This window comes from Aethina tumida, chromosome 1 (assembly GCF_024364675.1).
Source record: "Aethina tumida isolate Nest 87 chromosome 1, icAetTumi1.1, whole genome shotgun sequence".
Taxonomy (NCBI): domain Eukaryota; kingdom Metazoa; phylum Arthropoda; class Insecta; order Coleoptera; family Nitidulidae; genus Aethina; species Aethina tumida.
In genome coordinates, this window is record NC_065435.1 from 75,647,530 (window position 1) to 76,184,428 (window position 536,899).

General features: G+C 33.6%; 49 protein-coding genes, 4 long non-coding RNA genes and 6 other non-coding genes across 86 annotated transcripts; 30 read left to right on the forward strand and 29 right to left on the reverse strand.

Moving 5' to 3' along the window:
* Window positions 1-18,237: 18,237 nt before the first annotated feature.
* On the forward strand, window positions 18,238-18,309 carry Trnaa-cgc (transfer RNA alanine (anticodon CGC)). The gene has a single exon. It is a non-coding gene; the product is annotated as a tRNA-Ala (tRNA).
* Window positions 18,310-20,959: 2,650 nt separating this feature from the next.
* Window positions 20,960-21,031, reverse strand: Trnae-uuc (transfer RNA glutamic acid (anticodon UUC)). Its single transcript has one exon. It is a non-coding gene; the product is annotated as a tRNA-Glu (tRNA).
* A 2,549-nt stretch (window positions 21,032-23,580) lies between these two features.
* LOC109594655 (adenosine kinase) lies at window positions 23,581-25,912 on the forward strand. Its single transcript, XM_020009898.2, has 4 exons — window positions 23,581-23,783; window positions 23,837-24,320; window positions 24,382-24,552; window positions 25,040-25,912. The coding sequence occupies exons 1-4, from the start codon at window positions 23,764-23,766 to the stop codon at window positions 25,403-25,405; spliced, it is 1,041 nt and encodes a 346-aa protein (XP_019865457.1). The 5' UTR covers window positions 23,581-23,763; the 3' UTR covers window positions 25,406-25,912.
* A 64-nt stretch (window positions 25,913-25,976) lies between these two features.
* Window positions 25,977-48,001, reverse strand: LOC109594633 (histone acetyltransferase KAT6A). Of its 2 annotated transcripts, none has more exons than XM_049961786.1 (9): window positions 46,807-48,001; window positions 36,788-36,989; window positions 36,516-36,732; window positions 34,817-36,456; window positions 32,612-32,975; window positions 28,617-32,558; window positions 28,165-28,556; window positions 27,656-27,937; window positions 25,977-27,594 (listed from the first exon to the last, which is right to left on the reverse strand). In XM_049961786.1, exons 1-9 carry the CDS (start codon window positions 47,371-47,373, stop codon window positions 26,834-26,836), a joined length of 8,367 nt encoding a protein of 2,788 aa, XP_049817743.1. In that variant the 5' UTR covers window positions 47,374-48,001; the 3' UTR covers window positions 25,977-26,833. The 2 variants fall into 2 exon arrangements, with proteins under 2 accessions (XP_049817743.1, XP_019865415.1); XM_020009856.2 differs by having other exon boundaries at window positions 36,308-36,456; window positions 46,807-47,997.
* A 2,352-nt stretch (window positions 48,002-50,353) lies between these two features.
* LOC109594653 (RNA-binding protein lark) lies at window positions 50,354-53,219 on the reverse strand. The gene is made up of 4 exons (XM_020009896.2): window positions 53,111-53,219; window positions 51,738-52,536; window positions 50,754-51,118; window positions 50,354-50,687 (listed from the first exon to the last, which is right to left on the reverse strand). Exons 2-4 carry the CDS (start codon window positions 52,410-52,412, stop codon window positions 50,639-50,641), a joined length of 1,089 nt encoding a protein of 362 aa, XP_019865455.1. The 5' UTR covers window positions 52,413-52,536; window positions 53,111-53,219; the 3' UTR covers window positions 50,354-50,638.
* A 2,711-nt stretch (window positions 53,220-55,930) lies between these two features.
* On the reverse strand, window positions 55,931-141,990 carry LOC109594648 (bone morphogenetic protein receptor type-1B). Of its 5 annotated transcripts, XM_020009883.2 has the most exons (5): window positions 141,818-141,968; window positions 135,116-135,208; window positions 58,289-58,455; window positions 57,314-58,206; window positions 55,931-57,256 (listed from the first exon to the last, which is right to left on the reverse strand). In XM_020009883.2, exons 2-5 carry the CDS (start codon window positions 135,159-135,161, stop codon window positions 56,863-56,865), a joined length of 1,500 nt encoding a protein of 499 aa, XP_019865442.1. In that variant the 5' UTR covers window positions 135,162-135,208; window positions 141,818-141,968; the 3' UTR covers window positions 55,931-56,862. The 5 variants fall into 5 exon arrangements, with proteins under 5 accessions (XP_019865442.1, XP_019865440.1, XP_019865441.1 ...); XM_020009881.2 differs by lacking the exon at window positions 135,116-135,208 and having other exon boundaries at window positions 141,818-141,990; XM_020009882.2 differs by lacking the exons at window positions 135,116-135,208; window positions 141,818-141,968 and adding an exon at window positions 75,709-76,012.
* Window positions 141,991-142,379: 389 nt separating this feature from the next.
* On the reverse strand, window positions 142,380-143,060 carry LOC109594660 (60S ribosomal protein L34-like). The gene is made up of 2 exons (XM_020009904.1): window positions 142,990-143,060; window positions 142,380-142,715 (listed from the first exon to the last, which is right to left on the reverse strand). Exons 1-2 carry the CDS (start codon window positions 143,052-143,054, stop codon window positions 142,418-142,420), a joined length of 363 nt encoding a protein of 120 aa, XP_019865463.1. The 5' UTR covers window positions 143,055-143,060; the 3' UTR covers window positions 142,380-142,417.
* A 438-nt stretch (window positions 143,061-143,498) lies between these two features.
* On the forward strand, window positions 143,499-144,670 carry LOC109594659 (vesicle transport through interaction with t-SNAREs homolog 1A). The gene is made up of 4 exons (XM_020009902.2): window positions 143,499-143,628; window positions 143,688-143,746; window positions 143,799-144,146; window positions 144,202-144,670. Exons 1-4 carry the CDS (start codon window positions 143,535-143,537, stop codon window positions 144,352-144,354), a joined length of 654 nt encoding a protein of 217 aa, XP_019865461.2. The 5' UTR covers window positions 143,499-143,534; the 3' UTR covers window positions 144,355-144,670.
* Window positions 144,671-145,304: 634 nt separating this feature from the next.
* LOC126265784 (uncharacterized) lies at window positions 145,305-146,025 on the forward strand. Its single transcript, XR_007548243.1, has 3 exons — window positions 145,305-145,382; window positions 145,437-145,907; window positions 145,972-146,025. It is a non-coding gene; the product is annotated as an uncharacterized LOC126265784 (long non-coding RNA).
* LOC109594665 (uncharacterized) lies at window positions 146,026-149,765 on the forward strand. Of its 5 annotated transcripts, none has more exons than XR_007548246.1 (4): window positions 146,026-146,094; window positions 146,197-146,718; window positions 147,196-149,150; window positions 149,208-149,765. It is a non-coding gene; the product is annotated as an uncharacterized LOC109594665 (long non-coding RNA). The 5 variants fall into 5 exon arrangements; XR_007548248.1 differs by having other exon boundaries at window positions 147,196-148,985; window positions 149,045-149,765; XR_007548245.1 differs by having other exon boundaries at window positions 147,196-147,470; window positions 148,539-149,765.
* Window positions 149,766-151,430: 1,665 nt separating this feature from the next.
* Window positions 151,431-164,031, reverse strand: LOC109594639 (long-chain-fatty-acid--CoA ligase 1). Of its 4 annotated transcripts, none has more exons than XM_020009868.2 (12): window positions 163,774-164,031; window positions 157,750-157,916; window positions 154,461-154,584; window positions 154,133-154,402; window positions 153,882-154,081; window positions 153,628-153,828; window positions 153,354-153,571; window positions 153,147-153,297; window positions 152,818-153,096; window positions 152,623-152,766; window positions 152,399-152,572; window positions 151,431-152,342 (listed from the first exon to the last, which is right to left on the reverse strand). In XM_020009868.2, exons 1-12 carry the CDS (start codon window positions 163,832-163,834, stop codon window positions 152,205-152,207), a joined length of 2,127 nt encoding a protein of 708 aa, XP_019865427.1. In that variant the 5' UTR covers window positions 163,835-164,031; the 3' UTR covers window positions 151,431-152,204. The 4 variants fall into 4 exon arrangements, with proteins under 4 accessions (XP_019865427.1, XP_019865428.1, XP_019865426.1 ...); XM_020009869.2 differs by lacking the exon at window positions 163,774-164,031 and adding an exon at window positions 162,678-162,827; XM_020009867.2 differs by lacking the exon at window positions 163,774-164,031 and adding an exon at window positions 159,545-159,704.
* Trnan-guu (transfer RNA asparagine (anticodon GUU)) lies at window positions 163,068-163,141 on the reverse strand. The gene has a single exon. It is a non-coding gene; the product is annotated as a tRNA-Asn (tRNA).
* On the forward strand, window positions 163,341-163,414 carry Trnan-guu (transfer RNA asparagine (anticodon GUU)). Its single transcript has one exon. It is a non-coding gene; the product is annotated as a tRNA-Asn (tRNA).
* A 6,382-nt stretch (window positions 164,032-170,413) lies between the features above and the next one.
* LOC109594636 (mucin-5AC) lies at window positions 170,414-174,967 on the reverse strand. Of its 2 annotated transcripts, none has more exons than XM_020009865.2 (6): window positions 174,591-174,967; window positions 172,611-173,837; window positions 172,359-172,536; window positions 171,306-171,473; window positions 170,997-171,164; window positions 170,414-170,741 (listed from the first exon to the last, which is right to left on the reverse strand). In XM_020009865.2, exons 1-6 carry the CDS (start codon window positions 174,840-174,842, stop codon window positions 170,506-170,508), a joined length of 2,229 nt encoding a protein of 742 aa, XP_019865424.1. In that variant the 5' UTR covers window positions 174,843-174,967; the 3' UTR covers window positions 170,414-170,505. The 2 variants fall into 2 exon arrangements, with proteins under 2 accessions (XP_019865424.1, XP_019865423.1); XM_020009864.2 differs by having other exon boundaries at window positions 172,611-174,059.
* Window positions 174,968-180,273: 5,306 nt separating this feature from the next.
* Window positions 180,274-182,253, reverse strand: LOC109594625 (probable ATP-dependent RNA helicase DDX47). The gene is made up of 5 exons (XM_020009849.2): window positions 182,096-182,253; window positions 181,756-182,014; window positions 181,422-181,572; window positions 181,112-181,364; window positions 180,274-180,923 (listed from the first exon to the last, which is right to left on the reverse strand). Exons 1-5 carry the CDS (start codon window positions 182,195-182,197, stop codon window positions 180,303-180,305), a joined length of 1,386 nt encoding a protein of 461 aa, XP_019865408.2. The 5' UTR covers window positions 182,198-182,253; the 3' UTR covers window positions 180,274-180,302.
* Window positions 182,254-182,605: 352 nt separating this feature from the next.
* On the forward strand, window positions 182,606-183,540 carry LOC109594656 (rRNA methyltransferase 2, mitochondrial). Of its 2 annotated transcripts, none has more exons than XM_020009900.2 (2): window positions 182,606-183,087; window positions 183,137-183,540. In XM_020009900.2, exons 1-2 carry the CDS (start codon window positions 182,914-182,916, stop codon window positions 183,506-183,508), a joined length of 546 nt encoding a protein of 181 aa, XP_019865459.1. In that variant the 5' UTR covers window positions 182,606-182,913; the 3' UTR covers window positions 183,509-183,540. The 2 variants fall into 2 exon arrangements, with proteins under 2 accessions (XP_019865459.1, XP_049817137.1); XM_049961180.1 differs by having other exon boundaries at window positions 182,607-183,087; window positions 183,141-183,540.
* A 65-nt stretch (window positions 183,541-183,605) lies between these two features.
* Window positions 183,606-186,223, reverse strand: LOC109594626 (glutaminyl-peptide cyclotransferase). 2 transcript variants are annotated; one of them, XM_049961175.1, is made up of 7 exons: window positions 185,912-186,223; window positions 185,232-185,562; window positions 184,850-185,174; window positions 184,426-184,562; window positions 184,230-184,371; window positions 183,796-183,885; window positions 183,606-183,740 (listed from the first exon to the last, which is right to left on the reverse strand). In XM_049961175.1, exons 1-6 carry the CDS (start codon window positions 185,990-185,992, stop codon window positions 183,837-183,839), a joined length of 1,065 nt encoding a protein of 354 aa, XP_049817132.1. In that variant the 5' UTR covers window positions 185,993-186,223; the 3' UTR covers window positions 183,606-183,740; window positions 183,796-183,836. The 2 variants fall into 2 exon arrangements, with proteins under 2 accessions (XP_049817132.1, XP_049817127.1); XM_049961170.1 differs by having other exon boundaries at window positions 183,606-183,885.
* Window positions 186,224-187,931: 1,708 nt separating this feature from the next.
* Window positions 187,932-191,965, reverse strand: LOC109594641 (katanin-interacting protein). Its single transcript, XM_020009873.2, has 11 exons — window positions 191,710-191,965; window positions 191,094-191,201; window positions 190,777-191,036; window positions 190,400-190,596; window positions 190,012-190,350; window positions 189,758-189,955; window positions 189,569-189,706; window positions 189,382-189,513; window positions 188,637-189,330; window positions 188,340-188,581; window positions 187,932-188,286 (listed from the first exon to the last, which is right to left on the reverse strand). The coding sequence occupies exons 1-11, from the start codon at window positions 191,817-191,819 to the stop codon at window positions 188,014-188,016; spliced, it is 2,691 nt and encodes an 896-aa protein (XP_019865432.2). The 5' UTR covers window positions 191,820-191,965; the 3' UTR covers window positions 187,932-188,013.
* Window positions 191,966-192,412: 447 nt separating this feature from the next.
* Window positions 192,413-195,046, forward strand: LOC109594645 (protein deltex). Its single transcript, XM_020009879.2, has 5 exons — window positions 192,413-192,923; window positions 192,982-193,156; window positions 193,212-193,433; window positions 193,490-194,066; window positions 194,122-195,046. The coding sequence occupies exons 1-5, from the start codon at window positions 192,573-192,575 to the stop codon at window positions 194,450-194,452; spliced, it is 1,656 nt and encodes a 551-aa protein (XP_019865438.2). The 5' UTR covers window positions 192,413-192,572; the 3' UTR covers window positions 194,453-195,046.
* A 73-nt stretch (window positions 195,047-195,119) lies between these two features.
* On the reverse strand, window positions 195,120-198,313 carry LOC126264319 (sulfotransferase 1B1-like). The gene is made up of 6 exons (XM_049961780.1): window positions 197,197-198,313; window positions 196,450-196,684; window positions 196,200-196,398; window positions 195,624-195,750; window positions 195,473-195,570; window positions 195,120-195,420 (listed from the first exon to the last, which is right to left on the reverse strand). Exons 1-6 carry the CDS (start codon window positions 197,339-197,341, stop codon window positions 195,121-195,123), a joined length of 1,104 nt encoding a protein of 367 aa, XP_049817737.1. The 5' UTR covers window positions 197,342-198,313; the 3' UTR covers window position 195,120.
* Trnar-acg (transfer RNA arginine (anticodon ACG)) lies at window positions 195,784-195,856 on the reverse strand. The gene has a single exon. It is a non-coding gene; the product is annotated as a tRNA-Arg (tRNA).
* Trnar-acg (transfer RNA arginine (anticodon ACG)) lies at window positions 196,103-196,175 on the forward strand. Its single transcript has one exon. It is a non-coding gene; the product is annotated as a tRNA-Arg (tRNA).
* Window positions 198,314-198,453: 140 nt separating the features above from the next.
* Window positions 198,454-201,379, reverse strand: LOC109594637 (activating signal cointegrator 1 complex subunit 2). The gene is made up of 10 exons (XM_020009866.2): window positions 201,209-201,379; window positions 201,079-201,159; window positions 200,952-201,026; window positions 200,575-200,901; window positions 200,314-200,520; window positions 200,054-200,265; window positions 199,810-199,995; window positions 199,613-199,759; window positions 199,029-199,538; window positions 198,454-198,977 (listed from the first exon to the last, which is right to left on the reverse strand). Exons 1-10 carry the CDS (start codon window positions 201,287-201,289, stop codon window positions 198,530-198,532), a joined length of 2,274 nt encoding a protein of 757 aa, XP_019865425.1. The 5' UTR covers window positions 201,290-201,379; the 3' UTR covers window positions 198,454-198,529.
* Window positions 201,380-201,629: 250 nt separating this feature from the next.
* Window positions 201,630-210,495, forward strand: LOC109594661 (BAG domain-containing protein Samui-like). 2 transcript variants are annotated; one of them, XM_049961779.1, is made up of 2 exons: window positions 201,630-201,769; window positions 208,057-210,495. In XM_049961779.1, the coding sequence occupies exons 1-2, from the start codon at window positions 201,746-201,748 to the stop codon at window positions 209,800-209,802; spliced, it is 1,770 nt and encodes a 589-aa protein (XP_049817736.1). In that variant the 5' UTR covers window positions 201,630-201,745; the 3' UTR covers window positions 209,803-210,495. The 2 variants fall into 2 exon arrangements, with proteins under 2 accessions (XP_049817736.1, XP_019865465.2); XM_020009906.2 differs by lacking the exon at window positions 201,630-201,769 and adding an exon at window positions 207,190-207,623.
* A 438-nt stretch (window positions 210,496-210,933) lies between these two features.
* On the forward strand, window positions 210,934-214,554 carry LOC109594627 (methylglutaconyl-CoA hydratase, mitochondrial). The gene is made up of 4 exons (XM_020009851.2): window positions 210,934-211,000; window positions 213,541-213,813; window positions 213,862-213,996; window positions 214,049-214,554. The coding sequence occupies exons 2-4, from the start codon at window positions 213,546-213,548 to the stop codon at window positions 214,513-214,515; spliced, it is 870 nt and encodes a 289-aa protein (XP_019865410.2). The 5' UTR covers window positions 210,934-211,000; window positions 213,541-213,545; the 3' UTR covers window positions 214,516-214,554.
* LOC109594658 (phosphomannomutase) lies at window positions 214,503-215,277 on the reverse strand. Its single transcript, XM_020009901.2, has one exon. It carries the CDS (start codon window positions 215,275-215,277, stop codon window positions 214,543-214,545), a length of 735 nt encoding a protein of 244 aa, XP_019865460.1. The 3' UTR covers window positions 214,503-214,542.
* LOC109594649 (N-sulphoglucosamine sulphohydrolase) lies at window positions 215,276-217,372 on the forward strand. Its single transcript, XM_020009886.2, has 7 exons — window positions 215,276-215,413; window positions 215,633-215,762; window positions 215,815-216,099; window positions 216,149-216,387; window positions 216,443-216,742; window positions 216,791-216,963; window positions 217,016-217,372. Exons 1-7 carry the CDS (start codon window positions 215,323-215,325, stop codon window positions 217,307-217,309), a joined length of 1,512 nt encoding a protein of 503 aa, XP_019865445.1. The 5' UTR covers window positions 215,276-215,322; the 3' UTR covers window positions 217,310-217,372.
* Window positions 217,325-218,196, reverse strand: LOC109594662 (uncharacterized). The gene is made up of 3 exons (XR_002191245.2): window positions 218,047-218,196; window positions 217,828-217,992; window positions 217,325-217,774 (listed from the first exon to the last, which is right to left on the reverse strand). It is a non-coding gene; the product is annotated as an uncharacterized LOC109594662 (long non-coding RNA).
* A 4,578-nt stretch (window positions 218,197-222,774) lies between these two features.
* LOC109594640 (monocarboxylate transporter 2-like) lies at window positions 222,775-322,730 on the forward strand. Its single transcript, XM_049961137.1, has 9 exons — window positions 222,775-222,907; window positions 263,609-263,843; window positions 312,919-313,074; window positions 316,070-316,219; window positions 320,054-320,387; window positions 320,443-320,725; window positions 320,778-320,952; window positions 321,012-321,281; window positions 321,340-322,730. The coding sequence occupies exons 2-9, from the start codon at window positions 263,609-263,611 to the stop codon at window positions 321,864-321,866; spliced, it is 2,130 nt and encodes a 709-aa protein (XP_049817094.1). The 5' UTR covers window positions 222,775-222,907; the 3' UTR covers window positions 321,867-322,730.
* LOC109594643 (centrosomal protein of 120 kDa) lies at window positions 316,680-319,319 on the reverse strand. Its single transcript, XM_020009876.2, has 2 exons — window positions 319,129-319,319; window positions 316,680-319,075 (listed from the first exon to the last, which is right to left on the reverse strand). Exons 1-2 carry the CDS (start codon window positions 319,244-319,246, stop codon window positions 316,803-316,805), a joined length of 2,391 nt encoding a protein of 796 aa, XP_019865435.2. The 5' UTR covers window positions 319,247-319,319; the 3' UTR covers window positions 316,680-316,802.
* A 466-nt stretch (window positions 322,731-323,196) lies between the features above and the next one.
* On the forward strand, window positions 323,197-328,882 carry LOC109594682 (uncharacterized). Its single transcript, XM_020009923.2, has 6 exons — window positions 323,197-323,407; window positions 323,461-324,185; window positions 324,233-324,425; window positions 324,478-327,460; window positions 327,513-328,006; window positions 328,065-328,882. Exons 1-6 carry the CDS (start codon window positions 323,248-323,250, stop codon window positions 328,874-328,876), a joined length of 5,367 nt encoding a protein of 1,788 aa, XP_019865482.2. The 5' UTR covers window positions 323,197-323,247; the 3' UTR covers window positions 328,877-328,882.
* Window positions 328,883-328,933: 51 nt separating this feature from the next.
* On the reverse strand, window positions 328,934-330,059 carry LOC109594629 (uncharacterized). Its single transcript, XM_020009853.2, has 3 exons — window positions 329,890-330,059; window positions 329,360-329,482; window positions 328,934-329,229 (listed from the first exon to the last, which is right to left on the reverse strand). Exons 1-3 carry the CDS (start codon window positions 329,930-329,932, stop codon window positions 328,994-328,996), a joined length of 402 nt encoding a protein of 133 aa, XP_019865412.1. The 5' UTR covers window positions 329,933-330,059; the 3' UTR covers window positions 328,934-328,993.
* An 889-nt stretch (window positions 330,060-330,948) lies between these two features.
* On the forward strand, window positions 330,949-333,724 carry LOC109594674 (uncharacterized). The gene is made up of 3 exons (XM_020009915.2): window positions 330,949-331,113; window positions 332,898-333,035; window positions 333,091-333,724. Exons 1-3 carry the CDS (start codon window positions 331,053-331,055, stop codon window positions 333,330-333,332), a joined length of 441 nt encoding a protein of 146 aa, XP_019865474.1. The 5' UTR covers window positions 330,949-331,052; the 3' UTR covers window positions 333,333-333,724.
* Window positions 333,725-335,179: 1,455 nt separating this feature from the next.
* LOC126266527 (uncharacterized) lies at window positions 335,180-335,817 on the reverse strand. Its single transcript, XM_049970686.1, has 3 exons — window positions 335,737-335,817; window positions 335,531-335,680; window positions 335,180-335,473 (listed from the first exon to the last, which is right to left on the reverse strand). Exons 1-3 carry the CDS (start codon window positions 335,792-335,794, stop codon window positions 335,274-335,276), a joined length of 408 nt encoding a protein of 135 aa, XP_049826643.1. The 5' UTR covers window positions 335,795-335,817; the 3' UTR covers window positions 335,180-335,273.
* A 9,817-nt stretch (window positions 335,818-345,634) lies between these two features.
* On the reverse strand, window positions 345,635-348,420 carry LOC109594673 (uncharacterized). Its single transcript, XM_020009914.2, has 5 exons — window positions 348,263-348,420; window positions 346,626-346,760; window positions 346,414-346,572; window positions 346,038-346,184; window positions 345,635-345,983 (listed from the first exon to the last, which is right to left on the reverse strand). Exons 1-5 carry the CDS (start codon window positions 348,315-348,317, stop codon window positions 345,751-345,753), a joined length of 729 nt encoding a protein of 242 aa, XP_019865473.1. The 5' UTR covers window positions 348,318-348,420; the 3' UTR covers window positions 345,635-345,750.
* A 1,377-nt stretch (window positions 348,421-349,797) lies between these two features.
* Window positions 349,798-350,459, reverse strand: LOC109594677 (uncharacterized). The gene is made up of 3 exons (XM_049961296.1): window positions 350,337-350,459; window positions 350,058-350,198; window positions 349,798-350,006 (listed from the first exon to the last, which is right to left on the reverse strand). Exons 1-3 carry the CDS (start codon window positions 350,446-350,448, stop codon window positions 349,819-349,821), a joined length of 441 nt encoding a protein of 146 aa, XP_049817253.1. The 5' UTR covers window positions 350,449-350,459; the 3' UTR covers window positions 349,798-349,818.
* Window positions 350,460-357,373: 6,914 nt separating this feature from the next.
* LOC126266575 (uncharacterized) lies at window positions 357,374-358,177 on the forward strand. Its single transcript, XM_049970842.1, has 3 exons — window positions 357,374-357,503; window positions 357,556-357,768; window positions 357,823-358,177. The coding sequence occupies exons 1-3, from the start codon at window positions 357,443-357,445 to the stop codon at window positions 358,035-358,037; spliced, it is 489 nt and encodes a 162-aa protein (XP_049826799.1). The 5' UTR covers window positions 357,374-357,442; the 3' UTR covers window positions 358,038-358,177.
* A 3,061-nt stretch (window positions 358,178-361,238) lies between these two features.
* LOC126264300 (uncharacterized) lies at window positions 361,239-362,022 on the forward strand. The gene is made up of 4 exons (XM_049961589.1): window positions 361,239-361,383; window positions 361,436-361,456; window positions 361,506-361,754; window positions 361,805-362,022. Exons 1-4 carry the CDS (start codon window positions 361,248-361,250, stop codon window positions 362,020-362,022), a joined length of 624 nt encoding a protein of 207 aa, XP_049817546.1. The 5' UTR covers window positions 361,239-361,247.
* A 70-nt stretch (window positions 362,023-362,092) lies between these two features.
* LOC109594675 (uncharacterized) lies at window positions 362,093-363,450 on the forward strand. Of its 2 annotated transcripts, none has more exons than XM_049966478.1 (5): window positions 362,093-362,696; window positions 362,749-362,775; window positions 362,833-362,853; window positions 362,908-363,165; window positions 363,215-363,450. In XM_049966478.1, exons 1-5 carry the CDS (start codon window positions 362,099-362,101, stop codon window positions 363,439-363,441), a joined length of 1,131 nt encoding a protein of 376 aa, XP_049822435.1. In that variant the 5' UTR covers window positions 362,093-362,098; the 3' UTR covers window positions 363,442-363,450. The 2 variants fall into 2 exon arrangements, with proteins under 2 accessions (XP_049822435.1, XP_049822437.1); XM_049966480.1 differs by having other exon boundaries at window positions 362,977-363,165.
* Window positions 363,449-364,301, reverse strand: LOC109594632 (uncharacterized). Of its 2 annotated transcripts, none has more exons than XM_049961588.1 (3): window positions 364,084-364,301; window positions 363,765-363,994; window positions 363,449-363,706 (listed from the first exon to the last, which is right to left on the reverse strand). In XM_049961588.1, exons 1-3 carry the CDS (start codon window positions 364,299-364,301, stop codon window positions 363,480-363,482), a joined length of 675 nt encoding a protein of 224 aa, XP_049817545.1. In that variant the 3' UTR covers window positions 363,449-363,479. The 2 variants fall into 2 exon arrangements, with proteins under 2 accessions (XP_049817545.1, XP_019865414.1); XM_020009855.2 differs by having other exon boundaries at window positions 363,765-364,037; window positions 364,084-364,216.
* LOC126264301 (uncharacterized) lies at window positions 363,831-365,391 on the forward strand. Its single transcript, XR_007547057.1, has 5 exons — window positions 363,831-363,958; window positions 364,088-364,431; window positions 364,787-364,924; window positions 364,977-365,077; window positions 365,252-365,391. It is a non-coding gene; the product is annotated as an uncharacterized LOC126264301 (long non-coding RNA).
* Window positions 365,392-365,856: 465 nt separating this feature from the next.
* Window positions 365,857-368,372, forward strand: LOC109594668 (uncharacterized). The gene is made up of 4 exons (XM_020009909.2): window positions 365,857-366,112; window positions 367,260-367,406; window positions 367,556-367,796; window positions 367,848-368,372. The coding sequence occupies exons 1-3, from the start codon at window positions 366,064-366,066 to the stop codon at window positions 367,780-367,782; spliced, it is 423 nt and encodes a 140-aa protein (XP_019865468.1). The 5' UTR covers window positions 365,857-366,063; the 3' UTR covers window positions 367,783-367,796; window positions 367,848-368,372.
* A 2,596-nt stretch (window positions 368,373-370,968) lies between these two features.
* Window positions 370,969-372,413, forward strand: LOC109594672 (lymphocyte antigen 6C2). The gene is made up of 2 exons (XM_020009913.2): window positions 370,969-371,118; window positions 371,980-372,413. The coding sequence occupies exons 1-2, from the start codon at window positions 371,070-371,072 to the stop codon at window positions 372,300-372,302; spliced, it is 372 nt and encodes a 123-aa protein (XP_019865472.1). The 5' UTR covers window positions 370,969-371,069; the 3' UTR covers window positions 372,303-372,413.
* Window positions 372,414-372,704: 291 nt separating this feature from the next.
* Window positions 372,705-374,214, forward strand: LOC109594671 (uncharacterized). Its single transcript, XM_020009912.2, has 3 exons — window positions 372,705-372,865; window positions 373,679-373,798; window positions 373,853-374,214. Exons 1-3 carry the CDS (start codon window positions 372,817-372,819, stop codon window positions 374,065-374,067), a joined length of 384 nt encoding a protein of 127 aa, XP_019865471.1. The 5' UTR covers window positions 372,705-372,816; the 3' UTR covers window positions 374,068-374,214.
* A 3,636-nt stretch (window positions 374,215-377,850) lies between these two features.
* On the forward strand, window positions 377,851-379,962 carry LOC109594669 (uncharacterized). Its single transcript, XM_020009910.2, has 5 exons — window positions 377,851-377,984; window positions 378,200-378,408; window positions 378,462-378,583; window positions 378,637-378,844; window positions 378,896-379,962. The coding sequence occupies exons 2-5, from the start codon at window positions 378,206-378,208 to the stop codon at window positions 378,978-378,980; spliced, it is 618 nt and encodes a 205-aa protein (XP_019865469.1). The 5' UTR covers window positions 377,851-377,984; window positions 378,200-378,205; the 3' UTR covers window positions 378,981-379,962.
* A 1,036-nt stretch (window positions 379,963-380,998) lies between these two features.
* LOC109594680 (uncharacterized) lies at window positions 380,999-409,740 on the reverse strand. 4 transcript variants are annotated; one of them, XM_049962534.1, is made up of 6 exons: window positions 409,625-409,740; window positions 384,076-384,182; window positions 383,464-383,602; window positions 383,131-383,407; window positions 381,353-381,814; window positions 380,999-381,293 (listed from the first exon to the last, which is right to left on the reverse strand). In XM_049962534.1, the coding sequence occupies exons 2-6, from the start codon at window positions 384,148-384,150 to the stop codon at window positions 381,179-381,181; spliced, it is 1,068 nt and encodes a 355-aa protein (XP_049818491.1). In that variant the 5' UTR covers window positions 384,151-384,182; window positions 409,625-409,740; the 3' UTR covers window positions 380,999-381,178. The 4 variants fall into 4 exon arrangements, with proteins under 4 accessions (XP_049818491.1, XP_049818504.1, XP_049818500.1 ...); XM_049962547.1 differs by lacking the exon at window positions 409,625-409,740 and adding an exon at window positions 408,204-408,224; XM_049962543.1 differs by lacking the exon at window positions 409,625-409,740 and adding an exon at window positions 400,511-400,594.
* On the forward strand, window positions 384,702-404,981 carry LOC109594678 (3-galactosyl-N-acetylglucosaminide 4-alpha-L-fucosyltransferase FUT3). 2 transcript variants are annotated; one of them, XM_020009918.2, is made up of 6 exons: window positions 384,702-384,907; window positions 402,950-403,146; window positions 403,198-403,349; window positions 403,404-403,661; window positions 404,177-404,389; window positions 404,447-404,981. In XM_020009918.2, exons 1-6 carry the CDS (start codon window positions 384,889-384,891, stop codon window positions 404,907-404,909), a joined length of 1,302 nt encoding a protein of 433 aa, XP_019865477.1. In that variant the 5' UTR covers window positions 384,702-384,888; the 3' UTR covers window positions 404,910-404,981. The 2 variants fall into 2 exon arrangements, with proteins under 2 accessions (XP_019865477.1, XP_019865478.1); XM_020009919.2 differs by lacking the exon at window positions 384,702-384,907 and adding an exon at window positions 396,382-396,584.
* Window positions 407,404-409,433, forward strand: LOC109594679 (alpha-(1,3)-fucosyltransferase 7). The gene is made up of 5 exons (XM_020009920.2): window positions 407,404-407,709; window positions 407,937-408,079; window positions 408,138-408,398; window positions 408,446-408,661; window positions 408,715-409,433. Exons 1-5 carry the CDS (start codon window positions 407,419-407,421, stop codon window positions 409,172-409,174), a joined length of 1,371 nt encoding a protein of 456 aa, XP_019865479.2. The 5' UTR covers window positions 407,404-407,418; the 3' UTR covers window positions 409,175-409,433.
* Window positions 409,741-409,815: 75 nt separating the features above from the next.
* LOC109594681 (ragulator complex protein LAMTOR2 homolog) lies at window positions 409,816-410,612 on the forward strand. The gene is made up of 2 exons (XM_020009921.2): window positions 409,816-410,045; window positions 410,105-410,612. Exons 1-2 carry the CDS (start codon window positions 409,978-409,980, stop codon window positions 410,412-410,414), a joined length of 378 nt encoding a protein of 125 aa, XP_019865480.1. The 5' UTR covers window positions 409,816-409,977; the 3' UTR covers window positions 410,415-410,612.
* A 357-nt stretch (window positions 410,613-410,969) lies between these two features.
* LOC109594670 (BTB/POZ domain-containing protein KCTD5) lies at window positions 410,970-412,518 on the forward strand. The gene is made up of 3 exons (XM_020009911.2): window positions 410,970-411,155; window positions 411,213-411,470; window positions 411,756-412,518. Exons 1-3 carry the CDS (start codon window positions 410,970-410,972, stop codon window positions 411,954-411,956), a joined length of 645 nt encoding a protein of 214 aa, XP_019865470.1. The 3' UTR covers window positions 411,957-412,518.
* Window positions 412,519-424,259: 11,741 nt separating this feature from the next.
* Window positions 424,260-431,710, reverse strand: LOC109606183 (serine/arginine repetitive matrix protein 2). Its single transcript, XM_020022745.2, has 14 exons — window positions 431,455-431,710; window positions 431,359-431,403; window positions 431,224-431,304; window positions 430,919-431,161; window positions 430,736-430,870; window positions 430,439-430,687; window positions 430,298-430,389; window positions 425,241-426,519; window positions 425,127-425,180; window positions 425,036-425,071; window positions 424,863-424,980; window positions 424,772-424,808; window positions 424,612-424,719; window positions 424,260-424,456 (listed from the first exon to the last, which is right to left on the reverse strand). Exons 1-14 carry the CDS (start codon window positions 431,675-431,677, stop codon window positions 424,388-424,390), a joined length of 2,769 nt encoding a protein of 922 aa, XP_019878304.2. The 5' UTR covers window positions 431,678-431,710; the 3' UTR covers window positions 424,260-424,387.
* A 2,446-nt stretch (window positions 431,711-434,156) lies between these two features.
* LOC109606185 (uncharacterized) lies at window positions 434,157-439,755 on the reverse strand. The gene is made up of 18 exons (XM_049961521.1): window positions 439,740-439,755; window positions 439,227-439,653; window positions 439,131-439,175; window positions 438,996-439,076; window positions 438,748-438,933; window positions 438,556-438,699; window positions 438,179-438,507; window positions 437,711-438,122; window positions 437,483-437,641; window positions 437,096-437,435; window positions 436,961-437,036; window positions 435,798-436,907; window positions 435,545-435,743; window positions 435,310-435,427; window positions 435,214-435,253; window positions 435,050-435,160; window positions 434,875-434,955; window positions 434,157-434,816 (listed from the first exon to the last, which is right to left on the reverse strand). Exons 2-18 carry the CDS (start codon window positions 439,504-439,506, stop codon window positions 434,322-434,324), a joined length of 4,206 nt encoding a protein of 1,401 aa, XP_049817478.1. The 5' UTR covers window positions 439,507-439,653; window positions 439,740-439,755; the 3' UTR covers window positions 434,157-434,321.
* Window positions 439,756-461,840: 22,085 nt separating this feature from the next.
* On the reverse strand, window positions 461,841-463,002 carry LOC109607969 (sentrin-specific protease 2-like). Its single transcript, XM_049961522.1, has 3 exons — window positions 462,639-463,002; window positions 462,393-462,586; window positions 461,841-462,334 (listed from the first exon to the last, which is right to left on the reverse strand). The coding sequence occupies exons 1-3, from the start codon at window positions 462,773-462,775 to the stop codon at window positions 462,027-462,029; spliced, it is 639 nt and encodes a 212-aa protein (XP_049817479.1). The 5' UTR covers window positions 462,776-463,002; the 3' UTR covers window positions 461,841-462,026.
* A 3,987-nt stretch (window positions 463,003-466,989) lies between these two features.
* On the reverse strand, window positions 466,990-485,366 carry LOC109599432 (uncharacterized). Its single transcript, XM_049960997.1, has 90 exons — window positions 485,138-485,366; window positions 484,901-485,082; window positions 484,599-484,842; window positions 484,103-484,193; window positions 483,473-484,041; window positions 483,398-483,415; window positions 483,270-483,335; window positions 483,184-483,210; window positions 483,108-483,128; window positions 483,007-483,021; window positions 482,930-482,950; window positions 482,850-482,864; window positions 482,736-482,750; window positions 482,512-482,624; window positions 482,341-482,446; window positions 482,172-482,254; window positions 481,695-482,115; window positions 481,534-481,637; window positions 481,251-481,484; window positions 481,033-481,198; window positions 480,936-480,983; window positions 480,852-480,869; window positions 480,678-480,728; window positions 480,611-480,625; window positions 480,505-480,537; window positions 480,404-480,448; window positions 480,335-480,346; window positions 480,259-480,285; window positions 480,163-480,207; window positions 480,080-480,106; window positions 479,981-480,022; window positions 479,897-479,923; window positions 479,790-479,840; window positions 479,687-479,734; window positions 479,604-479,630; window positions 479,492-479,545; window positions 479,412-479,429; window positions 479,309-479,347; window positions 479,214-479,252; window positions 479,134-479,160; window positions 479,050-479,079; window positions 478,840-478,869; window positions 478,760-478,786; window positions 478,659-478,706; window positions 478,532-478,555; window positions 478,449-478,478; window positions 478,366-478,395; window positions 478,280-478,309; window positions 478,180-478,209; window positions 478,093-478,122; window positions 477,993-478,022; window positions 477,884-477,913; window positions 477,785-477,814; window positions 477,686-477,715; window positions 477,587-477,616; window positions 477,451-477,474; window positions 477,374-477,397; window positions 477,158-477,196; window positions 477,053-477,100; window positions 476,973-476,996; window positions 476,901-476,918; window positions 476,771-476,812; window positions 476,673-476,717; window positions 476,586-476,615; window positions 476,504-476,533; window positions 476,260-476,442; window positions 475,736-476,203; window positions 475,579-475,679; window positions 475,282-475,521; window positions 473,010-475,232; window positions 472,679-472,952; window positions 472,253-472,622; window positions 472,067-472,199; window positions 470,821-472,015; window positions 470,616-470,764; window positions 469,894-470,097; window positions 469,632-469,838; window positions 469,363-469,582; window positions 469,171-469,302; window positions 469,081-469,116; window positions 468,907-469,024; window positions 468,819-468,849; window positions 468,599-468,757; window positions 468,479-468,529; window positions 468,313-468,402; window positions 468,157-468,258; window positions 468,071-468,098; window positions 467,937-468,010; window positions 467,214-467,878; window positions 466,990-467,154 (listed from the first exon to the last, which is right to left on the reverse strand). Exons 1-89 carry the CDS (start codon window positions 485,256-485,258, stop codon window positions 467,303-467,305), a joined length of 11,472 nt encoding a protein of 3,823 aa, XP_049816954.1. The 5' UTR covers window positions 485,259-485,366; the 3' UTR covers window positions 466,990-467,154; window positions 467,214-467,302.
* A 45-nt stretch (window positions 485,367-485,411) lies between these two features.
* On the reverse strand, window positions 485,412-486,462 carry LOC109599428 (uncharacterized). The gene is made up of 2 exons (XM_020015419.2): window positions 485,797-486,462; window positions 485,412-485,709 (listed from the first exon to the last, which is right to left on the reverse strand). The coding sequence occupies exons 1-2, from the start codon at window positions 486,368-486,370 to the stop codon at window positions 485,474-485,476; spliced, it is 810 nt and encodes a 269-aa protein (XP_019870978.2). The 5' UTR covers window positions 486,371-486,462; the 3' UTR covers window positions 485,412-485,473.
* A 342-nt stretch (window positions 486,463-486,804) lies between these two features.
* On the forward strand, window positions 486,805-525,842 carry LOC109599437 (axin-1). Of its 6 annotated transcripts, none has more exons than XM_020015437.2 (10): window positions 519,473-519,563; window positions 519,626-520,075; window positions 520,703-521,090; window positions 521,146-521,633; window positions 521,692-521,845; window positions 521,903-522,038; window positions 522,221-522,364; window positions 522,733-523,395; window positions 523,456-524,007; window positions 524,065-525,842. In XM_020015437.2, the coding sequence occupies exons 3-10, from the start codon at window positions 520,883-520,885 to the stop codon at window positions 524,192-524,194; spliced, it is 2,475 nt and encodes an 824-aa protein (XP_019870996.1). In that variant the 5' UTR covers window positions 519,473-519,563; window positions 519,626-520,075; window positions 520,703-520,882; the 3' UTR covers window positions 524,195-525,842. The 6 variants fall into 6 exon arrangements, with proteins under 6 accessions (XP_019870997.1, XP_049823541.1, XP_019871000.1 ...); XM_020015440.2 differs by having other exon boundaries at window positions 519,493-519,563; window positions 519,639-520,075; XM_049967572.1 differs by having other exon boundaries at window positions 519,493-519,563; window positions 519,639-519,851.
* A 55-nt stretch (window positions 525,843-525,897) lies between these two features.
* LOC109599430 (centrosomal protein 20-like) lies at window positions 525,898-526,558 on the forward strand. Its single transcript, XM_020015421.2, has 3 exons — window positions 525,898-526,040; window positions 526,093-526,293; window positions 526,352-526,558. Exons 1-3 carry the CDS (start codon window positions 526,007-526,009, stop codon window positions 526,504-526,506), a joined length of 390 nt encoding a protein of 129 aa, XP_019870980.1. The 5' UTR covers window positions 525,898-526,006; the 3' UTR covers window positions 526,507-526,558.
* Window positions 526,559-526,674: 116 nt separating this feature from the next.
* LOC109599422 (uncharacterized) lies at window positions 526,675-528,084 on the forward strand. Its single transcript, XM_020015413.2, has 5 exons — window positions 526,675-526,955; window positions 527,004-527,174; window positions 527,223-527,497; window positions 527,552-527,773; window positions 527,826-528,084. The coding sequence occupies exons 1-5, from the start codon at window positions 526,883-526,885 to the stop codon at window positions 527,991-527,993; spliced, it is 909 nt and encodes a 302-aa protein (XP_019870972.1). The 5' UTR covers window positions 526,675-526,882; the 3' UTR covers window positions 527,994-528,084.
* Window positions 528,085-528,590: 506 nt separating this feature from the next.
* LOC109599431 (transmembrane reductase CYB561D2) lies at window positions 528,591-529,704 on the reverse strand. Its single transcript, XM_049961650.1, has 3 exons — window positions 529,420-529,704; window positions 529,069-529,267; window positions 528,591-529,013 (listed from the first exon to the last, which is right to left on the reverse strand). Exons 1-3 carry the CDS (start codon window positions 529,582-529,584, stop codon window positions 528,709-528,711), a joined length of 669 nt encoding a protein of 222 aa, XP_049817607.1. The 5' UTR covers window positions 529,585-529,704; the 3' UTR covers window positions 528,591-528,708.
* Window positions 529,705-536,899: the final 7,195 nt, after the last annotated feature.

Consider the following 536,899-nt stretch of genomic DNA (forward strand, 5'->3'; position numbering starts at 1 on the left):
GTTTTAGAGTTTTCGGAGACGTGGAAATATGAGAAAGATAAATGGAAGGAAAAAGAGTGGTCGTATCATTAAAAATATGCGGCTCTGTGTTACGTAAGTTTTCTTTGTTTTCCTTTGCTGACGTCATTAAGGGTCCGGCTTTTTTTTTCTGCGGGGTGGGAGGTGGTTAATACATCTGCATGCATACACGCTCACATCCGACAGCCACTTGGATGTGAAAATGGTCTTTTGTTCGGGGCCCGTTTCTTGGCCCGGATTCACGGATTTACGGCCTGCGTGCGACACAACATTTGTTTATTTTTAAAAGTGAAATATGAATAGTTGTCCATTATTTTTGTCCGGGGGAAACTTTCGCAATAATAAACAAAGTGCATATTGTTGCCGGGGAGTGTGATTAAAAAGTTCAATCTCGATCGGATCATTAAAAAGTTTGCAGTGTGAAAAATGCATTTGTACTTTAAAAACAAATGAATTTCAACTTCTTTAACTATAAGGAAATTAATTATAAAGTTTCATTGGGCAAAAACTGAAATATATACACGAAATCCAGACGCAACTTTTAAATACCGTTATTGAAAATTACTCGCGAAAACTTTATCTCCGCGTTTTTAATGAACTTTACCAATTATTTTTACACTCTTATTGATAGCAACTAATTTTTACCAATTTGATAGTGATAGAATTTAACATATTTTTTAGACACATATAGTTAATTTTTTGATTTAATGGATATACATATTAAAAAATATTAGAAATATATTCACTTTAATTACAATGTATATTCAAAATATCAGATTAATAGTTTCTTAATTACAATTGAATACATTTTTATATCAAATTTTAAAGCAGCTCTTAACATTTTTAAGTGTCATTAATTTTAATTTATTTTTTTATTTAATAGTTTTCGAATATATTATGATAACTTAATAATACACTATTTATTATTAAATTTTAGAACCATATAAGAAATCTTCTTAGAAATTTGTAATAAAATATAGTAGAACATAACAGAATTGCATTTTATAAGGTTTTTGAATAAAACATTTCCATAATTTTAATATGCGTATATTAAAAACGATATTAATATAATTTATATTAGAAAATTTCTTTTGTTATAAAAATAAATTTTATTTATTTAGACATTTGTTACAAATTGTATTTGCATAACTTATTTTATATAGAGGACGTCCCCAAGTCGTTGATTTTGGCTATTAAAAGTATTTCCAGACCATTTGTAGAAAATTGACTTAAGTGTACTTAACTGTAAACCATTTTTTTAATATTTCTGGCCATTTCTAAAATAATTACGAAACCTGCTTGTAATAATATATTACATACTTTTCATAAAAGATATAGATATAATAATATCTCTCTGCTAATATCAATATATACTAATTATATTACTCATATAACTAGTACTTTATTTTGTTTAGGTTTTCTAAAAACCAAAAAAAAAAAAACAATTTTATTTTCCTGTGTTTTATAGAAAACATTAAACATCTTGTAATTTGACAAGAATATTGTTATATCTTAAGTAAAGGTAATTTATCACAATTTAAATATTTTTAGAAAGCTAAATTTTCATCATCATTATCATTTATAGTTTCCAACTGACTTAACAAAGATTCATATATTATATAACAATTTTTTATTTTAATTTTATTATTTTTTTTTTTTCTAAAATTTTAAATAATGTGAAAAATGTTTTTTCTACCGTTTGTTTAAAACAAATTAAATAAAAAAAATAATAATCTCTACCCATTTAAGTCACTTTTTCTCTATAGTCAACCAATCAATCTAAGACATCTTGTACACTGTGACTCATATAAGATGAAAATCCTACCGACATTTTATTTATAACTCAATTTTAATAAATAAATGCTTAGAAGACAAATAAAAATCTTCATACACCTAGTATAAGTCTATTATAACATTTTGTGTAGCCAAAAAAAAAAAATATATATATATATATATATATATATATATATATATTTATTTATTTATAATTTATAATAATAAAAACTATTTGTGAAAATTGTGTGATATTTCAGATTTCTTTTACCATTATTTGACGATTTAGTTTAGTTTCCAAATCAGAAATTTCATTAAAAAATGTGACTCTTAGTTCTGTCACAGACTTATTAAAATACAATCAATATTTCTTTATGACATTTAGTATAAAGCCATTTTGACTGCCAAATTTAATGAAAAACTTTTTATTTTGTAAAAAATGCTCTAATTCAATTTTTGTCTGTAAATGATGCTAGAGTAGATCCATATATAACGTATCTTATTATGTTCCTTCTTAAATTATTAGTTGTTTAGCACCGTAAAGTGCCTCAAAGAAAATTTTCTTGTAAACATTTTGATGATATAATTGCAGTTTTGGAATAAGGCAGTTTGAGTTAAAAGTAGCCCAAATATATATCTCATGAAATGTAATAAGCCGCGTCACCGGTACATCGTAATGCCAATATACGACGTAGTGCTAATCGAAAACGTGTTAAAAACAGAGTCTTCTGATTATTTCTACTAGACTTGGACTAAGCTTCGTGCAGACGATGGAATTATTATATAAGACTGTCTACCGCCAGAAGACAGTTATGTGAAACTGATTTTAGAAACAGAATACCTTTTAGACACCCTCTGTCAAACAAGGATCATCGGAATGCCCGCAGACCATGAGCCCACAATCACCGCCTGTGGACTGCAGCCGAATAGCGTAATTGTTTGATTACAGATAAGTCTAGGTACACATCATACCATATAGCTGTATTCGGACATGGCGTGAACGTGGCGATAAAAGAAGAAACATTGCATGCGGAGTGAAGTTTCTTTAGAGACACGTATGGAGCTGCTCATATTAAACCGAAAAATTATAAATACTCTACAATAGTGATTATTCAATCAATTATTTTTTACGAGATATACATTTGGCGTAGCAAACTCATGACATTACCCGAGTAGTAACAAACTGTAGGCTAAGGGAACAACGTTTTGGACTGTCTTCAAAGACAGCTTTACACTCGAAACTACCAGTCTCAACAGTAACTTGCTAATATTCTTGGGGAAAAGTGGTGAACTATGGATCAAGAATTTATTCGTTCACTAATTTTGAGTATGCCAAAGAAGGTGGAACGTGTTCATAAAGCAAAAGTGACCAATCAAGTATTAATCGGAAAAATATTGCGTTTTTCATTAATTTTGTTTTATTAATTTCCTAAAGAATTTGGTGATGTCAGTTACTGGTTTACAAGTTCTGTTGTTTATCCACTTTTTTAAATTTATACATGTAATTATATTGTTTATTAAAACTTATTTAGTTGCAATATAATCTTATTGGTATTCTAAATAATAAAATAAATCGACCAGCAATGTAAATAACCCTCTGTTTATGTAAATTATATTATATTTCTACTGTTAATTTTAATATTTCTTATTTAAACATTAGATAATTATAGTATTACTTTTTTGTACGTCATTCAGAAATCTTTAAAAGATCGACATTAATTTCCGACGTTCTGCATCAATTCTTATATTCAATTTCATATATATTTTTTCAGTCTTTGTAGTTAAATATTAAATATACTTCAGCTGAAATTTACAATGTGGTTGCACACGACATTTTTAATTGCAAGTTCGTTATTATGGTGGTTTTTACAAATGTTAGTACCAACCAAGATACAATGTAACAAAAAGTGTTTCGCGTCGAGTTTATCGTCCACATTAACCTCAACGTTGTGTGTGTACGACACCGTTTATTTCCCTTTCGGTGCCGCGCACTCCTCGAACCGCCACCCATAATCTCGACCGACGACTTTTTTATTAGTGCCACCACCCCCGGCAAACGACTCATATCTTATTCTAATTAACAATCATCGTATCTAAGTAACGCCCCTAATATGTAAATCTCTCATTTCGCTCTCTTTAATTAGAAATAAAAAAAAAACAGGGACCGGGAGAGAAGGAAAAAGATAAGATAAAATTTCCCTTGCCTTTCATCTGGTCCCGGGGAATACGTGGCGCGTTTCGGCTACGGGGGCGCACAAAAGATTATTGTTTCTACGTGTGGACGCCTTTTTTTCGGCTAATGGAACAACGCCTAGTGCTTTTCACTCGTTCCTTTAGTTGCTACGTGCAGATTGCCATTTTTGTTTTCAGGACTAATTAAAGTCTGTTCAGTGAGGCAACGAATATGGCAATTGTTGACTTGCACTGTTACTTGAATTTTTCACCGCAAAAACCCTCATACAATATATTATATAAAAATCTAGGTATAATAATGCTATAAAAGTACTACATTTTAAATAATTCCAATTCGAAAATTAGTAAACAAAGTCGTAAATGGTGGTGATCGGAGCTTCGAACATATTTATCAAGTTAATTTTATTAATGAAAAATGTGTAAAAATGTTTTACAAAAACAATATTCTAAATAACACAAGATCGAATACTATTTACTCTTTAAGTAGGGGTATTAAACGAATGAATTACAATTGTTTTTTTGCTCTTGTACTAGAGAATTTTTAACACAAATTGGATATACACATTTGATAAACATCCTTGTAATTACTCAACATATCTTAAAAATTGACACAACCTAAAGAAATTTAAGTTTAAACAAGTATATGTTTCTGAAAAAAACTGCCTTAATTTTAATACACGTTTATTTATCAATTAATTGTATTATAAAAAATATATTACAAAATATTGTACAACATCAAATATTATTAAGTCTGAGTAGTTAAACAAGGATGATTTGGACTTTTAATAACATTACACAATTTGTAATTTGTAATTATTCAAATTTCACCACAGTCAAATCTTAAAAACTGACGACCTAAAATAATGTCCACTGCGAACTAAGTTTACTATTTTGAAAAACTGCTTTAAAATATCAAATTTATTAGTTAATTCTACATTCTAATGTGCTACAGAATTTTATGTTCTAACTAAAACGAAATCTCATATTATTAAGTAAGAGTAGTAAAGCGGATGACTTGAACTCCGAATAATAATTGCTTTTTTCCTCCCAAACTAAAGACTTTTATCACATCTGAAGTACACACACTTGATTAAAACCCAAGTTCCTCTCGAACTAAATTTTAAAAACTGGCCCAATCGAAAAGAAAATTTCTTTTACAATTTTTTTCTCTAAAACTGAGATATTCAGTTAATTTTATTCATGAAAAAATGTAAAAATATGTTACCGAAATTGTGCCACATTATACGAGACCGGATATTATTTACTGAGTAAAGATGGTCTGAACTCCGGACAACAGTTGCCGATCTGGAGAGCTTTTTTGTCGCAAATCAGGTACAAACATAATAAAATACTTTGTACGTACTCAAGTTTTATCAGAAACTAGTGATGTGCGGCTAATATCTACTCGATATTTAGTATCTGATACTCGCGCGGGACTAAAGGTATCGTGTCTTTCGGACGCAAAGTATTCGTTACTCGAATCTCGAGTAAAAGTATTAAGTACTCAAAGAGCTCGGCACTTCACTTCGTCGCATTTAATTTGATATATTTTATTATTATATTTCGTTGATATCTTGTCTTTCTAAATATATTATATTTAAAGTTTCTATTATGTTCAAATGGTTGTTTGTTTTATAACCATTTGTTTTTTCTATTATTCTTTAAATATTACAGGTTACAATTGTATTTAATATATTATTGCTTTTTTCCTCTCAAACTAAAGACTTTTTCATCACATCTGAAGTACACACACTTGATTAAAACCCAAGTTCCTCTGGAACAAATTTTTAAAAACTTGCCCAATCAATAAAAAAATTGCTTTTCAAAATTTTTTCCCTACAACTGTTTGGAAATTGGATGATATTGAGTTAATTTTATTAATGAAAAAATGTAAAAATATGATAACGAAATTGTGCGTATAATGATACGAAATCGGATATTATTTACTAAGTAAAGGTGGTCTGAACTCCCAACAACGATTGTTGTTGTCGATCTGGAGAGCTTCTTTCCCGCAAATCAGGTACAAACATAATAAAATGCTTTCTAAGCACTCAAGTTTTATCAGAAATTAGTGATGTGCGGATAATATCTACTCGATATTTAGTATCTTATACTCGCGCGGAACTAAAGTGTTCGTGACTTTCGGACGCAAAGTATTCGTTACTCAAATCTCGAGTAAAAGTATTAAGTACTCAAAAAATTCAGTAGTTAACTTCGTCACATTTAGTTTGATATATTTCATTATTATATTTTGTTGATATCTTGTGTTTCTAAATATATTATATATAATATATTAAGTTTCTACTGTTGAAATATTTATGTTTGTTTTATAGCCATTTATTTTTTTTCTATTACTCTTTAAATATCATAGGTTACAATTGTATTTAATATATTCTTTTTGTGGTCTACTATATTTTTTAACTTATATACTTCGATATATAATCTAAATTTTATGATTAATCAATATGTATTTTGATTATCAAATAGTATCATTAAATCTCAATATTAGTAAGCGGTATTGAGTAATAAATATGTCATGATTACTTTAATTTTTTAACTTGTTTGTAACTACTCAGGTTTCATTGGAATCTGATCTTAAAGACTGACACACAACCTGAAGGAATTTAAATTGCAAATCAATTCATTTTTATAAAAAATTAGATAAAAATATTATTTGATTTATTAATCAATTATTTTAATAAGAGAAACATACAAATATTATTATATTAAGTAAAGTATTATATTTTAAATAACATAATTGAGTGTGAGTAGTAAATACTGGTGATTTAATCTCCAAACAACAATTTTTCTTTTCCACTTGAACCAGAGAATTATCGGCAACAAATTAGGCACACACGCTTAGTAAACTGCTTTGTAACTACTCAAATTGCGTTGTTCCAAGTTTATTCTTCTCAGAAACTCAAATGATCTGAATTCCGAATAACGATTGTTTCTTTTCCTATGGAACTGAAGACTGTTTGTTACAAATCAGATACATATACTTGATAAACTTCTTAAATCGGCACTCGCTAAAGGATTTATTTTTCTAAAAAGCTTCTTTATAATATTTAATTTATCTGTTAACTTTATTAAAAGAAAAAACATGAAAATATGTTACAGAAAATTATACTTCAAGTACTTGCATTACTAAGTAGAAAATTAGTATAAGTAGCAAACGCAGGTGATATGAACTCCGAACAACGACTGTTTTTAGTCACAAATCTGATATGCACTCTTAATAAACTTGACTGAAATTTTACCATAACAAAAATTAATGTCTACAGAATTTTCCCTTATAAACCAAATTTTTCTAAAACTGTTGTGAAATTATATATTATATAGTTGATTTTATAAATGAAAGAATTGTAAAACTATTTTACAGAAATATCGTTATCGAATATTATTTATTGAACAAGTGTGAATAGTAAATGCGGAGGATTAAAGCCAGGATTGTTCTTTTTCCTCTAGATTTTTTTTATCACAATTGAGGTACACACCTTTAAAAACTGACGCAGTCGAAAGAATTTCTAGCTAAGTATTTTTCTCTAAAATTGCTTTGAAATTCCATATTAGTGAATTAATTTTAATAATCAAAAAGTATAAAAATGTGTTACAGAAACAATATTTAACTTGATAGTAACTTTCCATGTTCACCTTGAGTTAAATCATAAAAATTGGCACAGTCGAAAGAATTTTCCTTTATATTCCCTAAAAACTGCTTTGAAATTCCCTGTTAATGAATTAGTTATTTTATTAATGAAAAAGGTATAAGAATATGTCATAGAAACAATGTTATAAATAACACGAGATCAAATATTATTTACTGAATAAGTATGATTAGAAAACGCGGTTGATCTCAACTCCGAACAACGATTGTTCTTTTTCCACTCGAGGCAGAGAGTTTTCGACCACAAATCAGGTACACACACTTAATAAACTTCTTTGTAACTTTCCAAGTTGCGCCCGAGCTTGAATATAATACAGTGGGACGTTTGGCAGTGAGAAACTTTCGGCAGCGTCACGTGTGAGGGTTTTTCTAGTTTATTTATCGAAAATTATAGACGAAAGGGTTTTTCTCGGACCGATGGGTAATTGAATTTTAAACGGCACATCGATTATTAATTAGTTCGTTAAAAATTCGCCGGTTCTCTTTGACTTTCTTTCGCGCGATGGAAATTAGTAATTGTCTGTGCGCAGTTTAATAGAAACATAAGACGGGAAAAGTCTCGGGGACGTTGGGACGCGCGCGAGGTGGAGAGGGGGCCGTGTATTTTTCCATAAACTGCCTCTGACATATCATTAATTATCAAAATAAGAAACACAAAGTGCTGCGTTCCCGTCCTTTCGCGCGACATCAAAGCGAAATCAGTTGAAAATTTCAAGTGATAAGAAAGCCTTTCAAAATTACAATTAAGGCGAGTACAAGTGCACAATCTATGAAGTAAGATGTACGAAAGAAAAGAATTACTTTTATTGTCTCCACTTGCATTGTAAAGGGGTTAGTCCTGCCCCGCGGCGTCTCCACCCCTCCGACGTTTTTGCATGACAGCCCAAAGAAAACTTACTCTGGTAAATGTAGATAGAATTTCTTCATTTTGTCTCCGCCATCGTCCATTTCCCTCCCACCCCTTTACCGCCACCCTAATGAATGCTACGCGGATTTATATGCGTTTTATTACACTTTTTTTTAACTATTCTTATCTTTTTTACTGTTTATTTAATGTTATAAAGACATTTACCCCTATAATAGGTATGACCTGTGAGAGTATACATATAAGATTTATAAACTGGCATTAATTTTCAGGGACTGTCTAATGTTACTTCCAGCAGAAACTTTTAAAATACCTAAAATATTTAATAAAGCGCCTGGATGTAATTATTAATATAAAAACCTGAATTACATCAACGTTAACATTAAAATCTGAGAAAAGTCCCAAGGAAAATGATTAACGGAAATAAAAAAAGGCACGAGAAATGCAATTAAAATATTAAAATCGCTTTTAATTCAGCTCTGCTTCCTTCAAGCAAAAAACAAAAACCAGAGCGAGGAGGACACAAACAACAATTACAGTTCATTTAAATTAGATTAAGATTTTATAAACAAAACGTAATATTCGCCGTAATTAAGAAAAACTTCCAGGCGAGACGAATTTAGATCCAAGGAAACACATTAAAACTTGTAACTTTGTTTTTTTAATACATGAAAATGGTGAATTCGCCAGTTTAATAGTTGGTAACATTCCGTTAAATGTGGGTCAATAAATCAAACTCCATAACTTAAAAAAATGTAACCATACATAACACACATGTTAATAAATCATAATCAAGAAAAATTAATATTCCGCTTTGTTTAATACTATAAAATATTTTTAAAATAGTGTAATTATTAACATATCATTAAATTCACTAAACTAAACTTTCTAACTTAAAAAATATAACTACACAATTAATGTGTAATAGATATAAGAAATTTTTAATGGTAAATTAAACAGAACAGGGATATTAATAAATCATAGTCAATAAAAATGACTGTTCCACCTTTTTCAAATATAATAAAATATTTTTTAAAATACTGTTTTCGGCGATTTAATAGTTATTAACATTTCGTGAAGTTTGGGTCATTAAATTAAAGTGTTAAATTTAAAAAATGTAACTAAACGTTTAATTTTACAAAAGATATAATAATATTATGTCATGCTTAATAAAAATATCTATTCCAGTGTTAATCAATATTATTTTTATATATTTTTTAATGGTGAATTCGACAATTTGAGAGTTATTAACATTTCGTTTTTTTTTAGGTAAATTTAATCCACAATCCACTAATAATACATTATACCTAATAAAACTATTCCAGTTTTCAAAAATATTATTATTATATTATATATTACACATAATGGTGTATTCACCATTTCAATGGTTGTTAAAATTTTGTTAAATTTTGATCAGTAAATTAAAAAATTTAGTCAGTTTTTTTAAGTTAAAGTGTTTAACTTTACAAAAATGCAACTAATAACAAGTTGCCAGTTTAACAGGTATTACCAAGACATCAAATTTGGGTCAATTAAGCGTTAGTAACGTGTTAAACTTACAAAATGTAACTAAACATAGCAGATATAATAATAAATAAATCATAGTGACTAAAACTAATTGTCACATCTTTCACAAATATTAGTAAATATTTTTTAAAACAATGATTTCGCCATTGGTTATTAACCATTAGTTAAATTTCGGTCAGTAAATTGAATAATCTAACTTGGATAAACAACTAATACATAACATTGAATAATACATTATGCTAAATAAGAATGATTATTCCATCGTACAAAAAGTATTATCTTTTTTTAAATGGTTATTAAAATTTCATTAAATTTGAACAAGTGAATTAAACTGTCTAACGGTTTAATAGCTATTAGTTAACCAGAACCATAGTTGTTAATATTTAGTTAAATTTGGATAATAAATAATAATTAACAAAATGATTACCTTTCACACATATATTTTATAGTGAATATGTGGTCTTAATAGTTATTATTTTCATTATTTTTGAGTTAGTAAATTAAATTTAATACACAACTCTAATATATACTTCCGGACCAATGTTAAGTAGGATTTTTTCTTATAGTTTAAAACATACTACATGCGTTTAAAGTTTAAGTATTTAATTATTATTTAAAATAATCTTTATAGTATTTCTTTAAAAATGGTGGATTCGCCGGTTTGGCAATGGTTAAAATTTCGTTTAAATTTTAGCACACCTGTTGAAGATATCCAAATGAAAATTGCACGAAACTAACGGTGTTCGAGCTTAATAACCGACTCGGGGTGGAAACGTTCACGCAGTTAATAATATTAATAAAATTAACGCGGAACTAGCGGTTAATGAGATTCGCAAAATTGTAAATTAAAAGTGGCCGCCACGGACGGTTGTAATGCTGTGTTTTATATTTACGGGCGAACCGAGCATTTTCCAATAACATTACTGGGCGAAGCCGGATGGAAAATTAATTTTTATCTGCATATATATAAGTGCGGGCCCGATGGAATTCTACTTCGAAGACGTGCCATTAATTTCCATTATTCCACCCGTAATTGCACGGGAGTATTGATGGAAATTCTATTTCAACATCCCCGTAATTATATGTTTAAAATTTGTACTCGTCTCCAAAGGGATAACTAATAAAAGCAAAGTGACCAGCCGAACGTAATTAATATAATATAGGTCAGTTTAATCGCTTCATCCGCCCTCCGGAGAGTCTAGGCCGCCGGCGGCAAAGGGTTGGACGGCCGCCGTGGGAAAAAGTGCGCCCGCGTATTTTTTCGACGGACGCCAATGCCGCTGCCATTAATACTTCTTCTTCAAAGCACAAACTCGCATTTTAATCGATTTCATTTGCGCATGTGAGCCTGTGGCAAAAACTCTACCCTCACTTGGTGACGCGCGGGGTCCCCGAGAACTAAGCATCCCGGGGGGGTGTTACGGGACGCGGCGAACCCGCAACCCCCCCGAGATGGTCCCCGACCGTCCGCCCCTCTCGCACTCCCCGCGAAAAGAAACGGAAGAGTGCTCGAATTAAGCAAAGACGGGGGCCTCTTCAGCTCATTTACATTCTTTCTTGTTTCACTTATGTCTTGTTTCGGAACGCGACTACGGAACTTCCATACGTTCCGAAGGGGTTGAACTCCGGCACGTGGGAATGTGCAGGGGATGCTCACGGTTCACTTGGAGGCGCCGCGGAATTTATAATTATTCTTTGCGTGTGTTTCCGGGGGGAAAAACTGGCGAGCATGTGTCGAGGCGTCGTGCGATCCCACCGAAAGGGATGCTGAAAGATTAATGTCTCGTGTAAACTGTGCATGTCGACACAAGGGAAGTTTATTGTACATTAATAATTGTGGATCTAGAAATCAACCCGACTGATGCATATATAATCAAAAACACACCATGTGTGTATGTTTCTTATGAATTTATGTACACGTCTATATTTACAAACAATGAAAATGACGAATAAATTCATTTAACTCAACACAAAGTTAAATTAATTCAGTAGGAAAAATAATTAATTTTTAAATAAATAAAAATGTTAATTAACTAAATAAAAATGGTTGTCCGTCCTTAGGTTACGCCAATGGAACCGGGGGATGGCGGTGGTCCGGAGGGTGGAGGGGAAGCGGTTTGAACGAAGATTTTAATGGGGACCGGGAACGTAAGAAAGTTGACTGTGCTCGTACGTGTACAGCGGACCGGTCGTACAGAGCTTTTTTCAGCCGCTCCGAATTTTAATTAAACTGGGCCACTCGGCTTTCTCGCGCGCTCACACACCGCCACCGCCGCCGCCGACGACCTCGCCGTCCCCCGCACAATTGTCTTAAATGTTGGACAATTAAAATATTTCATTGTAGTATACTTAAAATAAATGTTTATAAAAATTTATAAAATTATTATACTTAAAAGAATACTTAATAGAATAGTTCCAGTAAATATTGGACGGTCCATTTTTTACAGTAACTAATTAGAAAAAATTAAATTAATTTATTATTTTTTAAAATAGTTCACGTAAAATATATAATTTTTTGAATACTTCCTCTCTCACCCTATTTAGAAGAATGTTTTGTTAAATTTATTACATCAGTGAACTAAATAACCACGTGTAAAATAGAGACACCTTCGTATATTTTTTATTTATAATTCGACTTTGAAATTCAACTCAAAAAGTTCAGAAAATGAAACTCTGCATCAAAATTGTTTTCTATGTCACTCGACATAGGTTTATTATAATACTTTTTATAGCCAAAAATTTTGAAAACAAGATACTAAAATTGTCCTCTGTACTGTAAATATTGACACGTAGTACCTATTTTCTGTATGAAAAATCTAAGAAACACATTAAATTAATGACTGACAACTCACCAGATTTAAGCCAGCAAAATAATGTTGAATAGATAGTAAAAATACCTTTTAAATAAGATATCACAAAACCACTTCCTTCAATAAAAAATAGTCTATACGCCCATATAATACTAAGTAATTAGGTACACATCAACTTTATTTCAAAATTTAGTTGATTAACTTTTACAACATTTTAAATATTTTATTATTTTGTGTAACAAAATTTCACAAAAAAAAAAATCTGTGGCAGAATTAATGAACACGTTTTTCTAACCACATAAATCATATATAAAAAAATAATAATAAAAAATGTAAAAAATATTTTAGATGATCAAATAGTAAGTTAGTAAATTTGTTCTGATGTACATGATTTTATTATTTCTCAGTGCCCATAAGCCACAAAAGTTCACTATGACAGCATTCATTTATGCACTTTTAAAATGTATTTGAAAAGGCACTAATATGATTGTGAAAACTAAGTCATCATCTGATATTTGTCAGCTATCAGTCACATTTTATCCCATAATTTATCTGATCAAATCAAATAATTTTTAATTGCGTTCAAATTTATTAATACGCAATATTTTTTTATGATCAACCTCGATTAAAAGCCATATAAATATTTTTCTTACGGATCACATGCACCAAATTATTCAATACCATACGGTCACTATCGACTATTTTTTAATAAAATAAGTGATTTTTGGAAGTTATTTATGTACTCCCTTCAGTACTATTTTGCATGCTAAAATATTAGTTATGAGTGATCCATTTCACTGATTAAAATAAACTTTCAATTTAAATTAATTTATTATTTGCTCAAAATGTTTTTCCTACACCTCTTAACAGTAAAAAAACATTTTATGCTGAAATTTGCATAAATATTTATTGAAATAAAAAGTTAAGAATTTTTTATAACCCTACTGTATATTCTTTAAGCTACTTTTATTAAAATGGTATTGTATATAAAAAAAGTACGGGAGTGTTTTCTTTATAAATAATTTAAAAAGTCGAATTTTAATAAATATTGATTTACTTTTAAAAAAATACGTAAATCAATATATTTATGAGAATAAAATTTTAATGAACATAATGCATTAAGTTTTTTACATTAATAAATAATTTAGTTAACAATTTTCAAAATAATATTGGCAAAATCCACAATTTTCTTAACATTAATTAATTATAAAAGTATAAAATAATATGAAAATACAGAAGTATTTAAAATGTGTGAAATACTTTATATATTTTTGTTTATTATCATATAAATGATATGAAAAGGCGAAGAAAATGTTTTGAAGGATTGTGCGCCGTTAGTCGGTTCGTTCTCTCGTCTTTCGGCTCTCGCATCCATCGAAAGACCATTTTAAACGTCGATTTTACCCTTTGTGCCCCCCAGTTCGGCTCCTCGGCGGCCCCCGCCCGCCGCCCGCCGCCCGCTCCCCACCGTTCGGCCCGGCCGCCCGCTCGCTAATTAATTATTTTCTTACTACGCCGTTTTTCACTCATATTCGATCGAACACATCTCTGTCTCCCCGTCCCGCTCTCAATTATAATTATAAATTACGCGGACTCGCCCCGCTTTGAAATTTTCCAAACGGACCTTTGACCTACGTCGGGACGGCGAATCGATGGTAGAAACAAACGTTCGGGTGTCACGGAAGAGTGGTCGATCCGGGTGCAAGGTTGGAGTCGGGAGACCGGAAGCCGGAAGCGGTGCATCCAACTGCTTTTCCAAATGAATATGGAAAAGTGCATTCGGAACGAAAATAAACGAAAATTCGAATTTTTTTTAATAAATAATTATTTGGCAAACAGAAACGTAAGATTTGTTCGTTCTGGTTTTGTTTTCAGTTCGAACATCGATTTTATTTAATGAGAATTAAACAGAAATGCTTCCTCAAGTGTTCAGCGGGTCTTTCTATAAGGAAATTGCAGGTAATTAAAATGAAATTATTTCCAATTACTGCGATATACACAAATGAATACTTCAAGATATTTTATTGGAATTAGTTTCCTATTCAGCGAGCGCACAAACGAAAAAAGAAATTATGAATTCGCGCCGTGATGTTCCCCGGAAAACACTGTTTTACGATTGGAAAGCGTCGTTGATGGAAGCAAATTAATTTTTGTTTATGTTTTTTATTACTGTATGTGTGGGATTTTATAACGGTTTTCTTGTTGGTTGATCGTAATACGTGGCTAATTACCTGGAAACACAAAAAGATATGTATCTTGGAAGAGTGTTTCTTCATAAAAATTAATATATACTGCAATATTAACTTCCAAGAGGGTGGCAGAAGCTTTGGCGAAAACTTTTTTAAATAACTGTTAAATATATCAATTTACATTAATGTAAAATTTTTTTATTTATATTTAGAAGATATAAATAAAATAAATATAAATAATTAAACATAAAAAATAAAAAGATGTTAGTTCACTTTTTTTAAATTTCCTGGACAATTCTTCTGTTGGGTGAATTTTTAATATATTTGTAGAAATTATAAAATGAATTTCAGCATGATTAGAATTCGAAATTGAAACACAACAATAAGGAAGTGCATTAAGGTGCGGTTGGTGTAATGGCGTAAGTCCACCTCTGAAACAACTGGAAATGCAATAATCCAATAGGTAATATAACAAAGTGGAACTCCAGGATTGGCGGACATTGTTTAGAATTGAACTTTGATGTAATTATCAGTTTCGTTGTAGTATCGGTGGCAAAGTATATCAATTGCAAATATATCGGGTATCCAATCGGATCGGAGGGATGGAGGACGAAAGGACGGAGGGCAGAGTTGTCCAAGTTATTCGGAATGGGGGCCAGCCTGAAACATACTTGGCCATTTAGCAAATTGCCGCAAAACCGCCCAATCTAACTTGGAAAGTGTAATGAAACATAATGTAATGAAATACCCCGTCAATATATCGAAGTCCAGTAACAATTACAGGTAACTAATACTCCTTGATACGTGTTTAAAGTTGGCTGCATTGTTTACGATGTAGCCGCAAAGCCAAGAATAATGGGGGCAGAGCGGGGGGTCCCTGGACCTCCGGCCGGAGTCAAACCAAGACAAATGGCATTCGCATCGTCCAGGTTAATTCCGCCAGTTTGCGAAACTTAAGCGATCCGAGGGACGAGGCGGACCGAATTCCACAAAGTTCCATGCCAGATGCCCGGGCATTTCGCACTCCCGCCACCGGAGTGGACACTCGATACAAATCGTCCTTCTCCCATCCTTTTATCCGGATTCCTCACTCACCTACCACCCAACCATCCAATGATTTATTGTCTCACCATACTAATTAAAAACACTTCTTCTTTAAGGATCATTACTGTTACAACTTTTAAATCAAACAAGATGAGGTGAAGAAGTTAATTTTGAAATATCTTTTAAAAGCACTAAGAAATAATTTTAATTGCGACGAAGTTTCACCTAAACACTGGTGAATAAAAGGTAAGTAAAAATATTGAGGAGGGAATCGATGTTGAAATGTAGATTTGTCTCCGATCAAATCTGTAATCCCCCCAGTGTTAAGTACGTCTGCCAAACTGTCCAGCACACACAAGTCCCAGTTGAGTCCCTTTCGGACCCCGATCACCTTTGCGGCCGGCATTAGGAATTTCATAATCACTCGACCTCACAAGAGCGACAAGATCTGCTGCTCCGGATATATATTAATATCCCCCCAAGATTTATGAGATGCATGACTCATTCCGTTCGTTCTCCGTTCGGCACAGTCGAACGCGTATTAATTATTACCGCGATTGGACAGTCCAAGTCCGGCTAAGTGTCCAAACTTCTCTGTGTAGTTATTTATTGAATAAGATTATCGTCCTAATGATATAAGCGCAGTTAGAGCCGGACTCAAGGGGCAAAACTATCCAGATGCTCCCCCAAAAATTTTACATGTTAATTCCCCAGACAACAAACTATAATCTAGTCAGTAAAGTAAAAAACTGATTTGAATGACTTAAAGGTTTTTTAGACGCCGTCTCCTCGTTACCAAAGGTAAAATAAAAAAAATATTGAAGCAATTACAGGTCTGGTTCGAGTGCGAGATGTTTTTCGGGCAAGGGGGTGGGTTTACATTCGCAGTAATTAACGGGGGCACACCACCTTCTTATATATATTTATCTAGCTGAAATCCTCCTCGTTTAACTTTAATTTCCAATGAGAGGCGGTGGACGGAGCTGCTTCTGGCCCGGGGCAGTCTTCTAATTACTGAGACTCTGAGCGTAAACAACATGTTCCCCGGGAAAACTAAATTTCAAACAAATTTTCCCTCCCCCACCGCCCGGTTAAAAGTGCAGGTCGGATGCAATTTATTTATGTTACGGAGCAATATACACGGCCACGTCTTCCAAGATTGCCGCTCCACTTTTAAACTCGACTAGTGCAGTAATTATTTTATTAACCCCGGCTCAAAAAAACCAATCCCGCCTCATTGTAATTAACACTTTAAACTACAAGGACATTAGCTCGGGGCGCTCGAGTGCTCTCGTTCCCATTTTTACCTGCAGCCCTCGGTAAGTACGTCGTTAAATTATGAATTGAGAGTATACTCTGTTTATGGTTGTTTATTCATTCATTACCAATGCTTTATAAAGTTTTCTCTATAAAGGAATGCTTAAAAATACTCGGCAAACGCTACAACAACTGGCGCAGTCGATGGGATGCACTTTATAATCTTGTATTATCTACTTCACAATTGCACGTTTGTTATTTACTTAAACATCTATTATTTAGTAATGAAACGTCGTTTATAGAATATAGAGAAAAGAGTACATAATCAACATCTTAAATTCCAGCTTTGTTTTATTTAACCGTAAAAGAGATAAATTTTTCATTTGGTGTCAGTCGAGTTGGGCCCCCGCTAATAATTATTTAGTTTCCAATTTCGAGATCCGCGAAACATAAAAGTGGGTGGAGGCGCCACTCATGCAGTCCGGAGATGTAAAAATCCAGTCTCATCTCTGACTATTAATTAATTTTTAATGCACTTCACATTTCCTTCTTGTCCGCCGTCGGCGCAGCCTCTCCCGCTCGCCGTTCGTGTTGCACTTTTTTTTCTGTTGCTGCCGATGGTCGGAGTTCGTTCGTCTCTTCCTCGACTTATGAATTCGTAATGAGATTGCCGGATAGATTACAGGGTTTGGACGAAAATTCGGGCCGGGACAATTCAATTGTATTACTGCGACGACTTGCATTTTTCTAGTGGAGATATTTATGAACGAAAAGGTTAGAAATGCTTAAAATTAAAATTTTAAAGATCACAAAAAGCTTTGTCAAACATTTATTTTATTACAGGAAATGTTAAACTGTTTCTACATTTGAATAAATTGTATCATTACTTACATCGGGGGTGTAACTCAGTGGTAGAGTGTCTGCTTCGCATGCTGAAAGTCCTGGGTTCAAATCCCAGCTCCTCCAAATTACTTTTTTTCACTTTATATTTTTTTTATACTCATAATTTAATTTTTACTTTATTTTTTTATACTTTATATAATACAAAAAAATTGAAAATTCAAAATTCAAAATTATTTATTAAAAAAAACAAGTCACAAAATTTATACACCTTGACATACATATAAAATCGGGTAACAGAAATAACGTGTGGCGGGATCTTGTGGGCTGGCTTGAAATCACGGTCTGTTCCTTATGGAGATTTGTAAAGAAGCTAAAAGGGGACGTCCTGTATATCCGACCATCCTTCCCCAGACATTTCGCAATAATACATAAAACGGACACGACAAATTTTACACCGGTGCAAAAGAGCATACAGCAAAAAGACCCAGAACATACACTCTCAACCACAGATAATCCAAAATAATGAACATTCTAATCTACTCAGGCCATGCGAAGTGCACCAAATTTTGAGCAAGCTGCCTAAAAGCAAAACTCCCGGACCAAACGGCATTGAATACATCCTCCTAAAGAACATACCAACAAAGACACTGGTCCATCTACCTTATATTATCAACGGTATACTTGGGTTGCAATCCTTCCCAGACCAATGGAAGCACACTGTGGTTATCCCCGCTCTTAAACCCCGTAAACCACCACATAACCCCAACTCATACATACTGCATGATTAGATAGACTGGTGTACCTTCGAGGAAGAACTTTCCAGGTGAGAATCGGCGGGGAATTGTCTAAAACACAAAATGTTTCAGCTTCAGAGCAAACTATACAACCTTTATACCTCCGACATCCCAAAGTATTCCCACACCAGCTTGGCACTATACGTGGACGACACAGCCACCTACAGCTCGTCCTTCCACTCTCAAGTCTCTACTCAGCAGATTAAAATCCACCTGAGCATTGCACTGCGTGTGAGACTTCTGCCAAAATATTTTGTGCTTCAGATAATTCTCAACCGATTCTCACCTGGAAAGTTCTTCTTCGTAGATATGAATCAGTTAGTTTGACCAAACTTTTTGGCAATTTTGCTGACTTCATTTATACATACATTATATAGTGTATCTAACCGTACAGTATCGAAGGTCTTTTGCATATCCAGAAAAAGTGCAACTGTGCTGCTCAGGTGGTGTTAAATGGAGTTGGATGTCAGCTATTTCCAGGCGTCGTAGCCTTGGATATGGAGCTTAGAAGCGATATTGGCCTGTATGAGTGTTAGAGTTAGTACTGGAATAACCACGGTGTGCTTCCATTGATCCGGGAATTATTGTAACCTAAGTATACCGTTGATAATGTAAGTTAGATAAACCACTGTCTTCCATGGTGTGTTCTTTAAGAGAGTATATTCGTTGTCATCTGAACCAAGAGCTTTACTGTTTGGCAGCTTTCACAAAATTTGGTGCGCTTCGCTCGGGCTTGTGAGTGGATTTGCAAGTTCATTATTTTGGATATTATGTGGTTGAGAATCATGGGTGTTCTAGTCCATTTACTGTATGCTGTTTTGCTCTGGTGTAAAATTTGTCGTGTTGGACATGTGCTCGGAGTTGGTGTAAAAGATCTTTACAAATCTCCATAAGAATCAGTCCGTGGCTTGAAGCGTGCCCAGAAGATTTCTCCACAGGTTATTTCTGTGTTGCCCGATTTTATATGTTATTTCGTTTTTGAGCCTGTTCATTATTTGCTTGTTAATATCTAGTCTGTATTTATCAACGTTTTTTGTGATGGTTTTTTGTTTTTATAGCTCCTGGAAGGTGATATTAGTTTGGTGGTTGTGTACCTGGCTAGCTTTAGTTTTGTAAATCTTTTCTTTTTAGTGATTCCAGATTGGTGATGTGATCTCTCAGGACCATCAAAGAGTTTAACTGATTCCTGTACATATCCCAGTCCGTTTCCAAGAAGCAGAATTTGGTTCATGAGAAAACATTTGTCCTTTTTGCTGGATATTGATTACTGTCTTGTTTAGGTGTTTATTGTAAGTAGTTGTTTTTTATTACGCCGAAAGTTTTTACCTTAATCCTAGTTGGGTGGTCTTTGAAGAAAAGTCTTTGTCAAAGTGAATTCCCAGGTACTTGGTAAATTTAAGGTTAGAGTTTATTAACTCCCTTTTACTTGGGTTAATCTTCCTGGTGAGTATGTTTAGGTGGATTTTTATCTGATTGGCGGCCGCTTGTGGATGAAAGCTACAGCATATAGAGCAAGTTTAGGAAACGTCAGAGGTGTATAGGGAGTATAATTTGGGGGCTCCGGCTTCTATTTGGTGTAGGTTAGACAAGGTGACAAGGTCTATCCTGACTTAGAAGGTCCTCCCGACCAGGATGACCCTTTCTGTCAATTTGGATACGGTGCTTGGGAGTCTGATGGGTCTGTAGGAGTGAGGAACTTTTGAGTCTTTACCAGGTTTTAGGATAGGGATCACACTTGCGGATTCCCATTGGTTGGGGAAGTGTTAAAACTTAATTATAGCGTTTATTAAGTAAACTATTTGCATTATGGTTTTGTTGGAGAGGTTTTTAATTAGGATGCTTTCTATGGTATCTGGACCAAAGCATTTTTTTGTTCGGAAGGGATTCTATTTAGTTGCGTATTTCGGCGGGGTTGGTTTTTTTTTTGTAAAATACTCCTCATTGTGGGTCGGTTTAAAATGATATTTAACAAAAAGTTTTTCCGATACCGGGAATCGAACCCGAGCCTCCTGGGTGAAAGCCAGGTATCCTAGCCACTAGACCATATCGGATCTTGTTTAAATAGAGAATCTAAATCAGAAACAGCGCGAGGACAATTAAGTGTTACCATTAAGAAAGAACACCTCAGAAAACAGACAAATTTAAAGACAAATAAATAAAAGAATTCCCGTTAAGTTCTGTGTTGTAAATTTTTTATTGTAAACAAAAAAATGTAAATTTGATTGGATTGATTTTAAACCCACAAGTCACAATGGATGATGGAACTATGTTGTTTACAAACACAACACTTCCAATTAAACATGAAACCAAACCAAACATTTTAATAAAGTCTCCATGTCACATCTTCACACTTATTCTTCCATGATGATTGTAGAATACAACATCACAAAAAAGCGATCGAAGATGATAATCTAGTTACAGGAAAATCTGTCTCGTACACCTAATTTCCAATCATTTTTATTATTTAGATAATGAGATATTGATTACTGTCTTGTACAGGTGTTTATTGGTGAGTAGTTGTTTTTAGTATTTAGATAATGAGATAAAAAATAAAAAATAGGAAAAAGAAATAACTAATATTTAAAATTACTGTTAAATCTCTACATTTTAAATTAATTTGAACTGTACATCTTTATATATCACATCTTTATAAAATATTTTGTTCATCGTCATCAATGCCTGAGAAGAAAACTACGCAAAATGCATTTTGATTGTCACAATTGATCCTTGAAATCGAAAAGATTTTAATATCTAATAAAATAATGTTGTTTCCCGCACATTTCAATTGTATTGCACATTTATAGCAATGTGTTGATCTTTTTGATGTAATTATTACCTTGCTTCTAATTGTAAATGAATTGCGTTAAAACATTATTGCCACTATACACTATTTACTATATTATATTATATATTATATTAATCTCGGGAATTTATTTTTCAAATAACACAATTGAAATATAATTTAATAAATGGAATTTCAATCAATCATTTTCAGAATATAAAAACTTAGCAGTATAATTTAATATTTAGCTATGACATATTGTAAATAAATATAAATATCGAACGGACTTGCTGTTTACTCTAGTATAAATAACACAATAAGTCGATATAAATACACCGTTATGTAATTGGATGGCACAAATGGAAAAAAATCAGTACAGGAGTGTACTGATTGTTCAGCAACCAAATTGTGCTAACATATGAGAGAAAGTTTCTATATTTTTACTGTAAATTAATGTAATAACAAAATTGAATCACGACTGCAAATTATACATATAAACCAGTTACTGTTTCTTGAGAATGCAGTTGCTATAACTTTATGTAGGTACTTGTGAAAATAGTTCTATGTAATATAATGTTGAAATGTGTATTATATATAAATGTCATTTTTAATCTAAATCTAACAAATAATAAATGAAAACATTTATATGTAAAATAATAAAAACTAATTTACCGATATAAATGTTTAAATATTTTCATATTTGTTGACATTTAACAAAGCTACAAAAATATATTTATACTGGTTTCCTGCGCCTGCTTACATTCACAAATAATATTCTTAGACTCTTATTGTCGGATTTATTGAAATATCATTCCTATGTGCACCTCTTAACTGTGATATTTATTGCGTTTTTGTTTTTTGTTGTTTGGTTCAGCAAAAGAATAATTTATTGCTTTTTAAAATGGCTTCGCCTTCGACAATAAGATGCTTGTCGTCAGGATCTCTTTAAAAATATCTTCTAACGTTGTTTCAACATATATTAACATTAATAAAGAAGAGAATAAACGAAATCATAAATATATACAGTGTTCGGATGTAATTACAAAGAGAACAAATTTTTTTATTATCAAATTATAAAAAAATGGGATTAAATGAAACTAAACTAAAGAGATGTATTTATTACTTCAGACAAATTTTTTATAAATTAAAATAAAAGAATCTTACATTACGAATATATTTTTAGAATTTATAGTACGTTTTTAATTAAAAATATCTTCGTATCATATAAATTTTATCTAAATAATAATACACTTTATTTATTTAACATACTCTATATTTGATATAACGAGACGAATTTTTTATACAGAATTAACTTCTAAAAATAAACAGTATAATATATATTAATATATGAAAATAAACTAGAATTTGTAATTGGAATGAGACAAACCGAGTGATGAAAAATGAATTTCGATATTTTTTGTAATTTTTGAATAAAAATATGAAACTAATTATTTGTTTTTTTAAAGATATTAAATTAGTAACACCTAGAGCAAATATTTTAAACTATCAGAGGAATGTAGTTCATATATTACAGATTCCGCATATAATTATATTAATAGTTCAACACATAATATATAGAGGGCGATAATACTCACCGAATATTCTATTCATGGTCGATGTATTCGTATCTCGCATCCTATTCGCTACCAGTCTTTACAAACGAATAATACAGAATAGAAATCTGTATATTCTACGTAAATATTTAGCAAAAGCTAATCATGGCGTAGGAATCTGAGTTTCACAGTAAGACCACGCTACACAGATGTCATCGCTAACAACCGATAAATTTAATAAAAACGACAACTTCTTTTTCTTTTGCGTAAACATCAAAAGAGCACGAGTTGCTGTAAGTGAGGTTATCTCCCCTGTCATCAAACAATTATTACAAATAACGCTAGATAAAAGAATTACTTAAACCAACCGAACATAAAACGACTCATAAATAAGACCACCGCTTGTTTGAAATCATTTCGAAATTTCGTCAGTGTGGCAAACGAAAGAATGGACAAGGAAAATTTACGGTAAGATCAATGATAAATTTATTATTTGAAAAACTCATTCTTACTCGTTGCAGGAAAAACATGCTGTTAGGCATGGGTAATCCTTTGCTGGACATTTCGGCGGTAGTCGACAAAGCATTCCTCGCGAAATACGACATGAAAGAAAACGATGCGATTCTTGCGAACGAAAAACACAAGGATCTTTACTCAGAACTCGTGGAAAAGTACAAAGCTGAATACATAGCGGGCGGTAGCGTGCAAAATGCCCTTCGAGTCGCCCAGTGGTTGCTGGAACTACCCGAAGTGACCACATTCTTTGGCTGTGTTGGTGATGATGAATTTTCAAAAATATTGGGTGACAAGGCCAGGGAGGATGGAGTGAATGTCCAATATCAGATTAACCCTAAAGAAGTAACTGGAACTTGTGCTGTTTTGATAACTGGCACTCACAGATCGTTGTGTGCCAACTTGGCTGCTGCCAATCATTTCACAATTGATCACATTGAAAAGGAAGCAAACAGAAAACTTATTGAGAATGCACAATTTTATTATGTTTCAGTTAGTTTTTTTTTTTGCTTAATTGTCATGTTTATAAAAGTGTTAATTATTGAATTTTTAGGGCTTTTTCCTGACAGTCAGTCCACCTTCAATAATGGAAGTTGCCAAAGTTGCTTTGGCCCACAAGCGGCCATTTATGATTAATTTAAGTGCACCATTTATAGTACAATTTTACAAGGAACCTCTTATGGCAGTTTTGCCATATGTTGATGTAGTTTTTGGAAATGAAACTGTAAGTATGATTTTTCAGAAATTGTTTATCTGAAAATCAAGTGCATTGATAAAATACTCAAATATTAGCAACAGTTTTAAAAGGCCTTGATTTGTTCAATAATTGTTATAATTGAAGTTAAATGGTTTTTTATTTAATGAATTAAGTGTTGTCACAAAATAAATATCTTATATAACTGTTGGATTAGTTTGCAGTGAGTTGGATATTTTTATGTACAGATAATTTTAACTTATTTGAATAAGTCCCATTTCAATTTTATATTTAGTGGTTACAATGGTTTTTGTTGCGCATTTAATGGACATAATTTTGCCAGAAATTATTTCAATGGCTTATTGTTGAATAAATCGCTATAAATTATCTATTAACCTTGAGATGTTTAACAAAGATTATATTGTATCATTTTAAATTTATTAAAATTAATTCATCTTTATTACGCAATCTTCTACCAGTTTATTTTTATACTCATTAATCTCATGTATCATTTCAGGAAGCGGAATGTTTCGCGAACGAACAAAACTTCGGCACAACAGATCTGAAAGAGATAGCATTGAAAATCTGCGACCTGCCCAAACAAAACGAGGCCCAGTCCCGCGTTTGCATCATCACCTGCGGGCACAGACCCGTGATTCTAGCGCACGAGGGCAAAATCCGAACCTTCGACGTTATACTGCTAACGAAAGATAAAATCATCGATACGAACGGTGCGGGTGACGCGTTCGTCGGCGGATTTTTGTCGCAGTACATCCAGGGACACGAATTGGACGTTTGCGTGAGATGCGGGATTTATGCAGCCACCGAAGTCGTACAGAGGAGCGGTTGCACGTTCTCGGACAAGGCCAAATTTCAACCGTGATTTTGTAAATGATAAGCCAAGCAATAAACCACAAGAGATTAATTTATAGTTACCATTGTTAAACGGGGAATCTCATTTGTAACGGGATTTGATATTTTCATTGCTTGGACCAGATATCAAAATAGGCAATTTAGAGAATAATTTTTTTGTTGAATTGAGTGCAGTTTGTTAAGGGATATTTTTATAATTTTATACGTCAGTAATGGATTAATAAATAATTCGCCGAAAGTTGCGCAATAATCATATCATGTTTTTACACATTTTATATATAAATGCAGATCTTCAGTTATGTAACTGTTTAACTTGTACTTATTTTATTATATATTATTGCACATACACGATGACGTAGCTGTGATAAAGAAGGCAAGTATTTTGTTATTTACTTCCTTATCACTGCATTTGTGACGTTTAAAACGGTAGATTTATTCTCGTTATAATTAGTTTATGTTATTGTTGCACGTTGTTAAAAAATAATTGTCAACTCGAATAAATAAAATGTTTCAAGTATTTTTTTTTTATTTACATTTTCTATTTGTTAAGTACTTATTAAGGTGAAAATAAAAAACACGTATAAAAACTAACATTTTTAATATCATGTATAATAATACAAATTTAAAATTTACAGCAAAACAGAATTTACTTCATAAAAATTAAAACTAACTAATCACAGTGCTGTACATAAAAAGGATAATGTGATAAAAACATCAAACACTTAATCTATGTTTTTGATTATCAACTGTTTTACCTATTGCATTGATAAACATAGAAAACACACTAACCAATACAATTTTGTAAATTGCAAGGAAAAACGTTAACGACTAGACTGTAGTCTTGTGGTTAGCTAATGTTTGAGTGGCTGGTGATTTTTTAGTTTAGACTAGACTAAACGAGGGTTAGTGGGTGATTACATTGTTTGGTTAGTGTATTAAAGTAACAAAACTTTACAAAAAAAGACGTGTTAAACAACTATAAAGTAAGACCTTGTCCCTGTATATCATAATTCACAGTATTGTACAATTATTTTACAATAATACAAATAAATAAATACTTTTTAAGGTACATATTAAAAATCTTCATACATGTAAAATCTAGAGAAAACATTAATATTTATAATATGACAAAATATTTCAAGATTTGATAAAATATCTATTCGCGACCTGTAGCAGGTCAAATCAAACACAACAAGTAAACTCGAGGTGAAAATCAACATACGGCGACCTGCCGAATCCGTTACACAATTCCGATTATCCAACAGGTCTTCGTAACGCGTTCATAATATTTACATCAGATCAAAATACACAAGTAAAACTTAATCAGAAGCCAGCACAGCCCTATTCTTAAGATTAATTAATTACACCTTACACAATTTAAGGCATCATTCACTACAAACTACCGGGGTGGGTTGTGGGGGTTTATAAATTAACGGTTTCAACGTCTCATGGTCCCGTTCAGGGATTGCAGCATACCACCGTTAATGTAACTGTAAGTGTACATCGTGTTCTGTTGCGCCGCCCGTTGTATCGCCGCCGGATCCTGATACTGTGACTGGGCCATGTTCATCATTTGCATCGGGATCTGCGGATTGTTTATGAATCCGGCCGCCGTGTTCGTTATATAACCGGTGACCGCACCCGCCGTCTGTTGCGGCGTCATGCGGTAGTTGTACATGACGTTCGGATTGAGGGTGACGTTAGGACTAACTCGACTACTAGGCGATTGCATATGCTGCATCGGCGGCACGTTCGATGAATTGCGGCCCGATCGTCCTAAATTTTGACCAATTGGAGGCGTCACCGAACCCGGCAACTGGTTCACGTTCATCCCGGATTGATAATACTTGTGATAGCCCAGTACTTGTTGTTGCAACGGTAAAGCGGTCGGTGGCGTCAAGTTCCTGCCTTGATTTTGGATCATCTGATGCGAGGGTGGCGGAGGCGGCGTCATTGTCGCATGTGGATGATGAGGCGGTGGCGTGAGTGTCATCGCCGTGGGTGGAGGTGTCATTGTGTTGCACGAGGTGGGCGGTATCATTTCCAGACCGTTGGTCAGCTGTTGCAGTTTTGCCAAGCTGCAACTCGAGTTGCCGCCGCCTGGCTGGCCCCCATTCGGCTGAATAGACGGCGTCGGGGTGGGAGTCGGCCCTGGGGTGTGTGAATGCCCGTGTGGATTCGTTTGTATGTAAAAGTTTCCTAAAGTCATAAAAATTTCAGTTATTTCCGTATATTAATCTAGTTTATTACAATGACTTACCTGTAGAAACAGCACAATTAGGGGACGGCGCAAGTTTCTGGTGGGACGGGGCAGTGCCCAAAGGTCCGCCAACCCCCGCCTGCACACCAGCACCCATGCGTTGCTGAATGACGGTGGTCATAGGCGGTACATTCACGTAAGTACTTCCGGTCGCCTGCGACGAGAACACCTGCGCGTTTACCGCTGTTACCGGTATGTAACTGCCCTGACCAATCACTGAATGGTGCGGATGGTGAGGATTGTGGTGCATAGGTGACGCGCCTAACTGCGTGTGACCGTATCCTAAAACAAAGTATATTGTTCATTTATTTTTTCATTACTTTTAAATGGGGAATGATTCAAAAATGTATTATACTTCTACACTTAGGCCACCACCTGCTAAAAACGAAAAAAAAAAAATATGGGGATGAGGTGTGATAAGTGATCAACCAACAAAAATTCGAATAATTTATTTTCATATTTACATCACAGTATTACACATATGTTCCAAACGTAACTGTCGACCTTACCTTGGTGCACAACTTGCTGATGCAGAAATTGTTGTTGTTGCTGACTGTGCACATTCTGCGCCTGTTGCGTCGGACTCGGTTGCTGTTGCATGTGCTGCTGTTGCACGTGCTGTTGTACCGGAGGCGTAGCTCTTTGATGTCTGCCACCGTTTTGTTGTTGTTGTTGTTGTTGGACATGTTGTTGAGCGGCGGAGGGTGGAGTTGACCTCGACATTCCGCCGCCCTGATGTTGTTTGCTGGACGAAGAAGAGGATGATGGTGTGTTGGAACGGTTGGAACGTTGCTGCTGCATTTGGCGCTTGCTCGAACTACTCTGGTGTTGTTGTGGAGGTGGTTGTTGTGGCTGTTGTTGTTGTTGTTGAGGTTGTTGTTGTGATATTTGCATCGAGGTGCTTTATAAAAATAACGTGTCAAATATATAATTATATAAAATTATCAAAAATTAAAATTACCTGTTGAGACTGGGACTGCGAGCCGGTACAGAAGCATTCTGTTGCATATTTTGCTGCATGTTGTGCTGAACAGTACAATCGTAATTCGTCTGCTGCTGCTGTTGTTGTTGCTGTTGCTGTCCGTGACTCGAAACGGCGGAAGGTGGTCGAACTGGCTCAACGGAATTCTGAGACGCCATATCGCTGCTGATCGATGCCGGTGACTCTAGACCCAATTGCGCGACGTCCAAGTCGCACTGGCCATAGTGCAGACTGTGAACGGAATTGGTAGTGGAGTCCGGAGTGTAGACACCCATGGACGGAATATCCGGCGCCGAAGGGGTAGAAGGCGTTTGCTTAACGGACGACTGCATCTGTTGCTGCGCTTCCATCTCCTTATTGTTCCCGTCATCCGGATTCCCGTCCTTGTTCTTCGGCTTTTCCGGACTAATAGTGCAGTGCTTGGGTTGCTGATGGTGGTTTGGCATCGAACACGATGAATTTTGCAACGGCTTATGTTCGTCCACTTTTTGTCTGGATTTGTCCTCCTTTTTAGGCGACACCTTTTCCCTACTTTCTTTGCTTTTGCTGCTGCTCTGTGGTTGCGAGTGCTTTGACTCGTGCGACCGATGCTGTTTCGGCATCTTTTCCTTTTCGCAGCTGGGCATCTGTTGTTTTGAGAGTATGTCCATCGGTGGGAACTGTAAATGCATCGGATAACCCTGATAATCACGCTTCGTCGGATCGTAGTACTTTTGCCAAGCCCACCACTGTGGATTATACGACGCTTGCGCCATATAATTCTGTGAAGTAATCGAGGCCAGTAGTTGTTCGTGTTGTTCCAGATGCTTTTTCGGATCATAGGCAGGTTGTTTCTCCTGCAATTTCTGGTGATACAGCTGCTTGTCATCGTACTTTTCTACTTTGGGTGGTTTACTTTCCATTTTCGGGGGCTCAGGCTTGTATTGCGGTCGATGATCTTCTCTGGGTTGATGGTGCATCGACTTTGGCTCCTCTGGCTTTGGATACTTAGATTTTTCAATAACTGGAGACGGAGTTGGTTTACTTTCCGCTAATTTTTCATGACTTCTTTTTTCTGTGGGCTTAACAATAGCTGGAGTTGCATTAACAACCGCTGGCCTGTCCATCGGGTACGACGCAGAGCTAACCGCTTGAGGCAAGGTCGTTATTATCGGCACATTGTTGATCACAGGCGACTGAAGACTGTTGACCACAGGAGGCGGCACGCTAACCACAGGCTGTTGAGGCGGCACATTCATTACAGGTTGAGAGTACGGTACGGTGACTATAGGCTGCGGTAGGTGCGTGCTGACCGCTGGTTGTGGGGGAGGTACGTTCAGTACGGGCGGAGGAGGAGGTAGATTACTTACGACTGGGGGTTTCTCGACTTGATTTATAACGGGTTCGGGTTTATCAATCGGTTTCTCTTGGGGTTTCTCAATCACAGGTGTATCCAAGGGTCTTTCCAATACTGGTACAATCTCCTTGGCATTTGGACGTTCATTCTGAACCGGTTGAGCAACAGATTTCTCCACATTTTCAACTTGAGGCTCGACGACTTGCTTCTGTTCTTCTTTTTCGACAGTCTCTGGTTTAGGAGGGGCCTCTTGTTCGTTACGAACTGGTTCGCACTCCTCGGCTGGTTTTGGAGGCATCGAAGATTCGACTTTGGCAGGTGCAACGGGTTCAGTTTTCATTGGCTTTTCTTCGGGTATTTCCCTGGCTTCAATCAAATTATCCCTGCTCTCGTCGATTTTTTCGATTTCCATGTCGATGGACTTCCTTCCGGATTCAACATCATCAACTTCCATCGATTCAGTTTCCTCTTTGGATTTAACCAAATCACTTTCGTCCGACTTTTTCTCTACACTTTCTTCCACTTTAACGGTACTTTCCTCCTTTTTAGGTAACTCATCTTGTTTCACTTCCTCTTGTTTCAAGGACGTAGTGCTGGGTTGAGTGATTTTTAGGATTTCCTTATGTGAAATCGTTTTTATTTTCTGTCCATCGATTTCAGTTTCAGACTCCGACGTAGTGAAATATGTGGGAGATTTAGTCTTCTCCTTTACACCATCCTTGCTCTCTCCGATCTTTTCTGGAGAAGACTTGAGAGGTGAACTCAGATCTTTTTTGACACAGTCGGCTTTGTCTTTGGGCGAACTAGTCGTTTTGGAGAACTTATATTTAGTGGGAGTAGCAGACTTGGGTGCCAACTCATCGTTTTCCATCTCGTCGTCCGCTTCAGCGCTAGAATCTTCTTCGGTACTAATCCTAGATGGCCGTTTTATTTTCTCCTTCACGCTCTTCGGCCTCTCCCTTTGTTTCTCTGGAGTCACAACGATCGGCGGAGACTCTTTCTTAACTGGTTGCGGCGGAGGTTCGTCGTCCGATTTTTCTGAAATCAATGAATCACTTTCGCTATCCTTCGGTTGTAGTTTTGACTTCATTAATTCGGGCAAAGTGAGCTGTTTCTTTGGAGTTCCAGTCTCAGCGACCGGTTTTCGCATCTTGCCTTTCACCCAGCCGCGCTTCTTCCTCGGACCTGGCTTTCGTTTCGGCAGCGGTGTTGATGTCGCGACTATTGACAATGCTGTGGCTTCAGGTTTCGTTGACTCTTCCACGATTGCCGTAGGAGAGGGCGATAGCTCTTTGGTGGGCTGTGGTTCTGGAGTCTTGTCGGCTTCGATCTTCTCTTGTTCCTCCTTCTTTTTAGCCTCTTCCAGTTCCAACTGTTTCTTCACCCTCCTCTGCGACCATCTCTCGCCGACGACCTTCTCCTTGGAAGTGGTTCTCTTTGGTCTGGTTGTCGAAGCAGGTTCCGTCACTTTGGGTGATTCTTCAGAGGTCACAGCTTTAGAGTTATTTCTCTTTGGTGTTTTAAGCTCAGTTACGGGCGTATCCACCTTCATTTTCTTTTTCTCCACCTCTACTTCGCTAACAGAAGAATCATTATTGACTTGTCTGCGCTTCAGATTGTTCTCTGTTGCAGCCGATGTCTTGGGTTTAATATCCGCGTACGTAGTCTCATTGAATTTAATCGGTCTAGTCCTCTTCCTGCCCGACGACGTGATTTCTACCTCTTCAACGACATCTTTCTCGGCAAGTTCGACGGAGGGAGTTTTTATATTCTTGGGTGTCCTAGGCGGAGCGGTAGAGATTCTTCTCTTCTTGCCACGCTTCAGTTTAACGCCGGGTTGAGATTCGATAATTATTTTTTCTGGTACAGGCACGACAATATCCGCCGTTATGCTGTTCTCCTTCTCGGTGTCCGATTCTCGGAACGGATTTACGCTGGTCGTGAGTAAAGGCGTCCATCTTAAGCATTCGTGGTCAATGTACAGACGTGTTTTGCTCTTAGCTACGCGTTCCGCATGTTTATCGACTACTGCCCAATCCACGATCAGTACTGGTTTCATGCCGCCGTCAGTCGGTATGTATTTGATGAAGTTTAACAGTTGGAGGGCTAGAGAAATGTCTTGGCAATACATGCCAGTTTCTTTACTAATATCCGTTAATTTAATCGACTCGGTTTCGGAGCGGTGCTTGTGAAAGTACTCTAATACAACAGATTTCCAGTATGCGTGATAAGAAACTTTGCCCAAGTCAGATAAAGGTTTTTCGGGTGTGCCGGGTTGACCCTCCTCTTTAGACAACAAATAACTGAACTCAATCAGAAATCGACCGAAACCCTGTCGCTGGTACTGTGGCATCGTCATAATGCATGATACATTGTATTTTTGCTGACAGTGCTTCTCCTTACTGAAATAACCTACGAGATGACAACCCTTTTTGTCATTCTGTGTCAATACATAAAAGAGGAACGGTTCGACATCGTAATACAAGGTTTTGTGATCTAGAAAGAGTTTCGCCAGCAAACACAGGTTCTGACAATATATCTTGTTCACGTTGCCGTCTACCTCGAACACCGACAAATCGCCGCACCTAAAGAAAAAAATGTCATCACACTTGTTAACAAATTTCAGCAACTAAATTACCTGTAAATCTCCGTGGCAGGAGGATGTCTCCACGTGCATTTGTCCTGGTGCCGTTCCAGCACCGCCTTGCTTTTCGTGTACTTGAGACAAAACTCGCACAAGAACAGTTTCGGCAAACGGGCATACTCTTGGGGGAAGGGACTCGAGTACCACGTCTGGATCTCGTACTTTCCGAACTCGATGGCAGCCGGACACCGGTCCTGCGCCGCCATCGCCTGCGACGGCGACGAGAAACCGACGTCGGGCACAAGTCCGGCCGCACTTTGGGCGGCGGCGGCCGCCTTCTCCCTCGTCTCCTTGAACAATTCCACGTCCTTGTGCGTGACGCCGGGCGGAAGCTGTTGCGGCTTCACCGTTTCCGCTTCTGTAACAAACGTTCGGTGAACGGTCGTTTCGCGTTTTCGGTCGGATTTTGCCGTTGCGTCGAAGAACGAGTCCATTGACAGTACTGACGAAATGTGTTGGTTTTGGTCACGAACACAGCGATATTGGTTAAAAATTATATAATGATTGAGTACGACGAAATGGTACTTTTATAAACACATTTAATTAAAAAATACTAAATTAATATTAGATTGTACTACAAAGACAAGTACGGTTAAAAGAAATTTAGTAGAATAGTGGAATACGAATACTTAAAATTCCCGCTATTTTTTGTTATATTTGCTAATATAAAATAAATAAGTTTCACCGATATTTTAATTAATAATATAATAATTAATAATTGATTTGATTTTTTATTGTATTTTAAGTAGTTTTAAAACTAAGTACACTATTTTTTACCTTTAATTATTAATTAATACAATTTCTCAATAATAAATTTAGTTATATTAGTTAGTTACATATTTATAAAATTACCATTTTATCATTTATTCTAAAACATCAAATATTTTTCCTGTTAACTGTTAAATAATATCTAGATCCCAAACTAACTACACAAACACAAAAAAGAAGCTAAAAGAAGCAGTACTCACCAACTCTTCTTTTCTGTACACAACTTACCCGCCTACAATTTTCCAAAAAATAAAATCCATATCGCTGTGTTCGTCTAAAATCATATTAATTTACAAAAAAAAAATCATGCACTACGACTTACGACTTCGCCAGTGTTCGTGTCAATCGTTTCTCGACGCAAGTAAAAATCTTTCACCACATTCTCATTAGATTTATTTATAAATTAGGTGTTGGGCAAAGGGAGTTGGGGATGTTGTTTCGGACACGGTTTGTTAATATTGGGGAAAAGGGCGACGTAAAAATAATGTCAAAGCGGTCTGTTCGTGAATACGAGCTTGTAAGAGGCCAATTCGTCACCAATCAGACAAGTAACATCAGAAACATTGTTTTTTTTTTTATTTTTTAGTCAGTGTACAAGCAGTGAGTGAAATATTTGATGCCGTACGGATGTTAATTCATCCCTAAACTTTAAATTAAATCAACTACTTAAGATGAAGTAACAGCGTGTACGGCTACAACTTGTGCGTTTTTCTCAATTCTACCACACCTATTTAGCATGCTGTCAGCTGGTTAAAGCGATTAATTTAGTTTTTAAATAATAGTAGCAAAAGAAATGAGGATTTAGTCCTGAAATACGCCCCCACAGTAAGTGAAAGTCCGTATTTCAGGCCTCGGAAATATGGATGTTACGGGTATTTTTTGGAAGAGTTTGGGCGGTAGTTTTGCGACGTTTTCGGCGTGGTGCCCAACTCAAACGGCGGCAGCAGTATAAAAACACCCCAGGAGTCTACTAAGAAACTATAAATAAAACGGGATGAAGGGTGATAAAAGTATCGAATATCGATCAGTAAGTAACTTTTGGAATGTATCGGTTTTCTGTCAGAACATTAAACCCTTAGATTAGTGTACGAACAGGCATTCTCTCAAAGAAACATAATTTTTAGTGTAACGTCAAAATATTCTTTGAAAGAATGCCTGTTCGTACACGAATCGAACGATTCATGTTATGCGAGAGATATTTTGACGTAACAAAACCATGTACCAACCGCCACCGAGTATCGAATCGAACCCAGTCGCCGAAACCGCCCCGACGCCAGAAATAATAATAATAAACAATAACAAGGAATAATTGATACGAGAGAAAGTAAAAGGTATATCTAATATAATAAATATTAAAAATTATAAGAGATATAGACATTTGGGGTGGTGATTGAGGGAGGCTGACTTGGTGGTACGGACTTCCGATCTTACCCGTCTGACTGTTGGCAAACGGCGCCGCCACTGTCGTGGCCGTGGTGGGCGGTGGGCGTTTTTTGACGTCGCATGCGTCCGCCGCCCGGGAGGGGGCTGCTGCGGCGGCCGCGGCCAACGCCTCGCCCTTCGCCAGCTTCCTGCTGTTGCTGTCTGCCGGCTGAAGCTGTTTCGAGTTCACAGCCCGCTTTACCATGCCGCTGGGCGACACCACGCACGAGCTACAGTCGCTGCTACTAGGCACCGTCGACGGGGGAGCGGAAGGGAGTGGTGACCGGGGGAGTAGTACGGTGTGAACGGGCGGATCGGGACGGGAACAATCCATTTTTTCCTCGTCTTCGACTTTTACGACTTTCGCCGGCGGCTCCAATTTAAGTTCCTGTTCTCTTCGTTTAGGTTTCTGCACATCCTTGGGCTTGGACAGCGTGTCTCTGTCCCTTAACCTTTCGATTTTAGATTCTTTCCGTTGCACCTCGTTCTCTTTAGGCTTTCTTCTGTTGGGGTTGTAGTTGGGGGCGCTGCCTCTCGAAGCTCTGTTCGATGTCGGAGGCGCGAATAAGTGCGACAACCCGTCGAACAAACTTTTCAATTGTCCTATGCCTACCCTCGTTGCCTGACTTTTGTCCAAGCTTTTATTGCCGTTCTTTTCGTCCGCCTGCAGACGAGAATTATCAAAGTTGTCGTCATGTCTGGATGTATTTCCGAAAGCATAAAGACCGTCTTTCTTTTGTGCTTCGGCGGCTGCCGCCGCAAAGCCCCAAGGTACATCTTTATCAACAGTTATGCCGCTTATACTACCGAATGTTTCCACTTTGTTATTGCTGCTACTGAAAATATTGCCCGGAATTTTATCTATGCTCATTCTAGAATCAGAATTGCTGGACGAAGTAGAACCAGAGTCAGAATCATCGGAAGAGTCATCGTCGTCGTCGCTCGAGCTGCTACACTCCGACGAACTCTCCGATAATTTTGGCTCCTCAATTTTGTTTTCGGGCTTCTTTTTCGCTCCCACGACTTTTTTATCGTGTTGCGGAGCGGGTACAATTTTATTACTGACTTGTTTCGGGCAGCTTTTGGCCGGTGAAGGAGCGGGAATCTCTTTTTTGACACCGTTCTTCTGCCTGCACACCTGCACTTTCTTGACAGGTTGCACCGGCCTCTTGGCGTTTTCCTTCAACCTGGAGCCGGCATCTTTCTTAGGCTGTTGTTCCGTTTTGTCCAGTTCCTGTTGGTTCTTAGGCTGCAGCAGCCGCTTTTCCCGTTTCTTGTCCGCGTTGAACGCGCTCAACCGGAAAAACTTTTGCTTCTCCTTCGACATGCGATCGTTCGTTTCGAGCGCGTCGGAAGGCGGCGGCTGTGCCGGCGTCTGTCGCTGCGGGGATCGGGATGGGGACGGGGTTTCGGATGGGGAGGGGGAGCCGCGTGTGTTGTTGGTGATGGTGGTGGTGGTGGTGGTGGGGTTGTTGTTTGTTGGATGAGGAGATGTCGTACCCTCAAAGTCACTGGAGTCGTCACCGTCGGAGTCCGGATCGTCGCCGACGGCCGGCACCCTGCCGGCCCTGCGCAGCGGCGTCTTTCCCACGCCGGTTGACGGCGTCGACGGCGTCTCCGTTGGATGACCGCCGACTGCAGATGGGGTTCTGCAAAATAAGACGGAGTTATTGGTACCTAAAACGTATTGTGCGAGATGGACACGTACTTGGCGTTGCGTTCCTTGTTCTTCTCGCGCACCTTGTCGATTTTTTTGTTGGCGGGGGTGGACGGCGTCCTGGCACCGTTGTCGTGATGGGCGAGACAATGACGACACCGCCACGGACACTTGGGCTTCTTCTCGGCCGGCGGGTTGAGACAGCCCATGTGATAGTTGCGGTCGCAGCTGCAGCAGCACAGCAAACAAGTCGACACACCCGTGTTACCTAAAAAGGGCAATACGTAAACGCAACCCGTATTAATATAGTTTTTTATACTCACCGCATCCGTCGCACACTTTACAATCCTCGCAGAACCACTTGCCGCCCTTGGAGAGCAGCACAGCCAGTTCGGGACCCAAGGTGGTGCAACTCAGGTGAACGAAGGCGCCGCACTCTGAACAGGCGCTCAATTTTTCTGAGACGCCTTTGCCGTTGTTCGACTCGGTACCCAGGCACTCCGAACAGATCGGCAATGAGGCAGGCTAAAACGAACAACAAAAATAATTGTTAATCAACCAGTTAACTGTGGGAAAACCCATTCATAAATAAATAATTATATAATCGTAATAGTAACACGTGCCCGCAAACTAAAATAATAACAATCTTATTAAATGCGCATCACATTAATAATTCACGCTTGAAAAAAATCGAGATGTCACCCGAAATAGCATCGTTCCCACGAAAAAAACCTTCCGTCGCGTTTGTCGTTTTGAAGTGCGTCACGCCGTTTTTTTTTTTTTATTATTATTTTTTTGTGAGCTTGCAGTTTTTGTACCGTGTCACTTAAGGCTAAATAAAATTGTGATAAATGATGTCCCGGCAGGCCTTCTAAAATTACAATAGCGAGAGAAAAAAACGCGTTTAAAAATATCCAAAAGCCAGATGTGTTATTTATTTATTTTTTTGGTATCGGTCGCGATTTGGGAAAAATCGAAGCGAAAAACGCGCGTCTAATGGCTAAAAGCGTGGAAGCGGATCTCGGGCAGCGGCCAATGCGCGACGAGTGGGAGGTGCCCGCGAGCACGTGGTGCACGAAACGAAATGGGTCCCGTGATTTGTGCGGCAAATTGTGCGCCTCCCGACGAGATCAAAAACATGCTTGGGAGTGCGTTAACACCAGAAAAGACGTTCGTGATTCTGTGTAAAATTTCATTTGCGTTTTGTCCGGCAATGTTTTCTTGATAATTTCGTAAAGAGGGAGAGAAATGGAAAGTTGCAATAAACATTTCAATCATGCATTAATAATACAAACGGCGTTTTCCAATTTCAAAATTGCCCGTTATTTAGTAGTATGGCATATTTTAATTATGCAAACTCACACGATAAAAACTAATAGGTATTTAAATATTTAATTTAAATTCTTATTATCCACGTCTCTATTAACTATTAACAATTTACATTTTACCACAGGCACAAGTCGTAAACATAATAACCTTTCAAATACACGACAAAACCAATAATTACTCTCAAGTAAAATGCAATAAGAACCGATTAATTAACCAAAAACAAACAAACATGAAAATACATAAAATCAACTGAGAAAAATGCATATCTCTCAAGTTAACAGAATTAAAAATTAATTGTGAATTGCAATTGAATTGATTTCTCAGAAATTAATAAATAAATTGCATATTACTCTGTAATTGTCTACTACTTTATTTCTGCATAGGAAAGAGTCGAATTGTACAATATTTTTGAACTGGAAACATGCTCTAAAAAAGTTTGTCTTAAAACGTTTTTACTTCGCTATTTTAATCCTCAATACAAAAGATTTGGTTTGTATTTAATTTCAGAGAGTTATTTATTTCAGTAATACAAGCAAAACACATGTTGTTAAAAATTGGATGCAAAAAATTGTTTAAGGTCGACTAAAATATCCATATTGATTTACTTGATTATTACCGAGTGCATTACTATATTTTTAAGTTTATAATTTTGTGAAATGAAATACAAATTTAAACGTCTAATACAGGGGTGGACAAGCAAGCTCCTTGATAGTCCGAGTTAATGTTCAAAATTTCGAATGTTTCGCGAACCACAATTAAATACGTATTTAATATGCATACCTTTTAAATACGATTTAAAAGTTATACAAAAAGGTATTAAAAAATTGTGTACAGAAATTATATTTATTGAAAACATATTAATAAAAGTACAAAATATGTGTATTGAATTTAAACATTAAAAATTATTAAATTAACACATATTTCACTTCTCTTGATAATTCTGGAATGAAAAGGGGACTCGGGTACATTTATCGAGAGCCACAAATAATCCTTCAAAGAGCCGCAGGTTGGCCACCCCTGGTCTAATAGATCATAAAATTCAATTATTCTTAATGATTCTAGAAGATGAGAGAATAATATACCACTTACAATATTTTTCGTACATTACAAGTAACATGTAAATACTTTTTATTTTTTTATGTATATTTTTTGAATTTTATCAATACTTGATAGCATTTTTTTATTTTAAAAGTTTCTGTGAATCTTGACTATATGATTGAATCTCATTTTATAATATAAAATATAACAATCGGTGTAGTAATATTTCTCTTACAAAAACCTTTTGAGGCGTAAGTAATGGGGAATGTGTATCTGTTAATTTCGATTTTTTATGTTATACTGTGTAATTGATACGTTTATACTATGTACAATTTAGTTCCTTTTAATGTTTTAGTCGCTAAATAGAACTTGCAATACATATCAAAAATAAATATTTATGGTCAATTTGTATAATTTATAATACCCAACTACTTATTACATAAAATAGTAGTAGAAATTCATCTAATTTATTTATAAACTAGACCTTGTTTGGATAAATGAAAACATCGGAATTGGAAAAAATTGCCACCGGTTAAATTTTCTAAAAAATTTAAAACCAATTCACAATTTTGTACTGCTTTTGTAAATTGTAAAAAAAAAACTTTCATTCAATGATAGAATGTAAAAAGAAAATTATATGTTCGACTTATTTTCTATACATTTTATCTTTCTAGCAATAAAAATCAGGGAAAACGAACCAAAACAAATCCTTTCGTTACTTCATTGTACTCTACAGATAACTTTTATGAACATTTCGAGTCCTTATACATAATTCTAGTGCCCTGTTTAATATAAATACATTTTATCGGAATAGTATATTAATCTTCTACTCGTATATTTTCCTTATAAAATTAAATAAAATAATATAATAACACGTTTATTCTGATTATCAATTTCCCGTATTTTTATACATATCATATATAACTTATTCATGAGAAGTTTAACCGAAAAAGTTATTTTATTTTCAATTATATGTAAAATTTAAAATATACAATCTTAAATAACAACCAAATTCGTGAGTCACTTTCATTTAATTTCTAAACAGATTCGTCATCCTCCTTCATCGGTTTAGGGATTTAAGAGCTTTGAATGTTTTGGAAAGGCAACTACGTAAATCCACCGCAAACCACCAACTATTGCATGAGAATTAAACATACGAAGAAATTAACATCTATAAAAAATAAATTTAACAATAAATTATTTCATTTATCATATGCAAGATCCTGGATATATATTCTAAGAACTCAAAATGTAAAACATATTATATATTTTATATAATCAAGAGTAGAAGGGATTGGTTTTGATATCTTTTCTGTGATACTTAATGCTTAAAAGTTATAAAATGTGGAAAAGAAGACAAAAAATTATTTTTTTAATAATTCGATTATTCATAATCACTGAAGGATCTAGTTATGAAATCGTAAAATATTTTTAGAATTTCTTTTGTTATTCAGAAAAAAAGTAGAGTAAACTGACTAAAAATACACATTTTTACAAACCAATAAATATGACTCCATATAAAAGGTTAACTTGAAAAAATCACTAATATTTTCAAATTCTAGTAAAACTTGTATATAAAAACTTATTTTAACAGAGTGAGTTTTTCTTGTACGTAATCAAAATGAATTTATTGTTAATATTCAAGGGTTAGTTAACAAAAAATTAGGTATTTTTTTTAAACAAAAAAAATTTAACCGTTATAAGTAATTAATTATTGTATATTGTTTCATTAATTAATAAATCATTTAGTTCTATTTATAAACGTTTGATTTTGTTAATTAATATTGCGACTGATCAACCCAAGAAAAGAATGTTTTGTCGATAACAAAGGGAAAGAAAACTCGAAGATAAATCGTTCCGTTTGGACTCGATGGAAGATAATTGACAAGAGGGTACAAAATAGAGTAGTTTTATCTCCGTCCTCGGTCTCTGTTGTTTACATCCTTTATTTGTTCCAAGCATGACCCATTTCGTGAAGTCCTTTATTTCATAGAACAGTAACACCAGACAAATTCTAAATTACTTTTAAAAAATTGCTGTGTACGTACGAGTACAATTCTCCCTCGTTTTATGTAAATCGCCCCGCATGAATATAATCATGATTAACGGCCGCCATAAAATTAATTACACAGATGGAAAATGTTTTTATCTGGTGTTCGCCATCGGCGCAACGCAACAGCACTCCGTTTCCTGCCCTTTATTATTTATTTTTTAATCCGTTTTCTAGGACTTGGCCAATACAGCGGCGGTAAATTTAAGGCGAACATGCTGACGTTTTTATTTGATTCATTTTATTAAATTACTATCAAGAGTATCACTTTTTCAAGTTTTTTCATTTGTGAACTGAATACAAATTTACTACTACTAATTATTGTGTGGTCTACGTAGATAATCTACACTAATATATGACATATTGGGCCTAAAAACGGCAAAATCACTAAAAGTAGAGGCTCGCTTGAAAACCTTCAGGACTGTAATCTCAATGGCCAAAGAACTATTACTTCTCCGCCTTTTGGCCGCCTCTTATCTGCGGAGAAGCGGTTTGCATTTTGCGGTTTGGCCAGGAGAAACAAAAATTTAGGGCACTTGGTGATTCTTTCGAGAGGTTTTCACTTTCAGCAACACAAGCAGCACTATACTGCAGTGCGATTGTGCAGTATATGTCATCAGATAGAAAAACGGATTTTATTCCCGCTGCTTCTAACGTTTTGTGGTTTTCCGCCTAATGTCACAGACTTAATATAATTAATTAATTGTTTCCTTCTATATGTAAAAATAAACATATACAAAAATATTTTTATTTAATTGTCTTATTGTATACATACAGTAGTAGTCGTAATTAGCAATTTATTAAAATTATAAATAAATTAAAAATATGAGCAGTTCTACCTAAATTGGATACCACTATATATAATGTTTATTGTTTTTCTGTTATTGTTGTGTCCACTATACAGGTCGACAATCAAATCTTATTCTTTAAAAAGTTGTGTACTTTTTTATTTTTGGTCAAAATTATATTAAATTTACTTTATAGTTTCATTGCTCCGTGAAAATTTCTGTGAAATTTTTACTAGCAGTCTCATGTAGAAGTAGACATTGCTAAGAGTTCACGGCTAAAGAGGTCTGTGAAAAGCAAATTATTAGATAGGGGTTTATTTGGCTGCAGACCTGCAAAGAACCCCCCTGCCTGTCTGTTAAGAATGTAAAGGCCCAATTTCGATTTGCTCAAATCACGTTCACTGAACTACGTAACAATAGAGGTAGTGGTGAGCCGAAATTTAATTTATCTAAAATTGACGGTCCTACTCGTGCGAGGCATCTTACAGCGATAAATCAATACAAATATCACACACTGTGAAACGTGATGATGTTTCAATGATGCTATAAAGACAATTTTCTATTCATCCACATATTGCATCAAGATTATAACGATACCAAACCCAAAACTAAAATTTTGTTTGGTATGTTTTGTCTTTGCCATCACAATCTCCATCATCAATCCTGTAGAAAATACATGGGGTTAATTTTGTCATAAAAAAAATATAAATATATAAAATATATATATATATATATATATATATATATATAACTAGAATAAGTATAATTAAACATCTTAAAAAAGTAGCTATGATAATATCCACTACTATACAGGATGATTCGCCTAACTTATTCATTAAATAGCATTTATAACAATTATAACTTGATTTGAACTGCATTTCTAATTTATTTTGAACAAAATTTCATTTGGTGTTTCCCCGAAAGGGACATCAAGTTTCGTCATTTTCAACGCATATATGTATGTATATTTTTGGATTAATATCAATCGAAATGTTACTTAATATTCAATTTAATTACGTTAAGCCATACATGGTGTCTCACTGAAAATTACCAAAGTTATTAACGATGGGGGAGATGAACAAAATTAAACGTAAATAATAAACATCCTGTATAAAATTTGAGTGTTAAGAATGGCTTCTTATAGAATTCTCCTTGGTTAGCTTTAATTAAAAGTTTCTAGAAAAAACTGGGTTTAGGTATAGGACATAGTATAGCCATTATATTTGCAATTATATGCAGAATCTATCAAAAAAAAAAAGATTTTTTCTATCCTAGCCTATGAACATTTCAGTTCACCTGTTATATGTACTTTATATATTTCTATTTGTATCAATATTTACTGCCTAATTCTTTATCAGTTTAATAAAGTTTTAAAAATTATTGAGTGAGTCTTAACTGAAAAATTTAATTTTATTTATATATCCACAAAACGTGCTAAACATTCGTCGTATGGATACATCTCATTTACTAAAATACTTTCAAATGTAAATTATGAGGAATGTTCTTTATTAATTTTTGTTTTATATATCACATTATATATTTATCTATTTAGTTTATGTGCAATATATTTTTAATATATTTATTGTACGATGGAGTTGTCAATTGATACATTTAAAAGTCAATTATTTCACTTGCGCCATTTTTTAAAATCAATGGGTTAGTGAAAACATCATTAACAGCATCGGCCTATGACAAAAAATTAGCCTTCGGCCCCGAAACAACGTGTTCCCTACAATTATTGTTAACAATTCCATTAAAATTCAACCCACGCAATCCTCTCGATGAGTAAACAATTCGTGTTCTATAATTATGGGTAAACTGAGCCAAATTGGCAATGGACGAACGACACAAATCGACAATGTACCGATCGGAAATAGTTTCACAGACGAGGTGATTCACACAGTTCTCGAACACATTCGACAAATCTCGATGGAAACTAATTCGTGCTGGTGAATTTGTAAAACTACTTGAGTAATAAAACGGCTAAAACGTTCGTTGCCGACGCAAAATGCTTTCCGTTCAATTAAATAAACACGTACTTGCCCACCGTGACCGAGTAATACAAAATTCTTCGTGGTTTTATCGTCCGGAACTAATCCGTGTAACATCTGACTGCAGACACAAAGAACTTCGTCTTTCTCATTTCACCTTGTCGACATACCTAAATTTTCTATTAGCAGTTTTGCAAATTACCAACAATCTAATTGCCTTTACTTAAATAAACATTAATCAGTCGTGTGAACCAGTTTCAATGGCTTCTCTTGCAAAACTCGTGTTTCTATTCCACACACACACAAGTCCAAAAAAGGGATCAAACCTGAGTCACATACACACACATGCACACACGGTTAATCGAACGAAAAAAAAAACCGGTCGCGAAACAGTAAAAATCGATTTTCCCACAATCGAACCTCCCCAGATTGATACTTTACACAAAACGGTTATCGCATTCCAATACCGAGACAGTTTACAACCAATAATCGCAAATTAAATCGCGGAATGCGATCGGTGAACGTTTTACCACTCGTTTTAATTGTCCTCCAGATACAGAGCGTTTTTTTTTTCTGCCGTGCCTTATTTTCCAGCTTCCAGTTCCGAAGCAGGGCAAAAACGACATGTGCGAGCCGAGTGGGATTGTTTATTTTAATTTTAACGCTAAACCGGTCGTTGTTCACGAATTTTCAACGGAATGAAAACGATGAATGCGAAGAGGAAAATGTGGTTAACAGTTAACACCTTAATTTACAACTTAATGAGTATTCTTAATTAGAATTATCGGCGTGCAAATATGTGCATTAATTGCGTTCCGTTTTTCGTTCAGGAACTAAAGCGCTTTTTAACTTATCTGTTAATTAGTTAGTTAATTTATCGTTTGTGACTTTAATCCTCCTTATTATTATTAATCCCTGATTTATTTATATTGACTTTAAAATACGTCTGAGATAATGATGAATGAAAAATAGTATTCACCTAACTGTAAATTTGATTATTTTTTATAGAAAACAGGAATATGAAATTACACAAAAAAGTAATACAAATTAACATTTAAGTTTTTCAAGTCATTCAAAAGGAAATAATTATAATTTAACAATTAAATTTTACTTTTTATGAACTTCATATTATACATGTATGTATATAAATTATGTACATATTATATCATTATTACTCAATAATATTATTATTATCTATTATTATTATTATATACGTATACATAATTACATAAGTCATATATTTATCAATATGAAGAAAAAAACTCTAAAATCTAAATTTATATATAAATATATAAAATTTAATAACTTTTAAGAAAAGAATTTTAATGTTTTTAAGAAATAAAATAAACAACTTATAAAAATATAAAATATTTAAAAACGATTCATAGATTACAACATAATTTATTATTATTAATAATTAATAATTTTACAATTAATTTGTTGTTCATGTTCATGACTTTTAAAATAACAAAAAATGTTTCACTTTTTTAAGAAATAAGGAATAAATTTACAAATTTCTTATAAAGTATACGCATATTTTTTACTTGGAATTAGAGTTCTAAAATTAATTTTGTATTTTTGATGTTTTACAAGCAGATTAATGAATGAATGATGAATTACTCATAAAAATGAAAATTTATTTATAAAAATCGTTAAAATTTTACAATTAATTTGAAATTTTATGACTTTTAAAATAAGAAAATGTTTCACTGTTTTTAAGAAATAGAGAATAAATTAACAAAATTCTCATAAAAATGAAGCATATTTTTACTTGACAAAAAATAAATAAAATTTTAAAATTAATTTTGTATATTTTGATATTTTATAAATAGTTACAAAATTTATGGATTACTCATAAAAATGAAAAATTATTAATAAAAGTCATCAAAATTCCACAATTAATTTTAAATTTTAATCTTTTATTAAATAAAAAATATAATATAATTGTTTTTTAACAAATAAGAAATATTTGATAAATTACTCATAACAATATTTTATGCTTTTATTGAGTAAAAAAAATAATATTCCTTTTTAAATTATAATCAATTTAGTATTTCTAATAAATGTTTTTATTGAATAATGTTAATTTTTATTAATTTTTATGAAATAATTGTTAAATTAATAAATCATTCATAAAAATTATAGATTTTTAATTTTTAATAATTAATAATAATAGATTTAATATTTTTAATAATTACAAGAAAAATTAAAATTTTCCTTTTATTCCTTTTTAAATTATTAATAATTTAGTATTTCTAAAATTTTTTATTAAATAATGTTAATTTTTATTACTTTTTGAGAAATAATTGTTAAATTAATAAATTATTCACAGAAATTATTTTTTTTTATTAAAAAAAATATATTAAAAATTCTAAACTTTTTTTATTTTCTACTTTCATTACTGTTTTTTTAAAAATAATTATTTATAAAAATGTGATATTTATATTTCTAGTTTAAAAATAATAATGAACTTTTATTAAAAATAAATAAAATAACATTTGTTTTTATAAATTAAATTTTACAATTATCCTCGAATTTTAAAATTAAATTAAAGAAAGAATTATAATTCTGAAACACTGAATACATTGACAGATTTTTTTTATAAAAATAAGATAGATATATTTATAAATTGCAATGAAAAATAATTAAAATTTTACTATTAATATTGAATTTTATGTAAGAAAAAAATTAATATTCCATATTCTCTTTTATACAAATACAAATAAAAAACATTATAAGATAAATGTTAAAAAATCAACAATTTAATTGAACACACTGTCAAATTTACTTTAATTGGGCTGTTTTTATAGGGAATAAATATACATGTTAGTCATAAAAAAATGGAAATGTGTGTGTTATTTAAATTTGTTATAAATAAAATAAAAGATCGCATCGACACGGACGCAGGCAGGCAGCACGTTAAATCGATCCTATCTAAAAGGTAAACAATACAAATCAGGGACGTTCCGACCAACTGTTGTACGACCGCTGGCTTTGTTTTGGCGCGAAATTCCGGGCGGCCCGCAACCGTTCGGATTGATCGATCCGCACTGATCCGCACGCAAATCGACAACAAATTGAATTGGAATCGACATCGAACGCGGTCGACAGGTGCGTCGAACATACGTAATTGGCTATTGCCGTACCTTTTGCAGTTCATATTCGTCGCAGGGATCGGCCTGTCGTTGTTTCGGTTCCAGTTTCCTTCGGACGCCGGGGCTGCCCTGGTTGTAATTGTACTTGAACGTCTTCCCGTCCGACAATATGAAATTCCGGGCGACCGCACGTTTCGTCGCCAACCTGAGCGCACCTTTCAGATCGTTGTCCGTGTTCTCGACCACCGAATACGATTGTCTAATGTATTTTTCGATCGACTTTAAAGTCGATCCCTCGCGTTCACCCAGTTCCCGCACCGATTTAGTCACCACTTTGCACAGATCGGCGCCTTTGTTTAGGTTCAGGGTGCGATTCTGGACGCCGCCGGGGTCCTTATAGGATGACTGACCCTTGTTGAACACTTTCAGGACGGAGCCGCATTTGACGGCCGCCTCCAGGTTTTCGGCGACGACGTCCTCGTGGAAGTTGTGGTGCTGCCGGATCGCATGGCAGATGCGCTCGACGCTCGGCCGTTGCTTTTGCGACCGGATTTTCCGTATAGCGTCCAGGAACCATTGCGACCAGGTCTCCGGGGACACCTCCTCGGCCTCACACATGACTGTGACGGTTGTCCGTCGCCGATCAATGGGGAAAGGCTGTTTGTCACGACTCGCGGCGGGCTAAATGGATTCCGACGGTAGCCATCTTGGGCGAGCGAGCCGACAGCCGTGCTTACATTATACGCATTTTCTCGTCCGAAACGTCGTTCCACACTCACGATAAGCCACTCGATTCACTCCACTCAACCACCGGATTGTTTTAAATGCCCGTTAAACTTCAAACACTAGACGGAACGGACGAAAATGACGTAATACAGTTTGTCGTTAGCAACGGCCGACCCGACGGCACTGTTGTCTGGCGTTTCTAATAAATTCCACGGCCAGCTGCATCGATCTCGCGCCGTCACGCCGTCCCTGTCACCACGTCGAAACAATCCAACATCGCGAAACGCATCACAAACACTTCAGCGCGTTTTATTTAATCGAAACGGCCATCATTCGATCGGAAAAGATATGACAACAAAAGGTTAATATTGTGACAAAATGGCTAGAGAGAAGGCGCGCGCACGCTCGAGGCAGCCCTTCTCATCCCCCCCCATAGTCTGTCGACGAAGAGATCAAACGCAGGCAACACGCTTCCGTTTCGTTCGCATCTGGGGACTCGAAATTGATCAGCTCGTCTACTTAATCATTTTCGGTTTTATTGCCGTTGCTCGGCTTTCATGAGGCCCCGAGCTGCCTTCGAACGCCGGTTGTAAATTGCACTTGTCTGAATACTATACTATACTATTCGATTTTATTGTTTTAACACGTTCCTGTTCGATTGACTTGTTCACTTTGTTGACAAACAATGAATGCTAACTAATTATATTCTTCTGTTGATATGCACTAATCATATCGTTGCATGTCTCAAACTGATCTATCACACTTTTATTTTCTTCTATTTTTTTGCTCTTATTTTTTCATATCGATTAATTCAATTTGCCGTCATGATTGATTTACTGCAATTAATTAGCTCATTAGATAAATAACGTCATTACTGACATATTTTAGACCACCTATTGTTGATAACCCCAACTATCAATTTTGAATCATTAATGCCGCGCCATCTATCGAACTAATATAATACATATGCGTTTTATAAAATTAATGACACAAACTAGTGAAATCACTTATACTGACTTGTTCTTTTCTGCTTATAGGCGACGCTAAATTACAGTACTCTGTAATACAATAATTATTAAACGAAACTTCTTTTAAAAACACTTGTTTTCAAATACTAAAGTTATTCATAATCAACTTGAGTTTAATTTAAAGTAACTGATACGAAATAAGTAAATAAGGATTTTTGATCTGTCGTTGTCGTAGTGTAAAGTAGTACTTTCCATACATTTATTTATAATGTATTTCTTTAATACTTCAGCACTAATTTTTACTATTTCGTTTATTCATATACTCTAATCTAAAACAAATAAATGCTTCTTGAACAATTAAATATAATAAAACCTAAAGTATCTCTAAGTCGCCAAAAAAATGTGTGTCTAATCACAATATAAAAACATGAACAATTTCATTAACGTTTCAACTCAAATCCTTACCATTTGCGGCGAACAAGAGAAGAGATACCTTTATTTAACTTTGCAAACTACCAATTTTACATGTAAGACGAAATCGGAAGTTGAATTAAGAGGAAATGTATTGTGTAACACTAATTTTCGACGAAAGTATAAAAACTTAAAAGATTTTAATTAAACTTCCGTTAAAAGTCAACTGCAAACACGATTAAAATTGTTTATATTCAGTTAAAAAGGATCCAAATATTAGTTTTCGATTAAATAACTATTTATAAGTTACAAGCAATAAAAGTTCAAATTCTAAACAATATTTGAGTAATTTCTTCCAACAATATATAATTTCAGTGTCTCAAGTTCACATATTTAATAAATAGTTTTTTCAATTAGACCAATGAAACCTAATGAAAAATGTGATTGCTCTAAGCCCACAAGGTAAATTTTCTAAATCACAAGAACCCCGTTTATACCCTCAAAAAAATAAAATACATGGCCAGAAAAATGATTTATTCATTACTGTACTTCCTGTTAAGAAAATATTGAAGCTGTATGGACGAACAAATAATGATGAAATATTACTGATGTCTTACACAAGGAGATCCGACCAACAAAAAACCAAAAAAAATTTCGTCGAAGCTTTTTCTACTATTTAAACAAATGACACAAATAGAAATTTAGTAGTCTCCTTTTTGTTTCCTATATTTTTACTTATTCAAACTTGGTCTGCTGGGAGATGCCATTTATTCTAAACACCAGTTTAAATAGTCATTAATTGACAAAAAAAAAAACAAATATACCGTTATATAGATGAACACACAAATAATAAATTTAATGCTTGCTTTCGTATTCAGCACTTTCAAATTACCTTAAAATAATGTAAAAAAAATGTTGTTTATGTTTTTAAAAATAAAATTTGTAAAAAGTATAAGTATTTCAAAAACAACATTTATATGTTCATTCATTCATTCAGTTGATAAAAATTATGCTAATTGTGTAGCTGAAGTTAGTGTTGCATCTGAACATCATTTCGATATCTCAGTAATCAACTACAAAAAAATTGAGACTATTGCATCCCTATCATGTCCGACGTTTTTCGAAAACCCACTGTGGTTGGTACTTGGTGTAGATAGTTTTGTGGATTCACAAACAGACAAAGAAATTGGAAAGGTTATGCTTTTATAATCTCATACTTACAATTTTTTTTAAATTTTAAATTAACAGGGGCGATTTATTAGATCACAACATAACGAGTACGATTAAAAGGATTAATGTGATGAATTAATAGATATTAATTAAAAGTAGCTTTACTTGTTTTTTCCTGCAGAACAAATTAACAGTGAATTAGTTAACTAATATCTTTCATTTATTTCTTAAAAAACATTCGTTACATAAATTTAAAAATTATTCTAAATAAATAATTTGAATTTTATCATGCATCCAATACATTTATTTTAAAAAATAAAACATTTTTGACTTCTATAATAGTATGTTTATTTACTATAAATTGTAAGTCCTCACAAACATAAAAGTATAAAATATAATAATTTTGTCACTTATAATTAAATGAAACACTAACTACTTTATATACATCAATCTTATATAAAAAAACCTAATACACAGGGTCAGAAAATACAAAGGGGTATTCATAAAACGAAAAGAAATAAGACAATTGCTGATACAGCACATGGAATATAATATACATTCATGTCACATTAATATATGTATTATTACCCCTGTTCAATTTCCAAAAACTAATACGGGGTGAATCGCCTTGACGGAGATGGTCCCCTCATACCAGGTCTGAAAACGAAAAAGAAAAACATATATACTCGCAATTCATAAATGAGTGAGAAAATCAGCAATTACCTTCTGTCATCGAACGAATCCCTACTGAAGTCTTCATACATTCTGCTCATTCTCTGTCCGGGAATGCCGCTGGAACTAGGTGGCGATCTTCTGCTGAACATGCCGTACTCGCTGCCGCCTCCAGTCCTGGAGTAAGTAGAATCTCTCATGCCGCTGCTCAAACTACCGGATGGTGGACCTCTCAGGCCGATGGAGGGCATCGGAGGCAATGGTTCACGCCTGGGTGGCAACGGAGGCGGCAAGAAATCTCCGCGACCGCCCCGCATACCGATTTCGCCACCGCGGGGCGGGATGCCCGAGTAGCGGCGCTCGTATAAGTCACGGGACTCCTCGAATCTTCTGTCGTAGTACCCATCGTAGCCGTCCTAAGAAATCAAAAACGATGTTACAATTTGATCACTGGTTAAGATGTACTGGCCGAGGAAGACTGATTGGCACTTGCAAGATGCTTTTTTATAATCAAAGAGCATCTTGGTTATATAAAATGTTACCTTCAAGTTTTGGAGTAATTTAAACAAGTAAATTTCGAAAAGCGTCACACAAACACGAGTGCGATCACGTTGAAATGTTTTGTGGCGGCGTTTATCGAAAGTTTCGGAAAGCGATAGATATGGTTGGTTACGGGCAACGGACTATAGTGCTAAATATAACGGAGCGTAGACAACACACGGTTACGACGGAACAGTTTAGTTGTTTTGCTTTTGACTGGGGGACAATTCGTAAATGTACGGGGTATTTATTTGTGAAATTGTGGAAATGTGTATGGAATGTCGCCGCTATATTTAACACACACTACACACACATCAGGATTAGAGGCGTCGTTTCTACTATTTTCTAGCGATCGATAGTTAGTTAGAAAATAGTAAAACAACGTAAAATGATAGTGTCGTTATCTGAAGAAGGAAGATGAGGAAGAGGAAGAGGAGGAAGAGGACAGTAAAAGGGGTTATATAGAGATTTAGAAGTAGTGAGAAGATCGCGTACCCCAAATCGACCCATCATGCGGTCGCGTAGGAAGGGCGGCGGCGGCGGTGGCGGATAGGGATCGCGTCCGCCGAATAGCCGGTCGCGGAAGCGGTCCGGTCCGAGGCCCTTGGGGCACTCCTTGGACCAGTGGCCGCCGCGGCCGCACCGGTAGCATTGTTCCGGGTCGCCCATGCCCGGACGTTGACGGACCCGGCTAGTCGATACTTGCACCTTCATCGGCTGCCCGTCGACGATGGTGCCGTTCAGCTCTTTGATCGCCTCGTTAACGTCGCCCGACGATTCCAGATGCACGAATCCGTAGTTGCGGACGATGTCGCATTCGACCACCGTGCCGAACTTTTTGAACAGCTCGCGTATCTGCGGCGCCTTCGTGTTGTCCGTCAGGTTGCCGACGAAGATCTTGGTGGTGGGCGTCTGCGGCGCCTTGCGGCTCTTCGCGGCCTCGCACTTCATCGTCTGCCCGTTCATCAGTTGCCCGTTGAGGTTTTTGATTGCCTCGCGGCCGTCGGCTTCATTTTCCATGTGAACGAAACCGTAGTTCTTCACCACGTCGCACTCGACCACCTTGCCGTATTTTTCGAAGAGCGGGCGCAGCTCGGCCACTGCCGTTTTCTCCGCAAGGTTGCCGATAAAGATTTTGAACGTGCCCGCGCTGCTACTAAAACCCGGCATCGTCACGGCGGCTTCGGTTACTTTACGATTCTCAATTTCGGTTATTCTTTCAATACTCTTTCGACTCGACTTTCACAACGATGTCAGCGACGGCGACGACGACGACGACGACGAACGGACGGGCCTGAAACTCGCAACAACAACATCAAACTACCCTCCCTGTCTCTCTTACTTTTGTACCACCAAATTATTTCTATTGTTACAAACCACACCGGCGACGGCGTCCGATTTCAACACAGATTAATCAGCTACGGTCAATTCAGTTCAGCTTCGCCCATAATCACCCTTAATCATTATTCACTATTTGTAAATTCTTTGAAAATATAAAAATATGCAACAAATAAATTTTTGACGTAAGCGTCATAACAACCCTCTACGTTACACAACACGTATCAGTGCGCGTCGACTCAAACAAACGGATCAATAAAGCAAATATGACCCGGGATTCGAAAATCGAAAAAACAGTGAATAATGACGTCGGGCCTTTACAGATTACCGTTTCCGACGTGTTTAATTCACAAATGTACCTGCATCGACAGACATACGAGCTGAAATACAAAATGGAAAAACATACCGAAGCGGTCGTCCATTTTATTTACCTCGACGTCACGTACTCGACCCGATTAAAACTCTCCTTCATTTTTACACATACCATCCAGAAAATGTACACTTGTATTGTAATCGAACCAAAAACTTACCGGTTGTTGATCTACACAAAATGGACTGTAGGCCAGGGACACAAAATAACAACGACCGCAAAAGAATGAAACAGATGCTCGAATGGCGATTAACGCACAGAGAATGTGAGCACGCAAGCGCAACACTGAGGGAGTGCCTGACTCGCTGGCGTCTTCCTTTGCGGGAAATTCAAATGTCTCGCTTTTACCTGCAAGATATAAATTCAATTTAATGACGTCTATAAGTTTCTATGACAGATTAATGCCAACTGGAATTTATCAAATAATAAATATAATTTAATTTTATTGTACCTTGTGTGTCCCAAAATTAAACTAAAAAAACTCTAACGACAGTTAATAGCAACTTGAAATCAAAAAAACAACAAATACACTTTTTTTCTAATTTACCATTCTTAAGAAATTTATTGCAAATCGTTTTACCAGATACCCATGAAGTAGTGTGGCAATTTGTTATATTAATCCATTACCATATTTTAAAATAGTTTTTCTCCTCATAACATGACAAACTTTTTATTTTATTATTCGTATTACCAGTGGTATGTGCTGATATGAAGTTTTTTTTGAATTATTATTATTATTATTGATAATTAGATAAAGCATTCCTTATTTACCAATTAAACACTAAAGGGTATGATAATTGAATTAAAGTAATTTACCATTTGAGTTTCAAATAGCTTTTTCACAAATACGTCTTAAAAAAGTAATATGAATCTGTTTTTATTATAATTGGTATTAATAGTGCTATGAGCTGATTTCAATTTTTTTTTAATTATATTTTTTCAGATGATTAGTTTTATTTTATTGCTAAAAGATCCCCTATTTACCAATTAATCCCAAAAAGGTATGACAGTTTAGTTAAAGTAATTCACCATAAGCTTTTCAAATAGCTTTTTCACAACAATGACGTGTAACCGTTTTTTTATTATTATTACCAGTCGTATGTGCTGATTTAAAGCTTTTTTAATTATATCTTTAAGATAATCCTAGTTTATTGCTAAAACATCCCCTATTTACCAATTAAACACAAAAAGGTATGATCAATTAGCTTATTCACAAAAACGTCACATAAAAGTGATATGAAACTGTTTTTTTATTATTCGTATTAACAGTGGTATGTGCTGATTGAAAATTTTTTTGATTTTTTTTTTGATAATTATTTAAAGCATTCATTATTTACCAATTAAACACAAAAGTGTATGATTATTTGGTTAAAGTAATTCACCATTTGAGTTTCAAATAGTTTTTTCCCAAAAATATCTCACAATAGTAATATGAATTTGTTTTTATTATTATTCGTATTACTAGTGGTATGAGCGATTTCAATTTTTTTAATTGTATTTTTTTAGACGATTAGTTTTAGTTTATTGCTAAAGTATCCCCTATTTACCAATTAATCCCAAAAAGGTATAACAGTTTAGTTAAAATAATTCACCATAAGTTTTGTAAACTTATGGTGAATTATGTTGTAAAACCGTTTTTTTATTATTACCAATAATATGTGCTGATTTAAAGCTTTTTCTAATTATAATTTTAAGACAATTAATCCTAGTTTATTGCTAAAACATCCCCTATTAACAAATTAAACACAAAAAGGTACGATAGTTTGGTTAAACTAATTCACCATTTGACTTTCAAATAATTTTTTCACAAAAATGTCTCATAAAAATGATGTGAAACTGTTTTCTTTATTATTAGCAGTGGTATGTGCTGATTTGAAGCTTTTTTAATTATATTTTTAAAATAATTTGTTCTAGTTTATTGCTAAAGCATCCCCTATTTACCAGTTAAACACAAAAAGATATAATAGTTCGGTAAAAGTAATTCACTTCATTTTTAAATAGCTTTTTCAGTAAATCATCTCATAAATGTGATATGAAACTATTTTTTTTATTATTGGTATTAGCAGTGACATGTGCCGATTTGAAGTTTTTTTAATTTTACTTTTTTGGATAATTAGTTATTGCTAAAGGATTCCCTATTTAGATTAAGTACAAAAAGGTAAACACTATCATGTGTACAAATTCCACATTTTGATTTTCAAATAGCTTTTTCACAAAAATGTCTCATAAAATTCATATGAAATCTTTTTTATTATTGGTATTAGTAGTGGTATTTGATGATTTGAAGTTTTTTAATTATATTTTTTAAGAAAATTAGTTCTAAGTTTATTGCTAAAATTCCCTGTATTTAACAATTAACCGTAAAAAGCAATGATAGTTTGGATAAATTAATTTACTATTTGTTTTCAAATATCTTTCTCACAAAAGCGTCAAATTTTTCGTATTAGCTAGTAGTATGTGATGATTTGATTTTTTGATATTAGATTTCTTAAGATAATTAGTTTTATTTTAAAATCCTATTTGAATTGTAAGACATTACTAGAAGTTCTATAATCAAACATGTGGGTTTTAAAATAAAATTAAAGAGTAGGACAGCAAAAGCTTTTTTTAACTTTAAAAATAAATATATATATAATAAGCCTAAAATTTTATAATAACTAAAATGTAACAACTTCAATTTTAGTTTTATAATCACATAATGAACATATCAAAATTAATCACAAAAATTTAAAACTAATAAATGCATACAAATTACAAAATTGAATCAAATCACATTCATGTTCATTTATAGAAGAAAATTTTTCAATATAATTCTGTATTACCCATATTTATATATTACGAAAAAAGTTTGTGTTATATCCTCATTTGGATACTTCATTTTTTAATGTTAATAATTTAATAAGTTAAATATGTTTATTTTTATTAAACATATGGAGTAAAAATGTTTCTTATGAAAGGTTGTAATATTAAAACACGTTACTAATTTTCTATAAACTATTTTTATTACATATAATTACTTTATACACAAAAAAACACAACATTCAAAATATCAGTCTTGCAGTTAATTTACTGCACATTCAAAATCGCTCTCGTCTCATCCACATAAACAATAATATAAAACGATGGATATTTACAAATGTAAATGCACATACAACAGTCACACGGCCTATCGTTATACAATCTTTTTTTTAATTAACAAATCTGTTTAACTCAAAAAGTTTTACAGGGAGGAAATAAGAAGGAACATCAGTGAGAGACAGAGGTCAAACAAAAAATATACATGAATCATTGCACTTATACGGAAATTGAGCAAATACAAATAAAAACAGTAATAAAATTTCAATAATAAATCAGTGCAGTTGTAACAAGTGTGTTGATGGTTTCGTTTCGTTTTAGAGGCTCATCGAGCACCAAAATAAAATAAATTTTGATAGGTCAGAGTGTTGCATAAATACAATAACCCAAGTTACGTTATTGTAGAAATTAAATGGCACTGGTTAGGAATTTAATTAACATTGAATGGCAACAAAGAGTATAAAATTTGAGAGAATTTCTTCACCCTGTCTATACAGGTTTGAGTTATTGTATGGGTAAAATTGGACTGGTTTAATATTGTCAAAAGACTTGTATTTCGTGAGTGTATAGGTACTTTGACTTCTTAGAATATATTCATATATATATTTGTATTATATAACATTCTTTTTAACTTATGAACAAGTTATGTACAACTTAAAAACTAATTTGTCATATGTACAATCTTAAACAAAGTACAATTGTATATCGTGTGCCCTAAAGAAATACTTAAAGCTTTCCAAAACATATTTCCAAATAGAAATACAAACAAAACTTTTATATAATTCGTCTACTACACCGAATCAAACGGATATACAATTTACACAGAGATTATCCACACTACACAATTTTTATCGAAGTGTCCGTATCGATCTTCGCTAACGTTTTCTTCACCCTCAACGCGGTCAGTCGGACGGCGGGACTGGCGTTCCAACACTCCTGCATCACCCTACTTAAAATCAGCAGGACATTGTCTGTTTCCCACCTTTGGGGTATCTGAGGACGGATTTTTTTCACACATACAACTTGCTGCATGTCCTCAAAACTCGGATCGCACGGCACGCAATCGTAATAGGGCACTTGGTACTCCTCGGAGCACTTGAGTTTGTCGCCTGTTGCGCATCGACGCGACATCTCCCACAAGACCAGACCGAACGCGTACATGTCGGCGCTCTTGTGGGCCTCGAAGTTGTGCACGTTCACTGTGTTGTCCAGCAATTCTGGGGCCATATACCTAAAAGAACATTATTAATAAATATGCACACTATAATAATTGAATGCTAGAAATTACCTTCTGGTGCCACTCCGGGCATTTGGAGGTACGTCGATTTCACGTGTGTCGGACAAGAACTTGACCGCCAGTCCAAAATCGGCGATGCAACACTCCCCATTGCGCTTGACCAGAATATTCTTACTTTTAATATCTCTGTGCGCGATGGAAGGTTTGCCTCGCGTTCCGAACACCTCCAAATGGAGATGGCATAATCCACTAGCGATGCTCTGAGCCATCAGCAACAAAGACGAGGGATCCAAACGGTTGGTTTGCAGATAATCGTACAGGGAGCCGTTCTCGTGATAATCTGTGATGAGCAACATTTGGGTCCATGAGCCTGTGCCTTTAATGTCGGCTGCTATGAAGCCTAAAATGTTGTCGTGTCTCATCAAGACTGTCTGGTAGATTTCGGTCTCCCTAAACCAGGACTGTTCTTCGGTAGTGAAGAAAACTTTGACAGCCACCTTTTGTCCCCTCCATTTTGCCAGCCACACCTCGCCGTACCGTCCCTTTCCCACCGAACTGATCATTTCGATCTGCTTGGAGATCGTTCGTTGCACCAGAAGCGGCAATCCGGAACCGGAACCGCTCGACTGTTCGATCAAGTCGTTCAGCGGTCCGTGGATCTCGACGTTCGGGTACTTCTCGCTCGCGTACAGGCCGCATTTCCGTTGCATCTCCTTCCGGCGGTACTTGAGGTAGAGTAGGGCGGCGATCACCAGGATTATCGAGATGCATAGAGTGACGGAGGTGAGGAGCACCACCACAGGCAGACTGTCGTCGTGGAAGTCTGGCGTGTTGGTGGTCGGCTTGTGCAGCAATATCGGCTTCAGGTTGCGGTTGCAGAGGTCCGAATCGTCGCAGCACTGGATAGTTTTGCTTTGCTCGTGCGGCACCAGATGACCCTTGCACTATAAAAACAACAATCGCATAAATATTTATGTTTATTATATAATATTTTTATTTGGTCTTGCAAGAGGAACATGTAGTTACCTGCATCAGCCCTCGCTCGTCGGCGGACAGACAGCCATAAGTCCTAACTTCTTCTCTGTCGTCGCCGAGTACAACGGCGGTGAAGCATTTTCCACCGGGTTTGATTTCGCAGGTCCCGTTGACGTGATCGGGGTTGGGGCAGTGGCCCTCGCAGTAACATCGTCTCACTGAAAAAAGGAAAACGATAAGATTAGAATTAGAAACCTCTGCACTGTGTTGCAAATGCAATTTCAGATAAGTGGTAATCTGAGTGTGATTGACGAACATTGTAACGTATTTGGAGCGATTAGAAATTCACAGCGCAGTGCGCCCCAGATGATTTGAGATAATTGGTAACAAACATTCGTTCCAAGGCCACGGCGAAGTGTGCGAGAAAAACCCGGCAACGATCAATAAATAATAAAGAATTCCCGCGGCAATTCCGAGAGAGGGAATTAAATCATCCGCGGCCAATTGCGTTGATCATTTCCACCGGCTAAAAATAACGATTAGAGATGCTGCGCCAGCTGTTCTCATTTCGCTCCGTCCTTTTGTTTTCGATCCGTACGATTCGGTACGAAAAACGCCAAAACAAGCGTCCATTGTCGGGTTTTATCTACCCGGAAGTTGTCGTAATCGTGCCTTTAAAAAATGTGACCAAGGTCGCCGGTATGGTTTCATTGAGTTCTATTTGAATAGGCGTGGCTTCGGTTGCGTTTTTTTTTATTTTTTGCGTGTACACAACAGCTGTGTAATGTACGCGGTACTGTTGCATGCAATCGGCGACCTTGCGGTACCAAAGATTTGAAATTTGTACGGAGTGTAACGAGTGTTTTTAATTGTGGCGTTCGAGACACAATTTCAGTTCTAAGTTGGAACGACTCGAGCCGGTTTGACCGCTCCTTATACAGAACGCGATCCGTGCCCGAACAATGAAACTGGGTACGGTGAATCGAAATATATCGGCGCGGATTGACGGGCAATTGTGACATTTGTTGGAATTCGAAAAAATCCTTCACCCTAAAGGTTGGGACACGCCCAGCGACAACGGCAGTACCGCGGTACTTTGTACGCTGATGCAACCATATTGAACGAAAAAACAAAACGACTAACGAATTGCCAGTGCCAAGTCGCACCAATTAACTGTACCGTCCCGCGACCGGACAATTAACGAGACGGCGCAGCAAATTTTGCGAAATCCCGTTTGAATTGTGTACGCCCACGCAACCGGCTGTTACGAAATCGAATCTCGGACCGTATTTTTGGGTCGCATCGTCTGAGATATTTATACATGCGACAGCGTGTAATTGATAAAAAAACACTTTATCAGTTATTGTCCTCGGATGTGTACAAACATTTCTTAATGTCACCACGTTATTTATATTTTTCTATGTTTGTTTACATCTGTTTACTGTTGTTAGAAAATTGTGGTACTGTAAAGAAAAATCGTAGATTGTTGAGTAAGGTTCGATTTTTCAGTTGATTGAAGGCCAGGCAAAACCGTGGGTGTAACTGGCACACATGTGCAACTGGTCGTTTACGTACCCGGACACTGGAACACTCAGTACTGAAGACTGAAAGCTTTGCACACGTGTGCGGCCGAGATAAAATGGAAAAAATGGCAAAAATACGCCGCATTGTTCGCTCTTTTATTGCAAAAGTGAATTGCAAAAATTGTGTCAAACGTCAGTTAATAAAAAAAGGAGACTGCTTTCTTGGCGTTATTTATCTTGATTTAACTCCGCAAACAATGTGTAAACCTTACTAAACATTACGTTTTCTTACTTTATCATCATCCTTGAAAATAAATTGTTAATGATAAAAAAGATTTACTGTACGGCCATAAATCCGAAACATAAGTACCGTACACAATAAAACCGCAACATTATATAAAAAAACGCAGTTTATTCAAGAAATTCCACTCAGTTCTTTAGCTTGAAAAGGTTAAATAAAAAAAGCGATCGGTAATCTTGTCGATCGGTCCCAAAGAGCAGATTTCCATAAAGTTAAGTGGGTACGGGCGCCTGTGGTACCGGACCGGACCCGAACCCAAATCACCCAGACCCGAAAATCTTAAATCTCACATGTGCACCAGACATTCGAGAAACCCGACGACGACCCCTATTGAATTACGATTCTTAAAAACCGAATACATTGACCACATTGCACCCTCGCCCGCCATCCATTTTTCTCGAATGGTTGAGAGAAGTATCCGGTGTCGTAACCGGTGGATTACGCATTCGAAAATGCAAATCAATCGCCCGCAGAAAACCTAGGATTTTTTATTAATGAAACGCGTGTGGGACGACGAGTATCTATCTAGGCGGTGGATAATCGAAACGTTTGAAATGTTTGCCCCGAGACGTACGAATAACTAACTCCTATAGATAGTTACTTCTAATAGTCTGTTTTATGTCAATGTTGGACCAAACATTAAACAAAAAAGTAAGAGAATCGAAAGATGTCGGTTAATTCCATCGACTGCGCCAGTTAATGAAATTCGTCCCATCGATCTGCCAGGAGTAACGACAGAATATCCAGGAAAAAGAATGGCCAGTCCGTTATCATTCAGCGTAACGACTTTGTTTTTCGGTGTGGAGATTTACAAATCGACGCGCGATTTTTTCGCTGACCCATTTCATAAATTTCATTAGCAAACATGTTTACCTAATAACTTTCTTAATCAATAGTTATTTATAACGTTTTATAATTTAATTAGTATTTCGAGCTGATAATCCTGTTACTCATGTGCAAAAACACGCACTCAACCATCACTATTCTGTTCGTCGATTTCGGATCTGTCGCCGCATTGACAGACAAACGGGCCCGAGAAATAGTTAATTTTAACCCGGCTGGAATTTGACGAACAAACGCTGTTTATGAAACATCTTTCAATGACCTCAGTCGATTACGTTTTATTTCACGGACGTAAATAAACACGCATAGAAATTTTCTACATCCACGTCGTTTCGAAGTCCATTTCTTTTTCTCCTCGAAACGCAGGTGGATTTTTGGTGGTACAATAGAAAGGGATTTTTCCATCGAATATATTCAAAAAAAAAAACAGTATACAATGCCGTGTAATTCAAATAACTATTCTATTGTTATTCCTAACGCACAATACGAAACGGGTGGATCTGGGACCTTTTGTCGACCGTTCGGACGTTTGAAATGGGTTCCCTCTACCTGCCCCGTTTCTTCAGCATCCATTGTCCACGTCTCCGACCTGTTGCTTTCAGGTGTGAAAGCGCACACAGGTCCAATAAACTGAATTTTAAGGAACAGATGCGGACGATCCAATGCATAAATCAATAACACATAAAAAGAAGACCATTTTAATTATAACATGGTCGAATAGGTACGACAATAAAACGGCGCAGTCGAAGGGATTATGACGACTTTTTTTCTTATTTTTAGTATTCTGAATAGATTTTTGTGGTGCTCCCTGAGAATCCAACACGAATTTAATGAATCTTTAACATAGGTGGACTTATCAAACCGATTTGTTTTATCATTTACCGCCTGTTAGTTCCGAGAAGTGTTCTGATTAATACTTTACAGTAGTTACGAGTACGACAATTTTAGGTTTAGTAGGCATAATAAGAGATGTACACTGTAACATCTTTTTAAAAAACATGAAACCACAAACATCCTGTTTATATATAATTTTATACACCAAAATCGCCGAAATTAACATTACACGAGTCGCAAAGAATTTGCGGCGATAAAAAAAATGATTCATGTACCACAAATTTGACCAGTAAATATAAAAAAATGTTTATAAAAGCAAATATTTTCGATAATTTCATGATGTTGATAAGAGCGTTCGAGAAAATCCCAACAGAAGCACTTTCGTTCGGCATAAATTATAATGAATCGTTGTTATTGACCTGAATCCTTTTGGTTCGTTCGTTTTTTTTAGGCCGCACGAGATTTACAAACAGTCCAAATTCTAAATAAAACCGTGAGTAAAATTTGAATAATTATCGAGGAAAATATTTCAGCTATGTGAAGGTTATAAGACGGGCGCACACAGATCTTTGTCCAACGGTCCAGTTTCTGTGTTAAATATGTTAGTATATATATATACATATATTATTTTGGCGTTATTATCATGTTGAATATTAAAGTATTTGATTAACTTAAACAGGTGCGGTCTAAATAGTTCACAACAACGAACAGATGGTGTTTTATCAAACAACCTTACATACTAAATCACGACTTTAAAGGAATTACAGCGTGTATTTGTTTTAATTATCGTTATGTGCACAGTTTTCGAAGATAATACCATGTTTTCACGGTGCTATTGACCCAAATCCAAAACATCTACCATATATAGAGTGAAAACACCCGACCCAAGAACGTTGCATCACGTCCAAGGCTGCATTTCCACCCGGCCCGCAACGTGAACGAAAAAAATAAATAACCGAAACGCGGGGCCGTATGGAATTCCTCAGTACCAGACGGTCGAAACTTACTTTGAACCTCGGTGACGTACATGGCGTCCGGGCGCGAAACTCTTGACTCACTTTTGCACACACATCCGCGACACGAGTCCCTTTTTTCCGAATTGTACGCGCACTCGCAACGGATACGACGTGGACCCAACGGAATCTCGACTGGTACTGCCTGGCGAGAGATCGACGACGCGCCGCCGTTCCTTCGCCTCTCTCGGAGAAGGCTCTCCGTGGCAGGCAGGTAGAGGGAAGTACAGCGCCGGCCAAGAGTTTAAGCGGAGCCGGGGCCCGTGGCGCCTCCCGATCCGAAGACGGAGTCTGCGGCAAGGGCCTCGGGGGCCACAGCCCCGGACCACAATTAAAACCGTAATCATTGTCATCGAATTATATTTTTATGCAATGACGGTTAATCAGTTATCTGTGTAATTGATACTGAACGGCAATTGGTACTTTTTCTAAAATGTTATCGATAATAATTCGCATTAATTAATAGATTCAAGATCAAGAGGACAAAGTTAACACCTGTAATTTACTTAGAATAACGACCTGCATTTAATTTAATTCGAAAAAAGTAACAAAAAATAGTACTTAATAGAACTGATTTTGTTTGGGTTGTTATGGCTGAGGCCTCGGTACGTGTGTATGTGGGCCCTCGCACCACAGCGCCAGTATTTCAAAATTAATTGGTTTTCTGGACGGAGAAACGCCAGGACTCGATCCCCATTGTGTTCCTGGGGTAATCTTCGGTTCATTATGTTGGATGTCAATCAATTTAATAACCGGTACGATTCGTCTCGAACCTTAGAGGTGTTAAAACAGTACCGCGATGTATTGTTGTTGGGTCTGTAAAATGTTACAGTACGAACGAGGGCGTAATCCAATTAATTCTTACAACACACGATCCTTAAGGCATATATGCGTTACTTTCCAAATGGCACATGTACAATATATCATTACATTGTTAATTAACTGTAACAAGTTTCGAATTAACTAATCTGACATTAGTGTAAGTCACTTTCCAAAACAGCTTCACAATTCATTCGAGAACTGTTTCCATAATTGTTCCATTTCAGAAATGTAATCCAATAAAATGTGGCTGGTACTGGTTAAACTTATAATATGAAAATTCCACACCACCTCGATTACTGAGAAAATAGCGTTGAAAAGTACCGCGAATTCGTATGTTAGAAATGCAATTTACATTAGTACGACCTTGCCATTATCGTGCAACCTTGCGGACCCCTTTTTTTTTAACGGCAGGAAGCCTACGCGCATGCACGTTTTCGTGTGTGAGTGCGACTGGTCAGTTTTCCTATGAAAATAACCGACGTTTATGGTACCGCACCATCGCAGACGGTTATCATTAAATCCTTAATGGGATCCTGTTATAATTAATAGGAGATTACCGAAAGGGTGTCCGAAGTTGAATTATGGACGTTTCTAGGTACCAAATTTAATATTAATTTTATTGGTGGTACTCGGAATAGACGCTATTGCGGTTATTATGAAAAACAGGATCTTTCCAAATTAGGGTGAATGACAGTTTTACTACTAGAATATAAATCAGAAAGTGCACATGTTGTTTCATTCTGTACGACTTGTCCTAATTAAGTACCGAATGGGAAACTAAACACCCCATTTGTGCCAGTCGATTGGTTTACCAGGAGGGATGGAATTTGTGTGGTTTTAAAATAAATTTCGACCTTTTGTACTCGTAGACGCTTACATAACGAAAAAATTGAAACTGTGACAAGTTTTTAACCTTGCCATTTCCGGCCGACATTTTTAGATTCATGTGTCGAGATTCTTCTAATTATTTTAATACAAATCGCCGCCAATTATGCGGCTTTAATCGAATGGAATTAGTTGAGTTTTTCTTGTACTAATTGCGCGTTTGTTCGCCGCAGATCTTGTTTTCATAGTCCAGGATCGGAACCTTGCGATGTAACGTCAAAAAGGAATGTCTGGATTCGACGTTGCAAATAGTTACGGTCATTTCGCGGTGCTTATCTATTGTAATTGCGAGAGGCGAAAACTTATTAAAGTTTTATGGGATTGTAAAAACGGCGTGACATATTGGGCAGGGTCACACTTTGCGTTTTACTAGCGTGAAAATATACAGTCGTAATGGATTTTTGAGTGTGGTGTCAATAATTTTCCTTAAAGGTCTTTTATTGAAGTTTCTCGTTGTTTCTTTTAAAGACTGTTCTCTCTTGGATCTTCCTTTCATCTCAATCTGTGAATACACAACCGTCATGAATTTTTAAAAATCTCTCATTGAAATTTCTTACTGTTTTTTTAAACAGTTTTCTCTCCCCTTTTAACAGTTCAATTATTTGTGAATTGGAGACACAATTCATAAATTAACACATGAAACAAACATACAACCTTAATAGACTTCTGAGTGTGGAGTCACTAATTCTCTTCTGCTGAACCTTACTTGTTTCAAAATATCTGTCTGCAAATCGAAGACGCAACTGCATTGTAAAAGACTACAGCATGCATCATTCGTAATTTTCCTTAAATATCTTTCATAAAAGTTTCTTCTTTGTTTTAAAAATTGTTCTCTTTTAAATATTTCTTTTATCAGCAAACTACTTGTGAATCGGAAATATAGTTCGTACATTAACATGGACATAAAAACAACAATGGTAATCTTTTGCTGAAGTCTCTTCTTGTTTATCTCAAAGACTGTGTTACCCTAATCCATGATTTTGACAAAATAATTATTTCTAAATCAGAGGAGACATAATTGTGATTTCATTTTACCAACTATCTTTAAATTATCCTCTATAAAAGTTTTGTTTTTCTTTTAAAATTTTTTTCTTAAATATTTCTTTTACCAGAATATTTGATTGAGAGTCTGAAACACATGCAGTTTGTAGTCTAAACCCAAACATAAAAAGATTCAATTCCAATAAATTTTTGGAGTGTGATGTCAATCATCTTAAGATCTTCTATTGAAATTAATTTTATATTTAATTTAAAAATGGTTATCTGTCATGTTTGTTTTATTAGAATAATTGTTTGAGAGTCGCAGACGCAATTTGTAGATTAAAAGACAGTCTGTCGTAAAAAAGATGACATAACAGGACGGTCGCGTTCGCATCTGCGTCTGAGTCGCGACGAAAATAATCGTGGATAAGGCACCTGAAACATTCGTCCATTATTTATAGATCGTCGCGTTTCGTTTTCGTCCCGTTTTGTTGTGTCTCGCCGTCTCACTACAAAATCCGCAACATCTACGACGATACGAAACTCATCCGATCGCGAAATCAGATGTCGGACCTTCGGAACGTTTCGAATTGCCGGAGCATCCTGTTCTGAAAAAAATCCGACACATCTGGACAGGAAACGGGTATTAAGATCGCGCCTCACACCGGGACTTTGCCCGACTATAAATACCCAATTAGTGAGCGCCGAAACTCACACGAAACTCTTTTGCGAATCTTTGAGAGCCATTGTTGTCACCCCCGAAAATGTTCGTCAGCTTTAAATTCGGACGGTGAGCAAGCGGGCCTCGGGGGCCTTCGAAAGACTGGTAGTTTCACCGAACGCCCTTCGAAATTATCGTGTAATTATTGTAATGACTCCGGCCCGAACATTTATGCAAATCCGATTGGACGCAACGGTTCAACAATAATAAATTATCGTGTGGGTTTTACGAAGAGATTGAAAAGAAAAAGAAATGCGCCCAAGGAGGAGGAGGGATTCGCGGTGCGAGGGATCGGCTAATTGTTGTCCAATTAATTGTATTAGAGTAATTAAGGCCGCCGACGAGATAGAAGACGAGCAATCGGTGATTATCCTGCTCTTATTAAGCCGTAACGAACGTTAATTACGCGGCTCAATGAAAACGTGGAAACCGAAGAAAACGTAAGTATGAACGCAACACGATTTGAATAGATTCGAAAAGGTTGGAGCGCGACAACAGTTCAACTTTACTTGGTGGTTTGTGTTGGCGTAGACGAACGAGCGTTAGAACGTGTCGGAATAGAAAAAACGCTCATGCAAATTATCAAGTCGCACACCTGGCCGCCGCCGGTCGCACTAGATTCCCCTTTTTTCCTCCACTTGACCAGCCAATCGTTACCCCCGGAGGCTGTGGTGGCTCCTCCGTCACACCCCGAGAGAAAAATTAATAAAAACGCCGTCCACGGACGATCCGAGGGATCGATACCGATCGCCGTAGGTGCGAGAAATTGTTTGTAAACGCGGCGGGGCGACCGATTCCCCTCCTCTGCGTCGCAGGCGAAGAGGTTCCCTCATGCCCACGGACCATGCGGTCAGGAGCGCGGATAACGATCGGCCGGATTGCGGGCTTTTAATTTACGATCGCATAGGTGTCGGTGCACCGTAATTTCGACCCGGGTTCGCCCCGGGGCGCTCATCTCGACCTTGACGACCGTCGCCGTTGCCGGATTGTCGTTTGTCGAATCGGATTTGGGATTGACTCAGTTACATTACCAAGCTGGCCAGTTCGTGGGCTGTACTCACCTGAAAATTACAAAATATAAAATTAGTCGTGACAAAAATTGCTGGATATAAAAATAGACATTTCTATTTGAATCATAAATTACATTTTTTTGTAATACTTATTTTTTCCACGGCAATAAATCATAACCGGTCGTAATTTCTCAAGTTTTATTTAAACATGCACAATATTATTGAAGTGACAAACGACCCGAGATAATTTCAAAAATTACGTCGTAAATCACGCTTCCATCTAAATAAAAAAAAGCACCGATATAACATTATCTAATCCACACATTTCTGTATAAACATGCGCATTTTCCGGACGAATTGTACGAATTCGTGATGGTAAAACTCGATGCCAAATCGAAAACGTAGAAATTTCTTCGCTCCCCGATATTCGATATATTCGCGTTATCTCGTCCGGAGGATCTTTCGTTCGACTGAAAACAAAATAATAAAAGAAAAGACGTGAATTCGTTACGCGGTTCGGTCCGGGTACCGGAGAAGTGGTTCCTTGGCGCCTCTCCGAGCTCTGCTCTCTGCCAAGGGTCAAATGCGACTGACTGGTTCTTTATTTCGTTTTTTGTCTTGTTCAGAGACAATGAGCGATTACGAGGTGGAATCGATAAGAATACGTATTTGTGTTACCATTATCTTTTCGTTATATTGGCTTTAAAATTATATAACGTTGGTTTGTGGTATTTATTTTAAAGAGTTTGATCCATAATTTGGCATAGACGTCGATTGTCAAAAATTCTACATTGTGCTAATGATTTTTTACATTATTTATTTGATAAAATTATTGAAATTATCAAATTAGGGGTGTTTTGAAGATTCTTCTTTTGTGAATTAAGATCCATTATTTACTAAGTAAATTTATCGATATTTTATACTCAACTTTTTATTATTTTAATAAATTTTCAAAATTGTTTTGTTAAGTTTAACTATATTATTAAATAATATTTTATATTTTTATAATGGTTATGCTATTTGTTATTTTTCTATATTATATTGTGTAATGTGTAGTGAAATAGATGTGTACATAAATAATTTTTCTTTTATTATTTATTATTAGTATACGTGTATTATATGTATATTCCATCAATATTTACAACCCAATTTTTTATAATATTAATATAAATCATTTGAGACGTAAATAAATAATGAAAAATGTATTATTTGTTTATTTTTGTGTTTTATATTATTGTGTAACTTATACATTTTTGTTTTTCTTTTAAACGCCTAATAATCCAGTTTTATTTGAACAATTATAGTCTATATCGAAAATATGCACTATATTGTGTATTATATAGTACGAAAAGCGTTTAATCCGTCTAAATTTGGGAAGAGACATCATGCACGACACAGACAGTAGAGGTCCCCAGTTTGTCCCGTAGAAAGAGACTTAGTGTCTCTGTCGTGTATGATGTCTCTGTCAAAAATCAGATGGGTCAAACGCTTTCCGCACTGTATGTATATTTTCTCTATTCTATCAATATCTAATGCCCAATTATTTTTAATATTTTTACAAAAAATCTTTCAAACATAAATATTATATAATTTATAGTATACTATTATTTTTTCTTTTTAATTCTTCTGTTGACTGGAATACAATTTGAAATGTCTATTAATTCAATTAGACTTTAATGATTCTATAATTTATATAAATAATCTTGATTCTATGTATAAACAAAAATATACGTAAATAATTTTAATAATATTATTATTTTTTATTATTTAATATTTGCATATATTTTTATATTTCCTTTATTATGTTAAGATTTGCTATCTCTTTTTTATTATTTTAAGTATTAAAAACCTCCCCATCGACTATTAATATCATCAATAGGTCATTGCGTAAGTGAAAATATCAGCAATGGAATTGGCCGATGAGAAAAAGTTGCCATCATAGTTATTAATTAAGACTGAACTAAAACATGTCCAAATATAGACACAGTGAATGACAGATTAATAACAAGACATTTATAAAGCTTTCTTTTCGTTGCAGAAAAAAATGTTACAAAGCCAACAAAATGTTTACTGTCATTTAAAATACAATAAATACCAACAACAATTTATGCACACAGAGAAATCACCGAAGGCGAAGCTTTCTTAATTAATGACTCGGTGTTTTGTTTCGACACACTTTAAAATACATACAAAACACAACGAACCAACATATGTCTCCTAGAATTTGTGCAATTCAATACGGCTTTGTCTGGCACCAATTATTATAGCGAATGTTACTAATAAAAATAAACTTAAACAGGGGACAAATTTAAACCTCAGCAAGCAATTTAAATGAGATTAACGACAAGTTTTTGCATCAGATAATTATCCATTAACCCGAACGCGATCGAGATGATTATCTATCGCAGTGTTGTATTCACACTTTTACAATTAGACGCCAAATAAAAGAACAAAAACAAAACGTCGACAGATTATTAAACGTGACGGGCAATTAGAAATAAACGAGAACCCGTTCTATTTTTCATGTGGTTCGGCGTCCCGAAAACTTCGGCCTTAATTAAGTGTCAGACGGACAAATGATTTAGGATCGGGAACCCCGCGGTCACGAACGTCGTTTTGGGTACCGGCAGTAGCGTAGTCAACCCTAAATATATTCCTATAAATTTCAGACGTGGAACGAGAAAAACAACAAACGGTCTTATGAAAGGCGAAATTTGTTCCGTTTCGTCGCAAGTCGGAAAACCGTCGTGTACAACAAAGAACGGCGTGACGGAACGCAAGATTCGCCGTGAAGACCGGGACGTTTTTTTATTTTAATTTGTTCGGCGCATAATAATCGTAATAGCTATGGAGAAAAAGGTGCCCACGTATTGGGTTGTGCAATTTCCATATGCAAATGGACGTACGTTCTTTTTATTTTTATTTTTATTTTTATTTTTTGTATTTTTATTATCGCTCCGAACGAACGAAATAATAGTGTACGTTCGCCTGAAATGAGTTTTAATTAGCGGGTTTATCTACGCGGACCGTTAGTCCGTTTTTCGACCTGCCTCGATATCAGTGCTCCATGTTCTTTACGATATTTTGTAATTGCTTCATAAAATAATAATAATCGTGTGTGCGTACGCAGTTCATACGTTTCACCTTAAAATATGTGGACAATCTTTGACGTAAACCTTGTTTTTGCTAATGTCTAAATTCCAAATAAAATAAAAGATGAAACAACACAGAATTATTTAAAAACGAAAATAGTGTTTAATATGTGTAAAATATATAAAAATTCATCAACAATAAAAGAAAGTATCGAAGTGGTTCTCGATGTTCATATTCATATTCTAGATAGTGATATAATAAAGAAAAATATGCACATTTTATTCGATTCATCTTAATCATTAAAAAAAAATTATCAAAGAAAACTGGCTACAAAATAAAGTACAAAATAAAATTGAACCAATTTTTAATCGTAAAAATGCATTTACAACAAAACGAATTATAGCTAAATATCTACACCAAAAATCTTAAGCTCATGATTTATATTTTTTAGGCTTTCCAATAAATTGTTAAAAAATATGTATAATTTATTCGTTTTATCTTGAAACAGAAAAAGCAATTAATATACAGCTAGCATCATAAATTTGAATGATTTTTTAATGACTAAAATCTAAATAAAAAATTGAACAGAACCAATATTTCAAGTTTGTAAACATAAAATACATAGACAAGAAAAAAATATACGATTAGAAATTATCTAAGAAAAGAATATTAGGCACTGTTTTCTTTTACAAGAACAATAAATATGTATAAAAATTATTTTTATTTCATTATTTACTAAACATATTATTCTATGTGTATATGTTATATAACAATTTTCTGTATTTTCACTCCATAAATATTTACTACTTAACTCCTTGTTATATTATTAAAGTTTTAAAAACTGTTATTAGATAATTAGATCTCATTTTATAATATATTTCTACAACATGCTTAACCAAATGAACAATTTATTTTTAGTTCAATATATTCGTTTTAAGTTTGTGTTGCCAATTATTATATTTTTCGTAATTGTGTATAATTTATAGCACTGAATCAATTTTGACTTGTAAAATCGACAACAAAAAAAATGTCGTTTAATATCTACACAAAAAACTCAAGAAGAGAGTTCTTAATGTTCTTTAAGTTTTGTAATAAATATTTAAAAACTATGTACAGTTCATTCGCTTCATCTTAAAACAGAGAAAATCATTAAGATACAACTAACATAATAAACTTAAAACCGATTTGATTTGATGACTAAAATCTACATAAATAAAATACAAAATACTGAACAGAAACAATATGTGAACTTTGTAAAATTTATAAAAATTTATCGATAAGAAAAAATATATATGTGGATTAACTTGATTAACTATGTACTACTAGATATATTACTATTTTTAAAGTACTCTACTTGAACTGAATTTCAAATTTAAACTGTTACAGCCTACACAGATTTTGCGTTTTATGTGTTTTTCATATACTTGACTTTTAAAAATTTTTGTCTAAACTAACTGCATATGATGGAATCACATTTTATAATACTTTTATGTTTTGGTTTTTCTCTTTTACGTAAACGTAAGATGCGTGAATAATGGGGAATATTTTAATTGATAATTTTTGTTTAAAAATATAAATATATGTATTAAAAATCTTGATAAAATGTTATACCAATAATTTTTGATGTCCTGTACGTTCTCTAATAAATGATGAAAAAGTTGAATATCGTTGGATAAAATTAATAAAATATACAACTGATTTTTAAAAGAAATGACCAAGAACTAAAAATAAATCACAAAGAAAACATAACAAAAGCAACAGCTAAACTTTGTAAAACTTATGTAAACTCATAAAGAAACACAAGAAAAACAGTAAAAATCTGGATAAAAACTTATGCTAGTAGATTTTAGTTCTAAATGTTGAGCAAAAAAAGTGAGGACAACCTATTAATTTCTCCTTAAAATACAGAAAAAATACAATGAGAAAAAAAAAAATAATTAAAACACAAAAGAGAAGTGAAATAACGATTATTGAAAGATTGAGAAGAAATGATCGAAGTAGACAGTGCGTCTCTAAATTCCGCGATCCGACATAACAGTTTCGATTCTTGTCAGTGGGTCAACGTTGCATTTACGTACCGGAATCCGCGCGCCCAACAAATAATACTCGACTCGAGCACCTGATTAAAATTACCTGTCATTGAAACGCCTCCGTTTTTCCCCGCTCCACTGGCAATTTTTTCCTTTTAGATAATGACCGGTGCGTGCCCAACACTTTTACCAGCCCCTATAATCAAATCCGCCGAAATTGTATGTCATTTTAAACAATCACTGGCTTTTTTCTCTCTCTGCACACAGACACACACACTGAGACAAGCACACTTATATTTGTAAGGGATGATGGTTCGTTAACCTCCGCGAATCGACGACGATTGTGATGAAAAGGGTGGTCGGAAGTGGATTAGGGGAGGATTTGTGACCCTCGAGTTCCGCACATAGCGGTACAGTCGCGGCGAAAAGTTGCGTTGCACTGGCCGTTTGGCCGTTTATCTTGTTCTGTAGTGTTGAAAAATGTAAATAAACGATTGATAGCGATTTAGACTGGCGCCTGATGCACCAAAATCCGAGGGAACCCGCGTTTATTTACGACGTTCGATACATTTCGTTCGTAATTAATTAACATTCGGCTAGTTGTGACGAGATATTTGTCGGTGTTAAAACTGTTGTTGTTGTTGTTATTGTTGTTCAGTCCAGTTTCGGACCGTTTACTTCTATCTTTAACATTTTATGAAAAATGTAACTTATCTAACTCTAATCAATTTGAAAACGATGCATTCATTGAATGTTTAATCCATTAAACGTTTGATGTATGTATGTAATATAGAATTTTGGAATAGAGATCTATAATATAATATTTGTAGGACTCAAATTATGGTAAGTATCGGCATTGACGCCATCACTCTGGCCAGGCCGATTAGCAAAATTTTGCCTGCGCCCGTGGTTTTTCATCTTGTATGAACTGAAATACAAATTTAAAAACCTAATTGATTAATAATTATGCAGTCTACATTGACAATTTGCGTTTGCGTAAAATAACTATCTACATAAATAATTTTTATTTCATTAATTACTAAACATATTATTCTATGTGCATATATTAGTTTAGCTATATTTCTATACTGTGTTTACCACTTTTTTATTTTTTATTAAATAATTGAAGTTTTAAAAAATTTCATTAGAATGAATCTTATTTCATAATATCTTTATAAAACATGCTTAACCAAATGAACAATTCAATTAAAAATATATTTTTAATTGATTAATTTAACTTAGTTTATGTTTGTAAATTAAAATTAAAAAAAAACACTCGATCTAATAAAAAGCTTAATACAATAAATAAAAACATATACAATACAAACACCATAAAAATATAAAATTCCAAATGTTTTGGAAAACCCTGGAATTTCCAATAACTAAACAATGGGTGCTACAAATATTTGTGTAAATTTTCTGAAATTTTTTAATTTTTGTGAATTTAAAAGCTTAACCAACCACATAAATAACATTTTGAATTTTTTAAAATATATTGTAAATTGCATTATTTTATTAAATTGTTCATATGATATTTTAATAAAGAAATATTTAAAATTCCAAGTCAAATTTATTTCCTAAAATATGTAAAATATAATTTATATTTTAATAAAAAAATAAATTTTGAAACCAAATTAATAATTTTAAATTATATTCTGTTTTTCATAAAAATTTGTGAATTTAAAAGCTTAACCAATCACATAAATAATATTCTAGATATATTGTAAATTACATTATTTCATAAATTTGTTGATATGACAATTTAATAAAGAAATATTTAAAATTCCAAGACAAATTTATTTCTTAAAACACGTAATTTATAATTTATATTTTAATAAAAATTAAATTTTGAAACCAAATTAATTTAAATTATATTTAGTTTTCATAAAAATTTTGTGAATTTAAAAGCTTAACAAACCACATAAATAACATTATGAATTTCTTAAATATATTGTAAATTGCATTATTTCATTAATTTGTTGATATGACAATTTAATAAAGAAATGTTTAAAATTCTAAGTCAAATTTATTTCCTAAAATATGTAATTTATAATTTATATTTTAATAAAAAAATAAAATTTAAAACCAAATTAATAATTTTAAATTATATTCAGTTTTTCATAAATGTTGTGAATTTAAAATATTAACCACCCACATAAATAACATTCTGATTTTTTTTTAATATATTGTAAATTGCATTATTTCATTAATTTGTTGATATGACAATTTAATAAAGAAATATTTAAAACTCCAAATCAAAGTTATTTCCTAAAATACGTAATTAATAATTTATATTTTAATAAAAAAATAAATTTTGAAACCAAATTAATAATTTTAAATTATATCCAGTTTGTTATAAAAATTTTGAATTTTTTAAAATACATTGTTGCTATAACAAATTAATAAAAAAATATTTATAATTCCAAATCAAATTTATTTCCTAAAATACGTGATTCGTAATTTATATTTTAATAAAAAAATAAATTTTGAAATCAAATTAATGATTTTAAATTATATTTAGTTTAGTTATAAAAATTTATTTTTTGACTATACATTTAAAAATATACGTTTTGATAAAAACATAGTAAGATTTTAAGTGTAGTTATTTATATTAACATAAAATATTCTAATACAAAATATTACAATTTTATGCCCGCCACAAATCTATTGTGACAATTTTTATGACCCAAAAATGAGAAACATTAATTATGATATTTACGAATTAAATGAATTTCTTTTAAATTTCATTTACTGTATTATATATTAATAAGTCTGTGGATTAAAAATAATATTTTTTACGACTTTATTTCTCCTAAACCATTTAAACCATTTGAAAAATGTGAAACACATCTAGCATATCAGATAGTGACTTTTACGCATTAGTTCTCAGAAATAGTTTAATTCTTCTTGTGCCAACAAGACGCACAAGTTCAATTTTGTCTGTTGACACCTCCATATAATGTGAAAATATGACATTTTTTCACATACAGTTAATATTTAAAATTTAAGCTTAAAGATTGTTTATCTTCTTTTACATTATTAAGTACGTTTAGACTGAAAAATACACAGGAAACTAAATTTCCAATATATCATATTATCACCTTTATCAATCAATACACAGATAACACAATATTTGTAAACGACAGTTCGAATAATTCTGGTCACAATCTATAAATACAAACCGAAACAAATACATCATTCAAAACCATTTTTTATTGTTTATCGCATACAATTTTATCATTCATTTTGATAAAACGCCACTTGAAAATCGAAACGAGACAATAGAATATTTTTCTGTTTAAAGCGGGCTTATTTATTAGTCGAAACAAACCTTGACGATAATTTATTTGGTCATTTGTATGTTATTAGGAAAACAATCGTTAACATTATTATTATTGTTTTGTTTTATCCATACCGTTCTGCTTTTTGTTACGCATGTTCCTATTTTTCCTCCTCGGCATCATAAGTGTTTATATAAATCCAAAATAATAAGGTCCGTACACAAAACTGTTTCTCGGCCACTTATCACAGATCACAGCAACATCTTGTTTGTAATCGTTAAATGTGAACTTATCGAAAACCGATTGCGAACGGGACGTTTCGGATCGCGCATCCTTTCGCAACGGAACCGTGCACGGACAGCGCATACGGATCGTTCGATCGTTCACCGGGTCGCGGTCCGCGTCCAACTGAGCGCGCCCGTCCCGACTTCAGGTTGTTATAGCGACCGAACGGAGAGGACGGACTCCGCTCGGATCAGTGTGGCCATTCAGCAAACCGGGTTTCACGGGTCTAAGACGATTTTGGACTGCTCGTTTTCGTCCACCACGTTCGGTTTCCGAATCGAAACGCGACTGCCGTGGATACGCATGATGTTTTTAGTATTAGTTTTTTCCAATTTTATATTTACCTGCAAAGCGTTTTAAATAATATTTGCGGTCGGCATTATTTGACGACCTTGCATTATTAGGATAAAATTTTGGAGTCGGTGTGAATATAGTACATTTTTCTTTCAATATAATTATGAAATTAATAATACAACCACAATTATAAAATAAACAATGATAATAATGTAATAAACAATCTATATTTATTTATGGTTAAATTAATTGTAAAAATATATTATTTAATTATTAAAATAATCTTATGCAATAAAATAATTCTGAGAGAAATACTATGATTTTGATTTCAAACACAAATGTGTTAATTAACTACCCGTTTTGTTAATATTAATATTGTTCACCGTACAAATTGTTCATTAAATTCTAAATTATTTAATACGAATGTAGTGCATATATGTGGAATATTAACAATCAATATATATTTATGGTTAAATTAATTGTAAAAATATATTGTATAATTATTAAAATAATCTTATACAATAAAATAATTCTGAGAGAAATACTATGATTTTGATTTCAAACACAAATGTGTTAATTAACTACCCGTTTTGTTAATATTAATATTGTTCACCGTACAAATTGTTCATTAAATTCTAAATTATTTAATACAAATGTAGTGCATTTACGTGCATATTTTAAATACATAATATATTTAAACTAATTATTAAAAATAATTATATAGTTATAAGTAAAGGTTAAAAATTAACAATATATTTGTAGGAACATTATTGCAGATATCATATTATGCGTTTTAGGACTATAAAAAAGGACAAATATTTATTTTATATAAAGTGTGGAAAATAATATTCAATTATAAAATTACTGATAAATCTTAACATTGGTACTTTTTAGAATAAATTTGGTATAGACTTTATTAATTCCACAGCACAACTCGTTCAATAATAATCATAATAACAATTTAGTTCAGATTAATGAAAACCAAAAGAGAAATTTTCTTTTATATTTGAAGAACTTTAAGTTTGTTTAATTGAACTGATTTCAAATGTTAATATTAAAAAAATATGTTGATTAAAAATAAATGTTAATTTAATTTAATTAATTTAAATATTAAACGAAAACTTTAAATTAATTTGAACCAAACAATATAATTAAATATAATTATTTGACTTTTTTAATAAAGAATCATTTTATAACTTGAAACAATTTACTTATTATAGTGGAAATGGAATACATAAAGGTAAAATTATAATATTTTACAATATTTTATTTTACATTTATTTTTATAAAATGATATCCTATTTTGATCATAACTGTATATAATACAATATTAATTTCGATTCTACGTGGCATTCTTTGCATTGTAGCTTTTGAAGATAGTTATTGTGAATTAAAGTAAAGTGATAAAAAAGAGTAATTAAATGTGATTATTTTATATATATATATATATATATATACAGGTAAGTTTATATATTTTTATTAAACAATGATTCTAATGAAAATTTAATTTCAGTGAGGTGTTAGTTTAATTATTAAATTGGAATTGGGAATTGGTGTAGAGGTAAGATTTTATAAATAATTAATAAATTTAATCTATGAATTTATTGATTTCGACAAAACAGAAAAATGTTTTTAAAAATAAATCCAAATTAGTAAAATGTGTTTAAATATATTAACAATATCTAGCTATTTGTTACATTTTTAATTTTTTTTATTTTGTTTCACAGATTATTCGAGGATTTTATTTTTATTTTTATTATTATTATTATTATTATTATTATTATTATTATTATTATTATTATTATTTAATTTTTGTCGGTTAGGTTAGGGTAGTTATTTTTTTTTTTTGTAATTATCTTTATTTTTTCATTAAAATGCCACAATTTAAAAAAACTTGGATAAAATTTGTTGGATCTTGCATTGAGGAAGATCCAAACAATAAATATCTTTATCGTTGCAAAGTTTGTGACAAGTCATACAAAGTGGTAAATCTGTCTGCAATTAAAAGACATCTAAAAACTAAAACACACGAAAATATTGCATGTGGAATTCCTGCAAATAAAAAATGCGAAACGAAAAAAAGTCAAAAGTTCAAATTTCGGTGGACTGAGGAGCCGCTTTTCAAACCATTTTTGGAAGAGGATCCTAATGATATTCATATGTTTAGATGTAAATTATGTGAATCGTCATTTTCATGTCTTGGGGGTAGGATGAATATTGAACGACATCGACTTCGTCATCACAATGACTCAAACACCAACGATTTCGACGGCGAGAGTAATTTTGAATTACCTGAGGGTTCTCCGGAAATGCGAAAAAGATGTGCGGAAGCTAAATTTGCACAATTAGTTGTTGAATCGGGTATTTCGCATAGAGCTGCTGAGAAATTTTTAAAATTTTTTCAAATAGTTGGTAAAGATCGTGCCACATTACAAGATATGCGTATGGGTCGAACAAAATTAACAAATGTAATAACAAATGTTTTAGGACCTTATGAAAAAGACACGCATATTGCAAAATTGCGTAATTGTAAATTTGGTTTACATATTGATGAGTTAACCGAACCGGTACAACGACAAAAATGGATGACATTTCAAACTCGATTTGTTGATGAAGAGACGATGAATGTGCGAACAGATCCATTGACAGTATTAAAACTGGATGCAACAAATACAACAGCGGAAGGTTTGTACAATCATTTTTCATCAGAAATGAGAAAATACCAGATTCCTTTTTCCAACATCTCCTCACTGTCTTCCGATAATGCGTCCGTGATGATTGGAAGCAAAAATTCATTTTTTACACGACTTAACAAGGCTTGTCCTAACGTAATTAAACTTCCTTGCCCTTCTCATACATGTAATCTAATTGTGAAAACTGCCTGCAAACAAATGCCGCCGTGGATTATTGAATTAATAACATTTATTATTAACTTTGTACGTGACAGTCCAAAACGGAAGGCTGAATTTGATTTTTTTTTGGCAAGTTTGCAAAATCTAGAATGTAAATTAATAAAAAATAATAGCACACGTTGGTTAACCCAACATCAAGCTATTGAACGTTTGTTGTTGTGTTGGCCGTCCATAGTGGCTTATTTAGCTGATATGACAAGCAAAAATGTTGTATTAAGTAAAACACAAGATGCAAGTAATATTGATCCTAGAGTAAAACAAAATTCTGATAGAACATTGCAAGACTAGTTTACAATAATTATTGCTCAAGATACCAAAGCCTATCTGTGTTTTTTGAAATTTATTTTAAATTATTTTAACACATTCAATGCCTTTTTTCAGTCATCGGAAACAAGGATTCACTTACTGCATAGTTTTACAGAAATGTTGCTTATGTCAATTCTGCGACATTTCCTAAAACCTGGTCTATTGAAACATTTCGACTGTATAAGACAAGTAAAACTTGATGTTTCGGCTAATCATTTAGAAAATATCGATTGTGGCGAAGAATGCAACAACATTGTGCAGAATTTGCTTGCTGGTTCTGAAGAACAGGGAACATTGGCAAAGGAAATTCAGTCAAATTGTTTGCAATTTTATATATGTGCTTCTACAGCGATTTTATCATATTTTGATACGTTACGTGACAACGATGACTTTTTGGAAAAATTAAAAATTTTTGATCCTGCGAAAATTATCGATAATGTTATAAACGATAATTTTAATTCGGTGGTAGCTGTATCTAAAATATTGAATGTTGATATCGACATCGAGGAGTTAAACAAAGAATGGTGCGATCTTCCTAAACATGTTCCTCAAAAAATGGTAGAAGAATTGAAAGATGCAAATTTTGATGAGGGGTGGAAGAATATTTTGACCGTAGGTAATGAAAACAATCATTTTTATTTCTGTAATTTGTTTAACATCATTAATGCGATTCGATCATTACCTAACTCGAACGCTGATGCTGAAAGGACTTTTTCAGTTTTTCCAGACGTAGTTACAAAAAAAAGAAATCGATTGGGTAAAGAGACAATAGACGCATTGGTAACGTGTAAAATTAAATATCGTGGCCAACAAATAGAGAATTTGGATGTTAATGACAGTTTACTTGGACGAATGACACCACAGTCTCTTTACAAAAATGCACCAAATAAAATGAAGCCTGTCGCCAACTTTCATGTTGGTGAATCTTCAGATTCAGATTCCTCATGAAAGTTGGTGGGCGGACTTCACTTTATTTGATACTTTTTTGTAAAGAAACACTATAATATATGCTTTTGTAAATACATATAGAAAGTAAAGGTTACTCAGGGACAACAGTTCTCAAAAACACCATAATCCCTAAGCAGATAAGAACGGCCAACGAACATAACGAAATTTCTAGAACATCAGTTGTCTAGGTTGTAATTTAGTCATCAATCAAATGTCAAAGTGACATGAACCAAATCAGACCTCTGAAGATGATAGCCACTCGTTCTAGCGAAACGTCAGGAAATAATTCCAACAAACGTCTACCTATGAATCCGAATAACTTTAGATATACATATAGACAGGTCATTCGTGAAAGTAGATTGTCATTAATGTCCACTTCGTGTCTTTGTTTTTTATTTAATTTTGCTCGTTACAATTGGATCTGTCCCATTAACCAATGGGTTTATTTTTTTTGTAATTAATTGTTAGCATTCGGGTTCGGTAATGTTATAATCGAATCGCATTTATGAAGAACAAATTACTAAAATAAATATTATTCTTTTCATTCTCTAGAGTCAAAATGTGTTTCTATCTTTTATCTAAATTCTGTTTCTCATATGTTGTACCATTTTTTGAGCAACATTCTTAGGAAGATTCTGTGATTAAGTAACTCTTTGATGACTATATTTTTCATTGAATGTTTTAGATAAATCAGTTTAACATTATCGATAATTTTCTCCAAAAAGTCATCATTGTTAAAATGTTGCAAAATCACTTTTAGAAGACGCGTATAAAAATAAAAATGAAATAATTTGAGTGATTTCTTTTTTCTTTGCATTGTTCTTTAAAATTTGTATACAAATTCTTCAGAATGTCATTCTATTGCATTTTTCACCACAGTGATTATTTTCTATCTATTTACAGTCATATTTGTCTTATCCAGTCGAGATGACCAGATGTCGCAGAATCGAAACAAGTAACATTTCTATGAAACTTGAGTAAATTAATCGTTTTTCCTTTCGCTGAAAAAAGATATATATACAATATAAATTTGAAATAACTCAGATAGACTTTTTTGTCAAGAGAAATAATTAAACTAAATTAGTCAGTCAGTTTTCTCTTAGAATTTTATTTTACCCTAGGTGTCATTTATTTGTATTTTTTGTTTTGCTTGTCATATTAGCCAAATAAGGGATGGTTCGCCAATAAACACTCAATATCTTGATGTTGTTGTGCTATATTTTTTATTAATTAGTATCTAGATTTGCAAGCTTCCAAAAAATATTTGGCCTTCCGTTTGGAGTGATGCACGCAAAATATCCACAGTGGCATTTGTTTGCAGGGAGTTTCTAAGAGAAGGGTAGTTTACTTGCGTTAAGACCGCCTTGTAAGTTTTGTAAAGTACTAAATAATTCTTTTAATCATCATTTTCGTATTATTGAAAAACTAAGAGGAAATATTGCAAAACGGAATATGGTGTTAGAAAAGAGATTGTACAAACAATTCGTTATGGCATCGAGTTTTATTAATGTCAACAGATCGCTTCGTACCTTCATCTTTTGAAATGTCAATCCTAACTGTCGTCTTACTGGGTTGTTTAACTTATCAATCTGTATATTACACCTTTTCATAAGTTCTTAAGAAGTTTGATATTACATTAAAATAAATTTTGTTCCACATGGGCGCATATCTTGTCATGTTGCGAGATTTTTAACAACTATTCTTATTCAGGTTCTCTATGTTACACCTCATTCTGTAAACAATTTGTTGCTAATGTAAAAATTAACGCTTTCGTGATCATTGTTTGAATATCTACATTTATTCGAGTTTGTAGGTCGACGTTGATTGGATTTATCGCTAATTCTGCCATACACGTTTCGGGGGAATTCTGAAGTATAACAAAATTACTCCACAAAATAAAAATGTCTGCGCCGTAAAATGGTCAATTTAAAAAATACGTTTTATCAAAAACATTGTCGCGGTAAGATCTTCGTTGATGTTCATTATTTAGTCAATATCGTTCACAATTTATCTTACATACATAATACATGAAAAAAATTCCCATATTTTACATTTAAAAATATGAATATTGTCCACTTTGATTTGACCTTTTAACGTTTATAGTTTGATTTTTTATCAAGAATTTCACATGCAATTTCTTCGTGTGTTGTTGGAAACCACTTTATATGACTCACAAACTTTGAAAAAAATATTAATTTGAATCTTTCTCAGTGCAATATTAAACTGGCCAACGAGCTTTCTATTAATATTGTTAGGTATAATATTCTGATTAATTAAGTTCTTTAAAAGATTCTGTTACAAATATTCTAAATTTTCAATATCAATTGATAGGGGCTAGTAGGTAGTTTTTAGATAGGGACTTTTTGTTAAATATAATTAACTATTATTAATTGTTTTGTGATCCCGGATTCGCACCAATCCTGATCGGTACATAGCCATTTGTTTGTCAGAAGTATTCGAAGAAATGAGGAATACATACAACCGAACAAGAATCATTCTACATCATGGTAATGTGGGCTGTGACACATCGAATCTCACAGATGACTTTTTGAATACTCAAAACATCGCACTGATGGAATATTCCCCGTATAGCCATTGATTTAGCAAGCTTTTAAACGCTTGTTTTGAAAGTACCATGTTGGGGTAAGATGGCAAAGTGCTTTGAAAATTGGTTCACATAAAAAATTGTGTCAATCTTCATGGAGAATATTTTGAAAAACAAGAAACAATTAAAATTTGTTCATATACGTGTATCTCGAAACTGATCGAACATCCATATGTATCTTCTGACAGTCTTATCTATCATATTTGTCCAATACTTTAATAGTATTTGTACTTTGTTTATATTAATTGATGTATTTGTAATATAAATACGAATACTACATTTGTGTACAAACTTATAATAAATATTTAATTTTACATTTGTTAAGCTAGTTAGGCCTAAGATAGTTTTATTATTAAATTAAATATCATGTAAGACTTAGTTTTAATCCTAATATTAAGGTACATAGTAATATTATTGTGTTTTACTTTACTTTTAATTAATATTGTTAGTAATAAACAACTTTGTATAATTTCTGCGTTTTATTAAATAACACTGAATCCATAAAATAAATATGTATATATAAATTAACGAACGTTATTGAAATTACTGACAATCCGTTCTTTGCATCAATGAATTATAATGTATTTAAATTTTAATCAAGATATAAAAATATAATTACAATCTTTATATACCATTTTATCATCGAAGTAAATTAACCTTTAGTAACGTAGAATAGATAATTTATGTGTAAATTAACGAATGTTTTATGGTTTTTACTTTCTTAAAACATAGTTTTTATTAAGAACAATTCAAACAATTCGTCACAGTCTGATAGGCCTGATTAATAAAGGGATTAAAAACGATTAAACGACTGTGAATATCAAGAATTATATATTAATTCAAATTGTATATCAACAACAATGTTGAAAATTCGCATCGAGTTCCATATATTCAAGTTTATGTAACGCTATAAGAAACAGACAAAACTCTTGTTTACTTCGCTGCTAATGTATTATAAACATGTGGGTCCAAGCAGTTCCGTTCCGATTCAGAAACCGAACCGTGCCGAGTCCAAAGGTGCCGAACGTGTCTCACGAAAATATCAAGTTCAGAGGGGTATGGTTTGCTGAATGGCCACACTGGCTCGGATTTTGTAAGGTGTGCGTTTCTCTGTGTGTTTCTGTGTGTTTTGTCGCCGGCGACGAGGCGTGGAAAAAGCGCGACAAACGCTGACCAAAAGTGGGGGGATGTTTTTCGTGCGACATTTCTTAATTTACAAACTTAATTTAAATATTATGGAGATTTAAATAAATTTGAATTTATTTATAAACTGCAATATAATTAGTTGTGGCGCTTTTTTTTATATCGATATTAACTAATTCAGACTGAGCAAAAGTTTATAAATAAATTGTTTATAAAAAAAATTTCAACTCAATAACAAGAATATTATTTAGTTAGCCAATAAGAATGCTTAAATGTTAGATTTTTTGTCATGTGTTATGTATGAATCAACGTACTCGTCATCAATGACAGTTAATTATTTTTGAAGTTGCTCCCTAAGTTGTGAGTTCTAAGAAAATAATTATAACAAATAAAAATCAACGAGAAACAAGTTGGTTGACACTGTCCAAAAACGTATTACCATTGGTCAATTTTACCGTCTGCTATTGAAGCTACAATTTTTTTTTTTAAACATTATGATCTACTTTTGAATCAAGAATGTGCCCACCAAGGTGGATACAAGTATATCCAGACACCCTGTATGTAACTTATGTGCACAGATAGAAGAGAATTTTTATTGGAGACCAAAAAATCACGCTGCAACATTCCTGCGCGCCGTTTTCAATGGAATTATTGTAATGAATGAAATTACCGAGAATCATGAATCCGTAATTGAACAAGTGTTGGGCGTTTTATGAAAACAATTATTGTTGCTATTGTGCACGTGATTTAAACCATTTGGAACGGATAGCTTGTAAACAGGTCGATAAATATTTCAGTTATCGCTTGTGACTGAAATTTTTTATTTATCAGAATATATTTTTATGATTTATAATGGAACAACCGAAAACATTTTGGTTAAGGTTAAGGTTAAGTTTCGATAACTTCAAGAAAAAATCATTCTTTCACCCCCTACTAAAGAAAAAAAAAAATGATAAAAATACGGACAAGAAAGAACGGCGATAACAATTTCAATACACACAAGAACCGAAGTGGATGAAGAAACAAGATGCCAAATCAGTATTTGCGGTTCGCTCGTTATGGCAAAACGTCGTACATTATAGTTCTTTATATAGATGAGACGTCGGGAATTTACATTTGTTCTTCCTGCGACGAAAAAATCGAGATCGAGAACGAGAAAAATGCACCGAGGTCGCGTACATTGTTCTCAAACATGTACGTGACACAAATGGATACTTCTCCTCTCCTTTCTATACGATCTGTGTCTATTATGAATAATTAAGTAATTAAAACTGTCTCACCATTTTTCGATAGTCGAAAATTTATGCGATGACATTAAATGTCTTATTTAAAAAATTAGCATATCATAATTGTTTCAGTTCCCATAGAAAAAAACCTATATGGTCATGGTCATCGTTTTTCGATAAATTTCGCAAGCACAATACCATCTGGTATTTCTGATAGTACCTGTACCTGCACCAATGACACCTGCATAAAAACGCATAGAAAATTCAAGGGCGTATGGGGATAATAAAAAAACTCGATCCGAAGTTAATCCCCCGACAATAATTTAATTTATTCCCCCGGTCGACCAATTCCGAGGGCACAATGAAACTCATCTTTACAATAATACAAGATAAATTACACCAGATATGGTGGATGAAGAAACCCAACTGTGGGACGAAGTCGTACGTTCTATGGATTCATTTGTGCTCGTGGTGAGATTCACTTTATCTCGGGTCGAACCAGTTATATTATGGACCGACGCAGATTTTTTTATCGATGATATAAACTAATACGTAACTAATTGAACGATCGTGTTTTATTGACATACTTTAATAAACAGATAAAACTGTTACACTGATAGCATAATTTTAAAACTATATTTTTTTGTCTAAAAGTTTTTGTTCAGTATTTTAATTTGCTAACACAGTACTTTTTTGGAAAGTATTAGTATAATTGTTAATTATAAATTAGGTACGCTTCCTTAAAGTACTAACAAAATTAGAGTGAGACATTAAGAGTACCACCAAACATCAATCGATCCAACAAAATCCAATTCCTTAACACCAGTGCGCGTTGTATCGTACGAGAAGATCCGAGAGACGTAAAATATGACTTTTCTCAGTGGGCACGACACCTCGCCTCTACCAAAGTCCCCGACCGACTCCTGGGATCTTCGACCTTCGCACCACCATTAGCTAAGGTCCAAAATCCCGCGGCACGGTGGATCTTTTGTGAGGTGTGATGTAGGATGACCAGATGTTCCTTTGTGTTGGTCGCTTTGTAAAAGCCAAAGCTTCGGGCCCACGGCCAGATCCGCACTGCCGATCGCTTTAAATTCCTCCGATCGTTTTTTTTTTTTTTGGTTGTGTTCTTTTGTTACTTCGTCGACGGTACGATGGTGTCGTACAAGTGTTTTTGTTGGTTGGTTCGCGGTTTCGTCGCTTGCGACGATTCCAGAAACTGGTTTTTTTTGGAAGGACCAGGACGAAAATGTTTTCGAAAAAATTCCTTCGAGACACTTTTCTGAAGACTACACAATATTTGAATTGGTTGTTTTTTTTTATTCGTTTAATTTATTCACACCATCGAATTTGTCGCGGGGCGGAGCGGTTATTTATTGGATTTTTTCACGGAGGCGACGCTACAGTTGCATCGCCCACTGTGACTTTAATTTTGACAAATGGATGATAGCTTTTACGATTGGGTTTTTATTGCTGCAGCAGCATAAATCCGCATTACGGGCTCTCTGTAAACGGGGATGTTTTGTCGTTCTTCCATAATTTTTGAGCTTTATTACTTTTTTCATTTCAGACATGGCCGAGTTCCGATAACGAATTACGTAAACATACGAGATAAAAAAAATTGCGTCTTCCTTAAAAATAATAATTATTATTAGTATTATGATAAGATAAATCTTAAACACAATTGAAATTACCAATATGTAATTAGATCATCACACTACGATAAGTACCATATCTCATGTTCTTTGTATATATTTTTAAACCGTGGGGAAATTATATTTTACTCGAAACATTATGATTTATCACAAAAACACACATATAAATTTGAATATGGCACAGGTGAAAAAAAAAATGGTCGTAGAAAAAAGGAGCCGACACATCTGTGAACTCTTCACACTTTTCGGTAATTATTTAAATCGTTAGCGTCTGTCTGTTAATAGGCTTTGGAACAATATTCGAAATTGGTAATTATGGTCGCGGCCTTCGTCGGCGGAAAACACGAAAAGTCCATTGGAAACGGTCATAATTGTTAATTGCATTTCGGTACATCCATACAAGTGATTTAAGACCCACAAAGAACCACTGAATAATCTGCAAGGCACGATTTCCGATTCATCATTAGTTGAGGATTATACGAACCAAAGGGAGGATTATACAAATCTCTCGTTGGTCTAAATCTATGAAACACCACAAAACATTTCTGGAAATAGAAATAGAGATAGTTTTTCAGAAAACTGGAACATCGGAGAACAAATATTGATACTCTTAATGCATCCGTTATCACATTGTATAAATAGTATGTCGTGTTGTTGTCGTAAATAACAGGTAGAAGTGCTGGGCGCAATGTTTCCTAATAATTTATGGTTGTTGGTATCAAAGTGCTGTCTTGTATCAATATGTGAATTGAGATAAATTTTTAACAAGACGAAGCAGCATCGCAGTTCGTATGAGTCGTCAAAACAATTAGCCGCACCAAATGGTGCTTTTCGATAAATCGCGAAGTTGACAAATGATCATTGTGCACTTGTCGAGACAATTATGCCGAGAAGTCGAATGATGCCCGCATCTAAACTGGTCTGCGACGACCGAGCGAAAAACCTGTGTCGTATCGCCAATCGGGACATAATGCGACTGCTTCCTTATACGCGTACGCCCCGGGGCGGCGACGCGATGAGAACCCCATCTACATACTGTTTTATTCGAAGCGATTATGGTTTTTAAAATAGAGAATCAGAGGGAGGTGGAGATTCGTTTCCGCATAATTTTATCGGTAAATGGGTTTAATTACCCAGACATTCCCGTCTCGGGCCAGGCTCCTTGACGTAATTAAGCCGTTCGGATGGTGGGGAATTAATATTCCCCGTGCACGGACACGCGAACGCGTAATCTTATGGGAATATTCATCGACGGTCTCATTTGTGCAGATAATCCGGAATCTATCGAGTCAATAAGCCATTCTGGACGAATAAATATGTGGAAATGATTCGCTCTTATCTTTTCTAGCGCTCGATTTTTCCACCGTGATGTTTTAATTTAACTGGTTCTAACTACAAGGTTCTTCCTTATATCTCAAGGTTGACTGTTTAGAACCTTCGTATCTTTTAGCAGTGTCTTTGAACCCTTCAAAATTGACTGACGACTTAACTGAGACATCGATAAATCGGACGCACTTACGGGATTTAAAGTCTAGTAAATCCGTCGTCTCCTAAACGAACCAATTACCAATTTCCAATTACTTGCTAACGGCTCCCCTTCATGCCAAAGTTTCGGCTCCATCAATTATCATAACATTAATTAACGACCGTTTTTCTGCACGAGCAGGAAATTGCGAAATCCGTAAGACACAACCAGCGAAAAACAGTTCGGAGTCTAGTCGGCGTTGGGCGTAGCGGCGTCTAGTCCGGCGTCCATCGTGGTACCCGCAAGTACCCATTAACTGTCGTCCACCCGAACGCCGCTTCCTCCATCTGATAAAGTCTCCAGTTTGCCTGGAACCGACCTAGACTCGTTTTTATTGCGCCTTGGACGCGCCAGACGGAGGAGGCTGTTCAAAAATCAATTTTTATATTCATCCCTTAATAACCCGTAAAGACCGGGATCTGTTTCTGGAATCGCACTTTTACGACCGGCCGAAACATCTGGTTCTCACCCCATTTCTAGGCCGCCTTGCAGTTGTAATAATATAAATTCCCGATCATCATTGTTGTTGTTTCAGGGGTGCGTTTTTTGCGTTTTATTACTTCCAGATGCTGCGCATAAGTGTCGCACTGTCGGACGGTTTTTCAAACAGTTTTCGTGAAAGGAGAGGTTAATTGGTTGAATGTTGAAAGTGGTATTTCATTAAAATCAATATCTAAAATAGATAAAGTTATGGTGTTTGAATGGAAATCACGGTGATTAGTGTAGGCTGAGGCGGTACGACTGAACAGTGTTTTTCGTTAATTAGTTAGCCACTTGTCACAACGATAAAGGACAGAAAAAACGTGGTATAAACGTAAATCGTTGCGAACGACGCAAATAAATAGACTTCTTGCGAGGCGTAGTTCGAGAGAGGCATCTCCTCGCGATTTTTACCAGGAAACTGCTCCATTTATAGCAAAACCTGAACCATGGGAACTCGTCTCGGTTTGCGGGAGCAAAAGACACTCGGCCGTATTTCATTTCACTGCGTTGCCAATTCTAATTTCAACAAAACGAATTTGATTGCGTTGACGTTTTCCGGGAACGGGTTTTACGATGCTGGGGAACTGTTTTTGATGTCCGAAACCATTACGCAATTAATCGCCGTTCAAAGGGAAACTTTATCGTTATCGGATTTTATGGGACCGTTGACCAAAACAGTTTTTCCCATCGACACCGATTGATTGGCGATATTTCCCGCGAAACGGCAGCAAAAAGCGGTCGATTAATCCTGTTGGGTTGCGTGCGAATCTCGCAACGCGCGTTTCTCCTCGTTCGACAGGTGCCGTTCGCATTTTATTTTGCGGAAAACGCAAGTGAATCCGCGACTTTTAGCCGCATGCAAATCGTATCGGGTTCTCACGTTATGCGCACCGCAAACAAATAAAAACATACGCATTTTTCCATAAGATAACAAACATCTGGCGTTGCGCAAAATATCGATTTGTTCGCCATGTGTCCGAGATGTTTCGCAAACGGAAATACGGTGAAAATCTCGCATAGCAGGACACCCACGATTACAATGGTTTTGTCCGTTTATTAATGATTAATTAATGTCCGATTAAGGGAAACGCCAAAAAAGTAAAAGAAATTAAATATGATATATATATATATATATATGATACTTACAAAATTCATCTTTATAAACATGGAAAACTAACTACTTAAGAATTTTGCTTAGGAATTTAAGTAACGTCAAAAAATTTATGGCCACTTGAAAGGACTAAAACATGTTGTTCTAGGAGGAATTTTATTGCACATGCAGATTTTTTCAGTCCAATATAATTTTCTCTTTTGTTTGTAAGTATTCATACGCGATTTTTATCCCATTTCCTTAAAGCAGTGATCATAAATATATTTAAAAGAAATATCAGGCAATATCTCGAAAACAGTTTGTAGTATGAAAATGGTGGCTTTAATGTAATTCTACCAAAAGTGCTGTAAAAATAGATTTCTTTCACTAAGGATGTTTGAAAAATATATGAACAGGAATAATAGAAATCCTAATTGAGATTTAAGAGATAAAAATAAAGTTTAATAATAATAATTTTTAACGTAACATGGTCATTATTGTTTATGTCTTGTTAGGATAGCTGACAACCTGTTTAAAGTTTAGGTTACTAATGATTTTCTTTTTTCAAAAATATTTATTTATTTTTTGATAAAAATGGTATTATTATTATTTCCTTACAGCAAAAAATACCTACAAATGCATTAATATTAAGGTGTTCTAAATTCTACAGTTGATGCTACGACATCGACAACAACGGTACAAAAAATCTAATTATATAAAGAAATGCTCTATTTTTAGATTCGTTTTCATTCTATTAATTGTTTTCGAGATATTGTTTAGATAATATCTGAAGAAATAATACAGAATATCAATATAAAAACATTTTATTTATTGAAGAAAAAAAATCATACGAAATATTAACTGAACATCTCTTTTTCTTACTATAGTTTAAAAATTTACTGATAATATTGTCTTTTGAATTTTTTTCGGGTCAAGCTGGGACGTTTCTCATACAAGAAGTATAAGGGACAAAAAAGGAGACAATTTTTATGAAAGAATTTTAGCATACCAAAGGTAGATTTAATTTCAATTATTTAAGAAAAACGAAGACAAACAGAATTTTAATTTATGACTGTAAAATTCATATCTTCATCGATTTTCATTTTCAATAGTTTATTTTTTCGTTAATGACATCAGCGCTTAAAAGAATTCAAAGTGGAGTTAACTTTCTTATTCCTATTACTCAAATCAAAAGAAACAGATTATAAAAATTATATTTCTAAATAAAATGTAACACAAAATTATTTTAATCCTTTCACTTTGTTTTTTAATCCGTGTCACAATCAAATTATTATCGCACTGGTCTGGAACACCTGTTTCAAAATTTACTGATAATGTTGCCTTTTGAATTTTTTCCGGTCAATTTGGATGACGTGAGTGAAGAATATGGGGTACGATTTTCAAATAAGAAGTATAATAGTCAAAAAAGAACTCATTTTATAATACAATTTTATCTTACCAAAGGTAGATTTAATTTCAATTGTTGCAATAAAAAAGAAGAATTTTGGTTTATCACTCAATCCATAAATTCCTAATTTATAGTTCGTTTTCATTTTCAGTAGCTTATTTTTTTAGTTAGTGTCATTAGCACGTAAAAAATTCTATTAAGAGGAGTTAACTTTCTTAATTCTGTTACTCCTAGTATGATATGTGAATTCTATGTATCGATTTTTGACAGAAAGACCGACTAAAATCGTTAGCATCTGAACTACTGGACAAGTCTTAAAAGTATAAAAATGAAAGTTTTAGAATGTTTATTTATCTTTAATTTGAATAGTCGTTCAGTTATATCCCAAACTACCGGAGCATCACCGAAAATTGAAAACAAATTTTCAAAAATTCATTGTTCGAAAATACTTCATAAAGAAATTGTGTGATTTTCGCATTTAGTGGGCCAAAATTTATAAGAAAATCATAATGAGAAATCAAAAGCAAGATTTCGGTAAAGAACTCCCAAGTTGATTACTCCATATATATAACAAATATTGATGCTTATTTTGATATTATTATCACGACATATAACGTGATATACAGTGAGGTCGTAAAATGTTCCCCTCTTAATAACTTTTGAATGGAACCAGATATCGATCTAATATGAAAACTATGTAAAATGTTATCAATCTAATTTAATTTTGCCTTAAAATTGAAATTTGACAAATTATCTAGTACCATATGGATTTTATTAATTTTTAAACGGATTTTTGTTAAGTAAAATAAGGTAAGTAGTTAGAAATATGTGGAATTCCTTTAATCTTTAATTGATAATCTTTAAAAAATGTAAGGTCAACAGTATTGGCCGAAAGTGGAGCAACTTTTTTAAAATTTAAATAATTTTTGTCACGGTTATTATGTTAAAAAAATGTATATTGAAAATTAACTTAGTTAGTTACATAGTTAAACAATTAAAAAATATAAAGATTTTAGTTTTACAGATGATTATTTACCTTGGCTAAGTAGAGCAACTTATGCTATTTAAACTTTTATTACTACAAATAACTTGTAATTAGTATTTTAATTAATTCTACACTAATATGTTGTAAAATTCCCATTATTATGAATAACTTCCAAGCACCTTCTTTTTCAATGGAAAGCAACAGATGGTCAATAATATTTGGATCCATATTTTGCTTGACTCTTGCATAACTGTGAATATATCTTGCTAATGACTATATACTCTTTGTGTCTTTTTTTGTTGTTCACTATCTCCCATAAGTTTTCAATCAAATTTATATCGGGAAATTGAGTCGGCCAGTTCATAACATTAATTTTATCCCGAAGTATGCTTCGGGATAATGATCTTGTTGAAAATAAAGTTTTAGTGGCATATTTTTATTTGAATACGGTACATTATTGTCCCTCAATATTTCATTATATATAAAACGATCCATGATACCCTCTATTCAAAGGAGAGGACCCATTTCAAATCTCGAAAAGCAGCCCCACACCATTACCGATCTTTCGCCGTGTTTAACAGTGAGTATGATACTTTGGGTTAAACTTTTCATGAATAGGTCGCCTTACAATAACAATTTAAAGTCCAGTGTAAAAGGGACCTGGTAAACTCAATTCTGGCTCGTCTGTTCTTCTATAATAGTAGTGGTTTTTTAGTCTGGCCTTCTCGCATGAAGATTTTGTAATAATCTATCCCTTACAGTTCTTGAAGAAGCATTAATTCCAAGTTGTGTTTCAAGTAGACCTTTTATTTTGCTGCAATTCAAGAAAGGGTCTTTTTTGGAGTAAGATAAAGTTTGTTTGTCCTGACACCAATTTTATTTTTTCCTTCTACATCACCAAGTCAAAAACTGTTGTAAATTATTATTATTAATATTAATTTTTCTCACATCGAATTGAAAGAACGATACAATCCGTGATTTTAATTTGTAAAATAATTTCTTTCCATGAGGAACTTATATTAACTTAGTTTATTTTGGTGAATACTATGAAACTAAAAATTATTGTGGATTTTGTAGAGATTAGTAACATTTAGTAAAAAGTTGCTCTACTTTTTGCCAGCCGAATATTTAGTTTTTTGATTTGAAGCAGAATTATATTTAATACAAAACATATTCACTGATATGTTGTATACAGAGTGTTCATAATTGGTATTGTTGCTCTACTTTCATTGACAGTTATTTGATGTATTCAATAATTCATTATAATTTCATTGCTTACTGGACAAAGTCCTAGTATTCCTATTGCTAAACCTCAACGGCCTCCTAGCTCTTCTGCTATTAGAGTCAATTTCTTTTCTTATTAACACTTGATTTATCCACTTTTGCATCATTAACGCGTCCTTTCAAGGTGGAGTGTGCATGTGCTTTTTACAAAAAAAAAAAAAAAAAAAATGTGCTGCTGGCCGGTTATAAGAATTACAATTATCTTATAAATCATAATACTCGTCCACATCCGTTTGCAGAATTTAGATTAACATGTAAAAATATAAAGCCGAGCTTGTCTTGAAACAAATCGTCCGCATTAAAAATCGGCCCGTCTCAGCGTAGTTCGGGTTCGGGAACGTTGTTGCACAATCGTTTTGTGTGCGCTCGCGGGCACGTGATCCGTCCGTCACATTTCCAATTAGTTTTCCGATCGCGTGATCTTTTCGCCGGGCGCAGGTGCGCGAAAACGGCTCTGTGTGAATCACCGCGCCTAAAATTACGATGGGTATAAATACTCGAACGGCGATTCATACGTTACGCAACCGGTCTTGTTTTCGTTCGGTCGCTGGAATGCAGGATGATGACAATATCGATGATAATAACAACAATGGTGCGTGATCGATTGCTAAATAAATTCAGTTCCCAGATGCATTTTACGGCCGGCCAAGTGTTTGCTCAGCCCCGTCTGTAATAATATCGTTTCACACGTACGTTTCGTACGTACGTTTTCGTTTCGGACTCGAAAAATAAAAACACATGACAAAACAAAATCGGTGGGAAAATGTTCGCGCGATGCTTTTCGTTGCGGGAATGTTTTGATAAGAAATCCGACTCGTCACACTTTCAAAAGATATATATTTTTTTTTTATCGTCCGATCCTGCAACTATCTGCACTGACTACTCCGTACGGTTGGAAAAAAGGTAAAATAAGCGGCCTTGTACACGTTCAATTAGGGACGAATCGAGTGCGATTGACGTCCGTTTCCTGCGAATAACACGTCGCGCAATTTCGCAGACTGCCCGACTCTCTGTGCACCGTAATGTTTACGTAATTTATTGACGTGTTACCTACATTTTTACCCAAAGACGGTTTAAATTTCGTCGCGGTTTACGACATTGTCCCACGTGCAAATGCCAAACACAATAAGCGACACACAACGACTATAAATAAACCGATAATAAATTACAATAAAACAGTTCGTTGTAAATTACTCCAAGAACAGATGCCCATTTCTAACCAGGCTTTTTATAGAAACAATACTGCATTTGATAAAATTGCATGTGTGGAAAAATTAGTAAATCCCTTCTTTGTTGCGAGCGAGTAATGGATAATTTTTTGTTATACTAACATATGGTTAATGCCTACACAAAACGTTTTGTAATAATGGCTAAACGCTGTTGTGGTTTCCAGTCACGAGTTCAATTGTGTAAAAATCTCTTCAAATATATTTTTATCATTTAAACTGATTAATTAACAAGTTCCGGACAATAAAAAAATACAGTTAATTCCATTCGAAGGAAAGTTTAAAGGTTGCTGTCGTGATTTAAATTAATCGTTAGGAGGAAATCATTGTGCGTATGTTTGTACTGTTAAATGTTAATAAGTGTGTTTGGAAATTATATAGAAATTGTAATAACCGTTTTCGCGAAACACTTTAGAACGTTCAATCTGAATAAAATCGTGTACCATTATAAAATTGAAGTGTTTTTGAACTGAAAATACAACAGTTTAAATTGTAGTCCTGCTGTGAAAATTGCTGTGGACTTTGAAGGATTTATTGCAATTTTCATTCTATTTAAATGTCGTCATCGTGATTTAATTTAATTAGGTAGTGGAAATCTATCGTATATGCAATTCCTAGTCGAATGTTAATGATAACTGTAGTGGAAATTCGATATGTTGCATGTTCAATTATACGGAATTGATAATGTAATAAATAGTTTAAAGTAACATACCAGAAATATACCTTTAAAGGTATCTTTTTAAATAATTTATCAGTCTAATTTCAAATCAATATCTATGATGATTTGTCAACTTAATATTTTACAGAACTTGTCCGTTCAAATCGATTCGATCATTTCATATGTATTTCCACCAATTGCTATATATACTTGAAGCTGTGATAGCAAATCTTATTGCTGGAATAATAAGAGATGTTCGAGGTACAGTTTAAATCTACGGTATTATGTTGATCGTATTAAATACAAGATATGAAACACTAATTTTTCAACTACTGCTATGATTGGTATTTGTAAAAAATAAACAAACTCATGAAAAAAAAAACATAGAAATTAATAAAGGTAACACCAACTCCAATTGTTAGTGAGAATGTGAATGAGCAATCATTAGCTGCTATCCAAAAATAGAACAAAAACAAATAAGGTCACTGTACAATTTACTATTTTAATTACTTTCTTAATATCTTATTGAGAAAGAACAGTATGGATTCAACTCGAAATTCTACTTGTCTATCTCTGGGATGCCTCAAGGATCTAATCTTGAATGATTTCTTTTTTTTTTAATGATTTATAATAGTGCATTAATTGTAATACTCTGTTGTTTGCCGATGATATTATTATACCAAGGATTTGTGAGTTTTTTCCTTTGATGATAAACATATTATGGAAATTTTTGATTCATATAAATCTTTTGGACTCATCTTTAATTTGGAATTCACATTACAAAATTTACAACCAAATTTTGAAAAGGGTACAGCGGAAATTTTTGAAATACCTCGCCATTAGATCCGATAGTATATATCCCATAATAGGTTCCCATGAAAAAAAAAAATGTCAACAAGATCTCTCTTATTGGATAGGAAAGGTTTAAATTACCTACCTACAGTGTGGCCCATTTGAGAGTACTCTCATAAAATTTATATTTTTCGTCCAATTTTAATAAACATTTTTGTTCATTTGTAAAGCATGAAAATATATACAAAATGTCACATTTTTTGGCTTGAAACCAAAATCTACTAAGTAATTTTTTAAACATGAAAATTGAAGACATCATACTAGCAAATTTTTTATAACAAATCAAACTACACCACTGGCTTATGCACTCCCTGAAATGAAATGAAAAATTAAAAATCTATAACTCTTATGAATTTATTCTTTTAATCATATTTTTCAAGAATATTAATTAATAATATTATATTCGTATATTACTAAGACTCTTATTATCCAAATTTTATATCCTGCAACCAATTCACCGTTCAATTCGTGGTCACCTTTCTTAATTATTCTGGGGCAATTTCTGGAATACATTAATTTTATTATGAAATTACGAGTATCAAGAGTAATAGTTTAAATATAGTATGATTAGCATAATATTATTAATATAACATTCCAATATTATAAGATAAGATTTGTGCTATTTTTTTTTTGTATATACCAAATTTTGGAGGCACTTAACCAAGTAATATTGTTAAATTGACTATAAAAAAATAGCATACATAAACAGTTAGCATGATTTCGTCAGTTTTCATGAATAAAAAATCACCCAGTAGATTTTAGTCCAATAAACGTAACATTTTGTCTATAAGTACATATTTTCATGCGTTACCATTGAAAAAAAGTTTGTTAAAATCGGACAAAAAATGCAAATTTTATAAGGTTGTCCCGCTTACAAATGGGCCACACTATACAGTGTGAACAATGAACTATATAGCAACATAATAGACTGTCCTAGTTTATTAGAATAGCATAATTAATTAATCACACCTATTCAACAAAACTAACAAAATCTATCCTTTTTGAGATATGTGATAGATATGGTTATTACTGCTTTTTAATGTGTTTGAATTATGATTATAATTTATTTTATTTTGCAAATTTTATATAATTTTCTGCTATATTATTTACATTTTATATCCAGGTATTGAAAATGTTTACTATTGTTATTAAGAGAGCGATGCAGACCTTATTTAACCTTCGCATCATCTTTGAATGATTCTAAAGAAAATTCAGACCCTCTGTTATTAAAGTATATTTGTTATGGAACATTTCTTAACTAATTTGGTTAAACAGATTTTATACAATTCCAGTAAGTAGTGTTTATTTGAAAAGACTTTAAAATTGTCTGTTGACAATACATGTAGGCAAAGTTCTAAAAATGTAGCTTTTATTCATCCATCACAATTTATCAGAGTTAATAAAAATAATAAAGTTCAAATGTATTTTTTTGCTTTTTATTTATTTTAACCAATTTTTGGAAATTCCGGTCAGAAAGGACATCCCTATTTGAAACACAATTTTTATTCAATAATATAAACTTTCACTAATGTGAATGAAAATTCTATAAATAAATAAATAAATAAATAAATACGACATTTAAATATTGACAGTGAAGAATCCAGTTGTGATTTAAATGATAAATGAAACTCTTGTACAACCGACGTGTATTTCCTGCGACAACAGAAAAATTAAATTAATCCAATTAAAACGCAACAATTATAAAATTACAGTTTTCCCACGTTTAGGATAATTATTGTGGTCTTTAGGTCGCAATAAAATCAACATGTAACCATATTATTATCAACAATAATAAAACACGAATAGTTTTGATTACTTAAAATCCGATTATGATATGTATAACTTTAACATTTACGTTCGCATAATTATGACTTACATCAAATTTATCGATAGTAAATATTGACCTTTCTCATTAATACCAGATCGATTTGCATATCGCATTATCGACAAAACCAAGACGACAGTAACTATTCAACTGCAAGAATTTCAAATCCATATTCGCGTATGTGGGCACAACCGTGTTCGTTCAACTCGTAAATATTTAATAGCCGGGTTACAATGCTCACTTTTCCACCCATACCTGCCGTTTGCACAATGAACAGGTGGGGTCTAAATCCACCCCACACACACACACACACACACACACTATGCTTTGCAAAAATCGACGCACACCTGTGCGATTCGGGCCCACGTTAATACTTCTTTAAATCAAACGTGAAAAACGTTTGGATTTCCTGAAATCACAAATAATCGCAGACATTTCAAATGTCAGTGCGACCTGTTCGAATTAAATGGCGATATTACGCCCATGCATATTAATATGTGAAAGTGCCCACGGCACGGATGAGACCATGAATGAAAATCTCTTGGGCAACGCGAAAGTAAAAGAGGTGGGCGAAGGAATTCTCCTCGATCGCTTCCTGTCAATGTGTTTGCAATGAGGACAAGAAGAACTAGAATTGGAATAAAATATTAGAGGTATGTCTAAAATAAAATATATCTTTTCGATTCGATCCATTACTATCATATCAATATCTTTGAAATGAGGACAATAATTAGGATAGAAACAAATAAATTTTACAAGAGAAAATTTTGTAAGAAGATAATATTTATTTATTTTTTTTCTTCAATCTTTTCGTAACAATATACTTGCAATAAGTAGATGAAGAAAGAGGAGTATTGAAAGGAAAAATTTTACAAGAAAAAAAATGTAAAAAATGTAAAACATATATTTTTTCTTTTCGCTTCTTTTCTATCAATGTGATGAAGAAAGTATAGAATTATAATAAAATATAATAATTATTATAAAGAAACAAGAAGCTCAAAATAAATTAATTAAATTTTTCTCCCTTCGTTCTTTTTCTATCAACGTCATGAAGAAAATTTAGAACTGTTTGAAATGAGGAGAATAAGAATTGGGATAGAAACAAGAGAGCATTATTGAAGAAGCTCCAGAGAAAATATACATATATTTTTGTCTTTTCGTTCCATTTATATCAACATGATAAAGAAAATCTAGAATTAAAATAGGATGTTGTAATAATTATAAGAAAACATTTTGGAACAAGCACAAAATTTCTTTCTCGTTTCTCTATCAATATAATGAAGAAAATCTAAAATTAGAATTGAAAAATAAAATATAAGTTTTTTCCATTTTAATTTTCTATATATCAATCGGATGAAGGAAATCTAGATTAGAGAAAAATTTTGGAAGAATATAAATTTTATTTTTTTTTTTCACCTATATGAATATATTATATTTGCAATGAAAACATAACGACTACAAATACGATATAATGAAATATTTTACAACAGAAGATTCAGGTATTGAAAGAATTGGAATGAAATATTTATATATTTTTTGATCTTTCTCTTTTCAATGTGATAAGTTAAAGAAGACAATAGAAAAAACCAGATTTAGAACAAAATGTTATACAAATTTTTGGAAAAAGTTTAAAGGGAAACATAATTATTATATTTTTCTTTTCAATTTCTATCTATAAATAAACATTTAGAATGAAGGCAAAAAGAAAAACTAGAATTAGAATAAATTATTATTGAAGAAAGAACTTAAGAAAATATGGGGAAATGAAGAAAAGCTAGAATGGGAACAAAATATTCAATAGGAGAAAACTGGAAGAAATCTAAAGGAAAATATATTTAGATAGAATTAAATAAAGTTGATCTTGAAAGTCTAAAGTAAAATTTATTTATTTCTTCAACTTCCTTGCACATAAACAAAATTGTGGACAATTTTACGACTTTTGAACAGTTTCAACAATTCAGAGATTTTCATTTTATGATCTGTCGCAGGAAACGCATCGCACACATAAATTTCCTGTGGCGGTGGAAATAAAAAGTCTCAACTTTACGACGAATAAATTTTCGTTAATCCGCATCCAATGCCTTTTATTATTCCAAAATTAATTTCATTCAGATCTTAATCTCAACGGTAAACCGTTTACGTTTACGGTCGTAAAAATGTATAAATAATCAATATTCCGTACCAAACGCTTCTTCCACAATTCCGACGAATTGTTATCGAAAACTGCATAAACAAAATTTTATCAGCAGATGTAGCAAATCAACCGTGTTATTATCAGCAACGTATGTTGACTTCTCTATTCCGATCTATCTATCAATGAACATTTATCGTTTGCGTAATTCAGCCTATTAATAATCGAGTCGAAAAATCGGTGTCGAAACACGCGACTTCCTCGTCTCGTTCCGAGGGTGTCGCAACCAGGTGTCCGAGTCCGGCAGGAAGTGGCACTTTGTTTTAATAATCACACGCTTCCTCCGACACACTCATGTTTTTTATCGCTGCATTTTAATTCAATCTTCGGAGCGAATGTTTGGAGTCGAAACGAATTACGACGGATAATTACTGTTATTAAATCTAATGCCGTCCGACAATAGACCGGGTGATCTATTTATACCTGTCGGCTCCGAAATAGCCCACCCCATTGTGCAACGACTCTAATTTGGGAGGCGGTGCTCGCTAAACGATTAGTTTAGCATCTAATGGCACACATACACCGTTATTATCGGTCCATCATTTAAGTACTACTTGTTGGTAAAGTATTTTTACAATTAGATGGTAAGTAAAGTTCGTTTACTCGCATTTACACATCCTACCACTCGCTTATTGTACGATAACACAAATGCACCATCGGCAAATATTTATCGTGCTCGTGTTTTAGCAGACAGATAAAAAACACACGAGTTTTGTTGAGCGATTCATCACAATTATAATATATTATATTATATTATATTATATTGTATTGTATTGTAAGCATGGTTAATTTAACACATTCGTTTAATGACCTGCCAGAACTGAAATCTAACAATAATAACCCTTAATAAAGCATCACAATAAATCCCCTTCATCTCGGACCATGACATTTATTCATTTATTATTGTAATTCCTCGAACACGTCTTCTCCCCGATACAAATCAACATAATGGTCCGACTCAAATCCGAACCACAATGGCCGGTGACAGTCACAGGTGTTCGAAATGGTACCTTGAGATGCTAAACGCGTCGGGTACCATCCCGAGCATAACTAACTTTCAAAGGGACTCATCAACCGGTCTTTCCTTTGTACGTTCGTGTCGCAGGTGTCGAGCTACATCAACCAAGAAATTACTTCACCGTACGGTTTCCATATACATACAATTAATATAAAAGGCACTTTTAAATGATTTCTTTCTCGAATTCCAAGTGTGGTACCGATGGTACGAAGTGCAAAATAGCGAGCCTGTCGCATTCTCGGCGAGCGCGATTCGTCTAGGTGGTTGGAATAATTCCGGCCGTCCCACATAAATCCACCGCGCCTTTTTCTCGAACCGCGGCGAGATGAAACTTTAGGTCTTCACCACGGACACCGGGTACAAATGATTGCGATAGGAATCTGGACAATAAATCTGGCCGGTTTAATTTATGCGTCGCGCGGACAAATGTTTTCGTCGGTCTAGAATTACCCCGGCGAAACAATTAGAAGGGATATTTGTGTCCGTTCTAAGATTACTCCGGCCGTTTCGTTTCCAAGAACCACCGGCTTCGGTGTTGGATTTCGTCCGTGACAATGCAGCGCTGTTCATCCTAGATCCGTACGTCAATCATTTCAGTTTTTTTGGGAACCGCAAACAGACGGTTTGGTGTTCGAGTTAGGACCGAGGTGGTAATTGGAGACACAAACGTTGCCATTGTACCGGGAATCGTACGTAGTGTGTCATTTGAATTGTAAATAGACTGAATTCGTTAGCGTAAACACGAAATTGTTGCCCAATTCTTGAGACGATTCTGTTCAATTGAGACGGAGACATCTCGACAACAATTAGTTTTCGACTCCGTTCCATTATCCTCGAAGATTGGCGCGTGGGAGGGCCGTACGAAAAAACCAACATCCTGTGTGTGCCGAACGTCGATATGAGTACGTCGTGTCAATATTGACGAGGAATCGTTCACGACCGCAAACAACTCGACGGCTTATTTTGGTACGGATCTGTTTGCCGTACGGAACAAAGGATTATGTCACGCGATAAATTATTATATTAACGTGCTTTCCTTTTAACATTGGATGTTTAAGGGTAGGGCGGCGTAAAAGACTTGACATTCGAACACCTGTTGTAAATGTCACTTATCGACCATTAATGGATGTCGGTCGTTCGAATTTTAATCGGTGCATCGCTCAGGTGGGCCGCTAAATATGTAAATCGCCAATAAATTAACTCCATCCGCCATGATTGTTCACACAGCCTCCAAACACCAGTCGCAGCATTTCTCCTTGTAATCTCCGCATCCAAATAAGCACGATCAGTTTTTTTCAGGAGCAGAATTATCGATCGGAGCTAATCGGTATGTGGGACAAACAGGCATCTAATTGTGCCGACTCTACATACATGTCATCGGCGGAGAAAATGACTCCCAATACCATATCGGTTGGAAATTTATCGGACTGCCGCGTTTGGCATACAATGGGGGCTCCTTTTGCCGTTCGCCGATCGCATAGTGATTTACACTGCCTAGTCCGAGGAGTAATGATTGTTTTCTTCGGGAAATTTATGGTTTAATGGCCAAAAGTTTTTTCGCACCGCCAAGGTGTGCGATTGCGTTTTGCCCATTTCCTATTAATACGCACAAATATGGTGTCGTTACTAGCCCTGGCATGAAACAAGCACCACCAACCATATGGAAGGGCAACGAATGTTTAATGTTTAGCAGAAACAATTGCACGGTTGTTCTCCATTAAGTCTCAAAAGTTGAATTGAGTGGCACCAAACGCAAACACGATAAAAATACACCTTCCGGTGAATCTTGGAAGACCCGTAAGACAAACATTGACCGGCAATATGTGACAGCAGATTCCCACATTACGATTCAATCGTATGACACGACATTAAATAACTTGGAAAAAACGACTCGAGATCGGTAATTTATTCTCGTCACTTGGAATTGGAAATCGAATCGCTTTTAATTGTCCATAACGGGTTACCAAAGGCACATGCCTAGAAGAATGAGCAGTTTTATCTTTGCAAACGTGGGAATACAGGAAGCGTTTTTTTCTCCATACTAAAGCCAAGGAAAAAATCCATATAAATTAAGTTGATTTTGTTGCCTCCGGCATTGACGTTTTTTGTTATTTTGCAAGAATTTTCTCTGTCTCTGTGTTGCGACACAAATCCTGTCGCCAGGGATTTTAAATAACAATAGAACATAATAGATAAATTATTCGTTAAAATTATTGGACGTTACTAATCTTTAACATACGATCTATTAATTACCGAGTTAATGCCTTCCATTATTAAATAAGTGTTGATTATGTTCCGGGACAATAAAATCGTTTGGCGCTCGAATAATCATCTTATTTATTGGAAAGGTGTGCATTTCAAATTAGTATTTTGTATCACCATAAATTAACATATGAAATTCATATGCTAATTTATGGTGATATTCATATTATGAATGTGTCCAGCTGGGTAAGTTTTTAAGGTCGTACCAAATCCAAAAGCAACTGGAAAAACATTCAGGAAGAAACACAGTTTCAGTTTCACTTCCAATTACACATCTGGTGCAATTATACAAATCAACAAGCGTAAATACGCCTCGTACACTTCGCCCCAAGCCTGAGCACCAGCAATAAAAATCATTTATATCTGTCCGACACCTGTTGGACGATAGAAAAATGGCAGAAAGCATGCATGCAAGGGAATCTCGTCGAGTCCATCCCTGCGGGACAACACGAGTGCAACATCCATTGTCGATTGTCGAGAGAGTGAGAGCCCAAGCAAGGTTGTCATCTCATCGACAAAAACCCGACGAACGGCTTTTCTTTCCGTAGCGTACGTGCCTGTTCTTGCGATTTTTCCAAACGGCCAACAACTTGGTCTTCACCGATGGGCAAACAGCGGCGTCGCCCACGTTCCATTAATTAAATTTACCAAGGAAAAACAATGACCTCCGCTTCCACTTCTTCGTCACAACCCGACTTAATTGGCCCGGTCAGCCCACACGCCACGACTTTCTAGGACTCTTCAGAAAACCTACCCATCAATCTCGACTACCGGAGAGTACGAGTCATTTGTACAGTGCTGTTTTCAGCTGACGAAAAACAAAGTCCGTCACGCCAATAAAGTTCGATTGCGGTAATGGTCTGTTGGAGAACAGCGAGTTTGCACACGAAAACCAGTCTTCATTAGCATTCAATTGAATATTCATTCAGAAGCCGCGGCTCATTCATGCCTCTCTTTTTACGCGTGAACTTTACTCTCGCGTTTCACAATTCACATCGCCGCAAATCGACATTATTTAATAACTGTTATCTTACAACCGACTAACAATGTGGATCTGTTCGAACTGTCTTCTACTTGTGTGCTTCTAATTTTGCAACAGTCCTCACCACAATATTCTTCTTTATGCGCTTTTGTATAAAGTTTCGTGTGTTTATTCAAATAATCTGTTTCGCTGAGACCGTTGATCCCACGTCCAACAACCAGATTTTCTGGGATCCATTAAATTTAATTAGGCGAACTGCGAAAGTTCCGCGTGGGTTTGTTTGTTTTCCGCGTGCGTTAACGGGACAATCCGTTTCGTGTAATGTCCCCTTTTACATTAGAAATATTTTTGAATCTGTTATCGTAAATAATTCATGGTGGATTGCAAAAAAATTATGCAACAAATTATACTGTAATTTATTTTATTACACACATAAGGTCAACCATTATCATGTTTTTTTTTTTTCAGTTCCATTCGGCTGCAAACTGGTTATTTAGTCATTTTTCTGTTGCCACTGTCTAAAATAGGTGTACCGGATGTGAACCATTTCGAAATTAATATACACTAAACGTTGTAACGGACGACGACTAGGAAAAAAACTTGAGTGTAAATTAAGTTGAGAAATTGGGCGATCAGGAAATTTAATTACGACTCGACCAAATGTATTTCTTTTTTTCGTATCTGTTATTAATTAGGTGTGGGTAATGTTTCCAAATTAATTCGTGTGATTGGATGTGATTTTATTGCATTGCACCGTTAGTTTTATTGGCATTTATTGAGAGTTAAGTGTAAATAAATATATATATATATATATTACAATATTACAGTTGTGGTTTGCAGACATAAATATTTTCGACTTTTGCACAAAGGAAGATAAGAATGTTTAATCAATGTCTGGAATAATAACTGACATACTATACTACAACAATAGAAAATCTTTTCTAATCGTTATGTCACAACAATTTTCTGTTTGTACCTCATCAAAACATAAACCGCAAATAAATGCAAAACGTCATAATATCCAGCGCACGTTTGCGCCATTAATTGGACGTTATCGCGGCGACTTGTAAACGCGCAATAAAACCGAGGTACTCCGGGGTGTCATACCATAAAGATATGCGCGCAGAAACGAGACGACCAAAACAAAAAAATAAGCAGCAGCGAAACAGGGGCGTTATTTTCGAGTTTACCAGATCGGACGGATAAGGAAACGGCTGAAACGGGCAGAACTAGTTTAAATTCGAGCCCCGTATCTCGAAACAACAATGCTTACATCTACGCTTGCGGCTTTTTTTAACCAGAGAATCGCCATTTTTTAAGAAGTGCAACAATACGAGAATGGTTCGAGTTTCCTCGTTGTTCGCCTTCAATTATGGACTGGTTACGCTTATAATAAATGTAACTGTGCAAATTATAAACGTGCAACATTTAGACGGAGCTAATCCACATTCTTTCGAAGGCTTCATTTTTGTTCGTCCCAGCACTGGATCAGTTTTGTTGATGAATTGGAATTTAAAATGCATTTAAGAATTGTGACCAATAGTATAAATGATTTCCGAGCTCTCCTGTTTGTGCTGTGCAAATTATAAACGCGCAACATTTAGGTAGAGCTAATCCACATTCTTCCGAAGGCTTCATTTCTGCTCGTGCCAGCACTGGATCAATTTTGTTGATGAATTGGAATTTAAAATGCATTTAAGAATTGAAACCAATAGTATAAATGATTTCCGAGCTCTCCTGTTTGTGCTGTGCAAATTATAAACGTGCAACATTTAGACGGAGCTAATCCACATTCTTCCAAAGGTGTCATTTCTGCTCGTGCCAGCACTGGATCAGTTTTGTTGATGAATTGGAATTTAAAATGTATTTAAGAATTGTGACCAATAGTATAAATGATTTCCGAGCTCTCCTGTTTGTGCTGTGCAAATTATAAACGCGCAACATTTAGGTAGAGTTAATCCACATTCTTCCGAAGGCTTCATTTTTGTTCGTCCCAGCACTGGATCAGTTTTGTTGATGAATTGGAATTTAAAATGCATTTAAGAATTGAAACCAATAGTATAAATGATTTCCGAGCTCTCCTGTTTGAGCTGTGCAAATTATAAACGTACAACATTTAGATGGAGCTAATCCACATTCTTCTAAAGGTGTCATTTCTGCTCGTGCCAGCACTGGATCAGTTTTGTTGATGAATTGGAATTTAAAATGTATTTAAGAATTGTGACCAATAGTATAAATAATTTCCGAGCTCTCCTGTTTGTGCTGTGCTAATTATAAACGTGCAATATTTAAACGGAGCTAATCCACATTCTTCCGAAGGTTTCATTTCTGTTCGTCCCAGCACTGGATCAGTTTTGTTGATGAATTGGAATTTAAAATGCATTTAAGAATTGAAACCAATAGTATAAATGATTTCCGAGATCTCCTGTTTGTGCTGTGCAAATTATAAACGTGCAACATTTAGACGGAGCTAATCCACATTCTTCCAAAGGTGTCATTTCTGCTCGTGCCAGCACTGGATCAGTTTTGTTGATGAATTGGAATTTAAAATGCATTTAAAAATTGAAACCAATAGTATAAATGATTTCCGAGCTCTCCTGTTTGTGCTGTGCTAATTATAAACGTGCAATATTTAAACGGAGCTAATCCACATTCTTCCGAAGGTTTCATTTCTGTTCGTCCCAGCACTGGATCAGTTTTGTTGATGAATTGAAATTTAAAATGCATTTAAGAATTGAAACCAAAAGTATAAATGATTTCCGAGCTCTCCTGTTTGTGCTGTGCAAATTATAAACGTGCAATATTTAGACGGAGCTAATCCGCATTCTTCCGAAGGCTTCATTTCTGTTCGTCGCAGCAGTGGATCAGTTTTGTTGATGAATTGAATTTAAAATGTATTTAAGAATTGAAACCAATAGTATAAATGATTTCTGAGCTCTCCTGTTTGTGCTGTGCAAATTATAAACGTGCAACATTTAGATGAAGCTAATCCACGTTCTTCCGAAGGCTTCATTTCTGTTCGTCCCAATACTGGATCACTTTTGTTGATGAATTGCAATTTAAAATGCGTTTAAGAAGTGAAACCAAAAGTATAAATGATATCCGAGCTCTCCTGTTTGTTTAATACCGATTAAGAATGTCGTGATCATAAATTACACACATGCAAGGTATTTTTTATCGATGTTTAATTCCAGCTAAGGATGTTTCGTCAGTCCCACATAATACCCATCATTTCCTTGAATATTCGGTTAGCTAACATTTAATGATGGCAGTTCTCATATTCATTAAAAATGATTGTTTGCAATGACTAATGCAATCATTATTTCCACGATTTATTCGTTGTAATTACACCTCCCTTTGTACAAAAAATTACTCACGTCTCGTTATCAATTGGATGACTTACCTGTAACAGGAAAACAATAATATTAGTTATTAGTCAACATCGTTAATCGTGTTTGCAAGTCATCCAAAGCAAATCCGCAAAGCGCAAACACTTGCCAGCCTCCCTCGGATGCATCAACAAACGCAAAATTGAATGGGAAACGATTCAATGGGGGGAACAAAGTGCACGAGCTTAAATCACTCGAGGCGGAAGACGGTTCTGCCAAGACACGGGACGTGGGCGTCGCGACGTCGTTCACCCAAAGGATTCCGTACGCCGGACGAACAAACACCGCTAATTGGGTCTCGTAATCAAGAACCTATTTCGAGACTGACGGCATTTCGGTCACACAATCTCGAATTCAAGTGGACAATGCTCGGACGGGTGGGTCGCCATCAAAATTAGAGGCGACGCGCCGCGTCCCTCCGGCCAACGGATCAGAAGTGGAAACAAAAACGAGCACAACATTCTCAAACGGCGAACATAACTCATGGCGATTTTTTCCGTTGGTCGCGCACCTTTTGGTCGCGTTTCAATTAATTAGTCGTTTCGCGCGCGTTTCCGCCCACGAGGTACGCAAATAAATGCTGGGCCGGTCGCATCCGAATGAACGGCAGGAATTGCGGCCCGTTTTGCAGCTCTTGTTGTTCGTCCGTCCGGTGCCAAAAGTGCAATTTCACTTACACACACGTACCCCCATGAAAGGTTTCCAAGTTTATTTTGGATGCTGTAATAGATGATTTAGATGTTTGGGCGTTTTGTTGTCGCAGGATGTGACGTTATATGGAATTCGTTTCGAGGTGTGCGTCCGTTTTCGTTTTAATCCCGCGAACGCAACGATAGATATTTCGTGCGGCGACGAACGAACGGGCCTGAGGCCCATAAAAACTGAGAATTAATTGACCATAATTCAGGCGGGCGGATTTTTATTTAATAAAATAACAACAATAAATAATCGTACAAACTGCTCGTATGTAAACGCGTCCAACGTCCATACATCAAAACGAACCCACGTGTTAACAAGTAATATTAAAATTAGATTTGGAACAGCACAATCACGAAAAAGTGCGATCCTCGTTTTGATGCATGGCCTTTCCGAGAATTATGGCCTTTATTTATAATTCGGTTATTTAACAATCTCCACGGGGATTTGTAAATGGTTGCGGGTAATTTCGTGAGTTACGACGACATAAATTTTAGTCGAGGGATTTGTTTTGGTGTTGCCCGGCTACCAATTGTGATTAATAATAGTTGCAGAGATGCAGGATAATTTTTCTCTAAAACACTGTACCAGAAGGTCGTAGTTAAATAACAACGGTTGACCTTTTAAGCACGCGAAATTTATTGATATATTAAATGCGTTTATCAAATACCTGAGTTAATTAGTTTCAGTGTTTTATAAAGGCAAAAAGGCGCAGGCAATTAATGATACTTTTTTTTCTAACGCACCTCGCACAACATGCAAAAATTCCAGAGATTTCTTCTTCTCCTTAAAGTATCTGAAATGTGTGTTTCATTCAAGACGAAGCTAATCCATAAACTTGTGAAGGCTTCCAAGCCACGGCTCAAACATTCGAAGCACAATTTTGGCATGTTATCTCTTATGTTAAGTTGTTCCACACGACCTCAAATCATGATTTAGTTGTTCCTAATAGTGGACTTTTTGTACATTTTGATAAATTAGGCCAAAAAACAATAATTTCTCGGGCATAAACGCTGAAATAGAAGATCAAAGCTCGACGAAATTATTAACATGTGCACGAAACGTCGAGAATTAATGTCCCTCGTATTATTTTAATTCGTAAAAAATTAGGGAAACACGTGTTATGAAACATACTATAAACTACACCTGCTCCACGCATCATATTTTAGTTATTTATAATCCCTGTGGAATTTGGACTGTTTAGTTTAAAATCAGCCAATTTGGGACTGTTTTTAACGTGTTATTTATTGGTGTGTTAAACAACAATTAAATTTTTCACGGATTTACGGTGCAGTAAAAGTTTATTGTGCCAAACAAAATTCCAGCAATGATAATCGCTAACATAAACGCAGAACGCAATTTGTCTGGGGAATCGTAAAACCAAATCGGGAATGTAAACTGGCAATTATCAATTTCGTTCGTCTTGCCAGAAGTGACGACTTCCATATTAGTTCGATAGTAAATAGATTAGTACGGATATAATTTTTATTTTGCTAAATTAGCAACTGTCTGCAATTAATAATCTTCCTTCCATTCAGAGTGTGTTTTTATCTATTGTTACTATCACGTGTTAGTGTCAACTTGAAAACCGCTTAATGATATACAAGCCGGTATCATGTTAGGTGAAATATACGATGCCACATTAAATAACATATTTCATTTACATATCTTAACTAACATTTAGATTAGTGTAGGACATCCAACATATAAATACACACACGACTGGATGTTTTATTATCGCGACGCATCTTAATGGTATGTTTTATGACGGCGCACTTTCAAACCGTCGATCGCGACAAGTCACACTATTTTGCCATAATTAAAACGTTTCAGTCAAATCTCCATATATCGCACAGTTAGAGAAAATATTAATTTAGCAACAATTTAGAACGATGAGATGATCATGGGGAAGTGGTATGCTGCAAAACATCTGACAAAGTTAGTTGGTAACTTTTAGAGGAACAGTGAATTGCCATATTCAAAGCTATCTTAGGGGGAAAACAAATTCGATGAAGAGGTAATTTATTCCTTCCGCTGAAGTAAATACTTTTTATTAGAACTTAGAATAAGTTCTCTCTGTTTCTTTTATAAAATAAAATATTTATTTAAATTATAAAGATCAAAAATACTTCACTCAAAATATTGGCCATCACTAGCCACGACTTTCTTTCATCCTTCTGACAGCATTTAAATTTCTCGTCAGAAAAACCGTATGACTTTTGAGGCTATCCAAAAATCGATCCATTGTTTAGTATCTTCGTAAGAATGGAAACACTGCTCAGCCAGGCCATGTGCCATCGAGTGGAAAGGGTGAAAATCGGAAGGAGCTATTTTAGGTGTTTTCTAACATAGGTAGGTGTTTACTGATTTAGCAACATGAGACTGAACGTTATCATGAAACAAAATTACTTTGTCGTGTCTCGGTTCGTATAGTAGTCGTTTTTCTTTTAGGGATCTACACAAACGCATCAATAATATCGATAGCTTTATCCCGTGATAGTCTCAATCGGATTGAGCAGCTCATAGCAAATTAACAGGAGGGCTGAAAAGTAACCACCTTGACCACCAAAATGCGCAGCTATCGCAAAAAAGATTATAATGCCTTATAGCCCATTCATATTTAGGCCGACATATCAAATTTCATCGCGATACAGCCCTTAGTTTTGTTTTGACAGCTGATTTTCGGTTCCTTGTTTGGCATCATGATTTTCGTTCTCTGATAAAACATTATTTTTTGAGAGGCAAAACGGCGAAGGAAACAAAAGAAAAGTTGAATGAATATTATGGGGCAAATGCTCCTTCAGATTACACCGTGAAATACTGGTTTCGAGAGTTTTATGGTGGCCGAAAACTCCAGTGCCGATGAAGTCCGTAGCGACAGGTCCTCTGATGGGATTGTCATGGCATACTCTTCATGAACTACCTCGAGAAAGGAAAAACCATCAACGGCGAGTACCACTGTGCATTACTGGAGCGACTGAAGTCCGGAATCGCTGCGAAACGGCCCCAGATGAAGCGAAAAAAATTGTTTTTGCAAGACAATGCGAGGGCAGACAAGAGCATCCATCCACTATTATCTCTTCCCAAACCTCAAAAGATGGCTCATCAATAAAAAATTCAGCTCGCGGAGGAGTATTTTTTAGACCTCCTGGAAAATTAATTTTCGGATAGGATCAAAAAGTTGAAAAATCAATGGAATAAGTGTTCCGACCTGAAAGGACGCCCTCGAAGGCAACTATATTGAATAATAAAATAAAATTCTATAAAAAAAAAGATTTTTTTTATGCTAGTCTACGAACTTTTCAGCCTAACTGTTATGTGAATCAAAACGCCAATATTGAGTATGAATTGATGGTGTAAGGCAGTAATTCGAAATAGAAGTGAAAATGTTTAATACAAAATATACAAAATTCATTAATTTGTAATTAAGAATCAAAATTTATTAATTCCCCATTTTTCAGAATTAAATTACTTTTCTTCGAAAGGTCACATATTTTTATGTAAAAATCAAATAGTTAATACCTGCGTATTGAATCTGATGCATTAATGAAACAATGTGTTTTTGTTAATTAAAAACTAATAGAAGTAAGTAAATGAGTAGATTTTAAATAACTATTTTAAATGAGCCACACTATATATTAAATATATGAATTGAAATTTACGTTGAACGTAATTGAATGTTTTGGTTGAAACAATTCAAGTGCTCAGCGACAGGCCCTCCGATGGGATTGTCATGGCATACTCTTCGTGGACTACCTCCAAAAAGGAAAAACCATCAACAGCGAGTATTATTGCGTATTATTGGAGCAATTGAAGATCGAAATCGCTGCGAAACGGCCTCACATGAAGCGAAAAATAATGTTGTTTTTGCAAGACACACCGGAGCATCGATTTAAAGCTTCAATTGCTTCCCCCATCCACTTTATTCGTCATATTTAGGTCCATCGGACTATTATCTCTTCCCAAACCTCAAAAGATGACTCATCAATAAAAAATTCAGCTCGCGGAGGAGTATTTTGCAGACCTCCCGGAAAATTAATCTTTTAATTTTCGGACAGGATCAAAATGTTGAAAAATCGCTGGAATAAGTGTAACGATCTGAAAGAACGCCCTCGAAGGTAATTATATTGAATTATAAAATCAAATTTTATAAAAAAAAAAACATTTTTTCTAAACTAGCCTACGAACTTTTCAGCCTAACTGTTACACCCCACAAATCCTAGCAAATGCGGAACCATGAGTATTTGGTTTTGCGGACGACATTCTACGTTTTGTATTATCGGAGTGTATCCACTTTTCATCACCAGTACGATATGGCGTAAGAAAATATTTTCTTTTCTGCCGTTGAAACAGTAATTTATACGTGAGAAAACGCCGTTCAACGTCTCTCGCCTTCAAATCATACGACACCTAATGTTCTTGTTCATTCCTAACACTTTTAAACGTTTTGAAACTGTTGACACATCTACTTGTAATGTTTTTCCATGATCTGCTAGAGTCTGACATTGGTCTTTGTCAAGCAATTCCTCCTATTATTTCAAATTCACAATTTCTTTTGGTGCACCATAATGTTTTTTATCTACAAGTTCCAAATTATTATTTTTGAAGTGTCGACACCAGTCTCTTCATGTCGCAAACGACAAAACATTGTCACCGCATGAATTATGTGTGCTTCAGTAACAGATTTCTTTTGAATAAAATAGTGCAATAAAATTCCCCACAAATGCATTTTATATGGCACAAAAGTAGAGATTTCCAGAATCAATAAAACATTACTTTGTTTACACTAAAGTGAACTAGCATACACTCAAGTATCAGGTTAGATACAGTACTTCCTTGCAGGTGCGTTACCATTCGAAATTCCATGCACTAAGTACTACTAGTGTCCATTTTGAAGAAATGGGAGAACTTACTCAAGGTCCTAATAGATTCCTTATACAGTATCTAGGAGTATGTTTAAAAAAATGAAGACATGCCGGATATCGAACAGAACACATTTCCATGGTGCGTTAAAGATAAGTTGCGTAACGCGCGATAATGGCAACAACATCCAGCGCACCATTAGAATATAAATATGTGTATCAGACGAGCCGGCTCGGTTTTATTTGGTCGGTTTCTGAAATGGCCATACAAGGAAATGGATTTAACGATGTCCGGGCGTCGACGCATCGCTCCGTACACGTCGTAAAATCGTTCAGATTTATCGAATCGGGGATGGGCTCATAATGGAACCTGGACGTCAGGAAATGTAAATCGGCGTGTAATTTCTCTAATCCGAGTGAACCTCACGATGTTCCATATAAAATTTGTGCACCGCCCATAGGAAATTGGATCCTGATCCAATTACCATAGAGGCGCGTAAATTTCCCTCTCGGACGTGGACAAGTGCGAAATGCATCATTTTGTCACTGGAGGGTACGTCGCTTCGTCGCTACTTTCCGGGATCAACGTCTCGATGATGATGAACGTTAGAAAAGGGGATTTGTTTACAAAGCGTTTCCACATTTCCACACCATTGGAAGGAGTCGATGATCTTCTTTAAAACGTCACTCTGTTTAACTAACATGTGCACATGCTGTTAATCGAGAGTGTCCGTCCCGCCGGACCAGGAAGGCTCGGGAAAGGTGGGGCCCCGTCTAGAGTCCCAAGAATAAGTGCGGCGGCGGCCGAATTGATAACCGGATCGCCGGGGCACCTGACTAGGTGTTGCGCCAACGGTGCGGGCAATCAGGAAGTTACCAGACCGAAGGAATTGGCGACAAACCGCTTTAGCAACATAGTGTGAGTATTTCAAGATCAATTATCTGTCTTCTCTTCGCAATGTTTGTATGAATTACTGCGAATTTATTTTGTGTAAATACGTTGGTGTATTGGTTTTACTTTACATTTTTTGAACTCACCACTACCTTGTTGAATGTAATGAATAACTGATGGTTTCTAAAAACTGTTTAAGATGTTCATAAATTTATCCACAGACGATGGACGATGGAGGTCGAGATTGGCAATCTCGTTGACTTGATAGTGTCTCAATCGATCTGTCAATAGAAAACGAGCTTGAAAACACGTTTTTTCCCAATCCTCATTACCTTATTAATCGATCTTGCGATCGTTATCTTTTAGTTTTTGCATCGCTTGCGTTCAGTGAGATCGTACAAGAAGCAAAGCGAGTAAATCCGATATTAAATCGTCGGGTCAAAGTGCATGGTTAATTCGAACTGATGCAGTAATAGGAGATAATAAAGCACAGTTGATTCTACCGTCTTGTATGTGGAATTGATTGGTCGCTTCCTTCGTGAATCCGAAGATAATGGTACCACTTAATCTAATCTGTTTAACATACGTCTGTGTGAACGTACACCAGTAGTCAATGGACAGACCCGTTTTTCACTTTTGCCTAATTAGTCACAACTATTGCAGATCGATTCACATACACACACAGGTTAATCATGAGCTCATTAATCGGGAATATGGCATAAAACACTTCCACTCTCACGACCATTATCTCCACTTATACGATAACGATCACATCCGGTCCATAAATTTATTTTTACAGTTTAGTTCGGCTCATCAATTGGCAAATCATCCGGAAGAATAGTGCTAAAATAATTTCTAACGTTAAAAAAAAAAGAAAAAAATATGTTCAAGTGATGGATTAGATATTTTTGAACTTCAGAAAGCAAATAATCACATTGGGTACGGTCCTGAATTACTATTTTTTAGTGTTTTAATGAGGCCAAATTGAATTTGTTTAATTCGCCTTATGCGGGCTGGGTAATAAAAGAACGAAACAAATCTTGTAATCTGTCACAATAATAACTGGGCCCAGATCTATTTATAATCTAGTCTGATTGTTTACGATTGAGAAACTCGGATTCACTGCTACCAAGTAAAACATGAAAATAATTCAAATATATATATTGTATTAGTTAATGTAAAATGTTAATAAAAGCAAATATCTCATTTAGAATTAATTATGGTAAAATATCCAATAGATAATATTTAATGGAGGTTTCGAGAAAACTTTAATAGTGGTCAAAATTCCTCAACTACTGGAATTCGACGTTAAAAATTTACTGCCAAACGAAAAGGCGTAGATCAGAATCGACGATAATCGGGGAAATTAATTAAATGATTTTAATGACTGTAGTTAGTCATATTTGTTATGCTATATCGCCTTGGGCAATAAAAATCTGAGCGTACCATAAAAACTTGTCTTACCAACATTTTACCCAATTTGTTTTGGCTTGTGTTTTATTACCAGCGTCGATTTCGAATTACACGTAATTTATGTGCGTTTTGTGTCAATAAAAGTCTCATTTGAAGACATAATTTTATGGAAAATTGTTGTCGTTAGTTTTGAAATTGTTACTTAAAGTGTGTTCGTTTTGAAAGTATATGAGCGATAAAAATATTTGCAACTTAAATGGTAATCGATTAAATAAATTGTTCCGTTTAATTTTATATAATTTTATTGATATTAACTGAAACTTCCATAGAACGCAAAACAATTTTCAATGTTGAAACACATCAAATTTCCTTCCACACCTATCAAAAAATCAAAACAGACGACGATCCGCGATAAAATGTAGCAAAGGAGCCATTTATGTGTACGATTGTGTCCGACCAATAAATCATCGTTGGCGTTTCGCATTTTTATTCACAACGAATCACGAGACGAGGAAGTCGCAAACCAATCTAATTAATTCCCATCCGATTACCCAACATTATCGATTGACACGCCGTAAATTGACTTTAAAATTCACATGATAACATTATTAAGATTATTAGGCACTTGTAACTAACTCATTAACGTTATTTACGACTGCAGTTTTCAGGTGGGATTCTGTTAAAAAAACAAAAAACATTTTTCCCGAACCGTTACCAAGATTGTGATTAATTGTTTCCATAACGATACAACAATCATGTAACGTATGTAACAGAATTCCAGTGGGAAAGTGAAATCAGATCGATTTAGCCAATTGTCTTTCAAAATTTTTTAATATGAAATTAAAAATAAACAAAAAAAATGAAAAGGAAATTAATTAATATTAATTAATTAAATAATAAAAGTTTTTCTATATTTGCAGAACTTATTATAAGTTTTTATTTGAATGCAAAGAAATAAGTTATTTGTGTTTTACGAAAGTATTTTTATTTTCATTTTCAAAAAAAAAAAAACTATGATTAATCCATTCCAGAATAGCTTTGTAGACATTTTCATACATAGGTTTTCTCACAGGAAGCCAAATTACGAAATAAAAGCATTACCATTGTAGGGGTTGTCTTAAAATATTTAATTGGAAAAACCCCTAGTAAAATGTATTTCCATTTAGAACTTAAGTTGTTGTAATCATTATAAACATTCATAAACATAATCAGTGTAAACATTATAAAGTAAATTGTAAGAGTTTCCGGTATTATTCTAATCAATCGATAATTGGTCGACAGGGAATGCCGTTCGGGCATCAGACAGATATCATCAGAAAGGAAAAACCTCGAGAAGTTTACCTGAAGGCAGAGAAAAATCATCTTATCGAAGGTGGTGACAAATATTTAGTTCGAGCTATAAATAAAATTGCAGAAAAATATCTAAAAGTAATAACAAAAAACATAGATATAATTGAAATAAATTAAAATTATTAATTGCATTAACAAATAAATTAAGAAAAACAATTATTTATATTACAGGCAGAACATATAACATATTGTTAAAGTTTTCACACATTCTTGTCATGCGTATCATGACCTAATCGGGTTGGTATAAAATAGAACGTTATGTCTACTAACATATTCTGGCGTAGAACTATAAAATTAACTTGTTGGAAACATATTGCTCACTGGTACCTCTCATGGGATATACTAATCGTATTTTAAAAATCTCTACAATTTGATTGTAAATTTTATAATGTAGATTCCCCACTAAAGAACAATAATCCACACAATGCTGTAATAAAGTAATTACTCAAGATATCAAAGTTGTTAAAGTCGCAACAATTTCTGAAGATGAATCAGAGATCTTTATGATATGTTAGTTTATCATGAATGAAAACAAAACTTCCAAATTCCTGGTAATATAAACTTGTAGCATGAATGACATTATTTATTTAAAAAAAAATCACATCTACAAACTATTGTTCACCCATAAACAATTAAAAAAAATATGCATTAATAGACATGAAGCCTTAATAAGTTGAATGTCCACCATTGGCATTAATTATTGCTTGGTAACTGCGTGGCATACTCTCTACTAAATTACTAACATAATCTTCCCATAATTGTGGTAACGATACCTGAAGTTGCTGAAGAGTCTCTAGAGGTGGTACGTGATTCATAAGCCTGCTTTGTAGCATGTCCCAAGCATGCTCGATGGGATTGAGCTCTGGAGAACATAGTGGTAATGTCAAATGAGGGATTCCAATCAAATTTCGACTTTCTTCAACAATTACAGCTCTATGTGGTCGAACATTATCGTCGAGAAAAAAAAAACTGATCTCTAGTGGCGGTAGGAAAATTAACAATTATTTGCTCAATTGTCTCGCCTGTAGATATCATCTATTATACTGCGATAACAAATGTAAAGATCTATTCTTCCCTCAAAACACATTCCAGTTCAAACCATAACACCTTCAAAGTAAAATTTCGACCTAAATCCAATTTAACCAACATATTGTTCTCTCTCACTGAGGAATTAACACAATAATAGACTGGTCTTATTTGTTTTTGTTCTTTTTTTAGATAACAGGTAATGATTGCTCATTCACATCCTCACTAACAATTATGTAATGTCTATCATTTTCTATTAGTTAAGAATTCTTTGGCGTTACTTTTATTAATTTCTTCTTCGAAAAAAACATGTTCCGGTTTCTAATATGATCCAACATAGTACCGTAGACTCACAGCTTCAATTCTATGTAGCAATTGGTGAAAATACATATTCAACAGTTTCATTCGTTTATTTTGAACACAGGCTTTGTAGGGTCTAATAGGAATCTCGGTCCAGACGAAAATCCGATATTCGGTTCCGGACGTATCGGCTAAATATCCGATCCGGTACAACCCCAGATACAACCGTCAATTAGTGCAATTGGATGATTAATCCGTTTCAATTAATTAAAATTGCGGGCAATTGCTGAATAACGAATTTCCTTCCAACCGTCTTGAAGTTTATCGACGAAATTAATTAAATAAACACATCTTCACAGTCGGACGTATTTTACGCCACTTTATTTTCTCTAATTCAGATACAAATGGTAATGTGTTAATTAATTTTAATCGGCTAACACATTTTATTTCCCAATTAGCAATTCTGAATTACGACTCGGAAGGTTTTTGTTTTGTTGTGGTTGTTGTTTATTTTTTTAATTTGTCCGTTTCGGTGATTTGAAAATTGTCGCGACACAGAAAATCCGGTTGTTTCCATTTGTGAGCGACGACGATTTATCGTCTTGTTCGGCGTCGATCCCGAGAACCGGAGTCACATACGTTCAAACACAAATACACACAAGTACTCGTGGCTTTTTTGTCGAAAATTCCAGCCACCTGTTTTCAACTCGACCGCTTTTTACTTTGCGTCCGTCAATGTGGCGAACCTTAAAAGTTCCTCCCGAGAATTTTTCCACTGACGACGACGCACAGTTTCAATTTTAATCTCCGGAATGAAATCCAACAAGAAAAAAATCAAAATGTAGCCACCACCAGGTACAAGGTTTTAAACGTGTTCAAAGTGGGCGGGCCACGAATTTAAAAATGCAGTTTCGGCAACACCTCTATTAAGATAATCGACTGATTTTTTTATCCGTTTTATTCTCGAACCCGAGATAAATTGCAATTTTACACGAGATTTTGTAACCGCACCGAAATTAGCATATATGCAAAAACGTCCTGTTCTAATGCAGGTGTTTTCGATCCGATGTATCCATCAATCGCTAATTAATTTGTCCAGATGCGAACATGTCGCGCTATTAATTACGCGGACAGTTTTTGGCAACGCTCCTCAAAACTGATTGATTCAAACAGGAGAAAAACGTAAGGAGTATAAAGGCAGGAATGTTTCCCATCGGATTTTGCATGCGCTCACTTTGATTTAGTGCCCACATAGTCGTTTTAATGCCGAGATATTCCGATGTGATTGTGCACAACTACGAGGCGGTTGCCTTTTTTTATTATTGTTATCCTTGGGACTTATTGTTGGAATATCTGAACGGCTCGACATGGAGGTGTTTCGGTAAATCAGATTATATATGAAACGTCGATGTTCTGAAATGAAATATAATAATGAGGCAGTTCAATTTAAAAGGAAGATTTCAACCATGTTTACAAAATACAATATGAATTGAATTTGATTTTACAAAGCGTGGTCTTTTGTGGGTAATTTGGACGCCGTTTCATTTGAATACAAAACATCCAAAACGATAAATAATTTGTGGTACGTTCGTGTTATGGGCTTTTTTGTCGATAAAACGCGACTGGAGATCATGCATAATTAATACGTTTTGTTTTGCAACGATTAGATTAAGTTAAGAAATTATGGTATAATAGTTTATTTATGATAAATCATTTAAAATAATGGATTTGGGATTAATAAAAATTTGTATTACAGTAATATCTGAATAATCCGATTAATTATAGATAAGCTTACTTCGGTTTTTATTTTAACAAGTTACCCGTGTTGAAGTTTGAGTTGATATTAAACGTTAGATAAAAAATATTTTGAAAAATAAAATATTTAATAGTTCAAATTAATCCGTTACTAATACAATATTAATTATAAATGTTTATAATAATTGAGTTATTTTAACATACTTGATACCTACGAAAACATATTTAAAGCTAGAAAATAAAGATTATTTGAATTCAAATGGGTTTTGATATTATACTAATAATAGTAGCCTTTTAATAACAAAACGCCAATGTCAGTAACATTAATATGAAAACCATTATTATTATAATCAGATAACAAATATTAATTAAACAAAATTTATTGCTACAAGAACTTTTTACCCATATATAAAAAAATTGAATTTATTTTGAATATGAATAAGAGTATTCACAGACTATAAAAACTGACATAAGTGCATAAAATTCAAATTTTTATAAAATGTATATTACTGCAAACCGCATTTTAATATCTCTGACCATTTCTGAAAAGTGACCTTTGGTAGAATACGAAAAAGTGGTTATTTAACTTTATTTTTATATTGGTCATTTAATTCGAAATAATAAAGTTATCGTATATAAATTATGACAAATAAAGAAAATTAAAAATTTATGTGTTTCTTTCTACTTGAAATAAGATACTAAATTACCCTAAATATTTTTGGATATATTCATTTTAGCTAAATGATTTGCTACAATAAGTCATGAGTCGAATTTTGTGACAATTTTAGGACGGTTCCATCCAAAATACTAAACGCCATTTATATTTTAATATTCATTTTAACTTAATGGCATGCCACAACACAGCAGTAGAGATTGTCTAAAAATTGTATACTAGTTTCATTTGAAGTAAGAAAGTTATTGCCATTTGAAGTGATAAAAATGTAAACGAAAATACTTAACACATCTCTGTAAATATTCATTTCAGTCCAATGGTATGCTAGAACATACCAGTAGAGAATAAATTTCTACGTCGAATTGTTTATGAACGTTCCATTTAAAATAAGAGTTATTGCCATTTAAAGTGGTAAAAAGTACACGAAAATACTAAATACCCTTTACACTTCTGTAAATATTTATTTTGGATAAATGGTATGCTATAACAAACCAGTAGGACATAATCTTCTGCATAAAATTGTATAAAAAGTTTATGGTGGCTCCATTTGAAATAATAAGTTACTGCCACTAAGTAAACGAAAATACTAAATACCTTTTCCATCTCTGTAAATATTCAATTCAGCTTAATGATATGCTATAGCACACCAGTAAAGAATAAACTATTTGAAATAAGAAAGTATTTGCTATTTGAAATAGTAAGAAAGTAAACGAAAATTGTAAACACCCATTACACTTTTTTAAATAATCACTTCAACTAAATGGTGTGCTACAACAAACCAGAAGAGAATAAAATTTTGCATAGAACTGTATAAAAACTTTAGGGTGATTTCGTTTGAAACAAGAAAGATATTAGCATTTAAACGAAAATATTAAACACCTTTTATCTCTGTATTCATTTTAGCCTTATTGTATGGCACAACATATCAGTAGAAAATAAACTTGTTGTCATTTAAAGTGGTAAGAAAAACGAAAATATTTAAACACCCTTTACATTTCCATAAATATTCATTTTTTGTTAAATTGTATGCTGCAGTATATACAGTATATAATAATGTTGTGACTTAAACTGTGTAAACAAACATTTTATGGTGGTTTCATTTGAAATAAGAAATTTATTGCTGAAGTGATAAGAAAGTAAACGAAAATACTCAACACATCTCGGTAAATATTCCATTCAGCCTAATGGTATGCTACAACATACTAGTACTCCGTCAAATTGTTTTAAATTTTTATGGAAGTTCCATTTAAGATAAGTAAGTTATTGCCATTTAAAGTGGCGAAAAAGTAAGCGAAAATATTTTAACCCCTTTTACGTAAATATTAATTTTAGCTAAATGGTATGATACCACATGCAGTAAATAATAATCTTGTGAGTTGAATTGTGTAAATATTTTATGGTGGTTTCATTTGAAATAAGAAGTTTATTGCTATTTGAAGTGATAAGAAAGTAAACGAAAATACTCAACACATGTCTGTAAATATTCCTATTTAAGATAAGTAAGTGGTAAAAAAGTAAGCGAAAATATTTCAACCCCCTTTACATCCCTGTAAAAATTCATTTTAGCTAAATGATATGATACAACATACAATAGACAACAATCTTTTGAGTTGAATTCTGAAAAAACTTAAGGTGGTTTCATTTGAAATAAGAAAGTTATTGCTATTTGAAGCAGTAATAAAGTAAACGAAAATACTAAACAGCCTTTATTTACACTTCTGTAAATATTCATTTCAGATAAATGGTATATATATATTATTATTATATTTTGCATAAAATTGTATACAAACTGTGATTTCATTTGAAAGTAAACGAAAATATTAAACACCTTTTATTTCTGTCTTCAGTTTAACTTTATAAGCTTCTACATAAAATTGTGTAAAAATTTTTTGAAAATTTCATTAGAAACAATTATATCTCCGTAAAAATTCATTTTAGTTAACTGGTATGATACCACATACAGTAGATAATAATTTTGTGAGTAGAATTGTGTAAAAATTTTATGGTGGTTTTGTTTGAAATAAGAAAATTATTGCTATTTGAAGTGGTAAGAAAGTGGTAAGAAAGTAAACGAAAATACATACTCAACACATGTCTGTAAATATTCCCATTTAAGATAAGTAAGTTATTGCCATTTAAAGTGGTAAAAAGGTGATGATATGATATGATACAACATACAGTAGACAACAATCTACTGAGTTGAATTCTGAAAAAACTTAACAGCCATTACACTTCTGTAAATATTCATTTTAGCTAAAACAAACCAGAAGAGGATAAAATTTTGCATAAAATTGTACAAAAACTTTAAGTGATTCCATTTGAAAGTAAACGAAAATATTAAACACCTTTTATTTCTGTATTTATTTTAGTTTAATGGTATGTCACAACATACCAGTAGACAATAAACTTCTAAATCAAATTGTGTACAAATTTTATAAAAGTTCCATTTGAAATAAGAAACTTATTGTCATTTAAGTTGTAAGAAAATAAAGGAAAATATTTAAACACCTTTTACATCTCCGTAAATATTCATTTTAACTAAATGGTACGCCGCAACATACAGTAGAGAATAAACTTGCAGGTAGAGTGGTGTAAAAATTGTATGGGGGCTCATTTTGAATAGAAAAATTATTGCTATTAGAAGTAGTAAGAAAGTAAACGAAAATTCTAAATACCCTTTAATCCCTTTATCGTGATTCCATTTGAAATAAGAAAGTGTGATATTTAAAGTAGGAAAAAAATTAATGAGGATACCAAACACACCGTTTAATTTTTTAGAATACTATTAATACTAACAAAAATTATCTTACAATTGCTACTAATAGGAAAATGATTCACAATACATTAGGTTCAGAATTTTTGAGAGAACTGAAAAATGCAATAATATTCAGAGGGTTTTATTTGAAAATGATTTAGCTGCAATCGGAATTTCAGATAAGTCATCCCTTGTAGTTCTCTATAAACCTCTAAGAAATTAGTTAAGTAAATCATAAAATACAATAAACAAATTCTAAGGAGAGACAAATGAACAAATCAGAATTACAAAATATGCGGATGGGGATATTTCTCGGTAATTCGTCCGGGATCTGCAATCTTTCTATTCGGCGCATCCACGATTTGCTGTATTTCGTTTCGAAACAAAAAAAAATCACAATTAACACGGCCGGTCGCGTTCAACAGCTTGTAAAACCGTCTCGCAACAAAAAAAAACAACCGGACCGCGCCGAAAAGCGCCGCGATATTTTTCGCAACGTTTAAATATTTACAAGTCCGTTGCAACGGCGGGCGTAAAAAAAACCATGCCGGAGCGGGTTCCGAGAGATGCGGCGAGACGATACGGCCGTTTTTGTGCGGCGCGAGGCATTAAATTTGACGCGATTTAAATTTAATCGACGTCGTCCTTTTGTCCCGCGTCTGACGCGACGATAAATCTAAGGGAATGACGGACGGTGCGAGATCCACAGACAAACCTAAGGCGGCCGCACACCCCGCATGAAAAAACCGAAACCGACGGCGTTTCAGTGGTTGTGGGGTTTGCGCGGCTCGTAATTGTAACGCGTTCCGGGCGCGAAGAAAATAAAAGCGCCGACCGTGGAGCAGCACTACCAATCGGTCGGATCGCCGACGACCCGTGGACGTGACCGGACCGAAAGGTAAAAAACGAAAAAAGAAAAAAAAAACACGCACACCTCGAACGAGAATCTTACACGAGAATCTCTCGTTCTCGTCTGCGTTCCGTGGTATTGTTCCAGACATCGTAAAGCTTCCACACACACACACACACACACACACACACACACACACACACACACATACATACACCGCTCAAAACACTTCGTCGTTTTGAACCATCGCACCGCAGGGAAAGGAGACCTTCGCAATTAGAAAAAAAGGGGTTGCAATGGGTGATAAATTAGTATTAAAACGGACGTAAAAACCAAACGCAAATGGAGTAATAAAATGGACACGTGCCCCAACAATTAAACAAGCGATAAACGAGCCGAACGCAAACAATTCCGAAAATATACGCGCCGCAGGAGAGCGAAATATGTCTTTGTGGACCTTACGAAAGCGGTCGCCTTGCGCAATTATCGAACCGACAGGCCCATATGGTTGGACGCAAAGGCCCACCATGCTGGAACAGTACTTCTATACCAGGTGTGATCAAAATCTTTACTAAATTAATTCCGTAAGAGTTCAACAAGTTTTATTGAAACAATGACGATATTATTTCAGTGAATCTTCCTCAAAACAATGTTCCATGATTGGGAATAAGTCAATAATTTAAACGAGTAATGTAACCCCATCGACTGCGCCAGTTTATAACCACCCCCTTTCGTTGAAGAATTAAACAACATAGATGGTTCTAAGGTATCAAAAAAGTGTCTCAAATAATATGTCCTAAAATATGACGACAAGTGTTAATGGGATGTGTCCGCCAATAAATAGTTTTGTACAGGATTAATTTTTTTAGTTGCATTTGTGTACTTTTCTTGATTCTCATTGGCTTTTCTTGTCAAAAATTTTGTACTTACATCCGAGTGTTTATGAGATATAAAAGAAGCTTCTGGAGCATGTTGCAATCTTCTACTCTAAGTGTTGTATGTCTGAAGAGATTAAAAGGATAGTAATTTGGTGGTGGGTGGAAAAATAACCAATAATAGTATCCTAGAAAACCGCTGTTTCACACTCTTCAACAAAATAAAAAAAGAATGTACTGTTTTGTTCACTCAAGAAACAATTATCAGTTATTAGATATGCTTCATTCAGTATTACATCGAGATTTCTAGTGATTGTCTAGTATACCTTAATGTTTGTGAATAAAAGCAAAAGATAAATATTCTGACATAATAGAATGAAACAATCTTCTATATTTCCGAAACTAGTCATTTCCCTTAATTCCGCAACACTAATGCTTTAGAAAGAAATTATTCTTAATATCTCCAGAATCTTTATTCTGGATTTCTGTTCATTAGAACTTTTCGTCATGCTTCAGGCTACACTTTCTGATTAAACAATGTGACTTTTGTTGACTAAAATGCCGTGCAGGGTCAGCAGTGATTTGAAAAAAGACCTTACATTAAAATCCAGTTACCTATGAAATTATGATTTTAAATAAGATCATACAGACACAAATGTCGAACGAATAGTGCTATTATTGATTCTAAGCTTATTTAGCATCAGCAAAAGAGTTAAAGCGACGAATGTTATCAAGAACCCACCCTCTCTGTTAACTTAAAAATCATTCAGAGCATACTGAGAAGCCAACTAACTCTATTTGGAAGTAAGCAGGTAATACTTAACTTAATAGAGTTGAGAACGTTTTATTTCGTATGGCAGTTAATGCTCCTTAACATGGTGATTGGACAATCGTAAAGTGAAGTTACTTCCTGAAGATATCGTTTATAGTATTTTTACTACTTTGAAAGTATATTTGGACACGTCTATTATAGTTCGAAATCTAATTAAACACTTAAGTCAGTGGGGAGCTGACAGTCAAACCTTTTGAAACGACCAAAGAAGCAACAGACGACAGAAAAGGATTATGACCTGTGTATTTTGGATGCATATGGTGTAATATTCATCTTTGAGAAGTCAGAAACTATGAACAGGTTCGTTTATAGAGACAAAACGAAAAATATGTGTTCCATTAAGAAGACAATTCAAAAGTTACAAGTCGATAACATTAATGGTCAAATTCCATGAATTAGGCTTCAAACTGTTCAGCACCCACCACATTCTCCCAATTTAGTCTCCAACAACCATTGCCTGTCTCAAAAATATAATCCAGGGGAGGAGGTTTGTCTCCAATGAAGAAGTTATCGTCGAAATTGAGGTTTATTTTGAAGTCAGAAATAAAAAACTCAAAACAACATAAAATAAATTTATAAAAGCTTTGTAGTTAATGTTTCGAACTTAAATCATCATTAAATCTACTTTGATGACTAGAAAGAGGAATTTTACCCAAAAAATATTGCTTGCAAGGTTTGTTGATATACATGTTACATCCTCCCTAGTTTTTTTCTCGTTTCACTTTCGATGTGGTCCTGGTAGAAGGAACATTTGAGAAGGCAGCAAAGCGCGAAGGCGAATATCGCATTACTGCTGCCCATTCATAATAAGTGACGTGACCTATTTGCGCTCTAATTACTCGTAACATGAACTCGACAATTGTTGCAAGCGAACGTGATCATATCGGAAACCTATCGACTTACATTGTTTTGTAATTAGTCCGATTGTACGATAACTGAACGGATAGAAGAAATCTTAAAGATGCCAAAGACAATCTTTGGTAGAAGCTGGAGAAATTAAGAAAATAACCAATCCGTTCGACATAAATAATAGACCTGAAGGTGTAAAATTGACACACACACGCTCTTTATTCGGGCCATTAATTTCGGGTGGTGCCTTAATGACACTCACACATGTCGCATAATCACGTATTTACGAGCATCTCGCGATCTAATCTGATTAAAGTATCCGTAAACAAAACACCGGGAGTCGTCGTTCAAATCATTTCATAATCTCGGCCACGCCAACACGAGAAAAATGACGTTTTGGTCCATGAATATTCATTTTTGAAACTGGTAAAGTGGATGGATTGTTTTGCCGGCATCACATGGTGTGTTATAAATTTTAGAAAGCGTCCCTTCAGTTACGGCCCACGTGTGAACATCAACACCAATAATCTAAGTTATAGGACGTGTAAACGATCTTTTTTAATTGGATTACTAAACTCAAATTACCTTGAAGCCACTAATTCCTGATTTACTTAAATTTTTATGGTCCCCCAAGATTTGGAATGTTAATTAGTTTAGAATTTTGTAATTTAGATTTTATAAACCATTATTTGCTATAAACGACCATAAAACTGTTTATGTGTTTATGTTATACGAGATTTTTGGTTACAACCAAATAAAGTAATGGTGCAATCTTGGATTGTTTATTTTACCATATTCAGCAGATCATTTACTATTACTAAAAAATTCAAATCCATCCGCATAATGTCAAGAAAATGGACTTTCTAACACGATAATAATTCCTACGCGTGGGCGTAGAACGCTTTGATATTTGGCACAGCAAATATCATCCAGATTACCACACTACTAATTTATGTGTGTCTAAGCAAAAGGTCTTCGAGTCTAATTGAAATGTCCAATTAATCAGCCACTTCAAATGAAATTGTTCGTCTTGACTTATCAAAGTTGCTCAACCTAAGGTTAAGTTTTTTCAATCCATATCATTATTCGTTTTTACACGTTCCAAAATGTGCAATTTAAACTGAGTTCAAATTTCAGTTATTCTGTCTATTTGAAACTTACTGCGTCAGTTTTTCCGTAGACCTAACTTTTTGTGATTCAGTTTCATTAAGATATACAATTTAGACAGAGGGGATTGTTAAAATGAATGTTTTTCTTTTTTGGAGGGTGACAGTATAAATTTATCACACATCCCCGTCATTTAATTAACGAATCCCTCGAAAACAATCCAAGATCGATCGGAACGTATGTGAGAACGATCCACGTATCGGTTTACATGATGCATGCACTGTCAGCATTACTGACACCAGTCCGAGAGATAAAAGGGCCGTTCCATACAAACGACCGGTCAGGGATCCAATTATTTTCGATCGGATAAAAAGAGGTGACCCGAGGATCGGTTTCGACGTACGTTTCGTAGTCACCCACACGAACACAATATACGACCGTTGTTCCGAGGCGTTGTAAACTCGGATTCTAGTAGTAAAGTGTTCGGGAGACATTTGGTAATCTCTTCATATGTGGGATCGGATTATAAATGTTTTGGAATTATTGAATTATTCAAACGTGTATCGATTTGGGTGGCCGCTAAAATTATGACATCAACGCACGCCGGACAAAATATCTTCCAACTAATATTTGTTACGTGGTTTACTTAAAAACATGTTAAAAATATGAAGGCATAACATTTTGTCCAACTGTGCGTCGACCACCTTGAACAACGGCGCAACAGTGAATTAGATAAGAAATGGAGATTTCTGGTGTAAATTATATGTTAAATCATTCAAGTTTTTTTTCTAAAGGATTAAGTTAGAAGGAAGTACGAGAGTTCAGAGGTCGCAAACTAAATTATGGTCATTAGAAAGTTGCACTTTCTATATTGAAACAATTATGATTGCTCGTACAAAGCTAAAACGAGTTAATCTCTTGAAACATTTTAACACAGATTTTATATAAGTTGCTAAGGGTTTTTCAACAAAAAGACCACTTCAGTAATTGAGTGTCTTCCTGATTGATTCGGAGGTTTTTCAACTGGGCATTTTAGCAAGTATGTGAATATGGTTAAAGCACCAGATGGTCGGGGTCTCAGGTGAAAATGTGCGTGGGTTCATACCCACACGGACGTCGACCACGTGGGCACGCGTCTATTCTTGTTGCGCGCGACGTTGACCTGCGACCTCGAATCCACGTTTAATCAGCACGATTATTTCAAATTGGCTCCGTGATCGAGTCTTATGTGCAACTTGCAAAACAACTATCCTCTAAGGAGGTTGTTTGTATCTTTATCCAGACAACGAAACTGGCTAGTGTCACAGGATCCCCTAAGGAGATTATTAGTAAATGATACCCTTACAAATATCTTCCTTACAACGATGGGTAGGTACACACTTCGTGTTACAACTGGATGATTTTATTTATTAAATCGTTTGTCGATAAAAAATGTTAAAAGTTATGTGGGTGTTATCTTGGGGCCCAAAACGCTACAAATCGTCGGCCAGCAACCGTGTCGACGCGAAGGGTGGGCGGTAACGACGCCGTGGGCGTCGTCAACCGAAATCCACCAAAAAATCCACTTGCGTCTTTTGTAGGTGGATTTACTGTTCCTCACGTTTTCCATAGTACCGTACGGCTAATTTACGAACTGTGGGTGTTACGACCTGACCAATCTGTGAAGATGATAAGCAACAGCTTTCGGCGACGTTTGTGACAGTTTTTTCGGGGTGGAATGTGTGATGTTGGGACACATGTAAACGATGGCCATTTACAACGGAAAGTCGGGTGCCAATTAAAGTGCTACCGGTTTCGGTTTCGGTCGTCTGCGAATGCAACGCCATTAGCCGGAGACCGAACCGCAATGCGGTCGAAAACCGCCATCATTGCCGTCATTTTTACGAGTTTTTCACCCGTTTTGTACACGGTAGTCGTACAACAATAAAATTATACGATCCTTGATATTCCGTCAGCGGAACCGCCAGTTTTTTTTTGTTCTTGTTTTTGTTTTAGTCTTTTAAACCCATCCAACAGCAGAATGATAAAAGAGTCGAAACTGCATAAACGTAAATGGTACCGTGTGCTCGAGTGGCGAATATGTCACGTCTGATTCGAGACCAGTTCGGGTTGGTTTTTTGCCGCTTCGACCGATGTTCCGTACTCGGAATCGGTGTTCGAAGTAATTTTTCGAAAGTGAAAAAACTCGCGCTTTTCAAACCGGACCGCATCGATCGTTTCGTGTCCGTTAAAGTTGCTCAGGTTCCATTTCTTACTCCGTATTAAAATCACTCGGGGATCTTAATGTTGAGTTTTGGAGCGTTGCAACAACTTTCGGTATACGTATGCGTCGAGGGTTTATCTCGCATCTAAGAAATCTACATAGCCCGGATACTCGCCCGGTTTTCAGGTACCGGACCCGCCATTAAAAACCTAATTAAATCGTCCGTTTTAGGTGTAAACGTTGGTTTTTTAATAGGCCGCGTTTTACACGATCCTTATCTAGTACTGGTCTCGGTCCGGTTTTCGACACGGGATACTTAGTTGTTTTAGTTTTTTTTTTATTTTACTTTATACTCTCAGCGCCTGAAACAAAAACAAAAGCAAAAAAAAAAACGGAACAAACTCGTACTCGAGTGCTGTTTGTGCGACAAAAAATTACTATTCTAAAAAAATATGAATATCGAAATTAGCATAAATGAAAAAAAAAACCTATTGAATCTTTGAACTCTTGAACTTTAGAAATGAATTTCTTTGTCCAGCCGAATCAATTAAATATTCGCCGGAATCGAGGAATTCAAAAACACATAATTCCGTCCAAAAATAAAATATATGAAACATAATTTAATAGACACATAAACATTCTTGTGTTGACTGGTCGGAATTTTTGGGGACACTCAGTCCGATGTCACGTTATAATCTGCGCTTTTTCAACATGAGCTTTAATTAACAATTAATTAACGACGACATTTGAATTATGCTAATATCGTTCCGTGAAATCGGACACCGCGCAAACACATTTAAATCGTTTCGATAACAACATTAATCCTGCGGGAGGGACACGTGCAGAAACATAACTAATATCTAATTTAATACTGTTGCTTTTTTTTCTTTGCTAAATCTAATTGTGACAGTCAAAAGTTGACTAACTAACTTTTCGAACTTGTCTCTTCTTGTAGGAAATCGTTTGAGCTGGCGTACAAAAATACAGTTAAAACAAATCATTCCACAATACACATATGCACCGGGTGCTCAAATAATAGTAAAGTTGTTTGAAAAAAAAAAAGATTTTGAGTATTAATCTTTCAGAATACTTGCCATAATTTTTCGTAAAATATTTTTAATGTGTTTAACGAAATAAATTAGTGATAGTTTGTTCAAATGAAAATCGATAAATCTATTATAAAAAAATTTTTACTTGCTCTGTTTTTATAGTAGTGGACAAAATTAGAGCGACTTTCTTTTTTGTTTAAATATTAAACAATATATACTTACGAGTATTTTTATTCTATTAAATAATAAAACACACATATATAAATTATGTTATTTATTGACGAAACATGTCACGTTAACGATGACATAAAAAAAAATAAAACCAGAAAATTAACAATTTTTATGGCGACAAAATTAGAGCGACTCATAAAAAATAAAAAAAGTAAATTCAACTTAAATGACCTAATATTTAAAATTTCGTCCAGTATTCCTTATAGCATATAACATCCTCATATTTTTTGTTGTTGTAACATATTTTGGATGAAATCTACTATTTTTAACACGATAAACAAACTCTCCACCATCATTTCCAAAAATATTAAACTTTGATTCATCCGAAAATAGTACTTTTTACTGTCTAGCACAGATGCCTATGAGTGAAAAATAGTCTTGCTTCTCGATTCTTTTTTGAAAGGCAGGATTTTTTACTGAACGTCTTCCTGGCAGTTTTGCCTCCACTAACCGACGCTGAATTGTCCTCGAACTAATTGATTTATCTCCTAAATCTCTTTGAGTTGCAGTCATCCTTGGATTATTTCTAATAAGCATTTTTATGCGACATTCTAATGATCTGGAGGTTTTTCTGATTCACCCATCTCGTTTTCGATTGTCCACACTTCCATGAACTCGAAACATATTAATTGTTTTGATACCACTTACATATACATATACAAACTGTTCACTTATAACTGTTTGAGATCTTTCTGAATTATAGGCCGCAATAATTTTATTCTTTAAATCCGCCGACAAATGTTGACCACGTGGCATTGTTCTTAATGTAAACATAATATTCATATATGTAAGATTTAAATACGACTGAAAAATATTCGAGTCCCTTTAATTTTGTCGCGTACATTTTCTTGGTTTTTAGAAATAATTGAATAAAAATAGTCTTCTACTGAACGTGAAAAATGTGTGAAACATAAATGAACTAAAAGAAATAAAAAAGCAGATATAAATAAATTTTTTATAGTTTAATTTTTTAACATTTTATTTAATATTTAAGATCACTCTAATTTTGTCTGATACTGTATTTTACAAAAATCTTGTATCTATTGCAAGAGCCACTAGAAATATTAATTTAGCTACTCTAATTTAAAAAAAAAATCAAAAAATTCAAAATGACATATATTTTTATATGTAGGTAAAGCATCAATAACCAAAGAAATATGTAAAAGTCGCAACTCAATATTCTTTTTATTACCGAAAATATAAACAAAAATTTGAAACTTAGTTGGAAATTAGGCAGAAAAATTGATTGAGTCTGTATTGTTAAGTTCTTTAGCGACCATTATAGAAACTAAAAAATGCATTTAAGTTTAAATATTTATCTTATCTTGATTTTTCTTTAAATATTCTTAATCGATTTCATGAAACAAAATAGTAAAAAAATATTAAATATTAAAAAGACAATAATCGATCACTTTAACTAAATAGCTCTTATAAAAACTATATAGTAAAGACTCAATATTTATACATGAAATACAGGATGTCCCCGTACAGTCTGTGCCTGTCTGTGTGTCTAACACAAATTCTCGACCTGAAAATACATCGATTTGTCTTATTTTAGTATAAAAATTAACAATTGCAGGGATACCAGGCGTCAAAGTTATTATAACTTATTTCCAATATTTTTATAGAGTATTCTAAAATTAGTTTTTTACTCTAGAACCATAAACCATAAGAATTATGAAGACTTATTCAAAATGCAGTCAACATTTTAAAGCAAAATCTGAAAGTGACTGATGTATTTTTGGTTAATTAAAAAAACATTACATTTTTTCAGTCATATTTTATTGTGTGTCCTGTAGGAAATATAAATAAATACCATTTAATTAAATTAATTCGATAGATGGAATCAATTATAGTAAAATCTATCTAATTGTTTGTTACCAAATATAAGAAACTACATTTTCTATTTCAACAGGGGTGATACGAGTAATGGTACTTTTTAACTGTTTTTATAGGTGTGTATGCTTAAATTATTTGCTCTCATTCTGCCTTACAAAAAATCTAGGCAAGTCAAATCAGGTGGTCTACTGACTGAAAAAATTATATTAAATTAATTTTAACAAAGACGTATGAATTTCCAATGCTTTCTATTTAGTTCGTAGAATTATTGTAACAATTAGTTTAGGCATATGTAGTTATGCCATACGATATGTCATCTAAAGATGAGTGCCTATAATATATGTATTTTTTATATTTTTGTTTAAATCTGTGGTATCAAAATGCGACTTTCACCAACTTCTTTAGTTTTTAGACCTTATTTATTTATCTAAAAATATATGCCATTCCACTCGAAAATTTCATAAAAATTTGTAATTTTGTAGCATATATAAAACACCTACAACATTTTTGTAATTCAGGGAATCAGAGAAAACTTTTTTTTTATATTAAAATTAACAACTTTCGTTTTATAGTCTTTAAGATTTTTATAAATAAATATAGCACATGTTCTGAAAATAAATTATTCAAATATTATAAATTCACTTTTGGTTGATAAATTAGTGATGTCGAGCCACCTAGCGGCCATCTTAGAAACTTAAAAATATACTCCACGTTTCAAGGCCACTTTTTATATTTTTATACTATATTATTATGAGTAATAAGATGTGACCGATGGCTTCCACTATTTTGCCACCCGGTACATTAATAGTAAACATATAATCTGAACAAGCAACAACGTGCACTCAGCAAAAGTACCGTTCGTAACAATTAAAATAAAAAACCTTCGTCCACTATCATGCAAAACATCATTAACATATTATTCGTCAAGAACGATTGAAAAGTGGGTGGTGGAATTCGTTAATTTAACGGAGTCCCATAGAAGATAAATAACACGAGCGGAGACAAAAATTTGGCGGAAAATGTCCAGCTGTTTTATTATCCAAAAACCTATCGATTAATATTTAATGAACGAACGATTTATCGCCGCTGTCGCCTGTATATTAATTTCTAATTAAAAATCGATAGATCTCATCGAGATTCCACGAGCCGCGTATCGATTTCGGCGGTTTCTCAATTATTTTTTCGATCGTAATTCATTGATTAAATCTTTCGCCCATTAATATCAATGGTCTTTAATTTTTCGTATGTTTGGAATGTTTAAACAATTCCACTAATCAAATATTTAAAATTTAAACAACTGTCCATGTCGTAAATAATCGAAAAACAGCATGCACAACAAAAATGGTGATTGAACAAAGCAAACAAGGAAAAAATCTATACAAAACCATGCAATGGTGCGACTTTTTAAAAGACTTTTTGTATAGATTCTCACCCCGCTTCGGTTTTTTGATGTTAACTGCCTTCCGATTGATCACCATCTTTCCTCCAGCTTCCTCTATGTCGTAACAGTATCCGTCTCACTTACCTGGAACAAAACATGGAAAAACGTCGATCAAAAATCATGAATAATGTTTAATATTAAATGGAACGGGGCGTCAATTAAATACGAAATGGTAATTCTCGTATCGTGAACAGGTTTGGCCTCCTTGGGCCTTTTTTTAATGTGCGGTTCTGGGGCGCTTATCGAAAACAGTAGTCGGGTTTATCTGGTGTTTAAGTTTTAAACCTGTTATTTTCGGCTTCGTATCGAGAAACGCACGGTGTTAAACAAGATGCGTTTAAAATGATACTAAATTCGAGTCCATCAAATTCAAAGCTGAATATCAATTTTTGACGTGAATAAGAAAAAAAATTGAACTGTTGGACGAGAAATCTTTGTGTACACCTTCCGTTGTCTGGTAGATTTCTTTAGACCAATTGTACTTTTTTAAATCGTTTCAAGCAACAATTCACGATTAAGGTAACAAAAAAGATAACAACGCCGACGTCGTGGTGCGAGAAATTAATTGTACAGATCATTTAATCCGCTGTCATTCAATCCGACATTGATTTCTTTAAACGGACCACAAAAAAGACGAAACATTCCGATGATCCGATAGGAGTGAAACGAAGATGACAATGAAAAACTCACTGGATCTTTCCCTGCAGGCCGTCGTAAAATTATAAAATTTATGGAACAAAAACGACCTCCCAAGCCTTCAACGACTTCTTTCTTCACACCCGATTTCCTATAATTATGAAAAATTACACCGTTCAAAATTCTGAGTTACGTTTACTTTCGGAATTCGTTAATGTTATTCAAAAACAATGGCAGGACTTCCCGGACATAAATCGCGGACGGGACAACGGACCGTTCATCTTCATTAGCGTCGAACAAAAAAAAAAAAAAAATTAAAAATTAACGGTAGTTAAAACTGAAACTCGTTTGTGTGGGTGGCTCGATTAATCGCGTACAAAATCCATCGATTTTCGACGCAGTACTTCAGAGGAAACACATGGCGTGATTTTTGTGCGCGAGAATTAAATATGAAAAATACGATTGAAATTTAATATAAACGAGAGCACGCCCTGTCGTAAACTACGGAAATTTATGGTTTTATTTACGAAACCATGATTTAACGAACACCACCCGAAAGTCGATTTCCTTTTATTCACAGCAGACCGAAAAAATTCAGTATTCGTTACGGTTAATCTTGTTGTTCGTCCACAACGAATAAATTTCGCGTATCATTTATAATCCGGGCAAAAAATCCGACGAACAAAACGTTTCCGAGAAGCGGCAAATCCGTTTTACCTGCGAGACTCGATTTTCCTCCTGCAATAGTGACATTAGTCTTTTATGCTCGGACTGCAGGAATCCCGAACCGTCTTTACGGTTGTTAGATGTAAAAATTAAAAGCGTTTCCAAACGATAAATCATTGTTATAAAACCCATTCGTCAGGATTACAACAAAGATTTTTTTAACGTTTGCAATAATTCAAAAATTTAATCCCGGGTAAAGCGATTAGCCTTGTTCTAAGATTTGAGTTGCATAAAAATTCGCATGGAAAAGCAACGGATGACACAAGCAATTAATGCTAATGAAAATTACATTAACAATTTGGTTTTGGCTACCGTTGTTTAAAAAACTGATTAGCACAAACAATTAAACGAATCGCCGGTGAATGTTGATTGTTTCGGATAAATTATGGGCGAATAAATTAAAAACGTTACATCAATTAACCGGACGTTTGCATAAAATAATTAGCCTGTTAGTAATTAGTAGTTAATGCGTTTTTTTCTTATACGAATCGTAAATACTTCAGTGTTGACAAGTTCGAAATAAACAAAAGTGCATTATTATAATTTAATTCGCTGCTAAATAAATCTCGTTTGTTGCAAAACAATAAAAAAGACTAGTTGCACAAACACAACATTATCATAGCGTTTTGGCAGCCAATTAATTGTTTTAAAATCGTCGAGATTTGAATTTAAGAAAAATCGTACACCTTAAATGGCTCTCTGGGTTAATGGTGTCGATTCGGTCATTGTTGCGAGGATTTTCTGTAAATGGTAGCAAAACATAATGTAATATACTCGTGCGTTCCACTTTCAAGATAATAAATTTCCCAGACGGTTTTTATCTATCGTGTATTTTTCCAATGAAACTTTAAACCTAATAATTACAATAAATCTTCATTTTGCCAACGATTTTTGACTGAAGAATGGTAAAATTCTCATGTTTGTTTGGCAGAAAACGTTTGCTTCAAGGTTCGACACACAAATACGGGTATTGTTGGGTAAATTGTTTGTCCTGAGGCGTTTTGGTAATTGCTCGCTCGATTCATATCCGAAAACAGATGTGCAGAATCGAAATGATAAACTGGACCAGTATCAAAAAAACTTTCACGAAATCGATTTCGTTACATAAAAGTTCCCAACTATTCGAGATTCTAGAAAAGATTCTTATTTAATCCCAGTTATTAAAAGTACATCCGCACTTTTTCTGTTATCCCAAAAAGCTGAAAGTAACCAATTGTGAAACAGCGATTGAGTCATTAACAATTTGCTTGGCAATTAACCTCGATTAATTTACCTGAATAAATTAGCGGATCGAAGTTGTTTTTTTATTTTATTTTGTCGGACGAAAATTATAATGTCTCTATAAGGATTTCGACGGCTTCCATAAACAGCAAAGAGGCTCGAGGAAAGGTCACAGTCTAAATAATCGCTGCACAAGTGAAATTTCACACAAGACCCAAAATATAGGTGTCTGTATTTTACGAAAGAAAAAACAAACAATAGCAACAATGTTTTTGAATCTTTCCATGGTTCATAGTTCGACCGTTATCAATGGTGTAGGACACACCTAAGATGAGTCAGATCGTAGTTTAGGCGCCGGACATTTTCACATTTTATGTTAATAAACCTCTTGTACAAATCCGCATTTTTTCCAACCATAATTACGATCGTAAATCATCGACTCTCTCATCACAGCAAACCCACGATCTGAAGACTTTTTAAAGGCATCGATTGCGTGCAACACAACAACATCCAGACTCCGTTTCGAATCGCGAAACTTTCAAAGATTCGCTTTTAACGTGCAGAACTCCGCTCCGAACACGTTTTGAGACGCTCGTAAAATTTTTGCCCTCGTGTCATATGTTACCTGCTTGAAACGATTTTCTTCCGTTCATATTAACATCTTTGATTAGTTTTGGATAATCCTGTAATCTGTGGAACATGGTAAAAAATGGTCGAACATATGGTAAGGCGCATGTTAATGCCAATTACCATTCGGAGTTGCTTTACGACCGTCTGTGAAATTAAAAATTGATCGATTACCGCACCGAAATGCAAAGATTTGCTTTGGTTTTTGATTTCGGGTTCAAGGTTTTCCTTCAGTTCACAACGTCACAATTGAAACGAATCGGGCGTTTAAAAGCGTCGCGTTCATTATGTTTTAATGCTCGGCTTGATTTTATCCACGTTCATTGTGTCAGTTTGATCCTGACAGTGCTAAGATCTTCTTTTCTTATCTGACAGATATTGTTAAAATGAGACGTTGGAGATAAAAGATTTATTTTATAAAAGAATACGAACAAGAAAATATATTAATATTTCAATTTATTAAAAAATACAATTTAAAATACATAAATAATTACTGAAAAATTGCGTGATATATTAATATTATTATCATTATGTCAACCACTCGAAGCATCTTTATTATTCGAGCAGATTGAACACTTAGCCTCTGTTATTCGAGTGTGAAAATAATATGTACTAAAAATAATAAACAAAAATTTTAATTGCCTGAACAATTAGATGTTTGTTTAAGTTATTACATTGAAAACGTATTAGAAATAGTTAGTAGTTAGTTAGTATTAGAAGCGCATCATTCATATTCTCTGAGCTTCAAATAAACTAATAAGATTTGGAAAAATCACAGAACTAAAAATTATTAAAAATATAGAAGAATCTACATGATATAAATTTAGAGAAACTCAAACATGCAGATGCTCTTGGTGTCTTTTCATTAACTATCCCGTCGGTTGAAGAGAATATTCAAAACAACTCACGTAGATGCACGCACTTAAAAAATACACAATTAAATAATAAAAGTCAGATTTGCATATTAAATAGTATATTATATAGTACGAAAATGACTCTATTAATGTTTGAAATATTTTGGAGTTTATTTTTATTTTATTTTACGGAAATTCATACTTATTTTGTTTTCATGGGTTTTTATTTTAATTTAGTTTCATAATAAACAATAATTATATCAAATTCTTAGTTATGTTAAAAATTAACGAAATTTATCGAAGTTACGCTATAATAATTTACTTTTACATAACAAATAAGTATGCAGGGAGATTAGATGAATTATTGTTTTTTTGTTGAAATGTAGAAAAAAATTGAGGAACATTTTATCTCCAATTGTAAGAGGATATACAAAGGTCATAATTACAGGAACTTTTTAAAAATTAAAGAAACCAACATCCACCAATCTTCTTACAGTCCTTGAATTGATACTAGCGAGACCCAACTCCTCCAGATTGGCTTTGATCTGAGTTCATCCTTGAAATGAATTGTTTCTAGCTATGCGAATTAAACATTTATTCGTTTTATATAGCTTTTCCGAATTTTTAGTAACTTCTACTTTATATTTTTTAATAATTCAGGATTCAATTGATTTATTTAAATTTAAACTTTTACCTATGTCCACTTGTTTTTCAGTCTCAAAACGTTGAATGAATGAATTTTACAAGAGCTAATAATATAGTTTTACCACGACACACTATAATCAAGAGAATAATTACTTTTTAAATAATAAGTTGGAAAGATAAACTGAACGAAAACTTACTATAATTTTGTCTAATACAGAACTAAAGAAACATATCACAATTATCATACACTACTAAAAAAAATGTAAATTATCAGATATAAACTATAAGTTGCTATCATTATGTCCACTGTATATATTTTAAATATTTTTTAAATATGTAATACATAGTATATTATTTTAATATGTTTTCAATTGTTTGTGCTAACTGAAATTAATTTAAATAAAAATAATAGTCACAAATTTGTGGGTTTGCAAATTTTTCCTGCTTTCTGTGCAGTTGAACTAATAGTGCAAGAGTACAGCTGTTCAATTTGGTTAATAATAAAGTTGAAAGTACAAGTTATGAATATCACTAATCCCTTCTTATCGGAAGCAAACAGAATTATCTTGAATCCACTACATATATATCTTGGTTGTACTTTGTGAACGTATTCACCTTTTGTAGTCCTTCACTTCAAATCGTATGTAAGTTTTCTCTAAACTATCTTCCCAAAAAATGTGTCTTTGGAAATCTTTAAATTCTTAAGATAACGAGGAAAAATAATTTATGTAGAAATTAAATGAAAATGACGCAGATAAGGAGAGTTTAGGAGATTATTACTGGATTAAACGAAATTATTAGGATACTATGATATAAAAAATATGAAAAACGTTCTAAAAGCAATATCTCTGTACCGATTATGACCATACATTCAATTGATTGAATTTGTTGATTGTTTATCTGTGATTCCTAAATGGATGGATGAAAAAATTATCATACGATAGAATGTTCCGTGTATCTAAATGAAATAAAATACCATTTTTAGAAACTAATATGCCTCGAGGTACCTCTGTTTACATAAATAGTACTTTTTTATCGATATTTTGAAAACGGATACTAACTTTAAAGAACCATTTACATTTTTAAATTGTTCACTTCAGAAAAGTTACGTTTTTTCGGGTAAACTAATTAATATATTTATTATGATAAACTGGAATAAAGTATAATATCGATAGTTTAGTTTTTCATTTTGAATATTTTTTCGAATTTTTCTATAGAAAATTTTCGTGCATTACTTGTGAAATTTCTCAAAATTTAAAAACTAATTTTATCAGTTATTGACTAATAGATTTATAAATTGAATAAAAAATCAATTAAACAGAATTTTATATTTTTTTAATTAGTTAAATTCAGATAGAAACCAACAATTTAATATTAGGAATAGTTTTGTAACATATTCAACACGAAAATGTAAATAAACATCCGAAAACCAAACACAAACAAAGCACTTATTGACTGTTCTGTCAAAAGAATATAACCGTCTGTCAAAAATCATACTGCTCTCAATCACTATAAATAAACCATACTATATATTTGTGGATAATCGTAATTTATGACTTTTGCCTTTTAAATTACGTTTTAAATGCGAGTTTTATTAATGCATAAATGTTTTTGATGTTGAATTAATAAATGGTTTAGATATAAAATCTTATAAGAATTTAGTAGTCTGTTGTTTTTGTTGCAAGTATTGTTTGATTTCACGTCAGTTTCATTACAATAATCAAAGAGGCACTGAATTTCGTTGATGTTTTGCTCAAATGTCAGTTCATAAAATTGATTGACAGTAGACATGGCGAAACTCCCAATCAAGTTACGCACTGTACAAAACTGTACAGTTTGTCTTAAAGACCCTACAATGATTTATTCCCTTAAAACACACTTGAGTTCATAGTAACGTCTTCTAGAAACAGCCCCAAGAACCCCTCAAAAGCATTTAATGACGCATACCCCACAGTCACACACACAGACTTGACTAGGTACTTACGCGTGAAATTTCCAACGGTGGTTTGATTGTACGTGTACACGACGTCCGAGTCAGGATGGTCCCTCATTTTGGGGGCACACGAGCACTCGTTGGGAAACGCGCACGAAACACCATCAAAATAAACGGGGTGAATTTCTATGGCCGCTACGTCAATTTTAGTGTATCAGAAATTGGACACATCCAACCGCCATCTATCATAACAACTGTGTATTTATTCGTTTATTTTTGTATTTTAATTACGATAATTTAATTTTTATGTTTAATTGTAATTTATAAGCAAAATAAAGTTATAATAATGTGTAAATTCTTATTAGTTAATGTTTAATAAATTAACAACGTTACAATGGAAGCGCCATCTATCCATCGTATCTCGTAACATCACATTATTTTAGCTAGGAAACTTCCAGCAATTTAATCAAATATTGTGTATATATTTACATATATTCAAACATATACATATGTGAATAAACTTTTAAATTATTTCTCGACTAAAACATTAAAACTTATAAAATAAAAACGTGTATTGAAACATTGTGTAAGGCAAAAAATAAAACTAGGTAAATTCTAAAAATTTTATATTTAATTTTTAACGTCTATAGTTTATTTCTTGACTGGAGCTGGCTTCTTCTTGATGGCGGGATTCGTTCTCATAACCTTAAGAACGATCTTCTGCTCCTCAATCAAGAAAGCACGGACGATCTTTTCCTTGACGCACTTGTGGCAAAGGACACCGCCGAACGCACGTTTCACGGTCTTCTTCCTTCTGCACAGGCGGGAACGTTCCTTGGAACGGGCTGGAAGGATGCCCCTAAGTTTGTCCTTGCACTGACCACATCTCGGGATCTTCTTAGGTTTTTTCAGGTATTGGTAAACTAGTTTACCACCTGGGGTACGGACACTAAAATTATAAGAATTTTAAGCACTGACAAAATAAAAGGGAAGGAGTTGTGTTTTGGTTGGACTATTTCAGAAAATACGAACGAATTGGTTGTCCTCATAGAGTTCAGTACTCTAGCCAATTATTCATCATTAAAAATAAGACATAACATGCCACCAAAACATAACCTCAAACTATATTTATAAAGTTGAAACAAACTTTGAATTGCAAGAAAACATTTGAATGAAAATAGATATTATTAAAAGAGCTTGAAATATAGTCATATAATACTTACATGGTCCTTCTGTTTGATTTTGTGTTGTACGACAAACGCCGTCTGAAAACAAGACGTTGGACCATTTTGCCCTAAAAAAACACAATTCTGTTACACACCACTTAGAAATAACACTGTACACCAAAAGTAGGTATGTTCAAATACCTAGTAATGAACAACTAATGATATTTACAAGAGTATTTTAAAGGATGTTTGAAGATGAAATTATGTGTGTACGAACCTGTCGAACTTTAAAATGGAAGAGATTCTAAACGGCGCATGCCACGGAAATAACTTTTTTACCGCGACCTCTGTCCGCCAAATAAGATAATTATATCATACAGAGATCTAACGTCTAATAAGACTTATTCAATCCATATAATATCAATTTAAAATAGTTTAGTTAATTAGGCAAGTTCAAGAAAACTCAATAAAAATAATGTAGTGATACTAATTATGATTTTTGAAACTTATAAAGGGCACACAAACGTGTACAACGTGACGACTCTGGTTCCATCTATAATTGACAATTAGAACCAGATGTGAGGGCGAAGATCGAAACCAAAATGGTTTCGCTCTTCGAAAACTACGAACAACAATATTCGGTGCTGACGGCTGACATAACAGCTCAAGTCGGCCAGTTAACCGCCACCGCATCAAGTAAGTTTTCCCACCCCCAAAATTATTATTTTGAGTGACCGTCATTTGTTTTTGTAAAGAGGATCGCAGACAGTTGATATCGAATATCGAGAAACATGTCGAGGAGGCCCAGGAACTGGTAAGTTTAGCTGTTTTATGCCCATTAAGGCTATTTACGGAAACTGTTTTAGTTGGAACAAATGGAGCTGGAAGTTAGGGAGATTGAGCCATCGAAAAAACAACGGTGCAGAACGAAATTGGACTGCTATCGAGCCGAACTTAAACGTCTCACCGTTGATTATATTAAAGCCCGGTCGGTGAAGCAAACGTTAAACTATGACAGTCCAGAAGAAATCGGCGACATTCGTATAGCCGTTGATCAAAAACAAAGACTATTGGATAATTCCGAACGGATCGAAAGGACTGGGAAGAAACTTGAAGAGGGTTACAGGGTTGTGTTAGAAACCCAGGAGATAGGTAACCAAGTACTTAAAAATCTAGGGGACCAAAGAGAAACCATCCAACGTTCCAGAGCTAGGGTACATTTTTCTGTAGACTTAAATCCATATCAAATTAATAACTGTGTCTTTTCAGTTACGAGACACCAATGAAGATTTAAGTCGGTCGTCGCGACTAATGAACACCATGATCATGAGATCCATCCAGCAAAGAGTGGTACTGTTCGCTGTCGGTGCCTGTTTTCTTATCGCCATAGTTTTAGGATTGTATTATAGGTTCAGAAATTGATTTCAAGTGTCATGCATCACACACAAGAGCAAATAATACTTTTTAGTTGATTGTCGATTTTTGTGTCGTGTAATTTTAAGTATTTTTTCAAGACTGGCCATTTAATTATTCAAAACCCGCTTAATTGTTATTTTAAGAAGCTACACCAAAACTACACACTTTAGCTTAATTTTCGTTTTAGCATATTTATTGTTGTTACATTGTTACATTCCGATATAAGATATATCTGTTGTTACAAATTGTTTTAGTTTTAAGACATTTGTGGGGTACAAACCTACAACAATCAAAATATTTTAAATAAAATAATTAAAAACTATGATAGAAATAATTTATCCAGATAGTCCAAGTATATCCGTAGGACGTCTATATGGGACAAAGAAGCATCTTATGGACATCCACGTTCAACCGTACCAGGGAGTTCCCAAGTTACCCAATTGGCCGTATCGGGGACGTCCCATAGGACTTCTTCGTTACATCCCATATAGACGTCCTTGGCTCATCCCAACCATATACAGGAGGTAGTAAATATAAAATAATAAAAAGTAACATCAGCAAATATTTGTTGATAAATTGTAAAGTAAATCTAAATAATTATTAACCAATATATATATATTCATCATATGAAATCATAAATTTAATTTCAGACAAAAGACTTGTATCCAGATACAAATCAAATAAGATTTTTCACCTGTTAAATTAATATTTTGAGTAACCGTCATTCGTTTTGGCAGAGAATTGAAGATAGTTGATACTGAACCTCAAGAAACATGTTGGGAGGCTTTAGGAACTGGTAAGTTTAACTGTTTCTGATCCGTTAAAGGTATTGACTGACTCTTTTTTAGTTGGAACGTCCTAGGTTATATCAAAAAGCGGTCGCTGAACAGATAAAACGGACTGGGAAAAAACTCGAGGAGAATTACCATATTGTACTTAAAGCCTAGAAGATAGATATTATTATCTATTTAATTCTTATGAATTTAAAATTCTATGAAACCAAAAGACAAACCATCCAACGTTCCAGAGCTGAGGTAAACTTTTCTATAGATCCTTCTATATCAAATTTTTAAATTGAGGTTTCGTAGTTACAGGACATCAGTGAAGATTTAAGTCGGTCATTGCAACTAATGAACGTTATGCTTCCGAGATCTGTCCAGCCAAAAATGGTGCTATTTGCTATTGGTGTCTATTTTCTAATCTCTATAATTGTAGGATTGTACTATAGATTTAGAAATTGATTTCAAGTTTTGTGTATTACACAAAAAATACATAGTATTTTGGCTGGCCATTTAATTAATTCTAATATAAGATATATCTGTTGTTAAAAATTATTATAATTTTAAGACATTTGTGGGGGGTACAAATCTACAACAATCAAACTTTTAATCAAAATAATTAAAAACTATGTTTTGATATGACTAATTTACCCAGAGGGCCCAACTAATATCGCCAGGACGTCTATCTGAGGCAAATAGACCCTTTAAGGACATATACGTTCGACTTAGACGTGCCAGGTAGTTTCCATGTTATCCATAGTTCGTCCATATACAAAAAAGGTAATACTAATAAATATTTGTTAACAAATTGTAAATAATGTTTTGATATAACTAATTTACCCAGAGGGCCCAACTAATATCGCCAGGACATCTCTCTGAGGCAAAAAGACCTTTTAAGGACATATACTTTCGACTTAGACGTGCCAGGTAGTTTCCAGGTTATCCATAGTTCGTCTATATACAGAAGGTAATATTAATAAATATTTGTTAACAAATTGTAAAGTGAAACAAAATAATAAGTATTAACCAATATAAAATAAAAATAAATAAATCATAAATGTAATTTAAGATAAAAGTGTAGCACCCAAAGTACAAATCAAGAAAGTTTTCCCACCCGCCGAATTATTATTTTGAGTAATCGTCATTGGTTTTGGCAAAGACTATCGCAAATGATTGATATCGAGCTTCAAGAAACATGTCGAGGAGACTCAGGAACTGGTAAGTTCTCTACTCATTTTAGATCCGTTGAATGTATGGTCTGGCGCTTTTTTAGTTGGAACAAATGGAGCTAGGAATTAGGGAGACTAAACCATTCAAAAAACAGGACTGCAGAAGGAAATTTAACTGCTATTGAGCCTAACTCACTTAATGTACTGTCTGTTACATTAAAGTGAAGCAGATGACAGACGGTGAGATTCGTGTAGCTGCCGATTAAAAATAAAGACTATTGGATAATTCCGAATGAAGCTATCGTACAGGGAAAAAACTTAAGGAGGGTCACCGGATTGTGCTGGTAACCCACGAGGGAGGTAATCAAGAACTTATCAAACACTAAACAGGGGGCTAAAGAGAAACTCTCCAACATTCGAGGGTAAATTTTTCTGTAAACACTTCATCCATATTAAATTTTTAATTCTAATATTTATAGTTATGAGACACCAATAATGATTTAAATCAGTCGTCACGTCACATAATGAAAACGATGATTATAAGATCCATCCAGCAAAGAGTGTTACTGTTCGCTGTTAGTGTCTGTATTTTAATCACTATAGTTTTAGAATTGTATTACAGATTTATAAATTGATTTCATGCATTACACAATAGCAAATAATATTTTATCATTGATTATCGTTTTTTGTAAATATTTTTTCAAGATTGGTCATTTAGTTAATACAAATTTGCTATTTTAAGAAGCTATACCAAAACTATAGCTACTGTTATTACAAATTGTCTCAATTCTAAGACATTTGTGGGGTACAAACCTACAATAATCAAAATATTTTAAACAAAATAATTAAAGACTATGTTTAATGTAATCCATTGAAGGTACTGACTGACGCTTTTTTAGGTTAACAAATGGAGCTAGAAATTAGGAAGATTGAGCCATTGACAAAACGGTGCTTCCGAAGGGAAATTAACTGCTATCGAGTCTAAGTCAAATGTCTATCCTATTAGTTACATTAAGATGAAACAGAAATTAAACTACGACAGACCAAAAAAAATCAGTGTCATTCCCGTAGCTGTCGATCAAAAGACTGTTGTATAAATTCTAACAGAATGATGGTACTGGGAAAAAAGTTGAGAACGGCTGCTTAAACATATTGGGGAAGTTTTAGAGCTAGGGTAAATTTTTCTGTATACATTTCCTCTATATTAAATTTTTAAATTCTTATTTGTTAGTTACGAGACACCAATAAGGATTTAAATTTGTCGTCAGGACTAATGAACATCCATCCAGCAAATAGCGTTACTGTTCGCAATTGGTTTCGATTTTTTAACCACTATATTTTTAGGATTGTATTAACAGTTGGGCTGAAAAGTTCGTAGGCTAGCATAGAAAATATCTTTTTTTTTTGATAGAATTTAATTTTATCATTCAATATAGTCGCCTTCGAGGGCGTCTTTTCAGATTGATACACTTATTCCAGCTATTTTCAACTTTTGATCCTATCCGAAAATTAAAAAATTAATTTTCCGGGAGGTCTGAAAATACTCTGAATTTTTAATTAATCAACCACCTTTTGAGATTTGGGAAGAGATAATAGTCAGATGGAGCTAAATCTGACGAATAAGGTGGATGTCGGCGCATTGTCTTGCAAAAACAAAATTTTTTTTCGCTTCATGTGAGCCGTTTCGCTGCGATTTCGGACTTTAATCGCTCCAATAATGCACATTAATAATCGCTGTTGATGGTTTTTCCTTTTTCGAGGTAGTCCATGAAGAGTATGCCATGACAATCCCATCGGAGGGCCTGCCGCTACGGACTTCATCGGCAGTGGAGTTTTCGGCCACCATGAAACTCTCGAAACCAATATTTCACAGTGTAATCTGAAGGAGCATTAGCCCCATAATATTTATCCACCTTTTCTTTTGTTTCCTTCGCCGTTTTGCCTCTCAAAAATAATATTTTATGGGAACGAAAATCATGATGCCAAACACGTAACCGAAAACCAGCTGTCAAAACAAAACTATGTCTAACTTGTCGGCCTAAATATGAATGAGCTATAAGGCATCATTATCTTTTTCGCGATAGCAACGCATTTTGGTAGTCAAGGTGGTTACTTTTCAGCCCACCTGTTATATATGTTATATGATATTTTATCATTGATAGTCGTTTTTTGTAAATATTTTTCAAGACTGGTCATTTAATTACTTCAAAACCTTTACGTTTACGTTGTTATTTCGTTTTAGCATATTTATTATGGTTACAATGTTTTATTCCAATAAAAAATATATCTGTTTCAATTTTAAGACATTTGTGGGGTACAGACCTAAAACAATCAAAATATTTTAAGCAAAATAATTAAAAACTATGTTAGATATAATTAAATTACTTGAGAGGTAAGTAAATCGTAAGTTTACTCGTTTTAGATCCATCGAAGATATTGCCAGATGCTTTTTTAGTTGGAACAAATGGAGCTAGAAATTGGGAAGATCGAGCCATTGAACAAACAAGAAAAGATAGAAGAAAAAGAAGGAAGTTTAACTGCTATTGAGTCTAACTCAAATGTCTCACTGTTCGTTACAGAGAGAAAACTATAATAGACGAGAAACAATCGGTGACATGCATGTAGCTCCCTAATCAAGTACTTAAACATATAGGGGACTAAAGAGAAACCCTCCAATGTTTCAAAGCTAGTTAAAATTTTTCTGTAGACACTTCATCTTTATCATATTTTTAAATTCTTATTTTGTAGTTACAAAACACTAATGAAGATTTAAGTTGGTCGTCACGACTAATGAATACGATGATATATATAGCAAAGCGTGGTACTGTTCGCGGCTAAACTCCAACATTCGAGGGTAAATTTTTCTGTAAACACTTCATCCATATTAAATTTTTAATTCTAATATTTATAGTTATGAGACACCAATAATGATTTAAATCAGTCGTCACGTCACGTAATGAAAACGATGATTATAAGATCCATCCAGCAAAGAGTGCTACTGTTCGTTATAGTTTTAGAATTGTATTATAGATTTATAAATTGATTTCAAGTTTCATGCATTACACAGTAGCAAATAATATTTTATCATTGATTATCGTTTTTTGTAAATATTTTTTCAAGATTCGATGATTATAAGCTCTATCTAGCAAAGCGTGGTACTGTTCGCTGTTGGTGTCTGTATTTTAATCACCATAGTTTTATTAATAGGATTGTATTATAGATTTAGAAATTGATTTCGAGTTTCAGGCATTACACACGACGGCAAATAATACTTTTTAATTGATTGTCGTTTTTTGTAAATATTGTTTCAAGACTGGCCATTTAGTAAATTCAAATTTATTGTTATTTTAAGAAGCTATACCAAAAATATAACTACTGTTATTACAATTTGTTTTAGTTTTAAGATATTTGTGGGGACAAACCTACAACAATCAAAATATTTTAAATAAAATAATTAAAAACTATGATAGAAATAATTTACCCAGATAGCCCAAGTATTTCCATAAGACGTCTATATGGGACAAAGAGGCATCTTATGGACATCCACGTTCGACCAGGGAGTTCTCAAGTTACCCAATAGGTCGTGTCCGGAACGTCCCATAGGACTTCCTCGATATATCCCATATAAACGTCCTTGGCTAATCCCAACCATATACAGGAGGTAGTAAATAAACGCAAGCTATTTTAAAATAATAAAAATTAACATTACCAAATATTTGTTAACAAATAGTAAAGTAAAACAAAATAATTATTTAAATATATAAAAATAAAGAAATCATAAATTTAATTTCATCCAAAAGACTTGCATCCAGAGTACAATCATGCATATTCATGATAGAAATAATTTACCCAGATAACTCAAAGGGGCATCTTATGGACATCTAGGTTCGACCTAACTGGTGAGTTTTTACCCAACAGGCTGTCTCCTGGACGTCCCATAAGACTTCTTCAGCACATCCAATATAGTCGCCCTTCGATCGTCCCAATCATATACAGGAGATAGTAAATAAACTTAGGCATTTTTTACTAAAAAAAGTTGTAACATTAGGAAATATCTGTTAATAAATTATAAAATAAAACAAAATAATAATTATTAATTAGTTGATGCACAAATCACATGCAATTTCATACAATAGCCCAAAGCACAAATCAATATAAATATTTAAATATAGTCATTTAATGTTTCTTCAAACGTGGAAAGGTTGCTTGCTGGTAAAGCTTTGACAGGAATTTTTTCCCAGTGAACTTCCCGACTTTAGTCGGTATAGAATTACTTTTTATACATTTTTTAATAAAGCAATTAATATATACAATTAATATGGTATATTTTACTCTATGTATTATTGTCAAATGCGTTAGCCATGTAATGTTGAATAGTTGTTGTGTATGTATTACACATATTACATGTATATTACAAATATAAAATAATATGTTTTAGGTTTCCTGAAAATCATTTAGAATTCCTTTGAATGTAGCTGTGGAGGACACTTTCGATTTCTTTAAGTATCTTAGGGGAATATTTACTACACCAATTGCAATATAAATTGTTAGTATTACTAATAAAGAGAAAATTATAATTGATTAATTGTTTGTTTTATGTTCTCGTCTCAAACATAATCCACCGTTCCTTTTATCCATAGCCCGGTCCGTTTGATGCCTCAATACCTGTATCATGAGTTGCATATATAGCATATGTGACTAAAACATTTCTTTGTAGCATCTAGGAGTAAATTTAAACTTAATAAAACTTTTATTTTCATATTTCACATATACTTACTAATTAATTGATTTAATAAAATAATGAAATCCCAACCAGTTAAAACCTTTTAATAAGAGATACATAGTAGTAAGTGTATATAATGTATATACAAAATATATCAAAGAACACTTAATCATGCATCCCAGTAAACTAATCTTATTATATTACGACAGAGACTTTATGTTTTACAATGTCTTAAAAATACCATCAAACATTGGGAACTTGTTTACATTCAAAATAAAGTACCTATTATAATGATTAATATTATTGTTACTTATATGGAAATAGTATAATAAACAGTCCCTAATAGTTTTTTCTGTGAAAATTTAGAGATATTTTATATTTTATAACAATAAAAAAGAAAGAAAACAAAAATATCTGCAAATATATTTATTTAAGTACGACTTAAACAACATAACTTAAATTACATAAATACATGTTCCAATACAGTAAATAAACTAAACGAGTAACAATTGGTTTAACTAACTTAATTTAAGGTGTTACTATCACTAAACAGGGCAAGAATAAATGTATGACTACCATAAAAATGATGCTCGCAAATGAAATTCATTTGAAATCGAATAATAAGAATAACGCTATTTTAAGTGTTCAAGAGTTCAAAATATTCTTACATGTCTAGTGTTTAAAAACGTATTAACGTGTTATAAAATCTGAAATCCGTAACAATTACCGAAACTCTTGATATATTTGTCTATAAAGGCGTCACAGATATTTTCAATGAAAATTTCGTTCATTTTAATGAAAATATCTCGATGATTTATCAGCGAGAAAGTCCTTAATTCCTAAGGAACGTTACCAGAGCCAAAAACACTGATTACGACATTCCAATTTATTGCTTTTCAAAATATATTCGTTAAAAATGTCGAACTCGTGTTTTCCAAGCGATTAAAATGAAACCAGATCTATGTCGACTACAGTGTATAAACCAATAGAGTTGCCGATACTACTTTGGCACTAAAAATCGTCTTGGTAAAAACAAAATAATACATAAAAAACAAAATCCCAAGATATGCTGCTCGAATATTGCTAATTGTAAAAGTCTTTACGATCTAAATTTGCGGAAACTTTGGTGATTAAAAATCTAAAAACTGTCAATCCCTAAGAAAAGCACGCGATACAGCAACAGTACTATGTAAGTTTGCTGTACATGTCTTCCAATTGGGGTTTGAAGTAGGACTTAATTTCTGGACGTTTCGACTTCAAAGTGGGCGTCAACAAACCATTCTGAACACTGAATGGATCTGGATGCAAGTAAATGTCCTTCACCTAAACAGAACATATTGTTAACAAAAGCAGAGTATTATAAAAATTGTTCTTAATACCTGTTCGAATGATTTCAAACCAGCATCTTTACCCTTAGTAATCATATCGTCAAGAATTAATTGTTTAACTTCAGGATGATTGCAAAGAACGCTGAAAGTACCACTTATTCCATTCTCAGACGCCCAACATTTGATCACATCTACGTCAGGAACTACGATTGCAATGATACACGACTAAAAGAGAATAAATTAAAAACGAAATCAGAACCAAATGTTTGTATTACCTTCAGTGATTCGCCGTGTACGAAAACTTGACTAACGTATTGGGAACGGATGTAAATATTTTCGATCTTTTCCGGTACGATATACTCGCCCTGTGACAGTTTAAAGATGTGTTTCCTTCTGTCGATAATTTTCAATGTACCGTTCTGAAAGACAACATTGAACAAAAACACTTCTGCTTTTAAAACATTACTTACTGGCAGCCACATTCCAACATCTCCGGTGTGATGCCAACCTTGTTCATCAATAGTCTCTTCAGTTTTGGCGAGATCCTTGTAGTAGCCTTGGAATACATTGGTTCCTTTAACACATACTTCGCCTTGGTTATTCTTAGCCCAGTATTCCATTTCGGGCACGTCTACAAGTTTAACACAGCAGCAAGCTACTGGAGGACCAACATGACCTGGCACGTGATCGCCTTGGATTGTCAGAGTGATTGGGGCGCAACATTCTGTTTGTCCGTATCCTTCCACCACCTAAAAATAACAATTAGAACGGAAATTTTGAATTGAGAGGAATTTGTTACCAGACATCCTAAGGCGCATCTGATGAAGGTAAGGACGTTTTCTGCTAGAGGCGCGGAACCAACCAACATCAGTCTTAGTCTTCCACCCATTCCTTCCTGAACTTTTTTGAACACTAACATGTCCCAGAAACTGTTACTTCTTATTATGCCACTAAAAACAAACAAACGGTTCAGTTTATAAATATAAATAGAAATAAAAACAATTACCGCTTAAGTTCGTTTTCTTTGGCGGTAACGGCCATATTAAACAGCATTTTCTTAATGCAACTCTGGCTGATTTCCGCTTGCACTTTATCGTGTATTCTGTTTAATAGTCTCGGAACAGCGGGGCAAACTGTAGGTTTTAAAGCCTTCATATCATCCGAAAGTCTTCTGATGTCTCCAAGGTAATAACCGACAGCTGCGCCCATCATAAACATCGCGTTCTGCAATATTTAATGAATTGATTACACACCTTAAATATAAACGTTTAAATTGTTACCTCACAACAGCGTTCGAGCATGTGGGCAAGCGGGAGGAAGGAGATCATGGTGTCAGTGCTGCGGAGCTTGTGGTCGCCCATTTGGAGAATAACCGCACTCACAGAGGCGATCACGTTCTCGTGGGTAAGCATCACACCTTTCGGATTACCGGTCGTTCCGCTTGTGTAACAAATCGTACACAAATCCGAAGGTCTTGGAGGCTTTAATGACAACATAAGTTTTATCGAAATTAAAGACGGGAGAGACTACTTACAACTTCGTTATGATTGGACTTGGCGCCCAAGTGTTCGATATCCGACATCTTGACGATCTCAATACCCAAGTTTTTAGCCCTTTGTTTTGTTGCAGGTCTGATGTCTTTGTAAGTGATCATCTTCCTCAAACATCTGGGCGAACGTTCCATCAACAGGTTGCATTTCTGATCGTCTTCGACGAACACCACGTTTATTTCAGCTACAACCAACAACTTTAATAAACAGCTTCAATAATTATAAAGTAAATTACCTTGTTTGATAATGAAGGCACATGCGTCTGGACCGAGGGTGTCGTAAAGTGGCACCAGGACCATGCTGTAACAATAAACAGCCTGCTCGGTTAAGATCCATTCTGGACAGTTCTGCGAGTAGATGCCGATTATTGTGTTGGTGCCTGGCTGGTAACCTTGAGATATCAGGCCGGCGCCCAAATTTCTCGCTCTAAGCAGCGCCTCGTTGTAGTTCAGCCATTGGTATGGCTTTGAGTAGGATTCCCTCCAACCCAAACAAGGTCCATTATCTTAAATTGGAAGGAATTTATTATTTAAAATCTCGAATCTTTCTCGAAGTGTACTTACTTGATTCTTTTGCTCCCCTTCTGAAAGATTCGTATATTGTCCTCGTATCAGGATAAAGGTAGCTGACGAATTTTCCTTCCTTTGCCTCTTTGAAGAATCTAGAGACACGTATAAGATCTGGTCCCTGGAATAAACGTCATTAAAAAGTTAATAACTCAAACTCTAGTTAACATTTCAGGTTTTTATGATTATTTATAGAGGTGTGTTTGATTTGGATCTTGTCCAGGATTAATGCCGATTTTTTACATATTTCATATTAAAGTTCAGCGTCTCTCAATTTAGACTCTTATAAATAAATATAATATGTAAACAAACAACCAGTATATAATTCTGATTGGTGGTATCAATCAATTTCAAAGTCATATTCAAAAACTACTCTCAAAAACAAATAAAGATTAGCTAATTTAGACAGTGTTTGCATAAATTGCAGAAAGTGCATGATTTGTTTGTGCAATGTGCCAACATGTGTTGAAATATTTACACAGTTTTTACGGTGCATTTCACATACATGGCCACTCAAAAATACGGTTTTTATATTGTTTCGATTGGAATCAAACAAGGTTATGGGACAACAAAAACAATTTTATTATTATTAATTTATGCCTGTGACAGATTTATATATTTTTAAGCACAAGCAAGTAAAAATAGCCTGTAAATTTTGCACCTGTTGACCGCGCTTATAAATAAACAGTTACTATTAAATACTTTTCTTTTAAAACATGTCGATATTGATTCACTTTGATGAATGATTTAAAACGCTCACATGGAAAAACTGTTTGTATATTGAAATTAGATAGTAGAACATAAATCTGTCGTATTTCTGTTGTGTCTGTTTATTGCAAATAACGTAAATATTGTAATTTTCTTGACAGGTCAAATTATTGTTTAGACACATGTAAATTATAGAGTTGAATTTTACTGCATTAGTGCAAAGTGCTATTGGTATAAATCAACTTTATGTTAAGTGTTCTATGACCGGTTTATTATGTAATTTTAAACAGTCCATCATTTATGAAAGCATTTTTATTTTAAATTTTTGGCTCAGTTTAATGTGTCAAAGTTAATAATTCAAACGAATAATTTTTTACATCGGGATTCAAAGTATAAAACATGTAGTGGCACAATATGTTTATTTTAATTATAAAATATTTTAGTAATCAATATACATGATAAACATGTTGGATGTTAATAAAATGAGAAATCGAAGAATAAATAAATTAAAAAAAACTGAGTATTGTTGAACAGCTTTAAAATGAAGAATTGCAATGTAATGTTTGAACTAACAAATTATTCCTTCAATTTTATCGTTACTTCATCCGTTTTAAGTTTAATAATTGTTCAAAATTATGCAACGAACTTACTTTCCAGTTATAGGTATCAGATTGGTTTTTCAAATTGATGGGAATAGTAACTGGCCTGACACTCGCACAACAACAGTTGCACATCTTCACCAAAAGAAATCAAATCTCAAAATAACCTTCACAAAATCTTCATCACATAAATCACATCCACAGACCGAAAACGAGCCCCGAATCCATCGATCACTGACTCACCAGGAGAATTAGCCACGAGAAAAACCTCTGGCACCAATTCAAAATTTCAGTTTTATATAATACGTATTTTTTACAAGGATTATGTACCGCGTCTAAAACTGTTGGTTCTAGAAAACTTAGAGAATATGTGCGAAATTTGTCTGGTAATTAGTCGCCACTGTTAATCACTTCACGAATTTACAACTTGAAGTTCGTTTTAAAAATGTTAAAACCATCAAATGGGATTCGCGAATCGATTTTCCGGAATTGGTTTTAGAGCAGGATTTGGTAATTCATCAGGAAAAATCGGCGAAACAACATCGCGCACGGTTAGATAACATTGACGTCGCGTGTGCGATTTAAAGCGTCGACGTCCCGACGGTCAACTGGTGTTTTTGGGAGGACGCGTCCGGGAATAACTTATTCCCACCGCCCGATTAAAAGGCGACTGGCCACTAATGTATTTTTTATTATTTATCGACGAACCGTTATTTTGTTTGTACTTAAGCGAACAGGATTTCATCGAAAATAACCTGAAATTAATAAAAAGTTTGCTGAGGGAATGTTACAATTTATTTATTTTTTACTGACATGAATGAAGGTCGAAATATTTTTAGTCTAATTGATGAAACTTTTAGTTAAATTCAAGGTTCAACTTTATGATTTAAGCTATTGAAAAATACAAGGACTTTAAAAAATAACACGCAAACGGGAAAAATTGATAAAACGAAATGATTTTTTCATTGGATTACTATTTCAATTTCGTGTCAGCAATCATAAAACGGACAAGATTTTATCATTCACCAATATTGTCGCACTCAAATAAATAATACAATTGTGGGTCAACCGAGCAATCAATCAATAATCGAAAGGTGCTGATCGCAAAAAAAAAAACACGTGACAAAAATTCGAGACAGCCGAAATTTGTATTTGATTGTGGCAAACAATCTGACATTTTGTGAGTGTTTTTGGCATCGTTCCATCGGGGTTTTATATTTAAAAACCTTGACGTTTTATAACAACAACTACGACAATAAATTATGTTGGGATATCTAATTAGATTTAGGCACAGCAAAATTTGATCGCTATTTCTGGAACCATTATCCGATTTTATCAGTTAAGTCTGTACTGTTACAATTGAACAGGTTAAAAAATGAGCTTCCGGGCAATTTTCCAAACAATTGAGAATAGATTTGACTAGTGGAAATTGGCCGTTTTTAATAGGAATGTCTTAATTGCTATTAGACCATTTGAACAATGTCCAACTCAAATTTCCGCACTCTTTTTTAATTATTACCATCGTTATTCGCTTAAGGCTCCTTTATTAGTTCGTTGGGTGTCTGACCAATAATTAAAGAAGTACCGGTTGAGGTTTTATCAAAACCGCATCGACGTCAAATGTCATGCAAGAACCGTTAGAACAACGAAAAAAAATCGATTCTTGTGCTTAGAAACTGTTGCTGGTCACGATTATGACCGTTTTTTTTTGGTCCTTCCAGAACAACGTGCAAAATCCAACAGTTAACAACCATATGTTGCCTATGGCCAAGACACTAAATTACATTTTTAATACACCATAAAATTCATTCGATACACTCAAACCTAAATATTTAACTTTTGAAGCGCACCATTTTATTTTCGTTCTGATACGTATAGTAAATCTCGACGAAGTGGGTCGTTTATTTTCGTTGTGATAAAACCAGTAAAAACCTGTGGGTGTGCATGAAACATCGTAAATTCGATTATTTTCGACTCACATTCTCTTCTTCGCTCTCCAATAAGCATTGGGCGTCCAGCGGAAACAACGGCTTCTGTTGCGACGGTCTGCTCGCCAGATAGAAGGCAGAAGCTGCAGCTACTCCGGTGAGCGCCAGTGCGCCAGCTCCGCCGCCAATATAGTGGAGGTATTGCTCCATATCATCCACTGAAACAAAATATAAATTTAATCAATGGCCTTCCTGGTAGTACCATGATTTGAAAAAGAAGGGTGAAAATATTTTTAATGGTTAAGAATTGTTGTTATAGAAAAAGAACAGTATTAAATACAAAAGTGTGTCAGTCTAGCGTTCGCCGTTTGAGGTCAGATTGAACGAGCAACAAATCGTACACGCCACTGGAAGTGGGTACCGTAAACGGGGAAAAATAAAGAAGACATTATAAACATGATGCATTAAAACTGCATCTTTCACTTGATCTATGGTTTTCTACTTTCTACGTGTATTTTTAGCGTTTGTCCGTATTTAGTCACGCACAGCTGTACAAGTCCCGGTTTGTGAAGACGGCAATTAAACCAGAAAACGAATGGAATCAACTGGTCGTTTGTTTTATGAAGAAATCCGAGAGATTTCCCAGTTCACATAAAAAACTACCTCTTTAATCTTCAGAGGTTTTGTCTCTACTACTGTGTTTGGTTCACGGTAGTTTGGAATGGTACTATAATTATCTTGGGGATGTTAAAAATAGACGCATGGTCAATGTCAAGTTCTTTTAGTTTCTCTGGATGATTAACCAGTTATTTCCATTTATTTTAATAATTTTACCTTCGTTTACAGTTACACCACGATAACACACTATCGAATAAACATCTAACTGACAAATACGTTTTGTATCAGATAAGGCAGAGACAAATTTAAATTCTTTACTTATTTATTTAATTTATGTTATTTATTATAAACATTTATCAGTAAGAGTAACCAATTTACTTTGATGACGGAAAACTACATGCAAAATTGCACTGCAATCATTAAAAAAAAATCTAAAAATGTATAGATAAACTGTCTGAAGATTAAATTATTTACAAAGTCCATTAAAATAAATCAATATACAGTATTGAATAACGTTTAAAACTGGCCGAGTCTTTATCGATTTGTTGGTTTTTATATATTTTTTTAAATAATTCATTCGATTTAAATGTATGTTGTCTCTAAGAAATTCAGTCTCAAATGTGAATTACTTATAATGTTCATTAAAATTGATATAATATTGTACATATCATTTATAATTATTTTATATATATTATATCTGAATAAAAGTTTTTATTGTTTTCTCTTTTTATATTTTAATGATATTTTTCGTTGCAATTTAATATTTCGTTTTTAACATATTTTCAAGTTCAAACTTATGATATGAAGTTCTTTATCTAAACGTAACTTATGATTGAAGTGTTTATCAATTTTATTCCTACAACCTTGAACATACCTTTAGTATGTATGCCCAAATGCTCCAATTTGAGTGCAGGGATTTTTAAAAAATTAATTGATGATATTTATATAAATCATTGTAAAAATGGATTTTTAAATTTATTAATACGTAATGTGTAGTGTGATAATTAGTTAATAGTGTAAAAAAACAAGTGCAACTAAAAACACACTGAACATCTATTTGCTTTTTGTTGCTAATTGTACAGTTCGTTGATCTGCGTTTGTTTATGTTATTGTCGCGTTGCATAATATTTTTCACAACAAATTTTCGGTATTAATTAACACCTACCGAAACATCACTTTCAATTTTCCCCATTGAGTGGATTTTAAAAATTAGATTCGTGTGACTCACTGTTGCGTCTTCGCCGTTCCTTTTTCCGGATTTTCTCCTTGTTCGTTTCCGGCTTTGTCGCGTTGCCATTTCTGATCTGCCTCTTTAGGTACGACTTGACGTTCACAATCAACGAATCCATTTTCCTGTTTCGGTAGTACCCGCCACTAACATTCACACACACGAAATGTCGCGCATCAATCGATGGTAGTGCCCAACGGAGCACGGCACCACGTCGAAAAGTACCTTGGAACCGAGCCGTTCCAGCGTTATATCTGTAGCGGTAAATTAGATGAATTTTGCGGTATTTGGTCGGGTTTGCCGGCCGCTAAGTGGGGAGCACGCGGTTTGGAGATGTTGGCAGAAAGGGGGGCAGAAATGGGTCGAACGAGGGAAATTGACAAGCGACTCCAAATCGTACCGCACTTCTAATTACCTTGGATATTGAAAAAAAAAGCAGAGAAAAATTAACAGTGGAAGTAGAAATCGGGTACGCCAATGCGGAGTTGGGGGATGGTAATTTATCGTGGATCTCGGATTACACACGATCCGGTCGAAAGAACGGCGCTGAAACGAACAATCGTGCTACCAGCTACCGGTTCTCCGTTTTGATGACGGTACTGAATAAAGTACCACCGTAATTTATTAACCTGAATCCGTGTTTCTTTTCGCTGTAAGATAAAGCCAATTATCTTTGTCATTCTACTTACGTTGTCGTTGCAAACACAAGGAACTTGTTAGCAGTACTGAGGTACTGAATTGGCAGTTTTTTAATAAAATGGAAATAAGATGTTTTTGCACATATATAGACAACCTTGATAAACTATATCTAAATGTATAGTAGCATTTTTACGACAATTATATTTATTAGTACCCTACATTATTATCAGTACCAGTCGGACCAAGTAAACATTTCCTTGATTTAGCTGTAATTGTGTTATAGTCTAACAATAATATAATACCACCGGGGGGATATAAAATAAAAAATACAGTACCACTACACAATTGAAATTACGGTACTTCGGAGGCAGATTCGACATACGTCAAATCTTTAAACCAGTTTCGTGGGCCGAGAGAAAGAGATGCTGAAACGTCGGATCACAAGCGTATCCGAAGACGTTCACCTAACGAAAAATTAAATATGTGCTGTCACTGAAATGGTATCACCGTATAAATAACCGATTAGAGAGCTTTTGGTCGGAATTATGCTGCAAAAATACGTTAATGTTTTGGCTAGGTTCTTACGGGAACCGATGAGGTTTTAAATTATTTTTATTGGTAGCACCAGCGTTAATGAATTCTGAAACGAGTGGACACTGAAGTGATTTCGCGTTGGTGTCTGAATGCAGTTTAGTACTTCCTGCAACGCCATCGCACAAATCTGGCACGGACACCTGAAAAAAATCAACAGTACCCACACAATGACTAATTTGCAGGAGGAAACAGCACATAATTGCATCTGGTAACGGGATTAGAGCGAACCGGATAAATCGGTCGAAACTTTGTGCAACAATAACGGAAACGCGCCGATATAATCATCGTGGTCCACTTATTTTTTAATTTTTTTAACGTTACATTCTTTTTATTTTCGTTTACCGTAGCGAATCGTGCGTTGAACCGGATGGTACCGACCTCTCGGTGTTATTTTTAGCTGTGGAGGTGTCGACGAAGGGCCGACCTCTTTTTCTCCGCTCGCAAGTTTGTTTTAATAATTCAGCCAGTTTGCGTGGTTGATGGATCGTTGTTCGAATGAAGGTCACGTATTGGGAACCTGACAGATGCTACCGGTTTATCATATCAACCGAAATCAATCAATTACTGTCACGAAAGGTTAAGAAAATTAAACGAATATATAAAGGAGGAAAATGAGAAAATTACTAGCCGATCAGTTAGTTACTGATCAAATATTAAAGGGAACTCTTCCCAAACATCAATTGTTTCTTTTAGAGAACACTTTCAGATACAAATGTCTATTTTAGTACAGAAGTGGTTGTAAACATTGATGTTTTGGAGGTGGCTGTCGTTCTACTATGATTAGCATATGGTCCACGGAGGATCGCGACCCGGTTCCCGTCCGCAGCAAGATAACGGCACCGCCAAGGTCAATCAAGGTATTCCGGCGTTCGCAGGTGGCACGGAACCGTCGTCGCGAATACGGGAACCTCACGCATGGTGCGTGCGGTTCCTTGACCTCCCGAAATTGCCGTTTAATTGTACCAACAATTTGGGATCAATTGTTCCCGCGGTAACGGTACCACGGTGAGTCACAATCGGCGAGTCCTTTCTCTATCGGCATGGCAACGCGATGAGGATGCGGACGGGATGAGAGGAGTGGAAGCAACGAGATCAACGTCTGTTGTTGGTACAGTGACCAAGTGAACGCGGATCGGGACATTCACCTGTGGTAGGCGTATGTGGTACCCGAACACGCTCCAGTACCAACATCCAATGCTACGTATCGTTCAAGTCTTTGCATGATGAAAAAATTATGGATTTATGGGTACATAAAAGCCAAACAAAAACACGGACGAGTTTTCTATTATTAAATTTTTTATTTGTATGCATAATTAATTTGTTCGCTGGTTATCTTTGTGGCCACTCTATAAGATTTACATGCCGATACAGAAACGAAACGAATAAATTATAAATAAAACCGGTGTTCGCCGTTATTGTACGCAATCATATTTGTTGAGATGCTATTCAAAGAGTACTGTTAAAAATTTAACAAAATGGTTCTCAGAAGTACATAGTTTTGCAACATGAGATTCATTATTTTGGTTTGTTTTGTTTAAAAACATCTCTTTAAGGAGATTGCCATTACTTTAAATTTAATTAAGTAACCGCGACCCCCTTTAAAAAGTATTCACGTCCCCGACCTGACTCATGTTTTCAAACATGCACAAATGACATTGTGCCATTTATTACTTGGTTATGATTGTGATTTCATGAAATTCTAAACAAATTGAAACAGAGTAATAAATACAATGTTTCCGGTTAAAAACTGAACAGACGTAATGATCATACGATAGTGTTCATAATTGCGGTATAAACAAACCAATTGACTTCAATTCTATTAATAAATGCTGAAAATATTATAAATTAAATTTTCTACGCATTCCAGAGAACTAGTTTTAAAATCGCAACTTTTACTTACTCAAACCCATCTTTGTTTTTTCTCGTCACTGACCAAACCACTTGAACTTGAACACAGAACTGAATAGTGACAATAATTTATATTATTGATGAAGACTAATGAATTGTGTGTGTTTTAATACAATTTGATTGTCTGCATCTGTGTTGATACTGTTGTTACAAAGTTCACACAGTTTTATTTACAACAATTATTAACAGAGAGAAGAAAACTATGTATTTGCGATTAGTTTAGTGGTTTTCTGTGTTTATGTTGTTGGTATTTGGTCTCAATGATAACATAATTGATTTTATAATTACCTACTAACAAAATAATGTTAATTAGTTTAACTGTACTTGTTTACAGTTCTTATCTATTTACAAATAATGTTAACAATGATGTAAAAAAAAATCTCGCCCCCGGGTGGGCTCGAACCACCAACCTTTCGGTTAACAGCCGAACGCGCTAGCCAATTGCGCCACGGAGGCTTTGTATCTGTTTTCAATAATCACTTATTTCTATTCCAATCATTCACGTTTATCTTATTTATTAACAATTGTAAATAAATATTTATCAGTTGCTTTTGAAATGATAAAAATAAAGAATATACTATAGTTACAATGTAAATATTATACACTTTCCATAAACTTTACATCATTTATGTCTTAAAAAAAAAGTCGAAATGTAGCCTCCGTGGCGCAATTGGCTAGCGCGTTCGGCTGTTAACCGAAAGGTTGGTGGTTCGAGCCCACCCGGGGGCGTATTTTTTATTATTATTATCAGTCGATTTATATAAGAAGTTATAAGAGAACTACTTATTATTATGCGTTTTTGTTTATTTGATTTCTAATTTAAAACTATTTGTTTTTTTTTCGGATTGAATATATAATAATAATAATAATAATAATAATAATAATAATAATAATAATAATAATAATAATAATTAGTTTTATTTTATATATTTCTTATGTTCATTAACAATTAAATATGAAAAATATGTAAAATAATCCATTAATAAAATATTTTTGTATATCTGCCAAAAATTAGGCAACGAATCCTGCGTCACGCCATGCTGAAAACGCCGACATGTGAATCCTGCAAATTCCGAAAATCAACTCACCAATCTTAGCGAAATCCATTTTGTGAATTGTCGCATTTAACAACACCCCAATTCCGAACATCTCCCTCAATTTCCATAAACAACAATCACAGGCACTTTGTTCACTATTCAGTAAACGACTATAATTATCAACCTCAACTATTTTACACTCAGGACGATTGTTATGACAGGTAAATGTAAGAACAGGGTGTAACACTCAAACGTTTAAACGAAAATTATAGGGAAACGGTAACAAAAAGGATTTATTGACTAAAATCACAGTCGTATTTATGCAGTTCGGTAGACGCAAACTGAGAAAGGACACGACCGCACGTAGCAGGATTCGTGGCCTGACTGCACGACATCCACCCTGCCAGGACGAACGAGGGGGCGAGTTTGTACTCGGCGTTGCGTCATCAACCACAATGGGAAGAACACTCAAAGAAATTTCCCCTATTTATCGCTTTTTAAAGGATTTAATGTTTTGAAGATTTTTTTCAAACCATTCATAAATTTTAATTCACTCTAATTTATTTTATTTCAAAATATATTTTATTTATTTTTTTTGCTTTTTAACTTACAATTATTGTGTTATTGTTTGTACATTTTATTTAAATAAATTGTCGTTTTAAGTACCTGATAAATCGTAATAATTATATTATCTCAAATTCATAATCGTTCACAAAATGTGGGCGGATTGCCACTGTGCGCTAACAGGATCGTATTGCCCCTATTGATTTAAATATTTATAATCCCGTTAACGGACAGGTGGACATCAAAAATTTAAGTCAATTGTAGGAACGACCCTAATTACCAAAAATACTCAGTTCCTCCTTTATTAAAAGTGATAAAAAATAAACCAGCAGGCAAACTTAACAAATTACTAGAATCATCAACCAAACCCTTACATTAATAATGTGTATTATTATAAATTATTCAACTCCCAAACGTAAAACTTATATTGTTAATTTCCCTCAGTTAATATTATCAACTTATCACGCGATCTATTTATTAAAATAGCTACGAATAATTGCGTGGCAGTAAACCCCCACAAGAAACAGTCAAATTTTTTCACCAACCCGCAGGAATGTGCGATTTTCATTGGGGATTGTTGCGTCACCGTTGCAGGAGGTCGATACAATCGTCCGGTTTGAAACGGGGGTTTTCTGGATCAGTTTCGTTTGTATAAATCAGGGGTAATGGCACAAAGTTCAGGAGTTAAGCTATTAATCAATCCTTGCCGCATCCAACTAGAATTTTGTAATGAAATGTCTTCTAAATTTAGTTTATACTATTTAAAAAATTCATAAATTAAAAATCTGTTTATATTTTTGTTCAAGCTATTTTCAACATAATTTAAATATAATTATTATCACGAATCGTAAAATTTAAATGTTAGTAAAACTATTATTATTATTTATCAGCATACGTATATAGGTGGTAATAAGTTGAACATGAACAATAACTTAATAATTTATAATTAAAAATGATGAAGAAAGAAGTGAGAATTTCCCCAATTTGAAGAACCCTTCTGTAGCATTTATAGTATAAACCATTTAATAATACATATTTAATTAAATTTGTTTAAAAAATAGGCAATAAAATAGAACACTAAATCACATAATATTTAAAAAATGATAACTATCATAAAAATTAATTGGAATATTATTATAAAATTTTCAATTGCTTATTAGAATATTCTTTGTGAAAATATAGTATGTGTATGAATTATTTTCAAATTTAATTATTCTTCTTCGTCAAAATATTTACTCACTGCATTGGTTTTAGTAGGATTGAAGCAGCAAATAATACTGATATTATTAAAAAAGTCATCAGATATTAGTTAACCGAGTTCTGTACACGGTACAAGGAAATTAAAAAATGGACAACACTCTAACTTCCCCAAATTGATGATATAAACTCTTATATATAGAATATAGTTTTTCAAATGAAATTGTTTTTTTTTTCAATAATTAAATATTGCTTCAACGTTATCATATTATCCAAGTAGTATATAACAGAACCGTCTACCCCACATAGATCTATAACAGTGGATGTGGTAACGATAAAGTTGTTACTCCATTAAAACAATATTAAAATGGAGATATAAATTGATACATTGTGGGCGTTTTCCATCTTAAATGAGCCACGTAGAGATTACTTTTATTTAATGGTTTAATAGATTATATATTATCTTCTGTAAAGAACCCCTAAAGCGTTTTAACATTTACCAAATAGAGAATAATTTAGTTAAAAAGAAATTGTAGTAAAATATCTTCATCAATGAATTTTACTATCAAAAACGATAACAATATAAGTTAATAATTAATTTAGTACTTCGTATTTTCACCTCTGCTTTGTAATAAAGCATTTATACGCCTATGCATCTTATTAGATTATAAATAAATGCTTGAGGGATATTATTCCATTTTTCTACTGCACCTCGCCAGCAACGGCGAATTAATGTGAATAACTAATCCCATACACGCGCAATTGGATTCATTTCTGAAGAATGTGGTCGCCACCCGATTTTTTCATTTTCACCATATCCAAGAACGTTCTGGACCGTTTCGATTAGATGTGGGCGAGCATTGTTGTCTATAAATACGAAATTGGGACCCACCTCCTCTTGTATTCGTTGTATAATACGTCGAATTATAAGATCAATGTAAAATTGTCCAGTCATTGTTACAGGAACATGTACCAAAGCAATGCCCCTTCCATATATAATTACACCCCAAAATATAACCAGCATATGGAACTACTTCACCGGCAAAACCAGGTCGTTGTTTTTTCTCCCCAAACTTAAATATTACGGCCTTCACTCACTAGTCTTATCCTCTTTTCATTCAAAAAAAGAACATTTGACCATTGAGGCAAAAACCAATTGTGATGAACATGGTCCCATTCCATCCTTGATGTTCTGTATCTAAGTAATAGCCTAGACACTCTTAAACGTCTTCTAAATTGTAGTCGACTAGCAAGAATTCGTCTTCTGATGGTTGCATTCAAAAAGAGTTAATGGCTTGATAGTGACTCCTAAGACTGTTAACAATTATGCACCTATTTCTCATAATAATTTAGTCTATGAGCCTATCTTGTCTGGCAGTTGTCACCCTTGGATGTTCGCTTGGAGATCTAGAAAAGTTGTTTTCGTTGTTTCGAACGTTTTTATTTTTCATTGCGGAACTGTGGGAACATCGGGGTGTGGATGGTAGTGTCATTAATTTTTTCATTTACGCTTCGAACTTGGTTCTTTTTGGAGGTGCCCTTCTGGTTTTTAGTCGAAGTCGTCGAACTAGTGGAAACAACTTGATTTTCCATTGTAATACTGACAAAACTATTAGAGTTTCGCGACGTGGAAGGTTTTATTGATAATGGTACTGTGCCACTCACTTTTTCTTTCGATAAACGGGCTTGATTCGCTTTTACCATTTGCAAAATCATAGAATTGGAGAATACACAACCAGATGTCTGTTCAAAAAGAAGAAAAAAATGGCAAAACTATTTTGTTTTTATAACAAAAAATACACGCAGTAAACTTACCTTTCTCATTAGTCGAAGAGTTTCCTCATTCTTTTCACTACTATAAGAATATATTGGAGTTTGATAGGTATATAAGTAAAAATTTGTGTCGTAGGTATCTGAGTTTTAGGTGTTCATCTCCGAAACACTATCAGAATCGTCTTTCATAAATTTGGATGTCTTCCATGAACTTATTATATGATCAATCTATTACAGTTGTTCTTTGTTTGCGAATAAAAAGTTGTTGCAACCGACAGTCCACAAATAATTAACCAGTAAGTAATACTAGTTGATTTACTTTGTAACTCTATTGCATAGTTTCTAATAATTGTTTATAATCATATGTCTAAATAGTTGGATGGTAAGATTTTGAAAAACAAAATTAAATAAGAGTTTCTTTTTCTTTCTTAATTGTTATTGATAAAAAACGAACTAATCTTTTTATACATTAGTTGCTTGGTTAGAATCAAGCATAATGATTATATTCAATATTTTTCAAAAGTTTGAATTAAAACATAATTGTAAGTTTAGTTACTTAATATAACAATTACACAATTTAATGTAAAATATGTACCATTTACTTGTTGGCAACACCCTAATCTGAGATAGGTTTCGTCTCTTTCATTAGGTAATATTTTCGCTGTTATTATCCTGATTTCATCTCTTATTTTCTTCTTCAGCTCATCAATATTATTTAGTCTTACTTTAGGATGTTCGTACAAAAAAATCCTGCGGTGTGAGATCTGAAGACCGTATTGACCGCTCGATGCTACCTCGACGTCCTATCTGAGTACAGATTAAAATCCTGCCTAGATACTGGCGAGTAATAACAGGGTAGTGTGCCGAGGCCCCATCATGTAGAAACTGTAACCTTTGGTAAGTCAAATTACGGGCCAAGAGATTCGGAAACGAAAGTATGTTTGCTCCATTAATCATAAAAAAAAAGAATAGCCCCATATAATAGTCTCCATTTTTAGAGCTGCCCTATGAAATTATAAACACGGGACAGTTGAGGGACTGAAATAGCTGGAGTAACAAATTTAACATGTCATAATCAACAACAGACTGTGCTTCAATCTCGATACATTTCTGACATGGCTCACCTCTCGATATCGTACCTCTTTTTTTCTCTTGGTACCTTGATTTACTGGTGGCAAGTCGAGACAGACGTACAACCTCGCATTGAGTTCACGCCCTGTCTCTATATATAAACATTATCAAAATTTCAATTTTTAGCGATTCACTTAAATAAAACATTTTTGCAAGTTAGCAACAACAATTCATTTCTCTGAATACGGTATACAAACTAATTATCAATCAATTGACAATCACGTTTTAGTACTGAAAAATATTAAATGTGGTCAGTACAGTGGATTCACCTTTCTGTCACCTTTCCAATAAGGAGTCGTATTGCTGCATTTGAAAAAAAATTGGGTGTGATTTTGGACTTGAAGGGCTTCATTTTTCGAAAAAATATTCAGCTCCCCAGTAGCAAATTTGTTCAAATTAATGTTTCCACTTTGTATTTTAGCCAAGTTTTCCAGGTAAATCATCTAAAAAATCGGATAATATATTATGCAAATATTATTTTACAATTTTAGTTGTACGATAATACAACAGAACCGATTAAAAAGTCCAGATTGTACGTGTTAAGTGTAAAGTTGTTTCTCCTTCAAAACTTTTAACTCAGTTTCAGTTGGATCATAGAGCATTTTTATTGTAACGTGTAAAATTCACAATTAACGTTGTGAGAATAGGTCACCAGTTTACTATTTTAGGTAGATGTTATAGTGGTTAAATCAATTAATTTACGAAGTATTTTTTGTATTTGATGTAAGGCTAAATTTGGTTAAAAATTTATTTCGAATTGGTTAGAAAGAATAGTTTTCATTTCCTTATTGAGTATTGCTCTGAGTACTATTAAGCCTTTCGAACTTTTTGTAACTTTGTGGTTGGTTTCGAACTTTCACCTTGTTAAAGCCGTACGAATTTGTAATTTCTTTTTAAGGACATTCTTTTTTTGTTGTTTGTACCATCTGGATATTTTTGATCCCGTCCCTGTGATTACCAATGTCAATCTCCAGCTGAGGAATCCCTCAATTTACGCACTGGCCATTCCTGACCACCAGTATCTCAGTGGTATGGATAAGAATCTAGCTTCTATGGCTGTGTCGATAATGTCTCTAACTAAATTATTAAGAAAAAAGCGTTTGATATTCAGTTTGCCTGTTTTACTGTCTCTATCGTGTTTGATGTAGCAGCCTCACACGTGTGATTTGCGATCTTTATAATTCCATTATCTTTTTATAATTTTTAATGATTTAGAGTATCATCCTCCCGATCTTTTACTAGCTTAATTTGCTTGATTTAGATGTTATATTATATCAAAGTGTAGACGCACTTTCTTCGTTCTTTTTTTTGACCAAACCATGGGTATCATGCCTACCTGACATCTTCTCTTGACGTGTACTCTATGAAGTTATTCATATTGGCCTTTGTGGCCGAACTTATAACAGCCTATGAAAGAGTATTAAGGCGAAGTTGATGGTTCGAAAGCCGCCTTTTTAGTATATCCCATGGATGCCTTATAGGATTTAGGGCAGGTGACAGTTTCGAGCTGTTTGAACACAATTTCTAAGCGATGCGAACAAGGATTGTCGTCAACAAAAGCAGTTGTCGCAGATAGGAACCTGAAAATTTGATAGTACACCATAACCTTAAAGTGGTTAAAATTCTTGGACTCCATGATTTCAAGAAACACCACATCTAGACCAGATGTGAACTCGACGATTAACTTCCTACAGACTTCCATCCAATGAAGTGAGTTTATGTCTTTATGTTTGTGTCAAATTTCATAAAAATTAATAAAATAATTATGCTAAAATATATACAATCAAGTACAATTAAAGTGGATCCATTTATATTCACATATAAAATAAATATTAATATCCTACAAATGCGTGTAATAACTGATTAAATTACGTTTACTGAAAATTTTATTATATTAAAAGTGATTATAGAGAGGTGCGAACAGAGATAGTACAAAGAAAGCTTTCTTATTAAATCAATTCAAAAATTAAGATTTTTATATTTTTGTTTATATTTATATATAAATATAACGAATAAATGAGAAAAATGATGTTTTACATGTTTATTACTAAACAATGAATAAACGAAGGCATGTTACAATTAAATTTTAAAATAATTTAATTAAACTACTAAGTGGTTTTAATTCTTCTTATTGTCCAACTTTTGTTTTTTGGCTTTGGCTTTGTCTTTCTTCGACATCGTAGAAGTCTGTGTGGCTTGTAAATTAATACATCTTGCTAAGTCGGAAGTGGAAAAATTTTGCTCAGTGGGTAATGGGGCTAAGGTTCTTCTTGGTGCTGGTATCTGAGAGTTGCTCTCCAAACCGCTTCGAGGGGGAATCTCGTTATCTGGTTGCCTCGATTTTGCCGTATGATCTGCAAATTATTTAGTATAGTAATATGTAAAATAAATATTACTTATTATTCTTGGTTTGTGAATAAAAAATTGTGGATTATTTAGACGCATGAATTGATTAGAGATTACGACTAGCTAATGTGTAACAAAAACACATAAATAATTATTAACTAACATCCTTAATTACTTTTGATTTTGTTCTTTTATAGATAGATCACTAACTACTACAATTCGAATTAAAATTATAAATATTAGTAATTATTAATTATTAATACCAGTTTTGGGTGTGTTTGACGAAGGTGTCGGCTTGGGAACTGGATACATAGTAGTTACCGGCGAGGTACTAATAAACTTGGTTGTGCTGCCGTCTGTGGAAGGTTTTATTCCTACTGTTACCGGCATTCTACCATTCACATACATCCTCTGATGAAACTGTTTACTTACTGAAATCAAAAATGAGCAACATTAGCACTCATCCTTAAAATTTTAGTTTTTCTGTTTTATGTTTTCACTATGATTTCCTACTATAGTTAGAAGTAAAATTATGAATATTGCAAACATTAGTAATTGTTAACAAATAATACCTAACGCAAATGGCGACGTACGAACTGAATACATTGGACTCGGTGGGGTAACAGTATAATCTCTGGTACCACCTGCTGAAGAAGGCCCTCTTCTTATTGTTGCCGGAGGGTTATCTCCATATATCGAAGGACGATGGTGCCGATGGCACGGATGACGCATCCGTTTCACTGAAAACAAAAATGAGCAACGTTAGTATTCATCCGCAAAATTGTCATTTTGTTGTCGCAGGTGATAACTGAGTAATAATACAATTCTAAGTAAAATTACATATAATGTGACCCACTTGAAAGCGGGACACTTCCAAAAAATTTGTATTTTTCTTCCGGTTTTAACAAACTTTTTTTCAATTGTAAAGCATGAAAGTATGTACTTATACTTATACCAGGGGTGGCCAAGCTCCTTGATAGTCCGAGCCATTTTTCTAAATTTAAAATGTTGCGCGAGCCGCAATTAAATACGTATTTAAAAGGTATGCAAAAAAGGTATTAAATTTTTTTTACAGAAATTATATTTATTGAAAACATAAATAAAAGTAGAAAATATGTATATCGAATTTAAATATTAAAAATTAAACGCATTTATTTCACTTCTCTTGATAATTCTTGAATAAAAAAAGAACTCTGGTACATTTATCGAGAGTCACAAATGATCCTTCAAAGAGTCACAGGTTGGCCACCTCTGGTATATACCAAATTTCTTTACAAAATTATGCATATTCTGTATAAAAATTAAAAATCATTTTTTTATCGAATAGTCTATAGATTAAACTGTCAAATATTTAGTATATACCCATTTCAGGGAGTGCTTAATCTAGTTGTGTTGTTTGATTTACTATAAAAATTTTTCTAGTAAGATTTCTTCCATACCTAAAAATTACTCTGTAGATTTCGGTTTTGGACCAAAAATGAGACATTTTGTCTATAACTGTGTAATTTTATGCTTTACAGTTAAAAAAAAGTTTTCAAAAACAGACAAAAAATACAAATTTTATGAGGGTGTCTTGCTTCCAAATGAGCCACACTGTATATTATGAACATTAATTTGAACATTACCCTTAGTTTTGGGTTTTTCCACCGGAGGAGATGTTCTGGGAGCTGAAATCGTCGGATATTCCACTGTAGAACATTTTAAATCACTGGTGCCTCCAATTGTACGTCTTAATTTTATCGACGTTGGCGTACTGTGCTCCACTTGAAATGTCATAGTGTTGGGGTGACCGGTTCCAAACGTCTGTTCGCAAAAACCAATATATTTTTTTAAAACTGGTATAAGTATTTGTAACAAAAGGAAAATAGATAACTTACCTCCCTAATTTGACGACTGACATCTCTATTGTCAGTTTTGGGAATCTCATCGGAAGAAATATTTCTTTTGTGTGTGCGGCGTCTGGAAACGTCGGGGGCACTTTCCGTGATAGCCGTGCGTTGTCCCGCCATCTGAGTGTTTTGATTTTCAATTGTTTGCGGTGGTGGCATCACAGTATCAGGTTTCGGGTCCTCCGAATTACTTCGAAGACAACTTATCTCCCTCATTTGACGGCTGACATCTCTATTGTCAGTTTTGGGAATCTCATCGGAAGAAATATTTCTTTTGTGTGTGCGACGTCTGGAAACGTCGGGGGCACTTTCCGTGATAGCCGTGCGTTGTCCCACCATCTGAGTGTTTTGATTTTCAATTGTTTGCGGTGGTGGCATCACAGTATCAGGTTTCGGGTCCTCCGAATTACTTCGAAGACAACTTATCTCCCTCATTTGACGGCTGACATCTCTATTGTCAGTTTTGGGAATCTCATCGGAAGAAATATTTCTTTTGTGTGTGCGACGTCTGGAAACGTCGGGGGCACTTTCCGTGATAGCCGTGCCTTGTCCCGCCATCTGAGTGTTTTGATTTTCAATTGTTTGCGGTGGTGGCATCACAGTATCAGGTTTCGGGTCCTCCGAATTACTTCGAAGACAACTTATCTCCCTCATTTGACGGCTGACATCTCTATTGTCAGTTTTGGGAATTTCATCGGAAGAAATATTTCTTTTGTGTGTGCGGCGTCTGGAAACGTCGGGGACACTTTCCGTGATACCCGTGCGTTGTTCCGCCATCTGAGTGTTTTGATTTACAATTGTTTGCGGTGGTGGCATTACAGTATCAGGTTTCGGGTCCTCCGAATTACTTCGAAGACAACTTATCTCCCTCATTTGACGGCTGACATCTCTATTGTCAGTTTTGGAAATTTCATCGGAAGAAATATTTCTTTTGTGAGTGCGGCGTCTGGAAACGTCGGGGGCACTTTCCGTGATAGCCGTGCGTTGTCCCGCCATCTGAGTGTTTTGATTTTCAATTGTTTGCGGTGGTGACATCACAGTATCAGGTTTCGGGTCCTCCGAATTACTTCGAGGACAACTTATCTCCCTCATTTGACGACTGACATCTCCATTGTCAGTTTCGGGTATCTGATCGGAAGAAATATTTCTTCTGCGTGTGCTGCGTTCGGAAACGTCGGGGGCTCTTTCCGTGATACCCGTGCGTTGTCCCACCATCTGAGTGTTTTGATTTACAATTGTTAGCGGTGGTGACATTACAGTATTAGGTTTCGAGACCGGCGAAGTATTTAGAAGAGAATATAGCCTCTCCGTGATTTGAGTATGGAAATCTCCATATTCAGTTTCGGGAATCTGATCGGAAGAAATATTTCTTCTGCGTGTGCTGCGTTCGGAAACGTCGGGGGCTCTTTCCCTGATACCCGTGCGTTGTCCCGCCATCTGAGTGTTTTGATTTACAATTGTTAGCAATGGTGACATTACAGTATTAGGTTTCGAGACCGGCGAAGTATTTAGAAGAGAATGTAGCCTCTCCGTGATTTGAATATGGAAATCTCCATATTCAGTTTCGGGAATCTGATCGGAAGAAATATTTCTTCTGTGTGTGTCGTGGCCTGAAAGTTCGGAGATACTATCCGTGATACCCGTGCGTTGTTCCGCCATCTGAGTGTTTTCATTTAGAATTGTTTGCGGTGATGACATTACAGTATTAGGTTTCGAGACCGGCGAAATATTTCGAGGAGAACGTAGACTCTCCGCGATTTGAATATGGAAATCTCCATATTCAGTTTCGGGAATCTGATCAGAAGAAATATTAATTCTGATTGTGCTGCGTTCGGAAACGTCGGGGGCACTTTTCGTGATACCCGTGCGTTGTGCCGCCATCTGAGTGTTTTGATTTACAACTGTTAGCGGTGGTGGCATTTCAGTATTAGATTTCGGGACCTCCGAATTACTTCGAAGACAACTTACCTCCCTGATTTGATGACTGACATCTCTATTGTCTGTTTTGGAAATCTGATCGGAAGAAATATTTCTTCTGCGTGTGCCGTGTCCTAAAACTTCGGAGACACTTTCCGTGATACCCGTGCGTTGTCCCGTCATCTGAGCGTTTTCATTTACAATTGTTTGCGGTGGTGGCATTATAGTATTATGTTTCGGGACCTCCGAATTACTTCGAAGATTCTTTTCCAGCTTTTTGCCCGTCTGCGATGATTTTGCCATATAATCTGCAAACTATTTCGTAATGTAGTATAAAACTTTCATTTTTACTAATACTCCCGGTTTGTGCGTACAAAATTATTAACTATGAATTATTTGAGAGATTTGTGTAACCAAGTAAATTTTAGTTGCGTGGTTACTAAAATTTATTAAACAATTGAACATCTAAAAACACAAATGATTAACACTCATCATTCTTGATTTTTTATCGCAGGTGATCACTGTGACTACTAGAATCCGACGTAAAATTAAAAATATTATAAACAATAGCCATTATTAACAATACCCTCAATTTTGTTTTTTTTATGAAAGTGGAGATCTGTGGAAGGTTTTACATTAACAGCAGTCTGTCGTTAGACAAATATATTTTTGTTAAATTTTTATAATTAAATAATTTTTATAATCAAAAACAGGGACAACTAGCCTCTGTCTGATTGAAACGAATGTAAATATATCTTTCCGGAAATCATCTCTGGGAACTCTGCCTGACATGCTTATGCCGTTTTCTTCGATCCAAATATATTCATTTGCTCTACTCTACCAAAATGGTCTTCACTGGGTGTGTTGATATTATGTAACAAGTAACAATCGTAAGCTAAGAACTTCTAAATTAGATTCAGTAAACTCATAACTAAACTCTTTTATTAAATAACTAAATAATTCGTTCCATTTGATTGGAGAAAATCTCAAAACCCATGGGTTTCTGTTTTATAGTGTCAGTAACTAATTGAATTTCACACTTCGGTTCGGTCATTCTATCGATTTACTTAATTCATTTCTTAATAAACTCATGATTATGGGCATATATACCATCCTCAAATCCTGTGTTGCATTACAGTTATAAAGAGTTGTGTGGAGTTTTGGGAAAGGATCTAAATAATTATTTGTATTACTTGAAATGGTTCACTTGGTTTAAGAATTGAAAAAAGAATCATGTTCTTACAGATTCATAGATTTAACCTTATTACTGACAGATAGCCAATCTGGAAATAGACTTTTGGTTATCATTTCTGCGAAAATCTACAACTAAACTAAATAACTGAGTTAATTTGAATCTAACATGTTGCATCGGTATACAAAAAAAATCAATTTTAAAATAACCCCTCTTGTTAATATTATATTATATATTTAGCACATAATTTATTTCCACAATTTTTTGCCTTTTTATCATATTTAATATTTATGGTCTTTTAAAGACCCATAACTGAAAGCTACCAAATAACTATAGGCTAAACGCCGGCTATTAGCACCGGCAGGTTATCAAAAATATCCCGCATGCCAGCAATGGCGTGATTCTAAAATAGCGTTTATAGTAACGTTAATTTAGAATGGTTAAGAAATAAAATTGTCTCAATTTAAAAAATAAATCAGTATATTTGTAAACTTACATAATTCACACAAACATGTATGTATAAAATTAAAAAGTATATACAAAAATAAAAATAAATTCTCTAAAAAAGAAAATTTTTAAAAATTATAATAAATTTTGAAATTGTCCTGTCCGCAATTGTGATTTATTATTCCGATTGTTGCTATTTTGGCGTTATTTTGATTGGACACCTAGTTATCTGCCTGAGTAAATAATAGGTGTACGAATTAGGGCGACACACAACACAAATGCACTTGAGATTTGTTTAGATTTATTGATCACTGTGATTTGAAAAGGGAAGCTAACTCAGATTAAGGAGTACGGATGAGAGTTGATTGAGCAGTGATTGGTACGGACTGACTGACTGAGAGCGAGTCAGGGCGCTCAAGCTATTTAAAGGAGTTCCAGGTACTCCAACATATGGCGAGGCTTCCCGGAATACAAAGTTCAAAATATCATAAAATGTACATTCAAATATTACAGGCATTTCCCCTAATAAACGCTAAAGAACACAGTATAATATAATTCAAGGAATTTCCGTGGGGCATGGGCCTTACACTATAAAAACTATATACTAAAATTAAATTTAAATCAACTCGAATAAAAACCATGTAAGATGTTTATTGTTCAGTTCCATATGGGCACTGAAAAGTATTTTTATTCACTGTTCATTGCTTGCTAAAAACGGATGAGTAGTAGTTCATTTTATTTGTGATAAACTTAAAAAAAACTATTTAATGTTTATTACTAAAATATTTTTACAAAAAAATCGTTTATTTTTGAATAGTTGATTGTGCTTTAGTAATTATCAGGGAGGAACTATTTTGGGATCTCACTATATATAAATTACAAGACAATAGATAGATTAAATATACTTAAATACGGGCTTTTTTATTACAAAACCTGATTTCTTCCATTTACATTTTTCATCACACTCCAATTTCTAAGTGCTAACTTATTATATAAAACTGAACAAAGTTCACACTAATTGCACCACCTAAACTATAACATACGTGAAAGTCATTCAAATCCGTGATTCCATTGGTTATCCCCTGTACATTTAGTTATTTGTATAAATTTTTAATAAATATTTTGGGAAATGAATATCAAAATATGCTTAGATATATGTGGACATGAAAAATAGTCTCAGATGACAATGGTTTGTTTGTACACTTTAGAAAATGAAAAAGCTGTAAAATTTTATACATTTAAATAAAAGTAAAATTAATCATATTGATGGAATCTGTATTTTGTAGGTAAATGAGTTATTAAAGTTTGGTCACACCAACATTTATAACTTTATTAAAAGGATAATTGCTGCCTAAAACACTTTAGATGGCTGGGACGCAAGTGAAATTTTATATATTCAAAATATAGTTAAACTATTGAAACGAATGTATGCAATAGAAGAAATATTTTTGTTATAAAATCTACACTATCGCTATTGTCAGTTGTGGAGTATGTTTTATAAAAAAATATAACAATATAATTGTTTATTAGTGAGTTTAATTATGTATTTATTAATATTTGCGAAATATTCAAGATTCAAAAGTAGTGCAACTTTAAAATAAAACAACCTTAATTACATTTAGCCTTCTTTTATTTAGTATCTACTAACATACCCATTATTTTTAATAACTTCTAAACATCTTTCCTTCATCGATTTCAATATGATCCTTCTATATTTCTTTTGAATGATTTTGAACTTCTTCGTAGAGTTCATTCATATTTGACAGTCTTTTTCAGGGATTTTCCAATCAATTTCTTCTCAAAAGTTTTCTATTGCATTTAGGTTTGGGTTTTCTGCTAGCCAAGGCATGACACGTACTCTTTGAGAAGCGAACCATTAATTAACTTCGTCGTATGTTCGTAGTCGTAACTGATGTTACCTTCGGCAAATGGAAGCATATGATTCTAGACTGTCACGATAAACAAAACGATCCATTATCCCGTCTAACTTAACCAGTGGGCCCATGCCAAACCCAGAAAAACCTTCCCAAACCATAACGCCTCCTCCACCATGTTTCACAGCGGGTCTAGTGTACTTGGGATTATAATTTTCATTAATTGGTCCTCACCTATAAAATACCATCGGATTTGAATAATTGGAGCCGACTTTCGTCGAAAAACAAAATTGTTTTCCATTGTCCATCTGTCCAGTTCACATGTTTTCTGCCATAGAGACCAGTTCGTTTTAGTCTTCGTTTTATGGTACTCACCAACATCCTGAGTTCGTTTATTTTTTGATTTATGCGGGATGCGCTGATAAAAGTGTCGCGAACAAGCTTTTTTTTCCTGTCCACAGCTCTGTTAATCTTGCGTTTTCTACCACTTTTGGGAACTATTTCTAGTGTATTTTGTATTAAATATAGGGTTTGGTTGCTTTACTTATAAACCTTGCCCGAAATAAAATGTATAAAACTATGTAAATAAAGATATCCGTATATAAATTGAGATACGAAATGTTAATGCACTTATTAATTAGAAAATTAATTTAAATTAAAAAGAATTGTTCTTTTAATAAAATGAATGTGGTTTTTAATATGTTGCTCTACATATGAGCGATAGTGTATATACGAAATTAAAAAGCGAAAGTACAAAATATTATTTGATTGATGTATTTTCAGATAATTACGGATATTGAATGAAGAAAATGAAGGATGTGGAAGCGGAGAACGATCTACAGACAACAGAGATGGAGTATTTTATAAATCAATATGATTAAGATCTGATTCAACACTTTATTTATGTTAATAAATTTAATGTAACGTTTGATTCTTCTACTTAACCTAATCACTTTTTATAATTAGTATAATTATTAATAAAGTAAATATTTTTTAGACTTTTTAGATGAGTTTTCAACAATTTATTAAACACAATTCATCTGCAGGAGGTAGATGTATCTAAAAGTATATAGTACACTTCCTGCATATTGCAATTTATGTATCATTAGCGGAGAAAGAGCCAAAAAACATTTAATTGAGTTAAGTGAAAAGTGAATTTACAGTTGCAGTTGTTGAAAATTTATTTAGCAACCTAACACAATGGTATTTCTATGACTGATTATAGTAGATTATCTATCAACTAAAAGCAACTGTTATAAGTTACCTTCAGTGCTCCATTTTCTTTTAGGTTTTTAGGAAGACATTTCAAAGAACTTACTGAACTCCTAAAGGACTGTGTGGCTATTTCTGCAATGATGCAATGAGAAGTTAACAAATTAATAAAATTAAAGAAAAAACACTTTACAGTTCTTTTCATAATTAACATAGTTGATTCTATTGAAAGAAGTAATTTAAAACAAAATGAAAAATTTAAAAATGAAATACGGGTTTTTGGTTGTTTTATATATATTTAATTCAATCTAATAACTTCACTTTTAGTCTTACTCATTTTTAAAAAGACGAAGAAATGACAAAAGGGGCAGAGCCTATAAAAATTAATTGCGCCTGGATAAGCTTCATTAGGACTGAGACTTATCTTTTAGTACTGAGTTGTCACTTATTTTAAGATTTATAATTATATATTTATTTTTCATTATATATTTTTACGTTTTATCTTTTGATATGTTCTTATTTTACATACCAGATACATACATACACATATGAGATGCGGGTAACAAAGGGTCAATTGTAACAGGACAAAAAATTTTTCCTATCGATCATATAAGTATTTCATATTTTTGGAAATATTTGTTTAATCTTCACTTCTTGAAAAAAATAGAGATTGACTAAATTAAAGAAACTTAGTTTTTGCAAATTATTACCTCAGGTAATGAATTAAATAAAATAGCCCTATTTATAATTTATCGAATTAACAAATAGAAGATATCATCATAACGTGATTTGTAAAAAAACAAAAGTCTTATCTATTATATTTAAAAAAACATTTCTTGAACGAAACGACGGTAGGTATTGTTGTGCCCTTATAACAGGGCAGTCTCATATTAGACACATTATTTCCATAATTCGTAAAAAAATTAATGATAATAATATAATAATAATTCGTTAATTTATTTGGTGAAAAATCAGACAATTAAATAATAAAAGTAGTGAAAAATAAAACTTTCAATTTTTAAACAACTTATTTATTGATTATTTTTTTCTGTTGTTCTTTTTTGGTCCACCCTTGAGTCTTTTTCTGACTCCAGACGCGCCTTCAGTGTCGTCATCATCCGCATCAACCTTCTTTCTCTTCCCACCCTTCTTGTCTGTCAAATCCTTCATTTCAACCTTGGCCATCCTCTGACTTTCCGCCACTCGTTCCTGCAACACCATAACTTCCTCCTCCTCTGTCTTGTACAAAGGTAATTGCTTCCCAATCAACTGCTCAATTCTCTGGTACAATTCCACATCATATTGTGTAACAAAAGTAATAGCTTTGCCTGATCTCCCCGCTCTGGCAGTCCTACCCACTCTGTGAATGTAATCTTTGCTGTGTGTCGGAATGTCAAAATTTATGACTACATCCACATGTGGTATGTCCAAACCTCTAGACGCCACATCTGTCGAAATCAGAATTGACCGATTCTTTGCTTTGAATTTCGTCAACGCCGCCAATCTCTTATTCTGTGACATCTGTCCATGTAGAGGAACAGCAGTGAGTCCCAAGTTTCTAAGCATAAGTGCCGTTCGGATTGTATTGTTGCAGGTAGAGCAGAAAATCATGAAACTGTTGCCCGCCATTTCATTTAAAATGTGCACTAGATACACATCCTGAAATAATAACATGTTTTTAGTTTTTGTTATTGTAATCAATCACTTTTAGTGATTTATTGTTAACATCAGAGGTAGTGACGAATATTAAGATTGTGATTTCATCTTGTATCAAGTACTAAGTTTATACATCATTTGTATTCTATATAACATATATAACATAAATAACATAAATATATTATACTTACTTTAAATTTTACAGGAATAAAAATGTAATATTGTTGCAATTTTTCTACAGTCTGGTACTTGGTTGAAACTTCCACTCTTACAGGATCCTTCAGACAAGCTCTTTGTAATTTCTTTACTTTTTTTGTCATTGTTGCTGAGAACAGAAATGTTCTCCTTTCTCTAGGAATCACTTTGAGTATTTTGTCAACTTCTACCTCAAAGTCCATGTTTAAAATTCTGTCAGCTTCATCCATTACCAAGAATTTAAGTGCCCTAAAATATACTATTTAAATAAGTGAATTGTTTTTAAATTTTGATTGATTAACAAACCTCAAACTAAAACCTTTAGTGTTTTCTAAATGATCAATTAATCTTCCAGGTGTGGCAATTAATATATGTGGCTTCTTGGCCAAAATTAAAGCCTGTGACATCATGTCCATACCACCTACGATTACTGCACATTTCACTCCAATACTTGCACCTAGATAAACCAAAACAACCCCATAAAGAGACAATTCATGACTGGCACATGTTAGTCTATAATTGATAATAATCAGAGGTAGTGACGATAAAAAACAAATTATTTTCATTGGTAAATCAATCACAGGTTATACATCATGTAAATTAAAACAACTTAAAACAAATAATGGTCATAGAAACTTACCAAGTGCTTCAAACTGTTCGGAGATTTGAAAGGCCAATTCCCGAGTTGGCGTTAGGATGAGCGCGAAGTACCTCTGCGGATTTTCAAGTAGCGCCTGAAGAATTGGCAAGGCAAACGCGGCTGTTTTTCCAGATCCTGTTTCCGCAAGCCCAATTATATCCTTGCCCTGTAACGCGACAGGGATCGATTCCCGTTGGATTTTCGACGGTTCTTTCCATTTCAGTTGTTCGCATGCGGTGCATAGCGCATCTACAAGTCCCTGTGATTAATTTTTATATGAAACTAGGCGCGTTTCACGTGTTGTTCAGAGTCAGGTTAGGTTGACACGTGGTTCACTTACCAAGTCTTTCCACGTTGTAGGTTTGTCGTCTTCCGCATCGGATTGCTGAGTCTGCTCGCCAGGTTGAGCGTCACTCAAGTCATCGTCGCTTTGCACACTCATTTTTTGCCGTTTTTCTGGACTAGAATGAAGCGAAACGTCACAAGTAAATAAAATGAAATTTGTGTGTGTCCATATTGTGGAGGGGATAAAAGCGCGAAATTAAAATACAAAACTGGTTTACAAATTTCAATTTTAGAATTATAAAAATTTCTGTTTTTATTTTTTTCAGATTAATAGTAGTACGCTAAATGTGAAAATTCTACTTTTTTTCGCTAATTACGAGATAATAAGAAATATATATTTTTCGGTTCATAATTTTATTTGATGTAGCAGGCAGAATGATGGAAATGCCCTATCGAAATAAATAATTAATTAGAGTAGTTAAAAAAATTACATATCCAACCTGGATGTGGATGCCACTTTATATATATTTATAACTCAAATTATAGAACTACCGACAACCTTGACTACTTTTATTCTAACCTAAGTTTCAACGCAACAAAATTAATAAATATATCCATGTTAAACATACATATTTTTTTCTAAGTATGTGATCACAATAAAGCGCAGGTTTACCATGAATTTTAAAACAATATACAGATCGTTATCATTTCATAGAGCCCTTCATAAAAAAATCACAACGAACACATTGAGCTCAAAGAACTTAAAATCGAGTTCAAAACAATGGCTCGCTCGTCAGTTATCCGATCCTTACGTAGAAAAAGCGAGAACGATGAATTTGAGGTGTCGTAGTGCTTTTAAATTAATAGAAATGGATGACAGGTTTAAGTTTTTGGCCCCTGGTCAGATTGTTATTGACTGTGGGGCCTCACCAGGTTCTTGGACGCAAGTTGCAGTGCAAAGAGTCAATGCAAATCAATCTCAAACATCCCAACCTGTTGGTAAAGTGTTTGCCATTGATAAACAACAGATTTTTCCTATTCAAGCAAGTAAATGATACTCCAGACAGTTATAACAATTTGATTTATTGTTTTTTAGGGAGCAACAACATTCGGTAACATGGATTTTACATTAGATGAGTCGCAGAACATCCTGAAAACAGCTCTGAACAATCTGAAAGCAAATGTAGTGTTATCAGATATGGCACCAAGTGCTACAGGTATTTCAAGTTTGGACACTGAAAATATTATTAATTTGTGCTACAGTGTGTTAAGATTTGCTGTACAAATGACTCAAGTTGGTGGTACCATATTAGTCAAACTGTGGCAATGTGGAGAAACAAAACAACTAGAAACAGACATTGGACGATATTATAAAATGGTCAGAATTGTTAAACCAAATTCCAGCAGAGCTGATTCAGCTGAGATTTTTATTCTAGGCAGAGAATTTAAAGGGCTTAAGGTTAGTTGAAATTATGCAATAAAATTATAAAAAATAGTAAATTCTTGAATTGTTTTATTAATTCCTTAAAAACTAAAGAAAAGGTACTATAATAAAAAAAAAACAATTATTTTTAAACATTTATTGAATCTTATAAAAATATTCATCCTAACAAAATCTTTAAAACTGTTAAGTAGTGGAATGCATTTATAACATTAATTTTGACTAGACAAAAAAACCGTGGTCGTGTCAATTGCACTACCTATAAGTTAAAAAACTTAATAAAACTTAACAAAATTCATACAATGGGCACAAACCTAGTGGTTAATCTTCAGGTTAGTACATTCTTCTCGTTAAATCATAACTCTTCCCGTTCTATATTCGTATCTCGTTCAGTCTCCAGTGCTCTAAGTTTCCGGAAAAAGGATTTACATTAAAATAAAACTTTAAGCAAGAAACTCGCCCTAAAATTTATAAATTTTATGGCGAGTTTTTGTTGTTAGTATAAATAGAATTGTTAGTACCAGGAAGGAGTACACAATTTTCGATATATATTTCGTTGTTCTATTTACAAATAAACAATGAAAATAAACTATATAAAAATATACTCTTATTTGAGGCAGTGAAAACAAAATCATAAAACTTCAAAAAAATTAATATCAATGAAAATATCGTAATTGTTCAGTTTGGCTGCATAAAACTATACAATATATACAAAACTACTAAAATAATCGTTTACGATTTTACTGACATATGTAGGTACTCGACCACGAATGCCATGAGAATTTTCTGTATATTTTCAGTTGCGTTCATGTCCACAATATCCCTATTATCCCTGGGAGTGTGCCACTCACGTGGAAATGGCGACGAGATCAAATGCAAAATCGGCACACCTGCAAAACTAATTATTTAGCACCATCGACATTCCTGTTATTGAAAAAACGTACCCCGTTCCAAAAATGGAAGATGATCATCCTCGATACGGCCCCAATGTGCCGCCCTTTTGAAATAGACGTGATTTCCCGTCTTTTTTAACAGTCTCAATTTTCTCAGTCTGTCCTCTAAATTTGCAAGACGAATATACCTAAAATATCATAACAGTATAATGTATATACGTTATCTTTTAATTTTCTGAACTGGAATATATAATTTTAATTTGAAATGTAACAATTTTTTGCTTCTTTATCAACAATATGTGATAAAAGCAAAACCATTAAATTCTACGGTTGAAAACGTATTTAAATATTAAACATTTACTGCTTACATTATTATGAATGTGGGTAAACAGATTTTACAAGTATTTGCGTTTTGTAACACATTTTAAATTGACATTATTTATTTTATTGGAAAACTTAGTTTGAAAACACCTACCATTGTTGCGTGTCGTGAAAATAACTGTAGAAGGAAACATCCCTATGCCCTATCAGATCGAGCAAGACTAACATATCTATCTTCTGCAAATTAGTAACCTCTTGGTTCGCAACCGTGCTGATGGACCGAGCATCGTTGAACATTTCGGCCAAGTGTCTGGCTCCGTAGATCGAGTCTTTCGGTCCCCAATTTTCGAACGCCTCCTCGCCGTCGAAGAAGATCAATTGAAGGCTCAGTTCGTTGGATCTTTGGGCATCCAGGTCGCGGCGCATCAAATGAGCAATGTTCAGAAGCATCGCGCAGGGTACCGCTGAATCTGTCGCACCTAGAGAAGAAGACCGTTAATATAACGTTTAAAATTATATACAATTAGTATTCGTACCGACGAATTCGTCATTGGGGAAGTATTTGCTGTCGTAGTGGCAGGCCAGAGTCAAATATCTTTCGGCATTCGGATTCAATTTGGCGATGATGTTACGGAAAGTGAGGACGCCGAAATTGGGCGTCGCATCTTGGAACTCGTCCACCTCCACCGTCCAATTCAACCGTCGCAAATCAGATTTAATGTAATCATGAACTTTTTGGTGGTTCTTTGTGCCGACAACGCGTGGTATTAGAATGTTGTCGAGGACTTCGTCTAAATGATTTGTGTTCGACATGCTCGACACGTACTGCAAATCTTGATTACTCAAATCTTGTGCCTTGTGATTCGCCTATGTGGAATAAATGAATTATCATTATATAGTGTCATAAATAATTTCTGTTAACGATTTGCGTAGTACTTCTCAAAACATATTAGAATTATTTACGCAAATTGGTTACGTTAAATTGATTGAATATTAGTAAACTACATAAGGAGGTGATTAAACAGTTTCCAAGAAAAGTAAATGGGATTCCCAATGAAATATGTATAAGAAAGAGAACAGTTAATAAATTGGTCAAGGATGAAAATATTAAATATTCTGCCTGCATCACAACAAATTATTGTCAAATATCAAACTTTCTAATAACAATGCTTAACAAGTGATCACCCAACAATTTAGTAGCAGTTTTATAACTCACCTGCAATTTCCTGAGGTAGTCGCAAACACCGGGCCGTATGGCACTGACAAATAGCAAAAAATTAAACGTTTTCAGCATCATATCTCCCGTAATTTTTACGAAAACCTAATGTAAATTAACTGTTTCTGTTGGCAATACAAATGAATTTAGATCCGCGCTCCACACCACAACCTTCTAGCCCGATTGTTTCTCTCCTACTGCGGAAACTCCATAGAACAAGCTGTTGTACATAAACCCTGCACAGAACCGGACTCCAACATATTTTCGTCGGGGGTTCGTCGCGAATGTTTTAACGCCAACAACACGGTAGAGTCAGTGACTTCAATAATTTGACATTTGTACTTTAAGTAATTCGAATTTATAATCGTTTTTGCGTAATTATGTATTTTAATCATTCATTATTATACAATTACTTTAAATTGTAAACCAGGTATAATAATAAAATTTTTACTGATTTAAATTTGTCCAGTGAATATTATATTTAAATTTTAAGTCCTTTTACTGTACTCAAAAACAAAAATGATTTCCCTAAAATCAAAAAAAAAAATTAAAATTCCGGTTCTGTGGACGGTAAACTCGTGGAGATTCACAAACGTGGTGGCGCATTCATAATATGAATTTGCGAGAGATTTGTCGCGGGAGATGAATAATTTATACAAAAGCATTTATAAATGTATGTTTAAAAGCACGATGTAGGCGTGAATGGCAGTCGAGTGTGGGCGAAATATCTATTTTTAGCCTCGGGGGCGGTTTAACAGGTGGAATAGGGTGGTGCGTGGGATGGGACGTTTATATTCAAACAATGCTTGGATTCTATCTTTTTTAAATTGTAAATATGGCGCTATCTACTAGTAAATCGATGTACTAAATTTTATAATCTTTATATTACAGGTATTATGCAAATATTTATTGTATAGAAGTAGTTGATAGGTGAAAAATCCATATTTTTAGGTATTTAAGCGTGTTGAAAAATCACGTCTATCATATGTTAGTTAAGGGCTATTACTTATATGGTATAAACAAAAATTATATTTCGTTCTACGCTTTAAGATGCTTACACGTAAACAGGCTTACCAACATGAGTGTTCTGTGATATATATATATATATATATATATATATATATTAAACATTAATGCTATTTGTAAATATACCAGTGTCGACCACTCAGATGAGGCACTGCCTTACCTATGAAAATGATTTTCTAACATAATGTTAATATTAAAACAAACATTTTTTATGTTTGTATTCTTTAAATTAAAATATAACTTAACATCTGAACTGAGATAGGAGGGTAATATGTTGTAAAGCCGACAATTAATCAAGCAATACATTATATGAAATTTCAATTTTGTGCACAAATTTTCCAGAGGCTTTTAAATGTTCCTCTTCACGTCAATTTGTTTCATAAATAAATATTAAATATTTTTCATTCCAACATTGGCGAATGCGTTTTAAGGTAAGGCTATTATTTCAATGGTAGGGGAGCTGAGGCGTGCCTCTAGTCAATAAGATAATTTCAAATATCGAAACAAGCGAAGTTCCGAAACATTGTCGATTCTTCAGTTTCAAAAACTAGTTGATCATGTACATGATGTAGATGTGTGTGGTAGATTCAGTTCTGGAAAAGATTTTAATAGTGTATCTCTTTTTTTATTATGATATGGCGTCAACCAGTAGTAACACGAAAAAATTTATTAACAGAAGAAGTTTAAATTACTTTAAATTACTCAGACAAAATGTTGTTAAAGAATTAAACCGCCCAATTTCTAATTTGAATACTTTAAAAAATACGGGACAAAAAAAACCGCCGATTTACTATATCTTGGCTCGATAAATTTGTTTGACTAACGGGAAGCTATTTTACGGACTAAATTTACATGACAAAAACACTGAGCATTAGAATTGTTCGTAAATAAAAATAAAGTAATGTTTTTGTTTTTTTTTTGTTCTATATATAATGAAACATACATATTTAAACGTTTTAAAAAATAAGGAATATGTTAACAAAGAGAAATAAAATTTGGTATTTGTTAAGAAAACACATTTTTATTCAGCCTCATACAAAATGCTTTACAATATTTACACAACACGTCCAAAAATATCATTGGCTTTGAGAAGATAGTGTTCTATTGAATGGACTAATACAAGTAAAGGGACGTAACGTTTCGTCCGGTGGCACATTTGCAGTATTTTCACTACTTGGTTTGCTGTCGTTCATGTACACAACATCTTGAGAGTCTCCTCTCAATGATGTGCTAATATCATCATCTGTGGAATCACGATCTGCCACATAAATCAACTGATAATTTACTTCTTGATTGGGATCATATTTCTTTAACGTACCATTGTAGACCAATAAGTCATCAACCAAAACCTAAAATAAAAGTTCAATAAAACCGCACATAAGTATATAACAAGTGTGCTTACGCCAAAATCTTTTACTCCCCTTCCAGGTGTTTTTGAATAATTCCAGATTTTCATATAGGCAACATTTATGGGCACATCCATGATAATATTTATTCTGTTTAACATTTTCGGTACTATTGGAGCCAACCAAGAATGCGCACCACTCGAGTCGTTATTAATTCCGTCTATCAATTTGTCAGGAGTCCTTACATCATCGGTAACATCAGATAGACTATTTATACTTTCTGGACACGCACAAATATCTAAAACATATATTATCTACTTTATTCTTAGACTCTACTATGAATTATGACTCACTTTGCTCCTCTAGTTCAATTTTCTTCTTCAAATGATCATAGATTTCTATACCATTCAGTCCGCAGTAATATCTATCCTCCCAGGTCGAATATATCACCATTTGTATAACAAATCCTGTTACGAAATTGCACTGCTGCAACTCCGTTGATACTGTATTATCTGAAGAAAAATTGTTTTCGTAGAACTTGATTTCCTGTCCGTAATCATATTGCTCGTTTCCTGGCGCTCTTCTAAGCAGGAATTCTTCAGTTTTGGTAACGGGATTGAGGAGAGCACTACCATCTAGTAAAATTCTCATCGACTTCACTCCGGCATACGACATCTCCAAATTTTCATTGTAGTTCCAAATTCTCAAACCTGAAATGTACTGCACTTTATCAAAATCGACTTTTAATAGAACTTCCTCCTCCATAAAATATGGCACGATCCACATGTTTTGTCTATCCGTGGTCACGTTGTTGCCATTTTTTATACGCATCAATTTTCTGGATTTGGAAACGCTGCAAGTCAGGGCTTTATCTTCGATTTCGATTGGTTCATCGGCTGCTCCCATAATCTCTAAACCCGTAATTCCTATGAAATCACTGTTGCCCCAATTGGACAAAAAGACTAGTTCGACGTATGAGGCCCCCAACAAAATCTGGTCGGACGGTTCTGAACTGGAACTGGATTTCGGACCAGTTATAGGACGAATCTGTAAGGGATTACATTAATTTATATAATAATAAGGCTTAATGTTACATACAGTGGCACGAGTTGGTGGCCTGTCAACATCTGTTCTAACAGGAGTTGCAGGTTTTGAGGTCAGATATGGATAAGCAGGATCGTTTTTAGAGATCTTCTCCAAAATCTCTTCGTCCACAGTAAACAAAATAGTCTAAAAAATGGAAAATTACAGATCGTCAATTGATCTGAGCGTGCGCACTACTTACATCACCAAATGCGTCGACTCCGCCCATTATTCCCCCACAAGCCTTGGCGATTTCCCCCTTGAATATCAATTCCCCGTCTAAAAATATTGTCATGTCCTTCACCCCTCGATACGAATGAATTCTTGATTTATTGTAGTTCTAAGATAGACAAATTTAATTACTATTTTATCACAGATAGTTAAAATTTACCCATATTCTAATCAATGCTATTGTTGTTTCTTCCTTGAACTCCACAATAATTATATGACTGGAACCAGGATCAAAAGGTGCTAACCAAATGTGCATGTCATCCTGCGTTCTATTCACCCCATCCAAAAGATTCGTCACAACCCTAGGATCATTTTTACATTCGGGCAAGATGTTAACGTCCGGTGGAACCGCGGAGATCTAAAATAATACACTTAGTATCCTCGGTTTTTTTTTCTAGGACTTAACTTAAGTACCTTTGCTACATGCGCAATTTTGCCCTGCACGTTAAATATCTCAATGCCGTTCAACCCAACATAATATTTATCACCCCAAGTTGATAAAATGTCGAAAATCATAGTTTTCCCAGTCGGCAACTCTGGTATAACAATTTCTGAAGCTTCTTTTGGAAAATCTTCCACCTCTATGATGCTTCTACTACGTTGCCTCTGTTTGTATTTAGAATTGTTGTTGTACAGAGTGCGGGAATGCTGCAAATCCTCCGAACTGTTCCTGCGCACTTCCACTGGTTCCTTATCGCCCGCTTTTAGTAAATCTTTTATCATTTTATCACGCATTAAGTTTTCCTGTGCCAACTGCAATAACTGCGTTTAAACTTTACGGTAATTTGATCAGATCTTTTACCTTTTCATTGTAATCGTGCATCCTGCGCTCAAAATACGCATTCTTATCGGATAAAACTGTAGCAGCGGTCGGAATTGTGCCAAAAATCTCCGCTGAATTAGACTTGCCAATTTTTCTTGGGTCCTGCATCTCTCTTCTTCTGGGGTGTGCAATACCAGATTTGTAAATCTGCCACCGATCGTCCAAAACCCCATCACCTGAAAACAGATAATCTGCTTTAAGGTGCAGATTTTCATATGACAAACTTACTCACTCCGAAAACAACACAAGTGCGCGCGGTGAACTGGTGTGCGACCCCCCGATAAATAAGCCCCAAAGTAAAACAACAAATCTCCGACACAAAAGCATTTATTGATCATCCATCACGTCTCACTTACCAGATTTGTAATCAAAATCGATGTGCCCTTTGTAATTGGCGCTACTCAGACGACCCTTGTGATGTTGATTAAATTCGGAGAGCCCGCGCCAGGACTTCTCCAGATGGTTGTTGTAATCGGGCACAGACGACAGATCCATGGACAGCTCAAAACTTGGCAAAAAATAATCGGCTGACATATCCACGTCATTTTGTTTTTTTGTGGGTGTCGATTCTTTGGACGCGCGACGACCGAACTGGGCTGAATGCGATGGACGAATACTATTGGAAATTAATACATTTATTTACGATAAGTTTGAGGGAGATAAATAGATTTACCCTAATTTTTCTCGTTCCACATCGGCTATTCGGCTGGGAATTGTGCTTCCAGAGTAAATGTGGGGTGTTACTTTTCCAAATGAACCTGTTGATTCTCTGGAAATTGAACTGAAATCAAACATTCAAATATAACTTTCATACAAAATATTTGAAAGTTTTATAATATTTAAGGAAAATATACATTATTTTATTTGTATATTATATTATTATTAACATAAAATGTAGTAATGTAAATGTAATATAAAATATTATGTCAAATTAATCTAAATTCTAAAACTGTGGTCCAACTAAAAACATATTTAGACATCATTCAATGTTTAAAAAAATTAATATTAAGGTCTTAGACACATTAAAAAACTTTTAGGGCTCATGAATTATTAAACAGAATAATCAGAGGTTGAACGTCTACCTTTGCATACATTAAAAGTAAATTATTTTTATTTATTCAACTAAATATAGGAAATATATGAATTTTCAAAAAATGAAATGAGGTCACATGAACATCTTCCAAATCTTTGGAAGTGACAATGACAGAGCAACAAATAAATTTAAACTTCTAATTAAAAAGAAAATAAAAAATAAGCTACATTTATAATAACAACAAGTCGATTCTTACTTAGTTATATCTTCTAGCCACTTGGGGATGGTGCCTTGCGACGACAATGCGCTTGATCTCCCTTCGTCTTGACCCCTCGAATTGGGGATGGCAGTTAGTTTTTCTTCCATTGTGGGTTTCGTTCACGGGTTACTTACAATTGAAAATTTCGGATTATTGTGACGGAAATACTGCGGAATTTATTCGGAAAATTTCATGCCGTCAAGCCATTTCTGATTTTGCGACGCGACGTGTTTGTTTTTATTCAAACGAGCATTTTTGGTTGACATGGTAACGGCGATGTTTGGTTCGATTTTTAAATGGAAAATGCGATATAAGAACACCAAAAACTCAGATTTTTCATTCAAATGTAATATCCTTATTACGTATTTAATTAATATAATAAAACGAACTTTTTTTTAAGTACAAAAAGTGTAAAAAGGGTTGCCTACTTATGGGTGTTGTAGTACCAGCATAAATGCCGAGCGTATAAATTATGCTAAGCTGCCAACGTTGCCAGTATAATTTCCACAACATAATAAAAATTTAAATATTCGAAGTTGATTATAATAATATGACATTTTTCTAGTGTATTTAAAATTGTTTAAATTGAGGTAATTGTTTTTTGGTTATTCAGAATTGTTATATGCCAATTAAAAATGATTGTAAGTAGGTTACAAGTCCGGCAACAATGCCACAAGCTTGACACAAAATGACGTAAACGTACGCATTAAAAAGTCAAAATAAACAACCCAATTGACACACACACAAATTAATGGAGCTGATTAAGGCAAATTAGTGTTAACACGAGGCTCGAGTGGAGATGAATCACGGCGTCAATTAACCGAACAAAATGATAGACAGATAATACGAAACGAACGAACATGTCCGGACACGCAGTTGTTGTGTGGGAATACGAGATCCGGAACGGATATTGGAAACCGTACAGTCCTGAGGTCAGCCAACACTTGGAACGGGCGAACGCCAAACAATTAACCAGAGTGTTGCTCTCTGATGCTGATCCTGCATTGCTCAGCTATTACGTGAACCTCAGGACTTTGACTCAGGAACATGAGGACTCTGATATTGTGGTGCCTGTGAGGAGGAAATGTTATCCTCCCAGTTCTCCTGCTGGAAAGGGGGCAAAGTGGGAATGTGCAGGCTCTGATCATGGTTCTGATTGGCATGCATTTGATATGGATATACAGTGTCTAGTTGAAGAAGCGTGGGCAAGAGTAAGTGATTAATTGATTTGATTGATTTGCATTACACTAATTTTTGGGGTGGTTTTAGGGTGACCAAACTATTGATATGAGCAAGACAAGGTTGGGATTTCCTTATGTGATAAATTTCACTAATTTGACACAGAGGTGGTTGACAAATGGCTTTGTAAGAAGTGTAAGGAGAATGAAATCAGCACCATATCCTCTGGTGAAGGTCAGACTTGAAGAGTTGGTTCCAGTTACAGGTAAATGCAACTTATATTTCATCATTACTTAATTATAACACATAATTTTATGCAGGGAGGAGAGCTAATGATATAAGGAAGTCTTCAAGGGGCAATAATAATAATAGCACACAGCAAAACCAGAGTCAAAAAGTAATAGGCAGCAGTGCTGCTCTAAACTCAACAGAGGCCAGTAAAAAGACTAACAACAAGAAAAAAACATCTGGAAAAGGAAAAAACGGAGAAACAACACCAGCTAATTTAGCCAGAGCAATTCTGAATAACCTTAACATTTTTGGTAAACATGTTCAAACTATATAAAATTCTTAAATAATATAATAATTTTGTATCCAGGTAATAAGTCAGCCAATGTGCCCTCACAAACAAGCGAGAACAGAACGCTTCTTGATGCGGACAGCAGTAGCACAAAATCGGGTAGACGACCAAGTTTGGACACAGTTTCCACGTATTTAAGTCAGGAAAGTCGCGAGAGTCAGGCGACTTCATCAACTGCAGATCTATTGCATTGTTCATCCGATTTGCTTAACAGCGACGACGTGAACGCTAACCAGGAGCTGCCCTCGATTGTGGGCGTGGACGCGGGCAGCGCGATAATTTCGCGTTTCGTACGCGTATCGAAACCGAGTGAATGGGCGCCGCGTCAGCCCTGTCCCCTTTGTAGACAGCCTTTAAAACAAGACGTGGTCGTCGTGGCCCTGCCCTGTAATCACGTCCTTCACCTGGACTGTCTGAACTGTGCGCTCACCGAACAGCAAGAAACTGGGGCCCTATTGCATATACAATGCGCAGTTTGTGGTTGTATCTACGGCGAGAAGCACGGGAATCAGCCTCCGGGCACGATGGAATGGGGAGTCATAGACAGGACTTTACCTGGCCATCAGAACTGCAGAACCATCCAAATTGTTTACAAGTAAATACTAACAGAATTGTCGTCGTTAATAACATTAATGTTGCTTATTTTTTAGCATTCAATCAGGAATTCAAGGTTCAGATCATCCGAATCCTGGAAGAGAATATTATGCAGTTGGATTTCCCCGTGTCGCATACTTACCGGATAACCCCAAGGGACGTAAGATCCTGAGGTTGTTGAATGTGGCTTGGCACAGGAAATTGATATTTACGGTCAGTCGTTCGCACACCACAGGTTGCGAGGACGTGGTCGCTTGGAATATACCGCATAAAACGGAAATAGGGCCGAGCAATAATGGACAAAGTTATCCGGATTCCGGATATTTGAATAGGCTGATCAGGGAGTTAGAGGCGCTTGGTATAGTCGAGGAGAGTATTAAAAGGTAATGACGGATTGGGATTGGATGATTTGTGTAAATATGTACGGTTTACCTCGAATTTTCTTCTTCTCATTTTTTTGTATTTTTGTGGGTGATACTGTTTGCAATAAACGTCTTCCCGGGTGTTTTTACTAAAATGCCGCATTGCAATAACAGAAATTATAAAAAAAGAATCTATTTTATTTATGAATATTATTTATATATTAAATGCCAAATAGATTTTATTATATTATTTTTAATAGTAGTAAATTATGAATATGACTTAACATAATTTATTCCTTCTTCTAAACTCATATTCATAGTTTATTAAAATGCTCTTAAGACTTGACTTGAGCTTTAAAATGAAACTAGTATTATTTTTGAGAATTACTATTATTAGCTTAGAAATTCTGGGGCCACTTTAAAAGACTGTGCTGTTTTGAAGATTTCCATTTTTTCCATTAAATGCAGCTCATTTAGTACAAATATTAATTTTCTACGGATTTTCTTCATAGTAGTTTGATACTGAATTGTATAATAATTATTTTAGTGTACTTTTATAGAAAATTTGCCATGTTAATTTTATAAATAAACTTTTCTATAAGAAAAATTCGGGTTTTGTATCTGTAAAAACATATATTTGTTTGGAACAAGTATTTTATTTAAAAAAAATAAATTACAATCCTGCAATAACTGTTACTGTTTTATTTCAGGAAATCTCAAACTGGTAGTTTTTAAATTCTCCTCAATCCATTTGTCTGCTCTTGCGTTAAGTTCATAAGTAAAATAATCCCTCCAACCCCCAGTTTTCCCTTTTCTGATGAAACTTGCTTCACCACCCCTCAAAATTCCGATTTGTTTGTAAACATCGAAGTTGACAGATTTATTATTACGAAAGTTATCAATTTTTAAATGATTTTCAAGTTTATCCAGTTCTTCTGGCAAGTAATTTTTGCCTAAAAAGTTACTAACCGTTTCTATACCTTTTCTCAGTTTCTAAAAAGTGTTTTTAGTTAATATTTTTACTGTGGATAGAGGAAATACTTACTTCATTAATCAAGTCTTCATAGAAGACAAATAAAAGATTATTCTCATGTCGTAATTCCCAACCTTCTTTAATGTGTTCCCAATAAGGAGTCCAAGCTTCTGTTAAAACAAATATTTATTAAAATAAACCTTTGACAGGAACATAGACTTACGTAGATTTCTTTCAAAATAGTCCCAGTATTTTGGAAAATCACCGATATAACCTTGGGTTCGTATTAACCGATTCAAATGATAAAATGATACGGCAACATCTTTGGGATTTCTAGCGATATATATTACCTAAAACGGTTATTAAATTATGAATTAAAAAAGCGATCCTGCCAGGATTCGAACCTGGAATCTTCTGATCCGTAGTCAGACGCGTTATCCGTTGCGCCACAGGACCTGTGATTTAAAATGAGCATTAATGTTGGCGGAAGATTTGAACTCCTATTTTTAGATTGTTCTATTAATAAATATGTTTTTAACTTAACCGTAATGTTAAAGTTGATATCATTGATGTAATGGATCAAATTTTAATTTGTTATTAATATACTATAAATATTGTGATAATATTGGTACATGATTATAAATGTAGACTTTAATATTAAATATACTTGGTTTATTGTTTCTTCCGACTATATCTACCATCGGTCCTGTGGCGCAACGGATAACGCGTCTGACTACGGATCAGAAGATTCCAGGTTCGAATCCTGGCAGGATCGCATTTTTTTGTCCGTTTTTCTTACCTTACAACCAACTTTCAACAAATTAGGAGGCAAAAGACTGAAAGGTAAGTGAGTTTTAATGAATCTCTTGCCCTTTGCAGCGTTCAAAGTTTTCCACACGGGAAACGAAATATCATGTACCATTTGCAATTTTTTCAAACAGTAACTATTTTCGTTCAAAAACTCCTGCTTAGTTTCGTTGTGCACGAATGCACTGAACCTACAGAAAATTGCGGTTAAACCAATAATTTTGTCATTTTTAATTTCTTACTCTAGAAATGGAAATCTATCGATTAACGGCACTTCTTCAGCTGCCCTATAATTGAGATTGTTCGACAGCAACCAAACCATTTCCTGGGCCCACGTGGTCCCCGATCTGGGAAACGTGACGACCCAAACATCATCAGGTCTAGGCTGAAAATTGTAATAATTCTCCGCTTCTTTGGCATAACCGCTGGGAAAGAACCATTTTTTCGGGCCGACTTGTACGAAGCCGGTTTTCTCACCTGAAATACATGATGTAACATTATGTTTGTAACCTTAAGAATGTGATATTATGAAATGGCAACTCTTATAACTGTATTAGACGCAGTTTGTCAAGGTTGAAATATATTTATATTATTTTGTTACGAATATATTAATATTTAAATATTTATAGTAAATAGTTAAATAGTTAATAGTAGCAGTTTAAAATAAATATATTATTAAAATTTTATTATATAAAGTGATTACTTGAGAAATATTAACAAAACATAAGTGTCCACTTCAACTTTGAATGACTTATTGCCTTTTATTCCGTACATATTAAATAATGTTTATATTTATCATCAAAGATGATGTGGTTTAATCAGTAATAGTTGTGATATAAATAATAAAAACTACTCTTCAATTTTATTAATAAGCTGTTAATATATATATATATATATATATATATATATATATATATATATATATATATATATATATATATTAAACAATTAAGTGGTTATTTGGAAAATATAAAAAACAAGTATCCTACCAGTGAAATCCTTTAACAATTCCTTATTAATCTCCTCATCAACTTTAACGATTTCAAACGGAAACCTTAACTTCTCACATTTATCATTATTGTTCATTTCATCTTCAAAAGTCTTGTCTAAAATCTTCATCACACTCACGCTCATCTTCGCGCTTCCTACGCAACTGAAACTTTATGATTTCCACTCGCATTCGTCGCGCCGCTAATTGTTCGATTTGTGATTAAACATTATATTTTATAATAGTGAAAGCGTTCCTCAACGCATTGTCATTACTTTAAAAAACCGTTGCGTGTTTTTCGAGTTTGTTGGATAATTTAATTGCGTTTGCGACATAAATACAGTTTTCTAATATTGCGAATATTGGAAAATTAATATAATCATTAAACTTGTGAAAAACAGAGTTAAAAACGCAAAAGTGGCGAATTGTTTGTAGAATTCGGCGGTAGCGAAAGCGTCCCAATTTTGGACGCACTTTCTCCGCATCTTCTCATTCTTTTAATTGACCAACTATTTGTGTTTGTTTAATGAGTTGTTTTCTTTGCGTTATCGCATTTTGCAACACAGACATCAATTAGTTGTCTCTTTGATGCCATTGAACTTATAAGATCAGTGTACTATATTTTTAAAATAAAAATTATAAATTTGCTTTGACAGTTATTTTAAGTCAAACATCAATTACTTATGTCATCATGAATTAAGAGTAAGCCACAAAATTTCCAGTATGTCTGGGAAACCAGGTCTTCCTTGGCAGTTGATACCATGAACTTAGAATTTGATGATGATATATCTCAACTAATATCAGAAACAGGAGTATATTGTAGAAAACCAGCCCCGCCTATAAAGGTACCTAGTGACCCTTCAATAATCGAATTAGAAGAGGTCATAGCAACATCCCAAACACAAACCCCAGCCCTAAAACCAGAGATGGCTCCAAAAAAGAAAGGGAAAAGTAAAGGCAAAGGCAAGAAAAAAGGCAAAAAAGATAAGAAGAAGGGTAAGAAAAAGAGCGAAGCAGTGTCGACAATTACGAATGGATGCACCGCAAGATTGCCTTGTATTTGCTGCCCAACACAACCTACTAGCTATGGCTATAACTGCACATGTACGGTTAACAAAAATGGACGTCCCATAATAACCATAAACTCCCATACCACCAGTATCAACATCATGAAATGTTGACGTCCTCAATCCAAATAAAAATTAATATACTATTCCTCAGTGTTAATTTAATGTACTGATATTAAAATAAAAAAGAATTCACAAAAATATGAAATTTAATAAATAAATATCCATTCAAACAAAACAAAAATAATACTTCAAAAATATATAGTTTTAAGATGGAATCATGCCCCTATTCCTTTTGAACTGCGCCCCACTCTTTCTGCTGTGGTTCGCCCTGCTTGATTTATTCACGTTTTTCTTCTGTCTGTTCAGCAACACGTTCTTCTCCTGACCCTGACCCTTCGCTTTCCCCACCACGTCTTTTGTTTTGGGCTGCGCGTGCGGATTCCTGCTCAGATATCTTTGTTCCCTTCTCGCCCTGATTACTGCCGGATCCTCGCAGAAGTTCCGGGACTTGGGATCGTTTTTGTTCACGCTTTGTTCCTTGTCCTCGAACTCTTCTTCACTCGAGAAGCTCGTATCGCTTGCTAGATCCTCTCTATTTGGATTGAAGGTTTGGAATGATTCTTCCATTGGACTGTCGCCTACTTTCATGTGATCTATTTCGTCATCACGATCGTCGTACTCATCGTCATAGATGTTATTGTTCGTGTACTCCCTGAAACAATAATTTTAATATCCAACCTTAATAATCATTTAAAATACTTACACTCCTTCAAGGACGAACGTTTTTATATCCTTCATTTCAGATTTGTCGTTAAGAAGCTTGAGCGCGTCATCGAACTGAGGCTTTTTCCCCTTGAACGCAATGATGGGTTCTTTAGGTTTAGGTTCTGGCGGAATTCGAATCATATCGAACGGAATGTCACACAAATGCGGCGGAATGTTCTGCTCCAAAACAGCATTGATTACATCTTCCGAATTGTAATCGTAGGCCTCTAACAACTTCAAAACGAAACCATCACCTAAATGCGGGAACATATCTACAATTCCTCCGATCAAATCATCTAAATTGTGGTCTGAAGGCGTTTTGTTATTGGGCAAAGGCTCTGGTGGAATTTCCGGCGAGATTTCGGGTGGCGATTCGATTTCAATTGGTTTGAACTCTTTGAATACGTCCACGATGGTTTTCCTATTCAGTTTTGCGATCTGGTTCAATTTTTTGTGTCTATTGAACTTAGAAATGCAAGTGCTTATGAACTCAGTCCTTGTTGGATCTCTGTTATGTACAGTTGTCAAGGAAATTAATATGAAATGTTGGTGAAACTATTGGACCGTTCAATAAAAGGATACATTGGAGTGCAACTCTGGAATAACTCGTTTGAACCAGCCACATTATACTTTGAATTATAATCACAGATAAAGTAGTCATCTTCTAAAGCTGTGTTGAGAAGTTTTAGATAAACCTCAACTAATTCTTCCTGTTGTTTGGTATCACCACTGGAATTTTCCATTAATGACATCAAAATTTAACATAAAATAGCACTTACATTGTTTGCAGAGCTTTATCTAAACAATGTGACACAAAAACATGGAATAAATCAACGAATTCACTACGTCCTAGATTAATTTCATCGAAAATTTTTCTGCTCAAATCCTTGTTTTCCTCAATTTGATCTCGACCTCTCAACAAGTCATACAACTCCATGTAAACACTCATATAAATATATGGCAATCTACAACCATAAAAGAGCCATAGAAAAACAATTTTAAAATATGAAAATGACACATTACCTATATGGTAAGTCTAATGAAAGTGCCATATCAATGGCTGGTTTATAAAACTGGAATAATATATTTAAAGTTGAAACTGTGTATTGTAAATAGTTGACTATGGAGTAAATCCAACCTAAATTAAATAAGGCTGGTCTGGGTTCTACTGAAATAGGTACAATCACTGCATCCTGATCAAAACCACACACATTTCCTCCTATCATTTCTAAAATCTAAACAAATTGTTTTAAAAAATTATGTTTATTAAATTTCAAAGTTACCAAAATTGACTGTTTTAATAGTTCTTCTGTTTCTTTGATTTGAAAGTCTAGCTGTGATGTGTTGTTGAAGTATAAGTTTGTTAAAGTATTCACAAAGTCTAATCTATTGTTTTTGTACAACAGAGCTAAAGTTATTACAATTGGTAAGTTTAATAATTTCAGGTCTATAATCTGTTTTATACCATATTCTGGTGCCATAAATTCAGTCTAAAACAAAGTTATATATAATGTATATTTATATTTTGTAAACATTTTTTGTACCTCTGAGGCTTTAAACTTTAACAGTCTTTCATAAACAAGCAAAAATTTTTGCTTAATCTCTGTGTGCATCATAAAAAACTCTCCATCCAAATAACTACTTTGTAAACTAGATATTGGATGTAAAATAAAGCTTCGAAGACAAACTGCTGCACTTGGTTCAAATAAGATAGTGCACCAAAACTGATGATAATTGCATTTAACCAAATAGTCCAAACTACGCATAAACAATCTGTTTTTCTCCAGGAATACTAGGTTGTCTTCTGCTGGTTCTGTAAAGTTATATGGTTCGTAGGGATACAAAATACACTTTGGCAACCATCGTTTATCCTTAAAATTGATCAGTTAGAATGTTTTTGTTTATTGTTGCGATTGATTACCAGTGCGGGAATGATTTCTGTTCGACTTTGACACAGGTTTTTCACTAATTCGTCATCTGTTAGTTGCGTTACATCCTGCAATATTTTCAAACAGATTATTATGCAACATTATGAAATGAAACCTTACGAGTTTATTTAACGGTTGTTGTTTGACTGTCACATTTTTTTTCTCCAGATGGATCAGATTAATTGGCTGTTTACTTGGGTTCTGAAATATTAATTTTATAGTGCGACGAGGTTATGTCCGGCGGTTTTACCTTAAACACGTTTATGTACTTGTATTTTGCGTCCGAGTTTTCGGTGATTTGCATGTTGTTCAATTCACTTTCGATAGACATGATCTTAGAATAATTCGTGAGGAATTATCACAAAACTCGCCGAGTGGACAGTTGTCAGAACCGTGGCAGGGTGTTTCAGTTTGTCACTGTCAATTTTACACACGGTCAAACGAAGACGAACGTACTAATTTCTGAACTTTTATATCAGTTTTTAAGTGGTCCACTGTAATAAGGTTCGCCAACAATAAACATATTGTCTAATTGTCCAGATAGTTGTAGTCGTCCAAACAAATACTACTAATAATTATCCTGAAGTAAATCAAATAATTGGTTGGTGTATTGTTTTCAATAGTGCCAACCGTTTGGCAGACAGAACTGAATTCGAAAAGTTCCAGATGATTCTCCGTGTTCGGGGACAGGTATACAGAAATTCGGCAAATTTTCCATTAAAAATTTAACGAAAACCGCGTGTTTTCAGAATAACTTTACATCAAAAACGTGTGATTTGTGTTAGAGATGCCGTTTAATAAACCAGCATTTGTAAGTATGAAATTACAATATTGTGTGTATTTTTAACCCAAATAACCTAAACTTTTATTTGTATTAATATGTTTATTTCATGTACGGTGATGGTTTTTTACGCTAAATTAACATGAAACAGACGCAGGCTTTGGTTGTGGATAAATTTTGATCGAAAACCCATGTTTATTATTGCCAATTTTAACCAAAGCTGGCAGCGATTTGGCAGTGTGCCAGTTTTTCGAAAAATTACAATTCACTGTTGAATTACAGAAATCCCGAACAACTTTACATATTTCCTGTGATATTTATAGGTTTCACTTCGGGTTATGTCCCACGGATTCCGTACGGTTTAAATACACACACCGTGAAAAACGATTGTGTACCATATATATTATTGAAAAATGGGCCATTTGCGACAAAATACACGATTCAACAATATCTCATCGATTTATATAGTTTTTTTCCTTTAAATTATCAAACACTCCACTTGTAGATGTAAATTTTCAAGAGTTATATAAAAATTATCAATAATTACTTAATTTTTATCTTGTTTTGGTCTCTTTAGTTCTTGAACAGTAAGTCAATGCTTTTAATCATTTTGTTGCGTTCATTCATCATTTTCAATTTATCAAATTTATTTACAGAAATAGATACTCCAGTTTTCATTTTGCCCCTTAAATATTAGTTTTTAATAGTTGTTTTGTTTCATTGTAGATGTAAATTCTTTAAAGTTATATCATAACTTTCTATAGTTACTCACTTTTTTTACTTAAGGTTACTATTTAAACAGTTAATATGGGTTTTTATCAATTGATAACCTAACTGTAAAAGTAAATTATTTTGTTATAATACCATGATTTTCAAGTAAAGGAATTAAAATGTTAAGAAAGTTTACTCACTTCTTTAATACACAAAATCCTTCTCCAAACCAAAGTAGCAAGTGTAGTAATAAAATTAAATGTGCCTAACTTGTACATGCAAAATAAAATGTGTTAACACAAAAGTAAAACCCTAATTTAGATGTTGTTTCGATTAAAATATTGCATTAGTGTGATGTGTGGCGTAATTTTATTCGCAGGATGCCGTTCTAACAACAGCCGCATTCGGACAGTGACTATGTAAGTATTTCCCAGCTAAAATCACAAATCAAACGAAAAGTTTGGTTTTAAGTTTATTGTTTCATCTTTCAGAACATGCATGTTGCTTTTTTAGTTTTTCAATTAGGCTTGTCGACATTTTATTAATACAATAACCAGAACTAATTTTATATCACGTGTCACATTCATTTCAGTGTTTATATACATAATACACGCATTGTTTTGGTGGATTGTGTGTTTGAAATGATTTATGGTAAGCTATACTTTGTAAAAATGTTTACATGGATTCCGCTATTACAGAAAACAAAACTGCAGTTCTTTAATTGATTGTGACAAAGTTTCGTTCTTTGGACAGTTCTAACGCCCAGTATTTATAGTAAGATCAAACAACGAAAGTTAATAATAGGAACATATCGATTGTGACGTCGAACCAAATAATTCCTTTGCAATCCATGCATAAACAATGCCCGCGGTTTTCACGGCGATTGCGTAACGTTTACAATCGCGTGCTTCCACGTCAAGTTTCAGATAAAAGCTGCAGAAATTATATAAATAATTAGTTGTGCATGTGCCCTGAATCACGGCGTTAATGCACGATGTGCGTCCTTGGCCGAAATTTGTTGATAGTAATGTTTTAAAACTTTATCATAAAATAACTAATTTAGGCATTTTCGCGATGATGTACGTTTTTCGTGGAATACCTGCCAAACTGGGCATAGGTGGGTGTCACACCCACCGTCTCTCGTTTGGAAACGTTCAACGCTATGTTATATCATCCGTTGCACTTATCTGTGCCGTCGAATAATCGATGGAATAGCCAGAAAATACGTAAACGTGTGAAAAAGTAACGAGAAAACGATGATTTTTCACGCGTCCGTTCTAAATGGCAAGATCAATGTCGGCGAGATTGAATGAGGTGCCTCGTGGCTTCGTGCATCGCCATTTATGGTGAAAACAACTAGCGGACGGAACCGGCGACGAGACGACGAAGGACGCGCACTTTTAATTAATTTTTGTAGTTTCGCGGCTACCGATTCTGTTTCTCATCGTGCTTTATTTGTTTTTGAAGGAATTACGGCCAATATAATTAACAGTAAACAGTTTTGTACAAGCTTTACATGTCTAATAATATATTATTGGCAAAAAAAATGGTTTAAATCTTTCTTTTTTGTTGTCGAGTTTCGCCGTACCAAAAATAGCAAATTACACATATTTGGAACTCTTCATAAACAAACTGTCGTGTCTATTTTTATTGTTCAGTCTATTATAAATCCGCCCACCATTTCGATTATTCATTGGTTTTAAAAAAGGACATGCAAAACACCCGATTGCACTGTTTTAATCCTTTTGAATTTAGTCATATAGTTTAATCAATTGCATCTATGACAATTACTCGTATATGATTCACGCTCTTTTGTAAACAACTTGTTTTAAGTCTGTAAGGAAATCAAACGATTACATAAATACATTTGTAACAAGCTGTTTTTTACTGATACTGACTGACAAGCATTTTTCCTATTATACATCTATTATTATTCATTCTGTTGTAAGAGAAACAATAAAAGTTTTAAATACAATTTGTATTTATGAAATTGTAAGATATATACTTACATAAGAAGAATGGCCGCTATCACGGACGAAAAAGTAAGCCATCTTCGAAATTTTTTTTCACCAGGGTAGTTGAGGAATATTGAAATCGGGTTCTTTTATTTCAATACGTCTACATTCAATTTAGTTTATCTAATGTTTTATTTAAAAATATTGGAAAGTTGGCCCTTAAATAAAATATGAGCTATTATAAAGAAAAATTAATATACTTACATGAAACTATCGTGTCCTGGGTCATGTGATGTTTCTTCCTCTATATCTTCAGTGATGTCTTTTTGTAGTATTCGAAGCTCGTTTACCTTTTTCAATTTCAAATCTGTCACGCATTGTTGGACTTGGGTATTCGTTTTATTACATTTTAAAGCCTATAGAACTAAACCCTAATGCTTCATCTATTGCAAAATATACATCAGCGACTGAGAAACGGCAGTCTAGTCTGAGTGCCGACAAAACTAAATGACCATAATTCAATTGATTTTTGAAATTTTAAAATTGTTTACACAAATATTTTAAGGAAGACTTTAAATTAATGGAAAAAAGTACAGAGGGTATATATATTTTTAATGGAATTCTCTGTATGTTAAATAGGTTCGACATTTACAGTAATCGAAAAACTTTTTAGTCTTATGATTTATTCCAATATAGAGTTCTACCAAATCAGAATTTTGATATACCTTTTCACTTACCGACGTAGAGCTATGTTTCTTTATTGTATATGTGATATTTTATATATTATTTTAAAATACAGTCGAACTCTAAGCAAATTGGTTCAATCCACGGTTAAAATTATGTGTAATTTTTACTTGATAACTCGATTTTTTCGGCCCAATGATTTTGTCTCATATCCACGAACATCCAAAACTGTTTGGCATATTTCTGGCATAGAATCAACCACTTTTTGTAGTGATTCCTGCAGAATTTGAGCCCATTCTGTTTTCGCCATATCAAACATTTCTTTGGCATTTTTTAAATTAGTTTGGTTTTTTATGTAGTGAGCCAAAATGATCCATTGGTGCTCAGTGGGATTTAAATCTGGAACTGTGAAAGCCATCTGAATAGTTATGTTTTGATTATGAAATCCATCTTAGAGGCATATGTTCTTCAGTAAATGGTAATATTGAGTCCTCTCATATGGTCTTATATTGCCATGGACCATTTTACCTGTTACTAGTACTACTTGACCATATCGGAAATAACAGTCGCACACCATTATACTATCACCACAGTGGAAGTTTGGTATTTTACTCACAACTCACAGTTCTATACGTTACATCAACGCCACATTGTTCCGAAACTTCATCATTTACTTGGCGAGACATTTTTCATGGATTCTTTAAGAGATTTTTAAAATAGCTCTGGGGGTTTAGTTTTTGGAGTATTTTAACGTCACCGCGAGTATTATATTTTTGAATTATTTCTGTAGTTGCATCTTTACTAGTATTTAATGAGTTCGTTATATCCGTTTTGGTTATTTCATATTAAAACAAATGCACCATTTTTTGTCTAATGTCAGGCCGGAGTGACTCCAATTGCACACGATAGTTTCAGTATTTAATAGCGATTAATGATTTAAAATGCAAATTTATAAGAAGTTTAACATATATTTTCCAGTCGTCCATTTTTATGTAAAGCAATACCCAATAAAAAATTTAAATTATGAATAACATTCAAATTATTTAAAGTTCCATATTTCTTTCACCAGTGTAAGTGACATCTCGAAAAATAAGCTAATTAATAAATTGTCAATGAAAAATGGCTTATACTCTGGCTGGTTTTTTAAACATTTTTGAATATTCTAAGGTTTGATTCAAAACTGTTCATTCATCATTTATAATAAAATGAACACTATATGGTTCAAAATAAAATAAGATCCCGATACATGTTTTCTTGTGCCATTCGACTTTATTTTCGCACGGTAATATATGATTAATTCTATAAAAAATTGTTATGGGATGTTTTTGGACAGTGCCCGTGATATTTCTCATAAACAAGGTTGACTGTGCAAATCGAAATGTTTACAAAACGTATTTTCGTGCGTATAAATAAATCCGGAGTGTGTGTCACCGGCCAAAGAATTCCCAAATCGTACCGAAACGTTTTGCGTAATCACGTAGCGCAAAATGCATATCGGTGATTCACGACTATAAATATTCAATTTTTGCGATTATCAATATATAATGTGTTGCGTTTTCAAGAACACAAACTGTGTGGTTCGATTTCGAGCCACATTAATTAATTAAGCGATGTAGAAAAAGAAAAAATAAATTAATAGAAGTGACCGCATAGCTTTCTCTCCATATTGAACCCGAAAAAATTGCACGATATCGAAGGATACGTCGTTAATTGATCGCGATTAAGGATGGTGAATCGGTTCCAAGCGACCTTGTCCAATAACTTGGACGTTTACCTTTTCATGGTCCGCGTTGATTTTGTTGTTTACAGGACCATTTGATAAACAACCATTCGCTAATAGTTATTTTTGTTTGTGCTAAGAGGAAATTCAACAAGGAATGATTCAATAATTATTCAAAAATAAAACAAGTACTCCCAGAAATTTATTAAACACAAATTGAAACAGTGTCAAAAATCGACCCAATTTCACGAACAAATATATCGTCGTTTCACATTTTAGAGAAACCAATAAATTTCGCCGTGCTTCCCACACGTTTATTTTTTACTTGGTGGCGTTGCAAAAATGAAAAAACCTGACTAGAAACGTATTAAATAAATATTGTCACCGCAAATCCGATAAACGCTTTTATAAATCGTCAAACAATATTTATTTAGCACCTGTAAACGGCGAAACAGTGCGAAGTCTGGAAGTTTCCGGCGTTTTCGACGCGCAGAATCGCCTAGAATATTCTGGTCTGCCCACTCGGTAAGGCGCGCGTTATAAAACTGTACGCCCTGGTTCGCGCCGTAGTCATTTCAAAACCCAGAGCTGACTTGTGATGAGCTGAGTGAATTTGTTTACCTTAGAGTGACTCATTCAACGACAGTGAATATTATCTTTTTTTCGAATAGTGATATTGAACTTGAGCAGTATTTGTTTTCTGTGATAATTATAAAAAGGATTAGGAAGTTAAAGTATGACTTCGCCGGCAGTTGAAGTTGTCAGGGATTTACCCAATGTCGAACAAAATACTTATAGGCCACAAGTCGATGAAGTAAGTTCATTGTTGTGTTTAAAAATGAGATCTAGTGTTATCTTTTGTAAGTTTGTCGAAAGTATATTCTTAGTAGTATTTCGAATGGATAAAAGTTTAGATAGAGTTTAATTTTTTAATTTAATTTAAATTATTTCTAATACTATAGTACTATATATATATAGAAATAATTTGAATTGATTAAAAAATTAATATTTATATATTATCTCTTAAAGAATAGTATTTTAAAAAATTCTTATTTCTACCTCAACAGTAAAAGTTTATGAATCTGTTTAATGGTCAAAACATTTGAAGAATTTTTAATGATTTTAATTAAATATTGAAATAGCTTAATTTATTATTACATTTGATAATAATTAATAGACACTTTAAACATTCACTGAAATGCCTCCATCATACTCAATGATTAACTTTTTCTTAATTAATTTTTTAGAGCGGCTTTCCATTCGACGACAGCGACTTCGACAGGCCGAGGGCGCGCAGCGGCTCGTCTGGTAACCGGTTTCGCTCCCAGCTGGACGACATCGCAAAGCGCTACCCGGACATAGCCGAGCACTTTCCCGATTTCGCGTTCCCTTCGCGCAGCACCCGCGAGAACCCCGAGTTCCGTCGTTTCGCGCAGCAAGAGTTCCCGCACGGCTTCGACGACTTTGATTTCCCGTTTAACCGCGATCATCCGCAGTTCAGGGACTACTATAGACAGCAACCGCCACCGGAGTTCTACCACCAACCTGGTCCGGCCGACCAGCAACAGCAGTATTACCAGGAGAACCCGCACCAGCAATACTATCAAGAGCCGGCGCAAGAGTACTACCAACCGCCGCCGCCGCAACCCGAGTATTATCCACAAGAAGGCGAGGCCGGTTCCAGTCAACAGCCGCAGGCCGAGCAGAGCAACGACAAGAAGAACAACTTGCAGCAAAGCAACACGGTAGATTTGGGCCAACAACAGGAACCAGTGAATGATCGGGGTAAGAGATCGATGTCGGCCCCACCAGATAATCGCCCGAGATACACGTCTCACATTAACATACCCGTCAATGCGGCCGGGGAAACTGCCGCTCCCGTCGGGTCGCAACCCCAGCCACAACAGCAGCAGCAACAGCAGCAACAACAACAACAACAGCAAGGTGGCAAACCGGTGGAGAGAGTCATCCCGATTCACATCGAAGGCAGGGATGACCCGGTGATTCCAAGAAATACGACAAGTTCACCGGCCGGTGGTTTCCGTCCTCAAGAGCCGGAAATGATATTCGGCAGACGTCCAGAATTCTATAGACAGTTCGTGCATCAAGACCCGAGGGAAGAATGGCAACCACAGGAGACTTTCAGGCGACAACACGCCCCACAATTTCAAGCAACACCGAGACAACAACAACGTCCGATGCAGCAACCGCAGCAACAATCGCATCCACAACCGCATCCACAGCAACAACAAAAAGCACCTCCACAACAGCCGCAACAAAAGCAGCCTACTCCTCCACCCGCACAGCCGGCTAAACCGCCAACAGCTTTAGAACAGATCGATGCTATTAAAAGGGATGTTGGAGCTCTCATGCAACAGGTGGAAATCTTTTCTGGTCAGCCCAAAGATAAACAATATCTGTATCTGGATGAAATGCTGACCAGGAACTTATTGAAATTAGACAACATAGACAGTCAAGGTCAAGATGCCATTAAAACTGCTCGCAGAGATGCAGTAAAATACATCGAAAAGTGCATAGGACAATTGGAGAGCAAAGCGTCTTCCAATGTTGCACCTCCAACTGATAAAATGGAAGTAGAATCTAAACCGGAGGAACCTGCGCCGGCCGAAGAGGCAAAACCGGAGGAACCGAAGGAGGAAGTTAAAGAACAACAAGTGATGGAAACCGAACAGAAAGAGGTCGAAAAACCGGCGACGGAAGCAATGGAAGTGGAGCAAAAGCGTGAACAAACACCAAAGCCGGAAGAAGAGGTGAAGAAAGAGGAGGAGAAGAAAGAGGAGGTGGTGGAAGAAAGATTAGCGGAGACACAACCGGAGGAAGATAAAAAGGAAACCACAGAAGCGGTGGCGGTGACTGAACCTGCGCAACCGGAAGAGAAAAAGGATGATGCTCCGGCGGAGGTGGCTGCGCCTCCACAGACGGAAGAGAAGAAAGAGAAGAAGAAGATAAAGAAGAAGGTCGAGAAAAAGTAACATAGGTTTTGTGGTTGTTGCAGTTAGATTACAAATGTGATATAATTGCATACGCATTGGATCTTCCGAGTTAGGTGTTGCCTTTTGTTATACATAATTAATCTTGCTTTTACAATGGTGTATGATTATAGTACAATTTGTCGCCTGGTTTTATTTTTTTATTTCGACTTGATTCAGCGGTGGCAACTTGTATTGTTGTTTTCGGAGAGACTGAGATTTTAAGTTTTCACTCACAGAATAAATTTTAATTTTTTTTATTAACGCATGTATATCTGTAAATAGACGAATGTTACTCATTTTATTTTCGCATTGAGTGTACACTGTCTGTGATTTGTTTTTGTTTTTTTTTTTGAGTTTTTTACCGTCCGTTTATTGAGTTTATTTATTATATATAGTACAATTAATATTTAATTGTGCCATTTGCATGTTAGTTTTTTTGTACAAATAAATCGTTTGTAAAACATGTATTTTGTTTTATTTGTAAATGCAAGATTGTTATTTATCTCTTAGTCAAATAATACATTCAATATTTTTTCATTAACTTTAAAGAATGTAGTTTTCTAGCAATAATTTGTATATATATATTTATTATATCAGGTAAATGTTTACCACCATTTGCTTAACTGCGTGATATAATGCATCACAATTATGTATGTTATTGTTATTTTACTTAAAATAAATATTTTAAAATTATTGTTTTGTTTTCATTATACCCTCTTGATCTTGATCGTGAAAAAATTTGTATTGTATTACATAATTGTATAATTCAATTGGCTCAAGTAAATAATTAAATGATTTTTGAAATTTTAGTTTAAATTATTTTCGCTCAAAGGTAATGAAAGTAGTTTTACATTTTTTCACATAAAGGAGATGAAAGTCATTTTACATTTGAAAAAAAGTAACAATTTATGAATTTTAGTTTTGTTTGAAATGTGTTCCCTAGTAAACAATTTTTTGTTTTCATTTTACAGCTAACAATATTTAATAAAAACATGTACATACATAAATTAAAAAAAATAATTAATTTGATCTTCACGCTGGTTTTATTTATGGCACACGTAACTTATTATAAATGATTGCAAGTAACGATAGTTGTCTAACCACAAACATATTTTAGGTTATATCATTATTTTGAAATTAAATTATTATTTACTTATTAATTATGTGATAACACAATTGTGCAACTTAATATTTCAGACAAAAATGGGTAAAACTGCATTATAGCGGCCTAAGATTAAGTTGGCAATTCTGGAACCTCGAAATTGGACGCAACGTTGCCGCTGTGACTTTTTATATTTTCATTCAATATTTTGTTTCTAACCTGTGTTCGTGTTTATCCTTTTGTGTAGTTTTATCTTCGTGTTTATTAATTTGTGTTAGTTTGATTTATAGACAATTTTTATTGTGTTTGATTTGGTATTATATTAAATTTGTTGGTAAGTAAAAAATTAATTTAAATATATATTATATTATTAATCTTATTTCAACTATTTCAGATTGTGCTATAGCTTTAGTTTAGTATTTTTAGGTATTCATATATTTATTTTAATTATAATATTAGCTATTAGCTATGAATAATAATAATTTTGAAACAAAATTGTTTAGTTTTTTTTTTAAGGATTTGAATATAATGGCGCCAACAGAAATTGTTGACGAAGTCCTCACTGTTGAGGAAATTAAAATTGAAAATCATTGTTTAAGAGATTTCCCCGAATCAAAAAAAGAGATGATGGAGTGGTTGGCCAGAAGAGGCTTAATAAAAAACCATTTCACGTGCGATGTGTGTGACATTCCTATGTCTCTAAACAAATATTCAGGTGGAATAGACGGTTTTCGGTGGAAATGCCGATTATGTACCACCCGAAAATCGATAAGGTGAAACTGGTTCTTTTTTTACTGAATCTTATTGTAAATTATTAATAATTTTTATTTAGGCATGGCTCATTTTTTGCTAACAGCAAACTTAGTTTGCTGCAATCAATGATCATTATTTATTGTTGGAGCATAGAAATGCCACACGAAGACATTAAGAGGGAGGCCCACCTTGGTTCAAATTCCACCCACACAATAGTGGACTGGTGTTCGTTTTGCCGGGAAATTTGTGAGGTGGACCTCATAAATAATCCGGACGTTATTGGGGGTTTTGATGAGGAAACTCTCGAGCCCAAAACGGTGGAGATTGACGAGTCCAAGTTTTTCCACCGCAAATATAATAGAGGTCGGTGGACTGAGGGACAGTGGGTATTTGGAGGAATTGAAAGGGGAACAGGGAAATGCTTCCTTGTTGAAGTTCCTGATAGGACAACTGCAACCCTCCACGAAATGATTCAGAGGTTTGAATGTATTTCTGATTAGGGCTTTGTAATAGCTTATAATTGATGAATGCATGCTCATTTCCAAATAAATCGCAGATTTTCCATGGAAATTTCTCGATTTATAAGGAAAATTGCACTGTAGTTACTATTTTTAGACAAAAAACAATTTATGGTAAGTGATGTTTTAAACAAATATATGCCAAACCAGATGGATGACAGGTAACATTAAGACAGGTAGTATTAAGATTTTATCAATTATGATTTATTATTATTTTACAGAATACCTTTTGAGTTTATTTTATTATTATCTTACAGAATACCTTTTGAGTTATTTTTATTTATAGTTTCCTTTTTAAAATTAAAAGTGTCATGATTTAATAGGTATATTTTACCCGGATCCCATATTATATCAGATGGATGGAGGGCATATGATGGGGTAGATACAATTAGGGATGGGATCTACACTCATGATAGAATTATTCATGAGAGAAATTTTGTGGATCCTGATGATGCCACCATCCATACACAAAACATTGAAAACATGTGGATGAGGGCCAAAAGAAAGTTGCGGCGCCAATTTGGAACGTCTGAAGCATTATTTGTTTCCCACCTACATGAATTTGTGTGGCGGAATAAATATAGAAGAAACGGAAATTTTTTTAGTTCAATTTTAGTTTGTCTTAGGACACAATATGTTTTTAATTAGAGTGTTTTATTTTATATTTTTATTTATGTTATGAAAAAATTTTTCTATATTATATGCCTATTTTTTTCAAAATTTCGTTAAAAACCCACATTTTCCTTTCTTATATTTTTTTAAATGTTTTATTTTTATTCGTAATGAGAACTCGGTGTTGGTCAATCAAATAATTTTAAATTTGAACAATACTTATTTTTAAGGTTTTCCCTTGAAATTTTTGTAGAAAAAAATTTCCACTGTATGCCTATTCTTTTTTCAGAAAGTTTATTTAAAAATTGAATGTTTTCAAAAAAAAAAAGAAATACCTAACCGAACCTAACAGTTCATCAAAAAGAAAGAATATTTTTAAAATAAATAAACAAGATAATAAAATTCCAAAAATATATCATAAAATAAAACAAACAAGCACCAACGGATATCTCGTAAACTTTCAGTAAATTTAATCGATAATAAATGTAACTTTATCTGTGATGGTAAAATTGGTAAAACGGAAGTTTACATATTTGATTTTTTTTCAATCAAAATTTTCCGTAAATTATTGAAAATATAAATTAAAAAAAATTAGGTTACGTTATAATGTACATTTTTTGCTCGTCGGAATGTTACAAAATATCTCACTAAGTAATAAAATATCAGATACGGCAACGTTGTGAGAATTCTTGACGCTAATGCGCCTGCGGGAACTACCAACATAATTTCAGGCCGCTATAATGCAACTTTACCCAAAAATGTCGTCCACTTTCACTCTAGCAAGAAATCTTTTGCAAATTTCCAAGCGTTCATGTTCGCAAAATGTAACACAAGAATTAATATTTAAATATTTGCAAGGCACTCAAAAGGGAATTGCAGTGTGTGAACTAAACCGACCTAAGCAAAAGAACGCATTCAGCCGAAATCTGGTGAGGGAACTACATCAAACATTGGACCAAATCAGTTTTGAAAATGAAGCCAGAGTTTTGGTTCTTCGTAGTCTTGTTCAAGGCGTTTTTTGTTCTGGTATATTTTGTTAAAGTTATGATGTAAGTTATAAATTGTTGATTTCAGGAGCTGATCTCAAGGAAAGAGCCATGATGACCCAAAGTGATGTATCAGAGTTTGTTACTAATTTAAGATATTTAATGACCAGGTTTCATAATTTATCTATACCAGTTATTGCTGCTTTAGATGGCACAGCTTTAGGTACTGTTGTTTTAAAAAATATATTAGATTAGTATAACAAAGATGTTCTCAGGGGGTGGTTTAGAAATAGCTTTGTCATGCGACATTCGCGTCGCATCTTCAAACGCAAAACTGGGATTGGTGGAGACAAAACTGGCAATAATACCAGGAGCAGGGGGCACACAAAGATTACCGCGTTTAATCAACACCAGCTTGGCAAAGGAATTAATATACACGGGGAGAATTTTCGACGGAAACTATGCTAAAGAAATCGGACTAGTAAATCATGTTGTTGAACAGAACGAGACCGGAGATGCAGCTTATCAAAAATCATTGTCGATAGCGGAGGAAATATTGCCAAACGGTCCAGTGGCTCTTAAAATGGCCAAGGCTGCTATTAATAGAGGAATTGAAGTGGATTTAAACTCTGGTTTGAATATTGAGGAAGCCTGTTATGCACAGATCATTCCCACGAAGGACAGAAGTGAAGGACTTGCAGCCTTTAAGGAGAAAAGAAAACCAGTGTATATAGGACAATAAAAATACATATATTTTTGTATAATAAATTTACAGTTTTAATAGTTGTTTTAATTGTTCTTTGGTTTCACTTGGATTTTTTACACTGTGACCTATTGTTCTAGGGTCCATGTAAATTTCGTAATCATTTCCGCCCTTTGCAGTCTTATCCCCAAAGAAATGTATTTCTGTAAACCCTTCAGATTCTAAATGTTGCAGACAATAAGTTTTATCCCATCCATTAGGAAAGACATCAAAACTAATCTGTCCCCCAATGCTGTAAGTTAAACCAATGTCCGGAAATTCTTTTTTTAATGCTTCAATCATAGTTTCGCGAATTTTATGTTGTTTATCATATTGCTCAAACGCATCTCGTTCACTCTGTGAACACGACCTACCAATTGGGGATACGTTTATCAACCCCGTTCTGAATTCCACAAACGTGCCCCTTTTAACTGGTAAAGTTATGCCAGACAAATATTTCAGAGTGAAATTGATAAATTTCTGTAGTATTTCTTCTCCCATGTGCTTTTGGATGTTGAAAGATTTTTGTAACACTCCCTTTTTGTACCAAACAAGGCCATTTTCACTGAACACGTAATCGAACTTGTTCACCACATCAACACCGTTCATTTGTTCGGCAATTTTTTTAAAATCCGACCCTCCAACTAACCCCAAAGCGCAACGTGGCTTAACTTCATCGTAAAGGAATTTTTCGAAGTCCGGTTCAACTGGAAGTCTCGGTTTTGTTAAAGTACCGTCCACGTCGAACAAGCAAAGAATCATGTTTAAATTTGCCTCCTAATAAAACAAGAAACAAACTGGTTCGTGATGAAGACGTTGGTCGTTTTGTTGTCGTTTTTCGTTTTATATTTTAGCAAGATTGAAGGCAGGAAACAATTAAATGCACTGCTTATATTGGGTGAGTCACTTTTCTAATGTACACGTATATGTTTTGGTGATTATCGCCTGATCAAAAAATATTTATTTACGTAGATTTGATTTGTAAATAAATATTTGCGACAAGCCTCCGAACTACAAATGTTCTAATTAGATTTCATCACAAAAAATCTCCAAAACTATTTATTGTTGCTACTGATTAGTAGATGTCGCGAATACGGCAAGTAATTTTGAATTTTAGCGGATGATGGAGGATTCGAAATGGGAACTTACCGTAATAAGATTTGTCAAACTCCACATTTGGATGAGTTGGCTACAAAAAGTCTTATATTCAATAAAGCTTACACTTCTGTGAGCAGTTGTTCTCCAAGGTGATCTATATAATTGTAATAAATATTTTTTACTGATTAATTTTCATTGTAGTCGATCAGCTCTTTTAACAGGAAAACCGTCCCATCAAAATGGAATGTATGGCTTACACAACGGCGAGAACCACTTCGATTCGTTCAACAGTGTGAAAAGCCTTCCCAAAATATTAAAACCACACGGCATCAAAACGGGAATAATAGGTAAAAAGCACGTAGGTCCAAAATCCACCTACAAATTCGACTACGAACAAACCGAAGAAAACAACTCCATCCTACAAGTTGGCAGAAACATAACCAGAATTAAGGAATTAACGCGTGACTTCTTGAACAACACCCAAGGGTAAAACACTTCCGAAATCGTAATTCGATTGTTTATAATATGATTTCAGACCATTTTTTCTTTACGTCGCGTTCCACGATCCACATCGTTGCGGACACACGAATCCTGAATACGGAGAATTTTGCCAGCATTTCGGTAATGGGGACGAAGGTATGGGTTTAATACCCGACTGGCAACCCATTTATTACCAGCCAGACGAATTGGAATTGCCCTACTACATACCTAACACAATTGAAGCGCGCAGGGATGTTGCCGCTCAATACACTACCATCTCTCGACTTGATCAAGGTCTTAATTTTGATACAATTCATATTCAAACAAAAGTTCACATAATTTTAATTAGGTGTCGGTTTGATCATAAACGAGTTGAAAAATTCTGGACATTTGGACGATACGTTGATAATATACACTTCTGATAATGGAATACCTTTTCCCAATGGCAGAACTAACATGTACGATTCAGGAATAGCGGAACCGATGTTTATTTCATCGCCTTTACACCAAGAACGTAGAAATCAAATCACCAATTCTCTTACCAGTCTTTTAGATGTCGTGCCTACACTACTAGACTGGTATGGAATCAAGGACCCGCAAATTACGAGTGAACTGACTGGCAAAAGTTTACTGCCGTTGTTGCAAAAAGGTGACACGATTTAAATGTTTGTTCTTTGTGTTTATAATTAATTTTTAGAGCCAAAGAATACGACGAATGAGGCTGTTTTCGCTAGTCACAATTTACATGAAGTTACAATGTATTATCCAATGCGAATGATCAGAACGCAAAGGCACAAACTCATCCATAACATTAATTATTACAGTCCATTTCCAATAGATCAGGATTTTTATTTGTCTCCAACTTTCCAGGTATAATTAATTATGTTGGGTCATTACATTATTAGGCAAAATATATTTTTAGGACATACTGAACAAAACTAAATCAGGTCAAAACACATATTGGTTCAAGTCTCTACAAGAATATTACAGGAGGCAAGAGTGGGAACTGTATGATTTGAAATATGATCCTACTGAAGTTAATAATGTGTACAAAAAAGAGAGTTATAAGGAAGTTTTTGAGGATTTGAAGAAAAGGTTGGAGGATTGGCAAAAAAAGACCAAAGATCCATGGTTATGTGCTCCCCATTCTGTTTTTGAAAATAAGGGTCATTACAAGGATAATCCACAATGTTTAGACTTAGATAATTTTTGGTAGATCATTGAAATACTGTTTTAACTTGTGATATTTATTGTCACAATAAAATCTAAATAAAAAATACATGACATTTGTTTTAAAAAACTTACAAATACCATATTTCTTTCAATCTATGTAAGTACTAGTTCCTAGCCAAAAATGGCACCATCTTTATCACTTTGAGTAGAAATGGACATTAAATTACAGTATAGTAAGTGCTGACAATGTAAAAGAATCTACATTAAAAATTTGTAAAGCTATAATAAGATTTTAATACAAATATAAATTACCTTTTTATACAAATTGACATTAAAGCTTTATTAACCAGTTGTTTATACTTAATCCAAATTTTGTGCATTACCGGTGTTTGTATTTTACCTTGTGCACTACGTGTTTATCAATTATACTCTTTAATTTATTAAGTAATGCGTTTGTATCATTAGCCACCTTTTCTACCATTGTCATTGATTCTTCCAACTCATTTATCTGTAATAAACATCAGTAAACACACAAAACATTGAATGCACAATGAAACTTACAGTTCTTTTATACTGATTTATCCTCAATTGTTTCTGATGATTATTATACAGGACCTTCATTTGTAACATGAACCCTCCTAGTAGCAATAAACTGCATATAATAAATAAATTATTTGATTGTCGAAAACACCACATTCCTACAGGTAATACTCATTTTTTTGAAGCCTGAAATATTCTAAATATCACTATAATTCAATGATGAACAAAATAAAATGAAACCTTAAATTATGCAGCACTAATTTTTATGTTATTAGTGGGCGAATGTTTAGATAATTTGCATTGATAAACAAACCTAACCTTTTATTATATAATTTGTCAGCCACAAAAATCTGCAGTGCTCTCACAGAACATCACGTACGAAGATGATAAGTTTGCTGGAAAAATAGCGACATCTGACGTAATCGACGGACCCAGCTTAAATCTTGTGTTTCTATTCTGTTTTATATTATATACCCTGAGTGTGTCATAGATCACATACATACACTACTTTAAAAAATTAACAAACTGCAATAATAATAATTGAATATTATTATTATTTTCTGATAATGGGATATATAATGGTATAATTAAATGTATTTGTGTCATTATTGCATAATATGTGTTTACTTCCGAATGATACCAAAGAAAACATAAAAATAATTTAATTTTAAAAATGAAAAATCAATAAACCTCGATTTTTATATATATTAATGAATTTTATTTAATATTGAGTATTACCACCTCTATTTTGAATTACAGCTTCACGTTGTCCGGTCATATTCAAATCATCTCGGATATGTTCAATGACGTCAAATTTGCAGTGCAGGCTGGCCTGGCCATAGTATCAATTCCAACGGAAGCGAAATAAGTTTAGAAGAGATGAGTAGTGTTTTGTTGAGGAATATCGCGCATTTGGGCCTATACAATGAGCATATAGCACGACAAATTCTTACAGAATGTCAAACCCTCAGTATTAAGGTTGCTACTATTTAACACAAGTGAGTCGACACTTGCTATTAACGAAATGCCCTTACACACCATAAGTGTGCCTCCGCCTAATAAGGTGCTATTTAATAAGTTGCACTGGGTATATCCTAGGCTATTCCCCAGGATGGATCCACCTTGTCGTGCTCCTGGGGCTCAGTACCACTCCACAAACCAGTGGCAATGGAAAGCTAACGTATCCAACCCCTCATGTCCAATCCTTCACCAGGAAGATCTTGGATTTTCCTCAGATTGGTCTTGCTCTTCCGGACTCAGTTGACACGGGTCTGACATCTTAGCCAGCACACCCATATATGTCCTGCATATATGCTCTTTTCCATTCATATATAAGCTCTCATATGTGTGACCCATTTGTCTATGATCTTCGGATCGGTGCCCGGAGAGGGGTTTTTAGTCTTTTATAAGACTTACCCCTCTTTGTTCAACTAAAAAAAAAAAAAATAAAAAAACCTTGGCTATTGTAAATTATCTTCCCAAAAACGTTGTCAAATTAATTCAATACTTATTCGAACATCTACATTTTATACTTGCGATTATAACGTTTTTGTATCTTAAAGTGGAAAAGCCCGAAAAAAATCCTGGGTAAGAGTTATAGCACGATGTCTGCTCTGTCTTCTGATGTAATTACCAGTCGAGTAGTACCGTTGTAACATTCGGGAAAGTGATGTAAGTAAGAGTTTCTAAATTGGTGTAGCATAATGATAACATACGAAAATTAAAACGAAAATGAGATTGATAGTTTCGTTCTAGCGAAACGACGATAGTTTAAGCTGTTTTGTTAATTTACATAAACCTCTTGTAAACACATCTACACACTTTTTAAAAGCAATGTAGAAAGAGAATTCAAAATTAATAGAAACTTTTTTATTTTAAAAATAATCGATGGTACGTTATTCTCTTTCATGATGTAAGTCTTTGTGATTGGTTTTTGAAAACTAGCTGTGAAACCGATGTGAGGTACAATTGATATTAAATAACTGTCCGTCTTAACAACAGAAACGTATTATGCAGAATCTCGTTTCTTCAGCCTGTTTCTTTTAGGTGGTAGTAGCGAGTCACAGAAGAAATTAATTTATTTTGAATAATGAAACGCATCATTAATAATTTTTGTGCAAAAACAACGAAAAAACCCGAAATATGGTTTTTATCATTCTATTTGTCTGGTCTTAATTATAAAATATAGCTTCACTTTCAAATAATATTTTGAACTTTTCAAAAATGTTATCAAATTTAACCTTTTCAAAATATATTTAAGAAATTGATTTAAGTAAAATTCAATAAATTTGAAGTAGTTGAAATTTTGAAAATTTGTTTATGTGTTGAACAGATTGTATTATGATTTATTAAGACTGAATACTGTAGTCTCTAGTATTCAGGTCTTCAATTGAGGTATAATCTGGGTTGCCTATATTTATGTTGCATAAATGTGTACGTTCGGAAATAAATTTATATGTGAACAAGAAACTTTTATTATAATTTTAAGTCACATTCAAAATTTGAAATCTGATAGAGTATAAAACTAAAGATTATTGAAGTTGAAATTTAGTATTATACTGACTGTCATTTTGTGATTACCTTTGAATACAAACTACAATAAAGTAAAATATATTATTGTGTTATATAATTAATATTATGATTTACAAAAATAAATTTAAATAAATAAAGCAATTAAGGTTCCTATTAAAATTTTAATTGTTCCGTATGAATAATATCCACCTACGAGACGGATTAAATCTCAAGTTTATTGCATCGTAAAACATTTTAATTTCAATTTTCATCAAAAAAATACCCGTTTTGCCAGTTCAGGAACTCCAAGTCGCGATGGAATCCAACGCAAAACCTAATAAAATGACTTATTTAGATAAATACCCGGAACATTTCTGCAGTTGAACTATTTTAATAATGTAATTAAGCGTTGAAAATATTCCAATTAAAATGTAAATAACCGCTGTGTTAATTTCGACGCCACACAGCAATTCCAATAAAACACGAATAATTAACCGAACGGATTCCGCGAATTAATTGAAATCAAACACTGTTTTTTTTATTAGTAAATGCGTCCCGCAACAATGCATCATATACCGCACTAATGTGAACAAAAAATAATTCGCGTAAGTTTACGTTAGACGTTTTCTGAGGCCGTATTTTTTGGGTAATGCATCGGCGTAAAGATAAGAGCCACTCCGCCACTTTACGTACAATTAACCCCTGTAAATTTCAAACTAAACTGGCTCGAGATAGGAACAATGAACAATTCTCAGATGTCTCAGATGCACAACGACGTGATGATGATAATGTTCCTTCCTCGAAACTGTTTCTGTGCAAAATTTAGTTTTCCATTCATTATTTATTTCGTTACACAAAGATTATTTACATAAGTTCGTCGTGTGTTTTACAGCAAGTTATTTACATATATAGGCATTAAAAATGCACATCTTATATTAAAGTTCATGAATAGAAGTTTCGCAATATTGTTCGCTACTTTGTAAGTTGCAAAGTTCGCGAAAACTTCGTGCAGATATTCGCGTCGTAAAATCATTTGAATCGGGATTTAATTTTCGATAACATTGTAACAATACATTTTACAAATGCGATCGAACATCTAGTAGAAAAACACTCCGACACGGTTGTTTATGGTGTTTTCCCAGCCAAACCATTATTTACGATTCATTTCCGGATGGGAAAATTGAATTGACAAAAGGAGGCGGAATATTCGCGCGAAGGACCGATCCTTGACGGGACACTACCGAGCTGCAGGATTTTAAATTAAATTACTACCCGGCAACCGAAGATATATTGTTAGTGTTGTTTGTTGTTTATCGGTCACGAATGGACTTTTTCCAGTTTCGAGTTCACCGTTTCATAATTGGGTTTCTTGTTTTGGATTAACTTTATTATTCATTAAATTATTAAGCAGTAAATTGTATGGCACAACTTAATTAAACTAATGGACACGTAACTTTCGGCAACGTGAACTTTCGGGAATCGTCGCGGACGCGATATTTTTAATTTTCTGCAAAAAAAAAGCATAAATTAAAATCCGAGATTTAATACAAGCAGCAGATGTCGCGTATGTTGACGTTATTATGCCTCTATTTTTTTTCCGCGAGCTATTTCAGTAAATTTATCGCCATTCTAAATACCGACGTAAAGGCATTACTCAAGTGCAAGAAAATACAATGAGAACATTAATCTTAAAAAATGCCCGTTTCATTTTTAGATTTCGGACGATGTTTGTTTTGAATTAATAAAACATGTAAATTGAATATTTCTTACAAAAAGCTATTTAAGACATATTTTTTAAGTTTTAAATTTCTTATTAGTGATGGGAGTTAGTATTATCAACTAGCAGGAAATTCATAACAAACCGATTTTAAAGCATCTTCGAACAGCAATAGTTCCTGTAATTAATTTCACTCAATGATTTCATGTCCTGAAGGGTAAACATTAAGTGTGAATCGATATTAATTCCTTACCGAACAAAGTTTGATGCGTATTAATTTAAACGTTTCGACGTTACTGAATTTGAATCTTGAACATGAATAGGATAAATTGATTGATTGTAGGATGAAATGATTATTTAGTTGTATAATTATAGACTAACTGATTAAATTTAAAAAATTACAATATCCTGTTTTTTACATAAATTATATAGCCAAAATAAAAACAACGCAAATAATTTTTCAATTAGATTGTTCGTTATACATGTGTACTATGAGCAATGAATTATAAACGTTGACTTGTGACGGAAGCCAAGTGGTTTTTCGAACATTTTTGCAAAATATCTCTTGGTTTTCGTCCTCAACGCGTCGGATCTTGTGCGGAGGATGCGAAGTGGCGGCGCCCCGATTCGGGCTGCTGTCAGGAGCCCGAGCTCCAGTGATGGTCCGACGTCCGTCGCTGTAGGTGGCCGCCGCGGATGCTTGCGGCGCGTGCTCTCGTCCTCTCATCTCCGACACTCCGGACACGTGTGTCGTGTTTAATATTCTGCAGTTTTTCATTTACGTTAAAGTCGAGTTTGTTTTTGGTTTCCTTCATTTTTGTTGTTTTATGTGCGGCGATTGATGATTATTTGAAGATGGATTGATTAGTTAAGGTAAATCGTTATATGTTAAACAAATGAAAATTTATTGTTTTTTACTTTTTTATTATTCAAAAATATGTTATATTAAATTTTAATTAATTAAATTTTGTTTTTTAATTTTTTTATTGTTAGATTAATTAAATAAATAATTATATTAAAATTATTATGTTATTGTATATTAAACAATTAATTAATAAACCATTATTCCATATATCTTAATTCGCATAACAAAATATATTTATTATAAATATGTCAAAGCAACAAACGATGTAATAAATGTTCTTAATCTTAATTGTTATCATTTTGTAGTAATTATCTCTTAATTATGGTACATTTTTATTGATTTTTCTATAAATATCACTTTATGTCTCTATAAATAAGTTTTCTGTTACATGTTTCTTCGAAGTTCAGAAGATTATTATAGACAATTTTATGTTTTTAAAAACTGACTAAGATATGAATATTCAATACTTTACTATTTTTTTAATTTATTAATATTATTAATTTGACTTTGAAATTTAATTATTAAATTAAAGTTTTACCAACTATTTTATTCTGTAGAATATATTTTATTATTATCTAATATTTTTGAAATTTTACATATTCAGTTTATTATAATTTTATAAATACTTATATTATTTTCATATTAATTTTGTAATAATATTTTGTTTATAAATGTATTTCATATTATTTCATGGTATTTTATATTTGCATATTTCAGATCATAAGAATTTATATTAACAAACATCAAAAAATTATTGAGCCGATTAAATTTAAAAGTAAAATAAACGTGTTTTCCATGATTTTAATTTAAAATAAAAATTCGATGAATTTGCTACACCTAACGGTGTAAACATTGCCACTAATTCATATTTTTATCTACACACCACTAATGACAACAAATGTTGACAAACCTACACAATATTTATAGAATTTGTTAATGGGTCACTTATTTCAGGAAGTAATATATCTATTGTGTCCGACTTATCAAACCCCATTTAAAAAAATTTCACGAGCCCAATGAGCGCGTGCCAAAACCGTTTAAAAATACGGTTCGCATTCATAAATCGACCGGAGTTAAAAATACCGCCGAATAAAAAACAAAATTATAATCCAACGAAACAGTAACACATGTATGTTGTAATTCAACAACCAAATATGCCAAACAAAGTTTTTTCGGGATCAAAGAATCTGGGTTTTTTTTTTTAATTTGGCACGTTACTATCAGATTGCGAGCGTGATTTTTAGATTTTTCGACGAAGATAATTAAACTTTTTATTAGCTCTTTTGCGGCACATTAATAATTAAAACCACTCACAGGCATTAGCTATTTCCATATATGCAAATCGGATTAAACGCGCCCCGTGTCATTTTTTTTTTCAAGCAGGTGAGAACTTCAAATGCATGACACCGACCGACAATAATTATTAAATGTGATGGATGCATTTTTACCGAAATTTTCGGCCGCCCAGAATCAATTATAACCGTGCCAGTTAATCATCTTAATAGTTAATTTCAATTTAGCGCAATTAAAATTTTAGATTGGACGCCACAATGCAACATTAATCTTTCGATTTGTTTCGGTTTCAGTACCGTCCACTGCGATTGGTTTATTTAAATGTTTCAGTGAAACTGATTTAAATGCAAATTGGGACGGAAAATAAAGTTACGTTTAGGTGAACTGGAATAAGAATGATTGTATGCAACCGTTTATTATTTAAATGTCTGCACAAATAAAGTAAAAGCGGACAGACGACGAATAAGTTATTAGTCGTGTAGTGTTTTCGTTTCATTCATTTTAAATTTGGGCTTGAACCTTGGGAGTTAATTAATTGCTTAAAGGGAATTGTTAAACCACTCTCTGAAATTAGACAATATTTAATGTTTGAATTAACAATTTAGGTCGTCGTGGAAAACTTGGAAAACTTGTTGATAATTTTGTTAATAGAACTTAATATTTTTAGTTCTGAACAAACTTAAATGATGCTTATTAATCGCTGAAAAGTTTCCAAATTTTAAAATAATCGTGTTCTATTAGTTTAAAAGGAGTTTAAAAAATAAAATTAATCTGATAATTAAAAAATACAAGGGTGAATTTGACATGCTATATACTCTTTGTAAATTTGATGAAAACTGCAGAGAAATTTCTAAGCAATTGTGTGACAAAGCCCTTTTAATATTCTAAAAAACATTAATGAATAGAAATGTGGTTAAAGAAATAAATGGCTTGAATGTAAAAAGGGGTGAAAAGAAGTTTGTGGTAGTTGATACGAAGTTATTAAAAATTTTAATAAATATTTAATTAACAATGTATTGGATGTGGTAGATTATACAGAAAATCGGTCAAATCCTTCGTTCGTAAAATGTTAAAAGAAATTCAATGTGTCCGTAGTCGACAAATGTCACAGAAGCTTTTAATATTTTCCACTGTTGAGTAGTCATATTGATGATATTCCAACAAGCATGAACTGGATTAATCTCTAGTGAACAACATTCTATGATATGGAGAGTTTCCCGAACAACTTAAAGTTGTTTTAGTAAGACTAACATTTAAAAGATCCTTGTTAAGTGGGGAATTATCGTTTTTTGTCCGTTCAACCTTTTCGATATTTTTATTATATTATATTTATTTTTATTATATTATATTTATATATTTTCAAGACTTAAGGTATTTGCTTATAGGTCAATAGAAAGGCAATGGGTTTGTTTCTAGATTTATCCAAGCTGTTAGGTTCACAGGATATTGCTAGACAATCTGGAACGTTAAGGTGTGGGAGTGATAGTGGGAAGAGATAGTCTTGTCAAGAAACCGGACTTTAAAAGTTGGGGCACCTTAGAGGGATATCCTGGCTTTGCAATACTTATTAATGATTTATGTGACGTAGTTAAGGTGTTACAAAATAATCATTTATGCTGGAATAATATTTTAGAGCCAAGAGGATGTCCTGTAACGAAAGTTACAAGAGTAAATTTAACATAAACATTTTTAAAATCACATTTTATTGAATATTAAATCAAATTAAGTCTAATAATTTTCTGTACCCAGAACACATTACATTTGGCTAACTTGATTTTTAACTTCAGTGTTCCAACCCAATAAATTGTTTTATAATGTAAAAAAATGATAAATACTTTTACAAATTTGATTGATAACTTTTTGTATCTTTTATAATAAAATAAAAATAGTGGTGCAACAAAATAACAAAAATATTCGTTGGAAACAGTATATTTCTTTTCATCGGGGTCTTTTCCATTTAAAACATTATTGGCGGTGTAGTCGCTAAAAGTTTCGGACCTTTGTGCATAAAAAAATTGATGAAATTGTTCACAGTGTGTATTTTATACAGCTTCTTATCCGCTCTTTAATCAACTCAGTTGTTGTTCGAGAGAGAATAATTTATTTTTAATTTTCTTTATCTCGCTTTGTACGGTTCAACGGTTCTCCTCCCAGAAAATATACGCCGGAATTTATCGAGTTCATTGTTTCCCACTTATATACCATTTTTGTATTTAAATATTTGCCCGAGCAAGCAACGCACAAAATTCCATAATGAAAAATCAAGCGTACGACAAAAAAAAAAAACACACACAAATTACAATCTCCTGCGAGGTGGATTTTTTCACGAGTATCGTTGATTAAAGCCGGACTTTTTTGATGTCTCCGAATAAATTTCAACCCGGTTCATTAAAACTTGCCGCCCTATCCGCGAATCCCGTTTGTCCCTCCCCAACGTTTAATAAGTCCCGATTAGGTCGGTGGGTCGACCCTCACCCACCTGTCGACGTTCGTAAGAAAAAACGGGCGCCTCGAATACAGATTCTTTAACGGAGATTAATTAGATTACGTCGACTTCTCGATCTCCCGGACACGGATTCATTAAGTCGCGAGCTCATAAACAGAAATGATCCGCATTAATTTGATTTTCTGGATGATACACCAATATCGCATCGTGTAAACTTTGATTGAATAGTTGTGCTAAAATTCTTCATCACTACGTAAGATGTCCGAAGCAATAAATCATTTGGTTGGTGGATCTTAGGAAATAGTTTTCGCAACTACCTGAATTAACCATTGGATGCCATTCGAATTTTCCCTGTGGGATAACGGATGTTGACTGTTGTCCCTCGTAAATTTATGCAGCTCGAATTGATTTACATAAAGTGTGATGTAAATATATTCACTTCGTGAAAATATAGACAAGTAATGCAGATTTTAGGTTATTAAACAGCCCTAGTTTAAAATTAAAAGTAGTTAATCAAACAGACTGGAAGACGAAAGAAAAAAATATTGTTGAAAAATGCAGGAACGTGTTTTAATTTCGCTGCAGCAAGTTGATTGATAATTGAAGTTTTAATAAATCACAAGCTGCTGTATAATCTGTTCTTGTCAATAATTTATTACTCCTTTTTCCCCAAATATTCGCGTGCAGTTGTTCCGCTTCCGTTAAATGCATTGTCCGTTGTAAAAACCCAATTACCATGAAATTAAGAGTAAACAGGCCTTCCAATTTTAACATCTGACCCACGGGTAGAACAACGGGACACCAATTAAGCGTCGCTACTTGAAATCTCGATTTGTTCGTCCAATATTTCCATCATTTTCCCCCGATAGACCTTCCATCGTGTGCAGATACGGAAGCTGCTAGCACAGTTCTCGATAATTGGCTCTGTTTTAATATCTGCTGCAATTCCGGTTGCACGTTCTGCTGATTGGCGTTATGAAAACATCACACCCGATTCCCGCGAACCAGTTATCCCTAATGAACTTGACGAAAAACGTTCGGTTTTTGCTGCGCGTTTAATTGGCTGATTTTCATGTTGTACAGACGATTTTTGTTGTTTTCGATGCGAACGTTACGCGTCCATTTGGCGAATTGCACTATTATTCAGGATGTAACTGCACTAAAATTTAGGGAGTAATGGCATGTGAATACAGTAAAAACCTTGTTTTGTGATGGAGATAATAATTGTAAAGGGGGATTGCGAGTGCAACATGGAATACATGACACCACATTTTACTAAAAGACGCTTTTCTGGTTTTATATGCGGTAAAGTTTAATGCATATGTGTAGTTACCGCTAGTTCTCTAAGTTTTGGCCACAATAAAATATTATATTTTACTTAATAACTTAAAATTATTTAGTACACCTGGTTGCCTAATTACAACAAATATGTCGTGTCGCCATCTTTTTGTGACATTAAAAACAACACAGTATTAATGATTTAAATTGTTCAATTTAATGGTTTTAATATAAGAGATAATCATATAAGTAGGTTTTGAGAACATGTTGCAACAAATTGGACGTGCATAAAGTTCTTAGCTTGGTCTACTATCTACAAAGACAAGCAATGATCATTATATAGAAGTGTAAAAAAATATGGAGAAATTAAGGTTTCTATTCAATTTAATTTCTTTTGTAGTATCAAATATTAAAAATAGTCTCTAAAAGCAATTAATACTGTTGTAGTAAATGGTCTCAAAAGATAATTTTGAAATTACATATATTTATTTACAATTTTAATTTAAACTAGTGTAATTAATAATAACTTTGCACACTAGATTGTCTGTTTGCAATACATGTATTATTTCGTCTTGTCCAAACGATACTAAGAACAAAAGGAGGGTAGTGATTTAAATTAAATCAATTTAATGGTTTTAATAAAAGAGATAACCACTTAAGTAGATTGTGAGAACATCCTGCTATATTACCTCTTTTTTGTTTATTTCGTAAATTTTTATATTAATGAGAGAGAAAATTTCTCTTGTTAGCAAGAATGATATTCATTATCGTTAAACCAAAACCAATTCCACCTTATAAATAAATACTTACTAATTTATGTTTTGTTTCCGTCTTGTGTGTGCAGTATGGAATATGACCTTACTAAACTACTTCATATGGGTAAAGTTTAATGTATATAAGTAGTTACTTTTACTTTACAGAAGTTTCGACCGCAAGGTGTCTTTTGTTATTTAATAATTAAAAATAACTTAGTGCACTGGGTTGCCTAATTACAATAAGAATGTTGTGACGCCATCTTGTTTGATATTAGGCATAACAGATGATTTAGTGGTTTAAATTGATCAATTTAATAGTTTTAATAAAAAAGATAATCATGTAAGTCGAGTGCGCGAACGTCCTGCAACATTACGTCGTTTTTTGTGTTTACTCCTATAATTTTTATATTAATAAAATACCAGCCTATATCTATAAATGGTTCAGTCACATTCTCTTGTCAGCCAACTTGATATTTATCATCGTCAAACAAAACCAAATTGGATGTATTATATAAATAAATACTTACAAAAGACTGAAAAAAAATGGCTGATTTATGTCTTGTTTCTGTCTTCAACGTTTCAATGGACATGGCCACGTTTAATCCCAATTTACATATAATGATCTTCATTCAGTCATGTCTTACGATCAGATAAAACTCAAAACAAACAACAAACGACATGTCTCGTACATTCCCGACACGTTTTTTATAAATAAACATTAATTGAATTAATCCCGATGTCAGTATTTTATTTATAGCCTCGCAGATTCAGTTGCCAACCTGATTATATTGTTTCTTTGTTCGGCCATATCGAGCCAACTTTGGCAGAATGCAACTGGCACTTTGTATGATGAATTGATTGTATTAACGGTACATGCTTTTACTAGTGCGAAATTCAGTTTTAAAGGCTGATAAATGATCTATTTCGGAGCACTTTAAAGGTCTTGTGACCGCATTGCAGAAAATAAACAACATGTGAATACCAGAGTAATGTAATTAACCGTGTGGGCCGGAAACCTTTCCGGTATTTACCCGCCTTAGAGACAACGTGGCAGGAGGCAATTCCTGGAGATTTAGTGCGAATCATAAACATGCAGATACCAGGATTTAAATTAAATTGAATCCGTCCTCAGATAATAATAAATTCCACATCCGTACAAGAGCTAAATTTTATTTGTGACCTCCAGCAAAAACACACTTTGTCAGTAATGCTAAAACTCATCTCGGAAAAGCGAAATCAAACATTTGCCGAGCAAATTCGCAGCGCCGAAACAGGAACAGCACTCCGTCAATTAGCCGCGTATTTAACCAATCGATTTCCCTTTTTGTCTATCCCTTTTTTTTCGGTCGGGCTATAAAAATTCTAGGATGGGGAAACGATGCCGGAGGACGGGAAGTGTTTAGCGACTCCGATTTTATTCTAAAAGGGATCCGAAGTGATGTTACGACTATTGCCTTAAGATGTCTCCGCATAAAACGCAGGACCCTTCTAATGGAACATCTATTGTAATGTATTGGGTGGAGAATAGAAATGGATAGGTTAATTGTCCCAATTATTTTTTTATACATCCCCCATATTTTTCCCGGGAATGAAATTCGTGTTCGATGGTTTTGTGGAATTTACGGCGACGGAAAATATCTGGTGAAGTTTCAAGTTTCAATCGAGTTGCTCTCTAATGCCATTTTCATCTGCATAATAAACACTTAGTTCTGCCGCTCCCGGAGCAAATATTAGCACTCCAATCGTCGATTTTATGCGACGAAGTCGTGTTATGCCAAAACATGACTTCCACATTCGCCAACGCTATTTGGGTTTTCACACGTCGTAAAAACGTAAAATGGGAAAATCTCCTACAGAAACTTAAACTGTATAGTAATTTTTTCTGACTCGCATTACCTGTAAAAAATATATTTGTTTAATGGGTTGCCTAATATTACAACACCAACAATGTCGCCATCTAGTCATAAACTCGCTATTAAATAATAAACCGTTGAATATTTTTGAAATGTATAGGTATAAGTCATTTTTCATGAGTCTGACGAAAACCAAAACATACATAATAAGGACAATCGATATCCGGAAGTAAATCCGGACCGAACCTCTGGATTTGGGTCTCCCCCGTATTTGTAGTGGAAGGCAAAGTAAAGAAAGAAAAGCGAGGCGGTTCTGTCTTTTTGAAGTAGTCCTCGATTCAAGCACGGCAACCGCCCACGTCCCCGCAACCTTGGCTCGATTTCGAAGGGCGTTCCGTCCACAAATTACAGTCGCACTTACATTTCAATTAGTACCAGAACGACCGTTTTTTCTTATTCATCCGCTTCCTGTTTAACATTTAGTTTACCACCGTGCACGTTTTGAATAAATCACGCACCCCCTGCGTTAAAAGGAACTATTGCGGTGCGCGAGCCTTTCCTAAAACAATTACGGGCCTCTTTCAGCTCGCCCGTAAACTTTATAAATTATTAATTACCGAGGGGATGTCTTCAACGCATTCGCGGATACGGGACGTAAACATGCCATCACAGTCTCCCAGAAAATTGGGTAAAGTGTGGCATGGAGGGTGATTTCACTCACGCCCTTACGAGATGCTGCTACATTCAACTGGTTATTATGAAGTTTACTAGATTGTATCATCAGCTTATTTTGCTATGGCTCTCTAGGCGTTTTAGTTATAAACTTTTCACTGTTTTCGTGAAACCATCTCCGAACTTGAGTGCAAAATAAAATTGTCCGTAGTGGTTTTTGATTTCTTATTGACTCCAAGCGTCTAGTTTTTCTACTTCCCCTAGCAGTTTCCTGCAAAAAATTGCCTCGTTATGACTGAAATTGTTTCCCCATCAACGGACGATAACATTATAATTAAATAATTACGGCCCAGATATTAAAAACAGATTTAGACGTGCCGTCGTATAATTACCGGATTTTATGTATCGAAACTGCTTAATTACCGACTGAAAATCCGTTAATCTTTTTTTGCCTTCGGACAAATAATGTCACAGCGGCAGAATCTACCGCTGAACATAATTTAAACTACACGTCGACTTGCCATCAAAGTAATCGCATAAAACAAGCCGGACGTGACTCGCATCCCGATTCGCTTATTATTTTTCGAATCGTCCGCCATCCGCGAATTTCCAACAGATCGAATATTTATCATAAATCGGATATATCTAGGAACTGATGTTGTAAAGGGTTGTCGGATAATAATAATTAATCGTCCGAAATCTATTACTGCGTGTATGCGTTTCATTGACAGCATTAAATTATATTAATGCTATGTTAATATAGCAACTAGTTAATTGGGAAAATAAATTTTAGGATTTATTGATATTATATTAGGTTAACTTAGACTAGGTTGTGCTCAATTAAGTTAGGTTGAGTTAGGTTCGGTTAAGTTAACTTGTCCAAATCATGTATTGTGTAACTTCAAAAGAATACTCCAGTGTACAGGTTTTTATACAGTGTGACATATTTAGGATTGAAACACTCTTGTAAATTTATATTTTTAACCCGATTTTAATGAATAATTGTTCAAAAAATAACCGCTAAAAATGCTATGTATGCCTTCATTAGTTGGATCATTTTTATGAAAAAAAAAATCATTGAATTTAGCATCTTTCAAAACGGATACATAGATACTTCTATTGGTTACAGAATTATAGAATTAAATGCCAATATTATGCACAAATTAATTTTTGTCTGTTCTAGTATATTTACTTTTAAAAACATTTTAAAAAAATGGGATAAAAATTAATTTAAAATTAATAATAGAAATTATTTAATTATCAGGCGTTTTTCACTTTTATACCCAAGGTTTAGTTTTGTTTTGTTTGTAAGAACGCATAATTCCACAATAAAAATATGATTTTACTCAGTTTAATAATAATTTTAAATATTTGGTATACATTTATTTTGAAAGATTAATAATATTAATAATAATAATATAATAACGCTTCCGGTTGAAATAGAAAACATTTTTTATGGCACGATGTTATATTGTATATCTTTTAAGCTATTATTAGCTAAAATCGAATTATAAAAAAATGTTAAGAGGACTGCATCTATATGTACACACATGTCCAAAAGTTTGAAATACGTATAAATAAGTTAACTTCGCCTAGAATAGTTTGAAAAGTGTTATTGACATATTCTATACCTTTTTTAAATTAAACTGAAAAAATTTGTTTTGTTTTGCATATATTTTTATTTCACATTTCGCTGAATGTTGGAGTTTTATTCGAGCCATTTAAAATGCTTACAAGCAGATCAAGAGTAATTGCTTTTGTTATAACAGGGCTTTGTTCAAAGTGATTGTCGGTCGCCTTTATTCAATGTGCCGTATCGAAAATTAATAAAAAAATTGTATGAGGCAAATGACTTGAAGGATCGTCCCGGAAGTGGTAGAAATCGTTGTACAACAGCAGCACAAGATCGGTACATAACAAAGATAGCTCAAAGAAATCCTTTGAAATCTACGAGTGGTGTATTCAAGGAGATTGCTGGGTTTAGAGGACTGCATATTTCACGACAAACAATAATAGACAAATTAAATGTGGTAAATTTATATCGAAGACCTATAAACATTCCTTAATTAACCTATCAACACGAAATTCCAAAGTTGCAATGGACTCAAGAAATTGTAGACCATGGTTCTAAATGGAATAACGTGATGTTATCTGTTGAAGCAAAAATTGGTTGTGTTTCTTATTCACGCCGAATGTTAGTTTAGTTTCAGGACGGCAAGCCCTACTAGAAATAGCTCAATCGCGTGCCCCATATGAAGGTGGGAGTATTATAGTACTGGATTTGGAAGGAAGAGTTGGTGAGAGAAGGTGCTGTGGATGACAAATTTTATTTTTTTATGGAACGCGTCTCCGCATCGAACAACATCAGCTCGAAATTTTGTAGAAGAAGGCATTGACATGAACATCATTGATTATGACCGGGACATTTTAAAAACATGCGTCAAAAAGCGAAACAATCCCCTGATTGCAGTGCGAGAACTAAAGACGCTACTCGTAAAGAATGCGACGCAATTCCGCAAGCCCAGCTTGACCGTTTAACATAATAGACAGCATGCCATATTGCCTGCAGTCATACATACACACATGCCAATGGAAGAAATACTGATTAGTAGTTTTGTTGAAAAAGATTTATTTTGTGGTAATTATTTTCAAAAAAACAAATATATTTTTTGCATGTTATTTTTCCTATGTTGAGATTTATTTAGTATTTATAAAATAAATTGATAAAAAGAATTTCATTATTAATTTTTCCACAGTATTATGAAAAAGCACATTTTTTTTGGTATATACCCATTTTAGTGTTTAATCCAGTTGTTTAGATTTAGATTTTCTATAAAAAATTTGCTAGTATTATTTCTTTAATTTTTATGTCTAAAAAATTACCCTGTAGGTTTTGGTTTTGGACCCAAAACGTTACATTTTGTCTATAAGCACATATTTTCATTTTTTACAAATTTTATGTGGGTATCCCACTTTAAAATAGGCCACGCAGTATGTGTACAACAGTTATGGACAAAATAATAGAAATATACAGTATAATTTTAAAAAAATATCTGTTTAAAATAAAATATTGTGTTTATATATTTTATATAATATTATCAATTTATGTTAATTATATTATGAATATTTAACAAATTCAATTTAGTATAGGTATTTTAATTATTCATGGTAGTGCTTTAACAGTTTCAGTCAATTGTGAAAAATTTTATAGACATAAAAATAATTTATTTTGTTGTCTCAATTTGTTACACATATTTATTACAAATTACTTTTATATATCACTATAATTTATTGGAGCAAACATGACTCGAGCGAGACATTGTACTTTGGAAGAAAGACACATAATTCTTCCATTGCGAAATCTAAAGAAAACTTATACATTTAATGCAAATGGAGTGTGTCACTGCTAACATTTTAAAGGAACACCACTTAAATAAACCACAAGAAACCATAAGTCGACTCAGAAATATGAGCCATTGAATCCATAAATTCTTTGGAAGAGAAGCACTAAAAGATCTGTTTATTACATCGCCAACTATGAAAAATCAGTACTAGAACCATAAGAAGATTGTTGGAAAAGTTGAATCTACACGGAGGAATCATCAGAAAATATACAATATCGATTGAAATTTACTAAATCTAATTTTAAGGTAAACTAGAATCGCATATATTGGTATATGGTACATATATAGTGACGAAACAAAAATTTGAGAAACATTATATTAGATGAAGAAAATATAAAGAATTTATATGGAAATATTGAGAACAATTATGATTCTTTATGCCGAAATGAATATACCTTTAAAGTAATGATCCAAAACACACAGTCCAGATGATGAAGCAGTGGTTCGTAAAAAATAAAATTGATATGTTAACTGCCGTCGCAATCTTCAGACCTAAGTCCCCCATAGTACACCTTTGGTAATATTTAAAAGAGTTGTTGTTAAAAATACGCCTAATAAACAAATATTGTGGGTAGATGCAAAGAGTACTGTGAATTAATTTCATTAACGAATAATGTTTCTGTTTAAGTTTTGAATATACTGTGGTGGAAAAAAGTATGGAATATTTTTAACAACTGAATTTTTATCCTGTGTGGTTTTTCATATCTGTTGTACTGCTGTCAAACAAATACGTTAGTTTGTATCTACCGTCTGGTTTACTAGTATTGTCGCCCATCTGTGGTGTTTTGAAGATTTTGTGTAATTCCGCATTCAAGGTAGTGTTGGAAATCGACTCCCAAGAGAGAACAAATTATAAAAGATCCCCGCAAAACATCAAGAGAAATCACGGAGGAATATTCGACACAATTTAATCTAGATGTTAGTAGTAGAACAGTGAGAAATTGTCTTATTGATGCGGGATTACATGACTGCGTTGCAGTCACTGCTATCAAAGGAAATCAGAGCGTCCTGTCTAGCATTTGCAAAATCCCACTTACCATAGACTCAGGAAAAATGCAACACAGTCTTTTGGAGTGGCGAAAGTTAACTTAATTTGTTTGAGTCGGATGGTGGAACATTTGTGAGACGGCCAGAGGGGCAACGATACCATATTAAATACTAAATTGCTATGGTTAAACATGGTGGCAGAAGCATTATGGTTTGGGGATGTTTTTATCGATACAAAGTTGAACCCTTGATTCAAGTGGAGGGTAAAATGGGTCGTTTTCAATACAGGGTCATATTCCAGTATGGAAAACACCATGTTTATATTTGATCTAAGTCTTATTGAGCTCTTTGGGAAGTATTAAACCATCGCATCTGAACAAAAAAAAAAAAAAATCAAAAGCAAACAAAAAGTTCTTCAAACCATATAGGAGCAGTGGCAACAAATTCCTGTTGACACATTGCAGAGACTGGTGGATACTGGAAACACCAAGTTTCCATTTGTCGAGGAAGAATTGCCACTTCGTTGGATATTTCAATAAGACAACGATTCCAAAGACACGTCTAAAATTATTAGAGAGTGGTTTCTAATGAATCACTTAACTGTGCTTGAATGGTCGTCTCAGTCCCCCGATCTAAGTCCTGTTGAACAACTATGGGAAGTACTAAACCGCCGCATCTGAACAAAAAAAAAATCAAAAGCAAACAAGAAGTTTCTCAAACCATATAGGAGCAGTGGCAACAAATTCCTGATGACACATTGCAGAGATTGGTAGATTCTATGCTTAAAAGATGCCAAGCAGTGATAGAAACCAAAGGTTACGCTACAAAATATTAAAATATTAAGTTATTCCGTATCTATATTTATTCGGGTTTATAGGTCGACGTTTGTCGGAATTATTTCAGAGGGGCATCTTCAGAGGTCTGATTTTGTTCATAACTTAACTTTACATTTTAGTTATTGTTAATTTTTTATGAATATTAATTAAATATTCCATACTTTTTTCCAGAAAAAATTGATTTCTTATTCAAAAAAAGTAAAAACCTGTGAAAATAATGATTATTGTGATTAATGAACCGACCTGGCAGTAAATTAAATTTATTCAGATTTGCAGCAAATTAAGGAAAGTTACATTCGTAACAAGTAAATAAATATTTCATACTTTTTTCCGCCACTGTATATTTAATTAATATTTATAAAAGTTAAAATATAACGTTTTAATTCTGCACTCCCATTATTTTGGCCACAACTGTATTTGAAAATTTGAATATAAATGAATGCTCAAGAATATTAAAGATAAACAAAATACATATAAAATATAAAAAAATCAATTAAGAAGTGTCAATTATTATTTGAATCTATCTAATTCAAACATCTATAATAACATAATTATCATAATTCATTATCTAAAACCAATTTAATTTAATCAGCAATTAATCGATACTTCAATAAATCAAATGTGATAAATAAATTAATTCGCCGATACAAGTGTATAAAAGTTTACAAGACTGTAATTAAATAAATAAAACTCCACAAGGGAACACCCGAAATAAATAAAAAACACACATCGATTACACGAAACTGCTCCACTTTTTCGTTGATCAGTGTAATTACCTCCATACACATTCTAATCAAGTTTTTTTATCATATGCAATCGTTATTATTGTAATTATACTTCGCTAAAATCTCATGCCGAAATGATGCACTTTCACTATTTAATGATATCGAATTAAAATGATATTAGTATAATTTCAAATTCTAAATGTGCCTGACAGCGTCATAATAGAAATACATCGGGTTTTTTTCTTCGGAATAATAAGCACCTGTCACTCTCGAAAAGATGAGCACAGTAATAATATCATTTATAACGTGAGTGGATCTAACCGACTAATTGGATATTTTAAGCTTCTAGATATTAAAAAAAGGTAAATTCGAGATTAAATTTTAAATTGAGGAAATGGGGAAACATAAATAACGACCGGACAGAAATAGAAACTTTACAAATTGTTGTTTAAAAAACAAACAAATTATTCGGTCGCCTATGATCACCGTTGCGTGTATTATTTTAAATAAATTCGGTTATGAACAGCTTTACAAGAAAATTTATATTCATTACTTGGCACATTGTCAAGCTAAAACCCGCGTTTTTCTTGAAGCGACTTCCTTGAAGGGCATATTTATTTAAACGCGCCCCCAAACGAAGTTATTTCAGAGACACGAGATAAAGAAAATTAAAACGTTATTTATATTGACAATGTTGAAATAAAATAACCCTTTAATATAACTGAAGGGCAGAACGTGTCCGTCAGTAAAATTAATCTGCTGCATCAAAAAAAAAAAAAAAAAAAAATCGTTAAATATAACACAATGATTATTATAATAAAGCTCATTATTGTGTGAGGCTGTATCAAAAATATTTTTACGTGCCATTGTGTTCGGCTTAATCGAAATTTCTTTATGTTCGAAATGACTCAATTTAGTGCCCGTAAAAAGGAACGCACTGGATTAAAGATTTTTGTTGTGGAGCGTCTTATTGAAATTTATGAGTACATAATTTTAATTCAAAAGGTGTTTTTTAACAATAGTAATATTTTTTAATGATTAAATCGTTGAAGTTGTTGGTCAATTAATGTTAAAACTACCACAAATTTTGTTGTGTATTGTGTTGATAATTGGGCCAGATTTATACAATTTTGTAAACACTCTATTTTAATAATTTAATGTAAAATAAAATAGTGGCTGTTGCGCAAATATACCGTTTGTAGCAAATGCGAACAACCCATAAAATTAATATTTATTTCATTGAAAAACAGTTTCCTGTTTAAAGCCGTTAAAAACTGCGCAGTCCCAATAAATAATTAAATTTCATAATCATAAATTACGTAGCGTTGTTTGTTTTAATAAAATTTTGTTGCGGTTTGATGTATACCCAACGAAAAATCGTCACAAATTAATGCGCCTGATAATCAACCAGTTCCCTCGAGCACGATCTAAAAAAGTCACATCATAAATGAATAAATAGTTTTCTGTACGTGGATCTGGAATTTTAAATATTTCTACTAAAATGGCGCTATCACAACTGTACTTCTGCAATCGAGTTATGCATTGCATTTTTAACGTAGTTCAGGAAATCAGTTCAATGATACAAGTCAAAACTAATAAATACAATATATTATCTATGTGTAATTTCAAAAGTGGCCGCAACCTGCGGACCACGTGAAATTAGTCCGACAAACTTTTAATTTGCTCGCAGTGTAAACCAATTACGTTTACAATTTTTAAGCGTAAATGCAGCAAATGTAAAGAGAACGTGATTTAATTAACGTAAAAGGGAGCGCAAAAAAATCGGTTAAGCTAGGCAACTAATAATACAATTTACTTCAGCATAACTTAATTAGCTTATCGCATATCAAAACGGTTCAAAAGGTTTAATTTACAGCGTCAATAAAAACTTTCTTGTACAAACGTGGGCCTGAACGTTCCAATTATTTTTATGTTCACCGTAACCATATTATATCTTTATATTCCGATTGTGCCCCGTGAAACGCACATTGATATTGTCAAAGTGTATTAAAATTCGGCGTTAATAAGTTAAGCAAAGTTGTATAACACGTGCACCCTCATTGTGGTGCGTGGGTTAATAAAGGAAAAAGGACTGAAGGCTAAATTAGTTAGTAAACTGTCTCGGACATGTTTTATGCGAAGCGACGCAATTTTGCGGTCGCATAAAGAACGGATTTAATAATTATATTAATATTTAATCAAGAAACTTTTCCAACACGAAATTGGTTTTTAAACTATTTATTGAATAGGAACAATTTGGAGCAATCTTTTCACGTGCACGATTATTATAAAAATATTTCTCGGCGGCTACCGAAAACATTCTTTCGCCATTGTATGGGGTCCGAGGTCCCGCCCATGACGATGACTTACAACTTGTATAATTGCCGCCCGGTAGCCTTATGTTTGACGACCAACACACACGCTCGCGTAGATGCCTCAGATACTTATCGTTCTTGCTCTCGAAACAACAATAGTACCAGTGAATTAGTCACACCGGGGTTATTGACGCCGTTGTGAATGGTGGATTTATTGGAAACAACGAGGAGGCAATTAAGATGATCTTTCGTGGTTTTTTACGATTTCCTGTGACGCAGATTCAGACACAATACAATACAGTTAACACTTGGGAGGTCAAAATTTGTGAGCAATAAATGTGATTAATCAACGGCTCTGTTCTTGTGTTACACTGTTTTGTAAATAACTGACAACAGTAATTATAGTTGCCTAATTTTGTTAACGCCTGATGGTTCCATCTAGCGACTTTTTTTGTATATTATCCAGATAGAGTTCCTTGCGATATACAACGTGGTATCTGTTCCCACTTCCGGTAACTAATATAGATAAGTTTATTTAATCAGGGCATGTTTGTTTTGGTAATTTGCTCCCGTGATCCGGCAATTTGTATCCTAAACACATTGTTTGTGTAAATCAATGTTTCCTAAGGATCTCGGGGCATTAATTTAACAAAGTGACGTACAATACACGGCGTCCCTCTGTGGGACATGTTCCAAGGAAAAGTTTATAATCAATTTTCAGTGCGGCCGTATCAAAAAACTAATCGGCTTGTCCATTAACGAAATTAATTAAACTTATCTGTTCGATCATCACGGCCAATTGTATGTTGTACAACGCGGCAAAAAATCAATCGAATAACACGATGTATCGTTTCAGAAATTAATCGATGGACGAAATAAAAAGCAATGCAAGTCGGCCAACGCAGCGGCGACATCCCTGTTTTTGCTTTTCACTGCAATTACACAGTTTTTCCGCACGGCTCGTCCGATATTTGCTTTGCTGCTGGTTTCCGCCACCCGATTATAAATAATGGCTGTTCAGAAATGAGTAATTGGAGTGTGTCGAACGGTCGAGATGAATTGCGTTAAAAACTTTCTTTGAATTTTTGTTTATTTGTTGCTGACTTTTAAGTTTTCAAGTTGCAGTAATCAGGCAACTACTAGTGCATGCTGTAGATGTTGTCTACTGTTAATAGTTGATGTTGGTGCCATCTCTTGTTGTTTTTGTTACTTGACATGTTTTTGACTGGTTTATTCCTTAGAGCCAAGCGTTAATTAGAACATAATGCAGTATAGGACAATAAAATGTTTTAAAATTAATGATCTGATGGCAAAAACGTCCTTCCCAGTGGCAAAACCATAAACACGAAATTCGTACGCACACAATAACAAAGTGAACGCACGCGGGACAAAAACGATATTTCATGCACGCGGAGTTGGAAGTGCGAACGACGGACCTAAAACTACCGGTCGAATTACGCTAATAAAAAAAATAACAGAACTGCCCCCACGGGATGGATTGTTGTGCGTTTTGCGGTGGAGTTTCGCCTTAACGCTTCCCCGATAAAATTTTTATTGACAATTTAAGACGTCGTACTATCGCGTTCATAAGTGGTCTGCCACTTTCCGAAGCGCTTGACCTCGACCGTCACATTCTGTTACAGTCTATTATTTCGGTCCGCGTAAAAATTAAAAACTGAATCTGAATAAGTTTTAACACGGTAAAAGGGGTATCGATTTTACAAAACAACATGCTACACTATAAACAGGGTTGTAAGGATTGGATCACGGCAAATTATGAACTAATTTTGTAAACATTAGTTATTCAGAAAATATTTGTTGTGTTTTGTTGAAATTGTAATGATAACTACAATATTTAAAACGATTATTTAAATAACAAATATTAAATTAATCTTAATTAATATTATTTTGATTTTTTACTAAATAAATATTTTTAAAAATGATTTAAATTAGTATTTGAGCTAATGTGATATATTTTAAAAATATTTAAAAGATTACATACAAGAAATAAAAATTAACTATTTTCATAACAAAACCAAGTATTTACGATATATAAAATAGTGCATATTAAAACATTTCAAATGTTATGAAATAATACACACAGTTATTTTTTAAAAACTTTATTTTATGGACAATTTTGTTCTTAATTTTTTTATGTAGATTAAAATTAAAAGAATAAAATAACAATAGTTATTAATAATATAACATACATTAACAGAATTTGGATACATGAATTCAAGAATGACACTTTGGTTTGTTCAAAAAGATCCTCACTCTTGTTTTTCGTTTATTTGAACATTATTTGTTATTGTATCTTATAACTCATCCATGATTTGTAATCTGTTTCTATAAATGTCCAAACAAAATGTAGTCCAAAGGAGTTGAGGGGATCTCGGTGGCCAAATTTATCTACCAGTGGCTCATCAGAGTGTTCTTCAAGAAAACGTTTATTTAAATTGTTTGAGATTCTGTACGTAATATTATACAAATATATAGATATTTGAAAAAAATAAATAAATAAATGGAATTACTAAATTATATACTACTTAATTTTTATTATAATTATAATATTTATGTGTATATGTGCATTTTGTATTCGGAACGTTACTGCTGTATATATTAGACGCGAAGTAAACAAGTGTTTCTTTTTGTCTTTTTTATATCGCATTATTAAAATTGAATATAAGAAACTAACTACGAATCTACAACATTGTTGTTGATACATAATTTGAAATTAATATATGATATATAATTCACAAAATTCATGTCGCGTTTCGATTCGAAAACCAATACGTAGTTAAACTAAAACGAGCACTCGTTCCTAAATCTAAACTATCTCAGACCCCAGAAAGTCGGTTTGCAGAACGGCCATAATGTTTCCCAGTTCACAATTCATTTTATAATCACAAAATTGTATTTATTATATTGTATGGAACATTCATTTGCAATATAAATTTTTAAAATTAAAACACTTGATAACAAATGTTATATTATAATGAAAAACCTAAAACATTAAATTATATATAGAGATTCTCTTCCTTCGCTACATATAAAATTCACTAAACTCGAGATCTTTTTAAAAATATCATGCAGTTTATCCCTGAACTATATGTAGAGGCTCTCTTCCTCCGCTACATATACAGTTCCTTAAAAAATAAATAATAAAAATAAAATTGTTGTACCAAACCGAAAAACAAAAAAAAACGCACCCAAACTTTGATTTCAACAAAGATATACAACACTGGGGACATAAACATATTCTCCCAATTTTAGTTCTTACCGAAATATTTAGCTCTCTAGCTATTTCAGAAATATTCTTTCCTTGTTGATTTAAAAAGACGATTTTAAGGCGTTTTTCCTCGTTTAAATTCATGTTCGCTGTACAAAGGTTCGCATTCAATTGACAACACATTTAGGAATCGCATCTTACGATGTGGTGGGGAGTCGGCACTGCCGAGACGGTAGTGCACGGTAATACAGAATGTGACCGTTTACGGCCTGACGTCAGGAAAGTGGCAGACCACTTATGAACGCGATAGTACATAGAACCACTTTACATGTATATGATTTTTATTGCGCGCCACGATGATTTATACAGGTCATATTTTCGGATTCGGCGCGGACCTGAATAAAATCCGACGGTTTATTCAAAGTGCCACGCGTAAAATTCACAATACGGCAACAGAACACATCTGAATACTTTATACACGCCGAACGTGGAACGGTCCGAACTCGAAATTTCGTTTATTCTTTACGCGTTTGCATTCGAAATTTGCGACCAGATCTTATCGCGTTTTCGCCGAAACCGCGTGCATAAAGTTATCTGCGAACGTGAGTCCCGGGATGAGGGACGACGTTCGGACTATCTGTGCAATTACGTTCGGTCAATTGGATGCATGTGCGGTTTTTCCGGCGGACAAACCTCTCCCAAAGAGAGTTATGACATATTAAAATGTTACTGTCACTAATTTATATTTTACGCGACTCGCAATGTTCAGGTATGTTTCGTAACTAGCGGGACATGCTTAAATAATGAAGTTATGTTACAAAAACAATTATAATTTAAACAAATTTACTTTATTCAAAAGGTAACAATAACTCACTTACAGGTGATCAAATGTTTGATTTTATTAAATAAAATTTATTTAAAACAATTTTTCGAGTAAAATTATATGAAAGTGATTTTTAATAATAATTAAATTATTTTAAATATCCTCTTTTGCTGAATAATAGTTTGGATCCCATTAGCGGAAAAAGTAAGGTATACTGGTTTTTTTAAAAAAAATGCAACACATTTTTATGAAACGTTCAGAATAAATATTTTTTTTTTTTTGTAGAATTTGATTTTATTATTCAATATAGTTATCTTGTAGGACGTGCTTTAGACCGATATACTTATTCCAGCGATTTTTCAACTTTTTGATCTTGTCCGAGAATTAAAAAAATATTTTTTGGGGAGGTCTGCAAAATACCCCTCCGCGAGCTGAATTTTTTATTGATGAGCCATCTATTCAGGTTTGGGAAGAGATAATAGTCCGATGGAGCTAAATCTGACGAATAAGATGGATGGGGCAACAATTGGAGCCTTAAATCGATGCTCTTGTGTGCCGGCGCATTGTCTTGCAAAAACAATTTTTTTTTTGCTTCATGTGAAGCCGTTTCGCAGCAATTTCGGACTTCAATCGCTCCAGTAATGCGCAGTAATAATCGCTGTTGATGGTTTTTCTTTTTTCGAGGTAGTCCACGAAGAGTATGCCATGACAATCCCATCGGAGTTTTCGGCCACCATGAAACTTTCGAAACCAATATTTCCCGGTGTAATCTGAAGGACCATTAGCCCTATAATATTTATCCAAGTTTTCTTTTGTTTCTTTCACCGTTTTATCTCTCAAAAAATAATATTATATGAGAGAACGAAAATCATGATGCCAAACACGTAACCGAAAATCAGCTGTCAAAACAAAACTAAGGGCTGTATCGCGCTGAAATTTGACATGTCGGCCTAAATATGAATATGCTATAAGACTTCATAATCTTTTTCGCGATAGCAGCGCATTTTGGTGGTCAAGGTGGTTACTTTTCAGCCCACCTGTTATCTGTTTAGAGCTTCATTTTAAAAAGGACATTAATCACTGAAACGAAGGTAAGTATAACGGTTCCTTATTTAAATGGGCAAACATTTGACTCATTCCTTCTATCAGGGTCATCTTCTGTAAGTGGATATTCAATTTCTATTGACTAAACTAATATTTTCCAAACATTTCTTTACTGTGTTCGATGACACAATCCTACTATTTTTTTATAATAAATACATTAAGGTGAATAGAAAAGAAATACTTTTTGTCGTCGTCGTTTGAGCTATAAAGAAGTCTCTGGAATAAAAAAAAATTACCGAGGTGCAGTTTAAGGATTGCTTTAGTATATTGATCATATTAGATATACCATATATAAAAGATTCTCTTTTTCAAACAGTACTAGAGCTTAAATAATAGTTCAATACATAAAAAATTAACTGAGCAAAATCATAGAAATTAATATACCAGAGTCCAAAATATTAGAAGATGGTAGAATGAACCTGTTACGTTCAAAATTGCTAAGAATTTGACGGCATGAGCATTTTCGTAATTTAAAGTATATTGAGGGAGGACTATCATTGAGGAATTTATCCCATCGGTTAGGCCGAGGTATGAGTAGATCAACGGTGTTAAGATGAAGGTCCAATTGATCTGAAGGAGGTTGTCATGAGCGCAACACCGATTAGAATATCCTAAAAGTACCACTGAATGAGAAGAAGAACGCTTGCGAATGTTGTCTCTCAGATATAGATTGTCCACAATACGTTCTGCATTAAAAATTTGGATGGAAGTGGTGTGTCGTAGAATGTTAACATACATACATACATTAAATACATAGAATCTCTCATCCTTCTTCATCTAGTTCGCATGTTGGAATAGTATAATGAACGAATTTACTGGGTACAAGAATTACATCCGGTGGTGTGTAGCAGTAAAACCCCTTGTTGTCTGTAGGCACTTGATGATCGTGGATGGATTAGACGTCTACGTCGAGAACACTGAAATTTAAACTTTTCCGTTGAACGTCAGAGTGCATTATGGTTTGGAATGCAGTAACAATTAGGAGTAAATCACCCTTAGTTATCCTTACAAACAATTTAAATGCTGCACTGAAGTATCTTACCTCCGAAGTCTGAATAATCCTACATACCAGCAAGATAAGTTTGGGATATTCTCGGTAGACGAATCGGTTTCTTACCCCATTCTTGGGAAAATTTACCTTCTGGCTAACTTATACATGGGTTATGATGAAGAAATACGAGTTTTTCTTGAAAATAAAGACTTTTCTGAATAATAATTCTCATAATAATTTATAAGATTTTGTTTTAAAAATTGAAATACAATAAATAAATAAATAAATAAATAAATAAATAAATAAATAAATAAATAAATAAATAAATAAATAAATAAATAAATAAATAAAAATAGATACATTAGTCCTGAGTAATATAAGGTTGGGTAGTACGGAGATACGCTAACCCGGATACTCCAATAATCGGGACATCTTTATTATTCGGTTATTTTGACGAGTTTGTTTCTATAATTCGGGGGTGATAATAATACATACTAAAACAGTATAAACAACACTTTTCTGAACAAAATACTCGATCTTCTATGTTCTCATTTTTGGATATCATTGTGGGTTGAAATTATAAAACCAGATGACACGTATATTCCATACAACACCTTAAAAAAATTAACTCAAGTAATAAAGATTTGAAAATTCTTAGAGAATTATTAATCTAATAAATAACTTTCAGAAAAAAAAGAGTCTTTAATTCAACTCATAACTAATTCAATAAGCATATATTAATATTAAAAATGTAAAAGAATTTTCAGAGTCAGAGGATAACGTAAGTATACAAAAAGTGATACATGGAGATGCTGTCAATGGGTTCTTACCGGGAGATTGAAGAGAATGATCTCCCCGGGGAAGACAACCTGCTCAAAGAGCAACTAATGTAGCTGCACAAAAAATTATTCACACTAACTAATAAACACATATTTAAAGAAAAATTAGGCGTACTTTAGAATGACGGTTTTAACTATTTTATTAATTCGTACAGCTGACGTGGTTAAGTAATACGATTTGATATATTTAAAATGATATTTTCCTTAATTCAAGGTATTTGACACCAAGTCCAATATTAATATTAATATAAAATAAACCTTTTTTCATCTAATTTTGCTCAAAAACATTGGATTAAATAAAAATTAATTAACAAAATTTCTCTCTCATAATTTAATTATAAACCAATAGTTATGGAACACTGGTACAACAAATTTAAACAATTTATTCCGAAATGCTTGTGAGTTCCAAGTCAGGCAATATAAAGGATCCGTTGCAGAGTGATGAATGCAGTGAATTAAATTTTTTCAAGGCCTCGACTCTTTCGAGGATCGAGAGGATCAACAGTGTCTTAATGTGGCAATAAATTTTTATGGGCTGCTGTCTGAAACTTCACTCTGAATAATCCTTTTCGATATTGGTATTTGACGAACGTTCGAATTTTATAAACAGACTTTCCAACTTTTCATTTGGTCTGTAAATTATTTTATCTTTCGACCCGGAAATCTTATACCATTAGTTTTTTTGTTCTTGGGATATTTATATTAAAAAACCTTCTTAAAGTATATAATAAATTACAATTAAAATAACCGACATGTAATTTATGATACAATCAAACAAATATATAGGTAATTGATTGATTTATTTATTACCTCTGTACAGTCCGATAAATCTTGTTTGACATCAAAATTATACACAGTTGTATGGGAATTTACTGCTTTTTATACAATTATTTACTGCAATCGTCGTTTTTTCAACGCCTGAATCGTTGGATAATGATCGAATATCATTAGGGAACTATATACACGTCGATCATTAATAATAATTGACAAGTGCGTCTAGATTAATTGATTTGTACTGTTTGGTTCAGTTCAACTCCTAATATTAACATTTAGAGAAACGAAAAAAATTTTTGTCTGAATAATTACATTTGCAAAAAATTGCATGACACAAAAACTAATTGAGTCCGTCCACACAAAAAGGCATTAATATCGATTATCTGTCGCATCCATTTATTCATAATTCCAATGTAGTAAATTAGAAAAAGGAGCGAATAATTGTAGTGCTTCGGGAATTATCCGACCAACTCTATTAGTTTGATGGATTTTTATTCGGCGCTGATTGAGCGCAAAGCTTTCACGGGAGCGATTCCGCTCCGAATTTTCATAACAATGGCCTGATTATCTTCGGGCTCATAAATTATGCCGCCCCGAAATATCGACGTAATTTATCATGGTGCAAGTGTCTTTCAGTTTTCATAAACCGTACGTCGTAAATAAACTTGATCCGGGCCAATAAAATAATCGTACCAGAAAATACAGTTCGTAAACCAAACATCTTTCATTTATTACAACTTCCTTTATCGTCCGATGAAGCCGCGTCTCTGTTTACATTGGACACCGGATCTAAATTACGACAGTTATAAAAATATAACCCTCAAACCTCCCGTTTTTCGACCATTAGACTCGCAGCGGGGCGCAACGTATGCCGTTTCGAATTTACCCGCCGCCGAAATTGCCTCTTTGTTAACATAAATTTCGTACAATCTCTCTAGAACTACGACTGAAATTAAAATAAGACTGCTTATGTTTAATGAAAATAGAACAAGAGCTGCCCTCTATTATTATTTCATAAAATTACTGTGTACATTCTTACAGGAAACTGTATTAAGATCATCTTTCTAATAGTATTTAACATTTTGATAAAATTAATTGGTATAAATTTATATTAAATTAAGATAACGTTTAGAGAAATATGTTGCAGTAATGATGTTTCGAAACTCGTTTGATTTCAACATGCTCCTGATATTAGTTTATTACCAACATTAATTTTGTTTTGTTCACAACAAAAAGGCGACTCGATAAATGTATCTCTTGAAAAGTTCCCGTTAAACTTTGATATCTTAAGAAACTCACTCGACTTGCAGGTTATCTACAATCTCGTTACGTGCCCAGGAACTTTCCAGAGTATTAGGGAATTATATTTTAATGCCGCCATTCCCGTCCCGTGATTTGCTTAGTTTTGGGCCGTTGTAAACCAGTGTTATCTGATATTACATCCGCCAATTTACACTTTATTGCGCCATGTAATGGAGTAATGGAGATAACCGATTACACGACCCGAATATTTCCATTCTGTAGCGTCGCAAATCACGCGGCGACGGATCCAAACGAATTCCGTAAACGACAACGGACCATAAATAATACCGCCTTGCGACGAAGATAAATTGGGACGACCGCAAATTTATTTTCAATTGCGAACCGCTCTATAAAACCACGTCAAAACACGCACGCATACCTAAATATTTTCACCCGTCTTATTATTCATTTGTAACTGTAGATGGCGACTGGAATTAACAACAGCAATAGGCAACAAAGTTTACGCACTGTTTTGTAAACGGATTAATCGAGAAAACGGTCGCGAAGGTTTCGGCCTCAAACGTTCTCTTGGGTCGGAGATAAAGCTAATCCACTGCAGAGGGAAATTTAAAATCACAAGCAAACATAACGACGCACATTTACGCAGCTTCCTGCTGCGAAAGGAGATTTCCAGGAAACTTCCAGGGGGGGTTGACTCCGTGTTTTTTATAACTCTCATAATTTACGTGCCGTGTCCATGAGGAACACAGATGGATAATCCCTGTTTTATTGCCCGATAAAAATCGCCATAAATCAAAAACGTCGTGTGCTTTCCCTTTGCAATTATTGTATTGAAAAGTTTTTTATTATGTTTAGGTTACTGGCGCAACTGTTGAGCGCTGTGGAAGGGTGTAATAAAATTTTCTTACTTACGATAAATGTAGCGAGTTAAATTTCCAAGATTGCCAGGATCAACAACGTTTTTATTGTGTACTTAAAAGTTTATGTTTTAGCCGACCATGGAATAAATTCCTCATACATATATTTATTTTATTAAACAAATATTCAATAAATTTATATAAAATTTGTTTCGTTACTGCAACATAAAATTCCGAAATTATTCGCCCATAAAGCCATAGTAGATTTATTAGCAAACATCGCAATTAAATATTTTGTTTAATTTTTAATTGAGTGCAAATAAATAAATTAAAGTAATTTCCCGACGTTTAAATCTGAACTGAACGTTCCTTCCGCATTTAATTTTACCACCAATTAATAATGACGTTTCTAATTATCAACGACTATTAAATTCGCTCGCGACCAATGTCTTATTTAATATTTATGCCGCAGACCGTTTTCACAGGGACGCTTTCCCCAACTAATTCCCGTTTAATTAACTTAAAAAAGCGAGTTTTGTTTAATTGAATTTGATGGTTTGCTTCAATGTAGACAGATGGCGCCTGTAAACAAAGATAATGGTTAGGCAACCATATTGATAGCGTTATTTTAATGAATTATATCAGGTTTAATAAATATAACTTGGACGTTTAACGTAAAAATCAATTTGTTTCCGACATATTCTCTTCACGATAGTGTTATTTATGGTCCAGTGAACAATAAGGATCAGGAAAAGATAAATGATCTGGACAACATCTTTTCGCTACCCCAGAAGCTAAATCATCATCGTGTTTCAGTTAATGTGCTACAAATAAACAAATCAATATTAAATAATTACTAACACTCATTAAATTTGTTAATTGCTTTGTGCTAAATTAATAGAGGTTTATAATTACACAATTTCAACTCCCCGACAAAACAATGGGGTCAAATAATTTAAATCATTGTGTCGACCGATAAACATCTTTTATCTGGGCCGTAAATTGGCATAATTTAATGCGAATTACGCCCTGTAATTAGTATGCAAGAGGTATAATCAAAAATTGTAATCTTGACTGTTTCATTATGTTTGGTGACATTATTGTAGGGGATGTTAGCCTCTAATTGGATTTTTATTGTAATGTTTTGCTTTGTTCAAATATTAATTTGATTTGAATCAAAGGAAATACAAGCTGTTAAATTAAATGTTTTATTATTAGTTAGTTTATTCGTTAATTAAATGAGAATTAACTGAACAAATCTAAAAATATTTGTACCAAATCCTCATCAGCCTGTTATTTACAATTAATTTTGAAATTTTTAACTATAGAATCGAAAGTCTTTGCTCATAAACTGTTGCACCATTTGAATTGAGTGCAATTTTCGGCGTCTCATTTGAAAATGGACCCGTTGCAAAGTCGGTCGCATTATTATTCCAGAATTAATGCCATTAATTCAGTTCCTGAGGGAAGTTTCAACTGGTAATAATTCGAAAAAGTTTCCAGCCCGGCAGAAAATTAAAGAGCATCTGTCCGAGAGTCGAGACTGTAAAGTCGGTTTCCATTAGCAATTGAAAATAGTTTTAGCAGTTTTGGCCTCACAACAGAACCTCGGTAAATCACCGGATATCTAGCATTGTTTTACCCGGATTTATGTCCATGTTGTTATTACGATATGCGGATAATAACATAATAAATTCAACGATTGCATCAACATTTAAGTGGCGCATATTTTTCCTGAATGTGTCTCTTGTGGAAATTTTTACATACTCCCGGTTATTTATAAATCATTGTTGTTTTTCCGTCTCAAATAAAATTTATAAAGTAATTGGAGTCTTTTCTTGTTATCCGTTTGTTCGCAGTTAAACGGTCAACGTTTCCGAAGCAATTTCTTTCAATAGACGAGCCCGGTAATTGAAAACGGTTTTTAAGTATATGAAAAAGATTTGAGATATTCAGTATTTGCATCCGGAACGGCGGATTAGCCGAGGAAAGAATTTCCTCTCTTGCTGAGAGTATTTTTTAATTTAATCAGGATAATTTTATTAATAACTAGGATTTTCTTCGTTATTAAAAACGTGCGGATAGTTACAAGTTAATTTAATAACGCCAAGCTAAAACTTAACTTTATGATGAAAAATTAACCAGGGGTATATTCCCTCCTTAATTTAATACATTTTATAACAACATATTTAAAATGTAACTTTCTAAAGCGGTTTTCCTGCACGTTATTAAAATATTAACAAAATTCATCGCGCACTAATACGAGCAAACTTTTCCACGTTTAATTACGCGAGTGGTTGTTTGTAATGGCGAAACTAGTAATTTAAATTTTCAATTATATCCGCGAACCTTACGGCTATTGTTTTAAAGAAAATTTCGTGCACCACACCTGTACGTTTTCAAGTTTTACATATTTTGGGTGGATTAATTATATACAACATACACCTGACAAACATACATATGCAAATTATTGTTTGTTCTATTTCATAACCGAATAACAAGTTCCAAATTGTGTTGCGTCCTACAATTTATAAAACAAATCATTTTGTAATGGGGGATGAAACCACACCGCAACCAGGGTTTGATTACTTGTCTACTTATCAAATTAGTGCCGCCAATTCACCAATTAGCCGCCAACGCCGAAAGGACCGCAGGACAGTCCTTTAACCCCTTTAATTGGAAACCGACCTTTCAATTCCAACTCCACTATTTTATTATTGGTTACGTCCGTCAATTGACGGATTAACCGTATTTATACGGAGTCAAATCAACAACTCGTCAATTATTTTCATGTGGATAAGGAAACATGAATATTTCAACTCGTACACCTAATGAAAATCAGGTCGTCGATTGTTTAATTAATGGGCTCTATTGTTTCAGGTATGGAAATTCGAGCTTTGCAAACGTGAACTGGCTCTTCGTGCAGTTTCCAGCTATGTGACAGATTTAGTTATGCAAATTTGTTTGAAATTGCATTTTTTATTTAAATTAAGTGTGAAATCAAAACGCTTTTAAATGTTTATTGGAATTTACGTAATGAAACAATACATTAATTAAAGACATGAATATGAATTGTCATTAATAACCGAAAATCAAATTTTTCTAAGACATAAAAACGTCTCCCTCAATTATTTATAACAAGTTGCTATAAAAAGAAAAAAATTCATTGTGGGGTTTTAAGTATATTTGAATATAACTACTAAAATTTTATTCTTAAAAATACTTAATTAATTTTATTTTAAATTATTTTTAAGTATTGGAAGAGGGAGAATTGGAATTCGTTAAATATATGATAGGCTCAATTAATTTTATTTCACCAAAATGAATCGAGTTTTATAGTTCAAATAATTTATGTTTTTTTTTTTAATTAAATTGTTACTCTTTAGACTGGATGTTTTCAGACGTTTTCAAAAATTTGTATTAATTCACAAAAATTGGTGACGTTTTACCAAATATATGATTTTTTAATGGTAGATGGCAACCAAAGCCGAAATTTTGCAAACGTGGTGTTTGACATATATTTTCTATAAGTGAGCAAAAATAATGTTTATGTTTGTCTTTTATTCGATAAACAACCATAACATGAAATATAATATAAAGATATAAACTGGGTATTTATTTAGTTTAAAAAAAAATGAAAAGTTAATAATATAAATTAATATATTTTATTCAATATTAGGTATTTCAATCTGTATTTCGAATTAAAGCCTCACACCATCTGTTCAAAGTCGAATTTCGTTTTTACCAAGATTATCCGATTCGAAGTTTCCAGATACATTCGATGGAGTAGTATCAATTTCAAATTTGGATCACATGAGCAGTGTCTGGTCGAGCACTGTCCTGCATATGGTAGGACATATTCTTTCAGAATGTCCAAAATGAAATTTTCACCATTAAGGTTGCTATCCTCCTAATAACTTGTTAAGTTGCATATCTCTCCTTTGGTCATTCAAATACACGAACATATTTATCGTATGTGTACAGGCAAAATCTAGGCCTGGAGTTGTCTAATAGTATGATGTCTATCTTGTCCTGATCTTCTTCAAATTCCGTTGTAACATGCGATAATTGATATATGAGGCTATTTTGCGGTAATTTCAACCTTTTTCCACAACAATAAAACGGTCTGAACAGTCTCATCATAACTTAAATTTCAAGGTTGGCATTGCATATTCACAATAGACAAAAACGAAAATGAAATTAATATATAAATTGATTCTAAACGGCGATAGTTTAAATAGTTTTCGGCATAAAACATTTTTGACGAAAAAATTAAACATCTTATAGAAACAAGTATACACTTTTTAAAAGCCATACAACGCAAGCCAACGCAACACCTAGATATAATTGTAGTATTCTATTTAGAAAATATTAACCTATTACAGAATAATAAATAATTAAAAAATTAAACAAAAATCTTAAAGCATAAATTATCAGAAGCTAATAATGGATCGGACCCTCTCTTTGATTAAGACACTCATTGACGCGTTGTGGCATCGATCTAATGAGATTATCAACATTTTCTTGTGGTATCTCATCCGACACGAATTGAATTTAACGTTTTAGTTTATTAAGAGTTCGTGGAGGGCGTTGTAAATTCCTAAAGCGTCGCCCCACCATATCCCCGATTGGAGAAAGTTCTGAAGATCTGGGTGGACAGGGCAGTAAATTCACATGGGAGGCGGCTGGGAAGTTTAAAGTATACCTGGCAATATGTGGATGGGCATTATCATGCTGAAAAATTAGTCCGAGATCTCTTCTTATGTAGGGAAGAAAATAAGGCTCCAAAACGTTATCCACATATCGCTGGGACGTCATATTGCCACTGATGAAAATTGAGGGTGACTTGCTAACATAAGCAATAGCACCCTATATCATTAAACCCATAGTGTTATGAATATGATTCTCCACAGTAAAGCGAGGATCACGTCTTTCTCCACGTCGCTGTCTTACTAATACAAGACCATCGTGCATGCCCAAGCAAAACGGTGATTCATCACTAAAGACAATATGATTCCATTATTCATCCGTCTGTTGACGTTTCATACACCACTCACTACGTTCGCGCCTATGGTTTGCTGGTAGAAATAAGTTCAAAAAAGGGCGATAAATCCGTAAGCTAAAAGACCTTATACGGAGGTAAATAGATCGAATACCAATCAGTAATCATCCGCGTTGAATTCATCCTATCCCTTAGGGCCAATAATCTTAGACGACGTCCCTGTGGCTCCGTGGTAACTCAGAGTCTTCCGGAACCACCGAGTATACTTCTTCTTCCCTCTTCACTCCATAAATCAACGTCGCGATATTTCTCAAAACGAAATTTCTGCGGTTGGTTGTTTGAGATACCTTAAAGATGTGACCGATTGACTTTAAATTTGGATCATTTCTTATTTCAATACATGTATACCAAATTTTAAAATAAAATATGTGAACGTATTCTGGATGGTGTGTTTTTTTACAGTTAGTATACATTGAAAATAGGACACCCTCACAAAATTTGTATTTTTTGTCAGATTTCGATAAACTCTTTTTCAATTGTAAAGCATGATATGTACTTATAGGCAAATTGTCATGTTTTTTGGCCTAAAATCAATATGTACAGGGTAAGTATGAAAATTGAATAAATCATATTAGCAAATTTTTTGTAGCAAATCTAACTACTCTACTAAATTAAATACTCCTTGAAATGGGTATATACCAAAAAATATGCATATTCATAATTCTGTGAAAAAATTAAAAATAATATTTTTTTTTAGAATTTATTTTTTTCATTAAGTAGTCTATGGATAATTAAGAATAATATAATTTTAGTTTAAAAGTATAACTATAAGTATATTACACTAATTATACTATACTAGTCTATACTTACAATAATACTCTGTTTGGTATAATATTCCAATAATGGTGAAAAATAAGATAATTTGTGATAAATGCTATTTTTGTATAATGTGTATAATTTTTTATAAAATATGGTATATACCAGGGATGGCCAACCTACGGCTCGTGAGCCACATGCGGCTCTTTGAAGGTTTATTTGTGGCTCTCGATAAATGTACCCTAGGCCCCTTTTCATTCCAGAATTATCAAGAGAAGTAATATAAATGTGTTTAATTTTTAATATTTAAATTCAATACAGATACTTTTATTTATGTTTACAATAAATATAATTTTTGAAGACAAATTTCAACCTTTTTTGCATACCTTTTAAATACGTATTTAATTGCGGCTTGCGAAACATTTCAAATTTTGAAAAATGGCTCGGACTATCAAGGAGCTAGGCCGCCCTTGGTATATACCTATTTCAGAGGGTGCTTAACACTGTGGGTTAGTTAAATTTGCTATAAAAAATTTGCTAGTATGATTACTGCATTTTTTATGTATAAAAAATTCCCTGTAGGTTTTAGTTTTGAGACTATAAGTACATGAAAAAAGTTTGTTAAAATTGGACAAAAAATAAAAATTTTACATTTACTTAAAAAATGCGAACATTTTGATCAGTATTGTTTTTGCCACTCTGAATAAAGTAAAAATTCACTAAAAAGGTCTCTCTCTTTATTCACCTTTCATTTTCATGCTTCCAGTTGTAAAAATTGTAACTTGTGTTACGAATAGAAGGTTAATTGGAGTTATTTAGGATTAATTGCAGAATTATGTGGAACGATCTGTCATAAAACTGCAAAACAACACGAGCAATTGATCATAATTCGGCCTCACGTCGAAGTTAATTCCAATCGTGTTTGTTCAGTAATTAGCGGCCTGGCTTTAAATCCAAACGAATTACCCTCATAAAAGGGAGATTAACCAGTTGAACTTTTTCGCAATGCCTGATAAATTAAAGCAATGTTAATCGGTTTAGTGTAAACTCCAAATATTCAACAAAAAAAAAAAAACACTCTTTAATTAGTTTATGATTGAGTTAGTTTTATCGAAAACCGCATATTTGTACAAATAAAGTGTAACCGTATCAATTTCCGGATAAATATTTAACCAAAAAACATTATCCAAACAAACATAAATATCCGGTGTGTCGGGCCGATAAATCGGCGTCGCGGCGCCATAAAACAATCGCATGTTTTGAAAGTTTAATGCCTGTGCCCGTCGTGCAATAATATACGAGAACTAGCTCATGGTACTGCCATAATGCGGCTTCGACCTCCCCCCGCTGACCCCGAAATCCACTGATTTACGCGATGGATCGCGGGGGTGGTGGTCGGAATTTTTGATGGAGTCTTACCTGCGGGCGATTCGTTGCTTTTGTCCGTTAATTTCGTTAGGATGGCTTTAATTAAATCACACTCGAACTTGCGGCTTTCGAAATGTTTCGGCCCAATTTACGTTCGCACCGTGAATGTTTAATAAAATTACCCGGTCCGCGGTTGTTCAACGAAATATTACTAATGAGATTTTATGGTTTTAATTAAAAGCGAACAATCGAGTGCCGGGATAAATATAAACATTGGGGGGGAGGGGGTCTACGCGTCACATCTTTGGGCACGTCTTTGGGGATGAATCGCGGCTTCGGGAAAGAGTCAATGAAAATTTCCATAATTTTATTACTCGGAACGGGGAAAATCAACGGAGATGCGGCGGATAAGGATCGAACGATGCCAAATCGCATCCGTTATTGGCATTATCTTATTTACCCATATATCCTTCATTGATTTTAATTTAATAAAGACAAAATTTGGCAGATTTATGTTCTTACTTTATCACATTATTGAGTTTCGGCACGCTCAGTACATGACAATTAGGTTTTTTCGTTGTTGACGGTTCGATTTTCGATTATTTCTAAAGTAAATATAATATCCAGTTTGAACTTTCTATTTGTTTTAAATGGGACTTCTGTTGATTTTTCTGCTCTGAAAAGTGGAAGTTATTTGTTATCAGCAGTGGACAGTAAAATTATATGGAACAACTACATTATTTATAACATGTTTTGCTCGGTTCCAGTTAATTTAATTCTCTTCGATCCAAGAAATAGAATAAAGGGAAGAGATAAATAAAACATGTAACGAGATTTTTATGTGCCTTACCTCGTTGTTTCTTATCTCTGACAGATGCTGGAGAATCTGGCCTCGGGTTATACGCAATAAATAATAAATGATATTTTTTCTATTGATTACTGTGGGTTAAAATGTTAAAATATTAGTCTTTGTGTTGCAATAAATGAAATTAAGTGAAGTGTTACCGTTCTGTTTATAAGCAGTTAAAATGGTCAAAATCCGCACTGTAACATATTAAACCCATCCATCAAACTGGAAACGTCCCAGAAGGGTCCACTTAACGATAAATAGACCGGGAAGAATCCGCGTCAAAGCCTCAATCCTTGCGTTGCGGTGCAACGTCGCTTTAATTAACAATTTAATCACTTTGTCGGTGCCAGTCAGAATTTTAACACGACTATAGTCATCCAGTCCGGTCCGATCGATTTCCAATAACCCCCTTCGAATAAATTCGCAGACACCTTTCCGCAAATTTATCTTGATTTGTTGGGTTTAATTTGTTTTTGTGCGGCCATTGAATCAAACTGGTGCTGTGCGATTAATTTTTTGCAATTCGAACGAATGTGATTCAATAAAACATCAAAGGGACGGAATGTTCGGGTGGATGTTGGGCCCGGGCTGTTTTAGGAGTTCGACGACAGTTTACGGCTTTATACGCGCTCACTCTCAATTTGTTATTCTTTATTAAGATGTATGAGTTTAATTTCAACTTCTGAGAACTATTTTAATAACCTTGGCGTCTCCCTTTGTTTTATCTTCGTGTGGGTGACGTACAATGTACTGCGGAAAGTTTCGGTGATCTATTTTGTTGATTTTGCAATTTAACGCAAATAAGTGCGCCGAAAAGATAATGTAGGAACTTCACGTGCATATTAAAAAGTTCATAAATTAAAAATTTCGCGGAACCGCGTGGAAAGTGCATAAAGATCGACGTGAAAACTCATTAAAGTGATATAGGGGTTAATTTGCATGGAAAGAACGAATGCCAAAAGCTCGGCAACACTGACAAAGGAAGTTTAATTTTCATTTAGCGCAAAACTATCCGTGTACAAGTATAATGTCGCAAAGACATTCCGGAGCGGCGATCTCTACGAAATGCCTAAATAATTTTAATTTACCAGATGCCTTTGTCTGCTGCAAAGCTGCTTTTTGTATAGTCAAAAAGTATTATAATCCAATTACTGCACTCTGGGTTACCGGTTAAAACGAAAATACATTGAAAGTGAAATCTGTGTGGCCCACATAACAAACATAAGGATAGGAAATTGAGATTTTTATTTTAATTTTCCGCGTCTCGATTTAAATTACACGTTTATGCATTTACAGAGAATAATTTCCGCAGCACAACACGGTTTTTCGCATAATCCCGCAACGATATTATAATTTATAATTCCTAAAGTGTAATCTAATTATAACACACTACTTACTTTGTAGCTGAAGTTTTCATTAAGGCGCACAAGTATTTACGAGTGGATTATTCATTTTCCGCAGGCGCATTGGGAAAACAATTCGGGAGATGAAAAATATTTCATTATTGTCATAATAATAATAGTTTTATATTTGGGAAATGGGTCGGTGTGATGTAGTTAATTCTCGCATCGACGTTTTCTCGGATAAATCGTGATTTTCCATTTTATCCGCATTTTCTTGCGTGCGTTCCCGGCTCGATTTTGATAAATGAAGTATCCCCCACATAAATCTATTATATTGTCGGAACAAATGGACCATACAACGATTTGTTTAATTTTCATGGATCCGAAGATAATTACACCTTTGTTCAAAATTTAATTACGCAACCCAGTTAACAAAGCTTTGTGTACTAAGTTTCGTATTAAATCGAAAAAGGTGTCTAAAACTATGTTAATTTGTGTGAAAACGAAGTGACTTATCAGTGTGTTAAATCATAACTTTCGGGGGAACAATATCACCAACAAAGATATTATAAAACAAAGAACGACGCTCCAAGCACAGACTCTTGCGTTCCGTCAAGAAGGATTATTAAAATAGTTCTCAGGAGTTGAAATTAAAGTCATGTGTCTTGATAAAGAATAACAAATTGAGTTTGTACGTTTATGAAGCCGTAAACCATCATCAAAACTTCCAGACATATTTTTTAACCACCTGACAACAGACACTCCAATTTTTGTTAAAAATTATAATGATACAGATAATATTTTTATTCCAGTTTGTTGAATGATTCAATGATTAATCGATCTCGTGCTGTCACAAGCAGGAGAGGGTTTATTAAAATTCTAATTGGCACGTACAAAGTGCTTGATTAAATTGTTAATTAAAGCGACGTTGCACTGTAATGGACAAAAATTAAGCCTTTGAGGTGGTTTCTTCCCGTTCGGTTTATTATTAACCGAGTCCTTTAATAGTGATTCAGGTTTGATGGAGGGCTTTGTGAATCTAAAGCAATGCCTCCATTATTTTAAATTTGAAAGACCGTAAATTTTGATAATTTTACCTCATTAAGGGTAATTTATTTATCACGTTTTGAAAGGTGTGAATGAATTGTACGGTAGGGAAATTTTGCGGTAGATTATGTGTTAGTTTTCCCACGTGTACTGTTGGGAGTCTCCCCCTAAGGAAGGTGAACCTCCTCACTCCACGAATAAAATATATCTGTTCAGTACAATTAATAGGGTTTCCCTTAACCCATCCAAAACTTTTACCGTCCAATTTGTTGGAGTTCTCATACATTATCCACGGTCTCAAAAGTAACAGATTAGAGAACCGAAGGTGCAATTTAAAAACAACACAATTATAAAGTTTAATTAAATAAATATGAAATCAGAGGGAAGATTCTGTGTGTATTTTAGAGGTAGATAATATTAATTTTCGGAAAGGTGTGCGACTACAAACTTCCGGCCAGATACCCAAAATATTGTTTCAGGACTTCCAGGGGGATTATTTACTTTCCCTTTTTCCCTTGGAAAAGCATCGAAAACTTTCGCACTCCCGCCGAGCTTTAATTCCATTAAGCCTGTAATACGGTTCAGTTTAGAATTTTACAAAGAATATATATCCGAGTGTGTTTCTTTACAGTTTTTCCAGGTGCATCAAATCTTCAGCTTAAATCCGAAGTGGAGTAAACATCCGGAGTGACCGGTCAACGTTATTGGCGAATAGTAGGTCAGAACGGTCATCGACGGAAACTAGTGCTATTACGTTCGGTCCTTCAAACGTTAATTGAGGTTCGAACATGCACCCTCGACGCTCAATCGACCGGAAGTGGCGACATCGAACGTTCTCGAGTATTTATTAGCCAATCGTCCGTCTCCTGTTTTCTTCCGATTCTCTTTGCATGTTCCACCATGTTTTCGACCGTCCTCCAGCACGTGTAATTACTCCCGAAACCCTATTTGTCTTTTCCATTACTTCCTAATACATTCCGGGAGGTTTGATTCGTTTTGTTGCTTCATTGAATAATGACAAGAAGTTTCAGGGACTGAAAAGTAACCAAACTTGTTCCAGAATCCTAAAGCTACTTGCGAAACTTTTTCTGGATGTTCTCTGACACTCGCCCCTTATCAGTTAGTAAAAAACACAGGCTTTAGTTTGTAGGAACTTTAAAATTCCCGTTGGAAAGTTGCGAATGCAATAAACACAATGCGTGGTATAAGTTACGGTCTGGGAAGATTCACCGCGTTTATTTAAACGAAAACATAAAACGGCCAAAGTTTCCGACTTTATGTGGCGCTCGAAAAACCCGGACCTGAAAGTTTTCAGTCCGCGCTGCGGCTTCGGTTAATTCGCGACAATTGCCTTGATTACGCCCCGTTCAAAAGCTTATATAGTCACGTTTATGGACGATAAAAATTACAACCAATTCAAGTCCGAAATTTTTTCCACATCGTGGAACGGCAACAGTAAAGTTAATAACTTGAAGAACAGCTGCATTCGGTTAGCACGTTTGACCGTAAAGTTTACGGCCGAGTGTCGGAACTACAATAAACTTGGACTCCTTGCGGCAACAAGTTCGCCCTGTGTAAACCGCTTGCAATTGCACCAAGTTAACATATGCAAGTGGGAAACTACCCTTGTTTGTTAGGGAGTTCGTGTCCAGCTCTAAGTGACTCAATCAAAATTAAAGCCATTGTATTTTTCGAATAATCCAAATTGAGGACAACAAATCAAAATTGTTTTCTGTTCCATTCAAATAGTTTGTATTCCCATTTGATGCAGATTAAAAAGCTAGGATTGACATCAATCAGGTTTGGGCGCAAGCTAGGATAATTGTGACGCGTCCAATTCATCCAAACATTTACATATTTGCGGGAACGCGCAATATCGATAGATTCCTCTTTCGGTCCATTATGCAAATTAAGGTCCAATTAGTCGCCTCTGCAATTTATAATTTGGAAGAGCAGGCAACCAGATTCGCATTCGTTCCTGCTGAATCTGTGAAACTGGGAAATATTGCAAGTTAATTAACTAGGGGGTGGATTATGTCACATTCGAGTGAATTAGTAGAAATGCGACAAAGTTGCGTGAAACAAAACTTTTGGATGAATTAACCAGTCGCTTTTATTCGACCGTGTACACGAAATTAGTTTATTGTTTGCGTTGATGAGCTCGTCGGATTACTCAATTAATTTTCCAACATTACGAAACTTACCCAAGTATTTTTCACATTTCTGAACTGCACCAGAATTAAAATGATCGATTCCAACCTTTAACCGCCCGTTGCATAATTGAAGTCACTGAAATCCCCGCCGTTCCTGCGAGCGTAATTTCCGCAGGATTATTTATTCCCGCAGTACGCACCTGACGTGATCCGCGAAAATCATGGCGGTCCGAATTGTTCGCTTAACGCGTGTCGGCATTCGCTGTTGCATTTCCATAAACATACAACACGTCACGTCCAATTCCTGTGTGCTCAACCGCCTTAAATTCCCGCAAAAAATGGTTAAACCAACACTGCAGGCATTCGAGTTTTTGGCATTGAAACGGAATGGAACTCTTCTTATTTTAAAACATAACTTAATGAAGAGTTGAAGAGGATGAGAGCATTTTGACGACATAATTCCAAAAACCAAATTGAATATCTCATGAAATTCATTCTTATGGCTAAACCGAAATCAAAAGTATTGTCTTCAATACTTTAGTTACAAGTAGAATTTGAAGCCTTTTTTACTCAGACTCTCAGAAGATCACATGTGATGAAGAATTTTAGTTAAGTTCAAATTAAGTTTGAAACCTTCTTAGAAACTCAGTGAAGAGTATTGAAGAAGATTTTCTCAGGGTGGCACCGAAGCCTTCCAAGATAAAAATTAATTTGAAATCTTATTGTAAGTAGAATTTTTAAGCACTTGGCAAAAATTGCTTGCAACCATAAAACCGCATATGTATTCAGATAAAACAGTGGGCCGCATAAAATCTTATTTTATCGAGCTTAATAAACGAGGGAGAGGAACCGTTCGACTGCATTTTTTTCCGTTTGGCTCCAAGCAATTTAAATTTTTATTGGTCGACAGGTACGCTATCGGAATGCCTAAACGTTTTTGTATCGTCGATTTGCACACGACGGCGAATGTTAAAAAGCGAAAAAACGGCTTTTTTGCGTTCAACAAACGTACGACGATTCACTGGCCGGGCATTAAAACACACTTTAATTAGTGTTGTAAAAGCGTTGTTAACGTCAATTATTTAATTGCTTTTCCTGCTGAATATATGATTTGAGTTCGTGCTAAAAATAACCGACGATTCTTTGTGTATGTATCTTAATGGGAGACTTGTTCATTATTTAACTGTATTTTGTTGATTGCATTACATGCGTACTATGTTACTTTCTTTGTTCTTATGAAGAGATGATAATGAATTCCCTTAGGCTTCGTACAATGTACTTTTCATGAAAACCTTTATGTCAATAACTAACAATAAACAAGGGTAGAGACCATGAGTAAACCCAAACTAATAATTTATGAAAAACCAAAACGCTCAGCAACACAAGCGTAAATCCCGATTGGAAAACCACCAACATCCATATCTGATTGCGGATAGCGTTACACCAGAAATTCGTCGGGCCGTGCGGTTCTTGCACGCATAAATCGCACGCCGCCATAAATCTCAACCCTTCCCCGGGCCGGAACGCAAGATACTGCCTGGCGTTTCCGGATGTTACCGCTCCACCCAAACAAAACACCAGATGATCAACGTTATCGGAGTGGAAGTCAGGTCGATAACCGATCATCGGGTTTTATTAACCGTGAACTTTTAAATAGAATTTTCAGCGATGATTTGCGTGTTTCAGATGGCGTCGAAGATAAGCGGAAGCGGCAGCCAGTGTCAGATGTTGGCGGGCGAGCATCCTAGCTGGTCGAGCCCTTCGGTGAGCCCATCGCCACCGCCGCCGCCGCTCCCGCCTCCTGTGGCGTCGCGATGGGCGAGGATGGAGCAGAACAGCGCCGACTGTCCACATTGCAGGGGCAGACTGGCCTCCTTGCCCACCAGGACCACTTCGTTGAGCAGTTACTCCGGATGCAAAGGTAAAATTAACGGGCTCGAAATAAATATTAAAATTATCTGGCGGTGAACGTGAAAAAGTAATTTAATGCTTTAATTAAAATTCTATGCGGACCGGAAAACAGGGGAATCGTTACGAATTGGGGGAACGTAATGTCGGTTAATTGATATGGAGTGCGGGAATTATTAGTATTGAGAGTAAATTAAGTTGGCAGCAGGATCGTGTCCCTCTCATTTTATCGGCGTTACTCAAGTAAATGTGTCAGTTAGTTAAAATTCACCTCGAAACCTCAGACCCGAACATGATGGATCGTCTCATAGATCACACTTGAAGGGACCTGTAACCACTTTATTGAATTTCAAAGCAGAAAAGTCTATCGATGACGAAAGGTAACTCCAAACTACTCGAACTATTTCACCAAACTCTACAATTTTAATGCCCCTTATAAATCTTCTTTCCGATACATTTTTAAGCATATGTCAGAGTAACAACTTAAGCCCCTTAATCGTGACAAAGTTTTAAAGCTTTGCCAGTTAGATTAATTAGGCACAACAATGGGACAAACGCAAAAACCGAAAAAAGTGCGAGACAGGCGTCGTGTACGTTTGAAACGGCCCGTTCCGTGTTTATTAATAATCCCATTTATTTCGAGGCTCGTTAGACCGAGTGAAATATGGAATACGTTCGGGAATAATATGTGACATATCTCAGACGCGCTAATGCAGCCTCATTGTCAACGGGCGTCATAAATTTGCGCTTATTAAGGACCGTAAAAAATCTCCCGGACTGAGAGCTCGGAGAAAAGTACGATAACGGGTCCGTCTTGAAAAAGGAACAACGTGTTTTATATTCAGAGTGGCCGACAATGGTGCCCTTTTTTGCGTGAGCGAAAATATTTAATTTTCGGCCGCGCATTTGAATAAAACTCATTTAGGTCAACCGCCACTGGATGGCGACACCTTTAATGCACTTAAGATAGACAACACACTTTGCATAATTTGCACTGTTATCATTTCCTGCGCAATATTCATAACACGAAATTCGCATAGAAAAGAGGAATATGTTGTTTTGGATGTGAAAGGGGGGATTTTAATTGGGAGCCAGTGGATTTTAATAATAATGCGGCGGCGGAGCATGAATTTTTCAAAGAGGGATTAGCATGTTCGACGTTATTGGCATACAAAATACCGTATTGATTGACGAGCCACTCGATTCAGTTCCTGCATCGTGTCGTCGGCATTCCAACGTGTCCTGGAACAGCTGCTCGAACCGTCGAACCCTCCAAAAACATTCCGGGGGAAAGTTATTCAGTTTTTTCAGCCGTTCTGATTACTCCATTGAGGTGTTTGGAGGGAAAGGAAAGTTTGATTAAGTTTTTTTCGGAAGGTGTAACTTGGAAATTTATACGTAAATGAAACAAAAATGGCAAAGGGATAATAACGAACGTTCTTTTAATACAATTTTCCGTGAATAAATGATGGGAGAAATCTGAGAGATCGCGGATCCGCGTCTCGTAAACTACTCAATATTTCATCTCCGGGCAAATTTCGACGCGTTCAAACAAATACCCCGTGTCATTTTCATCGTATCCTTGTGTGTCAAAAATTTATGTCCGACATTCATAACGGCGGAGAAAAGAGTCACGAATCTTTCATCGGCTAAATTGAATTAGGATGGCGTCGTATAACGGGGAGGGAAATGGTGTATAATGGGGATGGGAACATGTGCTTTTGATGCATGGTTCGGGCCGATATCACACAAACTCGAGTTATCCTAGTCAAATACTCCTCCATTGAGGCTGTAATAGACTCATCCTTCGGGATAACCGCACCAGTCGTAAAAGATAGATGTTAATGCATCTGTGAGACTGTTTCTTACGGGGGGTGTTGTTTGCGTGGTTTAATAAAACAAGATATACGCGAGAGGATGCATAAAAATTGAAACAGAAAATTGAGTCGCTGGAGATCCATAAGTGGATAAAGTTCTCTCTTCGTTCAAAATAATCCGAACGTATGAATACGTTGGGACAGCAGGAAAATAAAAATTCTCGTATCCGGAATTTCGCATACATGAATAGAAAATGTGACACACAAATATTGCACAACAAAGGAACGGTGGGTGATTCGGGGTAATTATGTCAGGGTTGCACGTAGTGCGGCGTGGATTCTATTAAATCGGTTAATAAATCATCGGGGTTCGTCTAGGTGTCGCGGCTAATAAGGTCGCAATTACTGCAGCCGCAGCTGGAACGAACGTGGGGCGAAACTGGCGCAATACAGGGCGAAATACCACGCGCACGATGCAACCAATCATTACTCAAGTGCTTCAGACTCAGTCAGGATATCCATTGACAAAAAAACGCGTGACTGAAACGAAATTTACAAAGTTAGGCCACCGAAACTATCAACTTTAAAAATCACATTATCCGGACTTATTTTCCCACACGAGACAATGTAATTCGATAAAGATGGACGGGACAACATAAGGCGGACGACACAAAGGAACCGAACCGAAAAAATATAAAGTCTAGTTTTGCAGTTCGACAAACCCTGGGGGGATTTCGTTTTCCCGTTCGCTGATTATTTCCCCCTTTTCGCGTGTCTTTGAGCCGCACAAATGAAAACGTCAACGTGTCAAATTGCCGCAATTGAATTTTTGTCAAAAACAGTCGTGTGACTTCCCGCGTTTTTATCAATAAAATCACCTACTTAATGAAACATATTCAGGCTAGAAACATTGACGAGACAATGTCATGAAACTCTGATTATCGTACTGGGAAACGTATCCCCTACGTTTTAACAGTCCGTTTGAAACTATAGTCGACACGAAAACATCTTCTAAGACCACTTACAGAAAACACACATAAAAAAGATGCTCGTTAATCTCTTCGGACGTCTAATATTGACTTGATAGTTTATTTTTTTATGGGCCACATCGAACATAAATCAAATATTTATTGCCGGAATAGGGGGATGAAAAATCGTCGATGATTAATCGTCATGTATTCAATTGATACGTTCGTGTATTTCGATTGACACAAGTTGCGATGCATGGTTAAATCCAAGGGATTTGTTTGATTTTCCTCTTACTTGAACTGACACGCGTTCCCTTCAATTTTTTAATCATCATTCGTAAGTCATCGTTCTGTGTAAACATGTCATCATGGAATGTGGTGATGAATGATCCTGATGTGTAAATTTCAACAATATCATATATTGAACCAAGGGCTGCAATAGTATAATAAAAATGTGGATTAAACTTTTAAAGGAAAAGTTGATAGGTGCAAGTTAGTCTTCGTTTTTGAAATATCCAGTAGTAAGTAATATTTGTATGTATGAGAAATATTTCTATTTTTTTATATAGAGGATACAGAGACGAACATTTTAAACCACTGTAACTGCATCACAATAGTAGTAAATTCAATGTAAAAATACAATTTTTTCCTCTTTTTTTCAATATATTTGATCAACTCTTCGTTAAATAGAGTCATTTAACCGAAATAGTACATTATACTGCTTTTCGCAGATTTTGCATTATAACTAAAATTAAATCTATACATTTTGCGGTTTTCATTTGCAATTTAAAATATCAGTTATGTTCATTGTTCGTACTGAAAAACGACAATAATCATTTAGCATATCCCCTTTGTAATAATTCTCTTATTCATTAAATCATTAAATTTCGGTGAAAATATTCACCTTGTTTATCATTTTCAGTTCCTAAGTTTTATTTACACATATAGTCTAATAGTTTTAATAATTCTTAACAATTTTTACACAATTGTCAACTCTCTTCTTTGTCATCTTTCCACATCAGCTTACAAATTTGACAGTCTTTAAACCAACGTTCTTTAATGTTATGGACATGGAAAAATGATGTCGTATGATATTGAAATATAGTGATACAACACACAAAATGTTCAGTTGTTATTAGACCAAGATTTATACGGAGTTGATCTAACATAACTCTACTTGCTTTGTTAAGTGACGTTTAGAACTTACATCGAAATCTTTACTTACTACGCATATTAAACGTATATAATATTCTGGTTTTGGCATTGGTATAGTAAACAGAATAACAAAGAAAGAGAATTTTGGTAAATCTATCATGCAAATAAATAATTGTTAGATGATATGTAAATATAGACGTCTGTAAAAAACAATTTTTTATAAGATTTAGTTTCAATTGCAGTAGAGAATAAGGAGAATGCGGTAACGTCAACATAAGACACTGTTTAAAAAAAATAGCTGTATTTATTCTATGCGGAATACTAGATGCGTGTTGGTGGACTTAAAATGTTAGTAAAAGGGCCCTCTATACATCAAGTAAAAAGCACTGGTTTTGATATGCTTTTTGTGCTAATGCTTGAAAGTTTAAAAATGTGAAAAGGAAGACGAAAAAATTATACATAATTATTGAACTATCATAATTATGGAGTAATGTAATGATTTGAATTGTTCGTCTATCTTCTCTCTACAATTTAAAAAAATTAAATTAAAATATCATAAAATATACCGTTTCTACAGACCAGTTTGTGCCACCATGTTTTCCAGTTTCCAAAAGTATGAGTTATTGATGATATTTCAAAAATGAATGCTAACATGAAAAACCATTATATTGGATTTCTAGATAAAATTTTACTATAGAAAAGTTTCTTCATATGTGATACATTTTTTCATAGAAGCTACTGTTATTAAATGATTAAATTTTATATAGGATAAAGAGAGTTCAGTCTCGTATTAAACAAAATTTAGGAAATGTTTAGTAATTTATACTCAAACTTTTCAAAGATTAAAATTATTTAAGAATGAAAGAAGAAAAGTTATGACAGAGCATATCTGCATTTACATCTTGAAGGCTATATTCGCTTGCAGCGAGATTATAGGAGTGGAATGGAAAGTATTATAACAGTGTTCGTGTTCAAATGCGACAATAGTAAATAAATGTTTTCAGGTGCATTGTTACAACAAACTCGCATGATTAATTTTTGACAAATTAAGAATACTGCTGTGTTCACATTATGTATTTTGAATCGGGTATTAAAGTATACTTCTGCTTTATAGTTACAGTTATTGTTTAATTCATATAATAGCATCTAATTGTTATCCTACTTCAAATATATTCATAATAAAATAAATTTTACTCATATGTTGATAATTAAGAATTTATGTTCATATCATACGAGTATTACAGTTTTTTACTTCTATAAACAACGAAAATAAAAAGAAGACATGTTTAAACAATAAAATATATGAACTCAAAATTATAAAATACACTGGTATTGAAAGAGAGTAACATTGCACCGCAAGAGATTCTGAATTCTAAGTGTAACTGCAGATCTGTCGCTGACCGTACATGTATATATTAACATATAATTTACTCAATTTAATTCTTTTTTATTGTATGAAAAAATAAATATTCAAAAAAGGCTACATAAATTTTATTAATTATACCCCAAAGGACATAAGTATAACAATTTTTATTTTTGCCAGCTAATGCCTAAAACTTGTATTTTACGTCATTATCATGTGGAAAAACAATTGGTATTGTTTTGTCAATATATGTGTGGTACCAAATTGTTATTTAATATGTCTTTGTACATAAACCGGTCAATACGTAGTAGATCCACATAAAACGCAGAAAATGAATCCCGTATACAGAGTGTCCCTACATTGAGTGCACAAAAATTAATCACGTATTTTTGACTTCAAAATAGGCTAATTCGACAAAATTTATCTACATACCAATATGCTTCTTAAGAGAGATACAGGCCTTCAAAGGTTGGTTACTGAATGTAGTTATCATGATATATTTCGGAGACCAACAAAGATAGAATAACGAAATTTTGTGCAGTTACATAACTTTTTAAGTCTAACAAAACAGGTTTGAAATGATTTAAAAAGTTTATTGCAGAGGTGAAGAGTAGTTTAAAAGTCCCCTAACTCTTTCGTATGTAAGTTTATTTTAACTTTGATATCACAATAAGAAATTTTTGCCTAAAATTGGTCCTCTCGTAGAACTTCGATAGCATGCACCATTTCCAAGCAAAATAATAAATATACTTAATTCAAACACTCTGTATATAAATATTAAAAAATCAATATTGATTTAGAATTTTGTGAGATCAACTGGAGGAACCTTTGAAGGCCTGTATCTCTGTCAGGTAGATAAATTGAGTCGAATTTTTGTGCACTCAATTTAGGATACTCGGTATATCATAAAGGATACTCCTCCATATTTTACGGTTTTACATTTTATTTAGTTTAAAATCTATGAAACATCCAAAATAGGAAGAACTATCTCTGTCATGTTGAACATGGGCTAAAAGATACACGTTTTCACTGTCGTGTGGTCCAATGAATGATCGTTAGCGAAACACGAGACTTCACGGTTTTTTTGTGTGTGGGTGTTCAAAAGCAGCATCCACCAATCTTCTTCTAACATTTCTGTAACTGATATTAGTCAGGTCCATTTCCTACAGATTGGCTTTGAAGTTAGTATCCCGTTGGAATGGATTATTTTTAGCCATGCGAATTATCCTTTCCTTTTTTTATGTTTTTCGTATTTCTCCAGAATTTTTACTTGCTAACTAACATTTTTTTTAATAATGTGGGAAACCACGGATTTATTTAAACGTAAAATTTTGGCAATGTCATTGTTTTTCATTCTCCAAATGCTGAATTACAATTTTTCTCAGAACTAATGATATAGTTTGACCACGACTCATTATTAAAATTTAACTTAAGATATAAGCGATCACCCTTTTATTCGCAAATAGAAAAGAAATACTACTAAATGAAAAGTTACTATAATTTTGTCCAATAAAAAAAAACAAAAAAAAAACGTACAAAGTTTTTTAAGGCCAAAAGAAAATAATAAAACTTTAATTCTTTAAATTAATAATATTATAAGAGATTAATTATTAATTAATTTTTATATTTATATTAATAAATTAATTACTATCTAAAAATAATCTTATATATATATATATATATATATATATATACACCAACATTTGAAACTAAATTCTTACATTCCCCAAACAATTAATTTTGTGAAAATTTCAGTTTCATTTTAAATAAACCCGTTGAAAAATTTAAATCACTAAATCACGATACTGAATTGGGATAAGAGCAAAATTATGAAAAGAAAATATTATTAAAAAATTAAACTAGAAAGAAATATATTCCGAAACAAAAGCTCACAATTTCAGGAAATGTTGGTACTCATAATATACTTCGATGTTGCAAGTTTCAGATCTTTATCTGTTATCGTTTCTGAATAAAAATACTGAAAATCAGTAAAAATTGTTATTCTCAGCACCTTATGAATCGATTGATCTAAATACCGGATATGTTTTCGTGCATGATGGTAACTAACTAGGAAAAAAAGTAAGAGCTATATCTATTCATAAGAACTTTAAAAAACGAAGTTATTTTCTTAATTTAGATTTTTAACAATGTTACGATAACGATAAAAATATGAAACTATTTTTTTTTAAATTAGGAGCTTCGGGAATTTTTTAAAACGGTGCGTCACATTGAAAAAAATGATAAAATACAGAACTTTAAAGTTAAAGGAAAGTTTAAATTCTCTAAAACGTAGTTGTAAACAATGGTATTTTATACTGATTTAATCATTATAGTTAGAAATAAAGTGTATAATAATAATTAGTTCATTATATAAAAAACATTTATTTGAATGAGGAATTCAAAAAAAAAAAAAAATAGTTTCATATTTTTATCGTTATCGTAACATGACTAAAGATATAGCTTTTACTTTTTTTCCTAGAAACTACCATCATGTACTAAAACATATCCGGTATTTAGATCAATCGATTCAATATCAATTTTTACTAATTTTCAGTATTTTTTGATTCATTCAGAAACAGTAACAGATAAAGATCTGAAACTTGCAGCATCGAAGATCTTATGAGCACTAACATTTTCTGAAATTATGAGCCCGATACTTTTCTGGGGCCGATTCTGTATTCTTATCGTCCCATGAGCTTTAAAATATTTATTAAAAAACTATTAAAATCAGTACGCCAATGCGTCCCAATGGATTCGAATGCGAATATTTTCTAAATGGTTGGCGTAATCGATTAACCACAGGAGACCCTTTTTGTAGAGCGTTTAATTTCTTACAAAAATATATGTTGAGCATTTTATTATTATAATAATCTACGAGTTATAAAATTTAGAAGTAAATGTGTTAGAAAAAATTGTAAGACACCTTTTTGTAGAGCGTCCAACCTCCTAAAAATATATACATAGACTGGAAAAAAAAATGGAAAACTGATCTGACTGCATCCATAAAAACTTCTGGTCATTGTCAACCACCACCCCACTTCTTGGACTTCATGTTGGGTAGTGATCATCGCCGGTTAGAGAACCGCTTTAGTTTAACTACTTACGGAACAAAGAACGAAACTAGATAATTGTTTTGGTTCGTAGAAGCCAATTACAATTCCTGATACGAAACATAATTTACCGTTTTAATTAAACCGGGATCGCACCTTTTTCCCGTGCCGAAACATCGTTTAATTGATATGTGATGGCGGCCATAAACGGGGGCCTTTTCGGTCGCACACGCCGCGTCAATAAAAACGGGTTGTCGACGGTGTTTCGGGTCCGAGTTTCGCCGGTGTGAAAATTTAAAACGGCGGATCGTGCGTGTAAACGCATCGTCATGCAAAAATTGCCTTTGTCACGTCCATAACGGCGGGCTGACGCTGATGTAAATTACCTATTATCCACTAAATTGTTTTACGATTTTCGTTAGAGTTGTCTACAGTTATCGGTGGCGTGCAGATACATAATTTGTTCAAACGCATTCCCTGACAATTCCGCAGTGCAATCACGGACTTTTGAAATTTTATACCCGGTATATTTTTATACGTCGCGCAATAAAAGCGCAAATTTGCTCTTTCCTTTCGGTTGAGTGCATCTAGTGCACGGACGTCCGGTTTAAGTGCAGATGCTGTGCGGAAAATGGAACAATTGAGAGAAGCGAGACGATATTGTGTTACGTGTAAAAGTAGCGGCAACTAACCGATAAGTTATGGATTAAAATTTCACGTGCAGTCTAAAGACTAAGCGAAACTCTTCGGTTCGGTATTTGCATAAATTTACATGAATATTGCGTTAGTTACGGAAATCCGGTAGTTATTCATATTTTCTGATCGGCTAGTGGTTAATAAGAGTAATTCATTCTCGTAAACAAACAGGTCAGGAAGAAGTTGTTGATGCTGCGCGTCTGAAACTTAAGAACTAAAGAAAGTTACATTAAACTTTCGACATTCGGTTTAACTTACTGGTTATCCGGAGGAAAGTTTAAGATGTCACTGATTTACAACAGGATTAAGAAAAATTGCTTTGAAATTTCTGTGATTCAAGTTTTAAGTTTTATTTTATTTTAAATTATATTTGTTTATATTATACTAGCTGTACTCGCGACTTCGTCCGATAGGGTGTTGAATACGATCGTTTTCTAGACGGTGATCTCGAGATTCCAAAGATTCTTGAGCCCTTAACACTGAATGACGCGTTCTATCTAATTGTAATCGTTCATTCCTCTCAAAACTACTCTCATTCGACCTAGACATGGATATCCGTAATCTACAATTTGTAAGACGACTTTCCCTATCTTGTTCAGATTCATTTTCACGTCGCAATCTTTGGCTTTTGGCCTTTCTCATGTTTTTAGAGAGATTTGACTCTCTTTTAGGCATAACTAAATATTAGAAAGAAACAACTATCTACGTTACTAACTAAATAAAATAACCTATAAATAATTTATCAATTTCAATGTAAATCTTTTTTTTTTTTGTTTGGGGGACAAAGAGGGGAAAGTTTAAAAACCCCTCTCCGGGCATCGATCCGAAGATCATGGCCATAGTGTTTACCACGTATGATAAATCATACATGGGGGAAAGGAACGTATATTTGCATATACGGGGTATGCTGAACCAGAAGACGTGAGACTGACAAAGATGCCAGCCCCCTGTCAACTGGGTTCGGAAGAACAAGTCCAATCTGAGGAAGATCCGAGATCTTCCTGGGGATGGATTGGACTTGCAGGTGTTGGATCCGTTAGCTCCCCACTACCACTGGCTTGTGGAGCGGTACTGAGCCCCAGGACCACGACAAGGTGGATCCATCCTGGGGCAATGTAAATCTGAATATTGAACACAAATGTACTGAATTTATAATTATTTATAATTATTATTTAAAGGTAAAAAGGAAAGCAGTAAAAATTTAACAAAATATTTTGAATTAAGATAAGATAAGATAAGAGAGGCGCCCGACGTGACGACCCAGTGGTGGCATGCGCGTGGTACTCGACAGTACTTGGACATTGCAACATTTCTTTATTTTTCTAAAATAAAAGAATTTTTCTAAAATAAAAGTAGCCTAAGTTACTCCTTATTACATCAGCTACCTGCCAATAAAAGTCCCGTCAAATCGGTCCAGTCATTTCAGAGATTAGCGGGAACATACAGACAGACAAAGAGACAAAAATTGTAAAAAATGTTATTTTGGTGTATGTACCGTATTTATATTCATATGCATGTAGTAAAAAACGGTTATTTCAATATTACAAACATACACTCCAATTTTATTTATATGTGTAGATTAAAATTATAAATTAATTATAAATGATTATAAATTATAAATTAAATTATAAATTATTATAAAATTTTAAATAAATTATAAATTAAAATATAAATTCTTATAAATTAGAAAATAATCATATTATGTTATAAACCTATTTTATGTAAAAAAATTTGCTCAGAGATTTTTTTTTAATCTATACCGACGCCAGACGGAATAGCGAGGAAAAATTGCCATCAAACCCAAATTTCCACTGCAATCTCGTGGCAGATTAAATATTTGCGCCCGACCAAACAAACCAGACACTCATCGACATCTCGGCGATAAATAAACCGTGCATTTCGTCCGACGTCGATAAATCTGACAGAATTATTTTAATTCTCTCACCCGCACAATAACCTAATTGCCCCGATAAATAATTTTGACCGGGTTGAAACCGAAAGCGCCCGGATAAAAGACGGGATCCATTAGAGGTATCCCGGGGGTATATCAAAAGAAAGTGTGGCGGGACGAATGACGAAATCACCTTTACTTTGCCTAATTGCCGGCTCGTTCCTTTTGTGATCCGGTTCCGTGCCACGCATCCACTTCCGAAATGTCGGATTGATTGTCCAGAACCAAACTTTGTTCGCACTTAATGGCGAAAAAACGAACGAACGGACGGCCCGACTCGAATGTTTTTATGGGTCGTTAACGGAATTAATCATTTTTTAGCAAACAATTTGCATTTAGGGCTGTTCTGCTAACGACAAGGGTGAATCTGTTCGTGTTATTCGAATAAGTTACCCTAAGATGATCAATACCACGTTCATGAAATAATAGAGGACTAATTACACACTGGTTGGACTTGTCTCATGACTAATTTGCGCCATTGTTTTGCGGCTTGCATCTAATGAACATTGACACATGGAAAAACGAAACGAAATCGTCGACATAGGATGAAATTACATTTTAGCTTCAGGTTTTGTGGAAGAGATCCATTTCTTTGACAGGAACTTAATAAACTCCGAGAACACTTGATATATTTTACAGCAGTGGAGAATAGTGGAACTACGGTCTAGCAAATAAGATCGGATGACTGTTGGAACTTCATAAAAACCATTTAATCCGTGGAACACGTATGAGTGTTTAGTTTTGCTCGGGTCAAATATTAAATCTACAGCGAATTTCGGATGGAATGGCAATTTTTCTTTGATGTTCTGCTCGCGGAGTAGATAAGGTGGAATTTGTCTGGGCAAATATTACTTCAAGGATCAACTTTTAGTGTTTAAACTAAGGATCAGCACTTTTTATTTTGAGACACTGTAAAGATATTATAGATGCATTTTTTTTTAAATTACAAACTAATATTGAATTTAAAATAGGTATGTATATATTTGTATTCTCTTTTGAATGCACTAAAAACCATTTAAAATTAAGGGTAGGTGATTTATGTGTGTGGAATTTTCCTTTTCTCTTATAATTAAAACAAGGCTACTATTTAAATTCATTTATTAATTATTCAAAGGGTTCTCTTTATCTTTGATGATAATTAAATAGACTCTCCTGAAATTCAGCTCTCACATTTATAAACCTTGTTTGGTGTGATATTATGTTAAAACAAATGTTTCGTACTTTTTTTTTGCGAGCGTATCTTTCTGATGAAATAGAGTTTCCATGTTAAACTCGTCGAGATTTGCATTGACTATTTCTTGAATCACTGGATTTGATATTGGCCCTATGGTGTGGTTTCCCTCTGGTAGTGCATTTAGATTAATTTATTGAGGAATCTGAATGTAGCTTCCCCGAAATTCATGTGGGTTTACATCAGACCAATATCACACATTCTAACAGTTGGGCTGAAAAGTTCGTATGCTAGCATAGAAAAAATCTTTTTTTTTTTGATATAATTTTATTTTATTATTCAATATAATTGCCTTCGAGGGCGTTCTTTAAGATCGAAACACTTATTCCAGCGATTTTTCAACTTTTTGATCCTGTCCGAAAATTATTGGGTTGTTCGGAAAGTCATTTCGTTTTTTCCCGACTGAGGATTTAATTGTATTTTTATGCACCCAACTTCACACTTAAGCTCTATAATTTTTATATGCATAGAGAGCTCATATAGCAAGGCTTGTATGTGAAATCATATCAAATTCAACAGTTTAGGACCACTTGAAAGGCCTGGAAATAGCCTCGAAGCTCTCACAGAGAAAAAAAAACGAAATTACTTTCCGAACAACCCAATAAAAAAAAAAAATTCCAGGTCTGCAAAATACTCCTCCGCGAGCTGAATTTTTTATTGATGAGCCATCTTTTGAGCTTTGGGAAGTAATAATAGTCTGATGGAGCTAAATTTTTTTTCGCTTCTTGTGAGGCCATTTCGGAGCGATTTCGGACTTCAATTGCTCCAAAAATACGCAGTAATACTCGCTGTTGGTGGTTTTTCTCTTTTCGAGGTAGTCGACGAAGAGTATGCCATGACAATCCCATGAAACTCTCGAAACCAATATTTCACGGTGTAATCTGAAGGAGTATTAGCCCCATATTATTTTCTTTTGTTTCCTTCGCCGTTTTGCCTCTCAAAAAATAATATTTTATGAGAGAACGAAAATCGTGATGCCAAACCCGTAACCGAAAATCTGCTGTCAAAACAAAACTAAAGGCTGAATCGCGCTGAAATTTGTCATGTCGGCCTAAATATGAATATGCTATAAGACATCATAATCTTTTTCGCGATAGCAGCCCATTTTGGTGGTCAAGGTGGTTACTGTTCAGCCCACCTGTTATCTGTTTAGAGCTTCATTTTAAAAAGGACATTAATTACTGACACGAAGAGACTGTAAGCATGACGGTTACTTCATTATATCGATAATCATTAGATTCCATCCTTCTATCAGGGTCATCTTCTGTAGTGGATATTCAATTTCTAGTGACTAAACTTATGTTTTCCAAACATTTCTTCACTGTGTTCGTTGACACTTCACAATCCTACTATTTTTTTTGTAATAAACACATTAAGGTGCCTGGGTATTCAAAATATAAAATTTATAGTTTACGCTAAAATAATCCAATCCAAAATAATGAAGATGCAACGAAGCTGATGAGCAACACAGTCTTTTATATGCTTGTAAACAACTGCTACATGTTGTTTGAGCTGTGAAGAAGTCTCTAGAATAAAAAGTTTAATACATAAAAAAATTAACTTTGAGCAAAATTATAGAAATTAATACACCAGACTCCAAAATACTAGAAGATGGTAGAATGAACATTATCATTCATGTGTTCATTGGTGTCTACCTGTCTCTAACAACAATTCTAATGATTTAGAACCAATTGAATAGCTTTGCTTCAACAGTGTTTTAAGACCTCTCCCGTTGTAAATCCATATTAAACATATTAGTTTATGTGTTGATTGTATTTCATTTATGAACAGTCCTTCAATAACAGCAAATACGTTCCAATTTCAATGTGTACACTTCACTCAACGCTGTTTCATTAAGAGTTAATTATAAAATAGTTAATAACAGAATGCAATTTTCGATTACCCTTCTGGATAGCACACTCTTCGAATTACAAAACAAAGTTCCAATTATTAATCCTGTTGTTAATTTGTGACGTCCTTGCTCTTGGATTCTTGACGAGTTTGTTTCCCAGATTAAAATAAATTACTTAAAGATCAGCAAGATTTCCTCCTCGTGTAAATTAATGCAAATTCCCAAGGGGAAAGTCTTACAACATTACAATAAAACAGGGTAAATTTTAATGAATCCACAACTTAATACTAGGTTTTACGGACGTTGTTTTTACAGGTAACACAATATTGTCCCTGGACACTTGTTCCATTTGCTACAGTCGCACATCTGCAGTTAAACCGGACGTTCGGACGAGTGTGATGTTTGTCCTCGTACATGAAAAAGTAGTGTATAAAAATATGGACCGAATTTCGTGTTTGCAATGCGAAATTAACCAAGCGCAAATATTGAACCAACTGCTGATTATGTGGTTTGCGCTTGTTAATTTTAATTATTGCATTTGTGATTTGGCTTTATTAATAATTTTATTTCACGATTGATTATTAAAGCTGTGGCATTAATTAAACGGTTGAAAAACTGGAATTAATTTCGTGATTATTCACAGTAAACACAATAACAATCAGTCTCGTGCGCTTTTAGCTGAGTTTTGTCTTCCCGCTTTCATGCGAATCTATTGAGAAAATTTTTCCTCCGTCTAATTGCCTTTATTTCCAGCGGCACAAAAAAACCTCGAAACATTTTTGCGAACTGGAACACGCACAGGAAAAGGAAACGCGCTCTGAAATTTACATCGGATTTGAAAACAAGAAATTTTAAACATTCCAGAATTTTACTTGTGCACTTTTCAAATTTTTTGTATATTGTAATTTTATTGTTGGACAAACCGAGAACAAAGAAAATTACCATTCGTAAAAACGCTGGATATCCATTAAAGGACAGGATTAAAAAATGAATTGTTTTCGTCGGGGCGACGTTTCAAAAATATGTGCCTCGGCCACTTGGACATGAAAAATGGACGCTTCCATTATAGTTAAAGAGATATAAAAATGACAGACGGAACGGATATCAATTTTTCATTTGTAGAAAAAGTGCGGAACGACCGGTTAAAACAGAGCCTCAAGATAATCCTCCCGCAGGCCCCAAAAGTTTCTTAGTTATTATTTATAAACGTTAATTCGGTCTTTTTGTTCATTGAACTGATGATCCGATTATCGTTTTCTTGCGGGCTCCATCAGTGTGGACGCTAATTTTTCATTTGTGACGTGTGGGGCAAAAAGGCCGATTCGTTCGTATTTCATAAACGAGATGATGAACATCTGGCAAAACGCCTATAAATTTCGGTGAATAAGTAGTGGGCGGTATTTAACGGCGGTCGCCAAATTTAATAAACGGCCGCGCAATTAATATTAATATATAAATCGGCGCCGCGACGAACAGATGCGTCCAGAAATTAGAACGCTCTCCATCTCCACGATCACACACGGAATTTTATTCAACCGACTATTTGTTAAGTGTGTTCGGCGACTGAGTTTTTTCGCGGACGCCGGTTTTCTTTACAAAATTCTTAATGATTTCTTCCAAGCTGATCGATAAAAAATCACCGGCGGGAAATCGGCGCATTTTTCTATCACGGCGGCGTTTCAATTTCGCAGATCGCACAAAAAATCGCTGAGCACTTGAATTGTTTCAACCAAAACACTCAATTACGTTCAACGTAAATTTCAATTCATATATTTAATATATAGTGTGGCTCATTTAAAATAGTTATTTAAAATCTACTCATTTACTTGCTTCTATTAGTTTTTAATTAACAAAAATACATTGTTTCATTAATGCATCAGATTCAATACACAGGTATTAACTATTTGATTTTTACATAAAAATATGTGACCTTTCGAAGAAAAGTAATTTAATTCTGAAAAATGGGGAATTAATAAATTTTGATTCTTAATTACAAATTAATAAATTTGTATATTTTGTATTAAACATTTTCACTTCTATTTCGAATTACTGCCTTACACCATCAATTCATACTCAATATTGGCGTTTTGATTCACATAACAGTTAGGCTGAAAAGTTCGTAGACTAGCATAGAAAAAATCTTTTTTTTTATAGAATTTTATTTTATTATTCAATATAGTTGCCTTCGAGGGCGTCCTTTCAGGTCGGAACACTTATTCCATTGATTTTTCAACTTTTTGATCCTATCCGAAAATTAATTTTCCAGGAGGTCTAAAAAATACTCCTCCGCGAGCTGAATTTTTTATTGATGAGCCATCTTTTGAGGTTTGGGAAGAGATAATAGTGGATGGATGCTCTTGTCTGCCCGCGCATTGTCTTGCAAAAACAATTTTTTTCGCTTCATCTGGGGCCGTTTCGCAGCGATTCCGGACTTCAGTCGCTCCAGTAATGCACAGTGGTACTCGCCGTTGATGGTTTTTCCTTTCTCGAGGTAGTTCATGAAGAGTATGCCATGACAATCCCATCAGAGGACCTGTCGCTACGGACTTCATCGGCACTGGAGTTTTCGGCCACCATAAAACTCTCGAAACCAATATTTAACGGTGTAATCTGAAGGAGCATTAGCCCCATAATATTTATCCAACTTTTCTTTTGTTTTCTTCACCGTTTTGCCTCTCAAAAAATAATGTTTTATGAGAGAACGAAAACCATGATGCCAAACACGTAACCAATAATCAGCTGCCAAAACAAAACTAAGGGCTGTATCGCGCTGAAATTTGTCAAGTCGGCCTAAATATGAATGGGCTATAAGGCATCATAATCTTTTTCGCATTTTGGTGGTAAACGTGGTTACTTTTCAGCCCACCTGTTATATCACATATTCAGACAAAAATATCCCAGACATGTTCGAATGTGATAAGGTCTGGACTGCAGGCTGGCCAAGCTATAGTACCAATTCCCACGGAAGCAAGATAAGTTTGGGTCACTTTAACAATGTGTGGCCTAGTCTTATTCTGCAGCATTAAAGTAGCTATGTCTCATAATTTGTCCGTCGAAACACATGTAAAGACACATGTTTCGATGTCGCTTCTATCCAATTGATGTGCTTCTTAGCAAAATTTAGCCAGGTTTTGCGATGACCCTTAGTTAATGGCAGAAATATGTTACTGGATTGGATGGAATTATCTTTCTTAATTCGATACTTATTTGAACACCTCCTACCTTTTATAACTGCGACTATAACTTTCTTGTGCTTGCAAACCGTTACCTTAAAATTAAAAGTCTTAAAAAACGATCATGGTCACCAATTTTTTATTATTGTAGTAACATTCGAGAAATGTATGTATGAAACACATCAAACCTTTAGACTTATCCTGTGGTAACTGCACCTTTCTTCCACTAACAAAATACCTTTACCATACTTATCATGGGTTTTATTTCTAAATTGACGTTGCACATTGAAAATATCATATATTAAAAAAATTAAAATGATATTAATAATTTAGTTCTAACGAAACGACGTCAGTTCAAACTGTATTGGTATATTTGTTATAAAATATTTCACAACTTTATGGTATACATTTGCGAACATTTCGAGATCCATGAAATATTTCTAGCATCAGGTCGATAAATACAGTTATTAAACCGAATAAATTTAATATATTGATCTGCTTAAATTTTGTGATAAAATTGAATTAAATAAAACAATTTTCTTTTTTTTACATTTTAATTTATAAATATATTATAAAATAATGTTAGCTACATATGTTTAATATTTGTAGTAAGAAAAGTAGCTCATTTTTTTGTATTTCGATTAATTAATTAGCATATCCACGTTCTTTCAAATAATCCTGATATCTTATTTCCATAATAATTAAATTGGAAAATCTTATATCTTATACATAATTTCCTGCTCCCCATTTAGGAGGAAATTGGTCTGGATGAGTGTACGGGAAAGGTTATTTAAAACATAATAATTTTAAAGGTAGTAAATTATTAACAAATTTTAATACATTATCAGAGAAAACTACGAGTAACTTACATAAAAATAAAAATGACAACCAAGATCATGCGACATTTTCATTTTATTTCTGCATAAAGCAGTGATCTATCTGCATTAATTTACGACTTGGAGGTCTTTAAGCAAAAGTTCTTTAACGTTTTAGAAAAACAGTTTCGAAAAAACGGTGATAAAATGTTTTGATTTAGTTTCAATTACAGCACAACATAAGGAAAGTGTATAAAATGCAATATAATACATTATTACAATATTCAGTATAATTCATATGCTGGGCAGACTGATGTATTGGCTTGGGAGTAAACATTGTCAAATAGCTTGTTAACAGTTGACATCAACATGTACAAGCTAATCGAAATCTTATGCTGTTCATCAATAAATTAACAATATTATTTAGTCCGTTGTCTTTTCTCTCCAGTTTAAAACAATTAGAACAGATATAATATGTGTCACCATGTACTCCAATTTTACAATTTGTCTTTTTGACAATAGGTAATGAAACTGAAACTAAAATTCCATTAAAAATAATAGGTTTATAGCATACTGTTACGAATAAAAATGTCACAGTTACAAAAAAACGAAGGTATAATGTAATTGTGAAATGATTTTTGTAAAATTTGACATATATTGTTTTTTAAATGTATAACCTTTCATACTTTAGTTTTATGATAAATGTATTATTGCAGTAGCATAACATGAATTTTATATTATATTTTATTTTAACTTTTTCACATTAATCAATTATATTGTTAAAATACGAATTTATTAATAACTTTTAATAAGTGATATTTTTTTTAATGTTTAAAACTAGAATTTTATATAAAATTCTATTACTAAACACATTAAACCTCGCCACATGATGTAAAATGAAATATAACGTGTGGTTATTTTCAAATTATGATTAAACTCAAAAGTTAATGTATAATCGCAGAATTTATAGCTGATTGGGTCAATGCATATTAACGTAATGTTTTATAATAACATTTATTCAAGTACTAAAATTAAATATTTATGAAATATTTAAATAATATTATTTTGATAATTTTATATTTTAGAAATACATGTATATAAAATAAAATTTCCCTGTTTAATGCTAACATAACTGTTCTTCAAATATCAAGCGAAAAATGCCTTCAGAGTCAGTGATAAATGTATATTCTAAACGACCAAAAGAACACAGATAAATGTGATATAGAAGTTTCATTTCTGTTAATTCAATAGAAACAAAAAGTTTGAATGAAACGCCCAGTAATTTCATTCTAGGAGATGAACCCGAGTTTAACGATCAAAAGTTCCAGTATATTCTATTTAATGCTTTATTAATTATTTTTTTATATATAATTAACTTATATGAGAAAAACATTATATGGATAAACTATATAAAATTTACGTCTCATATAAAATCATTTTATAAATTCTTTATAAAGACATCACAATTTTTATGTCCGATTCTGTTTCTTTTATTCCATCCTCCTATTATTATTAATCTAATTATATTTCATAAAATGTTCCGCCAATATATGGTACTAAATTATTATTTAGTATATTTTTATACATAAAGCGGTCCATAGGGCCGTTTTACGGTGGATACAATAAACTTTTTATTCAAGTTATATCTTACGGAACGTATAACATCCTCAAGATCATCACTTTTAAACAAGCTAAACTCTTCACTGAAAACTATACATTTCCAACCTTTTGTGGGCCAATGAATGTGATCCTGAGGAAAAAGTAATCGGAGTTGCACTTTTTTTTTAAAGAAGCGCTGCATCCACTAATCGTCTTACAGTTCTGGTATTGATATTCGTCAAGCCTATTTCATCCAGATTGGCTTTGATGTGAATTAACCCTTGGAATGGATTGTTTTTAGCCATGCGAATTATGCATTTAACAACTTTTTTGGTGGTCTTTCGTATTCGTTCTGAATTTTTAGTAGCTTCCACTTTATATTTTTTTATAATTCCCATTATTAAATTAAGATAAAATTATTTTTAACATAATTGCAAAGGGAAAATAAATATTACTAAATTACTAATTTTGTCCAATGAAAGAATACAAAAAACAACTTATACAGTTTTTTTGAGGGTTAAAAAACCTACCTAACATATTCCGTATACATAAAAATCACATTATTAAATATTTATTTATTTAATGATTATGGACACTATTTTATATATATTATAATTTCTAATTAAATTGTTTTCTGATCAACTAACATAAACTAACTAATGAATGTAAAAGATATCTCAGTCTATCAGATATTCACTTATCGCTTTAGTTTTTGAAAACAGTTGAATGATTATTATTATTATTATATATAAAGGTTCAACGGTGTGCTTTGTCTTTTCATGAAATAACATTCATTCGTAACAAATTTTTCTCATTTTTCAGTATAAAAAATCATACACGATTGACTTTGACAATTTTTATAGCATGCATGTCTTAAATAATAATAATAATTAATATACATTTATATTAATATTACTATCATAGTAATTTTTTGTTATTTAGATACAAATTGATTGTCGCATGATACATTATACTTTAGTATAGAAATTAATAATGAATTTCATATGTATAGCAACTTCAGAAATTTTCATTTGTCTTGATAAAAGTGGACATCAAAATATCCATATTGTTATCAGTTATGTTTGTTTGTTTGATAACAGTAATACGGCAATATAACTGTTTATCAGTGGGTTTAGTTAGGTATTTGTTAATATTTGAAAAAAATTCAAAAGTAGAGAAACTATAAAATAAAACAACCTTACGTACATTTAGCCTTCCTTTATTATCTAGTAGCATATTCATTATTCTTAGTAACTTCTAATCGTCCGATATTTCTTTTCTCCGATTTTGAATTTCTTCGTAGAGTTCATTTAAATTTGACAGTCTCTTTTCTATTGATTTTCCGATCAATTTCATACAAAAGGTTTTCAATTGAATTGAGATATGGACATTGTGTTGACCAAGACATTACAAGTACTCCTTGAGAAGAGAACCATTCTTTAACTAACTTAGACGTGTGTTTTGGATCGTTATCGTGCTGGAAGACCCACCTTAAACTCATGTTATCTTCGGCAAATTGAAGCATATATTTCTCCAGAATGTCACGATAAACGAAACGATCCGTTATCCCATTAAACCATAAACCATGCTTCACAGTAGACCTAGTGTACTTGGTATTATGCCTTTGGTCTTTTTACCCATGAAATGCCATCAGATTTGAAGAATGAAGGGCTACTTTGATGATTTTCTATCATAGAAACCAGCTTTTTTAGTATTCGTTTTATGGTACTCATCGATACTGATTACCACTTTTGGCAACTCCTTCCAGTGTATTCTTTCTATCAAAATTGGAAATCGTCCTAGAAATGATCCATTTGTTTAAATTTAAATCGACTGCAATTTTATTCTGTTTTTCATCATTCCGGAACATTCCTGCAATTTGTTGTTTAATTTGTATCGATAAATGGGCACCTCCAGGCATCTTTAGCTTTAAGGAATGATGTCGGGCACAGAAATAAATTATAAAATCAACTGTACTGAATATACAGTTTGGTTGCTTTACTTATGAATTCTGCTCGAAATAAAAAGTTATATAAAAACTATGTAACGTAATGTTTAGACACTTAATAATTATAAAATTAATTTAAATTAAAAAGATTCATTATTTTAATAAAATGATTATGCTTTTTATTTGGTGCTCTACATTGAACGCTAGTGTATATTAATAATAATTATAATAGATTTTAATCAACTTTTTGTTTTTTAATGAATTTATTAACGTAATATAGCAATAATAAAGTGAAAAAAAAATGTTATAATATAATAATTGGCGACATATGGCAAATAAATATTTAACAAAACATTGAAGACAATAAATCATTCCAAAAATAATTGAGGTGCATAACAAAGATTTCTTGGCAAATTAACTGCTGTTTACATTTCACTTACGTTAACTTGAATTTATCAGTTCGGTTCATTTTCAAGATTAATGCGACTATAAATCGCAATCAACTCGAATAAAAGTTAAAGAAGCGCAACTTTGATTAATCACTTGCAAATTTAATCACTTCAAAATTAACGGTCCGTAATTAATCATGGGATTGGCAGTGATTTTTTTAAAATTAAAAGCAACATTACGAGACACGTCTTCCGAAGCATAATCCATCCGAAAATGCACGGGGCAAAGACAAAAGTGTATTATAATACTAGAAGGGTGTGTAATGCTACAAAAGCGCTGCGAAGTTTCTAATGATCTGCCTCTGTGTAAACTGACTAGACATTTGCACAACAATCATCTTATTTACGGTGTCTTAGAACTAAGGAGCTTTACGTCGATTCCAATATGGCAAGCTCCGGTTTCAAGCGTTGCAAAAAATAATTATTTCACAGCACAAATTTCGAATGGGCCAAACAAAACAGTTCTGATACATCTCCATTACGGGCCAATAAAATTTTCAGCATTGCATATTGGAAGCGGAGTATAAAACACGATCCGTCCTTTTAAGAACATGCTAAGATAACAGTTATGTTCCCAATTCTCTTTCTCCTTTAGTTTTCTTTCATTGTTTCCTTGTTTTACGATAATGGGCGAATTTAAAGCACTGTACGACTTTTACTGGCAACATTTGCATTTTCCATCCAGTCTCATTTTTCCATCCGAACTGTATTAATGCCGATTCGTTGAGATGTAAACATTAATCGACACTCAGGCAACGCGACTGTGCACACGTGCACGTTTCAAATTTATTCATAACATTAATCTAATGTGAATTTCTTTTCGAAATTGCGCATGAGATTGAATTACGGCGGAAAATCCGGCGTGTAAGGGAAAAAGGCATTAGCATTTTGATTCATTTCCTGTGTCCATACGAATACGGAGTGTACAAGGCAATACTATAAAGTTACATCGAGCATATATAATAAGCTGTCCTGAAATATGTAAATTCCGATTCGACGTCGGTGGAGGAAAAAAAAGGGACGCGCACATATTTCCACCGGCCTGGATTCGTTGCGTCGAATTCCTTTATGAATAGACGATAAGGCACTTACTTACAAAACGAAATCGGGTATCTTTTTAAATGACTGCGAACGAAACATAATGAAAGAGTTGATGGGATTGTGCCGTGCACGCGGTTTTAAACCGTTTCATGTCACCATAAAAATCTAAATTTCACCGGTTTATGTTTGTGTCAGCTCGAACTTTGTCCACCGACACAAAAAAATGAACGACACGAAAAAGAAAAAAAAAAAAAAATGTAACCAGCAGTTGTAAAGTTGGAAATTGAATTTATGAATGCACACAGATGTAGTTGTGCGGTTTTCCTCAAAGCGTTTAATTCGACGTTCGAAATCATCGTCGTATTGAGTTGCAACTAGTTCAAGCGCACTCGAATAATTAAATCCGAATCAAACTCTCGTTGACTTAAAGGCACAGTTCGTGAATTCCGCCTTTTTTAGTTTGTCGCTAGTCCGTCGGATTAATTGGATTGTCGTTTTGGGGTAGGCGACGATGTTGACCGATCATTTCAAGGTTCCGGTGTTTAATTGAGGGTGTACAGGACTAATTAATTCCGCATATACATTAATCATTTCGACGTTGCCAAAATACACAGTGTGCATCACGAGAATTTAATTAATTTAGCTTAAACAATTGAAATTGCGAAATGTATTTACGATACGACTAATTAAAAATAGTGTAAAAACCGGTTGGAAACATGCAAAACACATATTCTCCAACTCCAGATTATAATATAGTAAAACGGGACACGAATTGAATGTTTTCAGGTCTGATTAGAATCGTTGATGCGGGTTTTACACTAAATTAAATGGTATTTCGTTACGTATCTGATTGGTGTAAAATTTATGGGACTGCTAGAGAAGATAATTATGTACGTTTTAAACGGTCGTTTAGATAAAGCTGCTTCTTGTGGATTGTTTCTTAGAACAAGTCAGAAGAATGTGATTGGCACATTTGTGAACGTAAATAATATTTGGTGAAGTACTGAAAAAAAAAAATTACCATTATAAAAAGTCCAAAGAGGCCATTAAGGTGCCGTAAAGGCGCAATGCGAAATGGTAAAAAATTACTATCGCCTCCACAACTATAAAAAGCAATTATGGGTAATAAGATCCGTATTTTATTCGACTATATATTGCATAATAATTGTAGAAAAAAAAACCATCTTGAAAATATTTCGCGCCCAAACTTTTACACTTTTATTGCGCCCATTATTTCAGATCAAAATTTTTTTGGCCGGGATTATTTGAGTGGGGTCATAAATCCGCGTTTTTTTAATAGGTTTCCCACAGCACGGTATTTCACGTGTTGCGAAAATTAGTTTTTGGTGTTGATAAATATATTGCGATAGTTTAGAAATTCTTTTTTAATGCATTCAACTAAATAATGTGTTCCATAAAATTGCACATAAACTAAATGAAAATATATTGTTAAACTTCTTTTGTTATTAGAATAATTTTATTTTCAATATTTTTGACAATTCTACAAGGTTAAGTAGTTATTCAAATTGAAGTAGCATTTGTAGAAAACAATAATTAATGGAAAGATCTAGAAAATAGAATTATGTTTTATAAGAAAGTTATTAATTTTAATTCTCGAAACAAAATAAAACAAAAAAAATGTTTAGTAAAACTTTGACAGCAAATCTGAAATATAAAATTATATAAATACAACAACGCAAAGTTCAAATTTTTGGAAAGCTTTCTATAGAAGACTACTACTTATCTAATATGCAAAAACACTACAAACAATATATAATATTGCAAAGTTTAATCAGTTTCTTTTTAAATTAGTATGAAACTTTTAATTAGTAAAACTTTGTGGAAAGATCTAAAATAGAAAATTACGTTTTGCTGTAAAAAATATAATTAAGTTACAAATTTTACAGATTTTTGATCTTTCCACAAAGTTACTAATTACATGTTTTATATTTATTTGTAATGAAATGCTTAAATCTTGAATATATTGTTTGTAGTATTTTTAATGTTAAAAAAAATCGACTTTTTTTTTTCTTCCGACTCCGAAAAATTTTTTTCTAGAAACCTATCAAAATGTTCTCCAAAGATAAGCTCTTAATTTTAATAAGATCTTCATCTCAATTTTCCATTTTTTTCTTCAGTCTCATATGGCAAAATCTATATCTCTCCATTACTTGATCGTACAGAAAATTTCTGAAATTGAACGCTCTACAAAAAAGATATCTTACATTTTTTTCATAACTCTTGTCGTTTAGAAGATATAGGAGGTCAAAGTTTTAAGAATTTAACAAATATTTCTTTTTTATTGTTAAATTTTATAACTCGTAGATAATAAATATAAAATGTGCAATATATGTCCATGTAGGAAATTAAACGCTCCATAAAAAAGATCTCTTGTTGTTAATGGATTATTCTAAACATTTAGAAGATATTCGCATTCGAATCCCAATGCGTACTGGGACGTTAATAATACTGAATCCGCCCCAGAAAGGTATCGGGCCCATGATTTCAGGAAATGTTGATAAGTTTCAGGTCTTTATCTGTAACCGTTTCTGAATAAATCAAAAAATACTGAAAATCAATAAAAAATGTTATTCTCAGCACCTTGTAAATCGATTAATCTAAATACCGGATAGGATATGTTTTGGGGCATGATGATAGCTTCTAGGAAAAAAATAAGAGCTATATCTGTTTATAAGAAGCTTGAAAAAACGAGGTTATTTTTTTAATTTGGACTTTTAACCATGTTACGATAACGATAAAAATATGAAACTATTGAATTACTAATAGACTATTTTTTTGAATTTCTCAATTTTTAATGAAATTATGAGCTTCCGGAAGTTTTTAAAATGGTACGTCACATTGAAAATAATTAAAAATCAATTTTTTGCTCAAAAATCGATTTCTTTTCATGATTTAACTCCTGAAAAGATAAAATACAGAACTTTTGCGATTAATGTACTAGTGAAAACAACAGAATAGAAAAAATAATTGTTTTTCGTATAATGAACTCTAATCATTATTATAAACATTATTTCTAACTATAATTATCAAATCAGTATAAAATACTATTGTTTATTTAATTCAACTACGTTTTAGAGAATATAAACTTTCCTTTAACTTTAAAGTTCTGTATTTTATCATTTCAAGAATTAAACCATAAAACGAAATCGATTTTTGAGCAAAAAATCGATTTTTAATTTTTTTCAATGTGACGTACCGCTTTAAATAATTTCTGAAGCTCATAATTTCATCGTAAATTGAATGAGGCATTCAATAGTTTCATATTTTTATCGTTATCGTAACATGGTTAAACATCAATCATCTTATGAACAAATATAGCTCTTATTTTTTTTTCCTAGAAGCTATTATCATGCCCCAAAACTTTTCCGATATTTAGATCAATCGATTCACAAGGTGCTGACAATAACAATTTTTATTGATTTTGAGTATTTTGTGATTTATTCAAAAACGGTAACAGATAAAGATCTGAAACTTGCAGCATCGAAGTATCTTATGAGTACCAACATTTTCTGAAATTATGCGCCCGATACCGTCCTGGGCCGATTCGATATTCTTATCGTCCTATGGCCTTTATCCATTTATTAAATATAATATCACAAAGATTAATTTGTTGTTTTGTGAAACTGTCTGTAAAGATCTAAAATATAAAATTTCGTCTCGAAACGTCTTTATAAATTGTATTGTGATTTTAATTAATATAGAATGTTAATGTTTATATAAAAAACAATATTTTGTGAAATTTTGTGGAAATAACTAAAATACAAAATAAGATTTTATTATTAATTGGGTTACTAATGTAACATCATTATAAATTGTACAGTTAAATTTGCATTTTTATTGCGACAGGTACAATATTTGTTACAAGTCAAACAAGTCAAAAATATCACTAATCTAATCGGACCAAATGAAATACTGTTAGTATATATCCATAAATCGTAATTATCAACATTATGTATCTCTGAATTATAGTTATTACTTTTTATTACTTTTCTCCTATTAAACACATATTATTAACGGTTCAAGTGGTGATTTATACCAGACTTTTAACTCGTCCATTATTTTTGATTTATATTTTGACTATATGAGATGTACAAATCCAACGACTAATAATTTATAAACAAGCTTAACTTTTCACCCACAAAGAACAGGTGTGTCGCAATTTATTTTTTTCCCGGTTAAAAATCTGAAAAATGCGACAAATTACAATCGCGTTTTTGCTAATCGCGAACCAGAAAAAAAAATCGCCTCGTTGAATAATTAATTTCGTGCGTTCGCGTGTAATAAAAATTAATTAGTCGTCTTTTTGTTAAATAGCTTGGGGCCGCAGTTAATGTACCGGTTAAAGGCGTAATAAACGGCCTTTTCAACCTGCCTTTCATGTGTTTAAAAGAGTATCAAGGGTTCATTAATTATCATTTTTCAACGCACTTATTTCTTCGCGTCAAATTGGTCGGTCTTGTTTGTGTGACTGCTTGACTAACTGTTGAACCCGGATATTGTCCTATTTGTGGCTATTTAATAACAATGTGACTGACTAACATTGTGGGCCGGATTTTCGGGCCGAGCCGGAGGTGGAAAATGTTCTGCTTTAATTGAATTAACACTAACGAGATAACGTATTGTTTTCAGAGGTGTTTTTCTACGTACCTCTTTTATTTGTAGTCACGAAAATTGTCTGGAGCGTTAAATTTGCTTATTTACTTATTGTTAGTTGTGTTCCGTCAATTTCAACTTGTGTAGTCGTGTTAAATAAGTCGTAGTACGAACAATTGTTACAAGGGTCTTAATTAGTTAAAACATTGTTACCCTGCTTCTAATTAGTCGAAAATTCCGGCTTCGAATTAGCAGATGTGGCCAAATTACTTGGTCTTTTGGTCAGCACGTTAAACGTGTTCAAACGTTTTTAGATGGGAGTTTTGGGACGTAACGTTTGGGAATTTGTGTTTGCATTGTTCAGATTTGTCGATAAACACTGATAAATTAATTTCACAGCTAAAATTTTGTTATAATATATATATTGCATTTTCTAACGGTGAATAATAAAATTTAATTTTTTAAAAACATGACTAAAATTGCCTAGAATGTTATAAAAAAATGTACCCAACTCAAATATTAAGATTCCCTTTCAAGAAACGGTCTTTAATCTACTCCATTACACTGCCTTACAAATTTCAACTTTTTAAATACAGAAATTTTCTTTTACATTTTTAGGGTAATTCAGGTGCCCTGAATATGAAATGAATCTTTTTTCGGTTAATAATAATGACAAATTTATTTCTTAGTCTATTATTTTACTTAAAGAAGTCCCTTAATAGTAAGACTCAGACAAAAGGCAGAAAATTGTAGGGGTAGTTATATTTAAATAGTATTGCGTTTCTCAAAAACAAAATTTTGATATTATCAAAAAAACTCAATTTAAATAGATATTCCGAAATGGCCACCAAATCATGATACAATTGTATAACAAGAATGCATTCAATGTTTGTTTGAATCCAGTTCACTTAGATGCATTCTATGGAGCCGCTAACAAGTTGTTGGGACAATACAAATGTTCCAATTAATTCAAAAAGCATTGCCACTAAAGCACACCGCAATTGGTATGCACGAATCGCAGTGTTTCAATTTATACTCATTCATTCGAAGACATATCATACCAAACCAAACCGATTCCCAGATTCAAGTAAGAAAATTAAGATACATTTTCTCTTGTTGAAATTCTCAGAAAATCTAGGTAATCAAAATGTTGAACAAGGTTCCACTAATACATGACCGAAATATAAAGAAGATGTCAAAGTTTCAGGGCTGATTAAATAAATAAAATAATGGTAGACTGTTCACTGTTCAAGTCGAAGCTCTTTAAACAGTTTAAATGGGAGAAACATCTTTATTGGTAAATAATTCGATAATTTATTTTCCTTTATATCATATAAAATTATATCAATCTACCAAGGCTTAAAACATTTGGTTAGGTTAGGTAATAACATTTGTACCTAAATGAACTTTCGATTGTAAATATACACAGCGCGTTTTTTGAAGTAGATAAAAAACAGAATAATAACCACTACATTTTCCAATCAAGTATTTAGTCGTGGCGCTACTCAGATGAGACAGTGCCTCATTTATAAAAATGATTTTATTGATCTAACGTTAAGATTAAAAAATACATTTCTTATATTTGTATTTTTTAAGCTAGAATATAGCTTAGTATTTAAACAAAGATATTGCTTGTTTAATTGTCGGTTTTACAACATATTATCCTTCTGTCAGTTGTACATTAAATTTCAATTAATATATTGTGCGAAAATTCTTCACAGGCAGTTTTAAATGTGCCTCTTCGCGCTAAATCGTTTTATCAATAAATCTTGAATATTTTTATTTGGTTTGAACATTCTCTTATGCGCTGTAAGGTTGGGCTATGGTAGGGGAACTGAGATGTGCTTCTAGCCAATGACTGACACAAACGAAGTTTCAAAAAATACTTGATCATGTGTGTGTCTGGTTGATTCAGTTGTGGAAAAGTTTTTAATACTGCATCTCTGTTTTATTATCATATGGCGCCAACTAGTTTTTTTTTTTGGGACAATGAGGAGAAATTTAAAAACCCCTCTCCGGGTACCGATCCGGAGATCATGACCATAATGTTTCTCATATGTGATTACTCACATATGGGGAAATAGGGCGTATATTTGCATATACGGATTTATTGAACCAGAAGATGTAGGATTGTCAAAGATGCCAGCCCCCTGTCAACTGGGTTCGGAAGAACAAGACCAATCTGAGGAAGATCCGATATCTTCCTGGGGATGGATTGGACTTGCAGGTGTTGGATCCGTTAGCTCCCCACTGCCACTGGTTTGTGGAGCAGTACTGAGCCCCAGGACCACGACAAGGTGGATCCATCCAGGGGCGTCAACTAGTAATAACACGAAAACATTTATTAACATAAGAAATGTCGTTGACTTGGTGACTTTTTTATTAAATAAATGTGTATTTCTAGTTTAAATTACTTTGAATTTAATCATCCAATTACTAATTTGAATGCTTTAACAAATATGGGATAAAAAACTGGGGATTTACTATATCTAGGTACGATACGTTTGATTGGATAACGGGAAGTATAGTAATGAATAAATTATTTTGCTAGCCAAGTTTTTTATTTTCAAAGGATGGTGAAGATAATTGGTATAAAGGAGGTTTTTGTGATTTGGAAAATCTATCTTGCAGACAAAAGCACTAATCATTCGAATTGTATGTTGTTAATTAAGCATAAATGAAATAAAACAAAAGCACTAATCATTCGAATTGTATGTTGTTAATTAAGCATAAATGAAAATAAAATTTTTGTTTTCTTTTGTTCATTATATAATGTGCCCCATCAGACTCAGAAATAATCAGAATATCTATTGTATCTGCTTGCTTATCTAGTATAAATAAAGTAAAATAAATTTAAAATACTGACCGCCTAGAGCTGCAAATTTTTAAGTAATATTGTTGGTCAAATTAAAACATATTGTACATATTTCTAATTTTTTTTTTAATCTGGGAGATTCCTGTAACGGGTTACCGGTGATAATGTTATTACTATAGATGTTAAAACAACAATAAATTGTTAAAACAATAAATCTGAAAGACTCGTTACATGTTAAAGGCAGCGATTTATTGAACACAAGATATCGTTGATGTATAATTTTAATATCACTAACCTTAAATCGATTATCAGCTTTTCTTCAACTGAAGTGATGTATCACTCACAATACTTGCATCTCTTACCAAACTGAAATTTTAGTCACTGTTTTACTGTTCATAAATTTATAGCCTGGGACTTAATTAAAACGTAGGTTAAACTATATTAATAAATAAATATAAAGAAAACAATGCAAAATAAAACAATTAAAAATATAAAATTAATTGATTTAATACGTTGAAGAGCGCATTGCAATATCGTATTTCACGGGGTCGGCATTGTCAATTACGTATATTATTTTTTAAATATTTTTTTAGTGTACAATAATTTGAGGTAAACATTATTTAACCCTTAGATTTACAGAATCGACTATTGTACATAAATTGTATTTAAATCATACCCTTCGGTGTACAAGCGATCACGTAAAACATGTCGTGTGTCCACCCGTGAGCACGCGGGGGGGTCGGTAATGTTGTTGCGTAGTGAACCGCCGGTGGGTATGCGGTCTTCAACGTGTTAAAGAATAACTGATTAAAAATGGAACGTAAACAAAAAGGTCGTCTTTAACGAATTATTAAACAAAGGATTTTCAACCAAGGATGTGAACACTAGAAAAAATTTGATCAAATCTAATAAAATAAAGTCAGTTTCTAAGTTTTAATTCAAACATAAATGCAATTTCTAACATTATTAACTATATATATATATATATATATATAAGCTATAGTACTTACAAACATAATTTTTTCATTAAATCAGTCTTATAAACCTCAACCTGATCAATTTAACTTTTGCTTCAAATAAACCTTAACAATTATAACTTTTTACCAGTGGGCGTTTCTAATTAGTATTCTGAAGAAAAGAAAAAAATCCTAAAGACCTAGTCAATGATCAAAATCAAAAAAGTGATAACATTTACGAGTATCATTTTCCGTTTTGTGTAAAGTTAAAATTTAAAACTAGACAAAAACTATGAAGGAACTATCGTGGATCGTATCCTAGAATAATGACAAAATCTTAAAGAAAATCAATAAATAAAATATAAAATAATGTTTTTTACATATGTTACATTCCAAATTATCCACTTCAATTATGTAGCCGTAAGTCTACTATTTTTCTTCCGACTGATACTTATTATAGATAGTATATAACTCACCTTGTACGAAGTAAACACAGTCAAAATGTATAGAAAACACGTAAATATTTTTAAATTATTGCAATAAAACCTAAAAAATAATGTGGAAATATAATGAATTAATAAAACCAAGTGTTTTTTTACTAATTAAATAAAAAATACATTCAAAAATTAAAATAATAACACTCATCAAATATCCAAAAAATTATTATTAAGTTATTTATGAATGATGCCATATTTATTTAGTTTGATTAATAAATAATATCCAGGCGAAGCTCCTCGGTTGTTTACGACCACCTTGCATCGATTTGACATACTCAATATCAAACTATCGAGTAGGTTTTGGTTCAGATTTCGCCACACCTCCTGTACCGTCAAAATTAGCTGCTGGTGGTCTCCATAATGCTTTTGACTATTTAAATGTCTTCTTTTCGTAGCATACCATACTTTTTCTATTGGATTAAAGTCTGGGAAGTTTACTGCCCAAGGTAAAACGCTTATGTTATTCTCTTCGAATGATGTTCGAACGATCCTCGAAGTATATGGCCTAGCGTTATCTTGCAGGAAAAAGGAATTTGGGCTCATATTGGTTAAATAGGGTAACAAAATGGGTAAAACTATTGTTGTCGCGATATCAAACTGCGTTCAAAGTGGTTTCCATTAAAAAGAACTCGGTTCTTCCACCAATATGAATTCCCCTCCAAAACATCAATGAACCTTCTCCAAAATTCACCACCTCACAAGCATGTTGTAGCCTTGCTTTGTTTCCAAGTTATTTCCAGATATGTATTCTTCCAGAAACTGGGTGTAGCAATCTTGACTCATCAGAAAAGATATATGGCTCCAATCACCAGGACTCCAATTAACATTCATTGCCCAAGCTAAACGAGCAGTGGGTTTCCAGGGAGCAATCGGGGTACTCTTAAAGGTCGTCTCTTAAGTAGACCTTTCTCTAGAACACGGCTCCTGACGGTGTGAGCTGGGACAATCACATCATGGGTTCCAAGAAGCTCTTGTCTTAGCTCGGGAGCTATTATTTTCGGATATCGCCGAGCTTGCAAAAGCAAAAAGTGGTCTTGCACCTGGTCAGCCTGGGTGTTTTTCTTTTACGTCATTAGACTCATTATAACGTTTCCACAATCTGTTTATAACATTCACAGATGTGTCCATTTCACGAGCCCCTTCGCGATGTGATGATCCATCCCCTATCTTCCCAGTTGATATTAATTTTTGTTGTCAATAACACAAAATATATATTCGATTTTTCTAAGTGTTCCAAACTTCATCGAAAAACACAAATGGGCAAATAAAAAATGAATAAGGATTTTCGTGTTCATCAGACCCGAATTAATCTAAAAATATGTGGAGGTTTCTACAATATATTTTTGCTGTAAACTAGTGTTATTCTTATTAAATTTTCTTATGTGAATGTTGTGTTGTTCAAAAGCTTGTTGACAATCCTTATTCAGAAATCTGATATTTTATTTATTCATTTATTGTAAATAAAATCGGTTCTCGTCATTTTGAATTCACCATTTAATTTGACGTTAGGCAGCCGATTTATCCTTGAAACACCGAGTCATAATAGACGATCACACACACGTCGGCATAAATCCTGTTCTCCCGGTCCATTTATCAGTTTCGACTCTCATTACGGATCGCGATGCCTCGAAACAATAAATAAATTCCGTCGTTACGACAATTATTGATGGCCCTGTTGTTTTCCAGGTGTCGGGAATCGAACAACCTATTTTATCACGTTCTTTCCATAAATTTCATGCGGAAAATTGCATTTGCATTTATTCTTTATTCCGAAGGGCGCTTTTTTGCGTTTGCACACTCAATTAACGCGCACTTAAACAAACGTCATAGAAATTCGGCCGCGTAATTAACGCGGGTGAATTAAAGAACAACAAGGGTGCGAACGTCCTTAACCCTTCAGGAAGGGACGTGAAACAAATGGCGCAGGTGACAGGCCTAATAAAAATATCTAGAGAAAAGAGGGTGACGTTTTTAAGTGAACGAGCTTCCCACTTGATCAATTTTCGCGAAGATGTGACACCGAGCTTTTTAACATTTTGGTCATGATTAAAATGAGTGCTGGATTAAACGGTCGTTCGTAGGGGAAGTTTTCTGTGTTTCCATATATCAACGTCCAATTTTGTTAAGTATAAAAAGACTACAAAACGAATGTTGAAAATATTAATAATAATTAGTCAGTAAAGTAAAATTTATATATTTTTTTGTATTTTCAAACATATTTAAAACGGATCAATCTTTAAAATGACTTGACTTCCTTCAGTTTATGGAATAGAAAGATTTTGGATAACTTTAATTTTGTTTAGGTTCGGTTTTTATCTATTTTTTGTACAAATTAAAATTAATTAATTATACTGCTTATATTTTTATCAATATTTAATCCCTCACAAAAATGTCTTATTTTTTCTAGAAAAATATATTTAGTAAATCAAAATGTGATGTAAAAAGTATAAGTTTTATGACATGCAATATTTTTATTTTAAAATTATAAATTATGAAAATTGAGATGTCTAAAAATTTAATAACCTAATAAATTTTATAAGACAAACATTAATCACACATATAATAAAAATTCTAAAATTTGAAATATAAAAATTAGTTTCAAATTCGATAAGTAACTTACAAAATAATTAACTTAAAATTAAAAAAGAATAAAAATATCTATTTTTTTAAACATAATATTATAGTTGTAAAAATACTTATCTTAAAATTTACTAAATTAAATATTATACTAAAAGACTTAAAATTAAGAATATTTTTAAACATTTGTATAATTTTAAATATAAAATAAAAAGAGTTGTCGTACAAAAATATTAAGATTATAAATATTAAACTTACAATTAAAAAATTAGAAAATAGCAAGCATAAAAAACGCTTATTATTTATGTATATATTTTAAAATTTACAAGAAAAAATATACTTTACATTTTTTTTGTTTGTTTAAATATGATATTAACACACTATAGGCGGGTACCAAAATAGTCCAAACTAAGCTGTTGAATAATAACAAAAAATAAAAGATAATTCTTTCAGTTCCGTATGTAAACCAATAGAGTAGAATTATCTCACCCCGCTTTTAAAGTAAGTACATTCAAAAAGGTAAAAATTACCCGGCCCGCTAACAATCAACAGTTTTCGAGACGGGTATTTTTACCCGACCCGCTTATAGTGTGATAATATATATAATTAAAATTTATAAAATAAAGTTACAAATAAAAAAAATTAAAATATTAAAATACAGTGATAGTCAGAGAAATAGTATATATTTAATTTTGTAAAATAATTAAAATTTATAAAATAAAGTTACAAATAAAAATAATTAAAATATTAAAATACAGTGATAGTCAGAGAAATAGTATATATTTAATTTTGTAAGATATTTCAAAAAAAGATTTATTTTAAATTTTGTCCAGTCAGTATAAAAAATATATATTCTATATATATATAAAATAAATGTAAAAAGAAAGAAACATTGCATTCCAAAGAAGAACAAAATAATAATTCACGTGAAACATCAAGGTCTAAATTTTTCTGGTGTCGCTAAAAACTTGTGATACTTCCGAATAATTCTGACGAAAACAAATATAAGGAAAAACACACTCAATTGGAATTTAACAATAATAAAATGTCCTAATAAAAAAACAGCTCCTTTTATTGATCATTTTTTGTCCTCTAGGTAAATAAAAAATAAATTAATTGGTTCGTATAATATCATTGTGTCTAGTAGAATAATTAGACAGCAACTGAATGAACTGAACTTGCAAGAAATTTCAATAAAGAAATCATTGGTATCAAAAAAGAATATTTGAGCTAGTCTAAAAGTTTGCACAAAAATATATTAATTATCCTCTAGAATTTTGGCGAAGAGTACTTTCGAGTGATGAATCCATGTTTAATAAAACAAGATCAGATGGTAAAAAATACATTAATCGTTCTTTACGGTGTAGGAAAAGTTTTGGTAATGGAACCATTTGTCAACGATAAATTACCAATTATATGGCTTTTTATACACTATTTGATTTGGGTATAAAAGGAATAATTGTGTAAAGAATATTGTGTAATTATTTTAATTAAAATATAAAATATTTTAATTGCATTTCCTAATTTACGTTAAGATAGTAACGTGTGCCATTTCCCTGGGCACGACTGTATATTTTCAAAAAATCAAAAATCCTAAAACTTAGAACATAAAATCTACTTTTAAATTCAGCAATTCAACAAGTAAACTTAAAATTCAAATATCTCTTTTGTTATAATTAAAATATGCAAATTTCAATAATCGAAACAAGGAAAATGACGACCGTCATAAACATAATTCTGATCCGTTCGTTTTCATCTTGCCGTTGATTAAATTCGAATTAATGACGCCGAAAGGATTAAGGAGCGGTAACGCGCGACAATCCGACAGTCATGTATAATGGAAGGATTTCGCTAAAATTTATTAACCGCATTGAATTTAGGGTTTGTATTTACGGTTTCTCAACGATTACATTCGTCGTAATAATGTTATAACGTCCCCAGAATTATTGGTGGGGTGTTAAAATCCGAAATAATGCGGCCAAGTTTGGCGCTATATTATTTTTAAGTCGGGGTGAATAACGGCAGTTGCCGGAAGTTGCTGTGGCTGCATTCAGTCATGTTTGGGTTTTAATTCACCGAAATTATTGGAGATTCCGAACTTAAATCTCTGCGAAGTTGCGCCGACCAAAAGTTCGCAATAATACTCATTTATTTATTAAGTTAACCGCTCATTCAATTTAAACTTTAGTATTTCGAGATGAATTTTAAATCGTCCCCATTGTTGGCGAATGCAGGAACAAATCGGGTCAATACGGGATGAAAGTGGTCCTAATAATGGTCGACAATGGAGCCGGACATTGAGAGCTTTAACCGATTTCATGGCTGAAGCTCGGAGACTTATTTGCGGACGACCCAAAACCGATTTCATGTTTATATTTTTTTAGCTGCGGAAAATTCTACGGTTTTGATACAGATGATCGATTTTAATAATCCCTTGTTTTGATTACATTTCAGTGATATTCTCCTGGCGCAATTAATTAAAATCGCAGTCGAGAAACAAATTAAAAGCTCCGTTTCGTTCTTTTAATTCGTCTTAAACTTGAAGTTGCAAAAAGCTTTGGCCCTACTTAATAATTTCTTAGCGACTCGAATTAATGCTCAGTATTAACAGATTTTTTTATTATTTGTCCGGATTTTGTTTTTATTAGTTTCCTCGATTTTTATAATGAAAGGCAAAAGCAAATTTTAAATGAGTTATAAAAGTAAGTAACTTTTTAGTTTGTTTATAACCAAATATTTTTAATTTATATATTTTCACCATAATTAATTCCTATTGAAAATAAAATAAAAAACGCAAAAGTGTCAATTAATTTCACAATCGAAAAGTTAATTTCCAGTTTTATCACATTTTTTACGTTTCGCTGGGCTTTTATTTATCTTTTCGGTTATTTAAAACTATTTTAATTTACATATATTTTTCTCTTCTTCTTTTCGCCAATGACTCTACTAACTAACATACAAATAATTATTAAAAAATGTGACTTTACGTTACAAAAAAGTATTTCATATTAATAAGCTTGAGTTATTTCTGTAATGAATTTACAATCTTTTGATTAAGTAAACCATAATTTGTTTCATAATACTAGTAACTTAATGTGTATACACTGCACGCCTTTTAAAATGGATAATTTGAATTTATTAGATTAAAAAATATTTTCAATATATTTTATTGTATTTTGACCAGTAATAATATTATATAAATATTTGCAGTTCTGCACGGTTTTTATTTATAGAAAATCACATTTTTCGAGTTTGAATACATTTTCTTCAATTCAATCTAAATTTATTTGTTGCTTAGCATCGTAAAATGCCTCAAAGAAGAGAACATTTCGTCTCTATAATTGCTAATTTGGAATATGACAGTCTGAGTCAATAAGTAGCTCAAAGGTAAAATTTCTCACAATGGAATGTCAATATGGCGGTAGTCGACAATGAGCTATGACCAGAACCGTTTTCTGATTATTTTTGTTAGACGAAATTGCACATTCTCAATAACCAAACTTGCAGACATTAGAGTAACAATAAATTAGAAAAAGGTTGCATGAAATTAGTCTTAGAACCAGAAGACGTTTTCGACACCCTCTGTTAAACAGGGGGCAGCCGCATGTCGTTACTGTTTGTTCACAGATGAGTCTAGGTACACATTCTATCCCTCGGATAGTTGTATTTGGACGTGACACGGACGTGGTGAGAGATAATATGAGCAAGACATGAATCTAACTGTTGCTTTTGGAGGTGGTTCTGTAACATTGTAAGTTGGATTTTCTTTAGAGAGACGTGCGAAGTAGATCATATTGAACCGAGGAACCATGAATGTTCTATGGTATCACTTTTCAACTAATTATTATTTCATTTACACAAGAATTTGGACCAGATATCGTTTTTATAAACAACAGTACTCGACATCATCTCGAATTCAGTGGCTCCTGCCTTCACCAGACTACAATTTCAATTTATACTCAAAACCACCAGCCTCAAAATTTGATGAACTAGGTAACACTCTTCGAGGAGAATGGCGAACTGTGGATCAAGAATTTATTCGTTCACTAATTTGAGTATACTAAGAAGTATGGAAGATGTTTATAGAACAAGAGATGGACTGACCAAGTACTGGACTGACTAGAAAAATGTAACGATTAATATTCTATTTTTGTTTTATTTTAATTAATTTTGTTTCATTAATTTCCCACGGAATTTTATTACTAGTTTAAAAGAGCTGTTATAGATGCAATTTGGTTTAATTTATACAGAACATTATTATTAAAACTTAGTTAATATGAAATAATTTGAAATGTTCACTTCAAAATATCCGTAGTATAGTGAAAATTCTATTATAGATCTTAAACACATATCGGATTACAATGATATTGAAAGATATAAAAAAATATAATATTCGAATTATGATTCAATCGTCGACCATCCAAATCAGATGCTGCATTTGTCGGATTATAAAATTCAATTGAAGGTGCCCAGACCGAACATAGATGGAAACAAGTGGACAATTCTATGTGTCTATTGATATTTGGTTGTTTTATTGATAAGTTTGTCGTATGTTCGTTATTATTAAAATAGACAGAATAAATGAATTATTATTAGTTATATTTATTTAATTTAGCATTTAAAAATTAATTAATTTAAGAAATGTTAAATCTGATAAACAATATTCGTACGTGTTATGTTATAGTATCTTTATAATTATTTTCACTTTTTAATATTTTTTAATTTCTAAGACATAGTTTTTTATAAAAGTGTAATACATGTTTACACATAAATATTGATCTGAAGATAATATTAACTTCAATATTAAATGTAAATATTGAATATAAAAGTGGAAACAAATATAACTGTATTGAATATATACGTTGACAATAAATATAAACTGAAATGAAAAGAAAATACATTTAATTTAAACAGTTGTGTGCCTTCGCCATAATTTTGAAATGATAAAGAATTTTTGTGCGCATTCGCCAAACTTTGAGCTAAATTGTATGAAATTTTGTTTCACATTTGTCATGTTTTGTAAAAGAATTGAGAAATGTTCAAATATTTATTCCTAAATAATCCTCTAACATATTAAATCGTTTCTATTTGCAGAGGTTTGGTGTTAAAATTGTTCATAGTTTTAAAATTATATACACACAACAATTTGACAATTTGAACGTTAAATGTAGATTTCTGTTTAGAATTATTCGCTTAACTTAAAATCGCAGTCGACATTATTGTATGTAAAATGCATAAATCTTATGCATTTTATCCGATGCGTCTGTTATAAAGTTGTTTATGCCGTTTGTAACATCGAGAACGTTCTTTTGTGGGTCACGTCACTGAAATAATTGCTTGTCACTCAAACTGGCGGAAATGTCCGCCCCCAAGTCGACGAGATAACGTCGTCCAAACGAAAAACATTACATCTAATATAAATCTTGTTGCCGGCATGGAACCGTTGCTTTTGCGAATTACTATGATTTACGATGACCGATTTTCACATTCAAAAAGAGTTCAATCAATGGAAATGAAACTGGCTGTTTTTTTTCCTCCCGTGGAAAGCCAAACTGAATGGAATTGAAAGAAAATGAGCGGCGATGATAAAAAGTTAACGGTCTTAAGTAAAACGGCACTGGAAGCACTTTTCGCTGCGAATTTCCCATTAACGCCCGTAGCACCGGGGAATCGTGCCAATTATACTCCCAGTTTCGAACAAAGATGTGTTTTATCCGATGCCGCGTTTAAAAATGTAATAGATAGGTTACTGGGCTCCGATCGCATGTTTTCTCCTGTTTGACCGTTCAACATGCGGACCGAACTAATAAATACACTAAGTGAATCATTCGAAACAGTTTTATATTTAAAGCTAAAATTGTTAGTTTACATAGGAAACAATTTTAAAATTAAATTTATATATGTAGTATTATTATTATGACATTATGTAATATATAAAATATGATTTAAGTATAATAAATAAATTGTTCACAGCAGTAACTGTCTGCAAATGACGAATGCGAATTGTACATTCTGTATTTTAAAATGTGGTGAATGGGCACAAAAGTTCTTACACCATGTTTTAAAATTCGGTGAATGCGCTCAAAAGTTCTTGATCTATTATTAAAATTATGGCGAAGGCATGACACTGTTTAAAATATTTATATTTTCTTTTCATTTCAGTATATATGTTATATGTTTTCAAATATATGTATTTTATTAAGTTCAGTTACATTTGTTTCCACACTTTCAACATTTATTTTTAATATTGAAGTTAATATCAACCAATATTTATTTTTGTGTAAATATAAATAAAATGTGTACTTTTGAGAAATGGAATATTTAAAAAAAACAGAAAATAATTAATATGAGGGACCCACTATCAGTTTTTTATCAGAAATTGTGTCAATTGTTATTACTATGATATATTATGGAAGTGTTGTATTTCCGTGAGAGAAAATTATAAAATAAATAAATTGTTAGAAACCAACGTGGGATCTATTGAGAATGCGCCATATAGAATAATATATTGAAATAAACTTCAGTGGTGTTGTGTTGCTGGAACTTTTATTAACACGTTTACGCTTGTGACTGTTCACGTGTATATAATTTACGAAATATTCAGATTGGACAAAAATGTGCTAACAAAATGTGTGTTTGGGAAAGGAAAACTTTTAAAAATGTAAAATTCCATATACCACAAAAGTGTGGCGTGGAATTTTTTTTTGTGCTCGTGGTATACAGTGAGAAGCAACCTGCATCATCAAAACCACATCAAGAAAAATGGTCACGTCTTCCGACATTATAGGAAAAGACAGGGCACTAGGTATTCACTTTCTCACATGTTTTAAATTACGATATTGTCATAACGATTCACCTAAACCACATCGAACAATGACCAAAAGAATGTAAATTCTTTTTTTGAACACCAGTGTACTGACCATTTGTTTTTTTACGATACAATCATTTTTTATTTTGTATGTACGTATTTATTTGTAAAAGTAACATTTATTAGTTTTGTATGTTTTATATATTTAATAAACGTGTTAAAGAATATAAATATTGCTGAGAATAATTGACCAGAAAACAAAATAGTATTTGAATGTGGCGGAAATAACTCCATATGTTTTAAAATACGACTTAAACTCATTTAGGAAACGGTGATAGACACTAAGAATTGTCCACTTGTCTCCGTCTATATTCGGTCTGGAAACATCCAATTGAATTTTATATTCTGTCCAACGCAGCATCTGATTTGGATGGTCCACGATTGAATCGTAACATGAGAATCGGTTTCGTTTTATATCTTTCAGACTCGTCCAAGTCTGATATATAAAAATGTATATGTGACAGGCTGTAATGATCACAATAGCAGGTAAGAATTAAAAAAAAATAAATGATACGTAATTGTTTAACATAATTAGGACCCCAACAAAAATATACATAATAAAGAAATAATAATTATATCGAAAATAATGGTATTCTGAATCTGTAAAAATTTTAGGTGATAATATAATAATATGTTTCACAACTTTTTTAAAATTTTAACCACATTAGTCACTGTTACATAAGAAGACAACTGGAAACGAAGTAAAAAATAATTCAATATATCCATGAAAGCTGTTTGAAATTGTTTCCACTGATTTGAATGTAAGTTTTGGTCTGCCGAATCCAATTCGCAACTTATCCGACAAACTTTAACCACATACTCACTGTTGCATAAGTAGTCGATTTGTCACAGTGAGTATTAATAAAAACAATACAATTCTGAAGAACAATTTCAAAAGAGCAGATAATTTTATAAAAATTATGATGCAATATCATAAATTATTTAAATGTCTAGAAACACGTCTCTTAACTCAGTCTTCATAAATCTATATATTAGAAACATTATTTAGCATTTCACATTATTTCTCAAATAAGAATGACATATTAACATTAACACAAAACTACACGGATAAATGCAAATTTGATTGTCTATATTACAATATTAAAAATACTCAAATTTAAGAATAAAAATACAGAATTCACAATTGTTATTAAAATATAAATAACAATTATTACTCTTTTAGAAATCTTAACAGTTAACCAAAGGATGAAACGTTACCGAATAATAAATGTATAAACATTATACAATAATAAACCGTAATATTTGACATAATAGACATCCAACAACAGTTTTTCAACATAATTCGTATTATATTTGAATATTATAACGATTATTCTGATAGCTGGTTTACGTAGATATTGAGTACTCGACGATTTGTGCAATTTGATATCATCATTTGTCAGCGGGAATTTAAATTCAAAACCGAAGTACTGTAATGCACATTTAACACTGATTCGTATATTTAGTTGAGCTGTTTGTTGAGTTAATTTTGTGAAAAACATGTAAAAATACCCACAAACAGAAATTAAACGAACGCGTAAAATTTGCAGACAGCTCTAGTTTTAAATAATCTGGAAAAAATAAAATCTGAATGAATGGTATAAAATCTGGTTGGACTGAGAATTATGAAATGAGCCAGTATTTTTTCAACTTCTACTTTATGGAGAACGAAAAGGACGAAACGTATTTATTTGCTTGATTAACATCAAAGGAATATCACTGAGATGTAACCAAAATCGATCATCAATGTCAAACAGTAGATTCCACACAATGTGCTTTAAAAAGTTTACAGTTTGTGCATCTGAAAATCCAGTTACTTGCCTCTATTCAATCTCTGATACATTTCGAGCTGAGACACATTTTCCACGAGATTCTTTATTTTTATTTTCTATGAAATCAGTTTTTGGTCGTCGTGTCCTTCAAGAGATCTGAGGAAGAAATTGGTTAGAGCTCTCCATGTCGCGTTCCATTGTCGAGTGTTATTAGGACCACTTTCATCCAATATTGACTCGATTTGTTCCTGCAATCGCCGCGAGTAACGAAAACAATCATTTGCACATCGTGACTAGAAAATACATCTTGAAATTACTGTAATTTATAAGGTAATTGAAATGTTAATGTATATCATTAGTTTAATAAACCGAATAATTTAATAATTCAAGCATTAAAATTAATTTAAATAATTTACTTGTGAACGAGAATCATCCCTATTGTAACTATCAAATAACACACACGTACGAACTTTAAACCCATCAAAACTGAAAATCCCACGAATGTAGCACAATTTACATAATTCCACTGATTTGTCTCCTAATGGGATTCCGTTCTTCTCCAAGGGCTGAAATTAATAACGAGCCTTTACATCATGTACAATCACAAATTTTCCTTTACGGTTTTATATTTAAAACTCGCTCCGTATAAAAATCTAATTTCGACTTTCGGATTATGATGTTCTACTTCAAAAAGATATTAAAACATTTTTCTAAAAATAAAACCGCACGGATTTCAACAAAATAGTCTCGTACCGAAAAGTAATTCCTTTTCTAGTTTTAGTCGGAGTGAAAACGGGGATTTTCACATTCGAAAGATTAACCAGGTCAACACAAGTGCGTGTGCTGGCTTCCAGTTTTATCTCCCAGATTCTAACCGACTAAACATCTCTGTTATGTGTGTATATGTGGTTATAAACACGTCAAATTAATTTTGGGGACGATAACACGTTTAGATGGGTGATGGAAACGCATCGTTACACCTGACTGCCAGCTAATTAAAATGAGTGTGTTAAGCATCTGATCATCTGCTATTTGGCAAAAATTCCAGAACTTAAATTTTAAAAATTCACCACCAAACATAAAAGTAATGTGGAACTGCGGATGTTAGAATGAAATATGCTGGACCGACTTTTGAGAGTGAATATACATACATAAAACATAGGCCAGTGAAAAATTGACGTTACTCATTCATGATTGCCGCGACTTAGAATCTATTCGATGTATGAATGATTCATTCATACACTAAATGGCTTTTGATGAATAGCATTTTAGTTGACGTCGCATGAATATTAATATACATTGTCGATGTGTGAATTTCTATGGATAATTTACATTTGGAAATTTCTTGAGTCAAATTAACGATTGTATTTATTAAGGCACCTGAAATTACGGAAGCCATTCACAGACATGCTTTTTTCCTGATTAAATAATTTTATAATCACCAAAGGTATAATAAAGTGCGATTGGAGGCAATTAAATTTATAATAATAAATTGGAGTATTAAGTCGGAGCCAAATTAAAATAAAAAGGTGCACGAAACTCTCCAGGCAAATCTTAAGAATATTAAATTTAATAGTTTTACTTTGTCAGTTTTATTGGGCCATTATTTAAATAAGCTCGCACCTGAGTTATATTTTGTTCTCCGTTTTATGTTTCGGGCCACAAATAGAGGAATATTTCGTAATTTGCGCCTCCGTAATGATAATAATTCATCCTAAATTATTAAAAATACTTTCAACACGTTCGAACCGTTTCTGTAACACAGATTTTAATGCAGAGCAAAATCGGCAATCTCGAAATGTTATAACAGAAGTCGTTAAGTCTGATCGCCACTCGGAAAGTAACAATAAATTCGATAAAATTGCGCACAATTTCCCATTGTGATTTCGCGTCCGGTATTAAAGATAAAAACTTTTATTGCACCGATTTCGGTTTTGTAATAAGGTGGTCGCCGGTCGGATTAAAGTCGATTTTAACTGTTTCCGCCGCAAAATTACGATTTGCATATTCCCTCGGTCGTTAATTAATATTAAAAAACCTCAGTAAACAACTGCAACTTAAACACACACAGGAAGCGTTTATATTTCAAAGGAACGACCAGTTAATAAATGGGAAAAAAAAACTGACTCGCAGTTATGCTCATTTCGCTCAACCTGCCAATTATATAATTAAAATTTTTTTGTGTCGACGTCGAAAATGATACCGCTGACTCGATAATTACCTAAAAAAGGCACGCCAAGATTTCGTCAAATTAATATGAGAACACACACAGGAAAAATGATAATTGAAAAATACTATTGCAATTACTGAAACCGCGCACAGTGAAAAAAACATTCAAAACTGTTGTTTAAAAAGTCATAATTTTATTTAATTTGAAGTCGGTAATAATTATGCAGTATTTAAGAAATTAAAATGGCAACCTTAGCTTCAATGTTTAAACTTTTAATTACAGTTTGAAATGACCAACTAAAACTGCGACTAAAATTGTCCTAATTTTCACTTTAAAATTTAAACTACTGTTTAAAGATAGTATACTGTTAATTACAGTTTGAAATATGTAATACTCTATTAGATTTAAGTATGAGTGTTAAAATGGTGATGGATACAAAAAATTATAGTGTCACGTTGTAATTTTTACTGTGCTGTTTAAACTAGCATTTAAAACTATTAACTACAATTTAAGAATGATGAAAAATTTATAATTATAATACACCATGACACAATCTCAATATCGAATATTTTCAATTTCAGTTTTTTTAGATTAATTCAAATTTAAAAACAAAAATTACGCTAGTGGTTGAAACTAAAAATTAGTGTTTAAATGTGAATAAAATCTTCACAATTTTGAGAACAAATGTAAAATAGTATTTTAAATTGTATAAACAGATTGAGACGTATAAAACTTGTATTTGAGCAAGAATTTTAAATTAATGGTGGAAACTAAAAATTGTAGTGTCAATATTTAAATTATTAACTACATCATAATATTACTAATACTGAGAAAATTAGTTTTTGGTTACCATTACAAATTTGACTAAAAGTGTCCTAATTTTTACTACATTGTTTAAATTAATATTTAAAGCTGTTAACTAAAGTTTAAGATTGATAATAATATTACAATTATAATTAAAATGTTTTAATTATTAATTATAGTTTAATATAACTAAAGCTATCTAAATACCAAATACAATTAGTCTTTTAAATTATTAATTATAGTATGAAATGACTAAAATTTTTTCAAATTTAACACTAAGAATTAGGCTAGTTTAAAACTAAAAATTATACATTTACTCTGAATAAAATCTTCTCAACCTTCAGAACTATTTTTAAAGTAGTGTTTAAAAATATTAATTAAAATTTAAGAAGGCGAAAACTGTCTTTGTGCTATTTATTACAGTGTGTAAGGTGTTAAAATCTAAAAAATTGAGCCAAAATATTACATTAATGATAGAAAAATTATAGTGTCAATATTTAAACCATATTTTTATTACTAATATTCATAGAATCTTTAGCCTACTAGTCACTGTTTAAAGAAGATTAAAAATCTCTTAAAAAAACAGTGAAGATTAAGCTTGTGGTTGAAATTTAAAGTGGCCAAAATTGTCCTAATTTTCACTAAATTAACACTGAAAATTATTAACTAAAGTTTAAAATTAATAAAAATGTAATTGTAATTACGATGTTCTAACTAATAATTATAATTTAATATGACTAACACTATTTCAATCGAATACAATTAATCTTGTAAAATATTAATTACAGTTTGAAATGACTAAAGATCTTTCAAATTTTTACAATCAGGATTAATCTAATGGTTGAAACTAAAATCTGGAGTTTAAATGTGAATAAAATTTTCTCATTTTTCAGAACATTATATAAAGTAGTTAGTTAAAGTATTAATTAAAATTTAAGAAGATGAAACTCAATTTTAAACAAATACAATTAGTAGTCTTTTAAACTGTTAAATACAGTTTGTAATGTTTAAAACTATATTAAATTTGAGCATTAATGTTAAATTAGTAATGGATACTTAAAAATTATAGTGTCAATGTTTAAATTATTAATTATAGTTTAACATAATGACTAATGACAACTAGTCTTTTAAATTAATACTTAATGCTTTAAAAGTCTAAAAGTTCCTTAAAATTACAATTCAAATTGTAGTTTAAATGCGTCGATACTCGTGTCAATTTTAACTATATTGTTAAGTAGGGTTTAAAATAATTTAAATTATTTATTTTATTAATTTTAAGAATGGCTAAAAGTGTCTCAAATTTAAAACTATTATTTAGAATTTGAAGAGACTAACAATTTCTCAAATTAAACTAGTTCAAGTTTTAACCTTAGTTACCATAAATACAATTATTTTTTAAAAATGTTTCCATTCCAGTGTAACAGTTTCAATTCAAAACCGAAATATTAAACTGATGTTTTAAGCTTAAAATTGCCGTTTGAAATGACTACAATGTTTAGTATAAATTTGAAACTTATTAAATGTTAAACCGATTAAAGTTTATGAATAATCAAATTAACACCATTAATCACCAAACTATTAATTTAATTTTAAAAATAACTATAGCTGTCTTAATATTAAATACAAAATCTAAAAAGATGAAAATCTTATATATTATGTACACAAATTTCTTATTTCTAACTGACGATATTTAACATAAAAGAAATACATAAAATTCATAAATTCACACAATAAAATCACAACCTTAGAACCGGCTAGTAGTTAATAGCTCCCATTGTGCGTGTTAGACACTGAGCGAACAGTAATTTAAATAACTGGCACGTTATTGCTTCTAAGAAAGGTGTTCGGAATCGTTGAACTATTCCCCGGTAGTTTTTTCCCTCCTGCCGTTCGTAATTAAACGAATTACACGAAAACACAATTTAGATGCCGGAATGTAAATTGGGGCGGTTTATCATCGCAAATGAATGACTGCAATCAGTTGAAAACGCGGTCGGAGGATTATTTCGAATTTCTGCTTCGTGTTTTGTCTTTTGCCGAGCAGAAAAACTCAATTAACCGACGATAAACGTTTACATACAATAATTTATTCAACGTACAAATTCTTCAATTAATAATTTTCAGGTGAGGAAAATAAACGAGACACAATGCGTCTCGTAAAATATTCAGCGGGGTTCGGTGACAAAAAAACACGCCCCATTTTATTATCTCTTGTTGTTAATAAAATATCAGCAATTCATTTTTCATCCATGCCTCAGGATTGAGAAATATGCTTTTTATATCGTGTCCGAAGCATTCGTATCCTTATCGGTGGTGAAAGATGGGCGACTATTTTACATTTTTATGCGCCCTTAAACCCCAAGGCCCCTTTATGTTACGCTCTTTATGCCAATACCAATTATTAGATAAAATATAAGCGTAAAAACGAAACGGTTACCTACGCACTTTTTTTATATTATCTAATAAAACTGTTCAGTGCTTTTGCCAGTGCAATATTTGAAGAAAATAAACGAACTCCAATTAAAGCTGTAGAAAAACAAGATATTAAATAAAAAGGATCAAGTCGATTTTCACGCCAAAAAATATCATTAAACTCTGAAACTAACAAGTAACTTTACAGTCCCTCCTCCATTTCTGTAAATGTTTGTTTTCGCCGTGGCAGTCGTAATAAAATCGAAAAGTTTTTATATAAATCGGTTGAAACACAATCAAAGCGCACCTTTGCAGTTCCGGAACGTCGGTCTTAATGGAGGCGCGTTTGCCTCCGAGAATTTCCGGGACGATCTTCCCGCAATTTACTGCAACGAATTTATTTAATGGTCGCGCAAAACTTCTAACAGTTACCGACAAATTGTCCACGGTTATCTAAACAATTTATATTTGACTCGTCATCATTTTCCATTGCAGATCGCAACACGCCGATCCAGCGTCACCACGAGAACGACGAGGACTCGTTTCCGGTGTTGTGCGACAGAGAGCTGCACTCGTTGCACCGGAACGTTCCTGCTTTGAGGCGCAGGGACGTCGACACCGCGACCATCAAACAACACTATTATCCCGAAGGTAACAGGACCGTAAACCGCACGAACACGACACTTCTGCTGTGCGACAGTTCGCTGCGAGGATCTGTTCTCTTGTTTCGACGTTTATGGCAGAGAAACGATGGCTTTTTTTGCATATTTATCGCGAACGCAAAAGGCAAACAAAGTTCATGCACTGTTTGCCACGTACGCAGTATACTTAAGCTGATTAGAAGCATTATTAATCTGTTCATTATTATTAAACTATCTATCATTATAAACAAAAATTATAAAATTGGTGGTTACAAACACTGCCGATAGAAATAAAAACTTTAGTATTAAAATTTGAAATTTCATAATGTTTGAATTAAAATTATAAACATCAATCTGGTTTTCACATCTATTGACACTCTGAACAACAATTATATGCACGTTTATGTAGTTTTTTATTATTCAAATATATTATGGGCTGTACAAGATCACGACAAAATATAAATACAATTCAATTGAAATAACAATTATTATACAATCCTATTATTTATGGATAGTATTTGTATTTACTTAAATTTCAATATACTTGATTTTTAACATTATTTTAATTGTTTGCATCATTGTCATCATTAATTTCAACATTACTTAGACTTTTTGTACTTTCAATTATTTCATTTTGTTCTAAAAAAGATACAATGGGCTTATGGTAACTAAAGTAGGAAATGAATATGTTTGATTCAAATTTATCTAAGTATCGCGTAAAAACGGCATCAATTGTCGTTTTATATTTTGTATTATTGAGTTTTCGATTATTGGTCATAGCCATTCAAATAATAATCAAACAAAAACACTCTTTCAACAATGCACAGTATATAAACATTAAAATTTTCACTAAATCCATTCAATTTCACTTATAAGATATACTGGTATAAGTATGTCCCATCCAAAAAGAGTCTAAGGCGCACACCACACTGAGCGTGTGCCAGTCATGAACATGTCGGTGACGCGAATCCGTAAGATCTTCCACTACCAAAAAGTGACCAAACGCGGCTAAAGAAATTTTCAATTCAAAGAAAATAGGTACCGATGAGTAATTTGACAAAATGAGAGTAAAAAATATTTAATTTAATCAAGTAGTTTTGATCGTACTTAACTTTAAAATTCACTTAGTATAAAATTGAACAGAAAATGACAACAGTGACATCTGCTCAGAGGAAGCAAATGTCTCACCTATGAAAATGATTTTATTGATATAACATTAATAATAAAAAATATATATTTTATGTTTATATTCTTTAAAATAGAATAAATCTTTATATATAAACTAATATAAAAGGATAATATATGCGAAAGATCTCCAAAGGCTCGCCAATTCGCTTCTTAAGTAAATCTTGAATATTTCTACTTGGTTCCAACATTGACGCATTTACTTTACGGTTGGGGTATTGTTCCATTGGTAGGGGAGCTGAGGCATGCCTCTAGCCAATGAGATAACTCCAAATATGTACTCAAACGAAGTTCCCGAGAACTGCCGATTTTTACTTGATCGTGTGTGTCGTTGGTGGATTCACTTGTGGAAAGGTTTTTAATATTACATCTCTTTTTTATTATGATATGGCGTCAACCAGTAATAACACGAAAGAATTTGTTAACATAAGAATTTGTGATTTGAAAAATCTATTTTTAGTACTAAATTTACATGACAAAAGCACAGATCATTCGAAGTTTATGTTGTTAATTAAGCATAAACAAAAATAAAATATTGTTTTTATTCCATGTATAATATGCCTCACCAGACACAATCATCAGGATTCGCCGCTGCATAACAATTTTAAAAATCTTACCAGTAGGTCTTATTAAACTGTAAGTTTTTAATCATGCAAGTGTAACAAATTAATTTAAAATTCTTAAAAAACTAACATAAATTACATAGACTAATCAGGGCTAAGGTAATTAAAATCTTCTATTTAAAGTGCCACTCTCACTTATGGAGATGGAGCCGATATCTTTCTTTTTGTGGTTGGTGTTTTATTTTTTTTTTCCATTATTATTTCTGTGTACATAACTGGTGCTTCTTTGTAATTACTTGTTAATCTTTTAATTGTTAATAGCTTTTCTGTTTAAATCGGAGATGAGCTAAAATTAATGAAATGTAGTCCTTTTTAGTTAAGCAAGGTTTTCAGAGCTGAATCCACAATAAGCAATTTTTCTACAGTTAATATTGGTAGTACTTAATAACAGACATCCACTTGTATAAGAAACGGGGCCAAACCAATCGGCAGGAACCATACAGTCCCTTTGGTAACAACGTCCACAATATTTATATTAAAGTTTCTTTATTACTATTGAAGAAAACATTATTAATTGAGTCGTCCGAAAATGTTTTAAATCATTTAAACTTTCAACAAATTGCAGTTAAACATTTATTCGAATGAATTAAACTATTACTTACAGTTTTAAATATGCAAAAAATCCTCCAATTTTGCTTACAATGTTTAAACCAGAACTAGCGAGCGTATTTTTATAGGTAGAAAAGACTATTTTTTTAACATAAAAATGGTTTTTGTGAGGTAGCTACGTTAAAAAGCCACATTAAAAACAGTAGTTTGTGAGACAGAAAAATGAGATTTTATAATAATAACCAAAATTCATTTGTTTGTCACACATTTATAGACATATTTTACTATTATTTTAACAATTTTATAATGAATTTTTTTACTGTAATTGGAATTCAGCCTATAATAAAAAATCCTCAGCATGTTGAAGTATGATTTTAAATACAAAATCTAATTTTAAAACCAAATTGAGTTAATCCCTACGATTGAACGAACTCGAACTTTTTCCCGCTTTAATAATGTTTACACGGTCTCAAATTTATACAGATTCTGTGTTAAAAGAGAAATGAATGTCGAACGTATTCAACAGTGCGACGCGTGCGAACACATAAACATTCGCAGTCCATTGTGGCTGTGTTTGTGTATGCGACGCACACGTTTGTTTTTCATTTTTCAATGACGGCCGTTCACCCATGTTTTCCGTTTTTCCAGGTGGATGGGGTTGGTTGGTGTGCGGGGCGGCGTTTATGGCCCACCTACTCACATCTGGACTGCAGCTCGCCTTCGGACTGCTCTATCTCTACGTTATGAAATTCCTTATCAGAAAACATCAGGACAAGGAGTTTTACATTATGGCCACAGGTAAAACGCATAAATTATCCACCGTATTGCCGCTTTGGTGGCATTTTTTCCGTGACCGGACCATAACAAGATGTAATAACACCTGGCCGCACGAAATGACTGAAAATTACACGAGTTGTCGGAGGAGGTGTATAATTATTCTTTCCTGTTTACAGATTATTCAATTTCAGACATTGTACACGTTTACTTTTATGGTTTTTATCACATGGACCCGTATTATAACCGACAATCATACAAAATTAAGTAACTTATGCATTTAAATCAACGTCTGGCAACTGAAATTCATATAATTATTAATTTACAGTTACGCCATGAATTTATAGCGAAATTGAATCGTGATATACACTATAATGGACAATAAATCCACTACACACAATGATTTGAATACTCTGGATATTTTATGACAATTCCACGATTTAAACTCTCGTATAGGTTTAAAATTTCCTGAATTGAAACTCCATTAATGTAAATAATATAATGTCATATATAGGCACAGTGACAAACGATGTATTACAAAAATTACAAAATAAATTTAAAAGAGGCAGTAAATATTATATAAAATGCAATAGAATGTGTGTAAAAGTCACATATAGCTTCTGGAAGTGTTAATATCTCGGTGAGAGCCCAAACTGGTGCTCGAATATCCGTCAAGGCTAAGTTGACTTAAGGCCTTCTTGTTGTGCACGATATTTTCCTGTATATGTTTCATGTCGTCCGTTCTCAATTCGTGTATCTCATCGCATGCCTTCTTCCATTGCTCCTTGAAGTATTTCTTGGCGTCTTGCGCCTCGGCGAATTTCTGTTCTAGTCCTTTCAGTTCCTGCAACAGATTCTGCGTCTGTTCCTTCGTTAAAGTACTCTTCTCCACCTCGTCCAGTTTAGCTTTGTTCTCCTCAATGAGTTCCTTCAAATGATGATTGTCCCGTTCCATCTTGCTCAACTGTTCGATAATAATTTGTGATTCGCAACCGCTATACTTCTTCATATTATCCTTCAAGATGCTCTCATAAATGTGTGATCTGTTCCGTTTGTTGTGCAAAGCCTTGTCGGTCTTCAATCGTTCCAGTTTTCGTGTTAGTTCATCCTGTAATTTCCTACACTTGTTCATTTGTATGTTCAGTTGCGACTGCATCTGTACTTTCTTGGCTTCGAATTCCTCCTGTTTCGATTTCATCTCTTTAACTTCCAGCTCTTCTAACGCCTGTTCAAACCTTTCACGTTCCTGAAGCTTCCACTTTTGCAAATCACCTAGTTCTTTAATGAAAATTATCTCGTCCAAAACTGGAGGATTCATCACTAAGTCCGAATCGCCGATGTCTTCGATGTCAAACTCTAATAGCGCTGCACTAATCGTAACCTCTGCGATTATTTCCGTGCCGGTTGCCGATTCCAGATTAAGTGTACTACTTACGTAGTCGGAATTGTTTAGTTCAGTATTAAATGAATATTCTTCTGTGATTGGATCTTCTTCTTCATTCAGTATGCAGAATTTTGGGCGCCAGGCTTGGATTAGTGTTTGTATGTGTCTGTCGGTTGAAATGTAAGGCATTTTTACCAACAAGTTGGTCAAACCTATTTCTTCATTAGTTGTGTTATCAATCTCTATAAAAACGGTTATAAAAGTTTGCGCTGTTGGATGTATAAATTTAAATATGAATCTGGTACCAACATCCTTTTTCCACACAATACTTTTAACAGTAGCCTCCAGTGAAAACTTCTTGTACATGTCCAATGTCTCAGAAGTAGATAGTTGTTGCGATGACTTAGGAGTTACCGTTACGTTAGACTCTTTTGGCAAGCTTTGAACTGACTTAGCAGTAGCGACGTATTGACCTTTACCAGTTGGGGAAAATGTTTTTGGTACTTTTTCCGCGAAACCCATTTTTTGATCCCCTTCACCTCGACCTGTTATTGGACGTTTTTCGTTCGACTCCCTTAAACTTGTTTCTATATCTATAAATGGACTTCTTTGTTTGTCATCCTTTGGCACGATACCGTTTACGGAAGGAAACTTGAAGTAGTATTGGTTTTGCATTTTTATCATGTCGTCGGGGAAATTGTTAGTTAAATCTGGCGGAAGCAAAGATTTCAAATCAATAGTGGTTAGTCCCAATTTGTCTCTTCCATAGAAGAAATTTATTGTTATTGGTTGTATTTCGAAAAATTTCTTCAGAATGTCTAATGACGACAATAATCTAACGACAATTTTCTCGTTCAAGAATATATCCTCGTGTAGTTCGTGAAAGAATGGTTTGGTTTTAATAGTGATACCAAATATTTTAAATGACATGTAATATCTCTCACGGTTTGACCTGAAGACAAGGACTTCCGGCAACAATGTGTCCAAGTTAATGGCCTTCGCCACAAACATATTGAAAGTGTAAGGCTGCATGGCTACGTGATCCTCCCCAATTTGTATGTACCCGTCGTCCAAATACTGAACCGGAACACTTCTGTCCACCAACTCATCAGCACTGTCATTCTCCTCCTCAGAAATATATGGCATGTAATCATTAGTTTCGACTTCTGTGCCTGATGGTAACAAATGGTCTCTGATGGTCAGGGAGATGTAAAGTTCCGGATGGCAACTCTTCTTGTCGAACTGACAGCCGATAAGTTTTTGCCAGTAGAACGGTACCGGGGATTTGACATCCTTTAACGGGATTATCTTTGCGCTGCGCAGACTCAGCAAGCTGAATCCCACGCGCTCCTTCCTGTTCATTTGATCGCAGGTCAAACATTCCAACCTCAACGGCTGATTGGCAGTTCGTATTTTGCGCAAGTCACGTTTTTCGACCTCCCATACCAATTCGGTGTTGAACGACGGACTTTCCTGGCCGTCCACCTTGTCCGATTCTGAAAATAATTTTATTTTAGAGTGAGTTAATGTAAATATCTAGTCATCTTACCGAGCACCCGCCCATTAAAATTGGCTACAATGCTGACGGGGTACTTCAAAAAGTCCATCCCTCTGCCCTCCTCGATAGCCAGCACCACGTTCACAAACTTTCCGCTCAGCTGGTTCATTGCGATAGAAGAGATTGAAAAACGAAAACAAATAATTAAGGTCGCAGCGAATGGAAATCGTGCTCGGAACGGAACGTCGACATGACGTGAACTGTCACAAGCTAAAATCCTTTAACGTTCACATTTCTTATATAATTGACTGAGTGACGGTTCTGTTGATTTTTGTTAGAAACTCATTAAATTTTTGTTTGTTGAGCATCTAAATTGGACAGTCCTTTATTTACGTCTGTCTACATTTTTTCCAGTATTCGGTGAAAATGGAAAGCGTTTATTAAAATTATCTGTCGCAATCTTCAATAATAATCATTTGAATGAAATTTGTATTAAACGGATGTACAGTCTAAATTTAATTAAGTTTACATATATTTAGATAAACGGGCTACTCCAGAATGTAAATAATTTAAATCTCTTGGCTTAGCGCCCATAAATTGTACAAATAAAAAATCATCCCAATTTCCACTGGCTGCAACAAGGAATACAAGATTACAGCCACAGAACAATCGTTAAATTTCATTTTACTGTGATTCGTGCCAGACACCAATGCTAAATTAACTTATAATTACATCCAGGGTTTTAATATCCATCATTCGTTCCCGTTAAAGATAATTAATGGCAAATACAAAATTATATTACTTTTCATAATGCGCCCTATTATTTTATTTAATTAATGGAGCAAATATTTTTACTTATGATTCATTTCACAATATAATTAACGTCCATTTATGACTATTTCTATAACATATTTATGTATTTTCATAATATTAAATAATAAACTCATTAACTATAAAATTATTAATATTTTTACAGCATGGATGGGTGCCCTTTGTCTCTGTATCTCATTCATAACGTCGCCATTAATAGTAGCAATTTGCAGAAGAAAATCAACCAGATTAGCAGCTTTTATCGGCGGCCTCCTAACAGCATTAGCTTGCCTCTTCACCTCGTTTGCCGTTCAATTCCACCAAGCACTCTTAAGTTACGGCATAGTTTTAGGAATTGGTGCCGGAATCGTTAGGGAAACATCTACAATTGTGCTTGGACATTATTTTAAAAGGCGCAGGGAATTCGTAGAGATGGTTGCTCAAGCTGGAACTGGAGTAGGAATTGCACTATTCTCTGTTTTATACAAGGAAGCAGTGGGGTAAGAGTTCAGAATAATTTGCGGTGTATTTTTTATATCACTTTTTATGTTGAAGGAAATTGGGTTGGAGATTGGGCCTGCAGGCGATTACGGGATTATTGGCAGTGGCATTTTTCTTACCAATCGTCTACCGATCCGCCAACTTATACCACCCGCAACGTAGCGCAATCAACCATCTGAAGAACCAAAGGAAGAAGGTTAAGGAAAAAAAATCACACGCCAAAGTGAAAAAACCGCCAATGTTCGACTTCAGTCCCCTCAAAAGTCGGGGACTCAGGGTCCTTATTATTGCCAGCGCCTTTGGTGCCTTAGGAATATATGCACCCATATTTTATTTGGTACCACCTTCATTAACTATTTTTAAAACAATAATTAATTGTTCGTTTTTAGGTGTACCAAGGTTATAAAGAAGGACTAGAAGACTCGGCGTTAGTCCTCTTGCAAACGTTCATGGGATTCGCCTCGGCTTTAGGTTGCGTAGGCTTCGGATTAGTTATAGTACGACCTAGTTCCCAATGTCTCATCTCGAGACAATACTTGTGCCAAGCCGCAATGGTCGGAATAGGTATAAATAATAATCAACTATAATTGAAAGATCATTTATTGTGCTATTTAACATTTTAGGTATATCTTTACTTGCGATGAGTGCAGTTCAAGGTTACCACGGTTATGTCTTGTTCGTGTGGCTGTATGGAATATGCTTAGGCGGTTTTACGTATTCATTGAAGATGTTCGCATTGGAACGGGTACGAGGAAGGCACTTCACCAAAGCCTGGAGTTTTATTCAGGGTGCCAAATCTCTTCCCGTTCTTCTAGGAATACCTATTACTGGCTACATTAACCAAACTTACCCAAAAGCTGGTTACTACTTCAGCTTTGTCACCACAATAATTGGTACAAGTTACAAATTTACTTCAACATTTCTTCAATAAGGATTTACTTATTGTTTCAGGTGCTAGTTTGATGTTTCTGGTGGGCACGCGCAAAGACCACACAATAAATACAACGCCAAACAACTGCAACCTGAACAACTGCACAATTAACAACCTGAACGAATGCATTTGCCCCTACAACAACTTGTACACGCCGGATCTTCCGCCGTACAATTTTTATCGACAAGGTTCGAATCATTATGAAAGAATTTTCTCCTCGAACTACGATCAGACCTTCGATCGGTCCAGCCTGCATCGTCATTCGTTCAGGAAACCGGAACACCACGCGCACATTCAGTACCTGCCCAAGAGTCTGAGCTACGCAGCCAATATCGACCACACGGGCTATCCGTATCACCATCACAAGCACGCTCACAATCACCATCCGGATTACATAAGATACGTGCATCTGCCCCGAACAAGGAGTATTCTGAGGCCGAGCAAGAGTGTACCTGAGGGTTTGGCAAGGTGGGACCAATATGGATCGTACCGAAGACCTGTGGTGAGGAATGTGCAGGTCATCGAGCAAATCACCACCTCGGTTTAGTCAAGAAACGCGTTCTTATGTATTCATCCAACGAATTTTAGGGAGTCTTAGGTGAAAATGTTTGGAAGATTAATACAACGTTCAGGAATTGATTATTATCACGGTAACAAGAACAACAATACAGTACAAATCATGTAGATTCGGATTATTAATGTTCCAATCATTTTTCAATTATATGGAACTCGTAAATATCAATTTTAAATGTTGTCACTTTTCATTGCGATTGTATTTTGTATAAAACCACTGTTAATTTTTAATTATTTATTAGGAAAGATACAAGAACATTAGGTGATTTTTGTTTGTGATCAATATCCTAAATATTTTGTTAAAATTGAGTAATTGTAAAATAGTTCATTTGTCTAGTCATTGTTACATTTTTAAATAAAATATATCATAATTAAAAGAGTATATAAAAGACTTTAAAATAAACTAATGCTTATTTTGCTAGAGTAAGAAAAATATGTGGTAGAAGGCTTGAAGTGTTCATGAACCTATAGATATTTTCCTGTTATATTTTCCAAAACAATTGTCTACCACATTTTTAGGCGATTATGTTGTTGATTTATTTCGAAATTTTAGATAAAAGTATATTTCAGCAATATAAATGGTTGTGATTGCAATTTATTTAATACTAGCACATGTTAGATTGAAATATTAAAATCTAAATTAGCGTTAGCATTATATAATTCAATTTTGTAGACGATTAATGAGGGAACAATACACTTAACTAAATGTATATTTAATAGATACTCTATAAAAATATATAAGACTTAACATATTGTTAAAACACTCGTCAAATTATTTACAACTTTTAGTACCTTTCTAAAGTACTCGTTCATAATTTATTTGAGAGATCATTGTTTAAGAAAAATAAATATTTAAAAATAAAGTTTGTTTTAATTATACATCCAATAATTATTTATCCTATTTATCGTAACATTCTTTACAATAAAATATTCAAAGGAAAATGAAATACATAAATTTTTAATTATATGAGTCTTCTATAAAATAGATTTTATAGATTTAAACAAAATAATGTTTTATAATATTTTAACTATTTGATTAATTTTGGATGATAACCTCGAATTTAATTTACTTTCAGAAGCGAATTAATCAAAAGATCACAGATTTTTTATGAGATTAAATTAACACATTCAAAATAAATTAGTTATTTATTGAAAAAAATACATAAATTAAAATAAAAAACTCATATTTTAAGTAATTAGTAGTTGTGTTTATTTATATATTTTTTCTTACATTTAAAATTTAAATTTCCCCTATATACACTATCTAACCTCAAAATTCTAACCTCAACTTGATCAACATTCAGTACACATGTGTATTTAGTGTTTTGTATTAAATTTGTTTAGTTTTATTTCAAATGACTATGGAAGTGGTCGAAGAAGTTGTACAAAATGAGGACACTTTTAAAAAGCATAAAATTAACGACGAGAAATCCAGTGATCAACCCAACAAAAAGACGAAAACATTCTCAGCAAAGGAATTCAGAAAACAACTATCCGAAGGGGACAAAATATCAAGTAATACCATTCCTTTTTCATTGAAGCTTATAGTAATTATTGATAACTTTTAGGTATAACACGTTTTCTGAGTTGTGTTAAAGGAAACAAGAAACACGATTACTTATATGAATACTTGGAATGTGGAGGAAACTGTCATGAACTGTTACAACAACTGGAACTAGAAGCCTCATTAAATCCTCTCGCTATTTTCGAGCTAGTTACTCTTTTATTATTGCAAATTAACTCAAAATATCCAAATTACCAGAATTCAGCAACAGAAGCATGCAAATATATATTAAACACCCACAATGGTCTAATCAACAAGATGATTAATTTGAGCTCCAGTACGGCAGAACGTAAAACAGTTCTTAGACTATTAACAGCAATTGCCACAATGTCTTTAAACTTAGCACAAGAGGTTCTGGTGAAAGTTAATTTTAATCAAACGAACCTTGAACTGCTAACAAAACACACTGGACAAAAAGACAGTGTCAGAGATGTTTTCATACATTTTCTGACTGGTTTTCTGGTGGATGGACACTATCCTAATCTTCTATTGTTGTTAAGAAAACGTGGTTTATTGACAAGCATTGTTAAAGATTTGCAGTATGATAATTGTGAGACTGTTTGTCTTGTTATAACAGCAATGAAAAGTCACATTTTAGAAAACCCTAGTGTTTCAAAGACAGACAAAATGAAGACATTTAGCACACCTGTTATTAGAGATATTGTTAATTTGTACAATTGGAAGGGACCAGCCAGTTTTAGGGCACAGAAGAAAGACACTTTACTGAAGGTAAATTACTTATCTTAAAATATTTATAAATTAATTGATTTATTTAGGTGGAAGTTGATCAAGTTGAGAAATCGAAAGTCAGTGAATCTGTGCACGAGTTCCTGATGGTTCTATGCACTTCACACAAGTTTGGTGTAATTTTTCGGGATCATATGATGGGCTTAGGTCAAAAGAATCAAAACACTTTAATGTACACTGTTTTGGAAAGTTTGGATAGGCCTTGGGAACATTCATATGCAGGTATTTGATAAATTATTATAGAATTTTCAATGCTACTATATAATTTTTACAGGACAATTAGTGACAAAAATTTGTGGCTCAAGTCCAGATTTGTCTAAAACAATGTGGAATACTTTAAAACCTTATCTGGAACTTAGAGCCACTAGGAAATGGTTAAATTCATTGAATTTTGCAAAAATACTTTTGTCTGAGCTTCAGCCTAATTGTATAGATTTCTGTGCGTCAGAATTAACAGCCTATCAGCTCACACAAGTTATATCATCTCTAGTTTTGCCTTTACCGATCTTAAAGACCATAATACCTGAAAATTTAACCTTTGAAAACCACGTTATTAAACAATATGTCGTTTCTTTATTGTTGGAGTTTTTGAAATCGGCTCAAAATTATCTAAATCACTCTGTTAACTGGTTTAAATCGGTTTCTGGTAAAGAGGATCAACAAAAGTTGAAATCATTTTTATCCAGTTACATAACAAAGAATTTTCCTGACGCGTTTTTGCTTTTGGACAACTGGCAATTAGAGGCGAATTGCGAAGAAATTGAAGTAATTCAACCTGTTGATTATTTAAGTAACGTTTTAGATATACTACACATTTATAAAGATATTGCACCGCAATTACTTGAATCTTTGAACAACAAAGATTTGGATTTTATTGAATTTTTGTCTAATTTAGATAATTTAGAAACCGACGTCGATTTAATCAAAATTAAATCGATTAATTTATTTGTAGATTTTGACAATTCAAAATTTTCACTTAAGTCCGACTTGTTTTCTTTCGTTGTGCCTTTACTATTAAAATTCTATTGCAAAGACAACAACAGTAGTGCCTTAACAGTACTTAATAAACTATTTAAATTAACAAACGTTTTCGAGGGTTGCGAGAATGAAATTAACATTTGGTTAAACGGTGTTCTCGATTTGAAAAAGTTTGACGACGACGTTGCGAACACTATTGTCGAAGTGCTAAGACAAACTCATGATAAACTACCTGAATATTTGAACACATTAAGTGCTCTGAGAGGTGACGAAGAAAACGTGAACAATTTCAGCGAAATTATCGAAAATTTGTGCCATGAAAACACAGAATCATCGAATATTGACTGTATAAAACATACGTTTTTAAGTCCTATGTTGTTGGGATACTTAAATCACTTACGTGAGATAGAATTATCCAAGCATTTAAAAATATATACGCAATTCGTTTTGTTCACATTATTTCATTCGCAGACCCTTCCGACAACTTTTAAAAATGTTATGGAAAAATTTACCGTCGCCGACAACATTACCAAATACGTTGAAGCTTGTTGCAACAAAGACATTACCGTTTTCAATAAACACAAAGGCAAAATTGATGTTTTTGAAATTTTTTCCGATTTGTTTTTGAACGGCGATATTACTGAATTTGTCGCCAATTCGGATAATCTTAAATTGTATCCCGATCTAATTTTGAACCTTTTGCAACTCGCGACCTTTCAAATTTGCTCTCTCGGAAGTAGTACGAGTGAAAGTCAGGCGAAAAATTTCGAAATTCTCATAGATTACATTATAAAAAACGAAAAACTTGAACATGAAAATTATATATTAACTGTATTGGGTAATCCGAATTTGTTGAGGAAATTCTCTTTGTCGCATTTGAACAAAAACATGCTTTCCAAAATTTTGTTGTCGTGTGTAAAAATGTTCAAAGAAGCAGAAATCGATGTGGAAAAATATTTGAAAACGTACAGGAAGAAACTCGTGCGAATTCTAAAAAAGCCCCATAAATGTCAAGTTGAAAATTTAACTGATATTTTAAAAACGTTCAATCTTGACTTGCAACAATGCGTCGAGTTGTTGAACAAATATTTTTCTGAAGATTTTAACAATTCATCGATGATTGTTGAAGTTAGTGCTTATTGTTTAGAACAAATAACATTTTTGAGCGAAAATAACAATGAAATAAATCCATTACACGAGACACTTATTACGAATATCAGTTTGTATGTGGTGAATTTATTAAAAGAACAAATTGATGCTACTAAAATCGTTATGTCGTTTCAAAATTACTTACATAACTTTCCATGCAGTCTAAAATATGTCAGTAAGAGTTTGTTTGAAAGTTTGTTAAACGTTTCTGAATACAACAAGGAAAACGTTGAGTTATCTAAGTTTTTGTTGAAGAAAAACCTCGAGTTTTTAATGGTTATCAAAGAAAATCTTGAAATAGTTTGTGAAAAGAAGTATATAATTCTACCATTGTTGCAAATCATCTGTGAGAACGTTAACGACGAATTTATTGAGAAAATTTACGAAAAATTCGAACCTAGTTTAAACAAGGCATTGCTGAAGCCCCAAAAAGTGGGTCAACACTTTCTGAACAATCCTGAAGGTTTATACAGTTTGGTGAAAAAGTGCATGACTGCGGATAAATGCGGCATACACTTCGAAAAAGTTCAAAAATACGACGTTTCTGAAGTGTTTCTCTCATCTATTTTGCAAGCGATGATCGAAAATGTTGTCAAAGAAGGCGTTACTGAAAAACAAATCAACAATATGATTTTAACTTATATACACTTGCACATGACGTTGTTCAAAAGGAAAACTAAAAACGACGAGGATTCCAAAAAGTTAAATCAGATTTCCCTAAGTTTTCAAAGCATTTTACAAAAATTTTTGCGTGTTAAATCAGAGTTCGATTTCAAGACTGTGGCGCAGAATGAAACGTTCAAATTGTTCTGTAAGTTTTCATTGAAATTTGGTGTGTCTGGTAATTCTAATTTGTTGTCAATTTTGACGAATTTATTGGAACTATTGGAGAAAACAATCGAAAAGGATGAAGCCAGAACGTTGTTCGAACTCATGGTGTCACACTCTGAATTTCTGGATTCGATACTCGGCGACAATTTGACTGTAAAAACATATTTACTGTCTGTATTTACGGTATTGTGCAAAAACTGGCCGGAATTGATGCAGAGGAACCACATCCCGGTTTTATTGAGCGCTTATCAAGCGACTACGAAATCCAGCGACAAAATCATCATGGGACTTCTACAAATGTAAGTATTTACGAGTTATTTATTTTTAAGATATCTAATTAGACGTTTCTAGGTACGAAAACAACGCAGATCAGACGCAATTCTACGATTTCAAGCCGTTTCTGTGGAATAGGGCAGCAGCAACTCATTATTCAATAAGATCATCAATCGAAAATAAATTGGCTCGTCAACCTAAAATGGGAGATGTCCTCGACATTCTCCAGGACAACATGGTGGAAAACACTATCCAAAACTACGCCCTCGACACGAAATTGCACAATTCAACCCCTGTGATCCAAACAGTTCTAGACGAACAATGTTGTTATGATCTGTCGTTTTTGTTGCCGGTTTTCAGTCAGTTGTTGGCACCTGAAAATCAAGTGCAGACTTATAGGTTCACTAAATCCGGAGCTTTGAGTCTTACCATTATAGGTCTTAGTTGTCATGATGAAGAAATTAGAAAAGCAGCATGTCATGTTTTGGCACGTTTCCACTTGCACATGGAGGCGAGACAGAGCGGCAAAGATAATCTGCTCTGGATCAGGTTTATTGAAGCCGTTTGTAAAGGTTACCTACCAAACATTTAAAACTTTATACATAATCTTATCCTTATTTTCTTCTTCAGGTGCGGCCCTTTTGGAAGGTTTCCAGATAAACAACTTCGCTGCGATCTTTCTAGCAAGAATGGCTTTAGTACTGACGCAACCGAACGATGTAATGTACGTGCCAATGTCGCAATATTTGACGGCAAAACCCAATTTAGACTTTAGCACCGTACCAGAATTGTACACATATCTTCACAGCTCGGATGTAAACTATAAAGAGCACCGAAGGTTCGCTCTGGAATTATTGAGAGATGGACTGAGGACTGAAAAAGATTTTACCGATTTTTCGAAATCTATGGCTTTGAAATTGTTCTCTGAGTTGTATAGCAGTTGTATTTCTGATATTGAAACTAGATTGTTGATACTAGATGTTTTTGTTAATGCTTGTAAGTTACCGTTAGGCTGTAAGGTTTTGTGCGAGAGTCATTCTTTGTTACCTCAGTTGCATTTTATGTTAAAGAATGACTCTAGAATAAAATCACATGAAAGAAATCAATTTGTCGATAAGTTTGCAGACATTTTGGCTCTAGTTGTTGCGAATATAAAGAACAAATATAACAACTCCCTCACTTTGGAATTATTGATGATGATTGTACAAGAAAACAGTAGGAAAAAAGATAAAATTTTGGAAACTATTTTAGAGATTTACAACAGATATCCACAAATATTCCTAGAGGAACATTTCGACCAATTATTAAAAATCACAGACGATAAATGGTGTAAATATATTAGGGAACACGGATGTGAATTTATTTCAGAAAACGATTTATTAAATGATGATTGTGTAAAATGTTTAAGAATACTTCTGTTCCGAAAATATAAAACCAGTTAATTTTTATTGTTAATTTTATTTACCCAGTTTGTCCCTAAATAAAAATAAAACGAAAACTTCTAACGAAAGTACAAAAACTTTATTATAAACTACAAATGTAAATCAAAGGTGCCATCGTCAAATATAACAGTAAATCCATATCACAATTGTTATCACAACGTGGAGCCACCCGATAAAATTCTTGCTGGCCGAACTGTTACATAAATTATATGAGCAGAGTCGGCAACTAAGTTTCTCGTGCTTCGTCGCGTTTTGTATTTTTTCTCTTCCGATTAAGTTGCAAGCTTCGGACGTTGTGATGTTCTTTACGCAACCTCTATCAGTTGCCAGCACTAAACTGTCAGGCATTTTTGCTGCAAAAAATCTAATAGTTATTACATTTAGTAACCATAAATAAAATATAATCATGTGCTTTACGAGTCTGTTAAATTATTAATGGATGATTTACTATTTCGCGTCAGAAATAGTTCATGATTAACTTACTGGCGTATTTGTAATAGAAACACACTTCACCAGTCGCACACTCTTTCGTCAGTATCGAATTTTTGTAAGGCGTTATGCAGGAACTGGTAGTTTGGTGGCAATGGTAACACCTCAGGCAGTGACCTGAAAAAAATGCTACTAGTAAATTTTATTGCATGTTTTCCGAATTTTTCACGTCTAAAAATAAAATTTATTCGGTTTTACTTAAAGGTTGAGTTGTCGTAAATTCCTTACTAGTAATTGATTTAAATTGGTAAAAATCAATGTCTACGTAATATGTAGTATATTATCGGGTTATCTGGTAATAATTTGTTTTATGTTCAAAAACTGAATTAACTGATGTTATATATTAGTTAGTAAATGATTAATTAGACGGTTCACGTTAAATAAATTAAAAACAAATTTATAAGAAGACAGATTAGTGAACTCCCATTTTAAAAACAAAATAAACAAACACAAAACACGGGACAAATATTGCGCCAACATTTGCGGCGGTACAAGAGCGGAAGTCATCGAAACGTCGTTCTTACCGTCACCAAAAACTGAAACCAGAACGAAAACCAAAAACAACATTCCAATTAGTACGTTTATTTCATAAGACACGATAAAAACAACAGTCGAATTAATCCATAAACGCGATGCGAGAAACAGCGTCGCGATTTGGGCGAGCGTCTGGACGTTACCGCCTGAAATACACTGAAACACGTTCTCATTCTTGGCGGTTTCATTCTGAAACCGTCCAGTGGCGTGCGCCAACACGTCATCGGGTTGCTGCTTCTAAATTTACACCATAAACAATCGGTTGTACACCGTCCTTGACATATTGGGTTACGGCTAATGGACGGTATAATTAGACCGCAGGATGTATGTGGATTATTTATTTAGGGGTGGACAACCGCGTGTTATAATTAAGGAATTTCTTTGAAACGGCTAAAAATATGTCACGAGTTTTCCAACAGTTTAATATGTATTTTTTAATGACTTGATTCTTAGTGTTGCATCAACTAAAAAGTGACAATGAAGTAACACACAAGATGGACCATGTAAAAACATTATCTTTAATTAACAACTAGAGTAAGAACAATTTATTGTTCTTTTCGCCATTCGTCTTGTAACTGTTTCAAAACGTTCAAGGTTTATCGCGTTCGAGATGAATTAACAATTTCTCAATGGGTTTAAAAATCTTGTCGTAGTAAAAATTATCAGGTGCAACCCATGGATTATTATTAATAGATTAATACACTAAATAAAGTTCTCACATCCGAACAATCCGTCAAAAGTTAGATATACCAATCAGATCTATGTACGTGTGAAATTCCAGGCGAATATAAATAGAAAATCCGTAAATATAGGCAGGACAGTTTACATCAACATTTTTACACACACTAAATATAGAAAATACATTAGTCATAATTTCGGAAATATTAAAAATAATGCCTTAATTATAACTAAGCACCGCACCTTGTACAATTAACGTTGCACAAATATTTACGGGGCCGTAAATAATGCAATAAACTGGTACGTGCGTACTAGAGGGGGGAAAGTTATAAACAAAGAGGACGGTTGTTTAAATCCCAAAAATGCGTTGTCAAATGTGGCACTTCTTGAGATCTGAGTGCGTGTACGTTTTTAGTTCAGTCGTGAAAAAGTCATCGAAGGCGACCAATTAAGTGTACAAACTAATTAAATAGTTATGATGTTTGGGATGAAAACTGCTGGTTTATTTGTTGTGCTCCTCGGGATTGTAAAGTTTGGTGAGATATTTCTTATTATTTTAAATTTTAAATTAAATAATTTAAAATTATTTTACGAATATTAAAAAATTATTTAAAAAATACATAAAATTAAATAAGAGTTTATTTTGTTTAATTAAAATTTGTTACTTTTTTTGAACATATTTTATATGTATATACATATGAACTAAAAATATTTTTATTGTTTCAAAAATTTATTAATAATTATTGAATTAATTATTGTAACTAATTTTATTGAAATTAATTTTATTGAATTATTATTATATAAATATTTATGTAGTAGAAATATATCCAACTAGCTATGACAATTAATTTTACATGTGCAAGAGCAACGCGATTTTGTGCATAAAAAGTACAATCTGTAGATTATTTAGTTGTAAAGTTTTAAAATATTGAAATTTGGTGTTAAATGAAAAATTAATTTTACTTACACAAGTTTAAAGTCGGTTTCTTTTTATGTAAATCTTTAAAACGGTAGTGAAAGCAAAAGCAGAATATCATTAGTATTATTCCAAAAGTATTAAACTTATTGACACAACTGCTTTATTAAATGAAACAATTTCTAAATATTCAAGGAAAGTTTATTGAGTAACTCTATCTATGATTTTTTTACAAATACTTGTATTAGTATGTAAGTGTACACGTGTTTGTATTAAAAATTGTATGATTTTCAAATTATTAATTTAGTAAATTTTAATGTAACAAGTATTTTTAAAGGAAGAAAAAGCAAATGTAAAATAATATTTTTACTTTTTCAAAAACTTCGAAATTTTATTGGCCAAAATATATTATATTAAATTATTATAAAATTTTACAATATTTATGCATTTATTATTTAGTTAAAGATATCTATGACTCAATTTATCTTAATAAATTAAATAATTAGATATTTCAACACAAGTTTGTATATAAAAATACTATAATAAATATATAATAGTTATAAACTTTATATTTATTGAAACTTAGAATATTTTAGAAGAAAGAAAAAAAATTAAAATATATTTTAATGGATCCTAAAATTTTGAGAACTATTAGCAAAACTTATATTAACATGTTACCTATTATTGGCTATAAATGTTTTGCAAATGATGTGTAACTTTATCTATGACTTATATATACATTACAAATATTAATAAATACTACATGTTTTTGTATTTAAAACATGTATGAGCTATCAATTAAATGTAAATTAATGGAAAAGATAGTAACATTATTGTACAATTTTAGTTAAACCCAAATTTATATACTTTAAGAGTCATTTAATGTGAAATATGCACTCCAATATTTCCAATTAAATAGATATTAATAAATTGTATTGATCAATAAAATATTATTTAACTTTAATTGAAAACAATGCTTTAAGTTGAAAAAAAATCATAATCTAATCTGTAACTGCTAACTATGAATGCTTTAATAGTTCATAATAAATAACAATTAGAAAGTACTTATCCCTAATCAGAATTTTTAAAAACGTCATTATATTAATTTTCCAAACAAAAACATTTTCACCTTGAATTTGACGTTAATTTCGTAACGTCCGTTCCAAATTTCCCGAAATTAGTAGAAGCAGATAACGCTTATTTATAATGTTTAAATAAAATCCGAAAATATCAGGTGACCGACAATTTCCATATCGTACTATTTTAGAAATGTTGTCTGTCAATAAAACAACGGATGTTTAACAACCCCAAAAAAGTGTGTCGTAAACAATAAGTAAATAAATTAACAAATATTCCGTTTTTAATCAGTATATGAAAATATTTCATTATATTAAATTTTTCTAGGCGATTGTATTAGATGCTACGAATGCAGCGCCACATTAGGACCCCACGACAACGACCCCTGTTATTACGGGGATGAGAGCAGATTGAGACGTGTCCACTGCATCGGACCATCAGTCTGCGGCACCTATCACTACGAAAGTAATAACTGAAATAACAATTAAACCGAACGAAATTTACATCGATAATTTTCCAGAGCATTATCCGAATTCACCAACGGAATACCACGTGACGCGGGGCTGCCAATCGATCGGTTACGGGTCCACGTGCGAGGACATCTTCAACAATCTCCGAGCGCAGAACGCCATCCTTCCAGGACAACATTCCTGCACCACGTGCAGCAACGATTACTGCAATTCTTCGATAGGCCTCAGGTCCGGCACCGTTTTCATTTTCGCGTTGCTATTTCAGTTTTGGAGGCTGTTGCGGTATGAGTAATCTGGTGTACGTAAAAACACTACCTTTTCCTCACATCGTTAGCAATTGTTGTTTACGTAACCCAGTTTCGGGTGTAATTGGTGTTGCGTAATTTCATGTGTTCGTAGTTTTATTATTTTGAATAAAATTTTATTACTTTAACGCTTTTACTTTAATTAATGTGCTGCGAAATGTTTAGTTCTTTTATGAATAAAAATGTTTAGGTTATATACGTACTTACATAAAACAAATTTGAACCATATTGATACATTTATTAAAACAAACACTGCCGGGTCCACCCCCTCGTGAACCACATAAATTAGTCAATTAAAAAAGTGCTAATAAATAGTGTGCACATTAATTTTAACGAGTGACAGAACCACAACCAAATACTTTTTTGTCGGATTATTCCGAAATTTTCATGAAATTTTCATACATGCATATTATACATATCATAGGAATAAAAATACTTTAAATATGTATGTTCTTTAATAAAATCAATATAAAAAATATCAACTGTTCTTTTTCAACTACTACATTAATGCGACAATCACACTTTCCATAACTTCACAAAATAATTTAAAAATTATCATCAAAATAGTCTATGGAAAAGATTATTTGACGGTTATAAAAAGTAAACTCCCTGATAAACTATTATAAGCAAAATCAACAATTCACAAATTAACGTTGTGTAAATATGGACCTGTAATGTATGGTCTAACAATTATATAAATTGTGGAAATTAATGGAAAAGACAGTAACATTATTGTACAATTTTAGTTAAAACCAAATTTATATATTTTAAGACATTTAATGTCAAATATGCACCTAAAAATATTTCCAAAAATTATCAGCAAAATGGTTTATGGAAAATATTATTTGACGGTTATAAAAAGTAAACTCACTGATAAACTATTATAAGCAAAATCAACAATCACAAATTAACGTTGTGTAAATATTGACCTGTAATATCCATTTTTTGGCCAAATATATATCATCAACTTTGTAAGTATACTAAATTAAGTGAATTTAGCAAACTGTTAATACCATTAAATTACATATATTTTGATTTTTTATAAAGATGTTCGTTTTACGAGTAAGTTTCACGTCAAACTTTTCTATTTACACTCTCTCATAAATTCTCTATCGGATTTAGATCAGGTGATTTTGATGGACACTCAATTACTTTAATTTAGACCCCTTCAACATATCTTTGGACCATTATTGTGTTAAAAATTGAACATTAATGGAATAAATACATCGACATAATGTTCCATAGATATATTTTTAGGATGTGTTTGTACATGCACCTATACATTTTCCTTCCATTCTATGTATTGCCCCTATTCCAAAATTCAAAAAACATCAAATAAATATTTTGATATACTGCATCAATATGTGACTGAATTATTAAGTTTCTTAATTCAGATAAAACATCTTTTGAGCGGTCCGTGGTTATAATAGAATAAAACTGAACTGAATAAATATCGAATATAAAATATACCTAATATAAGATTGAAACTGAATAAATCCAATAAGTTAAAATCCAATTTAACAGTTTCAAGTGTGTGCTGAAATAAATAAATTTTAAAAAGTTGATACTTTTTGTCCAATATTGTATATTAAAATAAATAAAAAAATATATTTTTGGTGATAACACCAAATTAACTAAATTGTCGGTAGCATAACAGCATTAAAAAAAGATTAAAAGTATCTTTTAAATTAAGTGAGCTGTATGATACTGGGCAAGGTCGTTCGGTTGTTTTTATTCAAAAATTATCAGGGGACTCTTTTTGTCCACTGTGTGATTGTTTAAATTGGGCGATATGGAGATTTTGATATTTTTTTAAGGAAAAATAAAAACTATGTTTAAGGTAACCGATTTTGTTATATTTATTGGTAACTTTTCTAAACTACAATAATACATGAGGACGGACACGATTGTATTGAATTAAACACTATTTAAACTATGCAATATAAAACAAAAATAACAGTGATCAAAACCATCGAAAAATCTCCCACAACAGCAGAATTGCATAAATCCTTATCCCTGCACTCGTGACACTCGATCAACTGATCCGTGGGCCTGTTGTAAGTCTGATGGAGGTCCGAACAAACTGTCGGCGAGGCGCAACCTCGGTGCACCCATTTCTGGCCGTTGTCTGCATTAAAATCAAAAAAATAAAACGTAAACTTGATTTAAATTCAGAAAAACTTACGGTTGGCTATGAACTTAGAACAAACATCTTCAGGAAACCGACAGAGGGTTCTTTTGTTTTCGTCGTATTTTGGTGAGAAATACAAGCAGTCGTAATTTGTGTGGGTCTCGTCCATAGATGCGCTACACGAGTAACACTCCAAACCACAAGCTGGAATTGTTTTTATTATCATTAAGCCCGAAATGCTCCGTGAAGTTCTAACTTACTTGTTGTGATTGTTAGCACGAACACGAAAATCGCAAGAGTTAACGTTTTGTACGACATGATTTTATACAGAATGAACTTGATCTTTTGCTAGACTAAGTTTTATAGTAGTTGTCAGTCGTCTTGTTTGTTTGTTTGTTTTATGATTGATTGTAAATTGTTTTCATTGCCACGTTTCATAAAATTAGGAAAATTCTAACGACTAACCGACTTCCTCAATAAAATCCATCCATGAATTTTATTAATTAATAAAACGCTATAGGTATGTGGTAAAATGTTTTTATTTATAACCATTCGTTAGAAATAAAGAATTGATTTTACACTAACTTTTACTTGGTAAATAAATTAATTTAGTACAATTTAGGAACGACCTAAGTATTTTAGTAGTTTGAGGTACAATGCAGTCTTCTCTCGAATTACATACTTTCCCTCCTCCTGAGCATATAACTCCACACGGGAAGACCCCGATGTCGGGCATACCTTTGACATGCTGACTCTAACAAAACAACTGTACATTTCTCACGAAGGTGACGCAAATGATGGAAAGCACCGAAATGAAAACGTTACCACTCCCGGAGTTATACAATCTAGACATCGTGGACGAATTTGAAGCTGAAATGAATTTAAAAAAATAAATTTTCTTTGTTATGTCAGATTACACCAGTTATTTTTATAATAAGGATTATTATGTTAATTTTACTTTGCATCATATTTAACTAAATTATTTATTTGGTTTCATTTAATTCATCATTGATACGATACGAAAATATCACTGTTGTGATATATTGAATTGATCATATTGAAGAAGAACGTTCTTGATACAAAATCAGATATGCAAAATATTAATAAAGAAATTGTAGTTTCAATAGCAGATGATCTAGAGGCTTTTAAAATTGGCCAGCAGGAATTCGACTTCGGAAAGGGTGTTTTTTTGCTATTAAAGCTGCAATTTTGTTATTTACACTTGTGCTTATTTGTTTGTTACATTTTGTGTCTACAAGTCAAAACGGTATTATGTATTTTAGTTTTATTCAAATTGTAGGAAAGGAGAAGCTTTAACCCATCATCCGATTTCATAAATATGGCACATATTTATTATAAAGCCCTTTTATTACTCTTTTATTTATTTTTATCCTTTAATTGTCTAGAAGGCCTTGTTAGACTGTTTGATCTCATAAATATACATGTGGTGCTTGACATGAATGTATGTTATGTAACTAGGTACAGCATTGTATAATAATATCCTTTAATACGTTCAGTGAGATATTCTGAATATTCACATAAAATAATTAATTTGTTCCGACGCATACACTTTGAATAATAAATTATATTACCAGGTTTCGAATTACACTTATCCATTTCGCACGTTTCATATTTCTTCACATTTACCATGTTATACTTTTGTATTATCCATTTGGAATAATTCGTAACTATTGCTGTTTCTATAATTTCGCAACCCCTGTAAACGTGAGTTTTGTTGCCTGCAAAAAGACTGTTTTTGTTAATTTGTTGTTGAAACGTACCCCGTGCTAGTTGAAAAGTGTAACAGGTTGCGGTTTCTGACCATGTATTTTCGCAATGTACAATCGATGAATTTTTTGATACTGAGTTGCATTCCGAATCCATGTTATTACAGTCGTAACAATACAATCCGTTGATCACAAAAACAAATATGATAATTGTTGTACCTTAGTGTAATTAAAGACAGTTTTGAGAGCAACCTAACTAGCACATATTAGGGAGACCGGAAAGTAATGTTGTTTTCTTACATTAAATTCATACGAATAAATTCTTCAAGTCTTTATTTTTAATGATGATAATTTAATCACTCTCGATATGTGCAAATTTTCAATCCCAGACCGATAATCCATTGATTGTTTGCCACTAAGAAATTGTCGTAGTTATCTGAATAAATGGATCGTTGTGATTCATTTGGAGAGAGCCACTGCCTTTTGCGTTTTGGATTATCATAAGGAGCCATTTTTCGTCTCCAGTGATTAAACTAATATCGTTTGTCTTCATGATCGTTAGGAGTCAAAATTATCTGATCTGAATCATGTAAAAATATGCATTTACGAATGCATAATGCACTTGGATTAAAATCATAAATGTGATTAGTCGGAACTGTGTTACTACTGGTATATGGCTGATCATTTCACTCCAAATTGCAAAAATAAAAATATCAATCAAATATCATCAACATTCCAGTCCAGTAATATTTCAATTTATGAGAGTCTAGATAAGAATAAAGTATTTGAAAGATTATAATCACTGGTTATTAATCATGTTTGGGGATACACATAAAATCTGTTTAGTAATGTTTGTTTTTTTATAAGATATTTTGATAATGATAATAATAACAATAATATATAATATTCTTCCATAATAATAGTGATATTAAGTACAGGGAATACACGTTTTCGGTTTATAATTTATTTGAATAATTTTTTATTGAAATGGATAATTTTAATTATTTTAAAAATCATAATACCATTAGCATTAGAGTTCAACAAAAATAATAAGTTTTAAATCAGTAATAAAGCTAATATCACCAAATGCAGTGGGAAATTAATAAAACAAAATTAATCGCAGACAGTTCGTCGGTCCTCCTTGCTCTACGAACAGTTAAACCCTGCTTAACATATTCAAAATTAGTGTACGAATAAATTCTTGCCATTCTTCTCTAAGAGCATTAACAAGCTTTTCCAAATTTTAATGATGGTTTTAATTGGACTGCAGTCTGGAGAACAAATTTATAAACCTCCTACAGTCAGATAAAGCATTGTTGAAAGCTTTGTTTATGCTTTTCCTACATTATACTTAAATCATTTTATTGAGTTGGTAAAATGGTATTTTATTCAAATTCTATAAGCAGTACGACACATTTACAATTACTGAAAGAGTACTTGGTTACTTCACTAAATATTTTCTCAAAGATGACTTTCAATAGAAAAGGCGTTCTGCATCTTCATGACAACGCAAGACATGTCGCATTAGAGGCCCAGAGGATGCTTCAAAAAATTAAATTGTTCTATCTCATCCACCATACAGTCAAGACATTTTTTCATGTGACATTTTATTAAACAATTTTTGAAGAGAATTTACGTTGAAAACCAACAAAATTTTCTTATATTCCCAATTTTTGTATGCCTATGCAAATTAAGCAAAAATTGTACCAAATTGTTAATGTTGTCACGACTAAGGTTCTTTCGAAAGAATAGAAAAGATTAATAATTTCAGAAATATATAAATTTTGTCCTACATATTCGTAAAGTAATTAGAGCGTGTTAAACTCGGAAAACATATTACTTTTTTCTAATTTACGTCATTCACTTAGGAAAAGGTATATTTGGATTTTTCAGTATATTTTTATTTTAATTTAATGTAGCATAATTGAGTTACAGCTACTTTCGCCATTTGAGTAATTTTTTGCAATCACAGATAACTCAAATATCCAAAGTTTCTCACTCTGCCAATTTAGTCACTTTACAAACAGCCCTAGCAAACAAAGATGATTATTATAATCTTTAAAAGGATAATAGATTTGAAATTTGAAAAACGCGGCGAGGATAGCCACCCTTATCTCAAAATCGTTAATGGCACTAATAACATCTTGAAAATGACATTTAAGTCCCCTAACGGTTCTACAAAAAATTACGTTTTTTTATTTTCATAAAATGCACATTTGAACAGTAGCAACTAGTAATAGTGATATAAAAACAAATTAATTAAAAAATAATAAATTTACTAGAAGATAATATTGATGTATTAATTACATAAGAACTCGAAGTTCGAGAAACGAGGATGTGCATCTGATAGTGAAGAGAACCTTCTCTTCCAAAACGACGGGGCATCGCCACATTATGTACTTACATCCAGTAAGAAATTACTCTTCGGATCTTTATTTATGTAGATACATTAAATAATTATTGGGTTGTTCGGAAAGTCATTTCGTTTTTCCCCGACAGAGGATTTAATTGTACTTTTTGCACCCAACTTCACACTTAATCCGTATAATTTTTATATGAATTGAGAGCTCATATAGCTTGTGTGTGAAAAAATCCAATTAATTCTACGCAGTAGTTTTTGGTTGGTGCTCTTTTAAATATGGAGAGCGATAAGCAGCATTTTCGACATATCTAACTGTTTTACTACAGAAAGGGTAAAAATGCTGTTCAAGTCAGAAAGAAATTGACCGATGTGTATGGAGAAGGTGTGTTGACAGTACGCCAGTACCAGAACTGGTTTGCTAAATTTCGATCCGGCAATTTTGATGTCGAAGATGCACCACATTCGGGAAGGCCGGTTGAAGCTGATAAAGACGCGATAAAGGCATTAGTTGATGCGAACCGGCGAATAACAACACGTGAGATCGGATTGAGGTTAAATTTATCAAATTCAACAGTTTATGACCAGAGAGAGAAAAAACGAAATTACTTTCCGAACAACCCAATAATTTATTAGACTCCACCTGAGTCGCTACAAAACCTACGATATCGAATGCTTAAACATCACATCAGAAACTTTTGAAAAAGTACAACAAAAACTTCGTAACCATCTTTATTATTAACTTTACTATTGTATTGAATAAAAATATTTTAATTTCAAAATTATTTAGAATTTTAAAAAAGCTTTCCGAGAAGTCACATGACCTACAATACCATAGAAAACTTTATGGTTAGGGTGGCTATCCCAGCAGGGGAAAAATCGAAGTTGAAAAAACTTTGAAGCCTTTCTTTATCGGTTTCAGCGCCTGCATTTTCTAGGAAGAAAACCAAATGATTGACGAACAAATGCATTTTAATTGTTTTATTTGAACATTTGAAATAGAAATTGAACAACAAGAATATAAATATTGAAACATTGTAACTCAGACCAACGAATTGCATTGTAATGCAGCAATATATTAACATTTCTGACTTAATTGGGACATCTATATTTTCTCAAAATCTTCTATGTGAACTCAAACATTCATTAAATTCGTTGTCGTTCGTTATATTATTTGAGAACCATTAAAATTTTACTTTTTGTTAAACTCGAAAATTCTTTTTTATACTATTGAAATGTGTTAACTCCTTCGTAAAAGTGGGCCAAATTGCTGACTTTATTGTTGTCAATGTATATAAGCTTGATACTTGTTCGGACAAATGGTAATATCGTTCTTTTAGTAAGTTTGAATGTGTTTTGATTGTTACTATACACCTAGTTAATATACTATAACTAAACATAAAATATAGAATTCAAAGAAGTATTAGATTTTGATTTGTATTATATTTATACTTCTTATTTGATAAATGTTATTTAATTTTATTCTCTTTAAAAGATTATAATATATGATTATTCATTGGCTCTAACGAATTACCATTGACGTTTCCTCTAGGCTCTAGTTTAAGTAAAATTACAAGTTGGAAATTACAAATATATAATTTCTATTTTATCATCTATATATGATAAAATAGAAAAGTATACTTTTAGTTAGTCAATGCACCTAAACTAGTCTAAAAATGCAAAAGAATGAAAGAACAAAACATTGTGTAAAATAGATTTGCAAGGATTTGGAACAGTAGTTGATGATGATGATGAAAATAGCTTTAGAGATTTAAATTTTTTATCTGTACCAACAACAGACATCCCTATAACATAGGATGAGCTTCACACATCTTCTTTAACTGCCAAAGTTCAACAACTGTCGCCTTTCCTTGAAGAAAAACCGACTTGAACAATTTTTACCTGACACTATGCCATCTTTAATATCATATAACATCTATCTCAGAACCTGAGCTTGGGCCATCCATATAATACGACTTCCGATTCGACAAGTATGTTGTGACTGTACAACTTCCTTCGAAAATATTTCTCCCAAGGATATTCTCTTAACCACTACAAAAACAAGACAGAAGGACGAGAACGATTTAATCGACCGAAGAAGTGATCAAATCCAAATGATGCCAGATTGTGAAAACACTTAACGTCCCTTAACGTCCCCTACTAGCAAATTGTTGTTTAAAATATTCCTGAATATAAATCACCATCCTATTTCACAGTGGGTATAACAAACGTTTTCTGTAGTATTTTCTCTGTAGGATGTGTAACATAAACTAAACCGTCATTTAAATGGAAACTCAACTCTAAAAACTATCCGATCCCAATGAATCACTGGATGTGATCTTGAGCAAATCGAAATCGGACACATTCTTAGTAGAATGCAGGCTCTTGTCACAACCAACACAAACCAACCATCACAAATTCAAACGTATTTGACTTGATTTGTGTAGGTTTGCGCTTGTAGTCGATCCAATCAAGTGTCGGTTTTTTGTTACAATTCAAACCTCGTTTGTGCACTGGTGGCGAATAGACGTAGGTTCTTCTTGTGTTAAGAATGAGTGACTGGTGCAGTGAAAACGTCTCAGAATTCCTGGAAAGTTATAAGGGGAACCACATACTTGGAATCCGAGCAATAGAGATTACAAGGATAAAAAAGTATCCGATCTATGGAGCCGACTTAGTAAATCTTATTTAATGATTTACTAAGTCGACTCAATAAAGGAACTGAAAACCAAGAAAGAAATTCTTACAGTTACATTCACAAAGTATGAACATAGAAACAATTTCCCTTATTTTCTTGTCTTTATAATAAAAATAACGTAACTCAAATGTTATAGCCGATGCAAGCTCAATGTCCGTCATTCTTGCCTCCCCAGAGCACACAAACATACTCGCAATCATGTGGATGGCTATGTTTGATTACCAAAATTAAGCCAAACGTTTGTAGAGGCTTGGAGTTTGCGACCAGTGCCAAATGTGTGGTTGCGGCATTACAGATCTCTGGCTAAACAATCCTCATCCACTAACCTTCTTCACGCAGTCCTTAAATTAAACTTCAGAATGGTTTTAATTTGCGTTACCTGTAAGAATGGATTGTTTCTTGACGTTCTAATTATACATTAATTAAAGTTTTTTGAATTTGCTGAATATTTTTTGTAGTTACCACTTGCCCGGTTTCTCTAAATTTTTTATTTTCTACTTATTTCTATCGTAAAGCTGAATTATACTAGTATAGATACTGGATAAGGTACCCAGTCCTTTAAAGAATAAGATTACAACAGAAAAGATAATAAACATTTCCAGTCATATTTCAATACATTTTAGTAAGTTGCATTAATTATGGCACTAGTGAACAGATCCTTAAATGATAAATAAAACAGAATAAATAAAAATTATCTTGTGGAAATAACTCGTCAGTCATTCCTGATATTCGAAATTTGTCTAAATTTGTCCAATCATGGCAAAAGAAATTGCATTTTTTCGCTTTTTATTTTCCGTCGTTTTTGTGAATGATTAAATAAAATAACTTCGTAATTTGTTTCAAGCCGTTTTTCCTGCATCATCTACGAAATAATTATAATATTCTATAGCAGTAATTGACAACCTCCGTGCCGCCATATTTTAGAAGCTTAATTAATTAATTCTTTAAAAAATGTACGGTAGTTTTTGTTTTTGCATTTAAAATTATTGTCATAGGCTATTTTATACAGTGTATTATAGGTAAGAAAACAACTTTTTAAACTTATCTTTTTCTTTGGGTGTTGCCCAGTTTTGAAATTTGAGCCCATTTCAGTTTCAATGTTCTATGTTTAAGTAATAGCCTAGACACTAAAGTTCTGCCAGATTGTAATCAACTGATAGTTGCATTCGATATGAGTTGGATGTATGTAGCCTGATAACGACTCTGTAGGCTGTTAACCGTTATTCACCTATTTTTCATAACCTCTTGTCTGGCAGTCGTCACCCTTAGACGTCCGCTTCGAGGTCTATTTTCTACGTAATTCGTTTCTTTGCCCCGTTCAATGGTCCCCGTAATCGTACTGTGGTGAACGTACAATCTTTAAGCGATTTGAATATGCGACAAATCTTCTTCGTGTTTAGCGATACACAGCTGTAGTGTAATGACATAATAGGTTGAAGACAGCAAACACTCTAAAAGTTGTTGTGGCTCCCATAAAAACTGCAGTGTAATCTCAATACCCAAAGACATTATTTTTGCGCTTTGTAGTTTGAGCAGGGAAACATACACAAACTAAGGGCTGGTGATAAATCTCTAAAGAATCACCGTGGGTTATTGACATGCGATAGTACTTTATCGGGGTGCATTCTAATATCACAAAAAAATTGGGGCACTTGGTGGTTCTTTCGATAGGTCTTCACATTCAACAACACAAGCAACTACTATATTAACAACATGTGCGACGCTCTTACTACAAATCTAAGCAGCAGCGGATGTAGTGACCTTCCAGGTCCCATCCCCAAGCCTCATCACCGAGCGATTGTGCAGAATATGTCATCAGACGAAAACCGGACTCGTACTGCACTAAAAGTTCTTCTGATTAAAATGAAAATGAAATAATATGCTTTTTTGCTGCGGTTCAATTTTTTTTTGACACAAGAAGAGATATACGGGGGTGGTCTGAAAAGTTTCCAAACTAACAATTTTTTTCTTAATTTTTTTTTATGTTTCTACATTCTCTTCTTGTAACTTTACACACTTCTCCCAGCGATGCTCCCATCTCTCTAGCCCGTCCAAATAGTTTTTCTCTGCAAAATAATTGTTCACAAAGGTGATTGCCTCCTGATTTGACGAAAATCTCTGTCCTCCGAGCGCAGTTTTTAGATGATGAAACAAAAAGAAGTCGCTTGGGGCTAAATCTGGTGAGTAATGCGGATGGTCAAGTAGTTCAAACCGTTATTCGTGGATTTTTGCCGTGGCAGACGGCACGTTGTCTTGGTGAAACATGGCCGTTTTTTCGCAATTTCTGCCTTCAGCTTGTCAAGTAATAATCCGTAGTATGCTCCTGTAATGGTTTTTCCTTCAATTAAATTAAGATAACTCCATGAATAGCTTTCTCATGTCTAAATCTTGATTTAATATGTGACAGACACGTTCTATAAACATTTTCATTATCTCTTCTATCTCTTTCACTTTAATTCAACGGTCGTTTAACACTATTTGTTAAACTTTAGCAATGTTATCGTCAGTAGTGGCAGTTTTTGGACTTTCCGAACGTTCATCGTCTCCCAAGCTCTTACCGCCACATTTAAATTCAGCTGTCCAAAATTTCACTGTGGTAAATGATGGTGTAGAATCCTCATACACAAAGTCCAACTCATTTTTGATTTGCGTAGGCGTATTGCCTTTCAAAAACAAAAAATGAATAACAGCTCGATCTCAATTTCTTTCATTTTCACCCACATCGACCCCAGGATGGATCCACCTTGACGTGGTCCTGGGGTTCAGTACCGCTCCACAAACCAGTGGCGGTGGGGAGCTAACGGATCCAATACCTGCAAGTCCAATCCATCCCCAGGAAGATGTCGGATCTTCCTCAGATTGGTCTTGTTCTTCCGAACCCAGTTGACAGGGAGTTGGCATCTTTATCAGTTCTGTCTTTAGGTTCAGCATACCCCGTATATGCAAATATATCTTTATATATCTTTCCCCATGTATGATTTATCATACATGGTAAACACTATGGTTATGATCTTCGGATCGGTGCCTGGAGACGGGTTTTTAAACTTTTCCCTCTTTGTCCCCCAAACAAAAAAAACCCACATCGACTCACTCAAACGACTGTCAACTAAAAACTGTGCGTCCAAAATGGCCCAAACTTTGGTGATTAACTGTCAAAAGATACACAACTACGTTCACCAGCTTTTATTGACGAGTGTCGCCTTCTTTGGGTTGAGGTCGGAAACTTTTCAGCCCACCCTGGCTAAAATAAATTTGAACAAGTAAATTTATCATTTACAGGGTGGCATAAAACTTTTGAAACTATGATTTTACAGGTTTCTTATATGACTAATCCCGACAAATAGAATATACGCTACTGTAATTAATAAAACGCCTTATATGTTTGTAAAATGGTTTATTTATAAAAGAAACCGTAAATATTCAGTTCATTCGTTAAAAAATTCACAAATAAATAATTGTAATGGCTGATGTACAGTATATTACTGTAATTTTACATTTTCAAAAAGGTGACGCAAATGATTGAAAGCACCAAAGAGAAAACGCCGGCTTTAAAGTCGGCATTGCCCGACGGGACGGTTTTCGCATTGCAATTGTCAGTATAGCACACGTCGCAACTCGTCACGTTAAGGTTAACGCCGCTTTGCTGTTTCAAATAATCGCAAGGTTCCTTAACCGTTGTCGTTTCAATTACTTGGCAACCCCTGTAAGCGTCAGTTCTGTTGCCTGCAAATAAAATGTTGTTATAGATGTTTTGGTTACTTTGTTGTTTAATCGTACCGTTTACCACGGACAAAGTATAACAGGTGGCATTAGCTGTTGGTGTACTTTGGCAATGAGTGGTCGTGATTTCCGTGGGTGCATCTTCAATGTTGTTACAGTTTGCGTCTTTTTGATCACAGTCATAGCAGTTCAGATTGTTACCCCCTAAAACGTATATTATATTTTGTTCTTTTCATTCCATAATTATCGTATGATGTATATTGTTACAATTACAGAAGTTAAAACCTAACTTCAAAACATATACTTTACAGAATGTAAAATTAATTTTACAAGTAATTATTTTTAATTTTTTTGGTTTCGTTTTAATGTAATATAAATAAATTAATTTTTAAAATATAACTAGAGTATTGTAATAATATTTTTGAATATTTACCACGAAGAGTGTTGGTAGACTTGGAATTGCAATTATCGGTATTGCACAAATCACAGATCCCCAAATTATTCACGCCTTTCAATTCTTTCAACTTTTCGCACGGTTGTGCTACATTTTTTTCAATCACCTGGCAACCCCTTAAAGTGTCAATTCTATTGTCTGCAAAAACAAGCTATTAGAAGTGTTTCGATTAGTTTGTTGTCGATCCATACCATTGATCACAGTTATAGTATAACAGGTGGCATTTCCCGTCGCCGTACTGTCGCAAATGTTGTTGGGTAAATTTTCAGTGTTGTCACAGTTTGAATCTTTGCTGTTACATTCGTAACATTCCAATCCATTGGTCACTAAAACAAATTTTAAAATTATCTTTATATTATTTGCAATTAAAGATGTGTGAAAGTTAAAATTTAATTTCAAATTGCTCAAAAATTTTTAAAGCACAAATTTATAAATTGATTTTATATGCGTTTACTCGTTAAATTTGTTTTTCACCTTCTTTAATCGGTTTATTGACATTCAGTTAAGAGGAATTTAAATTTGCTTATTTCAATTTGTAGGCATTATTCAGACAGATTGCTTGCGAAGTTTCTATACACATTTTTTCACAAAAAAAAAATTATTTTTCATTGAGCAACTTTTAAAAAGTTCAACGTGATGAATACTATTTGAAATTACTGGATTGCTCTGACATAATGCTTATCTGTTTATAGTCTGAATATTAATTAATTATATTTGTCATGTTGTTGTGTTCCTTAATGCAACAATTGTGTCATTAAGTACTTTTTTAAAAAATTAATTTTGATAATGTATATGTATACTTTATACTTTATATAATTTATTTCGTTTAATAATGTTATGTGAATATTTATATGAAATAGATATTTTATACTAACGTATCGACACTGAATCATACTATTATCTTTGACTATCATCGATAAGTAATCGCGATTAGTTAGTCATATTAATTGGAATTTTCTAATCAGTACTATTTTCTATGAAGGTATCCTTCAATTTCATTTAAAATTCGTTTGATTTTTAGTTACGTATATTTAAAAAAGATTACTATGTGTATTTATCTAATTGAATGATGTACGGCTTGTTATAGATAAGGATTTTACTAGAATCGTTACACCCTTTTTGATTTTTACTAAAAATCTTTATCAACACCGCAAATCTTGTGTTCTATATTGTCAGTCGGGATCTGTTAAAACAGTTTAACTCTTAGAAGCAACAAGACTTCAGATTCACCAATGACACCGCTCAGTTATATACTATACATTTAGATATTTCAACAAGCAATAAACTGAATATGAAAACTAATATGGGACCACTAATCCCGTCTTTAATGCTTTATTTTATTTAAAAAATACATTGTTCAATTTTTTAATTGTATGAAATATTATTTATTTATTAAATCGACGTGGATCAAATGACATAGAAAACAATTTTTATGGCATGTATAAGATCTTTCATGACCCTCTTACCTCTATAATTCATTAAAATTTAATTATAAATTCCTTCTTAATTAAATACACTATATATATATATATATATATATATATATATATATATATTAAAAAATTGTACAGTGTATTTTTTAAATAAAATAAAGCATTAAATATGGGATTAGTGGTCTGACATATTAGTTTTCATATTCAGTTTATTGCTTGTTGAAATATTTGGAAGAGTATTTAAAGAAATATATTACAAATGTTCAACATTATCGGTGTTTTATGTATGTACATATTAATATTTAAAGTGAACGTTATTCAAGAATAAATTTATGATAAATTCATTTAAAATCAATAAAATTTGAAATTATGTAAAAACTATTGTTTTCACTAACCTTCAGTCACAATAACCAGCAAAAGTGCTAAAACTAAAATGTTTTTTAAATCCATTTTACAAACAATTAATTAAAGCGATCGAACTAATAATCACAAGGTATGACTTCAAATAAGTGAAATTCGGCAGTTATATTACATATTGAACCGTTATCTTATCGATGAACAAACTTAAATGATTATCTGGCAATTAGAATAAACGTTACTCAGGTAAACGTTTAAATAAAATTCACCTATCATTATTGATTTTATTATATTTATCAATAATTTTGTATTTGTAATGTGTTACACTTATCGAAGTCACAAATATAACATCCGTTCAACCTATGCAATCCTCTTTCATTAACGAATATTTCGTTGAATCTTCTGCACAATTTGTTGTTCTTCATTGTGTTGTCTATTAAATAACAACCCCTGTACGTTAGCCCGTCTGAAATAATTAGAGTTACATGAATTCAGCATTCAAGGACAATCTCACCTTTCACGTAGTAAAATTGAAAACAAACCGGCTTCCTGGTCCCTGTCCGTTTGCATTCAACAATCGGTACCAAATAGATGCTTGGATTTGTGCATGTTGTGTTATCATTGCAGTCGTAACAACGCAGACAAGAAACTTGTACTGAAAATTAATTCGATGACAATATATCAAGGATCAAAACTTACCTACCGATAAGGAAACAGCAGAAGAAAATCGTGCAGTTCATTCTAAATTACTTTCAACTAATGAACAAATGTAATAATCAAATGACTTTTGACCTGAGCGCAATAATTTGCACACACAAATTACGAGATAGTTAATAAATTAATTTACAAAATGCTACTAGAACTGCCATCCCCAATAACCATTTGTTAACATCCCAAGTCATGGATTTGTTACAGAGATCGTGATAACAAGCGTTAGCTTGCAAATGTATTACGTGTCTATGAAAAGACTGTTTGCTCAACAATTTCAGATTAGCAATGGTCGAATTCTTGACACATCCGTAGGCCAAGAAATAAATCACAGATGTAGTCTCTGAAAAATAATAATAATAATTAATAATAAATAATAATACTTAATAAAGTAGTAATAAGTAATAGCCGAAATTTTTGAACACAACGCGAAAGGTGCTTCTTTTTACAACTACTGAGCGAAACAACAAATTTGGCATTTGTGAATAACATTTATAAAAAGATATTTACTGTAACTCGCCGACACTTTTCCGCAAGAATATAACGTGTCGTCCTTCATTTCCGATTTTGATCGATACAAAAGAGTTAGGTTGAATCCTCTGTACATCGCCCACGGCGGCAAAGAAAATATTTTATCCCAATATAATCTGCCTGATTCTTGACAGTCCTCAATTTCCATTCTAACGATGTCGCATTGTGCGTCCAGCGATAGGCACACGAAACAGTGCAAAAAATCTGAAACCTATGTGTTTAGAAGAGTTGGAATTAATTTTATTTGATACCTGCTGGTTTTAGGAGCACCAGCAATGTTACAAACTGGATAGGTTTTGTTACTGACATGTTTAACTGTCAAATAAAAACAAAATAGGTTTAGAGTAGATTTATTTCATGATCTGGGGAGGAAATTGCGAAGGTTGAAAGGTGTATTGTTGCAGGTGTTGTAATCGCAAATTTTGCAGGAGAGAAGACTTTGTCCCACACCGTCACCATATTTCCTCTCAAATGCGTAGCACTGGGAATTTATGTCAGGTGTGCTTTTTAATATTAATTGGCACCCCCTGTAGACTTTTTTGTCTAAAAATTATACAACGTAAAATAATTTTTATAAAATTGAAACAACTTTACCTTTGGCGTAATAGAATTGAAAACAAACTGGTTTCTCATGGCGAGTAGGTTGGCAATCAATTATCGGAAGTAGAGAAATGTGAGGACTTGAACATTCTTTATCATCTCCACAGTCTAAACATTTTAAACAACACGCATATTCTAAAACAAAATCAAAAATTAATAAAATGAACTTCACTTAAAACACTTAATTTTAACCTATTAATAAAGATAGAAATGAAAGTACCAATAAGTGTTTCATTTTTTCGTGCTTGTGTTTAACTAAATGTAATTACGTACCATTATCGCATAACCTTTTGATCTCCTTATAGGAATCAGTAACTGCGCAACAGTTTTTATAAGAATTAGGATTTGAATGGTTTATGTTTCTCATCTTTTCTGTTATTTTCATTGAAAATATAACAAGATAACGAAGTACAGGCAACCAAGATTACTTTTGACTAAATTTAAATTTTCATGCTACATATATTACTACAGCACAATAAAATGACGTTTTTCCATTTCTAAAAAGGAATGTAACGTCTAGTTTTTATTCATCTTTAAAATTGATACAATTATTCTTTTTTATATTGTTAACATTCAAATACTTTTTTATTATTTTCTACTAGTTAATAAAGAAAATTTCGTACACTTTATTTATAGTTGAATTTCAATAAGTCGAACCACGACTTATCTGAAAATATTGAGCATGACTTCGAGCTACAAAATAAGTATGAAGTACCGGGTGACTAAGCTTGTCCGTCATATCCCGGAAACTATTAATTGTATGTGTAGATAAAATAGTATTAATAAAAATATACCTAAAAAAGAAAATACTTTCTAGTTTCTAAAATGACAGATAGAGAGAAGGTCTAAAATATCTGACAAAATCTATTTTTCTTACTGATTTATCAATTAAAGGTATACTTATTTCTACTCTTGCCCTATCTTAAAAAAAAATGAGAGATTAAACACTAAAGAAGATAAAACTCTATAATTTCAGTAGGGCAAAACGGAATTAGAGATCCTTCTAAACACATTGCGTCGCAAAATTATGGAATACGTTTAAAAATTAACAAAAATGAATTAAGTGTGTTATGTTTCTTATATTATTTTTTTTAACAAATTAAGGTTACAGGTTAAGATAAATCTATGAATATTTAATGATAAAGAAAAATATAGAATGCTATTAGAGAAATAATTAAATATAACAAAATTTATTATTTATTTATTACATTTAAGTTATGTTTTAAGTAACAAGTTAAGTTTATTTGCATTTCTGTCAACGTCGCCTCATAGTTACTTAAAAGTAATTTTCTTATGACATCCTTTAGTTGGTGTTTGGTAGTGGTACTCTTATTAGTCTTCCCATATGGTCCCATAAATGTTCAATCGGATTTAAGTCCGAACTTACAGCTGGCCAGTTTATTAGCGAAATATTTACCTCGTCAAGGTAAATGACAATTCTCGCAAAGTGAAGTCGACCATTGTCATGCATAAAATTAAACTCATCGCCAATAAATGGAACAAAGGATATTATAACATGCGGTTCAAGGATTAACCTTATATAATTATCAGTCGTTAAATTTCCTCCAGCAGTGACAACCATTTCCGTATGTGCCTGCAAACTAATGCCTCCCCAAACCATTACCGATCCTTCACCAAAAGAAAAAGTTTCACTTATATTGCACTGAACGTAACGTTCTCCTGATACTCTTCTACGTCGACCATCGCAATTTAAAGAAAATCTAGACTCATCACTAAACAATACATGACTCCATTCAGCTCTCAAGCGAAATTCAGTCGATATCTTCCTTTAGCCTTCTGTTTGTGATGTCCTGGCTTATTCTTACATTAAAAGTCAATGAAAACTGTTGTTGCGGTAAAGTACTGGTTTAAAGGCTTGAATTCTTAAATATCAGTCTTGTTGGGGTGAAGTTATTCTTTTTCACCCTTGTCTTCTTTCATTGATACTCGTTTTTTAAACTCGTTTAATCACTTTCGAAATCGCCAATTGTGTCACATTTAGTTGATTTGATATCTCATTTTCACCTTTCCCTTCTTCGTAAAAAACAACGGCCACTGCACAATTTTCTTTTGAAATGTTGCGATTATTTGCTCTGTTGTTCATTTTAAAGATTTTAAAAAGTAATTGAAAATCGTAAAATACTGTAGTAAAACTAATTGTTTTAAAATTACAAGAAATGTCGATTTTTTGTTTTTTCCATATTTCATAATTTTGCGGCGCAATGTATTAAACTGTTTAGTGAAATATTGTTTTCAAATTATCCAGAGCTTCGAATCTATGAAAACTGTTTCGTAATAGGGACGACGAATCACCCACTTGATCAATTGAGCCTATGGAGACTGATACTGTTTCATAATATCGACGGCCACGTATCCTCCACCAAATTGAACGAGTATGTGAAGACTGATACTGTTTTTTTCAATGTAAGAGAAAATCTGCTCACAAATTCTCCTATGAAAAATCTAAAAGCGATCCCATAAGATTCTATCGGATTGTGGAAAACCGGCTAATAATACAGATATTATCGATATGTAGTGAAGGGGAAATTCAAACTGCTAAGAGGCAGGACCTCTTGCATGGGTTGAATTTCTTGGTATGAAACCCGTCGCACATTTATTTCTAGATTCGGGCTCACAAATAATGAATTTCTAAGACTTTGTCTTTTGTAAGTTACAACTCTCTACGGATCTGTTCAATTCAGATCCGAAAAAAAATACTGCCTGCAATTTCTGGTGGTTCATTTCAATTTCTTAATAAGCGTGTTTACCAAGAAGATGACTTGATATGAGCACATCCAAGCAACATCCCGGTTAGGACTTGTAAGGATACTATTGTCCTGGAGTTCCTCAACAATATGCAAATTCAGGGTCCCATCCCAGTCGAGAAAACAATTATAAATGATAGATTTTAGTTTGATTAAAACATTAAATTCACAATTATACACTTTATTATAATAGACGTACTGTAACTGTACATCTAATGCTTAACTGCTCGATTCTTTCTTAAAAACTACCCTGTTTATACTTGCGATGATCAAATGTGAAGGATAAAAAACAAAATAGTCAAAATAGATGATAACGTCGCATCGGTTCATCGTTGAAGACGATGACGTAAGCTAAAATAAATATAAATTATACTGAATTGATAATATTTATAACATATAAACAAATATTGAGAATACACAATATACCGATAATATGGGAATGTCCAATTTAATTTTTCACACATTTTAAAATAGGAATCACCAGTTTTTGTTATTTTTATACTTTCTGATATCTTTTAACAAACAGAAACAAATTGTTTTTTATATTAGATTGTTTTGTGAATATTTTGAGAAATATTTTTTAAAAGAATGAAATTATTCACAATTTTGTTTTTTTTTTTTAATTTTATTTTTTGGTGTTTATTGATTTAACCTAAAAAATTAGACAAACAACAGCGAGGTAGAAAAAACGTATCATGGATTTCAGTCGAGATTTAAATATTTAGTTTGAATTTAACCCTGTTCAAGAATTAACAACCAACTACATCCATATCTCGCTTTACGGCCTAGATAGGTTCCACGAAACTTGGCCGCAACGCGAAATGCCGTATAAAGAATCAATTGTTCTAATACAAATTCATACAAATTCAATGGGATCGGTTCCAAATTTGTTAATTTTGTAACATGGTATATCATTCAAAATGCATTTTATCTTTTTATTCCATTTAAAACAAAAATATATACATAACAACTTCATGTTACATAAAATACGTGTATGTATACATATTTTTTTAAATAGCTTTAATCTGAAGACGATGAAGAAATGGTAACCTGCATATCATCATTTTCCCTGGTACGGATGGGCCTGGTTTAAAAAAATTGTCCAACGTTCTTTGTCTTGCCTTCTTATCTATTTTGTTCTTCAGTGATTTATAATAGCTAACGGCTGAGTTAATTCCTCGAGAAACTTTAGCGCTACATTCGACATCAGGATCGTTTTCAAGGAGGATGTTTATTCCTTGTTCGAAATAGGAAAAAGCTTTCGACAAATGTTTTAATGTTAACTGTTTGGATGCAACAGACTCAGTCTCTTCAGCAAATGCCGGTTCTGCTTGCAACTGAATGAGTTCCTCATATGAAAGGGGTTCCCTATCGGCTTCAAGTAGATCAAGCACATCACGTTCGTTCAAACCTTCAAAGCCGAGCTTGCTAGAGTGCTAGATTCAAAATGTTTCGCCTAATTACAGGAAGGAAATTAGCTTCTGCATCAGTACTTTTTACACAAGCATAGTTCATTGTTGTTAATTTTAATTCCTTCCATGATTCTCTGATACTGTCAACAGCATCCTTGATGTTATAGTTTTTCCAAAATGTTTTAATTGAAGATTTATCATCGATATCCCTTATAAGTTGTCGGAAAGTTCGGCGTAGGTAATATGCCTTAAAAGTGGCTATTGCACCCTGATCCATTGGTTGGATCAGAGCTGTTGTATTTTTCGGAAGGTACTCAATCATGACATCTTCAAATAGTTTGGATAAATTAGTAGGATGTCCTGGTGCATTATCCAAAATTAGCAAAGCCTTGTTGCTTAAGTTATTGTCTCGCAAATATTTTTTCAGTTCTGTACAAAAGTGATTTTTGAACCAATCCTCAAAAATAGTTTTAGTCATCCAAGCTTTCTTGTTGGATCTACATATGACGGGTAATTGATTTTTATTTAGTCCTTTAAGAGGCCTTGGATTTTCGGACAAATATATTAAAAGTGGTTTTAGTTTAAAATCACCCACTGCATTTGCACCAAGTAGTAAAGTTAATCGTTCTTTAGACACTTTATAACCAGACGCAGATTTTTCTGTTTTTGAAATGTACGTGCGATTTTCGCTTCCAATAAAGCACTGTTTCGTCTACGTTAAACACTTGTTCAGGTTTATAACCACCTCTTTCAATAATTCCCTTTAAAATGTTGGGATATTCCTTAGATGCGGCCTCTTTGGCGCTAGCTGCTTCCCCTTTCATTTTCAAATTATGCAAATTAAATCTATTTTTAAATTTTTCAAACCATCCTCGGCTTGCTTGGAATGTAACATCTTCAGCAGATTCATGGGTATCTCCTTTCTTCACATTTTCGAAAATACTTAAAGCTTTTTCCTGGATAGTCATTTGTCTCATTGGCATTCTCCGTTTGTTATTGTCCTCAATCCATAAAATCAATAGTTTTTCTATTTTTTCCATAATCCAGTTTCTTTGTCGTGTTAATTTCGACACATTTATAGGTGCAGCAGATTGCAAATATGTTTTAATGTCTTCTTTCATATCGCGAATAGTTTGAATGGTAGATTTTGCAAGTCCTATTGCCTTGCAAATTTCAACAATTTTCTCTCCAGCTTCTAAACGACGTAATACTTCTAGTTTAGTTCCTAGCGTAACTGATTTTCGGCATCTCTTTTTATCAGTCACCGAAGTTGATAATCGTTTCGGTGGCATTTTGTCTAAAAAAATACATATTACAAATTTTTAATTTATACAAAGATACATATGTACTTACGTCCCTATTAGATTCCAATTTTTCCAGTTAATGTGTAACAATCAGTAATAAATATGTACATAAAACACTCACAGACAAGTCTAAACCTTTATAAGCACATTATAGTATAAATAATAATATTAGTAAAATAATAATAAGTAAATAATAGTAATAAATATGTACATAAAACACTCACAGACAAGTTAAACCTTTATAAGCACACACTGAATAACGCTCGTAAACAAGAGGAAATAGAAAAGAGTGTGCATCGAGATTGCGCTTGTGCAATATTTTTTTTGCCGTTATAGCGAAACCTTTTAGGCCGTATTTCGAAAACGTGCCTTAATTGAAGAAGACCGTTATAGCGATATGCCGTATAAAGAGCGGCCGTATAGCAAGGTATGGGTGTACTGCCTTTTCTTAAAATCATGCAGAGACGTCATTTATCAGAAGCAGGCCGACATCGTGCTGTAGAAATGCTTCAGGTTGGCTCAAAACAAGTTGATGTGGCTCCTGCATTTAATGTTGACCAATCCGTAATGTGTAGACTCCATCAATGGTTTCTAGAGACATGTGGGACATCGGCCTAAAGAAGGTCGACCAAGAGTTACATCTGTCCCGAAAGACAGATTATTAACCAGAGGACCACGAGCGAACCCAATAAGAAACTGCACATATCTCAGACAAGACATGATTTTAGCAACTGAACGTTATATAAGCCTTAGGACACTCATAAATCGGTTCAATGATGCAGGACTCTATTGCAGGAAACTCATAAGTCGATTACTCCTCCAACATGCTCATCGTGCAGCGAGATTAGCTTGGTGTCAGGAAAAAGAATTGTGGCATGAAGAATTGAATACTGTGATGTTTACAGATGAAAGCAGATGTGGAGTATCTATTGATAGAAGCAAAGTATAAGTCTGGAGACCTCCAAATGAAAAAATAAATCCACGTTATGTACAAGAAATTCACGCATACCAAAGTGGGTCCATAATGGTATTGGGTGATATTTTTCTAAGAGGTGACTGGTGAAATTTATGCAACAGACATTATGGATAACATTGTTGAACATTGTAGATGGAATTTGGAACCAAATTTTCAATTTTTAGGCAACGTTATACCGGACCGGTTGTCGTCAACCACTTAGAAAATTGAGCATCTGTCGTTACCAGCTTTGTCGCCTGATCTGAATTACACAGAATGCTTAGAAGATCATTAATTGCTCATCAGTCCCGTGCTTTACTGTTATAGAATAAAGACAACTCTACACAACAGAATTATGGAACGCTTTAGATCAAAAGAATCTGGATGACCTTATAAGTGGTATACCACGTAGAGTACAAGCTGTAATAGGAGGCATAGCCGGAATTACTCGATATTAAAAAATGGTGTATTTTTCATTTTATAAATAAATTTCTTATTTATTTTGTAACATAAATTTTAGGTTGCCTTAGGTTTAATTTCTTATTGATATTCATTTCTTTTATTTCAATTCTACTATTACAATTTTAATCATAAACTAATTGATTATTACTTCTAAAATATGGCAATATGGTTTACAATCAGTTTATTTATTATCAAATTTTTCAATTAATTAAAATACGTTTTAAATATTCTAAGAACTCTTGTTTCTTATTTTTATGAAAAATTTTGTTTCAAGTTTCATAAAAAATCTGCAATCTAATTATTCCTTACTTAAAATGCATTTCTTCTTGTTCATTTTATTCTCGACTTCACCCTCCGAAACTGCCGTAACGTTAATGACAGTTGACTTATCACGTCTTGACATCAAAGATATATTTTATAAATTATCCAATAAGTAATTGTCCAATAAATAATATATTTATTTTGTAGTTATTCCAAAACTATGCAGTTACCCACAGTTCTGTACTTATTACTTACTACAACCATCCTTCAGGAAAAATCTGGTAAAATTTTCAAAATATGCCGAAACATCTAAGAAAAAAAATTGTATTTCAGACGCCCTGCATTGTTACTCGTGTGTTTCGATAAACGGGCGTTGCGACATAAGTTGGATGAAAGTGGAGGATTGCAACGAAACGGACATCTACTATAAAGAGGGCAAAATGAAGCTACCCACCTTCGCCATGTATTCGGCCTTCAATATCTCATTGGACGACAATAATTATATCGCTCCTGACACGGTTTGCGGCCGAATCAAAATACATTACAGTACGTATATCAAATTCTAATCCGACTGACTGACTGGGGATGAAAAAATTTTAGGGTACGACCATCACATTGAAGTTATAACATACGGATGTATGAGGAATAAAACAGTGCGTCGTCTAACTAACAGGCTTCACCATGATCGCTATAAGCATTTATTTTACATTTCTATTTCGGCCTGCGACGAGGATTTATGCAACAGTACTGACAATGTTAGTTACTATTGCGGGCTAGTATTCGGTTTTGTAGTTTTGATGTTAATTTTAAGTTGAATAAGACCATTCTAATAGTACTAATACTACCAATGATGAAATTGTTACTCTAGTTGGTAAAACTAAACAAGAAATTTTGATAATTACTTTCTTCCGGATGATAATTTGATCAAAATGTGTTCATTTTGATCAAATTATAATCAATTTGGTTACTTTTTAATAATTGTGATCCAAATGTTATTCAATTTGAAATATAAATTTATCTGGTACTTGTTAAAACTATAGTCGACTATTATTGAATTTTGAATAAAAAATACATTATTATTCAAATCTAAACTTGCCTTTGATTAATTTCACTGGTTGTACAATGTTAAGCTGAAATTTTTAATCATTTTTCCAAAAATTTGTTTCTTAAGTCTAAATAATTTTATTTTAAAAATTTAATATCGACATAACAAAAGTCATTTACTTTCCCTATCTATTACTTTTTTAAAATGTAATTGTTACTTTAATTATCTATTTCATTTACTTCTTTATATGAGAAATGTTAATGTAATCAAAACCGTTTTGATTAGATTTTAAATAATATTGAAATGATTAAAAATTTTTAATACAAAGAATGTCTTTTTCACTATTTAACCCTTTCAATACGACTTTTGGCCAGTGAAGATATTTCTGTATAATTGAACTAAATGTGCTGTAAATAAGTAAAGGAACATGTTTACATAATTTCAGATTTTTAGAAAATAATTTTTTTGAAAAAATGCCTTGGGACATATACATATGTCCCTGCAGTAGTTTTTATTATGGCATAAATATATTCCAGCAGTAGATAATCAGACCTCAAATTTAGGTATTCAAGAGTAGAAAATATTTATTTTTTATTTTGAAACTGTTACATTATGTATGGTATGATGTAAAATAATCAATACATAAAGCTACTTAACATTTTTGGCGAATGATATTAGTCTTTTTTTCGATTTTCCTGGACTGGCATCTTATGCATCTGTTTCGGCCGCCTTTTTCAACTGGAAGATGATCTCCAACATTTGCGAAAACTTTGACATTCTTTAAACAATGCCCTGGTCTGGTCTTCTGGACCGTTTCTACAAAGATTTTGCTCGTCCTTGACTAATCAACTCTTTAGCTACATCTACTGCAAAATCGATAGATGATTTTTTTTGCGAGTGACTTCTTGATACAAAACATACGAATTATGAACACAGGTCATTAGCAACCTAAAATATATTTTCTTCCACCATTTCCCACACATCTTTTGTATCTTTCCTCTTGATTGCTAATATCCCTTCATCACATACTGCTATTTCAAATTCACCTCTTTCTTTTAATTTAGTTTGAAACTTGGGTGTGTTTTTACCAGTAATTTTTGAACATTCTCTGGGACTTATATATCCCCGCAGTATACTACTAAGGTACTAAGTGACAAACAAAAATTAAGAGCAATTAGGATGATTGAAGGTGAAGACAATGACTATAATTACGTAAAAGAAAGACATCCAGACCGCTGTAGGATAACTGCCCCGGTACAAGACGCTACAAGAGCTTTTGCAAACTCGAAGACACCCGAAAATAACAATTCCCGAGCTAAGACAAGAGCTTCTTAGGATCCACGATGTGATTGTGTCAGCTCAAACCGTCGAAAACCTTGTCCGAGGACTTAAGAAACTTAACTGGGGTCCTGATGATTGGAGCCGTATTCCCTTTTTTATGCTATCACCCAGATTCCGGAAGGATACACATCTAGAGAAGCCAAGCACGGCTACTACATGCTCGTGAGGTGGTGAATTTTGGAGAAAATTGTAATAGTATCAACTGGAGTATCATTAAAATTTACAAAAGTACGAAGAAATGGTAACGTAATCAACTAGAATAAATAGGAACCCTTGTTGTGTGTGATCCAAAAAATAAGTGTGAAAATGTAGTAACCCCAGTCTGAATGCGTAGAACAAATAAAATAAACAAATATGATTTATTTACATCTTTGGTATTATCATATACAAATTTGTACAAAATATATGCAATTTGTCTTTACTATAACTGTGACTATCAATATAATGTGTCTTGCAATAATTATTTAGAACTAATCAAATTAAGTGAATTTAGTTATTGTTCATCGTCATGTAGTAGTCTACTGAAACCAATTTCCTCCTGGTCTCAATTTTAGAAGAACCTCAAAAAGAAGATCTTTTAATCAGTTATCGACAACAACACAAACCCCTCAGGGTTGTCTGCACAATGTCACATAAACAATATAAGTAAGTATATAAATAAATACTTCAACAATTAAAGTAAAAACAATATTCAAACGTAAGGAAAATGTCATAAGAAACAATATAATTTTGAACAACAATTCTCACATAATAATTTAAAATTAGTAAATAAAAATTATGACGCAATATCATAAATAAATGAATAAAAAACAGTAGATGTCTGAAAACACTGTTTCCAGAAATCTATAAATGAGAAAAACTATTTTACGAGATCGTATTGTTTCTAAATAAACAAGAATAATAATAAAATGATTGAAAAAAATTAGGATAAAATACATACTACAAAGAAAGGCGAACACGTGCAAATTTAACACATTATTTTAACAAAGATCCGAAAGATTCAAAAACTAAAGAGAAAATTCGACATTTAAACAAAAAGAACAAATACAAATATTTTTACAATGGCAGAATTTTTATCAACATCAACAGTTGAAACCAAAGAGAAAAGAGCCGTACTATCCCTTCTTATTACCGGCTTGAATATAAGGGTGAAATAATGATAAGGAAAAGTAATATTACATTAATTAACTCGAATTCCCAAACAATAAATCACATTTTAATATAATTATAATATATTATAAATAACATAATAATAAATATTTGGTGGGTGTTATTATTTTAATTTTTGATGGAGCTGTAACATCATTTTACAATATATTTTTTATTTAATTAGTAAAAAACACTTGTTTTTATTAATTCATTATATTTTCGTATTAGTTTTTTGGTTTTATTGCAAATATTTAGGTGTTCCCTAGACACTTTAAATATTGCCAGAAAAAAAATGTTCTTTGGTTGTGGCGGTTCAGTTCTATAGTTGTTGACAAGTTGGATTATCATTTTAATTTTAATTGTATAATTAAGTAGATTGTTGTGACTTGCCGTCTTGACGTTACATTTCAATTGCCAAAAAATGTTCAAGGATTTGATTTTATTTGTACTAGGAATATTAATTATTGGCGAGTTTGCACGAGCTGATGACATGGTTGAAGAAGAAGTTACAGACACCGATGATATTGAATCTACGATTAAAATTCCAACTTACGTCACCGAAATCCTTGTTGATTCTGACAAAACTACACTTGCTAAGAAAGATGTAGATGAAATCAACTATATGGGTAGGTAATGTCCTCAATGGTTTTCAATCTTTGGTCAACTTGTATTTTACAGACATCGATGAAGAAATCACAGGTAAAAATACGTATCTCTCTCTCATGAAATCAAATTTTTGTAACTATAGGTCAGAGATACGTACCAGAAATGAAAGGAGACCTACACTGCTACTTCTGTTTCCACATAGACGGTCAGTGTGGTTACTCAAAGGTATTCTATAAACGGTGCAACTCGAATTATCATGACAGGACATTCAGGAACAGAGTCCAGTTTCGCATGTCCACTTATAGGTTCGATTTAGACTTTGCCCGTTTTTTTGGGAGTCCGCAATTCGACGAAACTCAATACTGTATAAAGATAAAATATGAATTTGCAGGCAAGCCAATAATTTTATTCTAGCCGTATATTAATTTGTTTCGATTTTAGAAACAACTGAAAACAATTCAGCGCTGAAGCTGATAGAGTTTAAAGATTGCGCCGGTGAGAGTGCAGTAAACAAATATTTAGAGTTCAAATCTGAGCAGATTAAGGCCAATTACACGTTTGAGTATTGCAGTGAAAATTTATGTAATTCGAACAAAAGGCTCCTCGACTGTCACGATATAATTTTATACTTGTTGGCAAGTTGGATAGTGATTTTTTGAAAGACTAGGAAAAACAAAAAACGTTCAGATCTGTTATGGCCTGTTGTTTTGACGTTTCCTTTCAGTTGAAAAAAAAATGTTCAAAGTTACGATATTTGTACTGATGATATTAATTTCTTTCGCGTTCGCACAATATGATAGCGATGTTGAAGACACTAACGACGCAAATCCGCCTGGTGAAGAAAACGTTCCAAATGAGAATGGCGAGGCAGGTGTTCCTGGGGAGACTGGTGACGCAAATATTCCAGCTGAAAGTGGTGAGGCAAATGTGCCAGATCAGAACGGCGAAGCAGGTGTTCCTGGGGAGACTGGTGACGCAAATATTCCAGCTGAGAGTGGTGAGGCAAATGTTCCAGATCAGAACGGCGAAGCAGGTGTTCCTGGGGAGACTGGTGACGCAAATATTCCAGCTGAGAGTGGTGAGGCAAATGATCCAGATCAGAATGGCGAGGCAGGTGTTCCTGAGGAGACTGGTGACGCAAATATTCCAGCTGGGGATGATGAGGCAAATGTTCCAGATCAGAACGGTGAGGCAGGTGTTCCTGAGGAGAATGGTCAAACTGATATTTGGGGTGACGAGGAGGTCACTGACGTTGCTGACAAGGATGAGATCACCGAAGAACCTACCATTACTTTAGCTAATACTACTACTACTACAATTAACACTACTACTGGTAACTCTTTCATTCAGTTCATTTAAAGAACATTTATTGTTTTTTTTTTTAGAATTTGTAGACAAAATCAATTATTTAGGTAAGTAAGTAACGATTTCCTACATTTTCATCAATTATATAGTGTTGCGTTTTCCAGATATAGATCCCGAGATTGAAGGTAACAGCATATTTGCCCACTATTCTTAATGTTACAATTTTAATATCTGTTCAGATCCAGTAGACATACTGAAGCTGATGCAGGGGAGAAAGCAACTGATATGTTACTTTTGTTTCCATGCAGACGGCGACTGTCGTAGGACGAGGATGTTTCTTAAACGTTGCGACACCGATTATCAACGACGGCCATTTAGGAACAAACTCAAGTTTCGAATGTCTGTCTTCAGAATTAACTTGGATTTCGCCCGGATGTTTGGAAGCCCACAAGTCAACGAGACTCAATATTGCATCGATATTAAATACACGTTCGATGGTAATTATGACATTTGTTGATTATGATCAATTTGATTTGTTTTTTTTAGACAAGGATTTAATTACCAGAAGGTTGAAGATACTGCAGTTTAGAGATTGTGCGGGAGAAAGTGCGGTCAACAAATTCAACAAAATATTCGCCAAGAAATCAAATCCATCTTTGATGAACGTGTCGTTTTCTTATTGTAGGCAGAATTTATGTAATTGTTCAGTGAAGGGTTACGTCAATTTGTACATATTGATTTTATATTTGACGAGTTGGATTGTAATATCATAAAATTGGGGCAAATCAAATATGACTTTTATTTTATCTCCTCAACAATAACGTAAAATAGCAACAAATAGTAAATGATAGAATTTTGGTTTCACCTTAATAAATGAATTGCAAAAAGAAACGTTGCAAGTTTCAAAAAAATAATGAGCCTGAATTTGTTTTGCAATTAACTTCGATCTTGAACTAATCTTCTTTGCTATTTTCTCAGACACGCAGTCCTTGAACTGTAATATTCTGGGTAGCACGTCAACATCGTGTTGCTCCTCCTCTTTACAACAAAAAAGCCAATAAGTAATAATATATTTGTGTAGTTAGTTAAAATTTACCAAAATACGACATAATCAAATTAACGCAGACGTTTTCCTCGTATGGTTTTCGGGAACCAGCGAGAGCTTCGAAGTCCAAGTTGATTTGGAACGCCGACAAGTTAAACCCCACGTTGTCATATGTGCTTACCGGCGTAGAAGGCAAATTGCACAGCATAACATACATACTGTTCCGTCTACATTCACCGTCTATGGTAAAACACCGGTAACACCTCAGACCCTTTCTGAATCTGTGGAATATAATGTCCTGGGTTTCCAAATTGAATATTTGATCTGAAAAATATTTCCTAGTGTTAGCCTTTTAGAGTTATTTACTTACTTAGCAGCAGGAGGAACATCAACAGTAGGTCCATTTGGCTTGTCAAAATGACAGACGTAACGATAACAAAGTATTTTGGATCTAGGATAAGAGAGAAACACGAGATTTCCCTCGGTCCAATGTACAACACACTCTCCCACCAGCAACTTATTTATAGAGCTACACCGAAATTTTTTTTTCAAACACCAGCATCGACTATCCCGATCAGTCGGTTGCATTGTTGGTTGTTGGGTACGACGCGACCACGCACTGGATCCATGACCTATTTCCCGTGTTTGTCAACAACACCTTCCTTCCATTGCGGCTTGGACGGCCGCGTCGTTTGGTCACCGAATACCTGTACTAATTGTGAGTATCCAACCTGATTTGTTTGTTTACTTCTGATGTTCTGATAAAAACACAATCGAATGTGGGTCTATTGAAGATAAGAATTTTTTTTTTTTTCTTCTATGCATAATATTTATCTTGATATTTGCTTAAAACTGACTCATTCAATCACGTTCTTGAGGAGTGCGTGCTGCTTGAACAATTGCACCATTTGTATGTAACTAATAAAATTCATATTATTTGCCATTTCGTCTGTAATGTTTTACTTTGGTTCCACTAATCCAATTTCCTTAAAGATAAAAAAGATAATTTAGGTTTACAAACAATCAAATTAGACCAATTTTAATCAAATTAACACAATGCGTTTTATTTATAGATAAATTTAACAATATAAATAAGGATTTGACCGTTTGTCTCTAATCAACTTGTCTCAGTACACAGGAAGCTTTAAAAGGTGGCAAGATGTTTGGGTTTGCGTTCACCGTTTTCGTCCTCTTGACTAGCAGCCAAATGAGTAAGTTTGAAAAATTAGTTTTTCCACTCAAATTATAAAGATGTTGTTTCAGCAATGGGACAAAATTTTTTTTATATGGCAGAAATAAATGGACGGCGCGGATACAACTCCACTGAAACGAACTGTCCAAATTTTGCCATTTACCTTATTTTGGTAAGTACAAACACCACTGAGCAAACCAAATAAGCAAACACGTAATCAACAACAATTACGAGTGCTAAAAATAATACCAACTCCATGGTAATTGTTTATTCACATACTTATTAATAATATAGCTTATTTTAATATTTAGTTGTGTCATTGAACTTGTAATTTCGTTTGTTACAGCTCCTGGTCTACTTTCTTAAATTGCTCCACGATTAATCAATCCAAAGCCTACTGTTTCAGTATTATAAACCCTCCTATATTTTTACAATGTATATTATTAATATTAATAAATAAACAAACGTATTCTTAAGTATTATTAAGCACGTGGTTTTATTGAAACGATTTGTACCCCAAAAACACTGGCCCATTAAAGGCAGATCGATAAATTTCAGACATACTGGCACCAAACGACCCCCTTTATTTCCTTATTTCTACTGCTCTAAATCAACGAGGAATTCCTTATGAGGCAGTAGGATTAATCACACTAAACTACTCTAGAATTTTATAAAATATACCACATAAATATTCCATAAACCCATAATCGTGTATACATATATACATATATTTTAAAAAAAAAGAATAAGCGCGCAAATTGCAAAATAAGGATGTAAATGTGGCTCGCTCTCCCCCCCACTCTCGTTGTGTACATAAACTTATTTAATAAACGTCATTTTCTAAATATTTGCTAATTAATAATAGTAGCGTGAAGCACACCTGCAGTTTTGTCTTGACTGTAATATGTGTATAGTATGAAAGAGCACAAAATTTGAAACAATTGAGAGTCGCCCATAGAAAACCCAGTCGCCAACGTTGCCAACCAATGATCGTGCATCCCCCACCATCTAGCAGCAGAGCAGTGCTGGTGATTCAAGCGACGCGAAAAAGATCAGAAAGAGCCTATAGGGGTTTCGAAAGTGAAATCGTTCAGTGTATAATTCGACTGTTAACCAAATCGTTCGTTGTTGTTCCCGTTTAGCCGGAGAATATTGAAAATGAAGTGTTTAGTGGTGTGTTTGTTGGGCCTTATGGGCCTTAACGTAGGTAAGGGACAAGAAATCAATAGTTCGGGGGCACGGACCGGTGTGTTATTTAGGGCGGTGTTGCTTTTTGTTTGATTAATTCAACGATTTTATTTTATTAATCGCTGTTTAAACTGCGTGTAGCTTGTGTAATTTTTTTATCTTTCTTCATCGTTTTAATAAATATACTTAATAAATTATATATATATTTATTCAACAGATATCTAATAAACATTTATTTTGACAAAAAAAATATTTAATAGTATAATAAGTCAATAAGATTAAAGATAAATTTATCAACGTTGTGTTCTTTTCAATATATTTTTTTTATAATCTTTTTGTCAACATAAGGAAAATAGTAAATGATTTTTTTAAATTTAATTTAGATGATTTAACATTTTCATATCGAATTTTATTTTACGTTTATTATATCAAAGTTATTCACGAAACTTTCAATTTATATTAATATATTGTAGTTACGTTTTATGTTTGACTTGTGACTGTTATAACAAAATTATTTATAAAATGTGTCACAAGCTAAACTTGTGGTTGTCTTTTGTGGCAATGTTAATTTGATGAATGTTTTATCTAACAATAATAAGATATATGTATAGAGATATGTAGTAAATGTGCTGATAAATGTGTTCTTTATTTATTATTGTGTAAAATAAAATTCAAATTAACTGATTCAACAAATTGGCTGCGAAATTAAAAAATATTACGTGGGAAAATTGTTGATATCCTCATAAAACAATTCTACAATATCTAAAAATAAAGACGCATTTAATATTCCATGTATTGTGTTACAAAAATCTATTTTCTTACTGTGTCTATTTTCTTAAGAAATTTTCGGTCGTAAATGTAGAACATGCTTACCAGTAATAATTTTAGTGATAATAATTCTCCTAGGTTGCATCCGGTTAAAAACATCAGATAGATAAATTTTACAACGTTTCATCTATCAACAATTAGATTAAAATAAATAATCAGTGAATAATAGCTCGAAAAATTTAAATAATTACCTGAATAAATATGAATCATTTCCCTTACGAAACGTTTAAGAAATTGTAACTCGTGTTTATGTATATCCAGTGAAGGCGTCAAGGCTAACATCGTTCACCTCCAAATCAAAACCGTGATCTAATTCATTCAAAATTTTGCTGTTTCAGCTTATGCGACGACATGTTACTATTGCGATTCGTCCAAGGAAGTGAGTTGCAGCTACGGAATCGTGTCCTTCATTTACCCCACTAAGGACTGCAACGAAGGCCTTCTCGGCAGTTTGCCCCAGAGTTGTGTCAAAGTGACCGCCACAAGTAAGACCATAAACCTTGCAGGTGTTTTAATGGAAGCTACTTCCTCGGTCCCCGTTTTGGGTTAATTAACTGTCGGAAAACAAATTATTAATTGCGTCACGAGCAAATTATCGTTGAACACGCGACGTATAAATCGTTTTGTTTTCCAGACAAGAATGGCGAAAGCTACGTGGCAAGGGGGTGCGTGCCGAGCATCGGCCAGAGTGTTTGCAATGCGATCGTGAAGAGCGCCGGTTTCTTCACCTCGTTGGAGACAAAGGACGACCTGGATGTGAACTGTTACACCTGCGACACCGACAAGTGTAACTCGTCGCAGAGGATAGCCGCCACCACGTTCGTGGCCATTCTGATCGCCCTCGCCGCTTTCATGTTCTAATCGCGTTTGCCAAAGTATTATAGCTTCGTGTAAAAAAATAAAGTTGTTAGCTTTAGGTGTTCTAGGTACATAATCATCGCTGGAAGCTCTATTCGTATTTTATATATGAAACCATTTCCGAGTTTTCCCTCGTATTCGTTACTGTTTTAAAATTTTGTTTCCATATAGGTATAGTTCATTTATCCACAGACGAGGACTGTTGCATGATTTTGTGTTGTTAATGTCGCTGGTTGGATAGGAAATCACGCGACAGTTCCTTTTGAACCGAACAATTTTGATATGTTAGAAATTTAAGTGGGGAACAACAACCGTAACGCACAATTCGATTTGTAGACGACCAAAACTGTAATGTATGTGTCGTGGTATATTTTTCATAGAACGGGTGGCCTACGCTTTTTCTGATTAAGTTTTGCAAAAACAGACCGGGACGGCTGTTGTTCTTCGACCAGAGTTTTCTCTATTTTTATAACGAATATACCTATCTATTGTTAGCAATATCTACAAAATTTATATGTATACTGTCAAATCTTTAAACTGAACTTAAAACTGTATTAGAAGTCTAGATTTATTTAATAAAGTTTTTAATTTTTTCTTTGTGTATCTTTTATTAAACCTTGTAAACTTAGTTGCCTATAAAAATGTCAAGGCAAGATCAGCAACAAGTTTTAATTTAAAAACTAAATTAGTATTTATAAATAGAATATGATATCATTCATTCGGAAACAAGAGTTAAATATTTTGATAAACACGTTGTTTTTAATATGTTTTGAGTTTGAATAACTCAATAGATTTAACTGGTCTTTTCTAACTGTATTTATTGTTGTTATTTGCAACATTAATTCCTTAATTAATATTAAAGCAAGTAACAATATATATAAAAATAAAAATTAAAAATGTGAAATTAATAAAAAGTGTTATACACTTCCACTTTTCCTTTTATAAAAAAGAACAAAGAATCATGTATAATGTGTCCCCAGCAAGGATAGCCACCCTAACCTCTAAATCTTCAGTGGTACTATATGTTACATTTTCTTAAACAAATGCATTTAAAAGGTGCAATAATGAATAGTCATTGTGATGTAAAATATTTAATTATTATATGTAAATAATATCCTCCATTATTTTTGTAAAGACGCTTATGAAATTTTTGTCAAATATTTCTGGTGAAATGTCCCAGCATACTTCAACTATTCGACGTGGTAGATTTTATAGCCACTCAGATGGAGTGTGATAAACTAACAACTTAATATATCCCCATAATAAAGTCCAAAGGGCTTAAATCTAGTGATTTCGGGGGCTACTCTAACGGTCCTTTCAGCTAATCCATTTGCCATGGAAGTTAGAAGTCAAAGTTTTCCTGAATAAGTATTAGAATTTTTATCACCATCTCTCGATCTTCGGATAAATTTATAAAAACATTTTTTACTTATTTTTTTTACATCACAATTACTACTTTATCCCTTTCAAATTCGTATTTTATGCGGAGCGTATAAGAGAATTAAGTGACCTTTCGAACAAATTCTCTCATCATTTATATTTTGCTTTGATTTTGAGGTTACGATGGTTGTCCCCGATGGAGTAGATTGAGCTGGATTTTTTTATAATAGGACATTTGTGATGAAAGCATATACACATTTTGCCTTCGCCTCTATCCTCATATTTGGCTGATGCTGAAATAATATTTTGCCAAGACAACAAGGATTATTTTTTTTGTAATTTGATTACAATGGTTAAATTACTTTTTGCTTTAAAAATATAACTGTCTAATAAACTAATCACAATAAAATAGGTATCAACATTTAAAATGTAAACAGCATATTTTTTTAGATAACCATGTATAATCTTGTACGCATTATTTACAGACTACAGTACATTTCAATGTTCTTTATTTTTTTTTTAATATCTGTAGAGAAACTAAAATAATTGAAATTTATCATAAATGCAAAGAAATAGCTATCAGTCATAGGAGACTATATACTGATCATCAGAGACTGACTACTCCTCAAGAAGATCGACATTTGGTTCAGATGTCATTTCAAGAGCGAACAAGAACAGCTCGCCACTGTATAGCCATAGAAACACATTTATCAACTCAAACCGTATGTAACAGACTTCTGCAACCTGTTACCTTTCATGAACGAGTATGGACCAAAATTCACTTTACAACAAGATAATGCAAGACCACACACTGCCAGAGTGGTTCAAGAGCACAATTTAGGAGTTATGGAGTGGCCAGCAAATAATCCCGATATGAATCCGATAGAATATCTTCAAGAATTAGCTTAACAGAGAACAATGTACTTCAAGACTTGATCTGCTGGTTGACAATAGAGGAGGACATACTCACTATTAAATATATCTTAAATTTTTCGACACCTTATAATGTTACATTTATTACGACCTTCTCTACTATGATTAAATTCTGTAAAAATTATTTAGTTGTTTTTATACGGCTGTTAGCTATAAATGATCAAAATTTCATTTCGATATAGTTATTAAATAAAAATTTACACACTTCTAGAAGTAATACCATTTTATTTGCGACTAGTTTAGATTGCGACTAGTTTAGTATTGCAACTTTTGCATTTGTTGTTTCTACTAAACTTGTTGGAATTTTCTAAAAGTCTATCCTTGTTTTTTTAAAATTGTTATTGTGTTGTGGCGAGAATTTTAAACTGCGCAGCAATACCTTTTTTCTTTTACTCCTCCCTTCTACCTCGACAATAAACCAACATTTTTCTTCAGTCGTTAAACACTGCCTTACCGTTTTAGATTTTTTATGCATTTGTAAATGCATTCACATCACCATATAACAAGTGTCAATCGACTAAACCGAGAGATCCCTAATTATTTATAACTAGGGAATTCTCCTTGGAGAACTTGGAGTTAGGGATTGTAATTAAAACACAATTAGTTTTTGGTAAATTATTTTTTGTCGATATATTTATACATAATTATATATTTTCTAAAACTTTTAATTTTATATTAAATTTTAGCTTTGCTGTAAAGTAGATTTTCAGAATCTTCCTTGATAAAACATAGTCATTTTATTGATAGGAGTGCATGCTTTGTCCTTTTTCCCGTTTATTTAAATTATATTCAGTATTCGATTAAAAGTAACTAATAGATACGTTAATCCGAAAACTTATTTTATGAAAATATATCGAATACAGTCCTGCGTATAGCTGAATTAAACAAGAGAACGGTTTCAACCGAAAGCAGCAGTAAGAATTTACACAGTTAGTTTCAAAGCATTGAAGTTGACGGTTGGCAAATAATCTTACAACATGTCTAAACTACCCATTATTTTTATCTGCCTTACTATTATTTATACCGGTAAGTAAACTAATATTTTAATAATTGTTTTTCCTAATTACTTTTAATATGACAATATTTATTTTATTTTCTTTTAATTTTCTCCCACTCCCACTTTGTTCAGGCAGTATTATATTACATGATACGCCAATGTAACAATCTGTAACCAATGACTGTTAATTAAAATTAACAATTAACGCCATAACATCAAAAAATTTATTTACTACATTGTGTGTTGAAAAAAATTTACAGCTACTGAATAAAATTGTGTCGCTAAGTTTTTTTCGACTTTCGACATTTTTGTTTCCAATAATAAAAAAATAACATTTCATCACAACGACATGTGTTGAACAAATGATCAGTTTCGTGCATATTTATTCACGTATTTAAATAATTTAAGTTATCAATTTGCGGTTATTATTATTTTTCCCTGTGACACATAAATAACTAAAGGTTAATTAGTCATATCCATTATCGGTAGAATGTGATAAAAATAAACTTTCAAGGAAAATATACAAATACGGCTAGTCTGGCGCCATGAAGATGGCCAAGGGAAAAACTACCCATCAGAATCGATAAAACAGTGAGAGGAAATGCCGTCGAACCCCTATAATCAGGGTTAATGTTAGTCACGAGTCCTGCAAATAAACGATAAAAACACCGCTCCTATTAAACCCCTATTTTAAACTTTCTACTTCATTGGTATGCGAAGAAAACATAACTTTAAATGGCTAACACAAAGGTTAAATGATGTTACTTGATTATTTAAACAAATCATTATTAATTTTAGTCACTCAACAAATACCAGTATATTTATATGTTTGTACAATACCTATATTTTCAAGGTTAAATATATTGTTATTATCATACCAAATTTTGCAGCATCCGCCTTGCAATGTTACCACTGTGTGGATAAAGAGTGCGAGAATCCCATGAAGGAATGGAAAACGCCGGCTTGTACCAATAATCCGAAATCATCGTGTTTGAAACACGTGTACAAGGATGCAAACAACAAGGTGTGGACTACAAGGAAATGTATCATCATAGATCCCAAAATGAAACCTTGCAACGATAAACTGGGCCAGGAGTTGAGTTGCACCACATGCTCCGAGGATCTGTGTAACTCAGCCTCCAAAACTTACGGACAATACGCCCTTGTAGTCTCTATATTAGCTTTGTTCGTATCAAAAATTTTTTTCCAGTGATTAATTTATAAAAATTATATATTTTTTTTTGTAAATAGTAACCTGTACTTTTGTATTTTTCGGACTGCAGTCTGTTTGTATTGTTGTAATTATTAAATATTTTTATTTGTTTATGAATATTTTATTTCTGCCCATTTAAAGTCCTATCTATTTAAATCCTATTGAAGTGAACTTAAGACAAATCTATAGTAATTAACATAAACTAATGAATAAGACACAAAACAAAGTGTTGGCCTAAATTAAAGAAATAACTTACATAATTAGACTAAAAATTATTATTTATAAGTCAATAATTACTTATTAGTGCATATGAAGTATAAAAAATTAATATAGAGGAAATTTTACAAGAGTACGTAAGTATTAGTTGTCGATAAGTTTTGTATTAAACAAACAAAATACAAAATAAATATAATCCCACTCTGCAAATTCCCCTCCTGCTGTACGCAACAGAAGGCGAGGTGCCAGCATATAAAAATATTTTCATTCGTACCAGTGCTCCTGCGACAAAAACAATATGGCAAAACTCATTGCTCTTCTGTGCTTTACCGCGGTATTATCATCCGGTAAGTTATGATTTTATATACTATTAATTGAATGTTTTAATTGTAAAAGGACACTTTTAAAAATAATTATTGAAATTACGTCATCGACAATTTTAGAACAGTGATGAGAAGTTTTGGTGCCTTTCTTCTATTTATATGCAGACTCTAGTCTAATGGTTAATGGTACATCCTCACTATAATATAATACTGGTTGATGGATTTGAATATATTTTTATTTACAATTATCACAATTCAATTTCCCATGCCAGGATTAATGCCAAGGGCACGATGGACTATGCTAATTTTTTTGTTTATTTGAAACAGGTGGGAGTGCTCAAATCAATTGTGTAAATTACTCATGATTTTAAATACTGATTTATTTTTTAAAAGTATTATAATAACTCCCTTACGCTTTAAATCATGTATACACATAAATCAACACATTGATTTAGAATATAATGTGTATTATATCACCGCTGAAATGTTCTAGATTTAACATTTGGTTCTATTTCTAAATTTATAATCATAACAGTCCAGTTTTCTGTTAACTATCCGTTATCTAAATAAACCATCATCTTAAATTTAAACAAAAATTCTTTTTCAATATTCTTATTACATTAAAGTAATATATTAGATTAATTATGTTAGCCAATAGAAAGTAATTATTACTTCAAAGAAATTTATTAATTGTAATAAATCGCGCGCAACAATATCTAAAAATGGTTGTACCCACATTGGGAGTCAAGTCATGTAATGCGATTAATAAAGTCACGGACAGACCATCCGTTTGAACGCTTAAACAATTGTCATTAAGGAACCTTTTTTGTTCGCCAGCCTTCGCTTTGGAGTGTTACAAATGCGAACGGGACGGTTGCGACAAACCGATGGACAAATGGGAGAAGCAAACCTGCGGAACCGTCGGTGACCCGGCTTGTCTCAAGCAAGTGTTCGAAGGTAATTATTAAAACTTATTCACGATGGACGACGTAATGTTATTTGCGTTTACAGATAAGTTAACGAAAAAGGAGACAACGATCAGGAGGTGCGTCATCGCCGCAAAGGTGGGCAACGAGTTGACACACAATTGTGACGCCGGCGTCGGTGCTACCAAATTCTGCGAAATCTGCACCGGCACCCTGTGCAACTCCGCGACCACCGTTTACGGACAATACGCTCTTGTTGCCGCCGTACTCTCCTACCTTCTCCCCAAATATCTTCTATAAATTTCTCCGTTAGTTAAGTTTTAGGGTTTATTGGTTGACTTAGTTTGAATGTGACCTCTTCATTTGGTACTTATTCCATTTGTTTAGAATTTTTTCATAGTTTATCACCGTTTTTACTTGTTTTGTTAAATAAACTGGTTTACTAACTGTCTTATGTTCATTTTCCCGGTTATTTTTTTATGATAATAATAATAATCTGCTAATTTGAACAGAAAATTGTCATGTGCAATTGTGAAATTATGCGTAAATTGCTATAACGATATAAGCATTTTAAAAATACGCGCTTTTAAATATTCATTTTATATTTACTAATAAAATATATTAATAAAATATTTCCGCAGTTTTAATATACAGTGGTGGCCAGATAAATAGCACACGTTACTATCTTAAAGTTAATTAGGAAATGCACACCTCTAATTAAATACTATCAAAATATACACTATATTCTTTCTCCTATTATTCAATTCGTACCTAAATCAAAATTAAATATAAAACAAAATAAATACAAAATGTGGCTGGGGTTATATAAATAGCACACTTTTGAAAAATTATATTCCTTAAATATATTTATATATAGCTTCAAACAAAACTATTAATATTTTACCCTTTATTCGCTATAACCACCTGAAAAGGGTCAAGGAGTCAAAGATTTAATGAAATGTCGGCAATCGTCGTTTGAAACTTATTTCAATTGATAATTTAATCGAAATTAAATGTTCCACAAATTTTTAATTACATTTAGATCAGGACATTACTCTGGCCAATCGAAAATATCAATATCTTATATCTTTAAACAACTTTGAACAACTTTGAATGCGTACTTCGTATCATTATCATGTATAAAAATACATGTAATTGGTAAATTATCGTTGGCAAATGGTTCCATTACATCTCCTATGATATCTCATTATACAAAACGCTCTATTTTTTGTAATGCTAACTATGCCAAAAAAAGGAACCCCAAATCATCCACCGGGTTTCAACATTTTTGTAGCGTGTCTGGGATCCAAACTTTTATTAGAAGGAGGCTGAATATATTTTTTGTCATCAAATCTTGTTCTATTGAATACGGATTCATCACTTCACATTAGCCTTCGCCAACTTTCTTGAAGATAATACATTTTTGTGCAAACTTTTAGTCTTGTTCGAATATTATGTTTTGATGGTAGTGGTTTCTGAAATATATCCTTGCAAGTTTTGTTTATTCAGTCGACATCTGATTGTTCTACTAAAAGCATTGATATTGCATGACTCAATTAATTCATTTTTTATTTTTCTAGAGGATAAGAAATGATGTCGTTTACTGATTTTTTCAATTTGTTTGTCAATAAATGGAGTTATTTTTTTAGAACATTTTCTTAGTGTATTTTTCATTGGGTGTGTCGTTTTATATTTTAATTAGCATTGTAAACCATTTGTCGGAAGCATAATAAGTTTTTAGCGATATCAGCAAAATTTAGACCTTGATGTTTCATGATAATTATTTTCCTCTTCTCTAGGGGAGCAATATTTCTTTTTCTTAATGAAAAATTAATAAAATAATGCAAATCCTACTAAGAATTAATTTTAAGAGTATTGTTAAATACATACACAAAACGTAAATACATTTAAATGTGCTATTTCTTTGGCCAACCAAATCAGACTATTATACGAGGGTGGTCTGAAAAGTTTCCGACCTCAACCCAAAGAAGGCAGCACTCATTAATAAAAGCTAGTGAATATATATAGTTGTGCATCTCACTCACCAAAGACCATTTCGGACGAGCAGTTTTTAGTTGGCAGTCGATTGAGTGAATCGATATGAGCTGTTATTAAATTTTTGTTTTTGAAAGGCAATACGTTTACGCTCACGTTAGACCAAAAACGTGTTCAAATGAACATTTCCAACGCTCTGTTAGCGCAGTTTAGGCTCAATAACTCCGAGTTTTGGCGCCGATTAATTACTGTAGATAAAACTTAGATACACCATTATACGTCCGAAAAAAAACCCAGTCAAAACAGTGGACTACAAAGGGGAAACAGCCCCAAAAAAAGGGAAAACTGTTTTTTCGACTGGGAAAGTAATGACGACTGTTTTTTGGAATAGTCATGGAGTTATCTGAATTGATTATCTTTAAATAGGAAAAACCATTACAAGAGCATAATACGCATTATTACTTGATAAGCTGAATACAAAAATTGTGGAAAAACGGCCACATTTGCAGAAAGAGAAAATCCTATTTCCCACCTCAGCGGTTGCCATAGCAAAAATCTACGAATTACAGTTTGAAATGCTTGACCAACCACTTTACTCATCAGATTTAGCCTCAAGCGACTTCTTTTTGTTCCCCCAACTAAAAATTGCGCTCGGAGAAGAGATTTCCGTCAAATGAGGAGGCAATCACCTTTGTGAACAATTATTGTGCAGGGAAAAACGCAGAGTACTATTTGAACGGGTTAGAGAGATGGGGGAGCATCGCTGAGAGAAGTATATATAGTTACAAGGAAACTATGTAGAAAAGTAAATGAAAAATTTAAGAATAAAATTTTTGTGTCATTGTTAGGTCGGAATCTTTTCAGACTACCCTCGTATGTCATATCTCCGATGGATAAAAGCAAAAAAAGTATATAATATTGAAATATATCTTTTTTATACTAACTAAACAAAATTTGAATTGAATCTTTTTATGAAATATCTTACAAAATGTTTGATTTTAAATTTTGTTCTATTTCTCTGGACACCACCGTAGTTGTTCAAATTTTATATTTAAATTATATTGATAATTATTTTTATAATTTAAAGTTTAAGGCTTTCGTGACCTATATCGGATATCAAAGAAACAAGAAGACTACAACAGACTTCTGAAGATCCTAGCCACATGTGATAGTGAAACGGAAATAAGGAAATAATTTAAATAAACGTCGACTTATAAACTTGAACAAATATAGATATATTTATAATTAATTAATGTATTAATTACTTGTTCAATCCAATCCAACAAAACTGAATCTCTAACATAATCTTTAAAAATACACTAATAGTACAATCATTAGGGACATTTGAAATAATATTAAATATTAAATAAAAAAATATCATAAGTAAAACAATATTTTTAAAACATTAAATTATTAAATTTAATATTTTAGCATCATTATCAAACATTTTCGCAACATTATGCCATGTATAAAAACACGACTGGAGTTTCGAAGACTCCTCTTGATTCATCCTGTATATATAAATATATTTATACTTTCACAATGTTGCGCAGTTAAGTGAAAATAAAAGTAGATTGGTTACAAATAAATCTAGAAAAGGAAAGTTGCGACATGTCCGTTAAAAAAATTGATCCATCCTACTCGTTCAATTTCCCAAACCTTGAACAAGAAATAATCACCGCTTGTTTGTCGCCTTTAAAATGCAACAAACAAATCAACGTTGTCGGAACTAAAATAAATATTAGGCTTTGTAGATTTATATATTACATTTTACTAATAAAATTTAAATTGTAATACAAAGATTTTCTTTTTTAAAGCTCTTAATTTATTTTCAATCCTTGTTTTTCATAAGAGTATTTTATAAATATATTTTTAATCGATTTTCTATTTTTTAGAAAAGAATGTGAACAAAATTCATATTCCTTCACCATATTATTCTGTAATATTGAAGTCAATAATTTAGAATTAGAGGAATTACCTAATTTAAATTTAAAAACAACCATTATATATATTTATTTTCATCATTATGTTTATTTTGTGCAAAAAAATTGAATTGTTCATTGTATATTTTATACGCAAATATTCTACTACTAAATCAATTTGAATAATTCAAAGTAATTGTGGCAACGTAGCTCACAATGCAACAAACCAACTGAATCTGTTTGTGTGATAAACAGCACGAAATTAACGAATAACTTGGAAACAGGCAGTAATATAAAACCGTGAGTAAAATTTACAAAAATAATGTGTTTGTTTTGATGCTCTTAAGATAATATACGTATGTAACGAACATATTTGTTATTCCAATTAGAAATAACCTCTCTTTTGTAAATCTGTCATTGTTGTTTTGATGAATAAAGCCATAAAGTTCAGTCACGTTTACAACGCAATAATTAGTCATAAGATACAGCCCGTTAATTATAATTTTAAACCAAAGGAAACCATGTCTGGGGCAGTATACCAACCTACAACAGTGCAATATGAATCGAATGGCCATCAGGAAAGGTGGCAAGATAGACCGATCAGCTATTTGGCCTCTACAGTTTCACAAACAGCAAGGAGACCATGCGGGATAAACTGCCTGCCATCCAGAAACGTTCTACCCATTATCCTGATCACATCTTGTGTAGCATGCTTCTCTTTAGGGTAAATATCTGTTTGTATTTATAATTTGGTGATATTTATAGTATTATTTTTAGTTTGGTGATGTTGATTCATGGAGCAGTCGGTTACTCTGACAATCCAGAGGACAAAGAAGGCGTGTATCTCGCTGTGACAATATTCGGGGCAGTTTTCTTTGCATTGTCCATACTTCTATTTGGTAAAACCAATACAACCATTTCTTAGTAGTGCCTAAGTTATCAATTGTTGCAGTGTTCTTCTTACGACTTACGAGAAGAATGTGTTGGAGGAACATAAAAGATCATTTGAATTCGTCCGGGGGCCAAAATCTCACAGTGAATCCGTCGACGGATCTGCTGGTCGCAGCCCAATATGCCCCCGTTTCCGAGGTCGCCTATCAACCGACTCCAGAAGACAGTGAACAAAGCAAACTGATGCCACATGAAAACAAGGACATTACGTAAATTATCGTATTGTTTTATTAAATTATTTATTTAATGGGTGCTTTTAGGAATGAGGAAGCAGACAGGATGGTTGAGAGGGATCCAAGGATTGTGTTGCGTCCATTGAATCCCGTCGCTCACGAAGAGACTTAATTAAACAAGAAGTACCTAAAAGTAGGTTTAGTTGTTAAGTACATGCTGTATTAAGTTATAAGAAATGTATTTTGTATACAGATCGAATTGTCCATGAATCTCGGTAGTTGCAATTTGGGGAATTTTAAAGTCATATCATTATTAGTGGTTTAATTCAATTAATTCAGCTGTGAGAGTTAAAATAAAATGCTTCCGCGCGAACTATATCAAAACAATTCTGCTTAGTGTCTTGTAACTATTCAAATAATATTTTTATAAGTAGTACCTCCCTTCAATCTAAGTGTTAGGGTAAGTTAAGGCAAATACAAGAGTGAGACTGACTTGTACTCAAAAACAGTATTACCAGAAGCGAACATTCCTGTTACTTTTTTTGGGCGCTTGTCAAGTGGGTCATTTTACTTAAATTGCAACGTTCTTGAATTACTATGCAGGTCGTAGTAAATTAAAGAAACCATGCACGTAGTAAATCCACATAAAAAAGTATATTTTAGTAAACTAAACTTGCAAAAATTTAGGGAGTTCTTTATTGTTAAGGAATTTCAGTTTAGGCCAAAACATGTACTTAATGGCAAAGTATAATTTGATTGTGATTCTTTGACTCAATATAATTGGTTGTACTGTGTTTTAAACACATCAAGAGACTTATTTTGAGATTATGACTGGTCGAAAATTATCCCTCCGAAACATGTTTTACGTCCAGGTAGTTTTAGGTTTAACAAACATTCCTGCTTTTGACTGTAATTTATTTATATTATTGTAGAGGATGAAATACTTATGCATTTAAATATATGGAATTGTTTCATTACCATTTTGTAGTTTCAACCAAAGTTGGCGATTCTGTATGTTTGGATGCTGATTATTTAGATATGTAATTTATATATTTATGTTTTGTACTTTTGTAACATTATTTAATCTTGCAATTTAATTATTTAAAATTTTTATGTATATTAATTCACACTACTTAATAAACAATTTAAGCGCATATGTTTTTTTTTTAAATAAGGACAAATAACAAATATATTCGAGAGGTTCCTTTGACATCCAAACTCTATAAAATTGTGAAAAAAATATTCATTTATTTTCTGAATATTAGTACTTCTGTTCTTGTTTTCTTGTTGTGTGAGACATAATTTGTAAGGTTCCCATAACAATTCTCCTTGTTTACCAGTAGCTTGAATTTGTTTAATATTATCAATTAAACTACTATTCTATCTACTCTCCTCCTCTCAGATTTACTGTCACGTCATACACACTGTCAAATGCCTTATTCATATTAAAAAAATATGCAGGGCACTGGAAATTCTGTTGTCTCACTGTTCTGGTATTAAAAGTTAATATAACAAGTGAATCCAAATTCGAGTCTGGGCATTGAAATTTGAGGTGAAGAACGAACTTCACATAGGAGTAGACAATTTTGGCGATAGTTTGAGACTTGTTTGGCAATGGTTTTTGGTTTATGTATTAATATAAGCAACAATCAGTTGTCACTAAATAATTTTATAACGTGTTTGTGTATGAAACAATCAATTTGCTTAAAAATTTCCCATGTTGTAGTTATTTGGGATGGAGTTCGTTTGTTAAATAAGAAATACATAGTAGTATTTATAAATTTCGAGTACAATGTACCTGTACTGATGCCTGAAGTTCAATATTCTTATGATCCTTGGTGTATTTGGCGTAGTTTACTTCATAAATGAAGTAGAACATTTTTTATTTCATTTTTAAAAATGTGTAACAGAAATATTGTCTCTTAATGTTATTGTGGCCTTGTCTATTCAATTATCATTTTCTGTATTTGTTCTTCTGTTCTTTCTAAGTTATTTATAGAGGTTTTGATGTCTAGGTCTAAGGTTGTTAGGGAAAAATAATAACACAATTTTAGTCGTTTACTTATATTACAAATTTTCAACTGAAGTTCAGTCAGTTGAAAGGGCATATGAAATCTAGACTAGAAGAATGGTTATTTCCGTTTACAATTAATAATTTGAGGTAGGTATGTACACATTATAAAACATTCGTCGAATGACAAAAAGTCAGTCTTTTTTCTTGTTTAAAATATCATATTACATATCTAAAATAATTCTGTTGAACATGCGATTAATCACAATTAAAACTTATATACAACTGTCAGGTAACAAATGATAATTATCTATTTTTTACAACATAATAAACAGCAAATTAATAAATTCCTTCACAAATCACCTCGGATTCAAATCCCGTCTTCTCCACCATGGTATACCTTGTTCTTCAAACGAAGAACCAGGTTCAGGTCCTGAAGATCTGAGCGTGTGCACTTGCGGTAATTGTACTATCCTATAAAAATATTATAAAATAGAGTATTAACAATATTAGGTAATTGAGTGTGACAATACCTATGCGTATGTTTTGCTCCGTCACTAACCACCATGAGCGGCTCATGTTGAACCTGAACGACAGCCCTCGTCTGCAACGTGTCCATTGGAATCGGAGCACGTTTCGCGTTCTGAATGGCCGTCTTTCGTTTCTTGGCGGTGTTCCGCGCGTTGCACTGTATGCTCAGCAGCAGCGCGCTCACCAATGCCAATAACACGCCTATGTACACCAGGACTTGCAATTTGCGGGCCGCCGATTCCCTCAGCACCACCCCGGCGATGCAAAGAGACACTCCTATCAGGATTCCCATAGAAAAAACCAGCTGCAGGAAGAAGTAACAGACGTTTTCGAACGTCTGGCATTTACCGCCACAACCGTAGACACCAGCATTGGTAATACCGGAACTGAGGGAACTTTGCGGGCGGTCTGACGTCCGTGACAATGGTTGCCTTCTTACGCCGGTTACAGGGACACTTTCAACCCTTAAATTGTAAAAAAAGATAATCATTAAGGAGCTTACACGGAAAAACGTACGGCAGAAATAAAAATTAACTTTTCTGTAGTAAAATTATATACAACTTGAAAACGTTAACAGTTTTTTTATCACCAAAAATAACATTTTTGATAATTGTGGTATATGGTGTCACATATTGGTTTGTAAAACTATATTTTTTTGTGACATTTTAGTATTACTTTTTAAAATTTTAGAGAAAATATAAAATAACTATAGTTATTCGAAATTGTCAGTAATCGAATAGAACATAATGTTTGCCTCTTCTTTTCCATATATTTTCTAGGTTTCAAGCATCTCAAAAAAAAAATCAAAAGTAATGCTTTTGTATATTTTAAGCCCATTGACAATACATTCACTATCTTGTACTAGGATTTTATTGAAACAGTGTTTTTGTACATTTTCTATATCAGATAATAAAATAATAAAAGTTAATGTTCTTGGACCCCAGTTGTCCTTTATTATTTTCGATTTTCATGCAATAATTACTTGTCACTAAGATAACTATATCAATTGTCAAGATCAGAATTTTACTTGTGTTGAATTTGGCGAAATAAGTTCGAATATTGCTAATTTGGCTCTTGCCGAAACAAGTCTCCGTATAAATTTCACTACTTTATGTCTTATCATAGTTTTTCCGAAAATGTATTTCTAAAATATATTACCATTTAAGGCTGTTCTTTATTGTTTGTTTTTTTGTTTTTTGAAAAATGTTTATAATTATGTGAACATTATTAAGAATTTACTACTTTTATACCTTTAATCTTTCTCTTAATTTAGGGTTGATAATGAACAAATTTAATTACTCTGGAAATAAGTTATCAGGATTACTGGAAAGCACGCAAGTCGTGAAATGTCTCAAAATGTTCGTATGTTTTCTCTATAATTTAAAAAAATAGAGTAAATTTCCGTAAAAAAATACTACATTCGGACGTGCTGAAACAAAAAACGTATTATTATTATCCTTTGTTCCACTTAGATAGGTACTACTGTAAATTTATATTTTTTTCGGTTTGTCAGCCCGACTGTAATAAATAAGAATGATGATTTTTGACGATTTGAGTAATCTTTTTCAACAACAAATTATTCCAATACCGTTTTACATTTTTAAGGTAGCTTATGTAATTACAAACATTTTGAACTGTGCTATACTGATATCGTAGACAAATAAGAATGCAAATTTGTTATTGAGTGGCAAAAATTACCATGTGTTCAACACACCCGAATAATTACGATAACAAAATATATTAAGAGAAAATTGTTATGTGTAATCAATTAACTACGTACGGAGAAGGAATCTCTTGATACAGCCGGTCCCATCCCGTGTCCTGATTGGGATAAACCTTCCGGTGGTCTTTCGGGTGTCCGGTGTGCGGTTTTCGGAGGCTACGCTCTGAGAAGGCGTTCCGGGAGTACCGTTTGTTAGTCTCGTCATCGAAATCATAATAAGGAAGTCTTGTCGAGCCGCTGTCGTCTGAAAATGTGCAATCGGTGTTCCGTGACTCCTTTAACGGACTGTGCTGGAACCCGTTGTCCTGGTAGTAGTCGAAGTAACTTTGAGTGTCTGCAAACGTAAAATATGAATTATATAATTTAAATAATAGGTTTTCTTAATATTACCTGTCGTTTCATCGCTGTAACCGATGTCTATTGTGGTCGTTGGTTTCAGGCATCCGTTTCGACACGCTGTGGATTGTCTGGCGTAATCCTGGTAATGCGGGGTCTGGTGGTAACCGTTGCCAATTGGTATTGTGGTGCTCTGCGAAAGACAAAGATGTATTTTACGATGTAAAATGCAAGAAGAGTCTTTTGTGCGTGACATGAACACCTTTCAAAACTAGCCCTCGTCAAAGAATGAATGAAGCGAAAGTTTTGTCATAACAAACTCAAGGAGAATCATTTTGTGTTTAGTCAGGTAAAAGTATGAGATGATTATAGATATATTAAGAAGATTAAATAAGTAATAAAGAACTAACAAAAATATAATTATAATAAGATGTTCAAATAGTGTTGCGTAATGGAATCTAAAAGGATTCTATAAAACTCTAATCATTATACACAAATATAATGTATTTTTAATGACTTGTACCAATAATTATTGCAATTTGGTTAGACATTATTACAAAACTGATGATTTTTAAGGCCGATTCAAGGCTCATATTTTAACATTTGTTTTTTAATTAAATCTAAAAATTATGACCTACACAGCGCATGAATGCATTGAAATTTTACCTGATAAGGATTAACTTGCGACGCTGACGCGGATGGTGGACGCCTGCTTGAGGGTTGGCGCATACGTCGAGACATCTGTACAACGTCGATCTACCATTTCTGGGTTTCTGTAACAAACAAATCAACGATATATGAATCTATTGTGTGGTTTTACAGAAAGACAGCAAAATCCTAACATAATCGGTCATTAAACATACACAAGCACTCAACAAACAATTGTGTATGTGACTCAGAACAATTGTTTGATATTTTTTCGCTATTTCTGAGGAGCTCGTAAACAATTCCATCATCGTTCTTGCGAACCAAGGATGAAAACACGTAACGTTCCCCGAGTCTTCCTATATTCCTGCGGTTGGAATGTTTGCCAGTTTATGCGTAAATGCATGTTGGAAAAATAAAGAATTTCGTCAATCCATTTCCAAGTAAAAACGCCACAACATACGCAATGTCGATGCACGAACTATTCGTAAAATTCGCGGTGTATTATCGAATTATCCGTTCATAATTGAAACGCTTGCATAATGAACTCCCTCTCTTAAGCTCGTGTACAAAAGCTGTTTTATGTTTAAGTTGCAAAACCGTGCAGTAAATAATAACTGATTGGATGGTTCGCAGCCGTTCGACGTGCATTTTGTGAAGTCGCACCGCAATAAGATGCGTTTTCCTGGCAGCCGCGTTCGTTTTCGCAGTACCGACGTTTGAGTACCATGTGTTGCGTTGCGGTTTTGTGAAAAGGGACTTGATTAAATCGTTAATGGGATTTTGGAGAATAATATTAATTGTCGACTGTAACGTATTTTTAATTGGATTTTTATGAAACGGTATTGTACAGGTATTTAAAATTTATTTTTACTATTTTTCGGGATAATAAACAATTGAAAAAAATTATACAACACATTTCATAAAATATTATATTATAGTTTTTTAATTTTTTTCAGTGTTAAAAATATACATTTATACTATATGTATGGAAAATTGAGAAAAAAAGATATTTAAAAATTATCTATATTGTTGTTTTTTAAATTTTTCTTCACATTTAAGTTTTTCAAATTTTATTTCCTAATATGGTGAACATTGGAAAATTATCAAATTAAGGAAAAATTTAAAAAATTAAAAATATGTCTATATCTTTTGTTAAAATATGTCCAGGGTTATCTGAATAATTATTTAAATATATGTATTTTTAAATCAAATTGTGAAAAATATATCTTTTGTATACGTTTCTTTTTTAAACAATTCATAAATTGAATTTTCTTCAAAATTAATAAAACTACTAAACTATTATGTGTTTTTCTTAATTTGTTACTCTTAGGTAATGTATATAATTAAATTAGTAGTTTTTATGGTAATTTAAAAAATTAACATAAAAAAATTTAATATTTTTTTGTTTTTCTTAATTGCATGCTATGTTACTTCCAGCGAATAAGTATATATTCGCCGTAGTTTAAATGTTGTTTAATAACGCTTTTTCCGCACACTAAAAATTATTTACATTTACTGTTATTTAATTATTTCAACAATTTTATTAGAGGTGAATCATTTATTGTAATATTATAAACTTCGTATATTAAATCTGTTGCCAATTATTATTAGAATCGTACTTAAAATCCAAGCAATTAACAATATTCTACAAATCGTATTATTGCAGAAAACTAATCAATTACGACGACTAAAACAAAAAATTCGTTCCAGATGCCAGACAGAATAATTTGCGCACAACCTAAAATAATAACCACTTAATCCGTTGAAGGTTCTTCTCTAACAATACAAACTAATTGGATTTGAACGTCGAATGTAACAACACTAGTAAACTCTTATTGCTAGTCCTAAAAAGATACGTTTATTACTTGTATTATTTTATCATCTCGTGTCGTAACTATACGAAACAACAAAGACATCTCGTTCGGTACTATTAAAACGTCAGTCAGTTACAAAATACCACTTTCGTTGCGACGAAGCCGTTCGAATATTTGTATAATATATTCAGTTCGTAATCGACGAGATAATTGAAACAATGCCCGCATAATTGCTTTTATTTACGAACGCCAACAAAAAAAAAACACAATAATATAGGCATTGAAACGGAAATCCAAAGTGACTCTTGAACCGGATTTTTTTCTCACGAACTATGAGTAATATTGTGAAGACGAACGATGGTGAATACTAAATGTTGTCTTTAGATATTTATTATTTAGTCAGAATTCAAATGGAAGTAATTAAACTAATTATAAAGCTTAAATGCTATTAGAGACAAAAGTCGAATTGAAAGTCTAAGTCAAGTATTGTTGAATGAAAGGCTGAAACGAATTTTGAGAGTCACTCCAGCCAAATTTTGAAACATGATTTATAAATCACTTATAAATACATTTTTAGTTTTAAAATCTATTTAAATGATTTTACCATTAGAAGTGTTATCGGTTTAAATTAATTAAAATTTCAAATATTAATAAACAATAATAATAATAATTTGGAGAATTTCGAAATCAATTAATTAAAATTGATAGGTTTGACATTAGTGGAAATGAGGAAACGTTTCTGACGTTTTCTAATTCTAAAGGTAATAAACAATATGATTTAAGTTATAAATTAACTTGTAAAGAATTAAAAGATTACAAATACTAGCACATAAAAAGAAAATTTTGAAATAAATTAATTAAAATAGATAGCTTTAACATTAGTGAAAATGAAAAAACGTTTTTGACGTTTTCTAATTCTAAAGGTAATAAACAATATGATTTAAGTTATGAATCAACTTGTCAAGAATTAATAGATTACAAATACTAGCACATAAAAAGAGAAGATAATAATAATATTTATTATTATTATGGAATCAATAAAAAATAGGAAAATAAAAATTATAAAAAAATAAGTAGGGGATTAGAAGGATTAAAAGATTACTAATAATACTGACTCAAGAATTCTAAAAACAATTTACATTATTAGACATTGATGAATTTAATGTTTCAGAATTTAGAAACAGTAAATTTAACTTGTAATAGTAATTTATAGATAGATTTATACGAAATGATAATAGATTTGAAAAATTAAAAGATTACCAGTATTATTCATTTAGAACAGTTCAAGGAACAATTTTTTTGTCAAATAATTTTAAATATTCAGAATCATCAAATTTAGGAAAAGTTAAGAAAAAAATTAATTAATTTATTTAATTTTAAGAATGAAACGAATTAGAAAAATTGAAATAATACCGACATCCAACGTTTCAGGTAATCCTAGAAAAGTAAATTTCGAGTTTTAGGAGTAACAAATTTCACTTTATAAGTAAAAAATTAGAAAAAAAAATGGGTAACAAAATTAATGCTTTTGAACTTTAAAAATTAAATAAAATTTCCAGTTTTAAAATTGAGAATATATAGAAAGAAAATCTGAGACTTTATTAATTAAATAAATACAGACACAAATGATTATAAAAGATTAAAAATTAGAATAACATTGTCCTATTTTTATTTCAATTTTAAGTAATTAATTTAAGATCCCACTAACAAGAAAATAATTAAAATTTTTAAAAGCTTTAATTCTTTCAATTTTTGATTTCCAAAATTGTGTCAATGTTTGAAGGACAAACAAACAATTTAATAAACAACTAACATTAACATTAACTAACATCAACACTTCTGTGGGTTTAACACAAGATGCAACATTTTAAATGTGAATGAATGAATGAATTTTGTAATGTATAAAAATTGTATGTAATATACCAACAAATTAATAACTTTAAACAGTTTGCTTGTATCATTTCATCTAATTAACATTTTAAGAAATCAACTTTCTCCTGAAAAAAATTCCATTTCCCAATCAACGAATCGAAAACACATAAAACAATCCGAAAACATACACATGCACTTGCACCAAAACATACATCCAGAACCGTCACAACCAAACCAAAACAACAAAACGTCGTACCGGAACTGTTCATTCCCACGGGACTTTCCGCGTCCCCGTCACAAAAACAACGAACGAATAGTGAAAAATATTCGCATCCAGACGCTGCACGAGTTGTTTTCAGAGGCGCGTCTCGCACGGCCCCAGAGTTGACTAACCGGCAGCCTCCGCGCGGCGCGTCTCCTCTTTTTTTTCGACCATCTCGGTCCATCTGGTTAGCAGTGGCGTGCACCAGAAAATATCTCGAAAATTGTACAATAATGTGGTAATAAAATGTATCCCGTCGTTGTCAGTAAGGAGTGTGAATCACTCACTACTCACTGTCATTTTTGAGTTTTTTTTGAGTTTTGTTGAGATGATTAATCAACGGTAATTTTTATATTAAACATGCACTATTGTTTATAACTGCCTTGTTGCTTTTACGTAGTTTTAACGTATTGTGCTCATACAAAACTAAATGAAAGCCTTGAAGAGTGTTTTGACTTATAATTTAAAATAAAATTGTAGTAGTATACATAGTGATTCAACTAACTAATTCATTAGAATGTTTATGGAGAACTAGACGAGGTATCAATATGTTTACAGCTGATATATATATATATATATATATATATATATATATATATATATATATATATATATATTAAAAAAAATGCAGTACACTGTCACCGGTCCTAATTAAGAAAGAGACATTTTTTCAAATGTCTTTTAATTCTATGTAAAATTCTGTATCTGTATTTTGTAAATACCAATCATTTATTGCAAGCGGAATCACAATAAAATTTTCACACTGCTTTCAATTTATTTTAATATGAATTTTGTTAATTTTTGTGGTTTAAATGTTTTTTTTTGTAAAAAAATAAGATCAATTTATACATATTCATATTATTTGTCAAATATCAAATATGCTAAGAAATTATTCAAAGCATATATGTGGCTACTCGTTTTTTCACATTTTTAATATTATTTCTAAAAATATTTTAGATATAAGACTCGAATTGTCTGAAAATTTTGAAGTAAACGAAAATACCAAACACCTTTTACATCTATGTAAATATACATTTTACCAAACAACCAGTTTAATATTTTGGAATACTAATAATGGTGTCTGATGGAACAGAAAGCATCAGCTTTAACATAATATTTGTTGATAATACTGACATTTTAGTTAGTCACATCACATGTGAAAATTTTTTGAAAAAAAAGTAAATATTCAAAATAAATAAATATAGGAAATCGATTCAAAATGAAATAGGCACAGAATTTTACATGGGATTAAAAAATTCTATAATATTTATAGAGTTCCGATTATCATGCTACAGTTGTAACCAAATTTAGGTGGATCACCCTCTAGGTAATAAAATTGTGTACGTTCATGGACACGTCTTTGGTGCTAACGAGGCTGTTCCATCTTTCTCGCACCGGCGACCATCGCGCACCTAACAAGCCTCCCGCCGTCTTCGGGACGGAACCCTTGTGGATTGTTGCCAAGTCTCAGGATAATAAAACGGCATTGTGAGATTTAAACAGGTAAAGAAGTCCGGTCGGAGGTATTTTCAAGAGGTGTTTTCAATGCGGAAACTCACCTGTACTGTAAATTTTTAAGTTTGTCGCATTAAAAATTAACATTAATTAATTAGACAGAATGAAAACCATGATGTAGCGTCTCGTTTCATCAACAAAAATCGTATTGCGGCAACGTTGTGGTCGTAACATTCCATCGTGTTGCCCATAGAGAAAATTGGGCGGTTCAGACCGTGTAAACAAACAATCATCCGCTCTATCCGAAATGATCCAAATAGAACTGCAACGTGTTTCGTGCCAGCTACATGTAACTGTTATCGCTCAAACAGAAACCACAACAAATTGGAGATCCTTCGTTTATAAACAGAGCAAACTCAAATTAACATCGGAATCGGCTTTGATAAAATGATGGAAATTTTGTGGTAACCCCCCGACAAACTGATTTACATAAACTGCTCGTTTTACCTGTTCCGTTGTTTAACCCCGACTCGTGTCGGCGTTTTGTTTTTATTTTTTTTTTTTCACCGGTCGGTTTTTCGTTGTTTGTACAACGCTTCCAATCATGGAAGACAAAAAACGTTAATTAATGGGCGGCGAGGTTAAAAATTGCGCGAGAAGTTTCTCGTGACTTAAAAATAAGTGAGTTAAATTGCTGGTAATTTCGGACATGAAATTCATCATTTATGACTGGAAGCATTTTCAAGTGTAATTGTCTAATTATAATTTTCCTCTTTTATGTGAAAAAGTGAATGTTAATGTGATTTATTTATGTTTATAATTTTTTGAATATTTCATAAATGTTTTTTTTTCCATAATTTTGAATGAATTTTGTTATTCTCATACATTCAGCCATGGTCAAAAGTATGGGACAGTCCTCGAGCATTTCAGTATCCGGAAGAATCTTGTATGTCCAGTAGAGACATACAAGAAAACCATTAAATTCTTACTATATTATTTAAAACGCATCAGTCTGTTTTTCTAGTAAAAAAAATCATAAATTTTATACTCCGAATATTTAATTCCAGTAAGTTTATTTAACAAAAAAAACCTAACTAACAAAGAGTAAGTGTGTTCATATTCAATTATCATACGAATAGGGACAATTCGAACATGAAACACGGGTATAGGAGACTAAATGACGAACCGACAGAAAAAAGTACTTTAACTCGTCATGGTTGAATTTTAACCTGTGATTCATTAAAAATGGTAGAAATAGTTCTTTCAACGTAGCTTCCATGTCTGTTAAAGTTGGTGGACCACTGAATACCAAAACTGTTAGGTCCAAGAAAACTTGGAAAAGGCTCTGAAAAATTCAGGGCTTTCTAAGAGCAAAGAGATGTTTCGTTTAAAATGAGTTTCAATCGTAAAGAATGATTTGACAAGTTTGTGATGAGATTAATTTTTAGAAAAGTTTTATTTTACATTTATATAAAGTTTTAACCAAGTCACATAAAATTCATTTAAGCGATAGTACTTCTTAAAAATTTCACGTGTTTGGTAACAAATGTAAATCATCAAATTGAGAAAAGACACTATTATGGTAAAAAGCAATGTATGTATGTATTTTTTACCATAAACATAATTTTTAAAATAGGAAAAAAGATTAAAATTTAATCGTAATTCTTACTAAAACCTTTTTATATTTGTGTTTGATTTCCTTTACATGAATATAATTTTGGAATATCGTTCATAAGGTTATATATTTGATTATTAATGAAGATATATCGAATGATCAATGTTATACATGTTGTTGCCAACGTTATGGTCAAAAATCTTCAAATTACTGTCATATTATCACATCTCTATTCAGTTGATCGATCATCTTTGGTGTCAAGTAAAAATTACGAGAGCATAATATAAAATTGAAGCAATAACCAACTGTTCCAAAAGTGGATCCACTTTTAAATAAATAATTTAGGGTAGGGTAATAAGTAAATATTTATAGGGTGCCTCATACATTGTGTCAAGGCTCAATTGCATACATCGAAGAGAGACACTATAAATAAATATTAGCAAAAATGATAACAATATTTATATGATTGCAGTGATTTTACAATCCTAACAGTAATACGACTATTTATTTTTATGCGGAATAATAAATAATAATTACATGTTAATTATTGAAACAAGGTCTCACAACACAAACAATTCGTTTCCGCTGAAACACAATTTTACCGCCAATGAAACATAAAAGACTGATCTTTGACCGAGCACGTTTCAATTGTTCGTTTCATACTATAAAAGTCACCCTTAAAGGCTTTTGAATAATACATCCCCCTTGCATTATATTAAATTTTTTATTGCGGTCCTAAATTTTAGTGATAATTGACTTAACGTTGTTGTCCCCCTTTTTTAAATTTATTAAGCGCATAAATTTAAAATTAATTTAATTGTGTGTTGCTGCTGTGTATTTAATGAATATCAACTGCGGTGTTGGGTCGTTGATTTTTTAATAAAAAATTGGTCCCCCAATTTTTTAATTCAATGATTTAATTAATATTGATTTTATGAAACAATTTTATTTAAATTTTTTAACGATTAAGTTTATTATTATTTTATTATTTATTTTATCGTTTTTAAATTTAATACATTTCCAAATGCTTTTTTAAATTTATTTTAATTAAAATTTTTTGGGGATTTTACACTACATAAACTCGAGAATAACTCTGGTAATCTAAGAATTAATGTTAAAATGTGCTTATTTCAAAGTTTATTAATAAATCACAATTTTTTGTTAAGTATTTATATTGAAAATACCTATGTAACTATATTATATTAAAAATAATATTTAAAATCCACTTTTTTCAATTATAACACAAAAAACAGACAATACAACTCTACGTCTGTAATCAACATTGTTTTCTATTTCATCTGACAGGTCTACTGTGTTATTTATGTGAGGGAAAAAATTAAACAAATTATTTTGCAAGATGTTAAATCCTATTTCTTAACAATAACACTAGAGTTATTTATTAAAATAGAAATTTAAATATAAAAATGAGCCCACTCTGTATACAGAATGGAAATCAATATTGTAAAGTACGAAATATTTTTATATTACGCGATTCCCTGATAATAAAAGAATTTTCAAATAATATTCATTAAAATAGTAATATAAATATATGCAGTATGGAAATCAATATTGTAAAGTAACATTTTTATGTTTAGAACATTTATGAGACTTAACAAGATTACGCGACTCTTTGATAACAAAAGAATTTTCAAGTAATAAACTAGTTACAATGAAATAAGTATTACTTCAAAAAATGTTGGTAACTTTTTATTTAATAAATATATCGAAATAAAGTTTTGATCATTTATAGGTAACTCCCGTATAAAAGCAACTGAATAATAAATTTTACAGAATTTAATCATCATAAGAAATATTCAAATTAATGTAACATTATAAAATCCTCTACTTCTTGGAAGTTCGGTGCGACGTTGAAGCATTGATTGTATTAATCGGAGGATCTTGGGATACACTGTTCCATTCTTTCTGAAGATGTTGAGCTAATTCTTGAAGATTATTTGCGGGTTCCAGATTTCTTATGGTCGTCCTAGAATGTCCAAAAGATGTTCTATAGGATTCATATTGGGTCTATTCGCTGGCCACTCCATAACCATTAAATTATGCTTTTTTGAAAAAAATTTTGAACAACTCTGGCAGTGTATGGTCTTTGCATTACCTTGTTGTAATGTGAAATCCGGGTGCCGATCCGGAGATCATGACCAATGAGGAACATATGTGATGGCACATATGGGGAAAGGGCGTATATATGACATATACGGGTGAATTAAACCAGAAGACGGGACTGACAAAGATGCCAGCCCCCTGTCAACTGGTTCCGGAAGAACAAGCCCAATCTGAGGAAGATCCTAGGACCTTCCTGGGTGAGGATTGGGCTTGCAGTTTGATCCGTTGGCTTCCCGCCACCACTGGCTTGTGGAGCGGTACTGCCCGATGATAATGAAATTTGGTCCATTCTGATTTATGAATGGTAACACAATAGGTTGCAGAATATTGTCAATGTATCGCCTGGCCGTGAGGGAATCGTTCGGGAAGAGATGAAAGACTGTACCTCGGTTTGAAGTTGTATCTCCCTGTACCATTACAGATTCTCCTCCAAAAGCTCTTCTCTCAGCCACAGTTGTATTCAAATATCGTTGTTCTTGACGTCTATATACTCTTTGAAGTGCATCGTTTGATATGTTACGTACGATTTGAGTAGACAAATGTGTCCCTGGGGTCATAAAGAGAAGGTTTCCTATCTATCTGAACCAAATGTCGAACTTCTCGAGGAATACTCAGTCTCTGATGAGCAGTATATGATCTCTTATGACTGATACCAAATTCTCTGCACCGATTCCACAATATGTGAATAACCGGTTGACTTGTTTGAAGCAAGTTTGCCACTATTGATATTGAAATGCAATAAATACTATTTAATTTTATAAATAAATATTTTTTACTAATTTTAAAAATGTTTGTTTGCCACTGAATATATTTATCATGAATTATTCAATTTTCCAACAACAAAGTAAGTTTTTTGATTCCTTTTTATTCACGACTGAAAGCAAGATTAAATTTTGAAACTGTGATTATTATAGTAATAAATGCATAAAGTTTAAGAGATTGTGTGACGAAATTTGTATTACACAAAGTTAATTAACAGTCACATTTAACTATTTAATTATTGTGTGAAACTAATATTAATTAAAATCAACCTTTTGCAATTCGAATATCAGTCGCTTTTATGCACAGACACGAACACATTCGAATCGAAAACATCTTTCCTGAACAATTTTAGTGTGTCTAGGCCGATTAATACAACAACCCGCGACTTAATTATTCTCATTCACGGTCGCCGGTTCGGAAACTGTCTGCCACGGTTTCTGGACGTGTTGCAAAGTAAATAGTAAAAAAACACATTAATGTCTCAACTTCCATGTTTGAATAGCGGACGTTTCGCTTTCGGGCCTTGAAAAAATTCATTACAAGATTTTAAAAGGTTTAAATGCACTTTTGTCAGTATAGTTTTTATATAACATTGATGTGTCAAAATTAATAAATAAATTATTCAATATGAATAATTTGTTCTAGACATTTTTAGGATGCTAGTCAATTTATAACTGATTTATTTTCTTTTTACTTCAAAATAATTCTTGTCGCACAGATAAGGATAGTATTGACAGAACTATAATGTTCTGTCAGGTAGTAATTTTAAAAGTTTCCATCTTTTAAACTAAATGTTTACTCTAGTTACTATTAAAAATAATATTATAAAAGAAAAATTAATGTTTTAAAAAATTCTGCAGTATGATCTATATAACTGTGGTATAATTCACAACTGTGGAATTTTTCAATGTAGCACAGAAACACCAAGACTACTCTGTCCCACTCATGCTGAATGGTATTGAGATCTTAAATGAGGGATACCATGCAGTTCATGACCTTAGACAGTTACAGCACATGTTACATCTAATCTAATTTATGTGGTTGTAGTTCTATGTGATAAAGCTTTATCGTCGAAAAATATAAATTAGTTTCCATCTGCAGATCTCTCCAGTCCTACAGTTTCAACAAATATATGTATTTTTTTCCAAAACATTTCCAGCCAACTCCAAATGGACGTACTCGACGGTTATTTTAAAATAAGCAAAATCTAATCTCATCCATGGATAGTATTGAGTGCCCTTCATCTTTTTAATTAATATGTTTTTTAGCCTATGCTAATTTGTTACGCCGAGATATCAAGACGAAGACAATCGCTGTCTGATTGTTCCTGTAGATACGAAAGTTTCAGTGGCATCATGAAGCCGTTCAGATAGTACTTTCAAGACATCTGATGCGGTGATAATTTTGAACCGAATTCCTCTTTTGACTTCCAATAACTCTACTAGTTTAATGTTGAGTCAATTCAGGACCAAGAATATTTTTTTACATACACAACATGTCACATGCTTGTCTGCTTATCGAGATTAAATTGAAATGTGACATGAACAACTCGTTTCTATTTTATTGCGTTTTATATAATCTTAAGAAAAAGTTAAGTTCTTATGTAAAACCTAACCTTTAATATATTAATCAATTTTATTAATGAAATTTCAATAATTTATATTTTTTATTTTCTTTATCAATTACTATTAGATTTGTAATATTATCATGTTAATTGTCATTTTTACGAAAAAAAAAAAAAAAAAAAAAAAAAAAAATTAAATCACATCACATTTTTACTTTTTTATTTTATCAATTCGTAGGATTATTTTTGAATGAATTAAAGAAATTTAAATAATTTATATTTTATTTACTTTTTGTATTAATTACGTTTAGATTTGTAGTATTTTAAATAATTATTTGTAAATAAAATTAAGACTAAATTCTTGAACTGTATTGTTTAAGCTTTGCAAAAAAATTTATTAAAACATTTATGAATATTATTACCTTTTTTTGGTAGTTTTGTACATTTTTAGAATATTGTTCAATTTTTTACCAAAGAAGAAAAACCATTATAATTAAGAGAAATTACATTAAAATAATTAAATTAATATGTAATATTTATTTGCTTATACATTTTCAGGGTATTAATGAACCGTTTACTAATGAAATACGAATAAGTTATAATTTTTAGTAAAAGTAATGCTACACTTAAAATTATTATTAATATTGTAGTAATATAAACATGTTTGAAGAGTGAACGTTAAATTTAAATTTTAAATATAATTTTGTCATTCATTTAACAGTTCCTACTAAAACCATGTAACATTGATACGTCGAAAACTGTTGATTATCACCGACCAGAACGTTTGTTAACATGGTTTTTTCGCACCGCACAACACAAACATTAATGTAATTAAAACGACCCCACCAGTAACAGAGTCAACAGAAACGAACGCGGTCCACTCGCACTGGCATAAGAAACGGGCAGACTATCGCACGGTTTCGTATCGGGACAGTTTGGATGCCGAATATTCTACAGATTTGTGTGTGCGTGCAGATATCGGGATGAACCGTGACAGTGTTCTATTGTTGCGATGCGATTCGTCGCTGTGAAGTTTAAGGGTGATTTTTTACCATAGAAGAGGTTCATATTTATTTATTTATTTATTTATTTATTTATTATTTAGAATTGCAGAAATATGATTAGTTTTCCAATTCTATATATGTATGAGTTTTGTTGCGAATTAATTTTGACTGTAATTTATTTAATTTTATGAAAATTAAATTAAATTACTTCAGGCTTGTCCTGCATTTATGGATAAGTTTTAAATAGTGATTTTCATTTTAACTAACGCCACTTATATATTAAATATATACTGAATTCATTTTGCAAATGACTCATTTATAAACATTAAATTCACATTGATTACATTTGCAAACCGTCTGACCATTTGCACTAACAATTACATCACACTGGTAAGTTAAATAAATAAAAGTATTTTCTTGTCGAATATGTTTGACATTGGCCCAAAATTACTTAATTACAATCTGTATCATTTGCATAATTTGTCACTTTGTAAATTGTATTAATTTATATTAACAATTGGGCACGACACAATTAAAACTAATTTTCATGGTCGCTCTGATTTTAGGACGCAAATCAATCAATGATAATGTTAATTGGTTTTTTTTTGCGTTGGTGAGACTATCCAGAAATATGTTTCCTTATCATGTTATTTAAGTTATGAAGAAAAATTGCAATTTAATCAAAATTGGGTTTGTTATTTTGTGAAGAAATAATTAATTCCGGTTACGTCTGTTATTTACTGCCGGTTGTTTTTTTCTAAAAATTAATTGTCTTTTTAATGACAATCGTGAAAGTTGTATTAAACCAAAGTTAACAAATGTTGTTGCAGAATTTTATGTTTGAGCATATTTGTACATATCGGACTAAAATAAGTCGTTAAAATGCACGAGTAATATATGAAATAAATTTTAGACGTGACGAAAAAAATTGCTTGGTTAAATGTCAAAACATTTTATGAATTATAAAGTGCATCTAAAACGGACAATTTAAAGTTTTAATGTCACATTAAAATAATAAATTAACCCATTTTCAAATATTAAAGCTATTGTGGCAGGTCGTTGCATTTTTGCTCTGCCTTGACACTTTTTCCGCCGTGCACCGCATTCGAATAATATTACGGACGCAACCTTGGTACAATTGCGTAACGAAAAAATTAAATTATCGTTGATAACAAAGTTGTATTGGGGCGGGAAAATTCAACCCCGATATGCGGCAGAGTGTGACAATTAAAATTTAACAAACAACTTTTCCGCAATGTTCCCCGCTTTCTTGCCGCACGCGTTACATGAAACCGCACACGATTGCACATCTCCAATTTGTCTTCGACACCGATCACTTTTTCTCCATTAACCTTTTTCGCATTACAAAATTCGACCGGTTTATGTATTAATAATATTTTTACGAATTACGATCTTGAACGTCAATGTTCGTGCAACATATAAACCATTTTTATTCACTACAAAAAAAAAAAAAAAAAAATATTGTTACCAAATTTTGTTATTTTTGCCACAAGTTTTATTTTATAAAATTTTCATTACATTTTTTATTTTTTCATCATTTAGATTTGTTGTATGCATTTTTAGAAATATTGTCGAATTTCGATAACTTGAAGGTCTTGATAATTCGAACAAAATATTGGCACTAAATTCGTTATAGAGCGAATAATATGACAAATTGAAGATTGTGTCATATTTATTTTTTTCAATGTTTTACGTTGTAACACCACTTTATTTTAATAAATACGACAATAAAATTGTAATAAAATTATGACAATATTCTCAGGATAAATAGTCAAATGCCTTAGGTCCACCTTTCATTGGTAAATTAGAAAAAAAAATGGATTTTTGTGATATAAAAACATTTAGATTTGTTGTATGTATTTTTAGAAATACTCTCGAATTTCGATAACTTGAACGTCTTGATAATTCGAACAAAATATTTTGCACTAAATTCGATATAGAGCGAATAATATGACAAATTGAAGATTGTGTCATATTTATTTTTTTCAATGTTTTACGTTGTAACACCACTTTATTTTAATAAATACGACAATAAAATTGTAATAAAATTATGACAATATTCTCAATTCTGTTCAATTAAGAGTATCCAAGTGATACAATGTGCATCTAAACTCATCTGTGAACAAACAATTACGTTAATCTACTGCAGCTCATGGGCAGTGATCGTTGGTTCATGCTCTGAACCCGAAGCTCCTTGTTTACCGTAAAAGAAGGTGTTGAAAAGGTTTTTTGGCTCTAAGAACAGCTTCATACAACTTTCTTCTGATCGTAGACAGTTTTACGGTGACTACATTTGATCTACTTATTATTAACTCAGATTACCATGTTCCAAAATTGCATTTGTACTGGCAAAAGTCTACTTTGAAGCATTTTACGTGCTTACAGTGACTCTACATTTGATCTATTTATTATTATGACAATATTCTCAGGATAAATAGTCAAATGCCTTAGGTCCACCTTTCATTGGTAAATTAGAAAAAAAAATGGATTTTTGTGATATAAAAACATTTAGATTTGTTGTATGTATTTTTAGAAATACTCTCGAATTTCGATAACTTGAACGTCTTGATAATTCGAACAAAATATTTTGCACTAAATTCGATATAGAGCGAATAATATGACAAATTGAAGATTGTGTCATATTTATTTTTTTCAATGTTTTACGTTGTAACACCACTTTATTTTAATAAATACGACAATAAAATTGTAATAAAATTATGACAATATTCTCAGGATAAATAGTCAAATGCCTTAGGTCCACCTTTCATTGGTAAATTAGAAAAAAAAATGGATTTTTGTGATATAAAAACATTTAGATTTGTTGTATGTATTTTTAGAAATACTCTCGAATTTCGATAACTTGAACGTCTTGATAATTCGAACAAAATATTTTGCACTAAATTCGATATAGAGCGAATAATATGACAAATTGAAGATTGTGTCATATTTATTTTTTTCAATGTTTTACGTAGTAACACCATTCTCAGGATAAACAGTCAAATGTCTCAAGTCCATCTTTCATTGGTAAATGAGGAAAAAAATGGATTTTTGTGATTTAAAAACTTCTAAATAATGTATGTTCCAGATTTATTTCAAATAATATTATTATGTAATTTTTATATAGAATACGCTACTTTTTAATTGGATAATTTGAATAATAATAAATAAATTTATTATCTAAACAGCTTTTAATAAACATTGTAATCTTCTGCATAAATTAAGCAAAACTGCATCAACAAAACAACTATTAAACAAATAATAAAACAAATACCAACAAATTCTTTAGGAAATTAATAAAACAAAGTTAATGGAATTAATTAATAATTAATAAAAATAATATATTAGTATATTAACCGCTACACGTCGGTCGCTCGTCCCTTGCTCTATGAACCGCGAGTTGAAGATGTTGGATTAAAACAAGTATTTTTTTTGACACCAAATCAATTTATTTGATGAAGATAAAATACAAGTTGTCGGTTTGAAGAATAAATCAACATTGAATACAATATTATATAAAATGATCAATACAGAATTACAAAAAAGCTGAATTAACAGTACACACAATATAGAAGTAAAAATGCAAACGTAATACGAATCAATATAAATGAAAGAAGGATAAATGAAAGAAGAAATAAAAGGTATGCATAATCTCAGTTCGATGTACTGGAGGAAGACCCGACATCCGTAACATGCGTACACTCTCTTTGGCATACTCAAAATTAGTGAACATTAACAGGTACCTTCAAATTTTGAAGTTGGTGGTTTCGAATGTAAATTTGTCATTGAAGACGGGTTCAATTGAATTGAAGTCTGAACGCGGGAGTCACTACATTTGGTTTAAATTCTTAAGTAAGTGAAATGATAATTGGTTGAATAAGCAAATCGTGATATGGTCGAGCTTTCACAGTTTCTAGGTTTAATATGAGAAACATAGTGTGTGTCTCTAAAGAAATTCCAACTTACTGTTACAAAACCATCTCTAAAAGCATCGGTTGGAGCCACGATTTGCTCATATCTCTCACCACTTTCACACCATGTTCAATTAAGAGTATCCAAGTGATACAATGTGCATCTAAACTCATCTGTGAACAAACAATTACGTTAATCTACTGCAGCTCATGGGCAGTGATCGTTGGTTCATGCTCTGAACCCGAAGCTCCTTGTTTACCGTAAAAGAAGGTGTTGAAAAGGTTTTTTGGCTCTAAGAACAGCTTCATACAACTTTCTTCTGATCGTAGACAGTTTTACGGTGACTACATTTGATCTACTTATTATTAACTCAGATTACCATGTTCCAAAATTGCATTTGTACTGGCAAAAGTCTACTTTGAAGCATTTTACGTGCTTACAGTGACTCTACATTTGATCTATTTATTATTAATTCCGATTACCATGTTCCAAAATTACATTTATACTGGCAAAAATCTACTTTGAAGCATTTTAGGTGCTAAACAACATATAAATGAACCGAATAAAATGTGTTTTATTTTATAAAATTTTCATTATATTCATTATTTTTTCAACATTTAGATTTGTTGTATGTATTTTTGGAAATACTGTCGAATTTCGATAACTTGAAGGTCTTGATAATTCAACAAAATATTTGGCACTATGTTTACCATAAAAGAAAGTGTTGAAAATGTTTTTTGGCTCTAAGACTAGCTTCATACAACCTTCTTCTGATCGTAGACAGTTTTACAGTGACTCTAACAGAAATAATTAGAAAACCGTCATGCATTCTGGTCGTATTTCGTTGTCGACTACCACCATTGGCATTACTAATTTCGATTAACGATTTCAAGCGCATTTAAATTTTGTGAGATATACATTTGGTCTACTTATTATTGACAGATTACCATGTTCCAAAATTGCAATTATACTGGCAAAAGTCTACTTTGAAGCATTTTACGTGCTGAGTCCTTTTAAAAAAATTTTTATGTATAAATATTTTTTCTCATAGGAAAATATCTGTTCTTATCAAAACAGCATAAACATTTTTATAGAAAGATCATTTTCTAATTTTTAAATTAATTATGGCATATTTTTAATTTTAAAAATATATATTTTTTTCAATTTATAATGGATAATTTAAATTTTTAACGTGTCCCTAGTTTTTCTCATAAGAAAAATCTGTTATTATCATTAAAGTATTGAAAACGTGAAACGACGTGAAATTTTTACACGTTTCATGTAAAGGTTCGTACTTTAGGGAAATGTGACCAGTTTGGTACTACTAGTACCACTTCTGGGTTAGTCTCGGGACTTATTGATCGATGTGTTACTAACTGATAGTATTAAATCTATTGTTATTATCAATATTTTAAAAAAATAAATATTTAAAAAAAAAAAATCAAATTACATTAATCATAATTAAATTAATTCTGGTCTTTTTTAACTTTTCCATTTTTTTAAAGATCCAAATTAAAATTTTGTCTATAGTTCTCTGATAGGAAAAATCTGTTATCAGCGTTTTGAAAAGAACAAACATTGTTATAGAAGAATCACTTTCTTATTATTAAGTTAATTCTGGCATTATTTAGTTAACAGTTTTCTGATTTTGATAATGTTTTAAAACTAGAAATAATTTAAATTTTTAATATGATAATATTTTTTTTCTAGGTAAAAATTTGTTATTATAATCAAAATACTGAAAACACAATACACATCCACATAATACGTTTTTGGAAATAAATCTAGAGCTGTAAATATTCATATAATATTACTGATAAAAATAAACATATTCAAAGACGCCCATTTGGCTACCAAAGTGCTACTAATTTTCTAGTTTATTTGATAAGTTGTAAACATTTGATAAGTCGAAGTCTGTATTCAAAATGACAGCGATTCGAAACTTTTTAACGTTTTGTCATTTTGCAAAATTTTAAAATTTAACTATCATATTACTTATTAAAGTGTATTTTTTTCACTTAATGATAGGTTAATACAAACAAAAAATTTTAAAAGTGGTATTATTTTTTAGAAACTGTTTTTGTTTTCTAGTTATATATCTTGTTTATGTTATTCAATTGCTTTTAATCATAATTAAATTTGTCGCATTTTAAACAAATATTCCTGAATATTCCTTAAATGACGCAATTTCCGTCTTTGCATTGCGCATTTTTCGCGTTTAAACCTTAAAAAATTGATATTATAACTGGTTTATGCATTAATAATGTCTTTCTATTAATCACAATCGGGTCTTGAACGATTAAGTCAAAGTTCACGTAACAGATAAACATTTCATTCGATTTCGATTTGTCAAGCATTCCTTATTCAAAAAATCTAACAGCGACACGTCCCCCTATTATTTATTCTCCTTCACTATCACAACAGCCTCATTGAAAACTGATAAGTATTACTTGCACAGGAAAATATGAATAAAAAGTCGATATGGTGTTACAGATAATGTAATGATGTCTGCCGTTCATGTGTACAGAAAGAAGACGTTCCTTCTGGCCACGGTTTTATTCACCAGCTTTATCCTGGTGCTGCAACTGAGTGCAATAAATAATCAACCGGATAATGTCAGTGTTAAAATTGTTGTGGCAGGTTACAACGACAATCAAATCGATGAGTGGTTTCAAATGAGACTTAATGAGGTTAGTTTGACTGTCCATGGTTGGTGTTAATATTTAATATACTATGTGTAGAAATCGAGGATGTCGGATTTGGGGAGGATGGTGTTCTTGAACGAACAGCCGCAAATTGTCAATAAACCAAAGGGTGACAAATTCAAAATTTTGGTTTGGAAATATGGTAGCAAAATCGAGAATAGACACCTCAAACGCTTTTCCGGCGACAAGTAAGTAACATACATCGTCAAAACTCATTACATTTACATTGTAATTATTTGCAGGTATACTAATCCGTATTCCGAATGTTCGGTAAGAAACTGTGATATTAGTTATAAGGACTCGGATATTAACGACGCGGACATTGTCATCTTCCATATGCACGCGATGGAAGGAACTGTAGACCTACCGCCGAATAAAAGAAATCCAAACCAAATTTGGGCTTTTCTGACTGACGAAAGTCCCTACCATACGTTCCTCAAATCCCACAAGTATAAAATGTCAGACTTTGACGGTGTTTTCAACTGGTCCATGTCTTACAGGTATCAGTTACACGAAGTACAGGGTGCCCAAAGTGATTGATTTTCGAACAATTTGATATCTTTGACAAAAACAATACTAGTACATTTCAGAATAATTAACATTTTTATCCAACAATCAAAAAGGGCATAAACTGATAATTTATTTTATTCTTTCACATTCTTTATTTTGTGTAGTTATTTAAACCAATTTTTAACTCACAAATATATCAATTTATTTTTGTATATTAAAATTTATTATCAAACATTTGCATAAACATTTCCTTTTATTTTTTATTAAGACAAATTATTCTCAAGTTATAGTGTAGTTAAAATTCAGCTTAGCAAACTAAGGCAGACATCACAGAGAAGAATAATGATAAAATTAGATTACACTTATCACCAGATAGTTGCCCAAAATAGCGTAAAATATCTTTTTAATGCCTCACAATTACATAACAACAAATGTCTACAAAAAAATCAATTTAATTATATATAAGATTTAAAATTAACAATCTTGAACACATTTCTAATTGTAGAATGGACGCGGATATACCGGTGCCGTACGGCAGGACCGTGGTGGAAACTAGCAAAGAACTTAATCTGGACTTCAAGAAACGTCGCGACGTTCTAATCGCGATAATGGGTTCAAACTGCGGCGGCATCAACGGCCGATGGGACTACGTTAAAGAACTGTCCAAACACATCCCCGTCCATATCTACGGCGGATGCGGCACGGACTTCAAACACACGTAAAAAATTCTCAACGAAAACTTCAAAAGCGTATGAATTTAACAGGCTGCATTTAGGTGCCCGGGTCATTTCAGAGAAGACTGCCATGCGATTGACGACTACATGTTCTATCTGTCATTCGAGAACTCGAACTGCGACGAGTACATCACCGAGAAACTGTGGTGGAACGCGTTCGAAAAGGGTGCCATCCCGATTGTGATGGGCGGCTCGGACCAGGCATACAGGAAACTGTTACCGCCCGACTCTTACATCAACATCGCCGACTTCGCCAGTCCCAAAATCCTCGCCGACTATGTGGCCTTCCTCAACCGCACCGGCGACTTTGTGAGCTACTACCGTTGGCGCAAACAGTTTCGGGTGCTCAACGAGCACGGATATTTCAAAAGTAAATCGGTGCACTACTGCCGGATATGCGAGGCGCTAAACTACAACGTGAGGAACACGTCCAAAGTGCTGACCAACATGAAGGACTGGTGGAGCGTACAAGCGAATTGTCATGCATCCTGGAAGGACTCTTGAACCTACGATTATGTCCCAAAGATTATATATACATATATAAGATTTCTATTGTATAAAGATATTATAAGGAAACGAGAGTTTTATTGCCAATTGTTTATTCACGTTATAAATTGTTTACTTAATATATAATAGTCTGGAAGGCATACTTTTCCCGGATGAGGCTATTTTCACAATAAATGAAAACGTAAATCGCCAAACTGGTCAGTATCGGGCTCAAGAAAATCCCTATTGGATGAGGGAAACTAATGTGTGGGTCGATATAATACAAAATAGAACTGTAGAACCTTTTTTCCTTGATGAAAATCTTAATGGAGCACGGTACCTTAGTTTTCTCCAGGACGAGCTTATGCCAATTCTATGCCAGCTATTCCCAAATCCATTGGACCGTAACTTGGCCGGCTACTTAACAATTACTTTTTATGCATGCATCCATCAACCTCCTTAAAAATATTAAATACGATTACTTTGGTGAATTCGTCTTTTTGTCACCTTTTCAGTAAGGGGTCACACGCGACAGGGTTGCATTTGAAAAAAACTTAGGAGTGGTTTCCGCCTTCCTTGAAAGGCAAAATTTTAAATTTTGCGTGAAGAAGGTAGTTAAACACAGTCAAACGTTGACGTGTCTTGAGAATGTTTCGAAATATTATTCAGCTTTCTGGTAGCGAATTTATTCCAGTTAAAATCTCCAACCTGTATACTAGCATGAAACGTCATGCTCGGCTCGTATATCATCTACGTTTAGCACTTTCACTGATTCCACGCAAGTACTATATACAACCACCAGTACTATTTGCGTTTCACATGATCCTCTGAGATATATATATATATATATATATATATATATATATATATATATATATATATATATATATACCAACAGTGGTGTGGAGATAGTATCTACTCGATATTAAGGATCTGATACTGGTCCAGATGCGAAGTAAACGAATTTTTTGATGCAAAGTATGTAGTATTACTCGAATCGCTCACTTATCACAAGGATCGTAACAGTGCAAAACGCGTTCTACTAGAGCATACGATATTATAAATTGTGATCACACTGATCTCGCTTCAGATGTGGGACAACGTGGGCGTTCGGTTTAACACCTTTTACAGTTTATATTGAAACAACCACACATCGCAAATTCAAATCGCGATGGATTACAATCCGTTCCACTTGGTGGAGTTACCTCAAATATGCAAAAACATTTAAAAGCAAAACATTTCACAGTGCTTCAGAATGTTGTGAAATTGTGAGCAGGTATTTCAAGTGCTTTAGAATCTCAAGTTGCTGAAAACGTAGCTACATGCAAATGTATCTAAACCAAAAATTCCACTTTTTCTGTACGCCCACCATCATCGTCTCGATCAAAAATGCAAGGTGCATCTTTAAAATACCAGTTGTTTCAACAAAATTGCACGTAATTAGCTGTTACAGTATCGAGACCATAAACACCATTCACAATTTTAGCCGTCTTGTTTGCATTTTCGCCTTTATTAAAGAAAAACTGAACCGAATTTTCTCTTCGTTGACTTCCATTTTTAATACTCTGTAAGAAATTTTTTAATGCGAAATGTCACATTCATAACGACTATAAATCTAAAATTGTTTATTCGATACTAGTGATCGGCGAATCCTTGATGTTTTGTCGATTGTTCGAATATTGTATTTGATAGTTTTTTCTCGCAATCGAGTCATTCGACCGAGTCAACACTTGGACTGTATTGTACTGAACGATCCAAAATTCATATATATTTTGAGCCCCACAATGATCGTTTTAATTCTTTTTAATTTAAATTGATTTTATAATTAATAAGTGCCTAAACATTTCAAACCTCAATATATATATATATATATATATATATATATATACGGATATCTTTATTTACACAGTTTTTACACTACATTTTATTTCGGATAGGGTTCATAAGTAAAGCAACTAAACCTTATATTCAATACAATACATTTTGTAATTTATTTTTGTGTTTGACATCGTTCCTTAAAGCTAAAAATGCCTAGAAGTGTCCATTTATCGATATAAATTAAACAACAGATTGTAGAAAATGGTAAAATTGCAGTAGACTTAAGTTTAAACAATTGAAGGAGTACTGAAAAGTGGTAGATAACGAAAGAATAACGGTGTTTTATACATTAAAACAAAAACGCTTGTTGTTTGCGACACTTTTACCAGTGAATAAATAAAAAAAAATCGAACTCAGTGTGTTGGTGAGTACCATCAAACGAAGACTAAAAGGAGCTGGTCTCTCTAAACCAGCAAAGAATAAATATGGATATCTAATAATTATAATTAATATTATGTATATTATTACTATTTAAATATTTATCATTAAAAAGTAGGAGAAATTTACATACCTACATACATAATTATCTACGAGTTTTTGTAACGCCTGAAATAGCACCTAAATCGTTAAATTGTCGTTAGCTAGATAAAAGATAAAGTAGAGTGCAAACACAGTATATTTATACGTGATACATTTTACTCAATTAAACATGATACAATACATTCATAGTGTCAAAAGGAAATGCATTTTCCTTTCAGTGTTAATGTTCGCAGGACTGCTGTACTTTTATGTGACAAGTAACCCGAGTCGTGCATATTTAATCAATTTCAATAACGAACAAATAAAAGTTTTAAAAGCTGAGCCACCAAAAGTAAGCACCACTAAATTTCCTTCTAGTACTACAACAACCAGTAGAAGTAGTATCACAACGAGCAAAACAGTATACAACCAAGAAATCAACAAACGCCTCGAGGAATGGTGGAATGAACGCGTGAAACTGGTAATATAGACAACCCTCAACTAAAAATGATTAATATTTTAAGAATAAATCAGAAATACAATATATTTTTCATTATTATTCTTTTATAGATAATTATAGAAGTGACTAAAATACTAAGATAAAAATAATAGCTAAGCAGTTATTTCAGTATAAGAACTAACGAATGTTTAGGAAAAAAATTAAAATTTAATTTTTGAAATATAGCCTTTAACTATAGACTTTTATAGAGGTCGAACATGTCGGAGTTGGGAAGAATACTATTCCTTAACGAACCTCCACCAAAACCATCCGACAAGAACTTTACAATCCTGATATGGAAATACGGGCCCGCAATCGCCTATCGTCACATCCAACAGTTTACTAACGTTGAGTGAGTTCAGTTCAATTCGTAAAACGAACCATTCTCACACAAACACTCAATGTTCCAGCCACGATCCGTTCGAACACTGTTCGACCAAGAACTGCAGAATAACGTATAAAGACGAGGAACTTACCACCGCGGATATGGTTGTTTTCCAGATGCATGAGATGGAAGGAACGAGGGACCTCCCTAAAAATATCCAACAACGCAATCCTGATCAAATATGGACGTTTTTGACCGACGAGAGTCCGTATCATACTTTCTCAAAACGTTTCTCGTACCACCTCAATTCTTTCGATGGTGTATTTAACTGGTCCATGACCTACAGGTTGTACCCGGTTTAATGTTTCTGTCTTTTTTAAATTTTAGTTACAGGATGGATGCGGAAATCCCGGTGCCATACGGGAGGACGTTTATAAAGGAGGCAATCGAAGGCGTGCCTGTTAACGTGACGAAAAGGAGGGACGTACTCGTGGCTGTCATGGGTTCAAATTGTGGCGGACAGAACCACCGATGGGATTACGTCAAAAAGCTGTCCAAATTTATACGCGTCGATGTTTACGGAGATTGTGGAAAAGAACTTAAAAATGGGTACTAACAATCAATTTAAAAACACGTTAGCACACTAAATTAATCCATTTCAGTTGTCCTGGGCATATTTCAGCTGACTGTACTAAATTAAATGAATACATGTTTTATTTGGCGTTTGAAAATTCCAACTGTGACGAATACATAACGGAAAAAGTATGGTGGAACTCGCTGAGTAAATTTACAATACCGATTGTTATGGGTGGTTCAAAAAAAAGTTACGACAGGACTTTGCCCCTTGATTCGTACATCACAACTGAGGACTTTAGTACACCTGAAGATTTAGCTAAATTTGTAAAACAATTAAACGTAACTGGAGAATACGTAAAATATCACCAGTGGAGGAAGTACTTCAGAATAGAAAACGAACATGCTTATTTCAAAACCAGGGGAGTGCATTATTGTAGGATTTGTGAAGCTCTAAACTACAACAAACGAGAGAGAAAAACTTACAATAAATTGGATGATTATTGGAGTATTAGACGTGATTGTCATGGATCTATGGTAATAATCTAAAAGTGGAATGATTTTAAAGAAGTTTTATGTATATAATAGCAAGAACTGACCAGATCATGTCAAGTTATTTATTTTACCCTACATATACTAATCACATAGTTTTTATAATTTATATAAATGAGTTCAGTAAGTCACATTTCTTATCACGGGTGGTGTTAGAGACTACCCTCTAATTTACCCTCAACTGTTTACATTGATGACTGAAAAATAGTCCCAAGTTTTAACTAATTTTATAGAACCACTAACGGGAATAGAGAATGACATGCATATTTTAAAAGTTTAGACATAATGTTTATTATAGAATTTACGAAGCTTTAAATTACAATAAACATGATAGAAAGGTTTAGAATTACTGACGTAAAGTTGTTAATAATAATATAATACAGTAATAGTTTTCTATTTGTCAGATTTATCTTACTTATAAAAGTACGTAATGCAATGAAAACTCACCAAAACTTGTGAAATTATTTATTTGCACCTATTTAAACTAAAATAACACAAAACTAAAGCACAAAAATATGGAAATAAACACAAAACTCAATAAAAATAACAATGCTATGAAAATCATTGCTGCCACCATAAAACTGACATTAGGTTAAATGGATATTGTAAACTAAAATTCTAATTCATTTAATTAATCTACATTAAATAAGTTAAAGAGTTTAGTACGTGTGCATTATTGGAACAAATTAGATATGAGATATGTACTTTTGCGACAAAACTAAGTCATAACCTATAAATGACAAAAACCCTGGTACTGTCACAAAAGCAATTTTAGGTTAGCACTCCCAATCAAAATAAAAATGTTAAAACCCAAAGTCCTTACTCAAGTTCTCAGCCAAGCGAACACCGGTGGTGTAGAAAATACCCTGTAAGTGCCAACGGTTCAGACTGACACACTTTACCTTACTTACCAGTTTTGATTTTCAGATTGCTGAATCAAGATGGAACTTTGTTGGCATACAGCGGCTATGGTGATAAAGATGCTAGAGTAACGGCGGCAATTGCCAGTAACATTTGGGGCGCCTACGAAAAGAATGGGAGAAATGCGTTCAGGGAGGAGCATCCGCAAATGATACTGATGGAATGTATGGATGGTCGAATTGCAATCACACAGGTTTCGAATCAGCTCCTTTGTTTGTATGCCAGGAACAATGTGGGGTTTGGAATGTTAAAGGAGAAAGCTAATGCTTTAGCTTCATATTTGGAAGATCCTCTAAAGCAAGTTGCTTCAAGCTAGTTACTATTGTGATCATATTTAAACATGTAAAGAATATATTTTCATAATTATTTTACGTGTATTTTAGTTTATAAGCTGTATTTCATATCGTAAATTTATTTTGGATATTTTTTGAGATTATAACAAATATGTATATTAAATATATTTAATAATTATATGTCTGAAATAAACAAATAAAAGAATTTTATTCAGTTTAAATCGATTTTTCAATAAAATAACATATAAATTTTGAAAACTGAGGTGTGAGTGTGATGAGGATAATAGTCGAAGTTACAAGAACACTAAACGTTTATTATATTATTACAAAGTGTGCACTCGACTAGAAACGTGTTACAACAAATGTTAAAAACTAAAAACTACAAACAGAGGGGTTCCAAGTATCAATGTGCAATTGCATTCCTCAACAATAAATAATGAAACACTAAATAATATGTATTTAACATATATCAAAATTTTCAGTTTAAATATATAATTTCATTATATAAAAAATATATTTGGAAAGGTCCAATGCGATTTCGATACTATGCAACCGATTTCCCAACAGTTCAAATAAAAATGGCGCACCATGTAGTGAATTCAACTGACAATAAACAATCATTTTTAAAAAACGGCAACAAACAGTGGGTTAAATTGAATGTTGGTGGATCGTATTTTCTCACGACGAAGACGACACTAGCACGCGACCCAAATTCATTTTTATACAGACTTGTGCAGGAAGACAGCGATCTAATATCGGACAAAGTGAGTGCTTCGTGGTCGATTTTTCGTGTTTTTCAGCTGATTATTGAATTGTTTTAGGACGATACTGGTGCTTATTTAATCGACAGAGATCCAAACTACTTTTCCCCAGTGTTAAACTATTTGAGACACGGCAAATTGGTGATTAACAAGGGACTGGCTGAAGAGGGTGTTCTGGAGGAAGCGGAATTCTACAATATCGCCGAATTAATCACCTTGGTCAAGGAGCGGATTATGCACAGGGACAACAGGCCAAGCAAAGATGGCAAAAAACATGTTTATAGGGTGTTGCAATGTCACGAGGATGAATTAACTCAGGTGTTTATCATGCCATGTCCTTTTTGGTTTTATTATGAATCATTATGTTGATAACATGGCACATAAAAGTGATTCATTTAATGTGGATTTCTTGTTATGAGAATTGTGTTGTTGGAATTAAATATTCAACAAAGTTTTGTAACAAAATTATCTTATCTTAATAGTACAAGTAAAAGTCTACTTGATAAGATACTTTTTAATGGTAATGTTTCTGCATTATTTTCAAAATTTTGAAAAACAATTTAAGAATTTTAAAGATCAAGAATTTATTAATGATTTTTTTAGATGGTGTCAACGATGTCGGACGGCTGGAAGTTTGAACAACTGATAAACATTGGATCACAGTATAATTATGGGGCAGATGAGCATGCCGAGTTTCTCTGCGTTGTGAGCCGCGAGTACGGACAGCCAGAGAGCGCTGAAACTTTGCGGGGCGAGCGCGAAGACAGGGCGAAGGTGTTGCAACAAAAGGGCTCGCGGATGTAGGATTCGAGTCATCGTTTGTTTATATTCTTCTTTCCAAGATATTTTTTTAGCTGTGACATAATGTGTATATACCTTTCGGTTTGATCATAGTGTTATGATTAGGGATTCAGATAATGAACAATGTTTTTTGAAATTAGCCAAAAATTATACTCTTTATATGCTTTTGATATGAACCATTTTTGAACTTGTATATGTATTTATTAAACGCTGCCACGTTGATATATGATCACTCTAATAGTACAATGAGCAGTTTGTTTCTTCATACATACTTTTTTTTTAATTATTGATATTTATTGTCTCCTAATTCTCATTTGTTCAGAGTATATTAAAAGACATCCTCAGCAATGTTATTTAAGTAACCATTTTCATACATGTGACCTGTAGTTACCTAATTATCATTATTACTTTTTGTACCTACCTATATTTGTGTAACCAATTAGATTAGAGACCTATACTGCTTAGAATCATTTGAATATTCTGTACATTTTTCTCTTTTTATATGGAATGTGAATTATAGAAATATTTATAAGGTTTGTTTTTAATAATAAATTTGTGCAATCAATTGATGCTTCATGAAACACTTCAACAGATTACTGAAATAATACACAAATGGTTACAAATTCTACATCTTTCACTTTCTTGGGGTAAAATTCAACGGCGTTGAAATGTTTACCCTCACACTAAATATGTCTACCAATTTCAATTGAGTTAAAGACAAAGATATAGATATAGATGCCAAACAGCTAAAAATCTCCGAAACAAGTTTTTTCTCAAATATGGCATATTCCAGACTAGATATGTGAATTTCTTTTTGTGATTACCAACCAGCCTGTATATGAACCATGCTTTTAGGATCTATAACAAGTCGGTTTATTCTGTTATAGGGACCAGAGGTACTTTTAATATCGTAAAATTTAATTTTTTTAACTTCTTGTCCGTTGACACACGATAGGGAATTAAATCGAATCGAAAAAAATAATTGACTATGGAAGTTCTAGCTAATCATAATGATTGTGTAATTAAGATTAAATAAACCAAAATTTGATTTTAACAGCTTTTTTAAGGTTTTCTGATTAAATATTAATTTATATTTAATTGCGAAAATCACATTTATCTACTATTCTATATTTGATATTAATATTAATTGTTTCTTATAATTGAGTTGCGGATTCCAATACATATATAGTGGTTAAAGAAAGTATGAAATATTTTTCAAAATTATACTTTTATCCCTTGAGATTTTTCATTCAAATTTGTTGTAATGATTTTAAACAAATTCGCTAGTTTGTGTTTAGGTCTGTTTGTCGGATACGTTTTTTTATGGAATATTATTTTATTTGCGGTTAATTGTTCTTAAATTTTCGCTCGGTTTTAACCTAATGTCTATAATCATTTATTATTCACTTCAATTTAGGAAAGCAATAGTTGTAATTTGTGGAAGTGGCCGAACGCAGTGAGACGTGACAACAATTTTAAATATTACTCACAGTGCTAGTTCGATGATTGTGGATGAACCATTCTCTTAGGATCTATAAATCGGTAACAAGTCGGTTTATTCTGTTATAAAGACTAGAGGTACAAAAGTACTTTTAATATCGTAAAATTTAATTTTTTTATTTCATATCCGTTGATGCACGATTGGAAATTAAGTCGAATCGAAAAAAATAATTTACCATGGAAGTTCTAGGTCAATCATAATGATTATGTAATTAAAATTAAATAAATCTAAATTTGATTATAACAGCTTTTTTAAGGTTTTCTGATTAAATATTAATTTCTATTTAATTTTGTATATGATATTAATATTCATTGTTTCTTATAATTGAGTTGCTGATTCCTGTACTAGTAGGTACGCAATATTATTTTATTTGCGGTTAATTGTTCTTAAATTTTCGGTCGGTTTTAACGTAGTAATGCCTAAATACATTATACACAGTGCTATTTCGATGATTTTGTGTAAATTCCCACTTGTCATGGACTCCGGAAAAATGAAACACTGTCCTTCGGAGTGACGACAGTAGGTAAATTTAATTTGTTTTGGTCGGATGGTCATTCCTATAGAAAGATGGTGCCGGAAGCATTATGGTTTGGGGATGCTGTTCTTGATCCAAAGTTGTACCTTTGATTCAAGTGGAGGGTAAAATGGATCGTTTTCAATAGAGGGACGTTTTGGAAAACATCATGTTACCATTTGCCGAGAAAGAGATGACACTTCGTTGGTTATTTCAATAAGACAACGATCCCAAACACAAGTCTAAAATTATTAAAGAGTGCCTTCTAACGAAAAACTTAACTGTGCTTGAATGGCCGGCTCAGTCTCCCGATCTAAATCCTATTGAACATCTTTGTTAATATTCTCATCCGAACAAAAAACATCAAAAGCAAACAAAAACTTCTTTAAACCATACATGAGCAGCATGAGCAACTAATTCCTGTTGACACATTGAGAGATTGGAGGATTATATGCTTAAAAGATGCCAAACAGTTATATTGTAGAAGCCAAAGGTCATGCCACAAATATAGTGAATATTAATGAATATATATATATATATATATATATATATATATATATTGAATGTTAAACCATTAACGATCCAGGGTAACAAAATGTGACGGTCGAGCTCAAACGCTTCGAAAAATGACAGACCTCTTATATATGCGTTAGTATATAAATAGATAATGAGTTCATTACCTAAAGTTTTACACAAAGTATTTCTTGTCGATTTAGTTTAAAAAATTACTGTGACATTATCACTTTTGCTAGTTATTCAAAGTATCCGCCGTAAATCACCAAGCTCTTTGTATTCATTACCAACATATACATACCACAAAGTTTATCTATGACTTATACAGATAAGTCTGACCAAGACTTCCCGTTAATTAAAATTTTATTAGGTTAATAACTTCGATAATTATAAGCTAAATTTTTGTTTCTGTGCCAAAAATTACGGAATATAATGTTATTTAAATATATAATATAAGCCAAACCCACAATTTAGAGAGAAATTTTATAACATTTTAGACTATTAACAAGATAATTTCAAAGAAGTTGTCTTAAAAAGGCATTAAATTATTACGCACACGCTCGTACTTACAGCGACACTTGTAAATGTACCTAGGGGATGTTTAGCCCCTACGATTGGTCTGGCAACTTACAAAAAGTATTGAAATAGTCCTCTAAAAATCATATATAAAAATTAAATCTCAGACTATAAGTAAGATTATGTTTTTGTTTGTTTCGATCTTTAAAGTGTCTGGCGAAAAATGGTAATATTAATTCAAAATGTTTATCAATATTCCGTACAACATACGTAAAAATTAGCTCTCAGACTTTAAAGTGGGTAATATTTTTACGTACAACAAGTTTGTAAACGTTTACTGTACACTACTCAATCACATACATTTCGTGCATCAGAAAACAAGTGAGGTCTGAGGGTCCAAGGAACTTGAACTATCGAGTTTATTATTTCTGGGCAATGTTATACTTCCAAGTATTAGTAGTACGTGTTCAGCATTGTATATTTATTTATTTATTTATGTATTTTAGACGTGAAAGCAATGTACTCGAAGACATTCCAAAACAAGAATATCACAAAAATCAAGCATCCACAAGTGCACAACCCATTAAGTATTGTGGATGAAAATATTGAGCTGACGAGCATAAAGGCAGGGGAGTTTTCTGCCAAACATATAAAAACTACAATACTGAACAAATTTCTTCAGCTGCAGTAAGTGAGAGTGTATGTTTAAACGTGTTATCCCCTGTCTTTTGCGACGGCAGTTCAATTTCAAAAGGACGTAAAAGGAAGGAACATGAGGAGAGTAATGACATTGGTTCTGTTATGAGAAGTACAGCAGAAACTGCTGAAAAATTAAGAATGCCTCAAGCACCTGCTGCTCAACCAGGAAAGTTTCACTGGTTTAGCCGATAGTTTATTGGAAATTGTCAGTGAAACTGTCAAGCAGAAGGTAATGGGAATAGTTCAAATTTTGAACAAAAAAAATATTTTTGGATATTTTTAGAATAAAAAAATAACATTAATAAAGATTGTTTAATTTATATTTATTTACGAAATGAGTATAAATAAAAAAAAATATTAAAATCTATTGACTACATCATTTTGCCAATGAACACTTCCTTTATTATTTACATAATTCATTAAAATGTTTCTATATATAGTTGACGGCACTTTGTTGAGCATTTTGAGCACCAAGTCTTTCTTTTCTTTTCAACCATTTCAGACTGCGCAAAAATTGTCTTATGAAAAATACGCACTCATAATTGAAATAAGTGGGACCAGAATTGTTTGGTTGTTTTATGCTTTCCATCCGTAGCACCGATGCAATTAGATAAATTCCACTTGTTTGCAAAACCTTCTACATTTTGTTTCCAGTTATTCTCATTCATTGTGGGCATAAACAATGGTTGAAGTATGTTCCAAATAATTAAACAGGTCTTTTTAAAAATCACAGAAACAGTAGATTTACCCATTCGATGTGCATTTACAACTGACTGTAAACAATCTTCTCATGCTAATAATCTGAAATGTAAAAATATTTTTTAGTCACATATTGTCTATATAAAAATTTACTTACTGAATAGTAAATAATAGATTGCATTCTGCTGGAATAGATGGTCTCCTAGAAGTTTTTGTTAATGGTTCTTTAACAAGGTCCAACAATTCATCAAACACATTAACTGTCATTCGGATTCGGATGTAATTAAAAGAGTAGTCCTGATCTTTATTTCTCATCTCTTTGTAAATGGTAATAATCATTTTGTAGCCTTTTTCCACAATTAATTGGTCGTACACACCATCGCCGTTTAACCTGTCTTCTCTTCCTCTGTTTTTTTTATTTTCTGTACGACACAGTAACCTCTAACAAAAGTAATGAGCACATTCTCTTTTAAATATTATTACTATCTAAACTAGTCACAATGAAATATTCAAAAAGTATTTGTAACTTTTTATTTAATAAATATACCGAAATGTTTTGATCATTTATAGCTAACACCCTTATTAAAACAACTGAATAATAAATTTTGTAAAATTTAATCATAGTAGAGAAGGGTGTAAAAAAATGAGAATATGCGCTAATATTCAAATTAATGTAATTTTATAGAATAGAAAAATTAAATATGTCCCTACATTTAATAGTAAATATGTCCCCCTCTACTTTTTCGAAGTTCGACACAACGTTGAGGCATTAATTGCATCAACCGGCTAATCAAGTCTTGGGGTACATTGTTCCATTCTCTCTGAAGCTGTTGAGCTAATTCTTGAAGATTATTTGCTGGGTTCAGATTTTTTATGCGTCGCCCTAAAAAGTCCCAAATATGTTCTAACGAATTTATTTCGAGACTATTCACTGGCCATTTCATAATCCCCAAGTGTGTGGTTTTGCATTATCTTGAGGTAAAGTGAAATTTTATGAAATTAATCAGCATGTGAATCTAGAAAATAAAATAAACTGTTGGCAAGTTCGGCTAAAAGAAGGAAAGTTTAAATATTGTCAAATGTGTTTTCTCAAAGTACGTTAATTTTTTGTAAATATAATATAATTCAGCAATGCAGCACCTTTTAAAAGTGTAACACATCGTTCAATAAGTTCCGAGACTAACAACGAAAACAACATTTTTTTTTTCAAAAATCATTTTTATTCATCAATATAATCTCCTTTTAGACAATCGTTTCAACGCCTTTCCAACATTTCTATACCATGTTTATAAAAGGATTTATCCTTTGCTTCAAAATAGGATTCACTTTCGGCAATGACCTCCTCATTCGAGCCAAATTTTTTCCCTGGATGCATTTTTTTTTAAATCAGCAAAGAGCCAGTAGTCGCTGGGGGCTAAATCTGGCGAATACGGGGGGTGGGAAAGCAAATCAAAGCCCAACTCGTTCAATTTTGCCTTTGTTGTCATGAACTTGTGGCTTGCTGTTTTGTTCCGTTTCCAGATGATATCTGTGTCATTTCTGCAATCACACGGACCTTCACTATGTGATTTTTCATTTTGATTTTTAACACTTCACTCACATTTTCCGGTGTAACGGCTTCCAATTGCCTACCCGAATGTTCCGAATTGTTTGTACGACCACGTTTAAACTCAGCATACCACCGACAAATCGTCGATTTGGTTGGAGAGGAATCCGGGTAATGTTTTTCAAGCCATTGCTGGGCTTCTACGGTGTTTTTACACATTAAAAAACAATATTTTACCACCACGCGAAACTCGCTTTTCTCCATTTTTCAAACAAATTACAAAGTGACTTTACTCTAACCTCGATAACTCTGCTGTTTGTGGTCCGATCGACGTGAAATTTTTACACGTTTCATGTAAAGGTTCGTACTCTAGGGAAACGTGGCCAGTTTGGTACTACTAGGAACATTTCTGGGTTAGTCTCGGAACTTATTGAATGATGTGTTAAGAAAAAATTAAAATAAATTTAATTGCAAAATGAAAGATTTCAATAAAGGCTACCTCTAGCTTCTAGAACAGGTTGAATACGATGAATATGTAACTATCTCCATCTTCCAGAACAGCTTGAATACGATGAGTACGTAATAAGTTGTCAATCGTATCTTGAGAAATATTGTCCCAGATTTAAAGTAAGGCAGCCCGTAACTGCAGAACTGTGGTAGTAGCCGGTTCATGAGTATATAACGCCCTTTGAATAACATCCCACATGTGTTCGATAGGATTCAGATCAGGTGACATTGATGGCAAAGCAGGATGCGAAATTTCAGGTTTACTCATCATGTTAAGAACACTCCGTGACCTATGAAGCCATACGCAGTCGTTTAAAAACTGGAATTCCTCTCCTACCTTTTCGGAAATGGGGTTGACAGTGTTTGTGATGATATCTCTTCTGTACATTTCTCTGTACATGTTGCCGTCACAAATATACAATAGAGTCCGGCGATCTAGAATGATGCTATCCCAAACCATTATCAAGCCACCTCTAAAAACGTGAACTTCTTAGACAAATCCGCGATGTATTAAGGTGGCCAATATTGTGGAGTCCTTCTTACATTTTGGGTTGGTTCAGGTCTTCTACGTACACTATGCGTTTCTCTTTGTCTCCTTACAAATCTCCTTATCACACTTTGTTATGTTTCCATCGCTATCGAAACATCGACTTGGTGCATACAACCCTCAATCATACCAAGTGCCTTATCGGTTTCAACTTCACTCACTAAAGGTATAATTGTGGACGACTCGAGAAAATAAGAAAAATAACTAAAATTATTTATCTGTAATAATATACACCATATATTTGAAAAAATAATAGTATTGAAATGCTCGCCAAATAAATACGTTTTATATTAAACAAGAAAATTTTCAAAGGTATTCAGTTAAAGTAGCGAATATTCAATATCTCCTATTTTTTGCTGGTAGTTTGGTTATATTAAAACAGGTGTATGACAGTGCATGGCCGCTACCATTCGAAATGACCACGAAGTAGAGTCCTTAATTTTTGTGTCGAAAGCGTGTAGAAGAGGTACCCAATGACCAAAAGGTCTGCACATGAGGTAAAGAGAAGCCAATGACCAGAGTCGTTGAAAATTTGGTCAACTAAAGTGATCATTTGGCATCCACCTTTCTTAATTTTAACATAAGGTCCTCTTGGCAACCCGTTATTCATTCACTCACCTTCTACTATCATAAGTACTCCAGGATAAAATTCTTTTCCTTTTGGCAACTACGATCGAGATTTGAATCAGCTAGATCATGTATGGGAATCAGAAAATAAAAACTAAAATACATATATTAAAACATTAGTAATTTAAACATACAATTCACGTCCACCGCTATAAAAATGATGAAAATGAAGGTCGTCACCGTCATCGGGGACTCTGAGAACACGGTAGGTGTCACAAACTGTCGTGGGTCCGCGATGTGGCCACCCATATTTGCACCTGACTGTTTTAGAAATCACATAAAGTCAACCTTGTATTCAATCATTTCTAGAAGGCGTTCCGGTTGTTATTGTTGTTAATGTCGAGAGGCTGAATCTTTTATATATTGTTAGTTACTGGGGCTCAATAAGAGTGTCGGCGTGAAAAAAATAAATGAAAAAAACTCATTGAACTTTGAGTTTTGGACAGATGTAGGAGAGTGTAGCATAAGTTTTTTTTTTATAAGGGGAAAGTAAGAGACAGAAACCGCCCCCCTCCCCGGGTACCGATCCTAAAGATCACAACCCAGATGGAAAACGCATACGTGTAAACGTATGCGGGTGAGCTAAACCAGAAGACTAAAGCTGAGGTAGACGCCAGCCCACTGTCAACTGGTTCGAGAAGAACAAGTCCAATCTGAGGAAGATCGGAGATCTTCCTGGGGATGGATTGAACTTGCAGGTGTTGGATCCGTTAGCTCCCCACTACCACTGGCTTGTGGAGTGGTACTGAGCCCCAAGACCACGACAAGGTGGATCCGTCCTGGGGTGTAGCATAAGTTAATCATGTTAGGGGTTTATCCTTAATGTTAAGGGACAGGCAGATTGAGAGGAAGCACGATATAATGGAAATAAAACAGCGGTGACATCTAATAATGATAGTATGCAAGAGGTTATCTTTGGGTATTGAAATTAAATATTAATAAAGTATTATAGTTAAGTATGACATATAAATACAATAAGCTGAGGTTATCTTTTTGTTTTTTAAATTAAATTCATTTGTAAAATTAATTAATTAATTTATTAATAGAAATATAAATTTATGTTACATTGTTTTTATCAATGTCAATTAACAAAAACCATTTTTTGCCGTTTTAATATTTTTCCAACTAATTAAACATAAAGATATTTAACATTTTGCAATTATTTCTCATAAAATTATACTAATTCATTTTGATTTTGTATATTCTTCAGTAGATATGTAGTGGGATTGGTGAATTGTACTTTCCGATCTGTAAATATTTGAATAGACAAAATTAATGTGTATTTTTTATCGAATTTTCGTTATACGTAGGTGACTTCCAACAATGAATTTAAAATTTAAATTAAACATTGTTATTTTATTAAAAACCGTTCTCAACAAATGATTTTCATGTTGTATTGGTATCTCGGCAGATTTCATACCGATAGTTCTATGTTTGGTGTAATTATATTTATGAAAAAAAGTTATTTTACATTTATTCAGTTATAATTACCGTGTATCCATAATTCCTTTTTCTCACTATATACACTATAATATATTGATTATATACTATTACATAAGGAGTCAATTGATAAAAAATAATTGTAATAAAAGTCTAACAAGAAACGAGATAAAAAATACTAAAGTTTTATCTTTATTATATGTCTTATTGTTTCAAACCTGGGTTAAAAACAATGGGGACATTTAAAAAACAATGTATATCTAAAACATGCGTACAAGTCAATGGAAACAATTTTGAACAACTTCTGTAGAAATGGTTTGTATAAAATTTATTATTTATTATTTTGTTTTCTGTTAAATTTTTATTTATTTATTTTTTAACTTAAACTTGTTATGCATATGTGATTAAAGTTTATCGGATAAGTTGTGAAACACCCTGTATTTTGATTATATTTTTTAATAAGTTATTAAAATTCTCTATTATAGAATTCCTTGTTCATGTCAAATTGAATGTTATCGGAAAACTCTGAAAACACATTCCATTGGTTTACTTCCACACCAGTTTTATTCTTTAACAGTCGTGTCCAAAGAAATTTGGAGAAACAATTAATGGCACTAAAATATATTTGTGTTTGGAGTGATGAATTCAAGTTCAATAGAATAGGATCAGTGTCGACCTCCAAATAAAAAAATAATTAATTAATAAATAAAAATAATAAATTTGTGAAAACAAAGTAAAATTTATTGAAAAAAAAAAAAATAAAATCCAAATTGAGTAACAATTATTGATAAAACTATGGAAAACGTTCGTAAATATGTTAAACTCGTTACCAAATGGACGGAAAGGTATGGTGCGAAATTCAAACTGAATTCCCATGGTTTAACAGTTTTCGATGACGGTTATCATTGAAATAAAAAATGTAAAAATTTTAACATCTGATTATCATTCAAATAATGTAATTTATATTGATTTAGTAAAATTTTGAGTTCAATGAAAAATAAATGTAATGGTAAAATCCTGAAAAAATGAAAAAAAAAAAATTAATGCCGTTAAAATTCTAAATTCTAAAAACGTTAGTGAGAATAAAAAAAAGCTAAAAGGATTACAGGTGTTTCGTTGAAGGCTATTAATTTTGAAAATTGTTTTGATTGTTTATTCAATAATTATAAATTTCACACTGAAGACCATTTGATATGATGCGTATACTGTAATTCAAAAGAAATTAGCCCTTGTACTTCCTACAATGATAAAAGATTGTTAAACTATCTATCCATAGACACATTACCCTAGGACTTTAATCAAATGTGGTAGATTCAATTTTGAAATTTACTCAAAATATGTCACACTCTCACACTCTGTGGGCAATGACGTTGATGATCAATGATGATGAAAAAAAAAACTAGTCAAATTTGATATAAGGAATATTAAAGATTGAACAATTTCTGCTAAACCACAAGTTAACATGTTAACTGGTTTAAAATTTCAATTGTCAGAAGAATGTGCTGAGAAAATTGTGCTCCTAACAATCAATAAATGTCTTTCTTTAAATTGTCAATTATTTTTATTTATTTACAGTTTCCACTGCACTGAAAAGGAGGACTATTTTGGAATTTATGAATAGAAAAATTGTATTAAATTTATAAAATAATTTATTGATTTCTTTATTAATATTATTAAAATAATAAAATAATTGTATTTTCTAAAACACTATAATTATTATATTTAATTTGAATACCCAAAAGTCATGTAAAAAGGACTTAAATTTGGCGGATGCGACTGACGACGCATCCACCAAATTTTTAACTATATTGATTTCTCTTTACTTCACGCACAGAACTTCTGGCGATTGGACATTTCTTATGTTGGATTGTGATACTTCTTCGCACAATAACTAAACACAACTCTATTTTGTGGTCGCTTCCTATGGCATCTACTTTCAAAAAAGTGTTAGTAACATAACTTATAACTATTAATATTATTGCGAAATCTGATGTTGTTAGACTCTTTTGGGCTACTATAAATTTTAACTGAGTGACAATTTAGAAGACTATCTTATGTGAGCAAATGTTGACTTATCACTTGGCACATCATTAATTGAATAAATTGTTTTCCGATAAACCATGATAATCGTAACGTAAATATTCCTCCAGAATGTACTTCGTTTGATCTTTCAGTACGATCCGGAACACACGTCTAGGTTAGTTAGAGAATGGTTCGCTTCTCAAGGAATGCGTGTAATGTCTTGACCAGCACAAAGTTTCGACCTCAATCCAATTGAAAATATTTTGGATGAAACTGATCGGAAAATCCATGCAAAATGACTTACGAAGAATTTCAAAATCAGTAAAAGAAATATCGAAATATTATATTAAAAAACTCCTGAAATCAATGAAAAAACAATGTTTAGTAGTTATTAAAAATAATAGCTATGCTACTGGATACTAAATAAGGGGAGGCTAAATGTACGTAAGGTTGTTTTATTTAATAGTTGTTCTACTTTTGGCCCTTAAATTTGTTTCAAATAAATACGTAACTAAACTCAGACCCATGGCAAAAGGAAACGTATGAAGGCATAGGACGCCACATCATCAATGAAGAGAACCGCGAGAGTTGAGATGCATCACCCCCGGCACAAGTGATTTGCGATGTCAGGTGTAACTGAGAATAGTCGAGAAGCCAGAAAAGAGAACAACCAAAATCAAAAATAAATAAAAAATGCCAAAGACGAGCTACTTCCTACATCATGACGCCGCTATTACGTGAGGTATCAATAGAGAGCTTGCATGAATACGTAAGGTAGAGATAAAGTCTAAAAATGATGAATCTGTGGTCGCCGACGGCATGGATACCATATTTTCTATTTAATCAACTGAACAATAAGTTAAGGTTGATATTTGTTTATGATTGAACTGAGTCGTTCCAATGAAACGAATCTAATTACAGATCGCATAGAATTGAATTCGCTTTGAATATTGGACCAAGTTCAAGGGAGTTGTTCCACACCAAGGTCGTTTGAAAAGTTTCAATCTCATTCCGGATTGTCGTTCATAAATCCATTGCGAATAGAAATTCACATTGACCAGTCGGAATGCATGCGACGGAACGGGTCCGTTACATCAGATTCGGAGTTGAAGGAGTTCGGATTCAATCCATTTCAAGACTTGGATTTATAAATTTTAGTATTGATAGACAATTGATACTTTTAAACGTGTTTATTACAGAAAAATTAATATGTATATATAAAAAATATATAAATTGAATTGATTTCCATGCTCGACACTCTACCTCACTTCTGGAGGTCTTAAACCTGAAGTGTGTGACGGTCTTAAGATGGAGGTAAACTATCATCAGAGTCTTGTTCATCTGGTAATGGTGTAGTACTAGCAGTAGCAACCTATAATTAAGTAAGTAATTTAAATTCAAAGAAATTTAAAGCTTCGTACAGACTGGAACAATGTTCCGCGCCGAACGCCGTCGAGTCTGTACGAAACCCTGTATGTATGATAACAATTTATATTTATTGCATAAGAGAATGATAAAATATGTTACTTCGTCAGTTTCATCCAGAATCAACACAAAACCGCTAGGCGGACCAGCTTGTAGTGACGGTTCACGTAGTGGACAAACTTGAGTTTGTGGTGGAGGTGAATCATCAACCTGCAATAATTAGACATACCCAATAACACAAATAGTTAAAATTTAATATTACCTCTGTTTCAAGACAAGGCAACTGTTCAGTTGGAGTTCTGAAAAAATATATTATGATAAACTTTAAATTATAATTTTATAAAACAACTTACTCTCTAATTTGGGCACCTCTAGGCATTTGGAAGCCTCGTAAACAATCCATTTTCTTTCCAACAAAAAATTGCATAAGTGTGCGAGATGGAGAGTACAATGGGAAGTTTATATATAATTCTAAACAAAGGGTAAAATCATATCAAGATGTAATGAAAGTAAGTGTGGACATTACTGTTCATAAAACCGGGTTGTAGGTAACAAGGAGATTCTACAAAATACTTATGATTAGAATAATCCATATTTTTATTAAAATAATAACATACGAGATGATCCAGCCTGTTCCCTAATGTCTGAAGAAAGAACTGGTGGCTTCGATGCTAGAAGTAAAACATCCTTAATTACATATAACACTGAAATTGTAAAACAAAATCATTTACTTTTATTGGGAGAAATATTGACTTGAGACGGCGGTCTTTCAGCCAAAATGTTAACGGAAGACTGTTCTTCCGATTCGCTTTTCTTTCCAAGTTTTTTAGGATCACATTCCTCGTCAATCGGCACCATAATAAACGCCACCTTGGACGCTGGAGAAGTTTTGTCACTTTTGTCCATCTTAAAAAAAGCTACTGGAGAAATGACTGAGGTCGTTGCTGAGGTACTTGGAAGATCTGAACTCAGTGCCCAGGACGGACCGGCTACTAGAGCAACAGGTGATGTGACTGGACGACCTGAACTGAGAGCCCGTGATAGATCGGTTGAGGAAGCTTGTTGAATAGCATTCAGCGCACAGGCAAGATCAACTACTGGACTGGAGGACCGTGATGATTTTGGAACAAGTAAGCCTTTGTTTCTAGAAGAAATTCCACTTCTTCTTTTTGTTAGTGCTGCTTTACGGCTGATTAAAATAGGAATTCTGCTTCTTGTAGAAGATTGATGAATTTTTCTAGTGGGTTGTGGACGTGGCGCTGCACTAGCCGTAAGAGCTGCTGCGGAGCCTATACGGATCCTAGAAGGAGGTATTCTATTTACAACAGGTTCTACAGGTTTTCCTCTAGTAGATGGTGCACACGTGGGATTAACTATTGAACTGGAGGTCTGTACATTTGATTTTGGAACAGGTATTCCTTTGGTTTTAGAAGAAATTCCACTTCTTCCTTCTGTTGGTGCTATTTTACGACTGACTGAAATAGGTATTCTGCTTCTTGTAGAAGGTTGATGAATTTCTCTAGTGGGTTGTGGACGTGGCGCTGCACTAGGCGTAAGAGCTGCTGTGGAACCTATACGGGTCCTAGAAGAAGGTGCTCGATTTACGGCAGCTTGAAGAGGTTTCCCTCTTGTAAATGGTGCACACGCAGGATCAACTATTGAACTGGAGGTCTGTACATTTGATTTTGGAATAGGTATTCCTTTGTTTCTAGAAGAAATTCCACTTCTTCCTTCTGTTGGTGCCACTTTACGGTTGACTAAAATAGGCATTCTGCTTCTTGTAGAAGATTGATGAATTTCTCTAGTAGGTTGTGAACACGGTGCTACACTAGCCGTAACAGCTGCTGCGGAGACTATAGGGCTCCTAGAAGACGGTATTCTGACGACTGCTTGTTGAGCTTTTCCTCTGGTGGATGGTGGGCACTGTGTGATGACTGGTGGTATCCCTCGCTTTAGTGCGGAAACACCCCCAGATCTAGAAATGCCTCTTTTCTGTGCGACATGTGGTTTCTAAAACAAATAAATAATCAAAATTAGAAATGAAATAGTGCAGAGGTGACCAAGCTCCTTGATTGTCCGAGCCATTTTTCAAAATTTGAAATGTTGCGCGAGCCGTAATTAAATACGTATTTAAAATGTATGCAAAAAAGGTATTAAATTTTTTTTACAAAAATTATATTTATTGAAAACATAAATAAATATACAAAATATGTATACTGAATTTAAATATTAGAAATTAAACGCATTTATTTCACTTCACTTGATAATTCTTGAATGAAAAGGAACTCGAGTACATTTATCCAGAGCCACAAATAATCCTTCAAAGGTTTCCAGTCAGGCCACCCCTAATATAGTGTATACGTACAGATGTTTTTTTCGTCGTCACATGTATCTGCGAAATAGTGGTTCTTGATTTGGCAACAGGGTTTTCGCCTTCTGGTGGGGGCAAATTTTTTAGTATAAAGTATAAATCTTGGAATTCTTGATTTTCTTTGTGGTAGTCCACCTTTTTTGTCAAAATGCGAAACCGTTTGCATTGTTTTCACTTCTTTTTCCACTGTTACTTCTTCCACCGTATTTTCTATAATAGTTAATTGTACATAATTAAAATGTTAGAACCTTTAGAACACAGAACGATTATCAACAGGTGCATTTTTACGATACTGGCAATATCGACGGCGACGAAAAATATAAGTGCGGAATTTATATTAGTTTTAGTTTAATTGTTAGTTATTGTTATAATTTCGAGTTTAGTAATGTCCAAATATAGTCTTATTTAAAACGGCCATTTTCTTATTGCTTTTACCAAATTAGCTTGGTAACCCTAATATGGTGGTGGAGTAGACAGATTGAGGTCGTCACTAAGATTACAACATCGTAAGTCGACCATGACTAGCAGCAGGTGCTATTAAAATTTGGTAACGAACGCGCCCTATAAATCGGGAAGACACGTGTGTCAAGGGTCAATATGTGATAAGCAGCGACCCCCCACAGAAGAAAAAATATACATCCTGCGTAGCAAATCAAGAGTTTCTGGAGTCAACAAGAAACACAAAATAGAGAAGACCAAACCATCGTCTGAGAGTGATTGAGTGGTCGGAAGATTCCAAATAGAAAACAACACGAAATACCCACACAGACATCATTGGAATTACCTTTAACAAATCGGATAATGGACTATACTTCAACCATCAACCACCGCAATCCAGCAATATCCAAATTTTTGATTCCCAGTAATGTTAACTCTACAAATAACAATGCAATTTATGTGGAATTATGAAGTGTACCAATATCAATCCTTAGAACGACACTCTTAAAATCAATTATTTGAGATCGTTCTTAGAGGCTGTGGCAAGTACATAGCTATCAATGGTTTGTAACAAAGATGGAACAAGCTGAAGGAGAATTTCATCAATGAATTTGGAAGAAAAAGTGCAAGAACACAGTGAAGGTACTAGAAAACGTCGCAATTCAGTGAAAAACAATGATGGACTTTAACTTGGGACATAATCTGAATCCTGAACGTAACTAGAGATTACACTCCAATGATATATTTCTAAGGAAGAAATGACTTGAGGATGAAGAGAAAGGACAACCACGTCAACTAAGACCAAAGTATGTGCAATAGCAGATGTATCAAACAAGGACATCGTTAAGCCACAAATCTTCAAATTTATCGAAACAAGAGAAGAATAAATTATTGGAGTTGCTATCGAAATCCAGTGGAACGCATCATTAATGTAAAAGGAGCCGCTTCGATTCGAAGTAAGTTTGTCAAATCGTGTGAAACGTTGAAAATGAAGTTGCATTCCAGCAACTTAAGGAAAAAGTTGTCTACGGCCTCAGTTATACTCGGATAGTAGCCGATCGTCACGCCTTGTGTTGGTTAAAACAAACGAAGAGCTTAACTGAGAAACTGGCGCGATTTGCCATCAATCTTTCAGAACATGTGTGGTACACAAAATCTGACGTAATCATAAAAATGACTGCCTATCGAGAAACCCTGCGAAACAGAGGACACAAACCATCACAAAATTAGCGGTTGATATACTGACATTCTTGCCAGATGCAGATGAAATTAAGGGAGAGCAAGAAAAAGAACCACCTATACGTCATAAGGAAAGCCACAGAAGGAAAGGTAAGCCACCATAAAACTTTCGCGCTAAGGAAGAAGCAAAGCAGAAAACTTCACGCTGAAGAATGGCACTCAGACATCGTGTTGCTGAGATTTTGACGTTACATCATAGTGAACCTATGGCGGGGCACCTAGAAATCAGCAAGAGATACCACAAAGTTAAGGTCATGTACTACAGGGATGGAATGCAGAAATTTCGTAAAAGGTAGGAACACATTTCAACAGATTGGAATTGATTTGTTAAGTCGTTTCCGAAGGAGCAAAACAATGATAATTATGCGCGACCAGACGGATGGAGTCGCATCCAAACGGTTAAGCAGGAACAGTGACAAAATTTGTTCTGTAAAGAATCTTGTCAAAATATAGAGCACCATGGACCATATTGAAAGACCGTGCGACCACCTTTTGGTCTAAAATCTTGACAGAACTGTTGAAGACAATGGTTTCTTCAAGCAACTTCACGACTCCCTACCATCCCTGACGCAATGAACTCACCGAAAGATTGAACCATACCTTGGCGGATATGCTCTTAATGTACTCCAACACTCAGCAAACGAATTGAGATGAGGCAATATTACCAACTGAAGCAAATTTGATGTAGAAAATCGAAAATAATGACATCATCGAGATGTAGAAGAACGTCTTGTTAACTCAATAATCAACAGTATAACACATAAAGAGACGTAAAAAAATCAAAAGTCCAATGGGATCAGCAATATCGGAGACGTTGCTAAATTTGATACGGACCATACAAAGTAATATACAAGTTATAACAAATGTTTTAGTTCTTCAGTTATTTCGTATATGGTACTACTTACAACCACTGAACTCGTCCTTACGGTCAAATGATACAGTCGACTTTTCATCAGATTTCGCCGTTCGCATCAAAATAAGAAGTCTCATAACAGTGTTTAAATAAAAGTCGGTTGGCGAAAGAGTCGGTGAATAAGGTGGGTGCTGCACAATTCGATCGATTAAATCGGGTTAGCAATGATGAGCAACGTTCAAGCGATCCAGCTTATTTCGCTCGGTTAGTTCATGCGGTATCCACTTATCCATTTTTTTCCCCTTGCCAATTTCAGAAAGATATCGCAATATTGTTGTATGGTCAACTTCCATTCTGGCATCCCTTGAAGAAACAGTTAGATTCGTTTCCACCAATGCTTCATTTTTGAAAGACGGTTTGGGTCACCAGACCGAAATTTTTCAAACCAACACTGCACTTTTCAATCGTTCACAGTATTCTCGCCAAGCGCTTGGTTTATATTGCGTGCAGCTTTTGCAGCATTATTACCAAGTTTATACTCATATAAGAAAATTACACGAATATAGATTGAATTCATATCGGTGCAAATTTCAAAGAAAATAACAAAAGGGAACACTTTAGGTCGATATTTGAATAATTCGGACAGTTATCAACAGGTGCATTTTCGCGACGTTTGCAATATAGACACCTACTTGGCCAAGTCTGATTGAACAATTTCGAAAAATATTAATGCGGAAACTATATTAATTTTAGTTTCGTTGTTAGTTATTGTTGTAACTTCTAGTTTACTAATGGCTTATAATAAAATATTGAATGTAGCAAAGTATCTCACTTTGAATAACAAATCCCCAGAGACACATTATATAAATAACGTTCAAGGATCTTACTCTATCTTGATCAGCGGTCAACTGTCTCGCGTGAACAGCAACTTCCACTGCAGCCTGGCCCTTACTATCAGTAGGACAAACCTTTCTCGCAGCTATCAATTAAATTGTTAATAGTCATTAGTTTGAAACATTAAAACTCACCAATAGCCCGTTTCGTAAACTCCTCTGTTTCTAAAGCATTTTGTTGCTTGTAAAGTTCCTCCTCTATGGTCTTCTGTTCAGCTTCTTTTTGCTTTTGAAGATCTTGTTCCTTCTTCCGGCTCTTTTTGGCGTCCCGTATAGCACGCTTTTTTAATTTTTCTGTATACGGATCTTGAACCATAGGAGCACACGTATACTCCACAGGATCTTCTTCGATTTGTGGGGGTGGTGGAGAAGGCGCTCTCGGTCCTAGAACAACTGTATTTAGGTATGTTTGGTGTGAATTTTTATGTTCACCTCTTGGCATGGAATATTTGAAAGTCTTGGTTTGCATCAGTCGTTTTTGAAGGCGTTTCGGCAATTGAAAACCCGTCGGCGGCTTATTTTCTTTATTATTTTCATCTAGATATATCATTTCAAACATCCGATGAACTGCAATAATGTAAATATTAATTGAACTGGAAGGTATTCCAATTTTACCCTTTTCTCTTTTTTCACGTGCATCCGAGTCATTAAAATCTTCTGTGTCTTTAGTAGCATATTTCATATATTGCTCAGCGTCTGTCCAGTGTTGAAATTGATCGACACCAAAATCTTTGGCATTGTATTCCAATTGAGAGCCCAACTGGGCTATACGGGGATTCCTACTGAAAAGAGGTGGCGTGCGCTCTAAGTATTGCGGACGGTAACTTGGAGGTGTTTTCCAGCCCTCATAATGTTCACCTAATAATAATAAAAAATTAAAATAAATTTATTTCTTGAATGATGTATTATTGCTTTCTTACGTGGGGGGTCGCATTCGTTAAATAGAAACTGAATATCTTCAAGCACCTCTGACTGACATTTCCTCTTCTTAATTTTGGGTACTAAAACGTGGACGTGTGTAGTAGTTTCCAATTAAATTAAATGTTAATACTTACTCATACCAGCATATTTTATTGTACCCGACCCAAAACTTGAACGAGCTGAAAAAACAAATTTTTAAAATATTCAAATTTAAACCTTGGCATGCTCACGTGTTCCTAGTGGCGGTGTCATCAAACTAGGTATTGCATTTCCAGAAACAGTATCTACATAATTAGTATCTGCAGCACAAACACCGAGGTTGTTGTCGAAACTTGAGTGAAGTTCAGCTGACACTTCGTTATTATTGCTACTGTCCATGACTGATGTCATTGGTGGGGTTTCGCAGCTGGAGACTTCCCTGAGGGGAAGTGGTGTCGACACATCATTTTCCATATTAAAATGGAGATGTGCGACCTCCGTGCAACCTTAACCACCTCCCAGATATCTGTAAATTATTAATAATTTTTTTAATTTATATAAATATAAGGCTAAGGGTTTATTTGTCATGGATGCCGCATATTGTTGCATCTATGACTGAAATATTATTGTTTAGGCTTTCGGGATCATTTCATTCATAATGGTTTTTTACATAAATTGGTAATGAATTAATATCTTACCTCTGTCGGATGTCAGTAGTCGTTAATATAGTTTGAGTTTTGTTTTGACAATCTAAGTAGTCAAAATCTGACAAAGTTGACTGTCAGATTTTAGTTACCTGCACAAAATATATGATAATAATTGTAAAATAGTCTTTAGACAAACTCAATTAATCCATATAAAATCACATACATACTATATTGGCCCTTATAGCCGAAAATATTAATATATAATATAACATGTTGCTTATACAGGGTGTCCCTAAATTTAGTCCACATAAATTAACCACATATTCTTAACCCCAACTTACCTATATACTAATATGCTTCCTAAGAGATACTTGACTTCAAATATTTTTCCAGTTGCTGTAATGCTCTTAGTAACTGATCTCACAAAAATTCTAAATCAATTTTGAAGTTTTAATGTTTATATACAGGATGTTTGAATTAAACTTATTTATTATTATTAGAATATTCAATTTCCTAGAATTTATGAGGTGAAACTTTAAAATTAATGTTGATTAGAAACGGTGCATGCTATCGATGATCAGCAAGAGGACTAATTTTAGGCAAAAATTAAAATTTTATATTGTAATGTCAAAGTTAAAATAAACTTACATACAAAAATCCCTCCAACACTTGTAGTAAAGTTTTTAAATCATTTCAAACCTATTTTGTTAGGCTTAAAATGTCATGTAACTGTATAACATTTCGTGATATATCATGATAACTACATTCAGTTACCAACCTTTAAAGACCTACAGCTCTCTTAGGAAGCATACTGTTATATAGGTAAATTGGATTGAATCGGCCTATTTTGAGATCAAGAATATGTGATTAATTTTTATGTCGATTTCCTGAATAATATAAATAATTTAATATTTTTGTAATCACATCATTTTTAACCTATCTACAAGATAAATAAAATTATTTTCTAGTAACAAAAAAGCATTACTTAATAATCATATTCATAAGCACCTTCCGCATCTTGTTTTAATTCGGGTAAAATGCTTTGAAGGTGGCTTCAGACCTTGTAGCATATCAAAAAAGTTTCTGTTCTGTTGCTTATATAACAACTCACTCTTTACTTCACATTCCCTTGTTTGTTATTGGCATACAGATAGCTGATGTCGCAGCACGGTGAGGATTATTCATCTGGAATTTAGTTTATGAATAACGCACAAAGAAATCCTTATTCATTTGTAATTGAACAAACAGGATACAGAGTCTTAATCAACTGATAAACAATCTAAAGTCGCATGAAAAACGGCGATCTCGCCTAGCCAATACTTCAATGTTTCGTACGAAAAAAAAAGGAATCAGAAAAATATTTTAACATTTTACTTAGATAATATAATTATAATATTTTTGGGAGCTCTTTATTATTCTTTTGGAGCTTCAGAACTACAGCGCATGTGCATGGGTCGCCATTGATACAGATATATATTGTGTTAGTTATCGTCAAAGAGGAGGTGCTGTTGATACAGAAGCAGCTGGAAGGCGAGGTCAAGAGGTGATTCTGAAACCAGATGAGTCACATCATAAGTTGGGGTATCTGGAAGAGCGCCATAATGTATGCTTTTCCTTTCTGACCGACGAATAATTTCCAAGAATATATTTTCAAATTGTCACATAATGAGCGGGAGTAATAGACAGATCATGTCGAATTCGGTCACAGAACTGTTGGCGCAGTTACAAACCAATAAATGTTTTAGAATGTAATACGCTAAGCTAACTGTACAAGAGACTGTTATGCTAACTAGACACTTGGGATCTGCTGTTCCAGATTCGTCTTCATCGGATTCTAAGACAATCTACACCAGCCGTCATTTTATAAATATAAGTTAGCAGGACACCCCGGTAGAGATAACCCGTAGGCCCAGACCAGCGTGACCTGTCACTAAAGGAAAAGCGTGAGGTTATGCGCAGCCCAGAAAGTTATCAGCGAATTTGATATTTACATTTATCAGGCTGTCAATAGGTACCTGCCAACAGGGAGAACCCTGGCTTCAGGAGCCAGTTGCAATACCAAATATGACTGAGAAGAGACCAAAAACCAGAAAACAGTACTACCAAAATGAAAAAAGGAGAACTAATTCTTTAAGAAAACTACCACTCTTAAGGTGTCGGTAGTGAGCTGGTATGAAAGCGTTAGATAAAGAGAGAGTCTAGTATCAAAGATAGTCCTTCTTGGACCCGTTAGATCGGGTTCAGAGTCGGACATTCCACTTCTGTACTTGGATTTATCATTTCTAGTATTGATTAGTCAATTAGTATTTTTAAATAGGTTTATTACAGAAAAATTACAAAACATAATTGGAACGAATTGAATTGATTTTCATGTTCAATCCTCTTGTAGTCCCGGTTGGGGTAGTCTCAGACTTGTGGAGGTCTTGAACTTGAAGTTTCTGGCGTTCTTAAACCTAATGTTTCTGCGTTTTTTAGTCTGAAGTTCCTGGGGTTCTTAAACCTGAAGCTTTTGATGGTTTTAAACCTGAAGCTTTTTGTGATTTTAAGCCTGAAGCTTGTGGTGGTCGTAAGCCTAAAGCTTGTGGTGGTCGTAAGCCTGAAGCTTGTGGTGGTCGTAAGCCTGAAGCTTGTGGTGGTCGTAAGCCTGAAGCTTGTGGTGGTCGTAAGCTTGAAGCTTGTGACGGTCGTAAGCCTGAAGCTTGTGACGGTCGTAAGCCTGAAGCTTGTGACGGTCGTAAGCCTGAAGCTTGTGACTGTCTTAAATCTGAAGCTTGTGGTAGCCTCACACCTGACATCTGACGAGCATGTGACGGTCTTAGGCAAGACGCTTGTTGTAGTCTTAAGCCCGTATCTTGTGGCTGTCTTAAGTGACGTGGTTTTAAGTAAACCCTGTTTAATTTTAACTGATCATCTAATTCCACGGTATTGTCCCCAAGTAAGGATCGCTTCGTTTGGCTAGTTTCTGACTATAATAAAATAAAATTATTAAAATGTTAAATAAACATATTCGAAATTATGTATTACCTTCGTCCAACTTGATGAATTTAGAAGTAAACAGTGAGGTACTTGTTCAACAGGCAATGGTATAATATCATCGGTACTAACCTATATTTAAGTAAGTTAATTACTAATACTATAATTTAAAACTGTATATGTGATAAGCATATGTGTTGCATAAGAGAAGAATAAAATACGTTACTTCTTCAGCATCATCCAGAAACAACATATAATCGCTAGGCGAAGCAGCTTGTGGTGTTGATGCGCGTGGGGGACAAACTTGTGCTTGTGATGATGGTGGTAAACCATCAAGCTGCAATAATTAAACAGATATAATAGTAAAAACTAGCTAAAATGTAATCTTACGTCTTCTTCAACATGAGAAGGCAACCGTCTTACCGGACTTCTGAAAAAATTTAATATGACGATAAATTTGAAATTATAATTTACTATAATCTTAACTCTTTAATTAGACGACCTCTAGGCATATAGAAATCTCGTAAAGAATCCATTTTCTTTCCATCGAAAAACTGCATATGTGCGCAAGTCGGACAGTACAATGGAGTCTGCATAGATATTTCTAAAAGAAGGATAAAACTCATATCAATAATGAATGAAGTTGGGTTGCAGGGAACTAGGGGAATTTACTAAATATTACGGTTAGAATAATCATGTTTTGATTAAAATAATAACATACCAGGTGTTCCATGCTGTTCCTTAAAATCTGGTCTTTCGGCTACAATGTCATTGGAAGGCTTTTCTTTCATCAAGTCTCTTTTCGCACCAAATTTTTTAGAATCATTTTCGTCGCCAATAAACTCAACGCTGTATGTTCGAGGAGTTTGAAAATTTTTCTCCATCTCCTCTTCAGTCATAATTTGCCGTCTGTGGCTTACCTAAAAATGTATTTGAATTTTGATATTCTTAAATCTCTGTTTTGGTATTATTACTTGTGGCACTTGGATTTGTTTGCCTTTACCGCTGTTAACTCTAGGAGCTTGATACATATTAGTTTCTTCTGAAACAGCACTCAGATCTAGTGTCGGAAATTGTAATTGGCCAGCTACTGGAGAAGTGTATATTATATCCTCTGAGGTGATTGGTTGATCTGGACTTGAGGCCCAGGGTGAACCGGTTACTGGAGAAATATATGAGGCGGCTGGTGAGGTAGGTAAACCATCTGAACCCAAAGCCCATGATGACCTGACTACTGGAGAAGTGTATAGGCCAGGCAAGGTAGCTGGTCGAACATCACTCGACGTACACGGAGGACAAACAAGGGAACTACCGGACCGTGCATTTAATCTTGATCTAGGTAATCCTTTGTTTTTAGAACGAATTCTATTCCGGCCATCTGCTGGAGAAGTATATGGAGCAGCTGCTAAAGTGGTTAGACAACTTGGGCTCAGGGCCCATAATGGACATGCTATTGGAGCGGCGTATGGGCTAGCTAAGGTAGTTAGTCGAATGCCACTCGGCCCACATGGAGAACCGACTACTGAAGTGGTAGATTGTGCACTTGATTTTGAACCAGGTATTCTTTTGCTTCTAGAAGGAATTTCAGCATCAGCAGCAGACGTGGCTAGACGACCCAGATTCGAGGCCCATGATGAACCGGCCACTGGAGAACTGTATAGACTAGCTGAGGTGGTTGGTCGAACGACACTCGACGCATACGGAGAACCAACTACTGAACTGGAGGACCGTGCGTTTGATCTTAAACCAGGTATTCCTCGACTTGAAGAAAGACCTTTAGTTCTTCGCGCGGATCCCTCTCTGGCAAAGGAAGAAATGCCACTACTTCTTCCTGCTGTTGGAAATGCTATACGGCTGTTCAAAGTAGGGATGCTGCCCCTTGTAGTAAGTCGAGGTACTATACAAGGTTGTTGATGCGGTGTTACCCTGGTCGAATCTGGTTCTGGGACTATACATTTCCCAGAAGGAGGGATTTTATTTCTTGCGGTTAGTTGAGATTTGCCTCTTGTAACTGATGTGTATGGTGCACAAACATGCCCAGGCCTAGGAGTGCCTTTTCTTTCCAGCGATGACATAAGCGGTTCCTAAAATAAATGAATAATTTATATTAAAATTAGAACTATTTATATATGCATACGGATGCTCCTTCTGTCGTCACATAAATCGGTGAGGTAGTGGTCCTTGATGTGACAGCAAACACAACGTTCGGATCTCTATAATATAGATTTTTTAATTGGGATAATTGTTCAAAATTGAAATTGAAATATCTTACTCTACGGTATTTGAAGAAACCGACTGTGCAGAAACGTTGATTTGGTTTGGATGTCTTTTTGCGGGTGTTTTTCTGATTTTATTAAAGACAGGTAGACAGTAGTCACTTTTTCCACTTCCTCTAACTTTTTGACAAGTTTCTGGTGATAACATTTGAGCAGATGGGCCTGGTGATACAATAGGTATATCGGTAGTTGGCAAATGAGACGAGTGCGCTGATGGTAAACGAGACGTTCTTGGACTTGACAAACGACAGATCCTCAGAGTTACTTGTGGTATCGGACCAGGTTTTGGAACCTGTCCTGGCGTCACCCCTCGCCCTCTCATTGATTTCAGTGTAACTAAATTAATAAAAATATTATATTGATATCAATGTCATAATTATTACCTTGTCGTTCTTCATAAGGATATACATATTTTGGCCGTTGTACTGCTGGAGCAACAGATGTTGGAAGGCACGTCGAACATGGGCCTTTTGCTACAAACTGTTGATCGGGACACTTCGGAAATGACAGAGACAGAATTTCCCGTATGGGGACTTCATCATCTGCAAGAGAATTATAATCTAACTGGCCGGCACCCGGATCCAGATCGGACATCATATTATTCAAGTTACCATAGGCATCATTTTGAAATTGATCTAATTCCGGATATTGAGGTATAGCTTTTACGTTGTTTCGTACAGCTCTTACATCGCCAATAAGTTCATTTGAATTACATACAACTGGTTGCGTAAAACCTGGATTTTGTTTCATGGCACACTGATCTTGTTCCATGGTATCTTGTGGCACAGTATTTTGGTTTTCGCATTCTGGAAGGAATAATATATCATCTCGTTTAGATTCTTCACAAAGGTTATCCAATTTATTTATTAAATTTAATGGCTTGACTTCTGCAGACATGAAATTCTTTTGAAAAGTATGTGGAATTCTTGATTTTCTTTGGGATTTTCTACTCCTTTTGCTAAAATGTAAAGCTCTTTGCATTCTTCTCTCTTCCTCTATCACTGCTTCCGCCGCAATTTCTGACTATAAATGTTAATTGTAAATAATTAAAATATATAAATAATTTTCAAGGAACTTACACTAGTAACGGTCACCTGAGCAGCGTGCACAGCATCTTCCGCTACAGTCTGACTCTTACAGTCAGTTTCAAACCTATCAGCAACCAGCATAGCAAACTGCTCTCTTTGCAAAGCCTTTTGTTCCTTGTAGAGTTCCTCCTCCATGGCCTTCAGTTCAACTTCTTTTTGTTTTTGAAGATTTTTTTCCATTTTCCAGTCCATATTGGCGTCATCAAGGGTACGTGTTCTTAAATTCTCTATGTAAGGATCTTGAATCATTGCAGTACACGTATACTCCGCAGCATCTTCTTCGATTTGTGTGGGTGGTGGAAGAGGAGTCGCTTTCAGTTCTAAAACAACTGTATTTAGGTGTGTTTACGTTTGTTGTGAGGTGTTACCTTCACCTCTTGGATGAGAATATTTGGAAGTCTTGGTTTGCAACAGTTGACTTTGGTGGCGTGTCGGCCGTTGAAAACTCGTCGCCGGTTTATTTTCTTTATTCGTGTCATCTAGATATTTCATTTCAAAGCTTGAACTTTGATCTATAACAATATAAATATTAAGTGAACTTAAAGGGATTCTAATTATACCCTTTTCTCTTTTTTCTCTAGAATCCAAGTCATCCCAATTTTCAATGTCACTAGTGGCATCTTCCATATTTTGTTCATCGTATTTCAATTGAGAGCCCAACTGATTCCTACAGAAAAGAGGTGGCGTTCGTTCTAAGTATTGCTGACGGTAACTTTGATGTGTTCTCCAGACGTCATCATATTCACCTAATAATAATAAAAAATTAAAATAAATTTATTTCTTGAATGATGTATTATTGCTCTCTTACGTGGGGGGTCGCATTCGTTAAATAGAAACTTAATATCTTCAAGCACCTCTGACTGATATTTCTTCTTCTTAATTTTGGGAACTAAAACCTGGACGTGTTTAGTAGTTGTTAATTAAATTAAATGTTAATACTTACCCATACCAGCACATTTTATTGTACCCGAACCAAAGCTTGAACGAGCTGAAAAATCAATTTTTAAAATATGCTAATTCAAACCTTGCCATGACTCACTGGGTCCTCGTGGCGGTGTCATCAAACTAGATATCGTATTTCCAGAAACAGTATCTACATAATTAGTATCTGCAACACAAGCATCGGAGTTGTTGTTGGAACTTGAGCGAAGTTCAGCTGACACTTCGTTATTACTGCTACTGTCCATGACTGATGTCATTGGTAGGGTCTCGCGGCTGGCGCCTCCCCTGAGGCGAAGTGGTGTCGACACTTCATTCTCCATGTTAAAGAATAAATGTTTGTTCACTTTTTCCATGTTCAACTTCTCCAACAAAATCATGTTTTGTCTCGTATGTTCAGTATGACTGTTTTACTTTCCGTGCGATCTAGCAGGTATCCATATATTATGTATTAAATTTAACTTTTTTAACTGAAACTCTTTCTTCTCTATTAATCACTAGTCCTTGTACTGTACTTACAACACCAACTAAAGTTATTAAATTACTTAGTGACACCCATTACACATAATATTCATTCTTTCTTTCATGCAAATACACTTAAATTAAATCTTACCAGAAGAGTTGCTTCCTGAAATAAAAATATTTAATATTTATATAATTAAAAACACTTAAAGTAAATATTATTTTTTAAGCTTTCGTGATATTTTCATTGAGAGTGGTTTTATAAATAAATTGTTAATGAATTAATACCTTACGTGTCTGCAATTCTTTCGGCTGTCACAAGTAGTATGTCATTTTGACAATTCAGATAACCGGAATCTGTCAAGTTTAACTTCCTGTTCTCCATGATTGATATTTTCTTAGTGTTTGTGAATTTCAGTTGTAAAGGAGAAGAAATCAAGTTTAACAGATTCTAGTTATCTGCACAAATAATATTATAATATTTATAAAATAATCTTTTAACCAACTTAATTGATATAAAATTACACCCACGCTTAATTAAAGTACGGAAGACATTACCACGTCGGTCCTTAGGCCCGAAATCTACTCCTTAACACATAAACTTTGTTAAAAAAAGTTGTAAAATTATCATTAATTTATTTTGTGAGTTATATCCTAAAATAGCAAAAGTTTACATATCCTGAAATATACAATAGTTTTTTAACATCTGAAATTGTTAGTATCAACCTATTTACAAAACAATTAAAATTATTTTCGAATAATAACTAAATATTACTAAATATATTAGAGAAAATTTAAAAATATGATGAATTAATAAATACATACTAATATACCTTCATATTCATCTGTGAAAACAATTCAAAATCTGACTTACCAAGTGTAACATGCGATTATAACTGTTCTCTGAAACAGACTGTTGCCGTGTTATTTGTTCACAAACAATAAGGTTGTCATGGTTTATAATACAGTGTTGCAATTGTTTTCTATAACATGGAGTTGTCATATTATCCTTGACTAAAAAAAAGAATTATATTAATCACAAAATTATAGAGTCATAGTTACATCTGCAATTTTGGAAAATAACCCAATAAACTAGAATCACCACTATAGTTTCACTATTATTTATTGTTATTTTTCCTTTTCCTAATCTATTGTTGGTGATTATGTACTATGTGATATTCACCATCTTTTTATTTTGTGCCCCTGAGCCACCTTTTTTAGATCGAAATTTTTCAGTGGATGTCAGTTACCAGTGTTACCATAAAATTTACATAAAATTCGAAAAATTAGTTTACCTTTCGTATGTGTAAGAATATCGGAGCACGTGGCCCCGGGCCATAAACCCTGCGTGTTCCGGGGATTCACAGACAACTGATAGCGGGCTAGTCATGCGTGAATGGGAGCATTGGAATAGTCTACAAGGAAGCGAGCTGTATTTAAACTTAGTACACTACCAAAATTATATGGAATCACACAGTTGTGGCGCCAAAAGCCACACTTTGGAGCACAACGACAGATGGCGTGCGTCCCCGACGCAACAAACGGCAGGCATTGCGCGCCATCTGCTCGTGAAGCCAAGCTTCGCTTTCTCTGGTTCGAGCATCCGACGAGAACGGACGTGTCACGCTCACATTTTCTTATATTTCATTTGTAAATAGTTTTATATTAGACTCGATAAAGAGTTCACACAGGGTTTAGTTTCGAAAACCTATTCAAGGTTTCTGGAGTTGGGAATTCTATTTAACAAAAGACAGTTAAGAGTTTCACAACTATCAGCGCAAAACAGATTTGGCTGCTTAAGTTGGTGTTTGAAGCATGAAAACCGGACAATTGAAGATTAACAAAATGTGTTATTTTCGGATGAGACCAGATTTGGCCTACCATCACACGATCGGCGTATCCATGTTCTAAGAGGTCGTGTGAGACCAGCCAGGCACCGTGCTGGTCGATCAGTCGATAAATATAAAGTAGGAAGTGGGGGTGGCATTATGATTGGTGAAAAAACTCCTTTGATTCGCATTAGACAATCACTAATCAGTCAAAGGTATGTGTATGTTAGTCCTATAATCTGTAGCAAGCTTCTGGAGAGGTTTATGCAGAATAGTGTTCCTCTATATACCAACAGAGTTGCCTAAAATTGTTTGGAAATGGAAGGTGTGTCCGAATTAGAGTATACTTTTTGTACGCACTTATGGGATAACATTAAACGATAATATTTTAATTTATTTTATTATATCCAGTTATATAACTTGAACATAGCCTTATTTATATCGTCAAAGTCACTCTCGTTTTTCAAACGGTTTGGGATAAATACTTATTTTTTATGCCTAAATCCATTCCCAGGATAGGATTCGGTACCACTCCACAAGCCAGTGGTAGTGGGAAGCTCACGAATTCAACTGCAATTCCAATCCTTTCTCAGGAAGATCTCCGATCTTCCTCGATTAGTCTCATTCTTTCCGAACCAGTTGACAAGGGGCTGCTATCTTTGCCTGCCTTGCGTCTTCTGGTTCAGTAAACCCATGTATGCCTTCCATATATGTTTTGTCATTCCTACATGAATTTTCATGTGCCTGACATATTTGGTCGTTGGCTTCGGATCGGTACCCGGAGAGGGTTTTTTATATTTCCCCCCTCTGTTCTAAACAAAAACAATATTTAAAAAACTAAGAAAAAAACATTATACACCCATACCTCACTATACTTTTTATACGGCATTTCGCTATAACGGCCCTCTTCAATTAAGGCACGTTTTCGACTTGCCGCTATAACGGTAAAAAAAACTTTTGCCAATCCTGAACAAGCGCAATCTCGATGCACACTCTTTTCTATTTTCTCTTGTTTACGAGCGTTATTCAGTGTGTGCTTATAAAGGTTTAGACTTGTCTGTGAGTATTTTATGTACACATTTATTACTGATTGTTACACATTAACTGGAGTAATTAGAAACAATTAGGGACAAAATCCAAGACCTCTTAAAGGACTAAATAAAAATCATATGGAGTCATATGGAGATCCAACATGAAAGCTTGGATGACTAAAGCTACTTTTGAGGATTGGTTCAAAAATCACTTTTGTACAGAAGTGAAAAAATATTTGCGAGACAATAACTTAAGCAACAAGGCTTTGCTAATTTTGGATAATGCACCAGCACATCCTACTAATTTATCCATGAGTCATGAGTACCTTCCGAAAAATACAACAGCTCTTATCCAACCAATGGATCAGGGTGCAATAGCTACTTTTAAGGCATATTAACTACGCCAAACTTTCCGACAACTTATAAGGGAATGGTAAATCTTCAATTAAAACATTTTGAAAAAACTATAACATCAAGGATGCTGTTGACAGCATCAGTGAATCATGTAAGGAATTAAAATTAACAACAATGAACCATGTTTGGAAAAAAATATGGCCAGAATTTTGGACAATTTTTTTAAGCCAGGCCCACACTTACCAGCGAAAAATGATGATGACAGATATGCAGGTTACCATTTCTTCATCGTCTTCAAATTAAAGATATTTAAAAAATATGTGTACATACACATATTTTATGTATCATGAAGTTGTTTCATTTTTGTTTATAGATTATTGGAGTCTGTTATTATTTTATGTACAAATGTATGTACTTGATATGTATGTATTTTTGATTTAAACGAAATAAAAAGATAAAATGCATTTTGAATGATAAACCATGTTACATAATTGATAAATTTGGAACCGATCCCATTGAATTTGTATAAATTTGTAACAGAATAATTGATTCCTTATACGGCTTTTCCCTTTGCAGCCAAGTTTCGTGGAACGTATCTAGGCCGTAAAGCGGCACAAATGTTTATCTATACATATAAATAAAAGTGTCTGTTTGTAATATTGAAATAACCGTTTTTTACTTCATGCATATGAATATAAATACGATACATACACCAAAATAACAATTTTCTCTCTCTCTCTGTCTGTTTGTTCCGGCTAATCTCTGAAATGGCTGGACCGATTTTGACGGGACTTTTATTGGTAGGTAGCTGATGTAATAAGAAGTAACTTAGGCTACTTTTATTTTAGAAAAATTCTTTTATTTTAGAGAGATAAATTAATGTTGCAATGTCCAAGTACTGTCCAGTACCACGCGCAGCTCACGCGCATGTCACCACTGGGCCGTCACGTCGGGCGCCTCCCACCACTTCTCTCACCAACGATTGATTGATAGTTTGATTTGATTGATAGGTATCTTTTATAATTCCACCGATTCGTTCTTCTTATCTTATCTTATCTTAATTCAAAATATTTTGTTACATTTTTACTGCTTTCCTTTTTTACCTTTAAGTAATTATAAATAATTATAAATTAAGTATATTTGTGTTCAATATTCAGATTTACATTGAAATTTATAAATTATTTATAGGTTATTTTATTTAGTTAGTAACGTAGATAGTTGTTTTTTCTAATATTTAGTTATGCCTAAAAGAGAGTCAAATCTCTCTAAAAACATGAGAAAGGCCAAAAGCGAAAGATTGCGACGTGAAAATGAATCTGAACAAGATAGGGAAAGTCGTCTTACAAATTGTAGATTACGGATGTCCATGTCTAAGTCGAATGGGAGTAGTTCTGAGAGGAATGAACGATTACAATTAGATAGTTCTGAGAGGAATGAACCGTCTAGAAAACAATCGTATTGAACACTCTATCGGACGAAGTCGCGAGTACAGCTAGTTTTATAAATACATTTGATAATATTGATAATCATAAAAAAATTAAACTTTGAATAACATTTTTTTAATTGTCTATAAAAATATATAGTGTCAAAAATGATGAACGTGTCTACTCGCGTATTGAGACGGAACATCAATACCCCTTTGTAAACAAAAAAGAAAGATATACATGCAATTATGTGGGCGGGCCGAACTGACTGGAGGGGATCATTTGGTTTTGCTGCGTTTAGCATGCGGTTCGTCTCCGCAGACGAGTCGGTGTCTTTGAACACTTTATTTAATTGTTTTTAGTTTTTTTATTTGTGCATTTATATATTTTATTTAATTTTTGGGATACATTTATTTTGAAAAAAGAAGTTTATTTTTAGAATACTTATTTTTGTTTTTGATATACCTTACCTAAAGTACCTCCATACCATTACTGACCCTCCGCCGTATGTAACAGTGGGTTAATTCTTTCATGAATAGGTCGCATATATAAAATCCCATCACTACTAATCAGTTTAAACTTTGATTCATCACTCCAGATCACTCATTTCCAATCATTTATATTCCAATGTAAATGGGACCTGGCAAACTTAAGAACAATAGTGGTTCGTCTATTTTTCTCTAATAGTAATGGTTTTTTTGGCTGGTCTCCTCGCAAGATGCCTCTATAGAAATCTGTCTCTTACGGTTCTTGGAGTAACATCCAGGAAAGAAAATTTTTGGAGTAGGGTAAAATTTGTTTATCCTGAAATCTATTGGTTTTTCTTGGTTTTCCAATTTTATTTTCTCCTTCGACATACCAAATCTTGAGAATTGTTATAAAACATGTGTTACACTTGATTTATTTGGACTCAATCTCTCACTGTAGTCTATTTCCTCTTGTGGTATAGTATCCCAAGCTACTTGCACTTCATGTCTTAGAAGCTGGGGCTGGGGTAAATTTCCTAGCCTTCTACCATGTTATCATGTCCACACAAGTAGAATCAGGATTTATCAGAGGAGACGACTGGATGCCATTCCACATTCCAATGTTGTCGTTCTCTACACCACTGTAGTTGTTGCCTTCGATGCTCAGCGTTCAGGGGTAGCACAAGATGGGGTCGATAATGTTACAGTTCAAATGCCCTTATACAGCGTAAACCGTTCGGACACTTACTACATGCCTTTGTTCTCCTAACCACTCATCAACCAAAGATCTAGTTGTCGAAAATTGGTCTTAGACGTCGATCTTAAACTTCACTTGTGCCCCTTCGACATCGGGGCCTGTTCTTCTCCGATTTTTGGGCATTATCAAACCACGCTTGACAACATCTCATAACAGTTGGATTTCTGTTAGTGAGATTACCGATTCCTCGAAATGAAAGTCATGCTTCTACAAATATATAATGTTGCAGTTTCGGCTGATACTGTGCGTTGTCGCTGAAACAATTTATATAGTCGCCGATCTCTGAGAGCTCAACCGCTTTTACGGGGAATCGAGCTGTTCAATTTTTGTGACGAAATAAAAATTATATTCCAGAATAGTGTGCGTGTGGAGAGAGCCTAATAATGCAAACCACCTTTGTAATGTCCAGGAAGGGCACTCTTTTCAAGGAGAGCAGTTATGGTCTGGAGAAGAATCAGTATCGGAGGAAGAACCGGCCTCATTTTGCTGGAGAACTTTTTGACTCATAGATCATACATGGATCAGATGCTGGCACCATTTGTCGTTATATATGCAGCAACGATTGGGTCCAAATTTATTATCAAAACGTTAGGGGTTTAAGAACTAAGACACAACAACTTTGCAGTTGTCAGTATGATTTTGTTGACTTATCCGAGACTTGGTTTGATGTGGTTGATCTATCAACTGGAGAAGGAGTATTACTTGCAGTCAACATATGCATTCGTAGCGAACCTCAACTCAATAGATTTTGTTGTTTGAAAGTGTTGTTACAGTCGTATTGTTTCTATATTGTGTGTATACCACCGCGTTGTGGCAACGAGTATGTTGAGGCATTTCTTGATGCATTATCGGCTTCCTTGTTGGATTGTCGTGTACTTTTGGTGGGCGACTTTAATGCAAGAAATTTTAGCAGTGGACTGCCTGATGCAAAAAGTTTTAAATAATTTCGCCGGTCTGATGAATCTACAACAACTTAACAAAGTTGTGAATGCAGATGGATGTGTACTTAATTTAGCTTACACAAATATATTGTCTAATGAAAAGATTCAACGTGACGAATTGCCATTATTAGAGACACTAGTGTTTCCCTTTATCAACAACAACCATTATAATTTTGTAAAGGCCAACTATTTATCCCTATATTTTATAATGATTTTCTTGCAATTGATTAGACTTACCTTGCCAATTTTGAAGATGTCGAAGATTATACCACAGAATTTTATAGAATGCTTTATGGTATACGTGATGCATCCGTACCGGCTTCTAATAACATCTTCTTAACCGTTGTAGTTTACTGCACAAATTATAGATCATCTGTGATTGAAAAAATATTATCACAAATTTAGCAAAACACGAAAGACTGCAAAGTTTATGATTGAAGAATCCTACCAGCATTATCTCCGTCACTCTGAGGCTGCAATTGCCAATTGGAATTTCGTTCACTAAAGACAAGGCATGGAAAAGCCAATGCATCCTCAACGACTGAATGTTTGGTGCGGCATGTGGATCGACGGCAGTAGTACAGCTAACGTGGTTCTGTGACAGTGGATGATACATACCATCCGCAGTGACCACGAGTGACGTAACAGACCGCAAAGAAGCGTGTTCTTCGGCGAAGAAGCTGAAGAGTCAACAATGACCAGAAGGTCCAGAGCAAGACAAAGAGAAAATCCTCATTTGCATGGTTAATTAACACCACTTGTACTTCCCCTTGATAATCTGCATCAATAACTCCTGCTATAAAAAAAAAAATTAGTAATTTTAATTTAAAAATTATTTAATCAATTTATTACCTCCAACATCAATACAGTGATTTATTGTCGATCCGGATCTGGATGCAATTCTCCCATAACATCCGTCGGGCAGTCGAAATTTCAAACCGGTGGATATTTTTACTCGTGATTTTCTAGGTACTAAACAGTCGTTTAAACTTCTTAAATCAAATCCCGCCGCTTTCGTGCTACCCTTGATTGGAGAGTGTGCGTGTGGGTGAATTTTAATAAATTTTAAAATAGACTTGTCTCCATTCGGTTGGAAAGAAATAAGCTAATTAAAAGATGAAATGAAACATTTTAAGTGGAAACTTAATTTCTAAAACCCCAAGGCAATGTGTCCGTGGATAAGTGATTTACCATTCTTTTATCATCGAGCGGAGTCAAAGCAACTTTTCTTTGAGTTATCGTATACACTTGATGATTTTTACTTCTGAAAAAAAAAAAAAAAATAGTAAAACAACAAAACAAAAAACACAAAAATATAAATAAATTGAAAAGCACTTACTTTACTTTTTGTTGGTGGTATTCACAATAAATAACGGACTGTAACTATTACAAAATTTAGTCATGCCACTTATTTATATATCATCTGCAACAGCAGCAGCAGCAGCAGCACCGTCATGAGTTCGATGTCGTCTTGGTTTTTTCCCTTTACTATTTCATATATAATTATTACCGTTGATTCAACTTTTTTTTTTTTCGTCGCGACAAGCGTGGCGCATTATCTAAGAAGAAAAGTATTTAAGGGTATCGACACTGTTTTTATGTATTAAACAGACTCATCAGTTTTTATATGAATGAATAAATAATGAAACAAACGGTTTTGCTGAAAGGACACCAATAATAAGGTTATAAATAAAACACCATTTGTCTTTTCTTTTTTATTTATTTAATCAAATATTTTTGCAAGTCTATTACAATTTTATCTGGAAAATAAGACAAACATTCGCTCATACAATATCCCCTTAGATCGTTCGTTGTACTACAAAACACACGCATCAGATCTAAAAGCGGTAAATGCGAATGGTAAGTATAATAAGCACTTCCTAAAGATTCTAAAGTTTTACAATAATATTAAAAAAATTTAATTTTTTCGTAACTAACAAAACATCGATATAGAGAAGATCCATCAAATCGGTTTTGGTCAAAGTAAAACTAACACCAACACCTCCACCACCAACACCACCTCCGCCCCCTTTGCATAATGTTACGAGAAAATCATCATCATCAGCGTGATCAGTATTGACATCTGATGGTCTATCGACCTGTGTTGAGACGGTGATGTTTTCCCACAATTTTATTACCTGCTGAGGTGTTCCTAATTCATCATCAGCATCGGCTTCCGAATTAATAATTTCATTAAAAGTCTGCATAATTTCGATCCATTCGTTTGTTGTAAAAGTTGCTTCTTGGACTTCTGGTGTGGTAATAATACTGCGTAATTTAACGACGGGTACGAAATCTCTTGCAGGACTCATGCCGCATTCCAGCGACAAATAACTTGCGCGATACGTTGAGGAAAATATTAAATTTTTTTCTTCGTTAGCAGCATCTTCATACTTTTTCCACAGAGCTTCCAATTCTCGATCGTAATAAAAATATTCTTCTTCTTCTTCTTCTTGATGCTGCTGCTGCTGCTGCTGTTGACTTTACATGATGATAGTGTATTGAATACTAATTTTTACCGTTTACAGTACGTTCGATTTATGTATCCAACTATTGTGCGTGCTGTCGAAACCAAGCCATTTTACATAAACATTATTTTGACGTTTTCGCAACACTTTTTCAACTAGATAAACGTCTGGTATACTTGTTTTTTGCAGTTCCTCTTCATAGAAAGCACCTTGAATTGGTCGACCGTGAAGATCTTCTAAACGATACGGATACGGAAGTACACGGATTTGCAATTTTTACTTTTATAACTTTAAACAGTTCGGTTGTCCAGTTGGGAGTGTATCCCTTATCGAAAATGTGCTTGACCTTCGATATTCTAACAATGTCACCGAGGGAAAATTTATGCGGACTAGTTGCCAGTTTGATAATATTATATGCATTTTGTAATACCACCGATTCGTTGCGTTTATTAACTTCGGATGGTTTCATATTTATTTTAGAATGCTTTGTGTGGTTATAATTGTAGACAATTTTATCTAAAATATCAATCCATTCATAAGATCCTCTTAAACTAAACTGTTTAAACAGTTTTTCCTTTAACGTTCTGATTACACGTTCAACGATGGCCGCTTTTTTACAACTGTACGTGTGATAATGATTGATATTATACTTTTTCATTAGTTCTTTAAAATGTGAATTAAAGAATTCTTTACCCTGATCAGTTTGCAAGTTTCATGGTCGACGACGATGTTGCTGCTGTAGCTGAATTGTTTCAAAAGCATTTGTAACTTCGTTGGCATTCTTGGTTTTCAGCGGTTGAACCCAAACAAACTTTGAAAAACAATCGCTTATGACTAGAAAAAATTTAAAACCCTTATTATTTGTAGAATACTGATTCAATTGACACAAATCAGTTTGCCACAAGTCGTCGAGTCCCTTAATTATTGTGCGACGTCGCTTAAAATTTTTTCGAATCGGGTTGTGTAATTCATTGATCAAACGTATTTTTTCCTTTGAATATGTCGGGGTCGTATGGGTTCTTTCATTCATGACAGTTTATCAGATAGTATTATTTAAATTTATTAGCCCACTGTTTTAAGTGCATTTGTGTTTAATTTAGTCTAATATTCTAATTCTTTAATATTTTCCACATTTACGGCTGACATATTTTTAATATCATCGGTATCGTTTACGAGTGGATCGATTACTTTGTTTAAATCTGTTGTTGTTGTTATTGTTGTTGCATTTTGTTTAATTTTATTTTCTAATTCTTTAATATTTTTCACATTCGTGTTAATTTGTGTTTGATGTTGTTTTAAAGATTTCAATATTGTATTGTAAAGTGAATCTATACCGTCATTAAAATATTTTAAAGTATTAGAATCCGAATCGTTTAAAGATTTTAATATTCCATTGTAAAGTGATTCGATGCCGGTATTAAAATATTTTAAGTTAACAGCATCCGAATCGTTTTTGGGTTCACTGACATTACATATTCGTAAGTTGGTTGCATCAATGTCGCCGTCGGTGGTGTGCTTGAGGCCGTCATTTATTTTTTGAAGGATCATATGAAACGCATATGTTTGTTGCATTGTTGCTGCTTTGAAGATGATGATGATGATGATGACGAATGATGCGAAGACTGTCCAAACTTGTTTAAAGACATGCTGTTAAACGTGAACTGACCACGTGTGTGCCGTGCAATTTATCTAATGTATAATTTTTGCTTCCCGCAATTCGTTCACGATGCTGATAATTTCGTTATCATTGGACGTGTTACCGGCAGCCTTGGATGCGATAAGAAGTTTTAGTCGTTCAACCAGTTCGTTTGCATCATCCCAATAGACATATTCAATTGGATTTGTATTAAATTTTAGTAACGAATTGCTAACGGTTGTTAGCGACGATGGCTGCGGCGGCGGCGGCAGTGGTGGCAGACCGGTACCACTATGTGATTGAACTTTTTTGCTGCTGCTGCTGCTGCTGCTGTCGCTGCCAAACATTAACGGTTTAATTATATATGTATATTTGTAGGCCTTCGATTCGCGCAAACGACCGTTTTTTGCATAATTTATTCTATGAACATTAGATAAATCTAATATGTCATGATATTTTTTCATATCATGTACATTATAATTTTTGGTTTTGCTTTTAAATAACAGTTCATAGAGACCGAGGGTACCTCGAAAACGTTTATTTTCAATTAACAAATCATTGGTTTTCCGATCAAAGTCGATATAGGAATTTCCAAGTTTCCATTGCTCTGTGGTCGGCTGATATGTTACACCGTAAGTTGTATCAAATGCACCATCACTGTTGTCACTTTTTACATAACTCTTGATATAATTGCGAACCAACGGTGGATACTGTTCTAACCATTCCCTGTAAACTTGATCATCTAATTTTGATACGTCTGTAACAGCCACCTGCTCCACCCCTTCATCTTCACGATCATCATCATCATCATCAATCATCATCATCAACAGTATAAAAATCTGTTGTTCTTGTATCCAATTCTCGCACAGGTTCAAGTTTAAGCTCCTTTACTTGCGGAGTTGATACAAATTGTTGCTGTTTGACGGTTGGCAACAATGATGATGATGATGGAGTCTGTTTTTTCCTAAACTTTTTTTCATTTATTTTGATTTCACCATTTTCAACAAGTCGTTTTCGATTCTGTTCAACAAGTTCGTTTAGAGGATCACTGACGGGTTTAAACAGTTTATTCAACGTTTTGTCCTGTTCAGATTTACCCAATTTCAATGCAAGATATTTTTTTCTAATATTTTTTGACAGTTTGTTAATTTGGCGTGTAACGTGATCATCATCATCATGATGATGATGATCATGTTTCGACAACATTGCGATTAACAGTGTTGTAATCAGATTGCGGTCTTCATAGTTATATAATTATCAAAACCTTTGCGGTAACGCCCGTTGTCTAAAGGGAAATCTTTAACGATAATCACGCAACCGTACTGTTCGTTCCAACATTTCGAGCAAATTTCTTTGAATTCATCATAAGTCATATCGGGCGATACGTGTTCCTCAAATACGTGCTTAAGATTCACATCGTCTTGACGAAACAGACACAGGACATTGCAATTATCACGTATCAGTTGTTTTGGAATTTTCGAATACGTTTGACATAAGTAGACGGCGTCGATATTCTTATGTCTACCCATAGAATAATACTCACGAATTTTGTCTTGCTTATATGAAGCAACGTCATCAAATATAAATATTGAATTAATTCGCGCTTCGCAAGGGTCATTATATCCTCACTACTTTTGAACGAAAAATATCCGATACATTTGACTTTATTTAAAACTTTTTGAAGCAACTGATACTTTGGCTGGTAAAGTGATTTTGAATACACATAGATGTTTTCAAATCTCGCTCCATTAGGATCAAATATCAAACTAAGTACGGCGTTAGTTTTCCCACATTCGCTGGGCCCACAAAATATTGCCCTAAATGTATTTGGTAGTAAATTCCCATGTCTACCATTATTACTACTACTACTACTACCACTACTACAATTGGTAGAATTGGTAAAAAAATCTAAATTAAGGATCGGTAGCGTTTCTTGTTGTTGTTGTTGTACGCCCCACATTTTACGTTACATACACATACACACATTCACACAAATTAAATGACACGTTATTACCCCAGGACGGATCCACCTTGTCGTGGTCTTGGGGCTCAGTACCGCTCCACAAGCCAGTGGTAGTGGGGAGCTAACGGATCCAACACCTGCAAGTCCAATCCATCCCCAGGAAGATCTCCGATTTTCCTCAGATTGGACTTGTTCTTCTCGAACCAGTTGACAGTGGGCTGGCGTCTACGTCAGCTTTAGTCTTCTGGTTCAGCTCACCCGCATACGTTTACACGTATGCGTATCCATTTGGGTTGAGATCTTTTGGATCGGTACCCGGGGGGGGTTTTCTGTCTTCTGACTTTCCCCTTTATAAAAAAAAGACACGTTATTAATTTGTACAATTTATTTATTTATTTTATATATGAACAAGTTTAGTTACTTTTTTTTTATTTATTTATTTAGTCAGCAGATTGTGTAATTCCTTGGCTCTCTTTACATATATGTCTGCATAGAAACAGTCACAAGTATCGGGTCCGCAAGTCGTCTCCGCACAAGACCAGGGACAAGTCTTGTAATGCCACCCGTATTTGTTTAATACCTTTTCAATATTTTGATACTGAATTATCATAGAACTCATACTGACACATTTGGAAATGGCATCCTGTACGACGATCGAAGCAGCGGCAGGCGGTGACGATGTATAAAGAAAAATGTATATTTCACTAAAATTTTTAAATATTGATATGCACTCGTCCAATTGTTGAACAGCCTGTGTAATGGTTTCACTAGTAGTAGTAGTAGTAGTAAGAACCATGATGTCTTCTTCTTCTTCTTCGTTACACCACTCGCCAACTACTAAATAATTTATAATATTTTGTTATTGCTGCTGCTGTGGTTGGTGGTGGTGGTGGTTATCAGAGGGCGGCCAAGCGAACGGACGAGGACGGAGGGGCAACAGCCGATGATAGACGTTCGGAATCGCCGAAAAGGTGCTGCTTTTCCTCGAGTGACATCGTATTAAATGTTTTAAACATGTTCATTTTGTTTTCGTAGCACATTATGATGATTTTTGTTTGTTTTAAATTGTCCAAATGTTTATTGATTAATTTTGCCATGTCGGATGTGGGGTAGGTGTTGCACAATTTGTTGTGGTACACAAACACTTTCCTCGCGAGTCTTCAAAAACCTCATGATACATACAGCTCGGCTTCGCTTCTTCGAATGATGGCATGTCCCAGCAAACGGTGTCATATTTTTCAACATCAATTATAGATGTATCGTCCAGTTCATCTTCCAATACCGTTTCCAAATATTCCTTCTGCGATTTTCCTCTCACGTAAATCGTATTGTATAATTTCAATAGGTTGCACAAAATGTTGTCAATTTCTTTATATTCAATATGTCCCTTGGAATAAATTAAACCCAGTCTCTTTTCCTGAGGTTTAATCCTTTTCTTATTTTTTGTTGACAGCAAATTGTAAGCCACCGGCGGTTTTATCAAGTAATGATTCGTTTGATTACCGTTAGTAACTGTTACTTCTTTCGGATAAAAAGTACATACACCACGATCACTCAACAAATTGAAACCGTGGAGATCAACTACGACAAGCCGCATTTTGTATTTCTACTGAAAACAAACCGAGTTGTTTTTAAAATTTATGTTGAACCGTCTCTCTCTCTCTCTCTCTCTCTCTATGACAAGTTGCGCACAATTTCACTGAGTGGCATGTGCTCAACAATACAATCATGAATGATGATGCAGTATGCTTTCGTAGAATTTGGGAAATCCGAATTGGCTTCGATATCTATTTTCACGTCTACGGTGCTCGACTTTAAGGGTTCATTTCGTCGCGAACAATCACGAATATAGCGTGATTTTTGAACGATACATAATCCAACAGGGGATGCTTAGGGAGCGAATGATCATTTTTAAAATTGTTTTTAAATTCCGTATAGTTGTAATGTGCTTCGGTAAAATGATTTTTGGAAAAATCGAGTTGCATACGTTCCACCGGATAGTAATCACCGTTTAAGGTTATTCGAACATCGGACAAATCAATGTTATCAAAGTACCCGGGATCCTTCTTGGACACACCTCTTCGACCTGTTTGAAACGCAACAATAATATAACGAGGACTATACATGTTTTCACAGTCCAAATTTCCTTTCTACCATTCGCAGTCAACTGCGGTAGTTCGTTAAAATTCCACTTTCGAAATGGAATTATAATGATTAATATTAATATTAATATTAATATTATTTTTATTAATTATTATGATTATATATTGGATTTTATTGCTTCCAAAAGATTTAATTTAAGTACATCGTTTGGGAATAAAATTGGTACTTTTAAAGAAACATCTTTTATCGTCAGTCTAGCAACGGTTTCTGTCGTAGCACCTGACTCATCTATAGTAATAAAGCAATCATTATCACTGCGGGCTCTGACAAGATGCATTGTTTGTCGGCCGAATTGTGCCAACTGATAATCGTTAAATACCCCTAAAAGATGGTGCAGCGGTATTCGCATAACAAAGGACCCATCACTAGCATTGACAATTGGTGCCGCAGAAAAATTACACCTGCTATGCACAAATGTTTCGATTCGATGGAATCGTAGCACAGATACCCCCTTATTGTGCTTACAATGCCCGGATCGCGTACACTGTCCACCTCGTGACCGTTTATGGAATAAGTAATTCTATCGAATAGAAAAGCGCCGGCATTATTGACAAGTTGAACGGCTCCATCTCCGGCAGTTTTTTCCAACGTTCCCGCAATAACAATGGCGGCCTCGTGCATCAACAACCACGAGTCTGATTTGTTTATAGTAATTTCAATGGAATCATTGTTATTGAACGATTTTACGTACGGGTAATAGGTGTGCACTTCATATTGTTTAATGGTCTCATCGAAAGTGGGCTTTCGATAAATGTCGAAAATTGGATTTGACGACATGATAGCCTAAAGATTCTAGAAACAATCGGTTCGCTAATGTTAATACCACCTTCGACTTGGACACTCGTCCACTAAAGACTGAATTGTTACCGTCACTTGCGATGTTTTTATGATTAAATACGAGTCCCATTCAATTGAATTTTTTTATTTCCAAACGCACGATGATTTCCTCACCACGAAAATTTACCGGTTGAAAATCTTGATTTAGAACGTTCAATGTAATATTAAAAATTTCCGTTTTGTTTACAAGCGGCAGATAAAGAAGATTTTGCGGTAACTCGTTTATAGCATAACCCGGATCAACGTCCACCGCAAACTCGTAAATTGTGTGAGAAGGTTTATTGTTGTAAAATGCACCTGTCGTTATATTACAATCGACATGGATTGTCCGAACTTTAACTATGTTCACAGGTAAATCCGATTCGTGTCTTGTATTCGATTTGAGGATTCTTTTTGAATATCCAAGCGTACTGCCTATACTATCTCCAGGCGTAAAATCAATTTCGAATTTTTCACTATACACTTCACACTTGATTGTGTTATTGTTCGGTTTCAGGGACAGATACTTGCTATAATCTTCCAGTTTCGCACTTTTAGGAATAATTTGCTCTCTCAGATACGACTCGAGATCTGTCAGCTCATACGAACCGGTCGGAATTGTTACTTGTTTATTTTGTTCACCCTCTTTATAGTAAAATTTATTTTCACCAACATCAACATTCGGAATACTATTGTACGAATGGAATCCAATCAGGGCAACGCCATAATTAAAGTCGGGGTCAAGCTCGATTGGATTGGGAAAATCCACAGACAAAATATGATTGGTACCTTTTAACGTAAAATACAACGACATTATTGCTTTCCGAACGATGATTACGAAATAAAACTAGCCATTTTTTACCGCATCTATTTATTGCTATACAAGAACTTCAAACACAATTGACCGCAATTCGATTGATTGTACGTTTGAAAAGCATCATTGTTGTACAATATTTTTACTTTTTTGTTTTTCTCGGACCCTAAGTACTCTACAAGTTCCTTCGGTGGTTTCAGAGCCCCAAACGAATCAAAGTATTTTACTTCGTTATTTTTTTTCACATAAGCTACCCAGTGAGTGCCCGGATTTTGCGAACTATCCAAATTGATTATGGCACTTTCGTTCTTTTCAACGAGCTGCGGCGATGGTAAAGTGTTGCGCATAAAAACACCCTTAAAATTCGGTATATTTAATTTACGTGCATACTTGATCAATTCATCGTCGAACAATGCTCGGCTGGGTAGCTTTATGGGTAGTTTTTTTGCTTTTTTAAATACAGTCCAAATCCACCTTTGGCGTTTTTCCTCAAGTACAGACCGGAACCTGTTTTTCCCAACTCTTCCATGACCTTGTTATGCCGTTTCTGTTCCTCCATTGCCTTTTTCGCATGCTTCGTATCCATTATTGTTTTGAAAACTGCACTAGCACCGCCTGCCAACGTTCCCAATCCACTTAGCGCTGCGATTATCGGAAGAAGAGGCAGGATTCCACCCTGTTTACCGAACGGAATTACTCTCGGTACTTTAATATTCTTACATCCTCCAGCACATTTTATTGCCGCTCGAGCTGCTTTAAGAGCCACAATTGCATTCTTCTTTAGCGAACTCTTGTCAGACAGATTTTTCAAACTTTTCGATATTTTATCAATGACACCACGTTTAAGTGACACCTTTTTTTTTGTTTTTTATGTTGCTTCCCTCCCACACACCCCATTCCAAGTTTCCTCTTTGCTTTCATACCCGTTGTCACAAGCCAAGCGACAGCTTTCTCGCCAAAACCTGCGTTCTTTGATTTTACCCTATCCCACGCTCTGTTCTCCAATATCCAATCAGCTTTGTGTCTATCGCTAAGAGATTTGCTTTTCAAGTAAGAGATATCGTGCTTTTTACATGCAGCATCCAAAGGATTCACCCCCTGATCACCACTACGCAATCGCTCCTCTAATTTTGTACCCGGCCCGCAATACTGATATCCAGGCAGATGTAATTCAAGTGGTAGTTTATCAATTAAAGAATTAACAATGCCTCTTCCTACTACTACTCCTTTATGCTCAAATGTTAACATTGAACTAAATAACTTATTCGGTATTTCTAATATTTATTTATATCGCGCATCCGACTTTGGTGCGAGTTGTCGCGGGATCGAATCTCATCCTCATCTTTCTCTCTCGATGAAAAAAAAATAAATACGGGGTTGCCTAAGAGAGGCGCAGGGGACGTTATTTCAGGGTTCGGGGTTGAGAGTCCAAACGGCTCTGTCAAAGGGGCACTAATTTACTTAAGACGGATACGCAAGGACTCAAGGACATCTTAGTCCTTCTTTCTCTTTGTCTTGCTCTGGACCTTCTGGTCATTGTTGACTCTTCAGCTTCTTCGCCGAAGAACACGCTTCTTTGCGGTCTGTTACGTCACTCGTGGTCACTACGGATGGTATGTGCCATCCACTGTCACAGAACCACGTTAGCTGTACTACTGACGGCATCATTGGTCCGTTTTTACTCGAAAACGAGGAAGGAGCTGCCGTTACCGTCAATGCCAATCGTTACCGTGCTGCCATGCTCAGAGTTTCCAAATGTTGAAGAGAATGAAATGGACGATGTGTGGTTTCAACAAGACGGCGCTACGTGCCACACAGCCAACGTTACAATGTATCTTTTGTGCACTGTGTTCAAAAGTCGCATAATTATCAACTGACTCCGTTGGATTATTTTTTGTGGGGAGCCGTTACGGATACCATCCAGAGATGATTCATGACTTGAAACATGAAATTGAAGTCGCCATTGCAGCTATAGAGGGCTGCACACAATCGAAAATGTGTTGAAAAATTGGGTCGACAGATAAAAATAATATCGGGCTTAATATTATGTATAACTTATTGTGCCATTACCAAAAATTACAAAACAAATAAAAAGTTTCCTTGGTCTATTAGATTACCGTGGACGATACATACCTGACACCCAAATATTTAAAAAAAAACAGCACTCACGAAACCCTAAAAAAAAAACAATTTCCGACATTTCTATTTCAAAAAAATTTCTCAAGCCGTTTATAGATCAAATAATTATCGACGTCCCATTACAATAAAAAATAAAACCTATCCTGACAAAACCCTTTGATCCACAAAACATTCATAGTATACCTATAACACAACCCATGATCAGTAAATTATTATTTTTAAAAACTCGTCATTAAAAGACGTAATTTGCAATAAATTTTTGTTTCTGGTTGAAGTTTTCTTACTTTTCCATTATATACAGTGGTGAAAAAAATAGAATATTTTCAAAATTGGATTTTTATCTAGTGGGATTTTTCATATCTGTTATAATGGTTTTAAATAAATTCGCTACTTTGTGTTTACCGTCCGATATACTAGTATTGTCGCTCATCTTTTTTTATTTAGGTCTTTTTAACGGATACGTTTTTTGATTATGGAATATTATTTTATTTACGGTCACTTGTACTCAAACTTTTAACATTTTCGATCGGTTTCAACGTGGTAATACCTATACACGTTTACTTTCCACTTCAATTTAGAAAAAGATTAGTGGAATTTTGTGAAAGTGGCCAAACGCAATGTGACGTGGCAAACACATTAAATTTTACTCAGAACAGTGAAAAATCACCTTAATGATGCGGGACTACATGGCCGAGGCTGGTAAACACCATGTTTCCATTTGCCGAGTAAGAGAGGCACTCGTTAGATATTTCAACAAGACAAGAATCCCAAACTCACATTTAAAATTATCAAAGTGTGGTTTCTAATGAAACGTTTAACTTTGCTTGAATAGACGTCTCAGTCCCTCGATCTAAATCCTATTGAGCATCTTTGGGAAGTATTATACCGTCGCATCCGAACAAAAAATATCAAAAGCAACAAAAACTTCTTTAAACCATACAGGAGAAGTGGCAACAAATTCCTGTTGACACATTGAAGAGACTGGTAGTCAAACAGTTATAAAAGCCAAATATTAGGCCACACAATATTGAAATATTTTAGTTATTGTTAATTTTTTATGAATATTAATAAAATATTCCATACTTTTTTCCACACCAAATAGATTTTTAATTAAAAAAAAGTAAAAACAGATCTTAAAGTAAATTAGATTTATTCAGATTTGCAACAGATTAGGGAAAACATTAAGTAAGATTTGTAACAAGTAAATAAATATTCCATAAGTTTTTCCACCACTGTACATTCCAATCATACTCCTCTTCGGAGCTTATCGCTTTTGACATATTTAATATAAGCGTTTAATAATTTTCTTATGCTACAGAACATCATTATTCATTTTAATTTACTCAATCATGTATAACTTGGCTTCTACCTCCACATATTATGTGACATAAGTAGAACAGAACAAAATCAAACGGGCCCTCTTGAAAAAGTAAACTGTCTCTTTTTTTAAACCCCTAAACATAAGTCTGTTTATGTATATTATCACCAATAGTCGGTAATTCGCCATGCTCCCTCAGTTTATGAACGTGCCATTACCAAGGTTTTAGGCGAGGTGATACATTTCTGGGTTATTTATGAACAACAAACAAGATTTCAGGTTAAACAATTTATTGCCCTTATTCTGTGTATTCAATATGGATTTTTCAAAATTAATTATGCTTGCTCATGTTGCTGCTGCTGATTATGTATTTTAGAAACAACGAACCTTAATAAAATAAGAATTATATAATTTCATCTCAAATCATTTGATATAGCAATGAAAACTCTTTCTATGTGGTTGTTTTTGTATCACGTTATCACCACTTTATATTTAAAAATTCATTAAAAATATTTTAATAAAAAACATGTCAAATCTTCTCAATGCCACTTTTATTTAGATTTTTATTTTTCCATATATATTTGATTAATAGTTTCTAAAGCTCGTAACGTCTGTCTTAAATTTGAAGCTGGAAGTGATCTTAAGACCGGACTGGTCTTAAATATGAAGTAGCCTTAAATCAGAAGCTTGAAGTGGTCTTAATCTAGTGTGGTAATATTTTGTAAGGGGTTATCTAGAGATTTAGCATCACCACAATGACTATTTTGTTCTCACAAAATTTTAAGTTTTTATGAGTTTTCTTAAAATTAATCTTATGTTTATGATAACCATAAACTAGTTGTAAAATAATTCAATATTTGTTTTAACCTGCTTTCTCAGAATCTACATTCGCATATGATTACTGCCAGATTTTGTCTGTTGCTAAGCTATATGATTGTAGCATAGTGGAGTTAAAGTTCGATCTTTGTGTATAGTTGAATATATGGAAATAAAATTCTAGTTTTCGTTTATTTCGTGAGATTTTAATGAAATTTCTTCAAATTCAAAAAATATTTTTTTAATATTCATAATGGTACCTTTTTAGGTAGGATATTCTTCAAAAAATTAGACGTTATTCGTGAAAATCTCGGCAAAATAATTATGACAGCTACTTGCACAATTTTTTAAGAAATGATAAGTGTTCTTGGCACCTCATAAAACTAAAACAATCTGAAGTGCCACAAGGACTACACAAGGTGAGAAATATGGGAGGTAGTTCTACTCGTGATGCAATGAACAATACTCGAAAGTTTCGCAAATTATTTCGAAGAAACTGAAGAACTTATTCCTTGGCAAGATGAACGGGTTCACAAAGTCCGAAAATAATTTCAATAATATGTAGTCTTAATTAAATAAGGTTATAATGAATTATTTTTATTTTGTTAGAAATTTCTTCTCATACAGTTTATTTCATTTGTAGATTACTTTTTTTAATCAAATGAAAATAAACAAAAAACGGCGTAAGTTAATTTATTTCCGCAATTCCGTTCAGTTCACTTTCGTTCCGTTCTATTCTTTTTCTTTACAAAAAGATTTTTTTTTTAATATTTAAAATTATTTGGATATATTTAGTTTTAAATATGGCCACAATGAATCAATAACGAGCGGCTATTGCTTTCTACACACCGTACGTTATGTGAATAGACGATAGTTTACTACAATGGAATTGTTATGTTCACTGAAAGTTTGTAATGAGGAAATCAAGAACATGAGGAGTTTACGAGGTATGCAAAAAATGGTTTTAAGGAACCAACTTCAAATAAACAAATAATGAAGATATTAATGAAAGCACACACCAGATTGTCGTCTTAAAAGCCTCATTGTTGTGATCATCACTAATGTACTCAATAATTTTCGAGAGTCTTAACTCAGTTAAGTGATTGCTGCTGTAGAAAAACTGCTTTTTATATTTATACTACATATTAAATAATGCATGTCGTATGTACCTACCATCAAACTACCATCAATTTACATTTTGTGAATACAACAAACAGCCCCATTTTTGTGTTTTACATTATCATTTTAACAGTTGTACTCACTTATTATCTATCTTCAACATATTAAGGAAATATATAAAAAATGAAAAAAGGTACTGTAAATTATATCTTTATTACTTCCCGAGATGGTTTCACAATTCTGTTATATCCTTGAGGTAATATTCGGCAGCTACTTTTCCTTCATCCTAAATTTATGCACAAGTCGCATCTCTATTTATAAACTGAACAAAAAACAAAGACACCACTGGATTTGTTACACTTGAAGAGTGGCGTTGCGCAGAACTAGCTGGTGTTTTCGCTATCCAGACAAGTAAAACTTGTGAGTAGTTTTCCTATCATAATTTCCGCAACAATTCTCTTTCTCAAATACGGCATATCATTTTGACAGAAAACCAATGGCCGATTTCTGCTCATGAACTCCGCTAACGTCAACAGAAATACTCCGCAGTCAGAGTCATTCATCTGTTGCGGTGTAGGCGCATTTGGAACCATCTGGTATCGCTTCCAATCTAGACATGCAGATTTCTTGTTCATGTGTTCCACAACCAGATAACGTAGGACCAATGTGGGAGCCACGCTATTTCTAGAACCTGTAAAAAGTACGAGTAAAATTAAAGAAAGCTCATTTTATTGACGAGTCTGTGGTACCTTTACTATCATAAAATTTTATTGTTTTAGTTTTCGTATTTACTATTATCAGAGTCCAGTGGTTATTATTGTCGAAAACTGGCACAAATATTAAATTTTTATGAAAAATATCGGTACATCCACTCCAATCTTCCACTTCATCAGCCCCACGTTGTTTCAACTGGAGGTAGAAGTGTGAGTTAAATGCAAAACATCTGTAAAAAATAATATTTAATATTACAAATAATTAATATAAAAGTCTCTTACTTTGGTCCTGGGCCGTTATTACTGCGTTCCACAATCATTTCCAAATAAAAATCAATGATTTTGTCATTTAACCAGGCACCATCTTTTAAACTGTGCATGTCCGATCTCGTTAGAGCTATATCAAATTTTCTAGTCATAACTGTATCTTCACCACCACAAGCCCAAGCTTTTCTCACAGCATTAAGATCGCATTTTCTCAGTTCGGGAAAGTCGCATTTAAGTTTACTGTTCTCACATGTCAATTGTGGTTCAATATCGCCCTTTCCCCGACATGACGCAACCCGCGGGCTCCGTTTCTTGTTCTGTTTGTTTTCGGTGGTTGTTTTTTTCTGAGAAAGAAAATGATAAGATGGACGTGGTTCAAAAGAGTCAGAGTTCAGTCAATCTCATGGACTGAAGTTAAGTACCTGACAAGGCGGCTTTAAAGCACATACATCACAGTCATCATCTGTAGATTCAGACTCGTCGTCAGATTCAAATTCTTCGTCAGATTCATTTTGACATCCGCATCTTAATGAATCGTCGTCTGATTCTTCATAGCCACCGTCGTCCTCATCAATCGAATAAACTGATGATTGCGTGAAATCTTGTGTTGCATCTGTTTGCGGCATCGCGCGCATAACCTGCGGCCTGTCATCGCCACATTTTAAGTTATCTTCGGCAGTTCCACCAGGAGTCAAAGTTCTGTCACCTTCAAATGAAGAATCACCTACATAAGTAAGAGTTTGGTCCAATTCATCATCATCATCGGAGTCTTCGCCTGGACATGACGCACATGGTGACGACGCACGCATTATCTGCGGTCCCTTATAAATAACGGTTTGGTTCAATTCATCATCTTCACTTTCCGACTCAGATGACGATTCATCATCTTCGCTTTCTGATTCAGATGATGATTCTATGTTGTCTGTGGAAGAAGGTCCCTGACATGGACAAGAGCTAGGCATTTCTTCTTCGTCTTCTTCATCTTCTTCAGGTTCCTCATCATCTGATGTGCCATCAACGAAAACACAGTTTATGTTATCAGTTGGGGACGGGCCCCGAGATTGATAGCGAACTCCTCCTGTGGGTGGTGGTGATTCATACATAACTTGCGGTTCCCATGGATCTATATCAGGATTTTGTGGTGCATACGGATTATCACAGACTGGGCCCCGAGATTGATAGCGAACTCCTCCTGTGGGTGGAGATTCATACATAACTTGCGGTGCCCATGGATCTATATCAGGATTTTGTGGTGCAAACGGATTATCACAGGCTAAATCTTCAGGCTCCTCGTCATCTGATGTGTCGTCAACGAAAACACAGTTTATGTTATCAGATGGGGACGGGCCCCGAGATTGATAGCGAACTCCTCCTGTGGGTGGTGATTCATACATAACTTGCGGTTCCCATGATTCTATATCAGGATTTTGTGGTGCAAACGGATTATCACAGGCTAAATCTTCAGGCTCCTCATCATCTGATGTATCATCAACGAAAACACATTTTATGTTATCAGTTGGAGATGGACCCTGAGATTGATAACGAACTCCCCCTTGCGAGTTCCATCGAGACGCTGTCTCCTGTGATTGATAACTACCTGGAAAATTTGGCAAATCACACAATTCATCGTCTGCTTCCTCTTCCTCTTCAGGTCTTTCTTCAATCTGAAAAAATCATATATAACAAAGGACAGTTTATAAATGAAAAAACAAATACGACGTTACCATGCTCAGTTGATGTTCGGCCTCTTCTAGACTCGTGTTCATTTGACAAATTAGATCATCCACTTTATTTGTCAATTCTGCCATAGTCAGAGGAGACTTATTTGATGAAGACTCCGGTTCCAATTCCTGTTCGCCGCAAGTAGCGGGTGTGTCATAGACCACTCGAGGTGCTTTTCCGGGCTCCGCGATAATTCTTGTCTCTAAAAATTAAAGCATCAATTTAATCGTTGCAATTGTCGATTAAAACCACAAACCTTTCGATCCGGCTGGTATTGTGAAATTGTAGGTCATAGTACAGTCCGCTGGTCCCGGGCACGACGAATCCTCAAATAGGCTGCCCAAACTTGGGAGACTCGGAACTTCAGTCTCCGAAAAATTTCTGAAATTCGGCATTGAATCTTTTGATTGCCGTTGTGGTAGATACTTACGCCGATGCGTTCATCATTTCAACATCTACATCTTCATTTGTAACTATATCGTTTGGGCCACTCATCATTGCACTGACATCTCCTATTCATAAGTCAGAAATTATTAGAATTACTGAGGACACAAAGTGATAGATACAAACCTGCGTTTGGTGAATCGTTCACAGAACATCTCATATCATCTAAGGCCTCTATTAAGAAACAATTTATTAATTATATGAATATGATAAAAAAATATGTTGCCAACCAGGACTGTATTCATTCATCAAATTCCTTTTACTTAATCGTCTATTAACAAATCTGCCTTTTCTTCTATTGTTTTGAGGAATTTTAGGTGTTGGTCCATAGGATTCTTCAGCTTTATATCACCAAAGGTTATTAAAAAATAAACAATTATTTATTCTCAATTTTGAATTGAAATAAATTATTAATACAAACCTGGCAAACTTGCAGAATAATATTCATCTTCTTCAGCAGGTTCAGCTTCTAAAAATTAAAATTTATATAGAACAGACGATACGAATTTTGAAACTTGGAGCTGACCACAAGCATAGTCCTCCCCTTCATCTGTATAATAGCTTGTTGGAGTAGTTTGATAACTTGATATCGGAGTTCCAAATTGACCACTGGACTGAGCTGAACGATAACTACTTACGCCAGTTTGATAGCTAGATGGACCTGTTTGATAGTTAGAAGAACCTGTTTGATAACTAGATGAACCGGTTTGATAGCTAGATGGACTTGTTTGATAGCTAGATGAACCTGTTTGATAACTTGACTGTGGACAACTTCCGTAATTTGATTGTGTTTGATAGCTATAATTTGACGATGGGATCGTTTTGTAACTAGATGGACCGGATTGATAACCGGATCCAGCAGTTTTATAATTAGATGATGAACCACTTTGGTAACTTGACAATTGACTAGTTCCATAATCGCATTGTCCACTGGACGAAGGAATCGATTTATAGCTAGATGCGCCGGTTTTGTAACTTTTATTTCCTGTTTGCATTGTGCTAGGACTATTACTAAAAAATAACCAATTATTGTTACTGAGACTAGAAAATTTACTATTATTAACACCTGGACAGTGTGCTGTCGTCGAAGTTTAAAACTTGTGGACGAAGAGGAGTTAACGATTGAGTATTACTAAAAAATAAGCAATTATTGGTATTGAGACTAGAAAATCTAATAGGATTAACACCTGTAATCTGCGCTATCGTCGAGTTCTATAATTTGCGGACGAGGAGCTACTGATCGATGGTGACTAAAACATAAACAATTTTTGTTATTGAGACTAGAAAGACTAATAAGATTAACACCTGTAATCAACGTCATCATCGAATTCTAAAATTTGTGGACGAGGAGCCACCATTGTCATAAAATCATCACCGGCTCCAACTTCCGTTTTCTGTGGTGTAATCTACAAATTAAACATTTTATTAAAAGCAATTCAAAGATTTATATATTTATATACTTGCCTTGAGTTTAAAACCAGCAGGTGCTCCGTGTGCTTTAATACTGACGTTGGCCTGGTGGTCATCAGAATGTTTACCAACTGCAACCTTCTGATCCAAACCTTTCATCTGACACACGGGCATTGGACTATAGGCAAATTGAAACTTGGGAATCTCCGTATCCGAACTGGATGCTAGAAACTTGGGTAATTGATTGACGGCCACTGTTTTCATTTTATCATTTCCGTCCAATCTGTTGTCGATATTAGGAAGGAACGATAGCGTTCGGTCTATGAATTCCGGATCCTGTTTTTCATCACTTTTGGGTCCAATCCGGACTTTGAACTCGGAAGCTGGTCCTTGAGTTTTGAAGCCTACCCGAGAAATATCATCCGAAACGTTGCCCATACAAGCAAGCATTTGAGGTATGTTGCAGAATGCGTCAAAGGGGTCGTCTTCATCACATCCACACTTAGTAGGTTCCGTGTCAGGAATTTCAGGAGCCTTTGGTGTGAATTCGATGTCGATTTCATGTTCATTGATTGGGGCCGCGTCCACCTTAGATGACGACTCTTCTCTTGCCGATGCTATATTATTTAGTTATTTAGTTATTTAAAAAAAAAAAGGTACATATTGCCAATTTCTAGTTAATTCTACTCTATCAATTTTATGCCATTTATAATTATGTATCAATTTATACTTACTTTTGATACAGATGTTGCTGTAAATATGAAAGTTCAATATTAAAATAAAAAATGCATTTGTACTGTATCACAGGGACTGTTTCGCATTACTTTAGCTACATTCATAATATTTACAAAGAATAGTAATTGCTAGTAATAAGAACATGGTGGTAGATGTTGATTGCTCTCATAATTTAGTTGACTTGATACCGGACTAGCTTATACAGTAAGTTAAAATCATCCTAAAACAATCAGTAAAAATGCGTCACAATTAAATCTCAAGCTAAATCGAACCAAAAACCTTGAGGGTGCTCCAGTTCTTAGTTCTTTATTTCTAGATATCCTATCGATTCTCCTTAATTCCATTTTGATTATCTTCTACTTCTGGTTTCATCTACGACGACATCTTCCGCGCCCTTGTGCTCCCGCCTGAGGAGCTCTCAGGCCGGTAGCTCTCAGGACACTTGTAGGAGTTTGTTCTGATCCTGTTTGGAGTGGTCTTAAGCCTGAAGCTTGTGGCGGTCTTAAGCCTTGTGGAGGTCTTAAGCCTGAAGCTTGTGGGGGTCTTAAGCCTTGTGGAGGTCTTAAGCCTGAAGCTTGTGGAGGTGCTAAGCCTGAAGCTTGTGGAGGTGCTAAGCCTGAAGCTTGTGGCGGTCTTAAGCCTGAAGCTTGGGGAGCTCTTAAACATTGACCTTGTGGCGCTCTTAGGCCTGTAGCCTCTGGAGGTCTTAGGCCTGAAGTTTGAGGCGGTCTTAAGCCTGATGTTTGAGGTGGTCTTAAGCCTGATGTTTGAGGTGGTCTTAAGCCTGATGTTTGAGGTGGTCTTAAGCCTGATGTTTGAGGTGGTCTTAAGCCTGATGTTTGAGGTGGTCTTAAGCCTGATGTTTGAGGTGGTCTTAAGCCTGAAGCTTGGGGTGGCCTTAATCCAGAAGGCCGAGGTAACTTTCTTTTAGGCGCTGGACAAACCTGTAATAAGCATAATATATAAGTATAATTCACAAGAAGAATGATAATTGTCGAATACATCAGGATCATCATATCCAGGCGAAACCATTAAGGGTGCTTCGTCGTCTCCTAATATTTCAAGATTATCTGCACCTATGATAAAGTTTTTTGATAAAAATTGTTACACTTGATTCCATATATTCCAATACTTACTCTCAAATATTTCTTCTCCAGGGCGTGCCTACAATTAAATTATTCGTTAATATATTAAAAATGAATAAATATGGGATAGCTTCTACCTGGCCCGGTGGACGCCAGTTTGGTGGAGGAACCCAGTTTATATCACCTAATTCGAGGGGATCGTCCTCTAATACGCATTGATCAGCCCCACTAGGTTGTGACTGAAATCAAAGATGTTAAATTTAAATGATAAATAAACTCGGAGTTATATATACAGTCCAGGTCGATGGAGGCTGATATTTAGTTGGAGGTAACCAGCCTGAGACTTGTTCAACTGGCAATGGAACAGTAACACGAGTAACAACCTATAATTAAGTAAATTCATTAATTAATTTAATACTCAATTTTAAACTGTTGCATAATATAAAAACGATAGCGTACCGGAGGTCGCCAGTCAGCTGGAGGCAGCCAACTTTCATCATCTACAGGAACCTATAAATGTAAAATTATTAATATGGTACTTTGAATTGGTACATAGAAGGAATTGGTTAAATATATTACCTCATCCGTTTCGGCCAGAATCGACATATCTCCTTGTGGTGATGGTGCACGTCGTTCACAAACTTGTGCTTGTGGTGACGGTGCTCGTGGTGCAGAAACTTGTGCTTGTGGTGACGGTGCACGTGGTGATCGTGGAGCACCTTGCGATGGTATTTCAATCTGCAATAATTAAACATTAAAATAGTACAAAATTGGTAAAATACTAAAAAATAAGTCTTACCCCTTTGTCAGCGTATTGTTCGAGTGGGCTCCTGAGAAATTTTAATTGAAGGATAAATCTTAAATTATCATTTATTAAGATAACTTACTCTTGAATTCTACCACCTTTAGGCTTTTGGGAACCTCGCAAAGGACGCATTTTCTTTCCGATAAAAAGTTGCATACGTGAACGAGATGGACGTTTGGATGGAAACTGCTTGGCCATATCTAAAAAAAGATTAAACAATAAATTTCAATGTAAAGAAAGTAAATTTAAAACATACCGCTCATAAAACCAGCTTGTGGAGAACCAGGAGATTCTACAAAATGATTATGTATTACTGTTAGTACGAGTCGGACTTAAAAGAACTTACGAGGTGATCCCCGCGCAGCTAATGGAAGTTGTTCCTTAAAATCTGGAGGGAGAACTGATGGTTTCGGAACTGAAATTGGTGGTTTCCGAGCTGAAGATGAAGGTTTTGGGGATGGCTTTGGTGTTTTCGGAGCTAAAAAGACAACATGTGCAATTAAATATAAGAGACTGATAACAAAACCAGGTCATTTACGTATATCGATCGAAATATTGACTTTAGACGGCGGCCCTTCAGCCAAAATGTTAACAGAAGACTTTCCTTCCTTCGCGTCACTTTTCACAACAAGTTTTTGAGGATCACCTTCCTCGCTCATTGGCTCTATATTAAATGCAAAGCCGGGTATTGGACGAGGGGGAGTTTTGAAATCTTTGAGCATCTCCTCTTCACTCAAAAGCTGCGGATTGTAATCGGGCTAAAAAGAAATAAATTATATATTAAATCGATTTTCAGTCATAACATACCTCTATGCGTTTTTGATGATAAAGTCTAGGTGGCAAAAGTAACTCTGGTGGTGTTGTCAAATTATCCGACCATCCCTCATATGGCTCTGGAGATTTTGGATATTCCTCAGGTTCCCTTTCGCACACTTCTTGAGGTGTGAATTGATAACCGGAAGGTAACTTCTCTATCATCTCCTCTTCAGTCATAATTTGTGGCCTATAGTTCACCTAAAATATATATTTATGTATCGCTTTTCTTAAATCATTGTTATGGAATTCTTACTTCAGGCACTTTCAACCTTTGTGGAGTTTTCAACTCAGGTGGTGTTGCTAGATTTTCATCGAAACTCCATTTTTCTGGCGTTTTAGGAACGTTCTGTTTAAATTCTTCTTCGTATATTTGCTGGGTTTTCGGTGAGAGCGTCATATGATAGCGGTACGGATCATAACTCCTCGGCGAGAAACGTAACATTGAATGTGGAAAATACTGAAAAGAAAATTAAAATTAAATTTTATATACGGGGTAGTAGACAATGCCTTGGCAATTATAGAAAATGTTTTAGTCATTCGAAAAAATATATATCAAGAACCGAATATTGAGTTAAAATTTCTTGTTCACTTGGTTATTTTGAATCTGGAAATCGATTTGATAAAAACAATTGTACGAATAACTAAAAACAAAATCTGAAATTATAAAAATGGTCAAACTTGACTAAACAATTTTTTCTAAAGTCTTATGAAACATGTTATACAAAAGGTTATACTTTTTACCACGTTTAGAAAAAAATCTTTGAAAATAGTACAGTGACGTATTTATTATATTAAAAATCAATATTCTTTAATAAAAGATATGTGGGCTGGTCGGACTGATTAGAGGAGATTATTTGGTTTTGTCGCGTTTAGCACGCGGTTCGTCTTCGCAGGCGAGTCGGCGAATTTTTATTACAGGTTGAGGTATTGTATCACTGCCTATGTTATTACATATTAAAGTATCTTAAAACATACCCTACTAGTCCACGGTTTGTCTTCCCAAACATTAAACACAGCATTTTCTTCGGCTGCATCGGCCAAGTACATTTGAGCATAAAAATCTTCCTCATTTTCCTTGTATTCATCATCAATCTTTTTAATAATTCTTTGAGATACGGTCATACCTAAACAACCAAAAAAAGTGTTGTTAAAGTTCCATACAATTCATTGATTTAATTACCATCAACAAGTGGAAGTTTCAGTGTACTTTGTACTGCAGGACGTCCTGCAGTTTTGGGAAGTGGTATACCTCTTGCTCTACCTCTGCCAGCTCTTGGAAGTTTGCACACACCCGCTCCTCCTGGAGCAGCGCACGGAGCTGGACCAGCACACGGACCTGGACTTGGAGCTCGTGATGGACCAGCAACAGGAGACGTTGGACGACCAGGACTCGGAGCCCTTGATGGACCAGCTACTGGAGAAGTGTATGCTCCAGCAACTGGAGTGGTTGGACGACCGGGACTCGGGGCTCTTGATGGACCAGCTACTGGAGAAGTGTATGCTCCAGCAACTGGAGTGGTTGGACGACCGGGACTCGGGGCTCTTGATGGACCAGCTACTGGAGAAGTGTATGCTCCAGCAACTGGAGTGGTTGGACGACCGGGACTCGGGGCCCGTGACGGTCCAGCCACTGGAGAAGTGTATGGTGCAGCCACTGGAGTGGTTGGACGACCAGGACTCGGGACCCGGGAAGGACCGGCTACTGGAGAAGTGTATGGTGCAGCCACTGGAGTGGTTGGACGACCAGGACTCGGGACCCGGGAGGGACCGGCTACTGGAGAAGTGTAGGGGACAATTGAAGTAGTTGGTGGAGGGCCAGCTACTGGACTGGGAGCCCGTGCACATGGGCCAGGTATTCCTAACCCTCTAGTAGGAATTCCTCTTCCTGGAATTCCTGTTGGAGCTGCTATACGGCTCCCAGGAGGAGGAATTCCGCCTCTTGCAGAAGGTTGAGGTATTCCTCTAGAAGGTTGAGGTATTCCTCTAGTAGGTAGTCGGCATGGTGCTGCTCCAGCCGTGGGTTGAGGTATTCCTCTAGTAGGTAGTCGACATACTGCTGCCCCAGCCGTGGCGGCAGAAGGTTGAGGTTGAGGTATTCCTGCAGTAGGTAGTTGACATGGTGCTGGCCCAGCCGTGATAGCCAGGGGTGCTTTACGCTTTAGAGGACAAACAGCCCCGGGCCTAGGAATACGTTCCATTGATATGGATACTGGAGGACTAGGCGGTGCATCGCAAGGTGCTGGACCAGCCGCTTGGGCCGCCGGTGCTTTACGCCTTAGTTGACAAACAGGTCCGGGGGGTTTAGGTCGATCCATTGGCATACTGGAATCAACTGCTGAGCTACTTTGTGCATCGCAAGGTGATATACGCGGTTGCTAAAATGAGTTATTTACATTAAAATTACAAATGATATAGTGTATAAGTACAGGTGCTGGACGAGGCGGTTGTGGTTCTGGCGGCTTTATGATAACTTCGACTTGGGCAGGTGCTCCTTCCGTCGCCACATTAACATGTGAAGTAGTGGCCGTTGACGTAGCAGTCACTACGATTCTCTGATCCCTGTTAAATTTATTTAATTGAAAAAACGAGATATTGAAATTAAACTCCCTCACTGTTCGGTATCTGAAGAAGCTGGTTGTGCGGAAACCGTTATTTCCCCTGGGGGAGCTTCCGATGGCGGCATGTCTGTAATGGCTGGTGGACGCAAGACACTTTTTCCAAAACCTGGAGGCCGCAAACCGAATCTTGCGGGTCCTTTACCTACTCCCGGTTTTCTTGGAACAAGTGTGGTGACGGGAGCTGCTGGTGCTGCTGATGCTGCTGACGCTGACATTTCGGATGATGCTACTTCTGATATTTGGGGCAACGCTCTTGACGCTCCTGCTCTTGGCAAACGACACACCCCTCCTGCTTGTGGTATTGCACCAGGTCTTGCAGCCGGTGCTTGTTCCCGCGGTCGTCCTCTCATTGTTTGTGGTGTAGCTAAATAGTAAAAAATATTTAGTATTATATAGATTACTGTATACTGATTATATTACCTCCTGGTATTGCACTAGAAGGAAGTCGACTGGACGCTGGCTTTTTCACAGTAGTGGGTGGTGCAGCAGGACGTTTGGGTCGTTGTGGTGTTACAGCAGATGGTGGTGGTGGTCGCATCGAACCCGGACGTTTTGCTGCTGACGGCGGACCAGGAGGCCTTGGAACCGGTGGACCTGGTCGTTTACAGGTAGGAGTTCGCTGACGTCTGCGACCGAAATTAGGTTTAGGTATCCCTTTGCCTGGTTGTCCCTTAACGACACCAGCAGCTTGTGCCTAAAATTCAATTTTAAACAATTTAAAAATGAATATATTCGAAAAAATAATCCTTACCTGAGCGACAAAGGCAGCTATCTCACGATCTTCTTCTTCCATGGCCTTGATCATAGCTTCGTAAGTTAGTCTGTCAGCCTCTTCTTGTAGTCTGTCTATTTCATCCAATGCCGCTTGGTTAACTGTTGGTTGTGGAAACTCCATAGGACCTGTAGCGTCTTCAGCTATTGTTGCAAGAGCGCCTGTGTTAGGCAAATCGCATACTTCACCACCACCGAAATCGGTTGCAGCTGTTTCCAAAAGTCCGCCGCCCATTGGATCTAATTGTTGCATGGTACGAGGACTTTGTTGCATGGTACGTGGACTTTGTTGCATGGTACGAGGACTTTGTTGCATGGTACGAGGACTTTGTTGCAAGGTACGAGGGCTTTGTTGCATGGTACGTGGACTTTGTTGCATAGTACGAGGACTTTTAGCACTTGGAATTTTTCCTAAAGGACCTTCGTCGTCTGCAAAAGGATCATAATCTAATGGGGTGGCGGCAAAGGTCTGTTGAGGTATAGTTAAAATTTTTGGCACGGTATCTATTCTTTCTGGCATACTCCATATAGTATCTGGCTTTGGAATTTCAATCTCAAAGGGGCTTTCGTTCTCTTGGACTGGTAAAACGCATTGATCATCTGCGGATCCGACAAAATCGGCACCTAAATAATCACCAAAATCTCCACCTAAGTCACCACCTAAATCACCATCTAAATCGCATATATCGTCAGTTATTTCGGGTATAGATGTATCTAAGAGTCCACCGTCCATTCCACCTATATTTCCAAGAGGATCCATCTGAAATGGATCATATGGACCTTGTTCCATCTCACATACATCTGGTTGCGTGGCATCCATACTCTGTTGCATAATACCAGGACTTTGTTGCATGGTACGTGGACTTCGTGGTGCTATACCCGGACTTCGTGGTGCTATACCCGGACTTCGTGGCATGGCACGTGGACTTTGTGGTGCAATAACTGGACTGCGTGACATGGCACGCGGACTTTGTGGTGCAATAACTGGACTTCGGGCCATAGCACGTGGGCTTTGTGGTGCAATACCTGGGCTTCGTGACATGGCGCGTGGACTTTGTGGTGCAATACCTGGACTTCGCGACATGGCACGTGGACTTTGTGGTGCAATACCTGGACTTCGTGACATGGCACGTGGACTTTGTGGCATGGCACTTGATATTTGTCCTCTTGGACCTTGGTCATCCGCAAATGGATCGTAATCTAATACCATGGGAGGTGGACTTCGGGGCATAGCACGTTGAGGCATCGCGCACTCACCGGCATCTGCATCTAAATCCATCAAATCGGGAAGAGATGTATCCAATAATTCACCACCCATTTCATCCAGATTGCCCAGAAATGGGTCTGGTTCCAAGGCCTCTGGACGTTGTTCCATCGCACAAACATCTTGTTGCAAGGAATCCGGTACTTGAAGTTGGGAAAATACATCGTCTGGTATATCGAATGCATCATCAGCAGGTGCGACTAAATCACAAACATCGTCACCCAATTCAGGAGCCAATTCATCCAAAAAATCATCGCCTATTGCATCAAAGTTGCCATATGCATCCATCTGAAATGGATCTGGTGGAATGGCATCTGGACCTTGTTCTATGGCACATACATCTTCTTGTACGGCATCCACTTCTTGTGGTATGGAGCGTAGACTTTTGAGCATGGTACTTTGAGGTAAAGTGGGTACATCACCGGAACCGGGAAGTGTATCAATAAGTCCACTATAGTAATCATAAGGATCCAACCCACCATATGGATCAGGTGCAATTTTTCCTAAAGGACCTTCGTCGTCTGCAAAAGGATCATAATCTAGCGCCGTAGCACCTACATCTTGTTCCAAAGGACACACATCTTGTGACATAGTAGGTAAACTTTGTGGCATGGTAGGCATACTTCGTGGCATGGCAGGCATACTTAGTGGCATGGTAGGAGGCATGCTTATTGGTACGGTAGGTAAACTTTGTAGCATGGCAGGTATGCTTTGTACTGTGGGATCAGTAACTTTTCCTAAAGGACCTTCATCATCTGCAAAAGGATCATAATCTAGCCCCATGGCACCCCCCATGGCACCCAAATCTTGTTGCATAGCACACTCATCTTGTTGAATTGTTTGTTGCATTTCTTGTTGCATTGCTTGTTGCATTTCTTGTTGCATGGCATATGGGTCTATATCGTCACGCTGGGGGCATTCAAAACCTTTGGCTTTTGCCTAAAAGTAAATGTTAAAAATAAACAATGGTTAAATACCCAATTCTTACGGAAGCTAAAAACGCAGCTATTTCTCGATCTTCTTCTTCCATAGCCTTAAGCATAGCTAGTTGAGCAGCTTCTTCATCAAGATTATCCAACCGAACTATAGTATTTTTTTTGGTTTCTGCTGCTGTTGGTTTTTTTCGACTCGTTTTTGTTTTACTTGCTAACCGTGATGTAGTTCGAGGTATTGCCCCCTTTTTCTTCGCTTCTGCAGCTGATGCCGCTGAAGCAGCCTCTTTTGCAGCCTAAAATTTGACAATTGTGAATATTTCAAATTAATGAAGGATCTTCTAAAAACTTACCCTAGCTTGTTCAACGGCCAACTGGGCAGCTTGCACCGCAGTTTCTGCAGCAGCTTGTCCTCTACGTGCTGCAGTTTTAGGTGGGCATGCCTTTCTCGAAGCTACCAATTAATTAATTACATCATGAATTGCAACCTTCAAAAACAAAAGAACCTACCAGCTCGCTTCGCAAATGTCTCGTTTTGCGAAGCCCTTTGTTGCTTACGGCATTCCTGCTCTTTGGCCTTCTTCTTCTGATCCTCCTTTTTTCCACCTCCCCACAGACGGGCTCTCTTGACCGGTTCCTTCTCGGTTTTAAGTTGATAATTTCTAAATGGGCAAGTGCTCCTCTCCAAGATCTGGGATGAGGAAGCCGTGAGGAGCGGCGTAATGAAATTCTTCTCCGAGCAGTCACAGTGATTGGTCAGTCTCGGCAAGCTCTTGCATTGCAGTCGAAGAACATCGGAGCGGTAAGTGCCGCCTCTCGGTCGCAGGTCGATGGACACTTCCATGTTGCTATCGCTACTGCTGTTCTTAAGTGATATGGCTGATTGAGATTCACAGCTGGCCCCTCCTCTAAGACGAAGCTGAATCGGCACTTCTTCAATCATACCAAAATCCATATGCTTGTTTATGTACAAAATGTCTGAAGCGTAAATGATGTGGTGAAAATACAGAAAAGTAAATGAGAAAAGCGTTTACCTAAAACCAGATTAGACTGGTTGTTAGAGCTGTCACATAGCACCGAGTAAAAACCTTCGCCGGCATTCAACTCTGATTTATACGTAAAGTTTGCGGATTTGTAGTTTTTAATTTGAGAATCACTTTTCGATTTTACATCGCTGTGGGCACTTTTATTTTTCATTTTAAACGAAGATTTTACTCCTAAAATCAATGTTTCATTATAGAGAGAAAATCATTGAGTAAATGGAAATAAATTACCAACCTTCAACTGATGACAAATGGGGTGGAATTCCTGCAAGAAAATAGTCAATATATAGTTGTCGAACGAAGGGAAAAACACTTGCCTATTTGATGAAGATCTATTTTTGATTCTCCTATTCTATTGAAATTCAAAGATTTAAGTATAAAAATGTGGCATAAAAACACTTTACCTTCTCTCTTTTCTTGGGCCCGGCACGGAATTACTGCATATAGTTCTGTTAAAAACAAATAATGAGTCTTAATTTTTGTACATATATTTAATATTTACCGTCTGATACTATACGAGGTCCGCATGCTATCCTCGGTGGGTCTATAATAGTATAGATATTGAAATAAATAATATATGGGGGGTATTTGTGTATATTTAATAACATTTCTGTTGCGCATTTCATACTTACGTGGTTCAGTTGGACACACTATAAGATAATTGTATAATATTTACTGTAGGATAGTAATTTACTGATACTTACAACAAGTTTCAGGCCGAAGTCCACCTAAAATATTAATTTTATTAGTTTCATATATGGTATATTTGTATATCAATTATTACCTCCCATACAAGATTCTTCATCATCCCATCCATTGCCGGCGTTACAATCTATAAACAATTTGGTTAAGGAGAAAAAATGTAACAATAAAATTTTATGTAACTTACCACAAACTCTGGGTCTTTGCGGTTCTTCATAAGCTTGTGCTATATTTTGTTTTAATAGAGATCGTAAAAATTGTCCTATACTTCATTCGTTTTAATTACGTGATTATTTTCATAAATCGAATGAGGTATGGGTAGGTAGATATAAAATGATAGAATAGAAGAAACAAGAAACAGACAACAAAATATTGAAATAAATAGAATAAACAGTAAACTTACCGTTACTCTCAGCATCTGAATAAACTAATATAAAATCTTAAAAAGCTTGCCCTGACTAAGAAAATAATTAAACTTACCATCATAAGTGTTGCCACCTGCAACTGAAGAGAGAAAAAGTGTTAATAGAAAATGAAATAGATAAGAGATGCAACAGACAGTTTCGATATTTCAGATAATTCTGAATTATAAAGGTAAACTAGTCAAAGTGCTTACGTTGTTGGGGACCTGCCGCTTGGGACATTTCTGTAATAAAATGTTTAAAATGATTTAATGTTTTTGGCAGATTAGATTTGTAATGTTAAAAATGCTTACGTTGTGGAGGACCTGCCATTGCGGACATTTCTGTAATATAGATGTTTAAAATGATTTAATGTTTTAACAGATTAGATTTGTAATGTTAAAAATGCTTACGTTGTGGAGGACCTGCCATTGCGGACATTTCTGTAATATAGATGTTTAAAATGATTTAATGTTTTTACAGATTAGATTTGTAATATTAAAAATGCTTACGTTGTGGAGGACCTGCCATTGCGGACATTTCTGTAATATAAATGATTAAAATGATTAAAATGATTTAATGTTTTTAACAGATTAGATTTGTAATGTTAAACATGCTTACGTTGTGGAGGACCTGCCATTGTGGACATTTCTATAATATAAATGATTAAAATGATTTAATGTTTTTAACAGATTAGATTTGTTATATTAATAATTCTCACGTTGTGGAGGACCTGCCATTACGGGCATTTCTGTAATATAAGTATTTAAAATGATTTGATGTTATTCAAAGATGTAAAAATGCTTACGTTGTGGACCAGCTCCTATTGCACACATTTCTATAATATAAATATTTAAAATATTTGATGTTAGAAAAAATATTAAATTTAATAATGACACAATTCTTACGTTGTGGAGGACCAGCCATTGCAGACATTTCTATAATATGAATATGTTGAACGATGAATGATGAATGGTGATGTTAAAATACTCACGTTGCGGAGAACCTCCCATTGCAGACATTTCTGTAATATAAAAATATTAAACGATAAATGATGAACGAAGTTAAAATACATACGTTGTGGAGAACCCGATATTGTAGATATTTCTGTATTGTAAAAATATTAAACGATGAATGATGAACAATGTTAAAATACTCACGTGAGGAGTCCGCCATTGTAGACACTGTAAAATTAATGTTTAAAATGATTTGATGTTAAGAAAGTTATAAACTTAGAAGTGAAACAGCAAACTCCCTCGACTGATCCGTAAGAGAAAATATACCTACCTTGTTGAGCTTGTTGAGCTTGACCAGCTTCTATCATTTCAATTAATCCTGTCATATAAATACATTAAATTTTTAATAATAAACAACAGAAAAATAGTTACGTTGTTGACCTGTCCTTGAAGAGAGATCTACAATAGTGGTATTAGCAAAACACTATATTCAAACATTTTAAATTAAGTACCTTGTACAGGACGAGCACCTTGTGGAAAATCTGAAAATTCTTTAAATGTCTCTCAGTAGAGATTAATCAAACAAATGATTAAAATACTAACGTTGTATAGGACGTGAGCCTCCGTCACCTATTACAGCGTCACTCATAAAAATATTAAATTATTTCTTGTTAATAATGTTATAACTCTCTTGACTGATTCGAAAGAGAAAATATACTTACCTTGTTGCGTTTGACCAATTTCATTAAATCCTATCATGCAAGTATTTTATATTTTAAATGGTACACGACAGAAAAAATACTTACGTTGTTGGCCTGCCGTTGGAGTAAGATCTACAATAGGGGTATCAGCGAGATACTACATGTAAAATCTTAAAATTAATTACCTTGTACAGGAAAAACATTTTGTGGTAAATCTGAAAATCCTTTGGAGTGTTTCTTATCAGTAAACATTAAATAAACAAATTATTAAGATACTAACGTTGCAGAGGACATGAGGCGTCTCCTCTTGCAACAGGACCTATTAATAGTGAAAATTGTTGTTGGTAAGCAAAAGACTATAAAATATTTGATAAACTATTTACGTTGTGGAGGAAGAGGACCTGCAATTTTTTTGGAAACACTTCATTTTAATAGTTGTCAATTGAATTATTAAAATGCTTACGTTGTAAAGGACATGAACCACCCTGAGGAGGAGGTGGAGGTCTATACAGTGGCCCTAGATATTTGATCGCAAAGTGGTATAAGAATAAATTGAAATAATATAAAATACGTACTTCGCTTAAATTTATATCTTGGGTCTTCTACAATCGAAAACCACTAAATTTCACAACCAGTAAATAAAATTAAAAATACATACGTTGTTCTAGGGCAACCTGTCCAAAACCAAAATCAGGATTCGTGAATTCTAAAATAATTTAAAGTGAAATCCGATTTAATATTAGACAGACACAAATACGTACGTTGATCAGCAAATGGTCCGAGTCCAGGTGACCTCCCCATTCCGGCGGCTACTACAATTATTTAATTCGCGTTAAAAATAAAAAATATCTTAATTATAAATAATTACTGTCTTCTGTCCACGATCCTGCTAATGCTATAGAAATTGTAAAATTAGTATTCCATATAGTATTTGAAGTATATAAAAACGTACCTGCGAGTTCTGATATATTTTTCCGGTTTTGAACTCCTGCGTCTAAATTTATATAATCGTCACATTTTTAAGAATATATCAAAAATTTGTTATACTCACTGTTTGGACACGCCATATTTGAAACATCTAAAAATTTGTTTTGCTAATATTAGAAAAAAAAGTACAAATTTACAAACACATACCAGCAACTTCTGGTTCTGAGTCAGTCATACTACTTAAATTAAATGCTAAAAATATTATTGAAAGTCGATTACTCAATATTTATCATTAATACGTACTAAAAAATCCCGGGCCATAACTGGAATCTATCACGGTTTGTTATAATATAGACTTTTTAACAGTAAAAATACGTACCAGATGAGTACTCTAAGAAAGTAAGTGAAACGATATACACATACATGATTTAAGAATGATAATACCCACCTTCACCTTCTTTTCGTCCTGCTCCTCGCTTAGGGCTGGAGAAATCTAAAAATATTTTGTGTTAATGATAGACCAGGAACAATAAAATTAAAAATTGTTACCTAATATCCGGGGTGTAATATCGATTGGTGATCCTGAATTTCAAAAACAAAAGTCAATAATTTGTAAATATATTTTCGAAATTATAATAAGATTCGATTGACATACCATAATACCCTGCATCTGAAAAAAAACAATTCATATTTCATTATTTTATTATTGTAATTTTACTCACTCTGCGGTCGAAGAAAACTGGGAGGGGTATTTGAATATCCTCCTCTTTGAACTAAAAATAAGAATATGATAAATTTTCATGTTTAATAATTATTATAAATATATTTTATAAAATGACATTTATCCTGAATATATTTATAAAACAAAATAGTTTATAATTATAATTTTTACGTACCCATATCTGATGGAATACCTAAAAATATAAAATTATTAATCATTGCATCTAAAATCAGTGAAAGTCTAACGAAACAAAACTTACCATCTCCAGACATAGCAACGCTTTGTTCTCCACCACCGCCACCAGGACCTAGAGACATTAGTAAAATAAAACCAAACAGAAATTCAGTGTTATTTACATGGTCTAGGAATCCTAGAGGCACTACGAATCCGACTGACATGCTCCTCGACTGGTTCCGGTCGGTATGGAAAACCTGGAGGTCTCATTGCCTGTTCTGGCGTCAACGTTGGCGCATTCGCCACCTGACATCGCTGCTGCGCTGCCGAAATTCTTTGCGTATGCGCCTAAAATTGATCGCTCAGTCACCACCATCTGTTAGTTACCATCTACACTAACCTCCCAGGCTTGATCACGATACTGAGCGGGAATTTGGCCGCCAGGCTGTGCACAAGGTTGCTGGGGAGGTGGCTGTCTAGCGGTTATCATCCTATCCACGTGTCGTTCCACAGCAGATTGATTGTAAGGTCCGGCCGGTTGTCGCATGGCCGCCGCCGGATTTGTGGGACGCATCTGAAGCGGACATGCCTGACCTGCATTCTCGTTTGCCTGAGATCTTCTTCTTACGTGTGCCTTAAAACATAATTTAAGATTTTTGGAATGTTTCAGTATATTTAAGTACCTGCCAGGCCGCATCACCGTATTGTGCCGGTTGATTGTCATAACCAATTTGTCGGCGATAATTGGGATCATTCAAGTCCGGTTTTAAGCCTTCTCCAGGCAACCCTAAATGAAACAAAAGATGCATAACTGGAACCAAAAATCCAACTAGAAAACTAATACGTTGTTGTTGGCAAGGTCCTTGTCTAGTTTCTGCCATCCTCTGGATGTGCGAGGCCGCCGCTGCCTGGTTGTAGTTTGCCGGTTGCGCCATCACCTTATCCATATTCAGCATGCGATCTAGCGGCGGCAGGTTCTGTTCATTCGGACGTCCCGACTGTATACGGCTCACATGTTGGCTTACGGCGGAGGCATTGTAGCCTGAGGGTTGTCGCATCGCACCGGCCATCGAGCATTTCGCCCCTGAAATCATCTCCTGCCGTGTCAACATTGACTGTCGGCCGGCCGCTATACGCTGCGAATGCTGGGCAGCCGCGGCCGCATTATAGCTTATGGGAGTCCGTGCTGAGTTATCCCTTTGGCAGGCTTGCCTGGACTGCGTAGGTACGGGTATACGGGATCTTTGTTGTCTTTCCACATGTCCCTGAAAAAACAATTTTAAATATCCCGTAGTAAAGGAGATGAAACAATTTTTTTAACCTGCCAGGCAGCGTCTCCATATTGAGGGGGAATCCTGACGGGTGTGTTATCTCTGGGTGGAAGTGGAGGGGGAAGGCCCAAAACTAATAAAATTATATTTAAAAATATTATTATTAATTATTAATTATTATTTTTAATTATTAATTATTATTATTATTAATAAACTTACTTGGACTTTGGTAACCTTGATAATTTCCTTCAGAAACTCTGGCGAGATGCTGATCGTAACCGGGGATGTTCGGTCTTCGTTGAAAGCTTGGTACTTCTCCCGGAATCTATACATACATAAGTACATTTTTAATATAAAAAAGCAATTATAAAAGACTCTTTAAACGTTTACATAGTTTTGGGGTTGATCGGCTCCGGGTACCGGACAATTTTGTTGCACATGCCTATGGAATGCCAAATCCTCTCTATTAACCGCTGGTCCTTGCATTGTACTTGCTTCTCCAGCTAAAGTTATTGAATTATATTATTTGTTAACAAACATTACATGCAGAACATTCTATCTTTCATTCTAATGGATCTTAAACTTAAAATTTTGATAATAAAATTATATCTTACCAGAAGAATTGGCTCCTGAAATAACAATTAATATTTACACAATTTACCAATAAAATATTTTTAATAAAAGTTGTTTTTTAAATAAATAAATATTTTATATTAATTAAATCTTACCAGATGAGTTTGCCCCTAAAATAGAAACAATTTAATATTTATATAATTGGACTAGTAAGTTGAAACAATAGTTAACTTACTACTAGTTGACCCTTTACAAGCTAAAAGTTACATAATTATTAAAATTATGTTGTAGGAACATTGTATTAACACTTACTTGAAGGATTGCATCCTGAAATTGCAAAATGTTACATATTTATATATTTAATATATCAGTGAACAAAAATGAGTGTATTCTGCATTATTATTACAGCTCACCTTTTTTACTATCTGCTCCTCCTAAAGATAAAAAACATTTAAAATAAATAAAAATATAACTTTGTAGAACAAATACCTGAAATTCTCAGTATCGAAGTATTTACTACAAGAAAATAAAATTAATATCCATCAAATTATTATTACTAAAGATAGAATGTTCACGAATATTGTGTGTCTGAAGTCTGAAGAAATGCATACTAGAGAACTTTACAATACCTTCATCGCCATCTGGAACAAAAAACCAAATAAATCATCTATCTTAATAAACTCAATCACCAAATACCACTTACCATCCTCCAGGTCACAAACTAGAAACAAATCAAAATACCATCAGATCTAGATCACCTCAAAAAAGAAATACATACCTCCATCATCGTCTTCATCACTACTTTCGGATTCAGCTCTATCCTTTCTTTCTTCGTTGCTTTCCACGTTGGTCTTAATGCCACTATTAACCAAAGCCTCTTCCACCTGTTGATCGGTCTCATGCAGGCTCTTCATTAGTTGGTCAATTCGTTCCTGTAGCTCGGCACAGGACTTGTTTACATCTTTCACATCGTCCTCGTTAATACCGGCGCCGCCTCTGAGCCTCAAAGATCCGAACTCGAACTCCTCTTCCGCAACATAACGTCTATGTCTACGTCTGACGCAGCTCTGCTGGTTGCATCCACCGCCTACAGCCTCTCTGATAGAGTGCAGTTTGCACTGCAACTCCTCTATTTGCCTGCTGATAATGTCAGCCCGTTTACTATAGCACGGTGCCTCTTCTTCTTCCGGGCAGCCGATCTCCATGGTCCTTTTAGTACCTCGTGTACTAAGGTCAAGGATCGGTGATCCATACAGTGGATGGGGCAGCAGGCCTTTCTTCTCCGGTATTCGTTCTCCTAGAGGATGGACCGGTGGGATGAGACCGTAATGTTTCTTCTTCGGAGGTCTAAATTTTTTTAAAAAAGAGGTGAAAAATAATTGTTAGAAAATCAGGTGAAGGTGCATACTCCAAGACGTCGTTAAGACGACACTCCTTCTGTTCACCATCTGGATCACACACGCATATTCTTCTTGCCACGTCGGCTGCTATGTTCATGTCTGGAAATTATTTACCGTTAAAAGTCTTAGAAATGAATCGGTTTAGAAAAGGACCTTTTTTTTTCATGGTGTGTATGTTTGTCATAAAGATGATGACAATGAAGAAATGAAAAATACTTTGAAGCGTTACATAACTAATTTTGATATTAATTTGGAAAATTACTAAAAATTTTGTAAACATAGATTTAGAGGGGTTTTCTGAAAAGTGACGGAAAATGTCAAATATGAAATTATGAAATGTCAAACTAAAAACATTTTCTTATCTAGTTAACATTAATCGAAAAAAAAACTGAACACTGTTTTAGTTTGCATAAAATAAGTAGAAGCCTGATGAAGTCAGTCACATTTCCTCACAAAAACTGTGGAGAACAATGTCGTTGATAATTTTATTTTTTATATACTTACGACATTTGGCGAATGAAAGGGCGTTTTCAGCATTCTGCCACCTTGGAAAAGGTTCGCCGGAAAACGCATAGTAACTGTGAACCCCAAAATTAAGAATATCCTGCGCCGCACAATATTCCTTCTTGTCCTCTGAGAAGTCGTACTGTATCGGTGCCGCGTTAGTTTTTCCGCCCAGTTCATCTTCCAAAAGAGCTGCCTTATCTTTAACCTCCTTCTCTAGTATGCATCTAGCAAAGTCGTTGATCTATAAAGTTAAAACTCTTAATTGTGGAAAATTGGGGGAGTTTATATGACATTTTTACGCTGAAGCTATCGGAGAAATCCACCAGTACTTTGTAGGTGTCGGGGTCGTCCGCGAAAATCCCTGTTAAACATCCCTTTTGGAGGACAAAAATTAGTAGTTTTAAATATTCGACGCGGATCCTGTCAGAGGCTATTTCAGGATCGGTCAGCTTCTCCGCCCATGCCGCCGCTCTGGCTCTATCTAAACTCGTAAATCCATTGATAATTCATTCGAAATAAGCTTAGTAACATCTTACCGGTTCCGTTTGGAAGAGCCAAGAGTAACGGTTGTGTTAGTTTGGCAAAAAACTGAACTTCATCGAATTGTATGTCCCCCGCTTCATCCCCTTGTGGTGGATTCTCCCCCTCGTCAGACATTATAATTTAGACACGAAGAATTTTGATTTATAGTTTCCGAAACTGTGAAAGATGTAACTAAAATTTAGGACTGGATCATGTTTGACACACTTAGATGTTTTTAGGTAGTCATTGGATACTATACTATTTTAATGTTTAAAAAAAAAGAATAAGTTTACTATGATTTGGATTTGTTTATTTCTCGTTGTCAAGTACACATAAATTTGATTCATTTGTTAAATAGTGATACTAGATTCAGTTTCGCTGCTTCCTTTGAACAATATATTTATGTCTTCTGAATGACACATGTCCAACGATGAGTCTGATTTGTAACGATGAAACATTCCGTAGCATTTTTCTAACGCCTTCAAAGTAATTTGTCTTTGCATCTCCAATTCTGTTTCGTTTAAAAACTCATCCTTAATGGATCCTCCTTTCTTTTTACCATTTGCGAAGATTTCAAGCAACATTCCTTAAAACACAGTCAATAAAACAACAGATAAATAAATATAATGTATATTTATAAAAGGTACATGATACAAAAGTATCTAAAACTTACTAATTTTTTTTGCAATTGAGCCAACAATGTTTTGAATCTTGCCAGCCAAAAACAATATAAGATGAGTGAAGAAATAATTTTTAATAACTTTATCAGTCATTGGTGCGAGGTCAGTGTGGGAGTGTTCCTCTCTGATGATGATACGGCGATTAACGTTGCTTGTTGGGGGATCGTTCTCGAAGATCACCTCGATGTGCGGCTCGCTTCTCGAACTGCGCAGCTTCAGCGACTGCAAATATTTTTCTAGCTCCAATCGTGCCAATTCTTTCTGATGTTCCTCCGCGATGAACTTCAGATGATCCAGCAGCTTATCCAAATTCGGCTGGCGACGCCTCTGCATCTCCCAAGTGAACTCGTCCTGTTCCTTCAACAGTGTTTGGGAATTGCTTTGCAGGCCCTCGATGCTTGGCTTTCTCAGTAAATAGGTGGTTTTCTCAGGAAGGATTGGGTCGGAATTTGCCGCGTAGCACCTCAACTTTTGATAGTTTTTTAGGTTTTGCAAATTGGGCATGTAGATGTTTATGTTTTCGATGCGCTTTGAGCTGGTGTACAATTTTGTGAGGTTTCCGCCCATTTTTATGGAGATTTCCAACTTATTAGTGTTCAAAGTATATATTCTATTTGACAGCAGCGATAAACTTGACAAAATTGTATTAAATACGGCCGTCGTCACGACTACAGTACTGATTCAAAGGTACGATACACGTGGAAACCAAATTTATATTATATTTTCTTTCAAAGATTTAAGATGTTTTTTACCTTTTGTTCTTAATTTAATAACATTTAAATTAATTAAAATATAATATATATTTATATAATTTGTTAATATAAAAAACCTTTGAAATCAACTTAACGAACTTAACGAACCATACAACAATTAAGGGATTCAAATAAGTGTATGTAACGTGGGTTGTCTAATTGTCCCGAAAACTGTGTAAAAATTGTGACGTAGACAACAGCGCACGCTGATTAGTCCAACAGTTGGGGCACAGGTGGAGCAGCGGCCCGACACATTCTCATGGCGATTCTAGTTTAGTACGGATTTGTGCCTATTTACGGTTTATTTAGTTATTATTCGAACCTAGTGTTATTTTGTTTGTTGTGCGCCACGATAACCAGTTTCAGTTAGCCATTCCGCGTCGCGTTCATCATTTATACAAAATGTCTAGTTGGTGAAAATGTGCAGTGTTTACGTTTTGGTTACCAAAATAACATTAGGATTTTTCACTGGTAAACTCGCCTTCTGTAAAAAGGTAAGTCGCGCACGTACCATCTTGATTCCTTGGGGATTTTAACCAGGAAGTTGCTTTTATTTTTGGGGCCCCGAGGTAAAAATATTCACGACCGAGGTAGAGGTTATGCTCGGCCCAAAAACGTTTTAGTCACTATTAGTTCATGCATGATTATTATTATTATTATATTTTAAAAATCCTATGTATTTCTGTTAATTTGATTAATATTTACTATTAAAATTATACCGAAAATTATTTTAATTTGCTAATCATTAATCATTAGTTTGATATACTTCCGAATTAAAATTTAAGTTACATTTTCGAAGCACTCTTTATTATTGTCTGAAATCATGGAAGAGGAGGTGAGAATCACGAATTATTTTGAATAGTTTATGCAAATTGGGAAACGTTTACGTGCCGGGAAAATGCTAATCTAATTCCGAATGTTTTCACATTAATCAGATTAGAATAATTGCCGCTTAAACTTAAAACACTCTTAACTAATATTGTGTGTCACAGAAATTACAGAATAATTTGGCATTACTTTTGATTTAATGTGGAATCTGCTAAATTAAACATTCCTAAATCTAATATACTTGATCAAAAGTAGGTACTGACATATTTTAAAATCCTCAATAAATTAAATATACCAACTAATACATTGTAAAAGAGGTGTAAACGTTGTAAATTTAAAATAAAATAAATTAACCCATAATTGTCGAAACAAATAGTAATCGTTGAATAATGAAAACAACACATTTAAATTTTTTAAATAATCGAAAAAAGATGTGTGAATATTAAAAAAATATATAGATGTACGTGAAATGTGTTAATTTTGAAGTAAAATTAAATACATTAAAAATACTTAGTTTATATATAGGATTAATTAATGTAAAAAGTAACATAACATAGTAAGTTGGTGTATGTGTGTTTTAATTCGCGTGCGGCGCCTATTTAATCCATTCGAATCGGAGATGGGAGAGATTCGCGTTTATTAGCGTCTTGTAAACAGGCGATCCGCTTTTATAAAACGCTATAATATATTTTTTTATCGTCGCGCGTGGGATCAAACGGATTCTAATTTCGTGTATCGGATGAATGGGATTTTATCTTATGCGATTACTTCAGGCACGCCACTGGCTGAATCTCTTCGTCTCCGGCTCTCTTTTAACACATCTGCTGTTTGCGTAATTATACAGGTAAGATCCCAAATTATTCTCTCTGTCGGTCCGTTTCGTTATCGCCGCAATATTTATTGGTACCGGGAATTGGTCGTCGCTCATGAATGTTGCGGGGAAAATCGCATTTTCCAACGACGGAATAGTTTTGTTTTTATCTCGGGCAAACGCGACGTTCAGAATAATATTAATTATCGACCAATGCGTCGTTCTTTGATGTCCCGTTCGCGCCAAATTATCTGGCCACTTGATTGCGATAGTGTCAATCAAGCTCGTGTAAATATCGCCGATGGTAATAATAAAAAACTCTCGCGTACACACACACACACACGACGGTTTTCTGGCATAAACAGGTGCTCCGGTTCGGTTATCGATTCGGACTTTGGTACCGGATAATACTCGTCGGTCTGGTTGGCGAAAACGACTGCATTGGGATTGGCAATCCAATGGGAAAATCAGGCTAGGTTTTTCTTTTTGTGGTTTTCCAATGTTTAAAAAAAACCAACAGTTTCAATAAGTAATAAAATACCTTTTTTACATAAAAATGAAGAACCACGATTTGTCAGATCGTGTTATCAAGTAAAAATTACACATAATTTTCTCTCTGGTGTGAACCAACTTATTTCGAGTGATCAAAAATTCGAGTTATAGAAGTTTGACTATATTTATAAAAAATTTCTAAATTTAATTAAAAACTTTTTTATGAAACAAATAGAAAACTGTAAAATTTATATTTTAATATTAATTATTGATTAATATTATTTGTTAAATTTAATATTGGTGAAAACATACTAAAGTTTATGTTATTATGATCAGACATTTTTTTTTTAATTTACAATATTTTTTCAGGTGAATTTGATTATTTAAAAAATCGGGAAAGGAACGTAAAAATAAGAAAAAGACACTTGAAAAAACCTAAATTAATAAATCAACATTTTTCTAAAAGATATATTTTAAAATTTTAATTAGAATAGATCTATACTTATTTAAAAATTTCATAGGAAATAATAAAATATTCTATATATAGCAGAATAGATAGATATTAAAGTTTTTAATATCATATTTAATTTTTCAAAGAATAGAAAGAAATTTATTTTAATTTAATTAAAAAATATCAATTATAAACTTGAAAAATAAAATTTGTAAAATAAACCTTAAATTTGTTAATATTAATATTTAATATTTGTATATTCTTCTTTCTACAATTATTCCTTTTGTACCTAAATCAAAATACGTTCTACTTAAATTAAATCTTATACAAAATGAATGATCAATTTAGGTGGTCTGAGAAATAGCAGACATTTAAAAATGTGTATTATTTTGTTGGGAATGATTTCTTCATTATAACCACCTGTAAACGGTGGGACATAGATTCAATGAAACATCGATAACGATCGTTTGAAATTAAATTTCAGGACTCCTCACTTAATAACCACAATTCATTTAAATTTGATACTTGGTGTTTTAATGGACACTACATGTCGTTCCTCAAATTTTCAATTGTATTTAGATCTGGACACTGGACAATCGAGAATCTTAACATGATAATCTTCAATCAATGCATGGATGCATGCTTCGTATAATTATCATGCATAAAAATCCATGTAACTAACTAGTACCAGGTCCTCAAGTTTAAAATGTCGTTTTCTTTATGAAAAAGTAAGCAATTATTTAAAAAGAATGGACATTCTATTCAAACTTTCGGCGTATGCTTTCTACACAATTTGTCCATCTCTCGGGCAATTTATGGGTGCCATTCCAAACACGAGCTTCATCATTCAATGAAATCTATTCATCGAACCATTTTCGTACATCTTCGAAAGTTGTAAAGTATTACTCAGCCAGTGCGTGTCCCATCGATAATCGGTGATAATTAAAAGGTCTTGTGAATACGGCGGGTAGTATAGAAGTTTCTAATCAAGGGAAGAAACCGTTTTTTTATCACTTTGGTTAAATGTGCAGGAACGTGGTTATGCTACAGATTCAGTTTGCCGTTTTTTCGAGCCCATTCTAGCCATTCTTTGATTAATACATGGTTCAAATTGATTATTTATTGTCGGGAACGGACGTAGTTCACCACTCCTTTCTAATCCCACCATACACATAGCATCTTCTGCTTCCCAAACCGATCCAGTTTTGCACTCGATGTTGACGCTTGTCCTGGCGTAACTCATGACTTTTTGAGTTTGAAATTTTCAAAATATATCCATGTTTCATCGCTAGTTATAACCCGATGCAAGAAGCCGTTTCTTTTTGCCGTAAAAATATCATTTCGCACAGTTTTTAGCTTTTTCATTTGTCGTTCCTTCAGTACTTGTGGAATTCATTTTCAACTCTTTGAATCTTTCCCATGACTTTCACGTGTTCGGGAGTGATTTTCCGAGAGACATTCATCCACTTTGCCATCATTTTTTGTTTTCAAAGTTCTTTTGTTGATTTTCATGTTCTATGACAATAAAATTGAAAATTCCACTTGATGGTCAGAGCCTTAAGTCACAACATGAATTAGATGACTGTTTCTTTTGATTAAACAGGAAAATCATCACATACCGCAAATACTGTTTATTTGGCTTTACATTCGACATGTTTACCACGAAAAAATATGTTACTAACTCGTAACGAACTAAATGAATGTAACGTTTTATGGTGGGCTGTATTACCTACCAACAAAACAACGCTTTGGCTTCGTCATACACTTCAATAGTTTTTATGTACGAGCTCTTGACAATAAAACGACATTTTAAACTTGCGCACCTAGTAAATTATCGTTAGCACATCCCTCATCATATCTTTCTACATGAAACGGTCCATTTTACCGTTTCATGTAGAAAGAATTTTACATTTTTTAATATGATCTTATACCATGCCAAGAAAAGGAACACCAAATGAAAACGTTTCCCAACCGTAGTGTATCTAAGGTCCAAATTTTTATTAGGAGGACGATGAACGTATTTTTTACCATCCTATCCTATTCTATTGAACAAGAGTCTCACCAAAGTACCCTTCGCCAACATTCTGGAGAATAATGAATATATTTTTGTGTAAATTTTTAGTCTTGTTCGAATATTCTTTTTTGATACAAATGGTTTCTTTACTAAAATATATCTTGACAAATTTGGTTAATTCTGTCGACGTCTGAATGGTCTACTAGACACATATGACTCAATTAATTCATTTTTTAATTGGCTGAAGAATAAGAAATTATATCGATTACTGATTCTTCCCATTTGTCTGTTTATAAAAGGAGTTGGGACATTTTCTTATTGTATTTTCAATTGAATGGTTTGTTTCATATTCGTTAATATGCATTGTAAACTACCCTTCTGGAGCATGTTTAGTTTCTAGTATTGCCTGCATTATTTAGACCTTGATGTTTAATGTTATCTATTATTTCCCTCTGTTCTAAATGTTTATTTTTTTTCACTGAAAGTGAACATATTCAATAAAATAATTCTACTAAGAATATTGATCAATAGCGGCAAAAAACGTAAATATATTTGAATTTCTTATTTCTTTGCCCAACCAAATCAAACTAATATATGCGTTTAATTTAATATCTGACTGGACAAAATTTGAATTAAATCTTGTACTATTTTGTACTACTTCTCTGGTCACTACTGTATACAATATCGGACAAATTAGAGAGACTTTCTTTTTGTTTAAATACTAAGCAGTATATACGAGACTGGTTTTTGTTCCATTAAATAATAAAACACCCATATTTAAATTATATTATTTATTGACGAAACATACATGACACGTTAACGATGACATAAAAAAATCAGAAAATTATATAAATTTTATCGCAACAAAATTAGAACAATTCTTCATACAAATTAAAAAAAATTAAAGTAAATCCAATGTAAATGACCAAATATTTAATATTTCGTCCAGTATCCTTTAATGGCTATAACATCCTCCCGTCTTTTTGGCATAGACGAGATTAGATTGGAAATTACTTCCTCATTTATATTGTTTCAAACATTTTTGATTTGTTCAAATAAATTTGCATTATGATTCAATTTGCTCTAATCTTCTTATCTACAATCTCCCACAAATTTTCTATTGGATTAAGATCGGGAGATTGAACTTGCCACTAAGACATTGATTTTTTATCGAACAAACCATTCTTGTACAAGCCTGACAGTGTGTTTGGAGACATTATCGTGCTGAAATATAAATTTTAACGGCATTCATTAACCATAGGGTAGCATGACATCTAATATGTAACGATACACAAAACGATGTGTTGTTGTAACATATTTTGAATGAAGTCTACTGTTTTTAGGACGATGAACAACAATATTAAACTTTGATTAGTCCGTAAATAGTACTTTTTTCAATCTCTTGAATTGTCCTCGAACTAATTAATTTATCTCCTAAATCTCTTAAAATTTGAGACCCGGACATCCTTGGACTATTTGTAATAAGCATTTTTATACGGCGATCCAATACTCTAGAGGTTTTTCTGTTTCGCCCACCTCGTTTTCAATTCTCCGCACTTCCATGGACTCAAAACCTTTTAATTGTTTTTGATTCCACTTGTTTTGCTACAGGAAACTGTTCGCTTATAACTTTTTGAACACGAGGCATGAGTTTTTTGGTTTTTAGGAATAACTGAGTAAAAACTGTTTCTCTCCTAGTGAGCGTGAAACATGTGGGGGATATGAAAGAACTAAGAGAAATAAATTAATATTTTATTTTATAATTCATTTTTTAAACATTTTATTTAATATTTAAGATAGTCATTCTAATTTTGTCCGATACTGTATACTCACATATGTATAAACAGTACATAAAATATTAAAAATAAAATGTATCACTCTTCTTAATTCAATGAATTAAACCATACAAAAATATCATAAATTAATTGGGAATGATTAGAATAACTGACAGCTGATTTTTTTATATGTACATCTTAAAATTGACTAATTTGTACAACATGTACACACAAAGAAACCGAAAATATCAAACATCAAAAGCCGGAAAAGTAAAAAATCAAACAAAAATAGTACGGGAGTGATAAAAATTTCGTACCGCACCGCAAGAAGCGTTTTCCAGGTATCGGCGCTAATTCGTCTATTTGAGCTGTCACCGTTTGACGCCGTTATCTGATTGATTGTGCAAACAGCCAATCTCGCGCGGCGCACATCAAAAAGAATGACACAACGCGAAATCGAGACGATCCCAGGAAAAAAACGTGACGAATCCTATAATTAATGTGTGTGTTTTGTTAGTTCTCTCGTATGAACGAACCAATTTTATTATTTAAATTTAAATTATTTATACTTTATTGGTTCTTCGAAATTGATGTCGTTTTCCCAAATCGGTATCGCCAATTTCGTTGTTTCCAAAAGATATTTTCTTGTTAAAAACTAAATAATACAAAACTTTGGCTCGTTCTGTTCGGTCATAATGCGAAAGGTCGAAAAAATAAAAACGCACACAAATGGTATTTCGTTGTAGTCGCATTTTCTCGCATTTTCCACGGAAAACGGTGCCGCGTGAATGTTTAATGGACTTAAGTGCCGTCGGGGCGCAACATCCTTTAATTTTATATAAACCCGTCACAGTTAGCTTCCCTTCGGAATTGGATTTCGTCTTATTTTTAGCCGGGCCTCGTTTTATTTCAGCTGCAAGGGGAAACAACGTCCATCAATGTTCGGTTTCGTATTTTTTCATTGTGGCCGCAGGGCCGATTTTGCACCATCAATTCCGCTGAATTCGGTTATTTATATTTTTAATTTCGAGGAAATCTATGGTAAAAAAATCAATGATACAATGTTAATGTAGTAATTTTTGTAAAATAATATTTTGAAAACATTTAAAACTATCTCAACTTGGTTTAAAAAAAATTGATAATACTACAGAAAATTATCTGAATATGATATAAAAATTAATGATATGCTGATTAAAATAATATATTGAAATTAGTAAAGTGTCAATTAAGTGAATATTACATACATTTGAAACCATTTAAAATAGTCGGTTTTAAAAAATTTGATGTTATCAAAAATTATCTAAATTTGGCATAAAAATTAATAATAAATCATTTAATATAAAAAAGAATTATTGAACTTTGAAATGTGTTAACCTTAATACATTGAAAATTTTCTCAACATAGTTAAAACTGTGATATTAATACTGTAAATTACAAAAATATGATTAAAAAATAATAAAAGCATTAAGAATTATTGGAATTTGGTAATTTAATCATAAAATTAAAGATTAAATATATTGAAATTTGGAAATCAATTAATTTTAAAATAAAATAATCATTTCAAATCATTTACAATTATATTAACTTGGTTAAAAACCTATAAATAATACAGAAAATTATCTAAATATGATTAAAAATTAAAGATGTTAATTAAAGTAAACTAGTGATTCTTGTAAATTAATAATTATACACTGAAATTCGGATTGTTCATTCAAAAGTAAAATAATCTTTTAAAGAATTTAATGTTATCATAATTTCGTATGAAAATTAACTACGAATTAATTAAAATTAAAATTTATGTATTGAAATTTGGAACGTATTAAATTTTAAAACATTTAAAATTATCTAGATATCATATAAAAATTAATTATAAAATTTCCAAAATAAAAAATTATGTACTAAACTTTGGAACTTTACAACAGTATAAAGGCCATAGGACGATAAAAATACCGAATCGGCCCCAGAAAGGTATCGGGCTCATAATTTCAGCAAATGTTGGTACTCATAAGATACTTCGATGCTGTTTCAGATCTTTATCTGTTACCGTTTATGAATAAATCAAAAAATACTGAAAATCAGTAAAAATTTTTATTTTCAGCACTTTGTGAATCGATTGATCTAAATACCGGATATGTTTTGGGGTAGGTAGTAAAATAAGAGCTATATCAGTTCATAAAAAGCTTAAAAAAACAAGGTTATTTCCTTAATTTTGATTTTTAACCATGTTACGATAACGATAAAAATATAAAACTATTTTTTTTAATTCCTCATTCAATTTTCTATAAAATTATGAGCTTCGGGAATTTTTTAAAACGGTCGTCACATTGAAAAAAATTAAAAATCGAATATTTGTTCAAAAATCGATTTCTTTTTATGATTTAACTCTTGAAATGAAGAACTTTTGCGATTACTGTACTAGTGAAAACAACAGAATAAAATAGGAACATTCATATAATGAACTCTAATTATTATTATAAACTTTATTTCTGACTATAATGATTAAACCAGTATAAAATACTATTGTTTATATAATTCGTTTTAAAGAATTTAAAGTTTCCTTTAACTCTAAAGTTAAATCAAAATTGAGAAAATAACTTCGCCTTTGTTAAGGTTCATATGAATTGATATATCTCTTCTTCCTAGAAGCTTCCATTATGAACCAAAACATATCCCGTATTTAGATCAATCGATTCACAAGTTGCTGAGAATAACAATTTTTACTGATTTTCAGTATTTTTTGATTTATTCAGAAACAGTAACAGATAAAGATCTGACTGAAACTTGCATCATCGAAGTATACCCGATACCTTTCTGGGGCCGATTCGGAATTCTTATCGTCCCATGGCCTTTGGTTAAAAAATTGATAACAAATTAATAACTAAATATTAAAAATAAAAATATTTTGTATTGAAATTTGGAACGTAATAATTTAATAGTAAAATATTTTTCAACTCATTTAAAACTATTTCAATTTTGTTAAGAAATTACCTAAAATTATATCAATTTAGTATAAAAGCTAATGATAAAATATTAAAAACTACGTACTGAAACTTTAAAATATAAAAATTAGAATATTAATTGGGTATAAAATTTAAAATTGTTCAATAGGTTTGTTTAAACTTCAAAATTGTTTAAAATGGTATAAGAATATGTAAAATAATTAAAAATAAATTTGTGTCCTGACACCGTGAATCTGGGTCAGATTTTCAACCACTCCGTTGTGAAAAAGTGATCGGATCTCTAAGGGATTTTTTTGGCAAGACGATCGAAACACGTTCGGTTGTGTTAAGTGATCGTTTCGAAAATACGATGACTGGACAAGTTTTACGGTCCCGCCGTTTAATGGCAGCCACTTAACATAAAATGTAACTGGTAATTTTCAAAACAAAAGTCTAATTCCGTACGATTGTCTCGTTTCAATGGCCGGACCACTCGAAATTTCGTTGCACAATGGAGAAGAACCAGATCTGGACTTGGGGGGGACAACGGCGTGAATGGCGTTCAAGTGGCAATTTCGTGTTTGCGCCCGCACTCGCTAATTGCCGGGGGAGAATTTTTCGGGTCGTGGTGCGAGAACCCCTTCCCAGAAAGACCGTCCTCGTGGGCATAGCCGTTCATTTAGGCTATCGTCGTCACTGACAAGTCGGTAATCGAACATACGTGCGTTTCCAATTTCACAATCCACCAGAGTCGGGGCATTCCGATCGGTCGAATCAACCGCACGGAATTCGATCTCGTTCGACGTTTTCACGTAACCCGATACGGCACCAGACACAATAATAGGTAGAGGGATACGGAGGGGGCGACTGCTACGTGTGGGATCCGTAGAGGAATTAGATAAGCGGCCGATCAGAATGGATTTCTAGAATTACCCCCGTTATCGGGTCCCCCACGATTTATTATAATCCGGACGAGCATCCTTTATCTTAAAATACCTAAATTGGTTAACCAGCGGACTAACTAAGATGGACAGAAAGGAAGTAACTAACATAAAATCAAGTTGTGAAGAATTAGAAAAATGTTGTTAAAAAATCTTTCAACGCTCAGGCAAGAATAAATAAATGAACTCGTCCCCGTGTTGTCTCCCGGCAAGAATCCCGTCAATTTAAAACGCCTGTTCCTCCAACAGACCGAACATAATTTCCATTCGTTCCCTTCAAGAACATCGACGATGGATGCGATTTACCTGTGGGACAGGAAAAGACGTTTTCAATTTAATCTTGTATTCCGCATTTCACGGCTATTAAGTTTTGAAATATTTCGCTTGTGGTGACAAAAACACTTTATTAGTATTGTTAAAATTATTAAAAATCGAGTCCAATCATTAAATCAAACGCAGATTTCGTGACCGATCGTTTATCAAGACCGGACATTAATACGGCCGTAAGTGAAACTGATAATACCCTTACAAACCAAAGAAAAAAGTTTTATCTGGAAATCGTGGCTAGTAGAATGAAAAACTAACGCCATAATTGCATAGGTGGTTCGAAGCCGCAAATTACGGTTGTAATTGCGGCATCTGTAACTGTGCTACGCCGTTTCTTTGTAGATAATTTAATTAATATGTTTAGGGTTTACGCTTGTCTAATGTGGTTGTTTTTTCCAGGTTTGTTCCAGGTAAATTGATACCTCCAATAATTGATCTAGTAAGTATACGGGGTACCTCTGAATATTTGGACAATGTTCTAGATTCATTGTATAAACACAATCTTACTTATTTTTTACTTTTTTATAAGGAAACAAAAATCATATTTTCAAACGCCAAATAGTCTTTATTTCAATTCTTCGACCTAGGAATACATAAACATATAAAGAATGTTTAATAAAATCTTTCCTAATGTTCATCGCATATTCGTGTATTACATTAAATTTTTTTTCTCATTTGAAAAGATTTATTAGACCTATTTAAGAAATTACTGTTACGATGATCTCCAAAAAATGCTGGTATCAAACAGAAACCAATTTTTGACTTTGGGATCTTCTTAGGACTAGGTCTAGATTAACTTATTATGTAATATTCATGGTTTATGAATGAACCCGAGAGCTTGACCACATATTCTGGGACACCCTGTATATGTAGTACATAAACAACTTATAATTCGTTGTCATTCAGATTTGTCGCCATGAGAAGCAATGATTTTATCGGGTTTGTCGGAAAATTGATATTTGCCTGGCAAATTTGTTATTAAATAATGGAAATATTACGACCTTCCTTTTAAAATGTTATATCGTATATTTCGCATTTACTATAATAAAACATAAAGAAAAATATTTACTTTCTTCATTCTTTTAGGCTAAACTGTAAGTTACGATTATTTGTACATGCTAACATTATTGTTTTTTTGGTCAATTGAAATTTTTCTATTGTTGTAAGCGCTACTTATGTCATATTGATTATGATTTGGGGTGATTTTATGCGATAATATTTTACTGCCACTTCGAATAATAATGTGTTTTTGTAGAATTAACAAAGGTGAAAGTATGAAATGGCGCTAAAGCGTTGTCATTAGTACGATATTATGGCAAAAATTACCGTAAAATTGATCTAAATCTTAATGTAACGTAATCAAATGTATTACAATATTTCGACAGAATAAAATATGCGCCGAAATTCTATGAAAATTGAGGACAAAATATTGTTCTTCCAGATTTAACCACAATATAATTTATAATATAATTACAACAACAAAAAATTACTTCATGTAAAATTTTGACAGATTAAGTTCACGTTTTCAATAAAAATATAACATTCGGTGGTGGCTAAAGAAACAACTCACATTACCATTTATTGTCGTCCAACGAGATATCGGCAATGCTTGATTGAAATTAAATTCTACGACTCTTAGATAATAACCAAAATTCACCAAATTTGATGGTTTTTGGTATTTTAATCGAGATTGCATGTCTGAGTAATGAGTCAATCAAATAGTAATAGTCGTTGATAAATTGTTCCATTATATCTCTCATGATATCTCTATACATGAAACTGTCCATTTTACCAATAATTTAATAAACCATAACACGTCCTCCAACGACGAATGTATTGTTTATCAACTGATATTGTTCTATTAACTTAATTTTGTAAAAACATGAGTGTTGTTCGAATATATTTTTTAATATACCAATGGTTTCTTTACTGAAATGATGGAAGTTTTGCAAGAGTATATTTCTAAGACACACTGAAATTGTTTGATTCTATTATATTCATTTTATATTTGTCTAAATGACAAGAAAGGATGTTGTTTATTGATGTTTCCAATTTGTCTATCAATAAAAGGAGTTGTTTTTTTGTTACGACATACAGTAAAATAATGTACCTAAATCTTACTAAGAATAAATTCTTACTATTAAGAGTATTGTTAAATAGTGGCACAAATCTTAAATACTATATTTGAATGTGCTATTACTTTGGCCAACCAAATCGGACTAATATATGCGTTTAAAGTAATATATATATGATGTTTATAAGATGTATAACAAAAAAAAGCAAAAAAGGATTTAAAATATTGAAATATATTTTTTATATTCACGGAACAAAGTTCAAATTAAATATCGTCAAAATAGAATTTAAATCGCCACCATTGTATTTATGAACTTTTAAATGAGTGTAGAATTTGGGTACATATAACTAATACATTTTTTCAGTTTCGGAAATTTTGGAAAAAATAATTTGTCATGCAAATATGTTAACCGCACTCATGTAGAGCAACGTTAGAAATTTTCATTTGTCTTGATAAAAGTATACATTTAAATATCCATATTATTGTCAGTTATGCAGTATGTTTGATAAAAACAATACAGTAATATAATTGTGTATTAGTGGGTTTTGTTAGATATTTATTAATATTTGAAAAATATTCAAGGGTCAAAAGTAGAGCAACTTTAAAATAAAACAACCTTACGTACATTTAGCCTTTTTTTATTTAGTATCTAGTAGAATACTTATTATTTTTAAAAACACCTTTTCGTCATTGATTTAGTAGCTTTTCAATATAAACATTCGAAATTTCTTTTGAGTGATTTTGAATTTCTTCGTAGACTTCATTCATATTTGACAGTCTCTTAGCATAGATTTTCCGATCAATTTCTTCTCAGAGGTTTTCCATTGGATTGAGGACTGGGTTTTGAGGTGGCCAAGGCATAACACGTACTCCTTGAGAAGCGAACCATTCTTTAACTAAGTTAGACGTGTGTTTCGGATCGGTGTCGTGCTGGAAGGTTCACCATAAACTCAGGTTACTTTTGGCAAATGGAAGCATATGATTCTACTGAATGTCACAATAAACAAAACGATCCATTATCCCGTCTAACTTAACCAGTGGGCCCATGCCAAACCCAGAAAAAATCTCCAAACCATTACGCCTCCGCCACCATGCTTCACAGTCGGTCTAGTGTACTTGGGATTATACCTTTCATTAATTGGTAATCTCACCTGTGAAATGCCATCAGATTTGAATAATTGGAGCTGACTTTCACATGTTGATTGATGCGAGATCCGATGATAAAAGTGTCGCGAACAACAAACGTTTTTGTTTTTCTGTCCAAAGCTCTGTTGGTCTTTCGTTTTTCTTACCACCTTTCGAAACTCCTTCCAGCGTAGTTCCTCTGTTAAAATTGGAAATCGTCTTTGAAATGATTGATTTGTTTAAATTTAAATCTACTGTAATTTTACTCTGGTTTTCACCATTCCGGAACATTTCTACAATTTGTTGTTTAATTTGTATCGATAAATAGACTCTTCTAGGCATTTATAGCTTTAAGGAACGATGTCAGACACAAAAATAAATTATAAGATCGATCAATTGTATAGAATATAGGGTTTGGTTGCTTTACTTATGTGCTCTGCCCGAAATAAAACGTTATATAAATAAAATTACCCATATATAAATTGAGGTACGAAATGTTTAGGCATTATAAAACTAATTTAAATTAAAAAGAAATGTTCTTTTTATAAAATGTTTTTTAATTTGTTGCTCTATATATGAGCGATAGTATATGTGTGTCTGTCAACGTGTTTTAGATATAATTTTTCATTATCATCACGTTGACATTATATGAAAAGGGATGGCTCAAAAACCAAAAAAAGATATCGTTTACTCATTCTTCCAATTTGTCTGTATAAAGTTGTTTTTTTTTTTTTGGTAAGATATTTTATTACATATTTTCAATTGAGTTGTGTATATTTGCTAATAACGTTGTAAACCATTTTCGGAAACGTGTTAAGTTTTCAGCGACGGCAGCAATATTTGGAACTTGATGTTTGATGTTAATTATTATTACCCTTTTATCTGGGGTACAATGTTCTTTCTCCTGGAAAATAAGTTATAAAGTTACAGCAATTTTAAAGAACTCTTTATTGTCGTAACCTTGTTTCAGTCTACAAGAAACTTATCAAAATCTAATTTCTTAAGTTAAAAAATTCTTTCGTCAAATTGGGCTCATAAAATAGATTTAAGTAGAAATTATAATATAATGAAATCGAAACTAAAATTTCAAATATATCGCTTATATGTCTGTTATTATTAACTTTAGTTAATTGAATAGTTCTATAACTGGTATAAACGCAGTAGCAGTAGTAGTCAATTGAAATTTTTCTATTGTTGTAAGCGCTACTTATGTCATATTGATTATGATTTGGGGTGATTTTATGCGATAATATTTTACTGCCACTTCGAATAATAATGTGTTTTTGTAGAATTAACAAAGGTGAAAGTATGAAATGTAACCTTGTTTCAGTCTACAAGAAACTTATCAAAATCTAATTTCTTAAGTTAAAAAATTCTTTCGTCAAATTGGGCTCATAAAATAGATTTAAGTAGAAATTATAATATAATGAAATCGAAACTAAAATTTCAAATATATCGCTTATATGTCTGTTATTATTAACTTTAGTTAATTGAATAGTTCTATAACTGGTATAAACGCAGTAGCTGTTTAAATAACTTGAATATCCAGAGAAAATTTGTCTTGAAATTACATTTGATTTTTATATCAATGAACGTGATGTAAGCAACGTCTAGAAGACGTTCTTCATTTTAGCTTGCCATTGTAACTAGCCTAGATCCGACAACAAAAATCGATAACCCCGTTTGCCTCAATTATACCTACAGTACTTCACCTGGAGCGCAAAAAAAATAATGGGGAGAAGAGTGGACACACACAAGAGAGAAAAGAGACATGTCGGGAAAGGTGTGAATTATTGAGCCGGGTTCGCGGATGTAAGTTCGCGGTGTTTACGTTTCTATTGTCACGGTCACAATCGGACACACGAGGCGCGAGACTTCTAACAAACGGACGCTAGAAGTTATTTTTAGAAAACCCTCCTCTCCTTTCTCGCTTCTTCTCTCTTTTGTTCTTTGTCTGTTTTTTTTTTGTATGGGTATGTGTGTGTGTGCGTGCCGGTCCGTTTGACTCGGGGCGCAACAATGTTTTTGAAGTCTTTATATCTTTCTCGCGGGTTTCGTGTTTTTTCAACGGCCAGCGGCAGACGGTAATTTTCATTAATGGCGCGAAAAAATCGGCGACAGCTTAATTGGCAATGATAATGCATCTTCTATTTGTTTTGTTATTTGTTCTACGTTTGGAACAGTTACGACAGCACCTGGAGGACACTTGCGACAAAAACATGGAGGACAAGAAGGGAGTTCCAACTATTCAGCTGAGTCAAAATATGTCATTAGCCGCTTAAAATCGCAATTGCTGGATTACGATAAATTTTGAATTATTTTCTACACTTGTAATGTAAAAAAAAATAATTTTCTAAAAAGCTATTAATATTTAATAGTGGCTCGTTAATTTAGTTAATAATTTATTATACAAAAATGCAAATCTTTGGACATTTTATAGTCAGCAAAATTAATATTTTCATATATAAATAATTTTTATAATTTTTCCCTAAATATATGTTTCGTTTATGTCTTACTGTGGCCAATACATTATTATTTTTTCAAGTTTCTGCTTCTGTGAACTGTGCTACAAATTTAATAGCCTAATTGATCCTTAAATTTAATTATCTTTGTTCAGTCCACACATTTAATCTTCATTTTTCCTATTTTTCTTCAATACATGTAAGCCATTTAGATTGTTTTCTTCTACCTGTAAAATAAATATATACACAAAAACATTTTTATTTTATTATTTTTTATCATTTACTTCACAATTTTTTATTATTTCAATAATAAAAAATTTTAAATTCTAAAAACTCATATTCAATATGTTGGTATTTCCCTTTTATTTGTTATTTTTGTTTTTTATATATATTGTGTACCTTATGTACAATTAATTATGATTTTAAAATATATTCGTTTTATATTTATGTTGCCAATTGATACCTTTTCAAATGTATATAGAAAATAAAGACTTTTTGTGTTAAATTTGTATCATTTATAATATTTTATTAATTTTATAAATAATTTACAGAAATATAATAATTTTCAATTACAGTAAATTATTATTCATGCCAATGTGTTGTAATATTACATTTGACATTACCAACTTTATCTTTGGAAATTGTTCTCAACCTCCAGTGCCAACACTATATATCTTCCTAAAAAAATCTAAATAATATGAAATTTTTTTTATTTCAAAATAAAACCTACCTTATTTAAATTGCTTTAAAAATATAGGAAAAAATCATTATCTCCATAATGTATAATATAAATAATATATTAAAATATAATGATATTTCTGATAGATTTCGAGATATTTAATATTTTTGTTTTTAAAAAACAAATTTTATATTCACACAGACTCGTGGAAACATATATTTAAATAATTTTAAAACACTATCAAACATATTTGGTAACTTTAATGTAGTCACTTGTGAAAAATACTATTTTATATATAAATGACAGTATCTCGAAAATTATCAGAAATATGATTATATTTTAGCTAAGGTTAATTTAATATATCACAAATTATCATATTTATTTTTTCCGATATTGTAAAAGCAAATTCAGTCATGCTTTCCAATTAAAATAATTATTAATAATAGGTGTATCAAAATCATTTTGAATAAAGCCAGCTATAAAAAATACAATATGTTTCGAAGACATCTTAAAGACGAAGGCCATGGGACGATAAGAATTCCGAATCGGTTCCAGAAAGGTATGTATCGGGCTCATAATTTCAGGAAATGTTGGTACTGATAAGATACTTCGATGCAGCAAGTTTCAGATATTTATCTGTTACTGTTTCTGAATAAGTCACACAATACTGAAAATCAGTAAAAATTGTTATTCTCAGCACCTTGTGAATCGATTGATCTAAATACCGGATATGTTTTGGGGCATGATTCTAGGAAAAAAATAAGAGCTATATCTGTTCATAAGAACCTTAAAACAACGAGGTTATTTTCTTAATTTTGATTTTTAACCATGTTACGATAACGATAAAAATATGCTTCGGGAATTTTTTAAAACGGTACGTCACATTGAAAAAAATTAAAAATCGATTTTTTTTGCTCAAAAGTCGATTTCTTTTTATGATTTGACTCATGAAATGATAAAATACAGAATTATACAACGGAATAAAATCATATAAAAATAATTGTTTTTCATATAATTTAAACTTTTAATCATTATTATAAACTTTATTTCTAACTATAATGATTAAATCAGTATAAAATACTATTGTTTATATAATTCAACTCCGTTTTAGAGAATTTAAACTTTCCTTTAACTTCCTTCAAGTTCTGTATTTTATCATTTGAAGAGTTAAATCATAAAAAGAATCTACATTTTATCATTTCATGAGTTAAATCATAAAAGGAAACCAATTTTTGAGCAAAAAAATCGATTTTTAATTTTTTTCAATGTGTCGTACCGTTTTAAAAAATTCCCGAAGCTTATAATTTCATCGAAAATGGAACGAGGAATTCAAAAAAATTTGTTCATCATTATAGTAATATGATTAAAAATCAAAATTAATAAAATAACCTCGTTTTTTTAAGGTTTTTATGAAAAGATATAGCTTTATTTTTTTCCTAGAAGCTACAATCATGCCCCAAAACATATCCGGTATTTAGATCAATCGATTCACAAGGTGCTGAGAATAACAATTTTTACTGGTTTTCAGTATTTTTTGATTTATTCATAAACGGTAACAGATAAAGATTTGAATCTTGCTGCATCGAGGTATCTTACGAGTACCAACATTTCCTGACATTTTATGAGCCCGATACCTTTCTGGAGCCCATTTGGCATTCTTATCGTCCCATCATGGTCTTTAGTTATATTTTCATTTGAAAACTAAAAGGCTTATATTATTTCGAAATTTTAAGGTTGCTACGTAAAAAAGAATTTACAAGTTTTTTGTCAGATGGAGTTATACTCTAAATCTATCAAAAACAGTTTTTTATAAAACGTCCGAGATATTACACGCTTTGTTTTTCTCTATTTTATCTGAAAATACACGTAATAATCAACAACTAATTTTTTATTTCTAGAAATTGTTTTTCCCTTACATTGTTAGAAAATAAAAATAATTAAGCCAACTAAATTGATATTTATCATTTTCATTATTAAAAATTTCATTAGTTTTTAAACTTTTTTTGAAAGTTTTAAAACGTTTAGACAATGTCGCAATCCGATGTTAGATTTGAGGCAACGAAACGGTGCCGGGTCTTCCTAGTTCCTCCGGACCGGACGTAGAGCAAGGTCCACAGATTGCGTCGGCATTTTGGGAACCGTTTGTAGAAACGCACATACGTAAACAAGAGTCGCGACAAACGTTTCCGAAATTCCAAAAGGTCACAACTACGGATAACACCCAACGACCGGACGATATGAATGAACCGGGTAACGATTATGGACGCGCAAATGAATGACCGTACGATAACGCGACCTCGATCGCGAAATTCCCAATCGTAACGAACCGAAATGAGACGAATAAAAAATAAAATAAAATAAAATGAAATAAAATAAAATTGGCGGAGCGGTGCGACGAGGACGGCGCGATGTACGCGAGAGAAATGTCGCGCTGGCTCATCAAAGCGAGTTTATAATTTTTAAGTCCACATTATGATCTGAGAGATGCCGACACCGCTTTGCGTTGTGTTGTTGTTTGATGACGGGCGCGTTTGATGTTCGCCGCCCGTGCAGCGACCGCTCGCCCCGTCGTCCCGCGCGTAGCACGTCGCGCGTTCGCGATCTACGGGGTGCGACCGTTGTTTTCTCCAACGCGACGTCCTCTACTTTTCTGCTCTCTACGAGTATTTTGATTAAAGTCCTGCAATACAAAATCTTACATTTTTATTTAAACGAATAAAATGATTAATCTTCATCTAGTAAAAATTTTAACACAAAAGGAGATACTTGTGATCGAGCTGTTGTCAAGTACTCTGTGTTAATAAAAAGCACCATATACTTAAAAATCTGAACTGTATTTATATTTTATTTCAATAATTTGTTAGATTTTTTTGTGATTAATTATGCTAATTGAATAAAATAAATTACCTTAATTTGAGTATTTTAAAAAGGTAAGTGAAAACGAAATTTTATTTATGTTCATACATAACATTTGTTCATCACATATGTAAATTAAAATCCGATTCATATTCTCTTCTACATAATAATATAATAGTACAATAATAGGACACAATACAGAGTACATTTATATAATATACAGCTGTATTTCCCATTGGAAAAAAGTACCAAGAAATTAATTATTGACAAAACTTCTCGTACAAAAATCATCGAGTGACGTTGTTCATTTGTCACTAATTGAGGTTTTTAAAAGTTATTTACAATCAAGATGTTAAATTTAAAAAAAATATTGATTTTCTTTAAATCTAAGAATTATAACTACGACATTTTGTGTACAAATTTTAACAATATTAGGGATTGTGTCGTTTCAATATTTGAAGAAAGCATAAAAAATTAAGAGGTAATAAAACGAATTTTATAGAAATACAGTTGTTAAATTCTATAACTATGATTCACCAAAAATAACCTTTTGAAACTTATAACGAATTAAGATATTTTTATGAAATTTGGTATTTGAGGAGGAAGTCGTATTGTCGGTTTTTTGATTTACTTTTCTACATTTCTTAAACGTATCAAAAACAAGCATGTACTTAGTTTTTTTCACAATTGGTTTTATACAGTAATTTATACTAAACGTTTAACATGTCTGGAGTACAAAGAAAAAATAATTATAGATAATTAAGTCTAATAGAGGTAGAATTGGGGGCTTGCATAAAGCACGAATTTCGTTTCGAGAAATAGCGCAGCTTTTGAAAAGAAATGTGAATATTGTGATGCGATGTTGACAATCATGGAGTGAAAGGGACACTCGGAAGGAACGGGACAGTATAAGATCTTTTGACCGGAATTATCGCCCATTTTTGGTCACCAACGTAGTGAATGTTCTATGTTGAACATTAACAGTGGGATGAGAAATGGAATCACATTGTCTTTAGTGACGAATCACGCTTTTGCTTGCTTACTAACACATGACCATCGTATGTGTTAGAAAGACGGCGACGTGGAGAAGGACGTGATACTATACTCCCTTCGCTGTGGAGAGGCATGTTCACAATACTACGAGTTTAATAGTAAAATATGCTATTGATTATGGTACCAGGTCATCTTTAGTTTTATTAGAGGCAGGATGAGGTCCCAGTGACATGTAGTGACATCAACATCTACATAAGAAAAGATCTCGAACTAATTTTTCAGCAAGATAATGCCCGTCCACATATTGTCAGGAATACATTAAACTTCCTAGAAACCCCCATGTGAATTTATTGCCTTGGCCACCCATATCTCCAGACCTTTCTCCAATCGAACTTGTGTGGGATTTGATGGGGCGACGCTTAACAAATTTACAACATGGACATCACGGCTTCTTAATGAACTAAGTTGTCAGATTCGCCTGGGATGTCGATAGATCGATGCCACGACGCGTCAATGAGAGTCTTAATCAAAGAGAGAGTCCGACCTATTATTAGCTTCTGACAATTTACGCTTTCGTTAATATATTAATTAATTATTATTTTGTAATAGGTTAATATTTTTTTAAAAAGAAAAAATCAGTTATATCTAGTTGTTGCGTTTTTTTGCACACAGTATAAGCAATATTTAATAAAATCAAATTTATTAACATGTATTATGTAAAGATTATTTTTTAATACAAAAAGACAATTTTTTTGTTTAACGAAAGAATTTTCGTCATTTTCAAAATAGCTACGATCAAACAATTCCAGCAAGCTTTGATGATATTTTCATACATAGATTTTCCTAGTCTCTTCGAACCCTCACTTGCACCACCAGGTTCGATTGCAATGATAATTGACTGCATAATTTTTAAAATAGTAAACACACTATTTTCCGGAACAAAGTACTTCACAGCTGCATCGTTCATACACAAACCATTTTGTTTCTTATATGAGCTTAAATTTATGATTAATAAATAAAATATTTACGTTTAACGTATATATCCGTATAAAAACAATGTACTTGTAAAAGTTTACAACATCCCTCACATGAAGCTTAGTAGCAAACTATAAACATTATCCTGTTATAAAACATGCGGTGAAATACTTTTTTAAATATTTTTACCAAAAATGTGACTTATCGAACGTTCGAGTAATCGAAGTTCAAGTTATCAAGTAACAATTATGCATAATTTTCATCCTGATCTATATACTAAAATTATTAAATGTATAAAAAAATAGTTGAATTTACTACAGGCGAGATTATATAGTTTCAGATACATCATTATAACTTAAAATTGAAAATCAGGATTATCAGAGTTATTTGAAGATTTAATTAATATTCTTAGAGGACAGTACGAAAAAAGTTTGATCCATCTGAATCCTGATACAGACACAGATATACACTGTGAAAAAGACTTCTACTGTTTCTGTCATGCATCATGTCTCTCTCTAAATTCAAACGGGTCAAATGCTTTTCCTACTGTATATTATATGATTATAGTTATTAATTACAACGCCAAGTTTTTCATGTATATCTGTATAATATTTGTATTTTTATTTATTTGAAAATAAATCATTGCATTGCATGTAAGTTTGTTTATCCCCTTAGCATATGTGGAGATATTTTTTTATATGGAAACAAGTAGGTCATCGTAAGAAATAATATAATAATTTATTATGATTTTAATATGTTCTGCGAGGAATTTTTTAAAACTCATAAACTATTTATGCATAGCAAATTGTATATGTATGTATTTAGATATGTTTAATAATTTTCTATATTTTTGCTGTAAATCTATCCTGTGCTTGCCCTACCTGTCTCTGCAATTACAGTTAACAACCCTAGTTGCATCGGACGAACAATCAGTAGTAGATTGATGGATGTGTTTCTGGTGAATATTTCGCCAATAAAATAATTGATTCCGGCCTGCCTGCCACGTTGACACGCACATGTGCTTTCGTGTTTCCGCTAATCTCGAGTCAATATTATTGTGTTTGTGTAAATAGGCTTGACGAGTCGGTTCCATTGATGTGTTGCGACGCCAATCTTCGTATTGTCTCAGGTCCGGTCTAGGTTGGATTTTGCTACGGACATTTTCGTTGATTATTTTCCCATTGTGAAACGCGTCCCCCCGTAGATCGTGCAACACGTTGCTGCGACGCACTCTGGTTCAGACATCAGCATAACATTACTTATAATTTACAAACATTGTGATGACGTTGTACCAATTTCTTGATATTATCTAAACCGAAAATAAATTATAAAAATATATTTCTTATATTTATTCCCGTGAACAGGATATGTAATTGTGTATTAAAACACGTAAGTAAAAATATATTTTTAAAATAAAACGCTGCAAATGTATTAATTAATTTTAAATGTTGAGTTTAAAAATAGGAAATAACTGTAACTAGTAATGACATTAAACTTTTTTTGTTGATGTCAATATTTAATGAAAACAGTTAAACTATAAAAATTACTTAATTATCAAATTAATAGATTTGGTTTGATGTGGCTTTAAGTTGCACATAAAAACATATGCTAAGATGTACAAATTTTAACCCTCATAAGAGTGCGTCGTTTCAGCTTAAAAGTAGAGTTTAAAAGCAAACTTAAAAAGTAAATTATTTATTTATTATTATAACTTATTAATATCGATAATAGTAATACTATAAAATTTAATCATATTTCTCTTAATATAAAAAGTATATTTTGACAATGTACAAATGTGTGAAAACCTTAATATAAGTAAAAATAAATAAAGACAATAATACCATACTTGGGTCAAAGACAAAAGAAATGAAAAGTAAAGAACTGATATGTAATTTTTTAATATTTTGTAACTGAATTTTTATTATTTTTCATAATGTGTTATTTTATTTAAGTTTATAATTTAAGTCAATCAAAATGCATAAGATAAGCTATTTTCATAAGAGCAATAATTGATATAATAATTAATTAATGACAAAATAATATGATATAAAATATTAAATTTCAAAATTTGACTAGTAAAAAAGTATTTCTTTATTCTAAACCACCCAATAAAATATTAAGTAGTAATTTAAAAGTATTCATTGGTTACACATAAAGATTTTTTTGTTTGTATTTAACATTAAAAACTGTATAAAAAGAATTATAATGAAATTTAAATAAATATTCATACATAATAAGTAAAATAATATTAATACAGTTACAAAATTCTTGTAACTATTTTGTTTGTTTAGTTTAGTTAATACAGGTGAAATTGAGTTATCAAGTAAAAATTACACATAATTTTCACCCTGGACTAAACCAATTTTCATGGAGTTATCAAACAATCAAGTTCGACTTTTTACCTGTGAAAATGACATATTTCCGTTCTTACTTCATATTTTCTAAATATTTCATCTTGTCTTTCATTCACTTTAGACTGATACCAACATACAATCTAAAATGACAACATTAACAATATTCGAATGGAAACCATTAACTTTGACCATTATTTTTTATTTGCTCGTAATTTCGGCAGTACTGTATCTCTAAACGTCTAGAATTAATTCATAAATTGGTCAAATTAACTTTAGACCGGTACCACCGTACCATCAAAAACGGCAACAAACGACTGTACTCGACTGGAAACATTAACTCCAGGCTTATTTCATATTTTCTAAATGTTTCTCCCTGTACTCCATCTATAATAAAAATGGATATTTTTCCTATTTGCAATATATTATTGGAAATAAATGCACATTTTTAGAATTATTGTGCAGCACTTATCATATAATTTTTGTGGTATATCAAATTAAAAAAAAATAAAAATATTATAACGATAAACTTTACTTGTTTAATTCTACTAATGAAATCAAATGAATAAAAAAATATCAAAGTGGCAAATACTAAATAGGACAAGTTGAAAGTCAATATTTTGTTTAGTACACAAACCGAATATTTCAATAAAATTAAGTTATTTTCAAGTATCTTCGAAATTTTGTTAATACATCAACATTTATTTTGTTATTTGATGGGTTTTAATAACGTAAGCTGATATTCTGACAAAATATCGGATGTGCTTGATTTTATTGAAATATTGTCATTCGAATTTTAACAATTATTCTATTTAAAATAAAATATACTGTAAAATTTAACTTTCGTCGCTTTCGTCTAAAAACCAGATTTATATATGTACAATACGTTGTTATATTTCTTAAAGATTGTTTTCTAACAAAATCATTATGTTTTTATCGTACATACAAAATTAAGTTAATATATTACATAATTTAGTTTTTTCGACTTAATTGCCGGTAGCAAGGCACTCCGAAGCACAGTGCGGCGTCGGCCAAAGGCCCGTTTCACGAACGTATCCTTGGGCCATCCAGCTGCCGCGCCGCCTGCATAAGGAAAAAACGCTGGGGAATAATACGAAGAAAAAAAAATTAATAAAAAGAGCGCCGCCGATTTCCGAAGACAAAACGGTTTTTAATAGTCGCCTTTTGCAGTCGGAGGCGTTATTATCCCCCTAACCGGTGTTAAATGCTTTTCGCAAACAAAAAAAAGGGAACGGCCCCGATTTGCCACGTTACCTTTCAATTTTGTGCCACGCCGAATTAACACGCAACGTCTTTGTTTTCGACATTCTTATTTTTCGGTGGTCAATCGACGTTTCCCCTTCTGTCTGTTAATTAGGTACGAGGCGATTTGCGGCATTAAAATTTCACCGTTACCCACGTTAAGACATTCAGGCAATAAAACTTTTTAATTACCGGCACCATTGTTGGAACCGACATTTCGATTGGTACTTGTAAATTCGTCGCTCGTTTTTAATAGGCAATTTTCATGCGCGTCATGCAATTCGCGTTAAAATCTTCCGCGCTTTAATAAATCAATTGGTCAGAATTGTTTGAGGAATTCCCGCGCTTCCTGAAACCGCATCGAACTGTCGCCGCAAATTTCGAATGCCGGACGGGGTCCGGCGTCGCATTATAGTTATTAAATTCCACGCAATCCCAAAGGCGAATGCATATTTCTTATTGAATGATCGAACGAAATGCACATTACGAAACTGGCCGGTCTCGTTTTTATTTGATCGGATGTCCTGAACGAATTTAATTGATGTCCTTTGATCCACGAACGGTACTTGTGACGCATTTAGTTTTCTTAATTGACTCGAACAGAAGGACGTTTTCAATTTTCGCCCGCCGCGCCCGTTTCGTCTGAAATCTTCGAAAACACGCGCGGCTATAAAGCCGAGATCAAAGGCGGCCCCGAAGTTAATTTGTGTTTTATTGCTCGCACTTGTGACAACGGCCCTGCGTTATTTTTTTCTTTTCTTTCGCATTTTGCTGCTGCCAGGTAACCGAGATTGAAACGTTTACGGAGCAATATTGGGTTGCGCAAAACTGATTGCGGACAGGTACCATTTCGGCTTAAACCTTCCCGGTATCGGTCAATTAATCGCATTGTTAAAAGTTATTAAGTTGTTAGGAGTTCAGAGTTTATTTATTGATTGTTTGACTGAGGGCTAAAAGTCACCCCATATTTTTATTGCACTTTGAAGTTTAACTAGACCAATTAGCAAGTCGACCGTGTTTTCAATTTTATCGCAACACGCTCAACAAAACACACACACACGTGAACTGTTTTATAATTGTAATACGTTTTTTTTTGCGGTCGTTTCATAAATTTTATCCGACGGTAATTAGCTAATGAATGGGCCGCAACGCCGCAGAAGGCGACACCGCGTCGGCACGAAACCCGACCGATTAAACGGCAGCAGTTCGACTCTTTCCATGACAATGTTCGATTTGGAAGCGATACCTCCGGCCGTCCTTTTTTATTTGCCTCCAATCAAGCAGAAATCCGACGATATTTTGATGGTATCGTACTTCCCTATGTACATTACTTACATTATTACAGCGTTTCAGTTTTATCGGTAATTGATTCATAAACTGGTCGGAACATTTCGAACTGGTACCATTCTATTATCCAAAACGGCAACAATTGACAATATTTTATTGGAAACATTAACTCTTTTCATGGTTTTTTATTTACTTCTAGAAGTGCTGTGTAATTTAGGTAGTACTGTTCTTCCAAATGTTCATTATTTCAAAGCTTTCCTATCAAGATTTTTGTTAGTGCAGTTACGGTAAATGATTTAACAATTGCTCAGATTCACTTTAGACTGATACCAGCATACCATTTAGAATGACAACAATATTCGATTGGAAACATTAACTTTCGCCATTATTTTTTATTTGTGTTTAAGACGGGTGAAAGTCCCACTTAATTTCGGCAGTACTGTACTTCTAAACGTCCAAAGTCAATTCATGAATTGATCAAATTCATTTTAGACCGGTACCACCATATCACCAAAAACAGCAACAATCGACTATACTCGAATGGAAACATTAACTCTGGTCATTGTTTTTTATTTACTTCTAGACAGGCAAATGTGCGACGTAATTTCAGTGGTACAGTGTTTTTTTCCTACGATTTTTGTTAGTGTTAGGCGTAAACAATAATCCCACGAAATTTGGATAGTACCGTACTTCCGATTGTTCATTATTTCAATGTTTTTCTCCCAGTTGCAGTTTAATAGGTATTTTTGGTCGTTGTTTTATTAAAATCAATAAAGTTTTATTGGTACTTTGACCCATTACTCGGCTAAATTCACTTTCGACCGGTACCATCACAAAGCCCGTACTATCGGTGATGTGCGCGCATCGAGATCTTTCCGTTCCGTCAGTCGTCTTTTTCACCGGCGGCTTCGACCCCGCGGAGAAAGAGAGGGTCAGCGAACGGCCGTTCGCTCTCCGGTACCGCTGCCAGCCTCTGGGCTTCAAAGGACTCGCCGCCCGCCATTCAACGGGCGTTCTCTCCCTGCTTTCCACGCCGCACGTCCCTCGGATCACGACCGGTCGCAGGGACGTACTTTCGTAACGCTTAAATATTTATCAGAAAGAAAAATATACAATTTTTTTATCGCAGTCTGAATTTCTCCTAGACGAAACAAACTGGTACGGACGCCGACATTGAGAGCGTGCAATTAAAACCGCATTAATGGGTAGCGTTTACCGACAATAGATGTAAACGATAGGTCAGTAATTTGCTTTCATTAACGGCGGCACCGTTTGATCTTATCTGGTTGCTTATCGACGTCGTACGTAAATACGCCGCGAGATTTACATTTAATATTTTTTTCGTCGTAATTGCCCGTCCTTAACGAAATCGGGTTCGAATTGAATTTTCCGGATGATTTGCACGTGTGTCACTCTCACAATGGACGAGTCTGCGTTCGATCCGCCATTCACGTGCCGTTTTCCCGTATTCCTGCGCCTTTTTCGGATATAAATGCCCTTTCGATTACGCGGTAACGTCGCATTGTTTGAGAATTTTTGTGGCCGAACAACGTGACTTGTAATGTGCATAAATTTGATCAGGTAAGACGTTGGCAATATTCCAATATTTTATAATTAAATTATTGAATTATTTTTTTATGAAATGAAAAAAAAAAAAAAAAATTAGTAAGTAAAAATTGTTGGTACGGCCCTGTTTTCCTTTAAGTCGCGCCGGCTCGGGCCGTAAGTTTCCTTCAGACATTGCCGTGGCTGCATTACTTACATACTTTATACAGCCATTATATACTTTTTAAGGATTTCATTCACATGTCAGGCCGCCTCGGCTATGATCACGATGTCCGGCCGCGGTTTTCACATAAACCAATCGATTTTCCATCTCTGCAATAGAAAAATGCGGTTCCACAATCGCTCATTAACTACAGATTGTGGGAATGTCTGTCCCGATACAACTCGATAAAAACTTATTTAAATCCGTGAGGATTTAAATCTTTCCAGAAATTCGCCGAGGGTTCACTGACGACAATATATTTTATGACATATCAAACGTGGGAGTTAACAGGTTTAACTCCGGCGCTTAATTATTCGATCAGTGGGAAAATGAGACGTGAACATTCGGATAAGTATGAAAGTGCCGCACCAGATAATCCCATCAACTCATCCCGGTTGTAAAGTTTATTGTCCGGCTGTGGCGTTCGGAGAACTATGCAAATACGTACCCTAAAACGAGGAACGTCGGCACCTCAAAAGTAACGGCCGAAACGATCATCTGGGTTCCGAGAACTTCGGAGGTCCGATCCGTTGCTGCGCACGCACACAAAAATCGAAATTCCCAAACAACCCACACGAAAATTATAAAGGGATGTGTTTTTTATTTCGTTGTCTACATGTATTAATTAGTTCATTCTTTTTGTGAACACAATTATTTTCTATTCTGTTTCAAAAAATAAATAAAAATAGATAGAAGAAAACTAAATATACTCTCTTTATGGTCTTTTATTATTAAAATAATAATAATAAATAAATAAATAAATAAATAATGTGTTGAAAAATTTAGTAATAAATGTTAATTTAGAATTTTAAAACTAATTTTAAACGTTTCATATTTTATTTTATATAAAAAGAGACGTTTTTGAATGAAATTCAGTTTCAAAAATATTTTCTAAGGTTTATCAAAATATGGTAATAATAAAAAACTTTAACTAAAATGCGAATAATAAAAATCATAAATTTTAATAAAAGGTAAAAACTTTGTTGCCTAAAACTTAAAAAAAAAAAAAACAAATGCTTAAGTTCAAATCTAATTTTAAATCTTTGCCACGTTATTCTACATTTAAAAGAAAAATTCATTCATTTCAGAAATATCCTCAAATATGTGTATATTTTATGTCAATCAACAATAAATATAAATGATATATTTTTTATTTATGTCTAAACTTTAAATTTTATTTTAAATGAAGATTCCGAACAAAATTCCCTTTTCAGAAACATCTTTTCTAAATATATTCAACAATAAATGTAATTAATATAAGAATAAAATGAAGTTTAATAATAAAACAAATGTTTAATTTTTAAATCTAATTTAGTCTAAAAATATTTTATAAAAAACAGATGTTTAATTTCAAGTCTAATTTTAATGTATGCAACATTATTCTACACTTAAAAGAAATTTAAACAATAAATATAAACGAATAATTCTAATAATAGACACGATATCTTTTATATTATCAAAATTTAATAATTAAAAAATAAAATGAATATCAGTATTAATAAAAATTTTAGACACAGATTTATCTGCATATATCTGTTTTAATAATAATTGTATTTGTTTTACATTTTATAAAAAAATTAGTTTTAGAAACATATTCTAAATATATTTAAAGAAGAAATATAAACGAAAAATTCCGATAATAAATAGATAATATTTCATCATTAAAATAGAAGAAATATGTGAAAATCTAGAAAAACAAAATTAAGTATAATTTTAAAGTCAAATTTAAAACCCACATTTCAAGAGAAAACAGTAAATTTGAAAGGGAAACATCATATTTCTGTATGTTTTGATTGTTGTCCAGACTACCTCCATTCGTCGTGGCTCGCCGTAACGACCCTTGAGGTCTTCCGCGTGGCCGGCCGGCCTGTCCTCAGTCTAGTCAACGGAGCCGAGCCGGTGCGGTACACTTTGTCGGTGCGCCCCGTTCGTGGACCATGAATCTGTGATACGTTATTTGTTTTTGTTTTGTTTTTTTATTCCGTAACAGTTCTGTGATATTAGTAATTAAGTGTTTTTGTTTGTTATTTATCAATATGGTGTAAGTAAGTTAAGGAATTTAATTTTATTCTTGCATCAAGTTGAAAGTTTGCAGTGAACATTCCTCTATTTATTCGATGAGTTATTAATGTCTGTTTTCGAAGATCAGACGGTTTTAAATGTAACCATTTAGACACTTAATATTTTCTTAGTAAACATAGGTGTTCAAGTTTTAGTATGTTTATAATAACAAACTGTAAGCTGTCCAACATATGTAAAAAGTCATTTTGTTAATTTTTATTCGTTTTTTACATGAAATCAAGCAGTTTTAAATATAACTAACTGCCTGCACATATTTATATTTGTATATTTTCTCATAAAACTTGCTAAGAAATGTTTACAGTATCGGACTAAATATATCACGTCCGAAAACATAAGGACGTGACAAATGTCGAATGCGATTGCAAGCTTGGAGAAACGGCGTCTACATTCTACTAACGTCTCCTCCCAAAAACTAGATCGTGACTTTCTTGATCTCGTCAACAATAATAACGTACGGGTAAAAATTGATAACGAAAATTGCACAGATCCAACCCTGGCGCATGCACGCAAAAAGCAAAAAACAAACCCACGGCCGATGGCCGTTCCGATTCAATTTCTTCGCCACCCACGCGGCCGCGGGTTTCGCCGCCCCGGGACGCATCATTACCGATTAACCGCGCTTCGACCGCGTGCAACATTTAATTTATTCGAAAAATAGAAGCTGCACACATGAACACACGTACACACGTACACACGGACAGAACGGGGCAAAATGATAATGAAAATAAAAAAAAAAAGAAAAAGAAATGAAAAGAGCGTGACCGCGGCAGCAGGTGGTGGGGTAGCAGAGAAGCGGAGAAGCGAAGAAGAAATTCATTTACATTCTTCACCGGCCGCCGCTGCGGCTAATCACAGGGAATGGGAACGGAACGGGCGCGCGGCATTCGTCACAGCGGCGGAAAACGCTCCGATAATTACGGTGTCGGTGGCCGCCGCGCGAAATCCGCTTCATTTACAGGTGCCGCGGTGGTTTCTGGGGAACGTTCATTTTTTGCGTCGATTCGAATGAACGACGCGTTCTGGGACGTCGCTTTGGAGAAACGGAACCGTCGCCGCCGCCGCCGCCGCCACCGCCACCGAGTAAATATTTACGCGTGACTCTCGCTCGCACCGCCGACGTTCGTCGCCAATTAAGTCGGGGCCTTTCAAAGAAACGTTTTTATTGCAAATATTTTCGTAAGAAGTCAGGAATGAAATCTGTTTTCCTCAACGTGATGTAAACACTTGTGTTTCAATATTCGATTAACTGGAATTAAGTAAACAACGACTAAAATTATGTCTATAATTGTTCTCCAATTATATCAAACTAGTCGGTTGTTTTTTGTTGATATTTATCTCCGAAAATCTTGTATTTTAACAAACTTATTAACGTACACTTTAACTGTGCAACGTATTTGTATAATAATTTGCTTAGTGTAAAAATCTGAATATATCGACAAGTAATTTTGATTACGAAACAGAGTGAAATTTGAAAAAAAAAATTCGTTAATTTTTCTACATTTTTAACAAAATTATCGCAGATTGTTATCGTTGAAAATCGTGTATTTTGTCAATTTAATAATGTGTATTTTAAATATACAACATACTTATGTATACGGTATTTGATTAATATCTTAACAATTTACTTGGTGTATAAAGCTGAATATCTCAAACTAAGTAATTCTGATAAATTAAGAAAATTTTGATTACCAAATCGATTTGATTTTGTAAGAAATTGTAATGTAATTCGAGTAATAAATTGTCAATTATTCAACATTTGTATCATATTTAGTGGTTGTTTTTTGTAATTAGTCGAATTTAATGTAGATTTGACAACTTTTTAACAAGTTGTTTTGTATAAAGTTAATTTTTGGACAACCATATCTGATTACTTTACTTTAAGAACTTTTATTAATAAAAGTTGATTGATTTTTGTTAATTAATATTAATTTTGAATACCGGTTGTTTGTTCAGATTTTTCTGGTACTTATGAAAATTGTTTAGTGTATAAAAACTATCTTACTTATTTCATTCTGAAAACATTAAAATTAAAAAACATATCTGAAATATAATTTAAAAATAAATCACTGAAGTATTTAGAATTGTTTTTAATAATCCAAACATTTTTAATTTCCGATTTGTCCACGAGAGGGTTCGCGTACGAACTGCTCTCAATGTATCATTTATAATTTCCCGCGTCATATTTTTAACATTTTTTCTATATTTTCTGTATTCAAACAACCAATTAATAATTAACTTATTTTTACAAATATTAAAAATTGTTTATAATTCTTAACTTCTTATATACAAAAAAAGTTAATTAACTTGCAATAAACAGTTCATCCGGGCAATTTTATTTGTGATAAATTTAACCCAAGCAAAAGCCGCCTGAAATTATGTGACAGATACGAATCGGTGTAATCTGTGTTGTATAACTTACCATTTGTTTACACGTGCTTTTTCTCCAGCATTTGAATTTTAAAAAATATTGAACTTCCACTAACATGCACAAACAAGTGTTTTATACAAAGTGTTGGTGAATAACTACCCAAATTCATTATATATTAATTTATTCAAATAATGATGCAAGGTTTTTAGTGCTCATCTTAAGAGGATACCAAGTAAATCAGTTCCTAAAATAATCTGGTCAATTTACAACAATGAAACATCAAAATACTAGCCAAATGATGCAACAATGAAATTCAAACCATACATGAAAGCCAGACAAAAAGGCTGCCGTAGCAGAACAGACTTGACTGGATACGCAGTCTCTTACTTCACCCCCCAATAACCAGTGGAAAAACGGACTCCAATAGAGGCTGAAGTAATCCCCTTAAAAAAATACCCCCCACCCACCTGTAAATCTGACTTTGGCTCACTGGCATCGATCAGTGAATGCTCTACGGTTGCACTCTCCATTTGTCTGTCCATCATACCATTCAGATGTAAACGGGTGCCTCAAATCAAATTCTGACAGTTTATGATATGCTATATTATTGGTTGTATTAATAAACTGGCTTTGTGTTAGTTTATCTGTGCTAAAATGGGGTAGGTTTCAATGTTGCATGGGTTGCTTATTATTGTGCTTTTGCCCTTCGGCATGTTTTCATTATTAAAAATATTATTTTAATTATTGTTGTTCTATTGTACTTATAACCGGTATAATTCATAATAGATTTTCTGCCTCATCTCACACAGTTTTAATATTGCATGTAATATAATAAGGGCCCATTTTTACCTGCCCCAAGCAAAATTTTTACCCTCTATTTTTTTCGTATTGTTTGTCTAGTTATTAAATATGTTTTAATAAAATTATTACGGCGATTATGAATTATGAATTGAAGTTTTTCTGAGGGGTTTTTTAGTTTAGGCTTTGTTGTATCCGGAGGCTGGGTATTGATCGAAGGCTCACCACACCCCGGAGTGGGTTTCTTTGTTTGGATTTGGGCAACCGGTTGACTTTTTCAGGACTGTACAGATGCATTAAATCAATACTTGAATTGGGGCATTGAGTTTTTATAAAAATACATTACTCATCAGAAAATTTTTATTCAATTTATAAGAAAAATATATATATACTAAATATATAATTTAATTATATTATCTTGCCTTGAATAAAAGAAAATAGTACAGTACATTACATAAACTAAGATTTAATAAAAATTTTTTTTTTAGTTGTCAGGATGAGGCATCAAGCTAGAGGCGCATATCCGAAACGCAACATAAGACCCAACAACGACACAAGAACTTCAACCACCGCTCTATTCGCCGCCAGAATCAGCACATCGCCGTCGAGGCGAAGCGCCGTCCCTCACCAGCAGTACATAGAAAAACGCCTCCGAAAATCTGATAGCGATGTCATACACGTCGTCGTCGAACGATAAGGGCCAGCCTCAACAACAGCACCAACCCGTGGCGCAACATGCATTCGACTACACGTCGCCAAGGCCGGCGGTACCAGGCAAGGAGCGGATACACACCGTCCAAGAGTATCCGCCCCAACATCCGGCTGAATGGAGGACACGGTCGCCCACCCTCAGGAAATATCCAAGTGATTTTTCAGGTATGTGAAAGGAAAAAAAAGTATAACATTCAGCTTATTTTGATTTTTATTGCAGATGCGCAGGGTGGCGCGCCGTGCGGCTACGAACCGGAGGGCGGCAGCTGCAGGTCGTCCTCCTCCCGTCACGAAGTCGTCGACCGATCCCCGCCACCGCCCGCTTGCCTGCGATGGACGCGTTCGTTGCACGCTCTGCTGCAGGATCAGGACGGACTCGCCCTCTTCCGTAGCTACCTTCGGTCTGAGGCACCGCAGCACGCCTCGCTGCTTGACTTCTTGTTCGCCTGCGAAGGACTGAGGAATCAGAACGCTCCTGAAACCATCAACCAAGTGGTCAAAGTTATCTACAGGAACTTCTTCGTTAAGTCATCGTTGCCGATTAGCGAAGAATTGCGCCACGAAATCGGACTGAGCGTCAAGTCGAATGCGTGTCTGGAGCCGCCGGTCACGCTGTTCGACAAGGCGCAGGCGCAGGTCGAGCACGTCATCAACACAACCACCTATCCCAATTTCCTGAAGAGCGATCTCTATTTACAACATCTCGATGTAAGATTTTCCAACAAGAAATAACGAAAAAGAAACTTTATTTATTGTTGTATTACAGTCTGTTCAACATTCGACGGGCAGCAGTAGCGGCAGCGAAATGAGCAGCAACGAACATGTGAACTACACAAGCGGTACCGATGTCTTGCCGACCCTTCACGAGGACATGGAACTCGTCATGAATCAACCCGCCCATCATATTAGCCACAACTCAGGTCCGTTTCAATAATTAAACTCATTTTTATAATTATAATTATCAAATTGTCGTTTAGGTACTGGAAGTGTCAGCACCGGATATCTGACGCCGAACGTTGCGGCCGGAGCAGTGAGACTGACCAAAAATCTGCTTCTGATGTCGCAGAAACACCGAGCTGTTGACGTCCGGCCTAAATCCGAAGCCTATGCTAGGTAAGCTATTGTCACTTTTGTTCAGTTTTGCTTTCTCTAGCTCTAGCACCCGCTTAGTCAGAAAACAACCTCGCACGAGTTAGACTTCTGTTCGGTTGTTTTTGGAATGGAATAGCTCATTTATTTTTTTTTATTTCCGTTTTTCTCGGTTTTTCCCCTGTTGTTTGTTGCGTGTTGACCAGTATGTACATGAATCGCGGTAACGCACACGCCGCCTATAACTCCTACAATCCGGTATCGAGGGTGGACAGCGAGATGCAATCGGTCAGTAGCCATTCGGACGCCCGGACCGAATCCGACACAATGTCCATGACGGACAGTTCCATGTAAGTATTATCACATATTTCTTTACGAATAGGTTTAAAGCAACGGTCGGAGAATTAATAACACGACAAGATAAAGATCTAACTGCAACAACGAAACGTAGATATGTACTTATTTTTTTTAATCATTGCATGGTTTTTTTCAATTTTTATTAACATGGTGAAACTCCTTAAGATGGAGTGGGTCTTCGAAAATGCAAGGTACGAAATGCACGAAATGCATGGCGTTTTAGTAGTTGTAGTTATATAATCTTTCTTTAAATAATTTGAACGAAGCACAAATGCACAAATTTGTCTGATTGTAAAAATTAAACAATTTTTGGTTTATAATCAACGTACGTGTATTAATTTTAAATATTTTAAATATTCAGCGATGGAAGATCGAAAGGTAGATCGACGCGACGCCAAAACGTACGAGACATACAGCAAGTGCGCGAGCTGGCCGCCCTCAACAAAGAAACGGACATGCACCTGACGCTCATACCGCGCACTCAGCGGCTGGACGGCAGCGGTTACAAGCCGCGGAATCGCGAAGAATTCGACGCTGAACTGATGCAAAAGCTGGTGGCGGTGAAGCGGGAGCAAGACAAAAACGAGCTGCTCGAACGCAAGCTGAGCGAAAGCCTGTCGTTCGAGGACAACGACCAGGACATCCTGGACCAGCACGTATCGCGCGTGTTCAGCGACCAGACGCCGGGCGTCGTAAGTCCGCGGACGTCGTCGCCGCCCCGCAACCGGCACGTCTCCTGCAGATCACGGCGTCGCGACAAGGATGGGTTCTCGACGTTCAGCGGCGATTCGGGCAATGTGCATGACTATTCAGAGCAGCCGGTGGTTTCTAACACGTCATCGATGGTCAAGTCGAAAAGCATGCCCGAGTATGCGGACGACAGATTCGGCAGGCGGACGGCCACCTCTTGTCGGAGATCGTCAACGTCCAAGAGGGCACTGACGGATCTGACGGACAGTGGGGTGTCGGTCGTTTCGGATACTCCCCCCGTTGTTGGAGTGCCACCTCCAGTCAAAGACAGCAGGTACGTTTCGTCTGTGATTCGTCAACAACAACGATTGTTAACCACCATTTATTGTTGTAGGGTTCTCGCGTGGCTTATGGAATCAGATAAGAGCGGTCGTGGCGTCGGCCGCACCTTTAGCGAGATGTCGCCGAAGCATAAGAGCCACAGGACGAGCAGCGCGACGTCTCCGAGCTCGGGACGGTACAGGAAAGGTTACGGATCCAGGTCCAGTTCGTTGGAAAGAAACAGCGCGGTAGGCGGTACATTGGGTCCCGCGCAACCGTTCGTCGCCGATCCAAACATGCCACCTTTGCCACTGCCTAACACGGCCATACAATTGGAGGAGGCGCGTCGTAGGTTGGAGGACGACATTAGGAAACCAAAGCAGAAGTCTTCGGGCAGATACTATCCGGATATGGCGCCTAGCGGACAGTCGACGTTACGTAAATCGACACGCAGTACCGCCCGTCCACAGCCACAGCCAGGCGCGCCTTCTCTGCCTCCCGAAGATGTCACCACTGTCGTCTTTACGTTTTGTGACGAACAGTTTCCTTATCGAACGAAAATACCTGGTACTCAAGTCACCCTCAGGCAGTTCAAGGAGTACCTTCCTAAGAAAGGAAACTATAGGTAAGATATTTAATTTATCATTTGAATCATTGGGTCATTGTTGTTTTTTTCTTTCAGATTTTTCTTTAAGACTGTCTGTGGGGAACTCGATAATCAAGTAATCCACGAAGAAGTCAACAGCGATGCGGATGTGCTGCCGTTGTACGAAGGCAAAATAATGGCTCAGGTGAAGCCATTTTTGGACTGATTTTACAATTTACGTTTGTAACGTATTTATCCCTAAATGAATCTGCAAAGTCTTATTTTAATTTAATAATGTAATTATTAGATATTTAAAAATAATATAACAAAGTAATTTATTTTTGTTGTTATCGATAGAGTGTAACGGATGTTATCTATTGTTGTTTATGACGTTTGACTAAGAAAAGACTTGAATTTGATTCGTTTTAGTTGTGACTTCACTGCCTGTAAAAGAAAACTTACATAGTACAATTTTGTAGAGAGAATGTTTTGTTTTGACTTCAGTATAATAGATAATGTCCGTTGTAATTTTATATGTAAATTTATGTTTTTATGACAACTTTTCGTGAACAACTTTTGGAACAGTTTAATTTGTATTCCACTGCCAAATTTTTAACGAAAATCATATACGGTGGTGTCAATTTATTTGAACTGCAATCTTCCTAATCAAATTAACAAATTGCCATTTCATGATATTTTATCCGTAAAAAATCATTGATAATCCAATTGTTGATATACATACACCACTGCAGTTTTCCAATCCACAGATGCACAAAAAAACATGTACAGAGCTTCGCAATACAAATTAAGTAAGCCTAATATAAAATTCTTGCTATTCCCGAACATTCGAATCGAGGTGGTTTTTTGATATTTTCACTAGAATAGTTTTGTGTTTTTAATTCATTTTTTTTGTAAAGTTAGTTTTTAGACTTAAAAGAAATTATTTATTTGTAATTTTAAGAGACGAATTTTTGAAAACCCACACGTCGTGATTTTTAAAATAGAGGGCAATAATAGCTAATGAAAATTTAGGTGCATGTAATATGAAGTGCCTTTTTTATAAAAACGAAAGTGTTTAATTTAAATTTTAACCTCTTCCAATGTTTCTCCCCATTGTTTTATTAGACAATCAGAGCATTGTTTATTTTGAGCAGCTACGCAAAATGTTAATTTTACTTATATTATAAATAAAAGTTAACAGTTTTGATAAGTACAAGGGTACGTCAAATATAAAATGAACCTTTTTTTAATTGAAAACGCGAAAATCCAAGAAAGTTGCTCTTTACAAAATACAAAATGATTGTGCCTTTTGCAACCTCCAAAGCTCTTTAACTCGTAGAAGTTTCGTTTATATTTGATCGGCTCTGGTAGATTAGTTTCATATACCTCATTTCTGTGCAGGTTGTCGCGACCCGCAATAATTTATTAAAATAAGCATTTGTGAATATTTGTTTACTTAATTTTCCTTTGTATATTTTTAAGTTTATTTTTGAATTAGGTTATCTTGCTCTTCCTTTAAGGAAATTTTAAAAAGAACCATCACAATAACCGGCCGAAATCATGTCTCCGAGTTCTTTTTAATATTTCGTTCCTTTTTTGTATTATAATTGTGAATGTGTAGATATATCTTTTAAAACAATTATTTTTATAACGTATTTTTCACAAATGTAGCAGTATTCTAGAAGATGGAACCGGTGCCATAAATGATTTGTCTCCAGTTTTTATCGACAACAATGGCCGACTTCGCTGCTAGATAAAATAAAAATATATACGAAACTTATTTGTAAATATACGATAATCTGTTCACGACTTTTATATATTTGAAAAACACTCATTGTCTCATGTTGTTAAAAATATACTAGTATTTTTTAAAATGTTTTTTAATCCACCCCGAACGCCATTTTAACCACCCCACCCCATACATATGACGCGACTTTGTTTCAATGTTTGTATTGAGCAGATGTTTGGTAGTTACGCACCATGGCGAGCGTGACAGGTGTCGAATATTAAGGTTTACAAACATTTTTATCGCACGAAAATGACTGAAGTATCAGAATCATGCCTTCTAAAGGGTAAGAAAGCTCACTTTCATTATATAGAACTTATTAAAATACTATTTCATAGCCATAAAGCAATCGTTGGAGACGGACGGCCGTTTAGGTCGCTTCAAAGGAGAAATCCGCGCCGCCGTCATGTCAATTTTGAACAAGAATTCAAACATTGCTCTTCCTGAAGTACCTGAAGAAACCAGACTTATTAACGAGCTAATTCGTGAATATTTGGTCTGGAATGGATACTTGTACACTGAACAAATTTTATCAGCAGGTATTTTTAGTATATGGTATTTATAAATTCTACATTTATGTAAAATGTGTAATTTTAGAGTGTGGACAAACTAATGAAAGAGTTACGAGGGATGTTCTAACAACCAAACTAGGCGTTGTTGATGATGAGAAGACTGTGAGAATTCCTTTGCTGTATTATATTGTTGCTGCTTTTCAAAATATAAATAACGCGGATGAACAATGTCAAACATAAATTGTATTATATATTGTAGATATTCAATTGTTAATAAAATTGGTCACCCATATATACATTTATTCATTTATTTTAAAGGTTACTCATAAAACAAAAGTAGAATTTTATTAAATGACAGTGACAAATTAGAGTCGATAAATTTACGGTCCGTTTTAAAAATTTTAGAAATGGTGTGCTTGTACGTTAGTCTCGCAGTTTGTGCATTAACGGCAATTACAATGTGCGCCCTCAGATTCACCCCATGTTGTAGATGCTGTTAATACTAAATTTTTAATCAAAATTATCAAAATTGCCTGTGCTTGTAAACAACATTTTTTTTAATTTGTCAAAGTCATATTTTGAAAGTCCAGTTAAAATTCCAGTAACCAACACAAAAATGGAAGGAGAATGCGCTATGGATGATGAATCATTCCAAGAGCCGGAGGTAAAGGTCCCGCCAATAATACCAGGTAACCTAAGCTGATGTCTGAGACGTATTTTCTAAATGGAAATTTCAGATTCTGCCTATTATGACTATCACGTCTCTCGGATGATAAGAAAAAACTCGCCAGATCCAGAAGATGATGAAGAAGCTATAGAGAGAGTGCTCGACGAATTCGACAAGTTAGATGCGCCAGCTACAGTACAAGAGTTTGTAACATTTGTCGGGCCCTACACTAAAGATGAAGGTAAAACAATCTGAATTATGTAATTCGTTTACAATATTTAACACACAGGAGCGACACTTCGTAAAGTCATGGAGGAGGAGATGACAAAATTCGAAAAACTGCAGAATGAAGTGTATAAACCATTGTTAGACGACACCGCAGATATTTTGATGAACGAAGATCTTCAAAGAGCGAAAAAATATGCCGATGAAGAAGCGGAAGTCAATTCGAAAATTCTGGATATGGTCAGCGAAATCTACCGGATGGTGCCCACGTTCAATTTCAAGGAGTTCTTCACGAATCCCAACCAATACCTTGCTAAAACCCTTCCTTTTCCTGCCGAAGTAAATAATTTTCCTTTATTACAACTTAAAGAAAGTATTCATTGTTGTTTTTAGACCAACGACGACACCGATATAAAAATGCAAGGTTTATACCACCGTTACAAGTGGCTAGAAAATGAATTGTCGAGATTGCAGACCGAAAACAGGGAAATGGAACTGAAATTAAGCGAACTGAAGGCTCAGCTGAAACGCCAGAGACAAAAGACTTCGAGAACGATCGACCAGGCCGACATCAAACGGCAATGTTTGGTCAACCAGGAGGCGGAAATCAAAGATGTCTGCATATTTTCTATTATTTATTTACTTTTTTTTAATTTGTATGTTTTAGGCTTTGGCTGAAACGAACATCAAGTTAAACGATATGATGCTGATGCTGGAGCATAAGAACAGGAAGGAGAACGAGCAAGATATATGGGAATATGCATTTGAGGCTAAGCGGGAAAAAGACGCAACTCCTGGCAGCACCACTAGTGATAGTGAATGTCATTGTGAATAAGATCTTGGACTTTTATTTTTTACTTTATTATCAATTTATGTACATTCAACAATATTAGCGAATTGTTAATAAAGTGTTGGAAACGAAACAACTGTTAAATTGTATCCTTCAAATATTAATTTTATGAAAACGGAGTTACGTGCTTTAGTGATGGAAAAAGGAAAAATAGAGACTATATTGTGATATTAATATATTGTTTTGTTTTTCTACATTTACAATCGTTAAAAAATACTTTTGTATTAATTTCAAGTTTTATTTTCTTAATAACTATGACAAGGAGGAGTATTCCAGAATGTTCCATAATATTTTATATTCCGTATATTTTTAACATTTGAGAATAATCGAAATTAAAATGATTAAAACAAATTTAAGTTTTTAATCATAATATGTAATTCAATGATTAGAAAACTGACACTACCATATATTTGAAGTTTTATTTTTTTAAAAAGTATGACAAAAGTTGGAATATGATAAATTCCTGGATAATGTTTTTGTCTAACATCACAACACAGCAAAATTGCCTGAATAAAACTGAACATTGACTATTGTTATAAGATTATAATTACGAATTTTCTGTGAATATCATTGAAGAATCAGTAAAACAAATAAGACATTTTATTTAACAAAAAGGAAAGTTCATTACATTTCAAATTATTTACAGTCAGTCAGTCATACATATATTCCAATTCAGTACAATGATCCAGTAAGATATTTTCTATCTGATCAACGTTTTTATCTGACTATATCCAGATATCAAGGCTCCATTTATTGACCACAAACTTGCCAAAATTGTAAAGATCAACGCGACTAATCTGGATTCCGGTGTTGTGTAATATATGAACCAGTTAGTGTAATAAGCAAAACATAGACTGGCTATTCCTATTGTATATCCCAGCAATCCAATTAAATTATGCCAAAATTTAAAAACCACAGGTGCAGCATATTCATGTAAATCAGTGGCATAATGGGCTGCATACCCCAAGGCTATTGACATTATTATTAGGATCATTGATATTAGTCCTAAAATCAAAACCAATTCAATTGATTAATAATGATTTTTATTCAATTAATGCACCTGTGATTCCATGAGCTGTATACAGATGATAACCGGGTTGGATGTAATGGAAACACACAGAGTTTCCACAAATAATAATAACCGTACTCATAATTATAATAAAGGCGTGAATTTTATTTTTTGCCTTTTTAGATATTTGCTTGCTCCATAATTCGTCTCCGGTGAAGAGCATCAATGCCTCGGCCATAAGGGGCACATACTTAAAAAGACATCAAAAGTTTTATATATAGATTACATTTATAAACAAGAACAACTATAATAAATAAACAAATATCTCTTAAGCAATATTTATAATTAAATTCAATGAACCTACTTAATCGATAAGATAATTAAAATGTAAAAATTACTTACACCAAATGTACACAAAATCACATGCCATGAAAACCAGTAATTGTAGTTTTCAATGGCAATCCAACAACTGTAAACCACCACTGCTGCAAATGAAAATCGAACAGCATAATTGATCAAAAATCGACTAATATTAATTCTTAAACTGTCCGCTAAGTCGGGTTTCATTTTGCAATAAACACTACTTCAAACTACAATATCTAATAATCAACTAATCTGTACTGGATATTCTTGAAATATCGGTATTCCCCGCGTTTGTGGTATGTTTGTCTTTAGAATTTCAATTCGTTTATACGTTTATCATATGAATTCGTCGAAGACTCAGTCTGAGAATAAATTATTTTGTTGTATGGGATATGTTAATTAACTCGAATAAGTAAACGATTGCAATATAATGGAACAGTAAAATACCGATAAATACTTTCTAGGAATGAGATAATAATTATCCGCAACAAATTTAATATTTTGAATATTGAAGCAGTATTGAAAAATGTAAACTAATGTACCGTATATATAAACATAAATATTAACACATACGTATATTCTGTGGTGGCAGAAAAATAACACACATTACTTTTTATTGTTAATTAGAAAATTCATTCTAATTAAATGCAATATATTTCTACCACGATTCATTTAGTACCTACATCAAAATTATTTATACTTATTTTACTTTTATTATTTTAAACAAAATAAATGCGAAATGTGTGTTCACATAACTAACAAAATTGTTAATATTTTGAGTTCCCTTTGTCCATTAGAACCACCTGTATAAGATGAAGCAAAGATTCAATGAAATATCGGAAATGGTTGTTTGAAATTTCACGACTCTTCAATTAATCTAAGTTTTCAATTGTATTTAGATTCGGACTTCCCAGCCCAATCGAAAATCTCAACCTTACTACTATATTTTCACCAATTTTGAACAACTTTTGATGCAGCTTCGTATCATTATCTTACATAAAAATACATATAATTGGAAAATTATCGTTGGCAAATGGTTCTTGATGTCTCTATATACGAAAATTATTAATAAAATGGACTGTATTTTATTAATATTTTTTTGTAATGGTTCTATACCTTGCCAAGGAAAGGAACCCAAAATAAAAAATTCCTTCTCCGTGTTTCAAATTTTTTATAGTGTATCTGGGATCCAAATTTTTATTAGGAGGACGATGAGCGTATTTTTTACCGTCTGATCTTATTCTATTGAACATGGATACAACACTCCAAAGTACCCTTCGCCAAAATTCTCGAGGATAATTAATACATTTTGTGCAAACTTCTGTTAATCTTGTTCGAATATTTTTATTTTGATACCAATGGTTTCTTTACTGAAATACACTCTTGCAAGTTTTGTTCATTCAATCGACGTCTCATTGTTCTACTAGACACTTTGATGTTGTATAACTCAACGAATTCATTTTATATTTGTCTAAAAGACAAGAAAGGATGTTGTTCACTGATGTTTCCAATTTGTCTGTTAAAAAAATGAGTTGTTTTTTTTGTTAAGACATACAATAAAATAATGTACTTAAATCCTACTATGAATAAATTCTTACTATTAAGAGTATTGTTAAATAATGGCACAAAACTTGCCAAACTAAAAAGAAAACCGATTAAAATTTAATCGTAATTCTTACTAAAACCTTTTTATATTTGTGATGTATAAATAAAATGTATATTAAAATTGTTTGTGTATAATACATTTGATTTATTTGCTAATTTAGGTTTACAACGGCATTTTAAAGAAATAATGAGCAATTTAACACCTGAACAAGCAGCTCAAACCGGTTCCTAATTGAAGATGGCAGGTCGCAGCATTCTGTGGTAGATTTGATGGGAATCAACCAATCCATTGTTTCAAGGATTGTAAAACGATTTAGAGAAACAGAAGAGTACACTAGAAGGCCAGTTCCTGATCGTCCAAGGTAGATACCTGTAGATGAACGTTATAAAAAAGATTCTTGAAGAAAATATAATAACGTTAGTCGCTGTTATAGGCGACAATTTTGTTCTTATGAACGACAACGCTCGCCTGCACGTTGCCAGAATAACTGTAGACTACCTGTGAGAGGTGTTAATTCTGGTTAGTCCAGATGTAAATCCAATCAGCATGTTTGAGACCACCTACAGAGATGCATAAGAACCTGTAACATCGCTCTAGACAGTCTTGATGAGCTAGGAGACGTTTTAATTGAAAAATGGGAACATTTGGACTACATTAAAAATGTTATAACGAACCTCCTACATAAAATGAGACATTAGAGCTAAAGGCGGTAATACCCGATTTTAAGGTGTTTAAAGTGGCGTTAGAAGGGTTTTTTGTCATCCTGATTTTTCTCATCTTTGATAATTTATTGTTATTTTTATTATTTTGCTGGTTTATCAATAATTTTCAATTTTTATGCAATTGTGTTGCTTACCACTTCCGAACAGTTTTAGATTTTTTTAATCAAAAATCAATTATGCGTTACTTTTTGTGACGAGGAGTATGTTATCCGCACTCATTAAGATGTGTTTTATACATAAAACACGTTGACATTATATGAAAAGAGATGCACTCATTTTTACCTATTCTTCATAATAGGCTAACACACAATTTATTTTATTTGCATTTTAATTAGTTAACAATGTTCAACAATCAACATAATTACTATTATTTTTCTTGCATCCGTTAAAGGGTCAAGACAAATTGTAACTTACCTTACTTAAATTATATTTAACAGTCTACATCAAAAAAATGTTGATTCTCCAGGTAATTGAGACTGTTTGCAATTCGAGTGCAATTATTATTTCGAGTGTTTTGAGACGGATGTAGATCAAAAACCAGGTACCAACATAAAAATAAAAAAGAGGAGGAAACTCAAAAAGTTGGATTCAGCAGATTAACGATAAAGATAAAAAGGGACAGACAGGAATTAAATATTGTAAAACTATTTTAGAAGACTAATTAAGATTAACACACGAGAAAATAAACGCTTGTTTAATATTATTTTTTCGGTATAGTACATAGAGGTGTAATAAATTGATCAATATTGAAGTAATAATATTGAGCTTCTGATGTCCACCTAAATTGTGAGTTGCAGTATATTTAATATATTTAGTCTCTAGTAGAAGTGTCACATTTCACAAGATAGTACACATTTTTAAAGCAAAGAATAATGTTTTTTACTATTGGGTTGTTCGGAAATTAATTTCTTTTTTTTTCTCTCTGTGAAAGCTTCGAGGATAATCCCAGGCCTTTCAAGTGGCCATTCAGCTTCCCATCAACTAATCCCTTTATCGCGTCTTTATCAGCTTCAACCGGCCTTCGCGAACGTGGTGGATCTTCGACATCAAAATTGCTGGATCGAAATTTAGCGAACCAGTTCTGGCACTGGCATACTGGCAACACACCTTCGCCATACGCATCGGTCAATTTCTTTCGCTCTCCATATTCAAAACGGCACCAACCAAAAACTACTGCGTAGAATTAATTGGAATTTTTCACACACAAGCCTTGCTATATGAGCTTTCAATGCATATAAAAATTATACGGCTTAAGTGTGAAGTTGGGTGCAAAAAAATACAATTAAATCCTCTGTCGGGAAAAAACGAAATGACTTTGCGAACTACCCAATATTTATCGTATTTCTAGGTACGCGTTAAACGGTGCAATTTAGTATTCCTGCGTTATTGATTTCACCATGTTATTCATCAAAGTTTTATAAAAATACTTATATTACTATGGAAAGACACTATCAGACAAACAAAAATTAAGAGCAATTGGGAAGATAGAGGATCATCACAATGTGAAGTGGCTCGTCAAATGGTCACATATGTTATTAGTATTATAAGTAGATTGTGGTGGTCCTGGGGCTTAGTACCGCTCCACAATCCAGTGGCAATGGGGAGCTAACGGATCCAACACCTACAAGTCCAATCCATCCCCAGGAAGATCCGAGATCTTGTTCTTCCGAACCCACTTGACAGGGGGCTGGCATCTTTGTCAGTCCCGTCTTCTGGTTCAACTTCACCCGTGTATGTATATACACGCCCTTTCCCCCATATGTGCCAGCACATATGGTTTCCAATTGGTTATGATCTCCGGATCGGTGCCCGGAGGGGGGTTTACACTTTCCCCTCTCTGTCCCCAGAAAAAAAAAAAAAAAAAAAAAGGTCTATTTCAGAGACGACCTTTAAGGGTATATGAAGAGAACCTAGAAACCAAGCACATCTACAACATACTCGTGGTGAATTTTGGAGAAGCTTCATAGGTGTTTCGGGGAGGAATTAATTCTGGCGAAAATGCAGTTCGATATCGCATCAATATAGTTTTATCTATTGTGTTGCCATATTTAACCGATGTGGGCCCAAATAGTGTGCGATGCTATGAAAAGAAGACTTTTGAATCGTCAAAACTATTATGGAGAATAGCAGCATCTAATTATGGTGGTACAGGAGGTGTGGCGAAATCTGAATCAAAACCTACTGGCTGATATTGAATATGCTAGGTCCGTCCGGAGATTAGTTTTTAATAAAAAAATAAATATGGCATAATTATTATAAATAACATAATATGTTAATAGTGTTTTTATTTTAATTTCTGTAGGGTTTGTAACATGATTTTAAAATACATTTTTTATTTAATTGGTAAAAAACACTTGTTTTTATTGATTCATTATATTTTAACGTTAGTTTTTTTGGTTTTATTGCAATAATTTAAAAATATTTAGATGCTTCTTACACACTGACTTTGTTAATAAAAATAATTGATAAATACAATTTTGCGGTCAAAAATCTATGCTGAAAAAATAAAACACAAAATTTAGTCCTCCTCCTTTTAAGTGAAGATAATACTTTTACGAGAAAAAAAACGTAAAATTCGTCAAAAAAAGAATTTTGGTCTACCACTGTAAAATTCAACCTCATGATTTGTCGTTTTTCATTTTCAGTACCTTATTTCTCTTTTTTTTTGTAAAAGTGTCATCGACACGTGGAATAATTCAAAATGAATCTAAGTTTGTGATTTCCATTACTCCCAGTATGATATGTGAATTTCAGATGATTTTGACCATAAAATCTACTTTATTAAGTTATTAAAACCGCTGACATCTGAAGCACTTGAACAATATCAAAAATATAAAAATAACAATTGTTAAATGTTTATTTACCTTTAATTCGAATACTAGTTTAGCAAAATCGGTATACTATATCTCTAACGACTAAAAAATGTCGGTGTAACTCTGAAAATTGAAAATAAAAAATTTAGTAATTATATTTTCCAAAATGCTTCCAGAAAAAAAATTTTTGAAAAATCTTTGAAATGTAGTTTCAAATGCCAGTAACTGTAAAATTTCAATTTAACTTAACAATATGAATTTGGAAAAAATTGTTAAAATAACGTTATTTTACCAGATAATCATCGATATAACGTGTTCTTTCATAAACATTTTTGGTTTTTCTGTTGTAAGTTCTGAAGAGTAAGTTAATTATCCCAATATGTTTTCCAAATTAGAAACAAGTAAAAAATGTTATATTTTTTATTTTTAATTGATATAAAAATTAATATACCAAACTTTCATAAATAGAAAAGGATGTAACATTATCTGAACAATTGTTTCTAAGGTTTTCATTTTTTATATTTTTAAATTATTAAAATAAATTATGGTTTTTAAGATGTAAATGTCCTGTTTCCCATTCATTCATTCATTCACTCGAATCGGGATTAAATCCGTTTTAAGACAAGTTAAAATAGATGTAAAATCTACTGGATCGTATTTTTATTAAAATTATTTCAATAAACATGATTTTTAGTATACCGTACACCGTACACCGTACAACCGGGTACTGCTCTGTGCACATCGTTCAACAAAAATACAAAAGCACGTACTGACCATTGATTTCAAAGTGCACCATCTAGTGAACGAAGGAATTTAATGAATTGAAGTTCAAATATAGATCGCTACGTGGTACTACTATCGGAACGATATCTACCAAGCCCACCGCTTTTCTGGCTAGAATCTATGCAGTGCCATATTGTTACTAAAAATAAATTTCAACAAACAAGTCATTCGGTGCTCTGTATAATTGTTTCTTATGAATAAGGTACGTGAATACGTTTTATCTCAATGCCTACATAATTTATTCGTAACGTGAATGAAGGGATATGTTTTGTCACAGATGTACTAACACGTGCAAAGGTAGTCTGCCACTTTATTGACGTCAGACCGCATGGCGATCACATTCTTATTACCGTGCACTGCGATTCCCAAATATGTTGTGGAGTCAGTCCAAAAATAATATACACTTCAATCTGAATTGTTATTTGAAAGTTCAACCATGAATTTAAACATTGAAACACATATACGTATTGTCGTTCTAAATGAACAGGGAAAGAATATATCATCAAAGTTTAGGGATGTTCTACTAGGTTTTCCGTTGTCCGTTGTCGGTTTGGAATAACAATTTTCCACATACCAATCGAAAACCGTTTGATCAAACTGAATTTTGAGAGAGACATCATGCACAACAAAGACAGAAAAAGTCTGCAAATTTGCTTGGTAGTGGGAATCTTTTACTGTCTCTGTCATGCATGATGTCTCTGTCAACATTCAGTAGGATTAAAGGCTTTCTAGTCGGTATAGTTCATGGATACACCGCATGATATATTTAAAAATACCTCGAGTTATTTGCGTTTTTACTTATTTTTTTTATATTTTTGTTACTGTTAATGAAATTTATATGTAGCGAAGGAAAAGAACCTCTATATATGATTCAATGTACAATTCAAACACTTGTTTACTTCGCGACTAATATAAGTATTTTGTATAAGTGTGTATTTTGTATTCGGTTTCTGAATTGGAACGTTACTGCCGTGGACCAACTGGCATACCGATTGAAAAGCGTTTACGACAGAGACAGTAAAAGTCCCCACTTTGCTCTCAAGATTCAAACGGAGATGCTAACACCAAAGAAGCCACTTTCTTAAAATCAATGACCATAATTTTGTGTGTTGTATGGAAGGGTTGTTGAGATAATTACAGAAACATCACTTTTTGCAAATAGAGTACATCTGTTGATTAAATATATTCATTCTCAAATGTATGTGCGTCTTTTATTAATTTGAATACCTATTTATTCCCTATTATAGAAAAAAATAACCTGAAATGAGAAAAAAAGTATCTTTAATAATGTATCCTTTTACAATGTAGGAACTAAAACAAAAACAAATTTCATCACATTCTACCCCACAGTAAAATTTTATTTAGATCTGTCATTTCAGATGTCTTTATAGGACTGGGGTCAAGTTGAAACAATAAAACAAGTTGAAACATAAAAAATTTCTAGGGTGAACTAGATTAGGTTTTAGAAACCATAAGGATGAAATCTGTTCATTTTCTGATACTCTAGAGCAACGAAACATTTTCTAGTGAGGAGTGATTGTGCACAATAGGACAATGTTACCTCATACATTATAGAGCTTATAACTTCTATTATG

What these genes read in the sequence shown, in the direction of transcription:
- LOC109606183 (XM_020022745.2), bottom strand. Translation starts at nt 431,677, where the DNA reads ATGGAAAATGATGTGTCGACACCACTTCCCCTCAGGGAAGTCTCCAGC. An exon ending in ACGTGAAAAAAGAGAAAAGG is followed by an intron (nt 430,871 to 430,918) that starts GTAAAATTGGAA and finishes ACATTATTGCAG; the next exon opens with TTCATCGGATGTTTGAAATG. An exon ending in TGACCGCTGATCAAGATAGA is followed by an intron (nt 426,520 to 430,297) that starts GTAAGATCCTTG and finishes TATTTGTTTTAG; the next exon opens with AAACCACATGTCGCACAGAA.
- LOC109594641 (XM_020009873.2), bottom strand. Translation starts at nt 191,819, where the DNA reads ATGGAAGAAAAACTAACTGCCATCCCCAATTCGAGGGGTCAAGACGAA. An exon ending in GAGTCGACGCATTTGGTGAT is followed by an intron (nt 189,514 to 189,568) that starts GTAAGTAGTGCG and finishes TCCATTTTTTAG; the next exon opens with ACTATTTTGTTTACTGTGGA. An exon ending in GGCCACCAACTCGTGCCACT is followed by an intron (nt 189,331 to 189,381) that starts GTATGTAACATT and finishes AATCCCTTACAG; the next exon opens with ATTCGTCCTATAACTGGTCC.
- LOC126264319 (XM_049961780.1), bottom strand. Translation starts at nt 197,341, where the DNA reads ATGAGCGTGAGTGTGATGAAGATTTTAGACAAGACTTTTGAAGATGAA. An exon ending in ATTGTTAAAGGATTTCACTG is followed by an intron (nt 196,685 to 197,196) that starts GTAGGATACTTG and finishes CATGTATTTCAG; the next exon opens with GTGAGAAAACCGGCTTCGTA. An exon ending in GATAGATTTCCATTTCTAGA is followed by an intron (nt 196,399 to 196,449) that starts GTAAGAAATTAA and finishes AATTTTCTGTAG; the next exon opens with GTTCAGTGCATTCGTGCACA.
- LOC109594678 (XM_020009918.2), top strand. An exon ending in AAACGCTTTTCCGGCGACAA is followed by an intron (nt 403,350 to 403,403) that starts GTAAGTAACATA and finishes AATTATTTGCAG; the next exon opens with GTATACTAATCCGTATTCCG. An exon ending in AACTGGTCCATGTCTTACAG is followed by an intron (nt 403,662 to 404,176) that starts GTATCAGTTACA and finishes TTCTAATTGTAG; the next exon opens with AATGGACGCGGATATACCGG.
- LOC109594669 (XM_020009910.2), top strand. Translation starts at nt 378,206, where the DNA reads ATGTCTGGGGCAGTATACCAACCTACAACAGTGCAATATGAATCGAAT. An exon ending in GTAGCATGCTTCTCTTTAGG is followed by an intron (nt 378,409 to 378,461) that starts GTAAATATCTGT and finishes TATTATTTTTAG; the next exon opens with TTTGGTGATGTTGATTCATG. An exon ending in CATGAAAACAAGGACATTAC is followed by an intron (nt 378,845 to 378,895) that starts GTAAATTATCGT and finishes GGGTGCTTTTAG; the next exon opens with GAATGAGGAAGCAGACAGGA.
- LOC109594656 (XM_049961180.1), top strand. Translation starts at nt 182,715, where the DNA reads ATGAATTTTAAAACAATATACAGATCGTTATCATTTCATAGAGCCCTT. An exon ending in GATTTTTCCTATTCAAGCAA is followed by an intron (nt 183,088 to 183,140) that starts GTAAATGATACT and finishes TTTTTTAGGGAG; the next exon opens with CAACAACATTCGGTAACATG.
- LOC109594680 (XM_049962534.1), bottom strand. Translation starts at nt 384,150, where the DNA reads ATGTCTCGACGTATGCGCCAACCCTCAAGCAGGCGTCCACCATCCGCG. An exon ending in TATCAAGAGATTCCTTCTCC is followed by an intron (nt 381,815 to 383,130) that starts GTACGTAGTTAA and finishes TTACAATTTAAG; the next exon opens with GGTTGAAAGTGTCCCTGTAA. An exon ending in GGAGCAAAACATACGCATAG is followed by an intron (nt 381,294 to 381,352) that starts GTATTGTCACAC and finishes ATATTTTTATAG; the next exon opens with GATAGTACAATTACCGCAAG.
- LOC109594640 (XM_049961137.1), top strand. Translation starts at nt 263,609, where the DNA reads ATGGCGTCGAAGATAAGCGGAAGCGGCAGCCAGTGTCAGATGTTGGCG. An exon ending in AGCCGCAATGGTCGGAATAG is followed by an intron (nt 320,953 to 321,011) that starts GTATAAATAATA and finishes TTAACATTTTAG; the next exon opens with GTATATCTTTACTTGCGATG. An exon ending in CTTTGTCACCACAATAATTG is followed by an intron (nt 321,282 to 321,339) that starts GTACAAGTTACA and finishes TTATTGTTTCAG; the next exon opens with GTGCTAGTTTGATGTTTCTG.
- LOC109594643 (XM_020009876.2), bottom strand. Translation starts at nt 319,246, where the DNA reads ATGAACCAGCTGAGCGGAAAGTTTGTGAACGTGGTGCTGGCTATCGAG. An exon ending in TTTTAATGGGCGGGTGCTCG is followed by an intron (nt 319,076 to 319,128) that starts GTAAGATGACTA and finishes AATTATTTTCAG; the next exon opens with AATCGGACAAGGTGGACGGC.
- LOC109594648 (XM_020009881.2), bottom strand. Translation starts at nt 141,884, where the DNA reads ATGAGGGACCATCCTGACTCGGACGTCGTGTACACGTACAATCAAACC. An exon ending in CACCGTTGGAAATTTCACGC is followed by an intron (nt 58,456 to 141,817) that starts GTAAGTACCTAG and finishes TCCTTTTTTCAG; the next exon opens with TGAGACGATGTTACTGCGAG. An exon ending in ACGAGCGAGGGCTGATGCAG is followed by an intron (nt 58,207 to 58,288) that starts GTAACTACATGT and finishes TTGTTTTTATAG; the next exon opens with TGCAAGGGTCATCTGGTGCC.
- LOC109594660 (XM_020009904.1), bottom strand. Translation starts at nt 143,054, where the DNA reads ATGGTCCAACGTCTTGTTTTCAGACGGCGTTTGTCGTACAACACAAAA. An exon ending in AAATCAAACAGAAGGACCAT is followed by an intron (nt 142,716 to 142,989) that starts GTAAGTATTATA and finishes TTATAATTTTAG; the next exon opens with TGTCCGTACCCCAGGTGGTA.
- LOC109594674 (XM_020009915.2), top strand. Translation starts at nt 331,053, where the DNA reads ATGATGTTTGGGATGAAAACTGCTGGTTTATTTGTTGTGCTCCTCGGG. An exon ending in CCTCGGGATTGTAAAGTTTG is followed by an intron (nt 331,114 to 332,897) that starts GTGAGATATTTC and finishes AAATTTTTCTAG; the next exon opens with GCGATTGTATTAGATGCTAC. An exon ending in CGGCACCTATCACTACGAAA is followed by an intron (nt 333,036 to 333,090) that starts GTAATAACTGAA and finishes ATAATTTTCCAG; the next exon opens with AGCATTATCCGAATTCACCA.
- LOC109594655 (XM_020009898.2), top strand. Translation starts at nt 23,764, where the DNA reads ATGGACAAGGAAAATTTACG. An exon ending in ATGGACAAGGAAAATTTACG is followed by an intron (nt 23,784 to 23,836) that starts GTAAGATCAATG and finishes TACTCGTTGCAG; the next exon opens with GAAAAACATGCTGTTAGGCA. An exon ending in TAGTTTTTGGAAATGAAACT is followed by an intron (nt 24,553 to 25,039) that starts GTAAGTATGATT and finishes GTATCATTTCAG; the next exon opens with GAAGCGGAATGTTTCGCGAA.
- LOC109599431 (XM_049961650.1), bottom strand. Translation starts at nt 529,584, where the DNA reads ATGAAACCCGACTTAGCGGACAGTTTAAGAATTAATATTAGTCGATTT. An exon ending in TGATTTTGTGTACATTTGGT is followed by an intron (nt 529,268 to 529,419) that starts GTAAGTAATTTT and finishes TGTCTTTTTAAG; the next exon opens with TATGTGCCCCTTATGGCCGA. An exon ending in TACAGCTCATGGAATCACAG is followed by an intron (nt 529,014 to 529,068) that starts GTGCATTAATTG and finishes TTTTGATTTTAG; the next exon opens with GACTAATATCAATGATCCTA.
- LOC126264300 (XM_049961589.1), top strand. Translation starts at nt 361,248, where the DNA reads ATGGTTGAAGAAGAAGTTACAGACACCGATGATATTGAATCTACGATT. An exon ending in AGATGAAATCAACTATATGG is followed by an intron (nt 361,384 to 361,435) that starts GTAGGTAATGTC and finishes TGTATTTTACAG; the next exon opens with ACATCGATGAAGAAATCACA. An exon ending in CATCGATGAAGAAATCACAG is followed by an intron (nt 361,457 to 361,505) that starts GTAAAAATACGT and finishes TTGTAACTATAG; the next exon opens with GTCAGAGATACGTACCAGAA.
- LOC109594659 (XM_020009902.2), top strand. Translation starts at nt 143,535, where the DNA reads ATGGTTTCGCTCTTCGAAAACTACGAACAACAATATTCGGTGCTGACG. An exon ending in TCGAGGAGGCCCAGGAACTG is followed by an intron (nt 143,747 to 143,798) that starts GTAAGTTTAGCT and finishes AAACTGTTTTAG; the next exon opens with TTGGAACAAATGGAGCTGGA. An exon ending in TCCAACGTTCCAGAGCTAGG is followed by an intron (nt 144,147 to 144,201) that starts GTACATTTTTCT and finishes GTGTCTTTTCAG; the next exon opens with TTACGAGACACCAATGAAGA.
- LOC109594675 (XM_049966478.1), top strand. Translation starts at nt 362,099, where the DNA reads ATGTTCAAAGTTACGATATTTGTACTGATGATATTAATTTCTTTCGCG. An exon ending in AGACAAAATCAATTATTTAG is followed by an intron (nt 362,776 to 362,832) that starts GTAAGTAAGTAA and finishes TGCGTTTTCCAG; the next exon opens with ATATAGATCCCGAGATTGAA. An exon ending in TATAGATCCCGAGATTGAAG is followed by an intron (nt 362,854 to 362,907) that starts GTAACAGCATAT and finishes ATATCTGTTCAG; the next exon opens with ATCCAGTAGACATACTGAAG.
- LOC109594671 (XM_020009912.2), top strand. Translation starts at nt 372,817, where the DNA reads ATGGCAAAACTCATTGCTCTTCTGTGCTTTACCGCGGTATTATCATCC. An exon ending in TACCGCGGTATTATCATCCG is followed by an intron (nt 372,866 to 373,678) that starts GTAAGTTATGAT and finishes TTTGTTCGCCAG; the next exon opens with CCTTCGCTTTGGAGTGTTAC. An exon ending in TCTCAAGCAAGTGTTCGAAG is followed by an intron (nt 373,799 to 373,852) that starts GTAATTATTAAA and finishes TTGCGTTTACAG; the next exon opens with ATAAGTTAACGAAAAAGGAG.
- LOC109594629 (XM_020009853.2), bottom strand. Translation starts at nt 329,932, where the DNA reads ATGTTGTTTTTGGTTTTCGTTCTGGTTTCAGTTTTTGGTGACG. An exon ending in GGTTTCAGTTTTTGGTGACG is followed by an intron (nt 329,483 to 329,889) that starts GTAAGAACGACG and finishes CATTTTTTTCAG; the next exon opens with GTCACTGCCTGAGGTGTTAC. An exon ending in TTTCTATTACAAATACGCCA is followed by an intron (nt 329,230 to 329,359) that starts GTAAGTTAATCA and finishes GATTTTTTGCAG; the next exon opens with CAAAAATGCCTGACAGTTTA.
- LOC109594682 (XM_020009923.2), top strand. Translation starts at nt 323,248, where the DNA reads ATGACTATGGAAGTGGTCGAAGAAGTTGTACAAAATGAGGACACTTTT. An exon ending in AGAAAGACACTTTACTGAAG is followed by an intron (nt 324,186 to 324,232) that starts GTAAATTACTTA and finishes TGATTTATTTAG; the next exon opens with GTGGAAGTTGATCAAGTTGA. An exon ending in TTGGGAACATTCATATGCAG is followed by an intron (nt 324,426 to 324,477) that starts GTATTTGATAAA and finishes TAATTTTTACAG; the next exon opens with GACAATTAGTGACAAAAATT.
- LOC109594639 (XM_020009867.2), bottom strand. Translation starts at nt 159,665, where the DNA reads ATGGATTCGTTGATTGTGAACGTCAAGTCGTACCTAAAGAGGCAGATC. An exon ending in GATGCGCCTTAGGATGTCTG is followed by an intron (nt 153,097 to 153,146) that starts GTAACAAATTCC and finishes TGTTATTTTTAG; the next exon opens with GTGGTGGAAGGATACGGACA. An exon ending in TACACGGCGAATCACTGAAG is followed by an intron (nt 152,573 to 152,622) that starts GTAATACAAACA and finishes ATTCTCTTTTAG; the next exon opens with TCGTGTATCATTGCAATCGT.
- LOC109599430 (XM_020015421.2), top strand. Translation starts at nt 526,007, where the DNA reads ATGACTGAAGTATCAGAATCATGCCTTCTAAAGG. An exon ending in AGAATCATGCCTTCTAAAGG is followed by an intron (nt 526,041 to 526,092) that starts GTAAGAAAGCTC and finishes ACTATTTCATAG; the next exon opens with CCATAAAGCAATCGTTGGAG. An exon ending in TGAACAAATTTTATCAGCAG is followed by an intron (nt 526,294 to 526,351) that starts GTATTTTTAGTA and finishes GTGTAATTTTAG; the next exon opens with AGTGTGGACAAACTAATGAA.
- LOC109594626 (XM_049961175.1), bottom strand. Translation starts at nt 185,992, where the DNA reads ATGATGCTGAAAACGTTTAATTTTTTGCTATTTGTCAGTGCCATACGG. An exon ending in ACTACCTCAGGAAATTGCAG is followed by an intron (nt 185,563 to 185,911) that starts GTGAGTTATAAA and finishes TATTCCACATAG; the next exon opens with GCGAATCACAAGGCACAAGA. An exon ending in GTGGTCGAGTACCTACATAT is followed by an intron (nt 183,886 to 184,229) that starts GTCAGTAAAATC and finishes CCGGAAACTTAG; the next exon opens with AGCACTGGAGACTGAACGAG.
- LOC109594627 (XM_020009851.2), top strand. Translation starts at nt 213,546, where the DNA reads ATGTCGTCCACTTTCACTCTAGCAAGAAATCTTTTGCAAATTTCCAAG. An exon ending in TCAAGGCGTTTTTTGTTCTG is followed by an intron (nt 213,814 to 213,861) that starts GTATATTTTGTT and finishes TGTTGATTTCAG; the next exon opens with GAGCTGATCTCAAGGAAAGA. An exon ending in TTTAGATGGCACAGCTTTAG is followed by an intron (nt 213,997 to 214,048) that starts GTACTGTTGTTT and finishes AGATGTTCTCAG; the next exon opens with GGGGTGGTTTAGAAATAGCT.
- LOC109594679 (XM_020009920.2), top strand. Translation starts at nt 407,419, where the DNA reads ATGATACAATACATTCATAGTGTCAAAAGGAAATGCATTTTCCTTTCA. An exon ending in GGAATGAACGCGTGAAACTG is followed by an intron (nt 407,710 to 407,936) that starts GTAATATAGACA and finishes AGACTTTTATAG; the next exon opens with AGGTCGAACATGTCGGAGTT. An exon ending in GGAAAAGAACTTAAAAATGG is followed by an intron (nt 408,662 to 408,714) that starts GTACTAACAATC and finishes AATCCATTTCAG; the next exon opens with TTGTCCTGGGCATATTTCAG.
- LOC109599432 (XM_049960997.1), bottom strand. Translation starts at nt 485,258, where the DNA reads ATGTCTGACGAGGGGGAGAATCCACCACAAGGGGATGAAGCGGGGGAC. An exon ending in TGAAGAATCTTGTATGGGAG is followed by an intron (nt 476,997 to 477,052) that starts GTAATAATTGAT and finishes TTAATATTTTAG; the next exon opens with GTGGACTTCGGCCTGAAACT. An exon ending in AACAATACGCTGACAAAGGG is followed by an intron (nt 468,758 to 468,818) that starts GTAAGACTTATT and finishes TAATTATTGCAG; the next exon opens with ATTGAAATACCATCGCAAGG.
- LOC109594668 (XM_020009909.2), top strand. Translation starts at nt 366,064, where the DNA reads ATGAAGTGTTTAGTGGTGTGTTTGTTGGGCCTTATGGGCCTTAACGTA. An exon ending in CCTTATGGGCCTTAACGTAG is followed by an intron (nt 366,113 to 367,259) that starts GTAAGGGACAAG and finishes TTGCTGTTTCAG; the next exon opens with CTTATGCGACGACATGTTAC. An exon ending in TGTCAAAGTGACCGCCACAA is followed by an intron (nt 367,407 to 367,555) that starts GTAAGACCATAA and finishes TTTGTTTTCCAG; the next exon opens with ACAAGAATGGCGAAAGCTAC.
- LOC109599428 (XM_020015419.2), bottom strand. Translation starts at nt 486,370, where the DNA reads ATGGGCGGAAACCTCACAAAATTGTACACCAGCTCAAAGCGCATCGAA. An exon ending in CTCAATTGCAAAAAAAATTA is followed by an intron (nt 485,710 to 485,796) that starts GTAAGTTTTAGA and finishes CTGTGTTTTAAG; the next exon opens with GAATGTTGCTTGAAATCTTC.
- LOC109594661 (XM_020009906.2), top strand. Translation starts at nt 207,546, where the DNA reads ATGACTTCGCCGGCAGTTGAAGTTGTCAGGGATTTACCCAATGTCGAA. An exon ending in ATAGGCCACAAGTCGATGAA is followed by an intron (nt 207,624 to 208,056) that starts GTAAGTTCATTG and finishes TTAATTTTTTAG; the next exon opens with AGCGGCTTTCCATTCGACGA.
- LOC126266527 (XM_049970686.1), bottom strand. Translation starts at nt 335,794, where the DNA reads ATGTCGTACAAAACGTTAACTCTTGCGATTTTCGTGTTCGTGCTAACA. An exon ending in CGTGCTAACAATCACAACAA is followed by an intron (nt 335,681 to 335,736) that starts GTAAGTTAGAAC and finishes AAACAATTCCAG; the next exon opens with CTTGTGGTTTGGAGTGTTAC. An exon ending in TTCTAAGTTCATAGCCAACC is followed by an intron (nt 335,474 to 335,530) that starts GTAAGTTTTTCT and finishes ATTTTAATGCAG; the next exon opens with ACAACGGCCAGAAATGGGTG.
- LOC109594625 (XM_020009849.2), bottom strand. Translation starts at nt 182,197, where the DNA reads ATGAGTGTGCAAAGCGACGATGACTTGAGTGACGCTCAACCTGGCGAG. An exon ending in CGAACAGTTTGAAGCACTTG is followed by an intron (nt 181,573 to 181,755) that starts GTAAGTTTCTAT and finishes TGGTTTATCTAG; the next exon opens with GTGCAAGTATTGGAGTGAAA. An exon ending in TTATTCCTGTAAAATTTAAA is followed by an intron (nt 180,924 to 181,111) that starts GTAAGTATAATA and finishes TTATTATTTCAG; the next exon opens with GATGTGTATCTAGTGCACAT.
- LOC109594672 (XM_020009913.2), top strand. Translation starts at nt 371,070, where the DNA reads ATGTCTAAACTACCCATTATTTTTATCTGCCTTACTATTATTTATACC. An exon ending in CCTTACTATTATTTATACCG is followed by an intron (nt 371,119 to 371,979) that starts GTAAGTAAACTA and finishes CAAATTTTGCAG; the next exon opens with CATCCGCCTTGCAATGTTAC.
- LOC109607969 (XM_049961522.1), bottom strand. Translation starts at nt 462,775, where the DNA reads ATGACTAGAAAATTTGATATAGCTCTAACGAGATCGGACATGCACAGT. An exon ending in AATAACGGCCCAGGACCAAA is followed by an intron (nt 462,587 to 462,638) that starts GTAAGAGACTTT and finishes TATTTTTTACAG; the next exon opens with ATGTTTTGCATTTAACTCAC. An exon ending in AAAATTTTATGATAGTAAAG is followed by an intron (nt 462,335 to 462,392) that starts GTACCACAGACT and finishes TACTTTTTACAG; the next exon opens with GTTCTAGAAATAGCGTGGCT.
- LOC109599437 (XM_020015438.2), top strand. Translation starts at nt 520,883, where the DNA reads ATGTCATACACGTCGTCGTCGAACGATAAGGGCCAGCCTCAACAACAG. An exon ending in ATATCCAAGTGATTTTTCAG is followed by an intron (nt 521,091 to 521,145) that starts GTATGTGAAAGG and finishes TTTTTATTGCAG; the next exon opens with ATGCGCAGGGTGGCGCGCCG. An exon ending in AAATCCGAAGCCTATGCTAG is followed by an intron (nt 522,039 to 522,220) that starts GTAAGCTATTGT and finishes CGTGTTGACCAG; the next exon opens with TATGTACATGAATCGCGGTA.
- LOC126266575 (XM_049970842.1), top strand. Translation starts at nt 357,443, where the DNA reads ATGCAGTTACCCACAGTTCTGTACTTATTACTTACTACAACCATCCTT. An exon ending in CATCCTTCAGGAAAAATCTG is followed by an intron (nt 357,504 to 357,555) that starts GTAAAATTTTCA and finishes ATTGTATTTCAG; the next exon opens with ACGCCCTGCATTGTTACTCG. An exon ending in CCGAATCAAAATACATTACA is followed by an intron (nt 357,769 to 357,822) that starts GTACGTATATCA and finishes AAAAAATTTTAG; the next exon opens with GGTACGACCATCACATTGAA.
- LOC109594633 (XM_049961786.1), bottom strand. Translation starts at nt 47,373, where the DNA reads ATGTGTGAGGCCGAGGAGGTGTCCCCGGAGACCTGGTCGCAATGGTTC. An exon ending in CGCAGTCCCAGTCTCAACAG is followed by an intron (nt 28,557 to 28,616) that starts GTAATTTTAATT and finishes ATTTTTATAAAG; the next exon opens with CACCTCGATGCAAATATCAC. An exon ending in TAATTGTGCTGTTTCTACAG is followed by an intron (nt 27,595 to 27,655) that starts GTAAGTCATTGT and finishes TTATGACTTTAG; the next exon opens with GAAACTTTTACATACAAACG.
- LOC109594649 (XM_020009886.2), top strand. Translation starts at nt 215,323, where the DNA reads ATGAAGACGTTGGTCGTTTTGTTGTCGTTTTTCGTTTTATATTTTAGC. An exon ending in GTGAGCAGTTGTTCTCCAAG is followed by an intron (nt 215,763 to 215,814) that starts GTGATCTATATA and finishes TTTTCATTGTAG; the next exon opens with TCGATCAGCTCTTTTAACAG. An exon ending in ACTGCCGTTGTTGCAAAAAG is followed by an intron (nt 216,743 to 216,790) that starts GTGACACGATTT and finishes ATTAATTTTTAG; the next exon opens with AGCCAAAGAATACGACGAAT.
- LOC109594670 (XM_020009911.2), top strand. Translation starts at nt 410,970, where the DNA reads ATGGCGCACCATGTAGTGAATTCAACTGACAATAAACAATCATTTTTA. An exon ending in GCGATCTAATATCGGACAAA is followed by an intron (nt 411,156 to 411,212) that starts GTGAGTGCTTCG and finishes GAATTGTTTTAG; the next exon opens with GACGATACTGGTGCTTATTT. An exon ending in ACGAGGATGAATTAACTCAG is followed by an intron (nt 411,471 to 411,755) that starts GTGTTTATCATG and finishes TGATTTTTTTAG; the next exon opens with ATGGTGTCAACGATGTCGGA.
- LOC109594637 (XM_020009866.2), bottom strand. Translation starts at nt 201,289, where the DNA reads ATGTCTATCGAAAGTGAATTGAACAACATGCAAATCACCGAAAACTCG. An exon ending in TATTAAAACAGTCAATTTTG is followed by an intron (nt 200,266 to 200,313) that starts GTAACTTTGAAA and finishes CAATTTGTTTAG; the next exon opens with ATTTTAGAAATGATAGGAGG. An exon ending in TCATTAGACTTACCATATAG is followed by an intron (nt 199,996 to 200,053) that starts GTAATGTGTCAT and finishes TTATGGTTGTAG; the next exon opens with ATTGCCATATATTTATATGA.
- LOC109594632 (XM_049961588.1), bottom strand. Translation starts at nt 364,301, where the DNA reads ATGCAACCGACTGATCGGGATAGTCGATGCTGGTGTTTGAAAAAAAAA. An exon ending in GATGTTCCTCCTGCTGCTAA is followed by an intron (nt 363,995 to 364,083) that starts GTAAGTAAATAA and finishes TATATTCCACAG; the next exon opens with ATTCAGAAAGGGTCTGAGGT. An exon ending in TTTGATTATGTCGTATTTTG is followed by an intron (nt 363,707 to 363,764) that starts GTAAATTTTAAC and finishes TTTGTTGTAAAG; the next exon opens with AGGAGGAGCAACACGATGTT.
- LOC109594653 (XM_020009896.2), bottom strand. Translation starts at nt 52,412, where the DNA reads ATGCCGGGTTTTAGTAGCAGCGCGGGCACGTTCAAAATCTTTATCGGC. An exon ending in GCATGATGGGTCGATTTGGG is followed by an intron (nt 51,119 to 51,737) that starts GTACGCGATCTT and finishes TTGATTTCTTAG; the next exon opens with GACGGCTACGATGGGTACTA. An exon ending in GATTCGTTCGATGACAGAAG is followed by an intron (nt 50,688 to 50,753) that starts GTAATTGCTGAT and finishes TTTCGTTTTCAG; the next exon opens with ACCTGGTATGAGGGGACCAT.
- LOC109594636 (XM_020009864.2), bottom strand. Translation starts at nt 174,842, where the DNA reads ATGGCAAAATCATCGCAGACGGGCAAAAAGCTGGAAAAGAATCTTCGA. An exon ending in TCAGTCATCAAATCAGGGAG is followed by an intron (nt 174,060 to 174,590) that starts GTAAGTTGTCTT and finishes CAAAACACTCAG; the next exon opens with ATGGCGGGACAACGCACGGG. An exon ending in TCAGTCGTCAAATTAGGGAG is followed by an intron (nt 172,537 to 172,610) that starts GTAAGTTATCTA and finishes TTTTGCGAACAG; the next exon opens with ACGTTTGGAACCGGTCACCC.
- LOC109594645 (XM_020009879.2), top strand. Translation starts at nt 192,573, where the DNA reads ATGTCCGGACACGCAGTTGTTGTGTGGGAATACGAGATCCGGAACGGA. An exon ending in AGAGTTGGTTCCAGTTACAG is followed by an intron (nt 193,157 to 193,211) that starts GTAAATGCAACT and finishes AATTTTATGCAG; the next exon opens with GGAGGAGAGCTAATGATATA. An exon ending in GAATAACCTTAACATTTTTG is followed by an intron (nt 193,434 to 193,489) that starts GTAAACATGTTC and finishes TTTTGTATCCAG; the next exon opens with GTAATAAGTCAGCCAATGTG.
- LOC109606185 (XM_049961521.1), bottom strand. Translation starts at nt 439,506, where the DNA reads ATGATTTTGTTGGAGAAGTTGAACATGGAAAAAGTGAACAAACATTTA. An exon ending in AATAAAATGTGCTGGTATGG is followed by an intron (nt 439,077 to 439,130) that starts GTAAGTATTAAC and finishes TCCAGGTTTTAG; the next exon opens with TTCCCAAAATTAAGAAGAAG. An exon ending in CTTCTCATGTTGAAGAAGAC is followed by an intron (nt 435,161 to 435,213) that starts GTAAGATTACAT and finishes TAATTATTGCAG; the next exon opens with CTTGATGGTTTACCACCATC.
- LOC109594681 (XM_020009921.2), top strand. Translation starts at nt 409,978, where the DNA reads ATGTTAAAACCCAAAGTCCTTACTCAAGTTCTCAGCCAAGCGAACACC. An exon ending in GGTGGTGTAGAAAATACCCT is followed by an intron (nt 410,046 to 410,104) that starts GTAAGTGCCAAC and finishes TTTGATTTTCAG; the next exon opens with ATTGCTGAATCAAGATGGAA.
- LOC109594677 (XM_049961296.1), bottom strand. Translation starts at nt 350,448, where the DNA reads ATGAAAATAACAGAAAAGATGAGAAACATAAACCATTCAAATCCTAAT. An exon ending in CAAAAGGTTATGCGATAATG is followed by an intron (nt 350,199 to 350,336) that starts GTACGTAATTAC and finishes ATTTTGTTTTAG; the next exon opens with AATATGCGTGTTGTTTAAAA. An exon ending in TCAATTCTATTACGCCAAAG is followed by an intron (nt 350,007 to 350,057) that starts GTAAAGTTGTTT and finishes TATAATTTTTAG; the next exon opens with ACAAAAAAGTCTACAGGGGG.
- LOC109599422 (XM_020015413.2), top strand. Translation starts at nt 526,883, where the DNA reads ATGGAAGGAGAATGCGCTATGGATGATGAATCATTCCAAGAGCCGGAG. An exon ending in GGTCCCGCCAATAATACCAG is followed by an intron (nt 526,956 to 527,003) that starts GTAACCTAAGCT and finishes TGGAAATTTCAG; the next exon opens with ATTCTGCCTATTATGACTAT. An exon ending in GCCCTACACTAAAGATGAAG is followed by an intron (nt 527,175 to 527,222) that starts GTAAAACAATCT and finishes TTTAACACACAG; the next exon opens with GAGCGACACTTCGTAAAGTC.
- LOC109594673 (XM_020009914.2), bottom strand. Translation starts at nt 348,317, where the DNA reads ATGGATTTAAAAAACATTTTAGTTTTAGCACTTTTGCTGGTTATTGTG. An exon ending in GCTGGTTATTGTGACTGAAG is followed by an intron (nt 346,761 to 348,262) that starts GTTAGTGAAAAC and finishes AATTTGTTTTAG; the next exon opens with TGACCAATGGATTGGAATGT. An exon ending in GTCTACCAACACTCTTCGTG is followed by an intron (nt 346,185 to 346,413) that starts GTAAATATTCAA and finishes TATACGTTTTAG; the next exon opens with GGGGTAACAATCTGAACTGC.
- LOC109594658 (XM_020009901.2), bottom strand. Translation starts at nt 215,277, where the DNA reads ATGATTCTTTGCTTGTTCGACGTGGACGGTACTTTAACAAAACCGAGA.